This window comes from Bufo bufo, chromosome 6, assembly GCF_905171765.1.
Source record: "Bufo bufo chromosome 6, aBufBuf1.1, whole genome shotgun sequence".
In the NCBI taxonomy this organism is placed as follows: Eukaryota; Metazoa; Chordata; class Amphibia; order Anura; family Bufonidae; genus Bufo; species Bufo bufo.
The window spans coordinates 269,339,322-269,916,037 of NC_053394.1; the positions used below are offsets into that span (position 1 = coordinate 269,339,322).

A 576,716-nucleotide genomic window follows, 5' to 3' on the forward strand; every position below is an offset into this window, starting at 1 on the left:
TACCTTCACATCCGCGTATTTCATTCTCTGACGGAACAGCCTGTTGGAATGAAATGGATCCGGCATTGGTGGATGCGAACTGAATTTCTGCCGGCCCCATCAAAGTATAATGGGGTCCGGCAGACATTCAGTTTGCATCCAGCTGCTACATGCTGCGTTTTGTGTCCAGACAATCCTCTGATCGGAACAGGCTACCACAGATGTAAAGGTAGCCTAACCCAATGTAAATTTTAGTTTTCCATGGGCATAAGAAAGAATATTTTAAGAAAAACTATTAGTACAAAACAGAGAATAATTAAAAGACTTGCAAATTCCCTATTTAGTAACTAATGCTTCTAAATACAAATTTCCAAAGATCTTGGAACATTTTGGGATGATTAATGATGTAGGTTTGGTATTTCTATTTTGAAGTGTATTGAGGTATGCTGTAATAACCCCTGACAAAAATATGTGCAAGTGCTCAGGCTACAGAACTTCTTGTTAAATATGTGGCGTCTTATTTACTTGAAATTCTTTTAATATCTCTAGTCTTCATCGACAGCATGTATGTCAAGTGAACATATCTCGAGACAAGTATCACTCCTGAGTTGTCTGGATCTATTATCAGTACATATCTTTAGCTTGTAGATTAAATCCTTCTAACCAATGAAATGTAACTAGCAAACAACTATTAATTTGAAGCCCCAAAAATACCAAACTAATTACTTGCTTATATTTTTTTAGTCTGTAGTTTAGCTGCATAGTTTATAGATTTAAAAGAGTTGCCCCCCAATGGACATGTATCACCTATCCAGAGGATAGGCAACAAATGTCTGATCATAGGGGCCTTACCGTTGATCTTGTATGTAGAGAAATAATTGCTTTTCCAGCTCACCATACCAGCTAAGGTGCACGGAACTCGACCGGACCAGTCCAGATAGATGCAATACAAAAAAGGAGATGTTCCAGCACACAGTAAATCTACATGGTTGTTCGTATTTATTGGTCTTCAAAATAAAATCAAGTACAGCATGTATCTACACCCACCACCGGACGGTTAACATGTTTCAGACCTTACATGGTCCTTAGTCATAACCTGTTCAGAGTGAGTATCCACAGGAGTATATATTCTCCCCCCCTTCCCCCACAATAGGTGGACAGGGTATAGAGGTTCCACCCCTCCTGGAGGCACACCCTTAAAACACCTTCACCTGTCATAGAATAATAAGTTTAAACACATAAAAACCACACCCCACACACAGACCATATGTATCTGTACAACACAAATGGAGTGTTTGTAGAGGAACATATAATTAAAAACACTCATAAAAGGAAAAACTGCAGCATAATACCCCGCCTGGAACAACCACAATAAATCATATGGACTCAAAAAAAGCACCATGTGAACAGACTTCAAAATGGTAGTTTGTAAGAATCTCCATACCAGGTCTATGGGAATGCACAGATACTTTCTAAGAGCATATGACATATACAAATGGCCCGCACCGCAGTTGCAATATCCGTATAGTTACATGACCACTATGCATTACATTAAGTTGAATAAAATTCCTGAAGAATTCTTCAAAAATACACAGGATTTACAGGTAAAACACTACTGGTAATAATGCATTAATTCTCTCCTTAGTTTCAATCGCATTGGATAACATGTTTTCAACCTAAACATCAAAAATGCCTCCTGTAATAGGATCTTATTTTTTGTAACCCCTGCTCTGGGAGAGGGTGTTACTTTTTCGATAGCATAAGCCATGAAATTGTCTACTCTTCTGTTATGTACCTTAATAAAGTGACTTTCTGCTCTGGAGATCCCGGCATCCAGGGATGTCCACGTTGTGTGGACATCTGGCTGTAGAGCTAAGTATCATATTTTTATCACTTTTGTATATCTACCCTGATGTATTTACCCCCTGATGAGCCTGACAAATGTTAGGCGAAACGCGTCGGGGCTTTCGCGTTGACGGTGGTGATGTCCATCCCATAGGACAACCAACCACCCTCTACCTTACTGTTATTATCTTTCTCCCTGATTAGGGTGTATTAGGGACCGGATAGCACTAGGTTCGGGGACAGGGAACCTCCACCATCAGGGGGTCGCCCTGGGCTCAGCAGTCTTCAGGACCTGTAGGGTAAGTTTTTTTTATGCCCCGCCCTTGTGTACTATACCTATATCCATTTACCTAAACCTATTCCGTCACTATGAATGTTTTTCTTGTTGGGGGCCACTACTCCCCTATGTAAAAATCGTGGTAACTGTACTACACTACTGTTGGTATTTACATACCTATACCCGCTTGATTATTAATAAAGGTATTTTTAAAAGTCACATTTTCTGTATACTTGTAATTTACCTCTAAAAACTGTTGTGACAAGACATCCTGGTAGAAAACTTTAATACTAGTAGTAACCTATAGTTAAGATGTCATCTGACCTTGAGTTGCCTCCCAGTTTTGCCGACATACATAAGATCGCAGCTGGTACATTTAATTATATAGATAACTCCCTTACTGTTTATATAGCATTTGATAGAAAACGGTTCAGTATGCATGGAGTTATCAAAAGTGGTAGTTGGATGTGCACAATTGCAAACTTTGCAAGGATGCCCTCCACACCTACTGAAGCCCTGATACTTCATCCATGTTGTCCTAGTCTGAACACCGGACGGGGTAAACAAGGATGGAGACAATACATTTGATAGATTACTAGGACATCTGGAGACAATCCTACATCCATTTTTTAACAGGTTGTAGCAAAACTGATCTTCATGTAAGATCGGGAGGCATCTTTTGACAGCCTGTTCAATCTGAGAGAATTGTCTGCTGAAGATAAGAACCATTGTCGGTTTGTCTGGGGCAATCGACTTCTTTTTATGATCGTGTCCCCATCATCCTTTTTAAATAACAATTCTACTCTAGTTTTGTTTTTGACTATATTTAAAGCTCTGGCAAGCATCCAGTTGGCATAGCCTTACCGTTGATCCCCATGATCTATAGAGTGGGGGTCCCTAGCTCTCTATTCCTCTTTGGTACCCTCCTCTAAATGATTGGTAGATAAGATAATAAATGTTATAGGACATATTAAAGTATATGTAGCACAAAGCTTGTATAACAGACATATTCATATACTGTAGTATATGCATGCTCAACTTAGGCTCAGTTTACACTTTTTAAACAGTGTATTTCTTGCTCTGCAATTGATTTTAACTATTCATATATACATTTCACTCCATTGCCCATTGACTTTAATTTCAGGCTCTGTTCTCATGATTCTGTTGAAAATTTTTACAGGTTTGATGGGAAGAATATCACTGCATGCAGAAACGCATCTGCCTTTTAACATTACAGATCCAAGCTGCTAACTGTGAAACAATTTACTGTTGTACCATTTATTGCAGTCTTAATGAAAATAGGACCAGTGTAGGAAGACTCCCTTTCTAAGACAGAAACAAGAAAAGCTCCAACTAAATTGCGTCTAAATGTATGCTTAAAGGGACAGATTGAACAGATTAAAGTAGAACTTTTTGGTAAATTATACCTACAGTATACAATACAAAAACTGACCCTAATGTGACACAAATCAAGGGTGCTCCAGCAGGAAAACTACCTCATACATTCATCAACCGCATTCAAGAATGGATAAGAAAATAAATCCTAATGAGTTAGGCTATGGTCATTACAGTATACCTGTGGAAAATTATGAAACTGACATTTGAAGGAAGGCACTCATCAAAAGGGAAAGAACTGGAGGAGGCTGCTTATGAAAAGCAGACCAAAGTATCTGTGGAGAAGTTCAGAAATCTCCTTAAGATCTTCACAATTATTATTATTGTCTAAAAAGGCTGTTCTACAAAGTGGTAGGCAGTAGAAAAAGTATATATTCAGTTCATAACCCTTCCCAGAACCTCATTTTACATTTTCCATTTGAGACAAAAAAAAAATATTATATTGGGACGATACTTTTAACATTTCCAGCATTTTTAACATATTTATCTGTTTAACGTAAACGAGTTCTTGGGGAAAGATGAAAATTAAAATACTGAAAAAAACATATTGTTATGAATAACCTCTTAAATGCCTTTGTTTATAATGACTCGTTTTGTCTAGGGGACAACCAGTGAAGGAGTTAAAATGTCCGCCTTAAGATTCATGAGCATTGAGTTCGTCCTCCTAATGACACTGCAGAGCACAGAGCAGGAGCCCTTTGCAGGCTCGGGTCTCTGCCTGTGTAAGCACTGTGAAGCAGGAAAGTATGTGCAGATGACAGCTGAGATAAGGGCTTAGCTGTGTCTGTGTGCTTCCGAGTTCATCTCACCTCATATTCACAAGCTGAAGGGTAGGAAGGAGACCCAGACACACGCTACTGTGGGGGAGGAGTGTCAGTTTATGAGTAGGAGGTGAGGTCAGGGCCGGATTAACGTAGGGGCTGATGGAGCTGCAGCTCCAGGCCCCTACCATAAAATAGGCCCATCTGCCAGCCAAAAGGCCGTCGGGAGGGTTAAAAGTCCTCTGTTGTACACAGCGCAGCGTCACATAGCACACAGTCAATGCAGAGACGCTCACCTCACGCTGGCAGCAGGAGCCTGAGGGAGGGACTCGGGAGGAGCGTAATATGATCCTAGAGTGGAAGCTGCTTCTGCCAGCCCCTCCCCTCCCCGCCCACCAACCAATCAGAGCTGAGGCAAGGCAAGCACTTCACAGGTCCTGTAAGGGAACTGCACAGTGTTACGTGTAGTTCCCAGGTTAGGACAGTGCATCTGCCAGGACCTGTGATGACATCATCTTCAGCATCACAGGTCCTGCAGAATCTAGCAAAGGAACTGCACCAAAAATGGTGTAGTTCCTAGGTTTCAAAGGTACATCTGCCAGGACCTGTGATGACATCATCACAGGTCCTTCAACCCCTAACAGCAAGTATTTGAAGTTCACAATCAGCTCTGCATTGATCCATACAGACTGGAATGGAGTGGTAAGAGGAGGTCCTCCACTTTTCATCATTTACCCCCCCTCCATGCCCTGTTTTTACTCATTGCTCACTCATGTATAATACTTCAGCCAGATAGAAGGCTGGCTAAGCATGCTGAGAGCTGTGTCCATAAATCATAACAGCACTATGGAAATTACTGACTGGCTAAGCATGCTGAGAGCTCAGTCTAAATAACATAACACATTAAAGAAATTACTGTTTCTAGCTGCTAGTCCACAGTCCACAGCAGCTAGAAACAGTAATTTCTTTAAAGGGATTCTGTCACCAGGTTTGACCCCTGTCAGCTAAAAATATGCTGATGTTCAGGGCGTCTTCACGATTCCTAATGTGGGCTTATAAATGTCATCTGTGGGCTTATTTAGCTAAAAAACAGCTTTTACTAACCTGTCAGTCAAACAAATAAGGTGCCCAAAGGAATGTTAATGGGTGCAAGATGCCCGCCGCACCCACCGCCGTTCGTGCCCAGCGCCGCCTTTCCGGACTTCTGCACCGCCTCCTAATCCTCTGTGCCGCCTCTCGCTCTCCCTCCCTCCCCCCTCCTCCTGCTGTAAGATCTCGCGCTTGCGCACAGGGCTCTGCCTGATGCGCCCGTGCAGACTTCTCCATTTGGCTTCTTACAGCGAAGTGCGCATGCGCCGGCACTTCGCTCAACCCCTGTATGCGCAAGATCTTACAGCAGGAGGAGGGGGGAGGGAGGGAGAGCGAGAGGCGGCACAGAGGATTAGGAGGCGGCGCAGAAGTCCGGAAAGGCGGCGCTGGGCACGAACGGCGGCGGGTGCGGCCGACACCTTGCATTCATTAACATCCCCTTGGGCACCTTATTTGTTTGACTGACAGGTTAGTAAAAGCTGTTTTTTAGCTAAATAAGCCCACAGATGACATTTATAAGCCCACATTAGGAATCGTGAAGACGCCCTGAACATCAGCATATTTTTAGCTGACAGGGGTGAAACCTGGTGACAGAATCCATTTAATGTGTTATGTTATTTAGACACAGCTCTCAGCATGCTTAGCCAGCCTTCTATCTGACTGGCTAAGCATGCTGAGTGCTGTGTCCATAAATCATAACACAGCTCTATGAAAATTACTGTTTCTAGCTGCTGTTGTCCACAGTCCACAGCAGCTAGAAAACAGTAATCTTCATAGTCATGTTAAATGATCACTATAGTGTCAGGAAAACAAAGCGGTTTTCCTGACACTATAGTGCCCTGAGGGTGCCCCACCCTCAGGGTCCCCCTCCCGTGGTCCCCCTCCATGTTGCCAAGATAGAAGCCAAATGAAGGGGTAGTTGCAGGAACAAAATACTTTAATGGTATCGATAAAATATATATGTAATTAAGACACTGAGTGCAGTTCCATAAAAAGGCCCAGCAAAATCCTCAGCACCAGGCCCATGATGCTCTTAATCCGGCCCTGGGTGAGGTGAACTCCTTTCCGATGCACATATATTAAAATTTAATTTTTCTCAGCAATGCGGGCACATATGAAAATTAGACCGACATAGATGCCTTCAGCTGCCAAGCGCACATGCAATAGCCAGTGTCATAGGTACAAATCTGCTTTTGAATTTGGATCTTGCAATTTTTTTTACCTGGAAAAAATACCAGAATAAGCATGTGTTTTTTTTTTGTGGTATTTTTTGTACACTGTGTGGCTCACCGCTATCATTTTCTTCCAGGTTTTTTTCCCCCATAGAGTAGGTACATGCAAAAAAACATCAAAACTACAGCATGCTAAGCATTTGAAGTAAAGCAAGAAAGACAAAATGAGCCACCTAATGAAAAAATAATTGCCAGAAGCAAATTAAAAAAAAAAACTGGGGGGACAGCATTTCATATTTCTCATAGACTTTCAACTAACATAAAACACCAGTGCAAAAAAAGCCACAAAAAACTCCTTGCAGATCATCTGTTTGAAGAGGTTGCGACATTTAGTGAGCACTGCAGCCTCCTCAAAGTATAGCAAGCACAGCACTGTATATTTTATAGTGGCTGTGCTTGGTATTGTAGCCCAGGCCCATTCGCTTGAATGAGAGTGAACTGCAAATGGCCATGTGACCAATGAACATGATGTCTCAGGCCTGGGAAGTGGCCGTGGCTCTCACCCGAGTGCTGTAGCCTCATCAAAGAGCTGGGGAAGTCGGAACCCCAACCATCAAATATTGATGGCCTATCCTGATGATAGGTCATCAATCATGAACTCCCAGAAAAACCTTGTTTGTTGCCAGAAACATCACAGTACAATGTGTAGAAAGTCAAATTGAGAGAATGGTTTTGCTCTGGATCCACAAAGAATAAGAAATGGTTTTGTTTCATTACAAATAAAATAAAGAACGGCAGATACCAAAGATTTTGGATTAAATAAGTTAATGGTTACCACCAGTTATTTTGATCATGTCTCTGTAAGATTTTAAGAATGTTTAATCAATGTTTTTTAGACTGGAGTTATGGGGCAACATACAAGATTTTAAAATGCAGCTGCTCCCTCATGACTGATCCTCCTTAAGTGTAGTTTTGCACTGACGTCACACATTTTCAAGTAAGGACATTGCCACAGAAATGTACTTACCTCTGTATTTTTCCTTCGGGCAAGCCTGTTTTCCTAAACTTTTGTCACCAAACTACATGTGTGTACTTTTTTAGGCCGTGTCATTTCATAGAAGCTAGCCAAGTACATTTGTCAATGCTTCTGAGAGCATGACCTCATGCCTCGGGCCAGCTGGCTCTTGTTGGATATAGTTCAATAACATGCACCTTCGCATCATGACTTCATCTTGGCTGCCAGGTTAATCAAACATCAGTCACAAACATGTCATGTGTCATATTTAACTGGATGCTTATGTAATGCTCCTTATTCATCTGCATTCTTAGGGTACGACCACATGGTCAGGTTTGCTGATGCCGTTTTGGAAGCCAAAATCAGGAGTGGATCATAACAGGAGAGAAAGTATAAAGGACAGATGCTACTTCTCTCTTTTTAATTCACTCCTGTTTTGGGCTTCCAAAACTGCATGGAGGAACTTGACAGTGTAGCTGCACCCTTATAGATTTTTTTGTTACATAGTTGCACAGTATTATTCAAGATTAAAAAAAAACACATGGCTGTGAAGTTCATAGACATCTTTAAGGGGTTCTCTCAGTTCACCAAATGGCATTTATCATGTACATAAAGTTAATACAAGGCACTTACTAATGTATAGTCCATATTGCTTGATTCATCTCCATTTTCCTTTAATTCTTGTGGAACACCTAAAGGGTTAACAAAGTTTGTAAAATCAGTTTTGAGTAACTTGAGGGGTGTAGTTTCTGAAATGGGGTAATTTATGGGGGGTTTACACTATGTAAGCCCCACAAACTGACTTCAGACCTGAACAGGTCCTTAAAAAGTGGGTTTTGGAAATTTTCTTAAAAATTTTAGAAAATTGCTTCTAGCATTCTAAGCCTTCTAACAAAAGAAAATAAAATGACATTTCCAAAATGATGCCAACAAAGTAGACATATGGGGAATGTTAGGTAAATTGCTAATTTTTCATCATTTTTTGTAAATTTGGATTATTTTATAAATAAAGGTGAAATACACTGCCTGTCCAAAAAAAAAGTCGCCACCTGGATTTAACTAAGTAAATAGTTATAAGCCTCCTATTGGATAATTAATGCATGGGCGATTATCTTTCAGCTGGCAATAAGGTATTTAACCCCAACTGGTGCAATGAATTGCTTCTCATTTCTTGAACAACCATGTCGAAAGACACATCTTGTGGTCGTGGAAAAGATGTTAGTCTGTTTGAGAAGGGTCAAATCATTGGCATGCATCAAGCATAGAAAACATCTAAGGAGATTTCAGAAACTACTAAAATTGGGTTAAGGACTGTCCAACGCATTATTAAAAACTGGAAGGATAGTTGGGACCCATCGTATTTGAGGGAGCATAAAGATTGGGCTCTGGAGCAATGGAAGAAGGTCATGTGGTCTGATGAGTCAAGATTTACCCTGTTCCAGAGTGATGGGCGCATCAGGGTAAGAATAGAGGCAGATGAAGTGATGCACCCATCATGCCTAGTGCCTACTGTACAAGCAGTGCTATGATCTGGGGTTACTGCAGTTGGTCAGGTCTAGGTTCAGCAACATTATGTTCTCCAAGAATGAGGCCAGCTGACTACCTGAACATACCAGGTTTTTCCATCAATGGATTTTTTTTTTCCCCTGATGGCATGGGCATATTCCAAGATGACAATGCCAGGATTCATCGGGCTCAAATTGTGAAAGAGTGGTTCAGAGAGCATGAGACATCATTTTTACACATGGATTGGCCACCACAGAGTCCAGACCTTAACCCCATTGAGAATCTTTGGGATGTGCTGGAGAAGGCTTTGCGCAGCAGTCAGACTCCATCATCAATGCAAGATCTTGGTGAAAAATGAATGCAACACTGGATGGAAATAAATCTTGTGACAGTGCAGAAGCTTATCGAAACAATGCCACAGCGAATGCGTGCCGTAATCAAAGCTAAAGGCGGTCCAACGAAATATTAGAGTGTGTGACCTTTTTTTTTTTTAGTGGCGACTTTTTTTTTGGACAGGCAGTGTATATCGACTTAAATTTACCACTGTCATGAAGTATAGTGTGTCACAAGAAAACAATCTCAAAATGGCTTAAATAAGTAAAAGCATTCCAAAGTTATTACCACATAAAGTGACACATGTCCGATTTGCTAAATTAGGCTCTGTCAGGAAGAGGGAAATGGCCCAGATGTGAAGTGGTTAAATGTCATTTGCTGAACTGAGACAACCCCTTTAAGAATATTGTTATATACACATTTGCACAAAACACTTGCTGTAAAGAAGGAACAGAAGCCCTCAGTTAAATGCAGTAACCACCTCAACTCTCTTCAAAGACACAAGCAAAATGGTATACCGTTTTGTAGACGTTCTATGGGCCAGATTTATCATTACTCTGACAGCTCACTCCACTTTCACATATGGCTAAAGTCAGTTTTAGCCAAGTCAGATTTATGATCGGCCCTTTAAGACTGTAATAAATGTGGTTTGACGGTTGCAGTTTATCTGTCAGTAAGCAGCTTTACAAAAGTCGCACATATTTCCGAAAAAGTCGCACGTTTTTATGAAAAAGTCGCATGTTCTATTAAAAAGTCTCATAAGATAAGCATGGTCCTCACTGGAGTGAAATTGCGACTTTTTTGCGACTTTTTTGCGACTTTTTAAATAGTCCCAATAGTAAATCTGTCTAGAGATTCATTTACATAAGAAAACACGCTCACTTTCAGAAAACTGGCGAGCATAGTGCAGAGCAGAAAAAAGTCGCAAATTTGTGCGCAGTTTTAGTGATTGGGACTTTTTTGGGGGACTTTTTCACTCCATTATTCTGACCTGAGCTAATGATAAATCTGGCCCTATGAGTTTACACTCCATCAGCATGCAGAGTCCAGAAAAGCTGATCACAGCCGAGTGGTTTGTCCTTTTATTTCAATGATCAGTAAGGGTTTCAGCCCCCACCCATCAAAACTTGTCACTAGGAAATATCCAAAGTTTTCAACAAAAAAAGCACCCAACAGTTTCTTTGACCCTTTCGCTACCAGGACCATACGGTGCACATGCAGCGGGCGTCATGGCCTGCGGGTCTCCTCTGTTTTAAAACAGCAGAGACCCGTGGCTAATCACCGCAATCAGCAATAATGCCCATTGCGGTAATTAAAGCCTTCAGATGTCTGTGAGACACAGAATAATTCTTGCTGGTTGTAGGTGATCAAATACTTATTTAATGCAATAAAAATGCTAATTAATTATTTAAAAATCATACAATGTGATTTTTTTGGATTCTTTTTTTATTCTGTCTCTCACAGTTGAAGTGTACCTACAATAAAAATTACAGACCTCTACATTCTTTGTAGGTGGGAAAACATGCAAAATCCCCAATGTATCAAATACTTATTTTCCTCACTGTATAAAACTTATCAGATCAGGTACCGGTAATTCCTGATTTCCTCCTTCAGTTTGCTTTGGGGTACAGTAGTTTACACATACTTTCTGCTCCAGTTTCATCTACTGTAGGAGATATTAGGAGACAAAGTTGTCACAAGTTACCTTTGGCTAAATGTCTAGATATAGCGTCATACAATGTACTTGAAAGGTTTCTCCAGCAGTCCCGTACAGGACATTTGCTTATGTATTTTAAACTGTCAAAGTGGACCTGTGACTAGTTTCTCAAGAGGAGTTGTTGCTACTCCTCAACATAAACAGATAATTACCATTAACTGCTATCAATGTGTTGCAGACCAGTTGTACCAGAATTTTTTATTTAATATTCCATTTTTCCAGGCGACAGTTTTGTCACTTTTTGGGAATGGAATTTTCTCTTCTAATTGCTTGTTTGAGTTTCCAATGTTCTACAGCATGTCATTTGGAATATTTTCTAAGTTCCTGCGCATATTGTCCCATGGGTAATGAAAGAAATTCCAAAAAGCCAAAAACAATCCCATTTTTCATGGCACAAGACTAAGTTCTCACAAATAAGGGTAGTGGTGGCGCAATGGTTTGCGTCCAAGAGACAAATTTGAAAGTTATGTGATAATTGTTTGATTCTTTCCTCGGGGGAACAATCTGTGCCAGGGCTTCTACACAACTGTGCCTGGCAGCCTTGGTTTTAGCCAAACCCTTCATAAAAGTGATCTAACCCTATCATTTATGTTTTCTTTGTATTATTCTTTTATAAATTAAAAAAGCTAATCTTATTAGAATATTTATATGGTAGAACTTATTCCCATGAAAAATTTTCTCTAACTCCAACCCGAAAAATCTAAACAATTCTGGATCCTATCTTGATCCTATCAAAGGCACCCCTTCAAATATACAGTTAATAGCACAATATCCTAAAGCAAGGGTTAGAAATCCATGTGTAATATTTTCGTTGATTAGGTCAACTTTTCTAAGCTATTTAGCTTGACCATAAATGGTACAGATGAACTGTATTCATAGTTTCAGGCATAAGAACTTTATAGAGGGCATTGCAAAGGAAACTAACCAAGCCGAATGCACACTTTAACCAAAGTGGCTTGCAATAGAAATGTCATCTAATGTTTTTTTATATCTTACTGTCTCACCATGTAGTTTAGTCTTCAAGGGAAGTGCCACCTTCTAGCCTACCGCTTGAAAAAGAAGATTCATACTTACCTGCTCCATGAAGCTGTCCACCACTGTCTCCATCTTCTGTTCCATGTCATAAGCAGCATGTCACCGCTGAAGCCAGTTATTGGCTTGATCTTTGCATGTGACCACACCCATGGTCAGCTAGATGTAAACAGTGCTGGAACTGGAAGATGGAGACAGCGAAGGACCGGAGCAGGTAAGTATGAATCTCATATTTTAGGAGACAGAAGGCCATTACATAAGATATAATTATGACTGGAAAAAAACCTTTTCGTTATAGAAGCTTTGCACATTGTTAAACCAGAACAGCACAATAAGATTCCATGTTAACGCATCAGGAATTATTTTAACGTCTGTTAGATCTGTAGGCCATCAATATAAAAATCTTGAAATATTATCCATGCATGATACTCTCCAAGCATCTGTTACTTCTCTCCACTTCTATTGTCAGATTGGATGGGGAGTATACCTGGAGGTAACCTTTAATATAGAAGCAGTAGAAACATTCATGTCAACAGAGTATAGGCTATCCTAAAGTATGTCAAATTTTTATATATTATATTCTACAGGATTGTATGCATCTGATATTTTTAGTACAGGTTCGCGCTTACCCAGAGGCATGATGCAGGCTGTAATTCATCTTTTAGATATCTGCTTATGGGTACTGGCTACCATCATGTTATTTTTACACTACTGTAAATAAGATTTCTATCAGGGCATCTAACCAGTCTGACAAGAGGTCCAAGTGATACTACAGAAAATCCTTTTACTGTGATTATGTTGGAGAGATTAATCACTTATTGCTCAATGTTTAGCATCAATCTTCCAAGAAATGTAATGAATCTAATGGAGCAGAGGTTGAGGGATTATGTGTAAGGAGTTTTATATAGTCATGGAAAAACCACAAAAAAACATTTTGTTTATAGAAATATGTTTGTAGCAAGTGAAGGTGTAGGTGTACTGTAGGCCAAAACTGAAAATAAAGCTGAAGGTAACCTCCTACCGAATTTTTTTTTTTTTATCTTGGGTCTTACAAAATTGTAATCCTAGGGGTTCTACTGACGTAATGCTACTGGATCAAAAGGCCATCATGCCATTGACATGACCCACCCATACACCGTATTTTTCAAGTGGCCCTAAAGATGAGGATTTGCTTTAGGTCTTATGTAGATAACTATATTGCAACTCTATGTTGTACAGATCCATAATAGGTAGCTCATTGAAATTGTGTGCCCAATTTCATATAAAAGTTTCCATGAAAGAAAAGTTGCGGCCTGCTCCACCACATGCCATGTTACAGAAACTATTCTCCTTTATTAGAAGAAGTATTTCTTCTAAGAGAAAACAAGGCAATATGCTAATACACAGAGTTTCCATGTGTTCGTTAAATGGACTGTGTAGTTTGCTTTGTGCACGAGTCCTTGCCATAAGTTTTGTATTTTAATTGAGGTGACAAACTAGTGTTTCACTGAAAGGTGAATTTCCCATTATGGAGCATAAAAGCTAAAAGCAGTTCAGCTCTGAACCCAGACATATCCCCTTCTTCACCTGGCAGTCACTCTGAGTGGAGAATTGGAGCATTTAATGCTGTTTTATTTCCATTTGTACACTGCCAGATGGAGGCTTCTGCCTACCAGTGTTCCCGATGACGTCACCGGCACTAATGGGCAGGCTTTAACGCTGCCCTATCCTGTTTTACAGGCTAGGGTAGCGTTAAAGCCCTCCCATTAGTGCTGTGATGTCACCGGGCTCACTGCTAGGTGTAAGCCTCAACCTAGCATTCCCATGGTGAGACCAGGTACGTTACCTGATCTGCTAAAAAAAGCCTTTGCCCTGTGAGATTCATGAAATGCTCCGATGCTCAACTCAGAGGGGCTGCCTGGGTGAAGAAGGAGTTATGTCCGGGTTCAGCTGTGAACCTGGACAACCGTTTTAACTATTTCAATATAGGAAATTTGCCCACTGGCATATTCATTTATTCTTGTTTTTCCTGGACAATGTTTTTCTGAATACACACTTTTGACTGTATTATTATTATTTTTTTTTGCATAGGAAATATTTTTTAACAAGAACAATTTACAAACATCAATGGAACCAAAAAGCCTAATAGTGAGTAGAGTCCATATTGTCTTGGGATGCCTTAATGTACAGACCTTAAATAACCTGCCACCATTACACATTGTATTATTATATAAGGATCCATAAAGTTCATTTAACTCTGAATATACAGTATGTGTCAGCATTGATTAGTTGACTATACACAGATGGGATCATATCTCTATTATGGAATGCCTTCCTTTCATCTATTTGTGGGTTATGGTGAACAGATGGATATATGGGTTAGAACAACGTGGCTGAATCCATATTTGATTGTTTTATAAAATCAGGGTCTGCTTCTAGGTTTAAAATATTCTGAGGAAATTGCTGATTGTAATGCATAGATTATATATTCACCGATCAGCCATAACATTAAAGAGGTTTTCGGGTACTTAGATATTGATTGACTATCCTCAGGACAGATCATGAAAATCAGACTAGAGGGGATATGACACCCAGTACCCTCACTGATTAGCTGTTTCAGGCAGCCCCAGCATTGGAAACTATACAGAGGACAGAACCAGCACTAGGTTCCATCCACCATGTACTGTGACGGGGTACTGCAGTTCAGTTCTTTTTCATGTGCAGTACGCTGGCTCTACAAACTGCACGGTGGATGGAGCCTTCTTTCCACTGTTGTGTTTTCTGTACTAGTGACTGCCTAAACAGTAGTAGGGGTGAGATTTGTTGGACCCCCACTGATCTGATATTTATGACCTATCCTGAGGACAGGATATCAATGTCTTTATGCCCGAAAACCCCTTATATGACTGTATGGAGGTCCTGCTTTTGCCAACAGCTCTGAACTGTGAAGGCAGTGGCGTACTGCCAATATAGGCAGACCACGCAGCTGCTATAGGGCCCGTGGCACAGGGGGGCCCGAAGCGCAAGGAATGCCCCACGCACTTTTCTTCTTTTCCGGGCCCTGCTTGCTTTCCCTATGCTCAGTCAGGGCCCCTGAAAGGGAAATTTCCCTGCTATGACTCCATATATGGATGTGTCTATATATGGAGTCAGTGTTATGAACGTGAAAGGGGTATTCCCAAGCATGGTCACTATGCTTGGGGGACACCCTGTGTACAAAAGTCTAATTTAGACTCTATTTTTGAAATGTTTCTGTGAGGATTCAAACTCACAACCATCTACATTAAAGACAAGAATCTTAACCACTGTGCTAAGTCATTACTGAAAAACCTCATAGAAGTTTCTCTTGTGTCATACAAGAGAAACTTCTATGAGGTTTTTAATACAAGAGAAACTTCTATGAGGTTTTTCAGCAATGACTTAGCATTAAGCTTTATAGACCAGTGGTTAAGGTTCTTGCCTTTAATGTAGATGGTTGTGAGTTCAAATCCCCAGAGAAACATTTTAAAAATAGAGTCTAAATAAAACTTAAATACACATCTTTTCCTTGCGATATTCTGACCCTCTTTTATAGTTATTTCTACAGAGATGTATTGGGGCTCATTTATTATGGGACGATCTGTCATTTTTGACAATACCATTTTAAAGGTGTGTTTGACAATCACTTTTTATTAAATTTTCTTGGGAGATAAATCGATGAAAAAAACACGAATCAGCCTTTTTTAAAAATAATTCTGTTATGCCATTCACCATATAGGCTAACTTTTTAAAATATTTTAATAGTATGGGCATTTTCGCATGCGGCGATGCCCATAATGCAATTTTTTTTATATTTTTTATTTTTTGGGGGAATGGGGGTGATTTAATTATTTTTTTATATTTTCAAAACTTTTTTTACTTTTTGTTAGGTCCCCCAAGTGGACCACAACTTACAATCATGTAAATCAGATGTAAATTGCTCCGTTACCCTGTATAGAAATCACTACATCACAGTTCAGTGCTGCCACCTAGTGGCCTAAACTTGGATATACTAACAATGAGCCTGGAAGCCTAGTATAGGCTGTGGCTTATTTTTAGAACAGGGTGCTTTCCCCGATCTCCGCTGGAGAAAGCGCGCCTGAAGAGGAATCCCACACTTCTGTTTTTTAACACTCTCAGATGCCGTGAGTAAGGGGAACTCATTGCTGTGAGGGGAAGGGGCATGTGGCATATTCTGGGGCCATAAGGGTGAAGAACTGTTGCATTTTTGGGGGCATAATAGGGGTATAACCCTTTTAACCATTAAGATACCGGAGGTTTTTTCATTTTTGCAATTAAATTTTTCTTCCCCATCTTCCTTAAAACATAACTTTTTTATTTTTTCCGTTTACATATCCATATGAGGGCTTATGTTTTGTGGTACAAGTTATACTTTAATATGGCATAAAATGTAGTGGGAAGCAGGCAAAAAATTCCGAATGGGTTGGAATTTAAAAAAAAAAAAAATTCCTCTACCATTTTACAGGTTTTGTTCCTACAGTGTTCCCTTTGTGGCAAAACTGACCTGTGCCCTTCATTCTCTGGGTCAGTAGGAATAGAAAGGGGGTGTGGCAGGGGAGGAGCCAGGACAGGTGGTCGGATGGGCCAGGGTGAGTAGTGGGTGGAGTTAGGGGGCCCAATTCAGATTCTTGTTATGGGGCCCAATGATTTCTATGTACGCCCCTGTGTGAAGGCATGGACTCCACAAGACCTCTGTGTGTTTCCTATGGTATGTGGAACAAAGATGTTAGCAGCAGTCATTTTCTCCAGGTAAATGGTGTCCATGCACCCGGCCTTCCACATGACTTCCACTGCTCAAATAATATGCACGTTGTAATGCACTGTGGGGGACATTTATCTTTTTTGGAACTTTTAAGTCATGTTTTGCATTGTGTGGTTCCTCCAAATTTATGAAATGTTGCACAGTTTTCAGGTTGTTCAGGTATTTGGCACAGTTGCATTGTGTTGTACAACGTAGTCTTAAGAAATACTAAAGAGGGATTGCATGGCGTAGGTTGCAACAAATAAAAGTGTCATAATTCAGGTCTAGTCTCACTTTTCGGTCTTAAACATAGGCCACTTTGAAAAGTGGCATGGCTCCCTAAATATCACGGGGGGAAAACACGCAAACGCCATTACGTGCAACATTTTGATGCATGCTCCCAATGTGTTTTGACACCTTTCTATCATAGCCAGCATTAACCTTTTACAACCTCTGTTTGTCAAGTGTATCAATAAGCTTTGGGTGCCCATGACTGATCTGACGCAGTTGTCTACTTATTTCAATTTGACCCTTGTCAAAGTCACTTAGATGGTTGCCCAATGCCTATTTTTCCCTCTTCCAAGAAATCAAAATCAAGTTCTGTCTGTTTACTTCGGACACACAAAATGATTGTAATGCAGTTACGAGGTTATCTAATTGGACAAACCTTGTCTATTGCTTTATTTGAGGATATAGACATAATAGAGTGCTCTTCTTGGAACCCCGTATATTAGCTTGAAATACTCAGACAACCATTAGTAAATTACATCATATCACATCAGTCACATGAATTCCTTAAAAATCGGTAAACGTTAAATGTATGGCAGCTCTCTTACTCATAAAGTGCCTGTCCATCTAAAACAACTTACTGAGATCAAACCCCCTTCTGATTTCTTAATGTTTGTCTATTTATAGGATTTTTGCATTTTCCCTTTATGATGATCATCATTGCAACTCAATTGGAAGGAAATTAGGCTCATGGAAATCAGTCATTCATTCATGCTAAAAAGCTGGAGATTTGAGAGAAACAGAAATGTGCAGATGCAGATCGTCATTATCTTAGATCTAAGAATGTAAGCAGGTTTGAATATCATGGTGGTGATTCTCTAAAATAGGAATTTTGATGTTGCAGGGAATAAAAAGTCTATAGATGCTGCAGAGCACTAACAAATTATACCTTACAAGGCTATGGAAGGGCTTAAAGCCAGAGGCGTAACTAGAGTTCTATGGGCCCCGGGGCAAACTTTGAATTGGGCCCCCCCCACCGGGCCCGACCCCCAACCAGTCATACACAGGGGACTGGCATGGCATCAAATCCTTCATAGAGGCCCGGCCTCGGGGGCAGAATCATGAAATATATACAGAGCGGGCAAAAAATGTAATATATACACAGGAGACAAATGCAATATATACAGAGGGGGCAAAATGTATATATATACCCTGTGCGCCTGCGATCGTTACGCCCCTGCCTTTATATAAATCCATTTTGCCCCCTCTGTATATATTACATTTGTCCCCTGTGTATATATAAAAAAATTTGCCCGCTCTGTATATATTTCATTTTTTTTCACTTTTCCCCTATATATGTCATTATTTTGTCCCCCAGGCTGGGCCCCTATGAAGGATTTGCTGCCATGCCAGTCCCCTGTGTATTACCACTGTGCCACGCTGCCAGGTGCCCCAATGTGAGTTATGAAGCCAGCGGTGTGTGCACATTTACACACCTTCTCTGAGGAGACTGCTCCACTCCCGTCATCCGGCGTGCGCCGCGGGCCCGAGTGATCCGGCGAGATCACAGCAAGAAAGCAGTGCCAGATTGGTGGAGGCGGGGCCGGGGGTGGGGCGGGATGTAATTCACTGTGAGAGCGCAGTGCTGTGCCGCCGGTCAGGCATGACCTGACTGGCCATTATTAAAGTAAGATTACAAAATTTGAAATCACTTGCGTGCGGGGCTGTGGAGACCGCGATCATTAGGACTTGCAAGGGGGGCCCTCTGGGCTTAGGGGCCCGGTCGCAACTGTGACCCCTATAGTTACGCCACTGCTTAAAGCATAAGGGTACTGAGTTCCGTCACAGGGGCTCAATAGCGGAAAAAAACAGAGTTTTATCCTAATGCATTCTGAATGGAGAGCAATCCGTTCAGTTTGCATCAGAATGTCTTCAGTTCAGTCACTCTTATGGTATTTGGCTGGAGAAAATACTGCATGCTGCAGCATAATTAACATAGCTCCTCAGCTCAATTTATCGTATCCTACCCCTATGTTGCATGCTGTACATGAGGCATTAGTATACAATTTGATCAAAAAGCATAGGCCAATAGGCAAAGCAACAATGGTTGCCAGGCAGCACTGCACCATGTGAACAGGTGTGAAACTCACCTTATCACATACTCTCAGAAACTCCAACTGAGAGCAGGTAGGAATTTATACACCCTTAGGCCTCATGCACACGACCGTGTGCGCTCTGCAATTTGCAGAACATCCAGCTCCTCCTCTCTTCCTGAGTTTTCTAGGACATGGAGACTTTGAAGGATGATTTGGAAGAAGTAAAGCAAGCAAAAGATGTGGATGGTCACCCTTAGGCCCGTATCACACGGGCGAGTATTCCGCGTGGGTGCAATGCGTGAGGTGAACGCCTTGCACCCGCACTGACTCCTGACCCATTCATTTCAAAGAGTCTGTGTACAAGAGCAATGTTTTTCACGCATCACTTGTCCGTTGCCTGAAAATCGCAACATGTTCTATATTCTGCATTTTTCACCAACGCAGGCCCCATAGAAATTAATGGGGCTGCGTGAATATCGCATCACATCCGAAAGCACCTGATTCGTATGATAAATGCATTGAAATGCTGGATCCGTCTCTCCGGTGTTTCCTGGAAAAACTGATCCGGCATTTTATTTTCTTTCACATTTTTGCGGTCTGAGCATGCGCAGACCGCAATGCCGGATTCGTTTTGCTGGAACACTCGGGGCCGAATACGGTATTAATGCTTTCAATGGGAAAAAATGCCGGATCGGCATTCCGGCAAGTGTTCCGGAATTTTGGACGGAGATAAAACCACAGCATGTTGCGGTATTATCTCCGTCCTGAAAAGTCAAAAAGACCATCGTGTCCCCACCTATCCCTTGGTTGAACTTGATGGACGTTTATCTTTTTTCAACCGTATTAACTATGTAACTATGTAACTGAACTGATGCATCCTGAACGGAATGCTCTCTATTCAGAATGCATTAGGATAAAACTGATCAGTTCTTTTCCGGTATTGAGCCCCTGTGACGGAACTCAACACCGGAAAAGAATAACGCTAGTGTGAAACAGTCTCACAACATAGTTCCAACAATATACAATTCAAATCTCACCAGATGATTTTGTATGGGTTTAGGCCAGGTTTAGGTTCAATATACTCCTGCTCTCTTTTTCTGCAGAATCTGAGGCTGGAAGTAATGCTTTGGGGAATGTCTAATTTGCAACTGAGGCCTACAGGATACGACTGGCCAGGTTTTATACCAGTATGGATGGTGCCTTAGCAGTATTCCACACACAGCAGTAATGCTTATAAGCTTTTGGGTAGCAATGTACCTCACTGACTCCATTTGCTCAGCCATTACATATCCTCCTGGAACTTACCCTGGAAATGACCCTTTCTCTCTTTTCCTGGAGTACTGTAAAAATGGTGGTCTTTCTCTTGATAGATCATCCACAGATGGTTAGTCCCTGCAACTTTGGTCCTGTGAGGAGGGGGGGGGGGAGCATGAGGCACAGCTCTAGCTTCCTCTTATTTTCAACTAACTAGACTAAGTTAGGGCCAGATCCAGGATTCACACCCAAACTTCCTGCCGGGGCAATGTCAGAGTTGGTTAACTCTGTCACTTCCATGCAAGAATTATACTGGATATACATTAAATCACAATAAATGGCATTAAATAACATGACAAACATTAAATAAAACTATTTGCCCAGCTCTGGGGTACTGCAAACGTGAAAAAAGAACTGACAAAATATAGTATACGACAGCTTCTTTCTATTAAAGCTAGAACCAGCCCTGTTACCTTACTGTACATGGATCCAGTGATCTCCATATTCATTGCTCCAATTGCTCTGCTATATTTATTATAAACTGGCAGCTCAGGGGGCTGTGTTCTTTCTTAGGGGGCATGCTTTGCTAAGCTTCTAACAGTAGATATAGCTGGTGGCCGTTGAAGATTTTAAAATGAGCATGCTCAGTCATCCACCTTACTGAGGTGGACACAGAAATAATGAAAAGAGCAAAACAGTAGGTGGCACTAAATGTACAGATTTTATTGAATACAAATATTCATATCTAGGTGCAGGTTTGAAAAATTTATATTTTTCGTGGGACCCTTTTAAGATGGCTTGACCATTGGACAAAACAAGCACTTGTTACCTTTTGGGTTACGCAATCCCCTCATAGATTGTAAGCTCTTGCGAGCAAGGCCCTCATTCCTTTTGTTTTAATTGTTGACTTGTTGGTTGCTATGTTTTTGTACAGTTGAAACTCGAAAAATTAGAATATCGTGAAAAGTTTATTTATTTCAGTAATGTTACTTAAAAGGTGAAACTAATATATGAGATAGACTCATTACATGCAAAGCGAGATATTTCAAGCCTTTATTTGGTATAATTTGGATGATTATGGCTTACCGCTTATGAAACCCCAAAGTCACAATCTCAGGTCCCCTTTGCTCAGGGGGTACATATTAATTAGCTGACTAGAGGGTGACACTTTGAGCCTAGAATATTGAACCTTTTCACAAAATTCTAATTTTAAGCTGCATTAATGCAATTCCTTATAATTTGCATTACTGAAATAAATGAACTTTTGCACGATATTCTAATTTTTCGAGTCTTACCTGTACATGAACCCTTCTTGTGTCACTGGAATTCGTCAACTTTCTCAGAAGACATCTTGAAAGCGACACAGAATTAGTTTCCCTTACTCTTTCCCTGCCCAGTGCTGCTTTTATATTGAGATATGCCAGAATGGTGATGCAGGTCTATGATAACAGCCGCCTGGGTAGGGTTGGACTGGGCCACCAGAGGACCTTCTGGTCGGCCCAGAACCTGATGAAATAATATGGACCCAACAGAAAGTGATTTTCTACTATGGACTGCTATGAAAAGTGGCTGTGCATATGTTCTTTACAGATGGAGGGTGGGATCTCGGAAATAGTGCCTGTGAGACAAAGGATCACCAGTGCTTAGCCATAGTATCTAGATATAATGAGTCTAGTGTAAAGGCGGCACAAAAAACTAGGGAAATATTTGCAGAGACAGTTAGCAATACACGCTGGAGAGATTTCAGCCTTGAAGCCAATTATGAATGCAGTTCCCTGTTGTAACATCTGAAGTACCTATCAGTGCAATGTATTCAGATGACGCAGCTTTTTATAGATTTACTCTGTAAACCAGTGCCTACAGGTACAAATAACCTGTAAACTATGAATAAAGCTGCTCATACTCTTTCAAAAGATGTCAGCCAAACAATCCGCAGACAGCTATTCCTCCATTCATCTCATGTACATGCATGCTTGGTTTGACTGACCATACATGCATTCTTAGTGGGGAGATGGTAAAGTTGCTGCCATGTAGCTCTAACAACAGTTTATCTCCTGTAAACCGAAGGATCACATGATGAAATCCAACAAACCCAATCCTTCTTTCTACAGCAGCTGCTTTCAGGGGAAAGTGGACAAAATTGGTGGGTTCGGACAACTTTCATCTAATGTGTATAGCTTAAATGCACATTTTTAATTGTTTTTTTATGCACATTTAAAGATTATGAATAGAGAATAGTGAACCTATGAAAAATTCGAATCGGCTGCTTCGTCGAATCTCACAAAGAAAATCACAAATAAGCTCCATTAGACCTCAGATGAGTCCTCTATCAGACCTCAGATCAGACCCCATGCTCCATTAGACAATAAATACATTAACTTACCTCTCCTGCTCTGGTCCACAGGCTCTTCATGCACTCACTGCTCCCTGGTCTTCTCCGGGCCCGCACTGCACTGTGACGATGCACAGCATCAGGTCATAGTGTGCGCCTACGTGCACTACATCCTGATACTGTATGTAGTCAGGATATAGTGCAAAAGAGGGGCCTGGAAGAAGACCAGAGAGTGGCGAGTACAGCCAGTGCAGCACTTCATTCTCTGCGCTTCCTGCATACCAATGACTGCTTTCATAATGGAAGCAGTCATTAGCATTCACGCTAAAAGACGCACAACTTTTTACCCCCTTGCTTTTAGGGGGAAAAAAATTGTAATATAGTCCCAAAAATACAGTAATAAAGGATGTAGAAATGTTATGAAGCTGCTCAACCCTGATTTATTTGTTTCTGGATGACCGATTGTCATTGGTTTTTCAAGTGCTAAAAGCTGCTGCAATAATACAGTGGAACAAAAGTGGTGAGCATCCATTCTTGTTCTTTTTATTGCACTGTCTATCATGGGTTCTGTTAAGTTTCCATTTAGGAGTAGGGGTTGGCCCATCTCATACATTGCTGGCATATCGCTAGATTATGTCACCAAAGTCTGAAAGGTGCGGGTCCCAGAGGTGAACACAGCCCGCAAAGTGAAGGAGAGCAGACCGTGTACGCACGGCTGCCCTCCATTCATTTCTATGGTGGTGCCGAAAATAGCTGACTACTCTCCTTCACTTTACAGGCTCTGTTCTAGAGATAGGTGCAGGTCCCAGAGGCAGCTATATGCCACAATGTATGAGATGGGCCAACCCCTTTAAGTGGAGAAAAAAATCCTGCACGCAGGAGTTTTTACTCTGGTAGTTTAGACGAACTCCGCAATGGAAGCCCAAACGAAGGCTCTGAAGCAGATGTGAACTCAGCCTGATATGCTAATGTAAGTTATTTAACTAGACGTTCTTATAAAGTCATTAGAGAACACAGTTTAAAAAGAGCTACTTATACCAAGCGGCGAGGAAAGCTGCCTGGCAGTAGCCTAGAAAGTTATAGGTGTACATCGACTGTATCTCATATGTAGGTAGCTTTAACATCACATACATGATATTTTCCAACATTAAATATTAGTTCATTTTAACATGACCTTTCCACGAGAAAATGTAACATCATGGTTTTTTCCACAAGTTACACATTGGTTTCCCACACTCCTCACCACCAAACAGCTGGATCATGAAGTAGTACACGAAAAAATGCTGTGGGAATATTAGCGTTGCATCCAGCATACTCTACAGTTGACCTCGGGTAGAATGTTGTGAAATTAGTAGAATTACCTTATCACAACAAAGAAGTAAACGTTCTGTTTGAGGTTGTAATCTCAAAGTTAAAGGGGTTGTCTGGTTTCAGGAGGAAACTGGACAACATACTGTATGTATGTGATTCACCTGCAACATAAATAGATTGTTACTTACTGGACAGATCCCGGACCACCATTCCGGCTCTCCTGGCTGAGCTCTGGTTACCCCACTGCATTGGTGACATCACGTCAACAACACATGACTGCTGCAGCCAATCACTGGTTTCAGCAGTGCACCAAAGAGAAGGTCACAGAAGTAAATTACCCTTAAAATATAACTTTTATTAAATACGATAATAAAATGGATATTCCCTCAAAACAAATTATGCATATATATGTGCAGATATAAAGAAAAATCCGCCTAGATAGGCGTGATTTAGTAATCAATCCAAAGGTATCTCTAACAATAATAGCTGGATACATAGAGACACATTTGGATAAATAGGGGGAGACAGGGCACCAATAACGAAGTGACCAGATACCTAATGTTAGGAATTAATAACCTATAGTAACAGACAGCTAAAAATACATAACAGAATAGATATAACTGTTGGCAGCCATGTGCTAGTTACTCACGGTACCCAGGTATGAATTAGTGGTGATCACAGGTGGAAGGATGTCAGTAGTCGATGAAGAAAGGAAGAAAACGTGGAGAAAGGAAGTCTGGGAAGGCGGGTTCACTCATACTGACATGCATGCAGCCAATCAGCAGCCAGCCCTGTGATGTCACAGCTGTATAAATACGGCAGCCATCTTAAATTCTTCCATTCACCAGCGTACTTAGTGCAGGGAGAGACGTGTCTGCAGGAACAGTGTTAGAAAAATCGTCATTGTACTAAAAAAAAATGATTTACAAGTGCAGGGAAAGATTATTCAAGGTTTAGAGAAAGGATAGGGAAGAATCATTCCACAGCATTTATGTTGAACAGGGTTCATTCAGGGAGCTGACAGCCTGGGTAATAGGATCAATCCTATTAGACCTTGCAGCACTGACTGGGCACCCAAATTGCCATTATACTGCTCTGTAATTCCAGCAAACAGTTCTTATTAGGGTGCAAGTGCTGTTTAATACAGGCATTTACAGGCGTTATTACAAGGAAATATTTCTATGTCTTATTTGCCCTTGTGCCGTGCACTTATATGTAGTAAAGGCTTTTGTGGGGTGTTTTAGCGGGAAAATAAAAAATATATTTTCCGCTCAGCGGTGTAGTTATTTCTTGTGTTTATGGCACAGGCAGAGGTCACAGCAGAGTAAGGGGCTCTGGCAGCAGGGCCTCACATCGAGAGGCCTGAGCTCCCAGTGTCAGCTAGCGCTCGTGTCGTGACCAGCAAACCAATGGTTTTTGAATGGTTGACTTGATCTTCGACTTCGTCGCAACTTACATAAGAAACACCCAGCCAAGAATCAGTATATTTGTCAGACACAACCCTTAGTTGGCATGGCCCGGGAGCAGGGCCTGTGCCCTCACCTGTCATCAACCTGCCTCTGTCCTTTCCTCCACTAGGCGGGCAAGTAGTGATGAGGAGAGTGACGTGGGAGCTAGTGTTGTGAGTGGTCAGCGCTCCTGACCCAGAGACGGTTGAGGAGGACATCAGTGACGTGCAGACAGTAGTCGATGATGATGATGTAGCTGATCGCACTTGGGAGCCAGGTGACGAAGGGGCTTCATTTTTTCTTTATAAAATAATGTAATATTATAAAATCCTGCGTCTCCATGATAAATCTGTATTGTTGGGGGCCCCGTGTGGTTCTACACACTTTCAAAATAATCCTTCAGTGGGGCGAATAGATGGCGGGTGACCGGGACGCTCCATTACCTTCCCAGGAGCTTCTGTCGGGAGCAGCGGTTCATTTCTGAGACGTCCGTATAGTGTGGGGGGAATCCGAAGACCCTCTTCATCTCCGTGCACCACAGGATGTCCTCCTTACCATCCATAATGACTGGGAACTCGTGATGTTTTCCCTGACGAAGAGACCAGGGGCTGGTAGTTATGGTTTGAATCTTGATGAACTTTGCGATTCTTCCAGGCTCCAAGCAATCTAGAAGCTTTGTCTTCTTATTGTCTGTAGCCACTAGAGGCCTGTTTATGTCAGGCAGATTCCCCCAGAAGTATCTGGCTCGATGAGCAGCGGATACCGCACTTGCATCCATCTTGACAGGATTAGTCTCCAGGTGGAGAGAAATAGTTTTTTGGAATGCTTTCTCCATCGCAACCACGTCGTCGAATAACTAGAAGACTGGCCGATTCTCTCCTGTCTTAGGCAACACTTAATTTTTTTAATTAAATGTATAAAACATTTAATATTAAATGGAACCAAAATGTGATTAAAATATAAGAAACTAAACTTAAAGTCGCCAATATATTATCCCAATCTTCGATGGAAATTCCCGGACAATCAAATTGCCAAGCCTTTTGTGCCGGAGAACGTGTATTATTAAATCATGCCGAGTCAAGGTGGTCTCCTCATGTTGCTGCCACCTCCACAATCTCTCATCATTGTGCTACTCTGGCCTCCTCATGCAGTTGCTACCTCCACAATCTCTCGTTGTTGTGTCACTCTGTGGCCTCCTCATGCTGCTGACACCTCCACAATCTCTCGTCGTTGCGCCACTCTGTAGCCTGCGCATGCTGCTGCCACCTCCACACTCTATCATTGTGCCTCTCTGTGGTCTCATCCTGATGCTGCTGCCACCTCCAGACTCTGTCATTGGGCCACTGTGTGGTCTCCTCATGCTGCTTCCACCTCACCGTTATGTCATACGACCACTCTGTGGACTTTTCATGCTGTTCCCACCCTCCCCACTTCATGACTGGGCCGCTATTTTGCCTTTTTGGCTTGGCTGATATAATCATTTATTTGACCCTTCTTCTGATCTGTCAGAAGGAAGGAAAAATTAGACGCACAACGTATCCAGTCTGTGTAGCAGCTGTAAGGCCTGTATGGTCCCATCAGAATTGGCTTGTGATTTGGTAGCCAAAAGCAGGAGTGGGTACAAAACACAGAAGACATGCAAATATTCCATTCACGTGTCATCTCTGTTTTGGATCCACTCCTGTTTTTTTGGCATTAGCAATACTGATGGATTACTGACCAAATGCTGACCGAGTGAAGGCGGATGCTCCACATACAAGATCCGTTTTTTGGGGGTTATTGTTCTGACAAATCAGAGGAAGGGCAAAATAATCAGTGACGTCAACAAAAACTTACTGCTGACACCCTCTCCACTCTGTCGGGGGGGGGGGGGGGGCTCTACTTGTATAGGCGTTTAATAGAACAGGTTCTGTATACATCTATGTGGAATCAGCTGACGACGGTGTAAAAGGAGTCGCTTCTTCTTGGCGCTAACATCGACCTGTAAGGCTGAGTTGATACTTGAGTTATTTGGTCAGTTTTGGCCCCGTGACTGCCTAAATAAGTGAAGTGGGCAGTGATTCTAAGAGCGACACCTGTCATTTGCATGTCATACGGACTCACAGTATTATTTCACTACCAAAACAGACTCCCTATGCGTGTTACTGCAAGGCACAGTGTTCTACACCACTATAAAGGCTCTCCCCAGCCAAAACATTCTGCGAACTGGTGAATCGAATTCTAGAAAAATTCGCTCATCTCTAGATATAATAATAAATAATAATAATATTTATTTATATAGTGCCACCATATTCCGCAGCGCCTTACAAATTCCTAGGATTAATGTACAAAACAAAAGTAACTGGCTAATATACAACTGAAACACTAGGAGTCAGGGCCCTGCTCCCAAGAGCTTACAATCTACAAGGATATGTCCGGGTTGATCCCCTTTAAGGTGCATTCACAGAACCATAAGTGGACCCGTGGATCCGAAAAACATGAATACTGGCCACATGCATGTTGCATAACAGAGCGGACCCATTGACTTCAATGGGTCTGTGGTCCACATGTTACGGTGAAGTACAGGCCCAGCAGCATGGATGCAGATGCGCACGGAAGGGCTTCCGTGTGCTTCCACATCCATGCAGTTTCTCTACAAAAGATAGAACATGCACTTTACAGACCAAGTCAATGGGCGTGCACATGGTGGATATCAGTCTCTTGCAGATCCGCAGTTTATGGACCGCAAAGCACTTGTGGTTGTGTGAATGCCCCCTTAACTGATGAGTATTTGTTTAGCATAGTGCTTGCACATAACTCATAGGTAGTAATATATAGGAATATATGTATAGAACTTCATTTTAGAAACAAGCTATTTACCTTTACATACAGAAAATTACAGTTATTTTTACAATCTAGGAATATATTGTAAATACAGCACGGTATCTAAGATTTGGAGACAATGTAATTATTTCTATTCTAGGGTCTGCGAAATGCAGAATTTTTTGCGAAGACCAAATGCCATCATATCAGTGAAAGGCTATCATTTGTTCTCACCATGTGCACATTGGCTCTGAAACATTCACTTGCTTTTCTGTGGCAGAGGTCCAAAAGGGACAGTGAATTGTGATTCCACTGTCCACAGGCATGCCAGGAATGCTCACACTGCCTGCTGACTCAGAAAAGATTAGAGAGCATGGTGCTGCCAGGTCATGTGCAAACCTACTATTTTAAGGGAATCGGATCCTCACAGTGAGAAAATAAATCTTTACTTGCCATCAAGCAGTTAGTGTAGCCTATAGCACTGTATTTAAAAAAAAATACATGCATCATTGCTTTATGATTAATTGACAGCATTGTAGGGATGAGGATACTACTGCAAATATGAGTCATCTGCAGAAAGTTACAATTGCTTTCATAATGTCTCATAAAGTATATCAAGTGTTCCTTTAAAAGGGTTGTCTGGCCTTGGAGCTGGCAAGCTGTGACCTATCATTGAAGCCAATGTGGCAACTGAAGCCTGTGATTGGCTGCAGCAGTCACGGGACCAAGCTACTTCCTGGTCCTAGGTGGTGGGAACGTAGCAGTAACAGGACCACTGAGAGTTTTTTTTGGGGGGGGGGGGGATTTATGTTGAGGAGCATGGCTTAGGACCCTAGGAGTGTCCTCCAATGCCAGACAGCCCCCTTTAAGCCATGTTTATTTAGTTGACAGTGAAAGTGCTATATCTCACTTGCTGAGGTAGATCCACTACACCATCGGTACTGTATGGATATTGAGCTGCATGGACAGATGGTGCTTGTACAGCAGAGTGGAATTACAGATACTGTAGAGACAGAGTGGTGGAATTGATGCTGAGTTGTGGACAGCAATGAAGCAGGGATGAAGCAAAGTAGAGTTGTATGTAGTTGTGCTGATGTATCTGCAGAGCCAATGTAGCAAAGTTGATGTTGAGGCAGGACCAATGTAGCAGGGTTGTATGCAACAGAGTTGAGTGGTTGTTAGTGGCAGAACCAGACAGGGGAACAGGATAGCAGCAGGATGCCAAACTTCCTGCATACTTATGTAGTTTCCTGCTGCCAAAGCTGTTTTTAAAACCCTGGCAGCATGACATCATCAGAGTGCACTAGGTTGCCAATTCAAACGATGTGCAGAAGATAAGACGGAGCTGGAAAGAGGGTCAGAATAGTGCCGTGCTAAGAATTGGATGCAGGATAGTTGAGTAACAGAAAGCCTCCATCTTCTGCACCACTGAAAATAAATGGGTAATAAATTATCCCTGGCCAAATGTGCTATAGAGACATATCAATGTGAAAGATGGGGATGCCTTGCTCAGAGACCCTCCCTACTATGAGCCTCAATGGAGACCCAGTCTTACAGAGTGAACTTGAGTAATCCATGTGATATAGTTGGTCAACCAAAAACTTTGCAGAATATATAGCATTCAGTTGGATTGTAAAATATTACAGAAAGATAAGCTTTCAGCATAGGTAAGAACACAGCAGATTAATTTTGACCGCACATGGCTGGCACTATAATAGAAATGCCTTTTCTTGTCCGTGGCTGCGGGGACGTGGAACGGAAGTGCGGATGTGAACAGCACACTGTGTGCTGTCCGCATCTTTTGCGGCCCCATTGAAAATGAATGGGTCTGCACCCGTTCCGCAAAGAAACTGTAATCCCTGTAATCCCAATGTAATATCATCCTTCCATAAATCACATGTAAGGCCACATCTGAAATATGGGATTCAGTTTTGGGTTCCACATTCTAAAAAGGATATAGAAGGGATATAGAGTGTGTTCAAAAGTGTGCAACTAGAGTATTGAATGGGATGGAAGGTCTCTCTTGTAACAAGAGGCTACAAAAACAGTCTTGTTTAGTTTAGGAAATAATATACCTTAAAGGTGTACGTGTGGTCAATACAAAGAACTAGCACATGATTTATTCCTTCTGAGGATTTTAGAAAGACCCAGGGGACATTCAGTACATGCAGGTGAAAGGTAATGTAGACTTCAATAGAGGAAAAATTCCACTACACCAACTATGGAATGCCCTACCCCAAGCAGTACTAATGACAGATATTAGGACATCATTTAAAAAAGGGCTCAATGCTTATCTAATAGCACTAACAGTTTTAATTAATCTAACAATTACTGTGAGAAAGTTGAAACTTGTTGGATCAACCTACAGTATGCAAGTCTGTAATACTACAATGTAAATTCTACAGGAAAAATATAAGGCTGGTTGTGGTTTCCCTCGGCAAAATCAACTCCTTATTAGGAGTGTCAGGAGCTAGACCTATGGCGATTTGCCAATCACCACTCCAGCGTCCATATGAAGACGAGATACGGAAGCGGTGCTCTTTAACCCCTTAAGGACACGGCCATATTTCACCTTAAGGACCTGACCAGTGTCACTTTATGTGTGAATAACTTTAAAACACTTTTACTTATCCAGGCCATTCTGAGAGTTTTTTCGTCACATATTGTACTTCATGACAGTGGTAAAATGGAGTAAAAAAAAAATCTTTTTTATTTATAAAAAAAATACCAAATTTACCAAAAACATTGAAAAATTTCCAAATTTCCAAATTTAAATTTAAATTTCTCTACTTTTATAATAGATAGTAATACCTCCAAAAATAGTTATTATTTTACATTCCCGTATGTCTATTTCATGTTTGTATCATTTTGGGAATGACATTTTATTTTTTGGGGACGTTACAAGGCGTAGAAGTTTAGAAGCAAATCTTGAAATTTTTCAGAAAATTTCTAAAACCCACTTTTTCAGGACCAGTTCCGGTCTGAAGTCACTTTGTGAGGCTTACATAATAGAAACCACCACAAAATGACCCCATTTTACAAACTATACCCCTCAAGGTATTCAAAACTGATTTTACAAACTTTGTTAACCCTTTAGGTGTTCCACAAGAATTAATGGAAAATAGAGATACAATTTCCAAATTTCACTTTTTTGGCCAATTTTTCATTTGAATCAATTTTTTCCAGTTACAAAGCAAGGGTTAACAGCCAAACAAAACTCAATATTTATGGCCCTGATTCTGTAGTTTACAGAAACACCCCATATGTGGTCATAAACTGCTGTACGGGCACATGGCAGAGTGCAGAAGGAAAGGAATGGCATACGGTTTTTGGAAGAAAGATTTTGTTGGACTGGTTTTTTGACACCATGTCCCATTTGAAGCCCCCCTGATGCACCCCTAGGGTAGAAACTCCAAAAAAGTGGCCCCATTTTGGAAACTACAGGATGGGTGGCAGTATTGTTGGTACTTTTTTAGGGTACATATGATTTTTGGTTGCTCTATATTACACTTTTTGTGAGGCAAGGTAACAAGAAACAGCTGTTTTGGCACAGTTTTTATTTTTTGTTATTTACAACATTCATCTGACAGGTTAGATCATGTGGTATTTTTATAGAGCAGTTTGTCACGGACGCGACAATACCAAATATGACAACTTTTTTTGGTTATTTGTTTCAGTTTTACATAACAAAGCATAAGAAATAAAAAAAAAATTATTCTTTAGTGTCTCCACATTCTGAAAGCCATAGTTTTATTTATTTTTTGGGCGACTGTCTTGTGTAGGGGCTCATTTTTTTCGGGATGAGATGACAATTTAATTGGCACTATTTTGGGGTGCGTATGACTTTTTGATCGCCTGCTATTACACTTTTTGTGATGTAAGGTGACAAAAATAGCTTTTTTTCCTTTTTTTTTTTTTTGCGGTGTTCACCTGAGGGGTTAGGCCATGTGATATTTTTAAATAGCAGGTTCTTACGGACGCTGCGATACCTAATATGCACACTTTTTTTATTTACTTACGTTTTACACAATACCAGCATTTTTTAAACCAAAAAAATTATGTTTTAGTGTCTCCATATTCTGAGCCATAGTTTTTTTTATTTTTTGGGCGATTAGCTTATGTAGGGGCTTTTTGCGGGATGAGGTGACGGTTAGATTGGTACTATTTTTGGGGGCATACGCCTTTTTGATCACTTGGTGTTGCACTTTTTGTGATGTAAGGTGACAAAAATGGCTTTTTTTTACACCGTTTTTATAAATTTTTTATGGTATTTATCGGACAGGGTGGATCATGTGATATATTTATAGAGTTGGTCATTCCGGATGCGGCGATACCTAATATGCGTGTTTTTTTTCTTCTGTTTTTTATTATGAAGGGGCGTTTTTTTTTACTTTAGTAATTTTATTACGTTATAAATTTTATTAAAAACATTTTTTTTATTTTATTTTTTATTTTTATAAACTTTTATTTTTGATGTTCACTTTTGGGGGTCTGATCCCCTCTGCAATGCATTACAATGCATTAGTATTGTAATGCATTGCCTGTTCGTGTACTACAGTGAGTAGTACACAAACAGGTTGCCTGGGAGACCCAGCCTGAGGCTGGATCTCCTCGGCTCCTGTAGAAGGCAGGTCCCGATTCCATGCAAGGCATTGGGCAGCCTTTACATGGCATCGGGCTGCCTTCTGAGACATCAAGTCCCCGCTACAGCAGCGCGGGGACTCGATGCGCTCCCTCAAACACAAACCCCTTCTATGCTGCGGTATCAGCATAGAAGGGGTTAATCCGCCGCGATCACCGATATGGGGGAGTCACAGGACCCCCCTCAGCATTGACCCAAGGTGCCTGCTCAATGATTTGAGCAGGCACCTTGTTCCGATCAACGCCCACCACGCGGCGGTGATCGGAAATACACAGGGCATACAGGTACGCCCTGTGTCCTTAAGTACCAGGACATCAGGGCGTACCTGTACGTCCTGTGTCTGTAAGAGGTTAAAATGCAGGTTCACTATAATATACATCCAACTAAGTAATGAGCAGAAGGCCACTGTCACACGGCCATATTTTGGATCAGTATTTGTAACCAGGAGTGGGTCCAAAAGACAGAAGAGGCACAAATCTTTCTATTACTCTTCTTCTCTATTGACAGTCCATTTCTAATTTTGGGTTAAAAATGATGAAAATGAAAAATAATAACTAAAGTGTATAAGTGGCTGTAGATCTAGATTTCTGGGGAGGGGGGTTATTCTTTGAACCCCTTTTTCCATCTTTGTGTAGCCAAACTAACCATGTCATCTTTTGTCACAATGCAGTATCTCACAAAAGTGAGTACACCCCTCACATTTTTGTAAATATTTTATTATATCTCTTCACGGAAGAACACTGAAGCTATGATACTTTGATACAATGTAAAGTAGTCAGTGTACAGTCGTGGCCAAAAGTTTTGAGAATGACACAAATATTAGTTTTCACAAAGTTTGCTGCTAAACTGCTTTTAGATCTTTGTTTCAGTTGTTTCTGTGATGTAGTGAAATATAATTACACGCACTTCATACGTTTCAAAGGCTTTTATCGACAATTACATGACATTTATGCAAAGAGTCAGTATTTGCAGTGTTGGCCCTTCTTTTTCAGGACCTCTGCAATTCGACTGAGCATGCTCTCAATCAACTTCTGGGCCAATTCCTGACTGTAAGCAACCCATTCTTTCATAATCACTTCTTGGAGTTTGTCAGAATTAGTGGGTTTTTGTTTGTCCACCTGCCTCTTGAGGATTGACCACAAGTTCTCAATGGGATTAAGATCTGGGGAGTTTCCAGGCCATGGACCCAAAATGTCAAAGTTTTGGTCCCCGAGCCACTTAGTTATCACTTTTGCCTTATGGCACGGTGCTCCATCGTGCTGGAAAATGCATTGTTCTTCACCAAACTGTTGTTGGATTGTTGGAAGAAGTTGCTGTTGGAGGGTGTTTTGGTATCATTCCTTATTCATGGCTGTGTTTTTGGGCAAAATTGTGAGTGAGCCCACACATGAGAAGCAACCCCACACATGAATGGTCTCAGGATGCTTTACTGTTGGCATGACACAGGACTGATGGTAGCGCTCACCTTTTCTTCTCCGGACAAGCCTTTTTCCAGATGCCCCAAACAATCGGAAAGAGGCTTCATAGGAGAATATGACTTTGCCCCAGTCCTCAGCAGTCCATTCACCATACTTTCTGCAGAAGATCAATCTGTCCCTGATGTTTTTTTTGGAGAGAAGTGGCTTCTTTGCTGCCCTTCTTGACACCAGGCCATCTTCCAAAAGTCTTCGCCTCACTGTGCGTGCAGATGCGCTCACACCTGCCTGCTGCCATTCCTGAGCAAGCTCTGCACTGGTGGCACTCTGATCCCGCAGCTGAATCCTCTTTAGGAGACGATCCTGGCGCTTGCTGGACTTTCTTGGACGCCCTGAAGCCTTCTCAACAAGAATTGAACCTCTTTCCTTGAAGTTCTTGATGATCCTATAAATTGTTTGATTGAGGTGCAATCTTAGTAGCCACAATATCCTTGCCTGTGAAGCCATTTTTATGCAACGCAATGATGGCTGCACTCGTTTCTTTGCAGGTCACCATGGTTAACAATGGAAGAACAATGATTTAAAGCATCACCCTCCTTTTAACATGTCAAGTCTGCCATTTTAACCCAATCAGCCTGACATAATGATCTCCAGCCTTGTGCTCGTCAACATTCTCACCTGAGTTAACAAGACGATTACTGAAATGATCTCAGCAGGTCCTTTAATGACAGCAATGAAATGCAGTGGAAAGTTTTTTTTGGGATTAAGTTAATTTTCATGGCAAAGAAGGACTATGCAATTCATCTGATCACTCTTCATAACATTCTGGAGTATATGCAAATTTATATTATAAAAACTTAAGCAGCAACTTTTCCAATTTCCAATATTTATGTAATTCTCAAAACTTTTGGCCACGACTGTACAGCTTGTATAACAGTGTAAATATGGTGTGCCCTCAAAATAACTCAACACGCAGCCATTAATGTCTAAACTGCTGGCAACAAAAGTGAGCACACCCCTACACACTCGCTCATACTGGTCACTGGAAGTTCAACATGGCACCTCATGGTAAAGAACTCCCTGAGGATCTGGAAAAAAGATTATTACTCTACATAAAGATGGCCTAAGGCCTCTTTCACACTTGCGTTGTCCGGATCCGGCGTGTACTCCACTTGCCGGAATTACACGCCGGATCCGGAAAAACGCAAGTGTACTGAAAGCATTTGAAGACGGAACCGTCTTCCAAATGCGTTCAGTGTTACTATGGCACCCAGGACGCTATTAAAGTCCTGGTTGCCATAGTAGGAGCGGGGAGCGGGGGAGCGGTATACTTACAGTCCGTGCGGCTCCCGGGGCGCTCCAGAATGACGTCAGAGCGCCCCATGCGCATGGATGACGTGATCCATGTGATCACATGATCCATGCGCTTGGGGCGCCCTGACGTCACTCTGGAGCGCCCGGGGAGCCGCACGGACGGTAAGTACACTGCTCCCCCGCTCCCCGCTACACTTTACCATGGCTGCCAGGACTTTAGCGTCCCGGCAGCCATGGTAACCACTCTGAAAAAGCTAAATGTCGGCTCCGGCAATGCGCCGAAACGACGTTTAGCTTAAGGCCGGATCCGGATCAATGCCTTTCAATGGGCATTAATTCCGGATCCGGCCTTGCGGCAAGTGTTCCGGATTTTTGGCCGGAGCAAAAAGCGCAGCATGCTGCGGTATTTTCTCCGGCCAAAAAACGTTCCGTTCCGGAACTGAAGACATCCTGATGCATCCTGAATGGATTTCTCTCCATTCAGAATGCATTAGGATAATCCTGATCAGGATTCTTCCGGCATAGAGCCCCGACGACGGAACTCTATGCCGGAAGACAAGAACGCAAGTGTGAAAGAGCCCTAAGCCAGGGAGGGGAAAACAGCGGCTCTCCAGCTGTTGTAAAACTACAAATCCCATCATGCCCTGCTGAAGGCTGATAGCTGTAGGCAGACAGTACATACTGAGAGTTGTAGTTTTACAACAGCTGGAGAGCTGCAGTTTGCCCTTTCCTGGCCTAGGTTATAAGAAGATTGCCATCACCCGTAAACTGAGCTGTAGCACGGTGGCCATGACCATACAGCAGTTTAACAAGACAGATTTCACTCAGAACAGGCCTCGCCATGGTCGACAAAAGAAGTTGAGTACACATGCTCAGCGTCATATCTAGAGGTTGTCTTTTCAAAAGAACTTATTTGGTTCAGATGGTGTCAAGCATGTGTGGCGGCAACCAGATGAGGAGTACAAAGACTCCGAAAGTCTAGAATGCTTCACTGAGGAACAAGTGGGAGGCACATATGCAAACTGTTGTAATTCCTACACCGTTCACCTGATTTGGATGTAAATACCCTCAAATTAAATCTGACAGTCTGCAGTTAAAGCACATCTTGTTAGTTTCATTTCAAATCCATCGTGGTGGTGTATAGAGCCAAAAATGTTAGAATTGTGTCGATGTCCCAATATTTATGGACCTGACTGTATATACACGGGGAATGCATTATTAACATATATATATATATATAAATAACACAAAAATAACACATCCTAGATCTGAATTAATTAAATATTCTTCTGAAATACTTTGTTCTTTACATAGTTGAATGTGCTGACAACAAAATCACCCAAAAATTAAAAAATGGAAATCAAATTTTTCAACCCATGGAGGTCTGGATTTGGAGTCACACTCAAAATTTAAGTGGAAAAACACACTACAGGCTGATCCAACTTTGATGTACTGTCCTTAAAACAAGTCAAAATGATGCTCAGTAGTGTGTGTGGCCTCCACGTGCCTGTATGACCTCCCTACAACACCTGTGCATGCTCCTGATGAGGTGGCGGACGGTCTCCTGAGGGATCTCCTCCCAGACCTGGACTAAAGCATCTGCCAACTCCTGGACAGTCTGTGGTGCAACCTGACGTTGGTGGATAGAGCGAGACATGATGTCCCAGATGTGCTCAATTGGATTCAGGTCTGGGGAACGGGCGGGCCAGTCCATAGCATCAATGCCTTCGTCTTGCAGGAACTGCTGACACACTCCAGCCACATGAAATCTAGCATTGTCTTGCATTAGGAGGAACCCAGGGCCAATCGCACCAGCATATGGTCTCACAAGGGGTCTGAGGATCTCATCTCGGTACCTAATGGCAGTCAGGCTACCTCTGGCGAGCACATGGAGGGCTGTGCGGCCCTCCAAAGAAATGCCACCCCACACCATTACTGACCCAATGCCAAACCGGTCATGCTGGAGGATGTTGCAGGCAGCGGAACGTTCTCCACGGCGTCTCCAGACTCTGTCACGTCTGTCACATGTGCTCAGTGTGAACCTGCTTTCATCTGTGAAGAGCACAGGGCGCCAGTGGCGAATTTGCCAATCTTGGTGTTCTTTGGCAAATGCCAAACGTCCTGCACGGTGTTGGGCTGTATGCACAACCCCCACCTGTGGACGTCGGGCCCTCATATCACCCTCATGGAGTCTGTTTCTGACCGTTTGAGCAGACACATGCTCATTTGTGGCCTGCTGGAGGTAATTTTGCAGGGCTCTGGCAGTGCTCCTCCTGTTCCTCCTTGCACAAAGGCGGAGGTAGCGGTCCTGCTGCGGGGTTGTTGCCCTCCTACGGCCTCCTCCACGTCTCCTGATGTACTGGCCTGTCTCCTGGTAGCGCCTCCATGCTCTGGACACTACGCTGACAGACACAGCAAACCTTCTTGCCACAGCTCGCATTGATGTGCCATCCTGGATAAGCTGCACTACCTGAGCCACTTGTGTGGGTTGTAGACTCCGTCTCATGCTACCACTACAGTGAAAGCACCGCCAGCATTCAAAAGTGACCAAAACATCAGCCAGGAAGCATAGGAACTGAGAAGTGGTCTGTGGTCGCCACCTGCAGAACCACTCCTGTATTGGGGGTGTCTTGCTAATTGCCTATAATTTCCACCTGGACAGTTTGATTTCACAGAAGTGTGATTGACTTGGAGTTACATTGTGTGGTTTAAGTGTTCCCTTTATCTTTTTGAGCAGTGTATATATATGTGATGGTGAATTATCACCTATTACAATTGGTGATAATAGAAGGATACATGAAAGTATATTAATAAATAAAATTGAAACATGATAACAATAATATGGTACAAACACTACATGTGATCATTACTCGCCCTGTTATTTTTATATTAGATGCCAAAAACCCCGCGTGTTGAACATTGGTTCTCACTTATCGCGTGTATATACACATTCAGATATGTAAATTTAAGATTAATAAAATAGAATAAAATATTATATTAAAATAAATTATAGGTATTTATGAGATCACTGTACATATGTGGGCACTTTAGGGTAGGGGGCCCTATTCATATACCGAGGAGGCCTGAAAAAAGTGAGTACAGATATAAATAATGGATGTTTTGATAAGGAAAAAATGATTGGTGTTAAATTTGGGAAAGTCTATGAATGTCAATGTTTGTAATGGTAAAAAATACAAATAAATACATAAGTGGTTTCATCAGTAATTAACATATTCAAGTGACTCATTTAATCCAAAGGGCGTAAGTGTATTAAGGTGGTAGATCCAAAACATCTCTTTCAAGCTAAGTTGCTGGAAAGAGGGAGACATGTGCTCGAGGGGGATCACTTTCAAACCAGCCGGATTACCATCATGAACCAAAGCGAAATGGCGCAATACACTGTGGGTGGCGATTTTTCTGTTAATATTTGACCGGTGTTCATTCATACGTTCCCCTAGGGCAGTGATGGCTAACCTTGGCACTCCAGCTGTGGTGAAACTACAACTCCCAGCATGCTCCATTTATTTCTATAGAGTTCTAAGAGCAGCCAAGCAAGGGGGGTATCTTTGGAGTTGTAGTTTTACCACAGCTGGAGTGCCAAGGTTAGCCATCACTGCCCTAGGGTTTGTGTAGTACCGCCCACATAATTAAAACCACAAGCGCACTGAAGTAAGTATATTAAATTCATTGTGCCACAATTCATATGGTGTTTGAAGGTGATTTTGTTACTTAATGCTGATAATTGGATCTCCCCAGTTGCACATTTTATCATCGAGCAACATTTGCATCTTCATACTCTAAAAAGCACCTTTGTTATCAGTCTTTTTATTACAGGGCCATATCTGGGTGGCCTCCTCGCGTGCTCTCCCCAGACAGGAAGGGACTATTATGTTTTTTAGTGTTTTGGCTCTGCGGAAAATAAGGTTAGGTTGTTTTGGGATACCTTTCCCTAAGACAGGGTCCTTCTGTAGGATCGGCCAGTATTTAATGAGGATCTGTCTGAATGTTTTGTGTTTAGAGCTGTATCTTGTAATCAGACTCAGTTTTGTACATATATAGATTGTTTTTAGTGTTTGTTTTTGGTTTTAGGCTGTCGCTTTGTGTCACCCTATTTTTTGATTCTTTAATCAGCTGTGATGGATAGCCTTTCTCAGTAAATCTGGCACTCATGTAGCTAAACAATATATTCGTTTTCCATTTATGATGGTGACAATTTTTAAAATCTAGGTAGCTATTTGAGTCAACATTTTTAAAATGTGCTTTTGTCGTGATTCTATTGTTAATACTATTGAGGTGTAAATCTAGGTTTTTCCACCACATTTAAATTGAGTCATAATATACAGTTGCAAGAAAAAGTATGTGAACCCTTTGGAATGATATGAATTTCTGCACAAATTGGTCATAAAATGTGATCTGATATTCATCTAAGTCACAACAATAGACAATCACAGTCTGCTTAAACTAATAACACACAAAGAATTAAATGTTACCAGTTTTTATTGAACACACCATGTAAACATTTACAGTGCAGGTGGAAAAAGTATGTGAACCCTTGGATTTAATAACTGGTTGAACCTCCTTTGGCATCAATAACTTCAACCAAATGTTTCCTGTAGTTGCAGATCGGACGTGCACAACAGTCAGGAGTAATTCTTGACCATTCCTCTTTACAGAACAGTTTCAGTTCAGCAATATTCTTGGGATGTCTGGTGTGAATCGCTTTCTTGAGGTCATGCCACAGCATCTCAATCGGGTTGAGGTCAGGGCTCTGACTGGGCCACTCCAGAAGGCGTATTTTCTTCTGTTTAAGCCATTCTGTTGTTGATTTACATCTATGCTTTGGGTCGTTGTCCTGTTGCAACACCCATCTTCTGTTGAGTTTCAGCTGGTGGACAGATGGCCTTAAGTTCTCCTGCAAAATGTCTTGATAAACTTGGGAATTCATTTTTCCTTCGATGATAGCAATTCGTCCAGGCCCTGACGCAGCAAAGCAGCCCCAAACCATGATGCCCTCACAACAATACTTCACAGTTGGGATGATGTTTTGATGTTGGTGTTCTGTGCCTCTTTTTCTCCACACATAGTGTTGTGTGTTTCTTCCAAACAACTCAACTTTGGTTTCATCTGTCCACAGAATATTTTGCCAGTACTGCTGTGGAACATCCAGGTGCTCTTGTGCAAACTGTAAACGTGCAGCAATGTTTTTTTTTTAGAGCAGTGGCTTCCTCTGTGGTATCCTCCCATGAAATCCATTCTTGTTTAGTGTTTTACGTATCGTAGATTCGCAAACAGGGATGTTAGCATATGCCAGAGACTTTTGTAAGTCTTTAGCTGACACTCTAGGATTCTTCTTCACCTCATTGAGCAGAAATCCATATCATTCCAAAGGGTTCACATACTTTTTCTTGCAACTGTATTTTTTTTCATAGATTTTATGTAATTGCTCCTGATGAAAGGGGTTTGCACACCCCGAAACGCGTTGAGCTCATTGTCTGCATTAAAGAAGTCAAAGTCTTCATTAATAATACCGAAGTGAAGCCTTTTCTTACATACTGGGCAGCCATCAGCATTTAAGATTCTACAGGCGATTCTGGCTAGGGGCGTATCGGATCCTGCTGGTGTCTTGAGTTTATCCAGCAGGCCACCCCCCTGTGAAGTGAGTAAATAATTCTATATACGCTGAGCAATATAAGCTTCTAATCTATTATATATAATTTTTTTTTTACTATTGATACTGCTGTATATCGGTCATTTCTATTATTGCTTATTAACCCCTTAAGGACTCAGCCCTATTTCACCTTAAGGACTTGGCCATTTTTTGCAAACCAGTGTCACTTTAAGTGCTGATAACTTTAAAACGCTTTTACTTACCCAGGCCGTTCTGAGATTGTTTTTTTCGTCACATATTGTACTTCATGGCACTGCTAAAATTGGGTCAAAAAAGTAAAATTTTTTGCATAAAAAAATACCAAATTTACCAAAAATTTCGAAAACATTGTAAATTTGCAAATTTCAATTTCTCTACTTCTATAATACATAGTAATACCTCCAAAAATAGTTATTACTTTACATTCCGCATATGTCTACTTCATGTTTAGATCATTTTGGGAATAATATTTTATTTTTTGGGGATGTTACAAGGCTTAGAATTTTGGAAGCAAATCTTGAAATTTTTCAGAAATTTTCAAAAACCCAATTTTTAGGGACCAGTTCAGGTCTGAAGTCACTTTGCAAGGCTTACATAATAGAAACCACCCAAAAATTCTATAAACTACACCACTTAAGGTATTCAAAACTGATTTTAAAAACTTTGTTAACCCTTTAGGTGTTCCACAAGAATTAATGGAAAATAGAGATGCAATTTCAAAATTTCACTTTTTTGGCAGATTTTCCATTTTAATAATTTTTTTCCAGTTACAAAGCAAGGGTTAACAGCAAAACCAAACTCAATATTTATGGCCCTGATTCTGTAGTTTACAGAAACACCCCATATATGGTTGTAAACTACTGTACGGGCACACGGCAGGGCGCAGAAGGAAAGGAATGCCATACGGTTTTTGGAAGGCAGATTTTGCTGGACTGTTTTTTTTGACACCATGTCCCATTTGAAGCCCCCCTGATGCACCCCTAGAGTAGAAACTCCAAAAAAATTGCCCCATTTTAGAAACTACGGGATAGGGTGGCAGTATTGTTGGTACTAGTTTAGGGTACATATGATTTTTGGTTGCTCTATATTACACTTTTTGTGAGGCAAGATAACAAGAAATAGCTGTTTTGGCACCGTTCTCATTTTTTGTTATTTACAACATTCATCTGACCGGTTAGACCATGTGATATTTTTATAGACCAGGTTGTCACGGATGCGGCGATACCTAATATGTATACTTTTTTTTATTTATGTAAGTTTTACAGAATGATTTCTTTTTTGAAGCAAAAAAAAAAATCATGTTTTAGTGTTTCCATAGTCTGAGAGCCATAGTTTTTTCAGTTTTTGGGCGATTATCTTAGGTAGGGTCTCATTTTTTGCGGGAGGAGATGACGGTTTGATTGGCACTATTCTGGGGTGCATATGACTTTTTGATCGCTTGCTATTACACTTTTTGTGATGTAAGGTGACAAAAAATTGTTTATTTAGCACAGTTTTTAATTTTTATTTTTTACGGTGTTCATCTGAGGGGTTAGGTCATGTGATATTTTTATAGAGTCGGTCGATACGAATGCGGCAATACCAAATATGTATACTTTTTATTTATTTATGTAAGTTTTACACAATAACAGCTTTTTTAAAACAAAAAAAATTATGTTTTAGTGTCCCCATATTCTGAGCCATAGTTTTTTTTATTTTTTGGGCGATTGTCTCAGGTAGGGGCTCATTTTTTTCGGGATGAGGTGACAGTTAGATTGGTACTATTTTGGTGGGCAAACGCCTTTTTGATCGCTTGCTGTTGTACTTTTGTGATGTATGGTGACAAAAAATGGTTTATTTAGCACAGTTTTTATTTTTTACGGTGTTCATCTGAGTGGTTAGGTCATGTGATATGTTTATAGAGCCGTTTGATACGGACTCGGCGATACCTAATATGTATAGATTAAAAAAAAAATTACATTTTTTTCATCTTTATTTGGGGAAAATGACGTTTTGGTTTATTTTTACTTGAAACTTTTAATTTTTTGGGGGGGGAAACTTTATTTTTTAAACTTTTTTTTCACTTCACTTTTTGTCCCACTTTGGGACTTGAACTTTTGGGGGTCTAATCCTTTACAATGCATTCCAATACTTCTGTATTGGAATGCATTGGCTGTATGAGTAATACTGTGTGTATTACTCATACAGCTTCCGGCCTGTGAGATCCAGGGGGCTGGATCTCACAGGCTCTTCACCGGAAGGCAGCGCGATGCCTTCATTAGGCATCACGCTGCCTTCATTAGGCATCACGCTGCCTTCCATGCCATCGGGTCCCCCCCACAGCCCCATGGGGACCCGATGGCACCGCCGACTACCGCCGCCCGCACAATAAAAAGCCGCAAACCGCAGGTCTGAATTGACCTGCGGTTTGCGGCGATCGCCGACACGGGGAAGTCACGGGACCCCCCCGCGCATTTAGCCGTGGATGCCTGCTCAATGATTTGAGCAGGCACTGTGTTCCGATCACCGCCCGCCGGGCGGCGGTGATCAGAACTATAGATGACCTTAAGGACTTGGGAAACATGCCGTACCGGTACGTCATGCGTCCCTAAGGGGTTAAATAGTGCCAATCTTCTATCTTGACGCTATTTGTATACCTTTTGGTAACCTCCTTCACTATAGATCTATTTCCTGTATGTCACACCACCAAGCTGTTCGTAGTAGATTTATGACCAAGCTTTTTTGACACCCTGCTGGCCAATTTAATTTTCTCCTTCCATAACTCCTTGGGATTTGGCGCTTCTAATAAGGGTTACACATTGACCAGTCTTATTTGGTCCACTGTTCCTCAGTGAGACGTCACTACCCACTATTTACCTAACACACTGATCGTTCTTCTGCGCTGCTACCCCTCCAGCTGCCTTCCATTTTGCACCCCTTAATTTCCTTCCATCTCCTAATATTTCCTTCTTCATTTCCTTACACTTCATCCACTGGCACCTCAAGTTTTATCCCATCTCTTGGAGATATACTTCCACTAGATTGGATTAACCCTCGCTCTTTATTTCCTTTCTCTTTGCCTACAGTCAAACATGGTGGTGGGAGTGTTATGAGTTGGGGCTGCATGAATGCTGCCAGCTGTGGGGAGCTACATTCATTGAGGGAACTATGAATGCCAACATGTATTGTGACATACTGAAGCAGAACATGAACCCTACCTTTCGAAAACTGGTTCACAGGGCAGTATTCTTATAAGAGGTTGGGTGACACTCCAGTATGGGTATTCTGTGGGTAGCAGGAGACTGTTCCCCAGGCTGAGTAACAATAGTGAAAAATAAACTCCTGTACAACACCAGATTGCTTCAAGTATTGCAATTATTAATCAATAAGGTATCCAGCAGAAAATTACTGAATGTTTTTGGCAGGTTGCCTTCTTCAGAATACTGGATGAGCCCCACCGATGGAGGAAAGAAGATAGCTTTAGGCAGGGCATAAAGTCCAGTAAGTGGGGCAATTGCCCTTTGTGGCACTCTGTGTGATGGAACTGTGGCCCTAATCTGTTAAGCGTTGTAGGGATGGGGGCAATTGCTCTATAGAATTGGCGTTATTTCAACATGGCAGTATTCCAACATGATAACGACCCCAAACACACCTCCAAGACAACCCCTGCCTTGCTAAAGAAACTTAGGGTAAAGGTGTTGGACTGGTCAAGCATGTCTCCAGACATAGACCCTATTGAGTATCTGTGGGGCATCCTCAAACGGAAGATGGAGGAGCGCAAGGTCTCTAACATCCACCAGCTTTGTGATTTCGTTATGGAGGAGTGGAAGATGATTGCAGTGGCAACCTTTGAAGCTCTAGTGAACTCCATGCCCAAGAAAGTTAAGGCAGTGCACAAAATATTGACACTTTGGACACAATTTGGCCATTTTCACCTAGAAGTGTATTTACTTTTGTTGCCAGCGGCTTAAACATTAATGGCTGTGTGTTGAGTTATTTTAAGGGCACACCAAATTTACACGGTGATACAAGCTGTACACCGACTACTTTTTGTATCAAAGTGTCATATCTTCAGTGTTGTCCCATGAAAATATATAATAAAATAGTTACAAAAATGTGCAGGGTGTGCTCACTTTTGTGAGATACTGTATGTTGTTCTTCTTTAAGGGGGTTGTGCCAAGTTTTGAAGCCATCTCCGGGACCACTGTTCTTGCGATCTGTGGGGGTCCCAGCGGTCAGACTCCCACCAATCAGTTAGTTATCCCCTATCATGTGGATAGGGGATAACTTCAAAACTTGACACAACCCCTACTAACCCCTATTAAGTACAATACTCACAAAAAAGTTTGGGATATTCGACTTGTGAGTGAAATTTCAGGATAAACCTAAAATGCACTCTAACCTTTACAGGTGAACTTAATGTGACCTTCTCTAAACTTTTGAATGCACATTACCAACTGTTAAATGTTTCTTTTTTACTTTTACTTTTCTTGTTAATTTTTGCACAACTTGCTGTTCTCTAACAAGGAGCTTAATGGCAAAATTCACAAAAAGTTTTTGATCCATGAATCGACAAATACATTTTCTGGTTCAATTAGAATTGCTATTTAAAACAGTCGTCCTCCTCATCATGCTGTTCACATTTTGACATCATAAGACCAAGAAGACACCTAACAATTGATCAACAGTACCTCGCATTGCGAGGCTTCAAGCAGCATGTTCTCAGATGGAAGTGGCCACTGAGCTTAGAGTGTCATCCTCAAGTTGCAACAGAGATACAGAGAGATAGGAGTCGCAGAAAGTCATAGAAGTGGACGCCCTTTGGCCATATCCCACACTGATGACCGCTTCATTGTGAACAATGGCCTGCAGAACCGGATGATGAATGCCACACCACTCCAGGCACATTTACAGGAGCTGAGAGGTACCCAAGTGTCACGTCAGACTATTGGAAATCATTTACATCAGCGTGGTCTGCATGCCAGATGACTTGCAAGGGTACCTGACCACAGGCGTCATCATCTTGCATGGGTCAGGGAGCATCTACGGTGGACGAGGGACTAGTGGGCCTCAGTATTGTTCACTGATGAATGTCTATTCATGCTGAGCAGAAATGATGGCTGCAGACGATGTTTGAGACGTCAAGGAGAACTATGCATCAGCCACTGTTGTCACCAGATGAGCTTTTGGTGGTGGTGTTACAGTGTGGGCAGGTGTGTCTAGTCAATACAGAGCCGCTATACACTTTGTGAATGGTACAGGGACAAGTAATATCACAGCCTGATGAACGTTAAAATTAAAGAAACAAAACCTTTATTAAAAGTCTGTTTAAAAGGGGCAAAAAAGCCTATATGTCACTGTCTGTGACCATCAGGCAACCAATCTCCAAGCTGCACAGGGAGGGGTAACAAATAACTCCTCTGTGCAGTTGAGAGACTGGGCTAGAACCTCAACTTGCTAGCTGGTAGTTGCTATGAAAAAGCAAGTCAGAGTAAAGGGCACGGAAACCGATGTGAATGGACACACATGTGTGTATTGCAGTGACCCTAATAATTGTATGCAGATATGGTTATGCCACCTAGTGTTTGGGTCGCGAATAGCTGGATACTAGAGATCTCCCTGGTATACCAAATTGAAATCTCAATGGACTAATAAATATCCTTATGCTGTATAGGAGTCCAGGCTAGTCTATATGTACAGCCTGCGGCCAGTATATAAGTGAACCATATATCCGCAGCCAGTGATTATGGCTTATTGCAATCACTCATAGCCAGTATATTTTGGCTCCATCCACACACCTGTAGCCAGTATATTTTGGCTACCATCCATACATCACATACACACTCCAAGGCTATAGGATAGAATACTGCAGCAAGTGCAACCCTGCCTAAAGAGCCGTGTCCAAGTGATAAGCAACAGCTCTACGCGTTTCACCGTGACTTGTAATTGTCACGTATCTTCAGGAGCTATTTAATGACTGTGTCAAGACAATAAGCCGCACTGTGGTGTGCTATGGCTTTGGCGCTGTGATGGCCGCGCGCGGCCGATACAACGCCGAGTTCATATGGCCAAAGCCCCGCCTATCAGGAGGGGTGTGCCAAGAGCATCTCCAATCAGAGGTGAGGGGCGGGCTCGATAGCTCCGCCCTCTGACCGGCCGATGCCGTCGTGATTCTTAACCTTCCTGGAACATATGACGCTTAGCGCAGTAGAAGGGGGAATGAAAATCGCGGCCCTCATATTGTCACCTGATCCCAAGCGTGTCCACTGGCAGCGATCCGTCGGAATATGTGCTAGCCAGAAAAAGTAGGTACCGATCCCCATCTGATCACATGTGACCGGCGGGGAGGGGCAACCCGATACAACAATAAACTCTGATAGTGTCACTGTAGTATGCAGCTGACCAGTGTACACAAAACAAATGCCCAGATACATACATGGCTGAATCACAGCTGAGCATATAGGATACATGGCCAGCGTACCTATCAATATATACACACATCTGAACATATGAGGTATATGACCAGTGTACATGAATGCCTATCAATGTATGCACAGCTACATCAAAAGAAAAAGTAGAGAGAAAAAATGGAAAAAAACATAATATCATGAAGCAGTATATAGGAGATTCTAATAAAAGATGAAACACATCCTCATGTAGATGGTGTGGCTACTACATTAGATGAAACTGGCAAATGATATGGCCTCATTTAACCCTTGTGGTTGAACTGTCTGCAACTTATAGGTCCACATTGCTTCTTTTCGTAATAGGGGTATGTCGATATCACCTCCACGGATTGATGTCTGTACCTGTTCAATCCCCTGTACTTTCAACACACCAGGGTCACCGTCATGCATCTCACATACATGGCGTGCAACTGATGTGTCCCGTTTATTCCGGATAGCAGACATATGTTCGCCAAACCTACGTCTCAATTCACGCCTTGTTTTACCGACGTATTGTGACCCACATTGGCAACTGATCAAATACACAATACCCATAGAAGTACATCTGATGAACGAACGTATATTGTACCTTTTTCCTGTTGTATGGCTGGTAAAGAATCCGCCTCTCAGGACGTTCCTGCACATAATACATGAACCACAGGGAAAAGTGCCCTTTAGGGTATTTTTCAACCAGGTTTGAGACTTCGGTTGTGTGTATAAACTGTGTACCAAGTGGTCACGTAGATTAGAACTACGTCGGTACGTAATTGAAGGATAATCCGGAATTGATCCCCCAATATCTGGGTCAGATTGCAGTATGGACCAATGATTTTGTAAAATGTCACGAACATTTTTGTGAGCCTTATCAAACGTTGCGACAATTCTAGGCGTAAGGTCTTCGATGTTTCTTGGTTTTGGAACCAAGAGTTGGGTACGAGCTGTACTCATAGAGTGATGGAACGCTTGTTTCAGAGTATATTGTGGATACCCCCGATTGGTGAATCGACCTCTAAGGTCAGATGCAGCGGCTCTAAAATCACCTAGCTCCGAACAATTCCTCCTGGCCCTAAGGTACTGTCCCTTCGGGATACCTCTTTTTAGGGCCAGGGGGTGACCACTTTCCCAATGTAGGAGATTATTGGTCGAGGTTTTCTTCCTAAATAGGTTAGTGGTCATTTTTCTGTCGGTGCCAATGGAGATCATCAAATCCAAAAACGCAATCTGTTGTTCTTGTACTTCGGATGTAAAAAATAACCCCATCTGATTCACATTCAGTGCCGCCACAAATGCCTTAAAGTGTTCTCGTGTCCCTTTCCACAGTATCAGCACATCATCAATGTACCTAATCCACATTTGCACACAAGATGTATACTGCTCCATATCATCACCAAACACAACTTCCCTCTCCCACCAGCCCAGGTACAGATTGGCAAACGTCGGGGCACAGGGACTGCCCATTGCGACTCCCCTGAGCTGGTGGTAGATGTGTTGATCAAAGAGAAAGACGTTGTGTTTGAGGACAAAATCCAACAATTGTAAAAGGAAGATGTTATGCCGGCGACAATGTTCACCTCTCTGTTGGATGAAGGCCTCGACAGCCCTACACCCAAAGTCATGGGGTATAGAGCTGTACAAGGCCTCAACATCCAAACTAGTGAGGAGAACACCTTCCTCACACTGAATCCCATCCAACCGTTGTAGCACATCCATCGTGTCTCGGGCATAGGACGGTAATGCAGTCACAAATGGACGCAAAATGATGTCCAAATACGTGCTCACATTCGCAGTGAGACCGCCTATGCCCGAGACGATGGATCTGCCCGTCAGCACTGGTCCTGATTTGTGCAGTTTGGGCAGACTATAAAATGTGGCTACAACTGGGGCTGTAGGAAGCAAGTAAGCCAGTTCATTTTTGCTGATTAGCCTGTCATCAAAAGCCTGATTCAACAAAGTCGCAAGCTCATGCCTGAATATAGAGGTAGGGTTGGTTGAGAGACGTCTATAGGTTTTAGGGTCCTCAAGTAAGCGGAGACACATTAGACGATAGTCCTCCTGCTCCATCACGACAATGTTGCCTCCTTTGTCGGAGGGCTTGATAAAAATAGACGTATCCCTCTCAAGTACCTCCAAGGATTGTCTCTCAGCTGATGTCAGGTTATCCTTTCCCAGGGGTATATCCTCTAGTTTTTGGAGGTCCTGTGTGACTACATGTAGGAAGGTATCAATTGGGGTACTATCACTGACAGGGGGGAATATTTTGGATGGATTCCTCAGATCCGTAAATGGACCATCCCCTATCATTCTATCACCCTCTTCAGATAATCCTGCCAACAGCTGGACATCCTGCAAATTCTCTACCTCGATACCCAGCTCATGACAGTGGCATAACCATATCTGCATACAATTATTAGGGTCACTGCAATACACACATGTGTGTCCATTCACATCGGTTTCCGTGCCCTTTACTCTGACTTGCTTTTTCATAGCAACTACCAGCTAGCAAGTTGAGGTTCTAGCCCAGTCTCTCAACTGCACAGAGGAGTTATTTGTTACCCCTCCCTGTGCAGCTTGGAGATTGGTTGCCTGATGGTCACAGACAGTGACATATAGGCTTTTTTGCCCCTTTTAAACAGACTTTTAATAAAGGTTTTGTTTCTTTAATTTTAACGTTCATCAGGCTGTGATATTATTAGTATTTTGGAACGTCTACTTATTCAAATTTATTTAGTGTGAATTTGGTACAGGGACAAGCCCATACTACTTGAATAACATCATTAAACCAGTCATTCCTCTGCATGAACACCACAGGCCTAATTTCATTTTCATGGATGACAGTGCACCAGCTGATCGAGGTCACATCATTAGGGAATGGCTGCTGGAGACTGGGGTACCTCAAATGGAGTGGCCTGTACTTTCTTCAGACCTGAATCCCATTGAAAACCTATGGGATTAGCTGAGTCACTGTGTAGAGGCTTGTAACTCTGTATACCAGAACCTCAATGACCAGAGGGCCGCCCTTCAAGAAGAGTGGGATGTCATGCCTTAGCAGACAATTAGTCGACTTGTGAACAGCATGAGACATCGTTGTCAAGCTGTAATTTGTAATTGATGCTGAAGGCCACATGACAAGATATTGAGACACTGACATTTTTGTGTGGGGGTATACCCACCACTGTTGTTGGATTTAGTTTGGAAATTGTTTAAGATGAGGAAATCACCATTGCATGCTTCTGCTTAAATGCCCTACTTTCATGATATAATATCACTGTAAGGTGAACTTTTTTACGTTTTCCATAAATTTCATCCCTAACTTTTTTTGAGTAGTGTATAATCCCTATAGTATCTCAAAACATCTTTAAGTGATACATCTTGATAACTTCTCATGGCTCATTCTCCAGACTCTCTGGCAAATCTCCTAGACTCTAAAAAGTGGTTTTATATCTGGCTATTTGAGATACCCTGTATACACAGTTAAGGATACTCACCACAATCTAAAGTAACCACTCATTTTCCAAGTCAGCCTCAAAGTGTGAATCATGCAACTATGCAGCTGAGAGACTGAGGGAACCATATTAACATTTTTTGAGATTGTTTCAGGATGAAAAAATATTTAAACTAGGCTGTAAATCTCTAACTATATTGAAAAAAATTCCTAAAATACTGTAGTTTTCACACTGGCCGCTAACAGTATGCAAACACTTCCTGCGCCGTACAGATAATTTTTTAGCAGTCACGTCATAGATTTTAAAGGCAGCATTACAACGCAAGAGAACACAAGATTCACCATCACAATACGTGATGGTCACATATATACTTTCTCTCTGTATAATAAACTCTATGGTCCATGTGACTGCTGAAAAGCATCTCCAAAAGTGCCATAATTGACACCCAGGACCTCCGCTGATTAGCTGTTTGAGAAGGCACTAGCGCTCCTGTGAGCGCCATGACCTTTTCTCAGCTTACCAAGCACAGTACCATACATTGTATAGAAGTTGTGCTTGGTATCACACTCAGCTCCATTCACTTTTATGGGGCTGAGCTGCACGTAGGCCACGTGACCGATGATTCTGACGTCCCATGGCCTACGGAAAGCTGAGAGAAGGCCGTGGCGCTGCTGCGAACGCCACTGCCTTCTAGAACAGCTAATCGTCTGGGGTCCTGGGTGCCGGACCCCCCACTAATCAGATACTGATTACCTACCCAGAGGATAGCTCATCAGTATTAAAATCTCAGAAAACCCCTTTAAAGCGAGCCATTTTGCTAGTTTCCATGTGACTGGTTCAATTTTTAGTGAGGAATCTGTAACTTTCATCAGGACAGACTCTTGGTTTTGCAAGAAATGTAGCAATGACTTACAGTTGGTTGAATTTATAGTTTCAATAATTGAAGAGACAGATTTTATTTCATCTTTTTTATTTATAAATTACTAAGAAATTCCACAGTACTGTACAGGGATACTTTTCTGGGTCATATAAAGAACTTAACAAAGCCTAAGTTGGTTACAACAGTTTCTACAGCAGATAGGATAGGTTTGAAAATACAGTAAAAAATACAGGATTCTGTACAAATATTCATAAGCAGACTTTTTTTTTTAAGATTCCAGCTGTCTTGTTAGCAAGATACAATTCAGGTTAAGCGTGTATGAAAATATTTGCAAGAAATATACTTTTATTTTCTTATGTTTTTAACAACAAGCTAGAAAAATAAAGTTCTACATGGAGTTAGGTGAAGTAAGTTTTAGAATAATCCTACATCTGATGAAGTGAGCTCTCCATTTCCATAATATCACTTAGGCAATAATGCAAAAGTTCAAACTACTATTACAAATATAAATATGCTGACACATTGTAACAGTATAAGTAAAAATGATATAACAAACACCACATCTGTCTTGAGCGACAACCGGTTTAGAACATTAACAGCTATACATAAAAGGTAATAGCCTTTAAACTAAATTATCATAAAACAAATATAATTTGCATAATAAATAGATTTAAATGACTACCCCTTGATTTTCCTTAAATTATAAAAATGAATAGATCATTTTGAAGGATTTCTGTATAGTAAAAAGGAGCGAGTTCAATTCTATATCTAACCACAGTCTTCCTTCTTCAAAGTCATGCAAAAAGTTTGTCTAAAAATATTACATTTCTTTCCCTACAATATTTCTGTAAATTGATTTTTATTTTTAAAATGTGTAGCAATTTTAATAAAATCCTAAAAGTTTTAAAGAGGTCGACCACCTTGGGGGGAGGGAGCGGGTAGTTTGGCAACCATCCTGGCTCGGCAGACCTGCAAACAAACATTTTTTATCTGCTCCTCAGAGCTGTCCCCCAGCTCCTTCGCTTGCCAGTCTCGGCTGCCTCATTTTGGTCCCCTGCTGTCAACATCCACTTTGACCTGTGCCCCTTGTGTCATGTCTGGTTGCTGAGGTCAGTGATTGACTGCAATGGTGTTACAGCGAATGTTGACAGTGGGGGACCTGAGCAAGGCAGATGAGGTCGGGGAGTGAGCGAGTAAGTATACTTCCCTTTGCTGACCAGGAGAAAAAGAGGGTTGCAAATAGTATGCTTTCCTTTGCAAGTCTGTCTGGGGGCAGGAAGGGAGTAGCCAACCCCCTCCCCTTCCCCAAAGGTGGCCAACCCTTTTAACAAACTGATAATTTTCGAATTAAGCTGCATTTAGATTTGCATTCCTCTATTAAAAAATAAAATCTGAGAATGTCAGAGGGTAGCTTTATTGCACACACTATTTTTGGTCTAGTCAAATATGTAAAAAGAAACAAAGACGGACAAAATTTTCTTCTCAGCAAAATAGAATCAAAAAGAAAAAAGTGAGTTTCTGATATAAACTTTACAATAATTTGCACATTCCTAGGACACAATACTTCTGGCCCTTAGTGGATGGCAAATTAGGCTATCTGGCACATACTATATTGGGTTCTTTGACTAACATTATACTGTATATGTTGGCCAAAGAACCGAATATGGTACTAGATACATGGCTATAGGGGCAGTAATATACTTGCTTTACATTTCATAAAGGCATATAGAGGGGCTTCTTTTATAATAACGCATAAAAAAAATTCAGATGGTGCTTTAATACAATTTAATGGCAGTATTCTTATGATAGAAAGCTGTACTTAGGCACACAGAGTAATAGGGCTTTATAGGAATGGGCCACTTAGTCAAATAAAATAAAAATGTGAATATCAAACTAAAACCTTGAGGATCAATCCAGCCTCATATATGAAGTGGTTACCTCCAATAATGTATATTTCATCGTTAGCCAATACGGTATATATGCTACATAGCACATAGACTCCAGTGCTCCGATTTTCCTTCGAGCCCCGCTTAGCAGAATGGGATATCAGGTATGTTGCCTCAAGGTAGTCTACTGCAGTTTAAAAGGGTTTTCCAAGATATTTTTACTGATAACCTATCGTCTGAATAGGTCATCAGTGTCTGATCGGTGGGGGTCGCTGGGACACCCAACGGTCAGCTGTTTGAGAAGGAAGCGGCGCTCACAATAGCACTATAGCCTTCTCACAGCTTTCCCTCGGCCATATGATGTCACATTCATCGGTCACTTGGCCTAGACGCAGCTCAGCCCCATAGAAGTAAATGTAGCTAAACTGCATTACCAAGCACAGCTGCTATTAAATGTACAGCACTGTTTGGTTAGCAGAGAGAAGGCCGTGGCGCTCACAGGTCACATGAACACTGGGTGCCTTCTCAAACAGCTGATTGGCAGGGGTCCTAGGTGCTGGACCCTGAATGATCAGATACTGATGAGCTATCCAGAAAATGATGGGTCATCAGTAAAAATATCTCGGAAAAACCTTTTAACTGTGCATCCTCAAAGCAAATGGTTTGGGCTTGTTTTGCAAATTGGACTGAACTACAGAGCTTGTGACATCTCCAAAAGTGATCTGAACAGGCATCTGAACTTCAGGTGCTTATGATGCTTTAGAGCAGTGTTTCCCAACCAGCGTACCTCCAGCTGTTGCAAAACTACAACTCCCAGCATGCCCGGACAGCCTTTGGCTGTGCGGGCATGCTGGGAGTTGTAGTTTTGCAACAGCTGGAGGCACACTGGTTAGGAAACACTGCTTTAGAATACGTACTCCTATACAGCTCTGTGCATGGAGGACGGATTCCCCTGTGGCCGCACTTAGCATTCTACAAGCTAGAGCGTCGCTGCTCCTTCCTGTTCCAGAGCTGCTTCTCTAAAGCCTAGCATACGGGTGGCTGAATAGTCTGCACCAATGTGGTATGCAGGTTATTAGCAGAGCAAGCGCAGGACAGGAGCTCACATAAGACATTGCTCTCCTGCTTGTGACCGCTCTGCTAAAACCTGACATCCCTCATGTATGCCATGCTTTTAAAGTGTATTACAAAAATGATTTTTAATACATTTAGAATAGGATTTAAGTTTAGTTAAGTTTAGGTACACTTTAGCAAATATCATACATTAGACAGATTTTGTATGATCAAAATCAAACAAACCATAGAAGAATGGTAGTAGTCAAAAATATAAGGCTCCATCAACCACTTTGGTAAGCCTTAGATTTCATGCATGGGGGCTGCATGGTGGCACACAAAGTTCCTACAGCCACATACTAGGTTTGGCACCATATAGTTCTTCTGTACGACTTCATATTAGGCCTCATGCAGATGACCATATCAGTTTTGTGGTCCGCAAATTGCAGATCTGCAAAATACAGATGTGGTCCGTGTGGCATCTGCATTTTTTTTTAAAACCCATCGACTTCATTGGGTTCGTGGTCCACACTTTGTGGAGATACTCTATTTTTTTGCAGAAAGCATGCAGAAGCCACACAGATGATCTGTGTAGTTTCTGCAAATGTATGTCCACTCCGCAAAAAGAAAAGGTCTTCTACTTGGCTGCAAAATTCAGAAGCAACACAGACGGACTGCAAAATACATACAGATGTACCTTCCACCGATGCAATAGTTTTCTGTAATATGACAAATGAAGGAACATACCACAAAAGCCTCTGGAAAAAAGAAAATAAAAATAAAAATGTACCTCATAGTGCAACAAAATGTACAAATGCAAATTACGAATGCATTAATTTCTAGACTCTATAATCCTTGGAAAGCGTTGGTGATAATCCTCCATCTTTACCTCCACTGACAAATCAAAGTTTCTGAATCAGGCAGAAATAGGGGAAATAAAATAACACTATGTTCCTATTTCAGATCAGAGGCAAATGCGGGTATAGTTGGAGTTACATAGAAGTTTATGGATGCCGCATTATGGCTCCCTACAACCCAAGTCATGTATGGAGTATATATAATAAGGCAGTGTGCATGAATCCAATCCTCACTATATCTAGGGATTTTGATGTGTTAGAAATTGTATGCAAAAAGTAGACTTTCCAGAGATATTTTTGTTTTATTATTTCAGTAGTGCAGATAAAGGGGGAATTTATCACAAAAATATGCCAGTTTTCTTGCATGAAAAAGGAGCAAGAGTGCGGCGAGGCGAGTTCGGCAGCGGGACCCTATTTTTCTTCTTCTACGCCAGTTTTCTGTCGTAGAAAAACACTGAAATCGACGTCATCAAGGGGTTGGTGTAACTTTCAGTGCAGGCACATGGACTGCTGGATGCTGAGTCTAATTTATGAGAAGCGTACACCTAGTGATAAATCAAGCGCAGCATCCGGCAGTGCATCTGGTTATCATAGCATGGCGGGCTATGATAAATCTGGCCCAAAGACTATCATTGCGAAAACTTTATACATATGGGACACACACAGCACATCATTAACCAAGAAATAATTTGTGTCTTTAATACACATTGAAGTACTAAAAAAAAACTATTATCAAACATATTGGTATCATTTAACAAGTAAATTAATGTTACATAAAATGAGTGACTCTTGTTTAACTGTAAAGAAAATATAAAAATTTAAGAAATACAGTGGCAAGCGTGAATATAAACGGTCTGCCCAATACCTCTTTGAGGTAAAATATAATTCAGAAGGGAAGAAAGCATATCTTACAATGTGACTAGTCAATTAACATTTAATTACTCACATATTCATTCAGACCCTGGCATACCTGTGAACATTATTGTACCCTCATTAAAGGGGAACTAAGCCTGTACTGAAAGCACAGAATGTTCCGCAGCAGGATGTACGGACCCATAGAAAGTATATAGAATCCATATTCCACACACTGGAAAAGCAAGCTGAAGGTGAAGAGTGCTCTGAGAAGCACCACTGTGCCTTCCATGCTTTGAGTAAAGTTTTAGGTCCTCTTTAAGAACCTTACAATGACTCTCACCAGTCATTAAGTCAGAGGTTATGAAGCGAGAGGAGCATTTCTGACTACAGGGTCCAGCATTTTAGCATATCTGTTCATTCCAGCCCAAGAACTTCCTGACTATATATAGTTTTTCCAAGTATTATTGGGGCAAGCAATGGTCATTTCACGTTCCTCATCAGGCAGCAGGAAGGTTAGAATGATTTCTGTATGTATATATATATATATATATATATATATATATATATATATATTTTTTTTTTATCACATTTTCTTTAAAGTCTTTTCAAAAAGTATATTTCCCTTTGCTAGGCAAAAGACAGGGATTCCATTTGATGTCCAAGCCCTGTATTTAAATACCCTAGTCAATGCTGAGTGGCATTGTTACCCATCTCCCTGGCTCCCAGCACCCAGGTTACAGATTGCCCCGGCCTTTGCTCTCTAGCTACACCTTTGCTCTGCTCAATATGGAGAGCAAATTAAAACAAATTTTATCTAAGTTTATTACTGTTTTTATTTAAACCATCTCAGTTAAACTGCTCACCCATTAACCAGAATAACCTTCTACTAGCAAGCTTTCTGTACAATAAAGAAATAATAACTTTAAAAATATTACTAGCTTGCAAAATACACAATTTCAAACAGAAGTTTGAAAAAGATACTTGTAAGGTTCCTCAAATAAGGTGTATGCACCCTAATGTATACTCGGTTTTAAGCTTTTTTTTTATTAGTATATTTTTCTAAAAGAATCATTCATTACATATTTATTAAACAATCAAAACCCAACATTTTATACATATCTTCTCTGTCCATTTCTGCTACAGTTTGGCAGCATGTGTGTCATCTAGTACATGTTTTTTTCCCCAATGTAATCTTACTTCTTATGAAATATTAACACAATAGTAGTAATAATAGAAAGATCCTGAGCATTAAGTATATAACCACATAGCCAACTATAGCCCTTCCATGCAGGTCAAACTATTGGATATACTGGTCGTAGGAGAAAACATAACTTACGCATAGTCAATGACAAATGAAAACCAAATGATAGTTGGACCATGTGGTTAATCAGTCTCTGTTGGATCATACAGATCAATGACTGTACTTCCTCCAATTACATATTTTTTTTTACATTTTTGGGATTTCTGTGACCCCTAAAACAAATACACATTTTTGCATGCTTTTAAGGTCTTTTTCAAAGGATCCAAATAAAAGGAGATCTACCAAGATAAAGCTGAAAAGGTCTTATAGTCCTAAATAAATTCTCCTCGGAAGGGAAGCGAGTTTAAATTTTGCTGTTGCCAACGATAGCGCAGGCGAGACAAAGGCTGATCTTCCAAATTCTCAAATTCACTGAAGCCCAGTTGATTGAGCACTTCATAAACTCCAGCTTTGGATGCCACCTACAACAAAAACATACATTCCATGATTAACTATGACCTTTTTTGTGCATCCCAACATTTTCAGTCTATAAACTTAATTTTTACTTTATATAGATTTGTATTTTATTTATAACCCAAAGAAACATAGGACATAGAGTTTTTCCCATCTCAAAAATGTATGGCATAACCACAGGATATGACATTTAATTTCTGATCGATATGGGTCCCAGTATCTAGGAGGTGGGACTCAAATCTCTCAGACATTACACAGTATACAAAAAATTTACTTAGGCCGAGTTCACACGAACGTGTGTGACCCGTGCCTGTGCTGCGGCCCGCATATAGCGGGCCGCAATGCACGATCACCGGCCGTAGGTCAGCCGCATTGGATCGCGGACCCATTCACTTTAATGGGTCCGCGATCCGGCCGTTCCGCTAAAAGATAGGACTTGTTCTATCTTTTAGCGGAACGGAAGTACGGGACGTAACCCCACGGAGGCACTCCGTAGTGCTTCCGAGGGGTCCCGTCCCGTGCGGCCGTTCCGCGATTCCGGATTTGCGGACCCATTGAAGTGAATGGGTCCGCATCCGTGATGCGGAATTCACACGGAACTTTGGCCGTGTATTGCGGCCCGCGATTTGCGGGCCGCAATACGGCAACGGATCACACACGTTCGTGTGAACTTAGCCTTAGTGCTGAGCAGGACATTGTCATTCATTTTGTTGAGAGATTGCCTGTGGACATTTACCACTCCAGATCACAATACCTAGTATATAATACTATATCCCCCCCCCCACCCCCACCCCCCACACACACGATCAATATTTCATTGCGTTCTAATTCATGGCTGGACTTGAATTTAAATGTGATATAAATTCAACTAATTAACGTGGAAACTATATTTGTGTTTGCAAAGATTTTAGACACTTTTATTGCTCCTATCAATAAATTAATATCCAGTATATTTATAGGGTGCGGTATCTATATCCACTATACTTGCATGGTTTAGAACTATATGTTTGGAGAAATCCATATTGAGTGTAGTTGCATAGTTTTACTGTATTATATGGAATGTATTAAAATTTCTAGTTCCTACAAGAATGAACATAAGATTGCCTGGATATAATATATATATATATATATATATATATATATATATATATTTGTATATATATATATTTTGCTTGACGTGGATAGGTAAAGTAGAATCCAATAACATTTTACACTTGGCCAGCCTGTAATATGAGGAGAAGGCAGCAAAATATAAGATGTGTTAAGCTGAATCATCAACAGAGCTCTTGTTTCCAGTCACTTCAGCTACCTTGAACTGCAGAAAAAGTGATTGTGAACTGTACGACTAGTCACTTTTGTACGGCAAGGGACAGGAGTCTGCATATTTGCCAGCAGCACATTTACCCTCTGTTTCATGAATAAGATACACTGTTCCTGATCCTGGGAGAGTAACAATTGGCATCTATAATCTGCGCTGCTCTACTAATAAGTTTCACTGTAGATTTGGGGAGGCACTGGGAAAAGAGGGTGTAGAGGTCTGGATAGTTTACTCAAAGGTTTTGGCAGCTATCCAAAAAAGAGTACTTGATTTCCCCTCCTTACGTGAAGCTTTCTCCACACTCAGTCTGCTTTTCAGTTTTTATTTCAGCTCTTAAAGAGTGATCAAGATATATCAGTATATATGGGGCTCTTTAAGATATTTTAATTGGTAATACTTACAACCCACATTAGTAGTAACTGTACAGAACTAGTTAGTAATGCATGTACATAAACATAGATATATCCTGTGTATATACGCATACACACTATTTTGCATGGCATTTGTCTATTGTTAAAGGGGTCATCTGGGATTACTCATATTGGTAATTTATCATGAGGATAGGTCATCAACATTGATCGTGGGGGGTCCAACTCCTGGCACCCCCACCCATCAATAGTTTGAGAAGGCCGCAGGGCTCCAGTGAGTGCTGTGGCCTCCTAACATCATACAAAGCACAGCACACTACATTGTACAGTATCTGTGCTTGGTTTTACTGCCCATATCCATTCACTTAAATGGGACTGAGCTGCAAATAGGCCATTTAACCGATGAACGTGACATCACGAGCCTAGGACGAGGCTATGGTCCTCTGCCTTTTCAAATAGCTTGTCAACTTGTCAATTAAGCAATAAAGGGTATCTCTCCCGATATATCTGTTTTAGTCAATACATGTACTACATCTTTTCTTAGCGTTCTGCCTTTCTCTGTTATTCCTCGTGGTAATGACTAAATGTCAATTTAGCGTTATCATTCCCTTTGTCATTTGGTCATGTCCCTATTCTATTCAGAAGATCTTAGACTTCCACTTTTTTCACAGTTTGTTATGTTGGGGCCTTGTGCAAAATTTTTTTAAAAATTTATAATTTTCCCCAGCATTCTGCACTCAATACTCCATAATGAGAAAGGGAAAACAGAATGTTCAAATTCTTTGCTAATTTATTAGAAATAAACACTAAAATCTTGCATTTACACAAGTAGTCAGACCCTGTGCTCAGTACTTAGTTGAAGCACCTTTGGCAGAAATTACAGCCTGTACAGTCTTCTTGGGTATGATGCCACCAGGTTTGCACAACTGGATTTTTGGGATTTTCTACCATTGTTCTGTGCAGATCCTCTCAAGCTATGTCAGGTTGGAGGGGGGCAGTCTCTGGGCAGTCATTTACAGGTCTCTCCAGAGATGTTTGATTAGGTTCAAGTCAGAACTCTTGCTGGGACACTCAGAGACATATGCAGAGTTATCCCTGTGTTATCCTGGTTGTGTTGCTTAGTGTCATTGTCTTGTTGGAAGCTGAACCTTCAGCCCAATCTAAATATCTTACCAGCCGTGTCCTAGCTATTGAAATACACCCCCACAGCACCCTCATGTTTCACTGTAGAGATGGTATTGGGCAGGCATTGAGCAGTGCCTGGTTTCCTCCAGATATGATGCTTAGGCTACAAAGTTCAAACGTGGTTTCATCAGACCAGAGAATCTTGTTTCTCAAAGTCCTTCAGGTATTTGATGGGGAGGCCAGTTCTTGGAAGGGTTCTGGTCATTCCAAATGTCTTCCATTTAAGAATTATGAAGGCTACTGTGCTCATGGGAACTTTCAGTACAGCAAACTTTTTTTGTACCCTTCTCTAGATCTGTGCTTCCAAACAATCGTGTCTCTGAGCGCTACAGGCAGTTCTTTCATCCTTGTGGCTTGCTTTTTGCTCTGATATGCATGGTCAACTATGAGACCTTATGTAGACAGGGCTGTCTCTTTCCAAATCTTGTCCAGTCAATCGAATTTACCACAGGCGGACAACAATCAAGGTGTAGAAACATCTTAAAGATGAGAGCTAAATGCCAAGTGTCATAGCAAAGGGTTTGAATACTTAGGTTCAAGAATTTTTTTTGTTTCTTTTTGTTGTATGCATTGTATATACTGCTTGTCATACTTGAGTGAAAGTCGATCCCCGTTTGATGAATAGGTACCACAATAATACACATATGACCTGGTATCCATCAAGTGATTCAGTATTCCTCTATAGCACAAGCTGGAAGTGACGCTGTCTAGTAGGTGGTACATCTATAACAGTATACTAATTTCTGTCTTTTGAACCATGAGGTAATTTTACAACCCTTAGGCCCCTTTCACACGGGCGAGTATTCTGCGCGGATGCGATGCGTGAGGTGAACGCATTGCACCCGCACTGAATACCGACCCATTTATTTCTATGGGGCTGTTCAGATGAGCGGTGATTTTCACGCATCACTTATGCGTTGCGTGAAAATCGCAGCATGCTCTATATTCTGCATTTTTCACGCAACACAGGCCCCATAGAAGTGAATGGGGTTGCGTGAAAATCGCAAGCATCCGCAAGCAAGTGCGGATGCGGTGCGATTTTCACGCATGGTTGCTAGGTGACAGTCTATTCACTGTATTATTTTCCCTTATAACATGGTTATAAGGGAAAATAATAGCATTCGGAATACAGAATGCATAGTAGGTGATCAATTGAGAGTTAAAAAAAAATAAAAAAAATTAACTCACCTTCTCCTCTTGTTCGCGTAGTTCCCGGTCTCTTCTTTACTTCTTAAAAGATGAACTACCGGCTAAGGACCTGTGGTGACGTCAGATCACATGCTCCAATCACATGGTCCATCACCACGGTGATGTACCATGTGATTGGAGCATGTGATCTGACGTCACCAAAGGTCCTTTAGCCCACAGCTCATCATTAAAGAAGTAAAGAAGAGACCGGGAACTACGCGAACAAGAGGAGAAGGGGAGTTAATTTTTTTTTTTTTTTTTAACCCTCAATTGATCACCTACTAAGCATTCTGTATTCAGAATGCTATTATTTTCCATTATAACCATGTTTTAAGGGAAAATAATACAATCTACAGAACACCGAACCCAAACCTGAACTTCTGTGAAGAAGTTCGGGTTTGGGTACCAAACATGCGTGATTTTTCTCACGCGAGTGCAAAACGCATTACAATGTTTTGCACTCGCGCGGAAAAATCGCGGGTGTTCCCGCAACGCACCCACACATTTTCCCGCAACGCCCGTGTGAAAGAGGCCTTAAAGTCCGCTTGACCAGATTTAAACTACACAATCATCCAATAAGCAGAATGTGTAGAATGTATAATTTTTTTGAAGTGAGTGCCGGCTGCTGGAAGTGCAGCCAGCATATCTCGAGAGCAATCCACCAAGTATACATGCTGTAAGCCCCTTTTCATATTTGTTTATTGAGCATGCATATCTAAATGACATGCTAGACGAACTTCTGTTATGTCTCAGTGTGCCTTTTCATTTTTATCTTTTATTATCAGTAGGGGAAAAACTTTAGGACCATTTTTTTGCACTTTATATTAAGGCAAGTCATCAGTTTTGGAGGGTCAGTTGGCCGTGAATTGGAGAGCCCTTTTCTGAGTGATATTTCTGCAACTCAGTAGGGTGCAACTACTATAGTGTTCACCTTAGGGATTCAGTTATCTAGTCTGACTTGACCTAACTCTTCTGGACACATAACTGCACAATGAAGAGTGCTAAGAAAGGATGCTCCAAATTGTAGTAAAGGAGAACTGTATTTACTAAATCATACAGGGCAGGAGAGATGGCAGGCTCACTTTTACTGTTCGTAATATGAAATAACAATTCTGGAGAATCTTCTGTTAGAACACTTCATTGTGATATTCCTCTGTTATCCCTCCTGGAGATGTCTGAATAAATTGACCCGTGTGTTACCAATCTACTTGTCACAAGGTTGTGTCCTTATACAGTCTGACACAGTATCTAGGAACATGTTCTATAGACAAAAGGGAATGGTAATGCCTAGTAGTTAGTTTACAAATGCATTATAATATATAATAATATATAAACAAAAAGAAAAGTCTGAGCTCTATCCTATGCTGACCTAACAAATCTGACAGATCCACTATAAACGTTTGTGTGTGCTTTCTAGCAATAGCATGTGACTCTATTTAAGGTATAAATGACAAGTATATAGGTTTGCTCTTACTTTCCACTCTGAGGTAGTTCAGATTTTTTTTTACTTTTGAAGGGTTTGTTATATTTTGCATGGTGTGTTATCTTTGGCACGCTTCTGCACATGTTACAATGTTTCCTTGTTGTCAGTGAAAATGCAGGAGTTTATTAAGAGGGCGAGACTGATAGTTTAGTGAAAAGGCCTCTTTTCATGAAAAAACACAGATGTGATAGGCATGCTTCCTAAAAGTTCAGCTTCTAATAACAAGGATGGGTGCAAATAAACAACATTTTCAGGGGTAGGATATCCACAAAGTAGTTGGTATGGAAACTCTTTGGCTCAAAAAGGTGCCGCACACACCTATATATTATGTGATTCATTCCATTCGTGTTATGGTTGAAAAAAGCTCAGGACGGGCTGAAACACGTCCCTGTTAGAACAATAAAAAGAGAAACATAATTTGAAGATAGCGAAGTGCCGGGATTCTTCTTAAATCAATGTGTGACTTGGAAGCAGGGCCAACCTCAGTCCTTCAAAGATGCCTAGATGAATACCTATTGTATTCTCAACCTGGTGTATTACACCATTTTGCATTACTGTAAAAACCCTTTAAAACATTTAAATAGTGCTTTCCACCCAAACTAAAGCATATGCTTATCTTTTAAACACCAGTCTATATGTCATCATCAACAGAGTTTAAGGGGTTGTTCCACCATAGCAACTTATCTCATAACCCGGGGAAAGGTATAAAGTGCATGATCGCTGGGGGTTCCTCCACTGTGACACCAACTTTGTGTAGGACAGGGGGGCTCAAATTCCTCATTTGAATAGGGCGATGATTACACATGCATACTGTTGCTCCATTCAACCCAGGGACTCAGGACCACTGGTCTTATGATCAGTGGTGGTCCCAGTGGTGGGACTCCTAGCAATCAGACACTTATACCTCTATATATATTGTTATGGTGGGTCAACTCCTTTAATGAGATTTTCTGGTACTTAAATGTCATGGAGGTGTCTCGGTTGTTGTAGTTCGCCGTGACACGTCTGCAGTGCATGCAGTTGTCTGGGGCAACGTGTTGTTCTGCATGTTTGTGCACTGCTCCCTTTATCTTTGTTCCAGTCTGGTGTGTGTGTGTAAGGTGTGGATCTAGGTGTGTTCTGGGTGTGGCCTCATGGCTCTACTTATTCTGGTGCTGTGAGCCTGAGGTCAGTGGTATTCCTGCCTTGGTTAGTGATGGAGCTTTGCTCCTGTCTGGATATTCCACCTGTCCAGTGTGAGGGCCACCTAGTTAGACATCAATGTCTCTCCTATTTCTTCCCCTTGTTTCTATGTCCTTTACCCATCCATTCTTCCCCTATGTTTTCTGCTAGGCCTGTAGAGACTCCTGTTCTTCTGTGTTTTGGAGGAACAGGTCATCTCTAGTTCCTGACCTTTATTTCAGGGATCATCAGGGCGACTCAGGGTCCAAGGTTCCTGTGTATGAGCCCTCCTACCATCTGGGTCCGCTCATACAGATAGGAGTCAGGGCTAGGATCAGGGTTGCATTAGGAGGTGACCTGCTCCCTTATCCCGGTATCCAGGCCTAGTTTCAACTCCCGCATCCCAACGGTGTTTGGTGTGGAGTTCCCCCACACCGCACAGTGATATTAAATATTGAAGACCCATTGATCCTATACTCAGCATCCCCACTGATCTGCTGTTTGAGGCAGCCACCGGCTCCACCCAGTGCAGTACCCCAGCACAGCCAGTGGGTGGAACCTTGTGCTTCCAGCTCTGTCTACTGTATAGTTTCCACAGCTGGTGGGGTGCCAGGTCTTGGACCGCCACCAATCTGACATTGATGACCTATCTTGAGGCCCATCTATATCTAAGCAACCGGAAAATCCCCTTAAGTAACATTGTAAGTGGATTACTTAACTTGCATGTATGTGAGATAAACCCTGAATCACAATGGGACACAGTTGAGAAAAAACATCCCTACAGATTATCTCAGCCCTATAATTCAATGGGTGAGTCTCTTGTATGTAAGAGTACTATATAGGGAGGGCATGATAAAGACTATACATTGCACAACATAAAACAAACAGTGCAGACACCGACAAGGAATGCTGGGAGATTTCAGCTCTATTCTCTCCAGAATTGTGACTGCAGCTAAATCTGAACTATAATATGGGCTAAAGCTTTAGATTAGTACAAAGTAAATAATGAAATGTATTGCCAAATGTACTCAACTTTCTTTGCATGTGTGTTTTATAAATATAATCACTTTAACTTGAAATGCTCGTAAGGCCAACAGCTGTTCCTACTCCCCCATAAAAATGGCTTATATCCTGCAGACTCAAAGGATCGAGCTTGTTTAACTCTAATATGCCCATTCCTTCTTTCCCCCAACATCTGCTGTCAGGTGGAGATGAGTGGTCGATCTTGCTGAAATCATTGAATTTGACATTTACATAAAGCATTTGGAAATCTTTACTGACTAGACAGATAACTGTTCATATTCTAAGTCATTCTGAATGGTCAATAAATGATAAACTGTATGTACCCCATCTAAAATAAAAATATGTAGCAAAAATGTAATCCATTATTTCCCATATTTGACTGCCATGTATCCACATAACAAAAAATGCTGTGTCTGAAAATAGGTCATGTCAATCACTCAGGCAGCAAGGAACCACCTTCTAAAGAGACCCTTAAAGGAGCAGTAAACCTAGAATTGAATGATAAAACTAAATAGATGATCTTGCCCAACTACTTGTTTTGTGGATCATGCAGAAGATCCTGAAGGCTAATAAATGGTCATGTAGAAATCCTGCAGAAAACAAATGGGTTGATCTAAAGCTGACCCATTCCTTGGCTTAGCCAAAGCAGACAAAGCAGAGGAGGGAGACTCTGGCTGCAGCCAGTTGCCTTACAGTCAGTATTGGACATTGAGAATGATAAGCAGGGGATATTACAATTTATTTCTAATTTTTTTAATTCTTGTATGAGACAAAATAGGTTCAAAATAAAATAGGATATTAAGGAAGGAAATGCTGAATTTGTTTTATGATTTTGTGCATTACAGTGTCTTTAAAGGGTCACTAACTTTTCAAAAAACTTTTGATACGTTATAGGGTCTGAGTGCTGAGAGGAGAAAAGTGCACACATATGGAGCCTGTCTTGTGCAAAATTTAGTGATCCTGAATACTAAAAAGCTCAACTCAAATGATAAAATATAAAATTAAAAGAGTAGTAAAGCATCAATATTAAAGCTAGGGGCAGACAATATTTTCATTCCTTATATCATAGTTGTACAGTATCACCCAAAATGAAAGTCTGATGAGCAACGTGAACTACAAAAAGGAATACGTGAACATTGCTTCAAGCTTAAAGGAAGCATTGTGTACCTACTGAGAAAGTACCAACGCACATTTAAGATAAGTGGTTCCACTTCTACCATGGCTAGTCTGCCCTGATTAACTGGAGTTGGCAGATGTGCCTTTCATCTCTCGCTCCAGAGATCAGCCTCGTCACTATAAATTAGCAGAACTAGCTGAGATGGAGGGCCAGGGGCTTTCCCACACCCAAAAATCATCAAGTCTCCAATACAGCTCTAGCAAAGTATGAAACAAAAACCATAACTGCTGGCTGCCTGCTTCCTGATGCATCGTTTTATTTGGCAATTGGTGTATCTTTATTTAAAAAAGCATGAAGTGCTTATTTCATGAATAATGCAGGTGTTGCTCGGCAAATCTAATTTGATACACTGGAAAAGTTGAGCAAAGACAAAAGTTACTGAATGCAGGATTCCATCATGCCACGCTGGTAGTAGACTTGGGGCCAATATTATATTTAAAAAAGTGCACTAAAAGTTTTGAAAGACTGTCCTATAGCCTATTTCATGAAAACTGAAGACTATCTGGATTTCTGTAATTAAAGTGTGAGTACATTTAACTTATATAGTTAGTGGAATGGTGCTCTAAGATGATGACAGCATTTGTAGGAAATGAGGAGAGCCCCCATTTAGGACCTTCAAACCATACTAAATGAAGCCCAAAAAGGACTATACCTTATGGGTACTCACTTGCTGTGGGTGCTGTGCCACAACAGTTTCCCTGCGGTAATGCATCTAATGGCATAGGAGTCCACTCAAAATAGATCGCTTGAAGCTGCCAATTGAACTTCTAGAGTTTCTAAATGTATCCTAAGAACCTTGCGTTCATAAACCGTGCCTAGCAGCAATAGATCAATCTGTAACATGAATTTGTTTCTACAGAGTATAGTATAGACATTAAAATTGTTCCTATATACCCCTAAAGACCATCTATGCATCCATAACCATCCACTCTTCCTAATGGAGTATAAACCCTTTTGCTTTTTGAATACCTTACACATTGTCAAAATGCCACTTACCACTTCATGAAAAATTACATCTTGAACTAAAATTGCATGTAGAGGCCTGTGTTTATAAAGACACCACACACACATGTAAGTGCACCCCAAAACCTATAAATCTCCTAAAACCAGAAAACCTGATGATGGCAGCTACCCTGATGGACTGTTGACATCATGTCCACCTTTCATGTAACGTTGTGACAAAAAAAGATTTATAAAAAAAAAATATCAAAACAAACATTGTGCCTAAAAATCACATCCAAGCAGAGGTTTACACACAAAAACAATGTAAAAATAACATATGCGGAAGTCATATATATCGCACCAGTAAACATCAAATAACTTGTTCTCTCAAAAGCACTGAAACAGAGGCCATGTGATGTCATCTACAAACGTGTTAAAATTAAATAATATACGCTGCAAACAACTGCTATTATAAAAATCTGAATTTTCTTAGCGCGCACAGTGTACCATGTACTGTATAAAAATACAAGTAAATAATTGGCACACAACCACCTTCATGCAACTTTACAGTATTAGCAAATATTGCATGAAAATTCAAATTTTCATCTAAAATATGTACCCTAGCATAGTAATTATGCAAAAAAAAAAAACAACTCGAAATACTGCTGCATGTGGTAAAGAAATGTAAAGACTGTAGGGGTGCACTGAACCAACTTTTGCACGCAAATATTAGGAATTATAAAAGGTATATAGAAAATATAATTTTCCATTCCCTATACAAACTATAATCCAAAAATAATAATAATTATATATATATATATATATATATATATAAATAAATAAATAATCACCCCTTTCTCCAGTGCTGTTTTGTGCATTTTTGGTCTGGTTGTCCTACAGCTGTTTGTCTACTGCTCTGGACAGTGATTGGTCAAATATTTAAGTCATTTTAGGGCTCTTCAGAAATTTTTATTTATCTCAGAGAACTCCTTTGAAGTAAAAAAGAACTGTATGAGAAACCACCCTACAGGCTCCTTCACACAGTATTTGTCTTGACCATTAAAACTTTTTTTTGCCATTTTTGACACAGATTTTTTATGTAATTTCCTCTGTAGAAGATGCTATAAAAAAAAAAATCATTGCACATGTGCTTGTTTTAAAGAAACAAACAAAATACAAATAGAGGTCTATGGAAGAAAAATACAAGAAATGAAAAAAATACCAGACCCAGAGCATGTTTAGATTTGAAGAAAAATGGCATTGACACAAAAATACACACCTCAAGGGTCAAAAAATACCACTACAAAACTGGCCGTTTCTTCCCCATTTAATACTGCTGAACGGTTCTATGCAACATCTGGAGCTGGAATTGTTTTGCCTAAAATACGTGGGAAAAAACAGGCATCAAGAAATACAAAAGTTCTCAAATGCCAGAAAAAAAAAACTTGTGTGTGACGACAGCTTTAAACATACCGTACTTATTGAATATTGTTTTCTGGGTCATTCATACCGTCTTGAGTCTCAGATGTCCTGTTTCATTTTTGTGTAATTATTGTTCACAGTTATGGTTTTTTGACAGTTACACATCTTTGTAGACTCAGCATGTTGTTTTCTTGTAATCGAGGAATGGGCAGAAATACATGATCTGAAGCCAAAAGTGAGGTTGGAATTTCTCAAAATGTAAAGCTTATTTAATGGTAAAAGCTTCAGAGCTCACCAGGTCCTTCACTGATACTGAGATATGCTCTATATTTTTATGTGCAGCACAGCTAAAGTGCATTTGGATAGTTGCTGACAACGTCAGGGTCTATATAAATGGTGACTGTCGTTTTACACAACTTTTCATACCCTATAAGACAGTATGGGCCCTATAAGACGCACCTAGATTTTAGAAAATAAAAAAAAAAAATTATTTTTATCAGACCTTAGATCATAACCCCAATCAGACCCCAAATGTTAATCAGATCTCAGGTCAGACACCCAATCAGACCTCAGATCAGACCCCCGATGTTAATAGGATCTTAGATCAGACCCCCAATCGGAGCTCAGATCAGACCCCCGATGTTAATAGGATCTCAGATCAGACCACCAATCAGACCCCCAATGTTAATCAGACCTCAGATCAGAACCCCAATGTTAATTAGACCTCAGTACAGACCCTCAATGTTAATCAGACCTCAGCACAGACCCCGGTGTTGATCAAACCACAGCTCAGAACCCCAATCAATCCATAAATGTTAACCATACCTCAAATCAGACCCCAATGTTAAATAGATCTCAGCTTAGACCCCCAATAAGACCCCAGTGTCATGATATTGATTATCTATGTACAGTATAGGTCATCAATATCAGATCTGCAGGGGTCTAACACCCAGCACCCCTGACGATCAGCTGTTTGAAGAGGTGGCGGCAGTCATGGGAGTGCTGCATCCTCTTCAATGTTTACCTGCATGCCATCTAGATTGTAGAAGTGGTGCAGTGTAATTATAGCTTCCTCTCCCATTCTTATTCAAACAGCTAAATCACTGGGGGTGCTGGGTGTCAGACCCTTGCTGATCTGATATTGATGACCTATCATGAGGACAGGTATCATGACACCTTTAAATCTAAAACATTGGTCTATAAATGCGATCAATCTGGAGTGAAACTAATTAAAATAGCTCACACCAACTTTCTAAAACCATATACCAAAATACAAATGTGGCACTATTAAAGATGTTTGCCTAGTCCTGTAATATACTGTACTTTTCATGTTTAATGTGTTTATAGTCCATCAGCTAAATAATCTGCATCACGTTACCATTTCTCAGCCATTTTTCTTTTTACAGTCCCATTAAATGGCCCTTTACACGGGCCGAGAATTTAACAGATTATTGCTAATGAGCATTCATAGTAATGTTAGTTAGTGATGATCTAGCAGTGTAAATGCACTGCCGAGCAAAACGCTTGCTCATCAGGTAATTGGATTGTTTGTGCAGCACAAAAAATCCTTGTTTCCCCAAGTCTGAATGGGGAAGAGCAATGGCATTAGTGATCGCACCTCCCCATACTCTGTAGATGCTGGAAGAGATAGCTGCATGTAAATGTACCAGTCACCTCCGCTAGCAATCAGCAGATTGACGGGGGGGAGGAACGCTTCCTTCCCAACAATCTGCTTGTACATTGTCCTGTGTAATGGGACCTTAAGTTAGCTTGAAAAAGTAGAACTAGCTGGAAACACAAGAGTACATTTGTTCCTAACAAAAGCTGTTATTTCTCATAAATGTACATACTGTAAATTCCACCTTCATCTGTTTAAAACCAGCTGACCAAACGGTACGGCTCGAAAAAATTCAGAGACCACACATTGCAGAGTTCGGTATGTAGACAAAGCTGAAACAATAGGAGGTCTAAAAAGCTCACAGTTTTCCCTTGGCGAGTAGCAGTAAGAGTACTAAAAGTTAGTGTTCTCAGATCACACAGCTGTACTAGGAATACTAAAAGAGTCAAAAGCAAGTAATGGAGGCATTCTCATCTCACAGATTGCATGGTATGTGTGCTCACTGCAACTGTTTACATCTGACAGCAGCTGCCTGCAACTGCCAGCATACCAGTGGTAAAGTCAGTGACAAAGTTATGTAGACCCCCTGGAATCCAACACTCATTTGCTTATCCAAACTAAGAGAGGCCTCCTCACATTGTTTCATTTTGTGCCTCAGAATACCAAAGTGACGGGACATAAATTTGCCCTATCCCACATATTAACAACATAGGTATAGAAGACATACCAAAATATAAATGCAAACTGCAGATCAGGAGGATTTAAGATACAGTACCATTCACAGGCTTTACATTATTAGGTTAGATTTCCATTTACATATAGTTGTACAAAATACGTCAAATTCATCTCTTCTTCTGTATTCACTTTAAATGACATCTCATTTACAAGTAACCCAAATACAGAATGATCTTCATAATTTCATTTTATAATGTATACTCTGAACCATGCAATGTCTCTTCAAATGTAGACTGAGATATAATCTACCTCTGTTTCGACTAAGTACCTAATTCGAGACTACTGACATAGTCAGGTCCATAAATATTGGGACATCGACACAGTTGTAACATTTTGGGCTCTATACACCACCACAATGGATTTGAAATGAAATTAACAAGATGTGCTTCAACTGCAGACTGTCAGCTTTAATTTGAGGGTATTTACATCCAAATCAGGTGAACGGTGTAGGAATTACAACAGTTTGCATATGTGTCTCCCACTTGTTAAGGAACCAAAAGTAATGGGACAATTGGCTTCTCAGCTGTTCCATGGCCAGGTGTGTGTTATACCCTCATTATCCCAATTACAATGAGCAGATTAAAGGTCCAGAGTTCATTTCAATTGTGCTACTTGCATTTGGAATCGGTTGCTGTCAACTCTCAAGATGAGATCCAAAGAGCTGTCACTATCAGTGAAGCAAGCCATCATTAGGCTGAAAAAACAAAACAAACCCATCAGAGAGATGGCAAAAACATTAGGCGTGGCCAAAACAACTGTTTGGAACATTCTGAAAGAGAAGGAACACACCGGTGAGCCCAGCAACACCAAAAGACCCGGAAGACCACTGAAAATAACTGTGGTGGATGACCGAAGAATTCTTTCCCTGGTGAAGAAAACACCCTTCACAGCAGTTGGCCAGATCAAGAACACTCTCCAGGAGGTAGGTGTATGTGTGTCAAAGTCAACAATCAAGAGAAGACTTCACCAGAGTGAATACAGAGGGTTCACCACAAGATGTAAACCATTGGTGAGCCTCAAAAACAGGAAGGTCAGATTAGAGTTTGCCAAACGACATCTAAAACAACCTTCACAGTTCTGGAACAACATCCTATGGACAGATGAGACCAAGATCAACTTGTACCAGAGTGATGGGAAGAGAGGAGTATGGAGAAGGAAAGGTACTGCTCATGATCCTAAGCATACCACCTCATCAGTGAAGCATGGTGGTGGTAGTGTCATGGCGTGGGCATGTATGACTGCCAATGGAACTGGTTCTCTTGTATTTATTGATGATGTGACTGCTGACAAAAACAGCAGGATGAATTCTGAAGTGTTTCGGGCAATATTATCTGCTCATATTCAGCCAAATGCTTCAGAACTCATTGGACGGCGCTTCACAGTGCAGATGAACAATGACCCAAAGCATACTGAAAAGCAACCAAAGAGTTTTTTAAAAGGAAATAAGTGGAATGTTATGCAATGGCCAAGTCAATCACCTGACCTGAATCCGATTGAGCATGCATTTCACTTGCTGAAGACAAAACTGAAGGGAAAATGCCCCAAGAACAAGCAGGAACTGAAGACAGTTACAGTAGAGGCCTGGCAGAGTATCACCAGGGATGAAACCCAGCGTCTGGTGATGTCTATGAGTTCCAGACTTCAGGCTGTAATTGACTGCAAAGGATTTGCAACCAAGTATTAAAAAGTGAAAGTTTGGATTTATGATTATTATTCTGTCCTATTACTTTTGGTCCCTTAACAAGTTGGAGGCACATATGCAAACTGTTGTAATTCCTACACTGTTCACCCGATTTAGATGTAAATACCCTCAAATTAAAGCTGACAGTCTGCAGTTAAAGCACATCTTGTTCGTTTCATTTCAAATTCATTGTGGTGGTGTATAGAGCCCAAAATGTTAGAATTGTGTTGATGTCCCAATATTTATGGACCCGACTGTAGTTAGAAAGTTCTATCATTATGCATGGATCCCTGATCAATGAAAAATGAACCCTTCATTTGAAACAAATGACTAGTCTGAACCTTTAAATGAAATTAGCCTGTTCTATTTTTGGAAAATATATAGATTACTGGAAAGAAAAAAATATAGGGGTTTCCAGAAAAACAACATTTATTGCCCATCCACAGAATAGTTGATAGATGTATGATCATTACGGGTTCCACTGCGGGGACCCCCACAAATGATGAGAACATAAGTCCCCAAGTCCCCTGTGTGAACATAGAGCAGTAGTGCACGTGACCACCAGTTCTCATGCTTTCTGTTCTTTAGTTGCCAGGTATGGCGTTACCTTTGTGCATTTGAATCCAGAATCCTATTATTCCTAGTAAGTTGTTCCAATCATTTGTGTTCTGCCAGTGTATCTTGGGACCTGTAGTAGGTCTACTCCTTATTGCTGCTAGCATCAAAGTTGTTTGTAGTTTTCCTGTGGATTCTGTTTAGTGATTGCTGAATTTGGTTTTTGATTTCTCTGTGGGTCCTAGATCCTTCTTATTGTCTTGCTGGTTATTATTTTGGTCAGTGTCATTTATTCCTATTCACGATCTTCTTGCTGCTTTGCTGCCAGACTGACATCTCCTCCATCTGTTTGCAATCATCATTTGGTCCCTGTCATGCATCAGTGAACTTCGGTATATTTGTTGCCCACCAGTGTTAATATGTGCTTCATAATATCTTTCTTATGACAGTCTAGTTGTTACACAGTACAGCCCTTCTCTAAGTCCCGGGGGGTAACAGAGTACTGGCAGATACAGCACCCAGGAAAGGAGACTGCTATAGTTGAAGTCCGGTTCTGCAGTCTTGTCAACAACCATCGTCATTGTTCAAAAATTAGATTTGGCCGGTTCGCCAAATGTTTTTAAAAAATTTGGTTCGTTCCGAATTTATTCACGGCAACTCGCGTTAAAAACGACTATTTCCTTGCTGCAGAGAGCCTTTATAGTGGTGTAGAACACTGTGCCTTGCAGTAACTCGCATAGGGAGTCTGCAGTGGTAGTGAAATAATACTGTGAGTCAGTATGACATGCAAATGACAGGTGTCGCTCTTAGCATCACCGCACACTTCACTAATTTGGGCAGTCACGGGGCCAAAACTGACCAAATAACTCAAGTATGAACTCAGCCTTGCAGGTCGATGTTAGTGCCAAAAAGAAGCACACTCCTTTTACACCGTCATCAGCTGATTCCGCATAGATGTCTACAGAACCTGTTCTATTAAACACTTATACAAGTAGAGCCCCCCGACAGAGTGGAGAGGGTGCCAGCAGTAAGTTTGTGCTGACAACACAGATTATTTTGCCCTTCCTCTGATTCGTCATAACAATAACCCCAAAAAACGGATCATGTCTGTTGAGCATCTGCCTTCACTCGGTCAGCATTTGGTCAGTAATCCATCAGTAATCAATTGTCCCTGCAGTGGAGGTTGAGGGTCACGGTAAAGGATGAGGAGGTAGAAGCGGACATTGTCGTAGGACCAACGGTATGAGAACATAGAGGCAGAAGCGGCGTCAACTGGCCAAATTGCTGGTGTGGCTGGGCAGGAAACACATTTACCTAGTGGGCCGTAAAGGACATATTGTCCTTGACCGTAGTTACAGCTACCCATAAATTTTCCCAAAAAAGGCAGTTTCACAAAAAAATTCCCCAACGAATGGCTAATGGACGTAATTCAATCCATACAGCAAAAGGAAGTCTACAATCACCCATCAATTTTCCCCAAAAAAGCTGTTTCACAAACAAATTTCACCACTGAATGACAATGTAAATTCACAGCAGAACGGCTAATAACTAGTGTTGGACGAGCATGCAGTTTGGCTCGAGCATCGCTATGCTTGGCCAAATGTCGAGTGTGCTCGAGCACGATGCTCAAGTCAGTGTTTTTAAATCTAATTTAGCCTCTATTTATGAAAATTTTCTGGTGGGATTCGAACTCACAACCTTCTGCATTGCAGCCAAGAATCTTATCCACTACACTATAGAGCTGCATGGCCAGTTACTAATAATAAATAAAATATGAGACTTCTTCTGTATAGGAATACTTACTAGTAGTAAGTATTCCTATACAATAGAAGTCTCATATTCTATTTTTTTTAGTAACTTGCCATGCAGCTCTATAGTGTAGTGGATAAGATTCTTGGCTGTAATGTAGAAGGTTGTGAGTTCGAATACCACCAGAAACTTTTCAGAAATAGAGGCCAAATTAGATTTAAATACACTGGTGTCCCCAAGCACCGACTCCATATATGGACATAGCTATATATGGAATCAGAGCAGGGACTCCTAAGCCGAACTATTCGGATTCTCCAATTGACTTCCATCGGGAAGTGTTCTACTCGAGCACACGAGCACTTTGGTGCTCGACCAACACTACTAATAACACATACTTATTTTTGCTATTAATACAGCACAACAATGTCTGTATGACAATGTAAATTCAACGTAGAACGACTAATAACACGTACTTGTTTTTCCCATTAATACACCCCAACAATGGCAGTATAACAATGTCGTTTCATTGCAGACTAGCTAATAAGACATATTCTTTTTCCTATTAATACTACCCAAAAAAAGAAATATAACAATCACAATTCACTGCAGAACGGCTAATAGGACATGCATATCTATCCTATTAATACACCCTGTAAATGGCTGTAGTACAATGGAACTTCACCGCTGAACGCCAACAATTTTTTTTTGCCACTAATACACACCAAAAAGGGCTTTAGAACATATAACTGCACCTCTGAACGGCAAATATATTTTTATTTTGTCACAAATACACGCCACAAAAGGCTTTAGAACATAACTGCACTGCTGAACGGCAAATATATTTTAATTTTGCCACTATTACAAGACAAAAAGAGCTTTAGAACATATACAGTTGCAAGAAAAAGTATGTGAACCCTTTGGAATAATATGGATTTCTGCACAAATTGGTCATAAAATGTGATCTGATCTTCATCTAAGTCACAACAATAGACAATCACAGTCTGCTTAAACTAATAACAAACAAAGAATTAAATGTTACCATGTTTTTATTGAACACACCATGTAAACATTCACAGTGCAGGTGGAAAAAGTATGTGAACCCCTAGACTAATGACATCTCCAAGAGCTAATTGGAGTGAGGTGTCGGCCAACTGGTGTCCAATCAATGAGATGAGATTGGAGGTGTTGGTTACAGCTGCCCTGCCCTATAAAAAACACACACCAGTTCTGGGTTTGCTTTTAACAAGAAGCATTGCCTGATGTGAATAATTCCTCGCACAAAAGAGCTCTCAGAAGACCTACGATTAAGAATTGTTGACTTGCATAAAGCTGGAAAGGGTTATAAAAGTATCTCCAAAAGCCTTGCTGTTCATCAGTCCACGGTAAGACAAAATGTCTATAAATGGAGAAAGTTCAGCACTGCAGCTACTCTCCCTAGGAGGGTCCATCCTGCCAAGATGACTGCAAGAGCACAACACAGACTGTTCAATGAGGTGAAGAAGAATCCTAGAAAAGTCTCTGGCATATGCTAACATCCCTGTTAGTGAATCTACGATACGTAAAACATTAAACAAGAATGGGTTTCATGGGAGGATACCACAGAGAAAGCCACTGCTGTTCATAAGAAACATTGCTGCACATTTACAGTTTGCACAAGAGCACCTGGATGTTCCCCAGCAGTACTGGCAAAATATTCTGTGGACAGATGAAACCAAAGTTGAGTTATTTGGAAGAAACACACAACACTATGTGTGGAGAAAAAGAGGCACAGCACACCAACATCAAAACCTCATCCCAATTGTGAAGTATGGTGGTGGGGGCATCATGGTTTGGGGCTGCTTTGCTGCGTCAGGGCCTGGACGGATTGCTATCATCGAAGGAAAAATGAATTCCCAAGTTTATCAAGACATTTTGCAGGAGAACTTAAGGCCATCTGTCCACCAGCTGAAGCTCAACAGAAGATGGGTGTTGCAACAGGACAACGACGCAAAGCATAGAGGTAAATCAACCACAGAATGGCTTAAACAGAAGAAAATACGCCTTCTGGAGTAGCCCAGTCAGAGTCCTGACCTCAACCAGATTGAGATGCTGTGGCATGACCTCAAGAAAGCGATTCACACCAGACATCCCAAGAATATTGAGGAACTGAAACAGTTCTGTAAAGAGGAATGGTCAAGATTTGCTCCTGACCGTTGTGCACGTCTGATCTGCAACTACAGGAAATGTTTGGTGGAAGTTATTGCTGCCAAAGGAGGTTCAACCAGTTATTAAATCTAAGGGTTCACATACTTTTTCCACCTGCACTGTGAATGTTTATATGGTGTGTTCAATAAAAACATGGTAACATTTAATTCTTTGTGTGCTATTAGTTTAAGCATACTGTGATTGTCTATTGTTGTGACTTAGATGAAGATGAGATCACATTTTATGACCAATTTGTGCAGAAATCCATATCATTCCAAAGGGTTCACATACTTTTTCTTGCAACTGTAACTGCACCGCTGAACGGCAAATATATTTTACTTTTTCCACTAATACACAACAAAAAGGGCTGTAATTTTATTTTTTTCCCCACTAATACAAGCCAAAAAATGCTTTAGAACATGTAACTGCACTGCACAAGGGCAAATAAGACGTAGAAATATTTCCTTGTAATAAACCCTGTTAATGCCTGTATCAAACAGCACTTGCACCCTAATAAGAACGGTGTGCTGGGATTACAGAGCTGTATAATGGCAATTTGGGTGCCCAGTCAGTGCACCAAGATGTAATAGAATTGTTCCCATTGCCAAGGCTGTAACTTCTCCTACTGAACCCTGTTCAACATAAATGCTGTGGAATGATTCCTCCCTATCCTTTCCTTACACCTTGAATAATCTTTCCCTGCACTTGTAAAAAGTTTTTTCTAGCACTGTCCCTAGCGCCTGCTGACGTTTCTACCTGCACTAAGTACACTGGAAAATGGCAGAATCCAAGATGGCTGAGGCTATTTATTGGGCTGTGACATCACAGGACTGGCTGCTGATTGGCTGCATGCATGGCATTATAGGTGATCCCGCCTTCCCAAAGTTCCTTGCTCCATGTCCTCACACCTGCAGCAGCCGTCTTAGGAAAACATGTGATTCGTTGCCACGAATTGTGAGGAAGTTCGGCTTTGGTGAGAATTAAATTTTTCCTGAAAATCTCTAATAATTACATTTCGTTGGGAATGCTGAGCACTGTACTCAGCAGTCCCAAAGAAGTTAAATGAGCAGTGGTCACACATTTGCCTCACTGCCCCTTTCACACTGGACTTGGGAGTTGGAACACAAGCAATTATACGTTATTCACCTATCCTATGGATAGATGATGTGTTGTTTATGGGAAATAGACCCTTTAATACATTTAAAGAGAAAATAAAATGTATAGAATTTTTTGGATACTATCATCAAAATTGAAACATGTCTTAAAGGGCATCTGTCAGCAGATTTGTACCTTTTGGAACTGGCTGGCCTGTTACATGTGCACTTGTCAGTTGAAGGCATCTGTGTTGGTCTCCTGTTCAAATGTGCCTGCATTGCTGATAAAAGGGATGTTTTAATATATGCGAATGAACCTCTAGGAGCAATGGGCTCAGCTGTCTCTGCAATGACAATGCCCCCCATTGCTCCTAGAGGCTCATTTGCATATATTAAAACTTCACCATGCTCAGCAATGCAAGCAAGTATGAACATGGGAACCAACACAGTTGTCATCAGCTGCCCAGGACACATGCAACAGGTGACATTCATAAAAGCAGCCTTGGTATAAACCCATTTATGTTGACGTCAGGACACATAAATCCAGAGAGATCTTGAGAAATAGCAGAGTGGGGCCCCCAAAGACATCAGTCAAGAAGGCCAGAGAGATTATGAGCTTGAAGGAAAAGAAAATGATGTTTGGGTGACAGAGTTGCAATCCTAGGGGCCAAGAATTATATCTGTCTACATCAGCGAAAGTATGTAGTGAGGACTGGTTGCTCAATGTATGGTGAAAGACTATGGCAGTGCACAACAAGAGTAAATGTGGGGAATAAGGAGAAGAGTCTGCACCAATAGAACCAGTAGAGACTCAACCATAAACCAGAGTCTGAAGTGTACCTTCCTCCAGCAAAGTATAAAAAGTACAAATGTTACCAAGTGGATCAAAGAGACAAACTGTTTTTGGCAGAGAAAGACCACGCCTCTTTCAGATTCAAGTTAGAAAACCATTCCCTTAATTCGCGTTGAAGAGATGTTACCATAATTACTGGACTTGAGTCAAACTGTTCATTGGCTGCTCTTGAGTTTTGAAACACAGGTGTTCATAGCTTTCATATCTGTATGTCCACAGCTGAAGGAATTCAGGAGGAACACCTTGAGAAAGGACATTTAGAGGTGCTAGATCTATCGTAAACAGGAGGCTGGTGCAACCTTGCAAAGTATGTTTAGGTGGGGCGGGCTGTCAAAACAGGTAGCTTCCCAAAGACCCACAGCGGCACTGGAGGCTTAGGCAAAAGACACAGACTATTTGCGCAGCATACTGTTCTCTGGGCTTCCAACAGGTAGAATGCTATATCCAGGACTGAGTTATGCTGGTTTTCTGCAACTGATACCTGTGTACAAATGCAAGTTTCCCAGCCAGTATGTAGCCCTATATATATATTTGTGGTCCTGGCTACGGCGCGAAGCCTGGTGGATGGGACTGAACCTAATCTAGCTGGTGGTGTGCCTGTAGCCACGTGACGAGGGTAGGCCAAATAAAGGGTGCATACCCTATGGGAGATGTGTGAAGAAGGGCCGGGAGGGAGGGGCGAGAGAGGACGTGCACCAGGAGAGCTGGGCGGCGGAGCTTAAGAAGCCCCCTACGCCCCTCCCACAAAAGCAGGCTGGATTCAGCCTGCTGAATTTGTGGTCCTGGCTACGGCGCGAAGCCTGGTGGATGGGACTGAACCTAATCTAGCTAAGGTGGCTGGTGGTGTGCCTGTAGCCACGTGACGAGGGTAGGCCAAATAAAGGGGGCAAAAATACAAGTAGGACCGGTTGGGATACAATTCTTTATTCTGGATAGTGGTATTACAGGACTAAGTCAGAGAAAGCTCTGGTGATTTCGGCTTTTGGATGCGGGATGTATTGCGAGAAACAGGAGGACTTCCAGCGACCCATTTTGCGTATGATGTGGGCCGGGACCCCGTGTTTGGAGGCGGCTCCGATCCTGAATGAATGGCCCGTGATGGCCTGGGGGTTGAAACCTAACCCTGACGCGAGGCTGCGTATGTGTTTGATGAACTGCGAGGACGTGAGTGGCCGTGACGAGAAAGGGAGGAGAGGGCTGGCGGGAGCCCGGTTGCCCAGGGTGGTTAGTAACCTGTTGAGGACGGCCACGGGACACCAGGAGTTGGTGGTAGGGAAGTATTCTATGCACACCGGGGGCCCGGTTTGTGAGGTTTTGGAGACTGGCAAGGTGAAAGTGAAACGCTCGTGACTGCGGGTGAGTTGGTTTAGTGCAGGGCCTGTGTTGTGAGGAGAGGTGCCGGTGAATTCCCCGGGCCGGAGAAAGCCGTAGAAACTTAGGTAGAGGGCGGCTTTGAGGATGCAGCTTCTGAAAGGGCCAAAAGGACTGCCGTCTAGGGAAGATGAGCGTTTCCTGAACAGGTCCCCTGAGATGGGTTGCCTGGAGGGTTAGGATTTGTGTGAGCTCTTTTGAATACCCCGCAGTGTGACTTTAATGGCGTGGGAAGAAAAGATTGAGTTGCTGTCTGGGTGACGGATCATGAGGTGATGCATCCGAGATGTACGCTTTTGAAAGCCAAGCGCCCGCCCCTACCTGTAAGATCAGTTGAATCGCTTCATCCAGGGAAGAGTAGTGCATGGAGTATTCTTCCGACGGGATCAAGGAGTTGAGACTCGGGACGCTGGATGCATGAGGCGCTGACAAATCGTAGATTAAACGTTTTTTATTGGTGTTTTTTTTGCTTACCAGACCGATGGGGCTCACTCTGTAGACCTGGAAGGGGGGGGTGGCAAAAGGGCCTATGATAAATCCCCTCTGCAGCTCGACCTGCAGAAGAGAATCCACCGAGGCCGAGTCCTCCATGGCCGACATGAGATTGGGGGCCTCCCAGGAATCCCGAGGCAAGGTGACTAGACTGGTGTGGAAGCCTGTGGAAAAACCGGAATGCAGGAAATCGACGAAGGGGGGATTGTGGTGGGTTTTGAGGAGGGAGACAAGAAGGGGGACATTAATCTCAGCTAGTCAGCTGTTGGCCGAGCGCTGGGAGCAGGAGGACTAGGGGTGGGCCCGGAAGCAGGTGGAACATATGTGGAGCGCCTTGCATTTGCTGTAGTTGCAGAAACTGGAATTTAAATTATTGCACAACTGATTTTTACCCAAGTACACAATGGGGCGACCTAATTTATCCAGGAGCGGACCCGGCTTCTGGGGGGCTGAAGTGCTGGGCTGCTGTTTGGGCTGGGAGGGGACATGAGAGTTTGGGCACCAGTCAGATGCGTGCAGAACTGACTGGCAGTTGGAGCAATATGGGGACCTGAGACCGGCAAAATGTCTGCAGAATAGCTCCATGTCTAGAGAAGCCTAGTTGGTGATATGCTGGAACTGTGGCTGCTTTCGCGGAAAATGACCGATGATAGTCGTAGAAAGCGAATCCTCCGTATTTGTGCCCGAGCTCCGTGACCCTGTACAAGTATGCGTCCAGCTCCTCTCTTCTAGCTGGATGTGCCGAGCAGATGATGTCCCGATAGAGGCTGAACGCGAGCACGAACTCTGGGATGCAGAGTTTCTTGTTCAGGTGGGTGTCTTTGGCCTTCAGAACTACGGACACATCACCGCATGCGATGGTCCTGTTTTCCACGTGTCGTGCGTGGAGATGAGGACCGCTGCCAGATTCACGTCCTTGCCTACGAGTATGTCCCTGCGCAAGTTTTCGGGGACAAAAAAGGAAGGTGCTATTTCGGACAACCTACCTGCGGAAGACGGACGGGAAGTGGAAGGACCAGGGGCAGGATTGGTGGGAGCGGCAGGCGAAGCATCCCTGCTTTCGACTGCCTGGAGCCTGGTGTTTATGTCGCAGATGGAACTGGACAGGTTATTGATAGTGGCGTGCAGTTGTGTTAGTGACAACTGTATGGTTGACATGGAGACTTGCTCCGTGGACCCTGTGGATGGCTCTGGAAACAGGAGGCGATATAATTCGGCCTTTCGGGCTGTAGCCGAATGGCGGATTCCTCGCTTGTTCAGCTCGGCGATCATCTTGGGGATGGTCCATGTCCGGTAAGATGACCGACTTGCTCGTTCCGATACCGCGGACTCTACGGTCGATAGAGCGTCCTCGAGATCGGAAACGTGGGACATGTTTTGAGCTGAAAAACGAAGAGGGACATGACGAAAGCTGGAGGGGGAAGTGAGATGGGTGCGGGCGGTGTTACTGAAGAATGGATTATGGCCTGGCGGGGGTGATGGAACGTGGACCATGAACTATGGACTGATGGAGAGTTTAGCAACAAGGGGTCGCTGAGTGAAATGTGTGCCAGGGCGATCCTGGGAGCCGGAACGTGTGGGCAAGGTCAAGGAGCGGTCCAGGGCGTACCTGTTAAGACGACTGTTGGGACAACGTGGGGCCTGGGCGTACCAGGCCGGGGGTAGGTGTGGGAATGCGTGGTGCGCATCAGCGTGAAGAGACATGGGTTGCACATTTTTTATTTTATTTTTTTTGTTGTTCCCGGCCGCCAGCTCCCTGCCCTCCGCCGCGGTCGGGAGCGGTGTTCCGGCCTGGGCAGGGCGGCAGGAGGAAGCAGTGGGCGGCCGGGGACTGAGGCAGTGGTGAGCAGTGGTGGAGCCAGACGCAGGTGGTAGGCCCACCCCGCCGACCTCTGACCTGCCGTGGCAACGCGATGCGCTCCACGCTGGAGCGCACGGCGGTGGGCAGAAGGCGTGGGAGTGGGCGGACCGGGCGGAGGGAACAGATGGTGATGGAGCCGGCCGGGTCAAGCGTGGTCCTGTGGCAGGTGAGATGGCACGGCAGGAGGGGGATCTGTGGGGACCCGGGGGACCGGTCTGCGCCGGCTCAGAGTACAGGGAGCATGAGAGATCATGCCGGCGGCCCCCGCCGACTTCCGCCTCGCCGTGCGGTGGTCACGTGCGGCGGTCACGTGATGTGCTCCACGCTGGAGCGCATGACGGCGAGGCGGAAGCGGCGGGAGAGGGAGAGGACAGGTAACAGAGGAGATGGCTTCGGGGTGGACGGTGTGGGAGCTGGCGGGGGATGAAGGAACCGGAGGGGGCAACTTACCTGGGAAGCGGCGGGTTCTGGCGCACAGAATCGCCGCACGTGCGGGCAGCTTGGCTGGAAGCGAAAAAATGACAGGTGCAACTCCTCCTACCAACGAAAGGCGAGAGAGGACGTGCACCAGGAGAGCTGGGCGGCGGATCTTAAGAAGCCCCCTACGCCCCTCCCACAAAAGCAGGCTGTATATATGAGTATTACACTCAACGGTAATCCGGTTTCCTGGAAGTCTCCATGACAGCACAAACTGAGATTGCCTTCCTCTGATAGGACAGGAAAAAGCACACAGAGAGGTTAAAACCCCACCCCCACCCCTCATCGCCAGTGTATTATAACAGGACTAGGACAAGGGGTAGAACATAAAGCTAGCCAAATAGTCTATTGACAGAGAAAAAAACAAGGGCGGGACAAAGTTGTGCTGTCATGGAGACTTCCAGGAAACCGGATTACCGGTGAGTGTAATACTCATTTCCCCAGTCGTCTCCATGACAGCACAAACTGAGAACTAACAAAGTAACTTAGGGGGGGACTACAGCACCTAGGACTTTACGTCCAAAGGCCAAGTCCTCGTCAGCAAACACATCCACCCTATAATGCTTGGTGAAGGTGTGGGCCCTCTTCCAGGTAGCTGCCCTGCAGATCTGTTCTAACGAAGCAGAGGCTCTCTCAGCCCAAGAAGTGGAGACCGATCTAACCGAGTGGGCTCTAAGGGATGTAGGAGCCTCCTTGCCAGAAGCTCTATAGGCCTCAGAAATGGTGCATCTAATCCAGCGGGATATAGAGCTCTTAGCTGCCTTCTTACCCTTATTTGGACCTGCAAATTGGATAAATAAATTTTTATCGATACGCCATTCCTCCGTGGCGTGCAAATAATGAAGAACTGAACGCCTAACGTCTAAATTGTGGAATCTAGATTCCTGCTCGTCTTTAGGGTTAGGAAAAAAAGACGGGATAACTATATCTTGCGACCTATGAAAGGAGGAGACCACCTTAGGGAGAAAACAGGGGTCTAATTTGAAAATGAGCTTGTCGTCTAGCACCTTGAGGAAGGGTTCCTGTATGGACAGGGCCTGGAGCTCGCAAACCCTCCTTGCGGAGGATATGGCCACTAGGAAGATGGTTTTCAGAGTGAGCCACTTAATAGATAGGGAGAGCAGAGGCTCAAACGGAACATCTGACAGCCCTAAAAGGACAGTGTTGAGGTTCCATGGTGCGACCATATTCCTGACTCTGGGTTTTAGTCGATCTGCCGCTTTCAGGAATCTTGCTACCCAGGGGACCTCATAGAGGCTGGTATTATAGAGGGCCCCCAAGGCAGACACCTGAACTCGCAATGTGTTAGGAGCAAGACCCAAATCCAGCCCATCCTGGATGAATTCCAGGATAAGCGGGATATTAGGGGTGGACTGGTTGAACCTGACTCCTCCCCAGGAGGCGAACTTCCTCCAAACCTTGAGGTACGCTTTGGAGGTGTTAGACTTCCTACTGAGTAAGAGGGTCTTAACTACTCTCTCAGAGAGCCCTAGCCCTAGCAAGAGGGATTGCTCAGAATCCAAGCGGACAGCTTGAGGAGGTTGGTATTGGGGTGCGGTATGGGACCCTGGGTTAGAAGACCCTCCTCCGGCCGGAAACGAATGGGATCTTCCGGGCTGAGGGACCTGAGGAGCCCGAACCAGCTTCTCCTGGGCCAGAATGGGACCACCAGAATCAGTCTGCACCTTTCGGACTGAAACTTTTGGAGCACTCTTGGGATTACTGGTATCGGGGGAAAAGCGTAGACAAGGCCAGTCGTCCAGCTCTGGGTAAAAGCGTCTATTGCCACACATGGGTCTCTCAGATTGAGGGAGAAGAAATTCTGAACCTTGCGATTCTTTGCTGATGCGAACAGGTCTAGGATGGGATTCCCCCAACGGTCCCGAATTTGTTGGAAAGCGATCTGGGACAAAGACCACTCGCCTGGATCCAGACTTTGCCGACTGAGGTAATCCGCCTGGAGATTCAGGGATCCCTTTAGATGTACTGCCGCAAGGGATTGTAGATTCTTTTCTGCCCAAAGGAAGATTCGGTCTGAGAGCCTCTGGAGATGACCGTGTCTTGTTCCTCCTTGGTGCTGGATAAAAGCCACCGCTGTAGAATTGTCCGAATGGACCAGAACGTGGCGATTTTTGGCCTGTATTTGGATGGACCTGAGGCCTTCCCACACCGCACGGAGCTCTCTGTAGTTGGAGGACATCTCTCTCTGGTCCTCGGACCAAATCCCCTGGAAAGTCTCCGAAGCCGTGAGGGTCCCCCAGCCCCAAGAGCTGGCGTCCGTCGTGAGGGAAAACACACTTTCCTGCCTCCATGGAACTCCCGATTCCAGGTTCTTTGCCTTGAGCCACCAGCCCAGTGAAGCCTTTACCTCCCGGGACACTGACAGCCCCTGGTCCAGGGATGATCGATACCCGTTCCATTGCTTTAGAACCAGCTTCTGTAAAGGCCTTGTATGGAATTGGGCCCAGGCTACCGCGGGGATGCAGGAGGTGAGATGGCCCAGCATTTCCATGCCCTGCCTTATTGAGCAACGGGACTGTTTGGTGAAGTGGAGGACCCTTGACCTCAGCTTCTGTACCTTTAGCGGAGGGAGAAAAGATTTTTGAAGAACTGAATCCAAGAGAATACCCAGGAATACCTTCCGATGGTCTGGGAACATGTCGGACTTCTCCCGGTTGATCAACCAGCCCAAGTTCTGGAGGCGCGAGAGCACCACCTGGATGTGTCTGTGAAGGAGATCTGAGGATTCTGCTACTATTAGCAGGTCATCTAGGTAAGGGACGATTATTATCCCCTCCTTGCTTAGGGAGGCTACGACCTCCGCCATCACTTTGGTGAATATGCTGGGTGTTGATGATATGCCGAACGGGAGGCACTTGAACTGAAAGTGGCAAAGTGTCCCGCCTTGCTCCACCGCGAACCTCAGATATCTTCTGGAACGGACCTGTATTGGGATGTGGAAGTATGCGTCGGAGAGGTCTATTGTAGCCATCATAGACCCTCTCTTGCTGAGCTTCACCGCTGACTTGACTGTCTCCATCCTGAACTTGTGGTAGGTGATGTGTTTGTTCAGGGGTTTTAAATTTATGATGGTCCGAAAATTGCCATTCGATTTCCGGACCAGGAATAAGGGGGAATAGTGACCCTTCCCCAAATCTCTGGCGGGTACCTTTTCTACTGCCCCCAGGCGTAATAAGTTTCTTACGCCCTCGGATAAGGGAGACTCGAGGCCCCTGGTGAGCTTGGTCAGGACGAACCTCTGCGGAGGAAGGGAATCCAGTTCTATAGTGTAGCCATGTTCTACGATGCCTAATATATATGGATCCGTGATGGTTTGCTCCCAAACCCCTAGAAAGGAGCTGAGCCTTCCTCCGACCGGGATGATGTCATTGTTTTGATGAAGAGGGAGAGGGATCTCCCCTGTTGGGATTAAGGAAAAAACCTTTTCCTCTCCCGCCTCTCGTAAATCCGCGACCCTCGCGGCTCCTCCTATCGGCCCTGGGATCCTGCTGGGGCCTCCGAAAAAACTGTCTCCTGGACTTGGATTTGTCCTCTGGAAAGCCCTTCTTACGGTCCGTGGCATTCTCAAGGATTTTGTCCAGGTCGGACCCGAACACGTACTGACCGTGAAAGGGTAGGGATATCAGCCTGTTTTTCGATACGGAGTCGCCCGACCAGGCTTTAAGCCATAGTACCCGTCTGGTGGTATTGGACAGAACCGCCGTGCGGGCAGAAAGCCTAACCGATTCTGCAGCGGCATCGGCAAGGAAGAAAGTAGCCTTCTTCAGAAGAGGAATACTATCCAGGATCTCCTCCCGAGGGGCCTTATTCGCTAAATGGTGCTCTAGTTGTTCAAGCCACACCGCGAGTGTACGAGCCACACATGTCGCTGCTACCCCCGGTTTTAGGAGAGCTGCTGTAGCTTCCCAGGTTCTCTTGAGCAGACTCTCGGCTTTCCTATCTAGGGGGTCCTTGAGCTGCGCTGCGTCCTCAAACGGAAGGACCGTTCGTTTCGCTACCTTAGCGACGGGAGCATCCACCCTGGGAATGGTCTCCCAGTCGGCACAGTCCGCTTCGTCGAAGGGGTATCGCCTTTTGAGGCCCCGTGGGATAAAGGAACCCTTCTCTGGCTTCTCCCATTCTGCCCGTATCATCTTCTGGATATTGTCCGGGACCGGGAATACTGATTTGTGCCTCTCCCCTAAACCCCCGAAAATCTCCTCCTGGACTGACTTGGACCTCTTAGGGACCTCCATCTTAATAGTAGCCCTGATGGTTCGGATCAATTCTTCTATATCCTCTGGGTTAAAGAGGAATCTCCTGTACTCACTACTTTCCTCCAATTCCTGAGATCTAGCCGAAGTCCCCGCATCTGACAAAACAGAGTCGGCCGAGTCCAGATCACTCCCGGAGTAGTCCAGGCCTCTGGAGGAGGGTGGTCTGTGGCCCTGACAGGGCTGGGGTATAGGGGAGGCAGGGGGGTCCCTAGCGGCCAACGCTGATTGGACCTCCGTTCTGACCAGAGTCTTGATCTCCTCCATAAAACTAGAGGACTCTGCCTTCACCACGGTAGAGGTGCAGTCCTTACACAGTAACTTGGACCCTGAGGAAGGAAGGCGCTTAGAACAGACGCCGCACTTCCTGGGTTTGGATTTAACAGAGGAGGTAGACTCCTTTTCTCCCTGCAACACACAAGGGAGGAAAGGGTCAGCCACTGCAGGGAAAATATGCAATAAGAAAAGGTGCCAGCAGGCTACTCACACCGCCCAGAGTGGTAGGGGGCTCAGGACCCGAGCCAGTGGTGGTAGGGGCGCTCATCCTCTCAGCTCCCGTCCACTTACGATGCTGTCAGCAGGTAGGGTGAATCATAGAGGCCTCAGAGCGGTCCGAATCGGTGTCCCTTTTTGAATTTGGCGCCGGCCGCGGCCTCCGTGACGTCACGACGCTGGCCACGCCTCCCGGCGTCCGACGTCATCACCTGGCGACTGGAGGGAAGCGCGTCGTAGCGTCGCTCCAGCCGCCCTACCGCACTGCTTCAAGCCCGCCTGGGCCGCCGCAGAGGGAATTTCGCCGGGGTCACCATGAATGAGGGTGACCCGGGCATAGACCGCACCTGGAGGAGGGAAGAGCCGGACCCCGGAACCGACCTCCGGTCTAACGGATGACCCCCTGCCGTAGCAGGGCGAGAAGAAAAAAGGTAAAAACCGAAGAAAAAAAGGACTAGGGAACCCAAAAGAGCTCCCAGCACCTCTCTGGCATTCCTTCCTTGTCAGGACAGGAAAAAACACTGGCGATGAGGGGTGGGGGTGGGGTTTTAACCTCTCTGTGTGCTTTTTCCTGTCCTATCAGAGGAAGGCAATCTCAGTTTGTGCTGTCATGGAGACGACTGGGGAAATACATACATACATACATACATATACACACACACACACACACACACACACACACACACACACACACTAGCTGATGGACCCGGGCTTTGCAAGGGTATATTTAATCTATTTAGTTAAATGTTTGTGTGTGTTGTTAAAGATAGACAGTATCCGCTATAACAGTGACATCTACAGTACACCGCCCCCTTAACAGTGACCTCCACAGCCCCCCTCACAGTGCCGCGTCTCCCTAAAATGGGACGTCCACAGCACCCCACCCCTTTGACAGTTACCTCCATAGGTGCTCTCCCCCTTCTACAGCACCCACCCCTTAACACTGACCATAGGTTACAGTCCCCTTAACTGTGACCTCCTCCATTCCCGGCCCCCTTAACAGATCTCCACAGCGACTGCCCCTTTAACAGTGACTACCACAGTACCCCGCTCCCTTAACAGTGACCTCACAGCACCCCACTGCCTTAACAGGGACTTCACAATACCCCGCCCAATTAACATTGACCTCCACAGCAGCCTGCCCCCTTAACAGTAACATCCTCAGCGACCTCCCCTTTAACAGTTATCTCCACAGCAGCCACCCCTTTATTAGTGACCTCCATAGTACCCTATTTCCTTAACAGTGATTTCCACAATACCCGCCCCCTTAACAGTGACCTCCACAGAGCTCCGTTCCCTTAAAATGTGACCTCCACAAGACCCCACCCCCTTAACAGTGACCTCTAGAGCACCTTGCCCCTTAACACTGACCTCTATAGCAGACTGTCCCCTTCACTGTGACCTCCACCATTCCCAGCCCCTTAACAGTGACCTCCACAGTAGGCCGCCCCTTTAATAGTGACCTCCACAATGTCCCTCCCCTTTAACAGTGACCTCCACAGTACCCCATCTCCTTAACAGTGATTTCCACAACACTCCGCCCCCTTAACAGTGGCCTCTACAGCAATCTGCCCGTTAACACTGGCCTCAATAACGGACCGTCACCTTAACTGTGACCTCCACAGCAGTGTGCCCCTAGGGTGGCCAGAAGTACTGTTTTAGGCTGGACAGTCCGGCTTTCAGACTCCCTGTCCTCCGTCTGGCACAGGGCCTGGACGGACACAGGGATGTCCTTTTGAACAACTCACTCTCAGACAGCAGCACTGGTGTGGCTTAACCCGGTCAGGGCGTGGCTTAACTGGACCTGGGGGTGGGGTTTTCAAGTCCGTATTTAAGTTTGGAGTGATGTGACCTCCACAACACTCCGCTCCCTTAACAGTGTCATCCACAGTGCCCTGCCCCTTTAAAGCTGACCTACAGCAGTGAAGAAAAATGGCTGGGTTGTTATGGAAACCTGGTGTAAAACTGTGTGTATGTGAAGACTAAGGACCTGTGAGCTTCTATTAGCTGATAAGGGACATGTGACCGTGTGTATGGCAGTTGAGATCTGAAGAGAAAGACCTGCAGGCTTCTATTGGCTAATGTAGGTCATGTGATGTGTCATATTTGCATTTTTGGGTAATATCTCAGGAATGGTACGTCCTAGAGAGCTGAGACTTTCTCGGACACCTCATGTACCTGTGTGCCAAATTTCGTGATTGTAAAAGTGACGGTGCGAATTCCTTTAGTGGACATACACACACGCATACACTCAGCTTTATAGATTAGATATAATGGGTTACATGTAATCTCATGTGGAATCACAGAAGTTTGGGCATCCACCCAAACTGCAGTAAGTGTTACCATTCATGATATAACCACATTCTCACAATTCACATACATTCTTAGAAGTAGTTACGCGTTTCTCTAGAAATGAAAACATATGTGCCATGCCATTCTGCTTCGGCACTGCAGGAGACCTAACAAATCTAGTTCTACTCTGATACTAAGTAGATTAGTGCGTTGTGTCTGCTGCCTATTTAATCTACTTTGAAACTGATGAATGGAGAGTATGTCCACAGCTCAAGTAGGGAATGGAAATGGATATCAGAAATAAATTACCAGAAATTATCCAACATCTACAGGAAGCTCCCTTTAATCTGGTGTTACCATGACCTTACATGTACCAAATTATAAATAATTGGAAATGGAGATTGTAAACTTTTAAAGAGGTTGAGATTAGAAAAACATACTGTAAATCATTTAGATGGGTCTGAGCTACAATGCCAGACCCATGGCCAAGAATGACAGTGTTTCTGGGAAAAAAGCAGACCTTTTTATTATCCCAGATAACCCTTTAGATCAAGGACGTTCAACCTGCGGCCGTCCAGTTGTTGCAAAACAAAAAATGTATATGCCTGTTGTGGTAAAGTGTTTGGTAAAGTCCTGGAAAAGGTGTATATCCCACATAGTTGCTGGAGCTATTTTTTTTTAAAGTTCAAGGGCTGGATTTTATTTGGACTGGGAAGGTAGGTTTGATAGTGGGACCTCTCCAGTCCACCCCCATTCCAGGGCATGTTTTTCCCTAGCCTGAGGGATCCCCAGGTGTAGTCCAGCTGGGATCGTTAGGGGGAAATAAAAGCACATCCCAGGCTGTCTGGGAAGGAGTTATGCCTGGAAAAAGCCTAGGAAGCTGGCAGCCTTGCTGGCTAGTGTAGCCTGATTTCCCATTTGTGACCTGCACTCAATAGGTGAGCTAGAAATGAATTTGTATTAGCTAGAGCCCAGACGGCCAGGAGTTTATTTTGTTTGATTTATGTTAGGGTAATGCTGGAACCTCACCTTACCCAGTGAGTTATAACTGGGTTCACCTGTAATTGCCGAAGTGCCATAAAATAAATCATCGTTTGGACTTTAATCCTGTTGTCTGCGAAGGAATCGGCCATCGCCGCCCTGCATGAGAGAGCAATCCCTTACACTGTATATGTATACACAGACATATTAAATTGTGTATACAGATACAGCAGTGATAATTCGTTCAAGCCTATGTAACCACTGAGGCCTGTGATTGGCTGCAGTGATCACAGGACCAAGCAACTCCCTGGTCCTCTTGGGACTAGAAGAGGCCAGGAATGGAGCAGTGACGGGACCCCCGATAGGCAAGTTTTTTTTTCTTACGGGGCACAGGTTCGGAGCTTAGAGGTTTTCAGCTCCTAGGCCAGACAATCCTTTTAATGTTTTAATTGTCCTTTTAATCAGGAGTCTTTTAATTCATCAGGTTTGTCAGGAAGTTGAGTACTTCAAACAAGATTATTGGTATTGCCATAAAATTAAATATTAAAAATGTTTTGCCATATATCTTAAAGGAAAACTACAGACCTATTCATTTCTCGGTCATGTAAAAGTTGATGAGCAAATCTCTATATTTAACTATTATAAATACCATTGCATTCTAGAAAATTATTTTTCCATTTCTGAGCCCAGCAGCCAAGTTTTTTCCACTTACTTCTTTGTTAGTAAATCCCTACTTTTCTGGGTGGCTGGGAACACTGTTGTGGATGATAAAACAGTCAATGAGAAACCAGTCCTGCAGGACCTTAAAGGGGTTGTCTCACCTTATTAATCAGCATTTAATCACTTCCTTGTAGTCCTAGGATGGTTTCTGTAATATAGATCCATTTTCCAATTTGCCTCAGTCACCTCTTATTCCTCTTTGAAGTGCCCCAAATTCCATGCTCGTTTCTAGGGGTTACGGCCACCGCTGTAATGTTTTCAGCGGTGGCCGGACAGGTGCAAAGAAACACTATCGGCCGGCTGATCTGGTGGCCGGGTTTCACGGGAGCGAGCGCACACATATTATTGTGCATGTGCAGTCACTCCTGGCCCGGCCACCTCGTCTGAGCTTTTTTACAAGCTCATAGGATTTACAAAGTACGCGCACGCACAAGCAGGGGGCAGGGTTGCATCCTCCCTGCCCACTGTGCCTTTAGCTCCGCCCCAGCAAGCAGGGAACCGAGGCACAGAGAGCCGTAAGGGAGCCTGCAAATAAGGAGGTCAACAATCCCTTTAACAGGACGGTCCCATCTGACAGTTTCCATGGTGAGATGGTGAAAAAGGCTTGCGGAAAAAGCCAAGTGGGCCAGTGCACCGCTGCTTCCTTAACCACCTCAGCCCCCAGTGCTTAAACACCCTGAAAGACCAGGCCACTTTTTACACTTCTGACCTACACTACTTTCACCGTTTATTGCTCGGTCATGCAACTTACCACCCAAATGAATTTTACCTCCTTTTCTTCTCACTAATAGAGCTTTCATTTGGTGGTATTTCTTTGCTGCTGACATTTTTACTTTTTTTGTTATTAATCGAAATGTAACGATTTTTTTGCAAAAAAATGACATTTTTCACTTTCAGTTGTAAAATTTTGCAAAAAAAACGACATCCATATATAAATTTTGCTCTACATTTATTGTTCTACATGTCTTTGATAAAAAAAAAATGTTTGGGTAAAAAAAAAAAAATGGTTTGGGTAAAAGTTATAGCGTTTACAAACTATGGTACAAAAATGTGAATTTCCGCTTTTTGAAGCAGCCCTGACTTTCTGAGCACCTGTCATGTTTCCTGAGGTTCTACAATGACCAGACAGTACAAACACCCCACAAATGACCCCATTTCGGAAAGTACACACCCTAAGGTATTCGCTGATGGGCATAGTGAGTTCATAGAACTTTTTATTTTTTGTCACAAGTTAGCGGAAAATGATGATTTTTTTTTTTTTCTTACAAAGTCTCATATTCCACTAACTTGTAACAAAAAATAAAAAGTTCTATGAACTCACTATGCCCATCACGAAATACCTTGGGGTCTCTTCTTTCCAAAATGGGGTCACTTGTGGGGTAGTTATACTGCCCTGGCATTCTAGGGGCCCAAATGTGTGGTAAGGAGTTTGAAATCAAATTCTGTAAAAACTGACCAGTGAAATCCGAAAGGTGCTCTTTGTAATATGGGCCCCTTTGCCCACCTAGGCTGCAAAAAAGTGTCACACATCTGGTATCTCCGTACTCAGGAGAAGTTGGGGAATGTGTTTTGGGGCGTCATTTTACATATACCCATGCTGGGTGAGATAAATATCTTGGTCAAATGCCAACTTTGTATAAAAAAATGGGAAAAGTTGTCTTTTGCCAAGATATTTCTCTCACCCAGCATGGGTATATGTAAAATGACGCCCCAAAACACATTCCCCAACTTCTCCTGAGTACGGAGATACCAGATGTGTGACACTTTTTTGCAGCCTAGGTGGGCAAAGGGGCCCATATTCCAAAGAGCACCTTTCGGATTTCACTGGTCAGTTTTTACAGAATTTGATTTCAAACTCCTTACCACACATTTGGGCCCCTAGAATGCCAGGGCAGTATAACTACCCCACAAGTGACCCCATTTTGGAAAGAAGAGACCCCAAGGTATTCGCTGATGGGCATAGTGAGTTCATGGAAATTTTTATTTTTTGTCACAAGTTAGTGGAATATGAGACTTTGTATGAAAAAAAAAAATCATCATTTTCCACTAACTTGTGACAAAAAATAAAAAATTCTAGGAACTTGCCATGCCCCTCACGGAATACCTTGGGGTGTCTTCTTTCCAAAATGGGGTCACTTGTGGGGTAGTTATACTGCCCTGGCATTTTCCAGGGGCCCTAATGTCTGGTAAGTAGGTAAATGACCTGTGAAATCCGAAAGGTGCTCTTTGGAATGTGGGCCCCTTTGCCCACCTAGGCTGCAAAAAAGTGTCACACATGTGGTATCGCCGTATTCAGGAGAAGTTGGGGAATGTGTTTTGTGGTGTCATTTTACATATACCCATGCTAAGTGAGAGAAATATCTTGGCAAAAGACAACTTTTCCCATTTTTTTATACAAAGTTGGCATTTGACCAAGATATTTATCTCACCCAGCATGGGTATATGTAAAATGACACCCCAAAACATATTCCCCAACTTCTGCTGAATACGGAGATACCACATGTGTGACACTTTTTTGCAGCCTAGGTGGGCAAAGGTGCCCAAATTCCTTTTAGGAGGGCATTTTTAGACATTTGGATACCAGACTTCTTCTCACGATTTGGGGCCCCTAAAATGCCAGGGCAGTATAAATACCCCACATGTGACCCCATTTTGGAAAGAAGACACCCCAAGGTATTCAATGAGGGGCATGGCGAGTTCATTGAAAAAAAAAATTTTGGGCACAAGTTAGCGGAAATTGATTTTTTTGATTTTTTTCTCACAAAGTCTCCCTTTCCGCTAACTTGGGACAAAAATTTCAATCTTTCGTGGACTCAATGTGCCCCTCAGCGAATACCTTGGGGTGTCTTCTTTCCAAAATGGTGTTATTTGCGGGGTGTTTGTACTGCCCTGGCATTTGAGGGTCTCCGCAATCATTACATGTATGCCCAGCATTAGGAGTTTCTGCTATTCTCCTTATATTGAGCATACGGGTAATGAGATTTTTTTTTTCCGTTCAGCCTCTGGGCTGAAAGAAAAAAATGAACGGCACAGATTTCTTCATTCGCATCGATCAATGTGGATGAAAAAATCTCTGCCAAAAAAAGAAAAAAGGGGGGAAAGGCGTCTGCCAGGACATAGGAGCTCCGCCCAACATCCATACCCACTTCAGCTCGTATGCCCTGGCAAACCAGATTTCTCCATTCACATCAATCGATGTGGATGAATAAATCATTGCCGGGATTTTTTTTTTTATATATATACAAAGTGTTTGCCAAAGTATATGAACACCGCCACCTCCTCAGCTCATATGCCTCGGCAAACGTATCTTTTACTGCAGAGGAGAAATCTCGTCTTGCAGCGCCGCATACACCGACTTGCGTGTAATCTGACAGCAGTGCAATGCTTCTGTCAGAATGCACATCAGTGCTGCAGCTAGTTGATCGGTTGGTCCACCTGGAAGGTAAAAAAAACAAAACAAAAAAGAAAAAACCAGGCCGCAAAGCAATAACTTTATTAACTTTAGAACAGAACATATTAACTTTTTTTTTACTTTTTAAACTTTTTTACTTACCGGTAATTTTTTTTTTGTTTAGTTTTTTTTACCTTTATAGAACAAACCTCTCCTTCCCCATGGGACAATGTGCAAAGCGCAAATCGCCCAAAGATGTGGCGAAGTACGTTATGCACTTTATCCCAGGTGAAAGGAGAGGTTTGCAGCAGCTGAGAGTAAAAGGGCCCTAATAGCCCTGTGTGCCTGTCCTGTGAGATGCAATCCCTATGCTAGGTGTACCTGTGTGTGGTACTTCCGGAAACACTCACCAAAGCATAGGGCAGGGTGGTCAGGACAGAAATAGCGGGTGTCACGCCTTATTCCACTCCTGCTACAGACACGACATCTTTTTCGGGGTGACGGTTGGGTTGAGGTACCAGGAACGACACTGGGGAAATGTCGCTCGTGTAGACGGCTAACTACACTGGTGGATGGGGCCACGGAACCTCCTGGATATAGGAGGTTCTCGATGATCTCTTCCTGGAATTTGAGGAAGGATCCTGTTCTCCCAGCCTTACTGTAGAGAACAAAACTATTGTAGAGCGCCAATTGAATTAAATATACAGACACCTTCTTATACCAGCGTCTGGTTCTGCGGGAAACTAAATACGGAGACAACATCTGGTCATTGAAGTCCACCCCTCCCATGAGCGCATTATAGTCGTGGACACAGAGGGGCTTTTCAATGACACGGGTTGCTCGCTCAATTTGGATTGTCGTGTCTGCGTGAATGGAGGAGAGCATGTAAACGTCACGCTTGTCTCTCCATTTCACCGCGAGCAGTTCTTCGTTACACAAGGCAGCCCTCTCCCCCCTTGCAAGACGGGTGGTTACAAGCCGTTGGGGGAAGCCCACGCGACTAGTTCATGCGGTGCCACAGGCGCAAATCCGTTCTAGAAACAAATGCCTAAAGAGGGCCACACTTGTGTAAAAATTGTCCACATAAAGATGGTACCCCTTGCCGAATAAGGGTGACACCAAGTCCCAGACTGTCTTCCCACTGCTCCCCAGGTAGTCAGGGCAACCAACCGGCTCCAGGGTCTGATCTTTTCCCTCATAGATCCGAAATTTGTGGGTATAGCTTGTGGCCCTTTCACAGAGCTTATACAATTTGACCCCATACCGGGCACGCTTGCTTGGGATGTATTGTTTGAAGCCAAGGCGCCCGGTAAAATGTATTAGGGACTCGTCTACGCAGATGTTTTGCTCGGGGGTATACAAATCTGCAAATTTCTGGTTGAAATGGTCTATGAGGGGCCGAATTTTGTGGAGGCGGTCAAAAGCTGGGTGGCCTCTGGGACGGGAGGTGGTGTTGTCGCTAAAATGCAGGAAACGGAGGATGGCCTCAAATCGTGCCCTGGACATAGCAGCAGAGAACATGGGCATGTGATGAATCGGGTTCGTGGACCAATATGACCGCAATTCATGCTTTTTTGTCAGGCCCATGTTGAGGAGAAGGCCCAAAAAAAATTTAAGTTCGGAAACTTGGACTGGTTTCCACCGGAAAGGCTGGGCATAAAAGCTTCCCGGGTTGGCGGATATAAATTGTGTGGCATACTGGTTGGTCTCTTGAGCCGTCTCAACCCGAACTCCAGACTGGGCGGTGAAAGGGGGAACTAATGGTGCGGCTGAAGTTGGTGACTGCCAATCAGGGTTTGCCAGCACCTCAGGGATTCTAGGGGCTCTACGGGCCTGTCTGTGCGGTGGCTGCGACGGGGTAACTAGTGCACGTGCCACCGTACCAGCTTCAACTGCCCTTCTGGTGCTCGCCACGTCACCATGTTGTACGGCAGTGCTGGTACTAGGTCCAGGGAGGGCTGCGCTGCTGGTGTATGCCTCACCACGTGATCCGGCAGCGACAGCCCCACTCTGCTGCTCTTGAAGCGGATCCTGCATAACCTGTGGTCTAGCGACACGGGGCCGGGTACGCCTGGTGCTGCCAGGGACCTCAACCTCCTCGTCCGAACTTTGGGTCAGAGAGCCACTGCTTTCCACAGGTTCATATTCTGACCCGCTAGATTCGTCAGATAAGGGTTCCCACTCCTCATCCGACTGGGTCAGAATCCTGTAGGCCTCTTCAGAAGAATACCCCCTGTTTGACATTTTGGACTACTAAATTTAGGGGTATTCCCTGAGACTACCCAAGAAAAAAAGCAAGCCTGTCTTACAAAGGGGAGGCTAGCGAAGTACCGGAGGCCGCTGCGGTTGATAAAAAATATCAAAACTGATTTTTTTATCGCCGCAGTGCGTGTAAAATGAATGTGCAGTGATCAAAAAAAAATATATTTTTTGTCACTGCGGTGGGGCGGGCGTGGGTGAACGCACGTGTGGGCGACCGATCAGGCCTGATCGGGTAAACACTGCGTTTTGGGTGGAGGGCAAGCTAAGGTGACACTAATACAATTATAGATCTGACCGTGATCAGTTTTGATCACTTACAGATACTATAAAAGTACAAATGCTGATTAGCGATACGCTAAACAGCGAATAAGTGACTGCGGTGCGGTGGGCTGGGCGCTAACTCACGCTAAACTACCTAACCAAGGGGCCTAAACTATCCCTAAAACCTAACAGCCAATACTAGTGAAAAAAAGGGGTGATCAAAGGGTTAATTGGGGTGCAGGTGGGTGATCTGGGGCTAAGGTGTAGTGTTTGGTGTACTTACAGTTCAGTCTGCTTCTCTGCTGGATCCAACCGACAAAAAGGACCAGCAGAGAAGCAGAGAAGCCATATAACAGATCATATTTACTAATATGATCTGTTATATGACTTGTGATTGGATTTTTTGAAAATCGCCAGCCTGCCAGCCAATGATTGTTGCTGGCAGGCTGGTGACGAAATTGTTCTTTAACTTTTGCCGGCCCGCGATGCGCATGCGCGGGCCGGCTTGGAGCGAAATCTCGCGTCTCGCGAGATGACGCGTATATGCGTGATTGTGCGCAGCGCTGCCACCTCCGGAACGCGAATCTGCGTTAGGCGGTCCGGAGGTGGTTAAAGGGGCTGTCTGAATTATTTTGTTCTTTGTAGGTTTCTAACTAGGCAAATGTAAGGACTTTTCAATTCACTTTATCTCCAAGTGCTCCTTTCTCAGATTTCACTGAGGGTCACATGACCTGTGATGCCAGCTTCTCTCCCTGCTCTGATAAGGTTTCGTGCACAAGCCTGAGAGAGCAGATAAGTGTCTGCACACGAGACTTTACTGTGCTGGCCATGCCCTCCTGCACTGCCGGTTGCTGCTTATTGCTCTATCCCTGGAATCTTGAAGAAAAACATTAACCCCTTCAGCTGCACAGACTCAGGGCTGAAGGCTTTACTGAGTAGCTGCAGGCTGTGAGGAGACAAATTCTGGGCACAGGAGCTGACAGAGGAGTTCTGCAGAGCCCTGCACAAGAACAGGTATGGGGAAGATCCTGTGTGTATCAGCAGTGTAATTGTACAGCTGGGACTTATAGTCCTACAAATACAACATGCTGCTGAGTCTCCCAGCAGGCAGACATGTCAGTCAGGGCAGCACTTGTATTCACTCCCTTTGCAGATCAGGGGGAGGGGCAGACATTGTTGTTATTGTAGGTAAACAAAGGGTCAGAAGAGAACCAGGCAAATGAGAAAAAAAAAAATATTTTTTGGCCTAAAACTTGCTTAGCTTAGTTTTATATTGCTGCCCATCAGATTTACAGTGCTATATTTTTTTTTTTCATAACTCGAACAAACCCTTTAAATCCCATTGTATTGAATAGGGGGTATGCAAACAGCACAGTAGAACAAGTTATGGAAGCAGCATAGTTTTTTCTGCTATGCCATTTGCTGCTCGGCTGTTTCCGTAAGCCAGTTAACTTGGGGCTGGCACTTAGTCCCATCTAGTCGTGGAAATGGCAAGATGGGACAACCTCTTCAACGCTCAGGATTGTGGGGGTCCCAGCAGTCGAAACCCCACTGATCAGGAAGTGCAAAATGTAATCCCATTCTGTGACAGGAAACCCTTTCTTTTTGCATATTTAAACAAAGGCGATAACATCTGCTGAGGAGCAGATTTTACATGATAAGGAACAAAGAACCCTCATTCACAATCACTGCCATGTATAAACATACCACCGATCACTCCACAAATGACCAAACAGTTTTGTCAGGTGACTGCATCTCTCATGCTGCACATCGCCCCATCTAAACAGGGAATGTGCTGCTGATAATATGCACAATAAAGGGGGAGGTGAATAATTGTGCTAACTATCATTTGTCCCCATTCAGTTTGCATTGGGCCACGTGGAAGGCCCTTTAAACGAGTGCGGATTGACTTTTACATCATTGATTGCTGCTCTGGATAGAAGCTGCTCAGTATAAATAGTCTTCAGGTGTAGCCTGAAACTACTTAGTAACAATAATCCACTAGTTAAAAACATGTAATTAAGATATATGACAAATACTTAGGTTTTAAAACTGTTGGCACTAACTTGCTTAAATGTGAACTTTCATTTTAAAGGCATATATTCACACTTGTCATTGGGAACTTGATCTTTGAAGGTTCACAATGTTTTGGTCTGATTAGTATACTTTTATTTCTAAGATATGCCTTCTCTGACATGCTGATTTGTGAAGCTGCAAGCTTCCCTCCCTGCCTTAACCTTGTGCCTGTGTCTTCTCCCCTCGCTCTCTGGATTGCTGTGAAATGAATATGGATGAATACTGTGAAAACATGACTCTCAATGGACTTTTATAAGCATCATGTAATCTGATCCTTTAATGAGCTGACAGTCCATCTCCCCATCTTGGAACATGTTGGTTTAGGAGGGGAGAGTAGAAGAGCTGATAAGTGGAAAACCATTTTTTTTTAATAAGATATACAACCCCAATTTAAAAAAAGTTGGGATGCTCTGTACCTGTGATGGCTAACCTCCGGCACTCCAGCTGTGGTAAAACTACAACTCCCAAGATGCACATTTGCTTGGCTGTTCTCAAGACTCAATAGAAATAAATGGAGCATGCTGGGAGTCGCAGTTTCACTACAGCTGGAGTGCCGGAGGTTAGCCATCACTGCTCTTCACCCAGGATAGCCCGGGACCTGCAGGTGTTCCTCTCCTTGAACAGGAAGTCAATAAGGATAGTGGGAAGTTCCACCTTTTTATATCTGTAGGTTTCCTGTCCTGGGGGGCAGACCTCTCTCCTGGTGCTGCTGTGGGTGAAGAGAAATTTTTTGCTGATAAGATAGCAACTTTTTTGGAACTGGAGTTGTAAGGTTACTTTCACACTTGCGTTGTTCTTTTCCGGCATAGAGTTCCGTCACAGGGGCTCTATACCGGAAAAGAACTGATCAGGTATGTCCCCATGCATTCTGAATAGGGAGTAATCCGTTCAGTTTGCATCAGGATGTCTTCAGTTCAGTCGTTTTGACTGATCAGGCAAAAGAGAAAACCGCAGCATGCTACGGTTTTATCTCCGGCTAAAAAAACTGAAGACTTGCCTGAATGCCGGATCCGGCATTTTTTCCCATAGGAATGTATTAGTGCCGGATTCGGCATTCAGAATACCGGAATGCCGGATCCGTCCTTCCGGTATGCGCATGCGCAGACTGAAAAAAAGGTGAAAAAATAAATGCCGGATCCGTTTTTGCCGGATGACACCGGAAAGACGGATCCGGCATTTCAATGCATTTTTTCGACTGATCAGGCATTTTTAAGACTGATCAGGATCCTGATCAGTCTTACTAATGCCATCAGTTAGCATACATTTTGCCTGATCCGGCAGGCAGTTCCGGCGACGGAACTGCTTGCCGGATCTCTCTGCCGCAAGTGTGAAAGTAGCCTGAGTTGTGTAAAATGTAAATAAATGTATATAAAAGCAGAATGTAACAATTTGAAAATCTCAGACCCATATTTTAGTCACAAAAGAACACATTTTAGATGTTGAAAGTGAGACATTTTACCATTTTATTAAAACAATAATTCATTTAGATCTTGATGGCAGCAAAAGTTGGAACAAGGGCAATAAACGGCTGGAAAATTAAGTAGTACTAAGAAAAACCACCTGGATGAGCAATTTGCAACTAAAGTCACATGATTGGGTATAAAAAGATGATACTATAGTAGAGAGGCAGAGTCTGTCAGAAACCAAACTGGGCAGAAGTTCAACAATCTGAAAAAAACTAACTAAAAATTGTGGAACAATTTCAGAAAAATGTTCCTCAATGTCACATTGTGACGACTTTGAACATCTCACCATGTACAGAACACAATATCAAAAGTTTCAGAGAATCTGGAAAAATGTATGTGTGCATGGGACAACAATGACCATCAATATTGGATGCTCGTGATCTACGGGCCCTCAGTCAGCACTGCATTAAAAACTGGCATGGTTCTATACTGAAAATCACTGCATGGGCCCAGGAACACTTCCAGAAATCATTTACTGTGTACGCAGTTTGACGTGCAATCCATAAATGCGAAGAAAAAAAAAAGCCATATGTATAATGCAAATAAAAAGCCAGAAAAAAACACAATCTTTTCTGGCCCAAAACTCATTTAAAATGGACTGAGACAAAATGGTAAACTGTTCTGTGGTACAATGAATCAAAATTTGAAATTCTTTTTGGAAACCATGGACGCCATGTCGTGCAGACTCAAAAGGAAAGGACCATCCAGTATGTTATCAGCGCACAGTTCAAAAGCATGCATCTCTGATGGTATGAGGTTGCATTAGTGCCTATAACTTAGGAAGCTTACACATTTGGAAAGGCACTATCAATGCTGAACAATATATAGAGGCTTTAGAACAACATATGCTCCCATCCAGACAACGTCTGTTTCAGGGAAGGCCTTGCATATTTCAGCAGGACAATGCCAAACCACATACTGCATCCATAACAGCATCACTTTGCAGAAGAGGAGTTCGGGTGCTGAACTAGCTTGCCTGCAGTCCAGACCTTTCACCAATAGAAAACATTTGGGGCATCATGGAAAGAAAAATCTGGCAATGACCCAGGATGGTTGAGGAGCTAGAATTCTATATCAGACAAGAAAGGGACAACATTCATCTCTGAGCAATTTTTCGTCTCAATTCCCAGACATTTTCGCAGACTGTTGTTAACCCATTCCCAACATATGACGTAATAGTACGTCATGGCGGCAGGTGCGCTCCCGCATTTTTACATACTATTATGTCATGGTGATCGGGCGGGCACCGGAGCAGTGCGCGCCCGATCACTGCAGGGGCACGGCAGTTCCTGGTATAGCAATGCCGGGGGAATAACCCCTTCTTTGCCGCAATCAACGCTGTCTGCAGCATAGAAGGGATTTGCGGCAGGCGAGGGAGCCCATCGGGTCCCCGCGCTGCTGTGGCAGGGACCCAATGGGTGAGAAGGCAGCCCAATGCCGTGCAGTGGCTGCCAAATGCCTTGCACGGCATCAGAACCTGCATTCTACAGGTGCCAAGAAGATCCTGGCTCAGGCTGGGTCTCCTGAGCAACCTGTTAGTGTATTACTCAGTGTAGATGTATTACAGATGTATTGTAATAAATTGCAAAGGGGATCAGACCCCCAAAAGTAAAGTACCAGAGTGGCAAAGAAATGAAGTTTAAAAAAAAAAAAAAAAGTAAAAAAAAAAGAGTTTTTAATAAAAAAAAACCATTTCAAGTAAAAAAAAGAAAGAAAACGCCCCTTTCACCTGATTTTATATTAAAAAAAATAAAAAGCACACACACACACACATATTAGGTATCGCGGCGTCCGTAACGACCGACTCTATAAATATATCACATGATCCAACCACCAAATTTTTGTCACTTTATATCACAAAAAGTGCAACACCAAGCGATCAAAAAGGCTTATGCCCCCCAAACTGGTACCAATAAAACTGTCCTTCATCCCGCAAAAAAAAGAGCCCCTACATAAGACAATTGCCCAAAAAATAAAAAAATAACTATAGCTGTTAAAGTGAAATAAATTTAAAAATAATACATATTAGGTATCGCCGCGTCCATAACAACCATCTCTATAAAAATATCACATGACTTACCGGTAACCCCTAAGGTGAAGCTTTTTGTCACGTTACATCACAAAAATTGCAACACCAAGCGATCAAAAAGGTGTATGCCCCCCAAAAGAGTATGAATCAAACCGTCACCTCATCCCACAAAAAATGAAACCCTACCTAAGACAAATGTCCCAAAAAATAAAATAAAACTATGACACTAAAATATGATATTTTTTTTGCTTAAAAAAGTATACATATTAGATGTGCCGTGCCGTAACAACCTGCTCTATGAAAAAATATCACATGACCTAACTCCTCAGGTGAACACCGTAAAAAAATAATAAAAACAGCGCCAAAAAAGCAATTTTTTGTCACCTATCATTTAAAGTGCAACACCAAGCGATCAAAAAAGTGTATGCCCCCCAAAATAGAACCAATCAAACCATCAACTCATCCCGCAAAAAATTTGCCCCTACCTAAGACAATCGGTCAAAAAAACACGAAAAAAAAACTATGGCTCTCAAACTATGGAGACACAAACATTTTTTTTTTGTTTCAAAAACGCTATTATTGTGTAAAACTTAAATAAAATAATTAAAAGTATACATATTAGGTATTGCCACATCTGCAATGACCTGCTCTATAAAAAAATATCACGTGACCTAACCCCTCAGGTGAACACTGTAAAAATAAATAAATAAAAACTGTGCCAAAACAACCAATTTTTTGGGTCACCTTGCCTCAAAGTGTAATAATGAATGATCAAAAAAATCATATGTACCAAAAAATGGTACCAATAAAAACCAACTCTTTCTGCAAAAATCAAGCCACTGCACAAGACGATCGGCAGAAAAAATACGGTAAATAAATGACAATTTAAAAAAAAAATGCTTTATTATGTAAAACTGAAACAAACAAAGTAGACATATTTGATATCATTGTGTCCGTAACAACCTGCTCTATAAAAATAGCGCATGATCTACCCTGTCAGATGAACAGTGCCATTTTTTGGTTACCTTGCCTCACAAAAAACTTAATATAGAGCGATTACAAATCATATGTACCCCAAAATAGTACCAATAAAACAGTCACCTTATCCCCTAGTTTCCAAAATGGGGTCACTTTTGGGAGTTTCTACTGTAGGGATGCATGAGGGGGGCTTCAAATGGGACAATGTGTCTAAAAACCAGTCTAGCAAAATCTGCCTTCCAAAAACCATACGGCGTTCCTTTCCTTCTGCGCCCTGCCGTGCGACCTTACATCAGTTTACGACCATATGTGGGGTGTTTCTGTAAAGCGCAGTATCAGGGTAATAAATGTGGAGTGAAATTGTTTGGCTGTTAAAAATGGAAAATCTGCCAAAAAAGTAACATTTTGAAATTTAATCTCCATTTTCCTTTAATTCTTGTGGAACACCTAAGGGGTTAACAAAGTTCGTAAAATCAGTTTTGAGTAACTTGAGGAGTGTAGTTTCTACAATTGGGTCATTTATTGGGGGTTTCTATTATGTAAGCCCCACAAAGTGACTTCAGACCTGAACTGGTCCTTAAAAAGTGGGTTTTGGAAATTCTTTTTAGAATTGCTTCTAAAATTCTAAGCCTTCTAACGTCCCCAAAAAATAAAATGACATTAAAAAAAATGATGCAAACACAAAGTAGACATATGGGGAATGTTAGGTCATAAATATTTTATGAGGTATCACTGTTTTAAAAGCAGAGAAATTGACATTTTGAAAATTGAGAATTTTTTTAAACTTTTGGTGAATTTGGGATTTTTTCATAAATAAAAGGTGAAGTATATTGACTGCTATATGAGATTATATACTGGTTGGGCTGCTGTATGTGATTATATACTGGGGGGCTGCTGTATGAGATTATATACTGGGGGCTGCTGTATGAGATTAAATACTGGGGGGGCTGCTGTATGAGATTAAATACTGGGGGGCCTGCTGTATGAGATTATATACTGGGAGGGCTGCTGTATGAGATTATATACTAGGGGGGCTGCTGTGTGAGATTATATACTGGGGTGCTGTATACTGTGGGGTGCTGTATACTGTGGGGAGCTATACTGCTCTACTGTATACTGCTGTATATTGAGGGGTGCTGCATACTGGGTGCTTTACTGCTCTACTGTATACTGTGGGGTGCTGTATACTGGGTGCTTTACTGCTCTACTGTATACTGTGGGGTACTGTGTACTGGGTGCTATACTGCTCTACTGTATACTGTGGGGTGCTGTATACTGGGTGCTATACTGCTCTACTGTATACTGTAGGGTACTGTATATTGTGGGGTGCTGTATACTGGGTGCTATACTGCTCTACTGTATACTGTGGGTGCTGTATACTGGGTGCTATATTGCTCTACTGTATATTGTGGGGTGCTGTATATTGTGGAGTGCTATACTGTTCTACTGTATACTGTGGGGTGCTATACTGTATGCTATAGGATGCTATACTGCATACTGTGGGGTGTTATACTATGTATTGTATACTGTGGGGTGCTGTATACTATAGTGTGCTATACTGCATACTGTGGGGTGCTATACACTATAGGGTGCTATACTGCATACTGTGTGGTGCTATATACTATAGGGTGCTATACTGCATACTGTTGGGTGCTGTATACTATAGGGTGCTATATTGCATACTATGGGGTGCTATATACTATAGGGTGCTATACTGCATACTGTGGGGTGCTGGGGTGCACTGTAAGCTATATTATATATAGTGGTGGAGGGCGTGATTGCCTGCTAGGGTGTGGGAAGGCGGGATCCAGGGGGCCAAGTAAATTCTTGCCCAGGGTCCAATCAATATTAAAGATGGCCCTGCCCAAGCCGACCCACTACAAGTGCGCCACGAGTCCGCACACCCGCATCCCGCCGGCAGCAGCGCAATTTATTCACCAATACAATTTATTCACCAGTCCGCTCGCTCACCAGTGCAGGGTCAGGGTGACAGGGTCCTTTAAGGCTAGCGCAGAGGCTGTCTGGGTAGCGGACATGCGTGACACACGTCTGCTACGTCACGTGACCCCCCCCAGCGGGATTAATGCAGGGGAGCAAGCGCCGGCCTGTGTGACTTCGTCTGCTGCCTAAGTTCCTTTAGTGCCTGTCTGCCCTCAGTGCCCGCCCTGATAATATATTGTATATAATTTAAAGTCCAGGAACAAAACAAGTATACAAAGGAACAATAGTTGTAGTGCTATGTCCCTTTGTATACTTGTGGTTGTAGTGCATTGTCCCTTTGCATACTGGGGGTTGTAGTGCTTTGTCTCTTTGCATATTAGAGTCTTGTAATGACATCACTCATTTTACCATAATATAAACGGTGAAACCAAAAAAGTAATATTTGTGGATTCTGTCGTGTTTACAATTACAGTATCAAAAAATTAATGGAGAACAAGGAAGGACTTCTAGAAAAGTAAGCTTCGTGGTACAAACATTTTTTGAAATTATGACAAGTGGCCTTTTTTTTTTTTACTTAAGCCCCTGCCCTTCAAAATGTCTGTGCACATCCCTGCCTGCAGGGTTAAACTACATACAGGGTTTGTTTGTAGTCTGTCACTAAGTACCAGTATTGACACGGTGCACCCAAGTATAAATAGGAGCTGTATACAAAAACAGTAAGGCCTCTTTCACATAAGCAATATGAAACTCATCCATGTTCAGTCAGTGAAAATCTTATATTTTCCCTCCAATATGCTACAATTTGTTTCAGTATTTTCTGCAAATATGTTAAGTTCTTGCATGAAAGTAATCAGTTTTCATGCACGTATAAAAAAATAACAAGCCAAGACGGATCCGTCATGAACTCCATTGAAAGTCAATGGGAGACGAATCCATTTTCTATTGTGCCAGATTGTCAGAGAAAACTGATCCGTCCCCATTGACTTAGATTGTGTGCCAGGACGGATCAGTTTGGCTCAGTTTCGTCAAGCGGACAGCAAAACGCTGCAGGCAGCGTTTTGGTGTCCGCATCCCGATCGGAATGGAGACTGATCGGAGGCAAACTGATGCATTCTGAGCAGATCCATTTCCATCCAGAATTCATTAGAATGCAAACTGATCCGTTTTGGACCGCTTGTGAGAGCCCATGACGGATCTCACAAACGGAAAGCCAAAACGAGAGTGTGAAAGTAGCCTCAGGTGTTGCAGCCCCTGGGGCCTTTCAAAAAAGGTGTGTATATGTAATGACAGATCATGTGACACTTAGATTGCACACAGGTGAACATCATTTCACGAATTATGTGACTTCTGAAGGTCATTGGTTGCACCAGAGCTTTTTATGGGCTTATTAACAAAGGGGGTGAATACATACTTTGACACAGTGAGAGGTTTGGTCTAGGAAAACAGGTATTTTCCTCCAGCATGTGCTGCTGGGCTGATTTACAGCCAGGTGAGGTTAAATACTGGAGCGGATTTTAAATGCCAGTCCGGGTTTTGGCAGCACCTGGCTGTCCTTAAAGGGGTTCTACAGTTTGTAGGTAATGATCTATCCTCTGGCCTTCTCAAACAGCTGATCGGCGGGGGTCCTGGGTGTCGGACCCCCGCCGGTCAGATGCTGATGATCTATCCAGAGGATAGATCATCAGTTAAAACAAACTGCAGAACCCCTTTAAATAGGCAGCTGGGCTCAGAAGCGGGGTCTCTGTGTTGGGATCTGGGAGCCTTGTGTCTGGATGAAGGCTTGCTATCTGTTTGGCGTAAAAACAGGTTGGTACTGCTATCAGCAAGGACTCTTTGAGGCAGAATTGTCGCATGGTGTGAATTAGCACCAATAATGCAAGGTGACTTTTTGTTTGAATATGACTTCTTGTTTTGTCACTTGCCTAAAGTGTGAATAAAACACTGAACTGTTTGATCCAAAGAACTTGTTGCCTCTATACTGCGTCCGCTAATCCTGTCTACCACAGCGAGTCCCCACAATACACACATGCCATTTTTCTGTTTTCTATTTCTAAACAATAGTTTTATTTATATATTTTTCTCATTTCACTTCACCAACTTAGACTATTGTGTTCTGATCCATCACATAAAATTCAGATTAACAAAGCATTAAAATTAAGGCTGTAATGTAACAAAACACGAAAAAAGTCGGTTTATAATCATAGTAAATACAGCAATAACGCAATTCAACAATTATACAAATATTTAACTTGCACACACTTAGGCAACTGAATGTTTTATTTATATTCTGTAGGTGCCAATTTGCTTAAAAGTGGTAGCTTTGTTTTTGCACTGCACATGTGGGGGTTGTGACTGCCTTCATCTTGGTCATGTGCTCTTCCTACCTGCCCAAAGCGGTTATTAATTAGTTTACAATAAAGCTGGTTCCTGCTTATCCTGAGCTTACTTTGTAGGCTTTACCTTATGTAGAGAGTTAAGTGTCCTATTGTAGCGGTTTTTATAGTGTAAGGACTCATCTGAATGAGGTTACCTTGTTGTGGCAGGTGGGCTCACGCAATTTCATCAAAAGGTGTGCTAAGAAACTCAATTTATAAGCACAGTAAATATAGAGGTAATGCAATTTAAAATAATGAAAACATTACATGCTTTCATAAATCTCATCACCTGCAGGGTGCTGCTGAATTTTTCATTTTATTTGCCTTTCCTCAATGCACTCATAGGATCTCGTAAACTTATATGCTTTTCTATCCCAATGTTTAGACAATTCTTTTAAGCACAACTTAAAAAAAAAAAGAAAAGACTCCAAAAGCAAAAAACAATAATAATAGATGTTTGGCTTGCATATATCTGGATAGATTTATAGATAGGATTTTTACAAAGTTTGTAAAATCAGTTTTGAGTAACTTGAGGTGTGTAGTTTCTACAATGGGGTCATTTATGGGGGGTTTATATTATGTAAGCCCCACAAAGTGACTTCAGACCTGAACTGGTCCTTAAAAAGTGGGTTTTGGACATTTTCTTAATTTTTTTTAGAATTGCTTCTAAAATTCTAAGCCTTCTAACATCCCCAAAAAATAAAATGACATTTACAAAATGATGCAAACATAAAGTAGACATATGGGAAATGTTAAGTAATAAATATTTTAGGTGGTCTTACTTTCTGTTTTACAAGCAGAGAAATAAAAATTTAGAAAATTGTGAATTTTTCAAACTTTTTGATAAAATTTGGGATTTTTTCATAAATAACGGCGACATATATTGACTCAAATTTTTGACCGTCACAAAGAACAATGTGTCGCGAGAAAACAATCTTTTACTAAGGTCTCAGGATAGGCCATCACCTAGCTGAGAGCCTGCTGACAGGTTTGACAACCTGCACCCTCACTGATCATCTGTTCGGGTGTAGCTATGGCACCGGAAGTCAGTGCTGGAATCACTAAGCACTGTAAACCTTGTAGTGGAGGGAACAGTGCTATAGGCTGTAGCGATGAGCTCCTTCTACTACAATGTGTCAGGATCTTGCCAATCAGGTACTGAAGGCCTATCTCAAGGATAGGCATTGCTAACATATGGATGGATGTGCAGAATGAGAAACTGCAGAATGCACATGGCAGATATCAGTGTTTTGCAGATGTGCAATTTGCTGACTGCAAGACTGATACAGTCGTGTGCATAAGGCCTTAAGCTGTAGGCAGGAATGAACTGATGAATATATATGGAAGCTATATGGAAGAGATGTAATTATTTCTGGATCTAGGACCAGTTTGATTTTACACGCACCTCATACATCCACTTGCTAAAGGGTCTCTGCCATCTGTCCTTCTTCTCCAAGTGAAGGTAAGCATTAAAGAGGATCAGGTAAATATATCTCTCCAAAGACTGCAGACTCCGCAGCTGAAGTAACTGCATTTCCTTCACATTTTTTGCTGTTTTAATCTGTGAAAAGAAAGAAACCATATTGGTACAACACAGAAAAAAGAAGCTAAACCAATAGTAGTAATAAATGTTATTTATGCCAAGCTTTGCAAGTAACAGGTCATTGCACACTGTTCTAGATTAGTGGTCTGCAACTTGTGGCGCTTCAGAAGTTGGTAAACTACAGCTCCCGGCATACACTGACTGCAGGCCACCAGGAATTTTAAATGCATAATTTCTGTATTGTTTTAGTCTTTTTCTGTTGGTTGACTGTGTTGCCATTTTCAATTTTAGCTACCAGATGTGTGTATCAAACAGTTCCGAACCCTACTGCGTATGGTGCTCTGAAGCCAACAAATGGTCACTGCACCCCTGCTAACTGAATTGCATACCCAGAAAAGGCTTACATTTTCACTGCAGTATAAGGCCTAGTTCACACTTCAGTGTTTGGTCAGTGATTTCCATCAGTGATTTTTAGCCAAAACAAGGTGCAGGTCAGAAACACAGAACGAGTGCAGATCTTTCCATTCTACCTTATCAATGAAGGCTCTATTCCTGGTTTTGGTTCAAAAATCACTGATGGAAATCACTGACCAAACACAGAAGTGTGAACTAGGCCTAAGAATTGGACCTCTGCTGATTGGTAAAGGGTTGCCTTCTCTGATGAGTCACGTTTTTTGCTTCATTGAACAGATGGATATTAGCATGTCAGACAAGAAACATCAAAGAACAAAAACCCTGCAGCCATTGCTGGAAGAACACAAGCTCGTGGTGGCATTGTTATGGTCTGTGGAATGTTTTCATGGCATTCTCTGGGTCCACTCATCCATTTTAGGTATAAAATTTTAATCCATCCTCACGTACTGTACACCCATACAGGCCGATTGTCCTCCCCGGGGCGAAGGGGATCTTCTAGGAAGACAATGCAACATGTCACATGGCTAGAAATGTCCAATATTGGTTGGAAGAGCATGACCAAGACTTCCAAGTACTACCCTGGCCCCCTAATTCCCCAGGCATACAACCCAATTGAGCATCTGTGAGAACACCTCAATCATTGTATTCGCTCTATGGATCCTCCTCCGCACACCTTCAACCAGCTGTGGGATGCACTGCAGTCAGCATGGCTCCAGATACCTGTGACAACCTATCAGGATGCTAGTGAGTCACTTCCAGTATATCTAGCTGCTGTCTGTGCTGCACATGACGGTTACTCTGGATATTAGCTGGTGGTCATAATAATGTGACGTGACTGTGTAGAAGCAGTATACTGTTTGCAATATTGAGTGCTTTTCATCAATGGAAGCTAGTCTTCCTCTCCTACCTGGCCAGAAAACAGGCTGCATCTGGCCAGATTTACTAACATTAATAAGTAATAATGAAATCATGTCTGAGGTTAACTGTACCTAAAATATATAAAATTTAACTACAATGTCACCCTATACATTGATAATTTTTTAAGCAACCCCCTCCCCATTCCCATGGACAAAGGATAAATCAGAGAAGTGGCATAGAGTAGGGTATTTTATCAAAATCATCCATATGAACTTAAAAACATGCCTTTGCTAGTAGCAGTAGTTTCTTTTTTCAAGGTTAGAGGGGTTGTCCAGGATTAGAAAAACTGCTTTCTTCTAAAACAGAGTCACACTCATCCATAGCTTGAGCTGAAATATGACACATTTTTGTGCAAATCAGTAGTACATGTAAATATATAAAACTAAGTAATTTGCAAATATACTAGACTATACTCCTGCTCTCCCTACTTGCAGGCTAACTGATACAAAGAGAAGGAGAGGGAGGACGAAACAGCAATCTCTCCGTATGCTGTGAGAGGGGAAAGAGAGCAGCAATGCGCCAGGCAGCTGATTGCTCAGAGAACAGAACACAGGTCTCCAAATCCATTCCAAAAAGAGCAAAACCACTAAGCAAAGTTATAAAGAAACAAAATATGCAGATTAGATATAATATTTTTTGCCACTCTACATCTAATTCAGATCTCCAGGAAGTGAAGGAGAATTTTATTTCAAAATGACAGGAGCTCTTTAGGATATACTGCATGTAAAAGGAGAGTAACAGACAATATACATTCATTGACAAAAAAATAATAATAATGCACCAAGAAGGAGTTGGAATCGAATAAAACTTTATATGTATGACTGTAATGATGATATATGTAAGTGATTACAATACTAGAGTTAAAGGATACGTTTATTGGAGAAAACGGTACAATTGAAAGGAGGCTCTAGGACCCTGTTGGGCCTCCTCTAGCCTGGATACAAGATAAGATATGGTTTGGCATGGAGTCATACAGGTTCCTATAGTATCCTTTGGCACATTTGCCCACAGATGTAACTGGACCTTTAGATCCAGCTGTTCTGAAACTACAACTCCCAGAATGCTCCATTCACTTCTATGGGAGTTAGATGAACAGCCAAGCATGTTTGCATGCTGGGAATTGTAGTTTCACAGCAGCTGGAGTCCCAAAGGTTGCTGAGCCCTGCTTTAGATCCTGCACACTCGTAGGTTTCCAAAGTTGGCATTTCAGCTCGTGCCCTGAATTTCCAATTGGCAATTAGTCTGGCGACTAGAAAGGCCAAGGGAGTGTTGTAATCTGGCAGACATTCCTGGGAAACCCTTACTGTGTATGGGCAAGCATTATCCTGCTGAAAAATGTCAGTGAAAGCCCTGCCATGAGAGGCAACACATGTGGCCACAGGATGTCCTGCATATATTGCTGAGCTGTTCATGTCCTTGTTCCACTACTTGGGGTGACCAACTGTCACATGTGATAGCTCCCCATATCATGACACCAGCAAATGGGGCAGTGTGACTCTCAACAGCAAAGGCAGGATGAAGCACTCACCACCAGGTCTCCATACCTAAACCTGACCGTTGTCAGATACCAAACAGAACCTGGATTGATTGCTAAAGATGATACAGTTCCAGTCTGTAGAAGTTCAGGTTCCTTATTCATGACTCCACTGCAAACAAAGGTTATGGTGGCTGGCTGTCAATGGCAGGAACACCAATGGGTGCCATGCTAAGGCCTGGATATGGTCCGGACAGAGACAGGGGTGTGTAATGAAGGTGCCGACTGTGTGGATGGTGGACAACCCAACTATGGGTTTGGATAAGACGATCCTCTCTACTGGTGGTCTGTCTGGGCCGTCTGGATCCTATTGGCAGTATGTGCATTCCAAAACGTAACCACTGCTCACATAACTTCCTAACAGCCAGGTAAGAACGGCTTGGAAGGCAGTCTGTCAAAACGACCATCCTGCTTCTCTCAGTCCAAAGATGTGCCCCTCTCAATTTCTGTAATGTAGGAAAAATGCCTTCAAGTGTGAAGGCATGCCTAGAAATCAACAATCTCTTACCAAGATATACAATGCACAAAAGTAGTCTGAGAGCCTTTTTATAGGGCAGCACGGTAAGCACTTTTATGCCTTCTTGTGGCAAGACCTGGTGTCTGATCAGACCACATCTGTAATTATTTACAGTACATATCTGCCTGAGACATAACTGCATGCTGAGTTTTGCAGAAATGTATCTCGGTGTATTTTTATTTTTATTTTTTTTGTCAGTGGGTCTATTTTGCCATCATAGTATCATGTAGTCAACTGCTATTTCAGAAATACTATGTAGCTCAGCCATAAAATATACTTAAAATGTAGCAGCAAAATAATTATAGCATTGCAGATTAATATAAACTTTTTTTAGTCTTTACACTGTGCAAATGGTACAAAATTATAACAAAAAATAAGAATTTGGTTAAGACACAAATTGCTACATGTGTTAAAGAAATTAACGCTTATACGCAGGACTCTGATGAGGATGTTAGAGGCCTTTTTTCTAATGAAATATATATTATGGTAGGCTGTGAAATGCATTCAGATCTGTTGGACGGCTGCCATTGCAGCAACCAGGGTCTCATTAAACCTCACGACTGCACTGCACAGTGTTTATTTTTTTTTAAATATCTTATTAACAGACTGCCATAGATTCTTGAAGGTAATTACGGTAGTTTCCATCCTAACTAATTTTGTCCTTATGGCACAAACTATACTATATGCTGCTTAGAGGGACTGCTGACTAAATGCTGACAAAGCTAAGTGCCATGCAAGAAAATCTAAAAATCAAAGCTACTGCTATACTTCCCCAGCCATTTCCTCTTTATATTAATGTCATACTGCATTTATTAACAATTTTTTGTAGTTTTTGTTTAACCCCTTAATGACCTGGCCATTTTGCACCTTCATGGCCAGGCTTATTTTTGAAAATCTGTGGTAATAACTTTGGAACACTTTTACTTATCCAAGCCATTCTGAGATAGTTTTCTCGTGACACATTGTACTTTATAATAAGTCATAAGTCCAAAATTTGAGTCAATATACCTTTATTTATGAAAAAAAATGTGTCCACTTTATGTTGGCATCATTTTGTAAATGTCATTTTATTTTTTTGGGACTTTAGAAGGCTTAGAATTTTAAAAGCAATTCTTAAAAGTTTTAAGAAAATTTCCAAAACCCACTTTTTAAGGGCCAGTTCAGGTCTGAAGTCACTTTGTGGGGCTAACATAGTAGAACCCCCCATAAATGACCCCAAGTTACTCAAAACTGATTTTACAAACTTTGTTAACCCTTTAGGTATTCCACAAGAATTAAAGGAAAATGGAGATAAAATTTATAAATTTCACTTTTTTGGCAGATTTTCCATTTTAATCCATTTTTCTCTCTAACACATCAAGGGTTAACAGCCAAACAAAACTCAATATTTATTACCAAGATACTTCGGTTTCCATAAACATCCCACGTGTGGTGGTAAACTGCTATATGGGCGCATAACAGGGTGCAGAAGAAAAGGAGCACCGTATGGTTTTTGAAAGGCAGATTTTGCTGAACTGGTTTTTAGACACCATGTCCCATTTGAAGCCCCCCAGAGGCACCCTTAGAGTAGAAATAATCAAAAAGTGACCCCATTTTGGAAACTACGGGATAAGGTGACGTTTTTATTGGTACTATTTTGGGGTACATATGATTTTTAATGTTATGTTTTTTGTGAGGCAAGGTAACCAAAGAATGGCACAGTTTTTATTTTTTGTTTTTTACAACGTTCATCTGACAGGTTAGATCATGCGCTATTTTTAAAGAGCAGGTTGTTACAGATGCGATGATATCATATATGTCTACTTTATTTGTTTCAATTTTACATAATAAAGCATTTTTTTTTTAAATAAAGTTTTTGTGTCTCCATTTCCTGAACGCCATATTTTATTTATTTTTTTGCCGATCATCTTGTGCAGGGGCTCGTTTTTTGCAGGAAGAGCTGAGGTTTTTATTGGTACATATGATTTTTTTATCATTCATTATTACACTTTTTGGGGCAAGATGACCACAGTTTTTAGTTATTTATTTTTATGGCGTTCATCTGTGGGGTTAGGTCATGTGATATGTTTATAGAGCAGTCTAGTTACAGACGTGGCAATACCTAATACCTCTAACTTTTTCTTATTTATTAAAATTTTACATAATAACAGCATTTTTGAAAAAAATATATAATGTTTTAGTGTCTCAATAGTCTGAGAGCCATAGCTTTTTTTATTTTTTGGCCGACTGTGTTGTTAGCTAGGATCTCATTTTTTGCGGGATGAGGTGACGGTTTGATTTGTACTATTTTGAGGGGAATATGCCCTTTTGATCGCTTGGTGTTGCACTTTTTGTGATGGTAGGGAACAAAAAAGTCTTTTTTGGCACTGTTTTTATTTTAATTTTTTTACGGTGTTTATCTGAGGGGTTAGGTCATGTGACATTTTTATAGAGCTGGTTGAGGCGATACCAAACATGTTTAGGTTATTATTATTTTTTCATTTTTAACCAATTATAAATGTGTGTATATGGGAAAATGTTAGATTTATAAAAATTTTTACACTTTTAACACTTTTTGTACCCAGACCCACTTAGTTTGTGAAGTTCCAGTGGGTCTGATGGCTCTACAATACACTGTATAGTGTACTGCAGTGTATTGTGACAACACTTAGCCTTAGAAGGAGCCTGACCAGGCTAGATATACCATGGCAAGCCGGATGCCTGCGCAAGGTGTCTGGTTGCCATGGTAACCATTGGGACCCTGCCACAACAGACCAGGGGCCCGATGGGAGGGGGGAGGGAGCTCCCTTACTCTGCTATGATCAAACCATCGGGACGCTGCCACAGCAGCACAGCGCCTGATGGAGGAGGGAGTTTCCTCCCTGTTAACCCCTTCCATACAGCAGTCCCTACAGACTGTGGCATGGAAGGGGTTAAACGGCCGGCATCAGTGCCAGCACCGATGTCGGCTGTTATAGTAGAGTGTCAGCTGTATGTTACAGCTGACACTCTACTACCCCTCGGCCATCCTGAATGATTGTGGGAGCGAGGAGGGGTGGGGGGGTCAGCACCCTGATAATTATAGGGGTCCCGCTTGGCCATCCTGAATGGGGGGGTGATCGGGGTAGAATAAACTTAACAGTGCAGCCCTAATCTCCTCAACACTCACTAAGGAGATCGGAGCTGCACTGCTGAACACTGCGATTGGTCAGTCAAATCTGGCTGACCCATCACAACGATTCAAAGGCAGGGACCGCTCTTATTGGTCCCCTGCAGGGTGTCCAGACAGCTCTGCTGTCCGTAACACCCGTTTAGATGCCGGTGTCACTTTGATCTCATGACGTACTGTGTACGTCAAGATGCGGTAACTAACACCACATCATGATGTACACAGTACATCATTGGTCATTAAGGGGTTAAAAAGAATAAACTTTGGAAAAAATAAAATTTTTCTTTGCATTGACATATTCGGACAAAAATCGCATATTAATGTCTGTGATTGGTATTATTTCCAACTGCACACATTAGCCCTTGGTGTCTATTGTGTAAAACCCAGCGACTATTCTGTTCACAAGCAGGCCCCATCTTTAAAGAGCAGACCAGCCCTGTACATGTACAGGGCTGGTCTATAAGGGGTTAATGACAGGGCTCATTTTCACCTTAAGGACCAGGCCATTTTTTGCAAATCTGACCAGTGTCACTTTGTGTGTGAATAACTTTAAAACGCTTTTACTTATCCAGGCCATTCTGATTTTTTCGTCACATGTTGTACTTAATGACACTGGTAAAATGGAATCAGAGAAATGTCATTATTATTTATAAAACAAATACCAAATTTACCCAAAAAATTGAAAAATTAGCAAATTTCCAAGTTTCTCTACTTCTATAATACATAGTAATACCTCCAAAAATAGTTATTAATTTACATTCCCCATATGTCTACTTCATGTTTGGATCATTTTGGGAATGCCATTTTATTTTTTGGGGACTTTACAAGGCTTAGAAGTTTAGAAGCAAATCTTGAAATTTTTCAGAAATTTCCCAAATCTACTTTTTAAGGACCAGTTCAGGTCTGAAGTCACTTTGTAAGGCTTACATAATAGAAACCACCCAAAAATGACCCAATTTTGGAAACTACACCTCTCAAGGTATTCAAAACTGATTTTACAAACTTTGTTAACCCTTTAGGTGTTCCACAAGAGTTATTGGCAAATGGAGATGAATTTTCAGAATTAAAATTTTTGGGCAAATTTTCCATTTTAATAAAAAAAAATTCCAGTAACAAAGCAAGGGTTAACAGCCAAACAAAACTCAGTATTTATGGCCCTGATTCTGTAGTTTATAGAAACACCCGATATGTGGTCATAAACTACTGTACGGGCCCACAGCAGGGCGCGGAAGGAAAGGAACACCATAAGGTTTCTGGAAGGCAGATTTTGCTGGACTGGTTTATTTACACCATGTCCCATTTGAAGCCCCCCTGATGCACCCCTAGAGTAGAAACGCCCAAAAAGTGACCCCATTTTGGAAACTACGGGATAAGATGGCAGCTTAGTTGGGGCTATTTTTAGGGTACATATGATTTTTGGTTGCTCTATACTAAATTTTTGTGAGACAAGGTTACAAAAAAAATTAATTCTGAAATTTCATCTTCATTTGTCAATAACTCTTGTGGAACACCTAAAGAGTTGAAAAAGTTTGTAAAATCTGTTTTGAATACCTTGGGGGGTGTAGTTTCTTAGATGGGGTCACGTTTATGGAGTTTCTACTCTAGGGGTGCATCAGGGGGGGCTTCAAATGGGACATGGTGTAAAAAAAAAAAACAGTCCAGCAAAATCTGCGTTCCAAAAAACATATGGCGCTCTTTTCCTTCTGCGCCCTGCCGTTTGGCCATACAGCATTTTACGACCACATATCAGGTGTTTCGGAAAACTGCAGAATCAGGGCAATAAATATAGAGTTTTGTTTCACTGTTAACCCTTGCTTTGTTAATGGAAAAAAATTGATTAAAATGGAAAATTTGGCAAAAAATAGCTGTTTTGGCACAGATTTTGTGACTGTGTTCATTTGAGGGGTTAGGTCATGTGTTATTTTTATAGCGCAGATTCGTATGGATGCGGCAATACCTAATATGTCTACTTTTTTAAATGTATTTAGGTTTTACACTATAATATCCTTTTTTAAACAAAAAAACATTTTAGTATCTCCATAGTCAGAGTCAGTTTATTTTTTTATTTTTAGCCTATTGTCTTAAGTAGGGGCTCATTTTTTGCAGGATGAGAGGATGGTTTTATTGGCACTATTTTGGGGTGCATATGACTTTTTGATTGCTTGCTATTACAATTTTTTTGATGTAAGGTGACAAATAAAAACGGTGTAAAAAAAGCCATTTTTTACACCGTTTTTATTTTATTTTTTTGACTGTGTTCATCTGAGGTATTAGGTCATGAGAGCAATATTTTTTTTTTTGTTTTTTTTCTGGGCGATTGTCTGTGGCCAAATAGAATAAAAATTGGGGAAGGGGATTATAAATTTAGTACTCCATGGAAGTGTGGTACTCCCTGAAGCAACCGTCAATGCAGAGGCCCGGATGATCGGGTCTTGTGTCACACTGAGTAGTGGTATCCTTCCGTATCCCCCTCCTGTGATACACTCTGCACTTTTTTTGGCACCGTCTCTTCTTTCCACTATGGGGGACCACACCTGGAAAGTGTTGGCCATTGACGATCCGGGCGCCTCCAGTTACCGAGGTACTCCGGCCTGCTCTTTCCCGGTCAGAAAAGATCAGGGCCTTGAGGACTGCCTCATAGAACTGCAGGAATTTCCCTGTGTTGCCAGCGCTCCGGGACAGCACAAAAGAGTTGTACAAGGCAACCTGTACCAAGTAGACCGCAACTTTTTTGTCCCATGCCCGGGTTTTGCACATGGCGTTATATGGCTTGAGGACTTGATCAGAGAGATCAACTCCTCCCATATACTGATTGTAGTCGACGATACAATCGGGCTTGAGGACCATTGCCGCGGTACCTCGCACAGGGACAGGGGTGATGCAGTTACCGTGAATTGTGGACAGTACAAGGACACCCCTCTTGTCCTTATATCTGACCAGCAACAGGTTTTCACTGGTAAGGGCACGGGTCTCACCCCTGGGGATAGGTACCTGGAGGGGGTGGGTAGGGGGGCCGCGTTGATTTTTCCGCACGGTCCCACAAGCGGACGTGGATCTGGCAGAGAGGGACTGGAACAAGGGGATACTAGTATAAAAGTTATCCACGTACAGGTGGTAACCCTTATCTAGCAGTGGGTGCATAAGGTCCCACACAAGTTTCCCGCTAACACCCAGAGTGGGGGGACATTCTGGGGGTTCAATACAGGAATCTCACCCCTCGTACACACGAAACTTGTAAGTGTACCCTGAGGTACTCTCACAAAGTTTGTACAGCTTCACGCCATACTTCTCCCGCTTAGAGGGAACATACTGGCGGAAAATGAGTCTCCCCTTGAAAGCAATGAGAGACTCATCAACAGCGACCTCCCTTCCAGGTACATAGGCCTCCAAAAATTTGGTCCCGAAATGATCGATGACCGGCCTGATTTTGTACAGGCGGTCGGTCATAAGCAGGATCACCTCGGGGGGGGACATAATGCAGGCATTTCCGGATGGCCTCAAAATGGGAACGTGTCATGGCCATACAGTACAGTGGGGTCTGGTAGAGGACGTCCCCACTCCAGTACTGCCTGACACTGGGTTTTTTGACTAGGCCCATGTGCAGCACGAGACCCCAAAACATCCTCATCTCGGCTGCACTGACCGGAGTTCAGCCACCGGACCTAGCCAAAAAGGAGCCCGGGTGTTGAGCAATGAACTGTTGGGCGAACAAGTTCGTTTGCTCCACCATCAGATTCACAAAGAGGTCACTGAAAAAAAAACTTAAATAGTCATATTCAGTGAAGCCCACTGTGGGAATCTGGATTCCTGATTGGCCAACAAAATCAGACGGGCTCAAAATCCTCTGGGGTACACCATGCAAGTTCACCGGTAGGGGGCTTAGGTGGACTTATCTGGTGGGCTGGAAAACTAGTACGAGCCCCAGAGCAGCTCGTACTAGTGTGGGCAACAGGGTCCCTGGTATGCGGGTCCTCTTGCTCCGCCTGGCTGCGTCTTCACCACCTTGGGGGCTCATCATCATCGCTAGATGATGAGGACGCGGATGACAAGAGGAAAGTGGGGTCATCCTCATCCTCACTGGGGCTCTTGGAGTTGGGGGCAAGCAGGGCGTATGCCTCCTCGGCCGGGAACATCTGGCGGGCCATAGGGGAGTGTGTGTGTGTGCATGTGTGTGTGTGTGGAAACTTTATTTAGTGTGCGTGTATATACAGTACAGGGGTGTAACTACTATTGCGGCAGACTATGCGACTGCTATGGGGCCCAGGGTAAGAGGGGGCCAAGTCTTAGTTGGGATTATCTCCTCTTCTACTGGAGGTAAAAACTTGGTCAGGACTCTACCCTCTAAAAGAACAACTCCTAGCAAATGAGGCAGTGGAAAAATGGCCCAAGTGGTTTGGGTTTTAGGCAGAAACCTTTCATCCTGTGTAGGGGGCCTGGTTTGACCCTTGCTATGGGGTCCTTACTTCTCTATGTATGCCACTGATACAGTATATACTGGTGCTACTTAGAATCTCTAACCAATGGTATATTCACATGCAGTAAATATGCTCCAGAAATTTCTGCAACTGCACTGTCCTAATCATCTGAATACATCCATGCACGTGATTCAGCTGTATGGAATGGATGCTGTGTCATGCCCTAACTATCTTGGCTAAACAACTAAACGGGATGCCCAAGGATGTCTAGAATTGCATCTGTGAAACTTACAAATAGAAACCTAATTTGGAAGAAACAGATTTTTTTTATTTTTTTTTAGAGATTACGATAATTTAACAACTATGTATTAACAAACTCTATCAAAGAAATGGAGAATTAGTCATCTAGATATAAGAATTGCTCACCTAACCTAATCTGAGGCCAATTTTACATGCTCAGTATCTTTTAGCAGTAGTTGTAAGCCAAAATCCAAAGTGAAACCTATAGAGAAAAAGTATAGTGAAAAAAATTGTGTCTCTTGAATATTTTTGGGCCAGATCCAGTTATTTTTTTCTTACAAATACTGATAAAAAAAAATACTGACTGACTATGGGAAAGTGGCCTACATCCAATCAGCAATATGGTAGAGAAAAAGAGACCTGCTGCTTACAATATAGCAGAACGGTGGTCAAAGGTGAAACTACAAGTATTCCAGGTAACTGCTATAGTATATGGTCCAGGTATCACTGGTGACTCATGAAGAAGATGGGACTGGCGCTAAAGGTAAACTTCTTTAAATTAAGATGACCACCAAAAACTGTATTGAAAAGTGGTCTTCTAGGGGTGGTCGTCAGATGGCCAGTATACTTAACATATAGTGGAACTTAAAATCTGTCACAGGAATAGTCTAGATAATAGGGTGGTCTTTTGGAGAGGTTTCACTGTACTTTGTGAACCTCTTTCTCTTCAACCCACGCAGTCACATCACACTGCAACATATTCTTTTATTCGTTTATCTAGCACCATAATCTAAATTACAAATCAACCCATCCAAATTTTTTTTTTTTTGGGGAGACAAACTTCATGCAGATGCCCTTATTTGGATTCTAAGCAGGGCTGTAGCTCTGGAAAGCAACAGTGCTAACACCTGAGCCATATGGGGCCCAGGGGGCTACACTTCTATATTTATTGAGTAGTTCATTGGGAATCACTTGACCTTTTCCTTCAACATCATTTCATATTCTAGTCTATCACAACCTTTTTTATGCTGTTTCTGATCCTGTTTGCTCACATTACCTGCATATATTTTAGAGGATGACCAATCATAATGAACTCTTAAGCTCAAAACATTAAAAGAGCCACCTGGTCCAAATCTTACTCTGCACATATCAACATAGGGAAATGTATGGACAAACTTTACCCTGAAGCACTGTGATCCATCAGCCCCCTGACGGTGGTACATTCCCATAAGGGGAAGTTCATTTCGGACATGCAAAACAAACTCGTTAAAGTGGACTTAAAAACAAGGAAAATGTTACCAATGCAATGCGTTTTTGTTTGCTCTTTCCAAAGAGCACAAACCAATATTTCTGCCAGGCATAGAAATAAAAACAACATACCAAGGATATCATAGAAGTGGAAAAAGCAGATTTTACACTACCCCCTTGTCATTCTGACCTCATTGTGCCTGAATCCTTAAAATAATCAGATGTGTTCATGCACACAGACTCGTAATGGAATGTGCCTTTTACGCTACTAGCTCCACTAACACGAATACTAGCCTTATATCAAGCATATAGCAATGTAAGGTAATTGGCTTTGTTTGGGGCCATAAGGAAAATTGTGCTGACCTTGCTGTTTTTACTAGTGGTCATGGGACTATGTTTGCAGTCTGTGCACTATGCTGTTTGTGAAAGCAATTTTAAGCTCAAATGCAACAGATCATTTACCATTTTGCGATAGTCTGCTCTTTCACCTTTTTTACTTTTTTTTTTATATTCCTCGATCTGCCCGTTTAGTCTAGCATGTTGATGGTCAAATCATTCAATGGAGAACTGACTGGCTGCATACATATTTTTTTTCCGCTTTAGATGGTTTTAGCTCTCCACTTCAATAAAGGAGGTTTCCAGGATGATAACGCATTTATTTATATTTTTTTTAAAGGACTGAAAGTGTTAAAAATAAGAAATAAGCATTACTCACCTCATCAAATCCCTGTTGTTTCCATTTAAACTCTGCTTAGTCCCTAATACTCTAAAATACTCTAAAATTCCTGCTTCAAGTACCGGAAAGGGCTAGAAAAGCCTGATCAGCCAATCATTGGAACAAGGAGCAAGAAGTGGAGAGCTTCATGAACCAGCAGCAGCGAGTGGGGCTTGGTGAACTGTAAAATGTTTGTTTTTAACCCTTTCTATTCCTTTTAAAAAATTCTCTCCCTGAAAACAAATCTTGTAACTCCCTCCGGTAATTTCAAGTTATCCCCTTACCACAGGATAGAAGATAACTGTTAGATCAGTGGGGATTCCAACTGATCATAAGAATGGGCCCTCCGCACAACCCCCCTGAAATGAACAGAGCAGCAGATCATTGAGCATGTGCACCCTGCCATCCAATTCATCTTGATGGGACCTACCAGAAATACTCAAATCTGCTATCTCCGGCAGACTCGTAGAGATTAATAGTGTGGCAGTGCACATGCTCAATCTCATTTGGGCTGAGGAGGGGCTTAGGTGTCTATTTTTTTGCAGTAGGATCCCCAATGACACTTTTAAGTCCAATTAGCATGGCCAACATGTTTCTCCTTACAGTGGGGATATTGCATATATAGTGTAACTATTGTTTCAGGATTTTGTTTTTTTAAATAGTGCAGGGACAGGGATGTTAAACATTTTTGTAATATACTTTATTATGGAAATATTTTTCTTTGTACTAGAAAACAGGATGTAAAGAGTCTGTCTTAAGTCTTGCAAAAGTGAGTCCGTCTTAAGTCTTCAGCATTATACTGAGCACTGAAGACACCTTTGTGTATGAAGTCATATAGGCAGAGTGAGGGGTAGTGATAGTTAGGGCACATGGACAAAGTCAAAGACTGGGGTAGTGACCAGTGTTAAGCACAAATATTCAAATAACTAATTTTATTCGCGAATATCGGCACTTCGAGAATTTGTGAATATTTAGATGAATATTCGTTATATCGAATATTCATCATTTTTTTCAATCTGAACACATAATTCCTCCCTGCTTCTTGCTTGTGGGCCAATGACATAATTGGCCCACAAGCAAGAAGCAGGTAAGAAGCATGTGCTCACTTCAGATGGAAAAAAATGACGAATCTTCTAAAAAAACTAATATATACCACTATATTGAATATAATGCTATATATTTATTTTTTAGAATATGACTCATGACGAATATTCGTAAAAACGAATATATAGCACCATATTCTATAGTGCTATATATTTGTTTTTGACCCACGCCTGAATTGAGCGCGTAATATTCGCATATTACGCGATCATTCATTACCTTGCCGATTTTCGCGTCAAAAAAAAAAAGTATGTAGAATATAACGATTATATACGAATTCGCAAATATATGATGAATATTCTACTAAATATTCGCGAAATATCACGAATTCGAATATGACCCCAGCCGCTCATCACTAGTAGTGACAGGAGGCAGACTGGAAGTCTCTGTATGTTACACATTGGTGTCTTCAGTGCTCAATAAAATGGTGAAGACTGAACACAGACTTTCCTTAGCAAAGATCTGAGCATTACTAAGAAAACGGTTTACATCCTTTGTTCTGGTACGAAGAAACATCTTTCACTAATAAAGTATGTTCCAAAAATGTTTAACATCCCTGTTCCTACACTATAATAAAAATAAACTGAAAGAGCAGATACACTTTTAAATATCTGTATTGTTGTCAGCTAGGTCTGAAACCATTTTTATATATTTTTTGTTAACCATACCCTTAGCTCAGCCCCCAAAGATTATGTTTCAAACATCTCAGAACGGAGAAGCCCAAAAATCAGCTTAAACTGCTTGGACTGGCAGGACTAGTACTGTATAGTGTTGGGTGCGAATATTCGAATAGCGAATATTAAATCGCGAATATCGGCACTGAGAATTCGCAAATATTTAGAATATAGTGATATATATTCTTATTTTTTAATATTCTAGATTTTTTTTCATCAGAACCCATGATCCCTCTCTACTTCTTGCTTGTGGCTGCAATGTCTTTGTCTGAGCTTAGCAACATCCCTAGCAACTAATAGGAAAGTTGCCTGCACCTTACTATATAAGAACCTCCCCAGCTGCCATTTTCTGCAGTTTTTTGCAGTACTGAGAGAGACAGCAGTGTCATTGCTGTGCTCTGTGCTTTCCACTCATTACATTAGATAAATCGTTAGCTTTTTTATATATATATATATATATATATATATATATATATATATATATATATGTATATATTACAGATAGTTAGTGGGAGATAGTCAGTGTAGGTTAGATAGTGATATAGTGTAGCTGTACAGTGTGTTAGGTAGTGTGATAGGTTCTGCTGTCCATACATACATGATACAGACATAGTGCTGTGATGTCACAACAATACTTCTAGCAGCTTGGAAAATGTAGCAAAAGTGACCCACTCGCGCTTTACACAAATATTACATTGCCAATTTTCGCAATCAAGAAAATAATAGCGAATTCTCAAATTCACAAATATATGACAAATATTCTACAAAATATCGCGAATTAGAATATTGCCCCTGCCGCTCATCACTACTGTAAAAATTACATAACTCTCCAAAATGTATCTGCAAAATCGCTAGGATTTAAAGGGGTTATCCTATCTTAGACAATGGGGGCATATCGCTAGGATATGCCCCCATTGTCTGATAGGTGCGGGTCCCACCTCTAGGACCCGCACCTACAAGGAGAATGGAGTGGAGAAAGTTGAGGAGGGCGCACTGCGCAAGCGCAGCCGCCCTCCATTCATTTCTATGGAGCTGCCGAAAATAGCAGAGCGCTGGCTCTTCTATTTTCATCGGCCTCATAAAAATAAATGGGAGCGGCGGCCGCACATGCGCAGGGCGCTCCCATTCACTTCAATTGCTACATTTTCCAAGCTGCTAGGCCTCTCCCAGCCACAACTCTCCCCGACTCCGTTCTCCTTGTAGGTGTGGGTCCCAGAGGTGGGACCCACACCTATCAGACAATGGGGGCATATCCTAGAGATATGCCCCCATTGTCTAAGATGAGATAACCCCTTTAAGTAGGGACAATTTCACGCATATCTTTAAAGTAGGCATCTTCCCGAAGATCCAGGCAGCAGTGTTTGACAGATTTTTTTTTAAAAATAGATTATTAGCCATCCACAACAAGTCAACTCAACTTTATCATTTAATCCTTCTAGTTTAAAATCCAGCCAGAGCTTTGCAACTTTGTTGGGTCACTGCCAGCACTGACATTATAAGACTGGCTCTTACCTCTACTGATGACCTACACATACTTGGCAGGTGTTGTAGTCCCACCTGAGCTTCACTGTCACGCATTGTTGAATGTACTACTGCCAATGTTTTTTGTTACTATGGAAATCATGACATCATTACATAGACTTCAAGCCACTGGGACTGAAGGCAATGAACTTGCCATTAAAAACACTGAACTCAAGGAGGACAAGGATGGATTAGGCTATAAGACTGCCAGAAACTGTATCCATTGACTTAAGGAGGATTCCAACAACTGCAAAAATATTCTTGGCCATTTTAATATCTTTATTTGTACCACCCATGTATTGGACTACTTGTATGTAAGTGCCAGTTGATGATGCCAGTATAACTATGAGAATTGCTCCAAGGAGATGTTATAGTGTTTGCAGCTGGCGCTGTTGGATCTCTGTCAGGTGCAATGTGGTCATGAAGAACTTGTGTATATTCAAATCACCACACACATCAATATTCACACATACATATCTACCATTGTAAATGACCTCCATTGTTCTATTTAGTGATTTACATCCACATATGGTCGCTATGGACCTCATTGCACCCCAGAACAATACATGTCATCAGAAGCTCTCAGTAGAGCAGCCTCAGGCCTTAGCTTGTTAAGTCAAGTGAATGTATCTCAGATAAGAAGCCAATTTAGTGTACATTAAAATGTACACTTTTCACAATTTTGTGGGTCTCCTTTATGCCCCTTTACAGCAGTATCCTCATAACTGACAAGATAAATGTATCTCTCTCAAGAACATACACTTCCTTTCCAGCTCTTTCTTAATTTCTTAAAAGCAGTTATCCAATGAATAATGTAAAAAATGAAAATCATACATAGACTAGCTACATGACAACCTCTTTCTAATAAAGCTAGAACTAGCCCTTTACCTCAAATAAATCCAGAGATCTGCCCATTCATTGCTCCACTTATTCTGCTAGATTTATTTGAAGCTGGTAGTTTAAGGGACATGTCCTTTTTCAGAGGTGTATGCTTCAGCTGTTGGAAGTTGAAGGACAGAACTGAGCTTGTGCTTCCATCACAGTGAGCAGGACAGAGACATTAGAAAAAGAGCAAACAGCAGGTGGCACTATACAGATAGATTTCATTGAATAACTCAGTGGCTACAATAAGTTTTTAATTACATGTAATTACAAAAGTATTCGGATCCAGGTGCTGGTTTGAAAATTGTTGAATATTTTTTTGTGGGATAACCCTTTTAACCACTTAAGAAACACAGGTTTATACCCCCCTAAAGACCAGGCCCTTTTTTACAAATCGGCACTCCACAACTTTAGCGGTTTATTGCTCGGTCATGCAACTTACCACCCAAATGAATTTTACCTCCTTTTCTTCTCACTAATAGAGCTTTCATTTGGTGGTATTTCATTGCTGCTGACATTTTTACTTTTTTTGTTATTAATCGAAATTTAACGATTTTTTTGAAAAAAAATGACATTTTTTCACTTTCAGTTGTAAAATTTTGCAAAGAAAACGAGATCCATATATAAATTTTGCTCTAAATTTATTGTTCTACATGTCTTTGATAAAAAAAAATGTTTGGGTAAAAAAAAAATGGTTTGGGTAAAAGTTATAGCGTTTACAAACTATGGTACAAAAATGTGAATTTCCGCTTTTTGAAGCAGCTCTGACTTTCTGAGCACCGGTCATGTTTCCTGAGGTTCTACAATGGCCAGACAGTACAAACACCCCACAAATGACCCCATTTCGGAAAGTAGACACCCTAAGGTATTCGCTGATGGGCATAGTGAGTTCATAGAACTTTTTATTTTTTGTCACAAGTTAGCGGAAAATGATGATTTATTTTTTTTTTTCTTACAAAGTCTCATATTCCACTAACTTGTGACAAAAAATATAAAGTTCTATAAACTCACTATGCCCATCACGAAATACCTTGGGGTCTCTTCTTTCCAAAATGGGGTCACTTGTGGGGTAGTTCTACTGCCCTGGCATTCTAGGGGCCAAAATGTGTGGTAAGGAGTTTGAAATCAAATTCTGTAAAAAATGACCAGTGAAATCCGAAAGGTGCTCTTTGGAATATGGGCCCCTTTGCCCACCTAGGCTGCAAAAAAGTGTCACACATCTGGTATCTCTGTATTCAGGAGAAGTTGAGGAATGTGTTTTGGGGTGTCTTTTTACATATACCCATGCTGGGTGAGATAAATATCTTGGTCAAATGCCAACTTTGTATAAAAAAATGGGAAAAGTTGTCATTTGCCAAGATATTTCTCTCACCCAGCATGGGTATATGTAAAATGACACCCCAAAACACATTCCCCAACTTCTCCTGAGTACGGAGATACCAGATGTGTGACACTTTTTTGCAGCCTAGGTGGGCAAAGGGGCCCACATTCCAAAGAGCACCTTTCGGATTTCACTGGTTATTTTTTACAGAATTTGATTTCAAACTCCTTACCACACATTTGGGCCCCTAGAATGCCAGGGCAGTATAACTACCCCACAAGTGACCCCATTTTGGAAAGAAGAGACCCCAAGGTATTCGCTGATGGGCATAGTGAGTTCATGGAAGTTTTTATTTTTTGTCACAAGTTAGTGGAATATGAGACTTTGTATGAAAAAAAATAAAAAATAAAAAATCATCATTTTCCACTAACTTGTGACAAAAAATAAAAAATTCTAGGAACTCGCCATGCCCCTCACGGAATACCTTGGGGTGTCTTCTTTCCAAAATGGGGTCACTTGTGGGGTAGTTATACTGCCCTGGCATTTTCCAGGGGCCCTAATGTGTGGTAAGTAGGTAAATGACCTGTGAAATCCGAAAGGTGCTCTTTGGAATATGGGCCCCTTTGCCCACCTAGGCTGCAAAAAAGTGTCACACATGTGGTATCTCCGTACTCGGGAGACGTTGGGGAATGTGTTTTGCGGTGTCATTTTACATATACCCATGCTGGGTGAGAGAAATATCTTGGCAAAAGACAACTTTTCCCATTTTTTTATACAAAGTTGGCATTTGACCAAGATATTTCTCTCACCCAGCATGGGTATATGTAAAATGACACCCCAAAACACATTCCCCAACTTCTCCTGAGTACGGAGATACCAGATGTGTGACACTTTTTTGCAGCCTAGATGCGCAAAGGTGCCCAAATTCCTTTTAGGAGGGCATTTTTAGACATTTGGATACCAGACTTCTTCTCATGCTTTGGGGCCCCTAGAATGCCAGGGCAGTATAAATACCCCACATGTGACCCCATTTTGGAAAGAAGACACCCCAAGGTATTCAATGAGGGGCATGGCGAGTTCATAGAAATTTTGTTTTTTGGCACAAGTTAGCGGAAATTGATATTTTTTATTTTTTTCTCACAAAGTCTCCCTTTCCGCTAACTTGGGACAAAAATTTCAATCTTTCATGGACTCAATATGCCCCTCACGGAATACCTGGGGGTGTCTTCTTTCCGAAATGGGGTCACATGTGGGGTATTTATACTGCCCTGGCATTCTAGGGGCCCTAAAGCGTGAGAAGAAGTCTGGAATATAAATGTCTAAAAAATTTTACGCATTTGGATTCCGTGAGGGGTATGGTGAGTTCATGTGAGATTTTATTTTTTAACACAAGTTAGTGGAATATGAGACTTTGTAAGAAAAAATAAATAAAAAATTCCGCTAACTTGGGCCAAAAAAATGTCTGAATGGAGCCTTACAGAGGGGTGATCAATGACAGGGGGGTGATCAATGACAGGGGGGTGATCAGGGAGTCTATATGGGGTGATCACCCCCCTGTCATTGATCACCCCCCTATAAGGCTCCATTCAGATGTCCGTATGTGTTTTGCGGATCCGATCCATGTATCCGTGGATCCGTAAAAATCATACAGACATCTGAATGCAGCCTGACAGGGGGGTGATCAGGGAGTCTGTATGGGGTGATCACCCCCCCTGGAAGGCTCCAGGGAGACGCCTGTATGTGTTTTGCGGATCCGATCCATCTATCAGTGGATCCGTAAAAATCATGCGGACGTCTGAATGGAGCTTTACAGGGGGGTGATCAATGACAGGGGGGTAATCAATGACAGGGGGGTGATCAGGGAGTCTATACGGGGTGATCACCACAGTCATTGATCATGCCCCTGTAAGGCTCCATTCAGATGTCCGTATGTGTTTTGCGGATCTGATCCATGTATCCGTGGATCCGTAAAAATCATGCGGACATCTGAATGCAGCCTGACAGGGGGGTGATCAGGGAGTCTATATGGGGTGATCACCCCCCCTGGAAGGCTCCAGGGAGACGCCTGTATGTGTTTTGCGGATCCGATCCATCTATCAGTGGATCCGTAAAAATCATGCGGACATCTGAATGGAGCTTTACAGGGGTGTGATCAATGACAGGGGGGAATCAATGACAGGGGAGTGATCAGGGAGTCTATATGGGGTGATCAGGGGTGATCAGGGGCTAATAAGGGGTTAATAAGTGACCGGGGGGGTGTAGTGTAGTGTAGTGGTGCTTGGTGCTACTTTACTGAGCTACCTGTGTCCTCTGGTGGTCGATCCAAACAAAGGGGACCACCAGAGGACCAGGTAGCAGGTATATTAGACGCTGTTATCAAAACAGCGTCTAATATACCTGTTAGGGGTTAAAAAAAACACATCTCCAGCCTGCCAGCGAACGATCGCCGCTGGCAGGCTGGAGATTAACTCTCTTACCTTCCGTTCCTGTGAGCGCGCGCGCCTGTGTGTGCGCGTTCACAGGAAATCCTTTCGGCGTTAGCGTGACGGTAAGTGGTTAACAGCAGTCAGAATTGTGTCTCATAACATATATCCCAAACCTTTTCTAGTTTGTGATCTACCTTCAGATATGACAGTTGGTGCTGGATATTACAAATGAAATTTGAAGTGTGCCAAAGATATGATCAAATGATGTGGCTTTTAACTTAAAGGAATTGCCCGATTTCAAATTTGATTATGCTAATCTGCTGTGGGGGCTGGTAGAATAATAAAATAACTTACCTTACCTTCACCTGCCCCTTTGATCCAGCACTGCTCCTTCTTCTAAGGCCTCATTCACATCTCCATTGCCAGATTCTCTATTTCTGGTATACAGTACAAACCAAAAGTTTGGACACACCTTCTCATTCAAAGAGTTTTCTTTATTTTCATGACTATGAAAATTGTAGATTCACACTGAAGGCATCAAAACTATGAATTAACACATGTGGAATTATATACATAACAAACAAGTGTGAAACAACTGAAAATATGTCATATTCTAGGTACTTCAAAGTAGCCACCTTTTGCTTTGATTACTGCTTTGCACACTCTTGGCATTCTCTTGATGAGCTTCAAGAGGTGGTCCCCTGAAATGGTTTTCACTTCACAGGTGTGCCCTTTCAGGTTTAATAAGTGGGATTTCTTGCCTTATAAATGGGGTTGGGACCATCAGTTGCGTTGAGGAGAAGTCAGGTGGATACACAGCTGATAGTCCTACTGAATAGACTGTTAGAATTTGTATTATGTCAAGAAAAAAGCAGCTAAGTAAAGAAAAACGAGTGGCCATCATTACTTTAAGAAATGAAGGTCAGTCAGTCAGCCGAAAAATTGGGAAAACTTTGAAAGTAAGGGCTATTTGACCATGAAGGAGAGTGATGGGGTTCTGGGCCAGATGACCTGGCCTCCACAGTCACCGGACCTGAACCCAATCGAGATGGTTTGGGGTGAGCTGGACCGCAGATTGAAGGCAAAAGGGCCAACAAGTGCTAAGCATCTCTGGGAACTCCTTCAAGACTGTTGGAAGACCATTTCAGGGGACTACCTCTTGAAGCTCATCAAGAGAATGCCAAGAGTGTGCAAAGCAGTAATCAAAGCAAAATGTGGCTACTTTGAAGAACCTAGAATATGACATATTTTCAGTTGTTTCACACTTGTTTGTTATGTATATAATTCCACATGTGTTAATTCATAGTTTTGATGCCTTCATAGTCATGAAAATAAAGAAAACTCTTTGAATGAGAAGGTGTGTCCAAACTTTTGGTCTGTACTGTATTCGGTCAATGTCCAGCATAAATGCCGGAATTCAGCTGGACAGAAACCATTGCATGCTACTTTTTTTGTCCGGCCGGTAGCCGGCATTTGCCCCGGATCTCCTGAATGGAGATGTGAACCCAGCCTAAGTCAGCTCCTAACCCAAGCTAAAATCAGTGATCTTTTGTTGTGGCTTCATCTGTGATGTCCAATCACTGGCATCAGCAGTTTTAGGCCGTACACCACTGAGGCCAGTAATTGGCTGCAGTCTACATGGGATGTCTCCACTGCAGCTGCAACAAAATGTCACTGGAAAAAGAGCACCAGTGCTCGATCAGAGTTGGTCCTGAAGGTTAGGTAAGGTATTATTTAACCAGCCCCACAGCAGAGCAGTATGATGCAATTTTAACAGACAACACCTTTAATGTTAACTGCAAATAATATGCTTTTTGACCCTAATCACAATATTCAGTAGTGCCATCTCTGGTGCCATTAATATACACTCACCTAAAGAATTATTAGGAACACCTTTCTATTTCTCATTAATGCAACTATCTAGTCAACCAATCACATGGCAGTTGCTTCAATGCATTTAGGGGTGTGGTCCTGGTCAAGACAATCTCCTGAACTCCAAACAATGTCAGAATGGGAAAGAAAGGTGATTTAAGCAATTTTGAGTGTGGCATGGTTGTTGGTGCCAGACGGGCCGGTCTGAGTATTTCACAATCTGCTCAGTTACTGGGATTTTCACGCACAACCATTTCTAGGGTTTACAAAGAATGGTGTGAAAAGGGAAAAACATCCAGTATGCGGCAGTCCTGTGGGCGAAAATGCCTTGTGGAGGCTAGAGGTCAGAGGAGAATGGGCCGACTGATTCAAGCTGATAGAAGAGCAACGTTGACTGAAATAACCACTCGTTACAACCGAGGTATGCAGCAAAGCATTTGTGAAGCCACAATACGCACAACCTTGAGGCGTATGGGCTACAACAGCAGAAGACCCCACCGGGTACCACTCATCTCCACTACAAATAAGAAAAAGAGGCTACAATTTGCACGAGCTCACCAAAATTGGACTGTTGAAGACTGGTCTGATGAGTCTCGATTTCTGTTGAGACATTCAAATGGTAGAGTCCGAATTTGGCGTAAACAGAATGAGAACATGTATCCATCCTCTGATGGCTACTTCCAGCAGGATAATGCACCATGTCACAAAGCTGGAATCATTTCAAATTGGTTTCTTGAACATGACAATGAGTTCACTGTACTAAAATGGCCCCCACAGTCACCAGATCTCAACCCAATAGAGCATCTTTGGGATGTGGTGGAACGGGAGCTTCGTGCCCTGGATGTGCATCCCTCAAATCTCCATCAACTGCAAGATGCTATCCTATCAATATGGGCCAACATTTGTAAAGAATGCTATCAGCACCTTGTTGAATCAATGCCACGTAGAATTAAGGCAGTTCTGAAGGCAAAAGGGGGTCCAACACCGTATTAGTATGGTGTTCCTAATAATTCTTTAGGTGAGTGTATAATTGTTTCTGCAGCTGCCAACAGCTGAGGAACCATATGCAGGAATCCCACATGTGAATCTGAAGTAACTGATTGTCCTAGAATGTTAGACACGTTTAATATGTAATATCTACAGTAACGTACTAGGTCCTTCATACCAGTTTTACAAAGCCTTAAAAAAGAGAAACATTAGAATTATTACTTTATTCCCCATTTCATATGTAGTCCCACCATATTCCAAATCTCTGTTCAAAAAATGTCACCCTTCACATCGGTTCCTGTTCCCAATGGTGGAAAAAACATCAAATTTTCCCATCTTGGACACAAAGTAGGGCCAATTGGCCATTTAACTTTTAGTATGTTGAGGAGAGTGGAAGGAAACCTACAGAAACATGGGGACAACTTACAAACTCCAAGCAGATATTGTCCTTTGTTAGATTTGAACCCAAGACCTCAGTGCTGCAAAGCAACCTCTGACTTTATAAGTAGTTGTGTCTTCTCAAAAAATAGTATGACTGGAACTTACCTCAGATACACAAAAAAAGTTTGTATTTCAAACTCACTTGCTTAGTCAGCTCCTTTGAGCTGTTAACTAAAATCGTGAGTCAGTGACCACAATGGGCCTTTAAACCTCCTCTGAGATACTTTTACATCATTTTGGAAATAGACAATCTATGGGCAATAAAAATTCAATTTCTTGTGGGTAAAAGTAAAATAAACTAATATGTTGGACTGGCAGGTAAACGCACTTGTGCTCTTTCTCAGATTGTCCATGAATATGAGGAGAAAAGACACAGATGATGTGAACCTAAATCAGAGCCAGTAAGAGTCATAGCACATAGGCAGGAAAATGCACCAGCTGGTACTGCTTCACATCTGTATAATATAACTGAGGCTTTACGCAAAACACTGAGCCGCTCTTTTGGCAGTTAAAGATGTGTAAGTGGATACAAACATTCAGAGCTTAGAGAATAGGTTTGCATGTTTTCCTAGAGCTTGCATAAGCCCCTGCATACGCAGAAACTCAGGAATTTGCAAACAAGGGCAAAATTTAAGAGAGATTTTTGGATCTTACCCCATGTGATCTTTTTTTTTTTGGTGGTATATTTGTGTGATATCTCACTAGACCATTCAGGATTCTTTTGGATAGCAATATGTGCAGTTTACTACCAAACTTCCACTCTAGAAAATAGAAGTAAAAGGGAAACACCAGGCAAAACCAATAGATTACATAGGTTTGTATGCGTTTTCCAACTGCACATTGTTCGGGTACGTCCACATTTTCTAGTACCAGCAAAGTAGATGAGATTTTAAGAAAACTTATCTACACACTGCAAAAAAGTGTAATTTGACCTTGGGTGTGGATTTTAACAGAAGGAGCATTTCTGCTGTGAAAATGCAGCAAAATCTGCAGCAGAATTTCCCAGTGTGGTCAAACTCAAAGTTTCTCACTTTATGTATTCATTATTACAACTAATGTGCTGTCTGCGTGTTCAGTGGGCTGCAAACTGAAAACACACAGACCCCAAAAGGCAGAATGGCAATAGACCCTACAGGGAAATTTCCTGCGGGCCAATGCCCAGGGGGCCACGTAAACCCTCTTCATGGCCGCCATTTGCGTACATCACGATCTGCTTCCCTAAGCATTAATTAATGCAAGGAGCATCAGGTACTTATACACCAGGCCAAAGGCTGCAGGAGCCATCCTGAATTCAACTCAGGATGGTGATACAGTTGAATACTGTGGGGAAGGCAGCAGTATTTTGTGCTACACTGTGGTACTTGCTTCTGGTGAGGCAGTATATTGTGCTGCACTATGCTATTTGGCTCTGCTGGGGCGGTATTTTGTGATGCACTACACTATTGCAGGCTCCACCTACTTCTGTTGGCCCTTCCTACTTGTGTTGCTCCACCTTTTGTCAATTTCAACCTGCTTACAACATGGGGCCAAGTTTAGTTTTTTTTCCAAGGCCACTTTAAGTTCCCAGTCTGCCCATGCCAAGAGGTAAATGGTGCTATAAACACCTCTGTCTTTCTGCTCGGACTCAGGGCATGCACTGCTTTAATCCATGTGATACAGAACACAGACCTGGAGACAATGATCTGCGGCAGTCAGCAGGTCCATATTCTACATGGAAAAACAGACCTACTGCCATATTTAAAATTGTCTGCGTGTTGTGGCAGCAAAAAGGATGACTTTTACTATGAATGAATCAGGTGTGGACTCCACACAGTATAATTCCATTGACCAAAAATAAACCTATGCCTGACTCCTTACGGCACAAACTAAACAAAAGAAAGGATTAAGCATGTTGACATCCAACATAACCCCTTTATTCCCCAAGCATCTGAGATTTGAGAGGTCCCCCACATACACGTTGGTCAATAAAAAAACTGTATGGAAAAAAGCTATGTATATTTAAAGGGGTTATCCCATCATAATGATCACTGTTAAATCTGTTAATGATTTGACAGTGATCATTTTTGTAAATATATTTGGTTAACCAATTCCGACCTTTTATGAGAAAATTCATCCCGACTTACCTCATTGTTGTCTTTTGGTCTCCCCTGGTTATGGCCACCGCTCTTCTCCAGAATCCCGGTGGCCGCGCTTGCGCAGAAGACTCCTTCTTTTCTCCCGGCCGGGCTGCTTGCTGTCCTGAGCGCGCACGCCGCCGCACATGCGCGATGGTGACTTCTTCCTGGCCAGAATAGTACAGAGCCGCGAACGCGCACGCCGACTCTGTACTATACTGGCCTGGAATAAGTCACCATGGCGAGTGCGCATTCAGTCCAGCGCGCGGCCCGGCCGGGAGAAGACTTCAATCAAGATGGGGCCCGCCCCCAGCCAGAATCCAGGAAGTGAACGGCGCGCTGGCAGAAGGTAAGTATGAAAATGCTAAGTGGGATAACCCCTTTAAGACTTAGGACTCATTGCATGAGGATTTTTTATTTTTTTAAAGTATACCTTTTATACACAATGGATAATTTTTTTTCTTAAACAAAATGTTTCTAGGCATAGAAGAATAGAATTGTGCCAAGTTAGAAAACCACATATGCATTATTAATCACGGGACCAGGCCTCCTGCTTCTTGGAAGTTGTCCCCGCTTCCGGCCACCTGCAGAGCCTGCCTTTCCTCTTCCTGCTGCAGCTCATTCTGCATTGTGGATTTCCTGCACATCACTAGCAGTCTATTTAAAGCTTGATCCTGCTCTGGACTCCACCTCCCAGTTTTTTACAGGTGTATAGCATGCTTCTTGCAGTTTTGACATAGGCTTGTTCTAGACTATGCTCACTTTTTGTCCCCGCTACTTCTGCTGACTACTTGTTGCCAACTCCTGCCTGGTTACTGAATACTTTTCTGATACTGCTCCACTACCAATTGGAGACTGTTCCGGGAGTTTTAACTTGGGAATTCCCTGCAGAGAGGACCAGATTCCTGCATAGAGGTTAAATGGCGACAACCAGGGAATCACTTAGACTCTACACTGTGACTTAGCCTGCGCAAATCACATTGTGGCTTAGAGGATCTACCAATGATAGCATTGGTGGCTCTACACTACTGAGCTGTAGATACTCTACTATCCATTCTGCAACATAATAAAGAAATATTCAGTCCTTAAAGCAATAGATCTAAGGGGAAAGTAGCTCTGTAATATGGCATCAGATGTTGATTTAATAAAAAAAATGGGATAAGGGTAAGTAAATGAGCTCTTAACAAGCTCCACCGCTGATGCCACCAGATGTAAGGTAGCTATCCTATAAGTCAACGTTAGACCTTTTAATCAGGCCTTGAAATATGACTTGGATAATAATTAAGCCAGCATCTCATCTGCAGACACCTGTTTCGGCGTGATTGCCCCTTATCAGTGTAGAGCAGAGGGTACTGGCTTAACTGGGTGAGAGGCCAAGGTCAGGATTCGGGTTTGATAAAGAATCTGACAGGAAAAATATATTTGTTTTGCAATGATAGCAAATGCCCTTTTAGCTCATAGAAAATAAAGCAGCAGAATTGTACAGTACTTCAAGTTCATTCACCTTATCACATTTATCCTCAGCCCAGTTTACAAGCCCTGGAGGCAGTACAATTCAGAAAGAGCTAAAATGAAGAATACACTATTACATTCTCTCAAAAGGCATCCTCTGACGCAAATGGATTAGCCAAAAACTGCAAGAAATACGGTTTACATTTTGTTTCTCATTTTTTTCTAGCCGTCTAGAATTCTTTGAATACTTCTAAATAAGAAAGTATTTTGTTTAACGGCAATGCTGATGAAGCAGTTTGAGAGCTCCAGTCTGTATTTAGGTTTCAGCATCTACCCATTATACTTCCTGACAATTAAGTAATTAGGGGCCCTGACAGAGGGAAATTATGTTTCTTAGTACAAAAATGTTTTTCGTGGCAAAGGATTATAAAAATATTGCTACCCAAAACAACAGTGTGTGTGAGCCACAGTGGTTAGCCACAGTCCTGAGGTTTCTTGGACTTAAGAGGTCATTTGCTACAAAGCACCTAAAACATTCTTGTAGACATTTTCTATTTAGTTTGTGCTTTTATTATAATAATGTAAAAAATAAAATATAATAGAGTTCAAATCAGTAGATCGGCATACTGACCAAAATTTGGCTCTATAATTTTTGTGTTAAATTTGGCAAGGACAGTGGGGGAGATTTATCAAACTGGTGTAAAGTAGAACTGGCTTAATTGCCCACCCAACCAATCAGATTCCACCTTTCATTTTCCACAGCTCCTCTGGATAGGTCATTAGTATCTGATCGGTGGGGGTCCGACACCCAGGACCCCCGCCAATCAGCTGTTTAAGAAGGAGGCGGTGCTTACAGTAGTGTTGTGGCCTTCTCTCAGCGCACCAAGCATAGTGCTGTACGTTGTATAGGAGCTGTGCTTGGTATCACAGCAGCTCAGCCCCATTCTCTTCAATGGGGCTGAGCTGCGTCTAGGCCACGTGATTAATGGACGTGACATTACATAGCCTACATAAAGCTGGAGAAGACCACAGCGCTACTGAGAATGCCACTGCCTTCTCAAACAGGTGAGGATCCCAGGTGTTGGACCCCTCCGATCAGATACTGATGACCTATCCTATAAGATCCAGTGGTTTAGGATACTGTACAGGACAGCAGTTCCTTAAAGGATATGTACAGTTTTGCAACCAATCAGTTTTTTTTTCCCCCACACTGAATCTAAATTAAAACTAAATCTAGCAACTTTGCAAATAGTCTACATAAAAAAAGCTCCAACAGATTTCTGAATACAGCTTCTATGTAGAACTGTGTGTCTCTCTGGTTACAGACTATAAATAAATCCTGTGTGTAGTCAGATCCCACATGTTGTATTCCAGTATGCCCCCCTTTTTGCTTGTATACCGACAATAGAAGGAGTAGATATGAAGGAGTAGATATGAGTAATACATAACTGCTTATTACATACCGGATTTGACTGTAGTCTGTAACTATGGAGGCTCCTAGTTCTGCATAGAAGCTGTTTACACAAAACAGTAAGATTTTTTTGTCAATTTAAAGGGTTTCCCAACATTTAAAAAAATTGGTCAGGAGAGAAGGCCATATAAAATAAAGGGAAAAAATACTTACCTTTCATATATCCCGCCAGTCCAGCATCACAATCTGATCCCAATTGCTCTGGTCCATTCTGGTCCAGCAGCGATGACATCATGGCCATCTTTCACATGATGGCTGCTGCCAATCACTAGCTTCAGCGATCAGGTGTACATGAATGGCATGTGACCACTGAGGCCAGTGATTCGCAGCAGCGGTCACATGAGCAATGATTGAGGGACTAGAGGAGCAGGACATATAAAAAGTAACATGTTACTGTGGCAACCATGGCCACTGCCCCCTGCACACATGCCCCTGTGTTCTCATTCCCGGTAGTATGGACCCACCTTCTGCTCTCTTCTTCTTCCGGGTGGGCCCAGCCTCTGGGGTAGCTCTGTCCCCCCATGCAGGCTGTAGCCTGAATGCCGGAAAAGCCTCTCCTCCTCTGCCCAGAGGGCATGCTCCTGTGTCCCCTTTGCACCCAAGTTTACACCAACCAATGGAGGGTGCCTAAGCAACAGGTTGTCCAGCTTGCTTGTTCCCTGCAAAGGTGTGCCATAGTTCTGTCGGTTGCCTATGTACCAACTTCTGTTTGATTTCCAGATTTGACCCTTCGCTGACTAACCTGACCTCTGCCTGATCCCCCTACTGATCCTGAGCTGCCCACTCCGATTGTGGACTGTTTATCGGATTGCAAATACTGTGCCTAACCTGACCTAGACCTCTTCACTGTAGTGTGTCTTCTACTGCCTACCTCATGGTCTGAATTACATACAATACAAAAGTTGAGTGGGGAAAGCACATTTTAAAAAGTATCAGTTTTATAGTTTTTTTTTAGTTCATAGAAACTATAACTTAAGGCTCATGAATAAAATAAAGAAGTTGCATTTATCATTTTCTTCAGTGAAGAGTGGTCTTTTATTGTTCCTTTGGTCCCAAGTGGTTCTGTACGTACCGCGGTGTCCTGCTTGTAGTTTAGTGGAGGATGGCATGCTGGAGAAACTAACTTGTAGCTCAATGTTTGTACTTTCTGCTCCTTGGTGAACGCGCATCAGGTCCGTCCATAAGCTCATATTGCTATATTTTGGCAGCGCTAGACCTCTATGCTAATGGCCATCATTACAAATGATCTGTTCTTTGGTGTATTCGGCCATTATGACCTTATGGGTTGATTTTGGTTTCCTCCTAACAATTTTATAGTTGCTTTATATTTTATATCTGTCAATTCCATTGTTCTGTGACTATTGATGTCCTCATAGTGTACCAAATGTTGCTTTTGGTGTACTAGTTGTCCTGGACTGGTGGTGAACATGAGGGGCAGACTGGGAACTTAAAGTATCCCTAGAAAAAAAAAGTAAAAGTGGCCCCGTTTTGTAGTCGGGTTCAAAATGATGGAAGGCAGAGCCAACACAAGTAGGCAGGGCCAGCAATATCATATAGTGGCACATTATACCAACCCAACAGAGCCAAATACCAAAGTTCATCACGAAATACTGCCGCCAACAGAACAAAATACATCCCCATAAATGTCCACTGGCCGGCTGTGAGGAGGGCTCAGGCAGCCCCCTGGTCATCGGCCCACCAAGAAATCTCCCTGTAAGGTCTATGGCCAATCCACCCCTGTGATAATTACTTGTCACTACTACCAATGTATTTAAGATCACATGTAAACGTGTGCAAACATTGACTACTGTTGCACCCTATATTTGATTTTGTGTTGTTCACTTGCTTGTATATAACGGTCTTCCAGTATACTTTAGTTTCTCCATCTTATACTTTATTGTATATGTATCTCCATTTTTGTACAGGCCATGAACAAGGTCCAGGTTGGACCGAAACATTGGCCACGTCTGCTATTTATATGGATGGATTAAATAAAATAAAGGTCTAACTGCAAAACAATTTGAGAGTGCCATGGTATCCATATAATTTAGAGCTGGTGGTAAACCACATTTCAGGGAATATAAAAATGAATAAAGGAATTAATATTGTAGACTTCTAATGCAACACAGGGTATCTAATAGCATATGTAAAAATGTAATATTTCCATGTTAAAAGTAAAATGGAGCAAGAGATGGGAATGATTTTAGAGCTAATGGAACCACTGGGACAGATAGGAGTGAATGGTGCTTCTGGGGAACAACAGCAGTCCAGTTGAAGCTCCGTTTTGAGTTCTGCCTATAATGTTTCTGTAGAACATTAGAAGTACTGTATATTAGAGTGTATTTTCTCAAACCCAAAGAAACCCTTTAATAATAACAACAACTTCCAGGAAAGTGAGTGACATTGGCAGTGCATTAATAAAATGTTTGTCATCTCCCCTCAAGCAAACACAATTACAGCTTGTAGTCTCCCACAGTTGTTCTTAATTTAACGACATATGATACTGGAGACAAGAGATACCCTTCACAAATCCAAACCAATACCACATACTGTTGAAATAATACAGTGTATACTGCCAGTATAACCCAGAACTCAACTGGTAGGGTCAGCTCTGGAGTAACTTCAAGTCAGGGTTGTAGATTTTACAATAGGGTACACTATGTTCTAAACATAGGTCTCATTGGAAATGCTAAAATGGTCAATCCATAGATATTACAATTGTATAGTCAAAGTGGTCAGCTTTAGGTTACAATCTATTTAAGCCACTGTGACAGAAAGAGCAATATTCATTTCATATCATCTTTTTTTTTTTTTTCAAATAATAAATTTTTTTATTTAGCAACCAAAATAGTGATAATCATTAAAGTTTGAATGTTGGTCTCTTGAGATATTACACATGCTTCACTTTTTGTCAGTCTCCATCAGAACCTAAAACAATGAACATATTGGGGGACATTTATAAATAATGGCACCAGAAAAATCCTTATATTAGGAATCAGAAGAGATGATTTGTTTCACCTCATTTATCAAAAGGAGTATGATATTTTTAAAATGTGTCTTTTGTAATTGTAGGCCAATTATCCATTATTTTATTTAAAAAATGCGACATTTAATTGTTTTTGTGACAATGCATCAGTGCTCAACTGATTTTGAACGTGCAACATATTTATGGCCAATATGCAACATTTAATCACTAAAATTGTGACTTTTTGAATAAAAGTGCGTCTATCTGATCTGCCGTGTGCCTTTTTAACTATTTAAACTACCAAAGAAGCAAGCTTAATGTACCGTTACATTTTGCACCATTTAAGCTGAACCTAAGTTGATAAATGAGGCATAATATACGCCAATTTGGTAGCCCCGCCGACTGATATTCAAAACACTCTTCTGCAGCATTTCATTCTTTGTGGTGAAAAATAAGGAGGAAACTGTTTATATATTTGGCGCAAATCAAAATGCCATGATTTTTGGCACATTTTACACCATAATTCTGGCTCCACATGATTACTAAATGTCCCCCACTATGTTTCTATAGTCACTGAGAAACCAATTTGCTAATAAAAAACAATATTTTAAAGAAAAATAAAGTGACAACCTCAATGCTTCCCTATTAGAGAAAAGACATGGGTGATTTGCAAAAATTCCGACCATCCAGGAATTCTTGCAAATGTCACACAACTTTATTACCCATAAGGAAACATTGCAGTTTCTCATTAGTCGCAGTGATTTTACTACAACTGCATGACCAAGAAATGTTGTGAAACCCTACCTGTATATAATCTGTATTTAGAACTACGATCTGCTTAGAATGATGGCGAGGCAGTTATTTCAAGTTTAAAGTGCTGTAAAATGGCAAAATAAAGGCAATGCATTCAAAAGAAATAAAAATAATTAAAAATGCTTCAAATTTTGGCAGATCTTTCTAGCAGTGCACAGAAAGCATAATTATTATATATGGGGTGGTTCTCAAGGGATACATGCCACAGGTTGAAGGGAAATGAGGGACTGCCCTAGTATCTCATATGGTCGCTAGGGTCTCTCAACTAAATCTCCGTTCTCAGTACAGCGATCCAGTTGAATGCTGCGGCGAGCGATGGGAGCCGATGTCTCTCTGCCCTGCCGCTCACTCTTAGTCTACAGACAGCGCATCAACGTCATCATCATCATCGCACCACCTTTGCTGGGTTGCAAACAGCTCAGGCCAGAAGAGGTCTCTGTTTCCTGCTCCGCATTGCTCACAGCGGCATGGAGGAGAGTATTTGCGTTTAGTTTAACTGGGGCACATCTTTTTCTATTGGCGGCACCATAAGAGGGCAATTAGTACTACTGGGGGACGTTTGTACTAATGGGAGCACTATAGGAGGGCATATTTACTACTGGGGCACATTGTGGAGGCTTTAATACTACCGGAGGCTTCATAACTACTAAAGGGTACCGATTACTAGCACAGGCACTATGGGGACATCATTTTTGGGGCAAAATGGGGACATTATTACTATTGGGAACACTGTTAGGGCACAATTACTACTAAGGGCTCTCTGAAAGGGAATTATTACTATTGTTGAGACTTCTGGGAGCACCATTACTGTGGGGGCGCCCTGTCACAGTATCAGCTTAGCACTATTACTTCTTGTTTACAGCACTATTGAGGTCAGTGGCACTATCTGCTGGGTGTGATTATTTTTGTGTAGAAATAATTATGGAAGCTGTCACTATCTGACTGGTACTAATATTTTCAGGGAGACCGTTTCCACAATTTAGTATTGGGGAGCACAGTGGGCACTGAATTGGGGGTGGCAGGATGATGGAAAAATAGGAACCTAAGATGTCAGTGTGACAAACTCTGCAGAGACAAGACATGGCTGAAAAATGTAATTGTGATAGTCTGGCCCGAATGGAGAAGAGGAAGAAAGCTATATCAGAGAAGATGTCACTGGATGTAAGAGGTGTGTGGTGCCGTCTTCTCCTGCATGTTTGGTAGCACAGAATGTAATTTAAAAAGTAATAGTCATCCATCATGGGTCCTAATGTGATATCATTGCATGCTGCTCCATTCTTTCTGTCAAATCTAAAGGACTGCTGTCAGAGGCTTAGGCCCCTTGCAGACGAGCGTGAGCGGAATAGGTCTGGATGCATTGCGGATGCGTTCAGTGAAAAATGTGCGATTTCGCAAGCAAGTTCATTCAGTTTTTATTGCGTGGCGCAATGCGATTTAATGTGTTTTGCACGCGCGTGATAAAAAACAGAATATTTACAAACAACATCTCTTAGCAACTAACCACTGATGAAGGGGTCAATTTCCTAAACCCCGAAACGCGTTTGGTACGAACCCCCACGATTGGATTACAGACACATACTTTCGATCAATTCAGGAGGAGCAGGATTTATTATTCTACAGATCTGATAACGCCAGCCGCATGAGGTCTTTGCTGTACAAGGGAAACCTGCACTTCCAGTGAACCTACGTGGACTTCCGGTGTTGGCGTGGGACCTTCTGAAGACTAACAGCCCTCGAGACCGGAGCACCGATTTACACAGGAGGCGCACCGAGTCGGGGGTAGGCGATTCCATTGAAGCCCTCCGGGTAAGATCGATGTGTCTGCAACAGTAAGCGATTGCTCTTCGAAATATACAGCGGGACGCCGCTGTTTCAGGTTAGGAGCGGGACGCCGCTCTGAATATAACCAGCGCTGACTTGCACCATAGATTGGAGCTCAGTTGATACAATTAATAACAGGAAATTAACTGTGTATACCTAGTGCATTTTATATTTTTGGTGCTAGACACCAGCCCAACTTTGATTCCATCGATGGACTAATACTTTTTATTTTATTTTTTTTATTCTTATTTTTATCTGTATTGTTGTTTTAGTATGCCTTAATACCATCACTAATGCTGCTACTATTTAATCAGCTGTGAATAATTATATTTTAGTTATATTATCAATAAATGTTATACTTACCATTATCCACTGTTCTCATTGCTATTGAGAGTGCCCCACTGTTATCCACTATTATTATCTCTTAGCAACTGTCAGTGAAAAACGCATTGCATCCGCACTTGCTTGCGGATGCGATTTTCACGCAGCCCCATTCACTTCTATGGGGCCAGCGTTGTGTGAAAATCACAGAATATAGAACATGCTGCGATTTTCACGCAACCCACAAGTGATGATTGAAAACCAACGCTCATGTACATAGACCCATTGAAATGAATGGGTCCGGATGCGTTTGCATCACGCATTGCACTCGCGCGGAATACTCGCTCGTGTGAAAGGGGCCTTAGAACAAAGCCAATAAAAGCGGCGAGAGAATAGCCTTATTTTGTTAATATTAATCCCTATTCGCTTTCGGGTACTTGGTTTGAATTTGTTGTCACTAGGAGGTACTTGGTGTAAAAAGGTTGAGAATCACTAAAACAAGGTATAGTATACTGGCAGTTTGGAAGATTTTGATCTTAAGGTGTAATTGTCATTTTGGTTTATTTTTAATATAGTGTAGGGATAGGGGTGTTAAACATTTTTGTAATATATCTTATTAGGGAAAGAAAAACAGGATGTAAAGAGTCTTCTTAGCAAAGCTCTAACTGAGTGATGCTAAGGAGAGTCTGCCTTCAGTGCTCTTCTCATCACTGAAGATACCTGAATGTAACATAAAGATGCTTTCAAACTACCTCGTCACTACCCCAGTCCCTGACCAAGTACAAGTAACTGTCACTAAGCATTACTCTGCCTATCAGACATGCTACACACAGGTGTCTTCAGCGCTCAGTAGAACAGAAGACTAAAGACAGACGCTCCTCAGCAACACTCAGTTAGAGCTTTGCTAAGAAGACTCTTTCCATCCTGTTTTCTTGTAGATAGAAACATCTTTCCTTAATAAAGTAAATTTGAAAAACATCCCTGTCCCTACACAATAATAAAAATAAAATGAAATGACAGTTACACTTTTAAACATTACAATAATTTTTGAGAAAGTGAAAAAAATAAGTCAGGGAGAGCAAAAAATAAATAAATTTTATATGAATAAGGCTACTTTCACACTAACTCTTTCAATTCCGCTACTGAGATCAGTCACAGGATCTCAATAGCGGAAGAAAACGCTTCAGTTTTATCCCCATTCATTGTCAATGGTGACAAAACTGAACGAAACGGAATGCACCAAAATGCATTCCGTTCCGTTTGGTTGCGTCCCCATCGCGGACATGTAGTGCGGATCCGTCCCCCATTGACTTTCAATGGTGCTCATGTGATGGATCCGTCATGGCTATCTAAGACATAAAACAACCAGATCAGTTCATGACGGATGCATGTGGTTGTATTATTGTAACGGAAGCTTTTTTGCAGATCCATGATGGATCCACAAAAAACGCTAGTGTGAAAGTAGCCTAACATCAATTCTCATTCTACGTAAGACAGCTGTAGGGGGGTTCAAGCATGCAGAAGCTCAACAATATATAAATGGAGGATTTTCATTCTGTAGACTACCTAAGTTGCCAGTATATGAATAACAAATGTATGCAAGTCAGAAGGTATTATCCAATGTGTCTATTCTTGTAGAGTAGTGCAACTTTATGTAGATGTGAGAAGTAACTACAGCATTGCTATTAATTTACACACAAAGCTGATCAGAGAGGTCTAGGAAGAAAGGTGCATAAGATTCTAGTATACAGACTTGTTTCTGTTGAATCTGATAGGAAAAACAATTGTAGAATGTTCTAGAAGACTCCACATGTAAGGAAGTATTATCCATTAGAAGCAATGCAATGAAGAAAATCTCATATACATACATAGTTCAATGGAGTCTACATCTTTGTACTCAAGAGCTCAGTGCACAGGACTTGCCTATGTGAATGAGACCTGGGGTCTCATGACCACTGCAGAGTCATGTGCACGAGGATGTAAAGCAGCAAAAAAAAAAAAAAAACTCCTGAGGCTCTATAATACAGTGCTACAGGGGCTTCATGAGTCGTAATATGGTTCTCAGTTAGGTGCCATATTTTAGACATTCTCCCCTAGGCTCTGGAATGAAAGCAGAGGAACATAGAATTACAGTAAGGCCCCATAGAAAGCTATGGATGATCAATAAACATCTCTATATAATTCTCAGAAAGTCATAATGCAGTCATGTACTAAAATAGTGAGATTTATAGAGATCAAAACCTCACTAATCATTATGGAGTTGCTACATGGGGTGTTATATATTTATTGTACCCACTTTTATAGCACTGACATATTCCACAGTGCTTTAAAGACATTATGATTGCTTGCTGTCTCCAAAGGAGCTCATAATCTAAGTTCCCTATCAGTATGTCTCTGGAGTCTGGGATAGAACATACAAACTCCATGCAGATGTTATCCTTGGTCAAATTGAAACCCAGGACCCCAGCGCTGCATTGCACCAGGGCTAACCACTGAGCCACTGTGCTGCTACTATACATATGTACTGTATAGTTATAAAGTATGCACAATTCTAAGGCAAACCTAGAGATTAAGAACAACTTATTGATTTCAAAATTAGAAAGTATGTACTTGAAGTGATCAGACTATATATTCTAGTCTCAGAATGTACAAAATTTTGGTTTCATCGTCATCCAAATAAAAAAAATAGCTACAAATCATGTTCTAGTATTCTACCATAAATGTGTAGAGGTAAAAAACACTGTCCTGCTCAACAGGTAGCTTTAATAGACTACATATTGGCTTTTATATGTTGCTGACTGGAGTAGAAGGCAATAACTAAGAGCAGGGGGAGCAGACTTAAAACAGGCACATCGGGAAGCACTTTTCTTCTCGTGGAATTACAAAGGTTTGGGAATGCCTACTGGGCATAATGAATGAGGCCAAAAACTGAAGGTAATTCAGGAATTAATTAGATGCTTTCCTAGAGGGGGAAGCATTAAAATTCAAGGGTAAGTTTAATCACTTGGCTTGACCCTGTGATCTCTCACAAATAATGAGATTGTCTCAAAGTTCAGAAGCTTCACGTATGGCCTCCAATAGTCAACGTATCATCAATGCAAACTAAGATATGCTGAAAATTGCATTTCCCAACCACAGCATTACGGTATGTATCAATTTGTATCTTTAAAGATAGCCCTTCTAAATATACCTCACTCACACTACTTCACACCTAGCAGTCCAGGGTAGCAATCTGAGGCTTTTGTATTCTGAATTGTATTTTTAATAGCAATCTCTAGTATATACCAGACATATTTTTCTAAGGCTACTTTCACACTACCGTTCAGAGCGGGTCCGTCTGCTGTCTGCACAGACGGATCCGCTCCTATAATGCAGACATTTGGATCCGTTCAGAACGGATCCGTCTGCATTATAGCTTAGAAAAAATTCTAAGTGTGAAAGTAGTTCAGACGGATCCGTCCAGACTTTACATTGAAAGTCAATGGGGGACGGATCCGTTTGAAGATTGAGCCATATAGTGTCATCTTCAAATGGATCCATCCCCATTGACTTACATTGTAAGTCTGGACGGATCCGCTTGCCTCCGCACGGCCAGGCGGACACCTGAACGCTGCAAGCAGCGTTCAGGTGTCCGCTTGCTGAGCGGAGCGGAGGCTGAACGCTGCCAGACTGATGCATTCTGAGCGGATCCGCGTCCACTCAGAATGCATTAGGGCAGTACGGATGCGTTCTGGGACGCTTGTGAGCCTCTTCAAACGGAGCTCACAAGCGGAGCCCCGAACGCTAGTGTGAAAGTAGCCTAATCCTCATAGTTCTGTGCTCCAGATTACTGGTTGCAATAAATAGCAATTGTAATGATGTTCTTCCTGTACAGAAAAGAAAAATAAACAAAAAATCTGCCTCAATCGGCCAATTTTTTTTCTATTTTTTCATTTAAATTATTTTGTTTCCCAACCAGGAACTGGTTATGGGTTGCCTGAAAAACAGCGACAGTAAGAATTGTCCTTTAAGAAGTTTTTATTAGTTTACATTTTTGGGTTAAAAAATGAGGCAGCCAGATGTAACTCTCTCCACAATAGCATTCAAGAACACTGAAAAAGTTGAGCGTGTACTGTGTATATATACACATATAATTGAGTCACAGTATTATGACCACCAGCTAATATCCAGAGTAACCGCCATGTGCAGCATCGACAGCATCTAAACGGGCAAGGAGTGATTCAAAGTCCTAGTAGGTTGCTACAGGTATTTGGAGCCATGCTAACTGCAGTGCATCCTACATCTGCTGGTGGGTGTGAGGGGGAGGATCCATAGAGCAAACATGACGATAGAGAGGTTTCCACAAATGTTCAGTTGGGTTCAAGTCTTGGGAATTAGTGGTCAGGGAACTATTTGGAAGTCTTGGTCATGCTCTTCCAATCAATGTTGAACATTTCTAGCCATGTGGAGTGTCACATTGTCTTGCTGGAAGATCCGATCTGCTCCAGGTAAGACAGTCAGCATATATGGGTGTATGTGATCTATAAGAATAGATTCATATCTAAATCAGCTGAGAGTGCCTTCCACATGGGCCCAGAGAATGCAATGAAAACATTTCCAAACCATAATGATGCCAGCTTGTCTTATTCCACCAATTGATACAGGGCATTTGTTCTCTGATGTTTCTCGCCCGACTCGCCAACGTCCATTCATTCGATGAAGCAGAAAGCGTGACTCATTGGAGAAGGCAACCCTTTGCTAATCAGAGGAGGTCCAATTTTGCCATGAAAATTGCAGCCTTTTCTGTCATTAGCAGAGGTGCAGTGACCATCTGTTTGCTTTGGAGGCCTATACACAGTAGGATTTGCTGAACTGTTAATTTTGGCGATGAGCTGTTCCACTGTAGCTTGTCTGCACGCCCTTTCGTAGACTACTTTCACCTCTCACCTAATGGTACGTAGTGCTACGCAGTTTCCATGTCACTTATTTGCAATGGTACCATTTGCCCAATCATGATACACTTTCACCATGGCACAAACTGCACAGATTCAGAAATACTGCCACCCTTTGTCTGAAAGCCAAAACTAATCACTTTTCGCAACTCTGATAAATCGCCCCATTTACCCATGACAGCAACGAGGGATAAGTGTACAGACAGCCTATTGCACACCTTATATACCCACCAAGCCAGCAAACGACATGACTTTCTTCATGAGCTACACGCTGCAGATGTCGAAAGTAAGAAGTCTGTAACGTTGTATGACTAAAAATGACGTGTTCCAATGCATGCTGTATTCCAAAGCTATTCGTTCACAGAAGCATTGCTTCTAGGATAAAATGCTTTGCCTCAGAGGTACTAAATGGCCGCTAAGCCTGCATTCTGACATGATCTGCACCAAAATATGGTCATTTTAGATATATTTATGAAACAAATAAGCCAAAAGGAAGCTTCTGTGCCTAGCCTGCTAAGAAAGCTTGGCTTACAAGAAAGGCTGGTGATAGTGGGAAAGAGGCATAGCTTAAGATACTACATTTTGGCACAAAATTCTGTTCAAAAGTTGTTGTATGTTAATCAAACGTGATTAGCCATGCACCAAATTTATCATCCAGCCTGAGCCACTGGGATAAATTTGTTGCATGTTTAGGCTAGGCAAAATTTACCATGTCTACCGCAGTTGTCAGTAGTGTTGAGCGCGAATATTCGAATAGCGAATTTTAATCTCGAATATCGGCACTTCGAGAATTCACGAATATTTAGAATTTAGTGCTATATATTCGGAATGACGAAAATTCGTAATTTTTTTCCATCTGAACACATGATTCCTCCCTGCTTAAGTCGCTTGTGGGCCAATGAGTCATTGGCCCACAAGCAACTTAAGCAGGGAGGAATTATGACTTCTTATGGAAAAAAAATGACGAATATTCGTCATTACGAATATATAGCACTAAAGAATATAGTGCTATATATTAGTTTTTTAGAATATTCGTCATTTTTTTCCATCTGAAATCATGATTCCTCCCTGCTTAAGTTGCTCGTGGGCCACAAGCAAGAAGCAGGGAGGAATCATGTGTTCAGATGGAAAAAATTACGAATATTCTAATAACGAATATATAGCACTATATTCTTTAGTGCTATATATTTGTTTTTGACCCACGCCTGTATTGAGCGTGCAATATTCGAGTATTACGCGATCATTACCTTGCCGATTTTTGCGTAAAAAAAAAAAAAGAATGTAGAATATAACGAATATATGAATTCGCGAATATATGACGAATATTCTACAAAATATTCGCAAGATATCACAAATTCAAATATGACCCCTGCCGCTCATCACTTGTTGTCAGCTGTCCGGACTCATGCATGTCCCGCCTTCAACTATATCTGTGTCCCTCTTCTTTTTGCAAAGGTGGAATAGAAGATGGAACTACGGTATATTAGTTGTTGCCTTTGAATTAGCTTCTTGGAAACTGATAGTAAATTGTAATTTTGTAGGTTTAGTCAATGAGTGACAGTTGTTTGATATTATACATTGAGAAATCTTGTTTTAACCCCTTTAGGACACAGCCATATTTCACCTTAAGGACCAGGCCATTTTTTGCAAATCTGACCAGTGTCACTGAGTGGTGATAACTTTAAAACACTTTGACTTATCCAGGCCATTCTGAGATTGTTTTTTCGTCACATATTGTACTTCATGACACTGGTAAAATGAAGTAAAAAAAAAATAATTTTTATTTATAAAATAAATACTAAATTTACCAAAATTTTTTTTAAAAATTGCAGATTCCAAGTTTCAATTTCTCTACTTCTATAATACATAGTAATACCTACAAAAATAGTTATTACTTTACATTCCCCATATGTCTACTTCATGTTTGGATCAATTTGGGAATGATATTTTATTTTTGGGGGATGTTACAAGGCTTAGAAGTTTAGAAGCAAATCTTGAAATTTTTCAGAAATTTTTAAAAACCCGCTTTTCAGGGACCAGTTGAGGTCTGAAGTCACTTTGTGTGATGTTTGTGATAGATCACTGTGACCTTTACCCTCTTTCTCCTGATGCATGATGGGGGAGGAGGAGCTGTACCAGGAAGTCAGACAGTGTGTGAGGGGAACTGGAAGCAGACACATGAGGCTGAGAAGGGATTACATCTGATAAGGACAGAAGCTGTTTGGAATAAGACTCCTCCATGTAAGAATGCCATAATGTTCTGAGTAATAAACCTTGCTCTGGTTAAGTAGTACATCGGCCTGTGTGTGTAACTTGCTGAGCAGATACTGGCAGCATTACCAGCAGCACCTGAGAGACACAGAGTGTCCAGGGGACATAACAGTGGCGACGAGGATTGTGGATTTTAGCACACATGGCCTTCATAGGGTTTATTCAACCATTTGATCCTGCAGCTGAGTCATGGATCTCCTGGGTGGAGAGGCTGGAACAGTATATGGAAGCAAATAATGTGACTGTTGAAAAGAGAAGTGCAGTTTTTCTCACTGCATTGGGTCAAGCTGCATATGGAACCCTCAGAGACCTTGTTTCTCCAGACAAGCCAGCCTCTAAGTCCCTGCCTGAGTTAATTCAGACGCTACATACACACTACAACCCGAAGCCGTTAGAAATCGCAGAGCGGTTTAAATTCTACAGTAGAAGGCAGCAGGCCGGGGAGGATATAAAGACATATATCATTGCTTTACGTAAACTAGCTGCCACTTGTCAGTTTGGAGACTACCTACAGACGGCTCTCCGTGACATGTTCGTCATGGGACTCTGCGACCCAGCCATACAGAAACGTTTACTCACAGAACCCGACTTGACTCTGACGAAAGCCACTGACCTTGCTACGGTCATGGAGTTGGCAACACGGGACGCCACCCTACTGAAGGCACCACCTACAACTCCTGCAAGCCAGGGTGAGGAAATATTCCACACTGCTATCACTCAACGCTCGAGACGCCCGTCCCCTGCCACTCAGCTTAAACCTCGCCACCCTAATTCTTCTGTCTCTGGGACCCCGACTTGCTACCATTGTGGTAACACTGCTCACAGTGCGCCTGCTTGCAAGTTCAAGGATGTCGTTTGTTTTCGCTGTGGAAAGACTGGTCATATTGGGCGCGTTTGCCGCAGCTCTCGCTCCCCGAACACTACCACAAAAGATAGACGTAAACAGACATTCCGTGTGGATATGGACAATAACTGTTTTAGCTCTGATGAGGAGACATGTGTCCAGCATGTTGGACTGTTTCGAGTAGCTGGGAGTACTCCGGCGATTAAAGTGGATGTCACACTCAATGGCTGTCCTGTCTCCATGGATGTTGATACAGGGGCAGCTGTGTCTGTCATTTCATGGACTGATTTAAAGGCATCGGGTCTGTCCCTGCCGCTAAAACCTACAACACTTTGTGAGGCTTACATAATAGAAACCACCCCTCAAACTACACCCCTCAAGGTATTCAAAACTGATTTTACAAACGTTGTTAACACTTTAGGTGTTCCACAAGAGTTAATGGCAAATGGTGATAAAATTTGGCAAATTTTCAATTTTAATCCATTTTTTCCAGTAACAAAGCAAGGGTTAACAGCCAAACAAAATGCTATATTTATTGCCCCGATTCTGTAGTTTGCAGAAACACCCCATATGTGGGTGTAAACTACTGTACGGGCACACTGTAAGGGCATAGAGGGAAAGGTGCGCCGTTTGGTTTTTGGAAGGCAGATTTTGCTGGACTGTTTTTTTTGACACCATGTCCCATTTGAAGCCCCCCTGATGCACCCCTAGAGTAGAAACTCCATAAAAGTGACCCCATCTAAGAAACTGCGCCTCTCAAGGTATTCAAAACTTATTTTACAAACTTTGTTAACCCTTTAGGTGTTCCACAAGATTTAATACAAAATAGAGATACAATTTCAAAATTTCACTTTTTTGGCAGATTTTCCATTTTAATATTTTTTTTCCAGTTACAAAGCAAGGGTTAACAGCCAAACAAAACTCAATATTTATGGCTCCGATTCTGTGGTTTACAGAAACACCCCATATGTGGTCGTAAACCGCTGTACGGGCACACGGCAGGGTGCAGAAGGAAAGGAATGCCATACGGTTTTGGAAGGCAGATTTTGCTGGACTGGTTTTTTTGACACCATGTCCCATTTGAAGCCCCCCTGATACACCCCTAGAGTAGAAACTCCAAAAAAGTGACCCCATTTTAGAAACTACGGGATAGGGTGGCAGTATTGTTGGTACTAGTTTAGGGTACATATGATTTTTGGTTGCTCTATATTACACTTTTTGTGAGGCAAGGTAACAAGAAATAGCTGTTTTGGCACCGTTTTTATTTTTGTTATTTTCAACATTCATCTGACAGGTTAGATCATGTAATATTTTTATAGAGCAGGTTGTCACGGATGCGGCGATACCTAATATGTATTCTATTTTTTTATTTATGTGAGTTTTACACAATGATTTCATTTTTGAAACAAAAAAAAATAATGATGTTTCAGTGTCTCCATAGTCTGAGAGCCATAGTTTTTTCAGTTTTTGGGCGATTATCTTAGGTAGGGTCTCATTTTTTGCGGGATGAGGTGACGGTTTAATTGGTACTATTTTGGCGTACATACGACTTTTTTGATAACTTTTATTACCTTTTTTGTGAAGTAAGGTGGGCAAAATTTCAATTTCATCAGTTTTTTATTTTTTATTTTTATGGCGTTTACCGTTTGGGTAAAGTAACATAACCATTTTATAGATCCGGTCGTTATGGATGCGGTGATATTAAACATGTGTAGGGAATTTTATTTTTTCATTTTAATCAGTGATAAATGTGTTTTTTGATTTTTACTTTTTTTCACTTTTTTTTACTTTTTTTTTTACCCAGACCCACTTGGTTCTTGAAGATCCAGTGGGTCTGATGTCTGTATAATACAGTACAGTACACTATATACACTTTACAAAGTCTGATTAGACTTCTACAGGACCCACAGGACCCCCCGATGCATTTAGCCAAGGTGCCTGCTCAATGATTTGAGCAGGCACCGGGTTCCGATCACCGCCCGCTGGGCGGCGGTGATCGGAACTATACATGACGTACCGGTACGTCATGTGTCCTCAAGTACCAGGACAACATGCCATACCGATTCGTCATGTGTCCTTAAGAGGTTAAGGGCCCAGATCCACTTTTACTGCAGAGTGGGACATTTGTCAATGTGTTGATGGTTATTCAGAGCCAGTGCAGTACATTATGTGACCTAGAGTTGCCTAAAACCTGAAGCATACTAATGCATTGTATTGCCTTACTTAAAGAGACGTCCCATGGCATAGTAACAGGATCTACCATAAATGTGCAGTATGTGTTTGTCCAACCTCTGAGTTACAGTGCTTGGCTAATTTCAGAAGTGCTACTGAAGTAAATGTAGAGAGCCATACATATGTGGCCACCTCTCCATTCCTGGCCGGGTGCATCAGAACCCCTTTCTGGAGATGGGAGCAGGTCTCAGAATTGTGGATATGTCATAAAAATTCCAACTGTGGCCATTAATCACAGTCACCACCATTTTTACTACATTAAAATTCAGCAAAGCCCCCTTAAAAGGGCATCTGTCAACATTTTTGTACCTATGAAACTGGCTGACGTGTTTATTGTGGACTTGGCAGCTGAAGGCATCTGTGTTGGTCCCATGTTCATACGTGCCCACATCGCTGACAAAAATCATGCTCTAATATATGTAAATGAGTCTCTAGGAGTCTCTAGGAGCAATGGGGGCATGTCACTCAAAGTGGAGAGGGAGCGGCAGTTGCATAAAGAGCAGAGCCAGGTTGAACAGCAACGCCTCCTTTGCTCCTCTCAGCAATGCGGGCACATATGAACATGGGACCAACACAGATGTCTTCAGCTGCCAAGTACACATGCGGCATATCAGACAGTTTCATAAGTACAAATCTGCTGATAGATGCCCTTTAATTACACAGAACACACTTGAAGGAGAAAGTCTGTAATATACTTACTGTTCTGAATACTCATTCTCTTACTCTTTTCCTGTTCATCTTGTTTCACCTGTGGCGTCAAGTGACCTCCACTCTGACTAACCAGCAGCTCCATCAGTCACAGTTTTCAGCATAGGTCAGTCTTCTCCAGCATCCCTGACTTCTGGTGAACTACATTCTGACTCTGCCCTTCACAGCAGAAAGGAACTTGAGAGTTTTCGCCAATTATAGGATTCGCCAGAATACGTGAATAAGTGCATGCACAGGGAGCCACTTCCATAGTAAAGATTAAAGGGGTTGGGCACTTTCTGGTTATTGTTGACCAATGTGTTTGTGAGATGATTATATGATACTAATATAGTCCTTGTTGAAATTCTGCACCACTTTCTTCATGTTTACAAAGTATCTTGTGCTGTCCACACAGAGGTTATGTCCATAAGATGGCTGCTGATGGAAGGTCATGTGACCAGGCAAAATACCGCCAAGTGATGTCTCCTCCATTCAAACACAGTGCACTTGTTCTTTTGAGAGTTTATTGCAGGTGCAGTGAGTTTGAATGGAGGAGACATCACATGGAGGTAATTGCCTGGTCACATGACCCTCCATCTGTGGCCATTTTATGGACAGGACCTCTATGTGGACAACAGAAAAGATTTTGTAAACAAGTGGGCATGCCTTATGAAATATAGAAAATGGTGCAGAATTTCATCAAAGGCTATATTAATTAATAAGTGTCATATAATTATCTTACATACACATTGGTCCACAATAACCAGAAAGTGGCCAACCCCTTTAAAGTAAGAGAACCAGCCGAGATGGTACGCAAATCGAAGAAGCCGTAGTCTTGAAAAAAGGTAATAGAACTATTGAAGGGATGTAATTGTTATTTTACACTCTCTTTAGTGGTGGCAAAAAGTTTAGAGGCCGAGTGCCAAAACTGCAACCCAAAACCCACTTATTTATCGCAATGTGGCAACACTGCAATTTAACCTGAATACTACAGTCCAAAATAGTATATCTTCCATGTACTTTATCACTTAGCTATAATAGGCTTCCTACATTCAGTGCACTGCCTGTGCTGTTCATAGTGCGCCCTGCGCTGATGTATGGAAGGAAAAGTCTAAGGCATATTGGTACACCATAGACTTTTTCCAGGGCATGGGTGCCCACAGAGAGGGCTCTGAGTGCCTGCTCTGGCACCCATGCCATAGGTTTGCCACCACTGCTCTAGGCCTAAGCTTATTTCAGTAATGCAAAAAAATAAAACAAAAACAGAGTCCTTCTTTAAATGTAAACCATCTTAGTTACTCAACCCACAACAGCCCTATAGCATTATTTCAGAATAATATATTTGTCAAAATGATCACGTAACACCACTGTCTACTGAGAAAATTGTTAATGGAAAGGTTTGTACCTATATTTCCTGCACACAAGGTTTGCAGAATACTGTTTAGAGGCAGGGCTGGTTAAACACAGGAAGAGAACAGGATGCCCATAAATACGCCCATCTGTTGTCAATTACTGCCAACCAACAGACAAAAGAGTAAAGAGGTTATATATCCATCAAGCTTCCAATGTTCCCAACTCTTGCACCTATTGAGAACTGAAGTATACATAGTCATACCCCTCTCCCTGCTACATAATCATACTGAATCTCAGGTATGTTTCTGGAATAGTAAACTACAAATATGCCTTAAAATTGTAGCAAATCACTGCAATATTGCATATGATCACTAAACTTCACCACATTTATCTAATGCAATAAGTAAACTTTGTATGGCAATAACATCTACATTTTAAAGCAAACATTCATTTGACTTCTAGATACTGTCTGTACCAATTATATGGCTTATTTCTTGATTTTACGGGGAGACTAGAATTGTTAATGCATACAAACAGCTGACATTACGTACATACAACAGCTGATTTACATTAAATTTCTTAAGTAAACCTACCACAAAACTTCAGAAACACTGCAGTGCAGCATCACCCAGTGGAGAAGTGAAGATTTACCAATTTCTACTAATAGTGATAAGATACGTGAAGGTTACAAAGAATCAAGATGGCCTCCAGTGTATTCTCTACAGATTTTCGAGAATGATGCTATCTAGTGGTGTTACTTCTGAAGTAAGGCCTAGTCATACATACAACATACATGTCAGCCGAACGTTCATTCTGCCGACATCTATCACTCTTAATCCGATCAGACGCATGAACGCTTGGCTCTGCTGAGCAAGCATGTGTTCTCATTAGGGAGAGGAAGTAGCTACCAGGCTACTCCGGAGGTGGCTTATTTATCTGAGGACAAAAGGGTCAGGCCGTTGAAATCAAACATGCTTGATTCTTCTCTCTTCCATCATCATAATCTTCCATTAGATGTTTGTCCAGTCCAGCTGAAATCAATACGTTCCACTGACATACATCTAATGTGTATGGCCAGCTTAATGAAACATTCAAAATCTAGATAATGAGCAATAGACTTATTTGAGACAACCCCATGGTGGCATTCAGTAGATGACCTGGTCCAGCTCCCATGGGATACAGCTGATTTTTGTGTAGAACCCTTGTCTGCCCAGAAATGTATAATTACATAGCAGCCATTCAGATGAATAATTCGACCATGTAATGCATTTAGACATGACTTCGACAAAGTATGAGTGTAGAAACCCCTTGATGTCCATACACTAATAGAGTTTTGGGGACCTTTTACCTAAAATTTAGTCTCACGTGATCCACTCTCTTGTCCATCTGATGCAGTAATTCAAACACTGTGAAGCTGATAGATAACTTGTGCACTGTGAGAATGGTTTGGCTATTGTTTCTTACACATTAGTCATCCATTCATGCTTGGTGATGGATAGGATATGCTGACATCTCTATGGATATATTCCACCCATTAGTAATCCCATCTTAGGACCAGCTTGCATGGACAAGACATTAGTAAGCCAAACAATTTTCCTTATGTAGCTGCAGTCACCGCAAAAAGCAAATTTTTACACTATTGGGGTCATTTATAAAACTGGTGTAAAGTAGCAACCAATCAGATACCTTTCATTTTCCAAAGGAGCTGTGAAAAATGAAAGGTAGAATCTTATTGGTTGCTATGGGCATCTAAGCCAGTTCTGCTTTAAACCAGTTTGATAAATGACTCTATATGTTTATAGGGTAGTAAGAGCTGTAGATCAACCACTACTTTTCTTACATTTAAAAAATAATACAGTGTTACTTCATGATTTGTGAAGAACTATCATGAGTAGTGATGGACGAACATCGGCCAGGACGGTTCGCAAACGCGCGAACACGATCAAATGTTTGCAAACCGCAAGTTTCAGCTCATATTTGCAGCCACCAGATACTTAGTAGAAGTGTACAAATAGTCCTACAACATGGACAGTGACATACTAGAGGGGGATCAATGACAAAAATTCCAACAAAAAATATGTATCTAAATCAAGGGACATTTTTATGTGTCTTAAAGGGAAATTCTCTGAAATATGTCCTGTTGGAGCCTAGAAAAATTTTATTTTAGGCCATGGGAGTACGTTGTTCCAATGTCGTTTGTCACTATCTGTAGCTGCGGTAACGCAGCAAAACCGCAAACAAATGTTACACTACCCAAATGCATTATATAGAAAGTATATTATTGGTATATAACACCCCTGCTTCAATCACTTTTTTTGGGGGGCAACTGGTATATCACATCAGTAGAAATTATTTGTTTTCACTTTTTTTGGGGGGCAACTGGTATATCACATCAGTAGAAATTATTTGTTCTAATAGCGTTTGGTACTGTGTGGCTGCGGTATCGCAGCAGAACCGCACACAACTGCTGCACAATACAAATGCACTATAATATACTTTCTATGTTAGTATTAAGTATTAGTTAGTATATTACACCCCTCAGTAAGTCACACCTATCGATAGCACACCTATACCAGTCCTTAAGAGGACTTTTGTAGACCTATTAGCTAGCGTTTGGTGTCCCTAACAGCATGTCCCTGCTCCACACAGCAACCTCTCCCTACACTGGCAAAACACTGAATGTAAAATGGCCGCCAGATCAGGATTATTTATGAGGTAGGGGGTATGTCCATGTGCTGAAATGTCTCAATTGGCTGTCCTGTACCACCTGATGGATGTGTCAAAGTTCTTTACAATGTTAAAGAATATGGCGCCGGTGGACATCTCCATATGTTCGCATGTTTGGCAAATCGCGAACGAGCAAAGTTTGCCTTGAAACAACCGCCGGGTGAACCGCAAGGCCATCTCTAATCATGAGAATACAGCATGGTAAATAGGAGAAGATGGCCTTGAATCTTTACAAATGGAAGTATTTTCTATGGTTCTACCAAACATACAATTATACAATTAACATAGCAGAAAAAGAGAAAGGCAGATACTGTCCATGGAAGAATTTCTCAAGCTATTTTTCCTGGTTTGTAGTAACGCAGATGATTTAATCTATTTCTACTTCATCATTTCTAGTTCCCAGAGCTTGGAGATACTACATTTGCTGACCCAATTATTGGTGGAGAAGATAGTGTGACATCTCCGTCCATTAAACCACACAGCTGACACTTTTAGCTTATGAAGCTATTTTACAGCTCTACATAGAAAGAATATTAGTTCTACGTGTACTAGAAATCCAGATGTTTTAAGGTCTGATAGGAACTGCTCCTGTTATCAGGCATCTTGTCTGCATATGATTACTATTCCGTGAGAATATACCAGCCAGTTAGCAGCTGCCAGAGTTTTCTAAGCTTACTCCTCTGAAATGCGGGCTCACGAAAGATAGTAAAATAAAAATTACTTAAAGGGGTATTCCAGCTATGTTCAGTTATCTTCTATCCACAGGATGGTGATAACTATAGGATCAGTGGGGGTCCTAGATACCAGTCCCTTACTAATCATGAGAATGGGGCCCTTATACCCTGCGGACCCCCCAAGATGAGCAGAGTGGTCAGTGGGGTATGCGAGCGCCCACTCCATTAATTTCTATGAGATTTTCAAAGTTACCTTTAATTGAGATGCCTTTAATTGATGTGGGCATGTACTGATATTTATTATGATGGAAGAATAGTGATACTCTGTTTATACCCCACTTGCTGCTTAGGCCTGCAGGAATGGAATGGGTATCACCCGCTGCCCCAGTAGTTTTATAAGTTTCAGTTTTGTCTTTGTAATACATTGGATAATTTGATAAAGTTAAAGGGGTTGGCCCATCGCAGACATTGGTGGCATATCGCCAGAGGTGGGACCGGCACCTATCTGTAGGATGAGGATCCCAAAGTGAAGAAGAGCGCAGGCGCATGCAGGACGTGCTCTCCATTCGCTTCTATGGGAGTTCTGAAAGCTAATCAAGCACGCTTGACTATTTCCAGAATTCCCGTAGAAGTGAATGGAGAGTGCGTTCTGCATGCGCGGCCACCTCTCCATTCACCTCTACAGGAGTTCTTGAAATAGCCGAGTCGGCGCTCAGCTATTTTTTGCGCTCCTATAGAAGTGAATGGAGAGTGGTCGCACTTACTTGATGCGCCATCGTACACTTTGAGGACCCTGTTCTAGAGATAACTGCAGGTACCAGATGTGGGACCCGCACCCATCTGACATTGGTTGCAATATGCCAAAAATGTGTGACATAGGCTAACCTCTTTAAGTAATGAATTAAAAAATCTGTAAAACTTTTTACCAATGAAAATATAAAGCTAATAAAACTAAAGTGACAACAATATTACTGAGTAAACACGGCACCGTATTATGCAGGATTAATCTAAACCGGTCATCATTACCTCACCAATAATCTGATTATTTGTTTTAGTTTCTAAAAAGAAAGACACGCCAGTATCTTGAATGCTTGTTCTTAAAAAATACACTCAAGAACTGAGACACTGTACCAAGCCTGTAAATACCGAAGTCCAAAAATACACTTTCCCTAGTAAGTAAGTATAGCTGAGCCTTCCAGTGATCCGACTAACTTAAGATAAATTTAGTGGAGATCTTTTGTAAGCAGAACATTTCACTAAACTGCAAAACTGCAATATGGTTGCTGAAAAGTAGACTAAATTTCCGTTTTATTAAATATAATTTTAAGATGACCAAACATTTTCAATTTCTAAATTCAGGAGTAGTTAACTTGCTCGGAAGAATGCAGAACAGTTTTTTGTTGTTATATTCTATTTTATTATATTTATATAGAGCTAGGATTGCTTCTTTAAAATGCTGCTCCTGTGCTCCCATATCCATCTAATACTACCATATAGTCCCTAAATATTACTGTGAAATACAGGCCACAAAATGCAACTATTTAATGCAGAGCATTAGCCACATGCATATAGTGCGGATTACAGGCAGTTTTTCTGCTCTGATATTTGTGCGGACCAGTGATTGGCTGGAGTAGTCACGTGTTGTCGACATGATGTCACGACTGCAGCCGGGTAAACAGAGCCCAGCCAGGAGAACTGAAGCAGCGGCACAGGATCTGTTAAGTAAGTAATGCTCAGTTCTTTTTTGCAAAAAGAACCCATGTGTTGTAGGGTGTCTTCGTGAAACTGTACAACCCCTTTAAATCTCTATTGTCAGTGTGAAATTCGCAGTGGAGTGATATATTTATCTGGTCTGCTGTCAATTTGTTCCCAGGAGCTCATTATGGCAGCCCCTAAAACAGCCCAGTTTACTAATGAAGACACTTTGAACCTATATGTGTCATGATCCCTTCTGTGAAAGATGTCAGGAGATCAAGGAGACTGGCGGAGAGTGGAGGAATCTAACAGCCTCTTTGATTACTCTTTATTCAGTGTTTGTTTGTGACCTCATCCCCTGTTTCAGGTGTAGCTTAGTACTCATTACTCTACCCTATTTAGTGTTTCCCCACCCTTCTGACTGTGCGGTAGATAGCTTCATTTGGGTTTGGCAGAGCTGGTGTGAGGTCATGTCTGGTGTTCCTGCTCTTCCATCATTACAGAAGTTAAGTGTCGTGTTTGTTTGTGTTTTGTTTTCCCTTCCTTGCTTTTTGTTGCTAGGCCTCAGGGAGATGCAGATTCCTTCATCGGGGAAGGAACGGGTTGTCTCAGCCCTGAAAATATTCTTAAGGCCTTCTAGGGTCCCAGGGTATGGGCATTTCTACCTTCAAGGGGTGCCCATACGGTTAGGAGTCAGGGCCAGGAGTAGGATTACTAGGAGGTGACCTTTTCCTTTGCCTAGCGTAGAAGCCTAGTGGCTTTAACTTTCCCTCCTGGATGTTAGTTTGGTGTTTCCTCCTATACCTCATCCGTGACAATATATAAATGATAAGTTATGTGCACCCTTGATCCTCCTACTTCCTTTGGCAACCAGTCCCTCTCCTTCTTGATTGACAGGGCAAAGCAAGATGACTATGTAGGAACCTGACCTTGCCAATCAAGGAGAGGCCAAGAAGGAGGGGCTGGCAGAGGAAGCAGGGGAAGCAAGGGTGCGAGAGATGCTTTGACCCTCTCTTAGTGCATTTAACTGCTCATTTATAGGTTAAAGGTGATTTTTTTTCCCTCCTGAATTAAGAAAGGCATCATTACATTCAACTGAGCTAGCCCTACAGGGCGTTGTGCGTAGTTTATCAGTGTATTTTCTGGTAACAGAGTTCCTTTAAGAACCTGAAAGACTAAAAGGCCCCTTCATTGGCCAATTTTTAAGACGATTCTGGGGAAGGAAGTGTTCCTTCTTGGCAAGCTCCTGCTCGTCAGTGGAGGAGACCACTGCATTTACATGAAGCGATCTCCTCCATAGTATGGGGAGAAGCGATTGCTACTTCCAACGACAAATTTTGTGACCTCATGAATGATGTGATTACCCAATGAACAAGCAACACTTGATGAATGCTCAAAACCGTCAGATAATCACTAACGAGCTTTCCTATCAATTCTTGTTAGTGATGACATTGACCGATTCTCAGCCAGATAAAGGAGAAAGCAGTGTTTGCACTGTAGTAGCCCACTGAAATAATACAGAATTTTGTAGATGAGCCGATGTGATTTGTGCTTAAAAAATACATTCAGTGCCACCTTAACTACATGCAGACATTACTTGCTCAGAAGGTGCAAATGATAAAAGACCGAACCTGATACCATCCCAGACATCCTCTCATTTGCATGAAACAGCTGTCAATAACTCAGAGGCAGCCATTCATGAATTATATGCTGGCAGCTTACACTGGATATCTTTCCTCTGATTCATTCCAGACCACCTGCTAATTTTTCATATGGCACGACTCAGGCACGATATTGGACAGTTTTTAGAGCCAGTTATGAGACATGACTCATACCAAATATTTTCAACAGGTGTCTTAGTATTGTATGTATTGGCCTGGATTACAGTGGTGCCAACAAGCAGAAGCTAATGAGATCAGGATCATGTTACTGCTGCCTTCCATCTCTCTCTCCCTTTCTATGACCCGTCTATAGGCGTATCACCTATAGACGGGGCCAGTATTTCTGAGAAACCAGTAATGATGCTGTTGCATATGTGTGAGATAAAGGATGATAACTTAACATAAAAAATAACAGGCATATACAATGGGTATTTTTAGATCTATAAAAAAACTAAAACATGTCCATGTTTTGGGGCCACTAAATCACCAACATGTTGTTATGTAGGTAGGCCCCAAAGCTAATGTCAGGATCCCTTAAAGGCAACCTGTCATGTTGAACATGGTGCCTGAGCTGCAGATAGCATATTGATGCGGAGTAAATTGACATATAGTTTTGTGGAGAAAAGATTCAGCAAAGCTTGTAATTTAGGCTACTTTCACACTAGCGTTCGGGTGTCCGCTCGTGCGCTCCGTTTGAAGGGGCTCACGAGCGGCCCCGAACGCATCCGTCTGGCCCCAATGCATTCTCAGTGGAGACGGATCCACTGAGAATGCATCCGCCTGCCAGCGTTCAGCCTCCGCTCCGCTCAGTGAGCGGACACCTGAACGCTGCTTGCAGCGTTCGGGTGTCCGCCTGGCCGTGCGGAGGCGAGCGGATCCGTCCAGACTTACAATGTAAGTCAATGGGGGCGGATCTGCTTGAAGATGACACCATATGGCTCAATCTTCAAGCGGATCCGTTCCCCATTGACTTACAATGTAAAGTCTGAACGGGTCCGCTCAGACAACTTTCACACTTAGAAAATTTTCTAAGTTTTAATGCAGACGCATCCGTTCTGAACGGATGCGAACGTCTGCATTATCGGAGCGGATCCGTCTGATGAAACATCAGACGGATCCGCTCCGAACGCTAGTGTGAAAGTAGCCTTACTGATCTAAATTCCTGCTCATTCTGTGCTTTGACGTCAAGGAGTCGGCTCTATCAGTGATTGACAGCCTTCCCAGCGATAGTTGTCTATTACTGATAGGACCACCTGAGAGAGTACACCATGACACATCATCATCATGGCGACTACCACTTCCATGCTCTGCTCCAGCTCCTCAGGGGCTCTTCTGCATACGATAATACAGGATGGCGGAGATCTGCTGTTGTCACCTGATGTATGAATAAACTGTGCACCATTATGTTGGTAGACTCTTGATTCCTTCTCTTATGTCTTCCTGCTCTCTGTCCTTCAATTGGTGTATCGTCCTGTTGTCGTCATCTTATGTATCCCCTCTAATCTATGGCACATGAGCTGCCAAGTGAAGTTTCTCTAATAGGGCATATAGACCCTCCCGCCCCACAAATCTGGTTAACACAACGTTTTCTTCTCAGAGATTTTTTGTTTTTTTCAGAACCTTTCCATGTGGAAGCGTAATGAATATGAGACAACTCATTCAGTCGGAGTTTCCGTAACCAATGGAAAGTCATTAGTTGACCGACTTCATAGGAGGTCTAATTTTTACGTAAGACCTACCCACTGTCTTTCCTCCTCATGTCAACCACACAGAGACCTTACTGAAGACATGCCTAGATGACAGCCTGACCTATTTAAGAACACCAAAAGCATTACTCAAATTTTAATTCATTAGGTCCCTTTGATACAGGCATACACCACGACAGTGTGAAGAAAGATGAGTGAGCCAAGAGGTAATGCATACATCATTTACATCACCTGTATGCTGAGAATGGAGAGAGCAGCACATTGCGATTGCCCCCCTGCCCTCTCCATTTATAGAATACTGTATTCTGCTGATAGAGTGGGAGGACAGCTGCCCTGCACTATTGTATGAGTACATCCTATGCAGAATAGGTATTGGTGCTATATTTGGGAGTAGCTGAAGATGCTGATCCATATCATATCAGTGAGCAGGGAAAATCCACAACTATTACAGAAGTTGTCCACACCAATCTATGTTCCTATATAGAATATAGCACAGCATTTTATTGTAAGACTAGATACTTTCCTGGTTTAAATTCCTCCCCATTATCCAGCACTCTACTTGCTGGAGGCCAATACATACTTAGGATTACTAACAGCGGAAATTTGGTACAATATTACTGTCTATAAAATCCTTTAATATTCTGGTGGCATTGAACACCACCATTTACCTGATAGACATAAAAAAATAACATTTTGGTAATAAAGTTAATATGGCATATAATGTGTAGTCACTAGCTGAAAAAGGAATCTTGTCCTTTCAATTATGTTTTAAGAAAATATTAGAGAATAACATAAAAAAAGAAGCAGATTACTTTGGATTCACTCGTGTTAATTTCTGGAGTGATCTGGACAGATTGGAGGACTGTTAAGACTAAAGCTGGCCATACACATTATACTTTTGTCAACCGATCCTACCAAGAAAGCCTGGTTTGGACATCACACTTATGTGTGTGGAGAGCTTTTTATTCTCCCCTGACAGATGATGTCAGGGGAGATGAGGATCAGGCTGAACTGTCTGGCAGTGACTCTCCCCATAGCATACATAGACACATTTGACCTAGCTCAACGTGTATGTGTATGGTGAAGGCATTAGGGAGATTGGAGAGAAAGCTGTCGCTGAACAATCGTTAGGTCAACAGCTATTGAACGTGTATAGCAGTCTTAAGTTAAATTCTCTGCCGATTCCTCAAAAATTAGTCAGCTATTCCAGACAATAGGAGAATTTTACTATTCCTGAAGATGGTATGAACTATCTTGGACATTTATGGCATATCGATAGGATTTGCCATCAATGTTAGACAGGTGCAGGTCTCACCTCTGGAACCTGCTCTTCTCTCTAGAACGGAGCCCCAAAGTGAAGGGGAAGCAGTCATGCAAGTGCGTCCATTTTTCATTCCACGCTATGAGAGCCAGTGCTCGGCAGTGCCATAACGGTCAATGGAGATGTGGTGGCGCTTACGTGGCTTGCTCTCCATTCACCACTATGGAAGTTCTGAAAATAGCCAAGCACGCTCACTAGGCTATTTTCATAAGTTTCATAGCAGGGAAAGCAAGTGAAAGCCGAGCATGCACGGTGTGTTCTCCTTCACTTTGGAGGCCCTGTTCTGGAGATGGGGCAGGTGCCAGACATGGGACTCACATCTATCTGACACGATCCTAGCAATATGCCATTAATGTCCCAGATGGGTATACCTCTTTAAGACCAGATTTATCACAGTGGCTCATGAAAAATTTGGTGCATAGATAGAATTAAATAAGGGGTTGGGTCAGCACAACCTGCTGCAGGTGCACATCACTATGGCGAAATACATATACAAACGGAAAATGCAAATGTGATCGCACACTACATCCAGCACTCTGCCCTCCATGCTGGATGAGACATTGGTTTATATTTTGGCCAAAGCATAGTAAGCCACTCACCGCGTCAAGGCTGTCTCATGAGTGGTCCCTAACTCTTGTTCCTACCTGTTCATGGGCCATGACAGCCACATAAAATCCAGGGAATGCAGGTCAGCATGCAAGCCAAGTACACTTTGCTTGTAACCCCGTCCGGTGCCATTACAGCTTTCATCGGATCCAGGGATGCAAGTACCAACATGCATGCTGAACCTACCATATACTTCTCCTGGAGCCAGATGGCTAATGGTAGGTTCTATACAAGCAGACTCAGTTTTATACTGACTTTAAAACCAGCCTCAAGGACAGATTAACTGGTCAGGTGTGCAATGACTCCAAGGAGATCGCCACGCCTCCAATATATACTACAAAGAAAAAAATAAGGGGTTGGGTCAGCACAACCTGCTGCAGGTGCACATCACTATGGCGAAATACATATACAAACGGAAAATGCAAATGTGATCGCACACTACATCCAGCACTCTGCCCTCCATGCTGGATGAGACATTGGTTTATATTTTGGCCAAAGCATAGTAAGCCACTCACCGCGTCAAGGCTGTTTATGTGGCTGTCATGGCCCATGAACAGGTAGGAACAAGAGTTAGGGACCACTCATGAGACAGCCTTGACGCGGTGAGTGGCTTACTATGCTTTGGCCAAAATATAAACCAATGTCTCATCCAGCATGGAGGGCAGAGTGCTGGATGTAGTGTGCGATCACATTTGCATTTTCCGTTTGCATAGATAGAATTGTCTGCTTTCACACTAAACCACCCCCCTTTTCCACAAAGGCATGTCCCCTTGATGAACAAGGCACAGTTGATTTTTTTTTTTAACTAGATGCGCTACACTGCACCAAATTTAGGCGCAGTTTATGACAAGGGCTAGGTGCACTCACATTCATAAATGTGGGTCAGTGTATTCAATGAATGGCTTCCAGATTGCCCTAAATAATTTGGAAAGGAAAAAGTCACCATGGTGAATGATATTTCTGCCCTAGAGCTTTGATGTACATCTCGAACACTATGCAGCCAAGGAAAGCAATTCCAATAACTTAAGACAATAACCAGACCATATACATATCTTAAGAATATGTGCTAAGTATTAAGAAGGAAACATGATCACTCACCTGACGGTAAGTGGAAATGATGATCTCTCGTAAGTGATAATGCATAGGAGTCATGGTTTCACTAACAGTGTCAAGTGCCATATCAACTTCTTTCTTAATTTTGTGTCCATCTGGCAGCAACTGAACAATCTTCATCACTACCTGAAACATGAGTTACACATATAAATCACTCAATACTGCAGGACAATTTCTTTATTTATAATGGGCGAAGCAAGTGAATCACCCATCTGTCTTCCTCTAAATGCCCCACCAGAGTATTAATTTCTGAATGCTCATTCTAAAAAGTGGCTGGAGCACACCCTTATTATGCCATTTTCTTTTTGTAAGCAGGCTCATTTACATTGCTTATAGTACAATTTACTTACACTTAAATAGACTTTCATTATTTGTATGATTAATTTATGCTCATAGATGGAATCAGCGTCAAGTCCAATAAAAAATAAAAACTCTGCAAGTAAAAACTGCACATGGTTGCCCTCTAGTGGTGATAAATGTGCAATGATGACCATACACAACAACATTCTACAGAACACCATGGGGTTGAATTTTTCAACCAAACTGGACCTGATAAAGTCAGGAAGGCTATGATGTTGAACATTGGGTCTTTTCAGGCTCATTTAAATGGTCACGTGACCATGGATGGTTTCATGACAGCCCTTTCCTGTCAAAATATACCAATTTGTCTGACAATACCAGTTTCATTTCAAGAAGATGGGGATAAGATATTGAACACGCATGCACTGAGATATCCATGGAGTTCCAGGCCATCCTATATATAGCAGCATATGTGACCATTGTCAACAGACTAAAAAACACAAATGCTTCGTGACCGTATCGAAATTCACAGAAGCTCAAGACAACTAGGTTACATTAGCGCCTATGGGAGACAATGATATGCTTAAAGGGGTTTTCGGGGTCACTAAATTGATGACTTATTCTTAGGATAGGCCATCAATATCAAATTGTGGTGGTCCAACTCAGCACGCGTGCTAATGAGAGGTTTGAAGTGACCTCGGCACTTGGGCAAGCACTGCAGTCTCTTCATTATTAACACTGCATGCCATCCACTTAGTAGTACCTCTGCAAGGTACTGCAGCATCGTCCCATTCTCATGAGTGGAACAAAGCTGCAATCCCTCACACAGTCGCTATTAAGTAGACAACTTGCAGCGTACAATGGAAAGGCTTCAATACTTGCCCATGTTTAGTCCATCAACCTGAAAATGAAGATAATTTTTTTAAATGGTTGAATATGGAGAGGGGGGTAGGGGAGTGGAGTAAAGCTATGGGAATTGTATTATTATAATTTATGTTTTGTACTAGTAGACAATATTTTTATGTGACATTGTATGATAATGTATAGCAAAATTAAAAAAATGCAAATGACATGATAATTATTGTAAAGCTTTGACCATGTGGGCAGCACTATGGGTCAGCGGTTGGCACTGCTACTTTCCACGGCTAGGGTTCTGGACTGGATCCAATAAAGGACAATATCTGTACGGAGCTTGTATTTTCTGTTTTCGTGGGTCTCCTCTGATAAAATTTTAGAATGTGAGCCCCAGTGAGACACGTACTAATAGGTGACAATCTGTATATGAATAAAAGTATAGTAATAATTACAATTGACTCTCTTCCTGACTCAAGTGCTTGACTTAGCCTCAACTATTTTTTGGAGGTGTATAGGCCATTAAGAACCCAGAAAAGATTTTCTTTAAAAAAACAACAACAAAAAAAAAAACACACCAGATGCAGCTATCTTTTTTCAATAAATCTAATAGGCACATTAGACACAGATTCAAATTTTCTTTTGAACTTGTAGCATATATATGGTAAGCCAGACAATCATGTTTTATGCAAGCAATTTACCTAACCATTCATGTGGAAAAGAATAAAAATGTAAGCATATACCTTCACAATAAATTAAAAATAACTGGAAATAACTGGAAATAATTGGAATTAAATGGAGCAAAAACAAAAAGTTGAGTATCCACCTTCAACTTTAGGCCAAATGGAAACCTTATGCAAGAGTGTGTTCAATTTTATCATATTATCTTTTCAAAAAATACCGTACCTGTAGCTATGCAAGGGCACATATATGTCATGGAACCAAGTGGTTGGGAGGCTGGTAACAGCTACTTCAGGCTTGTAATGAAAACATTGGGGGAAGCCCAGAGGATATTGGTGGACACCATTTCCCTTACATAAGCTAGAAAAGTGAAGCACATCTTGTGTGTTTAACTGCTACTTCCTGTAAAGAGTCTGTGGGAGGTCCTGCTGCGGCATGCCACACATCTCCACGTGGGAGTATTCTACAGCAACAAATAGTACCTGGCATTGGATCAAGCTAAATAACATAAGATTGTAAGCTGTGGATTAGACCCTGCGGCAAGATGACATGGAAGCCTCAAGCACACATTCTTCACCTTGTGGGTGGCATGAAGAGGTTTGGCAGGAATGAGAATAACCCATAAAAAAAATATAAGGTAATGCCTTGCTTAACAATTATGAATGAGTTCATGACCGCCATTTGTCACTTGACGTGACATACTAACCAAGTCTGCTTAAATTATATTAGTATTGTAACTTTTTTTCTTAAAAGAACAGTAAAAAGGCATACGTTTAGAACTAAAAATCCTCCTCCTTCATGTAGTATACAATTCAGCCATCTTATCATACAATGCCTAACTGCATTGAGATTGTATTGGTCAAAGGCCAGCTAGATCCAACAGTACTTTCTTAGAGTTCTGCTTATGGAGATGGGTATACTTTTATACATCTTCTGATAGGTTAAGGAGATGAGATGTCATTTGTAGGTCTATGAGAAAGGACGGCATTTCATGGCTAAGATATATCACCTCCTGATTGGGGTGGGGTTACAACCCCGGAGAACCTCAATGATCCTGAGAATTAATGGTTCGCAGTGCTGGATTAGCACAGCCTCCCCTTCTAAGTTTTTCCTGCACAGTACCGCTCCCAACCACCCGATGTGCTGGGGAAACTGCAGTGCATTCCAATTGAAGTAGAAAACAATGAAATGGTACACAATGCCATACCAGCCCAACTGCCCCTACATTCTCTGTGGGGATACCGGAGATTGTAGAAATCCTACCCTACCGATATACCAGTACATTATAAGATGTGAATTCTCCTGTAAGGGGAATGTATCCACCACGTTTTTAACTAATATTAGATACTGACACACATTCTTTTTTACTATTCTGTTTTTATTTTCTGACTTCCATTTGTTAATTTACTTTACTGGAAGCACCATGACAGCAACCAGCTATGCACATACACAGTATACGGAATTGTGTAGTTTCAATGTCTGTTTCAGGCGCCGGAGCTACTGCAAACAGCTAATCAGCAGCGGTACCAGGAGACGGACTCGTACCAATCTGATATTGATGGCTTATCCTAAGAATAGGCAATCAATAATTAAAAACTGGACAACCCTTTTAAGGTACCCATACACATTAGACTGCCATTGGCTGACCTCACCATTTTTGCCAGGATCCAGCCGACAATCTGATGTCCATAGGGAGCTCACGAGTCTCCCCCGACAGATGATGCTGGGGTAGAGAAAGACTGGGAACTTTAATATTTAACTCTAACTTTTTGTTCTTCCGGGAGATAAGCCGGTATTAGAGGAATTTAGCAGTGGCTCTCTCCTCCTTATCCTCCTCCCTCAGCCAAGAAGCATGTGTATGGTGGAGCTGGGAGAGATTGTTGACTGACAGATATTGAAGGAGTCAGTGAAAACTGTAAAATTTCAAGATTTTATAATACAGGTAATAACACGGGTGATTAAAAAAAAAAATCTATAAAAATGTTTTTAACATAAAACTTGATTTAAACAACATTACTGGATTACCAGTGTGTACCATTCAGCCCAGTGGGGCTTTTATACTGATTATTTCATTAGATTCCAATGGTCCAAAGAGGTCTATGCTAAAAGCTGCAGCGCCATTGCACTCAGAAGACCCTTTTATCAGTATTGCAGACCCTTTTATTCTGGAAATCAGAAGGGGTCCCAGACCATGGATACTGCCATCACACATATTTTTCTAACTGGCACATTCAATATTGACTGTTCAACAGTGATGTATCACCCACATTCTACTTAATGTAAACTCAAGGGCTCGCATCCCTCTTCCGACTTTCTACAAAGTTTGGCATTTGTGTATACATAGGCATGGTGTTGCAGGACATGAAGGTGCTATAAAAATGTAAAAAAAAAATTGGGTTTTCATTTACATTTCATGTACATGTAGGATGAAGAGTTGTTTAGCTGACAGCTGTTCTACTAAACTCACATGCCTGTTCACTTTGGCCATGCATTACAGTTTTTTTAATAGAAAAAAATGAGATAAAAGGCTGCTAGACTTCTGCTTAGGTCTTGTGAGAAAAGACCCTTGTTCTTCCATCAAGACACATTACATTGTAGGTGGATACTGTTAAAATTGTCAGGATCCTCTAACAAATATGGCCAAATTTAGAAACAGAATCTGCTCTTGCTATCTGGAAACGGTCAACAAGTTTTATAAATGGTAATCCGATATATGGATGTTCATGTGTTATTGTTATTGTATTGTGAAAATGCTAAATCATAATAAAAATATTTATTAAAAAAGTGTCCTAACAGAATCTATAATTGTTGGCCAAACCCAATGACCATATGCATGAGGATGTCAAATTCGTCCCCTAACTGCAGTAGAAAGTAGGCTTTGTAATAATAAAACCTAAACTTTTAAATACTTATAAGTTACGCAACTTTCTAATATACACTGTGGTTTCGATTCCTCACCATTTTAAAGCGATTGGTTTGCAATCAGCAAATGGGAATATTCTTTATTTACATTCAGATGCTGAGAATCTATGTAGACTTTTACTGCTAAAGGTGCCATACACCACAGTCTAAGGATGAGCAAATCAATTCTACTGGTTTGGAATTTGTCCCGAATTTCCTAAAAAGCTCGGATTCAATCAAACCCGAATTGTTTGCGATTTGTTTTGGAAAAATCTGAGAGAGAAAGGAGAAAGCCTAGTAATGCTACTCCGGGTTTCTGGAAAAGATATTAAAATTAGATTTCCTAAGCTTATCTCATGTCAGCAGATGTAAGATATACTAATGTTGACTGGCTTACGATACTCCTCATGCATACTTAGTGCCCTACATTTCAATTTTTGCCTCAGGCAGCAGGAAGGCTATGTGCTTCCCTGCTCCCGGCCACAAAGCACCGAGGGAAGGGGGCCCAGGATGAACTCTTGCACCAGGGCCCATGACCTTTTAGCTACGCCCCTGCCCAACCCTACTTTCTACTGCAGTTAGGGGACAAATTTGACATCCTCATGCATATGGTCATTAGGTTTGGCCAACAATTCTAGATTCTGTATGGAAACTTTTTTTAATAAATATTTTTATGATAATTTTGCATCTTCACAATACAATAACAATATAAGCATGGTGGCATAAAACCATCAGTTAGAGCAAAAGATCAATATATAGTAGCAGAAATCTCAGGTTTTATACAGAAAAAAAATTGGTTTATTGAGCTAAGGCATAGAGGATCCCTAGGTGGTCAAGCATGAGTGGGTGGCCTAGGGGAGTCGAAGTTCAAATTTGGATTTATCTTGGGTGTCTGCCAAAATAAATGTTAATTATTAATTGATCACATACCAACTGATATGCCTCTAGACTTCACAAAGGTTGAGAGTATTTATCTTCTATGCACAATCATTTATTTAGCAGCAAGGGGAAAAAGTAATTTTCCTAGAGTCTGAGGGAGATTTTTTCAACCATTTTATTTAAAGGGCTTCCTGTGGCCTTTTCCATATGTGGCAGCCTGTGACTGAATACATGAAACTATTTGAATGATATCCAGAAACTACATAAGCTATTCTAGTAGGGACAAGACGCCACATATATTAAACCTTAAAAGATGTCTCCAACAACAGTATGTTTTGTGTACTCCTGCTTGTCAAGTAATGTGGAGCCAAGATATGATTTCCATTTTGAGACACAGAAAAGCTGGGTAGAAGAAATGAGTTAGGCAAGACTACTCTAGCATGTGTGTATCCCAAGCAGTAACTTTCAAATGGGGTTCCCGTGAAGAACAAGAAGTATTTTTGAGGAACGTGGAAATAAAATGCTTGAGTTGGAGGTAGCAGAAGAGCTCAGAGGAAGGTAATTCATGCCTGAAGTGAGAGGAAGTAAAAGATACCCGCAAATGACAAAAGGTGGTAGATTCTAATAAGACCCTTTATTTGACTATTCTCTGAATGCCTCAGATGGTGACCTCTACTTATATAATATTAGACAACCTCTTTAAAGTGGTGGTCCTGCTATTTCAACCGATAAGGACATCAAAAAGAGAAGGCTCCCCTATAACCTGTACAATAATTAGGAATAATAAAGAATATAACTACTAGGTAGGTATGAGTAATGAACTTGGATGACACACAGGAAAAATGCAATATGTTCACATACCACATGAACACTAATGTGACAATGATAACCACTATTCTAGGAAGCCATCTCCCACTCATGCCAGCCCCAACTGCTTATACACACATAATAGCATTCGAAAAGCAAATACTGAGAGGTGTCTTACCTCAAATTCTCCTTTGGTATATTTGGCATCTGGAACACTTACAATTTCATCCTCACTAATTTCAGGAATGCTCTGCAATAAAGATAGAGAGGAATTTTGTGAAAGGCAGCACACACTCTGGATCACTATTACACAATTATGTACACTAAGTCAGCTCTGTTCTCTGAACTACCATTACATTTTATTAACTAATCTAGTAAATGAAGTGGACATATCCTCATTTAACTGGAGATATAGATGGATGATGAATCTTAGTTTAACTCCTTAAAGGGATTCGGTCATGAGATTTTACCCCTATAACCTAAACATATGCTCATGTCCGGAGTAATAATAAGAATCCTAAGCTGGCATTATTAAACTTCACTGTGGCTCTATTTGCACAAAAAAATGGTTTTTATAACCTGTCAATCACTCACTTAAGGTGCCCAAGGGGAGGTCCATTAATATAGGGTGCCCGGCCGCAGCCCTCGCCGTCCGGCGACCAGCGCCGCATTCCTAGCTCAGCGTCGCCTCCGCAATCCTACCTGTCCCTTGGGCCTCCCCTTGGGCACCTTAAGTGAGTGATTGACAGGTTATGAAAACTTGTTTTTTGTGCAAATAGAGCCACAGTGAAGTTTAATAATGCCAGCTTAGGATTCTTATTATTACTCCGGACATAAGCATATGTTTAGGTTATAGGGGTAAAATCTCATGACAGAATCCCTTTAAAGGGGTTGTGCACTTTTGGGTGGGTTTTGGTAGATCTGCGAAAGGAAACCAATTTACCTGCTTTCCAGCACTGGCTCAATGCGCCTTCATTCCCCGACCTTGGCTGCTCCGCTTCATTCCCAGGATGTTAACCTCTGTTTTGATGACGCTGCAGTTAATTGTTAACCGCAGCAGTGACCTTCTCCCCTTGTGTCATGTGAAATGGTCACATGACACAAGAGGAGCAGGTCCCCACTTTGGCCAGCAATTGACTGCAGTGGCATCAAAACAGAAGATAATGTCCTTAGAGTGAAGCAGAGCAGCCGAGGCCGGGGAGAGAGGAAGCAGGTAAGTAGGCCTCTCTATGACTTTCTGATAACTTTTGATTTAATTTTTTGGAGACAAAGTGACCAAAAGAGTGATTTTTTTAAATATTTATAAACCTTACAATGTGGGTGGTAAATAATACACCATTTTTTATTTTACAGTACAAGTCGTTATGGATATGACAATAACAAATATGTATAGCTTTTTATCACTTTTTTTTTTAAATTACATAATGAATAGCATCTGAATGGGAAAAGGGCAGTTGATGCTTTAATTTTTCTTTTTTCTATATTTTTGTTATTTTACATTGTTTTCACTATTTTACACTATGGACTTAAAAATTAAAAGGGCTCAATCACTAGTATAATCAACTGTAATACTTTTGTATTTCAGTATATTATGCTAGACAGCAATAGTGTACCTTCCATGAATTCATACCATGCGATTGTTATGGGGCCTGTGGGAAGGGGGCCCAGATCTGACCTCTTTCTGCTCTCAAAATGAGAACACTGCATTTTTATACAGCCCCCATTAGTAGGAGCTCAATGAGACTTTTACAGCTTGCATTGCAGTCAATGGTAACTGTATGAATTCCTATGCACTGAGCTACCCCTAGTGGTGACTGCAGGCAGGCAGTTGTGTAATACACTGAGGGAAGCCACAGTCATAGAGCTATATTGGGAGATTTTTCAATATGTGAATTCATCATAAATATGGGGTTTGTGCTTTGAGTTCTACATTATCTAGGAGTGTATGCAGACTGAGAAACAGTAGGGGAAAGGGGGGCCAAATACTAGGTTTTGCTATGGGGCCCTATTCGATCTGTCTGTGCCCCTGTTAGTCAGTCTAATGATGGTAGGAATCTTAATAGACCCTGCCTATAGCAGGGTGTAAAACATGGAAGACATGGGGGTCTGGATTAATTTAGGCATCCTCTGCCACGAAAATGCACCAGCGACTGCCAATGACTATGTGTGGACTGTGGCTCTGACAAATCCTTTAACCCCTTGAGATGTTGCAGTCGCTATTGATTGTGGTATCTAAGGGATCAAATGGCTGGGATTGGAGCTAGCTCTGATACTAGGGAGACAAAGCTACTGGCACCAATTGTTCGAGAGTGAGGAGATCTTCCAAAAAAAACAGAGCTGAAATCTGTGCGGTGGTGGCTACAGCCAAGATTAGGTGGCTGCCACTGTAGAAGGACAATGTAGATGCTCTTTAACTATGTCATTAAATGTGTTCAATATATTTTTCGATATTTTTCATGGTCATACTTAGAACTTCCCAAAAAAATAAAAATAAAAATATAGAAGTGGATGAGCGTGAAACCAATTACCAATCAGACTTTGTTTGCAAAAGCCTACAAGAACATTTGAGCTTATTAATGATTCAATACGTACATTGAAGTGCCAGAGTATCAGTAAAGCAATGACCATTGCAGTCGTAGTCCTCCCTCTGCCGCCATGACAGTTGAATACAAAAGCTGAATTAGAGTCCTCAGCAAGGATGTTCTTCATAGCCTTAAGAATCATGTCAAAATCCTGCATGACAGAAAAGATATAAAGTCATTACAAGGTACTGTCCAACATACAGATGAATGGTTTTACAAAAAAATGCCCAAATGTTCTAAACAATGGGGGAGATTTACTGATCAAAATCAACCAGAATTCTGGTGTAATTTGCACCAAAAAACTGGCGTACAAACTATGCACTACATTAATGAAGCGTTTTAGACATTGGTATTCACTCATCTGACAAGGGGTGTGGCTTATAAAAGGGGTGAACTATGAGAAAGGTGCACGAGAAGCAACATTGTGCACAAAAAACTGCACCAAAATTTTGGCACAAGATTCTGGCGTAAAGTAAGCCAGCTAATATTATAGGTAGTGTAAACCTAGACTAGACAGTCTAAAGGTGTGCCAGATTTATAATGCGTCGTCAGCCAGAGTGTCTATTCTACATTTACACTATCTAAAAATTAGACAGCATTAGTAAATCTGCCCCATAGAATGAAAGTTTTCAGAGGATTCACGGTCATCACACATTGACTGCAGGAAACAAAATACTGCATTCCATCATTAAATTATTGCTCTAACTTACATTTTCAGTAATTAGCAAATGTATTCAATTTCATACCTTTAGGATAACTTCCCTCAGACTAATACAATGCAATAAGATATTTTATTTTACATCATTAACCCCTTCAAGACCAGGCGATTTTCAGTTTTTTTGTTTTTTTGCTCCTAGCCTTCCCAAAGCCATAACTTTTTATATTTTTCCATTCATATAACTGTATGAGGGCTTGCTTTCTGCGGGACAAGTTGCACTTTCTAATGGCACCATTTATGGTTGCATACAATGTAGTGGGAAGCAGAAAAGAAATTCCACATGGGGTGGAATTATAAAAAAAAAACATAACCGCTACAGTTTTATGAGTTTTGCTTTTACAGTGTTTCCTATGCAGTAAAATTGACCTGGTACTTTCATTCTCCGGATCAGTAGGATTACAACAATACCACATATGTATAAGTTTTCTTGTGTTTTAATACTGAAAAACAAAATAAAAACTTTGGAAAAAAACTAATTATTTATTTGCATCACCATATTCTGACCCCCATAAATTTTTTATTTTTATGTATACAGAGCTGAGTACCGTACTTTTCATTGATACCATTTTGGGGCGTGCATGACTTTTTGATCACTTTTCATAAAAAAAATTGTGGGAGGTGAAGCAACCATAAAATGGTGAATCAGCCAATTGTTACTTTTTTCCGTTTTGCTAGGAGATAAATATTTGCATATTTGAATACTACTTGTGATACCCTTGATGTTTATTTTTTTAAGTGTTAATTTATTTTTATGTTCATTTTGGGGAAATGGGGGTGATGTGAGTTTTCATATATATAATATTTTTAAACCTTTTTTTCTTTTTACACTTTTTAACAGTTCCCATAGGGAACTATAACAAGCAATCATTAGCATTAGCAATCATTAGCATTGGAGTCTATGAGAAATACCCTATGTTCCTATGGAGCCCTGTCTCAGGCAGGTTCTCCATAGAAACTAGTGTGTGGCAGCCTCGTATCACTCGGGAATGCAGAGGGTGCTGCACACACACTCTGGCTACCCCGATCCTTGCTAGGGAGAGCTAATGCACGGCTGGGAGCACACGCTCCTGGTTTTTGACCTCTCAAATGCCGTTACATTTGGCCATGGCATCTGAGGGGTTAAATGTAGGTAATTGACGGTATTGTCAATCTCATACATTAGTCCAGGGTGCCTGCTGTTTAAAAAAGTAGGCACCCAGTAGTTATGGTACACATTGCGCTCACGAGCAGGCACAATTTTTAAACACCCGACCACCGATGTTAATTTACGCAAGTCTGTCAGGAAAGGGTTAAAAATTGTTCAGCTTCTGAAAGTAGATACTTATATGGTCAATGCTAGGACATATGCATGAAAGGATACCGGAAAGGTGTAGTATTGGTTTTCACTACATTTTTCAAACCAGCACATCTGAATATTTCTATAATTGTATGTAATTAAAATGTAGTAATTCCAATGAGTTATTAAATGTATCTGCATGAGACCACCTGCTGTTGGCATCTTTGCTTATTTTTCTGTCCACCTTGCTGAGGCGGTCGCACATGCTCAGTTTCATCCTCAACTGCCCCCAGACCTAACTAATGCTACAAAGAGAACTGTAGCAGAAACGCTACAACCCCTTAAAAAGGACACAACGCATGACAAAGGGCACGCCTAATGAGCTGCCAGCTTGAAATAAATCTTCAGATCCATGTGAGGTACTAGGATGGTTCTAGTCTTGTTAAGAAGAGAATGTCATTTACTATATGAGGTCTGAACCCTTTTAAAGGGTGTATGCCATGATTGATGTAAAAAATGAAATTCAGACACAAAATACTATATGAAAATCTCTTTCTAACAAAATGAGACACTGTACCACAAATGGATAAAGAGATCTCCGCACGTATTGCTCCTGCTGGTCTGCTAGATTCTATTTAGGCTAGAAGCTCAGAGGCATGTTCGTTCTGCTGTAGCCCTTTCCTTGCAACTCCCACAGATTCTCACAGTAGATATGGCTGATGGCAGTTGAAGGATGGAACTGAGCATGTGCGACCACCTCACTAGGTAGATGTGGACATACATAAAAACTCCAAGGGGCTCTATTATAGTGACTTAAAGAGAATAGCTCATATCTGGGGCATTTTTGTAACAGAATGTAACTTACCAAAGTAACTAGTTTTTCATATTGAATTATATTAAAATAACATTTAAGGGTAGCAAAACCCCTTTAATGTAGAATTTGTAATAAATCCCCAGAGACTTTTTTAATATAAGTGCCTGGTCGACTGTTATTTAATAAATCCCTCCGTGTTACCTGTTCCCTGGGAGCGCAGAAGTCAGGAATGGGGATTCTTTTATACACCAGTCCGGGATATGTGCTTCTTTGGTGGTTGAAAATTTCCTGCATTGTTTTACATGTTTTGAACATCTTCATTTGCTTCTCCTGTTCAAGGTAAACTTCCAACCATTTTTGGGAAGTCAGAATATGATTTGTTATCGTGGCTTCTAATTTCTAACAAAAGAAGTAAAAGGAAATGAACACATTTATAGCGTAGAATTGATTTCACTGGTACAATATCGATACATGGTTCTAGACATATGTAGAATCAAGTACAATCATATCAAAGTAATAAATACCTAGACTGATTTAAAATGCAGAAATATAATTTTGAAAAATGGTTCATTATTTTCTTTATCATATCTGTGTTTGATAGGATTTGGAACTGCAGCTTCCTCAGAGGTAGTCTCCCTGTTTTCTTTGTTATCTCAAGATTTTAACTTATCGGCATCCCTGAAGATAGGGATAGGTGTCTCATTGAAGGGGGACTCCCACTAATCACAAGAACAGGGACTCTCTGTCCACCCCGTGTTCTGGCGCTCCAATCTTCTCTAGAAGACTGCTGGAAATAGCCTAGTACTGTAATCACCACAGCAAATTCAATCAATAGGGGACACAAAATTGTAAATATCTGAAATGATTAATCAACATTAGCACATTATATTCACGTGTCTATAGAATATCTTCAGCAGTGTCACCTACCTGATGAAAGTTAGCAGGCACTACAGATGCAGATCATTGCTTATAGCTTGTAGAAAGAACTAAACTACTGTATAATACATACTTAGACAAATCTCCAACTAAAAATAAAAAAAAGACTGAACAGCTGGATATTTAGCAGAATACAGCATCTGCACCTCTCTATTTATTGTACACCCAGATGCAGATGTCCGCTTCCACCTCACCAGTAAGGAGGCAGAACCCACATCCACCAGACATTTATGGCATATCCACTACTAAAGTGGAAATATCAATTTAACTGCATTTCAATAGTAGTTTCCTCCAGATGTTCCTTCTATAGTAACAGTCACCTGAACCAATCCTCTTCAGTCTATCACTTTGAGTATAATGTGTTGGACAATCCAGTATTATTCACTTAGTTCATACTGCCCCCTGGTGTCTTAAGTTAGGACAAGACAAGAGCCATTAACAGCAAAACTAATAAATGAATTTATCTTTAACGATCATATTAGCTAGATGTGGTAGAGTAATTTCCTTTGATATATAGCAACCATGTAATTTAATTAATATAATTTTATTTAATGTAAAACCACAAGCATTTTGTAATCAACACCACTGTAAGTTATCTCCTTCACTCATCCCCTCCTAATTAGGAAGTGAAAATTAGCTTTTATGTTTACTTCTACAAAAACTTACCAAAACACAGTATTTAACATAATTACAGCATACAATTAGGCTTTTTATTTGCAATAAGAAATGGTGTATCACCTCCAACTGTTCTGATGTATTGACAGGTACAGCAATAGGTTGTTCCAAGTTGTCCTGCTCCCTTGGAGTGTATATTTGTTCATTGCCTTCCAGCACCACATCTTCTCGTAGGTTCACCCACAGAATATTGGAGTATTTCCTCTTTGCATCAGTCAAGTAGTTCAGAACACAACCCATGGCCTGCATACAATGGCAAGTTGTAGTTTAAAAATTCATAAGAGAAATTTGAACAAAAAAGTCTAAAAAGGGCACTGCCATATTTGAATATCCTACCTAATGAAGGTCCCAAGAAGTGATACACGGAGTGCCTATATTCCTGTATTGAAGATTCATGGTACAGTCTGTATACCACATATGGATTTCTGACGTTTCAGTTTATTTGTAATATAATTTAGGGACCGTGGTGATAAATTATTTTATAATATACTTAATTAGGAAGCTTCTTTTTTCTAGAAAACAGGGTGCAAAGAGACTTCTTAGCAAAGCTCTGACAGAGGTGCTAAGGAGAGTCAGTCTTCAGTGTTCTTCTCATCACTGAAGATACCTGCAACATACAGAGGCTTTCACCCTGCCTCTTGTCACTACCCCAGTCCCTATGTATATGTGTCCTAACTATCAATGCCCATCACCTTGCCTATCTGATTTAATAGACTGAAGAAAGACTCTCCTTAGCAATGCTCAGTTAGAGCTTTGCTAAGAAGGTCGTTAAACTGAAGTGACAGTTACACTTTAAAGGGATCGTGCCGCTAATAGGACATCCCCTACCCACAGGAGATGGAATAAATGTTTGATCCTTGGGGGTCCATTAGAAAGAAGTGGTGGTGCATATGTGCATCCTCCACTCCATTCACTTCTATGGGACTGCTAAGCTCAGTGCTCACAGCAGTCCCACAAAAACACATACACACCACCACTCCATTCTCATGGGGCAATTCGGCAGGCACTAGTGGACCCCCGTTCTTTTAAATGCTGGGAGAAGGGGGGTCCTAGAAGTTGGAATTCCAACAATCAAATACTTATCCCATATCCTGTGGAGTGTTATTAGTGGCACAACCTCTATAATCTAGACTGTAAGGTTAACTAGGACCAAAGACCAGCAATTCTGGGGGCAACCTGTCAAAATGTATCAAATATACAGTACAGACCAAAAGTTTGGACACACCTTCTCATTCATAGAGTTTTCTTTATTTTCATGACTATGAAGGCATCAAAACTATGAATTATCACATGTGGAATTATATACATAACAAACAAATGTGAAACAACTGAAAATATGTAATATTCTAGGTTCTTCACAGTAGCCACCTTTTGCTTTGATTACTGCTTTGCACACTCTTGGCATTCTCTTGATGAGCTTCAAGAGGTAGTCCCCTGAAATGGTCTTCCAACAGTCTTGAAGGAGTTCCCAGAGATGCTTAGCACTTGTTGGCCCTTTTGCCTTCACTCTGCGGTCCAGCTCACCCCAAACCATCTCGATTGGGTTCAGGTTCTGTGACTGTGGAGGCCAGGTCATCTGGCGCAGCACCCCATCACTCTTCTTCATGGTCAAATAGCCCTTACTTTCAAAGTTTTCCCAATTTTTCGGCTGACTGACTGACCTTCATTTCTTAAAGTAATGATGGTCACTCGTTTTTCTTTACTTAGCTGCTTTTTCTTGCCATAATACAAATTCTAACAGTCTATTCAGTAGGACTATCAGCTGTGTATCCACCGGTGCCTACTTTGAAGAACCTAGAATATGACATATTTTCAGTTGTTTCACACTTGTTTGTTATGTATATAATTCCACATGTGTTAATTCATAGTTTTGATGCCTTCATAGTCATGAAAATAAAGAAAACTCTTTGAATGAGAAGGTGTGTCCAAACTTTTGGTCTGTACTGTATATAAAAAGCATAGATGAACATTTATTATTTATATGTAAAAAAAGTACAAGTAGGAACACATAAATAGAAATTTAAATCAGATATAGGCCTCATGCACACGGCCGTTGTTTTGGTCCGCATCCGAGCCAAAGTTTTGGCGGTTTGGATGCGGACCCATTCACTTCAATGGTGCCACAAAAGATGCGGACAGTACTTCGTGTGCTGTCCGCATGCGTTGCTCCGTTCCGTGGCCCCGCAAAAATATAACACGTCCTATTCTTGTTTGCGCTTTGCGGACAAGAATAGGCAGTTATATTAAAGGCTGTCTGTGCCGTTCCGCAAATTGCGGAACGCGATCCGTGTTTTGTGGATCCGCAATTTGCGGACCGCAAAACACACCACGGTCATGTGCATGTAGCCATACTCATGGTAGATTTAAGGGGGAAAAAGTCTAAAATTTTGGCGCATGCAATTTTTGTGCAAAAATGTGTTATATTCTGATCTAACACTACGCTCACCTCTTTTGAAGTGGGTAGGAAAATGGCCATGCTTAGCTAGGTGAGCAGCTGTGCACCAGATTTATCAAATGCAACTTTCTGCAGGGGTTCTAGTCCCTGGTGAGTGCACAGCAGGATATTGGTTGGCTAGGTGAGAGGTCACTGATATCTGTCTAGGAGGAGACACTTCTTCCTAGATGACCGCCAAATTACATACTCTTTCCCAGAGAGCATTGTGTGGCCTACAAGACTCTCTACGCTAACTGGCAGACTCCACAAGGAGATAGGGTACCCCCTTTGACTTACTTCAAAAAAGTCAAAAGGACTATGTGATAAAATAAATATGTACACACAAGTACATGAATAATTATACATTCTAGTGAACAGAACTGCACATAAAATCTAATGCACCTTTGAGTTTGGTTGAGCGGTACCATAAATAGCCATCTTGGGTACCCTTCGAAAGTTAGCTACACTCATTTCCTTTACAGTGCTCAAAACATCAGGTGAAAACCGTTCATCCAATATCTGCAAAAGAAAACGGATAAGAGTGTAAGTATAAGAGGATGGATAACATGTCTCTATCACAGATAGAACCTATTATTCAGGCACCTTCCTGTGCACTCGCTGGCCCTAGGAGCCGGAGGGAGCATGCACAACCTACAGGCAGTGAGATGCATAGTTGGCAAGAAGCAGGCCGTAGACTGTAGATGGAAGGTACAACGCTACTCCGGCGACCGGGACTTCCAGGTAGGGAGAGGGAGCGCTAGCGAGACTGGAGTGCAGAGGTCCTAAATCAAAAAAGCTATCAGCCATGTCCACCAGCACAAGAGGAGTGGCGATGGGCACAGACCACCCCTATATCACTCCTGTGCCCTAGCCATAGAACGGGGTTCATTTTAATTCAAGTGAATAGGTTAAATTTACAAGAGCTGCCCATATATATAACTGACGATTGCAAATCTAATGTGTATTGGGAATTCATCACTGTCCGCCAAAGGGGATGTTGGGGAAATGAGGAATAGGTATATTAAAAGCCATGCTTTGTTGTACCATAACATAAGCTACTGTCAACTGTGTCTGACAGCACTCTTACTGTTGAAATATACATGCATGTTTCGCTAATCTACGGTAAGCCTTAATGTTTATGGTATGGTCAAGGGGAATATCAGTCAGCCAAATAACCATTGGACCTACTGCTATTTAATGTGTAGACCTTTCAGCTTACAATTTACAAGCATGTGCTAATGTGTTTTGTAATGCAGGGTCAAATACACGATTCCCCATTTTAGAGAGTGCTTGTCAGTTTTCATCTAAATTCTCTACTGGTATCAGTCCCGGTTAGTTCTGTGCATATCAGGAAGAACTCAGGAAGAAACTAATTATCAAACCCATGTAGACCAGTGCTCCTCAACAGGCTGTTGCAAAACTACAAATCTGCAGGTTGTCAGGACATGCTGGGAGATGTAGTTTTGCAACAGCTGGAGAGCCATAGGTTGGGAAAGACTAATGTGGACATTTGTACTGCATATCCACTCCCATCCCCCCACCCACACACAGACACACCCAAGTACTTACCAATACCCGTGTTCCTTTGGTTATTAGCTCCCCAGATAAAGTGAGTTCAGACAAATTCATGGCAGCTTGAAGCCTGTAAATCCAAGGATGTACACACATCCATCGACTAAAACTCAGTGCAAAAGCCAAGGGATACTGAAAAGAGGACGACAGACCGTTAAATACATTGGTGGTTAGTCCAGTGAAATTTGGATGATACTTATTTCTTACAAAAAGTTTAACAGTAGTCAATCCATTATAGTACAACTGGTCAAAGTCACTATGAAAAAAGGCTATTAGAAAAAAATATTTTGGTTAAAATGCTATGACAAACTGCTCTTTAGGAGCCCATTTCATTCATAAATATGAATAGAAATTTCAGATTTTGTTTTCATCTTTGTTTTGATTTCATCTCCTTCCAAAGGTGAACTGGACAAACAGGAGTCTTCAAAAGGGTTTTCTGAGATAGCTCATCAGTATCTTATCGGTGGTGGTCTGACGCCTGGTACCCCCACCGATCAGCTGTTTGAGCTCATGTGAGCGTTGCCTTTTCCGTACTCCCCAAGCACAGCGCCGTACATTGTATAGTGGCTGTGCTTGGTATTGCAGCTCAACCCCATTCACTCCTAGGCCACGTTACCGATAAAAGTGACGTCACTGGCCAAAGTTGTGAGAAGCCCGCGGTCCTACTGCAAGTGCCACTCCCACTGATCAGATACTGATGACCAATCCAGAGGATAGGTCATTAGTATTAACATCTCAGAAAACCCCTTTAAAAGTGCCACCTATCATGAGATAACGCACTATAAATAAGTAATAACTCGAAGGAGGCAGACAGGAAGAACTGACAAAATCTCTGCGTTGCGGGATCTCAAGTAAAGTTTAAAGGGACACTTCTATCAATTTTTTTTTTAACATATTACTAACCTACACTCACCTAAAAAATTATTAGGAACACCATACTAATACGGTGTTGGACCCCCTTTTGCCTTCAGAACTGCCTTAATTCTACGTGGCATTGATTCAACAAGGTGCTGATAGCATTCTTTAGAAATGTTGGCCCATATTGATAGGATAGCATCTTGCAGTTGATGGAGATTTGAGGGATGCACATCCAGGGGGGGCACGAAGCTCCCGTTCCACCACATCCCAAAGATGCTCTATTGGGTTGAGATCTGGTGACTATGGGGGCCATTTTAGTACAGTGAACTCATTGTCATGTTCAAGAAACCAATTTGAAATGATTCGAGCTTTGTGACATGGTGCATTATCCTGCTGGAAGTAGCCATCAGAGGATGGGTACATGGTGGTCATGAAGGGATGGACATGGTCAGAAACAATGCTCAGGTAGCCCGTGGCATTTAAAAGATGCCCAATTGGCACTAAGGGGCCTAAAGTGTGCCCAGAAAACATCCCCCACACCATTACACCACCACCACCACCACCAACAGCCTGCACAGTGGTAACAAGGCATGATGGATACATGTTCTCATTTTGTTTACGCCAAATTCGGACTCTACCATTTGAATGTCTCAACAGAAATCGAGACTCAGCAGACCAGGCAACATTTTTCCAGTCTTCAACAGTCCAATTTTGGTGAGCTCGTGCAAATTGTAGCCTCTTTTTCCTATTTGTAGTGGAGATGAGTGGTACCTGGTGGGGTCTTCTGCTGTTGTAGCCCATCCGCCTCAAGGTTGTGCGTGTTGTGGCTTCACAAATGCTTTGCTGCATACCTCGGTTGTAACGAGTGGTTATTTCAGTCAACGTTGCTCTTCTATCAGCTTGAATCAGTCGGCCCATTCTCCTCTGACCTCTAGCATCCACAAGGCATTTTTGCCCACAGGACTGCCGCATACTGGATGTTTTTCCCTTTTCACACCATTCTTTGTAAACCCTAGAAATGGTTGTGCGTGAAAATCCCAGTAACTGAGCAGATTGTGAAATACTCAGACCGGCCCGTCTGGCACCAACAACCATGCCACGCTCAAAATTGCTTAAATCACCTTTCTTTCCCATTCTGACCTTCAGTTTGGAGTTCAGGAGATTGTCTTGACCAGTACCACACCCCTAAATGCATTGAAGCAACTGCCATGTGATTGGTTGACTAGATAATTGCATTAATGAGAAATAGAACAGGTGTTCCTAATAATTCTTTAGGTGAGTGTATATGTGAATATGTTATGTAATTTTTTTAAATACAAAAAAGGTTGGATGGTATTCTAGATATTTTTGAAGTCATTCCATGTGTTCTACTTCCTTTCCTGGCTCTAAGTTCTTCTTTGTTTGAGCTTTTAGCACAGAAGACAGTCTTACTTAACTCTCTCAGTCAGGAAGGAAAGGGGGATGAGATACTCAATTAGAGCATCACACAGTACACTAATAAATGCAATGTTCTTCTGTGGAAATATTTATCTAGGCCAGTTGGCCAGTATTAAGAGAACACTAGAGCCCTGATACGGTCATTCCAATTCTACACCTATTATGATGATATCTCGGCAGATAACATCTCCCCCTCACAGCAACCGTAAACTGACAATGGATGACCTGTCTATATAGGACAGGGTAGCCCAACCTACGGCCCTCCAACTGTTGCAAAACTACAACTCCCAGCATGCCTGGACAGCTTACAGCTATCAGCCTACAGCAGGGCATTGTGGGAGTTGTAGTTTTACAACAACTGGAGGGCCACAGGTTGAGCAGCCCTGGTATAGAAGGTGTTCTAATTTGTGCTGACTGCTACAGAAGAACTGTATTTTGTATTTAATCTTCAATGGCATATTATGTAAAATAGCAACAAATTCTAAAAAACATTATTTTTTTTATGAATATTGAGTGTAAAGGGCATCTGTCAGCAGATTTGTACCTATGAAACTGGCTGACCTGTCGCATATGTGCTTGGCAGCTGAAGGCATCTGTGTTGGTCCAATGTTCATATGTGCCCACATGGCTCTGAAAAATGAAGTTTGAATACATGCAAATGAGCCCTTAAGAGCAACGGGGGCCTTGCCGTTACTCCTAGAGGCTCAGCTCTCTCTGCAACTGCCATACCCTCTGCACTTTAATACACAAGGCCAGACAGTGCAAATGTGATCATGCCTGCCTGGCCCTGTTAATCAAATTGCAGAAGGAGCAGCAGTTGGAGAGAGCTGAACCTCTAGGTGTAATGGCAATGCCCCCAGCAATTTTTCTCAGCAATGTGGGCACATATGATCATGGGACCAACACAGATGTCTTCAGCTGCCAAGTGCACATGTAACAGGTCAGCCAGTTTCATAAGTACAAATCTACTGACAGATGCCCTTTCTGATGGAAGTGTCCATTTAAAGGGTGAGAGATTGACCCTTATTCATGCAATTACCCTAAATATGACGTACCTGCTCGTGAAGGTAGAAGTTGAAAGCTATAAGGTAAAAGTAGCGCTCAAGGCTATTGAGGGTTCCTCGGAGGAAATATTCTTTGGTACTACTTCCCTGAAAGAAGAAGTAAATGTCATATTAACACCAGAAATCCAACATGGAGTACATACAGTGTATCATTACACCTCTCCACTGCCCACACATAACACCGGTGTAGTCCTATGTTAATGCTATGACTAAGACTGTTGTGGTCAGTCGAAACACCTACGTTAAACACCCCTTTCCTGTCTGGATTTTAATATGTTCCAATAAAGTCTACATTTGATTTTAAGACGTTGAGGCTGGACATTCACACTTCTTTCTACGCCTATATTGAAGGTCTATGTGGATACTCAAGTAAATGGGTCAAGTCGTGGCACCCTCTATACCACTCTACAAATCATCTCCTTTGTAGCACAGAGGACATGGACTTGGATCATATTCAGGTGGATTTCCTCCTGTTCTCAGAAACATACTTGACTGAATTGGTTTCCCAGAAATTACCCTTAAAGCCTCTGTGCATGAGTACTGCGCTGCAGAATAATAGGGTGCTATATAAACTACATAGAGTAAATAATAGTATGGATACACAGTAGTAGAGATTATATATTATGCAGATGAAATTTGAAATAAAATAAATATATACTTCATGCATCAGCTTCATGGAATTACTCCATCCAGACACCCGGCCAGTGGTAAAATAGTTAAAGTGTTGAGAATGACGCCTGCTAGATTGCTGCTGCTTATAAAGTCTCATTCCTTCCTGACGTAAATCTTATGTGTTTAAAACTGTTATTACTACCGTGAGCTGTGAATAAACAGCTATGCAGATTCAATTTATGGTCAAGTCAAAGTAATTTTCCACCGTCACCGACATCATGCAATGTTCTCCCAGTGGACCTCCTCCCCACAGCTGAACTACACTGCGCTTCCACTGGTTATTAAGTGGTTAAGAAGAAAACGTATCCATAGATGGAGGCGTTCTTAGAGAACAAGAAGTGCTTAGTTGCTAACAGTTCAAGGAAACCTTCTTGATCCTCATACTAACAATTAGCTTGGAAGTGGGGAGGGGGGGGGGTTCTAAATTCAAATCTGGCCAGTATGCCAAAAGCATACTGTATGGATAAAGAAAAAAAAAAAAAACTGTCACCTTTAAGGTCCATTCAGACGTCCACAAATGGGTCCGCATCTGTTCCGCAATATCGGGAACGGGTGCAGACCCATTTATTCTCAACGGGGCAGAACGGGATGCGGAGAGCACACTATGTGCTCTCCGCATCCACATTTCCGGAGCGCGGCCCCGAACTATCAGGACGCGGCTCCGCAAAAAAATAGAACATGTCCTATTCTTGTCCGCAATTGCGGACAAGAAAAGGCTGTTCTATGGGGAGTGCCAGCCGGGTGTATTGCGGATCCGCAATACACCACGGACATGTGAATGGACCATTACAGTAGTTGCCTGGTTATTGAAAAACAGAGAAAATAATAAACAATAAAGTTGCAAGAAACTTAGTTTCTAAAATCTTCCTCTGATGCCCGTTTACATTGCTCCTGGATGTAAATACCAGGGAGGCATACATACTATCTGCAATGGGGCCCATTTCCACCTAAACATAAGATGTAGTTATAAGTGATGAGAGGCAGGGGTCATATTTGAATTCATGATATTTTGCGAATATTTTGTAAAATATTAGTTGAATATTCACAAATTCAAATATTCGTCATATTCCACATTCTTTTTTCCCCCGAAAATCGGCAAGGTAATGGATTGCGTAATATGCGAATATTACGCGATCAATACAGGTGTGGGTCAAAAACGAATATATAGCACTATAGAATATAGCAATAGTGCTAAATATTCGTTTTTTAGAATATTCGTCATTTTTTCCATCTGAAGTCATGATTCTTCCCTGCTTAAGTTGCTTGTGGGCCAATGACTCATTGGCTCACAAACAAGAAGCAGGGAGAAATCCTGACTTTAGATGGAAAAAAAATGACGAATATTCGAACAACAAATATACAGCACTATATTCGAAATATTTGCGAATTCTCAAAGTTGCAATATTCGAGATAGAAATTTGCTTTTCGAATATACGCGCTCAACAGTAGTAGTTATTAATAACTATGGACAATGAAAATTGAACGTAACCCAATTGGTCTGTGAATTGTGACATCACTGTGTTTATTGTCCGTGAACTGTGACATCACTGTGTTTATTATCCCTGTATTGTGACATCACTTTATCAGGGGCGTAGCTATGGGGGAGCAGAGGTAGCAGTTGCTACCGGGACCAGGAGCCTGTGGGGGCCCTAAGACCCTTGTGCAATATAAGAAGACCTGTCTTATAGAAATTGCATGCTGGGAGGGCTCTGTCTTAGATTTTGAACTGGGACCCAGAATCTTCAAGTTACACTTCTGGCAGGAGGGAAAGGGTTAGGTCAAGAATTTTGAATGGGGTGGGAAATGCGGTTTCAATTTTTGCCTTACGTAGCAGGAAAGCTATATGCTCCCCTGCCCCTTGCTACAAAGCACTGAGAAAAGGGGTTCCAAGCTGAAATTTTGCACCAGGGCCCATGGGCCTTTAGCTACAGCCCTGCTGTTTATTATCCCTGTACTGTGACATCACTGTGTATATTATCCCTGTACTGTGACATCACTGTTTATTATCCATGTGCTGTTATAACACCCCAGAGTTGTGTTACGATACTCTTCTACCCCGCTACTATCTGTTAAGAGCCTTTACCTTGTCATCTGATATGATTTTACATTCTGTCATTCAAAAATGTGTATAAACCATGTTAAATGTAAATTATTGTTGTAATTTTCCATGTTCACCAGCAGGTGGCAGCAATGCGTTGGTAAGGAGTTAGCTACAGTTTAGTATATCTAAGCTGGAATGGTTCATTCCAGCTTAGCTCCCCCTCTGTGGAGATGTGGACTATTCCCACAACCTACACCCTGGGTGGAAAAGGAAGTTAGTGAGGAGTGTAGCCCACCCCCTGCTTGGGGTAGGGTGTGTGTTAGGAGCTCCCAGATATAGGGAAAAAAGCCAGGATCTTGTCTCGGCTGAGACATTGATCAAATCCCCAGCCTGAGCCCTGCAGCCTCAGCTGGATGACAGAAACCGCAGACAACCTCCAGTTCCAGGAAGAAAGCATTCCCTGAGAATATAACTGAGTAAAATCCAGAGACCCAGGAGAAGCCATATTCCTCCTCAGCTAGTCTGTCCCCATAAAGCAGAAAATAGAAAGAAGTGCAGAAGCCAAATTCCTGCCACAGTTTTAGAGCTACTAAGCAGACGTTCTTTCCTGCAAGCTCCAGGTTTATAGAGCAGAAGATTAATTCCTGCCAACCATTGCCAAAGCCTGCTGGGACCTAAGACCAAAGCTGTACATTGCTTGGATGAATGTTATCTTCAGTAAAGACGAGTTTGAACTTCACCAAAGGTCTGGACATCAATTTCTGTTGCAAAATCCCTCTATTACTCCTACTATCACTACACTCAATTTATTGTAAGTGAGCCAGGAGTCCAGCCATACCCAGGTAGGAGACACCGTTGACACCATTATCATCACCATACAGAGACATTATAGGCAATCACACCACTCTGGCATTCCTAAACTGGGACGTGCGTTATAACACCTTATAAGGTGCCTGGGGTAGTACCCTGCGCACACTGCAATTGGCGTCACGACAAATACAGAACATTAAACAACCCATACCTGGCCATTGCATAAAAGTGGCGTCACGAACAGGATCGGATCGAATTGTGCGCCACAACAGGATTGACATTATTACGGTGCCGGAAAGCGCTACACAGTGCGCACCAGCACTTCAAGGATTAATTGGCCATATTCATGTAATGGCGCCGCTTCTTCATGCCCTTCAGAAGCGGGAAAACTCAAGAACGCCCTCTCAAGAGCGTGAAAATGAGGTCTACGCCCCCTAGAATCGGGAACACTCAAGCCTGCCCACCAAGAACTCTGCAGTGTGAGCCAAGGGAGTGAAAACTCCTCCCTCTGGGCTCCACCCCCATTCCCTGTACTAAGTGGGAGAGGAGACGCAAGGAAGATGGCGCTCCCACCACCCAAGTGGGACCAAATGTCGATACAGGGAGAACCAGTTTATGCGACTCACCCACCGGAGATCCGGGTCTCCCAACTCGTGAGAGCTGGCCCCAGCACTTTTGGAGTGTCCCCGGAAGCTATGCATACCTCAACTGGTGGCAAGACGGCAGCCGCTGTTCAAGTAAAGATAGCCGCCGTTCCTGAACCCGCTCCCGCTGAAGATGACATTGCGTCTACAGTCCGGACCCCGGAGGCTGTGGATCCCTCTGTGACGGCTGAACACACAGACCAGACGTCCCCAAGATGGACGCCGACGACAAGCCTGCTCCAGCAAAGCTGTCCAGGCCCCGGAGGTCCCTGCGTCACTGACTGCATCTACGTCTCCAGAGACTGACGTCCCAGCTCCAGAGGCAACCGCGACCACCGCCAAGCGCCAGCAGGAGGCACCAGAACCGGCCACAACTACAGGTAGAAGCAGCCCCGCTCCCTGAGGCCCCAGTCCAGCCAGTAACTGCCCCTGCACCGCGCCCGGTGGGTCCCGCCACTTCTAGTAGGCACGAACAGACCCTGCTCTGCACGCTTGCTGGTGCAGCGGAGGCGGCCGGAGTTTCTACTCCGCCGCCCAGAGGAGACAACCCCAGGTCAGGACGGCTTAACCCAGAAGTCCCATTGGAGATAACTGCTCAATCCCAGACCTCATGGGAATATAAAACGGCAATAGAGGAGTGGGTCAAGCAAGTTCTAGACAACCCTCGGTCCGGTGACCCAAAGCTCATCAGACGCACCGGGACAGTCCTATGGTTTGCTGTGGAGAGAGGAGTGGGCTTCCTCCAAGACCATCATTCTGGAGCCAAAATATTTGTGGGCCGCCACTCCGTTAAGCGCCCCTACTTGCCACAGGCCCGTCACAACCTGTATGTGGGTGATCAAGTCGGTACACCCCAATGCGCTCCATTCAAGGCCTTTTTGCCGCAGGAGTGACCCTTTTGGCCAAACCATTGTCCCCTGCACTTACCCCAGAGACCTGGCAGGAAGACCCAGGCTCTGCAGGGAGAGTCCGCTGCCTACAAGAAACCCCAGACGGCAAGATGAGGTTCAGGGAACAACCCCAGCCAGAACCAGAGCCCCTCATCCCTGACCTGGCCGAGCCACCAACACTACAGGTGGGCCAGATTAACAATTCTGTTCTAACCTTTAACCTGAGGGTGAAACCTTATGTCCTGCCATGAAAGTTCCCACAGGCACCCCGAGTTTGCCTTGCAGAGCCTCTCCAGCCAAAGGTTTTGTCCACCTCTGCACCGGTAAGGGATTCCGGCTTGCAGCAGGTTACTGCAGCAGTCACCAGGCTGACTGCTCGGCCAATTACAAAAGACACCACAAGAGGCCAGTGGCGCACCACTACAGCCCTCTATTACTCCTACTATCACTACACTCAATTTATTGCAAGTGAGCCAGGAGTCCAGCAGTACCCAGGTAGGAGACACCGTTGACACCATTATCATCACCATACAGAGACATTATAGGCAATCACACCACTCTGGCATTCCTAAACTGGGACGTGCATTATAACACCTTAGAAGGGCCCTGGGGTAGTACCCTGCGCACACTGCAATTGGCGTCACGACCAATACAGAACATTAAACAACCTGTACCTGGCCACTGCACTGTTTATTATCCATGTGCTGTGACATCACTGTGTTTATTATCCCAGTGTGTTTGTTTGCATACACCTGTATATTATTTTATACTGTTTGGAGGTGCTGTTGTAACTTTGTCTTTTACATCCACTAAAGATCTGTGCTTAGTTCTGCAAGATGTTTGGAACAACCTCCCCGCCGAATTCCTTCAAAAACTGTGTGACAAGTCTACCTAGAAGAACTGATGCTGTTTTTAAGGCAAAGGATGGTCACAGCAAATATTGATTTGATTTAGATTTCTCTTTTGTTCAATCACTTTGCAATTTGTAAATTGATTTAAAAAAAAAATATATATATATATATATATTAACACTTCTATTTTTGAAAGCATTCTTACTTTGTCTAAAACCTTTGCACAGTACTGTATATATACACACTTATACAGGGAAGGTTGTCAATCACTGACAAAACCACCCACATGTCTACTGTGCTCAGAATGAGCAGAGATTTTAATAAATACAGACTGCACTGTCACTGTGACAGGTTTTCTTTAATCTCTTCATAACCCCTGACGTAACAGGATGTCAGTGGGGCACAAGAGGTGTATAGAGCAGAATATGGTGACGCAAAGAATTTTTCTATTTTTTCCAAAGCTTATTTTTCTTAAAGTAGTAAAACTTTGGTATCACTAATTGTACAGATGTCATGACATTAACATATAGTGAATGCCATAGAAAAAAATCCCAAAAACCATGGCATAAAATTTTTTTTTTTTTTTATCTTTTATTCACCTGACAAATAATTTTTTTCCTGTTTTTCAATACAAGATAATAAGCCTTCATAAAGCTGTATGAATGAAAAAGTAAAAAAAAGTTATGGGTCTTGAAAAATAAATAAAATTGGGCTGTGGGTTAATCAGAGCTGATATATAACAATTGATGAAGGACCGCTGATTGAGGGTCACGTGACCAGGCAAATCACCTCCATGTGATGCCTCCTCCATTCTAATACCCTGCACCTGCCATCTATACTTGTTCTGTTGGGAGTTTAGTGCAATTGCGGTGAGTTTGAATGGAGGAGACATCACATGAAGGTATTTGCCTGGTCACATGCTCCTCCATCAGCAGCCATATTATGGAAAGGACAGGACAAAAGGCTTGGCCAACAACAAGTATAGAAAATGGTGCAGAATATCAATAAAGTATATATAAGGAACTGCCATATAGTCAGCTGTCAGTACAAACTATTACAGTGGAGGTCGAGCAGGGACACACAGCATAATACAGTAAATGATTATACATGCCGTGAGGCCCTGTTACAAGAGCAGACTTTAGGATGGAAAGTCACTAGTGTTGGTCGAGCAAAGCGCTCGAGCAGAACACTTCCCGATGCACCCGAGCACAATGGAAGTCAATAGGAGAACCCGAGCATTAAACCAGGCACCCCCTGCTCTGAAGAGGGAAGGATGTCGGGACTCTAGTTCGGCTTAGGAGTCCCTTGTCTGACTCCATATATAGCTATGTCCATATATGGAGTCGGTGCTTAGGGACACCCCAGCGTATTTAACTCTAATTAAGCCTCTATTTCTGAAAAGTTTCTGGCGGGATTCGAACTTACAACCTTCTAAATTACAGCCAAGAATCTTAACCAATACACTATAGAGCTGCATGGCCAGTTACTGATTACTAAATATAATTTTTATATATATATATATATATATATATATATATATAATACTTTTGCTGTATAGGAATACTTACTAGTAGTAGCCTCTATTTCTGTAAAGTTTCGGACGGGATTCGAACTCACAACCTTCTACATTACAGCCCAGAATGTTAACCACTACACTATAGAGCTGCATGGCCAGTTACAAAAAAAAAAAAAAAAAAAAAAAAAAAAAAAAAAAGATTTTTTGCTATATAGGAATACATACTACTAGCAAGTATTCGTATGCATTAGTATCTTTTTTTTTTTTTTTGTAATTGGCCATGCAGCTCTATAGTGTAGTGGTTAACATTCTTACACTACACTCAAGTATCGCGCTCGAGCACACACGATATTTGGCCAAACACCGCGATGTGCCGAACTGGTGTTTAGCCGAGCATGCTTGCTCAACACTAGAAGTCACACTCCCACACAGCATGTTTCTCACAGTGAACTTGCTCATCTGAAGTTGGCCTTTAGCAGATTGTTTTGGAGAGCACCTGACCGGGTAGGGAGGGTGATATGGGTCTGCGGGTGGCTCTTCCAGTCTGGGTTGCCCCTGCTGGGAATTTAGGTACCTCTCCCCTCCCCTCCTCCTGCATCTATAGTTTAGGGGCTATACCCACCTTTTTCCTCCCATCCCTCTTCATTTTGGCCTCTTCCCTCCCATTTTACGACAAGCGGAAAAGGGGGCTTTTCAGGTGACGCACTTTTGATCATCCCTTTTCTTGTTTCTCTCTGATAAACCATTAGGCTAGGAGATGGGCGGGCAGCGGTTAAGGAAGCCTGCTGGTACCTCCTGTTTCCTGGGCTATTTTAATCCCCCTCCCTCCTTCCGGCCAGTCTATTGGCTGGAGATACGTTGTCCCGCCCTCCCTCCCTTAATTTAGGTATATGGATGCTCATCGTTAGAGTCGGGTTAATTTCAGATGTTTTTTGTTTGGTTGTTCAAATATCTTTCTAATTCCAGTTCGGAGTTCGTTTCCTGGTTCTATAAAGTCACAGCTGGCGGTTTGGGGACAGTCAAAAGACATGGTGAAGTGTAAAAAGCGGACATGCCCGCTGGGAGTCCAGCGGCCAGCATACCGGGCCATGTGTCGGTGGTTTGGAGCACTTTTAAGGCTCTTGGTTTTGTGATGTTATGATTTAACAAATAAAGAAAGCTGTGGCCGATCACCACCCAACATGAAGGTGTCATGCGTGGTTCTTTGGAGTAGGTTGAATTTAGATAAGAGGGGAAGGGGAGAGTTTTTTTTTATGGTTGGCTGCTCGCCCTACCAGCAGTCTCCAAAGGAATAACTTACAGATCAGTAATGGGTGTCTGTCAGCAGATTTGTACCTATGAAACTAGCTAACTGGCTAACCTGTTGCATGTGCGCTTGACAGCTGAACACATCTATGTTGGTCCCATGTAGAGATGGCCCGAACTATCCGACGGCGAACAGTTCCCGGCGAACATAGCTTGTTCGCGTTCGCCTCTGCCGGGCGAACACATGCGATGTTCGGTCCGCCCCCTATACATCATCATTGAGCAAACTTTGACCCTGTACCTCACAGTCAGCAGACACATTCCAGCCAATCAGCAGCATACCCTCCCTCCCAGACCCTCCCACCTCCTGCACAGCATCCATTTTAGATTCATTCTGAAGCTGCAGTCTTAGTGAGAGGAGGGAGACTGTAACTGCTGCTGATTTAATTGGGAAATCGATAGCTAGGCTAGTGAATTCAGTGTCCACTCCAGTCCTGAAAGACTCATCTGATCTCTGCTGTAAGGACAGCGTCCTGACAGCACCCCAAAAAGCCCTTTTTAGGGCTGCAACATTAGTCTGCTTTTTTTTTTTCCTTTATATACATATTGCAGTTGCCTGGCCTGCCTGTGTGTGAGGAGCTGCAGGCCCACAGACTGTAGTGTGCCCACTGCCAGTGCTCACCCCTGTCATTCCGTGTGGCACAGGACTTTGCTTAAAAAAAGGCACTTAATTTTTACACTTTAATCTAAGGTTAGTTGCCTGCCAGTGTGTGTCAGGCTGACTTCCACTGACTGTAGTGTGCCCACTGCCAGTGCCCACCACTCATACCGGCTGGCACAGGACTTTGCATAAAAAAGGCATTTAATTTTTACACTTTAGTGTAATTTCAGCTGCTTGCCTGCTGCTAGTGTGTGTCAGGCCGACTTCAACTGACTGTAGTGTGCCCACTGCCAGTGCCCACCCCTGTCATCCCGTGTGGCACAGGACTTTGCTTAAAAAAAAGGCACTTCATTTTTACACTTTAATCTAAGGTTAGTTGCCTGCCAGTGTGTGTCAGGCCGACTTCAACTGACTGTAGTGTGCCCACTGCCAGTGCCCACCCCTGTCATCCCGAGTGGCACAGGACTTTGCTTAAAAAATAGGCACTTAATTTTTACACTTTAATCTAAGGTTAGTTGCCTGCCAGTGTGTGTCAGGCTGACTTCCACTGACTGTAGTGTGCCCACTGCCAGTGCCCACCACTCATACCGGCTGGCACAGGACTTTGCTTAAAAAAGGCATTTAATTTTTACACTTTAATGTAATTTCAGCTGCTTGCCTGCTGCTAGTGTGTGTCAGGCCGACTTCAACTGACTGTAGTGTGCCCACTGCCAGTGCCCACCCCTGTCATACCGAGTGGCACAGGACTTTGCTTAAAAAATAGGCACTTAATTTTTACACTTTAATCTAAGGTTAGTTGCCTGCCAGTGTGTGTCAGGCTGACTTCCACTGACTGTAGTGTGCCCACTGCCAGTGCCCACCACTCATACCGGCTGGCACAGGACTTTGCTTAAAAAAGGCATTTAATTTTTACACTTTAATGTAATTTCAGCTGCTTGCCTGCTGCTAGTGTGTGTCAGGCCGACTTCAACTGACTGTAGTGTGCCCACTGCCAGTGCCCACCCCTGTCATACCGAGTGGCACAGGACTTTGCTTAAAAAATAGGCACTTAATTTTTACACTTTAATCTAAGGTTAGTTGCCTGCCAGTGTGTGTCAGGCTGACTTCCACTGACTGTAGTGTGCCCACTGCCAGTGCCCACCACTCATACCGGCTGGCACAGGACTTTGCATAAAAAAGGCATTTAATTTTTACACTTTAGTGTAATTTCAGCTGCTTGCCTGCTGCTAGTGTGTGTCAGGCCGACTTCAACTGACTGTAGTGTGCCCACTGCCAGTGCCCACCCCTGTCATACCGAGTGGCACAGGACTTTGCTTAAAAAATAGGCACTTAATTTTTACACTTTAATCTAAGGTTAGTTGCCTGCCAGTGTGTGTCAGGCTGACTTCCACTGACTGTAGTGTGCCCACTGCCAGTGCCCACCACTCATACCGGCTGGCACAGGACTTTGCATAAAAAAGGCATTTAATTTTTACACTTTAGTGTAATTTCAGCTGCTTGCCTGCTGCTAGTGTGTGTCAGGCCGACTTCAACTGACTGTAGTGTGCCCACTGCCAGTGCCAACCACTGATACCGGGTGGCACAGTAGCTTGCCGATAAATAAGGCATTTAATTTTTAGACAGTAGTCTAAATTCAGTTGCTTGCCTGCTGCCAGTGTGTGTCAGGCCCGCTTCCACTGACTGTAGTGTGCCCACTGCCAGTGCCAACCACTGATACCGGGTGGCACAGTAGCTTGCCGATAAATAAGGCATTTAATTTTTAGACAGTAGTCTAAATTCAGTTGCTTGCCTGCTGCCAGTCAGTGTGTCAGGCCCTCTTCCACTGACTGTAGTGTGCCCACTGCCAGTGCCAACCACTCATACCGGGTGGCACAGTAGCTTGCCGATAAATAAGGCATTTAATTTTTACACTTTAGTGTAATTTCAGTTGCTTGCCTGCTGCCAGTGTGTGTCAGGCCCGCTTCTACTGACTGTAGTGTGCCCACTGCCAGTGCCAACCACTGATACCGGGTGGCACAGTAGCTTGCCGATAAATAAGGCATTTAATTTTTAGACAGTAGTCTAAATTCAGTTGCTTGCCTGCTGCCAGTGTGTGTCAGGCCCGCTTCCACTGACTGTAGTGTGCCCACTGCCAGTGCCAACCACTGATATCGGGTGGCACAGTAGCTTGTCGATAAATAAGGCATTTAATTTTTACACTTTAGTGTAATTTCAGTTGCTTGCCTGCTGCCAGTGTGTGTCAGGCCCGCTTCCACTGACTGTAGTGTGCCCACTGCCAGTGCCAACCACTGATACCGGGTGGCACAGTAGCTTGCCGATAAATAAGGCATTTAATTTTTAGACAGTAGTCTAAATTCAGTTGCTTGCCTGCTGCCAGTCAGTGTGTCAGGCCCTCTTCCACTGACTGTAGTGTGCCCACTGCCAGTGCCAACCACTCATACCGGGTGGCACAGTAGCTTGCCGATAAATAAGGCATTTAATTTTTACACTTTAGTGTAATTTCAGTTGCTTGCCTGCTGCCAGTGTGTGTCAGGCCCTCTTCCACTGACTGTAGTGTGCCCACTGCCAGTGCCAACCACTGATACGCGCAGTGCCCCAATTTGGGAGTAAGAGGACCGACCAAGCTGCTTTTTCCATCTCCCGGTTCCTGAAATCAATTCAGTTTAGTGTATGAGAGTTTGGTCTGTCACTGTGAAGGCAGTCGAAGGTACCCGGCCTAAATTTTTTTTCATAAAAGGCAATTCCTGATATGGGACGTAACAGGGATTAAACTGATGAGAATAATACTACAGAAAATACCACTCATATCGGTGGAGGGAGCCAGCGTTTTTTTAACCATCTCCCCGTTCAAAAAATCTATTTAATAAATGGCCCCCAGATTGGGGATGTTAGAGGGATTAAACTGATGAGAATAGTACTACAGAAAATACCACTCATATCGGGTGTGACAGTAAATTGCACGGCGCAGATGCAGTCACCGTGGTTTAAAACAGAGTGGAGGGAGCCAGCGTTTTTTTAACCATCTCCCCGTTCGAAAAATCTATTAAATAAATGGCACCCAGATTGGGGACGTTAGAGGGATTAAACTGATGAGAATAGTACTACAGAAAATACCACTCATATCGGGTGTGACAGTAAATTGCACGGCGCAGACGCAGTCACCGTGGATTAAAACAGAGTGGAGGGAGCCAGCGTTTTTTTAACCATCTCCCCGTCCGAAAAATCTGTTTAATAAATGGCCCCCAGATTGGGGAGTCGGGGACGTTAGAGGGATTAAACTGATGAGAATAGTACTACAGAAAATACCACTCATATCGGGTGTGACAGTAAATTGCACGGCGCAGACGCAGTCACCCAGGGCCGTCTTTTCGAATGGGCACGCTGGGCAGTTGCCCGGGGGCCCCACTTGCCTGGGGGCCCGCCTGCCCAGTGAACCCACCAGCCAACTTCCCAACCGTCATTTAGCAGCGTTGCCGCCAGGGCCGTCTTTACCAAGGGGCAAAAGGGGCAGCTGCCCTGGGCCCAGTTGCTCCTGGGGGGGCCCAAGGCAGCTGCCTCTTGAGCCCTGCTAGCTACTGCCCCGGGTGTCAGGCTGTCGGCTACACAGGCATCATGATCGTACTGTGTTAATGATCTTAATTCTAGGACCTTAATGAGTTTTGATCTAGGACCTTAATGACATCATTACCATGTGACCAGTAACCTAGCAATTACTGGTCACATGGCTATGAAGTCATCACAGGTCCTATCAGGAGTGTTGCAGAAGTTAACTGTGGAGCTTTTCTGTGTAAAGATTACATCAGAAAAAGGTGACATGGGGTTGTTATTTTAATATACTGTAAACTACTGTATAGTGGGGTGCTGTGTACTGTGTGGGGGGCTGTATACTGTGTGGGGGCCTGTATACTGTGTGGTGGGCTGTATATTGTGTGGTGGGCTATATATTGTGTAATGGGCTGTATATTGTGTGGTGGGCTGTATACTGTGTGTGTGGGGGGGGGGGGTGGCCTGTATACTGTGTGGTGGGCTGTATAGTGTGGGGGGCCTGTATAGTGTGGGGGGCCTGTATAGTGTGGGGGGGGGGGGCTGTATAGTGGGGGGAGTGCTATACTGCTGTACTGTATAGTGTGGGGGGCTGTATACTGTGGGTGCGGTATAGTGTAGAGTGCTGTACTGTATAGTGTGGGGGGCTGTATCGTGTATAGTTTGGGGTGCTGTATACAGTGAGGTGCTGTATAGTGTGGTAAGTTTATTACGTGTTGGTGAAAATAACCTTTAGTGCAGAAATGAAACGTAATGTTTTGAGTGGAGCACAGAAGAGGAAAAAGGCTGCAGAGGAGAAAGAGAAAATGTGCAAACTTCCAAAACTAACATCTTGGCTCAATCCAGGTGCAACGTCAGCCAGTAGTTCTGCTCCTCCAGATGTAGCATCCACATCTACATGCACTCCAATTCCAGCAGAAATACCAATGGTATCATTACCTGATCCTACTGCTGGGGAAAATCCACAAGAGGAAATGCCCAATAAATATCGCCTTATTGATAATTTGCATTTTTATTCTAGTGCGTGATTGTGTAGACAGGGCCCCAGTGCACTGTATTGCCCGGGGGCCTATAATGCTCTTAAGATGGCACTGCAGTCACCGTGGATAAAAACAAAGGGGAGGGAGCCAGCGTTTTTTTAACCATCTCCCCGTTCGAAAAATCAATTCAATTGACCTTTCGGGGACCCTTGGTGTTGTACGTGGCTGGGTGGAGGAAGAAACCTTCAATGACATCACCGGGACGTGGCTAGCTTGGTATCCAACCTTGTGCAAATGGGGAGTTTGCGGTTGTGCAAATGAACTGTTTGCGGTGCATTAAAAGGGGAGTTTGGTCTGTCAATGTCTGTGATGCGGGCGTAACCCTTACACTACCTGATCGATACAACATCATACCTGATCGTATACACACACTGGATGTTTTAAAGCACGTTATTCCAAACAATTTAGGAATGTTAGTTGATTTATGCCCTTTATGGATTAAAACCCGACTCTGCGTCCACTACGTAATTTTCCATGGGAGTTTTGCCATAGATCCCCCTCCGGCATGCCACAGTCCAGGTGTTAGACCCCTTGAAACAACTTTCTCATCACTATTGTGGCCAGAAAGAGTCCCTGTGGGTTTTAAAATTCGCCTGTCTATTGAAGTCTATGGCGGTTCGCCCGGTTCGCCAGTTCGCGAACATTTGCGGAAGTTCGCGTTCGCTGTTCGCGAACTGAAAATTTTATGTTCGCGACATCACTAGTCCCATGTTCATATGCATATCCCCGCATGGCTGAGAAAAATTGAGTTTTAACCCTTTCACCCTGATTTTTTTTTTTTTTTTTGCGTTTTTGTTTTGCACTCCCTGCCTTCCCAGAGCAATAACTTTTATTTGTCTGTTCACATAGCCATATGAGAACTTGTTTTTTGCGGGACAAGTTGTACTTTCCAACGCCACCATTTAATATTGCATATGATGTAGTGTGAAGCGTGGAAAAAAATCCAAATTGGGTGAAATTTTATTTACAATGTTTGATGTGCGATAAAACTGACCAGTTACTTTTATTCTAAAGGGCAGTATGAATCCAGAGATACCTTATATGTATAGTTTTTCTTGCGTTTTAAAAAGTGGAAAAATAAAATCTGTTTTATTTTTTTTGGTCGCCATATTTTGTCCCCTATAACTTTTTTTGTAATTATGTGTACGGAGCTGTATGGGGGCTAATTTTTTGCGGGGCGATTTGAACTTTACATTGATACCATTCTGGGGTGTGTATGACGTTTTGATCACTTTTTATAAAAAAAATTGTAGAAAATAAAAGGACCAACGAAAGTTATTTATTTATTTATTTTTACACTTTTTTATAGTTCCCATAGGGAACTATAACAATCAATCATCTGATTGCTATTATCATAGACTCCAATCAGAGGCGTATCTAGTGAAAATGGCGCCTATGGCAAGCACTGAAACTGCGCCCCTGTCAAAATATTTTAAACCCATCTTTCAGATAACCTTAACAAAAAAAAAAACACGATAGCTCTTTTGTAGAACCCCCATAAAAACTTAGTTACTTGACTTGGCCCTTGGGGATCTCGGACGCCACTTCAACACTTTGGCCGGGGGCTCGGCGGAGCTGATGTTGTGCTTTAACCTAATGAGAAAGATTTCATAATAAGGATTTGGAGAAAGGGCAGAGGGATAGCAGAGCAGGGAGAGGCTGGTGCTGCTACTAGGGGGTCATACCATGGGGGAGTAATAAAGCCCACCATAATGCCCCCCCAGTAGTAATAATTCTCCTTATAATATGCAAAACATTTGTAATGCCCCCAGTTGAGCTAATGTTCCCATAATGTGCCAATATAAAATACCCCTTCTCAGTGCCCCCGTAGATGACCCCCATAGTGCCCCCCCCTTCCCCATAGTACCCACCATAATGTGTCCCAGTATAAAATGCCCCTATACAGAGCCCCCATATAAAATATCTTCTTTTTTAGCCTCAGTAGATGCCCCTATAGTGCCCCCCAATAATCTGCAGTAAGATGTGCCCCCATAGATGCCCCCAATCATGTGCCAGTAATAAGAGCCCCCCCACCATCATGTGCCAGTAGCCAGAGCCCCCCCCATATCATGTCAGTAGCCAGAGCCCCCCCATATCATGTGTCAGTAGCCAGAGCCCCCCATATCATGTGCCAGTAGCCAGAGTGCCCCCAATCATGTGCCAGTAGCCAGAGCCCCCCATATCATATGCCAGTAGCCAGAGCCCCCCCATATCATGTGCCAGTAGCCCCCCTTATGTGCCAGTAGCCCCCCTATGTGCCAGTAGCCCTCCTTATCATGTGCCAGTAGCCCCCCTTATCATGTGCCAGTAGCCCCCCTTATCATGTGCCAGTAGCCCCCCTTATCATGTGCCAGTAGCCCCCCTTATCATGTGCCAGTAGCCCCCCTTATCATGTGCCAGTAGCCCCCCTTATGTGCCAGTAGCCAGAGCCCCCCCATATCATGTGCCAGTAGCCAGAGCCCCCCCCCCACTATCATGTGCAAGAAGCCAGAGCCCCCCCATATCATGTCAGTAGCCAGAGCCCCCCCATATCATGTGTCAGTAGCCAGAGCCCCCCATATCATGTGCCAGTAGCCAGAGTGCCCCCAATCATGTGCCAGTAGCCAGAGCCCCCCATATCATATGCCAGTAGCCAGAGCCCCCCCATATCATGTGCCAGTAGCCCCCCTTATGTGCCAGTAGCCCCCCTATGTGCCAGTAGCCCCCCTTATCATGTGCCAGTAGCCCCCCTTATCATGTGCCAGTAGCCCCCCTTATCATGTGCCAGTAGCCCCCCTTATCATGTGCCAGTAGCCCCCCTTATCATGTGCCAGTAGCCCCCCTTATCATGTGCCAGTAGCCCCCCTTATCATGTGCCAGTAGCCCCCCTTATCATGTGCCAGTAGCCAGAGCCCCCCCCATATCATGTGCCAGTAGCCAGAGCCCCCCCCCACCATGTGCCAGTAGCCAGAGCCCCCCCATATCATGTGTCAGTAGCCAGAGCCCCCCCATATCATGTGTCAGTAGCCAGAGTGCCCCCATATCATGTGCCAGTAGCCAGAGTGCCCCCATATCATGTGCCAGTAGCCCCCCATATCATGTGCCAGTAGCCCCCCTTATGTGCCAGCCCAGTAGTCCCCCCTTATCATGTGCCAGCCCAGTAGTCCCCCCTTATCATGTGCCAGCCCAGTAGTCCCCCCTTATCATGTGCCAGCCCAGTAGCCCCCCTTATCATGTGCCAGCCCAGCCCAGTAGTCCCCCCTTATGTGCCAGCCCAGTAGCCCCCCTTATGTGCCAGCCCAGTAGCCCCCCTTATCATGTGCCAGCCCAGTATTGTACCTATATAAAAAAATAAAAAATAATAATACACTTATACTTACCTCCAGCAATGCGATGCGATGCAGGCCACCTCTTCCGTCTGTGTGTCCCTCGCTATACGGCTCAGGCGACGCGATGACGTCATCGCGCCATCACCGGCCTCTGATAGGCTGCCAGCACTAAGCCGGCAGCCTATCAGAGGAACAGGAGGGGACACACCTCTCCCTCCTCTGCCGCAGCACAGACAGGCATCTGTATTGCCGTCCTGAGGACGGCAATACAGATGACTATGGAGATGAGCGCTTCCGCAATGGAGGCGCTCATCTCCTGCTCTGCCCTGCCGCCGTCCGCGGCCGCCCCCACTTGTCACCAGGGCCGCAGCGCTGGGGTGCGGGGCCCGGGCACCCACTGCACCCCGTGTAGGATCGGCCCTGGTCGCCCCCCCCGCTTGGCGCCTATGGCACTAGCCATGGCTGCCATAGCTTGGATACGCCACTGACTCCAATGCACTTTCATTGGAATCTATGATGATTTTACTACTTCCCCATGGAGCCCTATTACAGTCAAGGGATCCATAGGAAATACTATGCAGCAGCCTCCTGTCATTCACAAAGACAGGGGCTGCTGCACACAAGCTCCGGCTCCTCCTATCGACACACGGGGGAGCCAGAGCACCACCGAAAGCGTGCGCTGTTTTCAGGATTGACCACGGCATCTGAGGGGTTAAATGCCCGCGATCAGCATTACTGTCGGTTGCGGACATGAGCCGCGGGTGTCTGCTATAAGAAGCCATCTTTAAAGACTGGCCCAGCACTGTACTATTACGGCGCTGGGGATGAAGGGGTTAAAGGGGTATTCTCATTTGATTAATCATAGTTTATTCTATAAAATGTCCCCCAACAAACTTTTTACTAAATATATATATTTAAAAAAAAACTACTATTCTTCTTATAATTGAAAAATCCAAATTTGTTGTTGATCAGCGCTGCCCATGGATACGGCCACTGCTCGCGCACGTCGCCGGCCGGCCGTGCATGCGCAGATCTATTATTTTCGTAAGAAGTGTCAAGAGGGTGTCAAGAACCACGCCTGACTCCGTTATACCCGGGGTCAGGAAGTCGCAGCGGTTGGCTGCGCGCTCTATGTAAGATAGGGCTGTTTCCTTATGGTAGCTTTCTGGGTTTGCTTTGCAAACCCTTTTGGCTCACTCAGGGATCCGTAGCTCCTTCTCCTCAGCTGTTCCTTGTCCAGCACTCCCAACCTCCTTATATTCCCCTCTCACTTCTCTGGTTGCCAGATATAGAGCTTCCTGCCTGGACATCTATTCTGACCCTCTGGAGCTGTGTTGCTGCGTTCTCTGGTTGTTGGTCCAGAACGCTACCCTCCGGATCCCTGTTGGACCTTTGTGGTCTGCTATGGTCGCCCACCTGGGTGTATGTGTTTGTCTGTATTGTCTGTCCTCTCCCTGGTGTTTCCCTCTTAGTGTCAGCGGTGCGGACTAGCGATCCCACCGGCCCGTTCACGATCTAGGGCTCATTTTAGGGAAAGCCAGGGTTTAGGCATGTGATCGCCGCACGGGTGAGGAACCCGTCTAGGGACGTCAGGGCAGTCAGGTGCCAGCCGCAAGGTGAGTCAGGGGTCACCACCTTTCCCTCTCCCTTGGGCAGGGCTTTCCCTTTTCCCTCCCTGTGTGTGATGCCGGTCATTACAAGAAGTAAATGGAGTGGTGGCCACATTTGCGCGGTGTGCTGCCCATTAATTTCAATGGGACTTCCGAAAATAGCCAAGGGCGCCTGTCGCCTATTTTTAATGCTCCCATAGAAATGAATGAAGGGTGGCCATGCATATTTGGTGTGCCCTCTGGCACTTTGCAGACTTTGTTCTAAGTATAGGTGGGACACCTATCATACATTGGGGACATGGCAGTGAAAACATCATCATGTCTGCCCTGTCAATCAAATTGGAAAGGATGCAGCCGTTGCAAAGAGAGAAGAGCCTCTAGGAGTAACAGCAATGCCCCCATCAAGTGCCTCCATCAAGTGCCCCTATCAAGTGCCCCCAATCGCATATATAACAAATACTCACCCCGCTGTCTCTCCCACGCCGTCCGCACTCGTCTCTTCCGAACTGATCGGGCGGCCGCGCATGCGCAGATCTATATTCCTTTGTGCTGCGTTGGAACCGGCACTTCGTGGGCTCCCCTCTAAGTATCGGTGCAGGTTCAAGAGGTGGGACCCACATCTATCAGACATTGGGGGCATATCCTAGCGATATCTCCCCAATATTCAAGATGGGAATAACTTTTTAACAGAGAAAAGACGAAAGACGCTGCCACATACTTCTGGAGGCAGCTTATCTCCCGGAGGAACAAAACGATCAGGTAAAAATATTAATTTCGCCAAATCCTTCTCTCCTCCAACAATATCTGTCGAGGGAGAGTCACGAGCTCCTCATACACATTATCATACACATACTGGCCCCGTTTGGCTAACAATACATTATGTTGTCCTTAAGGAGTCTGGGGAAGTTAAGCAACAATCAAGGTCAGCCTTAGGCTTCTTCAAGACTTGCCAGAGAGCAGGCCATCCCATCACAGAACAGCCTGCTGGAGCTCTCTGGATCTGGCATGGCTGGATGTTACAGCAATGCCCGCCGGCCCCATTGACTGCTGTGAGCATTGTTTTTTTGTCTGTCCGAATCCTGGCATATTTGCCAGGTAGCAGCCGGATCTCCGCTGGATCCGATTATAGTCAATGGGGCCAGCCTTAGGCTGTATGTTGCCCTGTGTGGTACCTTCTGTACATTGCTCAAGAAGCAATTCCACAATATCAGGAAGTGTTCAGATAATACCACCACCATACCTCCCAACTTTTCAGAAGATCAAGGAGGAACACTTTGACTAGGACTATATGACAACACTGGTGGCTAGTGATGAGCGAGCACGAAAGTATTCGGGTGTTCGGTCCGAACATATTGCTATATTCGTGGGCTCGGCCAATCACCCGAGTATAATAGAAGTCAATGGGAGACAACCAGGCACCCCCTGCTCAGTAGAGAAGAGGGTATCTGGTTTATTAAAAAAAAGTTAGAAATTGATGGATACCCCATCAAAATGGTTTGGAAACAGCATTACGAGGATAGCTGGATGCATCTTAGACTCCTATTATGTATGACATACAATAGACAACCACACAAAGGCTATATGCCAAAAGGCAGGTATGTACAAGCCATCCATCTATCCATGAGACAGATAACAGCCAGAATACCTTACAATGACAGCCTTGTGCACTGAGATATTCCAAACCAGGTCTCATCTGACTGAGAACCAGTAAACCTTAAATTTATTTTGCATCTGTTGGATGGCTTGGGTGGACCTACACACCTAGATCAATATCATTAGGGCGACAAAAAGTTTTCCGATTTCCTAACATAATATTCAATAAAGGAAAAAAGGGGAGTGAGCACTCACAACACCTGGACCATAGGATATAGGATATATTTATTGAAAAAGGACCTGCTCAGTCCAATAAATGAATAACAATCATACAAGACATACACAAATACAATCGGGTAAAAAATACAATAGAAAATTGGTACCAATGTAAAAGTATACTGATGATGGGGTGGAAACCTTATTGGCACATCCTTGGACAGTGATATCACTAAAAGGCACCTGATTCCTAAAGTGAAAGTCGCATTTGATAAAGTCACTATTGGTATTTATTGTGCCGCAATCCGCAATTCAAATGGGAGTGTCCCAAAAATACATGTAATGAATCACTCCAAGTGCTGGTTTAAATCTTAGTGTATACGGATGGTATATAGTTCCAGCACTGTAGTTCAATAAGTCCCTCCAAACAGTTATCCTCTTCCAGTTATTAACCGCCCGGAACGGTGAGTTTTAAATCACTCCTGCTCAAATTAGCAATTCAGGTTCCTACCTGATTCCTGGTACTGCGTCCCGCTATTGTGTCTCACGGTCTTTCCACGAGGTGCGAGCGGTGCCGGCCGATTCGGTGTCTCGCATCGCACGTCCCAACCAGATGACGTCACACTATCGCGGGACTGGATAGGCAGGATTATTGCCTTAGCAGTAGCGTCCGTTGTTGTATACTGGAGCGGTAGTTATAGCTGAAGATTTACCTATCGCATGGCCATGCAATTCTTTAATAAAGGTCCAGTAGGTTAGGTGGGTGCTTCTTCCTATCACCAGACGCGTTTCGGGGTGTCTACACCCCTTCCTCAGTGGTTCCAGCTATAACTACCACTCCAGCTATAACTACCGCTCCAGTATACAACAACGGACGCTACTGCTAAGGCAATAATCCTGCCTATCCAGTCTCGCGATAGTGTGACGTCATCTGGTTGAGACGTGCACCGCTCGCACCTCGTGGAAAGACCGTGAGACCCAATAGCGGGACGCAGTACCAGGAATCAGGTAGGAACCTGAATTGCTAATTTGAGCAGGAGTGATTTAAAACTCACCGTTCCGGGCGGTTAATAACTGGAAGAGGATAACTGTTTGGAGGGACTTATTGAACTACAGTGCTGGAACTATATACCATCCGTATACACTAAGATTTAAACCAGCACTTGGAGTGATTCATTACATGTATTTTTGGGACACTCCCATTTGAATTGCGGCACAATAAATACCAATAGTGACTTTATCAAATGCGACTTTCACTTTAGGAATCAGGTGCCTTTTAGTGATATCACTGTCCAAGGATGTGCCAATAAGGTTTCCACCCCATCATCAGTATACTTTTACATTGGTACCAATTTTCTATTGTATTTTTTACCGATTGTATTTTAGTGTATGTCTTGTGTGATTGTTATTCATTTATTGGACTGAGCAGGTCCTTTTTCAATAAATATATCCTATATCCTATGGTCCAGGTGTTGTGAGTGCTCACTCCCCTTTTTTCCTTTATCATTTATACCACTTTGGGTCGGGCACCCGATTTGTGAGCTAGCAGCACCCGTCATAGCCACTAGGTGAGAGCCAACCACCCATTTATTTTCAATAATATTCAATAACCTTTCTATACAGTTTTGTCGTATAAAAACTAATTTGCATAAACATGGGCTTATGGGAAAGACATGCAAATAAGCATTATCTGCCTTGTTTTTCAGCTGTCATAAGGATATGAAAACCAGTAGATGGCGCTATGGAGTTATGAACAGCACCCTCTATTGATTTTAGTCTTATGACAAGTCTAATATTCTTGTCAGAAGACTATTAAACTAATAGAGGGTGCTGTTCATAACTCAATAGCGCCCTCCATTGGTTTCATAGTCTTCTGACAAGCTTATTAGTGTAGCCTTTTGCATGAAAAATGAGCGATAAAAATTAGTAATTAGAATATTCGCAATCTACACTAGGATGATATCTGACACTGGGAAAGCTGGGTAATAACTCAGTGATAAAATATGACACTGGGAAAGCTGGGTAATAACTCGCGATCTACACCAAGTTATTACCCAGCTTCTCCAGTGCCAGATATTATCACTGACTTACTACATAATTATTATTACATAATATTCGCTATATTGCTATATTTTTGTTTTTTTGAATATTATGAATACTCTAAAAAACAAATATAGCGGTGATCCCATAGAAATTAATGGGTTCTTTGCGGCAGTCGCAAGAAACCCAGGTTGCCAAGGAGCCCTAGCCTTATGGTTCATTGTGTGAAAGTCCATGTCACAGTGCGCTTCTCTATACCAGAGTTGCCGTGTAGGCTGGCCGCATGCGCCCTTGCATACTGGCTGCAGGCCGATATCCTGTGCAGGCTTGTTGCTAGGGGCTGAGTGCTGGCTGCGGTATCCATGTTGAACCTCCTGTGTATGTTTTCCCTCCCCGATTGTGTCTGCGGGTTCATGGGTTGGTTGTGCTCTGGCGTACTGGCTGCGGGTGTCTCCGTGTATGCCAGGGGCAACGGCCTGTGCTGCAGTCTCTGTTATGGTCTGTTCTGGACTCTGGTTCTGTTGGGGTTAACTTCCCTGTTCTGTGGCTGGATGGGGCTTCTCAGGTGCCTCTTATGCAGCTTTAAGTTCCTGTGAGCTGTGGGGCTTGGGGTCAGTTCTGTTTAGTCTTCGTCAGTTTGTCCTGTTCCGTTCTAGGTGTAGCTACTTGCTGCTGACCCAAGGGGTCTTACCATCTGCCCGTTTGTTTGGTTCCGCCTAGTTTTACATTGTTGTATTCTGCATCTTGTTTATGCCATGTCCTGTTCTGTCTGCACCTGCCTGTATTCTGTTATGTTATGTCCCTGGTCTGTTCCCTGTTCGCCTAGCAGTGCTTAACTGCTTCCGATGTATCCTGTCCCATGTCTGTGCTCTTGTGTCTCTGGCTTCTGTCCCTGTTTCTGTCCATGTCTGTATCTGCTTGTTTTAAGTCCGCCTTCGGAAGAGGGTCCCTGGCTTCCCCGGAGGGGGAATCGCTATCCGTATGCAGCTCTGCCTGGGGCCGCCTAGCTGTTATTGCTTGCGATGCAGGTAACTGCTTCTGCCTTTGCCATGCCTTGTCTGCCTGTGGTATCTGTATCTGGATCTGAATCTGTATCTGTATCGGTATCGCTGTCTTACTCTGCTGGTACCATTGTTGGTATCTTCTGGTCTGCTGGACCAGCTGCCACTGACTCTGTTTACGCTCTGGAGTCGCCCCTGGCAACTACCGTGGCTCAAGTCTATCCTCACCACTAGAGGCGCTAGTGAAGACCTAGTGTTGCTTAGTTACGCCCCTCCAGAGTATTGCCAGTCAGTGGCACAGTGGGTACACACCCGCTGGTTAGTTACAGTCCATTTTTCCTGTATATTTATAAACTTTAATAGTTTTCTTAGCACACAATAGCGCAAAAATTATCTGAATATGGAAGTTTCTAAAATCCAAATTGCATCAGATAATAAAATAATATACAAGGCAGGGTCTAATATACAGAGAGGAACCAAACATTTTCTTGATCAATATTGCAAAAGTAACAATGCAAATCTATCCCTCAGATCAAAAAGAGGGACATTTAAGGAGAAAAGAGGGAAAGAGACTTGGGTCCAAAATAGGGATGCGTATTATCTTACAGACCCCTAAAGTAGACCCTGGTGAAAGCCCTTACAGAAGCCATAATTGTGGTTGTTATCTAGCTTTCTAAAAACTAGCTTGCTAAATAGTATTCTTAACAAAAAGATAATGAGTAAAAAAAATAATAAGGTGATAATTTACAATTTTCTTCCCAAATTTTTTTATTTTTCCTGTGAAATGTACAGTGGACGAAGATTTGATTACTGTGGTTATTTTCTGTCAAAGGCTAGACCAAAATGCATTTAAACATATTTTCGATTTCAAGATTTGTGAAAGTATACCAAACAAAATTGTTATAGAAATCTTGCCCCCTCAGTTCTGCTCAAGAAGGAAAAATCTGTCAGAAGACACTGAAAGTAGTTGTAAAGAAGATAGTATAAACAGCCTTAATGGGGGAGATTTATCAAAACTGGTGTAAAGGAAAACTGGCTGAGTTGTCCATAGCAGCCAATCAGATTTAACCTTTAATTTTTCATTAAAAATGTTCCTTTAGAAAATGAAAGGTGGAATCTGATTGGTTGCTATGGGCAACTCAGCCAGTTTTCCTTTACATCAGATTAATATGAAAATAAGAAATGTGAAGTATTTTGCATAAAACTATTTAAGGACACTAGGTGGCGCTATACTCAATTCAATAATATAATATATAGAATTAAGCCTATATATGTTTATGCGCTTTAACATTTAGTTTTGCCACTAATAGCTCAGTTGCTATGAAATGCTGATCATTATAAAACTAAATGTATATGTAAGAAAACAAAAATACTAAAAAAAATTACATAAATCCAGAGGCAGACAGAATTCTACTTCCGTTGTTTTATTAAAAGATGAAAGTTAAAAGTGATCATGTCTGCTAAAGCGGTATAGTATGTGACATTATTACAGAATCAGCTTTGCCAAATGTAAAGGAACTGGTGGCTTTATTTTAGTATCTTTTGTTCACTAGGACCCAGCAGTTTGTGCAGACACCTGGCGCCAGCAATCACATCATTTCTAGGACCAGAGCAGAAAATGGTGGCATTGCTGCTCCCGTTTCTGTACGGAACACTCAAAGGATGCTCATTCAGCGCTGTGTATAAAGCAATGAAGAACGAGGAGATGGGCAGCCATCTCTGCAAAGACATTTCAAAACGTCCTTGGAGAGATAAGCATGGACCCCCTGGGCTGTTCAGAGGAGGTTCACTATTTTACAAATATACGTTTTAATTAACCTTTGTTTAAACCATATGACACTTTTATTGGAGTTGTCTGGTTTAGAATAGCCAATATATACTCAATCAGGGAAGACCGAGTCAACAGAGGAGAGCTCCCATGATCAGAATCATCATTTCTAGTCCGAAAAAGAGCGGTTACAAAGACCGACTCTTGATGCGGGGGACCAGTCCTATCCAGCATTACACAGAGACCTACTGATTTGCCATGTGATGGAGCTGCAGGGAGATTGAACACTTACTGTCTTCCCACAGAGTACATCTTATTGTTGGGGGTCCCATAAAGGGGGGATGCTTTGTGATCAGCTTATTGTTTAGGGAACCTTATAACAAGTAGGGATTGTTCAAAACAGAGAGTCCCTCTAAATCATAATTAAATTAGAGTTAATAGACTACAACTTTCAAAAGCCTCTGTTGCAGGAGCGGTAGAAGATAGCTGGGAACAGTTCCAAACATAAAATCATTTGACAGTGGTTTACTGTTGTCTGCCAAAGCAGGTTTTTATAACCAAGTGTCAAAGGTGCCATAGACCTTGTTCAAATAAAAGTCATTAGAATGATTGTTTATTTCCCAGGGGACTTGATAAATTACTTTGTGTCCCTAGTTGGCAGTTCTTTAGTTTTAGAACTTGATACACATATATAGTGTTTGATATTATACCAAGAACTTGACTGAAAATTGAAATGAAAGTCCCACAGTCCATTTGGTGCACTCTTCAAATGCCACTGTGGCCCTCGTAAGGGGAAGAATTGCTTTATGTGGCAAAAGTTGGCACATTGGCATTGACTGGAGCAATTTTCAAGCGACTTAATGAATTTCTAAGGACACTGATTTATAAACAATTTTTTACAGCCCTAGCTCCATACGATGGTTAAACTTTATGGGCTTTTGCCAACTTAAAGGATAACTGTCATATTTTTTTTATTTGCTAGTTTATTAGAGCTAGGCATGTATACCTGAGTTAGTCTGTCAATGATTGCCAAAAGTATCTGTAATTACCTTATAATAACAGCTTTCATTAATGTCTCCCGTCCCTTTCCACTGCTCCCTTAAAAGACCGTTGCTATGGCTCATCTGTCTCCGGCTAGGAAGACAGAGGGGCGGTCCTTCACACTGCAGGGTGAGGAGGCGTGTCTCTCAGTAATCCAATCTGATTGGCTGGCAGGAATCTGCTGGCTACAGCAAGTTTGTATGTGACCTGAGGGAATGCAGTTTTGGCCTCAGAGAACTGGCAGAAGAGCCATCTTGAGAAGATCCTCATAATGTAGGATTCAAAACAGCCGTAACTAAGGGGAAAACTCAAGGAAAACAGTGGTAAGTGAAGAAACTAAAGATTGCTTTATGCATAATGCTGCTGCAGCAGTAACATATGCTAAATATTTTTTTTTTTTAATGAAAATATGACTGTTATCCTTTAAGACAATACTTTGCCAAAGTACTGGTCAACCTGGTACTTTATGTGGACTTCATATGTGACCCTTATCTCAATCAAGTCACAAATAACATCAGTCAGGGCCAGAACAATGGACAGGCCTTAAACACACATACATATAGCAGTAATGTACACAACTGTATATGTAGTCAGAATAAGACTGAACCCAAGCACAGGAAAAAAATTATTAGATCGGTTTTTGCTTCTCCCAAGATTGTGTTTTGTTTTTGACAACTTTATCAAATGCCCTTATAACAGTGGCCGCCACAGTGCCCCCAATACAGTGGCCGCCACACTGCCCGTCACAGTGCCCCCATGCGCTTAGCATTAATTATTGTAGGAGCATCAGGTACTTATGCACCTGGCCAGCGCTAACACAGGTTTTCTCCTGAATACAACCGTATTGTCATCCTCAGGACAATGATAGTTTCGTACTTCGGAAGGGTGGCAGTATTTTGCCCTGCACTGTGGCAATTGGTTCTGCTGGGGGGGTATTCTGTTCTCCCTGCCCAAATGTGTTACCCCACCTCCTGTCAGTCTGGACCCACCTACAACATGGGACGACTTTTAGGATTTTTTTTCCAGGGCCACTTTAAGTTCCAAGTCTGCCCCTGGCTCCTATAATGGTGGCAGCCACAGCACCATCATAGTGGTGACAACTACTTGTTCCTTTCTAGCTGTACAAGGGCGTACAATGCTTGTTCTATGTTCGAGTAAGGGGCCCTTTGTGTGCAGGACAGCAGAAGGCAGCTGTAACGTATAAGGTTACTTTTCCACAAGCACATACTAGACACATGCAACACAGGAGGCCGCCCAGCTGAATATCACTGAAATTTCATTATGAAAGACTACACAAAAACTGATGATCTGAACAAGTACAACCTGTCCAGATGTTTAATCTGCTATGACACTATCAGACACAGCATCTTACATATAGTGCTCGTCACAAGTGTATCTCTTGACATCTCTGCTATCTAATCAGATGATGGTGTAACTGAATATCTTATCACACTTCTCCAGGATGCGTGATGTGGTCAGTTAGAGAATTTTGACATCTCGGTTGCTCTGAGACAAATTCTAGTTGCAAATTCTAGTCTAGACATGTGGATCAAGAAGACAGTAGTATGTTAGAACCACACTGCTATGACAGATACAGTCAGGTCCATAAATATTGGGACATCGACACAATTCTAACATGTTTGGCTCTATACACCACCACAATGGATTTGAAATGTAACAAACAAGGTGTACTTTAACTGCAGACTGTCCGCTTTAATTTGAGGGTATTTACATACATCCAAATCAGGTGAACGGTGTAGGAATTACAACGGTTTGCATATGTGCCTCTCACTTGTTAAGGGACCAAAAGTAATGGGACAATTGCCTTCTCAGCTGTTCCATGGCCAGGTGTTTGTTATTCCCTCATTATCCCAATTACAATGAGCAGATAAAAGGTCCAGAGTTCATTTCAAGTGTGCTATTTGCATTTTGAATCTGTTGCTGTCAACTCTCAAGATGACATCCAAAGAGCTGTCACTATCAGTGAAGCAAACCATCATTAGGCTGAAAAAACAAAATAAACCCATCAGAGAGATAGCAAAAACATTAGGCGTGGCCAAAACAACTGTTTGGAACATTCTTAAAAAGAAGTAACGCAACGGTCAGCTCAGCAACACCAAAAGACCCAGAAGACCACGGAAAACAACTGTGGTGGATGAGCGAAGAATTCTTTCCCTGGTGAAGAAAACACCCTTCACAACAGTTGGCCAGATCAAGAACACTCTCCAGGAGGTAGGTCTATGTGTGTCAAAGTCTACAATCAAGAGAAGACTTCACCAGAGAAAATACAGAGGGTTCACCACAAGATGTAAACCATTGGTGAGCCTCAAAAACAGGAAGGCCAGATTAGAGTTTGCCAAACGACATCTAAAAAAGCCTTCATAGTTCTGGAACAACATCCTATGGACAGATGAGACCAAGATCAACTTGTACCACAGTGATGGGATGAGAAGAGTATGGAGAAGGAAAGGAACTGCTCATGATCCTAAGCATACCACCTCATCAGTGAAGCATGGTGGTGGTGGTAGTGTCATGGTGTGGGCATGTATGACTGCCAATGGAACTGGTTCTCTTGTATTTATTGATGATGTGACTGCTGACAAAAGCAGCAGGATGAATTCTGAAGTGTTCGGGCAATATTATCTGCTGATATTCAGCCAAATGCTTCAGAACTCATTGGACGGCGCTTCACAGTGCAGATGGACAATGACCCAAAGTATACTGTAAAAGCAACCAAAGAGTTTTTTAAGGGAAAGAAGTGGAATGTTATGCAATAGCCAAGTCAATCACCTGACCTGAATCTGATTGAGCATGCATTTCACTTGCTGAAGACAAAACTGAAGGGAAAATGCTCCAAGAACAAGCAGGAATTGAAGACAGTTGCAGTAGAGGCCTGGCAGAGCATCACCAGAGATGAAACCCAGCGTCTGGTGATGTCTGTGCGTTCCAGACTTCAGGCTGCAATTGACTACAAAGGATTTGCAACCAAGTTTTAAAAAGTGAAAGTTTGATGTATGACTATTATTCTGTCCCATTACTTTTGGTCCCTTAACAAGTGGGAGGCACATATGCAAACTGTTTTAATTCCTACACCGTTCACCTTGGATGTAAATACTCTCAAATTAAAGCCGACAGTCTGCAGTTACAGCACATCTTGTTCATTTCATTTCAAAGCCAAAAATTTTAGAATTGTGTCGATGTCCCAATATTTATGGACCTGACTGTACATCTGCTGAGGTGCAGATGAAGATATACTTCCTTGTGAGTGCACTCTTGGAACAGATTGTGAATTCCTGGAGCTTCCTGGATGACAAACATTGTATGAGAGATGCGCAGCCATTCTCAGCATCTTGTCACCCAGACACTTGCTTTTACCAAATGCACCTTCCTGACACGGTTTACATCACGTCCGTCCTGTTTATACTGCTAGTTTGGATTGTTATGAATCAGAAAAGACACAATTTCCTTCCTTTCTTAAACGAACGGCCCTAGATCTGCCAGCAGAGCCCTCAATGTGTACATTGTGGTTAGATAATGAGGAGGTGGACTTTCAGTTAGCTGCAGGGAAGAAGACACCTGTCTGAATGAGTGTAGACAGCAAAGCTGTCACAGAGGCATATTCGCATAAACATTATACTGAGGAAAGGAATAAACATATCACTAATGAAAAATACTCATCACTACAACATAATACATATCAATTATCAATTCTCAAATACACATAACTGTTGTATATACATGGCATATGGGAGACTCAATTTACCTGAATTTGGTAGTCCTCACCAATGCCCTCCAACTTCTTCTTGCATTCATATATAGCTGACTTGATATCATGCATTTCTGAACACAAGGAAATAGCATGGTCCACCTATATGTAAAAATTAAAATTGTCACCATGTCCTGGTTACCTGCATGTCCAAAATTAAGCGGAATATAGACAGTGTGATGGATCTGGGAATTCTATTAACTACAAGAAGGTATGGCCAAACCAGTTCTTGCCTGCACGTGTTTTCATACATAGGTTGGCATTGTTTCCTTGCATCGTTGGGGTTCTTCTCAGATTTCCTGTCCAGAACAACTGCCGGTACAGCAAGTTGATTGGTGTTCACTTAGCTCAATTTACATGAATCAATCATTGGCAACTTATGACAATGACAAACATTTGTGGTGCGCTTTTCTCACAAAGGGACTCAAAGAGCATGGATAGTTGTATGGTTGGGTTGACTCCATGGAAAGTCAATGGCTGGCATATAGGCGCTTGACCCCAACACACAATATACACTAGGGTCAATTTTGTAGGAAGCCAATTTGCCTACATGCATATTTTTTTGAAGTGTGGGAGGAAACTGGAGTACCCGGAGGAAACCCACACAAACATTGGGGAAGGACATACAAAATGCATGCAGATGTTGTTCTAAGTTAGAATTGAACCTAGAACCCCAGCACTGCAATGCACCAGTGTGTTGTGCTGCCAACAAATGACAATTTTTATACCAAAAAGATGCAATTAGACAACAAATATTTGTCCCTAATCACCGGGCATGTTTACCCATGGCAATGATCAGGAATGACCCATGTAAGGGGGCTTAAGAGTAAGTCTCCTGTGAGTTCAGGTTTCCTCGTACATCCCAAAAACATACTGTTGGGTATGTCCAAAGGAAAAAAACAAAAATGCATAAGAAATAAAATAAAAAATATAATATATAAGCTAATCAATTCTGAATGAACCTGAAGTTTTGGAAAATTCAAGATGAATCTCGTATTGATAGAATTGACTTGCTCATCTCTAGTATGTAGTATATTTATATAAAGCACACACACACATACATAAAGAAAGTCACACAGGTAACACCATGCTCATGACATGCACAACTAAAGCATACAATGCATGGGTTACCCTCTTCCACAGAAAGTACCATTATCTGATTAAATACCTAACACAGATTATTTCTTTTACAAGTGATCCAGCAGGAAATTATTTTCCCTAAAGAAACCAGAGATTAATCTGTAGGGATTAAATTGCAGAAAATTGTGCAAAGCAGGACAGTTTTTAAAGGAGGATTAATCTCAAGAGAATCCACTGCAGAGATTAATCTGCTTGTCGTGTTCAGCCCTTAATTACATACATACAGTTGGCCACACATTATCTAGGAGAACAATACTTTATATGGGAAAGGAAGAATGTGACGAAATTCATTATAAATATCAGATTATTGCCTTCTTTCTTTCATTAGAAATCTGCTAACTAACCCCAATCGTGAAGAAGGCAAAATACCAAATTAAGCCAATTTAATGGCTTCTGAAAGTGTCAGGCGTGTGCCAGAGACACATGCCGAGCTGTATGTTTCTCATGTTAAGAGTCGGTTGAATGCAAATTACCATTTTGTTGGGTGTGATCATCATTCAGATTTTTTGCAACTGCTGTATCACACGTACCATACATGCACTGCATTCACACGCACCATACGCGCGCACTGCATTCACACGCGCCATACGCGCGCACTGCATTCACACGCGCCATACGCGCGCTCTGCATTCACACGCGCGCTCTGCATTCACACGCGCACTCTGCATTCACACGCACCATACACGCACTCTGCATTCACACGCACCATACACGCACTCTGCATTCACACGCACCATACACGCACTCTGCATTCACACGCACCATGCACGCACTCTGCATTCACACGCACCATGCACGCACTCTGCATTCACACGTATCATGCACGCACTCTGCATTCACACGTATCATGCACGCACTCTGCATTCACACGTATCATGCACGCACTCTGCATTCACATGTATCACACACAATGCAGTCATTTTATCACACACTCAATACATCCACTTGTATAACACACACCAACATCATGTAATTGCAAGTATCACACATAATGCAGCTCAGTACAATCACACACACAACATACGATAAATCAATCATCAACACTATCCGATCAAAGTATCACACACAATACATCTCAGTGCAATCACATGTATCATACAGACACACAGTAATATAATGTAATCGCAAGTATCATACACACACAATACTTACAGAAAATCATCAATGCAACCCAATGCAATTACAACTACCACACACAAAAAAATATATAATCTCAGTGCAATCACATGTATCATACACACACACAATATATTCATATGTAAAACACATATTATGCAACCCAATCATCACACATATCATATACAATGCATTCATAAATGTACAAAACACAGTGGGTGACATTTATAAAAACTGGCGCTAAGGAAAACTGGCTTAGGCGCCCACAGTAACCAATTAGATTGATAATTTCCTTATCCAAAAGAACTCTGAAAAATGAAAGGTGAAATCTGATTGGTTGCTCTGAGCAACTAAGCCAGTTTTCCTTAGCACAAGTTTTGATTCCCCCCTAATCTAGAAGTTCAATTGGTTGTTTTTGACTTTTGGAGAAATGCATCATGAAGACACCCATCCACCATGAATCTCATTGTGTAGTAGGATGCCACCTCTTCTGAGCCATATCAATAGTTACCTCTTCAACTATTTGTTCTCCATTTGGTACCATATTGATGAAGTTTTGTATCACCTGAAAACGTTCTTTTGGCAAGTCATTGGTGCTCTGGTTGATCCTGGAATGCAAATAGTTATATTTGTATAAAATTAGGTTAGAAATCAAGTGGATTTAAAGTGCCATGTACAATTATTACACGCCCATTGCAGGTCAAGGTGCAGCTCTTAATATAAAGACTTTGGAGGGAATTTATCATTGTAGGCGTCTTTGTGGTTAGTCTTTAGATTGGAGTTGCTATACATACCTGCACCAAATGTATGACAATGGCACAGTAATAAATTTGGCACAAGTGCAATGTAGTTGCGTCTAAGGGTTCATGCACAAGACCGTATGTATTTTACTGTCCGCAAAAAAACGGATCCGCAAAAAATACGGATGATGTCCGTGTTCATTTTTTTTTACGAAACAGCTGGCCCCTAATAGAAAAGTACTATCCTTGTCCATAATGCTGACAATAATAGGACATGTTCTATTTTTTTGGGTGGAATGGAAATATGGACATACGGAAACGTAATGCACACGGAGTAACTTCCGTTTTTTTTGCGGACCCATTGAAATGAATGGTTCCGCATACGGTCCTCAAAAAAAACAAAAAAAAAACGGAACGGACACGGAAAGAAAAAACGTTAGTTTGCATGAGCCCTAATTCAGTAAAAGTACGTCTGGGAAATGTCTGGTGCGGTGTTGCGGATTTTTCCCAACTTCTTAAAAAGTTTAAAATACAAAAAAGTGATCTACGCCACATCTCACTCCACATCTGAAAGTGGCGCAGGCAGCCAAATGTCTCGAAATTTTGCTCAACAGAGGCTGTGTGTCATAAATTGTGATATTTTTACGCCAAAAACTGCTGTAAATATTTGAGAAATGTCCCCCTATACCTTCAACACATTGATCCAAAAATGTTAAGAAAAACTCCAAGACCACCCCTTCACTTGTTCCCAGTACCTCATCTTCCTGTCCACCTCCTCCTCTTCAACATCACATACTTCTTCTGAACTCTGCCTGTGTCATTAGCCTCGGTGAAATCTTGCACAAGCAAACTGCCTGCGTAGCGACTTCTCTGCAGTGGGCATGGATTCACTGTAGGTAGTGAGTATGTGCCGAGCCCTGTGACGCGAGTCCGATGCCCACACTAGGGAAGTTTCTGTGCTTGCGAGAGATTACACTGAGGCAAGCGCTAACAAAAGCGCACAGACTTCCCTGCTATGGGCATCAGAGTCACACACAGGGCTCAGTGCGTGCACACTACCTATAGTGAGTCCATGCCCACTGCAGGGAAGTCACTGCGCAGGCAGTGCATATGCACAAAATTTCACCGTGGCTAACGACGTGGGCAGAGTTTAAAAGAAGTACATGATGGCGCAGAGGTTGGGGCAGACTGAAAGGCGAGGTACTGGGAATAAGTGAAGGGGTGGTTTTGGGCTCTGGGGGAGAGGTGGGCTTGGGCTCCTCGGACCATTGTGATGCCCTGGGCACTTCGGACCTAATACCCAACAAAGCTCATTTTCTGAAGTTCTGAAAGATCACTAACCCACACAAATATATAGGGGCACATTTATTAAGACTGGTGTTTTAGATGCCGGTCTTAATAACCCCTATATCTGGCGGTGAATCCGCCGAAGTTATGAAAAGGTGCCGACTTTGCCGGATCCTTCGCAACTTCTAAATGCAAGACAGATTTTTAGCTGTCTTACATTTAGACCATGTTCTACATCTAAAACAGGCACCCACAGCACCCCCTTTTTTTAAGATGGGGCATGAGCAGGGAGAAGTCGCAGATTGCAATGCAAAGGACCTTTGCTCCGCAATCTGCGCCAAAAATACACCTAATTTAGGCGCATTTCTGTTTGATAAATGACCTCCATAGTTTTAATCATGTTACACAGCACTAAATAGCATTGCCATCGGCTACATTCAGTAAAAGTATGGCTTTAAGACATATGGCTTGGAGAGAAATAATTAGAACAAAGCCAAGTCTTTTTCGCCTGCCAAAGTAGACTGGTACCAAATATTCACATTGTCATAGAAACCAGTTCCTGTCTATTAGTCTTACTATCTGATTTAGGTTATCGTCGGGCTCCATAAGAATGTAGAATATTCAGAGTGAATGTAATGGCTTAGGGTACTTTCACACTTGCGTTAAAGTTTTCCGGTTTTGAATTCCGTCCTCGGGGCTCAATACCGGAAAAAACTGATCTGTTTTATCCTAATGCATTCTGAATGGAGAGCATTACGTTCAGTATGCATCAGGATGCATCAGTTCAGTCCTTCTTACGTTTTTTGGACAGAGAGAACACCGCAGCATGCTGCAGTTTTCTCTCCGGCCAAAAATACTGATCACTTGCCGGAATGCCGGATCCGGCATTAATTTACATTGAAGTGTATTAGTACCGGATCCGGCATTAAGTGCTCCGGCAAAACGGATCCCGCTTTCCGGTCTGATCATGCGCAGACCCTTAAAAATGAAAAAAAAAAATAATACAGTTTTTCCGGATGACACCGGAGAGACGGATCCGGTATTGCAATGCATTTGTGAATTTGTCAATAGCGCCAGAAACAGTGCCCTCATCAATAGTGCAAGACAGTGCCCTCATCAATAGTGCCAGTGGCAGAGACTATGACACAAGGGGGACGGATGATGGCACAAGTGGGGTAGAGACAATGGCACAAGGGGGAGTGGAGCTGAAGGCACCGGGGTGGGGGAGAGCTGAAGGCACCGGGGTGGGGGAGAGCTGAAGGCACCGGGGTGGGGGAGAGCTGAAGGCACCGGGGTGGGGGGGAGCTGAAGGCACCGGGGTGGGGGAGAGCTGAAGGCACCGGGGTGGGGGAGAGCTGAAGGCACCGGGGTGGGGGAGAGCTGAAGGCACCGGGGTGGGGGAGAGCTGAAGGCACCGGGGTGGGGGAGAGCTGAAGGCACCGGGGTGGGGGAGAGCTGAAGGCACGGGGGTGGGGGAGCTGAAGGCACTGGGGGAGTGGAGCGGATGGCACTGGGGTGTGGGAGTGGAGCGGATGGCACTTAGTGGGGAGAGCTGAAGGCACTGGGGGAACGGAGCTGATGGCACGGGGGGATAGTTTAGCCAAGGCATGTAGAGGTTGGGATAATTCCTATGACTGATAGGCCACATTCTGGCAGATACTAATCTTATTTGTGTGGTTGGCTTTACTCAAATAAACCCCAACTGGCTTTAGTTATATACAGCTGGGTTCACATGCTACAGAGTGTTCCCACAGGATAAATATGCCAACAGATTAACCAGAGATTTTGATACAAATTTTACCCACTCACAACATAATGGGGGCAGATTTACTAATCCTATGGATGGTGTAAACTTAACCAGGCTGTCTAGACCTGTACCAGATTTATCACAGTGACTCAGGCTGGATGAAAAATCTGGTGCAGGGATATACACTTTTGTCTAATTCTTTACAAATTATTGGTTGGCTTACTTCGAGACAAAAGTTTATTCCAGAATATTGGCACAATCTTAGGCCATACCCCCTTTCCTGCAAAGCCCCACTCCCTTCTTGAGTTGGGCCAAACTGTGCTAATTCATGCAACTTTTTAGAAAGACTCTAGGTGCCGACACATTAGTAAATTTGGTTCATTGAGTTAAGTTCAGAAGGCATGGCATAAATATGAAAACTTGGAACATGATCTGAAATCTATACAGATATAAAATTCCATTCACATGCATTATACAGCACTCAGACATGGAATTTTGCAAGATCTGGAACAAATAGAAAACATAAAAAAGCCAATGAAAGAATCCGTTCAATAACATTTAAAAAGGACTCACATCTGTTTTTCAGTTGAACCCTTTCGGTGATACAGAACTAATGTTCCCAGAATCATGGCTAAATTCGTCCTCCCAACTCCTGTCTGGCAACTGAAAAGCAAAGCAGGTGGTGCACAGCTGGTATCATGAAGTAGCAGGAGGCAAGGGTTTTCCTAAAAAGCAGAAAGTATATGTTTAATTAGAGGACTCCATAAAAGAGGTCCACATTGCCATCATAATTCTATATTTTTACATGAATAAATGCAGTGTCATACAGACAACACATCAAACAACCCTGTGTCCATATCAAAAAGAAGGCATAGAAAGAATCCATTACATCAACATTTTTGAAGCTGTATTTTAAGTTTTTATATTTTAATGTGAAGTTCCAGCTTTCAGGGTATGTTCAGCATATGGAGAGTTCAAGTATAACTGTTTTGGTTTAAAGAGTCTTCTTGGCAAAGTTCTACCTGAACATTCCTAAAAAAATAAAAAAGAGAGGGAGTTTTATCTAACTGGTGTAAAGTAGACCCGACTTAGTTGCCCATAGCAACCAGATTCCACCTTTCATTTTTCATAGCTCCTTTGGAAAATGAAAGATGAAATCTGATTGGTTGCTATGGGCAACTAAGTCAGTTCTACTTTACACCAGTTTACACCAGTCTTTAGCGTTTTACTGAGCACTGAAGACACCTGGGTGTAACAGGTCAGAAAGGGAGGGTGATGGGCAGTGAGAGTTAGGGGCAAGTACATAGTCAGGGACTGGAGCAAGGACAAGAGGCAGGCTGGAAGACTCTGTATGTTACTCACAAGTGTCTTTAGCGCTCAGTAGAATTGAAGACTGAAAGACAGGCTCCCCTTAGCAACACTGTTAGAACTTTGCCGAGACAACTCTTTACACCCTGTTTTCTTGAGCGAAAAAAGATCTTTCCCTTATGACGTACATTACAAAAATATTTAACATCCCTCTGCCTACTCTAAAAATAAACTGAAACGATTGTTACACTTTAGTGAAACCAACGCAGACACCAGCAGTTCTCTACAGTGAGCCCCTGGACCAATTTACGGTGACCTTTTTTCCAGCTAGGACTATAATATACTATATACATATTCAAAGAGGTTGCACTACCAGATTAAGGGTCCATTCACACATCCGTATGTGTTTTGCGGATCCGTAAAACACAGACACTGGCAATGTGCGTTCCGCATTTTGCGGACTGCACATCGCCGACACTATAATAGAAAATGCCTAATCTGTTCTAATCATGTTCTATTTTTTTCAGGAGCGACGGACCGGAAGATTGGCGGCGCGCTCCGGAAATGCGGATGCGGAGAGCACATAGTGTGCTCTCCGCATGCATTCCGTCCCCATAGAGAATTAACGGGTCCACACCAGTTCCGCAAATTGCGGAACGGATGCGGACTCATTAATACGGATGTGTGAATGGAGGCTAAAAGACAACAAAATGGGTGCCAGCGTACAATCCCAAATACAAATAGTAAACTCCATGGCACTCCAGGTACCTAGGTGGCATTTTCTTTACCCATGTCTGTACAAAATTGCAATCCTCTTCAGGATCTTTCTCAAGTGTGATATATATATATATATATATATATATACACACACACACATATACACACACACACACACACACACATACATATACACACATCCTAGATATACTAACACAGTAATATTAGAAGGGATTAGTAGAAATTCAATTGAATTGTCAACTGAAGAAAAGTGTGTCATATTAAGACAATATAACTGATAAACAGAGGGGCATGTCTGCATTGCTGACTTCAGCGGCACAGACTGGGATATTCCTATCCCTGTACTGTGTCTATGCCCCCTGTAGGCAAAGCATACAAAAGGGATCTGTGCTGCTTTACGAACAAAAAAATAATAATAATAAAGACATTACTAGTGACATAACGAGGCACAAAATATGAGCGCTTTTTAATAGTGTAGAGGGCTCAGCAATCTATAGCACATCAGCTGTTAGGAAACTACAACTTTCACCATTCTAACTTCTATGGGAGGTTGCTGACCCCTGGTGTAGCCCAAAGGTGTTTTACTCAAAAAACACTTTGTAAAGTGCAGCAACACTGTTGGTACCCTTATTGGAATTCTTGTCTCCTGCCAGAAGTTAAAAGTGTATCTAGACTTTTAGATGACTTTTCGGAATACACTGTCATGGGGTGTGTACATACGTAATATTTAGTTTTTCACTCTGAAGGCTCCATATATCTTATTCTATTACTGTGAACAAGAGATTCTGCTCTTACTCAGAAGCACCATTTAGGACAATATAGAGAAGTACTGCACAGAATAGATGTGAATAAAGTACTTGGAATGAGATATAACCTTTGCCATTGGCTGCTACAGCCTCTGTGTGTGTCTTTCTCTCTCTCTCCAGCTCACTCCTCCTCCCCTCCTCAATGACTTCTATTGGCAGCTGTTATCTGATCGTTCACTAAGGGTACTTTCACACTTGCGACAGAGGATTCCGGCAGGCAGTTCAGTCGCCGGAAAATTTATGCCGAATCAGTCATTCCAACAACTGTTCATGCTGCAGTATTTTCTCCGGCCAAAAAACTTAAGAGGGACTGAACTGATGCATCCTGATGCATACTGAATGGAATGCTCTCTATTCAGAATGCATTAGGATAAAACTGATCAATTTTTTTCCGGTATTGAGCCCCGAGGACAGAACTCAATACCGGAAAACTTTAACGCAAGTGTGAAAGTACCCTAAGCTGACAGCCTGTCTTGGTCTCACAAGCCAGAGTCAACAGAAAATTCTGAGTGAGTGTTAGTTTAGGAAAGTGTAAATCTAATGATAGGAGATGCACCTGTTCAACACCTAAAGCAGCTCTTACATAAGAGCATTGCAGAGGACACTCTGTACATCATAAGGCCTAGTTCACACTTCTGTGACGTGATCAGTGATTTCCACGAGTGATTGTGAGCCAAAACCAAGTGTGAGTCAAAACATTTTACCTTATCTCTGTGTAGCCTCCACACCTGGTTTCGCTCACAGTTACTGATGGAAATCACTGACCAAATCAGTGAAGTGTGAACTAAGGGTGCCTTAGCAACTGTATCATTTAATCTGCAGTCTGTGTGTCCCGCTGTTCGATTTAAAGGTAACCTGTCATTAACTTTACCCTGCCCACACTGAGGACAGCATAAAGTATTGTCAGACACTGATTTCAGCAGTGGGTCAGAAGCTAATATTAGGTGGTTGCTGAGAACTTGTATTATATTCATTGCAGCCCAGGCCTGGAAAAGAGTCATGGCTGCCTTAGAAGAACCACAGTTATTCATGAGTTCCTGCTCCGTCCACCCAGCCATCAATAATTGAATGCCAATTATTACCAGGTGGGCAGGGAGAGCAGAAGCTCATGAATAACTGTGACCCTTCTGAGGCAGCTATGACTTTTCCAGGCCCAGGCAGCAATGAATATAATGCAGAAACCATCATAGCAGCTAATGAATGACAGACTACTGGAATCGGCATGTCTGTCACTACTTTATACTGCCCAAGGGCAACATAAAGTTGATCACAGGTGCCCGCCAAACTTCTGACAGGAGAAGAAAATGCTAGCATCACTGGAGGTTGTAGATAGCCAGCCAAGAACTGTCCTAGGTTGCTAATATAGCTTATATGTTTATACAACTAAACCTGCCAATAACCTTAATACAGTTCCTATGTTTGTGTGTTAAATACAAAAGCAGAGTTATTTACAGTGACTTCATGTTTGGATGTCATAAAACTGTTATATATTGTGTTCACAGAAGCAGAAAAGATAATATGCCTTTAAGATTCATTAAATAATGTAAGGTAAGCTCAATGACAGAGCAGAAACAGAAAGCATAGAGTTAAACTATTGTTGCTGGGCAAGAATTTTGACCAATCACAGCCAGCCTCACACACAGCCTGTGTGGGAAATTCCCCTAGCAGGAGCTGCTAGAATCATTACACCAGAGGAGAGAAGCTGAACAGACATTCACTTTACTAAGAGCTGTGTTTTATGGAAGCAGAGGGGCCAAAATAGGTATTTAGAACAGTTATATAATGTTCCTACTGTTAATATAGTGATCTGGAACAGTACAGATACAGTTCCACCAATTGCAAACTACAAAGTTCACAATTGCAACCATTCAAATTCCATATTGCAATCCAAATTGTATACAACCATACCAGATCATACTCAACCAATCTGTAAATAGTTACTGCTAACTGCATACTGCAAATTGCATCCAAATTCAGCAAGTAGAACTATTAGTTAGACCTCAGATATACCTCTCAGGGAGATCATAAAGTGCTTAAATAACTTAAAGTGAGAGTACAGATACTCAAGAGAGAAATATATCCACCATTTTATGTTGAATAACAAGATTGAACAGTTGAACCACCATCTTATGCATACCGCCATTTTGTGATACTTTATGTACATGGAGCATCTGCTGCGGAGGCGGCAGTGTTATATATGAAGAAAAGTTTAAGTTAATAAAGAAGCTTTTTCAAGCATTTGGTGTGCTCTTTAAACCTACTGTTTCCATAGAACGGCGCTAGAGGAATTACAGAATAACAGACAGACAGTCTGGTTAGACTAAAAAGTCAGAGATATCAAAATTCTTCTAATGCCACAGCGCAAAAGGCACTTTATAGTGCTGCGCCTGCCACAGAGGTAGCCTCTGAATATAAAAGTTGTTCTTAAATTGGTAAGATTAACAAGCATATCAGCTAATTACAGTACTTAAAAACGAACGAAACACAAAAATTTTTTAAAAATCACAACAAATTTCATAAAAACAAGGAGAATATTAAAGAGAACAAGTTTGAGCTTTGGAAGCAGATACACAGTGGATTTGGCAGGTTCACATAAGAACGCGGCAGTAACTCAAAGTTATATTTGCCTACTTCAAACAACTTCTGGAAGTGCAGTGATTCACCTCCTGGCACGTATATTCTTATGGTGATGTGCCAGTTCTGAAAGTATACTGTAAGTTCAATCTAATACAATTGTATGTAAAGGACTTCTCAAACTAGTTCTTGCTAAACTGTGTATGACTAAATTTGAATAATCTGTGCTAATAACTGCAAACTTTGCAGTACTACCTCATGGGCAAACTCTACAACCAAGTCAACCTTGACTGAGGGAGCCATATGTATGGAAAGTGGTGTGCTCTACAGTGTTCTATACACGTGCATCTTGTGTCCAATCCAGCGCATGAAATACAAGCACTAGTTTCAAACTTCCTTTAGTAAAGTGATGGGTAACCCTCATATCCACTGTATCCAGTGTAATTTAAATCAGTGCTGACATTCCACAAAAGGCATTGGATTTTAAACCAAATGTTTTACATACCCTGAGAAAGTTTACAAAAGCATCAAACTGTGATTCCAGAGGAGCACCATCTACTGGTAGGGGCAAACGATGATATCTGTGAATGAGAATGTGAACAGTCATTAAGTTATGTTAACTTGTAACTAGTCTTTACTAAGAACTTTGGAGTCTATACCTGAAAACATCCTGGACAGAAAAACAGTTATTTTTCTTAAGAGTAAAATAAAGATAAAATTTAATCAAACATAGAGCAGGTAGAGCAACACAAAGCAATCTGGAGGCCCATTTTATGTGTGATCATATTATCCCATCCTATCTAATTTATTAGCAGCAACTCCACCTGTAGTCCTCCTCACTCCAGAACATAGCATGTTATTATGTAGTAGTTGTCAGTGTCACCCGCAACACCACGTCTGTCTCTAACTTCTACATAACCTCCAGGTATGAAGTTTGCCCTTCTGGAATGGACTGTGATAGTTGGTTCTACAAATAATATGATGATACAGATTGACTTTATACTCCACCAAAAGGTCTTAAAGATCCAACAGGTCCAGGGTCACCAACTGTCTAGAAATTTCTGGGCAGTCCATAAAAATAAATGACTTTTTCCTGTGTCAGTGAAAAAAAAAATAGATGCGTCCATTAATTCTTTTAGGCTGGTGGTACATGACTAGATTAATTTGGTGGTAATTCTCATTTTACAGCTCAGAGTAAATGCTGGTATTGAGTTCATATCAATACATTGAGCTATAGACCTATATCAATTATTATCTTTCTAACTTATTATGGTTTTCCAATTTGTCCGTAAAATTTTTTTACTGTCCGTGATTTTGGAATAAGTTGTCAAGAAAAAAGGAAAAATTCTGGTTGGCAACTCTGTACAGGCCCTAAAGTCGATCCATCTCCGCTCCTGATGTCTGTTTTAGTAAATAATAATATTCTCCATTACATAACAATTCTAGGGTGTCTTTTTTAGAATTCTGCATTGTTTTGTTCCTGTTATTTCTACTATAAATTCATGAATAGATTAACATCTGATTTTTACAATTCCCCTTGTCAAATGTGTGTGCTCCTACACAATCTGATACTATCCAATGAGTGCCACCTGTATTAGGCCTCATGCACACGACCATTTTTTCTTGCGGTCCGCAAAAACGGGTTCCGTAGTACCGTGATCCGTGTTCATTTTTTCTTCCGTGGGTCTTCCTTGATTTTTGGAGGATCCACGGACATGAAGAAAAAAGTCATTTTGGTGTCCGCCTGGCGCCAAACAGATCCGTCCTGACTTACAATGCAAGTCAATAGGGACGGATCGGTTTGACGTTGACACAGTATGGTGCAATTGCAAACGGATCCGTTCCCTTCAAGTTAGAATATACTACGAACTGTCTACATGACTGCCCCCTGCTGCCTGGCAGCACGCGATCTCTTACAGGGGGCTGTGATCCGCACAATTAACCCCTCAGGTGCCGCACCTGAGGGGTTAATTGTGCGTATCATAGCCCCCTGTAAGAGATCAGGTGCTGCCAGGCAGGAGGGGGCAGACCCCCCTCCCTCCCCTGTATTACATTCACTGGTGGCTAGTGCGCCCCCCCCCTCACCCCCCTCCTAATTAAAATCCCCCCCCCCCATGGTTAGTTTAATAGCGGTCTGCAACCAGCGCAGGATAAATGTCTGCATTTATCCTGCATATAAATGTATATATATTGTTTGATACCTCCATTTGCAATATAACACGAAAAAACCTAACATGAGCAAAAGCTGTTCCCTTAGACAAAATACAGTCAAAAACAAATATTGACTCAACATCATATCAATATCTCCGTGTCTCACTATCTACACACCGCGCACGTCTGACCTGGACATTTAAAATCTTCACAAAAAAAAATATATGTATATTTTACCTGTTTATGCTGTTGCTATTTCTCATTGTATATGTACATATATCTCAGCAAGCATGCGCTGACTTCTGTATGGCCTTTAAGTCTGGGCCAGCACCAGGTGTAGATGCCCATCATTGGTGGCAGCGGAGAGTTCCGATCGGAGTCCCAGTTTAATCGCTGGGACTCCGATCGGTAACCATGATGCTACTGCAGTCCTGGCTGCCATCGTTACTTAGCAATTTTAGAAGCATTATACTTACCTGCGCTGTCTGTGGCCGGCCGGGCGCTCCTCCTACTGGTAAGTGAAAGGTCTGTGCGGCGCATTGCTTATAGCACAGACCTTTCACTTACCAGTAGGAGAAGCGCCCGGTCAGTCAAAGACATCGTAGGTAAATATAATGCTTCTAAAATTGCTAAGTAACCATGGCAGCCAAGACTGCAGTAGCGTCCTGGTTGCCATGGTTACCGATCTGAGTCCCAGCGATTAAACTGGGACTCCGATCGGAACTCTCCGCTGCCACCAATGATGGGCATCTACAGTCGTGGCCAAAAGTTTTGAGAATTACATAAATATTGGAAATTGGAAAAGTTGCTGCTTAAGTTTTTATAATAGCAATTTGCATATACTCCAGAATGTTATGAAGAGTGATCAGATGAATTGCATAGTCCTTCTTTGCCATGAAAATTAACTTAATCCCAAAAATAACTTTCCACTGCATTTCATTGCTGTCATTAAATGATCTGCTGAGATCATTTCAGTAATCGTCTTGTTAACTCAGGTGAGAATGTTGACGAGCACAAGGCTGGAGATCATTATGTCAGGCTGATTGGGTTAAAATGGCAGACTTGACATGTTAAAAGGAGGGTGATGCTTGAAATCATTGTTCTTCCATTGTTAACCATGGTGACCTGCAAAGAAACGCGTGCAGCCATCATTGCGTTGCATAAAAATGGCTTCACAGGCAAGGATATTGTGGCTACTAAGATTGCACCTCAATCAACAATTTATAGGATCATCAAGAACTTCAAGGAAAGAGGTTCAATTCTTGTTAAGAAGGCTTCAGGGCGTCCAAGAAAGTCCAGCAAGCGCCAGGATAGTCTCCTAAAGAGGATTCAGCTGCGGGATCGGAGTGCCACCAGTGCAGAGCTTGCTCAGGAATTGCAGCAGGCAGGTGTGAGCGCATCTGCACGCACAGTGAGGCGAAGACTTTTGGAAGATGGCCTGATGTCAAGAAGGGCAGCAAAGAAGCCACTTCTCTCCAAAAAAAACATCAGGGACAGATTGATCTTCTGCAGAAAGTATGGTGAATGGACTGCTGAGGATTGGGGCAAAGTTATATTCTCCAATGAAGTCTCTTTCCGATTGTTTGGGGCATCTGGAAAAAGGCTTGTCCGGAGAAGAAAAGGTGAGAGCTACCATCAGTCCTGTGTCATGGCAACAGTAAAGCATCCTGAGACCATTCATGTTTGGGTTTGCTTCTCATCCAAGGGAGTGGGCTCACTCACAATTTTGCCCAAAAACACAGCCATGAATAAAGAATGGTACCAAAACACCCTCCAACAGCAACTTCTTCCAACAATCCAACAACAGTTTGGTGAAGAACAATGCATTTTCCAGCACGATGGAGCACCGTGCCATAAGTCAAAAGTGATAACTAAGTGGCTCGGGGACCAAAACGTTTACATTTTGGGTCCATGGCCTGGAAACTCCCCAGATCTTAATCCCATTGAGAATTTGTGGTCAATCCTCAAGAGGCGGGTGGACAAACATAAACCCACTAATTCTGACAAACTCCAAGAAGTGATTATGAAAAAATGGGTTGCTATCAGTCAGGAATTGGCCCAGAAGTTGATTGAGAGCATGCCCAGTCGAATTGCAGAGGTCCTGAAAAAGAAGGGCCAACACTGCAAATACTGACTCTTTGCATAAATGTCATGTAATTGTCGATAAAAGCCTTTGAAACATATGAAGTGCGTGTAATTATATTTCACTACATCACAGAAACAACTGAAACAAAGATCTAAAAGCAGTTTAGCAGCAAACTTTGTGAAAACTAATATTTTTGTCATTGTCAAAACTTTTGGCCACGACTGTACACCTGGTGCCGGCCCAGACTTAAAGGCCATACAGAAGTCAGCGCATGCTTGCTGAGATATATGTACATATACAATGAGAAATAGCAACAGCATAAGCTTATAAACAGGTGAAGATTTTAAATGTCCAGGTCAGATGTACGCGGTGTGTAGATAGTGAGACACGGAGATATTTAAGAAGATATGATGTTGAGTCAATATTTGTTTTTGACTGTATTTTGTCTAAGGGAACAGCGTTTGCTCATGTTAGTTTTTTTCGTGTTATATTGCAAATGGAGGTATCAAACAATATATATACATTTATATGCAGGATAAATGCTGACATTTATCCTGCGCTGGTTGCAGACCGCTATTAAACTAACCAAGGGGGGGGATTTTAATTAGGAGGGGGGGGGGGAGAGGGGAGGCCGCACTGGCCACCAATGAATGTAATACAGGGGAGGGAGGGTGGTCTGCCCCCTCCTGCCTGGCAGCACCTGATCTCTTTCAGGGGGCTATGATACGCACAATTAACCCCTCAGGTGCGGCACCTGAGGGGTTAATTGTGCGGATCACAGCCCCCTGTAAGAGATCGGGTGCTGCCAGGCAGCAGGGGGCAGTCATGTAGACAGTTCGTAGTATATTCTAACTTGAAGCGTCCCCATCACTATGGGAACGCCTCTGTGTTAGAATATACTGTTGGATCTGAGTTTTCACAAAGTGAAAACTCAGCTCTGAAAAAGCTTTTATGCAGACGGATCTGTGACCCGTCTGTGTGAAAGTAGCCTACGGCCACGGACGCGGATGTCAATCTTGTGTGCATCCGTGTTTTTTCACGGACCCATTGACTTGAATGGGTCCGTGAACCGTTGTCCATCAAAAAAATAGGACAAGTCATATTTTTTTGACGGACAGGAAACACGGATCACGGCCGCGGATGAACGACGGTGCATTTTCCGAGTTTTCAACTGACCCATTGAAAGTCAATGGGTCCGCAGGAAATCACGGAAAATGGAACAACGGCCACGGATGCACACAACGGTCGTGTGCATGAGGCCTTAGACTGTGTAGAAACTCACCTCAAAACTACAGTAGTAACACCCTGTGGCAAATGAGCAGTTAGGGCTCATGCACACAACCATTTTGCTGTCCGCATAACACGGATCCGCAAAAAATACGGATGACGTCCGTGTGCATTCCATATTTTGCGGAATGGAACAGCTGGCCCCTAATAGAACAGTCCTATCCTCTTCCGTAATGCGTACAATAATAGGACATGTTCTATTTTTGTGCGGAACAGACATACGGACATATGGAAAGGAATGCACATGGAGTAACTTCCATTTTCTTCGCAAAAAAAACTTAACGGACACGGAAAGAAAATACGTTTGTGTGCATGAGCCCTTAGACAGAGGAAAATCAGGGAACTCCAATTGGTTGCTATGACAGCCTGATGCCTTGTGAAGGCTACCAGGTCAGTCATATGAATTTGCCTGCAAAGTCGTGCCTATGTTATGGCTTGACAGGCAGCCTGTAAAAGAAAATCGCAGACGCCAATAGTATTTTATTGCAGTCTATAATACAGGCGATCAGAGGATCACATGTTCAAGTCCCCTCAGGGGACTAAAAATGACAGTAAAATTCTTATTTTTTTAAAATAACAAACACCAATACATAAAATAATAAAATTCACTACCCTTTCCCAATATTACATATAAAAATAAACAATAAAAAACAAACATAATTGGTGCAGTCACATCCCAAAATGTCCAAACTATTAAAATAAATAAAAAATTCCTAGACGGTGAATGCTGTAAAGGAAATTAAATTAAAAATGAAAATAAGTCATTTGTCTTCTCTCCCCAAAAAAATTAAGCAAAAAAGGGATCAAAAAGTCATATGTAACCCAAAATGGTACCCAGGGGTGGACGGGCCATAGACCCTACAGGAAATTTACCTGTGATCCGATGCCCAAGAGGCCCGATCCCTCCTCATGGCCACCAGCCAGGTACATAACGATCTGATGCTCCCAGCATTAATTAAAGTAAGGAATCAGATACTTATGCATCTGGCCGGTGGCCACAGGTGCCCTCCTACAGTCAACTGCATTGCTGCCTCTGGAGAGTGATACCGTTGATTACTGTGTACAAGGATGTAGTATTTTATACAGCAGTGTGGTACTTGGTCCTGCACTATGGTATTGCTGGCACTGCCTTGCCTACTCTGACAATTTGGACCTGCCACTTTTAGTTTTTTTTTTCCAGGGCCACCTTAAGTTCCCAGTCTGCCCCCGATGATTCCAATAAAAACTAAAGCTTACTCTAAAAAAATAAATCAAGCAGTCTCACCGCTCTGTAGCTGTGTGAATTCATGATTTCCTGTTCTGTACAGGTACATTTTCAGTAGCTACCTTTTTATCATCACAGGCAGAATTACAATGACAAGTAACACCTCTATATAGATATGACTGTATTCACCATAGGTGATATCACAGCTTATTAGCTCCTTCTTGACCTCTGCACAGGTCACAGAGCATGCCTAGAAAATTTCCCCATGTAAGTCAGAGGGTCAGCTTCTGTCCATTGATATAAATTTCTCTCGGGGTCAATAAAGTATATTGTATCGTATTGTGTCTAAGGCCCATGTAGCTGCTCTCAAAAGAAAGGAAGTCTTAAAATATTTTAGGCCTAAGAGCTTCCATTGATTCCAACAGTAGGTATAGTACCACTTGAATTTAGAATGATCCCCATTTCTCAGCTTTACTGCTTATATGTGTGTGCAGCCATTATTATTTTTTTATTTGGCCCTAAAATATAGATAGTGACATGGAAAAGTAAAAAAAAAAAAATTCCCAAAAATTCTAACAAAAAATAAAAATAAAAAAAGGAATAAAATGTAATATAAATAATAGATCATTTTCTGATTACACATTCCTTTTAAAAGGGGTAGTGTATGACTAATGTGAAAAATAGCACATGACAATCTCTTTCTAACAAAAACAGAGTTAGCCCTGTACCTCATATGGGTCCAGAGCTCTTCCATTCACTGCTCCAATTGCAGCTCAGATCTCCTCTGTAACTATCACAGCTTCTAACAATAGATATGGCTGATGGCAGTTGAAGGATTGAACTGAGCATGTGCAACCACCTGAGCAATGCTACTGAGGTGGACAGAAAAGTAAGGCAAAGAACAAACAGCAAGTGGCACTATACAGATACATTTTATTGAACAGTGGATATACTATATTTTTAATTACAGGCAAGAACCAAAGTATTCAGATAGGGATGCTGGTATGAAAAACGTATAATATTTATCATGGGAAAAACCCCTTAACATCATCCAATAAAAGAAAAATGTAAGATCCTGACAGAATGGCGGAAACAAGATTTAAAAAGCTTATGAGTGGATTTCTCAGAACAAAATCATTTATCTATGCACAGTATAGGTGATAACGCTATGAACACTGGTGGTCAGACATTTGGTAACTCCATCAATCAGGAGATCAAGGCTCTCTGAGAACTCTCCATGAATGGAGCAGTGGTGTGCGTGTATGACCACTCCTTCATTCACTTCTACTGGACTGACGGAAGATGACCCAAGCAGAGACAAATTTGTTGGACAAATTCTTTTTAAAAAAATGTTGAAATCTGACAAGCTAAACTATATAGTCATCACTTTGCTTTAACACAATGAAGACAAATTATGAGAGTGCCAATCTCCTATTTTAATGGGTGATGAAAACTTGTGCAGGAATCCCTTCTGTATAGGTCATACAATGTTGGCAAATTAAGATTTTGGGTATTGACCCAAGAATCATGGAAATATGATGGGGGAGTTCTGCAATGAAAGACAAAGGCTATGCTCAATATTTTTTTCTGTGAAAAATTAGACCCTTCCTTCTAATCTTAGTTAACCCCTTTAAACAGCAGCAGAAAGGGGTCCCATTTGATATTTTCTATTGGCCCTTGTCACCTCTGTGTACGCCCCTGACATTTTCATTAGTATATTTACACAGTTATATGTATAAATATATGCATTCACACTCACAAATTATACTGACATTACTCACCTGTAAGAGGGCAGTAAGAAAACAGGCCTGCTATACACTTCCTCTGTCACGTGTACATCTTCTTCACACTCAACCTTGACAGAGTGAGGCTCATCCTTAAAATGTTCAATGTCATTATATACAAAATAGCTGTTCCCACTCAATTGAGCAAAGTCATAAAGCTAAAAAAAAAAAAAAAAAAAAAAAAAAAGGATTACAAATAATATTTCCTCCTGATAAATCATGATTTAAATTACAGACAAGTTGGAATTCCTGTGCACTAACACAATATTTCATTGTATACTTATTTTATATACAGAGTTGAGTCACAGTATTATGACCACCAGCTAATGTCCAGAGTAACTGCCATGTGCAGCACGGACAGCAGCTAGACGGGCTGGGAGTCGCTCAGTAAGGCCCTGGTAGGTGGTTAGAGGTATCTGGAGCGATGTTGACTGTAGTGCATCCCACAGCTACTGGAGCTAATGAAGGCCCCCAGCGGCTGTTTTCGGAACTGCCTGCTCCCGGTGACTGCATTTTATTTCACACCGGTTCCCGGCACAGGCACAGGCACAGGCACAGGTAAGGGCTTACCTGTGCATCGCCGGACGGGTGAGTCTACCTTACTAAAGATGGCAGACCACATGTGTTCGCTGGCGAACACTGCGAACTGACCATCACTGATGACCACCAAGGTGGTTCCATAAATCTTCAATTGGGTTCAAGTCTGGGGAATTAGAAGGACAGGGTAGTAAGTGGAAGTCTTGTTCAATATTCTCCAACCACAGTGAGACATTTATAGCAGTATGATATGTAACATTGTCTTGTTGGAACATCACATCCTCTCCAGGGATGACAATAAGCAAGAAAAGTACAGTTGCAAGAAAAAGTACGTGAACCCTTTGGAATGATATGGATTTCTGCACAAATTGGTCATAAAATGTGATCTGATCTTCATCTAAGTCACAACAATAGACAGACAATCACATTCTGCTTAAACTAATAACACACAAAGAATTAAATGTTACCATGTTTTTATTGAACACACCATGTAAACATTCACAGTACAGGGGGGAAAAGTATGTGAACCCCTAGACTAATGACATCTCCAAGAGCTAATTGGAGTGAGGTGTCAGCCAACTGGAGTACAATCAATGAGATGAGATTGGAGGTGTTGGTTACAGCTGCCCTGCCCTATAAAAAACACACACCAGTTCTGGGTTTGCCTTTCACAAGAACCATTGCTTGATATGAATGATGCCTTGCACAAAAGAGCTCTCAGAAGACCTACTATTAAGAATTGTTGACTTGAATAAAGCTGGAAAGGGTTATAAAAAGTATCTCCAAAAGAATTGCTGTTCATCAGTCCACGGTAAGACAAATTGTCTATAAATGGAGAAACTTCAGCACTGCTGCTACTCTCCCTAGTAGTGGCCATCCTGTAAAGATGACTGCAAGAGCACAGCGCAGACTGCTCTATGAGGTGAAGAAGAATCCTAGAGTGTCAGCTAAAGACTTACAAAAGTCTCTGGCATATGCTAACATCCCTGCTAGCGAATCTATGATACGTAAAACACTAAACAAGAGTGGATTTCATGGGCGGATATCACAGAGGAGGCCACTGCTGTCCAAAAAAACATTGCTGCATGTTTACAGTTTGCATAAGAGCACCTGGATGTTCCACAGCAGTACTGGCAAAATATTCTGTGGACAGATGAAACCAAAGTTGAGTTGTTTGGAAGAAACACACAACACTATGTGTGTAGAAAAAGAGGCACAGCACACCAACATCAAAACCTCATCCAAACTGTGAAGTATGGTGGTGGGGGCATCATGGTTTGGGGCTGCTTTGCTGCGTCAGGGCCTGGACGGATTGCTATCATCAAAGGAAAAATGAATTCCCAAGTTTATCAATACATTTTCCAGGAGAACTTAAGGCCATCTGTCCACCAGCTGAAGCTCAACAGAAGATGGGTGTTGCAACAGGACAACTACCCAAAGCATAGAAGTAAATAAACAACAGAATGGCTTAAACAGAAGAAAATATGCCTTCTGGAGTGGCCTAGTCAGAGTCCTGACCTCAACCGATTGAGATGCTGTGGCATGACCTCAAGAAAGCGATTCACACCAGACATCCCAAGAATATTGCTGAACTGAAACAGTTCTGTAAAGAGGAATGGTCAAGAATTACTCCTTAACCGTTGTGCACGTCTGATCTGCAACTACAGGAAACGTTTGGTTGAAGTTATTACTGCCAAAGAAGGTTCAACCAGTTATTAAATCCAAGGGTTCACATACTTTTTCCACCTGCACTGTGAATGTTTACATGGTGTGCTCAATAAAAACATGGTAACATTTAATTCTTTGTGTGTTATTAGTTTAAGCAGACTGTGATTGTCTATTGTTGTGACTTAGATGAAGATCAGATCACATTTTATGACCAATTTGTGCATAAATCCATATCATTCCAAACGGTTCACATACTTTTTCTTGCAACTGTATGTGTGTACGTGATCTGCAAGGATAAATTCATACCTAAATTGGTTGAGACCGTCTTCCACATGGATGAGCAGGCTCAGAGAATATCACAAAAACATTCCCCAGACCATAATGCGGCCACCACCAACTTATGTTCTTTCAGCAATAGATGCAGGGTGTTTGTTCTCTGATATTTCTTATCTGACATGCCAAAGTCCATCCATTCGATAAAGCAAAAAATCTGACTCACTGAAGAAGGTAATCCTTTTCCAATAAGTGGAAGCCCAAATTCGATACTGCTGAGAAAATTGAAGCCTTTTCTGCTGATGCAACTTGATTAACAGAGGTGCAATGACAATCCATCATCTTCGGATGCCCATATGCAGTAGAGTTCACTGAACTGTGTATTTTTTTTCCCTCCCATTTTGAAACTCTAATAAAACGTCCCTTTTTCCCATGACCGCAATGAGGTATGTGTGTGCAGACAGCCTATCACACACTTTATACGGCCACCGAACCAGCTCATGATACATGACTTTCTTAGTGGACTACACACTGCCAATGTAATGTCAAAAGTATGAAGTGGCTATAATAAGGCGACTCGACTGTGTGTATGAATGATCACCTAATGAACCCAATTCCTATGTGCTCATTTCCCAATAACCATTAGGATCTTTTTATAGCAAGTCAACTAACCTATTGTGGGAGGAAAAGCATGCAAACACAAGGAGAACAGGGAGAACATAGAAACTTCATGCTGATGTTGTCCTTTCAGATTTGAATCCAAAATATTTGATTTATCAAACTAGAATACCTCTTTACGAATAGCAAGTTCCAAATTCTCTACACGGAGTCTTTTTTCCAGGTTGTGTAAATTTTCATGCAAATTCTCCTTCCTTCTGGGAGTATAAGGCACAAAGTCACTTTCCAATCTCAGAAACACCACGGGCTCTTCACGGACACAGACAAACATGCATTCCTACACCAAGACAAAATAAGGATTCTGTATTAAAAAGTACTGAATATCCATCAAGCCTTACTTTCCCTAAGCAAAATTTGATTTTACATTATACAAAATGTAAGTGAAGAACCTCTTTAATAATAACTTTTCTTTACTCAAAATCATGTTCTCTAGTGATGAAAGAGCATCAGCTCCCCACAATGTTCCCTTGCATTGACTGGTTTTGGTGACATATATGCATAAGTCAATCCTTACAACTCCAAGTCGTGAAGAAAACCTCTTATAAGCATGAAATGACACCAAAAAGCACGAACATTTTTTCTATAAAAGGTACCACTTCAAATTTCGCTATCTGAGACAGAATCAATTTTCCAAATATGACAGTGTAGCTGCTTCGTTCCATCCCACTATTATAGAAGCCATGTGGGCTTTGGTACCTGCGGTAAAAAAAAATTAAGTAATATGGTATAGTTACTGTGTATTTTTTTGTACTTAAAGGGGCTGTGCCAAGTTTAGAAGTTATCCCCTTTCCACATGATAGGGATGACTAACTAATTGCTGGAGGTCCAATCACTGAGACCCCCCATCGATCCAGAGAACCATGGTCCCAGTCCTCTGATCTGATGGAGCAGCAGGTCTTGCATGCTCCCTGCTTCTCCATTCATTCTCTAGGAGACTGCTGGAAACAGCAGAGTGCTGTACTCTGCTATCTCCAGCAGTCCCAAAAAGAATATATAGAGTGGCGGGGGCCCATGCCCGACCTGCCTGTCTGTCAGATCGGGGGAATGAATCACTATTCTCAAGATTGGTGGGGGTCCCAGTGGTCAGACTTCCAGAAATCAGCTAGTCCCCTAACTTCTATACTTGGCACAACCCCTTTAACTTTTGTGTCTAAGGTGAATAGTGATCAGTCAATGAATGTCCTTTTTTACTAAAAAAATTTATCAGTGGACACAACTTCTATTTGGTACCTTATGCCCATCATTCTGGAGCTTCTGTAGTACTTGTTTGAAGCCATTTAGGCTGGGTTGACCCATTCCATACACTTCATATCCTCCTGTTGCTTGGCGGAAATTTGGTGCACCAAAACTACTTGTAGTCTTTAGAACATCTAACTTGCTGTACACATCCCGTACCATAAAATATTTACCCTAAAAGAAAGAACAGTATGAACACTCTTCATCAGACATTATTTCAAGAATACTCCATTAAATATTCCTTGTTTCTGCAGAGGAAAAAGGAGTGCCTGAGGAAGGAGCAAGATCCCTCCAAAACGCCTTGTGTGCTTGTTTTTCATTATTTTAATGCATTTATTTTTAACATACTGCCAGCACCCCATCCATCTGTTTTTTACTATTTTTATCTTCATTATAAATTGCTACTTATAGATGTCGACTATAATCACAATGATTTCTCATGGCAAATGTTCTGAAAAATATCAGAATATTTTAGGATCCGGACTAAAAGTGCCCATACACATTTGTATGGTGGACTTTAAGCAAACCTATTAGGTAATTTATTTTGCTTAATCTAAGAGCAATATATGATAACGACAGAGGGAGATGAGTTGGCCTTTTTGATTTATAGGTTTATATGATTTTGTTCAGGATTTCTGTGTGAAAAGCAGAGTAAATCCTGACAGGACTCCACAATCTGAAACTTTTTCCAGCTCACACAAGGTCTAAAAAGGTAGGCATGGCATGGGCAGGGAAGGGGACATGCCGGCAGGCCATCTCATTCATCGTTTTCTATGCCTGGTTTAGGTGTAGAAAATTGTCTAAATGTAAGCCAGCTAGGAAGCTGGCTTACATTTAGAAGCAGTGCTGGATGCGCCAAAGTTATGTAGAGGGCTATGCCTCTACATGACTTCGGTGATCCACCGCCAGCAGAGGGGCTTTTTTGAGACAGGCGTCTAAAAATGCCCGATTATTGTCTTCCCCAACGGATACAGCTCTGGCAGCTGCTCATCTCTCATTAACAAAAAGGGTATGATAGCTGAAATTCAACTGCCAATCTTTTTCTGCCCCAACTTCTGACATCGGGAGGCCCCCATGAACATGGTCAGCCAGTCCGGCCAAAATCAGTGGATTAAGCAGCAATTATCCAACCTGTATGTCCACCTTTTCTAATTATAAGAAAGCTATTACTTTGGTCAGCTTGTCCCTAAATGTATGAGTTCTTGCTGATTAAACATAATCTAAGGATCTCACCTGTACAAGATAATGTTCTGGCATGGTCTCAGAAATCCTCCCAACAGAATAATTGGCTTTAAGCAAATCATCATGAATTTGGAATTCTTCTTTACAATTGTATCTGGGGGAAAAACAAATTCATCCTTTAAATTTTAAGCTTGTATGGGCAGATCTTCTGTATCCTGTCACCCATTTTTAGAGGGAATGTGCCATCAGAAAATGACCTATTGTTTAAATCATGCTAGACCTTTTTTGAAAAAATGTTTGGTGATGTTATTTTTTGATTTTCCATACCAATATCTATAGTAAAAAAAGCAATTAAATCCTGCAGATTTAGCACTGGCCACGAAGGCCTGTACAGAGATCACTGGACTACAGTTATCTGCTTATGATTACAGGTAGAACTACATTAGAACTAGAACTAGATTAGAATTACACATATTGCCTATATATAGACAACACATAATCCAGAATTCACAATAGGTGATTGACAAAGTTTATCTACTCCTCTGGACCTCTGCAAAGGTCAGTGTGTCTAGAATATTCTCCCATGGTAGTCAATGACTCTATGGTCCATGGTGGCTGCTGTAAAGCACATCTCTAAATGCTGTTAAGAACAGCTGAGATAAATGGGAGCCCCCATAATCAGGTTCAGGAAGTAGAATAAACAATCTTCAATCAGAAAATAAAAACAGATTAGAAAAAATTACCAGTATATGTGTCACTATCTGGATTTAACTGGCAGAAAATACATTTCGGTGATTTATTCCCTCACGAATAATGCCACCTTACATACCTATCACAATAATAACACATTATATTGTTACTGGAAAGTGAACTTGATCTTTCTCCAAGATTGGTTTGATTAGTGGAGATCCAAGACCTAGGACCCCAGCCAACCACAAGAACAATTCTATTTAGACACAGCCTAAGGTTAAGCCATCAATAAAGGATAAGCCTAAGGATAAGCCATCAATAGAAAACACTTTTAAATAGTTGCATCCGAAGATTTTTAGATTAGGCATCAGAATACATATAAGGTGGATTTTCCCCCCCCATTTTTTTATTCACTCACTGTGAATTGATTTTTGCTACAACTAATGTAATGCCCTGTACATCAACTTATCAAAAGAACGGAACTAAACAATACTCACGAAATTACAACTGGAGCCACCTTATTGGTGATTATGGATTTGGCCTTGTTGTGAATGCTCACTGTCTGAAAAGAGTGAATGCTAAGAGAATTCCTGTCTTCTGTACTTGAACTTGCACTGCCATTTCCTTGGAGGCTATCACTAGGGGGCACTGTGGGGGCCGGCTGTTGAGCTGCGCTGGCAGTTGTACCCATACTCCACAAACGCCTTGAGAGCGGAAAAAAATAAAATAATCATTAAATTATTTGGAATAAACATGAATTAATGATTCTACAGTGTAAGTGAACATCTTTCATTACAACACAGCAAATTCCAACACTGCAACCACATTACTGCCTCGAAGTTTTGAACAGATAGAAAATCTGAGAATACGTCCAAAACTCAGAACATTGCTTACATATTACTATTGTTTCGTCAGGACATGGTACATAGACCCGTGATCAGATTACATTCCTAGCAAAGCACGGAAATTACAGCATCACATAGAACTAAAGTCAACACTTTTTTTTAACAATTTTTTTGCCATTCATCTAAAATTGTGGTCTGGAACGTACAATATATGAGTAGAAGGAAGACATGGAGATCATTTTCTTTAGTCTAGCAAATGATTATTGCTGAAATATCTTATTTCAGAATCTGATACATGTACAGATTAAGAGGATGAAGGTATTGTTGCATTTCTTGTAGGTTAGGCTATCAAAAGGTTAAAATCAGGCACCAAAATTTTCCTGTTCAGCGATAAACATCCGGCTGCCGGCTCTACCACTGATTGTTCGAAAAAGACAGGTGAAGACTGGAGTACTTTTGGTCACTTCTTAAAAGGAATGAGTGAACTCATTTTTTATTCATTGAAGACAGATAGCGACAAATGTTCTTTTTTCTAAAATGTTTATTTCTGAATGCAGATAGTCTTTTATTCTATTTTCTATGCAAGATTATGGAGGCAGCCATCTTGATGTTTGAAAGCAATTAAAAATATAAATTGTAGGAAGGTAATACGGTAGTCATATGGATGAAGTCATAGGTTTGTTTATTTGGTCATGCAATATATTAGGTACAGAGGTACCTCTGTACCTAATATACATGACCAAATAAAGGAACCTATGACTTCGTCAATTTGAGTCCCGGATTACCTTCCTACAATTTACTACAACAAGGCTTCATCCTTTTTTTCCCCGTGCACCTTGTAAAGAAAGGAGGGTGAGCTGGAATCCAATTACCTAAAGACTATACATTTAAAAATATACTTTACAGCAGCCACATGAACCATAGGGCACAATAGACAGGAGATGATCATTGACATCTATAGGAGAGTTTCCCAGACATGCTCTGTGACCTCTGCAGAGGTCAATGTGCAGGGAGGAGGTAGAAAAGCCATGACCATCACCTATCCTGTGTTATCTACTATATATGTAGTGCCCTGGAACAAGCAAACGTTGGACTATAGATGCTTGTGAACATTTGCAAACAATTACTATGCAAAGCCATCAACTCACCTCTTTTATTGCACTTAGGTTAACCTGCACTATTATTTATGCTGTTGTTTACAGTTATACCGTTTTCTATTGTATTGAACTGCATTTATATGCCTATTGCAATATATCCTATCTGCACTGTACTGTGGAAAGGGTTAATGCACTGTCAGCTAATACTGAGAGACTTTGGGACTTTCTATCTATGCACTGAGAATTTAGAAATCTTCCATAGTTACTATAAAGGGACAATGCCAAGGGAAGGAAAAAACAGGCACATTGACCTTTTGACTGTCTGATTTATCTCTGTTGTTTACGTCTAAAGACTTGTTTGTCTCCACCCCTCCACTGCACCCCTTCCACTAAAAGGTTCTAGTTCAGCTAGAAACTGTATACAAGGAGAGCAGTTAGAGCCCTAGCTGTCTGCAGTTAAGGATCAGTGTTTAGTCGGAGAGACCCTGCAGATAGGGAGCAGTGCTTAATAGAAGAGACTCTGCCAGACTGCAAGAGGGACCATAAGAAGATGTTGAGATGGGGATAGTCTTCCACAGACCCTGGGTCACCAGCCCTTTGACCAGAGGGCCAGCCAGATGAATGAGCCACAGACAGTGGCCCACTAGCCTTTTGGCCAGGGTACCTTCTGAGAGAGAGGGAAAGCTAGCTCAGGCATTTCCTCAGCACAGAACTTTATTCTGCAGGGAGGAGACTGGAGAAGCCAGCTCAGTGCTTTGCCTGTATTGTTTTGCACTTGAGTTCCTCCATTAAAGAAGCACACTGGTTTAAATTACTGCAAACTATGACTCTCTGGACTTATTTCCCATTTGGGTGCACCGCGCCTTACAACCCCCTCTAGAATGCAGAAACACGTGGTGACACCTCCACCATGTCCAAGGGACCCAGAGTACAGTTGGGACCACCCCAAACACGGCTACTGCATATACATAACACCAATGGAAGAAGCAGCACACCAAGGTTTCAAGCAAAAATAGCAAACGATTATATATATATATATATATATCTATATCTATATCTATATCAACAGCCTTATGGGTAAATAAAGTTATTTTTCATTTTTATCTACTGGAGTGCTGCCCCTTTTTCACTAATATATATATATATATATATATATATATATATATATATATATTAGTGAAAAAGGGGCAGCACTCCAGTAGATAAAAATGAAAAATAACTTTATTTACCCATAAGGCTGTTGATATAGATATAGATATATATATATATATATATCAACAGCCTTATGGGTAAATAAAGTTATTTTTCATTTTTATCTACTGGAGTGCTGCCCCTTTTTCACTAATATATATATATATATATATATATATATATATATATATATATATATTAGTGAAAAAGGGGCAGCACTCCAGTAGATAAAAATGAAAAATAACTTTATTTACCCATAAGGCTGTTGATATATATATATATATATATATATATATATTCAAGCTCTTTATTAACAGATTTGTAGAACATACCAATATTGGCATGAATGTGATGACTGTGTAAAACCTCCACAGCGGTCTTAACACTGGTTCTTCAGCAGGTGGCAGCAAAAATGTCAGAGCTATTCTTAGAAAGAATGGAACTGACATTTTTGCTGCCACCTGCTGAAGAACCAGTGTTAAGACCGCTGTGGGGGTTTTACACAGTCATCACATTCATGCCAATATTGGTATGTTCTACAAATCTGTTAATAAAGAGCTTGAATATATATATATATCTATATCTATATCTATATCAACAGCCTTATGGGTAAATAAAGTTATTTTTCATTTTTATCTACTGGAGTGCTGCCCCTTTTTCACTAATATATATATATATATATATATATATATATATATTAGTGAAAAAGGGGCAGCACTCCAGTAGATAAAAATGAAAAATAACTTTATTTACCCATAAGGCTGTTGATATAGATATATATATATATATATATATATATATATCAACAGCCTTATGGGTAAATAAAGTTATTTTTCATTTTTATCTACTGGAGTGCTGCCCCTTTTTCACTAATATATATATATATATATATATATATATATTAGTGAAAAAGGGGCAGCACTCCAGTAGATAAAAATGAAAAATAACTTTATTTACCCATAAGGCTGTTGATATATATAAGAGTATTACACTCACCGGTAATCCGGTTTCCTGGAAGTCTCCATGACACCAAGTCCTGAGAGATTGACTTCCTTCTGATTGGACAGGAAAAACACAGAGAGGTTAAAACCCCCACCCCCTCCTCACATCACCAGTGTATTTTAACGAAGAACCCCAGGATGAAAGGATAATAGCTAATAGCAGAAAAAAAGGGTGGGATATATGTGGTGTCATGGAGACTTCCAGGAAACCGGATTACCGGTGAGTGTAATACTCTTTTCCCCAGTCGTCTCCATGACACCAAGTCCTGAGACAATATCAAAGATACAATTAGGGGGGGACAACTGCCGACAGGACCTTACGTCCAAATCTTAGGTCGTCATTAGCAGCTACATCTAGTCTGTAGTGCTTAGTGAAAGTATGAACTCTTTTCCATGTTGCTGCCCTGCAAATCTGTTGTAAGGAGGCTGAGGCTTTTTCCGCCCAGGAGGCAGCCATGCCTCTCGTAGAATGTGCTTTTAGGGAAGCAGGGACGTCTTTTCCCTGAGCTTTATATGCTTCGGAGATTGCCATCTTAATCCATCTGGAGATGGAACTTTTTGCCGCTTTCTTCCCTTTGTTAGGACCTGAAAATTGGACAAACAGATTTTTGTCTTTTCTCCAAAGGCTGGTAGCTTCCAGGTACTTTAAGACCGCTCTCCGGACATCTAATGTGTGGTAAGTGATTTCTTGATCGTTTTTCGGATCGTCACAGAACGAGGGGAGAACAATGTCCTGAGACCTATGGAAGGTCGAGACTACCTTGGGGAGGAAAGTCGGATCTAATTTGAAAATTAATTTGTCCTCAAATATTGCAAGGAATGGTTCTTGGATGGACAAGGCCTGCAGCTCACAGACCCTTCTGGCTGAGGTTATTGCCACCAGAAAAATCGTTTTAATGGTAAGCCATCTGATGTGGATAGAGTCCAGAGGTTCGAATGGATCGGAGGTTAGACCCCCTAGTACTGTATTAAGGTTCCATGGTGGCACCATGTTTCTAATTGTAGGTCTGATCCTATCTGCCGCCTTAAGGAATCTGGATATCCAGGGATGTTCCGTTAGCTTGGTATTATATAGTGCTCCTAAAGCCGATACCTGGACCCTAAGGGTATTGGGGGATAGACCTAAATCTAGCCCTTCTTGAAGAAAATCCAGGATTAGTGAGATGTTGGCTCTAAACTGGTTGAAGGAGGTCCCAGACCAATCAGCAAATTTCTTCCATATTTTTTGGTACTTGTCGTTGGTACTCTGTTTCCTGCTAAGGAGTAAGGTGTTCACTACTTTTTTTGATAGACCAAAGTTTAATAAGTTGGATTCTTCAGAATCCAGGCTGTTAACTTTAGTATTTTCAGGTCTGGGTGAGAAATAGGTCCCTGACTTAGAAGGTCCGGCCTTTGAGGTAGAAGGAGAGGAGCTTCCACGCTGAGGGCTTTCAAGAGGGAGAACCAACTTCTCTTGGGCCAGAAGGGGGTTATCAGGATTAGTGTACACTTTTCTTTTAGGAACTTCTGTAACACTCTGGGGATAAGCGGAAATGGGGGGAAGGCGTAGACTAAGTTTGTTGTCCAACTCTGGTTGAGGGCGTCTACTGCCCGAGGATGATCCCTGGGGTTGAGGGAGAAGAACTGGTTTAGCTGATGATTTCTCCTGGATGCAAACAGGTCTATCGTCGGCCTGCCCCATTTCTTCGTGATTAAATGGAAGGCTTCTGGGGCTAACATCCATTCCCCTGGGTCTAGTCTGTGCCGGCTTAGGTAATCGGCCTGAATGTTTAAAACTCCCTTCAAATGAACCGCTGAAAGAGATTGAATGTTGCCTTCTGCCCAGGAAAAGATTTTGTTTGCCAGGTTCTGTAGCGGGCGATGCCTTGTGCCTCCCTGGTGTTGGATAAAGGCCACGGCTGTAGCGTTGTCCGAGTAGACTAGGACGTGACGACCCTTTGCCAGCTGACTTGTGTGTTTCAGTGCTTCCCACACTGCCCTCAGCTCCTTGAAATTTGAGGATTGCTGGCTCACGTAATTCCCCCATGTTCCCTGGTAGGAGTTCCCCTGGACGACCGCTCCCCACCCGTGGAGGCTGGCATCTGTTGTGATGACTAGAGGGAGATCTTGTGCCCAGAAAATCCCGTTTTCTAGGTTCGAATTGCTGAGCCACCAAGTTAGTGATTTTTTGGTCTCTGCATCTAAGAATATTTTCCTCTCTAGGGTTAATTGCGATCTGTTCCATTTGTCTAAGATGAATTTCTGGAGTGGTCTTAGATGGAACTGTGCCCAGGCAACTGCTGGAATGCAAGCGGACAGACTCCCTAGTACCTTCATGGCCTGTCTTATTGAACAGAATTTCTCCTTCTTGAACTTCCTCAAAGCTGTCTGAAGTTTTACTATCTTTTGAGGTGGTAGAAAGGATCTTTGGGAGACTGTGTCTAGAGTAATGCCCAGAAAAACTTTCCGTTTGGATGGGATTAAATCCGATTTTTTCCAATTGATGAGCCAACCTAGGCTCTGTAGATGATCCAGGACTAACCCGAGATGGATTCCCATGGTCTCTATGTTGTCCGCCACTACCAGTAGGTCGTCCAGATAGGGGATCACACAAATTGCCTTTTCTCTCAAGGTTGTCAAGGCTTCCGCCATTATTTTGGTAAAAACCCTTGGGGCAGAAGAGATCCCGAAGGGGAGACACCTGAACTGGAAATGCTGAATGTTTCCCTCCAATTCTATTGCGAACCTTAGGAATTCCCTTGATGACCTGTGAATTGGGACGTGATAATAGGCGTCGCTTAAATCTATTGTGGCCATCACTGCATCCTTTTTTAAGAGTTTCACTGCTGACTTCAGGGTCTCCATTTTGAATTTTTGATATCTTACGTATTTGTTTAGATGTTTCAGATTTATAATTACCCTGGATTTCCCGTTTGGTTTCTTTATAATGAAGAGGCGGGAATAGAATCCCAGTCCTGTCTGATTTTTCGGGACGGGCTCTATGGCGTCCAAGGTTAATAGGTTTTTTATGTCGTTTTTTAAGGTCGCAGTTTGAGATGGGGGAAGGGTAGTGATCACATATTTCTGTGGAGGGGAAGAGAGAAGATCTATCAGATAACCCTCTTGTATAATACTTAAGATCCACCGGCTGTTTGTTACATGCTCCCAAGATCTTAGAAAGGAGCCGAGTCTTCCCCCCACTGGTATGGCGTCATTGTTTGTTGTTGGATGAGGAGGCTTCGGCCCGATTTGGGTTGAAGAGGAAGCTTCTCCCCCTGCCTCCCTTCGCATAGCTCCACCTCCCAGTCTTCCCTTTATCTTTTTTATTTTCGGGTTGAAAAAATCGGTCACGAAAGGGCTGCCTTTTTTGTTTATATCTTTCCTCTGGAAACCCTCTTTTTTTATTTGTCGCGTTGTCTAGGATTTTATCTAGATCTTCTCCGAAAACGTACTGACCGTGGAAGGGGAGTGCGATTAATTTATTTTTAGATGTGATATCTCCTGACCACGCTTTAAGCCATAGTGCCCTTCTCGCTGTATTTGAGAGAACAGCTGTACGGGCGGACAGTTTAACTGATTCAGCAGCTGCGTCTGCTAGAAAGGAGGTTGCCATCTTTAATAGAGGCAAGCTCTCTAGAATTTGATCCCGTGGTGTCTTATTGACCAGATGTATCTCTAGCTGGTCTAGCCAAAGGTTCAGTGTTCTGGCCACACATGTGGAGGCAACGCCCGGTTTGAGAAGGGCCGCCGTAGTCTCCCAGGTCTTTCGCAAGAGACTTTCCGCTTTCCTGTCTAGAGGATCTTTCAATTGTGCTGAGTCTTCAAACGGTAGGGCCGTATGTTTTGCTACCTTGGCCACTGGCGCGTCTACTTTGGGAATGGTCTCCCAATCCGTACAGTCCTCTTGGCTAAAGGGGTAGCGCCTCTTAATTCCTCTTGGGATAAAGGATCCTTTATCCGGTTTTTCCCATTCAGACCTAATTAATTTTTGGACACTATCAGGGACTGGAAAAACGGCCTTCTTCCTTTCACCTAGACCCCCAAAAATTTCTTGCTGGGTAGACCTAGGGGTTTTAGGCATCTCCATCTGAATGGTGGCCCTGATGGCCCTGATAAGTTCATCAATATCTTCAGGATTGAACAGGAAGCGCTTATATTCGCCCTCTTCATCTGAAGATGCCGGGTGTTTTTGGACAGATTCGGAGTCTGAGACCGCCAGCCCCTCAGAGTCGGAATCCAGGATAAGTGATTTAACACTACGGGCGTCCTGAGTGGGGGGAACTTTGGGAGGAGTAGGTTCTCTGGTAGTTAAGGCTAGCTGAACCTCTTCTTTTACCACTTTTCTAATGTCTTCAATTAGACTAGAAGACTCAGACTTGATGACACTGGCAGTACATTCTTTACACAGGGGCTTGGATCCAGTGTTAGACAATCTTTTGCAGCAAATACCACATTTTCTAGTTTTTTTGGCTGCAGAAGCCGAATCCTTTTCTCCCTGAAATGGTAAGGGAGGAAAGGATGAGCAGACTGAACCCACCATACAAGGCATGTACCTGAGAACAGGTTACTCACTGTCCCAGGGTTTGATGCAGGCTCGGTTCCAGAGCCCGGCGTGAGGGGGGTGCTCATCTTGACTCCCGACCGCTTCAGAGATGCTTCACCAAAATATGTGAGCCGCGCTATGCAGGGCGCCGTTACACAGGTCCTGAGCGTTTTTATAGTGTCTCCATGTGCTTCTCATGCTGCAGGACCTGTGGCGCATGTTGATGACGTCAGCGCGCTTAGCTCCGCCCAGGTGAGCCCAAACGAGCTCCGTGCACCTCTCCTGCTTCCTATCCTGATGGGACAGGAAAAACACTGGTGATGTGAGGAGGGGGTGGGGGTTTTAACCTCTCTGTGTTTTTCCTGTCCAATCAGAAGGAAGTCAATCTCTCAGGACTTGGTGTCATGGAGACGACTGGGGAAATATATATATATATATATATATTCAAGCTCTTTATTAACAGATTTGTAGAACATACCAATATTGGCATGAATGTGATGACTGTGTAAAACCCCCACAGCGGTCTTAACACTGGTTCTTCAGCAGGTGGCAGCAAAAATGTCAGAGCTATTCTTAGAAAGAATGGAACTTACCATTCCATTCTCCCCCCTTTGGGCATAAGTGGGCCAGTCCTGCTTGCTACTAGAATGAGGTGGGGCAGTTCTAGTTTGTTCTGGTTGAGACCCCATGTTGGAGCTGACAGGAGACTGACCTATTCCTTGGCGGAAACTAAGTCAGACTAAAGAGTAAGTTGCAGCATAAAGAAGAAATCCAAGTCACTAAGCTAGCTTGTCAGCACAGCAGAGAGAAAGAGATAAAGCTGAGTTAAGTTTGCCTGCCAGTTCATGCTAAAGCCTGCTGGAACCAGGACAAAGCCTGAAAACTGTCTGGAAAAACGTTTGTTCAAGTAAAGCTGCCATTGAACTTCATCTCAAGGTCTGGACTCAAGTTATTCTTTCAAATCCCTCAATTATTCCCCCTATTTATTGCTTCGGAGCCAAAGCCTGGGATCCAGCAGAGTCCAGGTAGGAGCACGTGACACGCATAAAGAGACATTTAGGCTGCACTACACCACTTGGCATTCCTACTAAATCTGGGATGCGATATAGAGGGCCCTGGGGGGAGGCCGCCAGTTGCAACTGGTGTCCTACAAAGTTCTCCATTAGTAAGATGGCGCCGATGGTGAGAGACCTTGGGATTGCTGCTGCGCATGCACAGTGCACCTTCTGCAATGTATTACTATATGAGTGCTAACTTCCCTTTTACAAAGATGGCAGTGTCATCCTCATGATGTTAGCGAGTATGAGCAAGATCCAGCTTTACCAGTTTAGTTCTAGGACTCTACCTGTTTTGTTTGTCATGTGGAATTTCACCCTTAGGACACCAGCCATTGAGTGCATGCCAATATGTTCTACAAACCTGTTAATATACAGTTTGATGACAAATATTAACTATGATAAACCCCTTTTTTAATTATCTAATAAAATATATTTCCATGACCTTTATGACATTTTGAGATGAATAAAGGATCTACACATGTGATTGATACACATGCACAAGTCACTCTACATATAGATTATGTTTTTACTATTATACACATTTCTATTCCTGCATAATTGCATACTAGTGAATTAGCAATGGATTGATTATGTGATTTGAACTGAACTCTTAGTGTATATAGATCAGAGATCAGTAACATCCAGCACTTCAGAAACTACAACTCCCAGAATCCTCCTTTCACTTCTATAGGAATTACAAGAACAGCCCAGTAAAAGTGCATGCTGGGAGTTGCTGATCCCTGATATAGATAATACACTGAACAAAAATATAAAACGCAACACTTTCGGTTTTGCTCCCATTTTGCATGAGCTGAACTCAAAGATCTGAAACATTTTCTACATATACAAAAAATCCATTACTCTCAAATATTGTTCACAAATCTGTCAAAATCTGTGTTAGGCCTCATGCACACGACCGTATTTTTTTGCGGTCCGCAAAACGGGGTTCCGTTTTCCCGTGATCCGTGACCGTTTTTTTCGTCCGTGGGTCTTCCTTGATTTTTGGAGGATCCACGGACATGAAAAAAAAGTCGTTTTGGTGTCCGCCTGGCCGTGCGGAGCCAAACGGATCCGTCCTGAATTACAATGCAAGTCAATGGGGACGGATCCATTTGACGTTGACACAATATGGTGCCATTTCAAACGGATCCGTCCCCATTGACTTTCAATGTAAAGTCTAGAGTCCCTTTTATACCATCAGATCGGAGTTTTCTCCAATCCGATGGTATATTTTAACTTGAAGCGTCCCCATCACCATGGGAACGCCTCTATGTTAGAATATACTGTCGGATATGAGTTAGATCGTGAAACCTCATTTCCGACAGTATATTCTAACACAGAGGCGTTCCCATGGTGATGGGGACGCTTCTACTTAGAATATACTACAAACTCTGTACATGACTGCCCCCTGCTGCCTAGCAGCATCCGATCTCTTACAGGGGGCCGTGATCAGCACAATTAACCCCTCCGGTGCCGCACCTGAAGGGGTTAATTGTACTATCATATCCCCCTGTAAGAGATCAGGGCTGCCAGGCAGCAGGGGGCAGACCCCCCCCCCCTCCCCAGTTTGAATATCATTGGTGGCCAGTGCGCCCCCCCCCCCTCCCCCCCTCTATTGTAATAAATCGTTGGTGGCACAGTGTGCGCCCCCCCCCCCCTCCCTCTATTGTAATAAATCGTTGGTGGCACAGTGTGCGCCCCCCATTGGCCCCCCCTCCCTCTATAGCATTAACAACATTGGTGGCCAGTGTGCGGCCTCCCATCTCCCCCCCCCCCGATCATTGGTGGCAGCGGGTTACTAGCAATAGTACAATAGTAAAAGATTCATACTTACCTGGGAGCTGCGATGTTCGTGTCCGGCCGGGAGCTCCTCCTACTAGTAAGTGACAGTTCATTTAGCAATGCGCCGCACAGACCTGAGGCTGTCACTTACCAGTAGGTGGAGCTCCCGGCCGGACACGAACATCGCAGCAGCAGCCAGCAGCAGGTAAGTATGAATCTTCTACTATTGTACTATTGCTAAGTAACCATGGCAACCAGGACTGTAGTAGCGTCCCGGTTGCCATGGTTAAGCGATTAAACTGGGACTCCGATCGGAACTCCGCTGCCACCAATGATGGGGGGGGGGGGAGATGGGAGGCCGCACACTGGCCACCAATGTTGTTAATGCTATAGAGGGAGGGGGGGCCGATGGGGGGCGCACACTGTGCCACCAACGAATTATTACAATAGAGGGAGGGAGAGGGGGTCGCACACTGTGCCACCAACGAATTATTACAATAGAGGGAGGGAGGGGGGGGGCGCACACTGTGCCACCAACGAATTATTACAATAGAGGGAGGGGGGGGGCCGCACTGGCCACCAATGATATTCAAACTGGGGAGGGGGGGGGAGGGTCTGCCCCCTGCTGCCTGGCAGCCCTGATCTCTTACAGGGGGCCGTGATCAGCACAATTAACCCCTTCAGGTGCCGCACCTGAAGGGGTTAATTGTGCTGATCACAGCCCCCTGTAAGAGATCGGATGCTGCCAGGCAGCAGGGGGCAGTCTTGTACACAGTTTGTAGTGTATTCTAACTAGAAGCGTCCCCATCACCATGGGAACGCTTCTGTGTTAGAATATACTGTCGGTTCTGAGTTTTCACGAAGTGAAAACTCAGCTTTGAGAAAGCTTTTATGCAGACGGATCTTCGGATCCGTCTGTATAAAAACTAACCTACGGCCACGGATCACGGATGCCAATCTTGTGTGCATCCGTGTTCTTTCACGGACCCATTGACTTGAATGGGTCCGTGAACCGTTGGCCGTGAAAAAAATAGGACAGGTCATATTTTTTTCACGGCCAGGAAACACGGCTCACGGATGCGGCTGCCAAACGGTGCATTTTCCGTTTTTTCCACGGACCCATTGAAAGTCAATGGGTCCGCGAAAAAAAACGGAAAACGGCACAACGGCCACGGATGCACACAACGGTTGTGTGCATGAGGCCTTAGTGAGCACTTCTCCTTTGCCAAGATAATCCATCGAACCTCACAGGTGTGGCATATCAAGGTGCCGATAAGACAGCATTAATATTACACAGGTGTGCCTTAGACTTCCCACAATAAAAGACCACTCTGAAATGTGCAGTTTGATCACACACCACAATGCCACCGATATCGCAATGTTTGAGGGAGCGTGCAGTTGGCATGCTGACTGCAGGAATGTCTACCAGAGCTGTTGCCCTTGCAATGAATGTTCATTTCTCTACCATAAGCCATCTCCAAAGGCGTTTCAGAGAATTTGGCAGTACATCCAACAGGCCTCACAACCGCAGACCACGTGTAACCACACCAGCCTAGGATCTCCACATCCAGCATGTTCACCTCCATGATTGTCTGAGACCAGCCACCCGGACAGCAGCGGCAACAATCGGTTTGCATAGCCAAAGAATTTCTGCACAAAAACTGTCAGAAACCGTCTCAGGGAGCTCATCCAAGCAAAGGGGGAACTAACTCTCCTTAGGGAGAGAGCACTTTAATCAGTGTGAGGAGACTTATAGGCCATACATGCTCCTCTCGAATTCTGGGAGGGAACGGATGCAAATGAGCTCTTAACAAGCTCTGCCTCTAATGCCACCAGATGTAAGGCAGCTATCCTATAAGTCAATGTTCAGCTCTTAAAATAAGCCTTGAGACATGACTTGGATATTAAATAAGCCAGCACCACATCTGCAGACAGCTGTTTCAGAGTGATTGCCCCTCATCAGTGCAGAGCAGAGAGTACTGGCTTAACTGGGTAGGAGGCCTGTGGCCCAGTTAAGCCAGTACTCTCTGCTCTGTTACAAACTTTCTCCTACAGTTGTGTCCTTTATAATTGAGGATAGTTCCACACCTGCAGTCAAGCTATCACACCATACCTGGCTTAGGCTACTTTCACACTTGCGGCAGAGTGATCCGGCAAGCAGTTCAGTCGCCGGAACTGCCTGTCGGATCCATCTTAGATCTGTTCTTGCAATGCATTTACGTCTCTCCGGATGTCATCTGGAGAAACGGATCAGTTATATATTTTTTTTCACATTTTTACCATTGCAGCATTTTTAATGCCGAATCCGGCACTAGTACATCTCAATGTAAATTAATGCCGGATCCGGCAACTTATCCGGAATTTTGGACGGAGACAATACCGCAGCATGCTGCGGTATTTCCTCCGTCCAAAACGGCGTTCAGTGACTGACCTGAAGACATCCTGATGCATCCTGAACGGATTTCTCTCTATTCAGAATGCATGGGGATGAAACTGATCAGTTCTTTTCCGGTATAGAGCCCCTAGGACGGAACTCAGTGCCGGAAAAGAAAAACGCTAGTGTGAAAGTAACCTTAGCCGGATAGGGTCATATACTGCCGGAGCCAATTGACTAAAATGAGATCCCGTGGGAATTCGCTGTTTCTGGCATGAGCGCCGGGTTTTGGCTAGTACATGCAAGTGTGGAAAAAGGCTGCTTTCCCAAAATGGAACCTTTACTTATAACGGGGAATTAGATTTAGGCCACTTTCACAGTCAGTATTTGTCATCAGCATTTGTAAGCCAAAATCAGAAGTGGGTCTAAAACACAGAACAAATAATTCCAATCCAAAACTGGCTACCTCCATGCCATAAGCAGGTACACATAAAGCAGATCTACAATGTCAGGTGCCTAGGGAAGTGATAATAAGGGCTGTGGGCTATCAAGGTTCACCACAGTCACATGTGCATTTGCAAAATTATGCTTTAAAGAGGTTGTCCAGGATTAGAAAATCATGGCTGATTTATTCCAAAAACAGCCCCACATCTGTCCATCAGTTATGCCTGCTCTTAGCTGAGCTCCATTGAAGTGAATGAGGCGGCGTTGTAATACCACACACAACCTGTGGACATGTGTGGTGCTGTTTTTGGAAGAAAGCAGCCATCTTTTTCTAGTCCTGGACCACTCCTTTAAAACACAAATAGATTAAATCATTGGTAAGAATGCTTTTCACAACTATATGAGCACAATGCTGTCAAACTCTCAGAAGAAATAGGCCAGTCAGCAAAAAGTAAAAATACATAGAATTTGATTGTGAACGGAACTATTATTGCACTACAACAAAGAAAAACATATATAATGTATATTTCTATGCTGGTTTTGTCACCAAACCTAGAGGCTGAATACATCCAACAACAGTGTCAGAACTATTTTAAGTACATGTTCCGTTTTGTAAGAAGCCACTCATAGGACACTCAGAGGTATGTGGGATCTTACTGTACCCTTTATGTTCTTTTATCTAGAATTACCAAATAAATTCAACTAAAAACAAATTGTGGCATGTTCCCTTGGATGCTAGGGGTATTGCATCTATGGAATAATAACCCTAATATACAGAACCTGGTGGAGCATCCCATGGTGGCACGCAAAGTCTCAGCAGAGTTAGGCCTCTTTCACACGGGCATTACGAATTGGGGTCAGATAGGATGCGGTTGCGTGGTGGGGAGATTGTGCGAGTGAGCACACAATTTCAGTCAGTTTTGACTGAGATTGCGTTGCGTGGTTCAGTTTTTTCCGCGCGAATGCAATGCGTTTTGCACGCGCGTGAGAAAAAACGTGGTACCCAGGCTAGTTGTAGTGTAGATTTTAATATTTTCCCTTATAACATGGTTATAAGGGAAAATAATAGCATTCTTTAATACAGAATGCTTAGTAGAAGGTCAACTGAGGGTTATAAAAAAATAAAATAAAAAAATTAACTCACCTCCTCCATAGCTGCCGGTCTCTGCTCTTTCTTCAGGACCTGTGGTGACGTCACTGAGCTTATCACATGGTCCAATCACATGGTCCATCACCGTGGTGATGGACCATGTGATGTGATGTCACCACAGGTCCTTTAGCCAGCAGCTCATGATTAAAGTAGTAAGAAGAGATCAGCAACTACGCAATCAAGAGGAGGAGGTGAGTTAATATTTTTTTATTTTTAATCCCTCAATACACATTTTAGTAAGCATTCTGTATTAAGAATGCTATTATTTTCCCTTATAACAATGTTATAAAGGGAAAAATAATAAAGATCGGGTCCCCATCCCCATCGTCACCTAGCAACCATGCGTGAAAATTGCACCGCATCTATAGAAATGAATGGGTCCGGATTCAGTGCGGGTGCAATGCGTTCACCTCACGCATTGCACCCGCGCAAAAATATCGCCCTTGTGAAAGGGGCCTTAGAGTGCTCAGTCCAGCCTCTGCATGCAGCGCTGCCTTGCTCATGAGGCCTGACTGAAAGGGGCCTTCTGCTATCCACATGAAATGATCTACCTTTGGAAGGAAAAGAGTCTTACAAAAGTAATTTAACATTTGGGTGGAAATATCATGCATATCATGTCATTAAAAGCACAACTGAATAGAAAGAAATCTAAAATCTGATACTCAATACTCAATACAGTAAAAAATAAGTGTTTGTCAGGCTTGGAAAGTTCATCCTCATGTACTACATTAAGAAATTCAGGACTTTCAGGTAATAGAATGGCAACAAAGATGGTCTCTCACTCTGGAGGACCCAACATGTCCATCTATTACATGGACAACCTGTTGGCTTCTATTGAAGATGTGCAATGCTTTATTTCTCCTGTGGTGGTGCTGTAGGGAAGCTGAACACTTGCTAGATCCTCACACAGATAACATTTTATTGCCCGGTGTCCTAGCAACAGGAAAAGCTCATTGTTAAGGGACTTTTTAATTTCCATAATGTATCAAAGATATCATACAAAAAAAGAATAAAAAGAACAGGACATTCATCAACATTGTGCCTAATGACTTTATTTTTGTTGTGTCCATATGAGGATGTGATATGTCAGGTATTTCCTGCCCATGCTATCAATGTGCAGCACACTTGTAGACTGGTAACGAGAGTAATTGTCTTACACTGTCCTGTACTGCCAGTTTGTATCATTCAAGGAAGTCCCCTTTCCATAAATATGTTATCTTCGGGATTTCCTCTAACCATCACAGAAAGTACTTCACAAATGATTGTGGACCAATTGCATAACTGGTTGTACTAATGTGCACATAAAGGAGGTGGCATGTCCATTACAAAGTTATCACCATTTTTAGAAAATAAACTGTAATATTTCACTGAAAAACACAGAAATATTTAGAATGTCTATGTATTTAACTTTGTAATTGAACAGTTGTATTTTTTATGTCTTTCTATATGTAAAACTCTCTAAAATTCCCATAATTGTCAACTCTTCTGCAACCGATCCACGGCAGCCTATATAGATTCATTTTCCAATGGATCCTGGGAGATTACATTGACTTATAATGGTTTCTGACCAGTTTCCGTTGGACTTCTGGTATTTTTTACTTTAAGAACCACCTGAATCTTAGTTTATTTTTATCATCTTTAAAAATAAAAAAATATTTCAAACCTATATTTACATGAAAGAGAAAAATCCACATTTTTGTAAAAATGTTATACAGTACATAAAAAAATGTGTCTGTACATTACAATGTCAACCTTGTGAGCAATAGACACCACCAGAACACAAGCCATGGCCTTTCCTCGGCTTCCACATTATAAGACGAGACATTTTTATCTGTGCTCTGTTGGCTAGAGCCATGCTCAGTAGTTCACACAGAAGATCAGATCTTTGTAATGCCAAAGCCTGGATCATAGCAACTCTCCACGGACAAAAAATGAGTTCTCATCAGAGGCCGCACCATAATAGGCAGCGTTTATGTTATCTGAAGGAAGCATTAATGAGGTCTGAATCCCGAGAGACAGAGCGCTGCATTAAAAGTCAAGTATGGACTATCATTTTTTTAATTCAGAATAAGCAATGCCGCTTTTAAAAGTGGCCAATAAACTATAAAATGTGTACTCTTTCCATGATAAGAAGGACTTATAAGCATAGAAAATGCAGGGAGTTAAATGACTAAATAAGTTACACTGATCTGCCCAGCTACTCCTGTTGAAGTCTGGTTTCCAATATTGATCGGTGGGGGTCCAACTCCCGGCACCCTCACCAATCAGCTGTTTGAAGAGACTGCAGCTTGTATGAGCGCTGCATTCTCTTTACAGTTTATCTGCTCACCATCAACATTGCAGTGACGAGCAGATGTAATTAGAACTCCTCATCCCTATTCACTTGAATGGGACAGAGTGTAACTACTACTTTCTTATTCAAGTGAAAGGGATGGAGGAGCTGTAATGACACTGCTCTCCGCTGCAATGCCGATGGCGAGCAGGTAAGCAGTGAAGAGAAAGCAGTGCTCGCAAGACTGCTGCATCCTCTTCAAACTGCTGATTGGTGTGGGTGTTGGGAGTCGGACCCTCTATTGATCTGATATTGGTGACCTATCCTGAGAATAGGTCATCAATATCAGAAACCGGACAACCCCTTTAATACCACGTTGCCCACATAGAGGACTCTTTTCTTTAAAGGGTTTGTTCCATTATAATACCCTATCCACAGATGGGGAAAAAAGGTCGGATTGGCAGGAGATCGAACGGCTGGGTAACCCACCACCAATCACCAGAACAGTGGCCCGTGCTCCTTTGCTTTGAATGGGCCAAAGGTCATGTATGCACGTTGCCACTCCATTCAACTCTATGGGGCTAACACAGAACCATTTGGGTTCAGCAAATCCTTTCAACCTATGCAAATTCTGACGCGGCAACTTAACCTAAAATATTACCATTTATTGAATATGTGACCTTAATCACATGAACTCCAGATATCTCTATAATTTTTTCTCACTAGACACTGAAGACTGTCAATCTATGCCTATGTGGTAAGCCTATTGGAAATGGACCGACTGAAATTTTTTTGTGGCATGTTCTATCGAACTCTATGAGGGACATTTATTAACGCTGGCATTCCCATACGCCAGTCTTGATCCCTCTGCGCCAGAGTGAGATGCACCTAATTTATTAAGAGGCAGATCTTTGTCGCTCTGTGTGCCAGAATCTGAAGTCTAGCCAGGGGGTAGTGTATACTTCACCTAAAACTCACACTAGTTTCTGGCGTAAACTATAGTAAATCCGGTGGGCTGTGCTAAGCCTTGCTATTTTGCATTCACATTAGAAAAGTGTCGAAAAGCTTAAAAAGTCAGAAATTATTGCACACATTTGGTGTGCTCCATAATTTGCAACTTTTGGGGCGCAAAGACATTAGTAAATGCCCCTCCATAAGTATGAGGAATTTACCCAAAGAATGAATGCTTCTAGGGGAAAATATCTCTGCATACACAGGGGGGACATTTATCAAAACTGGTGCAAAGGTCCATAGCAACCAATCAATCCGATTTCACTTTTCATTTTTCAGAGCTTTTTAAGAAAATAAAATGATCAATCCGATTTCTGTGGGCAACTAAGCCAACTTTCCTTTACACCAGTTTTGATAAATCTCCCCCACAGAGTCCAAACGTGCCCGTGTGAATTTGCCCCCATATCAACAAATTCAGCTTGCATGCATTTATGTGGGTGGTCGAGATATGTTATCATGGAGAAGATTAAAATTTATTTTTCCATTAACTTCCATCTTATTATTTTCTTGATTTCACAAGATGTTCGTAAAAAGTATGTTTAAAAAGTATGTTTAATGAAATAAATAAATTGTTTACCGATACCACGGATGCAGAATGTGCGCACTGCTGCAGCCCAATGGAAAATAAACAGGTTGCTTTGGTTAAGCAAACAATTGTTCAGTTGATTGAGCATTATTCCATTAATTAGGATTTATCGGCTCAGAGCTGTTTAGAATAATGTGAGAACAGCTGCACTTATTCATTAGACACAAGTTGATAATGAGCAACTAACAAAAGGATGGTATAATTAAAAGCAGTACTGCAAGACAAAAGCTCGAGGGATCTCATGATTGAAATGCGTTGGTACCAATATTAATATATTCATTTTTAAGAGGACACAGAAGACTGGTTTTCCTGGTTTATGACTACAGGCACTAATAAAATATATCAATTCTGCAACCTCGGGTCACCAGTTACTCTCCAAATAACCCAGTGGATCTACAATTCTCTAGTCACTATGGTGGATCATTATTATCCCTTCACTAACCAATGGAGCAAAAAAGCATGTATGGTGTAAACAGTATACATGCCAGTTACAAAAATATCACCTATGGTCATTTATTAAAGAGGTTCTCCAGGAACGATTTAAAAAGTCTGCCAGCAACCTGCCCTAGAATGTGAGCAGGACTGGTTGCCTTCACTTGCAAAGCTGCCTAAGGGGATGAGGGGCAGGGCATCACTACACACTACACTGCTCTACAATACATGGTGATGATGTGATCCTACCTATGATCAGGGGTGCACTTAACCTCCGTCACTCCAGCTGTGGCAAAACTACAATTCCCAGCATGCTCCATTCCTTCTGTGGAGTTCTGAGAACAGCCAAGCAAGTGTGCATCTTGGGAGTTGTAGTTTTGCCACAGCTGGAGTGCTGGAGATTAGCTATCATAGACCTAGCCTTTCTGCTGCCTGAAAGGAAAACTGAAATGATGCCCCCCCATGAAAAATTCGCAACCTACCCCTTCCCTCCAGCCCTACTGTTAAAGGTATGCTTGGAAAACATTACATACAGCGCTACAAAACATGCAAGAGAATACAGCGCCAAATACCTCTTAGGCTACTTTCACACTGGCGTTTTGGCTTTCCGTTTGTGAGATCCGTCGTGGGCTCTCACAAGCGGTCCAAAATGGGTCAGTTTTGCCCTAATGCATTCTGACTGTAAAAGGATCCGCTTAGAATGCATCAGTTTGTCTCCATTTAGTCACCATTCCTCTCTGGAGGTGGACACCAAAATGCTGCCTGCAGCGTTTTTCTGTCCGCCATGTGGTGCGGATCAAGATGAATCCGTCCTAACACACAATGCAAGTCAATGGGAACAAATCAGTTTACTCTGACACAATTGAAAACGGATCGGTCCCCCATTGTCTTTCAATGGTGTTCATTACAGATCTGTCATGGCTATATAAGACATAATACAACCGGATCCATTCATTACGGATGCATGTGGTTGTATTGTTGTAATGGAAGCGTTTTTGCAGATCCATGACGGATCCGCAAAAATTGCTAATGTAAAAGTAGCCTTACATCCATTGTTGTCTTCTCTGATGTAGATGTTCTCTTTCCTCATCTTCTCCATTCAGACCAGACCACCATGATGATTTCTTTCAGCCATCTCTTGTCTCTGCAGAGTTTGGCACACAGACACCCTAGTTTACTACTTTTCCATCATCCTCTCACCTTCTGAAAACCCCATCCTGCCACCCCCCCCCCCCCCAATACTGTGCCTGCTGTGCATACCAATACTATACTGCAGAAACAGTCCCCCTGAAAATACTAGTACCACACAGATAGTACCACACAGATAATTATTGGCACACAGAGCACTAAAAAAAATAACAGTGTCCAGCAAATTGTGCCCCTGACACTTACAGTGCTATAAACAGTGTCCTCCAAAAATAATTGTGATAAGCTGAAACTGTTACAGGGTGCCCCTCACTGTAGAGTACACTATGTGGTAACAGTAATAAGGTCCCTTATTTTGCCCCAGAAGTAATAATGCCCCATACTAGTAATCATGTTCCTTGTAGTCCCCCCCAGTAGTAATCAAGCCAACAATAATGCCCAGTAGTAATAATTCCCCCTATAATGTGTGCTTGTACAAAAAAAACCACTTTCAATGTGTCTGTACAAAAAAATACCCCCTCATATGTGCCAGTACAAAACATGCTCCTTAATAACAGGTGCCAGTACAAATGACCCCCTTTTAGTGCCCCCAGTAGAACAAATGTACCCATAGTGGCCCCCTAATAATGTGTTCCATTACAAAAATGCCCCTTTTTAGAGCCCCCAATGTCCCTCCCCAGTTGGAAAAAAAAAGACACCCCCCCACACACACACACACACACACATAGTGGCCCAACAGCACTAGGACAAAATCCTATTAAAGTGAACGGAAGGGCAGGGAGACATCGCTCCCATGCCCCGTCGCAGCATTCAATGAACGCTTCAACAATGAAAGGACTTTGCCTCCCACTTGTCCTACCTGGTGCTGCCTGAGGCAATCGCCTCACCTCGCCTCATTGGCGGTGCACACGTGCCTATAATATGCCATTATGGCTGAGCAGCCTGACAGCTCACGGTTTTGTACTGTATGCAAGTGCCAAAGTAACACCCCTATCCCCAGGCAGCTCGGCAACTGGAGGCAACCAGTCCTACACACATTCTAGGATGGCTTGGTGGCGGCCATTTTAAATTATTTCTGGACAAGCCCTTTAAGGGTCAATTCATCAGGGAAATACACAGTAGTATATAGTCAAAAAATATGGTGTATCAAGAGCTATGGTAGCACCTCACAGTATATAGCGCTGACATCTGTATGTCTTTAGAGTGTGGGAGGAAACTGCAGGGTCAACGGGGCTTAAAGGGGTTTTCCAAGACAGATTTAAAATGGCCCTCAGCAATCTGTCCTACAATGTGTATAGACTGGTTCCATCCACTTGCAGAGCTGCCTAGCATTGAGGGGGCAGGGCTTCACTACACATTATGCTCTGGCACTTGCATATACTACATAATGATGAGTTTTCTGTCAGGCTTCTCAGCTCTGATGACGTATCATAGGCAGGATTACTTCATTACCATCTATTGTTCAGCAGTGTAGAGTGTAGGGAGGTCCTGCCGTCTCACGCCCCCAGGCAGCTCTGCAAGCGGTGGCAACCAGTCCTCCTCACATTCTAGGACAGGTTGCTGGCGGCCATTTTGAATCATGCCCAGAGAAACCCTTTAAAAAAAGACATACTCCTCTTCACAGGGGTGGACTGGGAACTTAAAGTGGCCCTGTAAAAAATACCCAATGACTAGCTAAAGTCGGTCATTTGTATTTAACTTGTATTTTATTTTTTTAAATCCCCATTCTTTCTATGCTTGGCGATCAAGTGAGCGGCCCTACTTAATATTTGACAACTATATATGTATGCACACTCATGCAGGGAAGGGACTGAGTAGCATCACCCACTGGACTCAGAAGCATAGAAAGAACAGGGATTTAAATGAATGGAATAAGTTATACTAATACAGCAGGAGAAGCTAAATAGATTGATCTAGTAACTAGATCAATCTATTTAGCTTCGCCAGCTGTATAAAATGCTGATTTATTGCACAGCATTTTCCCTTTAAAGTGACTTTTATGAGATTAGAAAATGTATCCGTTTTTTCCCCTACTGTTGGCAATGGGATGGTATTGCAGTACAGAAGAAAAAGAACCCTAAAATCACAAATTTATTAATATTAATTTTAAAATAAACCCACAGATATAGGTAACCAAGCTGTATGGAGGAGGGGTATATCAGGGGAGATTTTTCCCTGTGGAAACCCTAGTTTACCCTCTGCCCGGAGACTACCTCTAGTGGTGGGGTCTCCCCATCCTCGTACCCATCCTCATACACCTTGGAAAACCCTAAACAAAAAGACTTTTTCTAGGCATCATCCCGAGGCTATTTCCCAGGGTGGGTTGTTCAGGGGGTTGGTATAGGTTAGATAAGGCACTAAAAGAAAAGATGATCAACAGATATAAGCTGAAACCTGCACTATCGAGCACACACTAGGCAACAGGCGTCATAGGGGCATCCCACATGTAGCATATCCCGCTTCCAATCCATCAGGAACTACATAGGTAGGAGGACAGGGAGAACCCGCCACTAGGGGTCGTCTCCGGGCAGAAGGTAGACTAGGGTTTCCACAGGGAAAGATCTCCCCTGATATACCCCTCCTCCCTACGTTATCTACATCCCTTTACGTTATCTACATCTCTTTATATCTATTGTGACTACCAATTGTGATCATGTACCTACTCTACCATTAGGGTTCCCCACTTGTTGGTCCCTCTTGGTTACCTATATCTGCTGGTTTATTTTAAAATTAATAGAAATAAATGTGATTTTAAAGGGTCCTTTTTCTTCTTTTTCTTCTGTAATTATGATATTTTGTTAGGACACCTCTACTATCCTTGATATCTTACTGTATGTTTATGTGGTATTGCAGTACAGCCTCATTCAAGAGTAGCTTCAATACCAAACACAGTCCATGGACAGGAATGGCACAGTTTCTGGAGGCATAAAGAAAGACTCGAGTTTCTTCTAATCTCAAACAATGTGGCAGAAAAAAAAAACAACTACAAATCCAGCCTGACTGCAGTTCTAATGACCTGAATTAACAGCATCATAGGACCGTCATGATGTCCATAGAATTTCTCATAGCTGACGCGAGACAGACCTAATGGAAGTCAAAAGGATTCATTTAGAACATTATGAAGGACATCTAGTCCATTTATACTAGAAAACAGGATTATGCTCAACTGACCCCTAGTTACACTGTAATTACTATACATAAATTTAACAAAATCTTTGCAATGTTTCCACTATAACCAAACTAAATACGGTCACATTCAGGTGGATTTAGATGGGATGATTCTGCAGCCGAATGCCAGGAAGGAGGCGTTCCTTCCTGACAGTTGGCTGCTTGTTCAGTGAAGGAGACCGCTGCATTTACATGCAGCGATCTCCTTCAATGTAGGAGGACGAGGGATCGCTATTGCTCATACAGAATCATGGTTTCTGAGCAGCAGATCACTGTTTAGACCACACGATCTGCTGCCCAGAAACTATGATCAGTGGTGCCTGCATGAACGACAGCATCACCCGATTAACTCCCCAGGACAGTTATCCAGTTAAATACCATGGTGAGGGCAGCAGTATTTTGTGCAGCACTGCGCTATTTGCTTCAGTTGAGACAGTACTAGAGTATTGCAGGCCCCTACTTCTGTTGTCCCTGCCTACTTGTGCTGCTCCACCTTCTGTCAATTTGGACCGGCCTACAACATGGATCCACTTTTCCGTTTTTTTCCAGGGCCACTTTAAATTCCTAGCCCGCCCATGATTGTTTGTGTTGCTGTGACATGATTTAATACAGAAGGAAATATGGTTTGTAAGTTTTTAAAGGCAATCTTTCTCCTACTTTCACTGTATTTAACCAGTGCTAATGCAATGTAGCTCACTCTACCATCATTAAAACTAGGGGGGTTATTTATCATACTGGTGTAAAGTAGAACTGGCTTAGTTGCCCCTAGCAACCAATTAGATTCCTCCTTTCATTTTCCAAAGGAGCTGTTTAAAATGAAAGGTGGAATCTGACAGGTTTCTATGGGCAACTAAGCCAGTTCTACTTTACACCAGTTTGATAAATGACCCCCTATATCTTTATCAGATATCCTCCTCTGTGACATCACTATTTTCTTTCAACTCTGCTGCAATGTCAATGTCTGCCTCAGTGAAATCTTATGTCATCAACAGCTCAGTGCATGCACTGTATCTACACTGAGTCCGATGCACACTGTAGGCAAGACACTGCGCAAGCAGTTCCCTGTTCTGTACTTGTGCAAGAGTTTGCCAAGGCAGACGCTGATGTAGTGGGCGAGTTGAAAGAAGATAGTGATGTCATAAAGGAGAGGGTGAACTGGAAACAGGCAGATTTGGGCACTTGGAAGAGGCAGGCCTAGGCTCTTGAAGGAGTAGGGTTTGGGCTCCTTGAACCATTGTTGATGCCCTACTGGGCACTTTGTTCAGAATTAGAGAGGAGCCGAAGTTATTGCTTCACGAAGTCTCGCAAGATTTCGCGCAATAACTTCACAAATTAATTTGTACTGTAAAAAGTGGGAAAGTTTTTTTACAGTACAAAATAATTTATGAAGTTATTGCACGAAATCTTGCAAGACTTCGTGAAGCAATAACTTCGGCTCATCGGAGCCGATACATTCTAATACTGTATGGAGCTCCTGTTCCGTACAGTATTAGAACAAAGTTTTATGCAAATCGACTTTGGATGTTTCATCAGAAGTCAATTCGCTCATCCCTATTCAGAATGCTAATGCGCTTCGAAGTTCATTTTCTGGCGTCCTGAAAGATGGATAAACCTGACAAAGATGGTCTAAGCATGCCACTGGTCTCAATATTACTAAAGTTGCCCACTTATGAAATGGTTTCACGCAGCCGTATTTTATTTAGCAGAGGTCTCAATATTCTGCTTAATGCCTTACATATGTCCTAAAAAAATGCCTCGCAGTACAACTATCCATTAAACAAGAGGATTGAGGTTAGATTGAATGCCTGCGCCACTATCATGTCATGTGGAATTACTATTGGACCATAAAAAGGGGTAAATGTAACAAAATGCTAATGTGTGCAAACAATAAAAGAACCCAACATTGTGCACTCCGATGCATAACAAACTACAGTATATAAAGATGGATCCTGTGGAGTAGTAAAAGAAATAATGCAGCCTTTAAATGGTACTTGCATCTGCGAGCAAGAATACACTCAAAAGATAAACCTGGTTACGTAATAAAAAGCTCTGTTCATATCATTTAGGACATAGAAATCCTTCTAAAACGCCTGGATAAAGCCACAACTTAGTTACTTTAGTTCATACTCTAAAGTGCATCCATAATATTTTTTTCATTTTTATAATGGACTCAGGGAATACAATGGACCGCATACAATGAACTTCAGCAGTCTGTTCCGGCAGAGATTTTAACGCTAGTGTGAAACAATTTCGAAGCATATTGTGATATATATATATACGGTATCTTTTTTTTTTCTTCTCATTTTTGCAGAAATGCTCTTTACTGTGGTGCAGAGATGGGCTGGGGACCAGTGTTTCTGCTTGGATTACCTTCAATTACAAATCCCACAATATGATATAAAATCCTTAAACCCTTTTCTACCAAACATAGTTTTTATCAGATTTCATTTTTATAATGGACTCAGAGAATGCAATGTACTCTTCCCTTCTACCAGACAGTTTTTTTTTTTTTTATCAGATTTCATTTTTATAATGGATTCAGAGAGTACAATGTATTCTCAGAGTCCATTATAAAAATGAAATCTGATAAAAACTATGTCTGGTAGAAGGGAAGGGTTTAAGGATTTTATATCATATAGTGCGATTTGTAATTGAAGGTAATCCAAGCAGAAATACTGGTCCCCAGCCCGTCTCTCCACCACAGTAAAGTAAAGAGCATTTCTGCTAAAATGAGAAAGTAAGAAAAAAAAAAAAGATACTGTATATATCACAATATGCCTTTAAATTGTTTCACACTAGTGTTAAAATCATTGTATGCGGTACAGCCAAAAAGGGCTGGAGCACCGCCAGGGCCCATTGACTATAACGGGACCCGATGGGGAGTGACGGGATTCGACCTGACAAAAGACACCGAAAGCAAGAGTTTCTGTCCGGCCGAATGACAAATACGCTAATCCTTCAAAAACCTATTTAACCCTACATTCATATTAAGGCTGCAGGCGATTGTTGGGAGGGAAGCGTTCCTTCCTGGCAATTGCCTGCTCGCTAGTGGAGGACACCGTTGCTATTACATGCAGTGATGTCCTCCACAGCATTGGGAGGAGCAATCATTATGCCATCGCTCATCTCCATACTGTCTTGTTATTTGCTGTATATACAAATATAATGCTAGAATATAATATATATGTGAAAGCCTGATAGACAACTCCAAATCAAAAATACCACACATATTTTCAAGATATAATACAAATCTTTATTATTGAATCCAAAACAAGGATATATACAACCCAAAAGTGATATAATGACTATAATACAATATCAATGTGAGAAGTGCTGGGATGCAGAACAAACCCCCCCAGGGTGGTAGATCAGATCAGTAACAATAAGATATCAGTCCTGATATAGATTAATATTATTAAAGCGCCATTCATTCCATAGCGCTGTACATATGATAAGCGGTGCACATACATAATACAGACAATTGCACTAATCATAAACAAAACAAGTACAAACTGGTACAGAAGGACAGAGGGCCCTGCCCGTGAGGGCTTACAATCTACATGGTATGGGAGAAGGACACAGTAGGTGCGGGTGAAGTTGGTCATGGCGGTATAGAGGCAGCAGGGTCACTGGTTGTAGGCTTGTCTGAAGAGGTGGGTTTTCAGGTTTCTTTTGAAGGATTCCACTGTAGGTGAGAGTCTGATATGTTGGGGTAGTGAGTTCCAGAGTATGAGGGATGCGCGGGAGAAATCTTGGAGGCGATTGTGGGAAGAGGTGATAAGAGGAGAGAAGAAGGAGGTCTTGTGAGGATCGGAGAGTGCGTGTTGGGATGTATCGGGAAAGTAGCTCAGAGATGTAGGGAGGGGACAGGTTATGGACGGCCTTGTATGTATTTGTTAGTACTTTGAAGTGAATTCTCTGGGCAATGGGGAGCCAGTGAAGGGATTGGCAGAGGGGAGAGGCAGAGGAGTAATAGGGTGAGAGGTGAATTAGTCAGGCAGCAGAGTTGAGGATAAGAGAGGGGTACGAGAGTGCTAGATGGAAGGCCACAGAGGAGAGTGTTGCAGTAGTCTAGGCGGGAGATGATGAGGGCATGTACAAGCATTTTCGCAGATTCAAAGTTAAGGAAAGCGCGGATGCGCAAGATGTTTTTGAGTTGGAGGCGGCAGGTGGTAGAAAGGGCTTGGATGTGCGGTCGGAAGGAAAGGTCACTCCAAGGCAGCAGACTTGATTGACCAGGGATAGTGTGCAGCCATTGATCGTGATAGATAGGTCTGTTGGGGGGGGGGGGTTGAGCAAGATGGGGGAAAAATTATAAATTCTGTTTTATCCATGTTAAGTTTTAGAAAGCGAAAGGCAAAAAAGGATGATATAGAACAGGCATCCTCAAACTGCGGCCCTCCAGCTGTTGCAAAACTACAACTCCCAGCATGCCCGAACAGCCTACAGGTTTCAGCCTACAGCAGGGAATTGTGGGAGTTGTAGTTTTACAACAGCTGGAGGGCCGCAGTTTGAGAATGCCTGATATAGAAGATAGACATTGTGGGATTCTTGATAGTAAGGTTGTGATGTCTGGACCAGATTTGTGTCGTCAGAATAAGAGTGATACTGAAAGCCATGGGACTCAATGAGCTGTCCCAGGCCAAAAGTGTGGATAGAGAAGAGCAGGGCTCCTAGGACAGAGCCTTGCGGGACACCAACAGAGAGGGAATGAGACGAGGAGGTGGCGCGGGAGTGGGAGATACAAAATGTCCGTTCTGTGAGATCTGATGTGATCCAGAAGAGGGCCAGGTCAGTGATGCCATCTTACTACTCAGCATTACTATTTATTATTATTTAATTCCATTTTGTCTTTTCCTGGACTACCAATGCATGTATTTTAGTGGTGTTTGGCCATGTGTCCACAATAATTGGGTGGTTGGCTGTTATTTCAGCTAATCCTTGGTACTTCACATATATTTATTTTACTGTGGATTGGCCTCCCTCTGTCACCGCTACCTACATGATATTGGCTTGTGGGTAGAACTAGTTATGCCAGTTATGGGATTTTGTTTACATTGAGTTCACTGCCCGGTTTGGGCTCTTTTAGCTCTACAACTTTGGGATCAATAGATTACTTATTCTTTTTGGGGATTTGTTACATATCCTTCTTATTATTTACAGTCTATTTGTCCAGTCATATTAATCTATATCAGGACTGATATCTTATTGTTACTGATCTGATCTATTATCCTGGGGACGGGGGGGGGGGGGGGTTTGTTCTGCATCCCAGCACTTCTGACATTGATATTCTATTATGGTCATTTTAGCACTTTTGTGTTGTGTATATCCTTGTTTTGGATTCAATAATAAAGATCACGATTAGACACCACAATCTGCCACCAACAAATGCAAACGCTTGTTCATAGGGTAATTGGCGGCAGTATTACACTGCCAGATGATCGCTCGTTCATTGAGTAATCGGTAGCACCTTTAAACCGGCAGATTAATTGCTAACTAGCTTTTGTACGAATGATCGTTATCAATAATCTGCCCGGACATTAGGCAGTGTAAAGGGGCCTTTAGTCCTACAGTTTAATTTCAGTCACCAGCAGTGGAGACCCCCAAGGTTGCAGCTTAAAAAGTAAAAAAAAAAAAAAAAGTGAGCTTGCACAAAGTGGGCAAAAGATTGGCCGCATTCAACCGATCATGTCATACCCTTGCATTTTCAGCTGACAACAACAAAAATCCAACTTGACCAATCGGATTTTGGCATCCAGTGCTATCATCCATCACGATTGACCATCCACGTATAATTTCTAAATAATCATCAACCATTTTGACTGCCATTTATTTCTGTGTATGGGTAGCGTTAGATAAAAAACAACTTAAAGTGGTTATCCAACCCCTATAATGACCCCCCTAATGCCAGGGCACCTCATATAGGTTATACTTACCCCGCACCCCGGCTCCCCCGTCGCTTCAGATCCCCGCACAGCCGCCATGCAGCGATCAGAAGCCACACTGATGCCGGGGAACAGAACAAGTTTAACCTATATGAGGGGCCTGGGCATTAGGGGGAGTCATTAGAACTTCTATAAACAGAAAAAGAACTTGAGTTTACCGGCTCCTACCTACCACCGAATCAACATAATACACTGCTGCCTGTGTACACAAGTATATAAATATATCATCCTTATATAATTTATGATGCGAGAAAGTACTACTTCCCAAAATGTATGCAGATCAATAGACGGTGTTTGTTTAGTGAAACAAAGAACAGGAGTCAAATCTCCACCATGAATCAGATAATACTAAATAATCGAGCGCAGCCTCCAATACAAAAACAAAAAGGAGCGGACTCTGGATTGTGGGGCTTGTATTGTGAACACATAGGTGTCATTTTCAGCACACTATAGATGGTAATGATCCACTCTGTTTAATAGGATCCTCTTGCAGCAATCCTCTTGTGGTCCAAATTAACAAGGATATTCCAAAAGACTTTCACACCTCAGAGCTGTCAGATTAAAACATAACTGCATACAAAGCCATGCCGACTAGACAAAAGGGCACAAAAGCTCTCTGCAGGTAAAAGGTGCCAAGCATTGTTTCCTTAACACAATACAAACCACACGCTCATGCTAAAAGAGCACTAAAAAGTCCACGTGATAAAAGGACGCCTTATAAAAAGAGCTGCTAACGTCAATCACAAATATCTATGTCTGGACATGTAACATAAAGTAGTCAATATGGTGGAATTTTTTGGCGGTTCCTACCTGTGACTATACTGCAGTCACTTTGGAAATTAAACGGCTGATAAAGATAAATGGATAACTAGTGATGAGCGAAGCGCGCTTCGGATCTCCGTACAGCATTAAAAGTGACTTCAGATCTCTGATCCGAAGCGTGCCTCGCTCAACACTAATTATAACCGTGATAACCATGGATGAGATAAGATGGTCATACGAGTCCCTTTGCACGAGTCAAAGCTGAAGCAAAAATGAACAGAGTGATGATATAGAAGTTGAACGGGGCTTGTTTCGAAGGCTCTTCACACAGCATTATGCAAGGTGAATTGGCCAAGCATGCATGTGTTTTTATTTCCTTGAGAACAAAAAGGACTAGGCAGTTGAAATCCAACATGCTTAGTCCTCATCTCCACTGACGTGCCCTACGCACATTAGATGGTCGGGCAGTCCAGAATTGTCAGGTTAGGCCAACAAACATCTAATGTGTATGACCAGCTTAACCCCTTAATGCAAAATTTCGTACATCATTAGTGTGTAGGGAATGGGCTAGGTCCTGCTCCATACAAAGCGGATCTAGTGTTTTATCTATACACAGAGGTGATATCATCATGAGCATGATTAAAATGACAGATAAGCAGATAACTGCAGTAAACTGATCTGTACAGACCAAGAAGTGGCTCCTATTATTAGGCTTAGTGGCCAGTGCGAAAACTGCAGGAATTTATGGTTTTTGTTTAACTATAGATGTTGACATGGGAAAATGAAACATAACAGAAACCATTCTTTAAACATATGTTAGTCATAAAAATGGGATTTAAACACTCCTAAGTGGTGAGGAGAACACCAATGTGAAAATATAAAAAAAAAGTCACAAAGAGGGGTCTTGTAACTTATTTTTTTTACACCAATAACTGGCGAAGCGACGCTAGTAAATGATGCCCAATAACTGCAGAGTTTAAAACCTCAGCCATTAACTTCAGCTCAGAAACTGGACGTCAGGAGCTTCATAGCATGGGCTTCCACAGCTGAGCAGCAGCAAACACAATGCCAGGTGTCAGATGGAGGGGTGTAAAGCATGCCTCAGCTGGTTTCTGGAGCAGTGGGAATGTGTTCTGTGGAGTGACAAATCTTCCTTCTCTATATGACTGACGGACAAGTCTGGGTTTGGAGAATGCCTGGAGAACATTACCTCCTGACTACATTGTGCTGACTGTAAAGTTTGGTGGAGGAGGGATAATGCTGTGGGTTTGTTTTTCAGGGGTTTCCCTGGGCCCCTTAGTTCCTGTGAAGAGAAAACTTAATGCTTCGGCATACCAAGACACTTTGAACAATTGTTTGTTTCCAACTTTATGGGAACAGTTTGGGGAAAGCCCTTTTCTGTCCCAGCATGACTGTGATTTAGTATACAAATTGAACAGTGATTGAGAGCCAGGCCACCTTGACCAGCCTGATCTCACAAATGTTCTTCTAGACAAACGGGCAAAAACTCCTACAGACACACTCCAAAATCTTGTAGAAAACCTTTCCAGAAGAGTGAAAGCTGTTTTAGCTGCAAAGAGGGGCTCCAACTTCGGATTAATGCGAATGGATTTAAAGAGGTCCTTTCACCGATCCTGACATTGTGAACCAAGTATACAGACATGGAGAGCGGCGCCCGGGGATCTCCCTGCACTTACTATTGTCCCTGGGCGCCGCTCCGTTCTCCTGCTATGCCCTCCGGTATCTCCGCTCACTAAGTTATGGTAGGCAGAGATTTCGGTCACTAAGTTATGGTAGGCGGAGTCAGCCCTTGTTCTGCTCTAGCGCTGGCCAATCGCAGCGCAGAGCTCACAGCCTGGGAGGTTATTTTCTCCCAGGCTGTGAGCTCTGCAATGCAATTGGCCAGCGCTACAGAAGAACAAGGGCAGACTCTGCCTACCATAACTTAGTGACCAAAATCTCCGCTTACCATAACTTAGTGACCGAAGATACCAGAGGGCGTAGCGGGAGAACGGAGCAGCGCCCAGGGACAATAGTAAGTGCAGGGAGATCCCCGGGCGCCGCTCTCCATGTCTGTATACTTAGTTCACAATGTCAGGATCGGTGAAAGGTCCTCTTTAAAAGGTGAGGTCATAAAAAGCTCCTTTAGGTCAGTACTGTGTAGGTGTCCTAATACTTTTGTCCATACAGTGTATGCTCTTCATCAGTGCATGGTGTTTGGTTACTGGGTAGCGAACACATATTTCATTGACTGATGTACAATAGTCTAAGTATCATTTTACAGCTTCAGAAGCTTATTGCATGAGCACATGGTGTGTAAAGAAAGCCATACACATATTTCTGCTTGATGAATGGACTGGAAGAAATGAACATTGTCGCTCTGTGTTTGCTGCTAAAACAATCAGTTTTTTTACTGATGAAAATCCGCTTTGTTGGTTGCACATTAACTCCTTCCAAACCAGACACCCATCTATAGACAGCTGCTTCGGGGTTCTTGCTGCTAATCAGTAAATAGATGGCTGGTTGAGATGCCTTAGACGCAGGAGACCCAATTGTAGTATTTAATTTACTAAGCTCCGGTTTCTTCTTATTTTTATTAAAAAAATTACATAAGAAATAATTAGTAAGAAAAACTATCCCTCTCTGCCCCTCGCCCTTCCTCTGTCTACTTTTTGCTCATCGGTCTCCTTTGCTTGTCAGCTGCCTGCTCCTTCCCTCTCCGCTGCCGGCCACCCGCGCCCGTCCTCCTCTGCCCGCTGGCCACCCACACCTGTTCCCCTCTAGCCAGCCACTCTCTGGCAAGCTGATACTTGTAGTTGCGCTCAGCAAGGAGAGTCAGTTTAGGAACTGACTTCTAGAGACAATCATCATGTAACCGCCACATTTTCCTAATCAATTTGACAGATATGTCTAGAACACAGGCATGTCACTTTATAGAAAAAGCTATAGAAATGACTCTGCATCACCAAATACACATACAGTACAAATAATATCTAATGTGGCATCACAAATAGTTTTTGGGCATTTTGTGGTGTGTTGCCATTTTTTGAGACAAAAAAAAAAACACCAGCTCCAGATGTTGCATGGAAGTCTATGGAAAATAAAAAAAAGCAGGACAGACATTTTTTGTGGTCGCTTTTTTTCACCCCGAGGTACATTTTTTGTGTCAGTGGTGTTTTTTCCCTCACTGCTTGCCGTTTTTCTCCCATAGACCTCAATTGCTTTTTTTTCCTTAAATAAAACTCCCATGCAATATGTGTTGGTGGTTTTTCATGTATATTGCCCCCCCAGCCCCCACCCCTCAAACAACTCTACAGAGGAGGAGGGGCATGCAAAAAATGCCATTGAAAAACTGCTAAAAGTGCAAAAACACACTACAATGGCAAAAACTCCTCAAAAACCTCTGATCCAGTTAGGTGTCTACTGAGGCTTGTTTTGCCAAATAAACCCTAAAACCAAAACAGTGTATGAAGGAGCTGGTGTCACAGGTATTTTTTGGGAGCGTTTTTGACATATTTTTTCTGCTGTTATTTTTTATAGCATTTACTCAAACTCCATATCCATATCCAGATGTTCCATGGAAGTCCATGGGAAATAGTTAACATGGTCCAAACAGGCATGAGTTTTGGTAGTGGCATTTGAGGTGAGTTTTTTGGGTCAGGGGCAATTTTTTTATGCTTTGAGTCAGGAGTTTGTTTTTTTTCTCCCTCATTGTATGATGTTTTTTATCCCATAGATCTCTACTTGCTTTTTGTCACTTAAAAAAACAAAAAAAACAACGCAATGCGTTTTTGCAAGGTGTGTTTTGTATCAATGTATTTTTCCTATACAGCTCTACAGAGGATGCGACATTACAGGATGGTACATACGTTTCTATAAAGGAATGTGGGGCAGACAAAAAAATGTCTGGTGGTAAAACACACTTTAAAAGCAAAAACACCCCCCTCAAAAAAATTTTTTTAAAGCACTCAGCAATTCAAGAATTTTTTGAGGAATTTTCTTTCAGTCCAAAGAAACATACAACACAAAAAGGTGTGTGGCAGCACCTTTAGGGCTCATTCACACGACCATATGAATGGGTCCGAATCGGGTCCAGACCCATTCATTTCAATGGGGCCGCAAAAGATGCGGATAGTACACCATGTTCCACGGCCCCGCAAAAAAAGATAGACCCTGTCCTATTCTTGTCCCAAATCACGGACAAGAATAGGCAGTTCTATCATAGGGATGGCCATGTGCGCTCCGCAAAACAGTTACAGCCGTCTGAATAAGCCCTTATTGGGGTAAACAGGTATCCAGTTTCTGCAAATGGTTCCATAGCAGCTGCAGATCCACAAGTGGCCGAGCATCATTCAGACAAACGTCTCTACAGTAATAACATGCTGCATTAACAAGCTCGCTCATGGATATCAGCGTGTAACCAACGCGAGGAGGGGAGGGTAACCATTACAACCATATCCAGCACAATGCTACTAAATATAGGCATGTGCCTAATGCAATACACAATCCGCACAGCTGCAGGATACATCTGTCTTTACTTCAGAGATTGAAAAGGAAGCAAATTGGAGATCTGGCCTAGCTATATTGTCATGTGTACACAGTGCTCCAGTATCCCCTGAGGCATTTCCTTTGTCTGTTCATATGGAAGCCAACGCTGTGAAAAGCTGGGTAGGTAGAAAGGCCACCGCCTATACAGGTTTGCTTTTTCAGATTACCACGCTCTACAGAAAGCACATTAATAGGTGTGACTAAACGTAGGCGTTGTCATCACTTCCCAGTGTGATTCCCATTACACACATCCATCCCATACCCAAGATGCCAATTGAATCCTCTTTATAATTTCACATCTTAAATAGTAATTCCCTAATAAAAATCTGTTAGTCTTCGGCTACATTCACACGGCCATATCAGTTCTGCGTCTTCAAACCACAGATCCATAAAATGTGGATGCCGGACGTGTACATCCCGACCTTTCTGCAGGCCCCATTGTCAAAATGCCTATTGTTGTCCGCAAAACGGACAAGAACAGGGACATTTTCTATCATCTGTGGCATGGCCAAGACATCCATGTTCTGTCAGCAGTTTTTCATGGACCATTTATGGAAGATGCTCTGGAAATTTATTTTTAGCTGAGTGGATGACACACAGAGGGGAAAAAAATGGACACATGGACTAAACACGGATTCTTCATGGACGAAATTGAATGATTGATTTTCCACGGATGTCAAAAACATACACGGAAATGTGAACGAGACGTTATTTTTGCTTCCTTCAACGGGAACCTGTCCTGAGGAAGGCAACTTGCTATGCAGAACACTTCATGACGTGCGCATGCACAGTACAGTGAGGAGCACTGGACGTGGCTTGTGGTAATGTACCTATCCTGTTGTATGTCAATCAAGCCAAAAGGGAGAATCGCCCATTACGACTCTTCTGAGGGAAGGTTTGACCCACATGACTAGGTCACCTGAATACAGTGTTCAGAGCTCATTTTCTGCATTTTGCATAATCCCCCAAAATAGTGAAGGACATAATTTAATGATGAGGCACACGCCTTGTCATAAAGTAGACAAATCTAAAGGCAGTGCAAGAGGGAAACTAAGAGCAGTGTAAAAAGCTGCTCTTCGTAAATGTGCCCCAATAAGGAGTAATAATGTTCTAAAGGGGACTGTCCATGGATGGTCGTTGCAGCTACTGTAAAACTGACTATGCATGGCAATCATGTCATGTGCCTTTTATTTGAAATTTAACACCTTGCAAAAGTAAGATCCGCAGGTTTTAAACTTTCTAATATTAAAATAAAGTAAAAACATCTTCTACATGATGGGCCATGAAGTGAAGCTAAATGCAAGTGTGCAGCAATTCGATGTCAACTCTCCATTGTATGAGCAACATGCTACAGAAGCATCAGGAAGTGACCTCATTACACTTTGCCATTTCCCTTTGCACATCCTGAAAAACCACATCTCAGTTAACAAAACAGCAAGGTCGGACAGAAGTGATAAAGCGGGAACTTCCATGTATACAACTTAGAAATGAGCCAATGTCTATCTGTACTGTGTGAATCAATACGTTGGAAGAAAAAAGTCTGGTACTGTGTTAGCCAGTAGATAGCAGGTTTATTGCTCTCATTAAGAGAAACAAAGTAACGGGTGTATTAGACACCCCAAAGCTGCAAGCGATTGTCGGGAGGGAAGAGGTCAGTCACCAGATAGCTAGCAGAGGACACCGCAGCTATTACACTCAGAGATGTCCTCCACAGCATGGGAAGGAGTGATCGCTATGCCATCGCTCGTCCCCATGCAGGACAGCGGTGTGCCATGACAGATCATAATTACCCAGCATAATCTGCCGCCGACAAATCCAGATCTTTCAGCATGCTGAAAGATCTGAATTACCCGATGAATGAGTGTTAGAGTATTAGTCCTCTGGCACACGACCGTATGCTCTCCGTGACATACGGTCCGTGAGTGGGCCATATGTCCCGCAGCGGCATTGATCGTGCGCACGGAAGCACACAGCATCATAGATTACAATGATGCTGTGCACATCTGGCTGCCCGCGGTGCTATTGTCCTGCACTCATAAAATCATTTGAGTGCAGGACAATAGCCCCGCGGGCGGCCAGACGTGCACAGCACCATTGTAATATATGATGCGGTGTGCTCCCGTGCGCACGATCAATGCCGCTCCGGGACATATGGCCTGCTCACGGACCATATGTCACGGAGGGCATACAGTCGTGTGCAAGAGGCCTTAGGCTGCCAGATGATCACAAACTGGCATTTATAGGAACGTTCGTTAGCGATTATCGGGCATAAAATCTGCCCGTCTAATATCCCCCTAAGAGTCCTGCAGGTCTGATACCTTTTACTGGCTAAAGGTGGCCATACACATAAGATTAAAGTCGGAGGAAATGGCAGATTTCGGCCATTCCGGACGAGTGTTGTTTGAAAAACTGGCTGGAACGAGCATTCATGATCACAGACAGAAATGAAATCCGGCCGATCATCATCTCAAATGTATGGCCAGCTTAAGGCCTGTTTCACATCTGCGTTTAAGCGGAATCTGTTAGTGCTGGGCACTGCTGGAATTCCGTATGGCCCCATTCACTATAATGAAATATGTCGAGGAGTGGCCGGACAAATACCGTTACACACACACACACACACAAAAGAGCAGAAACGTGGTTTAATATATGGACATTTGAATTTGAAAAACAATTGAATAACAAAAATTGCTTGAAGAATAAGGACAGTATTACACCTGGTGCCTTAACAGATGATTGTCGGGAAGGAAGCGTTTGCCTGCTTGTCAGTGGAGTAGACCGTTGCTATTACATGTAGTGTTCTCCTCCACAGTATGGGGAGGAGTGATTGCTAACGCCATCGCTCATCTCCTTACTGACTCAGTGTCGGCAACAGACCATGATTAGTTAGCACGATCTGTTGCCGGCAAGCGACAATTTTTAAACTTGATGAAAGATCGTGAATGCCCAATGAATGAGCATTTGCTCATTCATTGGATAATTGGCGACAGTATAACACTGCCAGATCATCGCTAACGAGTGTTCATACGAACGAAGCGATGATCTGCCCTACAATTGGCCGGTGTAATACAGCCTTAATTAGTTTACAGATAAGCAGTGTGAAAGTTATGTCTCTAATTTATCTCTGAGCCCTGCTGCCCACCCCCTTCCCCCACACTATGATTGGAGCAGATTATTTAGATCTTGTAACACTTATGGAGGTTGCTTATTACCAACTTCCCTGACAGAATATATACAGTAATACATGACAGTGATGTGTGATAGATATCAATGTTATGCATAGATTCACTACACATGACCCATTATCATAGAATCAAGTGTAGGATGAATCCAAAGAAGTGTGTGCACTCCTGTCAAAGTGTTATTCCCAACACAAGAAGTGATGGTATAACGGTACAATACGCCAACACTTCATGATCTGTGATGGTCTGTCTTCTTCCCTGCACATCAGTGCTCCCCCTCACCCACTGTGCAGTGACCTGCATTCAAGTGAATGGAGCTATGCTGTAGGTCCCTGAACAGTGGGGGACCATTGCTGCAGGGAAGATCTGTGAAAGAGCCTTTATCTTTTTGAGGATTGGTGGAGTTCTTGGCAGCCGGACCACCGGTCAGGAAATGCTAGCTATATGGTGATAGTTATACCAAGGACGTAGCAAAAGGCTCATGGGCCCTGGTGCAATAGTTCAGCTTGGGCCACCTTCCTTCAGTGCTTTGTGGCCAGGGGCAGGGAAGCACATTGCCTTCATACTGCCTGAGGCAAAAACTGAAGCAGCACCCCCCTCCATGCCAAATTCTTGACCTAACCCCTTCCCTCCAGCCAGTGGTGTAACTTGACCAGCATCCACTTTCTATAATACCAATGTTTTCTTATGTGGCACAAGTGTCTTTGGGCCCCCTCAGGCTCCTGAGCCCGGTAGCGACCCTTACCTCTGCACCCCCTATAGCTACGCCCCTGGGGAGTACTATTGCTGAGCCCTGAAGTGATCCCGGTGGCTTGTACAATCATGAATCTATCTGCTGGAACACCAACAGAATGGAAAGCACACCATTGCATTTGCTGTGTATATCAGCTTGTCCAGATATATAGTAATTATTCTGTTAACCCATATATTTGATGTACATAAATTTCTACCGAGTCATCCAAAAACACATCTGTCACATTGACCATATGACACACTTGGGCAGAGTCAGCAAGTTTTTACAAAGCAGTACATGGCAAAGTAACCCTACATTATGTGCGACTGGAAATAATAGACTATACATTTCAGCAATAAAACAGAGAAAAATAGCATTGATGACAATAAGAAGCAGATTCTGTAAAGCAATTACAAGCACAGTTTAGACAAATTAAAATGAATAAGTAATACTCTGCTTAGTGAATTAATACCATTGCTTTTTTTTTGAAGCCACAATATGTTCCACAACTTCCTCCTCTTGCGGTCATGTGTCAGACCCTGCCATTTTACCCTCTTCTTGTGTCTAAAGATTGAGTAAGATAATGGGGCTGATGAAATGGGGTAAAGGCCCTTTTACATGGGCCGATGATCAGAAATTAACTTTTTTTTTGCCTGATCATTGCCCCATGTAGGCAGGTCACTGGTCACCTGACAAATGAGAAAACGCTTGTTTGAGGGGCGATAGCATCTTTTATGTGGTAATAATGCTCGTTTTTTTGGCAGCGCATTGCCTTGTGTAAGTAGATGATGTGTTGACAGTAAATGAAAATTGTGTGGGATGGACAATCAGATTACCGCTCATTTGCTCCCATACTAATGTTAATTGGCGCATATAGATAAAGATTATGAGCAGCGGTCTACCTGCTGTTATTAGTAATCAGCACTCGTTACCAGGTAGCATATCCAGTATGCTTGTATAATAGGATTTTGGAGCATTTGCACCTCAAAATCAGCTTAAAAAAACACCTCAAAAGCATCCTCCTATATATTTCAAAGCGAAAAAGCACCCTCCCCCTGCCCATATAGAAAAAAGAAGCAGAATGCCCTATCTTGGGGCAGAATCTGCTCTGAATCTTGCATTGAAATAAATGGGAAGCAATAAAAAAAAAAACACGGATTTTGCACGGATCAATGCCAAAAACCTGATGCAGTTTTGTATTAAAGTAAACACTCACCGCTTAAAAAAAAAAAAAGGAGCAAAAAACATCAAAAATGCATCAAAAACTGAAAAACACATGTATGGATTCCAAACTGTATTTTTTAGGCCTGTGCAAAAGGTGTCGGCAGTTGCCCCATGAATGAGCCAATACTAATTCATTGGGCGGTCCTGTCTTTCATATTGCTTCTGTGCAGTAGATTGTCCTGTGTAAACAATGATCTTATGCCTAGCAACAATCATTTTCTATAGGAACAAACAATCACTGTAGCTATTGTTTGTCCCCTTTCAGCGGAGGTGATTGCTGCATGTAAATCTCAACTCTGCTGGCGATCTGGCAATTATTGGGAACATCTGGTTCATTCCCAATAATTGCCTGAAACATCAGTCTGTGTAAAAGAACCTTAGAACATGACTGCAAGATCAGACTACACAAATGGTATATTTGTAGTGTTAAGTAAGGAAACATATTGGGGGAGATTTATCAAACTGGTGTAAAGTAGAACTGGCTTAGTTGCCCATTGCACAATTCATTTTTCAGAGCTCCTTTGGAACATGAAAGGTGGAACCTGATTGGTTGCTATAGGCAACTACGCCAGTTCTACTTTACACCAGTTTGATAAATTTCCCCCATAGTTCTGCACATTAGCTGCATACATAAGACAAGTAGAAGACTTGTTGCAAAGTTGCTTTCTTATATCTTCCTTTGGAGCAATAAAGATTGAACCAAGGTACGGGGTCCAGAGAGAAGGTGTTATGCTTCGGTGTGGGAGGGAAACACCACACTGAGCATAAGAGGGAAGGAGGGGAAGGGGGGACAGGGACAGGACCCTGGTACTAATGGCAGGGACAAGACTATCTGTTCCTCCAAAAGGAAGGATGAACAGGAGTATCCGTCAGGCCTAATACAAACAATAGGAAAATGCAACACACAGAACCCAAACAAAATACAAAAAGGGAAAGGAAACACTTAACTTTAGTGTTGATCGAGCACCGTAGTTCTCGGGGGCTCAGGCCGAATACATCGGTACCGAGCACCCGAGTATAATGGAAGTCAATGGGAGAACCCGAGCATTAAACCAGGTACCCCCTGCTCTGAAGAGGGGAGGGTGCCTGGTTCATAGGAAAATGTCAGAAATTGATGGAAACCCCACCAAAATGGTTCTGGAACAGCATGGGGAGGATGTCTGGATGCATCTTGAACTTGCAGGTCAATGCTGGGAACGATGTTGTCCAAATAGTACGCCACTTTTATAGACTGACAATAATACGCACAAAAAAAAGAAGAAAAAAAAATAGATTTTAGAGGAAAAATTGATAGGAAACATTCTTTCCTGTATATTTACGTGTATATAAAGTGCAAGTGCTGCCAAAAGTTACAAGGAACCGGCACTCCAATACACCCTTTGTTACACATAAAGGAGGGCATCATACACAGCCTCTAAAAATTATGATTGATGGCCTGCTGGTGACCCTCAAAAGCATTTGGAGCGGGGGCCTGCTGATCTGACCATCTAAAACATTATGGGCGAGGGCCTGCTGCCGCTTTGGTGACTCTAGATAACCTGGGGACGATCGCACATCCCCGTGACGGCGACGATCCATTCGGATGTCTGCCCTATCAACTTTCGATGTTATTTTCAGCCCAAACCATGTAGACCATGGGTAACGGGGGAATCATGGTTCAATTCCGGAGAGGGAGCCTGAGAAACAGCTACGGCTACCACATCCAAGTAAGGCAGCATGCGCACAAATTACCCATTAGGTATAATTAGGTGAGGACCTGCAGATGAGCTGACCCTGTAAAAAATTTTAGGTGTGGGCCTGCAGGTGAGCGGACCCTCTAAAAAAATTATATGTAAGGGCCTTCAGGTCAGATGACCCTGTAAAACATCATATGCGAGGGGCTGAAGGTGAGCTGACTCTGTAAAAGATTGTAGGTGAGGGCCTGCTGGTGAGCTGACCCTGTAAAACATTATATGCGAAGGGCATATATACGAGGGTATTATAGGTGACGAATAAGCATGTTGATATGATAGAAGAGGAGGAGGATGAGAAAAGGAAGATTCAACCATATACCCTTGTTTGTGGTGGAAGGGGTGCATGGGAATACAGTGTATTCAGTACATTATAAACATATTTAAAGTGTCTTTATGTTCATCAGCTTTCCTCTGGTGGAGTCGAGAAGTCATGGTCAATCCAGGCCTTATTCTTTTTTATAAGATTCAATCTGTCAGCATTTTCAGTTGACAGGCGGATACGCTTATCTGTTATAATGCCACCAGCAGCACTAAATACCCGCTCAGACAAAACGCTGGCGGCAGGGCAAGCCAGCACCTCCAAGGTGTAGAGCGCCATTTCGTGCCACGTATCCAGATTGGACACCCAGTAGTTGTAAGGCACTGAGGGATCATTGAGGACGCTGACACGGCCTGCTATGTACTCCTTCACCATTTTCCAAACTTTTTCCCTCCTTGTGACACTAGGCCGCGCATCAGGGTGAGGGTGCTGGCCGGGTGCCATGAAACTGTCCCAGGCTTTGGAGAGTGTTGCCCTGCCTTTGTTGGAACTGCTGTGTGTTCCCCTTGTCTCCCCTCCACGGTTGGCCAAGGAACTACGGACTCTGCCTCCAGCGTTGACAGATGGAAATTTTTGGAGCAATTTTTCAACAAGGATCTTCTGGTATTGCACAGTTTTGCTCTTCCTCTCCACCAGAGGAATGAGAGATGAGAAGTTCTCTTTGTAGCGGGGGGTCGAGAAGGGTGAACAATCAGTAATCCATGTTGTCTAAAATGCGTATAATGCGCGGGTCGCAGGAAAGGCAGCCTAGCATGAAGTCAGCCATGCATGCCAGAGTACCAACAGGCAAGACTTTGCTGTCGTCATCAGGAGGATCACTCTCAATCTCCTCATCCTCTTCTGCCCACCCACACTGAACAGATGGAATTAAACTTCCATGGGTACTACCCTCTGTAGCGGAGGAAACCGTCTCCTGCTCCTCCTCCTCATCGTCCAAATCGCGCTGAGAAAACGAACTGAAAGTGGTCTGGCTATCACCCTGTGTAATGTTGAGAAACCGCTAAACCACAAGGTTGAACACGTGGGCTAGGCATGGGATGTGTCTGAGCTTGCCAAGCTCCAAAGCCGCCACCAAGTTACGGCCATTATCAGACACAACCATGCCTGGTTCTAGGTTGAGTGGCGAGAGCCACAGCTCAGTCTGGTCTTTTATCCCCTGCCACAGGGCAGTAGTGTGCCGTTTGTCCCCTAAGCATATCAGCTTCAGCACGTCCTGTTGCCGCTTCCCCACTGCAGTGCTACACTGCTTCCAGCTACTGACTGATGACTGACTGGTGCTGCACACGTATAATTTGGAGGTGGAAGTGGAGGAGGAGGCAGAGGAGGAGAAGTGTGGGCTGGAGGCACTAACGTAGGTGCAGCCGGAAACCGTGATCGACATAGGGCCCGCAATCCTTGGCATCTGTATCACCTGTGCCATCCCAAGGTACGACTCACTCCCGGCCTCCACAATGTTCACCCAGTGTGCAGTCAGGGAAATGTAGCATCCCTGGCCGAATGTACTTGTCCATGTGTCCGTGGTTAAGTGGACCTTTCCAGTAACTGCGATGGTCAGGGCACGTGTGAGGTTACGGGACATATGTTGGTGTAAGGCAGGCACAGCACAAATAGTGGCGGCTTGGAACTGTGTAACGAGGAACGGCCGCCGACATCAGGCTGCGGAAGGCCTCAGTGTCCACAAGCCTAAATGGCAATATTTCCAGGGCCAGTAATTTGGAAAGTTGCGCATTTAGTGCTATGGCCTGTGGGTGGGTGGCTGGGTATTTGCGCTTGCGTTCATATGCCTGGGGTAAGAACATTTGTACGCTTCTCTGGGACACGGAAGTGGATGTGGTTGCTGATGGAGCTTGCGAAGGTCCAGGTGCAGGGCGGGATGCATCCGGGCCTGCGCCTTTGACAGGGAATTGGCCAGCATGTAACACAGGGTTAGAGGAGGCCGTGGTGTGACCCGCAGACACAGATTGTGGACCCAGGCTTTCGTCCCACTTATTACGGTGCTTGGATGCCATGTGGTGGATCATGCTGGTGGTGAGGAGGTTGCTAGTGTTCACACCCCGGCTCATTTTCGTATGGCACAGGTTGCAAACTACTATTCTTTTGTCGTCCGCACTTTCATCAAAAAAGCGCCATACTGCAGAACATCTACCCCTTGGCAAGGGAGATTTCTGCAAGGGGTTGCTCCGTGGAACAGTTGCGGGCCTGTGTGGCATGGCCTGTCTTCTCCCTTTTTCCACCCCACGGCCTCTTCGAGCCTGTTGCGGTGCTGCAGATCCATCCCCCTCTGTACTGCTGTCCTCGCTCGGCTTTCCACCTTCCCAAGTTGGGTCAGTGACCTCATCGTCCACCACCTCCTCACTCTGATCATCCTCCTGATTTGTTGACCTAACCACAACCTCAGTGATTGCCAACTGTGTCTTATCCTCTTAATCAACCTCTTGAGACAGTAATTGCGGTTGACTCACTGGCAACTAAGTCTCATCATCATCCACCTCATTAAACACTAATTGCCGTTCCCCACCATCATGTTCTTGTGACTGTGGATGTTCAAGAGGTTGGGAATCAGGGCACAAGATCTCATGTCCCTCTTTAAGCGTGCTTGATGAGAGGGTCAAATCAAGTAATGGAGATGAAAAGGGGTCCTCGGAATATCCAAGTGTGGGATCACTTGTTTGGCCAGACTGTAAATGGTGGGAGGAAGGAGGATCAGCGTCAGGATTGTGTTAACCAGACTCCTGGCTACTGAGACTGGACTTGGTGGAAGACAGGGTAGTGCTTAACCGACTGGAAGCATTACCTGCTGCAATCTAATCGACCACCTGGTCGCACTGGTCTGATTTCAAGAGTGGTGTCCTGCGCTGCCCTGCAAACTGGGACATTAAGCTAGGTATCTTGGATGATTGTTTTTCTTGTGCTCTGGCAGCAGGCACTGTTTCTCCACGGCCTTTGCGTGCACCATCAGCATCACGGCCACTTCCCCGTCCCTTACTGCTCGCCTTTATTTTAAATGTGATATATGCTTGAAAGTATGTCACACGTACCGTAGCATGGGATTTGGAAATGTATGTGCAAATTTTTTTTACAAAAGGTATTTGTGATGAGGAAAGGTTATACAGGACAGGTACCACAGGCAATGTCACAGTTCGCAGTGTCTACGGCAAAAGTGCACTGGATGTCACTGATATTTTAGGGATGCGCACACTTTAAACAGGAGATGTGGCGCAAATAATTTAACTGTCCGCAGCTGCCTATTACACGGTATTTTGTGCAGAATGCGCTAAAAATATATATTGCTGCTGTCACACACAATAGTCCTTAAAAGGACTTTTGGGTCTCTGAAAAGTTTTTTTGTATAAAAATCTTCCTATTACACTCTCTACACTGTCTGTCCCTTCCTATTCACAGCTATCTCTAAAGCCTCATTCACACCTCAGTTTTTTGGTCAGTGATTTCCATCAGTGATTGTGAGCCAAAACCAGGATTGGAGCCTCCACAGACATAAGGTATAAGGGAAAGATCTGCTCATGTTCTGTGTTTAGAGCCACACCTGGTTTGGGCTCACAATCACTGATGGAAATCACTGACGTGTGAATGAGGCATAACACTGAGCAATTTAGCGCAAGTTGCGCTACAAACATATATTGCTGCTGTCACACAATAGTCCTTACAAGGACTTTTGGGTCTATGTAGAAAAATTTAATTCAGTTACACTCCCTACACTCTGTCCCTTCCTATGCTCTGCTCTTCCTGACTTAGAATGAGCCGAACATGCGTCATCTATATAGCACCCGATGACGCGTACCGGCCAGCCAATCACTGTAATGCGAGTAGCCAACATGGCTACTGGCATTACAGTGAGGGCAGTACTTACCTGCACGTTTATTGGCTGCTTAGCAGCTGTGAAACGTGCGGGTAGGAGACTCTAGCATTACGCTCGAGCACATGCGGTACTCGGCCGAGTACCGCCATGTGCCGAGCATAGCGATGCTCAAGCCAAACTGGTATTCAGCCGAGCATGCTCACTCAACACTACTTAACTTCAAAAGGGGCTATGGAAGAACCAGGAACTCCACTGAGATCCACACACCAGCTATCCACAACTGAAACTGAAGCTATAAACCGCACAGCATTGTGGGAGAAGCAACAATAAATAAGAAAGTTTAAATGACCACATTAGCAACACCTGAGGCAAGGGGTGTGGCCATTACCAGAAACAACAAAGACGCCTATTGATCCACAGGGAAAACCTGTCAGATCAAACCACGTGTTGCCAGTCTCACCGATCTCCTACCACCTGACGCGGGAACGTCCGTAACAGAAGGCCTTTGAACAGCATGGTGTCCCTTTTTTAGAAGTAGGTTTGAGTAGTAATTTAGAAGACTGATGAATGCTGTGGGGGTGAATTACAGACCTGTTGGGGTCAGATGGAAATTTAGTATATGCTTTAATCATAGTGTGTAACAGGTAAAGGGCGTTTGTATTCTGCTCTATCCCATACACGGAGACTATTGGTATAGCTCTGTGATGGCTAACCTCTGGCACTCTAGCTGTGGTAAAACTACGGCTCCCAAGATGTACACTTGCTTGGCTGTTCTCAGAACTCCATAGAAATGAATGAAGCATGCTGGGTGTCGTAGTTTCACCACAGCAGGAGTGCCGGAGGTTAGCCATCACTGGTATAGCTGATGTGAAAATGGACTGCTTTAACACCCAGGTTCGACCACATTGGTCGGAAGGAGCAGTGGAAAGGGGCTAAGCAAGAATAATTTTGTGAGCCATCATGGTGAAGATGATCTCCAGTCTGCATGTTATAAAGCAGGAGGAGCTGTGCCGGTTGCTATACTCAGTACATTTTGAAAAAAATTAATTTATACTGATTGACAGATTTCTCTGCATTAGTACACATATAGACATAGCCGTCAATCACTGAAAAATATCAGTTATATCTTTCCCCACATAACTATACATCACTCTGCTCTGTAAAACGCTCCTGTCAACGTGACAGGTTCCCTTTAATAGGGATCTGCCGTCAGTGAAGATTTGACTCTAACTACAGTATAGATTGCTGCCGCTGATCTCCACATAGCCATCACTTAGATGAGTACAATGTGAAGCCTATCACACGGACCAGTGCTATCTGTTCTTACCATCTTCCTGTTTATCCACCGGGTGTAGAAATGTCTGCCCAGTTAGTGAAGCTACAAGTCTAGCCAAGAGATACATCCTTTGCTGCCGGAAATTTATGCAATCTGTCACACTTTCCAACAAGATTTTTTCCTGTGTTATTATACCTATTAGAATTAAAGGGAACCCGCTGGTTGTGAGGACTTTAGTAAAGGTAAAAGTAGTCTATACAGTTCGCTGACTACATTTGTGGCTTTTGCAAACAGAATTTTTGAAAAATCTATATCTGAGCTTAAAATTTACATATATGTTGGAGATTTTCAAGACCAACGTTACTTTGCTTTACGATTATGATTGGGTAATAAATACATGCATCGCAGCATAAATTTGTTGCTAAAGTTGGAGTGATTTCGCAAACTAAGGCCTTATTCACACATCCATGTCTGTGGTGACAGTAGGTTGTCAGTAGTGATAGACGAACATCTGCCGGGAAGCTACGCGAACAAATGTTCGCGAACCGCAAGTTCGCGGCGGGTCCCATTCATTTTAATGGCAGGCGAACCTGAAAAACCTTCAGCTCATATTTGCAGCGAAGAAATAATTACTAGAAGTGCACAAATAGTCCCACAACATGGACAGTGACATACCAGATGTATCATTCGAATTTGCGATCTCCATTATAATTTTTTTCAATGCGAAATATTGGCAATATAATTTTCGCGTACACGCATGCGCAAATGCACTATACAGTACCCAAATGCACTATAAAGAAAGTATATTGGTATATAACATCCCGCTTCAATCAGTTTTTTGGGGGGCGACTGGTATATCACACCAGTAGAAATTATTTGTTCCAATAACGCTTATATACCTGCAGTATCGCAGCAGAACCGCACAATAATATACTTTCTAACATAGAAAGTATATTATAGCGGTCTGAGGAAGCGCGAGTCACGCGCGAAACGGCCGTCACCGGCGTTGCAAGGGGGGTGTGGATCGCACCGGGTGACACCAGCAGGGCCGGCATTTACGAGTCATTTGTATTGCCGTCCTCAGGAGAGGGAAAGATGTGTCTGGGATTCGAACCCACTACCTTCTGTCAGCGATGCGATGCAGCCTCTTCCTGTGTCCTGCCCTGTATGTCCATATATGGAGTCAGTGCTTGTGTATTCTAATTTAGCCTGTATTTCAGAAAAGTTTCTGCGGGGATTCAAACCCACGACCTTCAGTATCAGCGGCAAAGGACTTAACCACATAGCCATAAGATCTGCCTTGCTACTGACTGAAAAAATATGAGAATTCTACTGTTATAGCTGGCTAAGTGTACATCTATACACATGACAGCTGCCCCAACACACCCAGCACTGCTATATCTCTATATGACAGCTGTCCCAGCACACTCAGCCCTGCTATATCTCTATATATAATAGCTGCCCCAGCACACCCAGCTCTGCTACATCTAATACACATGACAGCTGCACCAGCACACTCAGCTCTACTATATATCTCTATATGACAGCTGCTCCAGCAAACCCAGCTCTGCTACATCTATACACATGACAGCTGCCTCAGCAAACCCAGCTCTGCTACATCTATACACATGACAGCTGCCCCAGCACACTCAGCTCTCCTATATCTCTATATATCTATCTACTGTATAGCAATACTTAGAGATATATAGATGTAGCAGAGCTGGGTGTGCTGGGGCAGCTGTCATATATAGAGATATATTAGAGCTGAGTGTGCTGGTGCAGCTGTCATGTGTATTAGATGTAGCAGAGCTGGGTGTGTTAGGGCAGCTGTCATGTGTATAGATGTACCAGCTATAACAGTAGAAGTCTCATATTTTTTCAGTCAGTAGCAAGGTAGATCTTATGGCTGTGTGGGTAAGTGCTTTGCTTCTGATACAGAAGGTCGTGGGTTTGAATCCCAGCAGAAACTTTTCTGAAATACAGGCTAAATTAGAATACACAAGCACTGACTTCATATATGGACATACAGGGCGGGACACAGGAAGAGGCTGCATCGCATCGCTAACATGGAGGTAAGTAGAAGTGTTTTGTTTTCTTTATACCAGACTGCCATGGGGGGAGCGGGAGGCACTTGATACTGGCACATGGGGGTAGGCACCTGATACTGGCACATGGGGGGGGGAGGGGGGTTGGCACCTGATACTGGCACATGGGGGGGGCGGGAGATGGCACTATGATACTGGGACATGGGGGGGGGGGGAGAGAGAGGCACTTGATACTGGCACTTTGGGGGAGGGGGTAGGGTTGACACCTGTACGGGAATAACCCGGACAGTCCGGGTTTGTAATCCTGTGCCCGGGTACAAGCCTTTCTCAGACCCGGGCACAGGATTCAAACTGCAGACTTGCACACCTGACAGCTGGCGGTGAGCAGCGGCGTCGGGTGTCAGCAGCGGGGACGATCAGCTGTCACTGCGGGCGATGCGATCAGCTGTGATGCTAGCGCAGGGCGGCGCTGTCTTCAGACACTCCCTCTTGTTCCTCCTTGCGTTTCCTTTTACCCTACTGTCCTCTCTGATATCCTGTCTGCTTGGCCCGTTCCTCAGTTACAGCTTGCGCTCCACAGCTGGACCCACTTCCGGCCTGTGGAACGCAACTTCCGGTCCCGATGCGTTCCACCTGTGTTCGGGTTTGGCTTGAAAAAAAGGTGGCAACCCTGGGGGGGGGGGGGGGGGGGGGAGATGGCATGGCACTATGATACTGGCACATGGGGGGGCGGAGGAGAGAGGCACTTGATACTGGCACTTTTTGGGGGGGAGGAGAGAGCCACTTGATACTGGCACTTTGGGGGGGGGGAGATGGCACTATGATACTGGCACATTGGGGGGGTAGATGGCACTATGATACTGGGACATGTGGGGGGGGGGGGAGGAGAGAGGCACTTGATACTGGCACATGATGGGGGGGGGGGAGAGAGGCACTTGATACTGGCACATGATGGGGGGGGCATCTATGGGGACACTTACTGGCACATTATTGGGGGGCATTATGGGGGACACTAGGCCGGCAGCCTATCAGAGGCCGGACACTGAGGGCATCTACTGGGGCACTATATATGGGGCATTTTATACTGGTACATTATGGGGGGCACTAGCAGGAAGGGGGGAGAGGAGCACTATGGGGGAATTTATTGGGGGCACTATATAGGGGTATTTTATACTGACACATTATGGGTGCACTATGGGGACATTAGCTCAACTAGCGGCATTACAAGGGGGTATTTTTGCACTGTCACATTATAAGGAGAATTATTTCTACTGGGGGGGGGGGCATTATGGTGGGCTTTATTACTCCCCCATGGTATGACCCCCTAGTAGCAGCACCAGCCTCTCCCTGTTCTGCTATTCCTCTGCCCCTTTTCCAAATCCTTATTATGAAATCTTTCTCATTAGGAAAAAACACATCAGCTCCACCGAGCCCCCCGGCCAAGTGTTGAAGTGGCGTCCGAGATCCCCAAGGGCCAAGTCAAGTAATTGTAAGTTTTCATGTGAAATATGTTTGTTATACACATATAGCACACACTGTGCCACACAATATACAGTATACCGCTACACTGTGCCACACAATATACAGTATACAGCTACACTGTGCCCCACAATATACAGTATACCGCTACACTGTGTAGTCTGTGCTATAAGCACCATTGTTTTGTGGCAGCGGACAGAAAATAAACTGGAAGTGCCCTTCCCGAGACCAGGCTCTGACTGCTAGGGGGGGTCTGCTGAGCTAACGGATGCCCCCTATGGCAGTAGCACCACCATAGCCCCCATATATGGCTAGAAAATTATTGCTTCGGGGAGGGGGGGGGGGGTTACACCATTTTCTACCGCACCGGGTGACACCAGCCCTAGCAACCCCACTGACCGCTGGTTCACACCACAGGGCCATTCCGCTCCCCAGCCTGCGCATTGATGCCATTTTGAAGCAATAAAGCCCTTTGATATTCCATCTGATCCTGGTGAGTGCCGCGTTTCTTCTGCCTACCTGCCATATATTGAATGTCTACTTGCACCTACACTGAGCACCGCATTATCTGGGTCTGTTTGTGGAGCCGCGGGTCCTTGACTCCCGACGCTATTAAGGGGCTACAGGTGATTCATCGAATAACAGCAGTGCCGCTGTATTTTCTTATTTTCTTCTCATCACCACTTATATTATAACATTATACAAGGAAAGCAATCTATTAGAATATACATAGAGATAAAACGTAACCTTTAATAATGTTACTATGAGAATGTTACTATTCACACGTCCGTAAGTGTTTTGCGGATCTACAAAACACGGACACCGGCAATGTGCATTCCGCAATTTGTGGACTGCACATCGCCGGCACTATAATAGAAAATGCCTAATCTTGTCTGCAATTGCAGACAAGAATAGGACATGTTCTATTTTTTTGCGGAAACGGAAGCACAGATGCAGAAGTGTGGATCCGCAAATGCGGATCCGAAAATGCGGATGCGGACAGCACATTTCGGCCCCACTGAACATTAATGGGTTTGCACCCATTCCGCAAAATTGCGGAACGGATGCAGACCCATTTTGCGGACGTGTGAATGGAAAAGATATCCCTCAAAATGAAAAAAATATTAAATTATTAAAGTTAAAGGGGTTCTGCACTTTGTTTTAACTGATGAAGCGCCGCTGCCTTCTCAAATAGCTGATCGGCGGGGGTCCCGGGTGTCGGACCCCCGCCGATCACATGCTGATATCAGTTAAAACAAAGTGCAGAACCCCTTTAAGCAAAAAGCATAGATGTGATAGGCAATAACAAGTGCTCGGCGGCTCTAAATCAGGTGCTCGGCGGCACCAAATCAGAAACCATATATGTCCTACCACAATCCGGGGGGTTCCAGTGCACATCCATGAATCCCGGAGCGAAAGCAAAAACCATCTATCCCTGGGCTAGATGATGATGTGGTATTGAAGGACAGGGTGGGCAAAGAACTGTCCCCGATAGCCTAACCACAGACGGAACCTTACCCTATATAAAAATGGTCCTAGTAAGCCCCTAGCCCCTAGGCCCCTGACTTCCAGGTGATCACTATATAGATCTATGTGTTTTTGACTCATTATTAAAGTATATTATAAGTATATCGCACCCCTCTGTGCATCACACATATAGATAGCACACCTATACCAGTCCTTAAAATAACTTTTGTGGCCCTATTAGCTAGCGTTTGGTGTCCCTAACAGCCTGTCCCTGCTCCACACAGCAACCTCTCCCTACACTGGCAAAACACTGAATGTAAAATGGCAGCCAGATCATGTTTATTTATAAGGTAGTGTGTGTGTCCATGTGCGGAAATGTCTCAATTGGCTGTCCTGTACCACCTGATGGATGTGTCATGGGTCAAAGTTCTTCATAATGTAAAAGAATATGGCGGGTGCGAATTTCTCCATATGTTCGCATGTTCGGCGAATCGCGAACACGCAAAGTTCGCCACGAAATGACCGGCGGGCGAACCACAAGGCCATCTCTAGTTGTCAGTGGTTCACCCATGAAGAATACGTGCTTGGTCCGTGTGCTTATTTTGTACCCCTCCGTTTGTCATCCGTTTTCCATGGACAGTGCTGCGTTGCAAATTAATTTCCAGAGCATTTCTTAGCAACAATCCAAAAACATGGACGAAACACAGATGCCATCTGTGTTGTGTTCGTAGGCATTACTACTGTGTGCTGGCATAAAGAGGGAATAATTACTATGAGGGGGCATTAAAGGGACTAGATGTGTATAGTTATGCTTTGGGCAAAGTTATAGGTGTGCCCTAGCAGGGGTGGATTGACCATAGACAGGGAAATTTCCCTGTGAGCTGATGTCCAGGGGGCCACCTGAGCCCTCCTCGTGGCCTGCCAGTGGAAGTTTTTGGGGATGTATTTTGTGATGGACTGTGGTATTTGGCTCTGTTGGATGGTATAATGTACCACAATATGGTATTGCTGGCCCCACCTACTTGTGTTGGTCCTGCCTTTCATTAATTTGGACCTGACTACAAAACGGGCCCACTTTTAATTTTTTTTTTTCCAGGGGCACTTTAAGTTCCCAGTCCGTCCCTGTGGCCTAGTATAAAAAAAAATTGCACATATTGTCCCTCTACAATTTTCTAAAGTTGGGAGGTATGGATAAACCTCCATTTACAACCCCTGGGGTGTCAAACACAGCTTTTTGTGGCAGTTTGCGCTGCAGTTTTTTGAGCAAAGGCCAGAAAGGGTCCGAAGGGAATGAGAAATATTTAAGGAAGGACTTTGTGCTGGATATACTACTGGCTTAGGCCGAATGCACACGGCCGTGTTCCGCGGCCGAGAGCAGTCCGTGGTATGCCAAGCTGGATTCCTGTTCAGAGCAGGAGCGCACGGCGTCATTGGTTGCTATGACGCCGTGCGCTTTATGCCGCCGCTGCACTACAGTTATACACTCATATAGTGTATGACTGTAGTGCAGCGGCGGCATGAAGCACACGGCGTCATAGCAACCAATGTCGCCGTGCGCTCCTGCTCTGAACAGGAATCCAGCTTGGCATACCATGGACCGCTCTCGGCCGCGGAACACGGCTGTGTGCATTCGGCCTTAGGCTCAAGAAACAGCATCAAAAACTGCCACAAAACTGTTGGGCGACACCATCCCTAAATTGCACAGAGATTTACAACAGTAAACAAAGGCTGAGGCTACTCCTAGACTTTTTGCAGCACTTTTAATACATTTTTTATTATTGAGCTATAGCTGTAGTCCAAAGGAGAAAATTGATTTGCATGCAACCTTGTGCACTGCAGCTGTCACCCAACAGTTAAATTTAATTAAAAGTGCTACAAAAAGTTATAAATCTCCTATGAATTATGACAAAAGATTTTGCTGTACAGGAGAGCTCATTACCAGTCCCCCTAGGCATCTCATTTGTCAGTCTGATTGTGAGATGCAAATAGCCAAGCGTGGCCAACTACATCAACCTTCTAATATATTCGGATCGGTCCTGGTGATTTTCGGAGGTATTGAAAATATTGGATAGACCATCAGTATCAGATCAGTTCGTGCCTGAATCTGGGCATCTCTGCCAATCACTCGTATTAAAGAGGCTGTCTGCTTTTTTTTATATTGATGACCTATCCTCAGGATAGGTCATCAATATGAGATTAGTGGGGGGCCAACTCCAAGCACCCCAAACTCCCTCACCCCCATCAGCTGTTGGAAGAGAGAGCAGTGCTCATATGAGCAGTGCCTTCACATTACATGTTCGCCGTCACAGCTGCAGGGTTGAGCAGGTGTAATTACAACCACACAGTCCCATTCACGTCAATGGGATGGCTCTGTAGTATTCACTTGAACAGGAGCTGTCCTATTGAAGCGAATGGGACAGCACAGTTGTAATTTCACCTGTTTACCGCTGCAGTTGCAAGGGTGAGCAGGTAAACAGAGAAGGCAGCGCTCGTACGAGCACTGCAGTATCTTTCCAACAGTGGATTCGGGGGGGGGGGGGGTTTGGTCGAGCTGGGAGTTCGCCCCCGACAGATCTGACATTGATGACCTATCCTGAGGATAGATGACCTATCCTGAAGATAGGTCATCAATGGAGTGGACAACCTCCTTAAGGCTCCATATACCTGAACATCCACTTAGCAGCAGTGCAGGATATAAATATTGTGAACCTGGAAAGTCTATTTAAATGTGACATTTTTAGCATATACAATAGGGCACTATTCTGGTGTATCTTGAAATATATGGACTTTTGGCTGAATTCCATATTTAAGAAGCCCCTGCTCTACTTCTTTTGCGATTTATTCCTCAAGATTTTCCACCACCACCACTTTTATGATTAAGAGTAGTGTTGAGAGAGCATGCTCGGCCAAACACCAGTTCGGCTCGAGCATCGCTATGCTCGGCACATCGCAGAGTTCAGCCGAACACCGCGTGTGCTCAAGCCAGTGTATTTAAATCTAATTTAGCCTCTATTTCTATGCAGAAGATCGCTGTACAGTGAGGGAGTCCCTCAGTGTGAGTCTGAGGCTTAGGAGTCCCCGCTCTGACTCCATATATAGCTATGTCCATATATGGAGTCAGTGCTTGGGGACACCCAGTGTATTTAAATCTAATTTACCCTGTATTTCAGAAAAGTTTCTGCCAGGATTCGAACTCACGACCTTCTGTATTAGAGGCTAGGCACTTAACCACTCAGCTATAATAGCTGCATAGCCAGTTACTTTAAAAAAATAATTTTTTTAATAATATGAGACTTCTACTATACTTCTACTGAGATCTATACAGTAGAAGTCTCATAAAAAAAAAATTGTGATTGGCTATGCAGCTATATTGTGTAGTGATTAAAGTTCTGGGCTATTATGCAGAAGCTGCGAGTTCAAATCCCATCACAAACATTTTCAGAAAGAGAGGCCAAACTTAATTTAAACATATAAAATATATATATATATATATATATATATATATATATATATATATATATATATATATATATATATATTTCTTATATAAAATTTTAGCCATAAAATATTTACACATATTATATATTTAGAATATATAATATATTATAATATATGTAAATATATTATGGCTAAAACATCAGTAGTAGTTTCCCACATAATATATATATATATATATATATATATATATATATATATATATATATATATAAAATCATACTTCTGAATATATATATATATATATATATATATATATATATATTATCAGAAGTATCATTATATATATATATATATATATTAGTAATTCACATTTATTTTGGGCCATAAATATTTTACAATTACAAAAAAAAAAATTATAAAATTAATAAATCTAATTTAACCTCCGTTTCTGAAAAAGTTTGTGATGGGATTTGAACTCACAGCTTCTGCATCATAGCCCAGAACTTTAAACCACTACACTATATAGCTTCTACTGTATGGGTCTCAGTAGAAGTACAGTACAGTAGAAGACTCATATAATTTATATATATATTTATTTATATTTTTTATTTTTTTAAGAAACTGGCTATGCAGCTATTATAGCTGAGTGGTTAAGTGCCTTGCCTCTAATACAGAAGGTTGTGAGTTCGAATCCCGGCAGACTCCATATATGACATAGCTATATATGGAGTCAGAGCAGGGACTCCTAAGTCGAACTAGAGTCCAAACAACCTTCCCTCTTCAGAACAGGGAGTGCCTGGGGTTCTAGACTTTGGTGCTCGATCAACACTAATTAAGAGTCCTTCATAGGGGACTTTTTCTTCCTTCGAAAATAACAGATCTCAGACGGAAATGGATAAAATGGATGCAAAAATAAACATAACGGATGTTCAAAATAAAGGATACTTTTCTGTTTGTTTTCTGTTCTTCTGACTGATCAGAAGAATGGAAAACGAAACGGTGATGTGAATCTACCCTAAGAAGGACAGTGGAAAACAGTGGTAGGCCGGCTTAGCATTGTATACACCTCCACAAGATATCCACATATCATGTAGATAAATCTGCATGCTGTGCTGGAAAAGAGACTAGTGCACAGTATTAATACATTAATACATGTGTCATCTTTTATTGAGTCAGGGAAAATAGAGGACTTTTGGGAACAACTGAAAAGCCTGGTAACCAATAGTTAAAAGAGCACCACGTTCCGTCACTTACAAGGTTTGTCTGCAAAATAGCTTTCATGAAGATCATTCAATAATCCGCCACCAAACAAGTTTAAGCCACACAATGATCATGTTTGTAATATTTAATAAGCAGACTTTCTTTGTAGATTCAAACTTTGTCAGGAGACTTCTGAAACAGAAAACCGCCCCAGGCAGCACCACGCACTCGAGAGAACAATGCAGGTCAGACTCAAACTTGCTCAAAAGTAACAAAGTGATCCAAGAAACTGACAGCGTAAAACATGGTATAGCTGTAGAAAACATCATCCCATAAACAGACATGAGAAACGATAGACTTCACAAACCACAAGGAGGTCACAACAAGCCATGAAGGAAATGTCTGACAAAATCTAATGCATAATAATAACAACAATAAAGGATGCAATAAGCGATGAGTAAACCATCAGGTTGCTAGTAACATGCAGTTTTTACAATCTGATTCCTAACAGTTAGGGTACATTTACATGGCACGGTCATATTGTGGTTTTTGTTGCAATTTTCTAAATTGGTGTGAATAAGCCCTTGCCAGTCCCGATCTTCTAAATAGCATTTCACTGAAATAGACTTTAAGCCTGAGCTGCATGAAAATGTTTTACAGCATAACTGATTTCAAGTGACAGCTGCAGGCCACAAGATTGCATGTCAATCAAGGTATTATTTTAGAATAAAGAAATAGCTCAATAGTTAAAATTAGGGTAGGTTCACAATTGCGGCAGGATACACCGGTAGTCTGTTCCAGCAGAGGAGCAGAATAACAGCGCTACTGTACCAGGCATAGCCCGACACCGTTGGCTCCCAATTCACTATAAATGTTCCTCTACTGGAGTTACCTGCCAAAGATGGGAACCTAGCCTAAGGCTTCCTGCGCACAACCGTGGTGCCGCTGTGCCAGAGTTGCAAACTGCAAAAAACCCTCACCAGCCATGTGCACTCTGACTTCAAGGGGTCCATGATCCGCAAGATGTGGCGAAAGATAGGACATGACCTATATTTTGCGTTGTGGAGGCATGGATATGGAAGCCCACGGAAACACATGCAAGCCTTCCCTTGGTCTATATAGGTCATGTCCTACCTTTCACCGTATCTTGCGGACCCCACAGAAGTCAATAGATCCAAACCGCGATGCAGAATGCACATGGCCGATGCCAGTGTATTGGGGACCTGCAGATTGAAACATGGGCACTGTGGCCCCACGGTTGTTTGCAGGAGGCCTTACTTTCACACTTGCGTTGTTTGATTCCGGCAGGCAGTTCCATTGCCTTAACTGCCTGCCTGATCAGGCAAACTGTATGCAAACGCATGTAATTTTTTCTGACTGATCAGGCATTTTTCAGACTGATCAGGATCCTGATCAGTCAGAAAAATGCATTGCAATACCGGATCAGTTTTTCCAGTGTCATCAGGCAAAACGGATCCAGTATTTATTTTTTCACATTTTTAAAGGTCTGCGCATGCGCACACCGGAATACCGGATCCGTCGATGCGGCAATTTGAATGACGACTCTAATACATACCTACGGGAAAAAAATGCTGGATCCGGCATTCAGGCAAGTGTTCTGTTTTTTGGGCCGGAGATAAAACCGCAGCATGCTGCGGTATTATCTCCATCCAGAAAAGTCAAAAAGACTGAACTGAAGACATCCTGATGCATCCTGAACGGATTACTCTCCATTCAGAATGCATGGGGATAAAACTGATCAGTTCTTTTCCGGTATAGAGCCTCTAGGACGGAACTCTATGCCGGAAAAGAAAAACGCTAGTGTGAGAGTACCCTTAAACAATTGCATTACAAAAAGTTTCATGCCCAAATTTACAATTATGGCTGCACCCAAATTTTGGCATGATTTGTTACAAAATGTGGCACAATTTTTAAGCAATTTTTGAAGCTTAAGATGTGCTATTTTGCACCAAAATCTTGACACAAAAAACTCTATTGCAAATCCAGTCAACCAACACAGGATATAACATTAAAAAGTGTCTAGCTGTGCACCAAATTTACTGTCCAGCTTGACTCACTGTGATAAAGTCAGCAGATCTTTAGACTGCCCATCTAATTTTAAACTACATTTTAGACAGGATTAGTAAATCAAACTCTGAGAAGCACAAGCCTAAAACATCTGCACCAAAGACCATTATCTGCCAGTAAAGCTTCCCATACAGCTGAAGATAGCAGTTGGCTAAATGATTGCATATATTGGCCAACAGCTATCCGTCTTAACTCCTCTATACAAATACAGTACATGCTTGGCTTGAGTTTGCAGGTGTTTTCAATGGGTTGGAGGGAATAATGGAAATCCAACATATCCAGTCTTTCCCTCAACACCTGCTCTCAGAAATGAATCTGGTGACTCAGATTAGATTAGATGGTTGACCAATACTGCTACATTGGTGGATTTTGTCAACATTTTCCTAAATGTGTATCAGCACCTTAAAGTTTTGTTTTTTTTTTGTTAAAAATATTGATGAATGTGAATGAAATACAGTGACCCAGCACAGCCACTAATGTGCTTCCTGCTCCATTCTCTGTATTAGTTCTGGTGCCTGTTGCGAACAGCTGACCAGAAGAGGTGTTAGATGTTGGACCACCCTAAGGATAATTCATCAATATCTAATCACATATGATGTCGGGGGAGCAGGTCACTGTTGCAGCCTGTGATGTTGTCCTCGGCACATGTGGGAGAAGAACTGCCGGCTCGGGAGCCCAAGAGGCCGTATCCAGTGGTGGGGATAGGTAAGCATGACCCCCTCCCTGGCTCAGGCAGGTCTGGGTCACTATTTTAGTATTGTATAACCCCTTTAAGTCTACATACAAAGCGTTCTGCTTCTTCTTGTTTTTTTGGAGTCTATTGCATTTTTTCCCAAAATTCTGTATACTCTAGGGATGTTTTATAAGGCTTCCTTATAGGACTTCGAAAAACACCAGAAAAAAAGCATGTACAAACTGTCACAATTTTTTTCAAAAAATCTCACCAAAATGTTGTTAAAATCATTTGAAATGCATGGTCTTTTTTATTTTTTAATGTGTTTCAAAACACTGAAGAGAAGTGTGTGTGTGTAAAGGTGTCCTAGGGGGTATATCCACACATTGCAGAGTTTGTAGCAGTCATTTGTCACTGGGATTCATCTGAATGGGTCACGCAGAAATCTATGTACATGCAACAGAAATGGCCACACTTATGGAATGGATATTTTCAGTCGCAGAAATTTCTGACGCAAATCTGCCCTGTGTTGGTTTGTATGATTTTTAGTCCAGTGTGACTAGATTTCCTCCTTGTAATCACTGCCATCATAAAGATCAGACAGGCGCATTTTCTGTGGATGAATAAAGTCATTTTAGGTAATCACTGGAATGAATGACCTCATTGTCCTGTCCTAATCAATGTCATAAATGAATTGTTTGCATGCTAAAGAAAAAACAGAATTGCATCACATGTCGGATTGCAGAATGCAATCACATGGGGTGGAATTTAATCTGCAGATTTGCCACAGATTTCACTGTATGCATTGCAAAGGGTGAAATCCACAGGTTGCAGATGCTTTATTAAAAGGGTATTCTGGTTGTTAAAAGTATTAGATCGGTGGGGGTCCTACTGCTGGGACCCCCACGATCATCAGAACAGGGGCCCCATATACCCTGCAGCCCCCCTGGAATGAATAAAGTGGCTAGTCAGACATGCATGCAGCCACTCTATTCATTTCTATGACATTTACAGAGATAGTTGAGTACAGCTCTCGGCTATCTCCGGAATTCCCATAGAAATGAATGGAGCAGCCGCACGCATGCCCGACCGGAAGGCTGCAGGGGGCACTGGCCTGAGAACATCTCATCCACTCCTTAACTAACTAACTCCATATATATGGGGGTATCCCCAAACACTGTTAGCATTCTGTATATAGTGAAGGACCGGCACTCTACATCTATCAGTAACGCTAAGTAAGCAGTATACACAGATGGTATTAAAAAAATGTATTTATTTTTTATAAAAATACGTTTAGGAGCATAAAAAGTATATAGAAGTTCTAAGGATGTAGAAGTTCTAGAGGATGAGATTCGAAATTATATATAAGAATCTTCTGAGGGATAAAGTTCAAAAAATTAATAGAATAAAAAATATATAAGATCATAGGCAGCGGTGGAGGTGCACAGTAGAAATTGCGCAGGCGGCAGTGTGACAATGCGGTGATTGTCAGATGGTGACAATACAGTGGTTGTCTGGTGGTAGTTTTCACCTACTGTAGGTACAATATATGGCTCTGTCCATTTGTGTACAGTTCATCAAAATGAAAAAATGTGGGAGTAAATATGTATAGGCAGACCGGAAAAAGATAAGTAAAAAGGTATGTAAAAAGGTCTATATAAACGAAAAAAACATATATGAATAAAAATGAAAAAGTTTGTAGCAGTCAGGTGCTGGGCTTAGTGTGGCGTCCCACACATTAGAAAGAGCTGCACCCTGACTGTGTACCTTCTTTGTGAGGTTTTGGATGTCCCGGCTGTTGGAGCGATCTCAATGCGCTCTGTTGTGTCTGTTTCCCGGTCTTCTCGGCGTGCCGCGTGGGTATGACGTCACTTCTTTGGCGTCTCGCTTGTCCTAGTCGGACTTGGTTGAAGACTTTCGCTGGGGGTCTTTGTCGGTTGTTGGGAAGCGCTTCCAGGGTAGAATTCTTTTGGCAGTTAATAGAGGGAGGTCACCAGTGACCTCCCTCTATTAACTGCCAAAAGAATTCTACCCTGGAAGCGCTTCCCAACAACCGACAAAGACCCCCAGCGAAAGTCTTCAACCAAGTCCGACTAGGACAAGCGAGACGCCAAAGAAGTGACGTCATACCCACGCGGCACGCCGAGAAGACCGGGAAACAGACACAACAGAGCGCATTGAGATCGCTCCAACAGCCGGGACATCCAAAACCTCACAAAGAAGGTACACAGTCAGGGTGCAGCTCTTTCTAATGTGTGGGATGCCACACTAAGCCCAGCACCTGACTGCTACAAACTTTTTCATTTTTATTCATATATTCATATATGTTTTTTTCGTTTATATAGACCTTTTTACATACCTTTTTACTTATCTTTTTCCGGTCTGCCTATACATATTTACTCCCACATTTTTTCATTTTGATGAACTGTACACAAATGGACAGAGCCATATATTGTACCTACAGTAGGTGAAAACTACCACCAGACAACCACTGTATTGTCACCATCTGACAATCACCGCATTGTCACACTGCCGCCTGCGCAATTTCTACTGTGCACCTCCACCGCTGCCTATGATCTTATATATTTTTTATTCTATTAATTTTTTGAACTTTATCCCTCAGAAGATTCTTATATATAATTTCGAATCTCATCCTCTAGAACTTCTACATCCTTAGAACTTCTATATACTTTTTATGCTCCTAAACGTATTTTTATAAAAAATAAATACATTTTTTTAATACCATCTGTGTATACTGCTTACTTAGCGTTACTGATAGATGTAGAGTGCCGGTCCTTCACTATATACATTACTGTTATAAACCGCCTTTTCTGACCGGGTGAGTCAGTTCAGAACCAGAGCACCTACCCATTGTATAGACCAGGTGAGCCACCAATAACCCACCTTTCTTCTTCTCACTGTTAGCATTCTACCCCTGTATATGAGGATACCCCTGTATATTTTAAATGTTTACGGTCTCTAACTTTTAAACTATTACCAGAGGGGTTCAAACTCACAACCTCCTGTTTGAGAGACAGAAGCCTTACCAGTTGTGCTACAAAGTACACAGTTATCTACTGGAAGAATTTCTCGTTACAAACCTTCATTAGTATGAATGTACAATGTATTGGTATCTACAGATGCATCTCTGTATACCAGGACATTGGTATAAACAATATAAGTCAAATTTATTTCATAATCACAAAAATGTAATGGAGCAAAATAAAATCACAATAACTATCTATACACACAATAGTATGTATATTGTAATTTATTTAGCTCCATTATATTTTGGTGATTACTAAATATACTGAACTTCTGCGGATTCAAACCCACAAATCTTGCGTATGGAAAACCTACACCTTACCAATGTACTACAGGGTACACCGCTGATGGAGGAAAGATTTTCTCTAAATAAAACATTCAACAGTATTCTTGTACAATGCTCTATATACCATGTGGGGTTTCGCTCTGGTAGATAGGTTAAGCGGGCTCAGTACAGAGGCAAAATACAAGTTCTTAACTCAAAACGTCAGTGTTTATTCACATTTGAGGCAATTGCACAAAAGAGCACGTAACTTTGCAGTCTTGGTGTTAATTCACACACAATGGAAAGTTCATCTAACACAAGTCACCTTGCTGGCAGTTCTGCCTCCAGTAGTCCACAGCAGGCTTTAGGGGGCCTGTTTCCCCAGCATGCGGCTCTCAGCCCTCCAGCACGGCACAAAGCCTCAGATCCCAAAAAGCCGACATCTCTGCTGAGCCCAGCTGCCTATTTAAGGACAGCCAGGTGCTGCCAAAACCCGGACCGGCAATTAAATTCCGGTCCGGTATTTGACCTCACCTGGCTGGAAACCAGCCCAGCTGCACATGCTGGGAGGAAAATACCTGCCTTGCCAGACACAACCCCTCACTGTGTCACAACCAGTACATTTTAATTAGAAAAATTAGATCAGCAAGTCACAGTGTAGCACAGCTGGTAAGGCAGTAGTCTTCTACACAAGTCCTGGGGTAGCAGAAAAAGATTGGTTTATTTAGTAATCACAAAAATGTAATGGAGCAAAATTAAAAAATTAAAAAATTTTGCTCTCTATTAGGACTTATGCACACGAACGTATGTATTTTGCAGTCCAAAAAAAAAAACTGATCCGCAAAAAATACAGATGAAATCCGTGTGCATTCCATATTTTGCAGAACGGAACAGTTGGCCCTTCATAGAACAGTACTATCCTTGTCCATAAACGGAAAAACGGAATGCACAAGGAGTAACTTCTGTTTTTTCTGCGGACCCATTTAGGGGGAATGGTTCCGCATACAGTCCGCAAAAAAACTGAATGGACATGGAAAGAAAATACGTTTGTGTGCATGACCCCTTACATATATAAATGTTTATAAACTGCGATTTGACAGCTCACAGCCAGGGAGGAGGAGACTCCCATTGAGAAACAGGGCAGTCTCCTCCTCCCTGTACCAATGCGAAAATTAGCATACAGGGCGGGAGAATTTAACGGGAGCCACAGCAGGCGAATGGAGCGGCTCCCAGAAAAAATAGTAAGCGCTATTAGATCCCCGCTGTATGCCCTACATACCCTGAAACTTAGTTTATAAAGTCTAGATCCATGAAAGCTCCTCTTTAATAACAAAAAAACAAAAAATTAAGATCATTGTCCGTACTATTTTATTCCGTATGGTGAATTTCATAATGAAAAAATAAATAAAAATAATCAAAACTGCAGCGTTTTTTGTTGCTTCATCTCCCAATAAAACTGAATTAAAAAATGATCAAAAAGGCATATTCCAAAATGGTATCAATAAAAACTACAGATAAAAACCCACCTACTTGGCTCGGACACAACTTCTGTCAGTTTGGCCCCGCCTACAACATGGGGCCACTTCTACGTGTTTTTTCCAGGGCCACTTTGAGTTCCCAATCCGCCCCTGTATGGGGGTGTCCGACATGCTGGCTTTCAACATGCTTTATCCTTTTGATGTTAAAGGAGACACACCACTATTAGAATGCCTGTCAGCAATTTATTCACCTCTCCCTGTTGAGAACACATTGATGGTCAACCAACCCAATGGTTCATGAGTACGGTAGGCGGTCAGACAGAATAGTTGTCAATTGAATGAACAGATGCACAACAGCTATCTAAAGATCGTTTGTGGCATATCACTAGGATATGCCAGAAATGTCAGATAGTTGCAGGTCACAAACCTATCTTTAAATGGGGTCTCTGAAATGAAAGAAGAGCAGGCTGCACATGTGCGCTCACCCTCCGTTCACCGCTATAGGTGTGCCAAAAGTAGCCAAGCACTGGCTCAAATTTTTCCCGGCTGCTACATAGTGGTGAATGGCGAGAGGTGTAAGGCTTGCCATCCATTCAGTGCTATGACACTTCCAAAAAATAGCCAGGCAAGGAGAATACTTTGGGTGTGGTCTCCTTCACTTTGGGGGCCCTGTTCTCTGGGTCCCAGAGAACAGCTATAATCACTGAGGTCAGTGAAAGATCTGCGATCAGATATGTACTAGGACCAAAAATATAATGTTGTCCTCCTAGGGCAAATACCTGAAAGAAATTCTGAACAAATAGCTGGAAATGCTCGTCTTATTCAGCTTATCCTGAATATTTTGCAGCTGTGAATTCTAAAATGTCAATTAGATGGCAATATGTTGTATTCTTTTCTGGTGGCCTATTTCATATCATCCTGGCCTTAGATTACTCGCTGTTGATCCATCTTCAGAGACTGAAGGGAAGTACAGCACGAGGCTGCAGAGCATGACACCGTCAGACACGGTCGGACAAAGGAACTGCCTATTTTGAAAGTGAACGCTGCAATTTATTTCTATTCATAGTACGCCACCACTGTCTGATTAGAAAGTTGGGAAACAACACAGGGCTTCTTTTTCCAGTACTATGTTTACCCAAGACCTTGTAGGTCCCGTGTTACAAATGGTCCATGAAACTGGTCTCTTTTCCAGTAAAAGTAGTGCTTCTGAGCTCATACAGCTACATCTGTCAAGCGTACAGAATTTAAACAATTGGTTCAAGTCAAGTAAACTTCTAGTTTATATGTTCTTACATTCTTATGATCTAGGCAAGCCAGAGAGGTGTGGTACACCAACCACACCTGCTCAAGGGGGTACCACTGTTATTAAAGGTGTTTTCCAAAATTAAAAAAGGCACAGAGCAGGACAGGGATAACCCCCTTTAAATATCTTTCCCAGATATATGTAGCTAAATCCAAACTGCTACATAATACTTTGGGGGAGATTTATAGAGAATGGTATTTTCTACGTCAGTCTTGATACAGTATCTCCTGTGCTGCTGGAGAAAGCATCTAATTTATGTCTCGGCTCAAACCTCTTAATAAACTAGGTGCATCCTCTGGCATCCCGTATGCCTAAGCTCAGATTTCCTGTAGATTTCTTCATTCATCCTCAGGATAGGTCACAAATATCAGATCGGTGGGGGGGGGGGGGGGGGGGGAATTCAACTCCCGACACCCCTACCAACCAGATGTTTTAAGAGGCCTCCTACTAGGCGAGTGATGTTCATCACATGGTGTAGGCGAGGCTCAGGCCCCTTTAAGTGGTAAGCTGATTGTTGCGGGTGCCGTATGTCGGACATCCACTAATCAGATATTTATGATCTATCCCGATGATAGGTTATCAATATTAAACACCAGGACAACCCCTTTAATCTTATACTGTACCAATTAGAAGAGATTTATTTTGAAAGGAAAAAAGGAGAAAAAAAAGGAATCAAAGGTTGTGACAGACATATAGGGGTTATTAAGACCGGCGTCTAAAACTCTGGTCTTAATAAATGACCCCCTAATTCTATTGCTTGAGGATCACTACTACCCGAGGTAGTACCATAAACACTGCACTGATGAGGGCTAACGAGCCTGGAATAGTACTTTAAGACCTCATGCACACAACTGTAGCAGGTCTGTGCCTGTATTGCGGCCCACAATAAAATGGGTCCGGAATCTGGAAGATACGGTGCGGAATGGAGGCACTACGGAGTACTTCTGTGGGTTCTCTGTCCGTGCCTCCGCAACACAAAAAAGTAGTGCATGCACTCCTTTTTTGGGGCACAAACCGCCCGATGCGGATAGCGGACCCCATTCAAGTGAATGGGACCGTATTCGCAGACGGCAGGCACATGGTCGTTGCCCATGCATTGCAGACCACAACGGTTGTGTTCATGAGACCTTACATTGTATTCTGGGCACACAGGATTGATGAACACGGACCACTATACTAACATGAGGAATGAACCGTTGTTTGCGGATCTGCTATAGAAGTAATGACATGTAAATCCCCTTCCCTATCATGCCCACATCTTTCATGACTCCTACACTGGTTTTCCTTTTCTTGGAGCCTCTCTGGTGTTAGTTTTGCTGCTCAATAGTTACTGAACAGGACAGGCAGCCGCACATTTAAGAAGCGTGTGGAGTCCTGAGAGGGCATGGCAGGTCCTCTTTAAGAAACCAGTGACGTCTTTCAGTTTAGGGCATAATGGTTTCTTTCATCCCACCATACCCCGACCTAAACCAAAATACTCCCCATAAACAGTAAATGCATTTAATGATCTGGAAGTCACACAGATACTTTTAGCCTCTAATTCTGCTAAATATCAGGGATATCACTAAGGATCAGAAGATTTAAAGGATGCTTAGCTGTAAAGCCCCTTTAAGATATATGGACACACCTGTGGCTCAGTATGACACATGACTGATTACTAATGCTGCTGCTACCAGAAATTCACAGCATAGAAAACTAATGGGATGCTGACGGAGTATATAGCTTTTATATATTTATATATGTTCAGTGAAAGTGAAACCTGGGGTCCTCCAGCCACCACTTTCCCCACTCCGTTCTCGATATAGGTGCTGGTCCCAGCAGCATCTGTCTGAGGCATCCGTTAACATATACATTTAAAAAAAAAAGTTAAATGTATGACAAAAACATGATTTGAACCGAGCCTTCGTCGGTCTGCATTGTTAATGGCCGTGCGGTATTGCAGGTGCCCCGCGGCCATTAACAGTGCAGTCCTAGTTTAATTAGGGCCCGCTGTGGCCTTTACTGCCATAGCTGTGTTGCAACCTACCACGATGTGTGGTGGTACTCTAGGGGTGTGCGTTCACAGTGCGGATGTTTGCAGTAATCTTCCACCACGTTTTCCACAGTCACTTTTATATGATCAGCCAAGATGCAGGTACTACAATCTTCACAGCCTATAAATGGAGTTTTGAAAGTTGCATTCACTTGCATTGTGGTGTGTTCAGTGATGACTTGTTGGTCAAGTGTAAAACTCCTGTGCAGTATTTCAGTCTTTAGAAAAGGAGAAGAATGCATTTTAGCCATTATATTCCTTGCTCATCGGTGCACTCTAGTAGATAACAGCGTCTGGTTTCCAACTTCCTTGCAGCAAATACTCTCAAAGTTCTGCAAAACAGAAAGCTGCTTACATCATCCACCGATTTCCTGAAAATGTCCCTTTTTTGAGGCAGCTGATCAAAAGTCTACAGCAACTTCCCGGCCTCATTGGTTTTGAAATAAACTATTCCAATAGACACTATGTGGCAGGATTACTAACCCTATAGATGGCGGAAACAGGTAAGCTGTCTAGACCTGCACCAGGGACTCAGGCTGGATGATAAACGTGGTGCATGGTTAGATAATTGTCTAATTCTATAACAATTATAATTTTTCACCAGAATTGTGGTTCAATTTTGGCGTAAAATGGTGCATAGCATATTAGGCCATGCCCCATGTCCCAGCAAAGCCAAGCCTCCTTGTCAGGCTAGACACACATGATTTCTCTAAACCTAGATGTGCCAAATTTACACCAAAATCTAGGTGCCAAGTTTGCCACTAGAAGTGTCTGGCAGGGACTAAACCCCCTCTTCTCATTAAAGGGGTATACTGGTTGTGAGACATTACCCTCTATCCATAGGATATGTGATAACTATTAGATTGGTGGGGGTCTTACCCCAACCATTCATGAGCACAGGGCTCGGCTATTTTCATAGACATAAATGGAGTATGAATACGACATGAATGGAGTATGAATGGAGTATCAGTTTGCATGCCCGACCTGCTGCTCCATTCATTGCAGAGGGGTTCCTCCATTCATTGCAGAAGGGTACAGGGTCACGGTTCTACTGAACCAAACTTAGATCACCATAGAACCTTCAGTGGAACCATGGAGCGCGGCTGTTAAGATACGATCACTTGGAGCGATCATGATCCAGCCGGGTTGCAGCCAGCTGTGGTCAAGTACCTCGCAGCCAATTAGGCTGCAGCTGTCTGATATTTAGGTAATGAAGACTGCATTGTATAGGCAGTCTGAATTCTTGATGGCCGCACGGTACTTTCAACACCATGCGGCCATTAAGAATTCAGACTGCCTATACAATGCGGTCTTCATTAATTAAATATCAGGCAGCTGTGGCCTAATTGGCCGCACGGTTCTTGACTGCAACTGGCTGCCACCCGACCGGGTTCACATCTGTGCTGTGTGGTCGTATAATATAAACGCTAAAATGCAGCCAGGGTACAAGCATTTGATGGATAAAATATAACCATGATATGCTATGTGTGTCTTGGCAGGAGTTCAAGGTGTTTAGCTATTCTCTCACATTCCCCTCTTTTGAGGTTCACACCATTAGACTCTTCCATCTATTCCCCTTCAGAGTTGCAGTTGTCTATCATCCCCCAGGCTCCCCCCACCAATTTCTGGATAATTTTGCAGCTTGGCTTCCTCACTTCCTATCTTCTGTATCACCAACTCTTATTATGGGTGATTTTAATATCCCCATTGATGATCCTATCTCCCCATAAGCCGCTCACTTTCTTTCCTTAACTTCCTCTCTTGGCCTATCACAACTTACTTCCTCTGCCATGCATGAACAGGGCAATATACTTGATCTAGTCTTCTTCTGTTATTGCTCAGTCTCAAACTTTAGTAACTTATCCTTCCTACTTTCTGACCACAATCTTCTTTCATTTACCATAAAGACCTCTAACTTTTCTCATGGCAATCCTACTTTTAACATCTACAGAGACCTACACACCATTAACTGCCAGCAATTTATTAACACCCTACAACTAGCTCTTACCCCAATCACTTCCCTCCCCTGTCCAGACTCGGCTGCCAATCATTACAACCAGACCCTCAAAACCACCCTAGATGAAGTTGCTCCATTATCAATCCAATCCTCTCGACACAGAACACGGCAACCCTGGCACACACCTGAAACACATTTTCTACAGCGCTGCTCCAGAACGCTTATGGAGAAAATCACGAATACCAGCAGACTTGCTCCATTATAAATTTATGCTCAAAACATACAATTTGGCTCTCAACATTGCCAAACAAAAGTACTTCACCTCTCATCTCCTCACTCTCAAATAACCCAAAATGACTCTTACACTTTCCATTCCCTTCTAAGCCCTAAAGTTCCAGAACCTGTCACTGCGCTGATGGCATGGCCACTTACTTCAGAGACAAGATTGGCAGTATCCGGCAGGAAATAATCTCCCAGTCCCCAAATAATTTCAATCCTCCTCCCTCCAATTCTTCCACATGCTCTCTCTCCTCTTTTGACCCTATAACAGAGGAAGAAGTCTCCAGGCTTCTCTCTTCATCTCGACCCACAACCTGTAGCAGTGATCCTATTCCATCACACCTACTCCAGTCCCTCTCCCCGGCTGTCATCACTCACCTAACTACAATTTTTAACCTCTCTCTCTCTCTCTCTCTCTCTTCTGGTATCTTTCCCTCCTCTTTCAAACACTCTATTATAACCCCACTACTAAAGAAACCATTTCTTGACCCGACCTGTGCTGCTAACTACCAACCTGTTTCTTACCTCCCCTTTATCTCTAAACTCCTTGAATGTCTACTCTCGCTTAGTAAGCTATCTCTCGGCAAACTCTCTTATTGACCCCTTACAATCTGTCTTTTGCCCTCTTCACTCTACAGAAACTGCCCTTACTAAAGTGTCTAACAATCTCCTAACAGCAAAAAGAAATGGTAACTATTCTCTACTGATTCTGCTGGATCTCTCTGCAGCGTTTGATACCGTAGACCATAAACTCCTCCTCACCATGCTCCACTCAATTGGCCTCAAGGACAGGGCATTTTTATTTTTACTGTAACACGTTATAAAGAGTATTATTACTACCGGGAGCATTATGGTGGGCTTTAATACAGTTGAGGGACTACGAGGAACATGAATACTAGTATGAGGACTATGGGAGCATTATTACTTCTGGGACATAGTTTATTACTGTAGGGGCACTATTACTACTACGTGTTGTCTGGTAGATAATTATTTGTATTGGTGGGACTTTGGGGAGCAGTATTACTGTGGGGGGCACCCTGGCACGGTATCAGCTTAGCACAATTAGTTTTGGGGAACATTATGTTTACACTATTAGTGTCAGGGACACTGTTTCCTAGGCACAGTTATTTTTTAGGACACTTTGTGCCAATAATTATTGAAGGGGAACTATCTGTGATGTATAGGGTGCACAGCGGGCACAGTATTGGGGGTGGCAGGATGGGGTGTTCAGAAGGTGGGAGGATGATGGAAAAGTAGGAGACTAAGATGTCTGTCTGTCAAACTCTGCAGAGAGAAGAGATGGCTGAAAAATAATCCTGGCGGTCTGGTCTGAAAGGAGAAGATGAGGACAGAGAACATCTACATCAAAGAAGACGTCACTGGATAGAAGAGGTATGGGGCGCTGTATTAGGCTACTTTAACATCTGCTTTAGCGATTCTGGCATGCTGTGGTTTGTGTCCAGCCGATCAGGGCCGGCGCTTCCATATAGGCAAGGGAGGCAATTGCCCCCGGGCCCCCGAGTCCTTAGGGGCCCCCAAGCCCACCACCCGACAACGGCCGTTCCCGTTTTTTTTTTTTTTTTGTGAGGCCTCGTGCTGGTGGCTCCTGAAAGGGGGCCCGCGGCAGCAGGTCACAGGGAGATGAACGCTTCCATTGTGGAAGCGTTCATCTCCACAGTCATCTGTATCGCCGTCCTCAGGACAGCAATACAGATGACTGTGCTGTAGGGCAGGGGAGGGAGAGGCGTCTCCCTTCCCTGTTTCTCTGATAGGCTGCCGGCACAAGGCCCGCAGCCTATCAGAGGTCCGTGCAGGCGGCGCGTCATAGCGCCGCCTGAGCCGTACAGCGTGGGACACAGGCCAGAAGAGGCCTGCATCGCATCGTGATGGAGGTAAGTATAAGTGTTTATTTTTATACCGGACTATCTGTTACCGGCACATGGGGGGGGCATGGAGAGGCACTTGTTACCGGCACATGGGGGGGGCATGGAGAGGCACTTGTTACCGGCACATGGGGGGGGCATGGAGAGGCACTTGTTACCGGCACATGGGGGGGGCATGGAGAGGCACTTGTTAACAGCACATTATTATGGGGCACTATGGGGGCTTTTACTGAGGCCACAAAGAAGGGGTATTTTATATGGGGGGGGGGCCTCTGTGTGGTACTAGTATTATCAGGGGTATTATCTGTTTCTGCAGTATAGTATTGGGGAGCACAGTGGCACAGTATTGGGGGTAGTAGGATGATGAAAGGTCTGAAAGAAGAAGACGAGGACAGAAAACATCTACATCAAAGGAGACTTCACTGGATGTAAGAGGTATGGGGCGCTGTATTTCTGTAGTGATGGGGGGGGGGAGCGTTATTGTTTTTCGCCCCAGGGCCCCATTTCACCTAGAACCGGCACTGCAGCCGATTCCTTGCATTTTCTGCCGGATCAGGTGGCCGGAGCGTAGTGCTGCAGGTGTGAAAGTAGCCTTACCCTGTATGTTTTGTATTGCTATAAGTAATGTTAGGACGGAATAGGTTAGGTTGTGAATTTGGCTTGGGGGGGGGGGGGGGGGGTTGGGGGCCAGACACATTCTTTGCACAGGGGCCCTCTGCTGTCTGTGTCCGCCCCTGGTCTCCAGGATAAAAGGATGAGCAGTGAATAAAGGGTAGGGTGTAGAGTTTCAGCACAAGAAAGGGTGACAGGAGGAAAGCCACAACCACAATAGCTGATGCAGGGGGTTGGGAGGGTTACAAAGAGGTTTGTGAGTGGTGGGCAGTATTCAGTGTGGGAAAACTTTCAGGCTGACTTGTGAATGTCTTCTGAGCCATGCGTTACTGATCTGGCCGTGTACCCAGCTAATGCTAACTTCACATTGCAAAACCCACTTCATTAACATTGCATATCATTTAACCCCCTTCCTGCTGGAAGCAAACATTGCACTACAAAGTAGCCGTCAACAGTAAGTAGAGCCTTAAAAAAAATTAGGACAAAAACTTGGAATAATGTTTAAATAGATGAGCTGCGCTCCTGGGAGGGGAGAAGCGAATTAACCAGCTTTTTTACCAAATCATGACCCAAGTTCAAGAGAACAAATAATGACTGGAGTTTGGGCTTTGGTATTCCAAAGAAGCTCCATAAGCGCAGGTTCACACAGAGTCATAGGAGGCCATCACAGGCTTATCTTTTAGGGTAGGTTCACATAGAGGGGTAGATTAATCCAAACTGATGTAAAGGAACACTCCCATTTGGTGTGGATCCATCATGGATCTGCACAGACGGATCCGTTCAGATAATACAAACGTTTGCATCCGATCAGAACGGATCCGTTTGTACTATCTTTAACATAGCAAAAAGACGGATCCGTCTTGAACACTATTGAAAGTCAATGGAGGACGGATCAGTTTTCTATTGTGCCAGATTGTGTCATAGAAAACCAAAACGCTGCCTGCTGATGAAACTGAGCCAAGCGGATCCGTCCTGACACACAATGTAAGTCAATGGGGACGGATCCGTTTGGCTCAGTTTCATCAGCAGGCAGCGTTTTGGTGTCCGCCTCCAGAGCAGAATGGAGAAGGAGCGGAGGCAAACTGATGCATTCTGAGCGGATCCTTTTCCATTCAGAATGCATTAGGGCAAAACTGATCAGTTTTGGACCGCTTGTGAGAGCCCTGAACGGATCTCACAAATGGAAAGCCAAAACACGAGTGTGAAAGTAGCCTTAGTTGCACAAAGCAACCAATCAGATTCCACATTTGAGTTCCTCTGGAAAACGAAAGGTGGTATCTGATTGGTTGCTATTAGGGATGAGCGAATTGACTTCAGATGAAACATCCAAAGTCGATTTGCATAAAACTTCGTTCCAATACTGTACGGAGCAGGAGCTCTGTACAGTATTAGAATGTATTGGCTTCGATGAGCCGAAGTTATTCCAAGGTACCACTTGGAACCGAATCAGAGTTCAGGAAATGGTTTTTTACAGTACAAATTAATTTATGAAGTTATTATGCAAAGTCTCGTGACACTTCAGGAAGCAATAACTTCGGCTCATCGGAGCCAATACATTCTAATACTGTACGGAGCTCCTGCTCCGTACAGTATTGGAACGAAATTTCATGCGAATCGACTTCGCTCACTCGTAGTTGCTATGGGCAACTACGACACTTTTGATTTTCATCATTTTGAGAAATCTCCCCCAGAGTTTTTTTTGGAGGTGGTTGACTTTTCTGAAGTGGTTTCGACAGAAATCGGAAATATAAAAGGAAGGACTTATACTTCTCCTTCCTTCTGGATCCACTACTGGCTTTGGATGAAAAACCTGCCTCAAAACCTCCTCCAAAAAACTGGTGTGTGAACCTACCCTAACAGATAGGAGGCCAACGATCCATCACGGGCCTATGATGACCAGGGCAGAAATAGAAATTGCATGTCCCGCGAGTAGCGTTGAGCAAACTTGTGTTTTAAGTGAGGCATTGGGTTATCGAAGAATTCCATTATGGATTCCAAATTCCATTATGGTCCGTGGATTCTTCAATAACCCGAACCCGAACTTTGGACGCCGAACTTAAAACAGAAGTTCGCTCAACACTATCCGTGAGCGACCTGCCATTCACTTGCAGATATTTAGTCGCAATGCACAGGATCTAAGGCTCTTTTATCGAGGCATAGTCCTGTAGTCTATGTAATTAGGTTAATAATCCTCAAAAAATAAATTATACATTTTTGTTTGAAAATAGGAAACAACGAGAAACAAGAGTAAAAGAAAACCACTTTTCTAATAGACAGTGCCTGGAAATATGAGACGGCACAGAGCGACGATATGATTCCTTTCTACATGTACAGATGGCGTGCATAACAGTAAACACATGTGCTCGGGACCGGATAAAAGCTGGTCCTGTAGGTCACACTGCACACGGGGTATCAGACTGGGAGGACCTTGCCCACACTTCATGGACTACAGCTGTGAGCCAACGGTTGGAGAATTAAGATATTCATATAGAAGCACGTGGATAACTGCTGTGAAAAGCTTGACAAGACGCAATGGAGAAGATTCATCAAAACTGGTGCAAAAGGCAACTGGCTTAGTTGCCCATAGCAACCATTCAGATTCCACCCTTCTTTTTTCAGAGCAAATGAAAAGGTGGAATCTGATTGGTTGCTATGGGCAACTAAACCAGTTTTCCTATGCACCAGTTTTGATAAATTCCCCTGACAAGTTGAAAGTGTCAGAACATAGGCATCAAACTAGTTTTGTGCCAATGCCATAAGTACATATCTCCATATATCTGACATTCTGGAGTTACATAGCGACATGTGTCGCACCATGCGGTCTATGATAACAGGGTCTTGTGCGTCTTGCTCCCAAAAATATCAGTATCCAACGATGTTGGGTTCCCTGTGATTGTCACAGTCGCGGCACGTTGCAGTGCGACACCGTTGATGGTCATTCGATGCCGCGCCGCCCCAGTCCAATACACAAGCCAGCGCCCCGAATCACCCGCCGAGCCGGTTTAATACCTAAAGACATTACACGTCTCACATATAAAATTTTTAATCCACTTGAGAGAGGACACCAACTCTAGGGATCTACCGAGTTAAAAGATGACGCAGACGGCTAATCTTATATTTCGTGTCCACGTTACTCTAGAAATCAAACAAATAAGTGAAGAGATTTCAGCAATACCTGATATCCAGCTGCCCAGCTGTTCATTCAACTTCCTCCCCGCTCTGCAAACAAGGCTTAAATGAGAGGTAAAAACCAGGAAATGGAAATAAAATCTTCCTTTATCTCAAAGGATTTCAAAGCCCCTCATGCCTGATCCAAGCAGCACCTCCTCACCAGTCCCTAGTATCTCCCAAGTTTCCTTCAAAGGAGTAACTGGGGGCTGGGCAGGGAGGCAGAAGTGTTTCCCCTGCTCAGGGCTGAGCACACTGAATTGGAGAGAGGCTCTGCTGAAGCAGTGTATTTCCCTTCATAATAGCCTTGACTGTCTGTGTGCTGGAGGATGTGGGTGGGGGAGGGCTTCCAGAGAAGAAGGCCTGTTCCATCCGAGAGCGCTCGCCAATCATAAGGCATGGCACTCCTGGCAGTGAAAGCTGCACACACAAGCAGGGAAGACATGAGATGCTACCTACACAGCAGCACTCGCAGACTGTTACCGTCCTCTATAGCTGCACCTGATACACAAACGTATTTTCATTCCTTTTCCGTTCCGTTTAAAAAATTAAATAACGGAAGGTACTCTGTGTGCATTCCGTTTCCGTATTTCCGTATTTCTGTTCTGCAAAAAAATAGAACATGTCCTATTAGGATAGTACTGTTCTATTAGGGACCAGCTGTTACATTCCGCAAAATACGGAATGCACAAGGACGTCATCCGTATTTTTTGCAGATCCGTTTTTTTTTTTTTGCGGACTGCAAAATACATACGGTTGTGTGCAAGAGGCCTCATTCTGAGCCTAGTCATTTCTGCTAAGGTGTGGGTAAGGGTACTTTCACACTTGCGGCAGAGGATTCCGGCAGGCAATCCTGACGCAAACGGATGGCATTTGTCAGACGGATCCGCATCCAAATGCATTGCAAAACGGGATTCGTCTCTCCGGTGTTATCTGCAAAAACGGATCCGGTATTTATTCCTTTTTGCATCTTTAAAGGTCTGCGCATGCGCAGACCGGAAATCCGGATCCGTTTTGCCGGAACACTTAATGCTGGATCCAGCACTAATACATTTCAATGGAAATGAATGCCGGCATTCCGGCAAGTGTTCAGGATTTTTGGCAGGAGAGAAAACTGCAGCATGCTGCGGTATTTTCTCCGGCCAAAAAACGTAAGAGGGACTGAACTGATGCATCCTGAACGGATTGCTCTCCATTCAGAATGCATTAGGACAGAACTCATTTGCATACAGTTTTTAGACCCACATAGGGCACATTTTGTGTTTGCATCTGTTTTAAGTCGCTGTTTTCAGACTGTCTACTTTTATTAGTCGCATTTACTACTGAAATTGTGCCTGTTTTGGAGGCTTTTGCACCTCGTTAGACTATTTTGAAGTTTTAGACTAATTCAGGAGTTGTCTAATTTTTGTAACTTTTTTTCCGATCCATTTATGTAGGTGCGCCTTTTTTACGCATGAATTAGGCACAAAAATAGTCAAACGGTACTTTCACACTTGCGTTGTTGGATTCTGGCAGGCAGTTCCATCGCCAGATCCGGATCCGTGTCACAATTACATTGCAATACCAGATCCGTCTCTCCGGTTGTCATCCGGAAAAACGGATCCAGTATTAATCTTTTTCACATTTTTAAAAGGCCTGACCGCAAAACCAGATCCGTTTTTCCAGAACACTTGGGGCTGGATCCGGCATTAATGCATTTCAATGGAAAATAATGCCGGATCCGGCATTCCGGCAAGTGTTCCGGAATTTTGGACTGAGAAAATACCGCAACATGCTGCTGTATTTTCTCCGTCCAAAAACCGTCCAGTGACTGAACTGAAGACATCCCGATGCATACTGAACAAATTGCTCTCCATTCAGAATGCATTAGGATAAAACTGAATTATTTTTCCGGTATTGAGCTCCTGTGACGGAACTAAATACCGGAAAAGTTTAACGTAAGTGTGAAAGTACCCTAAGTTTTACTCCACTCCAGGGCTAGCTTATTTATATTCAACAGTGGTAATGTGCTAATTTTTAGATTAAAAGTCACACTTTCAGGTCAACATGCGATATTTTTTCCTCCGCACAGCTGCGACTATTCTTCAGGCGTAAATAAATTAGACCAGTCTAAGTCTAATATGAACCTGTCTAACTAAGGGCTCATTCAGATGGCCGTATGCTGTCTTCAAAAATGCAGATCCGTTTTTTTGTGGATTAGATGCAGACCCATTAACTACAGGGCCCTTTTCTTCAATTCTATGGCTCCGTAAAACAAATAAAACATGTCCTATACTTGTCAGTGAAAATCAGGACATGGTCCCACTAGGGTTGCCACCCGGTTGGTATCTTACCAGCAAGGCTGGTATTTTAGTGGCCCTGCCGTTGCCGGTAATGTTTTTCCTAACAGGACTGCTACTAAGGCCTCCTGAACACGACCGTAGGTGTCCCGTTTGCGAATCCCCAACAATACACGGGCACCGTTCCGTGTGCTTTCGTGGGGTTTCATCCCGTACTTCCTTTCTGCAAAAAGATAGAACATGTCCTATCTTTTTGCGGAACGGCCTGATCGGGGACCCATTAAAGTGAATGGTTCCGCGATCTGCTTCCCTATGGTCGCACGCATTTTGAGGGCCGCAGCACAGCAACGGGGCGCACACGTTCGTGTGCAGGAGGCCTAATGAGCACTTCCATTGCGGAGTGCTCATTAGTGCAGCCTTTACCTCCTTCCCCCCCCTTCCTTGTGTTAATAAAAAAAATCACTTACCTCCTCCATTTGCTCGCGCTGCTGACTGGAGGACAGGATCTGCGAGACGGCATCACGCTAGAGCAAATTGAGGAGGTGAGTGCTTTCTTTTTGCAGAAACAGAGAAGGGGGCACTAATAGGGGGCATTATTCTAACTGGGGGAACTAATGGGGCATTTGTGTAACTGGGGGCACTAATGGGGGGCATTATTATAACTGGGGGCATTATTCTTGCAGGGGGCACTAAGGGGGGACATTATTCTTCCTGGGGGGCACTAATGGGATCATTATTCTTCCTGGGGTCACTAATGGGGGCACTAATAGGGGGCATTAATATTATTGGGAGCCACAGTATGATAGCGACTTAACACCCCATGTTAAGCCACGCCCCACAACCACACACCCTTTGGGGTGTGGCTTAATCTGGTCGGTATTTTTTGTTGGGAAAGTTGGCAACCCTAGGCCCCACTGAAGTGTATGGGTCCGCAAAAAATGCGGAATGCAATCAGTTTTTTTTTGTGGACACGCTGAACTGTCCGCAAAAAAACTGATCCGCATTTTTGCGAACAGCATACGGCCATATGAATGAACCCTAAAAAAGAACCACCAGAGGTCAAACTAAGGCCTCAAGCACATGACTGTAGCCTACACGGATACCGGCCGAGTGCGTTACTCATTTTGCGGAATGGAACGTCCTAGCCTCTATAGAACAGTCCTATGGTCGTGTGTATGAGCCCTAATAACAATACGCCTAGTCGAATTCATTAACTGCTGTGAAACTTTTAATGAATACTAGGCAAAAGATTGACAGTGGAATCAAATACGCCAGTCTACTTTTACGTCTAAAAACAGGAGAGCTTGTAAATGTGCCCCTTCGGCTACATGCCCACGACCATGCAATGTTTTGCGGTCCACAAATTGTGCATTCTGCAATATGTGGAACAGAACGGGCAGCCCTTAATAGAAATGTCTATTCTTGTCTGCAAAACGGACAACAATAGGACATGTTCTATTTTTTCTTGTGGGGCCATGGAACGGAGCACAGGATGTGGACAGAACACGGAGTGCTGTCCGCATCTTTTGTGGCCCCATTAAAGTAAATGGGTTCGTGTCCGAGCTGCAAAAAATGTGGCTCAGATGCGGAAGCAAACAACGGTGCTTCTGACAAATGCATTGAAATACCGAATCTGTCTCTCTGGTGTCATCCGGCAAAGCGGATCCGGTATTTTTTCCCCCCACAGATTTAAAGGTCTGCGCATGCACGGACCAGAAGAACGGATCCGTCAATGCAGCAATTTTAATGTCCTAATACATTTCAATGGAAATTAATGCAGGATCCGGCATTCCGGCAAGTGTTCAGGATTTTTGGCCGGAGAGAAAAGTGCAGCATGCTGCGGTATTTTCTCCGGCCAAAAAACGTAAGAGGGACTGAACTGATGCATCCTGAACGGATTGCTCTCCATTCAGAATGCATTAGGATAAAACTAATCAGGTATTGAGCCCTTAGGATGGAATTCAATACCGGAAAAGAACCCTAAAGGGGTTGTCTCACTTCAGCATATGGCACTTTTTCCTATAGTGTGTACGTATGGCCACTGATGCTGAATAGCAGAGTGGTCATAACCATGGAAACAAGCAGTGTATAATGTGCTGGAAAAATGAATCCAGACAGCAAAGGAAGCAATATGGAGAATCACAATACATTAGTAAGTGCCTTGTATTAACTTTCTCTATATGATAAATGTCATTGGCTGAAGTCAGACAATCCCTTTAAGGCTACATGCACACGACCGTGCATGAGGCCTAAGTCAAATTGACTTTGTATGAAAACTAATTCCTAACATATAACACATGTATAGGTTTTTCTTTTTGTTTCAACCTATTTTTTGGGGTATTAAAAAGTTTTAAACACGCTGTACATTCAAAAATAGAAAACAACACATCCAAGGATTGACTGTATCTGTTTTGAGGTCCGCAAACCATGGATCCACAAAATATGGATACCATCCATGTGCATGCCGCAATGTTCAAGCTCCATTCACTAAAACTTCCTTAGATCATGTGAAAAGTTTCATGTAATTGAATTTGTGATAACTGAAAATTGCATGTTTTTTTTGCCAGCAGTGTAAGGGTATGTTCAGACATGCAGAAAACGGCGCCGAATCTGTGCTAACGCTACCTCTCATCGTTTTCAATGGGAGGCCACACAAGAGTTCATGTGGCCAAGGAATTTTGTCGCTCAGTTACCGCACACACCATTCAATGATACTAAACCCAGAGCGGGTCTGCATGAAAACCCACTGCAGAAAGCGCAGCACAGCTGTTTTTTGTCAAAAGAAATGTGATTGATTGATTTTGTCGTGGACAAAATCCTGAAGATTATCTACTGAAAGACCTCACTATTTCTACGGTACTCAAGAAGGAAGGAAAATATAAGAAGGTCATAGAAGCTGTTTAGACTTTACTGCAGTGAGGGTAATACTGTTAAGACACCCTTCATACTTGGCCTTTCATATTTTAAAAAAACCTGTACGTCTCAGTGGAAAACTACAGGCACAATTGCAAAAGTGAGATTGCCAGCCATCGACTGTGCAGGAAGAGACTTGAGGAAGATAGAGAGTAAAGAGCACAATAATGTCCATATTTTCTCAAATCCATACAAAACCATCTGTGGAGATTCACACTCTATATTGTGGGAACTGTGTTTTTGCTATCGTTGGATGTACTACAACTCCTATTTTGCACTTCATAGACACTTGTTCTGCCACATCTGGCCTAGTTACTGACTAATGTATGTACGCCAGCCATTGCACTCTACACGTCCTGCCTTGGCTTGCAACCATACAAACACATAACATCATGAGCATCCCCAACTACCATCAGGCAGCAGCCCTAGAACTCGGGTTGGCTTAGAGGGAAGAAAGGTTAAGCCCTTCTTTCACTGCACGGCCCTAGGAGGAATGGTGTTAGGAAAGCCACTGTGATTAACTGTAAACGCCTGAGCCATTACCATTCCCATCCTTCACTCCGGATCCGCCTGGGCTCGCTGCAGACATAAAGATGTTTTTTTTTTGTACATTTGCATACATTTAGGCTAGGGGCCCAAGATGGTAATGACATTATTTTTATTTTTTTTGCTTAGCACAAATCATATGAAATCACCCTCTATAGGATTATATTGTATGCAACAGTTATGGGCAAACTTCGAATAGGATTCCTGTGACCTGAAAGCCTTACTCTGACCAGTTCAGGAGAAAGGTTAGAGTCAAATGGAAAAATTCCTTCTTTGCCCCTAGGGAGATGTCACATAATGATGATTTATATGAAATGCACAGAGAGCTCCCACTAGTAGTGTTGGGTGCGAATATTCGAATCGCGAATTTTAATCGTGAATATCGCCACTTCGAGAATTCTCGAAGATTTAGAATATAGTGCTATTTATTCGTATTCTCGAATATTTTAGATTTTCTTTTCATCAGTAGCCTCCCTTCTTGCTTGTGGGCCAATGAGAAGACTGCAATATCTTTGTCTGAGCTTAGCAACATTCCTAGCAACCAATAGGAAAGTTGCCTACCCACAGGACTGGTGCAAGGATTTTTGCCACCCTAGGCAAAAGCTAATTTTGCTGCCCCCCTTGACTCCACCTATTGACCATGCCCTTTGACCCGCCCCTTTTTTGTCGCCCACCTATTTATACAGACTGTACCCTTCATTGTGGTAAGGCCACGTTTTCTCCCTCCAGCTACATACCATGTCATCCACAGTTCCCCATAAGTGTCATCTACGCAGTGTTTCCCAACCAGTGTGCCTCCAGCTGTTGCAAAACTACCAAAGGCTGCTGGGAGTTTGCAACAGCTGGAGGCACACTGGTTGGGAAACACTGATCTACAGATCCCCAGAAGTGTCATCCACAGATCCCCCAGAAGTGTCATCCACAGATCCCCCAGAAGTGTCATCCACAGATCCCCCAGAAGTGTCATCCACAGATCCCCCAGAAGTGTCATCCACAGATCCCCACAAGTGTCATCCACAGATCCCCACAAGTGTCATCCAAAGATCCCCACAAGTGTCATCCACAGATCCCCACAAGTGTCATCCACAGATCCCCACAAGTGTCATCCACAGATCCCCACAAGTGTCATCCACAGATCCCCACAAGTGTCATCCACAGATCCCCACAAGTGTCATCCACAGATCCCCACAAGTGTCATCCACAGATCCCCTCCTCGCCCAGCGCCGCCTCCTAGCTAATTTATTTACTTCACTTGCCTCTGTGTAATCTCGCACAGGCGCACTGGCAGAGGCATCATCGAACGAGGTGCGCTGGAAGACGGCGCATGCGCACTTTGCTCGACGATGCCTCTGCCAGTGCGCCTGTGCGAGATTACACAGAGGCAAGTGAAGTGAATAAATTAGCTAGAAGCCGGTGCCGCGGGTAGGGGGCCGGCGTCTCCAGCAAGAGTGCGCTCTATGCGGTGGCGTACCTTGCTTATGGGTAGTGACGGCCCTGCCTACCCAGCAGCCATTTTCTGGAATTTTATGGAGTTCTGAGAGAGACAGCAATGTCATTGCTGTGCTCTGTGCTTTACTGTTTAATTACATTAGTTAGTTAGTTAGTTAGTTAGTTAGCTCATATATTTAATACAGATAGTTAGTGGGAGATAGTCAGTGTAGGTTAGATAGTAATATCGTGTAGCTGATCCATACATACATGCTATATACATAGTGCTGTGATGTCACAAGATCACCACAATCCTTAGCACACCAATCAGTAATATGTAGTCAGACCTGCTAAAATGTGTAGCAACAGTAACCCACGCCTGTATTGCGAGCGCAATACGTGCATATTACATGGTCGATTTTCGCAATCAAGAAAATAATCGTGAATTCTCGAATTTGCGAATATATGACGAATATTCGCCCAAATATTCACGAAATATCGCGAATTTGAATATTGCGTCTGCCGCTCATCACTACCCACTAGTGCTGGTTGCAGACAAAGAGAATTTTATCTTTTAAATGAGTATTCCAGCTTTTAGACGGTGATGACCTATCCTCCAGATAGGTCATCAATATCAGATTGGTGGAAGTCCTCTGTTTTTGGCTAATCTGGAAGATAGATCAATGTCTAATAGATGGAATACGCCTTTAACAGACTGGTTGTATGAAGGGAAGTAGGGGATTTGCATTTGTTTCAGAATAGCAGAGCTACAACCCCTGCAAATAATTTTTTACTTAAACCCAAAATATAGGTACTTTCTTGTAATACAGCATCACATTTAACCCCTTCACCATCTTATTCCAGATAATAACATCAATATTATATAGCATGTATTAACCACTAAACAGTGCTACACCATCAATGTCTAATTGCTGGGTGTTCAAACAAAAAAATTCCCTCTCACTTTCCAGAATGGGCTGTGATGCCAGGTGAGGTATAGAGAGCTTTTTGGTTTTCTCTTGACCAGATGATGTGCAGAGAACTTAAATACCATGATGCATGAAGTTGGGCGGGTATTCTTTAAGGGAACATGCTCACGACCTAGTACTGCATCATTACAGAAAGCTCAGGTGATTGATTTAAAGCTGCTTGTAGGATACATTTGCAAGCATAATGTGCAATTAAAGGGGTTTTCCAGGAGTACAATACTGATGGGCTATCCTCAAATTGGTGAGGGTCAGACTCTCTTAGCTTACCAAGCACAGTGCCATACATTGTATAGTGGCTGTGCTTGGTATTGCAGTCCAGGCCCATTCACTTGAATGTGACAGAGCCATACATAGGCAATGTGACATCACTGGCCTAGGATGAGGCCGCAGTGCTTAACTGAGTGCCGCAGCCTCTTCAAACAGATGATTGGACGAGGTGCCAGGAATTGGACACCCACTGATCAGATATTGATGATCCCTTTAAGCGACCATTCACACGTCCATAGTGTATTGCAGATTCGGCCGACACCCCCATAGAACTGCCTATCCTTGTCCGCAATTGCGGACAAGAATAGAACATGTTCTATTTTTTTCGGGGCCCGCGCTCCGGAAATGCAGATGCGGACAGCACACTGTGTGCTGTCTGCATCTCTTCCGTCCCCATAGAGAATGAACGGGTCCGTATTCGTTCCGCAACGTTGCGGAATGGATCCGGACCAATTCTACGGACGTGTGAATGGACCCTAAAGCGGGAATCAACCTGCAACGATATGAAGTTGCAACACAGATTCTGCATGGCTTCTCTCTTACTTAGGCCTCATGCACCGTAGTTTCAGTCTGCATCCGATGTGCATTTAAATGCGGATTAGATGCGGACCCATTCACTTCCATGGGGCCAAAAAAGATGTGGACAGTACCCCGTATGTCCATTCCCTTGCTCCGTGAAAAAAAAACAAAAAAAAAAACCAAAAAAAAAAACCATATCCTCTTCTTGTCCATTTTGCGGCATTTGGAACATGCTTCAGGACCTGCTGTTTTGCAGATGCTGTTTTGCAGATGCGCAATTTCCTGATCGCAAAAACGGATACGGTCATGCGCTGAGGTCTAACAGACAGATTGCTTGCAGTTTATAAAGACTTTAATATTAGTTTATTATTATGATTATTATAATTATTATGTACCGGTATATGAAATGTAATTCCTACTTGTTTCTTACATATATGTTATGTGTTTTCTGGGGCTAAAATAACAATCCCAAGATGGGAGTCTAACCTATCAGTTATGGCTGGATTGGCTGACTATCTTATGTGTATGGGTGTCCTGACTCTTCCCTAATGGCCAATATCAAGAGTAAAGAGGGTTAGGTCCAATATATTATCTGCCAGTGTCTGGCAGTGGCTTATTCCTCTCTCCCAGCTGAAAACGTATGCAATGCCAAGTGTACATGTATATAAAAGAATCGAGAAGAATAGATGTCAGCCGAACAAGCATTAAAGCTGTTTGTGCACCTTTATAATAGGCCATCAATTTAATCTGCAAAATTTAGAATAGTGGTAACTATAATTGACTACTAGTAACGTAATGTAAAGTAATTAAAGTGGTTCAACATTCATGACCTCTCTTAATGAGCCAGAGTGGGGGAAGTGCTTACAAAGAGCAGCTCTCTCTCTTCTGTGTCCAGCTTGTCCATGTGTTACATGACTGACCATTTATATAAACGGCCATTATGTAATACTGCATTCCACCTGCAAGGAAATGTTTAGCCAGATGCAATTTCTGCATCTTCTAAAGCTGGCCATACATATTAGATATTTGTTGGACAAACTCACTATTTTCAGTAGGACTGGCCGACCAGCTGTGTATGGGCTAGTAGATGTTGAGGTTAGTAAGGATCAGGAAGTTGGATGTCAACTACCCAATAATTGTTCTTGGGGAGACCAGATGCCAACAAAGGTGTCTAGCTAGAAGTGGCCTTCTCCTCTTTCCCTGTTCAGCATGGATGAGTGTAGGGGTGTCAGTGGAGATAGCTGTTGGATGAACAAGCATTGGCCGACAGCTATCTAATGTGTATAGCCAGCTTGACAGCTAATTGCCAGAGGTTAAGGAAGCCAGACCTATGTCAATAAGATGATCACCGGGCCAGTTTTTATGTAAAAAAAAGCAGATGAGTCAAGCCCTCTAATTCATTTCAAAGTACTGTAACGGGAAGCCGGCGACGTGCTTCCTCCTTGCGGCACTGCCGGCATCCCGCATTTGTGCAGGAGCGAGGAAGCGGCCTGCGTCCTTGTCTCCATGGGGACCAGGGGGCGGGGAGGACCCTCAGAACGGCCGGCATCCTCCTAGCTGAAAGAGGAGATGAGGACGCAGGCCGCTTCCTCGCTCCTGTACAAATGCGGGATGCGGGCAGATGGTTTGGGCTGGACTTGGGTCACATGACGCTGGCCACGTCATGTGACCCACTTGTTCTGCTATTTAAACAGGCAGCCTGCTGGCCACAGGTTGCCTGTGAATGGTCTGGCTACCCTCACCAGCATTTTCGTATTGTGCCTTTTGTGTGTTTTGGACCTTGGTTGTTTTTGACCTCGACCTTGTGACCTCCCTGGAATTGACTTGAGCTCTTGGCTTCAGACTCCGGATTGTCTTTTGACTTCGTTATCGGATTGCTCCCTGTGTACCTGCGTGACCTCCTGGCTTTGACTTTGGCTTGTCTGACTCTGTTACGGTACTTCTGTTATCTTTTAAGGCCCCTGCACATATCTAAGCGAGGGACTTCCGCCAAGTTGTACGCTGACGGTTAGGACGGGCCGTGCAAGTAGGCAGGGACAGAGGTGGGGTGGAGTTTAGGGCTGCACTTAGCCCTACCCCCTAGCGTGACTAGTACCATCTTGTTTACAGTTGAAGAAGTAAATTTGACCAGTATTTAAGGCAGGCATCCTCAAACTGCGGCCCTCCAGCTGTTGTAAAACTACAACTCCCACAATGTCCTGCTGTAGGCTGATACCTATAGGCTGTTCGGGCATGCTGGGAGTTGTAGTTTTGCAACAGCTAGAGGGCCGCAGTTTGAGGATGCCTGATTTAAGGGCTAAAAAGACGAGATTCACCGTCAAAAGATGACGCCTGTAATGACAAAGTAATGACAAAGACATGGCAGGATATGAGCATCAGACAAACACTGCTGCTTCAATACCCCAGTGTACAATTACTATTGTGTCAAAAGAAGGTGAACACTACAAACTTCCTACCCTCTGCACTAAAAATATTTGTCTAGCCATGTAAGGTCACAAAAAGCCTAACGTTACGAAAGCCGCTTTCCTTTAAAATAGAAACACAAAGAAAAACACATAAACTAAGGCCTCATGCACATGCTGGTAATTTTGGTCCACGTCCAATTCCATGTTATCCGTGTGCAGTCTGCATCCGTATGCCCATTCTGAAAATTATAAAACATGTCCAATTTTTGTCAATTTTGAGGACAAGAATAGGCAGTTCTAGTGAGAAAATTGTGATATGTATGTACACAGTGATATCCGTATTTTGCGGATCTGAGGTCTGGGAACCGGATAAGATACAGTTGTGTGAATAAGCCCTAACACTGCAAATTGCCTCAATTGTGGTTATCATTCATTTTTATACCATGGCTGCAACCAATATTTCCTTTCTCTTGGTGTTGCTTTAAGTATGGATAAACTCAACAATAAACATCTGGAAAGAGAGTGGGGTACTCCGAGTCCACCTGAAGAAATTATTTTGGGGGAGGGATGGCAGCAGGGGGGGTAACTACCATAGCGGCAGACCATGCAACTGCTATGGGGCCCAGGGCAAGAGGGGGCCCATTGTTAGTTGGGATTATCTCCTCTTCTACTGGAGGTGAAAACCTGGTCAGGACTCTACCCTCTAAAGGCACAACTTTTAGCAAATGAGGCAGTGGAAAAATGACCCAAGGGTCATTAAAAAGGGTTTTGGCAGAAACCCTTCTGTCCTGTGTGGGGGGGCCTGGTTTGATCCTTGCTATGGCGCCCTTACTTCTCTGTGTACGCCACTGGATGGTAGTCCAATCAAATTTCAATGGTTCAACAACCATTTTCATATATCAATTCTACAGGTGAATATAACATAATTTGGAAATGTATCCTAGAGAATAATGCCTCTTTTACCCTCTAGCAGCTCGCTTCTTTCCCCGCCTTCCTTCGGCTTCCATAGATAACTGTAACTGATAAAGTTGAGTCATTTACAGTGATTCTACCATTAACTGCTAATCTGTGCTGCTAGGGGAAGATCTGAGATGAAACAGTCTCCTTCACCCACTGGCTGCTGACCGTGTACTTCCAGGCTGTATGCCAGGCTACTGCAGAGGATGGAATCTTTCTAGGATCACTATGCTGAGACCTGGCTGAGCATGCCCATCCAGCAGCACTCAGCTCATTAGATGGACATGCACATTGCTATACATTTTGGACATCAGGGAGTGCCATACTCAGTGAGCAAATGTCCTAACCCTGCACTGGCTTAATTGTCAATGGCAAACAGTGTTCATTTTATGATCCCTACAAAATAATGTGTTATCTAATGGTTGGACAACCCTTAAGGAATAAATAATTGAAATGCAACAATAGGAAAATACAAAGTAAGATTGTAAAGACCTTTACACTCCCATCATGACTTAATATATATAATAGGGGGGGGGGGGGATATTTATCATCGTAGGTGTATTTGAAGTTAGTTTTAAGATTGGAGCTGCTACGCTCATTTGCACCAAATTTATGAAAGTCGTCCAATTGCAATGCTGTTGTGCCTATTTCAGTAAAAGTACATCTGGGGGGGAAGGGGTTACCTGGCTGTGAATTTTTTTTAAAAGTCGCACTACTGGCAAAATCTGACCAACTTTCCCCTTACTTGGCATGATAAGGCGCCACAATACTGGCGTAGCAGATTTGACAAATGTCCCCCATGTACTGACATCGAGCACAGTAAGCAATACAATGGAGTTCTTCTGGGTTTAGCTTTACTCCCACCTAATGGCAAAGACTGAAATTGCAATAAATAACAACTGACTAACATCGTACCATGACACTTGTCACTTTATTGTCTCTATTGTAATGCAGTCCCTGAACACTGATGTAAGGAACAGAGGCTGCAGAACCAGATCTTTATAGGTTTACAAAATATCCATCTCATCCATGTAGAAGGGACATTTTCATAGATCACTACTGGAGTACATGGAAGTATCTGGAGCAAGGTGTTAACATATATGCCTGCTCACTGTACCAAAAGACCAGCAACGTAACGGGGAGGTGCATGAAATCAGTCTTCAGCATGTCAGAAGTAAAAAGGTTTGGACTAATTGTCTTCACTATTTTTCCATTGTGGATCTCCCATAGCAAGTTGATTGCAGCATCATCTGGGGGCCCATCAGTTTCATTCACATTTGATGGCAATGGTCCAGAAGAGGTGGGAGATGGGTATTTTACAAAGGAGTCCAGTGCAGTTAAAATGCACAGACCGCTATATGGAATAAACGCATCTAATTGCAAGCTACACTTTTCTTACACAGTAAAAAAAAGTCTTACCAGTGTCCACCTGCCCAGCGGATGTCATAAGGGCAATCTTTTGACTATCAGTTCTAAAGAGGTCTATGGGCCCATTCTCCATACACACCGGACATATCTCCAGACACATACCCTAATGTGCACACCAAACGCTGTATGAACATTAGTGTTGAGCGCAAATATTCAAATCGCGAATATCGCCACTTCGAGAATTTGCGAATATTTAAAATATAGGGCTATATATTCATATTCGCGAATAGTGTTGAATATTCTAATTGCGAATTTATCGTGAATATATTACATTGCCGATTTTGGCAATCAAGTAAACAATGACTGGAGATCACGAATTCTCGAATTTGCTAATTTATGGCGAAAATTCGGCGAATTCAAATATTGCCTATGCCGCTCATCACTAATGAACATAGCCTGAGCTCTGTACTATAATACAAGCTGCGACATCGGATCAGTACAATACAAGTAAAAAATAAGGTAGTTCATATGTATATTAAAATCTCCAAAGCTACTAAAACATAAAAGCCAATTTTTGTATACATCAAGAGGGACTTCGGACAGCAAAATCCTTAGGAAATCTCTCTCTCCATAAACCTAATTTCTCCTTTCCGCAACTTCCTCCCATCCATCCATTTCCTGTCCATTTCACAATTTTCTAACAACATCCTCCTAGTGAAACCTGTTGTCATCCGAAAGCATGAAGAATGTGAGAAGACAGAGAGACAAATGGAGCACCCATGACCTAGACACCAAGCAATACATACAACACTCAGGCTTCTTGTAAATATAGAGGTAAGGTATCTGGCAGAAGAACTGCCTGCCAGAGGTCACCGTATCCAGCTTAGCTGGATAGGACCATGCATCGCCAGACCCCTTTGACTATTATAGGATCAAGTGGGGATTTGGACAGTTTCTGACACGAGCGCCGGGTTTCAGGCAAACAAAAGGTGGTACTCATGCAGGAAATGGATTCCGCGGTGAATGCAGCGGTATCCGGCTATCCTTATTGTAGATTGGAAACTAGCCTCACCAAGCAATACATACAACATCCATAGAGATTCGGCTACTTTGTCGCCTCTAATATTTTGATATTAGTTTGTAATTAGTCCTAACTGTAAAATAAAGCAAGACAAAAACAAACCTACAGTATAATGATATATACAAATATACCGTATACCGAAAGTCAGCCCTGCTTATTGTGAGTGCAGAGTCGGCGGCTGATGATGGGCAATGTTTGTCTTATTGACCATGTCCTTATAGTATCCTATCCTACAGTGCATTGTACCCAACCAACAGAAATTTGGTATTTGGAAAATTAGTTGGATACAAAAGAATGTATTTTCTCAAAATATGGGCAGTATTTGACCAAGGTGCTCTCCTTATGTAGGAACATGGAGATATGTAATCCATGATAGCCATATGACTGTGATAGCACACCATTGCCCACTGACCTGACTGCTGGCCACTATGACCCTTATAATCATAAAATGTGAGACTCCTGACAACAGCATCTGAAGAATGGTGAAGACCTGCCAAAGGATATAGCAAACTAATATTTGCTTTTTAGGATTAGTAAAATAATGTATCTGCAACTTACCTGACCAGACATGAATATTTGCTTCTCCCATTTCAAGGATGCCCAGTCCCCTATCATTCTCTACTTCCTGCAGCAGATTTTACATCCCAACATAAGGACGTGTGATTACTGCAGCCCATTACTGTCTGCTAACCCTGGCTGCAGTGGTTACATGTCCCTGTGTCTCGACAAGAACCGTGAGGGACCAGTTGTGACGGGAGCATCTTTAAGAAGCTAAACCCCAAATGCATAAGGACATGTTGGTGTTTAAGTGGCTGCAATCCTAGTGACAGATGATCTTTCATTATGACTGTAAGACCTTTATTCTCTTGCATAGCCAGTGCATTAAAGGGGTTATCCCATCTTTTAAAGTCTGCCTAATTGTGTAGTTTTTGACACCGGTATCAACTTACCCAATAGAAGTTATTAGAGATTCGTCCTCCCTTCTTATATATTTGACCTTCTTTTGTAGCCTTGTTTACTGCCGGGCATTATAGGTTACGGCCACTCCAGCGACATCGGAGCATTGGCCGCGCTTGCGCGCTATCCTCTTCTTTTTTTTTTACGCAGCCCGACCTGACTCTCGGGCTTGTTCGTCCTGTGTTTTTTTTTGCAGAGAACTCTCTGCGCCTGCGCGCTTGTTAGTTCTCCTGCGCTTGTAGCTGTGGCGGCTGAGCGAATGATTTCCTGCTCACACGGGAGCGCGCACGCCAAACAAGGAGGCGGGGTCAGTAGATCTGCAGACCGCTGATCCTGCTGTCAGTCAATAGAAATGTAAACGCCCCCTGACTGAGCAGTTTCTCGAACATGAGAGAGCAGCCACGGCATGGAAATGAGAAGGTGGGATAACTCCTTTAAGTGATCCCCTCCATTCTGTGGTACAGAAGATGTTTTGGCAAAAAAAAGTGATGCAGATATTGTTCCATTGCCATATGATTGAGAATGAATGCGCCCAAGTTTTATCAGTTATGACAAACCAAAATGACCATTTGTCTATGTTTTACATTGCAACATATCATTCATACATACACCATGACATAAAGCAGATAAAAATATGGTCTAGACTTCCTTCTGACTACTGCACTTTAAAGAGTATCTGTCAGTGTGATCAGCCCTAGTAAGCCAGACATACTCCCTGGTAGGATTGATCATGCTGAGTGTAACAGTATTTCTGTTCTGCCCCAGCACAGGGAGATTCATTTCAGATCACGTCTATTTCATTTCTAATGCATTCTGCTGCAATTCTCGTATTTCTGTAGTGATTAGTTAGGCAATAGCACCATCTAGCGGTCTTAAAAATGTACTACACTTTGTTATTCTGTTAATAAAGATTATTGTATTTGTGGGTGGTGCAAGGTATTGTGGGAGTGTAATGCATTCTGGGAAAGAGAAGCCCAGTCTCAGTCTACAGTCATCAAGGACACACCAGCAGATCTCAATAGCAATAAACAAAATGTAGAAGCAGCACCACTCGGTCCTTGTTGATATATCCAAATAGATGCAACAGCCGCACCGATGGCCTTGGATCCAACTGCCAGAATAGGTAGAAAAATGTAGACGGTATCAGCAGCATCTCACATCATTGACTTTATTTGGACTTCAAAGCAGTAATACAAATGGCAAAGTTTCGGCTGATGCACAGCCTTTGCATTTTTCTACACTAGCAGATCTGTCCTTCTGCATATCTTCTTCTTAAACTCCACCATCCTTTTGCAAGCATATCTGGTGTGGGGTTTTGCTCTGGTAGACAGGCTAACGGACGCAGTATAGAGGCAATCACAAAGTCTTTAACTTAAACAGTTCGGTGTTTTTTCATACATAAGGAAAAACAAAATGACCGTTCACTGTCTTGGTGTTTGCTCACACCATGCAATGTCCATAGAACAAAATCTTCACCTGGTTAGCAGTTTTCCACCCGCAGTCCACAGCAGGCTTTAGGGGCCTGTTTCCCGGCATGCGACTCTCTGCCCTTTAGCACGGCACAAATTCACAGATCCCAAAACACAGAGACTCCCCAGCTTCACTGTCAGATGGAGGATAAACCACACCCAGCTGAGACTGCTGACTGGGTTTTGTATAAGCCCAAAAAGACCTGGCCTGGAGTGTGGGGAGTAGCCACCTACCGACTCTTACCTCACCGAGGCCAGGAATCTCGGTGACACATACCTTCCATCAATGATGGCCCCTTGCGCCTTTCTACACTGGTAAGACTTCTACCTTTGTTTCAGGGACATTATGTATGCAGTGCTGTTTAGCTAGGTGTAAGTGTTACTTAGGGAAAGAGGTTGTGACTGTTAGATGCTAGACATGCATTCCTACGTATACGCAGCCATTTTAGACATGTGCCCAGTGTTAATGTAATGTCATAATACATGCTGTTCTATGCTTTCTGCTGATACATGTTATGCTTTATACTTATACAAGTTTTTGTATTCTTATAGTTTTACCACACAACTGATTAATGACATCAAATACTCCTGTTTTACCAATAAACAAGTTAGACTACAAAGAACAGTCCTCTTATTTGGAAGACAGGAATGGTTTATACTAAATGTCAGACTGCACACTATGTGAATGTGTATGAATACAAAGAAAATTCTGTTACAACAATCAGGGTTGTTGTTTAAGAGAATGGTGTACTTTTATTTTTATGTTAGTGAGGTTCTTGGGGCACCAAGGGGCTGGCCTACTGTCCCTGCTCTGAAATCTGAACTGTGCATGCACCAACTATACTCTCGCCTGTACATGTGTGAGATTTCAAGGTTAGGATGTCTGACCCTCTCAGTCATTGCAGGAGGGAGATGCTGAAAGGCGCTCTTTAATATTGAAGAATGCCCTATTTATAAATGATTAAAGCAAAGTTAGATGAACCTTACATATTGTCGATCAAAGGAAGATGGAAATGAGGATTGGGCATATTGAAGTTCAACATGTCCGATCCTTTGATTCTCTATAACATAAGCTGTTGCCTGCCAGGGGCATATTCCCTTCTGCACATTAAGATAAACAGGCATGCTGAGCTGATCCAAGCATTGTGTTTCTTTGCTCTCCTTATGTTTTACAGAGCATTTTGGTTTCCACCAAATACTCTAGATTGCTCCCAATCAATATTATACTGATTGCTAGGCATATATTGAAAGGTGGAACTTTGGCAGTGCAATCTGTCTGGTCCTAACTGAAGCCAGGTGCGGGGTCTAAGAATCTTCTGTTCTTAATCAAGAACTGACAAAGAATTCTGGATTTAACAGGACAGACACCCAGTTTGTGGTCCTCAGAGTAGTCACTCTTTGACAGCAAGACATGGAAACAGTAAAGGCACAAGACGATAGTTAGAGAACAGCTGTGGGTCAGAACCAGGTGGTCAGCAAGAGGTAACAAATCTGGGGGGTGAATTGAGGTCAAACTAGAGAGGCAAATAGGTGACAAATCCAAGAGGTGAGAGGCAGAGTCCAAACATGAGAAGCTGGATCAAGCACAGGCAGTCTATAGAAGAATATTGGAGGGCTAGAAGCAAGATCCAATAACAATAATTGATATTCAAGCAACAGTCAAGGGATCCTTGCTTACCGTTAATAGGGTACCGAGATTGATTTGTATCCTGCTAAGGTCAGGGATGTTATATCCAAAAGCTCATTGTGGCTGAGGGATCTGCCAATCTGATTCATATGTCCAGTGTTAAGACCTCTTTACATGGGTCAGCTGGCCAGGCAAGGACAATTGTGAACAGAGGTGACATTTACATGCAGAAATCACCTCCTCATTATGGGGACGAGCAGTTGCTACTGCGATCCTCATATCAATTCATTGTTTACGTAGGACGATTTGTGGCCCTGAAATGACGAATCTGTGTGCTGCATCAGCAAAATTTTTGTAACACCCCGCAGTGGTGTTATCACTCCTATGCCCTGCTACTATCTTTAATGGTCTAACCTAAATGCCATCTTATATATTTTTGTCCAGGTCCTCTACACTGTGCATTCCTAACATGTATGCAACTGTTATATTCATGTAATATGCCTGGTTCACCAGCAGGTGGCAGCAAACCCGGCAGAGCTAACTTAGATAGAATGGAGCTTTCCATTCCATTCTAACCCCCCTCCATAGGGAAGTGGGCTAGCCCTACTTTCTGCAGAAAGGGTGGGGACCAGTTAGTTCGAGTTCTAGTCTTCCCTAGCCAGGGGAAGGGTGTGCAGGGGCACATCTCTGCTGGACGTGCCCACTCCAGCCAGAGCACCTTAAGCTCTGCTGGCAATGGAGGCCAAAGCTTGAAGCCTCAGGAGCCAGGAGGAAAGTTCCCTGGCATAACCTAGAGTCAGACTACAAAGAAGAAGTGCAGCATACAGAAGAAGCTGAGTTATATAGCTAGCTTGTCAGTACAGCAGAGTGAGAGAAAGATATAGCAGAGTTGAGTTTGCCTGCCAGTTTAATGCTAAAGCCTGCTGGAACCAAGACAAAGTCTGAAAACTGTTTAGAGAAACATTTATTCAAGTAAAGCTGCCATTGAACTTCATCTCAAGGTCTGGACTCAAGTTGTTCTTTCAAATCCATCAATTATTCGCCCTATTTATTGCTTCAGAGCCAAAGCCTGGGGTAGAGTTGTATCAAGGTAGGAGCACTGTGACACACATAAAGAGACATTTAGGCCGCACTACACCACTCGGCATTCCTACACCTGGGATGCATTATAGGAGGGCCCTGGGGGAGGCACCCGTTGCAATTTCACCTAATGATTGAGCGTTTGGTTGTTCATCGGGTGGTCTGTGCCACCTTTACATGGGTTCATTATCGGGAATGGGTGTTCGTGTGAAAGAGCCAACATTGGGGCCTTTACTGTGCAACTTTAATTTAAACTCCCACAATGCACTGGAACCATCAGAATTAGCTTTAGATAAGAAAGGAGAAGAAAACAGGATGAAAGTCAAAATCAGTCAAAGGCAAATAAATCAATGTATTTACACAGTAGAAACATTTTAAATGTTGGTCACCGGAACAGAAAACCGTATACTGGGCAATATACTTTTTTGGGGGGTGGCCCACTGTATCAGATGTCTCAGCTTTCCTACACAGTAAAAAAAATACATATAGACATGAGCCGGACGTAGGCCAAAAGGATACATGTTTGGCCTCTCTCAGCTGAATGGGGTCATATGGATAAATTTGATGTATAGGTCAGGAGGATTTCCCATCCTATACACAAAACATAGAGCTCAGATGCAATGCAATGACCAAATGCACATGGGATCCTAGAAATTATCGTGTACCAATTCAAGCCTCTAAGGCCAGGCACACACGAGTGAGTTTAATGCAAGAAACTCGCTACATGTGGCAGTGTGAGTTCCCGTTCTGACCTCCCCTCCTCTGACAGGATCGCACAGCATTATAATTATTTATAATGCTGTGTAACCATTAGACTCCTGAAATCTACTGAATTACGCTGACATAATGTTTTCAGTGTAATTCAATAGATTTTAGGACTCTCTGGGTTAAACAGTCATTGAACCTGCTTGTGTTTTACATGAGTGTCTGTGGTCTGGGAAGTACAGTCCGTGTGAGGACTGCGTTTCCCAGCAATGGATACCCTATAGGAGTGATTGGTGTCTGGAACACATCCTCCACTAACACCTCTGTTACAAAACATGGAGTGCAGAATACAATCTCAAAGCATTTTTTGGACCAACCGCAGCTCGGCTGGTCAGAACTGTGACTGTGGATATAGTGCAGGGATCGGGCAATTGTGATTTTTAGGAAAGATTAAAAATCATTGTTTGCCGGCAGCAGATTGTGCTGTCTAACAGAGATCTGCCGCTAGATAGCATGGGAACGAGCGATGGCATAGCGGTCACTCCTCCCCATGCTGCGGATGAGATAGGTGCAGGTAATAGCAGCGGTCTCCTCCGCTAGCTAGCAGGTGTTTGCCGGGAGGTAACGCTTCCCTACTGACAATCACTTGCAATACAGGCTTAAATGGATCTGATATGGCTTACTCAAAAATGGACATGGGCATTGATAGGCACTGACTCATTTCTCTCTGAGATTTCACGTGCTCATTCTGAAACAAGTATTATAAATAGAGATGAGCGATTTTCAGGTTATGAAATTCGTTCACGCTTCGTTTACTGGCAAAAGGTGAATTGCGTTATGGAATCCGTTACCACGGACCATAACCCAATTCTATGACGGAATGCATAACGGAATGCCTTTAGAGGCATTCTGTTATTCATTCCGTCATAATAGAAGTCTATGACCTGCATAACGGAAACGGGACGCCCCTGCATAACGGAAACGGGACGGATCCGTTTTACAGCCCGTAGACCTCTATTATGACGGAATGAATAACAAAATGCCTCTAAAGCAGGCATCTCAAACTCGCGGCCCTCCAGCTGTTGTAAAACTACAACTCCCACAATGCCCTGCTGTAGGCTGATACCTGTAGGCTGTTCGGGCATGCTGGGAGTTGTAGTTTTGCAACAGCTGGAGGGCCGCGAGTTTGAGATGCCTGCTCTAAAGGCATTCCGTTATGCATTCTGTCATAGAATTGCGTTATGGTCTGTGGAAACGGAATCCATAACGCAATTCACCTTTTACCAGTAAGCGAAGTGTGAACGAATTTCAAAATATGAAATTCGCTCATCTCTAATTTAAACCATACCTGTAATTAATGGATTAGGAAATTCTGATTTAAAAGAAAATGATTTGTCTGGATTGGGATTAACTTCTTACTTCCGGTGCACTGTTTTCAACTTTTCACCACTGACATGAGCATTACAGCTGTACATATCTCACTTCTGACTAGCATAGGACAGATATAGATACATGTGCAGATATGGGGTGGTCACAAGGCCGGTCCTGCGTGCAGTCTTAATGGAGAGATTAATATCGTGCATGGAAAAGACTGCACAAAGAGTATATGGACTGATGATTACAACAGGCAGTTTGTAATAATCACAAATGCTCGAGAAGCTGACAATTACAGATGAGAATACAGTGATCCCTCCAGATACAATATTTTCCACATACAATCGTCTTTTCTGACCCATCGTAAGTTGAAACCAGACTCAACATACAGTGCCTCAGACTCAGATCCAACCAATCAAGGCCACTTCTCTGGTAAAATAGCTGGATTAGTTGCTAGTTAGCAGATATTCCTGACTGTTAGGCCTCCTGCACACGAACGTATTTTTTTGCAGTCCGCAAAAACGGGTCCCGTTTTTCCGTGATCCGTGACCGTTTTTTCGTCCGTGGGTCTTCCTTGATTTTTGGAGGATCCACGGACATGAAAAAAAAGTCGTTTTGGTGTCCGCCTGGCCGTGCGGAGCCAAACGGATCCGTCCTGAATTACAATACAAGTCGATGGGGACGGATCCGTTTGACGTTGACACAATATGGTGCCATTTCAAACGGATCCGTCCCTATTGACTTTCAATGTAAAGTCTGGAGTCCCTTTTATACCATCGGATCGGAGTTTTCTCCAATACGATGGTATATTTTAACTTGAAGCGTCCCCATCACCATGGGAACGCCCCTATGTTAGAATATACTGTCGGATATGAGTTAGATCGTGAAACCTCATTTCCGACAGTATATTCTAACACAGAGGCGTTCCCATGGTGATGGGGACGCTTCTAGTTAGAATATACTACAAACTGTGTACATGATTGCCCCCTGCTGCCTAGCAGCATCCGATCTCTTACAGGGGGCCGTGATCAGCACAATTAACCCCTCAAGTGCCGCACCTGAAGGGGTTAATTGTACTATCATATCCCCCTGTAAGAGATCAGGGCTGCCAGGCAGCAGGGGGCAGACCCCCCCCCCCTCCCCAGTTTGAATATCATTGGTGGCCAGTGCGCCCCCCCCCCCTTCCTCCCTCTATTGTAATAATTCGTTGGTGGCACAGTGTGCGCCCCCCCCCCCCCCCCTTCCTCCCTCTATTGTAATAAATCGTTGGTGGCACAGTGTGCGCCCCCCATCGCCCCCCCCCCTCCCTCTATAGCATTAACAACATTGGTGGCCAGTGTGCGGCCTCCCATCTCCCCCCCCCCCCCCCCCGATCATTGGTGGCAGCGGGTTACTAGCAATAGTACAATAGTAAAAGATTCATACTTACCTGGGAGCTGCGATGTTCGTGTCCGGCCGGGAGCTCCTCCTACTGGTAAGTGACAGTTCATTTAGCAATGCGCCGCACAGACCTGAGGCTGTCACTTACCAGTAGGTGGAGCTCCCGGCCGGACACGAACATCGCAGCAGCCGGTAAGTATGAATCTTCTACTATTGTACTATTGCTATGTAACCATGGCAACCAGGACTGTAGTAGCGTCCTGGTTGCCATGGTTACCGATCGGAGCCCCAGCGATTAAACTGGGACTCCGATCGGAACTCCGCTGCCACCAATGATGATGGGGGGGGGGGGGGGAGGTTGGGAGGCCGCACACTGGCCACCAATGTTGTTAATGCTATAGCGGGAGGGGGGGCCGAAGGGGGGCGCACACTGTGCCACCAACGAATTATTACAATAGAGGGAGGGAGGGGGGGCGCACACTGTGCCACCAACGAATAATTACAATAGAGGGGGGGGGGGGCGCACTGGCCATCAATGATATTCAAACTGGGGAGGGGGGGGGGTCAGTGATCCGTGGCCGTAGGTTAGTTTTTATACAGACGGATCCGAAGATCCGTCTGCATAAAAGCTTTTTCAAAGCAGAGTTTTCACTTCGTGAAAACTCAGAACCGACAGTATATTCTAACACAGAAGCGTTCCCATGGTGATGGGGACGCTTCTAGTTAGAATACACTACAAACTGTGTACAAGACTGCCCCCTGCTGCCTGGCAGCCCTGATCTCTTACAGGGGGATATGATAGTACAATTAACCCTTTCAGGTGCCGCACCTGAAGGGGTTAATTGTGCTGATCACGGCCCCCTGTAAGAGATCGGGTGCTGCCAGGCAGCAGGGGGCAGTCTTGTACACAGTTTGTAGTGTATTCTAACTAGAAGCGTCCCCATCACCATGGGAACGCTTCTGTGTTAGAATATACTGTCGGTTCTGAGTTTTCACGAAGTGAAAACTCAGCTTTGAAAAAGCTTTTATGCAGACGGATCTTCGGATCCGTCTGTATAAAAACTAACCTACGGCCACGGATCATGGACACGGATGCCAATCTTGTGTGCATCCGTGTTCTTTCACGGACCCATTGACTTGAATGGGTCCGTGAACCGTTGGCCGTGAAAAAAATAGGACAGGTCATATTTTTTTCACGGCCATGAAACACGGATCACGGATGCGGCTGCAAAACGGTGCATTTTCCGTTTTTTCCACGGACCCATTGAAAGTCAATGGGTCCGCGAAAAAAAACGGAAAGTGGCACAACGGCCACGGGTGCACACAACGGTCGTGTGCAGGGGGCCTTATGTGTAAGGACTTGTTTTATCTGTCTTAGTTATCTGCTTATTTTTCTTAAATCTTCATTTTCTGTTATCTTGGATGACATTTTGGGGCTTTGGAACCAATTACTCAACTTACAATGGCTTCAACATACAATGGTTCATCCTGGACAAAATTAATATTGTAACTTGAGGGACCACTGTAGTTGTAGTGGACATCACACTCAGGGTGCCTTTCATACACTGCAGATTTTGTTGCACAAATTTATGTCGCTGGAAATCAGTTGCATACATTCATCTGAATGGGTTTCTTTTGGCTGAAAGTACATGGATTTCTGCAAGACCCATTCTTATAAATAGAATCAATTTTCAAATTTCTGCAACTCAATGGGGCATATTTATCGAACTGGTGTAAAGTAGAACTGGCTTAGTTGCCCATAGCAACCAATCAGATTCCACCTTTCATTTTTCACAGCTCCTTTGGAAAATGAAAAATGAAATCTGATTGGTTGCTATGGGCAACTAACCCATTTTACTTTGATAAATCTCCCCCAATGTGCTGTGTTTGAAGGTTCACTCCTAGTCATTTTTATTTCTTTAAATCTGCTATTAGTCATTATGTGTTCTTGGCTATTTGTTTATTTTTATACCCACGCTATAATGGTAAGACGGGCACGTTTTATTCTATACTTATAAAAGGGGGATTAAAAATAATCTGTTCTATCAGATTGATAAAATTCAGCTATGTTGATTTCTATAAAGGATGACTGACAAGTGACAACCAATGGCTTACAATACAGATCCAGCTGTATATAACACATAAAGAACTATATTAGGGGGTGCAATGCAGCATAGTAAACTGCTAATAAATAGCAGGGCACGAGTTAAAAATCCTTTGTATAGACATATAGCTATAGAGGGTGCAGAAGTGGTGGTCAGCCGCATCGGATCGCGGAAGCATTCACTTTAATGGGTCCACGATCCGCCCGTTCCGCAAAAAGATAGGACCTGTTCTATCTTTTTGCGGAACGGAAATACGGGACACAACCCCATGGAAGCACTCCGTAGTGCTTCCGAGGGGTCCCGTTCCGTGCGGCCATTCCGCAATTCCGGATTTGCGGACCCATTGAAGTGAATAGGTCCGCGTCCGTGATGCGGAATGCACACGGAACTGTGGCCGCGTATTGCCACGGATCGCACACGTTCGTGTGAACTAGGCCTAATTCTGGCAATTTCCCTGGAGTGATAGTTTCTCAAGAGAACTGAATACAGTCCCTTGAAGTAGAAGCTCTGGCATGTGCTTCCTACCTTCTCAAAGTTTGGACTCGAATGCCTCCTCCTGGCAGGAAGTAGGACCAGCCCCCTCCAACCAAGAAGGGAGGAAGAAGGTGTTTATCACTGTTCTTGCCAACCATACCTCTTCTGCTGAAGCACATAGCCTAAAGCATAACAAAACAATAGATGTAAAACAATTGCAGATACCCCCAGTTGTCTGGGATAATGCAATAGGTCCCTGGTACTTGTAGGGGCCAAAAGACTCCTCTACCACAGAAGAAGACATCATTATTAAAAATGGTGCATGGTTGGTAGTTGCCCTATTACAAATTGCACTTTGGGGCACCAGGAGCTTCAAGTTATGCCTCTGCCTCATTGTAAATTATCACATTTATCAGCAGTGAATAGACTGCTTGCATACAGTCTTTGTAAAATTGGACCATATACAAATATATGATGGAAAATGCTCCACAGCATGCTGTATGTTCTCTGTCGTCCATATGAAACTACACTGTAAGACAATTTCATTACAGAATAGAATACCTAATCAAATCCAGACGGTTTACAATGATTATCAGTTTTGACTCATTTCCTCCCCCGGGGTTGTGTGCTTTTGAAATATGTGTCCACAATTCTTCCTTCTTATTAGGTAGAACATTTTGGAGGATGTATGACTAGCACCAAAGGTTCTGGGGAGGCTTGGGAACTGGAGGAAAGATGCAAGCATTTCTTTTAGTCATGGTAATTCGCCCCCACCCCTCCCCATTTCCATGAAGGAATATGTGGGTATGCATGTTTGGTTTATGTTTGTATGTGTGTGTGTGTATGTGTATAAATAAATATATATATATATACAGTCAGGTCCATAAATATTGGGACATTGACACAATTCTAACATTTTTGGCTCTATACACAACCACAATGGATTTGAAATGAAACAAACAAGATGTGCTTTAATTGCAGACTGTCAGCTTTAATTTGAGGGTATTTACATCCAAATCTGGTGAACGGTGTAGGAATTACAACAGTTTGCATATGTGCCTCCCACTTGTTAAGGGACCAAAAGTAATGGGACAGAATAATAATCATAAATCAAACTTTCACTTTTTAATACTTGGTTCCAAATCCTTTGCAGTCAATTACAGCCTGAAGTCTGGAACGCACAGACATCACCAGACGCTGGGTTTCATCCCTGGTGATGCTCTGCCAGGCCTCTACTGCAACTGTCTTCAGTTCCTGCTTGTTCTTGGGGCATTTTCTCTTCAGTTTTGTCTTCAGTAAGTGAAATGCATGCTCAATTGGATTCAGGTCAGGTGATTGACTTGGCCATTGCATAACATTCCACTTTTTTCCCTTTAAAAAACTCTTTGGTTGCTTTTGCAGTATGCTTTGGGTCATTGTCCATCTGCACTGTGAAGCGCCGTCCAATGAGTTCTGAAGCATTTGGCTGAATATGAGCAGATAATATTGCCCAAAATACTTCAGAATTCATCCTGCTGATTTTTTCGGAAGTCACATCATCAATAAATACAAGAGAACCAGTTCCATTGGCAGCCATACATGCCCACGCCATGACACTATCACCACCATGCTTCACTGCTGAGGTGGTATGCTTAGGATCATGAGCAGTTCCTTTTCTTCTCCATACTCTTCTCTTCCCATGACTCTGGTACAAGTTGATCTTGGTCTCATCTGTCCATAGGATGTTGTTCCAGAACTGTGAAGGCTTTTTTAGATGTCGTTTGGCAAACTCTAATCTGGCCTTCCTGTTTTTGAGGCTCACCAATGGTTTACATGTTGTGGTGAACCCTCTGTATTCACTCTGGTGAAGTCTTCTCTTGATTGTTGACTTTGACACACATACACCTACCTCCTGGAGAGTGTTCTTGATCTGGCCAACTGTTGTGAAGGGTGTTTTCTTCACCAGGGAAAGAATTCTTCAGTCATCCATCACAGTTGTTTTCAGTGGTCTTCCTTTTGGTGTTGCTGAGCTCACCGGTGCGTTCCTTCTTTTTAAGAATGTTCCAAAAAGTTGTTTTGGCCACGCCTAATGTTTTTGCTATTTCTGATGGGTTTGTTTTGTTTTTTCAGCCTAATGATGGCTTGCTTCACTGATAGTGACAGCTCTTTGGATCTCATCTTGAGAGTTGACAGCAACAGATTCCAAATGCAAATAGCACACTTGAAATGAACTCTGGGCCTTTTATCTGCTCATTATAATTGGGATAATAAGGGAATAACACACACCTGGCCATGGGACAGCTGAGAAGCCAATTGTCCCATTACTTTTGGTCCCTTAACAAGTGGGAGGCACATATGCAAACTGTTGTAATTCCTACACCGTTCACCTGATTTGGATGTAAATACTCTCAAATTAAAGCTGACAGTCTGCAGTTAAAGCCCATCTTGTTCGTTTCATTTCAAATCCATTGTGGTGGTGTATAGAGCCCAAAATGTTAGAATTGTGTCGATGTCCCAATATTTATGGACCTGACTGTATATATATATATATATATATATATCCGGGAATACATGTGGGATACAAGGAACTTCACTTGTTACGGCTAAAGAGGGTGATAGCTGAGGCACCTTAAGCAAGAGCCCCGATTCCTACACTTGCTGCCGGAAGCTATGGAAAGGCATTGAAACAGCTATGCCAGATACGGCGAACTCTGGAACAGCATGCCAGATTTCAGAATTCAGATGTGAAATACCCTATCCGGGCACTGTACCCTATCCTAAGCCCTTCAAAGCAAGCAAAAATACAACCATATTACAGCTGTCTGAATATGGCCAGAGTGATAGTTTATACTTAAAGGTAGTCTATCAGCAGCTTTGACACCTCAAAACTGCTGACAGCATTTATAGGTGAAGTGGAGAGCAAGGGAAACATACCTGGTGTGATGGTGATGTAGATTGTATGACAACGAAATCAAAGTTTTAATTCCCCAACACAGCGACCAAGGGGCAGTTCCTTTATGTTCAGTGCCATTGGGTCTTCTGGCTCATTCCCTCTGCTGTGGTGGTCTATTGATTGAACGCTAGAGCTGTCACACATAGCAGAGGAAGGATGCTGGAAGAGGACCCAGGGCATAGAATATGGATCGACTGCCTCCTGAGCATTTGTGATGGAGTTGCTAAGGGCATTAATACTGCTATTACTTTGTCATGCAACTTGCAAGACCATCACACTAGGTATATTTGCCATACCCTCCCCATCACCTACAAGGGCCATTCACACAAGTTTTTTGACAGCTGAATTTGGTGCAGATTCGGTCATGTGGTTCCAAATTCAGCTGTATATTGTATTGTATGGTGTAAACAGTTCCTTAAAGGGGTTTTCCATCTTCAGGGGCTTTTCAGGCAAACTCCTGAAGATAGAAAACCCCTTTAAACTAAAGACCAGGACCATTTTAAATTTTGCATTTTTGATTTTTTCGTCCCCCACATTCCAATAGCCATAACTTTTTTAATTTTCCGTCCACATAGCCATATGTATTTTTTTTAATGGTGCCTTTTAATTTACCATGTCTTGCATTGGAAAACAGGAAAAAATTCTTTGTGGGTAAAATGAAAAAAAAAAATATAATTTCACCAAAGTTTTTTTGGTTTTGATATTACAATGTTCAATGTGCGCTAGAAATGACATGATGTCCTAAGGCTACTTTCACATTAGCGTTTTTTGCGTATCTGTCCTGGATCTGCAAAAACGCTTCCATTACAATAATATATGCCGCATGCATCCGTCATGAACAAAACTGGTTGTATTATGTCTTCTATAGCCATGACGGATACGTCTTGAACACCATTGAAAGTCAATGGGGGAAGGATCTGTTTTCTATTGTGCCAGAGAAAACGGATCCATCCCCATTGACTTACATTGTGTGCCAGGACGGATCTGTTTGGCTCCGCTTTGTCAGACGGACACCAAAACGCTGCAGGCAGCGTTTTGGTGTCCGCCTCCAAAATGGAATGGAGACGGAACGGAGCCAAACTGATGCATTCTGAGCGGATCTTTTTCCATTCAGTATGCATTAGGGCAAAACTGATCAGTTTTGGACCGCTTGTGAGAGCCCACGACGAAGCTCACAAACGGAAAGCCAAAACTCTAGTGTGAAAGTATTCTTATTCTGTGGGTTAATACAATTACTGCAATACTAAATTTGTATAGTTTTTATTTTGTCTTATTACTTTAAAAAAAATCTAAATTTTCTGATAGCCATAACTTTTTAATATTTTTGTCTACAGAGCTTGTTTTTTTTGCGGGACAAACTGTAGTTTTTATTGGTACCATTTTTGGGGTACATATGACTTTTTGATCACAGTTCTAAATTTTTTGGGGGTACAAAGTGACAAAAAAATAGCAAATTGCGTGTTTTTATTTTTTTCAGTTGTAGTGTTCACTGCGCAGGAAAAATATTTTAATATTTTAATAGTTCAGACATTTTCAGATGTGACAATACCTGTTTTGTTTATTTTTTTATTGTTTATTTTTATATTTAAAATTGGGAAAGGGGGGGTGATTTGAATTTTAATACTTTTTAACTTTTTAACCAATAACTTTTGATCTTCTGATCGCTTGTCCCATACACCATAATAGAGAACTAAGAGAACTATTATGATCTATGAGATTTCCATTGCCTGCCTGTGAAACTGTGCCTCATGCAAAAATTTACAGGCAGTTTACCATGACAGGCCTGGGAATCATCATGGTAACCAATCAATGCCCCAAAACTTCACTGCGGGGTCTCCGATCAGAAGGCAGAATGAGACCCTCCTTCTGCCTAACCTCACAGATGCCGAGATTGCTATTGACTGTGGCATCTGAGGGGTCATCGCCGATCCCGTTCACTGCGGCTGGGTGCCTGCTGTATTAGGCCTCTTGCACACGAACATGTGCTGCCCATGCCCGTGCTGTGGACCGCAATTGCGGTCAGAAATGCACGGGCACTGACCGTGGGGCAGCCGCATGTGGATCGCCACCCCATTCACTTAAATGGGGTCCGCAATCCATCTGTTCCGCAAAAAGATAGGACAACTTTTATCTTTTTGTGGAACAGAAGCATGGAACGGAACCCCACGAAAGTACTCCGTAGTGCTTTCGTTCCATTCCTTTCCGCATCTCATCTCCGGATTTGCGGACCCATTCAAGGGTCCGCATCTGTGATGCGGAATGCACACGGCCGGTGTCCCGTGTATTGTGGACCCGCCATATGCGGGCCGCAATACAGCCACGGGGGACGCACAGTCGTGTGCAAGAGGCCTTATATGTATGGAACGGGCTCAGTGCAGCAGCCCACTCCATACACGCCCTTGTGCATAATGCCCTACTTGTATGACATTATGTGTTAGGGGTTAAAGTGCTGAGGTCAAAACTGCTGAAAGACTCCCATTAAATGGGCTTTCCATTTTTATATAAATAAACCGTATTCTATAACTTTTGATTGTATATTATAAATTCATGTTGAAGAAACATTCAGTCAAGAGCGATAAACTGCCGAAAAACAGATGAAAAAGAATATTGCTGGGAAATTGCTTTATTGCTATAAAATTTCACTTTAGGTCCCATTTTATCTCCTAACTTCAACATTTTTTCATATTTTATGACTGAATGTGTTTCTTTTGCACTCTTCTTAATCCCACCCTTGAGAATACTCTGAATGTCACCAGCTGCCATTTTGTACTTTTTTAGGAATTTATCTTAATCTTCTTAAAAAAAAACTGCAATTATTGTTCTATTGATGCCTCTTTCGTCCTCCCACACATTTCTCTGCCTCTTACTCATATTCCCCCACATTCTGTTGTTCTTTTAGTGTTGTTTTAAAATATGTCTTCCAGGCAAAATTCTGAAAGATCAGAAACTCTGAGAAGCCTCGACCATAGAACTCGCACTCTAGATCCAAGGAGCACAACCTTTTCTGGTCCTAGGGTCGCACTGTCTAAATGTGCCATTCTCAAGGGCCATAATAAAATTTAAAGGGGTATTCCTATCTGAGACAAGACAGCATAATCAAAAAAAATATCTGATAGGTGGGGGTTTACCTTCTGGAACTCCCATCTATCAGGAAAACAGAGGTGCCCTACCCCCTTTTTTTCAGGACTCCTTTGTAGTTTATGGGAATTACGGAAACTGTTGAGCATTTTGCATCTTCGATGATCGGCAATAGAGAGAGAGCCATATACTGTATGTGGTGCTGAACTACTCAACCATGTCATAAACATCTCCCATGGGAATATCCCTTTTAACCTCTTCTGGACCAGGTCATTTTGTGATTTCGTTTTGCCTTAAAAAAAAAAAACTGCAACTCTTATTTTTCAATTCACATTTGAACAATTGCCATGTTAGCACTTTTTTTTTTTTTGGAGAGACAAGTTGTATTTTTTAATGGCACCATATCTTATATTAAAAAACAGGGAAAAAAATCTTTGTGGTGTGAAATAGAAAAAAAATGCAATTCCGACACTATTTTTTTTGTTTTATAGCATTCAATGTGCAGTAAAAATGATATGATGACCTTATTCTGTGGGTCAGTACAATTATGGCGATGCGGCCGACAGCGGTCCGTGGTATGCCGGGCTGGATTCCTGTTCAGAGCAGGAGTGCTCGGCGTCATTGGTTGCTATTGATGTATATTTATGTGGATTACTCAGGAAGGGGTTAAAAGAGCACAGTTGGTAAAAAACGATGCACTGTGTTATGCCTAAAGTATTTTTAAAAAAATATAACAGTTTTGATGGGATTGTTCCTTTATATTGCTTAAAATAGAACTCATACAGCCCACTGTTCCCACCTACCAGTACCAGCCACTCAGTCCCCCCCACAGCATAACCTTTTCCTGCTCCCATGCTGTGTGACACTTCATGCTTCTTTTCTTATGGAAGGCACATGGGAATTTGCATTTGAACGCGCTCACACGTATCTTCCAAGACCTGTGCTGAAGACAGAATGCAGCTGCACATGAAAACAAAGTTTACCTATGGAAATATCCTGTATTGGCATTTCTCCGCATGTATATGTTCTCCCAGCACAGAGAAGTGTAATTAACCAGAGAAACCTATAAAAGAATCTCCAATAAATCTGCCATAATATTGTGCAAACTTTCATTGACAAGAACCAATATTTTTATTTTTTTTGCAATATATACTTAAAGGGGTTCTGCAGTTTGTTTAAACTGATGATCTATCCTCTGGAAAGATCATCAGCATCTGATCGGCGGGGATCCGACACCCGGGACCCCCGCCGATCAGCTGTTTGAGAAGGAGTGCCGCTGCCTTCTCATTGTTTACCGCAGGCCCAGTGACGTCACGACTAGTATCAATGACCTGGGCGCGGCTAAGCGCTGTTCACTTGAATGGAGCTTAGCCCCGCCCCAGGCCAGTTGATACTAGTTGTGACATCACTTGGCCAGCGGTAAACAGTGAGAAGGCAGCGGCACTCCTTCTCAAACAGCTGATCGGCGCGGGTCCCGGGAGTCGGACCCCCGCCGATCAGATGCTGATGATCTATCCAGAGGATAGATCATCAGTTTAAACAAACTGCAGAGCCCCTTTAAAGGTGATTTCTGAGATTTTTTTTTTACTGATGACCTATCTTCTAAATAGGACACCCAGAAGGCACTAATCACAGCACCGTACATTGTATAGTGGCTGTGCTTGGTATTGTGCTCAGCCTAGGCTATTTGACCGATGAACGTGACATCACATGGCCCAAGGAATAATCAAAGGAATAGCCGGCACCTGAAGCAAGGGTGCACCCGCACGGGGAAGATACGAGAGCACAACGTAAGTAAAACAAATCCCAGTGGGTGCTTGCATGGTCATGCTGATGAAAGCTGGATATGCTGAAACGCGTCCATGTATCAATTGGATATAATATGCAATAATAAAACCTTGAAGTTCGTTACAAGCACCCGCTGGGATTTGTTTTACTTACATGGCCCAGGCAAAGCGGAAGAAGGCTGTGGCTCTACTGAGAGCACCGGCGCCTTCTCAAACAGCTGATCGATGAGGGTCCTGGGTGTCGGACTCCCACCAATGAGATACTGATGACCAGTAGGACAGTTAATCAGTAAAAAAAATAATAATAAACTCTCTGAAAACCCCTTTAAAGGGGTTATCCAAGTTATATTTATTGATGACCTATCCTCAGGATAGGTCATCAATATCAGATCGGCGGGGGTCCGACACCCGGCACCCCCTCCGATCAGCTGTTTGAAGAGAAGGCATGTGGTGTCAGCGCTGCCTCCTCTTCACTGTTTACCTTCTAGCCGTTGCATCTGCAGTGGTGAGCAGGTGTAATTACACCCAAGCCTTCCTATTGAAATGAATGGGACGGCTTGGGTGTAATTACACCTGCTCACCACTGCAGATGCAACGGCTAGAAGGTAAACAGTGAAGAGGAGGCAGCGCTGACACCACATGCCTTCTCTTCAAACAGCTGATCGGAGGGGGTGCCGGGTGTCGGACCCCCACTGATCTGATATTGATGACCTATCCTGAGGATAGGTCATCAATAAATATAACTTGGATAACCCCTTTAATGATAGCACTTAACAATTAGGTTACATATGGTAGCAGTCACACCTGAGGCCCAATGAGTGAGAAGGCCCATATACTCACCAGTTTGATAAATGGGCATGAAAGGTGGCTAGGCCCTGTTAATGATTTTTAACTGAGGCCCAGGAGCTTTACCCCTGTCCAACATCTGCCTTGCATGTTTGGTGAATATTGGGACTTTAAAGATTGCGTCCCCTCAGAAGCTGAACAGGCGCCATAGCCAACGGGTGTCAGCTGTTTTACACAGCAGATACCTGCTTTTAGCAGTGTCTGTGATCCTCGACAACTCCAATCACAGACATTTAACCCCCTCAGATGTTGTGATCAATTATGACCATGGAATCTATGAGTTCATATACTGGCAGCGTGCTGTGCCCCCCTCCCTCTTCCCCCACAACAAGATCACTGGAGTTGCTTGGTTACTAGGCTCTCAGGCCTGCCAAAGTAAAGCTCCTATTAAGCCCTACCTATGGCAGGGCTCAATAGGAACACATAGGGGGTAATTTATTAAGACCGGCGATTTATACGCTGATCTTAATGTGGGCTGTGGCAGATGCGCCAAAGTTATGTTGAGGCGCAGTTCTCTACATAACTTTGGAACTTGGTTCCCCGGCTCCCTTACTGGCGTAATTTAAGACCATTTTCCACGCCATAAACTCCCCAATTTATCTGTACTTTATGACACCATTAAGGCTCATATTTATAGAAACACTAGATGGTATAAACTGGTTTATAGCCACCATTACAGTGTATGGACCCTTTCCAGGATAAATGAGGTGGAGATCAGGATGACGACAAGGCACAGCTGGACACTGAGTGACAAAGACACGTGAGACACAACATCCCCAAAAGACTGGTGCACCGCTAGTGTGAATTAATGAGCAGCAGCGATGTACGGCGCTGCACCTCTGATCACCCCAGCAACTGTTCCAAAGGCATCTGCTCCCTGTCAGTCAGTACCCTTCCCCCACCCTCCCCATGTAGTCATAAGGGTCACCTACAACTGTGTTTCCACGTTCAGGTTTTTTAAGCAGTTTTTCAATGCAAGGTCAGGAATGGATCATAAATAGAGAACACATATAAGTGCTCATGCACACGACTATATGTATTTTACGGTCCGCAAAATACAGGTCGGCAAAATAAAAAAACTGATGACATCGTGAGACATCCATTTGTTTGCGGATCCATTGCAACAATGCCAAGAATAGGACATGTTCTATTTTTTGCGGAACAGACTTGCAGGCATTGGGAATGCATACAGAGTAATTTCCATTTTTTGCGGCCCCATTGAAATGAATATTTCCGCATACAGGCCGCAAAAAAAACCGAAACGGACATGGACAAAAATTACGTTTGTTGGCATGAGCTCTAAAGGAAAGGATGTATTCTCTTTTTCAATCCACTGCTACCTTTGGTTTCAAAAACTACATGAAAAACCTCGAAATGTAAATGTAGCATAAGTTCTAGTGTTGAAGAGGACGTGTAAGCTCTCCTGACATGTCTGTTTTACCAACCACTTGCATCCCCCTATTAATAACAATTCCAGAGCATCTATTGTTATGCCTCTATGATGTGGCATTCTTTTATTATTGCTGCCGTCAAATTATGAATGAATTACTAAGGCCCCTTTCACACGAGCGAGTTTTCCACGCGGGTGCAATGCGTGACGTGAACGCATAGCACCCGCACTGAATCCTGACCCATTTATTTCTGTGGGTCTGTGTACATGAGCGTTTTTGTCACGCATCACTTCTGTGTTGCGTGAAAATCGCAGTATGTTCTATATTCTGTGTTTTTCACAAAGCCCTGACCCCATAGAAGTGAATGGGGCTTCAGTGAAAAACGCATTGAATCCGGAAGTAAGTGCGGATGCAATGCTTTTTTCACTGATGGTTGCTAAGAGATGTAGTTTGTAAGCCTTCAGTTTTTTATCACGCGCGTGAAAAACGCATTAAAACGCATTCCACACACGCAGAAAAAAACTGAACAACTGAACGCAATCGCGGACAAAACTGACTGAACTTGCTTGCAAAATGGTGCGAGTTTCACTGAACGCATCTGGACCTAATCCGTCACACTCGTGCGAAAGAGGCCTAACAATTTGCAGTGAAGATCCAGATGGGTGTTACCAGTTGGGGGCGTGTCCTTGCACAGTCTGACATTATCCAATCCGCTCACCAAGAGTTCCCTATCTCATGGTCCACCATTTACACAGTGCACATACTGAAGGAGGGGCGCCACTGGACTAGGCACCAAACATTTGCACCCCCTGATACCTTACTTGGAGATGAAACTTTTTGGAAAGCCAGCTTTACCCCCTAGTGACAGTATATTGATCGGATAGTTTTATTTAGGCACCTGACTGGCAGTGTCAGTGTATAATTGTATTATTGGGCACTATATGGTGCACAATAGTGGGTACATCAATAGAAGGTACAGAACGCCATCCAACCTAAGATGGCCCTCACTGAATATAATTTTTCCAAATCCAGTTTGATTGTGGACGTTTTGTACTACTCATGTGACAGATTTTCCATTCATAAAACTGATGACCAGGACTTTTCATGAGAAACGTCTACAAAGGAAAATAAATGACTAAACCGAAATGTCTATAAAGTTCTCATTCATCCAGGTCATGGTATATCAGTAGTATTAAAGCGGTTTTGCATTTATTATGTAGAGAAAGCTAATACAAGGCACTAACGTATTGTGATTGTCCATATTGCTTCCTTAACTGGCTGGATTCATTTTCCCATCACATTATGCACTGCTCATTTCTATGGTTACGACCACCCTGCAATCCTTCAGCGGTGGTCGTGCTTGCACACTATAGGAAAAAGCAGCAGCCTTTGTGCGCTCACACCATCCTGGCCACCAGAGAGGCAGACACTTTTTTCTATAATGTGCAAGCATGGCCACCGTTGATGGATTGCAGGGTGGTCTGTAACCATGGAAACGAGCAGCGTATAATGTGATGGAAAAATGAATCCAACCAGCAAAGGAGGCAATATGGAGAATCACAATACATTAGTAAGTGCCTGGTATTAACTTTCTATACATGATAAATGTCACTTCCTGAATGGAGACAACCCCTTTAAGGGTGCCTTCACACACAGCAGATTTTGTGGCACAGTGACCTTCTTAGGGAGCCTGCGCCGATGACCGAGATGTCTGTGCAGGCAGCGGTCAGACATTCACTGCGCCTGCGCCGAATACAGACGCGCCGCATAGCACCTAGAGGCTCATTAGCATATCAAACAAAGTTAGTTTTTTAGGCAAACGGCTGCACACAAAGGTATTATAATAGCATTGTTTGGTAGAGCAGAAACTAGCGGATCGCTAGTGTCTGACAGCTAAATATGACAAAACGAGGTGGTAGAAACTCTTTAAATTTGTTTATTATTTTTAACCCCTCAATGGACACTTTACTAAGCATTCTGTATTAAGAATGCTATTATTTTCCCTTATAACCATGAACCCAGCCTAAGTGTTTTTACTGATGACCTATCCTCTGGTTAGATCATCGGTATCTGATCGGTAGGGGTCGTATAGTCTTACATTACACAGGAAATGATAAAGAACAAAAATCTAACAAATGTCACTGTCCATGTGGTTAAATTCTAGCACCTTTCAGGTTTATCACTAATTTATTTTTACTACCATGCCTCAGCTCCCAGTTGCTGTGTACTGCCACCTACTGGAGGAAGTCTGATGTATACCATCACAATTCAGAAGAGTCATGAGTATTCTCTTTAAATAACACACATACAAGATATATTTGGGGTCATTTATCAAACTAGTGTAAAGTAGAACTGGCTTAGCTGCCCATAGCAACCAATAAGATTCCACCTTTCACTTTCCAAAGGAGCTGTGAAAAATGAAAGGTGGAATCTGATTGGTTGCTATGGGCAGCTAAGCTAGTTCTACTGTACATTTACACCGGTTTGATAAATGACCCCAATAGTTTTAAACTAAGGTTCACCAATTACATTTCAAGCACTATACGGCTTAGGGGTTCGCTGTGACATGGAGTTGCAGAACAATCGCAACATTACCACAGGTTGACTAGAAGTTCAGTATTTTCATGTGGGATAGAAAAATTGTGACAAACTTTTAGTGATTTTATTTTCAAATTTCATTTAATTTGCATATGAATCAAGGTAATGCCATGATTTTACAGCAAGTTGCAGGTAAGTGCATGTCAAAAACCGCGTGATCCATCCCTGCTATAATCCACACTACCAAAACAGACAAATTGACCACTGAAGAAGGACCAGGAGGACCGAAAACGTCCGGTCATCGTCACTACTAAAGAGTGATTCTCATTGTTGCCTATATTTAATTACGTAACTGGATCATGAACTTTGTATCAATAAATTACCTATAAGTGCTAATGAACAAGTGCCGCAATTCTATATTGGTTCAATTTCTCTATTGATTGTGACTGTTCAGTCCTTGCTGGTACCAGTGACCATAGTGTCCGGTCCTCCACTGGGATGAAAGGTCATACCCCACTTAATATATTCCTAATAATATCAATAAAAACACTGAAACCAGCCAATTTGATTGGAAAATAAAAAATTCCGTTAAACTCAATGCACGAGCTCAGCCATAAGCTCAAGCTCATTATAAATTAATAATTTAACATTAACAACTCAATTTAAACATTCATTTGAACTCATATACAACAAAACACGAGCTCAGCCATAAGCTCAAGCTCAAAAATTGCAGCTTATCAAACAACTCATACCCCAGTTTAAAATAAAAACGACAGCCTATCGGGAAGGGCGGCCGGGGCAGCGATGCTTCTTCTTTCACCGATGAGGTACGGACCCCAGCTTCACCTGCGCCCACATATTTATCGGCACCAGCTCAACCCTACTAGCCAATCCCAGCCTTGACAGCATAAACAAAAGGTATCCATTGGCTAAAATATCAGCCAATAAAATAAAGGTTGCCACACCGGGGCAGAATTGCCCAAACGGTGGCGACCCAATCAAAACCATGTTGCCATCCCAGGCAATCTGCCTGGACATGGCAACAATAAAAAAGGCAGGAAAAATTCCCGCAAAAACTAATAGCATAAACCACCTAGGGATGACCTTAATCCCACGTGGATCCTTCCCTAATGTCCAGGATCCCACCATTCCTACATGTCAAAAAGCCACATTAAAGGAAACCTGTCGTCGACTTTATGTTGACCTCACTGATGGCAGCATAAATTAGTGACAGAAATGCTGATGTCAGCGGTGTGTCACTCATGAGCTAAACGTAAGTGGTTGCTGAGAACCAGCATCATAATCATTGCAGTCCAGGCCTTGAAAAGAGTCACATCTACCTGAGAAGAGTCCTGGTTATTCATAATCTCCTGCTCTCCACCACCTGCTGATGGTCGGCAGTTCTCTCCTAGAGAGAAAGAGAGAAAACTAGGTAGAAGACTGTCAGTCATCGGCAGGTGGGCAGGGAGAGCAGGAATTCATGGATAACCAGGACTCTTCTCAGGTGGCCGTGACTCTTTTCCAGACCCGGTCTGCAAGGTTTGTAATGTTGGTTCTCGGCAACCACTTACTTTTAACTTATAAATGACAGACCGCTGAAATCCACTCGCCTGTCACTAGATTATTCTGCTGGGCAGCATAAAGTTGATGACAGGTTCCCTTTAAGACATGTAATTGAGTAATCTGTAAGTGTCACTATATGGTGACTTGTAACTATAGGAAAGAGTCCATGACATACAGTATATTCCTATATATTATAGATATATATATATATATAAAAAAAAATAGATGCAACAAAAACACACCTATAATACAATTATTAGCTGTGAATATGACAGTACGCTTAAAAAAATGTATGACAACTCTTTTTATTATTCATTAGCATAATTGCTGAAAATAAAACTTTACAAGTAATATTCTGAGTTACATCACATTCTGTAATATGTTGTGATTATAGTAAGTGCCACAAGGGGGCGTGCTGGACTTTTTCCATTCCTTTATGTTAATTGGCTGTATTGCAATCTGCATTTATACTGCACTCATATAATTCCATGCGCTTTATAATCTTTTTGCGTACAGTTTGTCTTCGTGATGTTATATCCCTATGTGACCGGCTTTAGGGGCCACACAAGGAGGCAGTAACATCCAAGGACAATGAAACTCAAGTCTGAAATCATGTCTATGCCACACAAGCAGAAAGATAACAACATAGCTGAGCTCTACATGTCCTTCGTTCACCTCTGTTATTGTACAGGCGTTTAGGCAATATGATCAGCGCAAATTTACTACTATGAGCAACAGTTACCCACGTAGAGCTAGACATGTCCAAGATTCAGAAATACCTACAAATGACACTTGTATAAGACGCAAACAAAGGAAAGCAGCCACTTGGAACATCATATTGTAGAGAGAAGTCTCTGAGATGACTCCAAGATTAAATATTTTACCTGCACTGACACATTGTAACAAACTATCAAGTATGATGTCTGTGCTGCTGATGTATTTTAAGGGGTAGACCAGGTATAGACCATGACTAGCTGATCTGAGGGAGTCCTACATCCTCACCCCGCTGACCAGCTGATTATATAGCTCTGGCAGCACTATCAACAGTGTAATGGAAGATGCTTGTTACTGCAGCGCTGCTCCCATTGACTTCCTCCTATACCTGTGATGGCTAACCTCCGGCACTCCAGCTGTGGTAAAACTACAACTCCCAAGATGCACACTTGCTTGGCTGTTCTCAAAACTCCATCGAAATGAATGGAGCATGCTGGGAGTCGTAGTTTCACCACAGCTGGAGTGCCGGAGGTTAACCATAACTGGACCTATACAATGTTGCGATGACGGAGCTACACCGAACAGCAGATCTGCAGGGATGAGGGTGTCAGACCCCCGCCTATCAGCTAGTGAGGACAGGCCATTTCTTACTAAAGGGTGAACCAACCCTTTTAGAGCTCATGCACATGACCGTATGTATTTTGCAGTTCGTGTGCATTCTGTATTTTTCGGAACGGAACAGCTGGCCCCTGATAGAACAGTACTATCCTTGTACATAATGCAGACAATAATTGGACATATTCTATTTTTTTGCGGTACGGAAATACGGACGTACGGAAACGGAATGCACATGGAGTAACTTCTGTTTTTTTTGCAGACCCTTTGAAATGAATGGTTCCGCATACGGTCCGGAAAAAAACGAAACGGACATGGAAAGAAAATACGTTTGTGTGCATGAGTCCTAACTCACACAGGACTGTCTAAACTTGTAGCAAACTCTCAGCTGTGGGAATTATTGTGTCTACTGATCTTCCGTTTCTGAATGTAAATCATGAGTGTTGCTATTCACTGACAGAATGCTGAGCTCTTGAAAAGAACAAAAAATTGAAAAACTAAGTATATTAAAAAGTTGCAGAACGTTTTGTTATACAGTGACTAGAAACCTCCTTTAACGTCATCTGCATGAAAAAAATGAAAAAAAATTTCTATGGATAAAGGCAGCCAATATAACGGGACGCAATGATATTCTTGTAAGGTTATCAGCCATCGTCTGACTTAAAGGGTTTCTATCACTTCGTTTCACCTATTTAGCTTTCAGACACTAGCGATCCGCTAGTGTCTGCTCTGCCCAACCATCCTAATATAAGAGCTTATTGTCCTGCCGTTTAGCTAAAAAAAGAACTTATATAGATATGCAAATGAGCCTCTAGGTGCTATGGGGGCGTGATTAGCACCTAGAGGCTCCGTCTACCTTAACAAACTGCCGCTGCCCAGCGCGTCCCTCCAGCCCGCCCATCTCCTCCGGAATGCGATGCGCCTCGTATTCGGCGCATGCGCAGTGAATGTCTGATCGCTTCCCTGCTCAGACATCTCCACTGCGCCTGCGCCGATGACGTCATAGTGCTCCGAGGAACAGGCGCAGTGGAGATGTCTGAGCAGGGAAGCATCAGACATTCACTGCGCATGCGCAGAACAGAGACGCGCACGGAGAGGATCGCTTCAGCTGGAGATGGGCGGGCTGGAGGGACGCGCTGGGCGGCGGCAGTTTGTTAAGGTAGACGGAGCCTCTAGGTGCTAATCACGCCCCCATAGCACCTAGAGGCTCATTTGCATATCTATATAAGTTCTTTTTTTAGCTAAACGGCAGGACAATAAGCTCTTATATTAGGATGGTTAGATAAAGCAGACACTAGCGGATCGCTAGTGTCTGAAAGCTAAATAGGTGAAACAAAGTGATAGAAACCCTTTAATATAACATATGGTGCTTAGAATTTGAGAATGAGCATTAATGGGTTAAGATAAACGGCAGTCTGTCAGCAAGATTTAACCATGTAAATTTTGGCAGTATACAAAACATAAAATATATCTAGAGCAGTATGCAGTGCCTTGAAATGTCTGACAAGACGAGGAAAAGAGGGAGGGAGAGAGACAGAGAGGGAAGGAGAGCGATCAGGAGAGAGGATAATGGATAAGGGAGAATGAGAAAGCTTGATTAGGCACAAGAGGCTCTTGCCTATGGGCAGCACTGCTGGACAGGATAGCTTCTCCACGGGGCAGAGCCATATTGTGGTTCATGCAGTGGTCGTTTCTGCTGTAGTCTCTATTCAATAGTTATAGAAGTAATTTATCTCTAATGGGATAAGGCTAACTTTTACTACACTTTGGTAAATGTCTGTGGAGGCCTGGTTTGGCAACTTCAGGTATTCCAGCTTCATGGAACAACAACTTTTCGAAACCCCTTCTTCAGGTGTATACTGTACAGTGCCTATACTCGTGCAGACACATGCTGAAAGTGTTCTGTGACAGCATCCATCTGGGTGTTTGAGAAAGGCCCCTGCATGGGTCAAAAAGTTGCATATTTTTCCTATGGCCATTGGAAATAAGTAAAGCTCATTGGAAATTTTAAAGGAGTTTTCTGAGCTATGTTAACTGATGACCTATCCCCTAGATAGGTCATCAGTATCTGTGTCACAGGGGCGCCCACCGACCAGCTGTTTGAGAAGGCACACAATAGGACCATGGCCCTCTTACAGCTTTTCCTAGGGCATGTGACATTACGTTCATAGGTCACGTGGCCTAGGAGCAGATCAGCCCCACTGATGTGAATGGGGATGTGCTGCGATACTAAGCACCCAGCTATACAATGTACGATGCTGTGCTTGGTGAGCTAAGAGAAGGCAGTGGCGCTACTGCGAGCACCAGTGCCTTCTCAAAGAGCTTTTTGATGGGGGTCCCGGGTGTCGGACCCTAACAATCAGATACTGATGACCTATCCAGAGGAGGCCCATCTGAGGCCAATGAATAGATCTGCAATTGCTAATGGAGGCTATTAATTGCCAGCCCAATCACGCCACTGAGGCTGTCTGCATGCCTACCATCATGTTCCGCACAATATGGGTGCTGCCGCCGCCGCCACCGTACCGCCACTGTGATCACTGCTAATTGCCCTACTGCAACTTCCTTTACCCCTACTTCCACTACCATTACCCATACACAGCCACCACTAGTACTACTCTACTACCTGAACACAGCTGCATACACATCTATTGCCTTGTCTGTTCTATTCTGTGCTGCTACTGCTGCCACATTCCACTGTTACCCCTACACACCTTAGACCTTACCCTTTCCACATCCACACTGTACTGTTGCTGCTTCTCCTGAATAAAAGGGAGAATTTGTCAGGCTGGTTCAGAACAAGCCACTGTTTCTTCTGACACACTAACACTTGTCTGTATAAACAGAGTTGGTTCTGGGGTAGCAGTCAGCCTTTAGATATGCTTATCCATGGAATGTGCAAAATGAAAGCATGAATATAAGAAACAAAACCACTGCAGGAGACAAGGTATTTTATTAAACATGGCAATGGTGAGAGGTTAATATGGTCAAACCAGGTGACAGATTCCCTTAAAAGGCCGATTACAAGTATATTCCAATGCTGGCCTGCAGGTGGCAGCGGAGCATTGAAATATACTTAATATTGTATTCTATAATGCAAGGATCAGCTACCTTCTGCACTCCAGCTGTTGTGAAACGACAATCCCAAAACATGCTTTGTGCATTTCTAGGGGAGTTCTGAGAAGAGAAGAGCAATTATGCATGCTGGGAGTTGTAGTCTGACAGCAGCTAGAGTACCAGAGGATGTCAAACCCTGATATAATGCATAAATATGCATTACAGAATAAAAGATGCAATCTAATGATTTCATGTTATAATCACCTAGGGTGACTAAAAATAATAAAATAAAATAAATCGAAAAATTGATATCACCACCCCTTCCCTAAAATAAAAAAAAATAATTAAAAAAATTAAACATCATGGGCATCACCGCCTCTGAAAACACCCGTACTATTAAAGTATAAAAATCTGTATCCAATATGGCGAACGGTGTAATGAAAAAAATCTAAATGTCCGATTCACTATATTTTTTTTGTCGCTTCGTCTCACCTCTCTAATAAAATTTAATAAGATGTGATTGAAAAGTCGTACACACTCCAAAATATTAATAGTATCAATAAAAACTACAGATCATCCCGCAAAAAGTCCCCCCCCCCAACGCCCCTCCTGCACATCTGTTTTCCTTAGCATAAAAACCACCCGTGAGACAAAATATTTTGGCATGGGCATTAAAATAGTCGTAAAAATGGCATTTGCAACTATTTTTACGCCTGGCGACCTTAATAAATGACCCCTGATGCCCAAAACGGCATCCAGATTTTAAAATACGCTGAAGATCTTCATCTTTGTTCCCTACAGGACAATATTTCTTACATGATAATAATCCCTCCTAAATCTGGTGCTAAAACTACCCCCGATTCCTTTCATTTTTAGTCTACCCTGTTATTTTACAGATGTTGTAGTGTCTTTCTGTCTATTTTTTCTTTTGTTTTTTTAAAATCCTTAAATGACCATGGCTAAGGATGATTGGGTTAATCCGAAATCGCACGCAAATGGTGAGCTACATATTTTACCCTTTACCTTTTTTTGCTTTGACACCTCTAGATATACCTATAACAGCCCCCATCCCCATCTAACATTTGCCATTTGCAATATTGGTGTCTTCTTATGTGTAGAGATGCGTTTGGACCCCCTTAGCCACCAGGGCACGGGAGCTGTGCTACCTCCGCACCGCCTATAGTTACGCTCTGTCCATAGTAAACAATGTATTATAAATGGTTCAGTGTGGGTCTACATTACTCTACATAGGCAGAGATAAAAAGCAGAAGGAGTAACTGAGAGCGGAGCTTTCATACTGCTCCAGGATTTCGCTATGAGTCATGTATACACATCCTAATCTTTGCACCTGGACGGATTCACTTCCACTGCTCAACATCCAGTCCTACAGCCAAGAAATATGCTGTAACACAAAGGCGCAGCTGGGAAGGCCACAGGCACTGTAAATAACCTAATCTCCCCAGTACACTTCTGTCTTATCAGTTTAGTTTGGAGTTTTTGTTATTTTATTTTTTACAAAATGAAAATTATTAAAATACACAAAACCACGGGCACAATGTGTTATTATAGTCATGTAACAAAATGGGTTGTCTCAACTGGACAGCCCCCCTTCTCAAAAGCAGGTTGTCTGAAGGGGAAGGTATTATTAGGCTTTGTTCACATCTCTGGTAGGGATGAGAGAGTCGAGTCAAAGAAAATGATTTGCCTGATCAGCAACAGTTCTTCACTAGTGTTGAGTGAACTTGTGGTTTCAAGTTCGCCGTTCAAGGTTCGGGTTCGGGTTATCTAAGTTATGGTCCGTGGTAGCGGAATCCATAACGGAATTCTTAGATAACCCGAACCTTGTACGCCGAACTTGAAAACGAGAAGTTCGCTTATGCCTATTCTTCACCTATGACCGGCTGTCCCCACCGGTGAAGAAGAGCCCACCTGCCACTTTATTGACAAGATGGACATCTCGCCCATCACTGACCATCTGAAGCCTCGAGTAGCAGCGCAAGCGCAGAGGCTATGCTTTGGGAGCAGCAGCTGTTCATGCACCGATACCAGGAAGTGCAGCAGCACATGCACAGATACTGCTCCAGTATAGCGGAAGTAGAGTCTCTGCGCTTGTGCAGATACCCGGAGCAGTGGCACAGAGATTGTCAGGGATGGGCGAGATGTCCGTCCCTGTCAATAAAGAGGCAGGTGGGTTCTTCTTCACCTGTGGGGACAGCCGCTCATAGGTGAAGAGTTCTTGCTGATCAGACAAATCAATTTGTTAGAATCAATTCAGTCATCCCTAGTGTTGGGCATTCCGTTTTTCTATGAAAATGGATGGCAAGCAGAGATGGATCTGTCATATGACAGACACCAACGCAGCCCGATGGATTCAGTTAACTATGATGAGGTCTGTCAGTTTCCGTCACGGTATCCATCATTTTACCAGACAAAATAAGGTTATCATACTGTATTTTTTTTATTTTTTTTACATTTTGGACAGAATCTGCGATGGAGGCTCCTAACAGAGCTTCTAACACAGACATGAACAAAGCCTTACACAGAACCTATTCAAAGTATGAGTGAGCGTGTAAAGCATGGTCGTTTCAAGCCTTGTAGAGCTAGAGGCAACGGCAATAAAGATTATATATGATAAGCATGAGAATCAACTATTGTCCAACAACTAACATTTCCCCAAATCTTTTGTTTCCATATTGAAATGAAGATGACTAGTGTTGAGCGCGAATATTCAAATTACGAATATTTATCTCGAATATCGCAACTTCAAGAATTTGCGAATATTTCGAATATAGTGCTATATATTCGCTATATCGAATATTCGTCATTTTTTAACATCAGAAAACATGATTCCTCCCTGCTTCTTGCTTGTGGGCCAATGAGTCATTGGCCTACAAGCAACTTAAGCAGGGAGGAATCATGACTTTAGATGGTAAAAATTACGAATATTCCAAAAAACTAATATATAGCACTATATCGAATATATTCATTTTTTAGAATATTTGCCTTTTTTTTTTCAATCTGTTCAGTTGTTCCACTTCGGCATACTCCTCCCCGACAAGCGTCCCCGTCACCATGGAAACTCCTAGGGGTTAGAATATACCATCGGATCTGAGTTTTCACGATCTCAGTGAGATTGTGAAAACTCGGATCTTATGGTATATTCTAACCCCCAAGCGTTCCCATGGTGACGGGGACGCTTGTCGGGGAGGAGTATGCCAAAGTGGAACAACTGTACAGATTGAAAAAAAAAAGACTAATATTCTAAAAAACAAATATATTCGATATAGTGCTATATATTCGTTTTTTAGAATATTCATAATTTTTCCCATCTAAAGTCATGATTCCTCCCTGCTTAAGTCACTTTTACTACTGAAAATGTGCATGCTTTGGAGGCATTTGCGCCTCTTTCGCCTATTTTAATTTTTTAGACTAATTCAGAAGTTTTCTAACTTTTTGTAGTTTTTTCCAATCTATTTATGTAGGTGCGCCATTTTTACAAGTGAGTTTGTCATAAAAACAGTCTAATTTCTACTCCACTCCAGGGCTGGCGTACTTTTCTTCATATGTGTTGAGTAGGAAAGGACAAATGTGATTTTTCTCTACACAGATGTGACTTTTCATGCGCAAACTAATTAGACCAGTCTTAGTGAATATGAACCTGTCTAACTAAAAAAACAACCACCAGAGGTCAGACTAAGGGCTCATGTGTCACTACCAGAGCTTTGAGACGTTCTCACAGCTCTGTTTCTCCACCCCTGTGATGATGTCACTACTAGAGCTTGGAGGAGTTCTCACTGCTCTGTTTCTCCGCCCCTGTGATGAGGTTTTTACTTTCTGTTTCCTGCCTCCCAGCTGTTCCTCCTGCGTTTGATTTCCCTGCCTTTAAATCACCCCTCCTCCTTTTGTAGGGTGTGGATTATATTTCTCATTTGAGTTGTAGCTCTTGCTTGAGTATCTTCACTTGTAAGCTATCATTTCACTGGACCTGTGTTCTGCTGCAGCAAGTACTCCGGATATTGCCAGCTGTCTTTGGATCCATCTTCTCTGCTGCTGCAGCTCCTTCAGCTAAGTGTGCAGACATTGTAGTGTATCTGTTTATTTTCTGACTGGATCTGAGGCGACCACGGTTCCCTCCATCCGTGGGATTTCGGTCTGTGCCTCTGCACCGCAAAAAAATAGGACTTGTACTATATTTTTTTTACAGTGCAGACCATCTATTGTGGATCGCGGACTGATTCAAGTGAATGGGCGAGCTTGATAAATGTGCCCCAATGTGCTTCAGGGAATGAAAGAATGGATTAGGGAATATCACAGTAATCAATGCACTGATAACAATAACAATCTTGGAACATCTTCCTCTGTCATTCCTCCTAGAAAGCTCTGATTAAATTGATAATTAGGCATTATCAGTTGTGTTTAGGTCCCTACACACTCTGGGGCACATTTACTAAGCTCAAGTAAAAAAAAAAAACGTGTAAAGGCAAAGTCTTCAATTTGCGCCTTTTATTATGTCTTAATAAATTTGTTTTGTCTTTTTTGGTTTAAGTCTGACATCTAGTGGTCGTTTTCTTGTAAGACAGATTCAAGTTCACTAAACTGGTCTAATTAGTATGCGCATGAAAATGTGGTGCAAGTGAGATGAATTTTGGCGCACATCTCCGTGAAAGTAGTAAAATTGTGGCGAAACTCAATGCTCAAAACAGAGACAGAAAAGTACGTCAGCCCTGGGGTGGCGTAGAAATTAGACTGTTTTTACGACAAAATCTGGTGCAAAATAAGGTGCACCTACATAAATAGGAAAATAGGCGCAAAAGTTAGGATTTGTCTGAAAACTGAAAATAGTCGCAAAGGCGCAAAAGCCTCCAAAACAGGCGCGAAAGCAGTTAGTAAATGAGACTTAAAAAATAAGACAGCCCTAAACAGGCTTTTTACTCATGATAACAGGCGGCGAGACTTTAGTAAATTTGCCCCTCTGATTCTGTCCAGTGTACAAATTGCAGTCCCCAATGCACAGAACGGCCATCTGCATGAGCCCTTAGAGGACCCTACCATCACTACTATAATTTTTCCACTACCTAAACTCCGACTGCTGAGATACTTTGTTCAAGTTTAGGTTTTCATATTTCAGTGCTCTGACCCTAATAATCAGTACCCAGAAGGCTGCAGACTAACATCAGTTAGGATCTGTCAGGAGCTGACGTCTTTTTTTTTTTTTTTTTAGATAATGTATTCTCCAAGAAATAACAGTTCTCAAGCAGCTTTTGTGTGACTTTCCTCTATTAAACCTCATGTAAATGGAACTGGGTGTTACCAACTGACTAAACTGACAACTGGGTGTTACCATTTCCCTTGTCCCTACACAGCCCTCTGTCAGCCCTCATTGGACAGTATCTAACTCCCCATCAATCATTCATACATTTCCAGGAGGTATAACAGAGTAATGACCCAATGCAGAATTCAGGATGCGGATTTCCAAGAGAGCTATTTCACATACATTCAAGTATTTGCCAAAACAAATCTGTCAGGAGTAGTGACAAGTCTTCATTAAGACCGCGCACAGAAACAAAGAAGGGGTGGTAGGGAAACACATGAAGCCAACAGGAAACTGTTCTGAACTGCCGAGGCACACAGCTTGCCACGGAGGGCTCATGTGCCTTCACATCAGCTCTTCACACGTTTATATCATCCACAGTTTACTGATCTGTAGAAAATGATTCATTTTCAGCAGAGATGTTTAACTAGAAATGTCACAAATGGCAAATTATCTGGTTTTCCTTTTGTGATATGGACATAGTATGGAGTATTTAGGGCCCATTTTCATATTTTTTTCCCTCCCCACATTCCAATAGCCATAACTTTTTACATTTTCCATTCATATAGCCATATGAGCACTTCTTTCTTGCGGGATAAGTAGTATTTTTTAATCGCACCATTTAATTTACCATGTCTTGTATTGGAAAATGGGAAAAAAATTATTTGTGGGGTGAAATTGAAAAAAAAAACACAATTCCGGCAAGTTTTTTGGGTTTCAATATTACGGCGTTCACTGTGCGCTAAAAATGACATTATGTCCTTATTCTGTGGCTCAAAACAATTATGGTAATACCAAATTTGCATTTTTTTTTTTTTTTTACTACTTTAAAAAAATAAAAACCTTTAGCCATAACTTTTTTAGATTTCTGTCTACAGAGCTGTATGATAAACGAATTGTAGTTGGTGCCATTTTTGGGGTATGCATGACTATGTTATTCAATTTTTGGGGGATAAGGTGACCAAAAAGATGGTGAATTGCGTGTTTTTTTCATTTTTTTCCATTACAGCGTTCACCGCACAGAAAAGTATTTTTTATATTTAGAGAGCTTAAGGAGTCACTGGGGCACATTGTTTGATGAGCAGAGTCATGGAGTCATCTCCTCTATCCCACCCAACTTGCTCTCACAGACCTCCACTTGCTTCCTGGCATCAGCGCCTGGCAGTGTGAAGTAATGAGCAGGCCAAGAAGACCTCGTTCCACTGCCGCTTATGAGATATTTCACATAGAAGGGTGGTTATAGTATAGAATGGCCAGTATAATAATTCATTCCTCTAGGTTTCCAAAGAAGAGTTTATGACTGGTCTTACTGGAACCACAGGACGTAACTGTCATGACTCACTGAGTGACTGGTGTCTAGTGTCCATTCTTAGCTGGTCACCTAAGTCTGACCCCAGCTGTCCAGAGGGAAAGCCAAGTGTATGAAACTTGGTGGTTTATAAAGGAAGTTGTGTTTTACCCTAGATGTGACCAACATGTTTATTCTTGATGGACCAGCAATAATACCAACGCATTGGTTCAAAGGGAAAGCAAAAGCTGATCCCTTGTATTTCAGCAGGAAAAGCAGCAGTATTTTGAGCTGCACTGTGGTGGTATTTGGTTCTGCTGGGGCAGTATTTTGTGTTGCACTATGGTATTGTACTGCCTACTTGTGTTGCCCCCAGCCTGTCAATATGAACCCGACTACAATATGGGCCACTTTTAGGTTTTTTTCCAGGGCCACTTTCAGTTCCCAGTCCGCCCCTGGCCTCATACATTTCTAAGCAATGCTTAGACTGTTTTATGCTGTGCAATGTCACAAATCTAATACTTCCCAATTCATCTAACGTACATATTAGTGAATCTATTTTATTTGCTTTGTGTAACATGACCAGGAGAATGAGATGATTTTATGCTTTATTTTTGAACCACCAAATAGAAACCATCAGAAGGAGACATAAACACACTTGATGAGTGGCTAAGAGCCCAAACTGCCTTGTAGAACATTCTAAGGTCGCCAGGGCTGTTTATGGGTACTTCATCTTTGCATTGGCACTAAAGTAGAATTTACATGATGTCACAATTCTTCAGGACCATCAAGTTGGCATCAAGAGAGATATACCCAAATATACAACCGTACAGCAAATGCACAGCGCCGGGCCATGTGACACAACCGGTTTATTAAATGTCTGAAGACAGGTCCCAATGGTCACACACAGGAAAAGTCACCTCTTTATTTTTAGTAGAGATGTAACTGCCTAAGAAGGAAAAACAACAGTGCACTGCAAAAATTTGTGTCCAATGACGGTTCTAATAAAATCATCTTCATCCATTTTTGGAGATGATTTCCCCAGCGGTCTACCAGTTTTGTTTCATATTTAAAGGGCATGATTATGTCACTGTGAATGAATTTTTGCCAAAATGAAAAACATCACATTGTTAAGACCAGGTTACACGTTTGTAAGCTCTATGCAATGCAAAACCTTCTATGCATACCATTCATATTGCATGTCCCTGAAAAATATAGGAAAGTACTGTAAGGTCAGGTTCACTAGGCACTTTTTCAATTCTCATACAGTAAGATCATCTTCCTTTGAAAACAAGTGCTAGGCAGGTAAGAGAGACAAACCTTTTGGTTCCTTATTTTTCCTAACAAAAATGAAAACATGAGACCTGTGTAACGCAAAGGGGAACCCTGAACTAGTGGTTAAAGGGGTTGACATTTATCCCCTACCCACAGGACCACTAATATAGTATGGTAACTTGGAACCGAACCCGAGTTTGGGAAATGTTTTTTTACAGTATAAATCAATTTCTGAAGTAATTATGCGAAGACTCGCGAGACTTCGCAAAGTAATAACTTCGTCTCATCGGAGCCAATGCATTCTAATACTGTACAGAGCGCTTGATCCGTACAGTATTTAAACAAAGCTTTATGCCAATCGACTTCGGATGTTTCATCCGAAGTCGATTCTCTCATCCCTGGAGCAGCACCGTGCATGCAAGTGTACCTAACCTTTCATCAAACTCTGCATTAATCAGTAGTACAGCGTGTGTACATGAGGAATAACATGTAGACATGTTATGAGGTATAAACTAACTAAAGTTGTTCAGTCTCTTTGTGTGTGTGTGTGTGTTTGTCTCCTCAGCTCCTGCTCACTCTTTCCCCTTCACTCTCCATAGACTTGCATTGACATGTGTAATATGATCCTTCTATGGAGTTGCTCCGTTCTGGATCACATTAAGACATTTGTCAAAGTGAAAATCAATTAGCAAGGAAGGGGGGAGAGATGAACAGCTGATAACATAATAACGAGAGAGTTCTCACTGATAAGACATATTACAAAGTTTCTAGTGGTTGCTTGTATTAGTGATTAATGCAAAGCTGTGTGAAAAATTTGTGACCATTTATGTGCCTCCCAATTCCATCGCCTCCTCACTGAGCTCATGCAGTGAATAGGAACTGGGTTCTTAGGGACACATTCTAGTGATAAGTGGGGGACGCAGCGATCAGACATTTATCACCTATCCTGTGGGCAGCCCCTTTAATTATTGAACAGTGGGAAATGAATGTGCACATCGGTCTTCTAACACTGAGAAGCATATGCCTTAGGCCTCATGCACACGACCGTTGTGTGCATTCGTGGCCGTTGTGCCGTTTTCCTTTTTTTTCGCGGACCCATTGACTTTCAATGGGTCCGTTGAAAAATCGGAAAATGCACCGTTTGGCAGCCGCATCCGTGAGCCGTGTTTCCTGGCCGTGAAAAAAATATGACCTGTCCTATTTTTTTTTACGGCCAACGGTTCACAGATCTATTCAAGTCAATGGGTCCGTGAAAGAACACGGATGCACACAAGATTGGCATCCGTGTCCGTGATCCGTGGCCGTAGGTTAGTTTTTATACAGACGGATCCGAAGATCCGTCTGCATAAAAGCTTTTTCAGAGATGAGTTTTCACTTCGTGAAAACTCAAATCCGACAGTATATTCTAACACAGAGGCGTTCCCATGGTGATGGGGACGCTTCAGGTTAGAATATACTAACAGAACTGTGTACATGACTGCCCCCTGCTGCCTGGCAGGTGCTGCCAGGCAGCAGGGGGCAGCCCCCCCCCCTGTAGTTAACACATTGGTGGCCAGTGCGGCCCCTCCCCTCCCCTGTAGTTAACTCATTGGTGGCCAGTGGGCCCCCCCCTGTAGTTAACTCATTGGTGGCCAGTGCGGCCGGCCCCCCTCCCTCCCCTGTAGTTAACTCGTTGGTGGGCAGTGGGCCCCCCCCTCCCTTCCCATGTAGTTAACTCGTTGGTGGCCAGTGGGCCTTCTCCCCTCCCTCCCCCTCCTAATTAAAATCTCCCCCCTATCATTGGTGGCAGCGGAGTGTACCGATCGGAGTCCCAGTTTAATCGCTGGGGCTCCGATCGGTAACCATGGCAACCAGGACGCTACTGCAGTCCCGGTTGCCATGGTTACTTAGCAATTTGTAGAACCATTATACTTACCTGCGAGCTGCGATCTCTGCGTCCGGCCGGGAGCTCCTCCTACTGGTAAGTGACAGGTCTGTGCGGGAGCTCCTCCTACTGGTAAGTGACAGGTCATGTCACTTACCAGTAGGAGGAGCTCACCATATTGTGTCAACGTCAAACGGATCCGTCGCCATTGACTTGCATTGTAATTCGTGGCTCCGCACGGCCAGGCGGACACCAAAATGACTTTTTTTTCATGTCCGTGGATCCTCCAAAAATCAAGGAAGACCCACGGACGAAAAAACGGTCACGGATCACGGAAAAACCGAAACCCCGTTTTGCAGACCGCAAAAAAATACGGTCGTGTGCATGAGGCCTTAAAGAATAGTAATGGCACATGTTTGATCAGCAATCCGCATACATCAGAAAACCAGTGTTTTAACTGCATTGAAAAGCACAGCCAGCTAGACTGCAATATACCTGTATGCAGAATAAATGCTATATTGTGTCATGTGGGCTTTTCTTATATGGAAGTCAATGGAAGATATATGAAACTGTATAGAGTAGCAAATGTCTTTAGCAAAGGTTCAGCAGAGCATGGATCTAAATGTCTGTCATTCTATCTGTCTATCTACAGGTGAAACTCGAAAAATGAAAATATCATGCAAAAGTCCATTTATTTCAGTAATGCAAATTAAAAGGAATTGCATTAATGCAGCTTAAAATTAGAATATTGTGAAAAGGTTCAATATTCTAGGCTCAAAGTGTCACACTCTAGTCAGCTAATCAATCCATCCCCCTGAGCAAAGGGGACCTGAGATTGTGGCTTTGGGGTTTCATTAGCTGTAAGCCATAATTATCCAAATCATAACAAATAAAGGCTTGAAATATCTTGCTTTCCATGTAATGAGTCTATCTCATATGTTAGTTTCACCTTTTAAGTTGCATTACTGAAATAAATAAACTTTGCACGATATTCTAATTTTTCGAGTTTCACCTGTATATATCTATCTCATATCTATCTATCTATCTATCTATCTATCTATCTATCTATCTATCTATCTATCTATCTATCTATCTATTTATTTATCTATCTATCTCATATCTATTTAATCTATCTATCTCATATCTATCTATCTATCCATCCATCTCATATCTATCTTATCTATTATCTATCTATATATCTATCTATCTATCTATCTATCTATCACTCTCATGTCTCTATCCCACAAACACACATCTTACAATCTCCCTACCAGAATCCTCCTTGTATTCCAAAGTAAATCTTTCCTTGAAGAATTTGCCATATTAATCTAACTGCTTCTAAAAATGAAATCTACAAGCTAACACAAAGCTCGGATGGTCTTGGACGGCATTTCAGGAAAGCATAAGCTCTTGCCCAAAAATATTTTCAGGAAATGTTACGTTCCCAAATATACTGAGATTTGCTGAGCATGTGCAGTTTTCTCAGAGGCCTCTCCAATTACCAACAGCCACAGGAAAAAAAAACCCAAAGGAGTGAGGTAATGGTACAACATCTCTGGGGAGAAAGGTTACGCTTCATACTCAACAGTATTATTTTAACCAGCAAGTAACAATGGCGTCAAGATACAAATAACATATCTATATGTATCCCACAATGGAGCGCATAATTTAGCATAGTTTACCCAACTCTTCTCTCTCCTTAGGTGTAAGGACCCTTATTTGATTCAGATTCCTTTCCATGCTTTGAATATCAATGAGCCAGCTAAGCAATGTGCTATTGTTCTGAACTTATTTCGGAGCTTCCAATCTGACAAACTATTTTCTCATGCTTCAGAATCCCTGACGCAGGAGCATAACCAGTATGCCTTCAATATTTGCTTCCAGAATTCCCACCCTAATTAATGTCTGGAGGAAATCCCCCTATTAACACTGTCAGCAAAGGCATTTAAGATAATGGATGAGGAACTTGGAGTTGGCAAAGCATTGAAAGGAGGTCATTATTTACAACGGTAATGGGATGGCGTAAAGGTTAGACGAGCTGGGAACACTAAGTTTCAATCTTGGACTAATATGGAAGATGATACACAAGTAGAGTATTATTATGTGTCGTACGACCGTAGTCCACCGTCCTAATCCAACCAACCAAGTACTGCGGCAATGACACATCAATATCTGTGTTCACCTGCCTTCAAAACATGTACAATCCAATAATATATTAATATATTAATTATACATTATAACTGCATTAATAACTGGCAGCTGTGACCCAAAGAGCTAACAATCATCTATAAAGCATATATCAGTATTTCTCAATAATATATATATATATATATAGAGAGAGAGATATATATATCATAAAATAATAATAGAGCAATGAGCTGTAGCATTCTCTTACCGTGGTTGTGATTGCTGCATGGTTGCTAGTAGCGTTCCTGGTTTTAGTATACGCAACTGATGATAATTGTAAAGATACCCTAGTATAGAAATGATTGACGTTAGGGGAAGGGCACAGCAACAGGTTGTGTGTTACTGCAGACACATACGAAGAAGGTAGCACATAGACATTCATAGGTAGCCAGCAGTGCAGGAGACCTTCTGAGTGGTGAAGAAAGAGGTCAGACAGGAACACTTGGATAACACAGACTGGGGGAGGCACAAAGACTACACCAAAATAATAGTAAGAGACAGTTACTTGTAAATGCAGGGGTCAGGCAGGGGATTTCAAGAGGGAATGAACCCACAGCTGCACAAAATGCAGATTCTAGAGGGATAAGGGTTTCCTCCCTCACGGATGTGGGGCTGCTTCTCTCCTCTTCAATAGTGGGGTACCCCTCTCTTCTGGTATTGTCTTCACTAGCTGAATACAGATGTGCAAAGAGAGGCGGGATCCCTCTTGCAGCTTTCTGCCTGTACACGCTCCTCCCAGGAACACCATCACGCTGGAATTAGGAGGTGGGGGGGTGAAGAGTAGAATCCAGGCATACACAGAGATCCAGCCTCACTCCACATAAGTACTGAGCTTGTTCTCCATATGAATGCCCAGACATCCTGATGGAATCCTCTCTGCATCACATAGTAGCAGCTCTGTGCCACACAGCAACATTGTCCTACCTAATTCTACAGTTAGTGGAGCTGAGAAAAGCTAAACGTCCGTCAAATGCAACCAAAGGATGGAAATTGTTCTCAGTACCTTAAATATTTGGGGGTGATCAAGGTAATATTTTGCAGTCTAGCTTACTTCCAACATGTCATGGTCATCTGTGAAATGTGTAGCTGAGTTCAAACATCATTTGTAAAAATATGCTTGATTTGCATTTTGTCTCTTTAGGGAAAGTGGGAATGAAATTCCGAGACGGGAATAGGATGAAGAAATGCAACCCGTTGTGTAGACCACTGTTAGATACAAGAGGCTTATGTCGACTTTTTTAGTAATTTTTATAAGCAGTGATCCTCATCCAGTTGTGGTCATGTTACAGGACCTGAACCTTCTTCAAGCTTGTTAGAGATCAGAGTAAGGCCTCCTGCACACGAACGTGTGCTGCCCGTTGCCGTATTGCGGACCGCATTTGCGGATCCGCAATATACGGGCGCCGTTCCGTTGGCATTCTGCATCACGGATGCGGACCTATTCACTTCAATGGGTCCGCAAATCCGGAGATGCGTAATGTTGCGGAACGGAAGCACGGAACGGAAACCCACGGAAGCACTACGGAGTGCTTCCATGGGGTTTCGTCCGGTACTTCCGTTCCACAAAAAGATAGAACAACTCCTATCTTTTTGCGGAACGGGCGGATCGCGAACCCATCAAAGTGAATGGGTCTGCGATCTGCTGCGGCTGCCCCATGGTCGGTGTTCGTGCATTGCGGGCCGCAGCACGGCCACGGGGCGCACACGTTCGTGTGCAGGAGGACTAACTTGGAATATCCTGCACAGGATTTATGTAAATGTGCCCCCAAATGTTACTGAAGTATTAGGGTAAGTTCATACACACAGGCCAACTGAGGTGCAGCACTTTGTTGTGTTAAGGACACGCTGGTCTTAATAAATGTGCCCCTAACTTTTTTGTGTGGTATGTCTTAAAAGTATAAATTTTAAAATCATGAAAATTGCTAATTTCAAAGTTATTACCAATTATAAAGACTAGTGATGAGCGGCATATTTTTCACATAATATTTGCAATAAATTTGCGAATTCTAGAAATCGTGATCTCCAGTCATTATTTTTGCGATTTCACAAATCGGCACTAATGATGCACATATTTTTTGCGCAATACATGCACCATCACATTTTATCAGGTCTGAGTAGATATTACTTATTGGTGCACTATGTATTGTTGTGACATCACAGCACTGTGTCTGTAGCATGTATGTATGTATGGGCAGCAGAACCTATCACACTACCTAACACCCTACACTGGTACCTATCAGCTATACTATATCAGGATATAACCTACACTGACTATCTCCCACTAACTATCTGTATTATATATATGAGCTAACTATCTAATGTAATTGGATAAGGAATAGGATCCAGATGAAAGCACAGAGCACAGCAATGTCACTGCTCTGTCTCTCTCAGAACTGCAAATAAACAGCAGAAAATGGCTGCTGGGGAGTTTCTTATATAGTAAGGGGTAGGCAGCTTTCCTATTGGTTGCTATGGATGTTGCTAAGCACTGACAAAAATAGAATAAATCTAGAATATTCGCAATAAAAATTGGCGATTAGAATATTCGCGATCAACACTAATAAAGACTCGTCAGATTTGAAAAATGGGGCTGCGTCTTTAAGGTTGAAATTGGTTTTGTCCTTAACTGGTTAAAGAGGTTTCTAGGACTTAGATGCTTATGCTCATAGGTCATCAATACCAGATTGGTGGGAGTCCTACAACCCACACCCACCACAATCAGCTGTTTTGGACAGTTGCTGCCGCTGGAAACTATACAGTGGACAGAAGCAGAAGGTCATTAGTATTTAAAAGGGTTGTCCCATGAAAAATATTCTACAGTTTACTAACCAGCACCTGGATCTGAATGCTTTTGTAATTGCATGTAATTAAAAAATGATTATAGATACTTATTTATTTAATGAAATTTATCTGCATAGCACCACGTGCTGTTTGCGTTTTTTAAAATTTCTCTGTCCTGATGAAGCTAGTTTCACACTAGTGGCACTGCCTTCCAGTGGGCTGTTGCAGTATAGATTGCCGAGATTCGGCCGGATAAAAAACGGCATTTGTCCGGCTGATTCTTGGCATATTTTTCGGGTTGCGGCCAGATCTCCGCTGGAACCTATTATAGTTAATGGGGCGGGGTGGCATTTTAGCAACATCTGGCAGTGTTGGATCCAGCAGCCTGTTCCTGGCAAGAACAGCCTGCCAGTAGGGATGAGTGAACCCGAACTTCTCCAGCGCTCCCCCCTCAGGCCGCACATCCCACTGCTGGATGTGGGAGGAGCGCTGAAAGCCCGGGAACCAGCCTCCTGCACAGCCAGCAGCACGATGTGAGTGTGGGAGCGCGTCATCAGGAAAGGAGGTAAGTATTTGTGTTTTTTTCTTACATAAAGCTGCAATCTGGAGAGGACACTGGAGGCAAAAGGGGGGCCACAACTAGAGTGAGGGGTCACAAAAGTGGGCATCTTTGCTGAAGGGGCACCTAATCTGGCATAACTACTGTGAGGGGGCACCGAATCTGGAATAACTACTGTGAGGGGCACCTAATCTGGCATAACTACAGTGAGGGGACACCTAATCTGGCATAACTAGTGTGAGGAGGCACCTAATCTGGCATAACTACTATGAGGGGGCGCCTAATCTGCCATAACTACTGTGAGGGGGCACCTAATCTGCCATAACTACTGTGAGGGGGCACCTAATCTGCCATAACTACTGTGAGGGGGACACATAATCTGCCATAACTACTGTGAGGGATTCATAGAAGGGGTCCACAGCACTCGTCAATTCCAAAAACTTGTGGTTTATTTAGAAGGCAACAAACAGCGACATTTCAACGTGAAGTCTTTATCAAGCAGTGAACAATATAACAAAGCAAACCTTAAATAACCCAATTAATAATAATAAACTCACCCTCAGGAGACTTTTTTTTTTTTAGATGCGATTCCATGCATAGTCAAGGTTCCTCCTTTTTGGCAACCCCCCGTTCTCTCTAGCATGTCCATCTTCGGTTTTTGGACTCTGACTCTGCAGGCAGTTTCAACCAATATATATTTGGGTCCTTCACCTTCTCTTTATTTCTATGAACATCTCCTGAGAGTGAGTTTATTACCATAGGTAAAATGAGCAAGATTGTTGACTGTATGCATGGACGGAAACTACATCTCTACCCTCCACCGGTTTGTGTCATCTAAATAATGACCCGCTGGGGACTCTCATGTGCGGCCCGAAACTATTGCATGACTGCGACCTCTAGGGTTTGTCTCACCAAAGTGGGCCTTCCCCTTTTGGCTTCATCTAATGTAGTATGGGTGCATCTTCTAAGTTCTAGCCTGATTGGCTGGCCTGGCTCCTCCTCTCTTGTTATCTTACTAGTTCTCCTGTGGGTTCACAGGAAGTCAGGCTGGCTCGGTTGCTCCTCGCTCCTCTCATTAGTAGTGGCGGCAGGTACAGGAAGTGAGGCTCAGGCAGCAATAGCCTGAGTGCAGATAGGATGGGAACCCCAAAAATGGCAGCAGTGGCAGTGCAGCAGTAATATAGTGGTGGTGGCATCAGTAACACAGCAGGCTGCTGGACAGGCAGTGTCACTAACTCCCAACAGCTTCCAGTCATGCAGAAGCAGTGTCCCAATGGAACCAACAGGCAGAAATAAGTTGCCTGGGCTCAGTTGGTAGGTTATTTTTTATTATGTTCTAGATCCTTTTTAGCTATCTAACTGTTCTGCCCCAGCTGGGATCCAGCAGAAAGTGGAGGGAGGAGGGCTGCTTTAGATGCTGTTATCTCCTGAATGGTAGCAGCTAGAAGCACGCAACTGGTCTTGTTTGAATGCTGACATTCCAGGCATTCCACTGATAGAAATCGAGTCGGGAATAATCACAGGTAAAATCTGCTTTTACTTTCACTTTCAGCTGCATTCACTGCATCCCAATTTCTATCAGTGATATCTTCTCTTGTACTGAACAGTTTGCTAAACCAGAGATATGAGTGGCTAAAGGAGCTAGAGGAGGGAGAGCAGATACAGAGCTGACAGGAGGAGATAAAAATGTAAAAAAATATATAGAAATGGTCCATTATCATCACTGTACAACCCAACATAATAAAATTATATTATTGTTGCCACACAGTAAACGGCGTAAAAAAAAATTCCACAAAATAATGTAAAAATTGCTGTTTTATTTATCTTTCCCCTAAAAATAAAATAATAAAAGTTAATCACTACACTATATATACCCCAAAATGGTTTCTAAAAAAACCTACAACTAAAATAAAAAAAATATAGAAGAAACATTTTTAAAGTTATGACTGCTAGAACACAAATGGGGAAAATATTATTGGTCCTTAAGGCTAAAATTAATGATGTCACTAAGGGGTTAAAAATGCAATAGTGAGCCCTGAGATGTGCACGAACAAGATTTATTGCAGGCATACATTAAAAATCTACAATAAAAAAGTTACATTTTTGGGAGGGTTTTTCCAATTAAATGGGACTGTTTGGAGGTTAAAGGGATATTCTGGTTAGAGAAAGTGGGATTAGTGGGGGATCAGGGCATTCCAGAAGGGCATTAATATTGGTGGGAGCACTATTAATATGGGGGCACTATTATTTCTTCAGCATAGTATTTGGGGGTATTGGGGAGCACAGCGAGCAGCAGGATAATACTGTGGGGACTCCAAGTTGAGGGATAATGATAAAAAAGTGAGGAAGCTAAGATGTCTGTGTGTCACACTCTGCAGGGACAAGGCACGGCTACAAGAAGTTGTATGGACCAAATGGAGAAGATGATGACAGAGAAAATCTACATCAGATGAGACGGAGGCACTGAATGTGAGAGGTATGTGCTGCTGTATAGCAAATACAGCAAAATGAGGTGTTTGGAGGGAGGGTCGACTTAGAAAATTGGGCCATATAAATCGGGGCTTGGGCCCGGATCTTTGAGACCCTAGCAACACCCCAGCCCATAACACTCTAGTTACGCCACTGGAGAGATCTCTGGATCCATGTGAGGTCCAGGGCTGGTTGTAGCGTGTTAGAAATAGGTTGTCAAGTACTAGATTATGTATGATTATGATTCATGGGATAACCCTTTTAAATCCAGGAAAACCCCTTTAACAAACAACCCAGCTTATTATTGTAGAAGCATTAGGTGGCTGAGGTGACTTCTAGGCACAGAGACACACCAGCCAAAAACATTTTACCCGGTGACCAACTTACTCAACGTGCTGCAGGAGCCCCCATCATCAGTCATCTTGCTGCTGCTGCATGAGAATGCTATCTATCATATAGCATAGTCAAAGGCAGCCATTCAGCGGGATACTGACAGTAGAGATGGCCTTGCGGTTTGCCCGGCGGTCGTATCGCGGTGAACTTTGCTTGTTCGCGGTTAGCTGAACGGGCAAACATATAGCGATGTCCGCCGGCGCCATATTCTTTTACATTGTGAAGAACTTTGACCCATGACACATCCATCAGGTGGTACAGGGCAGCCAATTGAGACGTTTCAGCACATGAACATACCCCCTACCTTATAAATAAACCTGATCTGGCCGCCATTTTACATTCAGTCTTTTGCCAGTGTAGGGAGAGGTTGCTGTGTGGAGCAGGGACAAACTGTTAGGGACACCAAACGCTAGCTAATAGGGTCACAAAAGTCCTTTTAAGGACTGGTATAGGTGTGCTATCGATAGGTGTGACTTACTGAGGGGTGTAATATACTTATAATATACATTCTAACATAGAAAGTATATTATAGTGCATTTGTATTGTGCAGCAGTTGTGTATGGTTCTGCTGCGATACTGCAGCTATACAGAGGGACAAACGCTATTGGAACAAATAATTTCTACTGGGGTGATATACCAGTTGCCCTCCAAAAAACTGATTGAAGCAGGGGTGTGATCTACCAATAATATACTTTCTATATAGTGCATTTGGGTAGTGCAGCATTTGCTTGCGGTTTTGCTGCGTTACCGCAGCTACAGATAGTGACAAAAGCTATTGGAACAAATAATTTCTACTGGTGTGATATACCAGTTGCCCCCCAAAAAACTGATTGAAGCAGGGGTGTTTACTTACCAATTATATACTTTCTATATAATGCAGTTGGGTAGTGCAGCATTTGTTTGCGGTTTTGCTGCGTTACCTCAGCTACAGATAGTGACAAACGACATTTGAACAAATTATTTCTACTGGTGTGATATACCAGTTGCCCCCCAAAAAGAACTGATTGAAGCAGGGGTGTTATATACCAATTATATACTTTCTATATAATGCAGTTGGGTAGTGCAGCATTTGTTTGCGGTTTTGCTGCGTTACCTCAGCTACAGATAGTGACAAACGACATTGGAACAAATAATTTCTACTGGTGTGATATACCAGTTGCCCCCCCAAAAAATTGATTTAAGCAGAGGTGTAATATACCAATTAAATACTTTCTATATAGTGCAGTTGGGTAGTGCAGCATTTGTTTGCGTTTTAGCTGCGTTAGCTCAGCTACAGCCTTCCGCTTCTGCACCCTCCTTATCTTCTCTATCTGCACCCTCTTCACTCTCTGCTGTGTGCACCCCCAAAGACACCATCATTACCACCATATCCCCTCTGCTCGAGTCAGAGGAATTATTTTCACATCCATTCACATGCAGAAATGGCAAATCCTTCCTTCCTTCCACAGAGCAAGATAGGAGCTAAAACCCGCACAGGACACTGGGAAGAGGCGTGATTTAAACTCATACAAACGACCCCACCCAAAGCATCTGAAGGGAGGCGGATACAGCTCAACTCCAAAACAAAAACAAAAAACTACACACGTGCTGCTAACCTGGCAGACCTCCGCACATAACCTGAGCAGGGCATGACAGTACCCCCCCTTCTACGGGTGACCTCCAGACACCCCGGCCCAACTTTATCCGGGTGGGATCTGTGAAAAGCCCTCACCAGTCGGCTGGCATTAACATCCACAGCCGGAACCCACATCCTCTCCTCAGGGCCGTATCCCCTCCAGTGTACCAGGTACTGAAGGGAACCCCGAAGAACATGTGAGTCGAGAACCCTAGAGATCTCGAACTCTAAATTTCCATCAATCAGAACAGGGGGAGGAGGCAATGGCGATGGTTCCACCGGTTTCACATATTTCTTAAGTAAAGACCTGTGGAACACATCATGGATCCTCCAGATCTGCGGAAGATCCAGACGAAACGCTACTTGATTGATCACCGCAGATATTTTGTAAGGTCCAATAAACCTTGGACCCAGTTTCCAAGATGGTACTTTCAGTTTAATATTTTTAGTAGATAACCACACCAGATCACCCACACACAGGTCCGGACCAGTCAAACGTCTCTTGTCAGCCATTCGCTTGTACCTCTCACCCATCCTCTCCAAATTCACTTGAATCTTCCGCCAGATAGAGGACAAGGCAGAAGAAAATCTCTCCTCCTCTGGCATCCCAGAGGAACTAGTCTCAGAAAAGGTACCAAACTGAGGATGAAAACCGTATGCGCCAAAAAATGGTGACTTACCCGTGGACTCCTGCCTACGGTTATTCAAAGCAAATTCAGCTAGTGATAAGAATGAGGACCAGTCCTCCTGGTTCTCAGCCACAAAGCACCTCAAGTAGGTCTCCAGGTTTTGATTAGTACGCTCTGTCTGTCCATTCGACTGCGGATGAAAAGCCGAAGAGAACGAAAGTTGGATACCAAGACGAGAGCAGAACGCCCTCCAAAATCTGGAAACAAACTGCGTGCCCCTATCAGAAACCACATCCGAGGGAATGCTATGTAATTTCACGATGTTATCCACAAAAACTTGAGCAAGAGTCTTAGCATTGGGCAGACTAGCTACTGATACAGTGAGCCATTTTACTGAAACGGTCAACAACCACCAAAATCACAGTTTTCCCAGAGGAACTCGGCAGATCAGTAATAAAGTCCATAGACAAGTGCGTCCAAGGACGAGATGGAATAGACAAAGGAAGAAGTGAACCAGGTCTCACAAGCTGCTACGTAATCCTCAACACTCTTACTTAAATTGGGCCACCAGAACCTCCGGGAAATCAGATCAAAGGTGGACTTGCCACCGGGATGTCCCGCAAGGACAGTATCGTGATGTTCCTTGAATACCTTGTATCGCAATTCAGCAGGAACAAACAACCTACCTGGGGGACAAGAATCCGGAGCCTCCTCCTGGGTTCCTAACACCATCTCCAACTCGGGGTACAGAGCGGAAACAACCACCCCATCAGCCAAAATCAGAGCAGGATCCTCTGAATCACCTCCCCCAGGAAAACTACGAGACAATGCATCCGCCTTGACGTTCTTAACCCCCGGGCGAAAAGTAACCACAAAGTTGAACCTAGTAAAGAACAGTGACCATCTAGCCTGTCTAGGATTCAGACGCTTGGCAGATTGCAGGTAAGCCAAGTTCTTATGATCAGTATATACCGTAAGGGGATGAGACGCCCCCTCTAACCAGTGATGCCATTCCTCAAAGGCCAATTTGATGGCCAGCAATTCCCTATCTCCTACATCATAATTCCTCTCGGCGACCGAAAGCTTCTTGGAAAAAAAAAGCACACAGACGCCACTTGCCAGGAGATGAACCCTGCGACAACACTGCTCCAACCCCCACCTCTGATGCATCCACCTCCACCACGAATGGCTGAGACACATCGGGCTGCATCAAAATGGGAGCAGACGCAAAACATTCCTTAATAGCCAAAAAGGCCTGCAATGCCTCATCCGACCAGACAGAGAACTCGACGCCTTTCTTAGTCATATTGGTCAGGGGTTTTACAATGGTAGAGTAGTTCAAGATACATTTTCTATAATAATTGGTAAACCCCAAAAACCGCATCAAAGCTTTCTGATTCTCCGGTCAGTCCCGGTCCAACACAAAAGAAGAGAGAAAATTACCAATTACTATTGTACTATTGTAATCCTTTTTTGCATTTTTTGTATCCGCAGTATCAGATTAGGCTTTTAGTGTTGGTCGAGCACTAAGGTGTACAACACACCCCATTGACAATATAACTAACCTTTTGTTATGCAGACGTGTGTCAGCTCCATTGTACAACACTCCAAGATTCTACTGTAGAGCATTGACTTATTACATGCGGTTCCCGACACGTGCCCAGCACCTAATCTTTTGTATTCTGGTATTGCTTTAGAAACAGGCTCATTGTAAACAGGGAAAATATGCAATTACTTTGTGATTACCCGGGTTATAATTGCAGATTTTTTTTCTTGGGTTCCAGCAGAGACCTACTAGTCTTTACAGCACCTGCAGGTTGTCCAAACTAGACAACTGCCTTAGGCCTCTTGCACACGACCGTATGTATTTTGCGGTCCGCAAAAAAAGTATCCGCAAAAATAACGGATGACATCCATGTGCATTCCGTATTTTGCGGAACTGAACAGCTGGTGTCACGACTATGACTGATCCAGACAGGTCTGGGAGGAGAAGGTCGCAGCGACTTGCTACTCGCGATAGCTTGTGAGTTTGCTCCGTGGTTCAGGGTATGTCATCAGGGTTTTGCCTTGTGAACCTTTTTGTCCTGACTGGGAGTTTGTGGGCATCCTTCTCAGGTGAGTCCTGTCTGCCACTCCCAGCTACTATATTAGTTTCAGTTTCACTTGCAGTCATTGCCAGATATAGTCCTTACTTCCAGTGCTATTCTGACCTTTGAAGGAGATCGTTGGACGGTATTGCTGTGGAGCTCTTGTCCGGCGTGGACTGTCGTGTTTGGGATCGCCTTCTCTGCTCGTGACTGGATAAGTCTATCTCTGCTGTAGATTGTTTGTTTGTTGCTGTCTTCCTGTCACGAGGGTGTCAAGACCCACGCCTGACTCCGTTATACCCGGGGTCAGGAAGTCACAGCGGTTGGCTGCGCGCTCTATGTAAGATAGGGCTGTTTCCTTATTGTAGCTTTCTGGGTTTGCTTTGCAACCCTTTTTGGCTCACTCAGGGATCCGTAGCTCCTTCTCCTCAGCTGTTCCTTGTCCAGCACTCCCAACCTCCTTATATTCCCCTCTCACACTTCTCTGGTTGCCAGATATAGAGCTTCCTGCCTGGACTTCTATACTGACCCTCTGGAGCTGTGTTGCAGCGTTCTCTGGTAGTTAGTCCAGAACGTTACCCTCCGGATCCCTGTTGGACCTTTGTGGTCTGCTGTGGTCACCCACCTGGGTGTATGTGTTTGTCTGTATTGTCTGTCCTCTCCCTGGTGTTTCCCTCTTAGTGTCAGTGGTGCGGACTAGCGATCCCACCGGCCCGTTCACTATCTAGGGCTCATTCTAGGGAAAGCCAGGGTTTAGGCACGTGATCGCCGCACGGGTGAGGAACCCATCTAGGGACTTCAGGGCAGTCAGGTGCCAGCCGCAAGGTGAGTCAGGGGTCACCACCTTTCCCTCTCCCATGGGCAGGGCTTTCCCTTTTCTCTCCCTGTGCGTGACGCCGGTCATTACACTTCCCCTGTTGTTCTCCTAGACACAAGTGATGGTGACTAGTGCTCCCATCTGCCTTTCCCCAGTCTAGTCTTGTTAGGGTGACTGAGGGTTTAGGCATACTGCTCGCCGCACGGGTTCACACCCCGTCTAGGGTATCAGGGCAGACAGGTGCCAGCTTAGGGTTAGTCAGGGGTGGCAGTTCTATTCCCCATCCGTAGATAGGGGTCCCCCTTCCTCTCTGTCTGGTGCGACACGACTGCTGTTGGGATAGCAGTCGTAAAAGCTGGCCCTTTATAGAACAGTACTATCCTTGTCCGTAATGCAGACAATAATAGGACATGTTCTATTTTTTTGCGGAACGGAAATACGGACATACGGAAACGGAATGCACAGGTAGTAACGTAGTAACATTTTTTTTTTGCGGACCTATTGAAGTTCTGCATACAGTCCGCAAAAAAAACGGAACGGACACGGAAATAAAATACATTCGTGTGCAAGAGGCCTTAAATGGATTGTCCATCCCACCCTGCAGGACCTGTGAAGAAATCTATACTTACCTGACCCTTGCTGCTCGGTGTCTCCGGGGCTGTCTTCACTGGACTTCCAGTCCACGTCTGTCCACTTCTGCATGGACAGGGTCAGTTGCGCCGCTGCAACCAATGACTGGCCTCAACAGTGACATATCCACAAGAGGCACGTCGCTGCTGCATCTACAGTCAGGTCCATAAATATTGGGACATTTACACAATTCTAAAATTTTTGGCTCTATACACCACCACAATGGATTTGAAATGAAACGAACAAGATGGGCTTTAACTGCAGACTGTCAGCTTTAATTTGAGGGTATTTACATCCAAATCAGGTGAACGGTGTAGGAATTTCAACAGTTTGCATATGTGCCTCCCACTTATTAAGGGACCAAAAGTAATGGGACAATTGTCTTCTCAGCCGTTCCATGGCCAGGTGTGTGTTATTCCCTCATTATCCCAATTACAATGAGCAGATAAGAGGTCCAGAGTTCATTTCACGTGTGCTATTTCCATTTGGAATCTGTTGCTGTCACCTCTCAAGATGAGATCCAAAGAGTTGTCACTATCAGTGAAGCAAGCCATCATTAGGCTGAAAAAACAAAACAAACCCATCAGAGAGCTAGCAAAAACATTAGGCGTTGCCAAAACAACAGTTTGGAACATTCTTAAAAAGAAGGAATGCACCGGTGAGCTCAGCAACACCAAAGGACCCGGAAGACCACGGAAAACAACTGTGGTGGATGACCAAAGAATTATTTTCCTGGTGAAGAAAACACCCTTCACAACAGTTGGCCAGATCAAGAACACTCTCCAGGAGGTAGGTGTATGTGTATCAAAGTCAACAATCAAGAGAAGACTTCACCAGAGTGAATACAGAGGGTTCACCACAACATGTAAACCATTGGTGAGCCTCAAAAACAGGAAGGCCAGATTAGAGTTTGCCAAACGACATCTAAAAAAGCTTTCATAGTTCTGGAACAACATCCTATGGACAGATGAGACCAAAATCAACTTGTACCCGATAGAAGGGAAGAGAAGAGTATGGAGAAGGAAAGGAACTGCTCATGATCCTAAGCATACCACCTCATCAGTGAAGCATGGTGGTAGTAGTGTCATGGCGTGGGCATGTATGGCTGCCAATGGAACTGGTTCTCTTGTATTTATTGATGATGTGACTGCTGACAAAAGCAGCAGGATGAATTCTGAAGTGTTTCGGGCAATATTATCTGCTCATATTCAACCAAATGCTTCAAAACTCATTGGATGACGCTTCACAGTGCAGATGGACAATGACCCAAAGCATACTGCAAAAGCAACCAAAGAGTTTTTTAAGGGAAAGAAGTGGAATGTTATGCAATGGCCAAGTCAATCACCTGACCTGAATCCGATTGAGCATGCAATTCACTTGCTGAAGACAAAACTGAAGGGAAAATGCCCCAAGAACAAGCAGGAACTGAAGACAGTTGCAGTAGAGACCTGGCAGAGCATCACCAGGGATAAAACCCAGCGTCTGGTGATGTCTATGCGTTCCAGACTTCAGGCTTTAATTGACTGCAGCCAAGGATTTGCAGCCAAGTATTAAAAAGTGAAAGTTTGATTTATGATTATTATTCTGTCCCATTACTTTTGGTCCCTTAACAAGTGGGAGGCACATATGCAAACTGTTGTAATTCCTACACCGTTCACCTGATTTGGATGTAAATACCCTCAAATTAAAGCTGATAGTCTGCAGTTAAAGCACATCTTGTTCGTTTCATTTGAAATCCATTGTGGCGGTGTATAGAGCCAAAAATGTTAGAATTGTGTTGGTGTCCCAATATTTATGGACCTGACTGTACATGCCCCATGCATACTCATTGTTTGCTGAGGCAATGTACTGCCAGCAAAACAATGATTTTATGTGCCACAGAAAAAATTTGATCGACAACGAATATGCTTTTTTTCTTATTTCTTGGGTGTCACATTTACACAATTATTGACAATGAACACTCGTTCCCAAAAATTGCTTCAATCCTCGGCCCATGTAAAAGAGTCTTTAAATAGGGTCAGACTAGCCAACTAGAGTACTGACTAGAGTTCCATTTTTGACCATAAAGGACCCAAAAGTGATAGGGCAAATTAACCCCTTGGATACCAGAGTTTTTTTTTGTTTTTCTTCCTTGTATTCCCAGAGCAATAACTTTTTTTATTTTTCCGTTCACATAGCAGTATGTTATTTTTTGCAGGACAAGTTGTACTTTCTAATGCCACCATTTAATACGGCATACAATGCAAAAAAAATTCAAATGGGGTAGAATTGGAAAAAAAAGCAATTTTGCCACAGTTTTATGGGTTTTGTCCCTACCTATGTTGCAAAACTGACCTGTGCCCTGCATTCTCTGGGTCAGTACAATTACAACAATACCACATATGTGTAGATATTTTTTTATTACTAAAAAAAAAGAAAAACTCCGCCATATTCTGACCCCCCTAACTTTTTTATAGTTATGTTTACTGAGCTGTGTGTGGGATTTTTTTGTGGGATGACCTATAGTTTTTATTAATATAATTTCGGAGTGTATGTAACTTTTTGATCACATTTTATTCAATTTTTTGGGGTAAGTGAAGCGATAAAAAATGGTAAATTGGGCATTTAGATTATTAATTTTTTTGCCACACAGTGGAGCCGGTCTTAACCCAGAAGCATGCGCTTCCCTTTTTTTTCCGATTTAGATACCGTTATCATGCTTGACCACGGCATCTAAAGGGTTAAATATCTGTGATTGGCATTATTGGCAGTTGCAGACATTTTTCATGGCCTTCTGCTGTTTGAAACAGCATAGACCCGCCGGCTATGGCACCTGCTTCACGCATGAGTGGGTGCCATGTTTAAAGAACCTCCCAGCACCATACATGTACGGCACTGGGAGCCTAAGGGTTAAAGCTAATTTGAATTCTATTATTTACTGCTAGTGACAATCAGTGTCCGACTGGGGTGCCTAGGGCCCACCAGTAAAATTAATTTTGGGGGCTCACTATAAAGCTAAATGCGAATACTGACCACCCATACAGTGGCAGCAGCAGTAAGACACTACAATATGCATATGGGGACCCATGCAGTAACTTTGAGAAGGTAGGTCCTGGGGAAAGAGGACATGGCTAGCCTGACTCTATACCTAAAACTCATCTCAGCCACCTAATGTGTCTATAATAATAAACTGGGTACTTTGTTAAATAATGTGCCCAAGTTTTAATATCAACATAGGCTGATTGAGACGCTCTATGCTACCTATATATCTCTAGTGCAGTAAGTCTACTATGCCATGGTCCACTTGTAAAACGGTTGAAGGACTAGATCCCACCTTGCTCAGGGCCCCTGGGGGATTTACGTGTTCCCCTGTGGGCCAGTCCAAACTTGGGGACAATTCCTATGAATTCACTATATTCTTTGTTAGCTGCAATTTGCCTGATAACAGTCTAAAGGCCCTATTAGCCAAAATGATTTTTGGGGTAATTATCAGAACAAGCTTTCATAGGAATGCTCGTTCCTGATAATTGGCCTGTATAATTGTGCCACCGATCAGCTGATAAACAAATGAATGCTCTTTGTCAGCAAATTTGCATCTTTCATTAGGATAAAAGATGTATGATTATTGGCAGGACATCTCCCTGTGTAATCAGGGAAATCCTACTAATAATCAACATATAGCGGTAGTAATCATTCCTCCCCCATTGACTTTGCATCGTTTAATAAGACAGTGCAAACAAGCGCTGGTCATCCTGTTTATCTGAGCTAGTCCTGCCCGAATAGTAGAGAGGATCTGCATAGTATGACAATAGAACTGCTTTAAAGGCTATGTACACCTTTGGGGCATAAACCTTATCCATAAATTACTAAACTGTCATAAACACTTATTTAGGCCACATTCGTATCAGTAACATAAAGGTCAGAGATCAGAGATAAGAAGTCCATCAGCTGAGCTGCCTGACAGAACAGAGTGAAAATTCAGATTGTGAATTAGATAAACTCAAGGCTGCACAAAGACAGTGGTTCAATAAAGACCAACTGAAAAAATGATTTTTAGCTCAAAATTAGTACAATGCAATAATAACAACAAAACAATTGCTCCCAAAGGTGTACATAGCCTTTAACCCCTTAACACATAATGCTGTACATGTAATGCATTATGCGCCCACAATTATTTAGAGTGTGCTGCTGTCATGAGCCCACTCCATATGTGGTGGTTGTAAGCTGTATAATACAGCAAGCACTCGGCATCAATGACGGGGAACGGTGATCGCGTCTAACCCCGTCATTTAATCCCTCAGATGTTGCGATCAACAGCGATCGCAGCATCTGTGAGGTAAAGCAGAGGGATGTGGCTCCCTCTGCCATCCTTGGAGCCGCCGCAGTAAAATTGCAGGGCTCCAATTGGTTACCATGACAGCCTAGGGCCTGCTGAGACTTCCCAAGGCTGTCATAGTAACCTCCCTGAGGCACAGCTCAGCAGCAACACTGATTGTGATGATTAGTGTTGAGCGAATTGAAGTATCCAAAGTGGACTTTGATCCGAATTTCATTAAAAAATTTATTTGCCACGAAGACAAATTTCAGGACACCTTGTGGTAACAAATAAATTTTTGCTAAAATGGTGGCTGAAAGTAAAAAAATTATACTCATCTTTTTGATCATGGAGAGGCTGTCCGCTCCATCTTGATTAAAGAAAACTCGCCAAAGGATCTGCGGCGAGCATGATGACATCATCACTGAGTGTGCCAGCGTGATCATGTGTTGACGTCATTACACTCGCCACAGGTCCATTGGCAGGTTTTCTTCAATCAAGACAGGAGCAAATGGCCTCTCTGCAATCAAGTGGATGAGGTGATTATTACCGTATTTTTCGCCCTAAAGGACGCACCGGCCCATAATAACTCACCTAGGTTTTAGAGGAGGACAATAAGTAAAAAATATTTTTCATTAGACCTCAGGTCAGACCACCAACTAGACCCCCAATGTTAATGAGACCTCAGCTGACAGCCCTAATCAGACCCCCAATGTTAATAAGACCCCAATAAGACCTCAGATCAGACCCCCAATCAGACCTCAGCTCAGACTCCAATGTGAATGACCCCCAATCAGACCTCAGATAAGACCCCTGTGCCTCTCAACAGCCCCATATGCCTCTCATCAGCCCCCATTGCCTCATATCAACCCCCATGCCTCTCATCAGCCCCCATATCAGCCCACATATGCCTCTCATCAGGGCCGATCCTAGGGTCACAGGCGCCTGGGTGCAGAAATATTTCTGGCGCCCCCACATGGGCGTGGTTATCTTACTAACTCCTCCCCTTTACAATGTTTCTATGGCAACAACTTCAGCCCCACGAATCGGCGGCTCGGCTGCTCGGCTTAAAAAAAAAAAAAAGTCAAAAAAAAAAAAGTCCCGGCGGCTCGCTCGGCCAGGGCCGGACTGGGGATAAAAACCAGCCCTGGAAAAAGTTGCACACCAGCCCCACAGCATTGCGTCATTATTTACTTGTTTATAATAGGAGAAAGCATTCATTTTAAAACACGTGTGTAAACACGAATATGAACTTTGCCCCACGATAGCTCTTTTGTAGAACCCCCATAAAAACTTACAGTTACTTGACTTGGCCCTTGGGGATCTCGGACGCCACTTCAACACTTTGGCCGGGGGCTCAGCGGAGCTGATGTTGTGCTTTAACCTAATGAGAAAGATTTCATAATAAGGATTTGGAGAAAGGGCAGAGGGATAGCAGAGCAGGGAGAGGCTGGTGCTGCTACTAGGGGGTCATACCATGGGGGAGTAATAAAGCCCACCATAATGCCCCCCCAGTAGTAATAATTCTCCTTATAATATGCAAAACATTTGTAATGCCCCCAGTTGAGCTAATGTTCCCATAATGTGCCAATATAAAATACCCCTTCTCAGTGCCCCCGTAGATGACCCCCATAGTGCCCCCCCCTTCCCCATAGTACCCACCATAATGTGTCCCAGTATAAAATGCCCCTATACAGAGCCCCCATATAAAATATCTTCTTTTTTAGCCTCAGTAGATGCCCCTATAGTGCCCCCCAATAATCTGCAGTAAGATGTGCCCCCATAGATGCCCCCAATCATGTGCCAGTAATAAGAGCCCCCCCACCATCATGTGCCAGTAGCCAGAGCCCCCCCATATCATGTCAGTAGCCAGAGCCCCCCCATATCATGTGTCAGTAGCCAGAGCCCCCCATATCATGTGCCAGTAGCCAGAGTGCCCCCAATCATGTGCCAGAAATAAGAGCCCCCCCACCATCATGTGCCAGTAGCCAGAGCCCCCCATATCATATGCCAGTAGCCAGAGCCCCCCCATATCATGTGCCAGTAGCCCCCCTTATGTGCCAGTAGCCCCCCTATGTGCCAGTAGCCCTCCTTATCATGTGCCAGTAGCCCCCCTTATCATGTGCCAGTAGCCCCCTTATCATGTGCCAGTAGCCCCCCTTATCATGTGCCAGTAGCCCCCCATATCATGTGCCAGTAGCCAGAGCCCCCCCCCCCCATATCATGTGCCAGTAGCCAGAGCCCCCCCCCCCCACCATCATGTGCCAGTAGCCAGAGCCCCCCCCATATCATGTGTCAGTAGCCAGAGCCCCCCCATATCATGTGTCAGTAGCCAGAGCCCCCCATATCATGTGCCAGTAGCCAGAGTGCCCCCAATCATGTGCCAGAAATAAGAGCCCCCCCACCATCATGTGCCAGTAGCCAGAGCCCCCCCATATCATGTGCCAGTAGCCAGAGCCCCCCATATCATGTGCCAGTAGCCCCCCTTATGTGCCAGTAGCCCCCCTATGTGCCAGTAGCCCCCCTTATCATGTGCCAGTAGACCCCCTTATCATGTGCCAGTAGCCCCCTTATCATGTGCCAGTAGCCCCCCTTATCATGTGCCAGTAGCCCCCCATATCATGTGCCAGTAGCCAGAGCCCCCCCCTTATCATGTGCCAGTAGCCAGAGCCCCCCCCATATCATGTGCCAGTAGCCAGATCCCCCCCATTATCATGTGCCAGTAGAGTGCCCCCATATCATGTGCCAGTAGCCAGAGTGCCCCCATATCATGTGCCAGTAGCCCCCCATATCATGTGCCAGTAGCCCCCCTTATCATGTGCCAGCCCAGTAGTCCCCCCTTATCATGTGCCAGCCCAGTAGTCCCCCCTTATCATGTGCCAGCCCAGTAGCCCCCCTTATCATGTGCCAGCCCAGCCCAGTAGTCCCCCCTTATGTGCCAGCCCAGTAGTCCCCCCTTATCATGTGCCAGCCCAGTAGTCCCCCCTTATCATGTGCCAGCCCAGTAGCCCCCCTTATCATGTGCCAGCCCAGCCAGCCCAGTAGTCCCCCCTTATGTGCCAGCCCAGTAGCCCCCCTTATGTGCCAGCCCAGTAGCCCCCCTTATCATGTGCCAGCCCAGTATTGTACCTATATAAAAAAATAAAAAAAAATAATACACTTATACTTACCTCCAGCCAGCAATGCGATGCGATGCAGGCCACCTCTTCCGTCTGTGTCCCTCGCTATACGGCTCAGGCGACGCGATGACGTCATCGCGCCATCACCGGCCTCTGATAGGCTGCCAGCACTAAGCCGGCAGCCTATCAGAGGAACAGGAGGGGACACACCTCTCCCTCCTCTGCCGCAGCACAGACAGGCATCTGTATTGCCGTCCTGAGGACGGCAATACAGATGACTATGGAGATGAGCGCTTCCGCAATGGAGGCGCTCATCTCCTGCTCTGCCCTGCCGCCGGCCGCGGCCGCCCCCACTTGTCACCAGGGCCGCAGCGCTGGGGTGCGGGGCACCCACTGCACCCCGTGTAGGATCGGCCCTGCCTCTCATAACCCCCATATTGGCCCCATGCCTCTCATCACCCCCATATCAGCCCCCATGCCTCTTATCAACCCCTATGCCTCTCATCACCCCCATATCAGCCCCATTGCCTCAGATAACCCCCCAGCAGCCCCCATTGCCTCAGATCAGCCCCCGTGCCTCTCGTCATAAGCCTCCATATTAGCCCATATGCCTCTCATCACCCCCATATCAGCCGCATTGCCTCAGATCAGCCCCCAGCAGCCTCATGCTTTATAAAATAAATAAGCCACTTACCTCTGCTGCTCCCGGACGTCCCCGCTCCTCACCGCCTGCGATCTTTTTCCTCCTGCTGTCGGCTGTGAACCGGGGGCGCACAGCGTGCCACTGCACAGCCGACAGTCGAGGACCAGGAAGCGGTGAGTACAGAGACTTCACCGCTTCCCAGTCTTCCAGTACTAATGAGCGCTTCCATTATTAGTATTCGCCCTATAAGACGCTGAGGCATTTTCCCCCCACTTTTGGTGGGAAAAAACTGCATCTTATGGGGCAAAAAAAAAGGTATTTTATTTTTTCTTAACCCTGGAATAACCCCTGAAAGGCTTAATGTGAGTCACAGATGCCGCGATCAGAGTTGAATGCGGGATCTGAGGGGTTTGATAATTCCACACATTTACCAGTGTATGTTAAATACAGAATATCCATGGTGTATAGAAGAGTCGCTAATATCACTGGCAGATATGAATGTATATATTTATGGAGGTTTTCAGAATGGAAGATAAGTGAGATAAAGTGGTATTTATGGGGCAGATGTTTTCTTGGACTTCCTTTCAGTAACATTATTAAAGAAAATTACAGTTGGCCTTTCCCCAGCAATGGCTGATAACCAGGAATAATAGATTGTAATTTGAACAGTACATGAAGAGAATATTTCTCTTAGTGTAGTTATAATTATTAGTTTGACTATTTCGAGAACCCTATTCCTGTGACAACACAACGGAGAGCGGAAAGTGTATTTTTCTTGTCCTCACAATCACATCATTAAAAGGCCATGTATAGTATAAGAAGATCACAATTTTATAAGCAGAATTTAACAAGATTGGTTCTCCAGTCAATGGAGATTGGCGGTATGTGGTTGTGTCTGGCTATGCCAGATGGACTACTGGTGTTTGTGCCACCTATGTGAACGTAACCTTACTTAGTTACCCCTGTCACATTTGGTAAAGCAAGTGCAAGGCAAGAACAAAAAAGGGATGTTTACTTAATTTTCATCCTTTTTTGGAGAGGACTATGACTGATCCTGTCTTAATGTTCACAAAGATAACAATCGGAACATGCCGCCAGTTATTGCACATTTTAAACCACTGTTACCCAAATACAGGGACATTAAGTAATTCATGTTTATAAGAACTGCTATACTGAATGCGTTTGGATGGAGGGCCTGGGGTGTTAGCCAGAACATGAGTAAATAATATGATAAAGTGACTGTGTGAAATAAATGTGTACTTTACAGCCCTGTATTTACAGCATTTCACATTCCTTCTCTAGCTTCAAACCACCTAAGTCTCCCTTCAGCTTGAAAATTGTCTACCTTATAGAAAAGAGGACCACTGCCCTTAACTAGGTAAATGCTCAAGTTTTCATGAACAGTAAGATGTAAAACATGGTCTGAAGTGTGTACACAGGGTGCAACTAGGTTGCATTAGAGTCATTCACTCGAGCCATTCCTCACTGCTACAATACCCCACTGACCCGACAATATGCATGTGGAGGACATATGCCAATAAATTACCTGAGTAAAACTAGTTGTGATGTCACAGAGCTTACCAGACGACTAAAACTAGTTATCATGTCATAGCACCTTATCTGACTGATATACATTTGTGATGTCACAGTGGTTTATCTGACAAAAAGACATTTTGATGTCACACCAGCTTATCTGACTAAAACTCTGACTGACAATACATTTGTGACTATACATTTGTGATGTCACAGTAATTACCTGAGTGATACACATTTATGATGTCATATTTTACCTGAGTGATATACATTTGTGATGTCACAGTAATTACCTGGGTGATATATATTTGTGAAGTCACAGTAGCTTACCTGAGTGATATACATTTGTGATGTCACAGTAATTACCTCGGTGGCATACATTTGTGATGTCAGTAATTACCTGAGTGATATACTTTTATGATACTTTTATGATGTCACTGCAGCTTACCTATGTGGAGGACATATGCCAATAACTTACCTGACTAAAACTAGTTGTGATGTCACAGAGCTTACCAGATGACTAAAACTAGTTATGATGTCATAGACATTTTGATGTCACACCAGCTTATCTGACTAAAACTCACTGACTGAAGCCTAATTGTGATGTGACAGTAGTTACCTGAGTGATATACATTTGTGATGTTTTTTTTTTGCCTTCCTCTGGATCAACTTGCAGGATAACAGGCCGAACTGGATGAACAAATGTCTTTTTCGGCCCTATATACTATGTTACTATGTTACCTGTGTGATATACTTTTGTGAAGTTACATTAGCTCACCTGAGTGATATAGATTTATGATGTCACAGTAATTACCTCAGTGACATGCATTTGTGATGTCACAGTAAAAACCTGAGTGATATACATTTGTAATATCACAGTCATTATCTGGGTGATATACATTTGTGATGTCATAATAATTACCTGGGTGATATACATTTGTGATGTCACAGTAATTACCTGGGTGATATACATTTGTGGTGTCACAGTAATTTACCTGAGTGACATACATTTGTAATGTCACAGTAATTACCTTAGTGATATACATTTGTGATGTCACAGTAATTACCTGAATGATATACATTTGGGATGTCACAGTAATTACCTGGGTGATATACATTTGTGATGTCACAGTAATTACCTGAGTGATATATATTTGTGATGTCATAGTAATTACCTGAGAGATATACATTTGTGATGTCACAGTAATTACCTGGGTGATATATATTTGTGATGTCACAGTAGCTTATCTGAGTGATATACATTTGTGATGTCACAGTAATTACCTGGGTGATATACATTTGTGATGTCACAGTAGCTTAGCTTAGTGATATACATTTGTGATGTCACAGTAATCACCTGGGTGATATACATTTGTGAATTAACAGTAATTACCTGAATGATATGCATTTGTGAAGTCACAGTAGGTTACCTGAATGATATACATTTGTCATGTTATAGTAGATTACCTTGATGATATACATTTGTGATATCACAGAAATTACCTGAGTTTGATTCTTACTCCCCTTCCCTTAATTCCCATCCCCACCCATCCCTTGGTTGAACTTGAAGGACTTATGTTTTTTTTTTCAGCTGTACTATGTAATCATGTACAGTGCCTATTTGTAAATCTGACCTAAATGGTCCCTACACTACTGAAGCTCTTCCTGGTAGTGTGCTTTATTTCTGCTTGTTTCCATATAGTTGTTCAGTACCGATACTTTTTGTGTTCCATATGATTACATCTGACGGAGCAAGCCAATATTTTTCTACATCAACTGCATATAAAAAAAAGCCTAAAGCATGTTGGAAAAAAATGCACCAAATTTATGGAGAGACACATGGACCGATTAATTTCTATGGGGTCCGCAAAAAACCCATGTGCTGTCCATATACGTGTGTCACATCTATCTAGATAATAACAAAGAAGACATTGGGATTAGAGATGGCCATGCGGTTCTCCCGGTGGTCGTTTTGCGGCGAACTATGTCGATGTTCGCATGCGCCATATTCTTATGCATTGCACCGAACTTTGACCCATGACACATCCATCAGGTGGGACAGGACAATCAATTGAGATGTTTCAGCAAATGGACACACCCCCACCCTATAAAAGAACCCGATCTGGCAGCGATTTTACATTCTGTGTTTTGCCAGTGTAGGGAGAGGTTGCTTTGTGAAGCAGGGACAGATTGTTAGGGAGACCTAACGCTAGCTAATAGGGCCACAAAAGTCCTTTTAAGGACTGGTATAGGTGTGCTATCGATAGGTGTGATATACTGATGGGTGTGATATACTTATAACTAGCTGAAGGACCCGGCTTCGCTCAGGTATATTTAATCTATTTCATTTAATGTTTGTGTGTGTCGTTAAAAGATATCAACACTATCCACTATAACAGTGACATCTACAGCACCCCGCCCCCAAAACAGTGACCTCCACAGCCCCCCAGCCCTTAACACTGCCCCCCCCCCACAGTGTCCGTCCATTAAAATTGGACCTCCACAGAAGCCCACCCCCTTAACGTTGACCATTACAGCAGCCTCCCCCTTTAACAGTGACTTTCACAGCATACCAACCCCTTGAGAGTGACCTCCACAGGGGCCCGCCCCCTTAACAGTGGCCTTTACTGGATCGGGGGCGTGTCCTTTTGAACAGCTCACTGTCACGGCGGACGTGCACAGTATAACAGATAACACACCAACCAGGCTCTGGACGAGAGACAGGGGAAGGGTCACCTCCTAGTTTATCCCTGACCTCTTTCCCTGCACTGCTCAGCCCACAGACAGACCTTAAAGGTAGGTTTGCTGTGTCCTCCAGCCTGTACTGACAGAACCCTGAACTCCCTGAGATGGTGAAGTGGGGAGAAAGGAGCAGCCTGCTCGCACAGAACCTGGATGGGATAGATGACATAAACAACCAAACAAGAAATGACACTTATCTGCTGAGAGCAGGAACTGACAGCCAACCTTCCCTCCAAACTTCCCAGACCAAAATGAACAGTATAATCCGCTGAGAGCACTTAGCTGGAGACCATTTAAACGAATGACTCCACCCAGTGCACCTGATGCGAGGCGGATCCAGCACGGCATCAAAACAAAAACTCAACTCGTGCTGCAATCCTGGCTGACCTCCGCACATCGTCAGAGTGGGGCATGACAGTACCCCCCCTTTTACGGGTGACCTACGGACACCCTGGACCAACCTTATCCGGATGGGACCTATGAAAGGCCCTCACCAGTCAGCTGGCGTTGACATCTGACGCCGGAACCCACATGCTCTCCTCAGGACCGTATCCCCTCCAGTGCACCAGGTACTGGAGGGAACCCCGCAGAACTCTCGAGTCGAGAATCCTGGAGATCTCGAACTCCAAGTTTCCCTCGACTAGAACAGGAGGAGGAGGCAATGGCGATGGTACCACCGGTTTAACATATTTTTTTAGTAAAGACTTGTGGAAGACATCATGGATCCTCCAAGTCTGCGGCAGATCCAGTCGAAACGCCACAGGGTTGATCACCGCAGAAATTTTATACGGACCAACAAATCTTGGACCCAGTTTCCAAGATGGCACTCTCAACTTGATATTCCTAGTGGACAACCACACCAGATCACCCACACACAGGTCCGGACCAGCCACACGTCTCCTGTCAGCCATTTGTTTATACCTCTCACCCATCCTCTCAAAATTCCCTTGAATCCTCCGCCAGATAGAGGACAAGGCAGAAGAGAATCTCTCCTCCTCTGGCATCCCGGAGGAACCAGACCCAGAAAAGGTACCAAACTGAGGATGGAAACCGTATGCGCCAAAAAATGGCGACTTACCCGTGGACTCCTGCCTACGGTTATTCAATGCAAATTCTGCTAAGGACAAGAATGAGGACCAGTCCTCCTGATTCTCAGCCACAAAGCACCTCAAGTAGGTCTCCAGGTTTTGATTGGTACTCTCCGTCTGACCATTCGACTGTGGATGAAAAGCCAATGAGAAAGAAAGTTGAATGCCAAGTCGAGAGCAGAACGCCCTCCAAAACCTGGAGACAAACTGCATGCCCCTATCAGAGACCACATCCGAAGGAATACCATGCAATTTCACAATATTATCCACAAAAATCTGCGCAAGAGTCTTAGCGTTAGGCAGACTTGTTAGTGGTATAAAGTGAGCCATTTTACTGAAACGATCGACTACCACCAAAATCACTGTTCTCCCGGAGGAACTCGGTAGGTCCGTAATAAAGTCCATGGACAAATGCGTCCAAGGACGAGATGGAATAGACAATGGAAGAAGTGAACCAGGCGGTCGAGTATGAGCAACCTTAGACCGAGCACAGGTTTCACAAGCTGTCACGTAATTCTCAATACTCTTACGCAACCCTGGCCACCAGAACCTCCGGGACACCAGATCACAGGTGGACTTACCTCCAGGATGTCCAGCGAGAACAGTATTGTGATGTTCCTTTAAAACCTTGTATCATAGGCCCTCAGGAACAAACAACCTCCCTGGGGGACACGAACCAGGAGCCCCCTCCTGAGCTCCCAACACCTCCATCTCCAATTCAGGGTACAGAGCGGAGACCACCACTCCATCCGCCAAAATCGGCGCTGGATCTTCTGAATCACCTCCCCCAGGAAAGCTGCGAGACAAGGCATCTGCCTTGACGTTCTTGACCCCTGGGCGAAAGGTAACCACGAAATTGAACCTGGTAAAAAACAATGACCATCTGGCCTGTCTAGGGTTCAGACGCAGATTGCAGGTAAGCCAAATTCTTATGGTCTGTATACACAGTAACGGGGTGAGAAGCCCCCTCTAACCAGTGACGCCATTCTTCAAAGGCCAACTTGATCGCCAACAACTCCCTATCTCCAACATCATAATTCCTCTCGGCGACCGAGAGCTTCCTGGAGAAGAAGGCACACGGGACCCACTTGCCAGGAGAAGGACCCTGCGAAAGCACCGCCCCAACCCCCACCTCTGATGCATCAACCTCGACCACAAATGGTTGAGATACATCCGGCTGCACCAGAATGGGAGCAGACGCAAAACGCTCCTTAATAGCCAAAAAGGCCTGCAATGCCTCATCCGACCAGACAGAGACATCAGCGCCCTTCTTGGTCATATCAGTAAGAGGTTTGACTAGCGTGGAATAATTCAAAATAAATTTTCTATAATAATTCGTAAACCCCAAAAATCGCATCAAAATCGCATCAAAGCTTTCTGATTCTCCGGTTGGTCCCACTACAGAACCGCCCGGACCTTTTCGGGGTCCATACGAAAACCAGAATCAGAAAGCATGTATCCCAAGAATGGAAGCTCTTGCACCGCAAACAAACATTTCTCCAATTTGGCGTATAACTTATTCTCCTGAAGGATCGTCAAAACCTGTCTCACATGATCCTGATGGGTCTTCAGATCAGGAGAATAAATTAAAATGTCATCTAGGTAGACTACTACGAACCTCCCCACCAAATGATGAAAAATATCATTGACGAATCGCTGAAATACCGCTGGCGCATTCGTCAACCCAAGAGGCATTACCAGGTTCTCAAAATGACCCTCGTGCGTATTGAAGGCTGTTTTCCACTCATCCCCCTCCTTGATCCTGATCAGATTGTATGCTCCCCTCAAATCCAACTTGGAGAACACCTTGGCTCCAACAATCTGATCAAAAAGATCAGAGATCAAAGGCAGGGGATATGGATCCCGGACTGTAATACGGTTCAGCTCCCGGAAATCCAAACACGATCTCAGTGATCCATCTTTGTTCTTCACGAAGAACAAACCTACAGCCACTGGAGACTTAGATGGTCTAATATGACCCTTTGCCAAACTCTCAGCGATATACTTTCGCATGACCTCTCTCTCAGGTTGAGAGAGGTTGTAGAGCCGAGACTTAGGCAACTTAGCCCCCGGAATGAGATTCACAGGACAATCATAGTCACGATGAGGGGGCAATTCCTGAGCCCCACCCTCCGAAAAAACATCCAATAAATCTGAGAGATACTGAGGCAAGGCCGTAACGGACACTTCAGAAATAGATGTGACAAGACAATTAGCCGAACAAAACTTGCTCCAACCAATGATTTGTCTCACTTGCCAGTCTATAATTGGGTTATGTTTAGACAACCATGGCAACCCCAAAACTATTGGAGCTGGCAAATCCTTCATGACGAAACAGGAAATAATCTCAGCATGTGAATCACCCACCCTTAAATGAATACCATGAACAACGTGAGTAAGGCTCCCTTGAGAAAGAGGGGAAGAATCAATAGCAAAAACACGAATCTCGTTCTCTAACGTGCAAATACTTAGTCCCAAACCCTCAAGAAACAGAAAGTCAATTAAATTTACCCCAGCACCACAATCAAGAAAAACATCAACAAACACATTTCTAGACTCTAGCGCCACTATAGCTGAAAGGAGAAAATGGGAACTGCAGGGAACTTGCATACCAGTCTGCTTCACCACACCATTCATACTACCAAGTGTGAGGGGAGTTTTTTTTTCTTTTTCTTTTTTCTTTATCACTTCCCCCTGTGGTTCAAAATACAGACAAGAAAAAACAAAATGACCCCTCTTCCCACAATAGAAACATAAATTGTGAAATTTTCGAAAGTCTCTACTATCCGAATGGAAATATATCTGACCTAACTGCATGGGTTCCTCCCCTACCCCAGAGTAACAAGCAATATCACCCTGGGAAGCTGTTGAAACAAAACCACACGCGGGAGGAATCCCCTGCACAGAGGGACCCTTACACCTCTCTCTGATACGTCTATCCAAACGTATCGCCAAAGACATTGCGTTTTCCAAAGTATCTGGGTATTCATGAAAAGCCAGAGCATCTTTCAACCTTTCAGATAACCCCTGACAAAACTGGCTACGTAACGCGGGGTCGTTCCACCCCGACTCAGTAGCCCAACTCCTAAACTCTGTGCAGTAAACCTCAGCAGTATGTTTACCCTGTAGTAAGTTACGTAATTTTGACTCTGCCATCGAAACTCGATCTGGGTCATCGTAAATCAATCCCAGGGCTTTAAAAAATTCCTCCACCGTCCGGAGTGCCAGAGAATTGGGCGGCAGGGAAAAAGCCCAGGATTGCGTGTCCCCTTTCAGCAAAGACATGATGATACCCACCCTCTGATCCTCATTACCTGATGAAAATGGGCACAATCGATAGTACAAATTACATGACTCTTTGAAATGGAAAAGATCATCAGTACCCCTTGCAAATTTCTCAGGAAGAGCGACTTTAGGCTCCCCAACAATTTGGCCTGTACCTGATGCCAACACCCTCTGACACTGTGTGACCGTACTACGCAGATCCGCAACCTCCAGGGACAAACCCTGCATGCGGTCAACCAGTGCATCAATTGACACCATCACATAAACGCTGAGCAATGGCAGTCATAGTATGACGGATTATAATGTCACGGCAGACGTGCACAGTATAACAGATAACACACCAACCAGGCTCTGGACGAGAGACAGGGGAAGGGTCACCTCCTAGTTTATCCCTGACCTCTTTCCCTGCACTGCTTAGCCCACAGACAGACCTTAAAGGTAGGTTTGCTGTGTCCTCCAGCCTGTACTGACAGAACCCTGAACTCCCTGAGATGGTGAAGTGGGGAGAAAGGAGCAGCCTGCTCGCACAGAACCTGGATGGGATAGATGACATAAACAACCAAACAAGAAATGACACTTATCTGCTGAGAGCAGGAACTGACAGCCAACCTTCCCTCCAAACTTCCCAGACCAAAATGAACAGTATAATCCACTCAGAGCACTTAGCTGGAGACCATTTAAACTAATGACTCCACCCAGTGCACCTGATGCGAGGAAGAGCCAGCACGGCATCAAAACAAAAACTCAACTCGTGCTGCAATCCTGGCTGACCTCCGCACATCGTCAGAGTGGGGCATGACACTCACTCTAAGACAGCAGCACTATACTGTCTGAGTGTGAGCTGCAGGGAGAAAGTCACCCTCCCTCCCACCTCTGCAGCAGACAGAAGTTAATTTTTACCTTCATTTTTTCAATCCCTGTCGGCTGAGGAGTGGGGCGGGCATGGCCTAACCAGATCGGGGCATGGCTTAGCGCGACCTAGAAGTTGATTTTTAACCGGATCAGGGGATTGTCCTTTTGAAGAGCTCACTCTAATACAGCAGCACTGTGCTGTCTGAGTGTAAGCTGCAGGAAGAAAGTCACCCTCCCTCCCCCCCCTGCAGCTGACAGAAGTTGAGTTTTACCTTCATTTTTTCAATCCCCGTCGGCTCAGGAGTTGGAGGGGAAGTGGTCTAACCAGATCTGGGAGTGGCTTAGTGGGACCTAGAAGTTGATTTTTAACTTCATTTTTTCAATCCCTTTTGGCTCAGGAGTGGGAGGGGGCATAGCCTAACCAGATCAGGGGCATGGCTTAGAGGGACCTAGAGGCGGGGTTTTAAGTCTTTTGAGGGTGGACACATTGTGGCAGGGGGCATGTCTAGACTCCTTCCTGCAAGAGTGACGCCACTCTGGGCACCTTATTGGCTAATTTGCATACCAAATAAACTGGATTTTCAGAGGATAAAAACATCTATTGCTGGTAAAAAAGGCACATTTTGAAATAAGGTACTAAGTGCTATTAGTCCATGGCTTTACTTCAATAGCAATTATACTTGTGACAGATTTCCTTTGAAGCTCTCCTACAGCAGTGAAGAAAAATGGCTGGCTTGTTATAAAAACCTGGAGTAAAACTGTGTATGTGGAGGCTGGAGGACCTGCAAGCTTCTATTGGTTGATAAGGGTCATGTGACCAAGCTTCTATTGGCTAATGCATTTTTTGGGAATATCTCAGGAATGTTACATCCTAGAGAGCTGAGACCTGGTCTAAAATCTTCCCGGACACCAGATGTACCTGTGTGCCAAATTTCGTGATTGTAAATGCGACGGTACGGATTCCTTTAGTGGACATACACACACACACACACATACACTCAGCTTTATATATTAGATATACTTTCTAACATAGAAAGTATATTATAGTGCATTTGTATTGTGCAGCAGTTGTGTGCGGTTCTGCTGCAATACCGCAGCTATATAGAGGGACAAACGCTATTGGAATAACTAATTGCAACTGGTGTGATATACCTGTTGCCCCCAAAAAAACTGATTGAGGGGTGTGATATACCTATAATATATTTTCTAACATAGAAAGTATATTATAGTGCATTTGTATTGTGCAGCAGTTGTGTGCAGTTCTGCTGCGATATCGCAGGTATACAGAGGGACAAGCATTATTGGAACAACTTTCAACGGGTGTGATATACCTGTTGCCCCCAAAAAACTGATTAAAGGGTAGGATATACCTGCTTCCACAAAATATTGATTAAGGGCTCTTTCACACTTGCGTTCTTGTCTTCCGGCATAGAGTTCCGTCGTCGGGGCTCTATGCCGGAAGAATCCTGATCAGGATTATCCTAATGCATTCTGAATGGAGAGAAATCCGTTCAGGATGCATCAGGATGTCTTCAGTTCCGGAACGGAACGTTTTTTGGCCGGAGAAAATACTGCAGCATGCTGCGCTTTTTGCTCCGGCCAAAAATCCGGAACACTTGCCGCAAGGCCGGATCCGGAATTAATGCCCATTGAAAGGCATTGATCCGGATCCGGCCTTAAGCTAAACGTCGTTTCGGCGCATTGCCGGAGCCGACATTTAGCTTTTTCAGAGTGGTTACCATGGCTGCCGGGACGCTAAAGTCCTGGCAGCCATGGTAAAGTGTAGTGGGGAGCGGGGGAGCAGTATACTTACCGTCCGTGCGGCTCCCCGGGCGCTCCAGAGTGACGTCAGGGCGCCCCAAGCGCATGGATCATGTGATCACATGGATCACGTCATCCATGCGCATGGGGCGCTCTGACGTCACTCTGGAGCGCCCCGGGAGCTGCACGGACTGTAAGTATACTGCTCCCCCGCTCCCCGCTCCTACTATGGCAACCAGGACTTTAATAGCGTCCTGGGTGCCATAGTAACACTGAACGCATTTGGAAGACGGTTCCGTCTTCAAATGCTTTCAGTACACTTGCGTTTTTCCGGATCCGGCGTGTAATTCCGGCAAGTGGAGTACACGCCGGATCCGGACAACGCAAGTGTGAAAGAGGCCTAAGGGGTGCGATATACCTGCTTCCACCAAATATTGATTATGGGGTTTTATATACCTGTCTCCACAAAATACTGATTGAGGGGTGCGATGTACCAGTTTCCACCAAATATTGATTGAGGCCTACGATACACCGGCTTCCACAAAATACTGATTGAGGGGTGCGATATACCTGCTTCTACAAAATATTGATTTAGGGGTTCTATATACCTGTTTCAACAAAATACTGATTAAGTGGTTCTATATACCTGCTTCCACAAAATACTGATTGAGGGGTTTGATATACCTGCTTCCACAAAATACTTTTTTTTAAATTACAGGCAGAGGAAGAGGCAGGCCGTTCCGCAGAGGTGGTAGGGGTCGGGCAGGTGCACCAGGCCGGAGCCTAAGTGGGAAGTTGGAGAAGGTGCGTACGATTACGTCAAAGGATGCACCAGAGTTGGTTGAGTGGCTCACTCAGCCTTCTGAACCCTCCTCATCCTCTGTATAGGCACCCTCCTCACTCTCTGCTGTGTACACCCCCAAAAACACCACCATCACCACCATAGCCCCTCCACTCGAGTCAGAGGAATTATTTTCCCATCCATTCCTAGACCTTACCGATGCGCAGACATTCTTGGCATCGGATGAGGAAAAGGAGGTAGCAATGGCCGCCACCCAGTGGTCTCATGACAATACCCAGATCAGCCCAAGGAGGGTGGTCCCCGCTGTTGCTGCCTACTCCGAGATCTCTAATGTCAGTGGTGGTGAAGGTGACGATGATGACGTGTCGATGGACGTCACGTGGGTGCCCACAAGAGAGGAATAGGAGGGGAGTTCAGAGGGAGAGACGGAGCAGCAGATAGGGAGGAGAAGCAGGCAGAACTCGCAGTGCACAGGAGGCAAAAAGCAGACTGCAAATGTATCTGTAGCGAGCCATCCACCATGCACAGTCACATCTTGTGCTCCTAGGACCCCGGCACATGGTTCCGCAGTGTGGGCTTTTCTTAACGTGTCCGCTGCTGACAATAGTGTTGCCATCTGCAGCCTGTGCTGTCAACGCATAAGTCGCGGTAAGCCCAACACTCACCTAAGGACGACCGCCTTAAGAGGGCACCTAGCCTCCCATCATCGAGTCCAGTGGGAGCAACGCCGTCAGAACCCACAAAGCCACACTCCCGGCGCTCCACGTCCTGCCTCTTCTCCTTCTCCTCTCTCCTCCCATTTGTCCTCCACTCCACCTTCCACCGTGCTGTCGTCGCGTTCATCTGGCAGAAGGCAGGCTTCCGTGGCTCAAATGTTTGAGCATAAACCTCGCCGGATAACCCTCTTGCCCAACGGCTGACCGCTGGCTTGTTGGAACTGCTAGCCCGCCAACTACTGCCATATAAACTGGTGGACTCGGAGGCCTTTTAGAAAATTTGTGGCCATTTGCACACCGCAATGGAAGGTACCCGGAAGGAAATATTTCTCCCAGAAGGGCATCCCAGAGCTATATGGCCACGTTCAGCGGCAATTGAATATATCTCTGGCACACAGTGTTGGTGCCAAGATACATCTGACCACAGACACGTGATCTAGCAAACATGGGCAGGGAAGGTACATAACTTTTACTGCCCACTGGTTGAACCTTCTGACGGCCGTCAAGCATGTAACCTGTGGCACCCGTGTGGATTTGGTGTTACAGCCACGGATTGCATGCAAGTCTGCCTCTTCTTCTCCTCCTCCTACTCCATCCTCCGTCTCCTCCTCGACTGACTCCTCCTTTTCCACTGCTATCGCCTCTTCGGATGCACCCCCCAGGCTCCCCAGAACCTATTCAACGCGCCAGGTGAGACATTGCCATGCTGTGCTGCGGCTGTTGTGGCTGGAAGCCAAGAGCCACACCGGTCCTGCACTGCTTTCAGCTCTGCGGTCACAGGTCCATCAGTGACTAACCCCATTCAATTTGACAGTTGGTAAAGTGGTGTGCGACAACAGTGCCAATCTGCTGAGCGCGCTAAAACAGGGCAAAATAACACACGTGCCGTGTATGGCACACGTCCTGAACTTGGTCGTGCAGTGATTCGTTGCCAAATACCCTGGCATCCAGGATGTTTTGTGGCAGGCCAGGAAAATCTCTGGACAATCTCTGGACATTGTAGAAGATCTCACACGGCCATGGCTCGCCTTGCTGACGTTCAGCGGCGACACCACCTGCCTTTAAACTTTTCGGGGATCCCTGGTGTTGTCCGTGGCTGGGGGGAGGAGACCAAGGACGACATTCTCCTAGGCAATGAGTAGGAGCCAGGGCACTATACCACTTCCAATTTAGTACAAATGTGGGCCTTAATGCTCCAGTGTTTGATTAGGGACCCCCGTATAAAAATCATAAAGGGCAAGGACCAGTACTGGGTGGCAATGTACTTAGACCCCCGGTACAAACACAAAATGGTGGACATGTTACAAGCATCACAGAAGGCTGTCAGAATGCAGCATTTCCAGGCCTTGCTGTGAGAGATGCTGCATTCTGCTGTTGCGGGCGCTGGCAGAGGAATTTCCACCCACAGAGAAACAGGTGCGGGTACCAATCCACTGCGCCTGCAAGAAGAGGGCGGTTTGAAGATGTGTTGGTCACTTCGGGTATGAGATCATTCTTGAAGCCAACCCATCGAGTGCCACCCTCTGGATCTAGCCTCAGGGAATGCCTAGACCGATAGGCTTCCGACTACATCAGGTTAACGGCCAATGTGGATGCTCTGAGAAGCGAGGAACCCCTGGATTACTGGGTGTGCAGGCTTGACCTGTGGCCAGAGCTGGTACAATTTGCCATGGAACTCTTGACTTGCCCCTTGTCGAGTGTCCTTTCCGAAAGGACGTTTAGCGCAGCAGGGGGGATAGTGACCGATAAGCGCATTCGCCTAGCTCACGACAGTGTGGGCTACCTCATATTTCTAAAAATAAATGAGGCAAGGATCTCGGAGGAATTCAACACCTGTGATGATCACTTGTAATTGAATTGGCTCATGCCAGCCCACACATATCCGCCACCACCCAGAACAAAGAATGGTCCTTGTCTTATGTATAATAAAGCGGCATAAAAGGCTTTTTCTTTCAGGTGAATGCCTATTTTTTGGGGCCTCTACTCCAGTGGCCTACAGTAAAAATTTTATCCAGTGACCGCCTAATGTACCTAATGTACCTCCAGACACATAATCACTAGTTCTTTTCTGTCAGGTGAATGCCTAATTTTTGGAGCCTGTACTCCACTGGCCTACAGTAAAAATTTTATCCAGTGACCGCCTAATGTACCTCCAGACACATAATCACTAGTTCTTTTCTGTCAGGTGAATGCCTAATTTTTGGGGCCTGTACTGGCCTACAGTAAAATTGTTATCCACTGGCTGCCAGCCTGTATCCTTCCCCGCGCACGCCACTCCACCTTTTTTTAGACCTGGTGTGGCCAGAATCTGCACCAAAAATACACCTAATATAGGCATATTTCTGGATAGTAAATGACCACCATTAAATGTTGATATACATAATCATAAAATAGATATGACCTAAGAAAAGGAATGTAGTTGATAGAAGGAGACAATGGTTTCATAGAATGCAGGAAAAGAAATTGGCTTCTTCTAGTTTGGAAAGAATACAGCATAAAGTCTCAAGTGCTAGGGCCTGCTTAAAGGGGTTGTGCACGTTTGAGGTAGGGGGGGGGTTGGCAGGACCTGCGAAAGGAAGCATACTTACCTACTTCCTAATGCATTCTCCAGTCTTCGCTGCTCCACACGGGTCCATGGATTTAAACTTCTGGTTAAACGCCGCTGCAGCTAATTGCTGGCTGCGGTGGTGACCTTCTGCCCCCTGCGTCACGTAACCATTTGCTTTTTACATCCAGGGACCCAAGCAGTGTAGAGTAGGCTGGACAGCGCAAGAGCCAGCATTGGGAAGCAGATAAGAATGCTTCCTTTTGCAGGTCTGCTCAGGAAGGGGAGGTTTTCCAACCCCTGCCCCCTTCCAAACATGCACAAACCTTTTAAAGGGAACCTGTCACCTGGATTTTGGGTATAGAGCTGAGGACATGGGCTGCTAGATGGCCGCTAGCACATCCGCAATATCCAGTCCCCATAGCTCTGTGTGCTTTTATTGTGTAAAAAAAACTATTTTATATATATATGTAAATGAACCTTAGATGAGTCCTGTCTCCTCCATGCTTCAGAGATGAGTCCAGCGTTCTCTGACTCTGAGCCCAGCCACGGCCACTGTGAAGGAGCCCAGCACCGCCCCGCGTCCTCCGAATCTCCTTCTTGCGCCCCGACGTCACAAAGCTAGAGCGCTGTAATCTCGCGATGCGTGAGCTAGCGCATGCGCAGTTCGTTCCCTGAGGCTGATGACAGCACAGGGAAGGAACACTATGCCGACACTGCGCATGCGCTAGCTCACGCATCGTGAGATTACGGCGCTCTAGCTTTGTGACGTCGGGTAGCACGGAGTATGCAGGGCGGTGCTGGGCTCCTTCACAGTGGGCGTGGCTGGGCTCCGGAAACGTTAGTAGCCTCATTTACATATATATAAAATAGTTTTTTTGACACAATAAAAGCACAGAGAGCTATGGGGACTGGGTATTGCGGATATGCTAGCGGCGATCCAGCAGCCCATGTCCTCAGCTAGGTACCCAAAATCCAGGTGACAGGTTCCCTTTAAGTTCTTCCCAGGAATGAGAACATTGCTTGTGAAACTTAAATGATCATTAACTTTTCAAACAACTTCTTCTCACAGGTCACTTTAGGTGATCCTGATCTAATCTGTATATCACATTCTTTAAAAAATTTCATGTTATCCATCCTAAAAAGACTTTTGAAATTTCTGCCACTATGGGTCTCCCTTATAGCAATTTTGCTTCACTCACTGATACTAGGTGAATCCGTCCTTAGCAGCATAGACTGACTGAAGGAAGTGGGTCTGTCTTTCTTCATTCGCTGTCTTTAGAGCTCAGTGTGCTTCTGAGCTTTGTGCAGAGGCCCATCTCCGATCATTAGGTTGTAGTTGTTGTAAGGCTCCATTCACAGCTCCTCAATTCTGTTCCGCATTTTGCGGAATGGAATTGCGGACCCATTCATTTCTATTGGGCCGCACTATGTGCTGCCCGTATCCGGAATTGCAGACCCGCACTTCCGGGTCCGCAATTCCTTTCCCGAAAAAATCAGAACATGTCCTATTCTTGTCCACAATTGCGGACAAGAATAGGCATTTTCTATTAAGTACCGGCGATGTGCAGTCCGCAAAATGCGGAACCACATTGGCGGTGTCCGTGTTTTGCGGATCCGTGGATTCGCAAAACACTTACGGACGTGTGAATGGACCCTAAAAAGAAAAAATAAATAGTTATCTTCTGCATCAATAAATTGTTCAGAGCACTGATGCAATTCAGGCTATGTAAACACTCCAAGGCGAGAACAGACAATGGGCCCCTATTGCAAGAGGGGGGAGTATCGTTATTTAAAATGTAACTTTTAATAAGGTCAAAAATGTCAGATTAATAAAACTCACTACATAAATAAGACATACATACACATAGGGACCAAAGGAATGGTACCCGGCTGGTAAAGACAAAATACTGTTCCGTCCGGGGAGACGTGAACAGTCTTACCAGACCCTTTGTAGGTAGTGGGAGAGGTCCTCGGATAAAGGAGACAGGAAACGTGATGACCAAGCCGTTCGGGAATGGGTGCTGTAACAATGGAACCGTGCAGTGGAGCACTAGGAGGATTCCTAAGCAAGCCCTGCCTAAGGTGAAGGGGGCTATTATACTGCTACCTATCTATACGGAGCACTCGCCTTGAAAAAGACGACCCCGTCCGGTAGCCTGTCCCTAAGGTGGACCTTACCCTACAAACTACAGAAGTTATGCCAGTGGATTGTTGATAAAGGTGCTTCCAAAGGTCTCCCGACGTGGCACGTTTCTGTCCGTGACTCTTCAGGGAAAGACTGCAGGAAGACAGGGGGGTAGCGAGCCACAGGTATCTGGCCTGGGGCTCAATAGCACACTGGAGAAAGAGAGACAAGCTGGGAAGCTTGTGTGCTGCTATCCTGGTGTAGGATGCAGTATTACACTGGAGGGGTAGTCCAGTGCTGGACGGTCCGGGAGACACAATGGTCCCAGGCAAATGAGACCCTTCTGGTTGGGGGTAGCAATGCAATGAACCAGCCGCAGTGATGTACCCTAGTAATGGGTTTTAAATAATCGCGCCCCAGGTCCTTCGCCCCTCCCTCTCAGTTGCGTCATCGCAGTGTCACGCCTACCTGAAGCGCCGCTCCTACCCGGTCACGTGACCCCAGCGTCAGAGAGCCTGCGCCGAGGCAACATCCACAGGGCAAGAGGCAGACGCCGTCAGTGACGTCACACGTCGGCAACATCACGTGAGATGGGCGGGAGCGCGATGGGAGATGGGCGGAGTCCGGGATCATACAGCCAATGGTCAAATGGTCTGATGATCATGTGGGACGCACAGGGTATGCGTCACCATTGATGGTAAACAAAGTAGTAAAGCCTAGAAACGGCTAATGGCATTTGGTGCAGGAGTCATAGGCAGACAGGTGATCAATGCAGCGAATTGCTGCCGGGGGGGGGGGGGGGGGGGGGGAGGGGGTGTGCAACCCCCGGCAGAGTGACATGAGATCAAAGCTTTTATATCTGTCCCGATAACACGGATAACCCTGCAATCGGGAACAGTTGCTGGTATTAAAAAGGCGCTCTACAGATTAGGAGCGCGCATGGAGAAGGCAGGTGCAATCAGGTTGTGCATCTGCTTTTGCCGCCACAGGGACCCCATGTTCGTAGCGGTGTAGGCCAGCATGGATCCATGTGCAGCAAGGTGTATACCAGCCTAACCGTATGCGCAGAAAAATATAAGGGCAATGTGCATGAAGGGTACGCAGGCGCAGGCTAAGGCAGAAGGCCCTAATTGTTGATTAACGTGCATGTTGCCCTTGATGTAACATCCGGGCCACAGCGGCAGCAGCATGACAGAGAATGAAGACAGCAGCTCATGAATAGATGAACAATTATACATATATACAGAGCCATAGATCATCAATCAAGCAGCGGCATTGTGGCGGCAATTACCCCCCGGTTTCCCTGCCACTTGATTTTTCAGAGGAAGCAGGAGTAGTTCAATCTCTCGTTCATGCCCAGGGGTGCCGCTGTTTTAAGATTGAAGATCCAACGCGCCTCACGTTGGAGGAGGCTCTTATCCCAGTCCCCCCCTCTTGGAGGGGGTTTCACGAGATCGATGCCCATGAATTTCAACCGGGCTTTGCCATTATGGTCGGTGTGCACATGTTTAGACACCGGGGTGTCCCTTTTGTGTGTCACGTCCCCCATGTGCTCACCGATCCTCCTCCGAAATTCCCGTATGGTCTTGCCAACGTACTCCAGCCCGCATTCACAGAGGATGCGGTACACCACTCCTCTGGATTTGCAATTAATAAAATGCGGGATGGAATACGCTTTGCCAGTGACCGTACTGGTGAAAGATTTGGTAGTCAAAATGTGTTTGCAGGCAACACACCTGCCACATCTATGGCTACCTACCAAATTGCACCGCAGCCATGATGAGTTTTTGCTAACAGATGAAAAATCACTGTGTACGAGTTTGTCACGCAAATTCGCACCACGTCTGTATGTTATCTGCGGGCTGTCCCCCACTAAATCCAGAAGGTCGGGGTCCATTTTCAGGATCCCCCAATGGCGTCGTAGGATGTCCCTGACCTGGCTTGACCCTCTGTCAAAGGTAGTGATAATGCGGGACAGTTTGATAGTGGGCGTGTCTGGCTGTTTCTTAATCAGTAGAGAAGATCTCTGCCGTGCAAGGGCCACCTTGTAGGCTGCTCTTAGGATATAGTCCGGGTACCCCCTTTCTGCAAATCTGACCCTTAGGTCAGCTGCTTGTGCTACAAAGTCCTTTTTGTCCGAACAATTTCTGCGCAGGCGAAGGTACTGCCCTCTAGGTATTCCCCTCCTGAGTGGGAGAGGGTGACTGCTCTCCCATCTCAGGAGAGAATTTGTCGCGTTAGGTTTTCTATGAATCGAGGTGTCCACTTCGCTCCTATCATTCCTGGAGATTGTGATATCCAGAAATGATAGGCTGGTTGGGTGGGTCTCGTATGTAAACCTCATGCCGATCTCGTTCTGGTTTAAACGGGATACAAACGACTCAAATTGGGAGGGGCTCCCGTTCCAGGTGATGAAGATATCATCTATATATCGCGCCCACAGTCCAATTCTGGATACATCGTCCGGACCCCCATCCCCAAATACCAGGGTCTCCTCCCACCAGCCCAGGAATAGATTAGCATACGACGGGGCACAAGGACTCCCCATCGCGGCGGTACCCCTGAGCTGGTGGTAGATCTTGTTGTCAAAAGTGAAGAAGTTCCTGTTCAGGGTAAACTCGAGGATCCGGACGATGAACTGGCTGTGGGCGCGATATTGACAGCCCCTGGATTTAAGAAAAAATTCAACTGCCGCCAAACCCAGCTGGTGAGGTATGGAGGAGTATAAAGCCTCTACGTCTATGCTTGACAATAGGCATCCGTTCTCAAGGGTAAGACCCTCCAATTGTTTGAGGAGGTCCGTAGTATCCTTGAGATGGGATGGGAGTGTGGTCACAAAAGGAGAAAGAACACGGTCAATGTAAATCCCCAAATTCTGATTGAGGTTGTTCACCCCTGATACTATCGGCCTCCCTTTCAGTGGCGAGGTCCCCTTGTGGACCTTAGGGAGACAGTAGAATGTGGACCTACGGGGGAAAGGAGGTAGCAGAAATGAATACTCTTCCGAAGAGATGATATTGGAACCCTTGGCCTCGTCGAGTATAAATTTGAGTTCGCGCCTATAGACGTCCGTGGGGTCTCTGTCTAGAATCTCATAGGTGGCCCTATCAGAGAGAAGACGCATACACATACCCTTGTACTGCACAGAGTCCATGACCACAATGTTGCCCCCTTTATCTGCTGCATCAAAAAATTTATCCATAACCGTCAATTTTAGTATGTGCTTATGACATTTAAAACAATACAGGATGCTAACATCCATGCATTATTCTACTGACGACATAAGATTCTGATAACTAAAGCTATGTGTTTACAAAAAAGAGAAACAGGACTATCAGTCAAGTTATAATGTTGTATATAGCCTTAAAGGGCATCCGTCAGCAGATTTGTACCTATGAAACTGATGGTACCCCAAGAAAAGAGTGAAAATAATTTGACCATAGGGACATGTTAAACCAAAGTGTGTCCTGTAATTAGAATCACAGGTGTCATCAAACTTGTAATCAGTCAGTCTGCCTATTTAGAGGGTTAAAGTAGTAACTGTGCTGTTAGGTATCATGGACATGTGCTGCTCAGTGTCAGAAAGCCTGGTCTCAGTCACAGGTCATGGGTCCTCCAACAGGATAATGACCCAAAACACACAGCTATAAACATCTAAGAATGGCTAAGAGCGTAGCATTGGACTATTCTGAAGTGGCCTTTTATGAGCCCTGATCTAAATCCAACTGAACATCTGCTGAAGTATGCAGTCTGGAGAAGACACACTTCAAACCTGGGACAGATGGAGAACTTACGAGGAGTGGGCCAAACTACCTGTGGACAGGTGCTAAAGTCTCATTGATAGTTACAGAAATCACTTGATTGCATCAAAAGGTTGTGCAACAAAATATTAAGTTAAGGGTGCCATTATTTTTGTCCAGGCCAGATCCATTGGTTTGTTTTATAAATTATTCATTTCAATCACAATTCTGATGCCTGATTTTCATTAGCTGATTTTCAGTAAATTTTTGTTAGGTTCAAGCTATTTCAGTGACCATTGTGGGTTTTTCTTTCTTTAATGGAAGGGTACCAACAATTTTGGCCACATGTGTGGATGCTCTTTAACAAGGTTGTCCATTTTCCAATACTGGAAGTCAGGTCATCAATATCAGATGTGTGAGGGTCCCATCACCCCGCCGTTCATCTGCGCTTGTATGAGCACTGCATTCTCTTCACTGTGTACCTGCAGGGTAATTGTAACTACAACTGTTTCTTCCCATTCAAGTGAATGGGGATGGAGGAGCTGTAATAAAACCTGCTAGCCGCTGTTATGCTGACGGCGAGCAGGTATAAAGTGAAGACATTGTAACACTAATATCAGCACTGTGGTCTCTTCAAACACCTGGGAGTCGACCCCCAACAATCTCATATTGATGGCCTATCCTTAGGATATGAAATTCCTGAATAACCCCTTTAATAAACTCCACTGTACAACACAAGTATTTTCAGCTTTTGTTCCATTGTTTCTTAGAAATTGAATTTTGCACATCTCATGTGTTTTTCAAGAATATACATATGTAAGAAATTGATGCACTGCTGGAATATGTCTGGAGCCAAGTGTAAGGAAAGATCTAAACAAAAGAGTGACGAGGGCTGTGTTCAGTCTTATAAATATATACATTACGGAAGTAAAAGAGCTCCAGTGTCATTAATTTCCTGGCAATGGAATCTATCCAGGATGCTAACATCCAGTTTTTCTTAGAGGAGACACATGGGAATTTACATTTTGTGACGACTTAATATTTAAAATAAAAGTGAATCAGAAAGTGCATTTATAACAAGTACTTCCAAAACACATCGTTCCAGCAAGGGACAAAACTAGATAATGGAATCTAACGACATGGGGCAATTTTAGTCCAGAATAGTAACAAGTAGTAAAATTAAGAATCCTCTTGTTAGTTTTGGCTTAAATATGTCAATCAAAAGAAGAAACATGCTTAAAAGGGTTTTCCAGTTTTTTGTTTTTTTTACTGATGACCTATCCTCTAGATAGGTCATCAGTAGGGATGAGCGAACCCGTGGAAGTTCTGGTTCGCTGGGTTCAAACTTGACACCGAACCCAGACCCCATTAAAGTCAATGGGGACCCGAACTCCACTTTATTATTTTACATGTTATAACGGAAAATAATAGCATCCTTAAGACAGAATGCTAAATAAAATGGCCATTGAGGGGTTAAAAATAATTTTAAAAAAACTCACCTCATCCACTTGATCGCTCATCCGGTATCCTCTTCTTTCTGCAGGACCTGCAAAAGGACCTGCGATGATGTCACCGCGCTCACCACGTGGTGAGCGCAGTGACGTCACCACAGGTCCTTCTATCTTCATTTAGCAGGACCTGCGATGACGTCACCACACTCACCACGTGATGAGAGCGGTGACGTCATCGCAGGTCCTTTTGCAGGTCCTTCAGAAAGAAGAAAGAAGAGGATACAGGCTGCGTGATCAAGTGGATGAGGTGAGTTCTTTTTAATTATTTTTAACCCCTCAATGGCCATTTTATTTAGCATTCTGTCTTAAGAATGCTATTATTTTCTGTTATAACCATGTTATTATGGAAAATAATAAAATCACCCGAACACCGAACCCGAACACAAATTTCTGTGAAAAAGTCCGGGTTCGGGTCCGGGTACCCGAGCTCGCAACGTTTGGTACGTACCCAAACTTTGCAGTTCGGGTTCGCTCAACCCTAGTCATCAGTGTCTGATCGGTGGGGGTCTGACACCCGGGACCCCACCAATTAGCTGTTTTGAGAGCTTCTTGCAACTTACCAAGCACGGCGGCATACATTGTACAGCGGCTTTGCTTGGTATTGCACTGAGCTCCATTTATCTGAATGGGGCTGAGCTGCTCCAAGGCCACGTGATATATGAATTCGTCACTGGCCTAGGAAAAGCAAAGAGAAGGCCACTGCCTTCTCAAACAGCTGATTGGCGAGAGTCCGGGGAGTGGAATCCCATCCATCAGGTACTGATGACCTATCCTGAGGATAGGTCATCAGTAAGAAAATCTGGCAAAACCCCTTTAATGAAGATATCCAGGTTTTGGGAATGGAGGTCAGTACTAGAGTCTATAATCACATTCATTTGCCTTTATAAATAATGGAAGGGTTGCAGCACTCCAGTGATCTCTGCAGATTTGGGGACTGATTACTTATATCTTTAGAAAGCTTGAAGAACTGTTTTGCTGATTTATAAATGATCTTCTGCTTTAACTATATGCCCAGTGCATGTGCAACCCTAGCAGCTGACCCCCTAGCAGCAGCATCTTTTTCAGCTATGCTTGTGTCCTCTGGATGCACATATAGTTGCCAAACTTGGAGCAAGGGAGCCGCCTGCTGTGGGTGGTGCATGGAAGGACCTAATCCGCTATTTCATTTATCATTGCCTTAGTTATGGATATCGCGTCTACTCCTCTCCTGGGGCTCATTTACTAAAGACTGGTGTTTCACATGCCAGTCTTAGCAGAAACCTGGTGGAGGAAAATGTCAACAATTTATTAGGAGGTGATTACTATCAGATCTAATTCTTAGAGCAGCCTTTTTGGTCTGACCTGGATCAGAGGAATCTATGATCCTGGCATTTAACACTGAGATTGCCGTGGTCCATGACCATAGCAAGATCAAAGGTGATTCCCATCTTCAGTTGGGTAAGGGCTCATTCAGACGGCCGTATGCTGTCCGCAAAAATACTGAATGCTATCCGTTTTTTTGCGGATCCGCAAAAAAAATGAAACATGTCCTATACTTGTCCGTGAAAATCAGGACATGGCCCCATTGAAGTCTATGGGTCCGCAAAAATACTGAATGCTATCCGTTTTTTTGCAGATCCGTTTTTTTGCGGATCCGCAAAAAAACGGATAGCATTCAGTATTTTTGCGGACAGCATACGGCCGTCTGAATGAGCCCTAACTGTGTTTTTATCACAAGATATTTCTACTCTTTGTTACGTCCAGAAGCCAAAAATTTTCCTTGACCATGTCCAACATAACATAGAAATATAAGTGTATACTGTACAAGAAGGTGTCATTCTTCACATATGAAATAAGAAACATAAGGAGAATTTCAATCATTCTACTTTGTCTCTAGTAACGCTGTATATTTATATATAGCCTCTTTTTGCCTTACTATGGCAGATTTTTTTTAAATGTCTACTTGGCTTTGTTGAAAAGGTTTATGATTGTTTCCAGATGGGAGAGAGTTGTTGTTACACAGTACAATATGTGTGCATTAAACTTGAATATCACAGTATATAACTGTTATGTATGTATAACATCTGGTGAAAGGTTTGGAGTAGAGATGAGCAAATCAATTTTAAACTAATCAAATACATTATAAATTTTCCTAAAACGACAGTTTTCAACGAATCCAAGACTTTTGGGATTCATATCAGACCAATGGCAAATTTTTGCACCGGGTCAACAATGAGTTAAAACAGCCCTGTCGTCAGGTTAGGTCTAGAACATAACGACTCTGAAAACCCCTTTCAGTGTTCCTTTACAGATTAAATCTGGCCATATACATCTCATGCTTACCCTGGTGGGAGGATTATCTCCCTGAGCACAAATGGATTGGCATGATCCTTCTTTCCTCCAACATCCACCTTCAGGCACGGGAGTCTTGAGAACCCATGCACATTAGATCCATGGCCAAAATACATAGAAAGTGTATTTCCAGCTTAAAGGTAGATCTTTAGATGAATGTCTGCTAATCGCCCCTTATTTCAGCTATCTAATCAGGGGCGTACATAAAAATCACCGGGCCCCATAGCAAGAATCTGAATTGAGCCTCCCTGTCCGGATGCATCAGATCCAGCACTACCTTAATTTTCGTTGTTGTGCTCCTATGACAGAGGAGAACAGCGAATGTCGCTAGTGCAGATGTGAACATAGCCTAATATACACCTCAGCTTCTGCAGTACATCATAATAGTGATAAGAGAACTACAAGTCTCATCATGACTAGTTTAGGCCTGTTTCACACTGTCGGCAGTAGATCCAGCAAACTGTTCCAGCAGAGCACAGATTGTCGGAGCTTTCTGGATGCAATAGGACCGGCGGGCACTCCGATAACCTCTGGCAATGCCGGATCCAGAGAGCTCTGGCAGGCTGTTCTCTGCCAGAACAGTGTAAAAGAGGTGAAAATTAGTAGGTTATACATGGAGGGTTAAAGAGGAGAGAAGTACAACTCCCAGCATGTCCGGGCTGTTATTATGGAACACAAGTTGACATTACAGTGAGATAGTACAAGAGGAGAGAACTACAACCCCCAGCATTACCAGACTGTTACTATACAGCATCAGTGGAAATTATAAGAGGAGAGAGCTACAACTCCCAGCATGCCCAGAGTGTTATTGTAGGGCATCAGTGAGCATTAAATGGAAAAGGATACAGTAGGACAAAACTACAACTCCTAATATTAGGATGTTATGGGCAATCCCAGGACTCCACTCACCTATTCTCCAGGCACACACAGAAGTGTTTCCCCATGTAGTTTTACCACATTTTCCTATCCACTGCTGATCTCCATCTCCCTGCCCTGGTCACATGACAATTACATTATTACAGGTCCTTCAGTTGTCCTACTTACTCTATATGGCTGAACTGATCACATGCTGATGACATCATTGCAGGTCCTTCTGCACAGCTAGCTAGGTTTTCACAGCTAGCTATGTACAGTCTTGGCCAAAACATTTGAGAATTACATAAATATTGGAAATTGGAAAAGTTGCTGCTTAAGTTTTTATAATAGCAATTTGCATATACTCCAGAATGTTATGAAGAGTGATCAGATGAATTGCATAGTCCTTCTTTGCCATGAAAATGAACTTAATCCCAAAAAAAACTTTCCACTGCATTTCATTGCTGTCATTAAAGGACCTGCTGAGATCATTTCAGTAATCGTCTTGTTAACTCAGGTGAGACTGTTGACGAGCACAAGGCTGGAGATCATTATGTCAGGCTGATTGGGTTAAAATGGCAGACTTGACATGTTAAAAGGAGGGTGATGCTTGAAATCATTGTTCTTCCATTGTTAACCATGGTGACCTGCAAAGAAACGCATGCAACCATCATTGCGTTGCATAAAAATGGCTTCACAGGCAAGGATATTGTGGCTACTAAGATTGCACCTCAATCAACAATTTATAGGATCATCAAGAACTTCAAGGAAAGAGGTTCAATTCTTGTTAAGAAGGCTTCAGGGCGTCCAAGAAAGTCCAGCAAGCGCCAGGATCGTCTCCTAAAGAGGATTCAGCTGTGGGATCGGAGTGCCACCAGTGCAGAGCTTGCTCAGGAATGGCAGCAGGCAGGTGTGAGCGCATCTGCACGCACAGTGAGGTGAAGACTTTTGGAAGATGGCCTGGTGTCAAGAAGGCCAGCAAATAAGCCACTTCTCTCCAAAAAAACCCATCAGGGACAGATTGATCTTCTGCAGAAAGTATGGTGAATGGACTGCTGAGGACTGGGGCAAAGTCATATTCTCCGATGAAGCCTCTTTCCGATTGTTTAGGGCATCTGGAAAAAGGCTTTTTCGGAGAAGAAAAGGTGAGCGCTACCATCAGTCCTGTGTCATGCCAACAGTAAAGCATCCTGAGACCATTCATGTGTGGGGTTGCTTCTCATCCAAGGGAGTGGGCTCACTCACAATTTTGCCCAAAAACACAGCCATGAATAAAGAATGGTACCAAAACACCCTCCAACAGCAACTTCTTCCAACAATCCAACAACAGTTTGGTGAAGAACAATGCATTTTCCAGCACGATGGAACACCGTGCCATAAGTCAAAAGTGATAACTAAGTGGCTCGGGGACCAAAACTTTGACATTTTGGGTCCATGGCCTGGAAACTCCCCAGATCTTAATCCCATTGAGAACTTGTGGTCAATCCTCAAGAGGCGGGTGGACAAACAAAAACCCACTAATTCTGACAAACTCCAAGAAGTGATTATGAAAGAATGGGTTGCTATCAGTCAGGAATTGGCCCAGAAGTTGATTGAGAGCATGCCCAGTCGAATTGCAGAGCTCCTGAAAAAGAAGGGCCAACACTGCAAATACTGACTCTTTGCATAAATGTCATGTAATTGTCGATAAAAGCCTTTGAAACGTATGAAGTGCGTGTCATTATATTTCACTACATCACAGAAACAACTGAAACAAAGATCTAAAGGCAGTTTAGCAGCAAACTTTGTGAAAACTAATATTTGTGTCATTCTCAAAACTTTTGGCCACGACTGTATGTGTAATTGGGGGTGGGGCTTTTACAATAATCTCTTCTTCAGATATAATATAGAAAAAGGCTAATGTGAATTTGTGATAATTATATTATTACTAGCAGAAGGACCCGGCTTCGCACTGTATATTTCATCTAATTAATTTAATGTTTCTGTGTGTCGTTAAAAGATATCGACAGTAATCGCCATAACAGTGACCTCTACAGAACCCCGCCCCAATCTCTGCTGAGCTGTGTATCTAATCCTATCCTGTGTGATACTGTCCAGTAAGCTATATATCTAATCATATCCTGTGTGATACTGTCTGCTGAGCTGTGTATCTAATCCTATCCTATGTGATACTGTCTGCTGAACTATGTATCTAATCCTATCCTAAGTGATACTGTCTGCTGAGCTGTGTATCTAATCCTTGCTGAGCTGTGAATCTAATCCTATCCTGTGTGATACTGTCTGCTGAGCTGTGTATCTAATCCTATCCTGTGTTATACTGTCTGCTGAGCTGTGTATCTAATCCTATCCTGTGTGATACTGCCTGCTGAGCTGTGTATCTAATCCTATCCTGTGTGATACTGTCTGCTGAGATGTGTATCTACTACTTTCCTGTGTGATACTGTTTGCTGAACTATGTATCTAATCCGATCCTGTGTGATACTGTCTGCTGAGATGTGTATCTAATCCTTGCTAAACTGTGAATCTAATCCTATCCTGTGTGATACTGTCTGCTGAGATGTGTATCTAATCCTATCCTGTGTGATACTGTCTGCTGAGCTGTGTATCTAATCCTATCCTGTGTGATACTTTCTGCTGAGCTGTGTATCTAATCCTATCCTGTGTGATATTGCTTGCTGAGCTGTGTATCTAATCCTATCCTGTGTGATACTGTCTGCTGAGCTATGTATCTAATCATATCCTATGTGATACTGTCTGCTGAACTGTGTATCTAATCATATTCTGTGTGATACTGTCTGCTGAGTTGTGTATCTAATCCTATCCTGTGTGATACTGTCTGCTGAGCTGTGTATCTAATCCTATCCTGTGTGATACTGTATGCTGAGCTGTGTATCTAATCCTATCCTGTGTGATACTGTCTGCTGAGCTGTGTATCTAATCATATTCTGTGTGATACTGTCTGCTGAGCTGTGTATCTAATCTGACCCAGTATGATACTGTCTGCTGAGCGGTGTATCTCATCCTATACTGTGTGATACTGTCTGCTAAACTGTGTATCTAATCCTTGCTGAGCTATGTATCTAACCCTATCCTGTGTGATACTGTCTGCTGAGCTGTGTATCTAATCCTATCCTGTGTGATACTGTCTGCTGAGCTGTGTATCTAATCCTATCCTGTGTGATACTGTCTGCTGAGCTGTGTATCTAATCTTATCCTGTCTGATACTGTCTGCTGAGCTGTGTATCTAATCCTTGCTGAGCTGTGTATCTAATCCGATCCTGTGTGATACTTTCTGCTGAACTGTGTATCTAATCCGATCCTGTGTGATACTTTCTGCTGAGCTGTGTATCTAATCCTATCCTAAGTGAGACTGTCTGCTGTGCTGTGTATCTAATCCTTGCTAAGATGTGTATCTAATCCCATCCTATGTGGTACTGTCTTATGATCTAAGTATCTAATCCTATCCTGTGTGATACTGTCTGCTGAGCTGTGTATCCAATCCTATCCTGTGTGAGACTTCCAACTGAACTGTGTATCTCATCCGATCCTGTGTGATACTGTCTGCTAAGCTGTGTATCTAATCCTATCCTGTGTGATACTGTCTGCTGAGATGTGAATCTAATCCTATTTTGTGTGATACTTTCTGCTGAACTGTGTATCTAATCCTATCCTGTGTGATACTGTCTGCTGATCTGTGTATCTCATCCTATCCCGTGTGATACTGTCTGCTGAGCTGTGTATCTAATCCTATCCTATGTGATACTGTCTTATGATCTAAGTATCTAATCCTATCCTGTGTGATACTGTCTGCTGATATGTGTATCTAATCCGACCCTGTGTGATACTGTCTGCTGAGCTATGTATCTAATCATATCCTGTGTGATACTGTCTGCTGAGCTGTGTATCTAATCCTATCCTGTGTTATACTGTCTGCTGAGCTGTGTATCTAATCCTATCCTATGTGATACTGTCTGCTGAACTATGTATCTAATCCTATCCTAAGTGATACTGTCTGCTGAGCTGTGTATCTAATCCTTGCTGAGCTGTGAATTTTATCCTATCCTGTGTGATACTGCCTGCTGAGCTGTGTATCTAATATTCTATCTTGTGTGATACTGTCTGCTGAGCTGTGTATCTAATCCTATCCTATGTTATACTGTCTGCTGAGCTGTGTATCTAATCCTATCCTGTGTGATACTGTCTGCTGAGCTGTGTATCTCCTTCTTTCCTGTGTGATACTGCCTGCTGAACTATGTATCTAATCCTATCCTAAGTGATACTGTCTGCTGAGCTGTGTATCTAATCCTATCCTGTGTGATACTGTCTGCTGAGCTGTGTATCTAATATCCTATCCTGTGAGATATTGCTTGCTGAGCTGTGTATCTAATCATGTCATGTGTGATACTTTCTGCTGAGCTGTGTATCTAATCCTTGCTGAGCAGTGTATCCAATCCTATCCTGTGTGATACTGCCTGCTGAGCTGTGTATCTAATCCTATCCTATGTGATACTTTCTGCTGAGCTATGTATCTAATCCTATCCTATGTGATACTGTCTGCAGAGATGTGTATCTAATCCTATCCTGTGTGATACTGTCTGCTGAGCTGTGTATCTAATCATATTCTGTGTAATACTGTCTGCTGAGCTGTGTATCTAATCCTATCCTATGTGATACTGTCTGCTGAGCTGTGTATCTAATCCTTGCTGAGCTGTGTATCTAACCCTATCCTGTGTGATACTGTCTGCTGAGCTGTGTATCTACTTCTTTCCTGTGTGATACTGCCTGCTGAACTATGTATCTAATCCTATCCTAAGTGATACTGTCTGCTGAGCTGTGTATCTAATCCTTGCTGAACTATGTATCTAATCCTATCCTGTGTGATACTGGTTGCTGAGCTGTGTATCTAATCCTATCCTGTATGGTACTGTCTGCTGTACTGTGTTTCTAATCCTATCCTGTGTGATACTGTCTGCTGAGCTGTGTATCTAATCCTATCCTGTGAGATATTGCTTGCCGAGCTGTGTATCTAATCATGTCATGTGTGATACTTTCTGCTGAGCTGTGTATCTAATCCTTGCTGAGCTATGTATCTAATCCTATCCTGTGTGATACCGTCTGCTGAGCAGTGTATCTAATCCTGTCCTGTGTGATACTGTCTGCTGAGCTGTGTATCTAATCCTATCCTGTGTAATACTGTCTGCTGAGCTGTGTATCTAATCCTATCCTGTGTGATACTGTATGCTGAGCTGTGTATCTAATCCTATCCTGTGTGATACTGTCTGCTAAACTGTGTATCTAATCATTGCTGAGCTATGTATCTAATCCTATCCTGTGTGATACTGTCTGCTGAGCTGTGTATCTAATCCTATTCTGTGCGATAATGTCTGCTGAGCTGTGTATCTAATCCTATACTGTGCGATACTGTCTGCTGAGATGTGTATCTAATCCTAGCCTGAGTGATACTGTCTTATGATCTAAGTATCTAATCCTATCCTGTGTGATACTGTCTGCTGATCTGTGTATCTAATCCTATCCTATGTGACAATGTCTGCTGAGCTGTGTATCTAATCCTTGCTGAGCTGTGTATCTAACCACATCCTGTGTGATACTGTCTGTTGAGCTGTGTATCTAAACCTATCCTGTGTGATACCGTCTGCTGATCTGTGTATCTAATCCGACCCTATGTGATACTGTCTGTTGAGCTGTGTATCTAAACCTATCCTGTGTGATACTGTCTGCTGATCTGTGTATCTAATCCGACCCTATGTGATACTATCTGTTGAGCTGTGTATCTAATCATATCCTATGTGATACTGTCTGCTGAGCTGTGTATCTAATCCTATCCTGTGTGATACTGTCTGCTAAGCTGTGTATCTCATCCTATACTGTGTGATACTGTTTGCTAAACTGTGTATCTAATCCTTGCTGAGCTATGTATCTAACCCTATCCTGTGTGATACTGTCTGCTGAGCTGTGAATCTAATCATGTCATGTGTGATACTTTCTGCTGAGCTGTGTATCTAATCCTTGCTGAGCTGTGTATCTAATCCTATCCTGTGTGATACCGTTTGCTGAGCAGTGCATCCAATCCTATCCTGTGTGATACTGCCTGCTGAGCTGTGTATCTAATCCTATCCTATGTGATACTTTCTGCTGAGCTATGTATCTAATCCTATCCTATGTGATACTGTCTGCTGAGCTGTGTATCTAATCCTATCCTGTGTGATACTGTATGCTGAGATGTGTATCTAATCCTATCCTGTGTGATACTGTCTGCTGAGCTGTGTATCTAATCATATTCTGTGTGATACTGTCTGCTGAGCTGTGTATCTAATCCTATCCTATGTGATACTGTCTGCTGAGCTGTGTATCTAATCCTTGCTGAGCTGTGTATCTAACCCTATCCTGTGTGATACTGTCTGCTGAGCTGTGTATCTACTTCTTTCCTGTGTGATACTGCCTGCTGAACTATGTATCTAATTCTATCCTAAGTGATACTGTCTGCTGAGCTGTGTATCTAATCCTTGCTGAGCTATGTATCTAATCCTGTCCTGTGTGATACTGTCTGCTGAGCTGTGTATCTAATCCTATCCTGTGTAATACTGTCTGCTGAGCTGTGTATCTAATCCTATCCTGTGTGATACCGTATGCTGAGCTGTGTATCTAATCCTATCCTGTGTGATACTGTCTGCTGAGCTGTGTATCTAATCATATTCTGTGTGATACTGTCTGCTGTGCTGTGTATCTAATCCTATCCTGTGTGATACTGTCTGCTAAACTGTGTATCTAATCCTTGCTGAGCTATGTATCTAACCCTATTCTGTGTGATACTGTCTGCTAAACTGTGTATCTAATCCTTGCTGAGCTATGTATCTAATCCTATCCTGTGTGATACTGTCTGCTAATCTGTGTATCTAATCCTAGCCTGAGTGATACTGTCTTATGATCTAAGTATCTAATCCTATCCTGTGTGATACTGTCTGCTGATCTGTGTATCTAATCCTATCCTATGTGATACTGTCTGCTGAGCTGTGTATCTAATCCTTGCTGAGCTGTGTATCTAACCACATCCTGTGTGATACTGTCTGTTGAGCTGTGTATCTAAACCTATCCTGTGTGATACTGTCTGCTGATCTGTGTATCTAATCCGACCCTATGTGATACTATCTGTTGAGCTGTGTATCTAATCATATCCTATGTGATACTGTCTGCTGAGCTGTGTATCTAATCCTTGCTGAGCTGTGTATCTATCCTATCCTGTGTGATACTGTCTGCTGAGCTGTGTATCTAATCCTATCCTGTGTGATACTGTCTACTGAGCTGTGTATCTAATTCTGTCATGCGAGATACTGTCTGCTGAGCTATGTATCTAATCCTATCCTATGTGATATTTTCTGCTGAGCTGTGTATCTAATCCTTTCCTGTGTGATACTGTCTGCTTATCTGTGTATCTAATCTTTTCCTGTGTGATAGTCTGCTGATCTGTGTATCTAATCCTATCCTGTGTAATATTGTCTTCTGAGCTGTGTATCTAATCCTATCCTGTGTGATACTGTCTGCTGATCTGTGTATCTAATCCTATCATATGCGAAACTGTTTGCTGAGCTGTCTATCTAATCCTTGCTGAGCTGTGTATCTAAGCCTATCCTGTGTGATACTGTCTGCTGAGATGTGAATCTAATCCTATTTTGTGTGATACTTTCTGCTGAACTGTGTATCTAATCCTATCCTGTGTGATACTTTCTGCTGATCTGTGTATCTCATCCTATCCCGTGTGATACTGTCTGCTGAGCTGTGTATCTAATCCTATCCTATGTGATACTGTCTTATGATTTAAGTATCTAATCCTATCCTGGGTGATACTGTCTACTGAGCTGTGTATCTAATCCTATCATATGCGATTCTGTTTGCTGAGCTGTGTATCTAATCCTATCCTGTGTGATACTGTCTGCTGATCTGTGTATCTAATCCTATCATATGCGAAACTGTTTGCTGAGCTGTGTATCTAAGCCTATCCTGTGTGATACTGTCTGCTGAGCTGTGTATCTAATCCTATCCTGTGTTGTACTGTCTGCTGAGCTGTGTATCCAATCCTATCCTGTGTGATACTGTCTGCTGATCTGTGTATCTAATCCTATCCTGTGTGATACTGTCTGCTGATCTGTGTATCTAATCCTATCCTGTGTGATACTGTCTGCTGAGCTGTGTATCTAATCCTATCCTTTGTGATACTGTCTGCTGAGCTGTGTATCTAATCCTATCCTAAGTGAGCCTGTCTGCGGAGCTGTGTATCTAATCCTTGCTGAGCTGTGTATCTAATCCTATCCTGTGTGATACTGTCTGCTGAGCTGTGAATCTAATCCTATCCTGTGTGATACTGCATGCTGAGCTGTGTATCTAGTCCTATCCTGTGTGATACTGTCTGCTGAGCTGTGTATCTAATATTCTATCTTGTGTGATACTGTCTGCTGAGCTGTGTATCTAATCCTATCCTGTGTGATACTGTCTGCTGAGCTGTGTATCTAATCCTATCCTGTGTTATACTGTCTGCTGAGCTGTGTATCTCCTTTTTTCCTGTGTGATACTGCCTGCTGAACTATGTATCTAATCCTATCGTAAGTGATACTGTCTGCTGAGCTGTGTATCTAATCCTATCCTGTGTGATACTGTCTGCTGAGCTGTGTATCTAATCCTATCCTGTGTGATACTGTCTGCTGATCTGTGTTTCTAATTCTATCCTGTGTTGTACTGTTTGCTGAGCTGTGTATCTAATCCTATCCTGTGAGATACTGTCTGCTGAGCTGTGTATCTAATCCTATCCTGTGAGATATTGCTTTCTGAGCAGTGTATCCAATCCTATCCTATGTGATACTGCCTGCTGAGCTGTGGATATAATCCTATCCTATGTGATACTTTCTGCTGAGCTATGTATCTAATCCTATCCTAAGTGATACTGTCTGCTGAGCTGTGTATCTAATCCTATCCTGTGTGATACTGTATGCTGAGCTGTGTATCTAATCCTATCCTGTGTGATACTGTCTGCTGAGCTGTGTATCTAATCATATTCTGTGTGATACTGTCTGCTGAGCTGTGTATCTAATCCTATCCTATGTGATACTGTCTGCTGAGCTGTGTATCTAATCCTTGCTGAGCTGTGTATCTAACCCTATCCTGTGTGATACTGTCTGCTGAGCTGTGTATCTACTTCTTTCCTGTGTGATACTGTCTGCTGAGCTGTGTATCTAATCCTATCCTAAGTGATTCTGTCTGCTGAGCTGTGTATCTAATCCTTGCTGAACTATGTATCTAATCCTATCCTGTGTGGTACTGTCTGCTGAACTGTGTTTCTAATCCTATCCTGTGTAATACTGTCTGCTGAGCTGTGTATCTAATCCTATCCTGTGTGATACTGAATGCTGAGCTGTGTATCTAATCCTATCCTATGTGATACTTTCTGCTGAGCTTTGTATCTAATCCTTGCTGAGCTATGTATCTAATCCTATCCTGTGTGATACCGTCTGCTGAGCTGTGTATCTAATCCTATCCTGTGTAATACTGTCTGCTGAGCTGTGTATCTAATCCTATCCTGTGTGATACTGAATGCTGAGCTGTGTATCTAATCCTATCCTGTGTGATACTGTCTGCTGAGCTGTGTATCTAATCATATTCTGTGTGATACTGTCTGCTGAGCTGTGTATCTAATCCTATCCTGTGTGATACTGTCTGCTAAACTGTGTATCTAATCCTTGCTGAGCTATCTATCTAACCCTATTCTGTGTGATACTGTCTGCTGTGCTGTGTATCTAATCCTATCCTTTGTGATACTGTCTGCAGAGCTATGTATCTAACCCTATTCTGTGTGATACTGTCTGCTGAGATGTGTATCTAATCCTATCCTGTGTGATACTGTCTGCTGAGATGTGTATCTAATCCTAGCCTGAGTGATACTGTCTTATGATCTAAGTATCTAATCCTATCCTGTGTGATACTGTCTGCTGATCTGTGTATCTAATCCGACCCTATGTGATACTATCTGTTGAGCTGTGTATCTAATCCTATCCTATGTGATACTGTCTGCTGAGCTGTGTATCTAATCCTTGCTGAGCTGTGTATCTAACCACATCCTGTGTGATACTGTCTGTTGAGCTGTGTATCTAAACCTATCCTGTGTGATACTGTCTGCTGATCTGTGTATCTAATCCGACCCTATGTGATACTGTCTGCTGAGCTGTGGATCTAATCCTATCCTTTGTGATACTGTTTGCTGAGCTGTGTATCTAATCCTTGCTGAGCTGTGTATCTATTCATATTCTATGTGATACTGTCTGCTAAGCTGTGTATCTAATCCTATCCTGTGTGATACTGTCTGCTGAGCTGTGTATCAAATCCTATTCTGTGTGATACTGTCTGCTGAGCTGTGTATCTAATCCTATCCTGTATGATACTGTCTGCTGAGCTGTGTATCTAATCCTATCCTGTATGATACTGTCTACTGAGCTGTGTATCTAATTCTGTCATGCGAGATACTGTCTGCTGAGCTGTGTATCTAATCCTATCCTATGTGATATTTTCTGCTGAGCAGTGTATCTAATCCTTTCCTGTGTGATACTGTCTGCTTATCAGTGAAACTAATCTTTTCCTGTGTGATAGTCTGCTGATCTGAGTATCTAATCCTATCCTGTGTGATACTGTCTGCTGAGCTGTATATCTAATCCTATCCTGTGTGATACTGTCTGTTGATCTTTGTATCTAATCCTATCATATGCGATTCTGTTTGCTGAGCTGTGTATCTAATCCTATCCTGTGTGATACTGTCTGCTGATCTGTGTATCTAATCCTATCATATGCGAAACTGTTTGCTGAGCTGTGTATCTAAGCCTATCCTGTGTGATACTGTCTGCTGAGCTGTGTATCTAATCCTATCCTGTGTTGTACTGTCTGCTGAGCTGTGCATCCAATCCTATCCTGTGTGATACTGTCTGCTGATCTGTGTATCTAATCCTATCCTGTGTGATACTGTCTGCTGATCTGTGTATCTAATCCTATCCTGTGTGATACTGTCTGCTGAGCTGTGTATCTAATCCTATCCTTTGTGATACTGTCTGCTGAGCTGTGTATCTAATCCTATCCTAAGTGAGCCTGTCTGCGGAGCTGTGTATCTAATCCTTGCTGAGCTGTGTATCTAATTTTATCCAGTGTGATACTGTCTGCTGACCTGTGTATCTGACCCTATACTGTGTGATACTGTCTGCTGAGCTGTGTATCTAATCCTTGCTGAGCTGTGTATCTAACCCTATCCTGTGTGATACTGTCTGCTAAGCTGTGTATCTAATCCTATCCTGTGATGTACTGTCTGATGAGCTGTGTGTACAATCCTATCCTATGTGATACTGTCTGCTGAGCTGTGTATCTAATCCTTGCTGAGCGGTGTATCTAACCCTATTCTGTGTGATACTGTCTGCTGAGCTGTGTATCTAATCCTATCCAATGTGATACTGTCTGCTGAGCTGTGTATCTAATCCTTGCTGAGCTATGTATCTAACCCTATCCTGTGTGATACTGTCTGCTGATCTGTGTATCTAATCCTATCCTGTGTTATACTGTCTGCTGAGCTGTGTATCTAATCCTATCCTATGATACTGTCTGATGAGCTGTGTGTACAATCCTATCCTATGTGATACTGTCTGCTGAGCTGTGTATCTAATCCTTGCTGAGCTGTGTATCTAACCCTATTCTGTGTGATACTTCCTGCTGAACTATGTATCTCATCCTATCCTAAGTGATACTGTCTGCTGAGCTGTGTATCTAATCCTTGCTGAACTATGTATCTAATCCTATCCTGTGTGATACTGTCTGCTGAGCTGTGTTTCTAATCCTATCCTGTGTGATACTGTCTGTTGAGCTATGTATCTAATCCTATCCTGTGTGATACTGTCTGCTGAGCTGTGTATCTAATCCTATCCTGTGTGATACTGTCTGCTGAGCTGTGTATCTAATCCTATCCTGTGTTGTACTGTCTGCTGAGCTGTGTTTTTAATCCCTTCTGAGCTGTGTATCTAATCCTATCCTGTGTGATACTGTCTGCTGAGCTGTGTTTCTAATCCTATCCTGTGTGATACTGTCTGCTGAGCTATGTATCTAATCCTATCCTGTGTGATACTGTCTGCTGAGCTGTGTATCTAATCCTATCCTGTGTGATACTGTCTGCTGAGCTGTGTATCCAATCCTATCCTGTGTGATACTGTCTGCTGAGCTGTGGATCTAATCCTATCCTTTGTTATACTGTCTGCTGAGCTGCGTATCTAATCCTATCCTGTGTGATACTGTCTGCTGAGCTGTGTATCTAATACTATCCTGTGTGATACTGTATGCTGAGCTGTGTATCTAATCCTATCCTAAGTGAAACTGTCTGCTGAGCTGTGTATCTAATCCTTGCTGAGCTGTGTATCTAATCTTATTCTGTGTGATACTGTCTGCTAAGATGTGTATCTAATCCTATCCTGTGTGATACTGTCTGCTGAGCTGTGTATCTAATCCTATCCTGTGTGATACTGTCTGCTGAGCTGTGTATCTAATCCTATCCTGTATGATACTGTCTACTGAGCTGTGTATCTAATCCTATCCTGTGTGATACTGTCTGCTGAGCTGTGTATCTAATCCTATCCTATGTGATACTTTCTGCTGAGCTGTGTATCTAATCCTTTCCTGTATGATACTGTCTGCTGAGCTGTGTATCTAATCCTATCCTGTGTAATACTGTCTGCTGAGCTGTGTATCTAATCCTATCCTGTGTGATACTGCCTGCTTATCTGTGTATCTAATCTTTTCCTGTGTGATACTGTCTGCTGATCTGTGTATCTAATCCTGTCATGTGTGATACTGTCTGCTGAGCTGTATATCTATTCCTTTTCTGCGTAATATTGTCTGCTGAGCTGTGTATCTAATCATATCCTGTGTGATACTGTCTGCTGAGCTGTGTATCTAATCCTATCCTGTGTTGTACTGTCTGCTGAGCTGTGTATCCAATCCTATCCTGTGTGATACTGTCTGCTGAGCTGTGTATCCAATCCTATCCTGTGTGATACTGTCTACTGAGCTGTGTATCTAATCCTTGCTGAGCTGTGTATCTAATCCTATCCTATGTGATACTGTCTGCTGAGCTGTGTATCTAATCCTATCCTTTGTGATACTGTCTGCTGAGCTGTGGATCTAATCCTATCCTTTGTGATACTGTCTGCTGAGCTGTGTATCTAATCCTATCCTGTGTGATACTGTCTGCTGAGCTGTGTATCTAATCCTATCCTAAGTGAAACTGTCTGCTGAGCTGTGTATCTAATCCTTGCTGAGCTGTGTATCTAATCATATTCTGTGTGATACTGTCTGCTGAGCTGTGTATCTAATCCTATCCTGTGTGATACTGTCTGCTGAGCTGTGTATCTAATCCTATCCTGTGTGATACTGTCTGCTGAGCTGTGTATCTAATCCTATCCTGTATGATACTGTCTACTGAGCTGTGTATCTAATCCTATCCTGTATGATACTGTCTGCTGAGCTGTGTATCTAATCCTATCCTATGTGATACTGTCTGCTGAGCTGTGTATCTAATCCTATCCTAAGTGAGCCTGTCTGCGGAGCTGTGTATCTAATCCTTGCTGAGCTGTGTATCTAATCCTATCCTGTGTGATACTGTCTGCTGAGATGTGTATCTAATCCTAGCCTGAGTGATATTTTCTTATGATCTAAGTATCTAATCATATTCTGTGTGATACTGTCTGCTAATCTGTGTATCTAATCCGTCCCTATGTGATACTATCTGTTGAGCTGTGTATCTAATCCTATCCTATGTGATACTGTCTGCTGAGCTGTGTATCTAATCCTTGCTGAGCTGTGTATCTAACCCTATCCTGTGTGATACTGTCTGCTAAACTGTGTATCTAATCCTATCCTGTGATGTACTGTCTGCTGAGCTGTGTATCCAATCCTATCCTATGTGATACTGTCTGCTGAGCTTTATATCTAATCCTTGCTGAGCTGTGTATCTAACCCTATCCTGTGTGACACTGTCTGCTGAGCTGTGTATCTAATCCTATCCTGTGTGATACTGTCTTATGATCTAAGTATCTAATCCTTGCTGAGCTATGTATCTAACCCTATCCTGTGTGATACTGTCTGCTGATCTGTGTATCTAATCCTATCCTGTGTGATACTGTCTGCTGAGCTGTGTATCTAATCCTATCCTTTGTGATACTGTCTGCTGAGCTGTGTATCTAATACTATCCTGTGTGACACTGTCTGCTGAGCTGTGTATCTAATCCTATCCTGTGTGATACTGTCTTATGATCTAAGTATCTAATCCTTGCTGAGCTATGTATCTAACCCTATCCTGTGTGATACTGTCTGCTGATCTGTGTATCTAATCCTATCCTGTGTGATACTGTCTGCTGATCTGTGTATCTAATCCTATCATATGCGATACTGTTTGCTGAGCTGTGTATCTAATCCTATCCTGTGTGATACTGTCTGCTGAGCTGTGTATCTAATCATATTCTGTGTGATACTGTCTGCTAAGCTGTATATCTAATCCTATCCTGTGTGATACTGTCTGCTGAGCTGTGTATCTAATCCTATCCTGTGTGATACTTTCTGCTGAGCTGTGTATCTAATCCTTTCCTGTATAATACTGTCTGCTGAGCTGTGTATCTAATCCTATCCTGTGTGATACTGTCTGCTTATTTGTGTATCTAATCTTTTCCTGTGTGATAGTCTGCTGATCTGTGTATCTAATCCTGTCATGTGTGATACTGTCTGCTGAGCTGTGTATCTAATCCTATCATATGCGATACTGTTTGCTGAGCTGTGTATCTAATCCTATCCTGTGTGATACTGTCTGCTGATCTGTGTATCTAATCCTATCCTGTGTGATACTGTCTGCTGAGCTGTGTATCTAATCCTGTCATGTGTGATACTGTCTGCTGAGCTGTGTATCTAATCCTATCATATGCGATACTGTTTGTTGAGCTGTGTATCTAATCCTATCCTGTGTTGTACTGTCTGCTGAGCTATGTATCTAATCCTATCCTGTGTGATACTGTCTGCTGAGCTGTGTATCTAATCCTATCCTTTGTGATACTGTCCGCTGAGCTGTGTATCTAATCCTATCCTGTGTGATACTGTCTGCTGATCTGTGTATCTAATCCTATCCTGTGTGCTACTGTCTGCTGAGCTGTGTATCTAATCCTATCCTAAGTGAAACTGTCTGCTGAGCTGTGTATCTAATCCTTGCTGAGCTGTGTATCTAATCCTATCCTGTGTGATACTGTCTTCTGAACTATGTATCTAATCCTATCCTGTATGATACTGTCTGCTGACCTGTGTATCTAACCCTATACTGTGTGATACTGTTTGCTGAACTATGTATCTAATCCTATCCTGTGTGATACCGTCTGCTGAGCAGTGTATCCAGTCCTGTCCTGTGTGATACTGTCTGCTGAGCTATGTATCTAATCCTATCCTGTGTGATACTGTCTGCTGACCTGTGTATCTAATCCTATCCTGTGCTATACTGTCTGCTGAGCTGTGTATCTAATCCTGTCATGTGTGATACTGTCTGCTGTGTATCTAAGTCTATTGTGCTATACTGTCTGCTGAGCTGTGTATCTAATCCTATCCTGTGTGATACTGTCTGCTGAACTATGTATCTAATCCTATCCTGTGTGATACTGTCTGCTGAGCAGTGAATCTAATCCTATCCTGTCTGATACTGTATGCTGAGCTGTGTATCTAATCCTAGCCTGTGTGATACTATCTGCCGACCTGTGTATCTAATCCTATCCTGTGTGATACTGTCTGCTGAGCAGTGAATCTAATCCTATCCTGTGTGATACTGTCTGCTGAGCTGTGTATCTAATCATATTCTGTGAGATACTGTCTGCTGAGCTGTGTATCTAATCCTATCCTATGAGATACTGTCTGCTGAGCTGTGTATCTAATCCTATCCTATGTGATACTGTCTGCTGAGCTGTGTATCTAATCCTATCCTAAGTGATACTGTCTGCTGAGCTGTGTATCTAATCCTTGCTGAACTATGTATCTAATCCTATCCTGTGTGATACTGTTTGCTGAGCTGTGTATCTAATCCTATCCTGTGTGGTACTGTCTGCTGAGCTGTGTATCTAATCCTATCCTGTGTGATACTGTCTGCTGAGCTGTGTATCTAATCCTATCCTGTGAGATATTGCTTGCCGAGCTGTGTATCTAATCATGTCATGTGTGATACTTTCTGCTGAGCTATGTATCTAATCCTATCCTGTGTGATACCGTCTGCTGAGCAGTGTATCCAATCCTGTCCTGTGTGATACTGCCTGCTGAGCTGTGTATCGAATCCTTTCCTGTATGATACTGTCTGCTGAGCTGTGTATCTAATCCTATCCTGTGTAATACTGTCTGCTAAGCTGTGTATCTAATCCTATCCTGTGTGATACTGTATGCTGAGCTGTGTATCTAATTCTATCCTGTGTGATACTGTCTGCTGAGCTGTGTATCTAATCATATTCTGTGTGATACTGTCTGCTGTGCTGTGTATCTAATCCTATCCTGTGTGATACTGTCTGCTAAACTGTGTATCTAATCCTTGCTGAGCTATGTATCTAACCCTATTCTGTGTGATACTGTCTGATGTGCTGTGTATCTAATTCTATCCTGTGTGATACTGTCTGCTAAACTGTGTATCTAATCCTTGCTGAGCTATGTATCTAATCCTATCCTGTGTGATACTGTCTGCTGATCTGTGTGTCTAATCCTATCCTGTGTGATACTGTCTGCTGAGATGTGTATCTAATCCTAGCCTGAGTGATACTGTCTTATGATCTAAGTATCTAATCCTATCCTGTGTGATACTGTCTGCTGATCTGTGTATCTAATCCGACCCTATGTGATACTATCTGTTGAGCTGTGTATCTAATCCTATCCTATGTGATACTGTCTGCTGAGCTGTGTATCTAATCCTTGCTGAGCTGTGTATCTAACCACATCCTGTGTGATACTGTCTGTTGAGCTGTGTATCTAAACCTATCCTGTGTGATACTGTCTGCTGATCTGTGTATCTAATCCGACCCTATGTGATACTATCTGTTGAGCTGTGTATCTAATCCTATCCTATGTGATACTGTCTACTGAGCTGTGTATCTAATCTTTGCTGAGCTGTGAATCCAATTCTATCCTGTGTGATACTGTCCAGTAAGCTATATATCTAATTATATCCTGTGTGATACAGTCTGCTGAGCTATGGATCTAATCCTATCCTTTGTGATACTGTTTGCTGAGCTGTGTATCTAATCCTATCCTGTGTGAGACTGTCTGCTGAGCTGTGTATCTAATCCTTGCTGAGCTGTGTATCTATTCATATTCTGTGTGATACTGTCTGCTAAGCTGTGTATCTAATCCTATCATGTGTGACACTGTCTGCTGAGCTGTGTATCTAATCCTATCCTGTGTGATACTGTCTGCTGAGCTGTGTATCTAATCCTATCCTGTATGATACTGTCTACTGAGCTGTGTATCTAATTCTGTCATGCGAGATACTGTCTGCTGAGCTGTGTATCTAATCCTATCCTATGTGATATTTTCTGCTGAGCAGTGTATCTAATCCTTTCCTGTGTGATACTGTCTGCTTATCTGTGTATCCAATCTTTTCCTGTGTGATAGTCTGCTGATCTGTGTATCTAATCCTATCCTGTGTGATACTGTCTGCTGAGCTGTATATCTAATCCTATTCTGTGTAATATTGTCTTCTGAGCTGTGTATCTAATCCTATCCTGTGTGATACTGTCTGCTGATCTTTGTATCTAATCCTATCATATGCGATTCTGTTTGCTGAGCTGTGTATCTAATCCTATCCTGTGTGATACTGTCTGCTGAGCTGTGTATCTAAGCCTATCCTGTGTGATACTGTCTGCTGAGCTGTGTATCTAATCCTATCCAATGTGATACTGTCTGCTGAGCTGTGTATCTAATCCTTGCTGAGCTATGTATCTAACCCTATCCTGTGTGATACTGTCTGCTGATCTGTGTATCTAATCCTATCCTGTGTGATACTGTCTGCTGAGCAGTGAATCTACTTCTTTCCTGTCTGATACTGTCTGCTGAGCTGTGTATCTAATCCTATCCTAAGTGATACTGTTTGCTGAGCTGTGTATCTAATCCTTGCTGAACTATGTATCTAATCCTATCCTGTGTGATACTGTCTGCTGAGCTGTGTATCTAATCCTATCCTGTGTGATACTGTCTGCTGAGCTGTGTTTCTAATCCTATCCTGTGTGATACTGTCTGCTGAGCTATGTATCTAATATCCTATCCTGTGTGATACTGTCTGCTGAGCTGTGTATCTAATCCTATCCTGTGTGATACTGTCTGCTGAGCTGTGTATCTAATCCTATCCTGTGTTGTACTGTCTGCTGAGCTGTGTATCCAATCCTATCCTGTGTGATACTGTCTGCTGAGCTGTGTATCCAATCCTATCCTGTGTGATACTGTCTACTGAGCTGTGTATCTAATCCTTGCTGAGCTGTGTATCTAATCCTATCCTGTGTGATACTGTCTGCTAAGCTGTAAATCCAATTCTATCCTGTGTGATACTGTCTGCTGAGCTGTGTATCTAATCCTATCCTTTGTGATACTGTCTGCTGAGCTGTGGATCTAATCCTATCCTGTGTAATACTGTCTGCTGAGCTGTGTATCTAATCCTATCCTATGTGATACTGTCCAGTAAGCTATATATCTAATCATATCCTGTGTAATACTGTCTGCTGAGCTGTGTATCTAATCCTATCCTGTGTGATACTGTGTGCTGAGCTGTGTATCTAATCCTATCCTGTGTGATACTGTCTGCTGAGCTGTGTATCTAATCATATTCTGTGTGATACTGTCTGCTGAGCTGTGTATCTAATCCTATCCTGTGTGATACTGTCTGCTGAGATGTGTATCTAATCCTAGCCTGAGTGATACTGTCTTATGATCTAAGTATCTAATCCTATCCTGTGTGATACTGTCTGCTAATCTGTGTATCTAATCCGACCCTATGTGATACTATCTGTTGAGCTGTGTATCTAATCCTATCGTATGTGATACTGTCTGCTGAGCTGTGTATCTAATCCTTTCTGAGCTGTGTATCTAACCCTATTCTGTGTGACACTGTCTGCTAAACTGTGTATCTAATCCTATCCTGTGATGTACTGTCTGCTGAGCTGTGTATCTAATCCTATCCTGTGTGATACTGTCTGCTGAGCAGTGAATCTACTTCTTTCCTGTCTGATACTGTCTGCTGAGCTGTGTATCTAATCCTATCCTAAGTGATACTGTTTGCTGAGCTGTGTATCTAATCCTTGCTGAACTATGTATCTAATCCTATCCTGTGTGATACTGTCTGCTGAGCTGTGTATCTAATCCTATCCTGTGTGATACTGTCTGCTGAGCTGTGTTTCTAATCCTATCCTGTGTGATACTGTCTGCTGAGCTATGTATCTAATATCCTATCCTGTGTGATACTGTCTGCTGAGCTGTGTATCTAATCCTATCCTGTGTGATACTGTCTGCTGAGCTGTGTATCTAATCCTATCCTGTGTTGTACTGTCTGCTGAGCTGTGTATCCAATCCTATCCTGTGTGATACTGTCTGCTGAGCTGTGTATCCAATCCTATCCTGTGTGATACTGTCTACTGAGCTGTGTATCTAATCCTTGCTGAGCTGTGTATCTAATCCTATCCTGTGTGATACTGTCTGCTAAGCTGTAAATCCAATTCTATCCTGTGTGATACTGTCTGCTGAGCTGTGTATCTAATCCTATCCTTTGTGATACTGTCTGCTGAGCTGTGGATCTAATCCTATCCTGTGTAATACTGTCTGCTGAGCTGTGTATCTAATCCTATCCTATGTGATACTGTCCAGTAAGCTATATATCTAATCATATCCTGTGTAATACTGTCTGCTGAGCTGTGTATCTAATCCTATCCTGTGTGATACTGTGTGCTGAGCTGTGTATCTAATCCTATCCTGTGTGATACTGTCTGCTGAGCTGTGTATCTAATCATATTCTGTGTGATACTGTCTGCTGAGCTGTGTATCTAATCCTATCCTGTGTGATACTGTCTGCTGAGATGTGTATCTAATCCTAGCCTGAGTGATACTGTCTTATGATCTAAGTATCTAATCCTATCCTGTGTGATACTGTCTGCTAATCTGTGTATCTAATCCGACCCTATGTGATACTATCTGTTGAGCTGTGTATCTAATCCTATCGTATGTGATACTGTCTGCTGAGCTGTGTATCTAATCCTTTCTGAGCTGTGTATCTAACCCTATTCTGTGTGACACTGTCTGCTGAGCTGTGTATCTAACCCTATCCTGTGTGATACTGTCTTCTGATCTTTGTATCTATTCCTATGCTGTGTGATACTGTCTGCAGAGTTATGTATCTAATCCTATCCTGTGTGACACTGTCTGCTGAGCTGTGTATCTAACCCTATCCTGTGTGATACTGTCTGCTGATCTGTGTATCTAATCCTATCATATGCGATACTGTTTGCTGAGCTGTGTATCTAATCCTATCCTGTGTGATACTGTCTGCTGAGCTGTGTATCTAATCCTATCCTGTGTGATACTGTCTGCTGATCTGTGTATCTAATCCTATCCTGTGTGATACTGTCTGCAGAGCTATGTATCTAATCATATTCTGTTTGATACTGTCTGCTGAGCTGTGTATTTAATCCTTGCTGAGCTGTGTATCTAATCCTATCCTGTGTGATACTGTCTGCTGAGCTGTGTATCTAATCCTATCCTGTGTGATACTGCCTGCTGAGCTGTGTATCTAATCCTGTCATGTGTGATACTGTCTGCCTTATATCTAAGTCTATTGTGCTATACTGTCTGCTGAGCTGTGCATGTCGTCCTGTAGCCCTAGTCTAAAGCTGACCTACAGCAGTGAAGAAAAATGGCCGGGATGTTATGGAAACCTGGCGAGCTTCTATTGGCTGATAATGGACATGTGACCGTGTGTATGGCAGTTGGGAAATGAAGAGAAAGACTTGCAGGCTTCTATTGGCTAATGCAGGTCATTTTTTGGGAATATTCCAGGAACGGTACGTCCTAGAGAGCCGAGACCCGGTCTAAAACCTTCCCGACACCTGAAGTACCTGTGTGCCAAATTTGGTGAAGATCGGTCCATTCGTTTGGTCGCACATAAAGAACGTCCAGACAGACAGAGACTCATTTTTATATATATAAGAGATAACAACAGACCAGCTCTCGATTATATTGAATTGCTTGGTGATTCTGAAATGACTTACGGTCAGTTCACGCGGTGGATTATGATGTTGTCAAAATCCACTGCGTATCAGTGGCGGATCCAGAGCCTGGTCTCGGGAGGGGCACTTTCAGATTATTTTCTGTCCGCCGCCACAAAACAATGGTGCTTATAGAACAGACTACACAGTGTAGCGGTATACTGTATATTATGTGGCACAGTGTAGCGGTATACGGAAATGGCCGGACTGGAAGGGGGGAGAAAGGGGGGCCCCTAAGGGTAGGCCCACATGACGGGGGGTTTGGTTAGTGAGCCCCAGGGAGATTAGGATTGGGGTAGCAGGGGATGGGGTGGATGCAGGGGGGTCGTATTGGTGGGTTTGAGCAGGAGGGTTGGAGCGTAGGGGTTAAATAGAGTAGGGGGACAGTGGACGGTAGCCATTTTGGTTACCTGAGAAAGCTCCCTCCCACCCTCCCTTTTAAGTTTGGATGGGGGGGGGGGGCGAGGCGATGTGTGCATGGGGAGATGGGATCGGTCTTGTCACAGTGGCGTTGGCGGTGGGGGGTCCTTGGAGTTGGTTACGGTGGAGCTGGAGGACATTGGGAGGGCCCCCACGGTTGGGGCTGGACTCCCATGGTGGCCCAGCTGTTGAGGGGGGGGCCATTCTGTGGTGCTTCCGAGCTGGGGGTCACGGCTGGAGGCAAAATGGCTCACCCCGGATCAGCAGCTGGGGGGTTTGTGGGGCTCTAAGGACCTCCCCCGTTAGGAGGAGTCATTGTTATGGTTTATGTTATGTTGTATTTATATTAATAAACGGCTGCTGTGGCCAATATATTCCAACAGGTGTCTGAGTCTTTTTGGGATGGTTGGGTATGTTGGTATATGGTGGGGGCGGAACAGGTAAGAACAGTTAGTTGTAGTAGGGGCGAGCAAAATATGACCAATACCCCCATCATGTATATTGTGTGGCACAGTGTATGCTATATGTGTATAACAAACATATTTCACATGAAAACTTACAATTACTTGGCTTGGCCCTTGGGGATCTCGGACACCACTTCAACACTTGGCCGGGGGCTCGGTGGAGCTGATGTGTTTCATTCTAATGAGAAAGATTTCATAATAAGGATTTGGAGAAGGGGCAGAGGGATAGCAGAGCAGGGAGAGGCTGGTGCTACTAGGGGGTTATACCATGGGGAGTAATAAAGCCCACCATAATGTCCCCCCAGTAGAAATAATTTTCATTATAATGTGACAGTGCAAAAAATACCCCCTTGTAATGCCCCCAGTTGAGCTAATGTCCCCATAGTGCCCCCATAATGTGCCAGTATAAAATACCCCTATATAGTGCCCCTAAAAAATGCCCCCATAGTCCTCCACACCCTCCTTCCTCCTAGTGCCCCCCATAATGTACCAGTATAAAATGCTCCAGTAAATGCCCTCCGTGTCCCCCATCATTTGAAAGTATAAAATACCCCTTCTTAGTGCCCCCCGTAGATGACCCCATAGTACTCCTCTCCCCCCTTCCCCTTAGTACCCACCATAATGTGTCCCAGTATAAAATTGTACTGTACAGAGCGCCCATATAAAATACCCCTTCTTTGTGGCCTCAGTAGATGCCCCTATAGTGCCCCCAATCATGTGCCAGTATTAACAGCTCCCCATGTTCCAGTATTAATAACAGCCCCCCATGTGCCAGTATTAATAACAGCCCCCCATGTGCCAGTATTAATAACAGCCCCCCCATGTGCCAGCAATAACAGCCCCCCCCCCCGTGCCAGCAATAACAGTCCCCCTCCCTGTGCCAGTAATAACAGCCCCTCGGTGCCAGTAATAACAGCCCCCCATGTGCCAGTATTAATAACAGCCCCCCATGTGCCAGTATTAATAACAGCCCCCCGATGTGCCAGTATTAATAACAGCCCCCCCATGTGCCAGTAATAACAGCCCCCCCATGTGCCAGTAATAACAGCCCCCCCCATGTGCCAGCAATAACAGCCCCCCCCCCCCCGTGCCAGCAATAACAGACCCCCTCCCTGTGCCAGTAATAACAGCCCCTCGGTGCCAGTAATAACAGCCCCCCTGTGCCAGTAATAGTATTGTATATATAAAAAAAACAAAAAAAACACATACTTATCTCCATGTCAGCGATGCGATGCAGGCCTCTTCCGGCCTGTGTCCCACGCTGTATGGCTCAGGCGGCGCGATGACGTCATCGCGCCGCCTGCGCCGGTCTCTGATAGGCTGCCTGCCTAGTGCCTGCAGCCTATCAGAGGAAGGGAAAAGGACACGCCTCTCCCTCCCCTGCCACAGCATAGACATCTGTATCGCTGTCCTGAGGACGGCGATACAGATGACTGGAGATAAGCGCTCATCTCCCTGTGCCCCGCCACCGCCGCCAGCTCGGGGGGGGGGGGGCAATTGCCCCGTTGCCCCCCCCCCCCCTCCCCGGATCTGCCACTGCTGCGTATACCACTGGCAGAAACCACTGCGGTTGATCAGCTTGGATGATGCAGACCTGCTCATGGCTTAGCTCCATTGAATGACCCTTTCTTGGCATGGTCATGGCTCTTAACTGCCAGTATGTGAACTGCAGCGCTGCCACCCATTTAAAACAATGGGACGCAGACACCGCGTGGCTGCCGCCGGAATTTTGCCTCGGCATCAAAACGCTTGCGGTTTTTGCAGCAACATATCTGTATTTATGCAATGTTTCATTCCAGCAACGGACATGTTTTTATGATCTGCTTTTTTTTTTTTTGCTGCATCTAAAATACAGCGCTGCCATGACATAGGGCAGCACCCTTATAATACCTTGTCTGGTGTCTCACATATAAGGCTACTTTCACACCTGCGTTCAGGTGTCCGCTCGTGAGCTCCGTTTGAAGGGGCTTACAAGCGGTCCTGAACGCAGCCGTCCGGCCCTAATGCATTCTCAGTGGAGGCGGATCCACTGAGAATGCATCCGTCTGGCAGCGTTCAGCCTCCGCTCCGCTCAGTGAGCGGACACCTGAACGCTGCTTGCAGCGTTCGGGTGTCCGCCTGGCCGTGCGGAGGCGAGCGGATCCGTCCAGACTTATAATGGAAGTCAATGGGGACGGATCCGCTTGAAGATGACACCATATGGCTCAATCTTCAAGCGGATCCGTCCCCCATTGACTTTCAATGTAAAGTCTGAACGGATCCGCTCAGGCTACTTTCAGACTTAGAAAATTTTCTAAGTAATAATGCAGACGGATCCGTTCTGAACGGATGCGAACATCTGCATTATAGGAGCGGATCCGTCTGATGAAACATCAGACGGATCCGCTCCGAACGCTAGTGTGAAAGTAGCCTAAATTGAACTGAACATTTACCCTGCAGGGAGTAATTACCTTAAGGAGACATGTGTCTGCCCAAACCCATAGCTGGCTCTACCCTTAAACGTCCCATATCATTAATTTACAGCTTTACAACTAGGATCAATGTATGCTCTGCAATTAAGACAAAATAACAATACAGGAAATGACAAATTGACCGATTAGGTGTGAGGAGCCCAGTGTATTTTGTCAATGGAGCCACTGTACAGTGCAATTAGTGAGCAAACAGAAATCAGTGGCTCATGAATTGAGGGCCTTTTTACACGGCCCGATTGTCAGGCAGATTATCGAAGACAAACGTTCATATGAACTCTCTTTCCCGATAATCTCCCCGTGTAAAGGTGCTGCCAATCACCCAATGAAAGAGTGAAATGCTTGTTCATAGGGTGAAACAATCGTCTGTGCAGACACCTAAATCATCGTTTGTGGGCAGTAGATCATGCTGTCTAAACAGAACTCTGCTGCCCCGAAACAATGACTCTGTATGAGGACACACAATGTCAGTAGCGATCTCTCGCCCCCATATAGTTGACGTGAGCACTGCATGTAAATGCAGCTCTTGTGAGCAAACTAGTGGCTCATGAGTTTTGTTCTATAGTAGTAGCTTAAAGTCCGCTCCTTCATTATTGATGGTCTATCCTCAGGATAGGCCATCAATATCTGATTGGTGGGTGTCCAACACCCAACAATCTTGCCAATCAGCTGTTTTAGGGCAGTGAAAGGGAAGCAGCACTGCAGTTACCAGCTCCATCCACGGCACAATGAATGGAGCTGTCTAATTTCGACACCAACTTCCGGTATTGGAGCTACTCTGAAACAGCTGATCAGCGAGTGCGCGTGGTGTTGGACACCCACTGATCAGATATTGATGAGGATTGGCCATCAATAGTAAAGGAGTGGACAACCCCTACAGGGGTTTCAAAGTATATATAGAAGGAAGCAGAGAACCTTTTCTTTTAATATTCCTAATACTTTAAATTTTTTTACAAAATACTACCTTGCCAACAAATAAGAAAAACCTGTAAATTCTTTATACAAACCACAGGAATAAAAATGTTCTTAATGGGGTTTTCTGGTAATTAAGAAAATGAAAATACTTAAATATTACTTTATTATAAATATATTACCAAATACTTTTCATTAGTAATAATGGCTCTTTTGGCCTATGGAGCAATCATTAGGAGAAATAAAATGACCGCCGTCCTATTAGTACACACAAAACCTGTCCTAATCATACAGCAGGACAAGTTACTTCACAACACTGATCTAAAGAGCTGCCTCAGCCTCCTCTTCTACTTATTAGGGATTATGAGCCTGAATACAGCTGATAAGAACTTTAGCTGAGTCTCTGTAGGAGACTCTGTGGTAATGTGGGGCCGTGGTAATGGAAACTGCATACAAGTGCTGCTGCTCATCAGCCACATCCTCAACCTCCTCTCTGTACTTCATGTCTCCTCATGAACACCATTCCTACAGAAATTCAGCTGAAGATCATATTCAGGATCATAATCCCTGACAAGCAGAGCAGAGAGGAGGATGAAGCTTCTTTTTAGCTCAATGTTCTGAAGTAACTTGTCCTGCTGTGTGATTAGGACAGGTTTTGTGTGTACTAATAGGACGGCGGCCATTTTATATCCCCTGATGACTGCTCCTCAGATAAATAGAGCCATTATAACTAATGAAAGGTATTTGGGAATGTATTTATAATAAAGTAATAGTTAAGTGTTTTCATGTTCTTAATTCCTGGAGAACCCCTTTAAAGAGACTCTGTCACCCGGATCAAGCCTACCGTACTAGGCATATAGTCTGGTAGGGCTGATGACGCTGACAAAAGCCATACCTTTCTTTCTCATGTCTGCGGTCCAATGTTGAAGAAAAATAAACTTTGAAAAAAATGCAACTAATGCATTTGAGCACTCGGAGGCGGGCTTATGTCGTCCGAGCACTGTTTCAACGACGCCCCTGTTCCTTCCTAATGCTGGCCTTCTTCACTTAATCACTCCCCCATACCTTTTGATTGACAGCGCTAGACCTTCCAGTCTAGCGCTGAGATCCAGCGCCTGCACACTCGCCTCCATAACAGTGCGTGCGCACAGGATCTTTTCCTTCCTTCCCGGCTTGTGAATATGTCTACTGCGCATGCGCTGTCACTAAACACCGGACCGCACACATGAGAAAGAAAGGTATGTTGTCAGTGTCATCAGCCTTACCAGGCTATATGCCTCGTACGGTAGGCTTGATCCGGGTGAAAGAGCCTCTTTAAGGGGTTGTCCATGTTTTTTATTTTAAATTGACCCTCTGGTTGCTGTGGACAAATCATGACTTTCCTGTTCCCTGCCACTCTGTTCCAGCTCTATGGCTCCTGGGCTCTCTTCACTGGGCTTCCGGTCCCGGTCAGTATCGAAGCTGACAGACGGGGATCAGAAGTCCAGTGAAGAGAGCCAATGACTGGTGGCGATGTGACCCAGCAGTGAGTACCTAATGAGAACCCAGCATAGCTCTGAGACCATACTTTTTACTTCAGTTTTGATTTCTGACATCTTTCCAATCCAGTTGCCAAAATAACTACCATAATAGCATGTAAACAATGAGTGGAAGGGAATTCCCATAATTTGTATTCCTCTCTGAGCAAATTCAGACCTTCATCCAAACAATGAATTACCAAGCTATCCCTTTGATTCTGGAAACTGGCTAAGAGTGCCCGTACATGGTGCCGTTTGACCTTAGGATCCACATGTAGATGACTGCTAATTGACAGATTGCACTTGTACTTGCCACTTGAAATAATGGCAAATGTCTGGCAGTTAAGGCAGATTTTCACGGATAATTGGCTCATGTGGAGGTGCTGAAGATCACCCGATGAAATAGCAAAATGCTTGTTCGTTGGGTGAAAGCAATGTTGATGCAGACACCTAAATCATCATTACTGGGATGCAGATTGTGGCGTGTAAACAGCAATCTGCTGTCCAGAATCAGTATGAGGAAAAACGATTGCAGTAGCCATCGCTCGCCCCCATACAGTGGAGGTGATTCCTGCATGTAAATGCCGCTTTTTACCCCCTTGATGAGCACGCAATTATCGTGAAGAACAGTTCCTGCCTGATATTTGCCTGCTCAGTCTGCATGTTTAAAGGCACCTAAATGATGGTTTATGGGCTGCCGATCGTGCTGTCTAAACAGCGATACGCTGCCCAGAAACAATGCAGCTGTATGAGGACTAGCGATCACAATAGCGACCCCTCATAATTATACTGTGGAGGAGATTGCAGCATGTAAATGCAGTGCTTCACCTACACTGAACGAGCAACTGACTGTCAGAAAGGAGTGCTTCCTTCCCGACAAGCTGCTGCTCATTGGTAGCTTTAAATCCACGTTCAACTGGTTTATATGTTGTCTTTAGAATTATAATGACCCAGACTATAGGTGAGCGAAGCGACCTTTGGATGCTACATCCAAAGTCGCTTCGTTCAAAACTTCGGATTAATACTGTACAGAGATCCGTCTCTGTACAGTATTAAAGAGTATGGGCTCTGATGAGCCAAACGTAGTTATTTGCAAAGTCACGTGTGACTTCTTTGAACAACTTAGTTAATTGATTTTTACTTTGGAACATCCCTTTAAAACTTGTAACCGAACTCTGCTTCAGTTCCAACTGGTACCTAGGAACCGAAGCCGAGTTTGGTTTCAAGTTTTAAAGTGGTTTTCCACTTTAAAATCAATTACTGAAGTTATTCAATAGTGTTGAGCTCGAATATTCGAATAGCGAATATTAATCGTGAATATCGCAACTTCGCTAATTCGTGAATATTTCGAATATAGTGCTATATATTCGCTATATCGAATATTCGTCATTTTTTTATATCTGAAAACATGATTCCTCCCTGCTTCTTTCTTGTGGGTCAATGAGTCATTGGCCCACAAGCAACTTAAGCAGGAAGGAATCATGTTTTCATATGGAAAAAAATTACGAATATTCATTATTTAGAATATTCACATATTTTTTTCCTATCTGTACAGTTGTTCGCATACTCCTCCCCGACAAGCGTCCCCGTCACTATCGGAACGCCTGTGGGTTAGAAAATACCATCGGATCTGAGTTTTCCCTGAGATTGTGAAAACTCAGATCCGATGGTATATTCTAACCCACAGGCGTTCCCATGGTGACGGGGACGCTCGTCGGGGAGCAGTATGCCAAAGTGGAATAACAGTACAGATTGATAAAAAAAAAAGACGAATATTCTAAATAACGAATATATTCGCTATATTGCTAAAACTTTGTTTTTTAGAATATTTGTCATATTCGTCATATTCTAAAACAAGAATATATAGCAATATAGCGAATATTCGTAAAATACACATATAGACTGCAATTTCGATTATATAGTGCAATAGTATTTTTTTTTGTAGTGTAAATTTTTCCCAAAACTGAAGTTCAGAAGACCCCAAAAAATTAGACTATAAAAAAAATAATTATAGCACTATATTAGCTAAATTACAGTCTATATGTGTATTTTACGAATATTCACTATATTGCTATAACTTTGTTTTTTAGAATATTCATAATATTCTAAAAAACGAAGTTATAGCAATAGAGCGAATATTCGTAAAATACACATATAGACTGTAATTTAGCTAATATAGTGCTATAGTATTTTTTTTTTATAATGTCAATTTTTTCCAAAACTGAAGTTCAGAAGAGACAAAAAAAATTAGACTATAAAAAAAAGATTATAGCACTATATTAGCTAAATTACAGTCTATATGTGTATTTTATGAATATTCGCTATATTGCTATAACTTAATTTTTTAGAATATTCCTCATATTCTAAAACAAGAATATATAGCAATATAGCGAATATTCATAAAATACACATATTAGCCATAGCCATAGCCAACCAATAGGGAAGTTGCCTTATACAGTTAAAAGAAAATCGCAATATGCAAATAATTTAATTGCATATTATTCGCGATAAATAGAATAATGATGAATATAAGACGAATATTTAATCGAATAATCGCGAAATATCGCGAAATCGAATATGGCACCTCCCGCTCATCACTATTATTAAACAAATTCACGCGTGACTTTGCAAACAACTAACTTCGGCTCATCAGAGCCCAGATATTTTAATACTGTACGGATAGACTTCAGACCTTAAATGGCTTGTCCAGGATTAGAAAAAAACGGTCTGCTTTCTTCTACAGAAAGTTCCACGTGTTGTATTGCAGCTCAGCCACCTACAAGTTCATGGAACTCAGCTGCAATACCAGACAGGCCAAGTGTAGTGCTGTCTCCAGAAGAAAGCAGACATGTTCTTCTCACCAGATATGACTCAGTTTGTCATGCAGGTTGCCAAAGCTCATTAGAAAATGTCCCAATTCATCATAATATGTTCCAAAGCAGCCACCATTTTGTTATTGTCCCATGAATAAGGGCATCTGTTCAAACGCAGCTTTGGACACTGTAAACACATAGGGGGAATTTATTATTTGTAGTGTTTTTTTGTGTCAGTTTTGTCTTAGGTTTCTGCCAATGCACCTATTTTATGAAATGGCGCACTGTAAAAATAAAATTTAAATAAAAATGTATTTGGCGCAAGTGCGATGTGACTTACACCTATACCTATCATTTAAAGTACACCTGGTGCTTGCCTGGCATGTAGTTGTGACATTTTTAAGATCTTTATGTATGTTGCAGAAGATAAATGAGACTTAAAAGTGAACTAATCTACAAATTTTAAAGTGCCTCAGGAAGCCAAAATTTTTAGCAAAAAGTCATGTGAACAAGCACTGGCATACCAGATTTCATAAATGTCCCCCATTTTATTTACGTGTTATATATATATATATATATATATATATATATATATATATATCACGTCTATTATCCTCTCTAATCCACATATACACACACACAAAAAGCCTAGACTAAGGTGTTAGTCTTTCCTTAGTTTCCAATAGGCTTAGACAGAATGGCTTGTGAATATGCATTAGCCATTCAAGTGAAGCCTAATAAAAAGCCAGGGCACATTGTATGCTGTCAGAGAACACTAGCACTCACACACACACACATAGAGGGTAACAATGGCTGTCCACCCCTATTGTATTCTCCTGTTACTGCTCATATCTGGAGCAATCTGTTATTCAAGGAAAAGTTACCTTAGGCCAGATTCTGGCACCCTACAAGAATATGTCAACAGGACTGAGAGAAAAGACAGTAAGGATGGTGGCTCACCACATCTGCCCATCTTCATGCTCAGCCTCTACCAAAGCTTTCATCGCCTGGAGTCCAGACATAACGTAGACCTGACATCATCGGTACTACATGGCTTTTCATCCAGTCTACAATCTGATATTATCAGGAGCCTTGCAGCTAAAAGTAAGCTTGACTTCTCAATTTACGTCTCCCTTTAAACTCTAGATCTAGATTTCTTACGTTTCATGTTACGCTACGTAAGTAACGGCACAGTTAGTAATTGTTTAGTTACATGATTTGAAGCCATGTCTGAATATTGTAATGTGGACATGTTAGATGCTATTACTGATGGTTTTATGTACCAATATTGCACATACAAAGTCTAAAAAAATGCTAATCATTTCATTGATACTTATGTTAACCCTGTCTTAGAAGCATATCAGTCAATGGAGATGTATCATGAGTTGGTGCCTTCTTTGAATATATTGCTTTTATAAGCCAATTTACGGTAGATGTGTGTTCATCTCTGTTCACAGCTCATGACAGCTGAGCTGGAAAGGTTCACAAGTAGATACCAACAAATTCTGACAGACTCCATTGATTTAGAACATTTTCATTCCAGGTTCTGGTATTTCTTACAACAAAGATAGCACTTCAGATCGCACTATATGTCAAAATTACCAGAACCACAGCCGACTGGAAAAACTACAGATGTGAACATATTGTGCATCTATAAAATGGCAAAGAACTTGCCATTTATGGAAAGAAGACAAAATATCTATTTTATCTTCTTTCCATAAATTGCAAGTTCTTTGCCATTTTATAGATGCACAATATGTTCACATCTGTCGTTTTTCAAGCATGTTGGTGAAAACGTCCCAAAATCCATCTGCCATAAAAAGTAGTACAGAAGGTCACTACAACATTCGAATTGGCAAGCTTGACTCATTCCAATTTTTTCAACTTTAAAACTCCTCTCCTCTGACATTCTAAGTGAATGACAATCCACAGCAATGATGATTGTCTTAGGGCCCATTCACACGACAGTATTTTTCTCTCCGCATCCGTTCTGCATTTTTGCGGATCAGATGCAGAACCATTCATTTATGTTGGACTGCAAAATCTAAGGATAGCACACAGTCATTTCTGTGTGTCCTTATGAGGGCTCATGCACACAAACGTATTTTTTTCCATGTCCGTTACATTTTTTTTGTGTGGGCCCTATACAGAACCATTCACTTTAATGGGTCCTCAAAAAAAGTTAATGATTCTGTGTGCATTCTATGTCCATATGGCCGTTCCACAAAAAAAGATAGAACATGGCCTATTCTTGTCCTTTTGCGGACAACGATAGGCATTGTTACAATGGATCTGCACAAAAAAAAACTGGATGCAATACAGATGTCACATGGACGTTATCCGTATTTTTTGAGGATCCGTGTTTTGCGGTAGGAATGATCCACAAGTATAGTAGTGCAGCCATTTGCAGTCATATCCAATTTTAGCTACCATTGGTCCCCAATAATAACAATATATTATACATACTACATATTTGATGTAGTATGTCACCCAATCAGATATATCCTGTAATTAATCAGCTATGAACTCCAAATAACACCATAACCATATGATATTGTAATATTGGGGAGTGATAGTCAATGGCATGTTATGGCCAAGTTACCAAATCCTACAGTTGCCTACCATCTGTAAATTCCTGGGAAAAAATTATTTTCAATGTCCATAAGAAAAATGTGATAAGTCCATTATTTTACTAAAGTTTGAGGAGTTTGTGCTGGTTATTATGATAGTCATTTTCAGTTTACATGTCAGTGTTTATTCATCTATATTTTTGACTAGTAATCTTTATATGATATATATGGTTTTCCAATTTGTCTGTGATTTTTAGATAGGTTGTGCAGAAAATTAGAAATAATCAAGTTAGCCACCCTGCCAAAACCATATCCTTTAGTTATGCTTCAAAGTACCTTAAATTGCTTTTCTCGACCAACAATTAGGATCTGGAAAAAATGTGTTCATTAGAGGTTTGAAGGTGTCTGATAAAGTCTCGGGTGATAGTGGCCACAATGGCAATGTGTGATAACAGAGATGTGTGGTACTGCTACTGGGATTGGATGTAATAATACATATGACCTTAGGCTCTTCAATGTTTGCTTAGGAATACAACTCATTACAATGCTCTGAGCATTATTCTGTAGACTATATATTTAGTTGTACCTCATCTACCTTTGGAATGCACAGAGTAGAGGTTGCTTACAAAAATATCCACAGGTTGTGGATATTCCTCTTTTTACTTTGATGTTTTTGGAGACTGATCTAGTATAAATCTCTAAACCAGACACACTCCAGTGAAGTCCTAACACACAACACTAATACACATCCTATTCTTGGACATGTCTGAATAATGTCTCATCAGAAGACTACTGCTAACCTTCAGCCCATCAGGAGTCCGCACCAGTATTGTTCTCCTACAGACTTAAGAGCAGTCAATTGAGGCGTGGTTCAGACAATCCTATAGAAAACCCACAAGACCTGCACTAGTGCAATCCACATCTGAGTGCATTAAGTTCAGCAGGGACATGATTGGATTACTTCAGTGCACTGCCCTTGTTCTAAGGCCACCCATAATTAATAGTTTTCCATGTTTCTTCATTTTTAAACTTCAAGTAGAAGATTTTAATTTCAAACAACCATTTTTCAAATCTGCTTACTGAACATGCAATGCTTGGAGTGGTAGTGGTGTACGGTATTCAGTCATAGATACAATTACAATTATAGATGGTACTTATGTACATATTTATCATCTATATGTACAGGGAGTGCATAATTATTAGGCAAGTTGTATTTTTGAGGATTAATTTTATTATTGAACAACAACCATGTTCTCAATGAACCCAAAAAACTCATTAATATCAAAGCTGAATATTTTTGGAAGTAGTTTTTAGTTTGTTTTTAGTTTTAGCTATTTTAGGGGGATATCTGTGTGTGCAGGTGACTATTACTGTGCATAATTATTAGGCAACTTAAAAAAAAACTAATATATACCCATTTCAATTATTTATTTTTACCAGTGAAACCAATATAACATCTCAACATTCACAAATATACATTTCTGACATTCAAAAACAAAACAAAAACAAATCAGTGACCAATATAGCCACCTTTCTTTGCAAGAACACTCAAAAGCCTGCCATCCATGGATTCTGTCAGTGTTTTGATCTGTTCACCATCAACATTGCGTGCAGCAGCAACCACAGCCTCCCAGACACTGTTCAGAGAGGTGTACTGTTTTCCCTCCTTGTAAATCTCACATTTGATGATGGACCACAGGTTCTCAATGGGATCAGATCAGGTGAACAAGGAGGCCATGTCATTAGATTTTCTTCTTTTATACCCTTTCTTGCCAGCCACGCTGTGGAGTACGTGGACGCGTGTGATGGAGCATTGTCCTGCATGAAAATCATGTTTTTCTTGAAGGATGCAGACTTCTTCCTGTACCACTGCTTGAAGAAGGTGTCTTCCAGAAACTGGCAGTAGGACTGGGAGTTGAGCTTGACTCCATCCTCAACCCGAAAAGGCCCCACAAGCTCATCTTTGATGATACCAGCCCAAACCAGTACTCCACCTCCACCTTGCTGGCGTCTGAGTCGGACTGGAGCTCTCTGCCCTTTACCAATCCAGCCACGGGCCCATCCATCTGGCCCATCAAGACTCACTCTCCTTTCATCAGTCCATAAAACCTTAGAAAAATCAGTCTTGAGATATTTCTTGGCCCAGTCTTGACGTTTCAGCTTGTGTGTCTTGTTCAGTGGTGGTCGTCTTTCAGCCTTTCTTACCTTGGCCATGTCTCTGAGTATTGCACACCTTGTGCTTTTGGGCACTCCAGTGATGTTGCAGCTCTGAAATATGGCCAAACTGGTGGCAAGTGGCATCTTGGCAGCTGCACGCTTGACTTTTCTCAGTTCATGGGCAGTTATTTTGCGCCTTGGTTTTTCCACACGCTTCTTGCGACCCTGTTGACTATTTTGAATGAACTGCTTGATTGTTCGATGATCACGCTTCAGAAGCTTTGCAATTTTAAGAGTGCTGCATCCCTCTGCAAGATGTCTCACTATTTTTGACTTTTCTGAGCCTGTCAAGTCCTTCTTTTGACCCCTTTTGCCAAAGGAAAGGAAGTTGCCTAATAATTATGCACACCTAATATAGGGTGTTGATGTCATTAGACCACACCCCTTCTCATTACAGAGATGCACATCACCTAATATGCTTAATTGGTAGTAGGCTTTCGAGCCTATACAGCTTGGAGTAAGATAACATGCATAAAGAGGATGATGTGGTCAAAATACTCATTTGCCTATTAATTCTGCACTCCCTGTACATAACTAATTTAGTATTTGGTGATTGGTAATGTGAATGTTTTATACAGCCTAATATTATTCTTAATTATCTCAAGTGCACAATATCCCTGCAGTCCTCACTTGTAGTCAAGGGCATATAAATCATTGAGTAAAGCTTATATTACGCCTGCAGATCTTCAAGGTGATTGTCGAGAAGGAACCGTTACTTCCCGGTAATTGCCTGCTGCAGCAATCTCCTCCTCAGTATGGGGAGGAGCAATCGCTTATGCCATCGCTCGTCCCCATACTGAATCACTGTTTACCGGTAGCAAATCATGATTACACAGCACAATCTGCCCCTGGCAAACAAGGATTTTTAAACCTTCTTAATTACCCGATGAACGAGCATTTGCTAGTTCATCGGGTAATCGGCAGTATTACACTGCCAGATCATCGCTAACAAGCGTTCATACGAACGCTTGTCAGCGATGACCTGCACAGTTATCTGAATGTGTGATATAAGCTTAAGATAATGCCATGGAAAGAGGCGCCCCAGCGCTGGTTGAATTTATCACGTTTGTTCCTGGAGGCCTAGATCTTGCGTAGAACTCCTGTAACAAGAAACCAAGAGTCATTGAGGGAGAAAACCAAAATCAAACCCTTCTGTCCTGAGTGACAAAACCATAGCAACATAATGGGAGTCCATTTTGATCTTGGGTGCTGCATAGACTATAGGCTAAGACAGTAAACTGATTATATGCCACCATGAAGGAAGGCCATAAAACAGTATATAAAAGAAGCATAAGTACACAAAAATGTGGAGCAATGTGGCACATCTAGGTTTAGATAAATCAACTTCACCTAGCCCAAAAGGGGCTGTGCCTTAAGTAAAAGGGCATGATTTGTGAGAAAGGGGCATGCCCTGACATTTGGGGCAGTCCCAAAATTTTCTCACAATTTTAGTGTAAAATTCTGACTCAAACTAAGTCAATCAATAGGTGGAATAAAGTTTCACAAAAGTCCCTAGCCATGTACCAAATATGTGTGGTAAATCTGGTGCATGTCTTAACAGTCTAAGTTTACGCCTAGTAAATCTGCCCTATTGTGTGTAATAATAAACAGTAACGGCAATAATATATATATATATATATATATATATATATATATGTGTGTGTGTGTGTGTTACAGTAGCTGAACTGCATAGAAAGCATTTACATTAAGCTTCTACATGTACTGTGTTTTCTGAAAGGATTAGTTAGGTGACAACCACTTTGTATGTTGTCTAAAACTTGTTTGCCACTCTTACAATTGTAACAAAAGGAAGCGTGAAAACAAACCCTACAAGCATAAATTTACACATGGTCTAAATCAAATTAACAAAATCTAATCCCTCAACCACTAATACAAATGCAGTACGCATAGGATGGCGAAATGCAACAGGAGGTTAGTGGTAATAAGTATAGGCCCAAAGCAAATTTATGTAAATGCCCTTCCACATAGATCATGTTAAACCATAATACATTAAAGGGGTTGGCCACTTTATATAAACTTTAAACAAGAGAATCTTACAGTGAATGATATGGTACGCACTCATTCATCTATATTCCAAAGTCAGGACTGTTTTTAGGCACAATATTGCTAACAGGCTATTGCTTACTTGCAATAGGGCTTGATAATGCTATGCTATGTATGGGAGACAATAGACTAACACATAGCCATTAGTTGTTACGCTGGTCACTGGACCATATTGGACATTATTATTATTTCTAGTAGTGGTAATAGTAGTAGTAATAATTTGTGGTACTTACATTAATTACATGCTATAACACATTTCTATTGCAAGGTATAATGTAAAGGGGGTCCCCCAAATTAATATTTATCATCTATTCTGTCGGGTATTTATGCACAACAATTCACAGGATATTTTATTAAATAGGACATTTATCACCGATCTACCACTGGGACCTTCACCATTCACAAAACAGAGGGTGTGAGCCCTCCATGCCTCCTCAAATATGTGTGCTGCCATTGCATTCAGAGCTTATGGGACTGAAGGGTATAACTTAGTGCTGTACTTATCTATGTATATCTATGTCTGTCAGTCTCATAGACTTTGAATAGATCTGCAACCTGTATGTGTGACTATTGCTCTATTCAAACTTGTCTTCCCTGCAGTCCTGTAGTGAGGAGGAATGGAGGTATGGGAAGAACATAAGGGAACCCAGCAGTGAATGGCTGATCAATGTCCTATTTAAAACATTTTTGTGGATAGGTGATAAATGTTCGTTGTAGGACAAACTCTTTAAGGATTATATTCAAATGGTACTTAAAGGGTAACTGTCATGTTTTCATCAAAAAATCTATTTTAGCATATGTTACTGCTGCAGCAGAATTATGCATAAAGCAATTTTTAGTTTCTTTACATACTACTGTTTTCCTTGAATTTTTTCCTTCGTTACGGCTGTTTAAACTTTTAGAATATGAGAACCTTCTCAAGATGACTCCTCTGCCAGTTCTCTGAGGCCAAAACTGCTTTCCCTCACTTCCCATACACACTTGCTGTAGCCAGCAGCTTCCTGCTAGCCAATCAGATTGGATTACTGAGAGACACGCCTCCTCACTCTGAAGCCTAATGCAGACATGCAGTGTGAAGGACCGCCGCTCTATCTTCTGTTTATACTAAAAGGAAGATAGATAAGCCCTAGCAACAGTCTTTTTAAAGGACAGAGGACAAATTAATGAAAGCTGCCATTATAAGGTAATTACAGATCTTTTGGCAATCATTGACAGACTAACTCAGGTATACATGCCTAGCTCTAATAAACTAGCAAATAAAATAAAAAATATGACAGTTACCCTTTAAAAGGGTTTCCTGAGATTTTCATACTGGTGACACCAGCCACCCCCACGATCAGCGCCACTGCCTTCTCGTAGCTTACCAAGCACAGCACCGTACATAGTATAGTATTAACTTCTATGGGGCTGAGCTGCGCCTAGGCCACCTGACTGATGACTGTGTCATCACTGGCCTAGGAAAAGCTGAAAGAAGGACGCAGTGTTCACCAGAGTGTCGATGCCTTCTCAAAAAGCTGATCGGCAGAAAACCCCTTTAAAGAATTAGAATGAACAGTTTTACATTTACATTTTAAACAATTTGGTACTATACTGATTTGTTATCCAAATACTTTTTTTTCCCTTTTTACATTAAATTTATAATTTCTATGTTCTTTCATTTAGGCATTAAGACAATGGGAGAAAGATGTGTTCTAGTGTTCGACTTTTCATCTCTCAGCCACGATGAGGAGCTTCAGTTTGCAGAAGTCCGAATTAGAAAATCTGCAGTAGAAAAGCCTTTTGGAGATGGGTCTCAAGTGATAATGAATGTTTTTCATCAAAATTCAGCATGTCAAAAGCCCACTAAGCTATGCAAAAACACTATATATTTGGGCAAGTTCAAAAGTGCACTTCGGTCCAAAGCTTCAGAAAGTTGGATAGTGGTAGATGCTACAGAAATTGTATCAAAATGGTTTGACATTTCTAATAAATCTGGCATTCAATCTGAAAAACTTAAAGAAAGGTTTCCATGGCCAGCCAGTGCCAAAAACAGATACAAAGAGCACACATCTGAAGATCAACTGGTGCTTATGTTTGTATATTCCAATACATCCAAGAAGGAGAGGTCTTTGGTGTCTGCTAGTCTTCTACTAGATGCCGCACAGTCAAAATACCTTACTACAATACCGGCCATAAAAAACATTACAGTATCCAGAAGAAGTAGAAGAAGCCATATTATTAGAGATCGGATGATAGGCATGAAACAAGTTCCAACTGCTGACAATCCAGGCAATCTTTGTAGAAGAGTAGATTTAATTGTAGATTTCAAGATGATTGGTTGGGATACATGGATCATTCATCCAAAAAAGTTCAATGCCTATCGATGTGAAGGCACCTGCCCAAGTCCAGTGAATGAGAGTGTCAAGCCAAATAATCATTCATACCTACAGGTAATGAGTCCTTTATCTATCTATCTATCTATCTATCTATCTATCTATAAAGCTATATAAAAATATCCATTTTCTATCCAAGCACTATTTGGCACTTGAGTCTTGCAGTTCCTTACCATTAGGATTTGCTTTGATTCTGTTTGCCAAGATGTGATTGTGCAAAGTTCATTCTCTTAATCAAGATGCATTCATCTATGAATCTCAGTAGTAAGAAGAAATAAATACGGTACTGCTGTTTGAGCTTTGTCAAATGTAAAGATTTTGGAATTTGTCTGACTTTAAGCATAAGAAAGCATTTCAGCAAAGTAACTTTCATTTTGAACTTATCTGTAGAGTTTGACCTTCTTCAAACTTGTCGCATCCTTGGCCACTTGCTGTGAGGAAAAGTGAGATAATCTCACATTACTTACTCCTCAAGACAATCAGCAGGAAGTCCTATGCAATTAGCATATGGCAAGCTACTTGTTTAAATTAAACAGATTAGTGGCTACTGCAAAGTTCACAGATGCTACCAGAATTGTAAATACTTATCTAAAGAGTTAAATAAAATTACTCAATTAAGTGTGGGTTCACATTGCGCTTTAGTCTACTTTCACACTCGCGTTTTGGCTTTCCGTTTGTGAGATCCGTTCAGGGCTCTAACAAGCAGTCGAAAACGGATCACTTTTCATTCTAATGCATTCTGAATGGAAAAGGATCTGCTCAGAATACACCAGTTTGCATCAGTTCAGTCTCCATTCCTCTTTGGAGACGGACACCAAAACGCTGCTTGCGTCTGATGAAACGGAGCCAAACGGATCCGTCCTGGCACACAATGTAAGTCAATGGGGACAGATCCGTTTTCATTGACACGATCTGGCACAATAGAAAACGGATCCGTCCATCATTGACTGTCAATGGTGTTCAAGACGGATCCTTCTTGGCTATGTTAAAGATAATACAAACTGATCCATTCTGAACGAATGCAGACGGTTGTATTATGTGAACGGATCCGTCATGGACAAAACACACAAAACGCGAGTGTGAAACTAGCCTTAGTTGACTTTCTGAATAGCGTGGAAGACTGCGCAATTCTTTCAGGCAAAAAAGCTGGATACAAATGGAAAGCAGGTCAAACGGGGTCCAAAGGGCAATGCATAGAAATCAGACCCATTAAAGTGTATTTACTAGTTGCGTTTGATGTTTAAATGTTGCTTTCAGGTATTCAAATATATACCCTTGATGCAAAGCCAGCCTTAGAATAATTGGCACAAAGAGTAACGCTACTTTTCAGCAAGCATATACAGTGCTGCCCATAATTATTCATACCTCTGGCAAATTTTGACTTAAAGTTACTTTTATTCAACCAGCAAGTAATTTTTTAACGGGAAATGACATAGGTGTCTCCCAAAAGATAAGACGATATACAAGAGGCATTATTGTGGGAAAAAAACATTTCTCAGCTTTTATTTACATTTGAGCAAAAAGTTTCCAATCCAAAATTATTCATACCCTTCTCAATAATCAATAGAAAAGCCTTTATTGGCTATTACAGCAATCAAACGCTTCCTATAATTGCAGACCAGCTTTTTGCATGCCTCCACAGGTATTTTTGCCCATTCATCTTTAGCAATGAGCTCCAAATCTTTCAGGTTGGAGGGTCTTCTTGCCATCACCCTGATATTTAGCTCCTTCCACAGATTCTCAATTGGATTCAAGTCTGTACTCTGGCTGGGTCACTCCAAAACGTTAATGTTGTCTGCTAACCATTTCTTCACCACTTTTGCTGTGTGTTTTGGGTCATTGTCATGCTGAAATGTCCACTGGTGCCCAAGGCCAAGTTTCTCTGCAGACTGCCTGATGTTGAGAATCCTCATGTATTGCTCTTTTTTCATGGTGCCGTTTACTGTGATTAGGTTCCCTGGTTTATTGGCTGAAAAACACCCCCAAAGCATTAGGTTCCCACCACCATGTTTGACAGTGGGGATGGTGTTCTTTGGGTTGAAGGCTTCTCCTTTTTGACGCCAAATGAAGGAAACATCATTGTGACCAATTACATTTTTGTTTCATCTGACCATAACACAGAAGACCAGAAGTCTTCTTCTTTGTCCAGATGAGCTTTTGCAAAGGCCAAGCAAACTTTTGTGTGCCTTATCTGGAGAAGTGGCATCCTCCTTGGTCTGCATTGTGCAGTGTCCGTTGTATTGTCTGCCTTGAGACATTGCCACCAGCAGAGCCCAGATTCACCAGGATGGCCTTGGTGGTGATCCTTGGATTCTTTTTCACCTCTCTAACTATCCTCCTGGCCAGCACAGGTGTCACTTTTGGCTTCCGACCACGTCCTCTGAGATTTTCCACAGTGCGGAACATCTTGTACTTTTTACTCAAATGTAAATAAAAGCTGAGAATTTTTTTTTTCCCCACAATAATGCCTCTTGTACATCGTCTTATTATCTTTTGGGAGACACCTATGTCATTTCCCGTCAAAAAATTACTTGCTGGTTGAATAAAAGTAACTAAGTCAAAATTTGCCAGGGGTATGGATAATTATGGGCAGCACTATATGTATTCCTAATGGAAAGAGCGGAATCAGCCACTCATGGACACTTCTGGGGGCAGTTTATCTCCATTAATTGGCCTGGGCAAGGACGGTGGGTGGCAGAGGATAGCCCAGATCACTAATGTGTTCTTAACACACTATGCTGTCCAAGAGAATTCACAGAAGGACACCTAAAAAGTACAAATGAAACATATCACTGTGTAAAGCTATTTCATCTTAAATATTTTTTATCAAAAAAATTATCAAAAATATGAATTTGATGAATTCATGCATATCTCTTTGCTTCTATTGCAGAGCTTGTTAAACTTCTATAACAATAGAAAAGCCCCAGAGGTGTGCTGCGTTCCCACCAAGATGAGCTCCCTCAGCATGGCGTACTATGATCATATGGATATTGCTTTCCAAGTCCATGAAGCCATGATAGTAGAAGAATGTGGATGCCAGTAAAGTTTAAAAAAAACAACACAAGTATTCACTAATTTCTTCATAGGCACAACTTACCTAACAGTTTCTCAATGTGAAAACTATGGATATATTGCCATCACAGGCTAAGATAGATCTTGTGGATATCCTGTAAGTAAGCATCCTAATAATGAGATCATTACGAGAAGATAACTGAATAGACTATGTGGACTGATCAGTTGTGGTTTCCAAATCGCTTTTTATCAATGTAATTATGTATAAATGTATATTGATATAGATATTTATATAAATATTTTGTAATTTATTTTTTCAAAGTAGCTTTTTATAAAGTGATATTTAAAATAAAAAGGTATGCCAGATATGTGACTCCTCCATGGTCCTGCTTGTTCTTTACTCCAAGAACTGGAAACTACATTTGAGCAGCAAATCAGCAGTTTTGTACCTATTTCTTCCAGTAACAATTTCTAAAATAAGCAACCAACATGAAAGAACTCTCTAGGGTAGAAGTAATCTAAGGTTGATCTCTTCTATGCCAAAATCGGGAGCTACCTTATTCAGTCTTGGACATTCAGTTGGGTTGAGCAACGAAGAGCCACATAAAAAAAGGGTTTGTGAGCAGTATAAGGCTACTTTCACACTAGCGTTCAGAGCGGGTCCGTCTGATGTTTCATCAGACGGAGCCGCTCCTATAATGCAGACGTTTGCATCCGTTCAGAACGGATCCGTCTGCATTATAACTTAGAAAAATTTCTAAGTGTGAAGGTAGCCTGAGCGGATCCGTCCAGACTTTACATTGAAAGTCAATGGGGGACGGATCCGTTTGAAGATTGAGCTATATAGTGTCATCTTCAAACGGATCCGTCCCCATTGACTTACATTGTAAGTCTGGACGGATCCGCTCGCCTCCGCACGGCCAGGCGGACACCCGAACGCTGCAAGCAGCGTTCAGGGGTCCGCTTGCTGAGCGGAGCGGAGGCTGAACGCCGCCAGACTGATGCATTCTGAGCGGAACCGCATCCACTCAGAATGCATTAGGGCTGGACGGATGCGTTCGGGGCCGCTTGTGAGCCCCTTCAAACGGAGCTCACAATCGGAGCCCCGAACGCTAGTGTGAAAGTAGCCTAAAAATTTACCATAAATTGGCCACTGAAAATTAAAAAAAATCTTGTTTATTCTAGGGTCCTTCCTTTGTGTATTAATATCTATATATAAATTCATTTGTATAAAACAACCTGAAAATCTTTTTTAGGTGGACCACGAGACGGCAGAAAGTATATCAATGACTACTATATTCTGCATTTCATCACATCGTAACTATAATTTAGCTGTGACATTTCACAGAGTCCTTAGTGCAGGCCCGGAACCAGAGTTTAAAAACATAACTCAGTATGCAATGATGAATGCTCTGGTTCCCCTTATCTAAACCCATTATGTAATACAGAATAGAAACAGAGTCATCTCATTAGAAGTCACAATGAAATGAGAAAATCATGCACAAGACAGAAGACAGATGCATGCAATTCTAGGACACAAACTAGACTAGGAACAGATTTAGTTATAGTGTTTAAGATTGAAGGTACTCAAACACATTTGTCTCAAGTTGATCAAATCTGATGATTTCAAATGATCGTTTATTGGGTGAAAATTAACAACGAATGATCATTTTAGCCAACTGATGACATCATCATCTTAAAAGAAGTCAGCCGTGTTTAAAATGTTTAGCTGTTAGACAAAAGATTCATTCAAACATTCAAAGATTTTTCATGGATGAAATGTTCCCAGAGAGATCGTTCGCCCTTTGCCCAATATCAATGAACATGTATCTCCAGTAGAGATGTCGCGAACATAAAATTTTCTGTTCGCGAACAGCAAATGCGAATTTCAGCAAATGTTCGCGAACGGGCGAACCGCCATAGACTTCAATAGGCAGGCGAATTTTAAAACCCACAGAGACTCTTTCTGGCCACAATAGTGATGGAAAAGTTGTTTCAAGCAGCGGCCGGAAAAATTGATGTTTTCCAGGCAGAAAGTGCACTGAAACATTGCGGCTTGAACCCTAGTTGGTGGCGGAGAAGTCACGCAAGTCCTCCGGCATGCAGAGATAAAATACAGCAGCGTGTGGACTATTTTTAGCCCAAGGCAGCTCATCTCATCAGGCCTTTTTTAGTCAAATGTATTACCCACTGTCAGTCCCTTCAGGATCCATGCCTCATTCATCTTAATAAAGGTGAGGTAATCTAGACCTAGGCGAATTCTCTTCTCAGTGACAATACCTCCTACTGCACTGAAGGTCCTTTCTGACAGGACACTTGAAGCGGGGCAGGCCAGAAGTTCTATTGGAAATTGGGATAGCTCAGGCCACAGGTCAAGCCTGCACACCCAGTAGTCAAGGGGTTCATCGCTCCTCAGAGTGTCTATATCTGCAGTTAAGGCGAGGTAGTCTGCTACCTGTCGGTCGAGTCGTTCTCTGAGGGTGGACCCCGAAGGGCTGTGGCGATGCGTAGGACTTAAAAAGCTCCGCATGTCCTCCATCAACAACACGTCTGTAAAGCGTCCTGTCCTTGCCGGCGTGGTCGTGGTAGGAGGAGGATTACTTTTACCTCTTCCCCTATTAGATTCCCGTTGTGCTGTGACATCACCCTTATACGCTGTGTAAAGCATACTTTTTAACTTGTTTTGGAACTGCTGCATCCTTTCCGACTTCCGGTAATTCGGTAACATTTCAGGCACTTTATGCTTATACCGGGGGTCTAGTAGCATGGCCACCCAGTACAGGTGCTTCTCCTTCAGCCTTTTTATACTAGGGTCCCTCAACAGGCACGACAGCATGAAAGACCCCATTTGCACAAGGTTGGATGCCGAGCTACTCATGTCCCGTTCCTCGTCCTCACTGATCTCACTGAAGGTCTGTTCTTCCCCCCAGCCTTGTACAACACCACGGGTACCAGATAGGTGACAACGAGCACCCTGGGATGCCTGCTGTGGTTGGTCTTCCTCCTCCTCAAAGCCACATTCCTCCTCTGACTCCTCTTCCTCAGACTCCTCTTCCAGCGTTGCCGCAGGTCCAGCAAGCGATGCTGATAAGGCTGTTTCTGGTGGTGATGGTGACCACAACTCTTCCTCTTCCTCTTCACGCTCATCTACGGCCTGATCCAGCACTCTTCGCAGGGCACGCTCCAGGAAGAAAACAAATGGGATGATGTCGCTGATGGTGCCTTTTGTGCGACTGACTAGGTTTGTCACCTCCTCAAAAGGACGCATGAGCCTACAGGCATTGCGCATGAGCGTCCAGTAACGTGGCAAAAAAATACCCAGCTCCGCAGAGGCTGTCCTAGCACCCCGGTCATACAAATACTCGTTGACGTCTTTTTCTTGTTGGAGCAGGCGGTCGAACATTAGGAGTGTTGAATTCCAATGTGTCGGGCTGTCGCAAATCAAGCGCCTCACTGGCATGTTGTTTCGAATATCTGAAAAGTGCGCCATGGCCGTGTAGGAACGCTGAAATGGCCACACACCTTCCTGGCCTGCTTGAGGACGTCCTGTAAGCCTGGGTACTTATGCACAAAGCATTGTACGATCAGATTCAACACATGTGCCATGCACGGCACATGTGTCAACTTGCCCAAATTCAATGCCGCCAACAAATTGCTTCCGTTGTCACACACCACTTCGCCGATCTCCAGTTGGTGCGGAGTCAGCCACTGATCCACCTGTGCATTCAGGGCGGACAGGAGTGCTGGTCCGGTGTGACTCTCTGCTTTCAGGCAAGTCAACCCCAAGACGGCGTGACACTTTCGTATCCAGGATGTGGAATAGCCCCTGGTGAGCTGGGGGGGTGCAGTTGATGTGGAGCAAGACTCAGCAGCAGAAGAGGACTCAGCCGAGGAGGTTAGTGAAGAGGATGGAGTAGGAGGAGTAGAGGAGGTGGCAGCAGGCCTGCCTGCAAGTCGTGGCGGTGTCACCAACTCCTCTGCAGAGCCATGCATTCCATGCTTGACAGCCGTCAGCAGGTTTACCCAATGCGCCCTGACCGCGCTTTGCAGACCAGGTATCAGTGGTCAGATGGACCCTTGCCCCAACACTGTGTGCCAGACATGCCATGACTACCTTTTCCACAATAGAGTACAGGTTGGGGATTGCCTTTTGTGAAAAGAAATTTCGGCCGGGTACCTTCCACTGCGGTGTCCCAATAGCTACAAATAGCTTGTATGGTAAAAGCTGGCGGGCTAAGAGTTCCAACAAGCCAGCTGTCAGACGCCGGGCAAGGGGGTGACTTTGTGACATTGGCTTCTTATGCTCAAACATTTCCTTGACAGACACCTGACTGGGCAGATAAGCAGGAACTGCTGAAGGTGAGTGGCGGATGGTTGAGAGGGGGCAAGGAGGACAGCAGTGGTTGACGTGGCTGAAGATACTGGACCAGGAGAAGGATGGCGGCTTTGAGTTTGTGTGTTGCTTGTACTCATGTGTTGATCCCATAGGCGTTTGTGATTTGAGATCATGTGCCTTCGCAAAGCAGTTGTACCTAGGTGGGTGTTGGACTTCCCACGACTCAGTTTCTTTTGGCACAGGTTGCAAATGGCATCGCTGTTATCAGAGGCAGACACACAAAAAAAATGCCACACTGCTGAGCTTTGCAATGACGGCATTCTGGTGGTGACCAGGGCCGGATTAAGAGCATCATGGGCCTGGTGCTGAGGATTTTGCTGGGCCTTTTTATGGAACTGCACTCAGTGTCTTAATTACATATATATTTTATCGATACCATTAAAGTATTTTGTTCCTGCAACTACCCCTTCATTTGGCGTCTATCTTGGCAACATGGAGGGGGACCCTGAGGGTGGGGGCACCCTCAGGGCACTATAGTGTCAGGAAAACCGCTTTGTTTTCCTGACACTATAGTGATCATTTAACATGACTATGAAGATTACTGTTTTCTAGCTGCTGTGGACTGTGGACAACAGCAGCTAGAAACAGTAATTTTCATAGAGCTGTGTTATGATTTATGGACACAGCACTCAGCATGCTTAGCCAGTCAGATAGAAGGCTGGCTAAGCATGCTGAGAGCTGTGTCTAAATAACATAACACATTAAAGGGATTCTGTCACCAGGTTTCACTCCTGTCAGCTAAAAATATGCTGATGTTCAGGGCGTCTTCACGATTCCTAATGTGGGCTTCTAAATGTCATCTGTGGGCTTATTTAGCTAAAAAACAGCTTTTACTAACCTGTCAGTCAAACAAATAAGGTGCCCAAGGGGATGTTAATGGATGCAAGGTGCCGGCCGCACCCGCCGCCGTTCGTGCCCAGCGCCGCCTTTCCATACTTCTGCGCCACCTCCTAATCGTCTGTGGCCTCTCGCTCTCCCTCCCCCCTCCTCCTGCTGTAAGATCTCGCGCATACAGGGGTTGAGCGAAGTGCCGGCGCATGCGCACTTCGCTGTGAGAAGCCAAATGGAGAAGTCTGCACAGGCGCATCAGGCAGAGCCCTGTGCGCAAGCGCAAGATCTTACAGCAGAAGGAGGGGGAGGAAGGGAGAGCAAGAGGCGGCACAGAGGATTAGGAGGCGGTGCAGAAGTCCAGGAAAGGCGGCGCTGGGCACAAACTGCGGTGGGTGCGGCCGGCACCTTGCATCCATTAACATCCCCTTGGGCACCTTATTTGTTTGACTGACAGGTTAGTAATAGCTGTTTTTTAGCTAAATAAGCCCACAGATGACATTTATAAGCCCACATTAGGAATCGTGAAGACGCCCTGAACATCAGCATATTTTTAGCTGACAGGGGTGAAACCTGGTGACAGAATCCCTTTAAAGAAAGTACTGTTTCTAGCTGCTGTGGACTAGCAGCTAGAAACAGTAATTTCTTTATGTGTTATGTTATTTAGACTGAGCTCTCAGCATGCTTAGCCAGTCAGTAATTTTCATAGTGCTGTTATGATTTATGGACACAGCTCTCAGCATGCTTAGCCAGCCTTCTATCTGGCTGTGCTTCTTGAGAGTCACAGTCCACAGGCTTAGAAACAGCCAGATAGAAGGCTGGCTAAGCATGCTGAGAGCTGTGTCCATAAATCATAACAGCACTATGATTGCCCTCCCTTCCAACTGGATGAGTTTATCTGATACCTGCCCTGCTCCAGAACCTCCTGCTGTCTCGCGGGCTGGTGTGGCTGAGCGATGTGGGCCGCGTGCTGGTCGAAACTGCTGAGCAGGTTGTACACAGCGCAGCGTGCAGGAGGGATAACCGCGGGCGGGCCGGCATTACAGAAACCGCACCAGCTGCTCTGACGTCCTGCCGCCGGATATCCTGTGACGTATATCCGGCGGCAGGACGTCAGAGCAGCTGGTGCTGTTCCTGTAATGCCGCGGCCCGCCAGATATGACCTCAGTAGTGATGGGAAGTTCGGATCTTTCAGATGAATCGGTTCATGAATCAGATCTTCGGTTCACCTGCTGAGTCACTGACTGCTGAGCTGACTCGCAAGTGAACCGAAGACTCTAGGTGCCGGTGCGCATGCGCAGATGCTATCCATTCGATTCACTTGCTGCTGCTGACTCAGTCGGCTCTTCAGCTCTCTAATGAGTGAGTCAGGATCAGGAAGGGTGATTGATTATAGTGATAGTGAAAGGAAGCTGAGGCTGACGCAGGACAGGAGTCAGGAGCTGTCACTGTGGTGTGCATTGTTGTCTGTTGTGCATTGTTACCCACAGTGACAACAGTCTGACACTGACAGTAGTACAACGAACCAAGTGAAGTGAAATGTGAATGCACGCACAGGGAAAACTATGTGCTGAATTGATAACAGTATTATAGTAACACAGTCACTGGCTGATAATAAAATAGTCCCCACTTAACGGAATCCATAAAGGAGATGTGAACCCACCCTTAGTTATATAGCTACTGAATGAGATGCCTTTAGCATATATATCTCCTGAGAAGCCAATTTGATCCTAAAGAGTTAATTCAACCTGTAATCTAAACTCTGTGTCATCTGTCACTTCTCTTATCTCTCTGCTCCTGTCCCTTAATCTTATCACTGCTGCAACAAAAGCAGCCTAGAGCCTCAGTGTAACCTGTTCTAGACTCTGACAGCCTCAGTGTAACCTGTTCTAGAGTCTGACAGCCTCAGTGTAACCTGTTCTAGACTCTGACAGCCTCAGTGTAACCTGTTCTAGAGTCTGACAGCCTCAGTGTAACCTGTTCTAGACTCTGACAGCCTCAGTGTAACCTGTTCTAGAGTCTGACAGCCTCAGTGTTACCTGTTCTAGACTCTGACAGCCTCAGTGTAACCTGTTCTAGACTCTGACAGCCTCAGTGTAACCTGTTCTAGACTCTGACTCACGGCTCTTTTAACTCAAAGAATTGAATGAGTCTCTAACTAATCGGATCTTTAGATGCTTTTAACCTGAGACTCATTCGATTCATTTCTATTCTTAGACTCCCTGTACTACTCAGACGACCCAGAGCTGCTAGTGCTTGCCTTGCCTCAGCTCCGATTGGTTGGTGGGCGGGGAGGGGAGGGGCTGGCAGAAGTAGCTTCCACTCTAGGATCATATTACGCTCCTCCCGAGTCCCTTCCTCAGGCTCCTCTCTGCTGCCAGCGGGAGGTGAGCGTCTCTGCAATGTCTGTGTGCTATGTGACTCTGCGCTGTGTACAACAGAGGACTTTTAGTGCGGGCCGCTCCCGACGGCCTTTTGGCTGGCGGATGGGCCTATTTTATGGTAGGGGCCTGGAGCTGCAGCTCCATCAGCCCCTACGTTAATCCGGCCCTGGTGGTGACAACAGCATGCGTTGATTGGCGTGCTGTCTGGCTGACCCTGGGTGCCGATACATGCTGTCTGACTGTGCCACTAGCTCCTTGCGACGACCTCCCCCTGCTTCCAACTCGTCTCCTCCTCCTCTCTGTCTCCCCATCTGAACTTTCCCCCTGTTCTTCTTCTCTTCGAGCGGGCACCCACGTGACATCCACGGACACATCGTCATCATCAACCGCTTCACTTGTATCTGACAACTCAGCAAAGGAAGCAGCAGCGGGTACAACATAATCATCATCACACCATAGGTCCATGTGTGTAATGCTGCCTGACTGAGACATATCCCTGTTATCTGCATCCTCTGGCAATAATGGTTGCGCATCACTCATTTCTTCCAACTGATGTGTAAATAACTCCTCTGACAGATCAAGTGAAGCAGCTGTGGTGCTAGTGTTGGTGGTGGCGGCAGGCGGGCGAGAGGTAACTTGAGAGGTGCCCAAAGCTGAGCTGGAGGAGGATGGTGCGTCAAGGTTCCGAGCGGAAGCTGTAGAAGATTGGGTGTCCTGTGTTAGCCAGTCAACTATGTCCTCAGAACTTTTCGAGTTCAGGGTACGTGGCCTCTGAACACTGGGCATTATTCTAGGGCCAAAGGAAGTCACAGCACCACGACCACGACGGCCCCTGCGGGGTAGCCTGCCTCTGCCTGTCTTTTTTTTGTCGATTAGTTGTACTATGCATGCAAACTACTGTGACACCAGATATGAGTGGTGGCACTGTGTACTGGCAGTAGTTGGCACAGTACACACTGTATGCCTGACACACACGCTTGCAGGCAACTAACTGCAATTATATTACAGTCAAACAATTATATATTTTTTTTTTATGTAATCTACTGTGACACCAGATATGAGTGGTGGCACTGTGCACTGGCAGTAGTTGGCACAGTACACGCTGTAGGCCTGACACACACACTTGCAGGCAACTAACTGCAATTATATTACAGTCAAAAAAGATTTATTTTTTATTTGTATGTAATCTACTGTGACACCAGATATGAGTGGTCGCACTGTGCACTGGCAGTAGTTGGCACAGTACACTCTGTATGCCTGACACACACGCTTGCAGGCAACTAACTACAATTATATTACAGTCAAAAAAGTTTTTTTTTTTTTATGTAATCTACTGTGACACCAGATATGAGTGGTGGCGCTGTGCACTGGCAGTAGTTGGCACAGTACACGCTGTCGGCCTGACACACACGCTTACAGGCAACTAACTGCAATTATATTACAGTCAAAAAATATTTTTATTTTTTTAAATGTAATCTACTGTGACACCAGATATGAGTGGTGGCACTGTGCACTGGCAGTAGTTGGCACAGTACACGCTGTAGGCCTGACACACACGCTTGCAGGCAACTACAATTATATTACAGTCAAAAAAGTTAATTTTTTTTTAAATGCAAGCTACTGTGACACCAGATATGAGTGGTGGCACTGGCAGTAGTGGGCACAGTACACGCTGTAGGCCTGACACACACGCTTGCAGGCAACTGCAATTATGTTACAGTGAAATTTTTTTATTTATTTTTTAAATGCAAGCTACTGTGACACCAGATATGAGTGGTGGCACTAGGCAAGTGGGCACAGTATACGCTGTGGGCCTGACACACATGCTTGCAGGCAACTGCAATTAGATTACAGAGGGGGAAAAAAAAGCAGACTGATGTACTAGCCCTAAAAATGGCTTTTTGGGGTGCTGTCAGGACGCTGTCCTTACAGCAGATCAGATGAGTCTTTCAGGACTGGAGTGGACACTGAATACACTGGCCTAGCTATCGATTTCCCTATTAAATCAGCAGCAGCTGCACTGTCCCTCCTCTCACTAAGACTGCAGCTTCCGAATGAATCTAAGATGGATGCTGTCCTTGCTTTTTGCTAGGAGGTGGGAGGGTCTGGGAGGGAGGGTATGCTGCTGATTGGCTGGAATGTGTCTGCTGACTGTGAGGTACAGGGTCAAAGTTTGCTCAATGATGACGTATAGGGGCGGACCGAACATCTCATATGTTCGCCCGCCGCGGCGAACGCGAACAAGCGATGTTCGCCGGGAACTGTTTGCCGGCGAATAGTTCGGGACATCTCTAATCGCCAGTTGAACGGCCATTAATGGCCAGTATGGACTCAAATGTGTATGACGGTCTGCTATCTCTCCTGACTCACCAATACTAGAGATGAGCGAACCTGTCAAGATTTGGCTCGGTTCCGGTTCGCCAAGTTTTTCAGCAGTAGCATTATGGCAGTAGCGGCCCAGTGGAAGCAGGATGGCAGGCAGGCAGACAGCAACAAAGGAAAGATGTGGCATCTTCAGCAAGGCCAGATGTATTTATTGGCCTCAGCCGGAGTGTAAAAATCCTCCTGAATCCAGGCTTGGTTCATTTTGGCAAAGTGATGTTTTGGACACTGGTGGAGGACAACTTGGTCTGTTTGGGTGTCACCAAGCCCCCTGTGCTGCTGAAAACTCTCTCTGAGATGACACTGGAGGCTGGGCAAGAAAGAAGTAAGAGAGAGAGCTGTGCCAGTTTGGGCCACTTTTCCAGTCTGCCTGCCCAGAAATCCATGGGGGTTAGGAACAGGGTATGCTCCAGAGACAGACCAGAGTATAGCTACTTGGGGAAGCCAGGTGTTACTGGTGAAACGACGTCGGGAGGAGGCGGCTGATGGTTCCACATGCATTCTTGGGTAGTTATTTGCTTATCCTTTTCACACATAGGTCTGTTTATGCCTTACTTTTGGATTTCTATGTCTGATGGCTTCTTTTGTCTTACTGGCTTGCTTGTGTGTGGCTTCTCTCTGCAATCTATATACCCTTGTGTGTTGACCCCTCAGCGTCCTCTAGGGTTGTTTTTTCCTCACTGAAGGTTTCCCCCTTCTTTGCTGCTGTTTTTACAAAGTATATTTTTATACATGTTAAAATTATGTATTTTAAATAAAGACTCTTTCATGTTTATATATACATGTGTTTGGTGCTTATTTTTGGTGTGTTTAGTACATTGAATTGTTTGGGCTGCTCTAAGCACTATATATATTCATTATAACCCGGAGATCAAATCTAGTGGGTATCAGAGTGTAGCTAGGCCTGAACCTGGATGTTGATGCAGAGGCTTTCGGCTTGCTGACTGGCGTCAGCCTGGCGCGGCATGTGGGAAAACTGCTCCATCATGTTGAGGAGACTAATATGATTGCTGCTACTGCTGTGGCTTCTGTTGCTTGTGGTGGAGGGAGGGCGGTGATTTTGCAGGGGAAGAGAGGGGCCTCCCTTTCTGACAGGTCGTCAGCAGACGCCTGCTCTCCGAAAGCTGCGGCAAACTGTGCACACAGTGTTTCCTTGTAATAACGTAATTTGTCCTCCCTTTCTGCAGGAGGAAAACATTCCACCATTTTGCTTTGATAACAAGGGTCTAAAAGCATGGCTATCCAGTAATCATGAGACTGATTGATGTCAATGACATAAGCAAGCGAGTCTACAGGTCGCCATTCCAGCCAGCGTGCCCGAGGAGCCAGTTCTGTCCAACTCCGCCCCCAACTGAGACGACTGGGTGTTGTGGCCGGTGTCACCGACATCATCCGCTTGCTGCTCCAACTCTGAAGTCTGTTCCCTCTTCCAGTAGCAGCACCTTATCCTTATCCTCCTTCTCTCCCATGGGAGTTTCTTATTATGGGTCCCCAACAGCTATAGGACGGACAGCAAGATGCGTTAGCTGTTTTTCTTCCTCCTCCATTACCACCTGTTGCATGAGCATCAGCATCTCATCAAAGATATATATGAGGGGGATTAAGGACAACTGTAGCAAGAACGACGTGAGCTGCCTGACCTGAAAACAACACATGCTCCATGCTGAGGCTGTCTGGTGTATGAAAAAATCGTTCATGCCTTCACAGCTTTCCACTGCTCTTACATATTTTCTAGCATAAAATACCAATAAACAAAGCAAAGACCCAACCTAAGGGTCCAAACTTATACAGCACAATTAAATCATAGGTGCCAAATATCAATACCTCCTTAATGGGAAAAACCCCAGGCACTCAACATATGAAAAATTACACAAAAGTATATTTAAAAATATATGTTTATTAAAGTTGATAAAAACAATTAAATAAACAGGTAAGTCAATTGGCAGAGACAAATACAAGCACAAGGAGAGTGCCAAAGCATGCTGGGAAATCCAATATTTCTAACAATACTGAATTGTAGTCAAGGTTGGGTAAGGTGGAAACAAAGTAAGATGTAGATACAAGGTCAAACCATATGGCTTACCCTCCCAAACAACAAGACATAATCCAAAACATATTAAAAATACAGACATGGCTGGTGGCACCTTCAGGAGACTCAGACATGTGTTTTGCATCAGCCCCCTGAGGAAGCTGACGCGAAACACATGTCGGGGTCTCCACCTTACCCAACCTTGACTACAATTCTGTATTGTTATAAATATTGGATTTTTCCCGCATGCTTTGGCACTCTCTTTGTGCTTGTGTTTGTCTCTGCCAATTGACTTACCTGGTTATTTAATTGTTTTTATCAACTTTAATAAACATATATTTTTGAGTATACTTTTGTGTAATTTTTCATATGTTAAGTGCCTGAGACGCTCTAGCATGTACAACTGAATTCCAGCGGTTAAGCAGTGTAGCTGCAGACAATTCTGATGCTGCAAGTTCAGGAGAGTGTTGAAATGGTTGAAAAGACGGACAATCTTCTGGGAATTGCCAGCACCTTGCACAAGCCAGTGCCGTTTTATTTAAAAGGCCATGCAGGGAGCATTTGTTATTTCCCCCAGGTTCAGGGGGGCCAGATTGTAGGGCCCATTGTCACTTACCACCTTGCCAAATTGGAGTTGGCGGGATGACAGCCAGCGGAATGTTTGCTGCTTGATGTAGTTTAGCAACTGCTCACCTGTGTGGCTACTCTTGCCCAGGCTGATCAGCTTTAACACCACATGCCATGCTTGACTTGAAACAGGTGATAGGAAGGAGGGGGAGTGGGAGCAACACTGTGCCCCGCTGCTATTGGGGATAGGAGCGTGTCCATGGAGGAGGAAGTGGACAAGGAGTTTAAATGCCTGCTGTGGGAGCCATCCCAATACAATCTTGGGGAAGGGGGGCTGAAAGGCTCCTGGCCATGTTGCTGGGGTGCTGCCTCTCCGCTAGTGCAAAAAATATATATTTACCATGAAAAAACATTGGGCCGTGAAAGACATGTACCGTCCCTGCCCGTAACAGCTGCTCCAGGTGTCCATCGTGGAATGCAGCTTGCCACACAGCGAGCGGCCTGCGTTCTCTGCCACATGAGAGTACAAAGCACTATTACAATAGCACGGCAGCGACTGCACCACTAGCAACGTGGCCAGGTGGAGGTTCAGCTTGTAGACAAACTTTAATTGCAGGTGGAGAAGGGTTTTTTCATGGCCAAAGATTCTGTTATAGATGTCTCATGATGTAGCGGAGGACAAGGAGGAGTCTTAGCAGAAGAACAAGAAGATCATGATGATGGCAGAGATACCGTATTGCTTAGGGATGTGGGTTGGTTGACACAAAGAGGACCAGAAAAAGAAGGACAGACTTGTTCTAATTTGGAATGCAGGGCAGTTGTATTTTACCAAAGGATTCGGTAATGCCGCCTCACATGTGCTGCAATAGACCTCTGGTACCTATGATTTTGTTTGAATGGCCACGGCTTATTTGAATCCTGCACATCTTGCACGCGGCTGTGGTTTTATGTGCTGTTGAGAAAGAACATCATACAGGAGTTGCTAGCACAGAGTCCTCACCCTTCCAGCCTCTTTAATCAGACTGTGAGATATCATGGTGGGCTCCTTGGACCCCTCCCCCTGCTCTGCATTTGCCCCGATTGCCACTGTCGCTGCCGTCCAACCCTAATGCGTGGCTATGGGTGCCACTATTACCACCACCATCAACAAAGCTATGAATGAGGTTCCCAGCCTCCTCCTGAACCTCCTCCTTAGGGTAGCCCAAATGGTGACTGCTAACACGTGTAGTTATCATTGAGACTCTTTTGACTGTCTGCCGTGGTGGGGTTTTCTTGCCACACTAGGAAGAAGCAGTGAAGATCGAGGTGACTCCACTGAAAGCCTTCTCTGGGCATGCAAGGAGGAGGAGCAGGAGGAACGCTGTGACCCCTTGCTCCACAACACTGTGTCAGACTCTGGTCACTTCCACATAATCGTGCTGCACCTTAGAGGAGGACTGAGTTATGCAGTCCACGATATCATCTTCTTCCTGCTCAAGGATAATGTTGTGCCTTTCTGAAGCAAGGGACAACTGCAGCCTACTACTGCTATTACTTCTGGCCGGATAGCTGGTGCTGCTACAACCCACATTCTGGCCCTGGGTCTTTAGTTTGGAACCATTCCATATCCCTGGCATTTTTGGGCCTAAATGTCACACAAAGTATGGAATGGTTTGCAAATCTGGTTTCTGGAAATTAAAGACAGGGAGGAGCAATACGATGTCCTACTGTTTCCACAAACACTGACGACTTTAGAAATACTGCAGTATCAGTCCCACTAACAGATTTGTGCCCAATGTTTTCTCGTTTAAAATATGCAGATTCAGAAAAAAAAAATCTTTAGTATGAAACACAAGTTGATAAACTACTATGCAATTATTTCCCTCCACCACACCAACACTTGAAGGGCCTAGATATGAAACAATACAGATTTTGGCGTAGTATGTCACATTATCATTCACAGATGTTATCCTTAGCTACCCTCCATATCATAAGGCTAATTTCACACTGGCGTTTTGGCTTTCCGTTTGTGAGATCCATTCAGGGCTCTCACAAGCGGTCCAAAACGGATCAGTTTTGCCCTATGCATTCCGGATCCATCTTGGCTATGTTAAAGTTAATACAAACAGATCCGTTCTGAATGGATGCAGACGGTTGCATTATCTGAACGGATCCGTCTGTGCAGATCCATGACGGATCCGCACCAAACGTGAGTGTGAAAGTAGCCTTAGACACGTATATGGTGGTTTTGAAAACTTGAATCAAAAAAATTTAGATTTCAAATTTTGTGGAGATGAAACAACACAAATTTTTGCCTATTATTCCACATTATTACTCACAGATAATTTTGTCTACTACCCTGCGTACTGTAAGACACGTAGATGCTGGTTTTAAAAAATTCAACCCAAAATAAATTAAAAGGGTTATCCAAGTCCTGAGGATAGGTCATCAATAAATATAACTTGGACAATCCCTTTAAATTTGAATTGTGTTGAGATAAAAAAAAAATTGATTTATGCTTAACATTATCACTGATATTTTTGTCTGCTAACCTGTATGTTTAACCCCTTCACGACTGCAATCCGTCTATATACGTAATAGCTGCACATACCCCGTGCAGCTACCACATGTATAGACGTATGACAGTTCTTTAATCCAAGCGCTCCAATCGATTAAAGCTTCTTCCCCTGTCCTGCTGCTGTCACGGACAGCATACAGTCTAGTAATGCCGGCAAGGGACCAATCAGAGTGGTGCCTTGCCAGCAATCGATCCGATTGGTTAGTCTGCACAGACTAACCAATCGGATCGCGGCAGTGTTAAAATGCCGGTTTCAGGCTCTGATCTGCGCTCAGAGCCTGAAATCAGGTAATGTGTAATGAAGCCCCCCCATCTGTGCCCCCGATCTTTGCCCCCTTCCTGTGCGCCTCCAACCCCCCCACCCCTCCTGTGAGCCCGGCATCCGATGCGATCCCCGCCCCCCCATCCATTTTTTGTACCCCTGATGCGGTCCGCCACGCTCCCCCCAAGCATGCATCAGACCCACAAATGTGCCCCCTCCTGCTGGCCATGCCCCCCATTTACAGCGCTGCCCCCTATCTGTGCCTCCTGCCCCCGATGCGGTCCCCCTGCTTTATTTGATGTCGGAGGCTCCATTCCTGAACTGCCGACATCAGCAGCGAGTGTCAGCTGGATGCTGACACTCTGCTGTAACCCCTTAGATGCCGCGGTAGCGGCATCCATGGGGTTAATAGAGGGAGGGGGATCCCTCTCTCAACCATTGGGGCTGCCGCGCTGTGATGGCAGCGCCCGATGGTTGCCATGGCAACCGGATGCTTTGCAAAAGCACCCGGTGTTGTCATCTACAGGACATTTGATAGCAGTGGCGTTGCAAGGGGGGTGCGGACCGCACCGGGTGACACCATTGATGGGGTGACACCAGCAGGGCCGGCATTTACGAGTCATTTGTATTGCCGTCCACAGGAGAGGGAAAGATGTGTCTGGGATTCGAACCCACGACCTTCTGTCAGCGATGCGATGCAGCCTCTTCCTGTGTTCCGCCCTATATATTAGAGATAGATTAGAGCTGAGTGTGCTGGTGCAGCTGTCATGTGTATTAGATGTAGCAGAGCTGGGTCTGCTGGGGCAGCTATCATATATAGAGATATAGCAGTGCTGGGTGTGTTAGGGCAGCTGTCATGTGTATAGATGTACACTTAGCCAGCTATAACAGTAGAAGTCTCATATTTTTTCAGTCAGTAGCAAGGCAGATCTTATGGCTGTGCGGTTAAGTGCTTTGCCTCTAATACAGAAGGTTGTGGGTTCGAACCCCAGCAGAAACTTTTCTGAAATACAGTCTAAATTAGAATACACAAGCACTGACTCCATATATGGACATACAGGAAGAGGCTGCATCGCATCACTGACATGGAGGTAAGTAGAAGTGTTTTTTTTTTTTTTTAATACCCGACTGTTACTGCCATGGGGGGAGCGGGAGGCACTTGATACTGGCACATGGGGGAGGGGGGTTGGCACCTGATACTGGCACATGGGGGGGCGGGAGATGGCACTATGATACTGGGACATGGGGGGGAAGAGAGAGGCACTTGATACTGGCACTTTTGGGGGGGAGGTGGCATGGCACTATGGTACTGGCACATGGGGGGGAGGAGAGAGGCACTTGATACTGGCACTTTTTTTGGGGGAAGGGAGAGGCACTTGATACTGGCACTTTTTGGGGGGGAGATGGCATGGCACTATGATACTGGCACATGGGGGGGAGGAGAGAGGCACTTGATACTGGCACTTTTTTTGGGGGGGAGGAGAGAGGCACTTGATACTGGCACTTTTTGTGGGGGGAGGAGAGAGGCACTTGATACTGGCACTTTTGGGGGGGAGATGGCATGGCACTATGATACTGGCACATGGGGGGAGGAGAGAGGCACTTGATACTGGCACTTTGTGGGGAGGAGAGAGGCACTTGATACTGGCACTTTTGGGGGGGAGGTGGCATGGCACTATGATACTGGCACATGGGGGGGAGGAGAGAGGCACTTGATACTGGCACTTTGGGGGGGAGGAGAGAGGCACTTGATACTGGCACTTTTGGAGGGGGGAGATGGCACTATGATACTGGGACATGGGGATGGAGAAGAGAGGCACTTGATACTGGCACATGGGGGGGGTTGGCACTTGATACTGGCACATGGGTGGGTTTGGCACTATGATACTGGCACATGGGGGGGAGAGAGGCACTATGATACTGGCACATGGGGGGAGAGAGGCACTATGATACTGGGACATGGGGGGGAGAGAGGCACTATGATATTGGGACATGGGGGGGAAGAGAGAGGCACTTGATACTGCTACACTGTGCCTCACAATATACAGTATACCGCTACACTGTGTAGTCTGTGCTATAAGCACCATTGTTTTGTGGCAGCGGACAGAAAATAATCTGGAAGTGTCCCTCCCGAGACCAGGCTCTGACTGCTAGGGGGGGTCTGCTGAGCTAACGGATGCCCCCTATGGCAGTAGCACCACCATAGCCCCCATATATGGCTAAAAAACACAATTTTCTACCGCCACTGGCCATAGTGGAGTTTGGAGTGTGACTGTTTGAGGTTGTGGACAGGTGTCTTTTATACTGATAACACGTTCAAACAGGTGCCATTAAAACAGGTAACGAGTGGAGGACAGAGGAGCCTCTTAAAGAAGAAGTTACAGGTCTGTGAGAGCCAGAAATCTTGCTTGTTTGTAGGTGACCAAATACTTATTTTACAGAGGAATTTACCAATTAATTTATTAGAAATCCTACAATGTGATTTCTTTCCCCCCATTCTGTCTCTCATAGTTAAAGTGTACCTATGATGAAAATTACAGGCCTCTCTCATCTTTTTAAGTGGGAAAACTTGCACAATTGGTGGCTGACTAAATACATTTTTGCCCCACTGTATATATATTTATTTTTTTATTATTATTTTTTTTACACATTTATTTTGTGCCATACATTTTTTACAATTAGTAAAAAAAAATATAAAATATATAAATATAATTTAACCTCTATTTCTGAAAAAGTTTGTGACAGGATTTGAACTCACAGCTTCTGCATAATAGCCCAGAACCTTAACCACTACACTATATAGCTGCATAGCCAGTCACTTAAAAAATATATATATGATACTTCTACTGTATAGGTCTCAGTAGAAGTACAGTACAGTAGAAGTCTCTTTTTTTGCAGCTATATAGTGTAGTGGTTAAAGTTCTGGGCTGTAATGCAGAAGCTTTGAGTTCAAATCCTGTCACAAACTTTTTCAGAAATAGAGGCTAAACTTAATTTAAACATATAAATTTGTACGTTTTTAGCCATAATATATTTACACATATTATTATATATTTAGAATATATAATATATTTTAATATATTTTTTCAGCCAGCCAGCCAGCCTAGTAATTATGAAAAATGTATGGTACAAAATAATTGTGTAATTACTAGAAAATAAATAATAATAATATATATATATATATATATATATACAGTTGCAAGAAAAAGTATGTGAACCCTTTGGAATGATATGGATTTCTGCACAAATTGTCATAAAATGTGATCTGATCTTCAGAACAATAGACAATCACAGTCTGCTTAAACTAATAACACACAAAGAATTAAATGTTACCATGTTTTTATTGAACACACCATGTAAACATTCACAGTGCAGGTGGAAAAAGTATGTGAACCCTTGGATTTAATACCTGGTTGAACCTCCTTTGGCAGCAATAACTTCAACCAAACGTTTCCTGTAGTTGCAGATCAAACGTGCACAACGGTCAGGAGTAATTCTTGACCATTCCTCTTTACAGAACTGTTTCAGTTCAGCAATATTCTTGGGATGTCTGGTGTGAATCGCTTTCTTGAGGTCATGCCACAGCATCTCAATCGGGTTGACTGGCCACTCCAGAAGGCATATTTTCTTCTGTTTAAGCCATTCTGTTGTTGATTTACTTCTATGCTTTGGGTCGTTGTCCTGTTGCAACACCCATCTTCTGTTACGTTCTCCTGCAAAATGTCTTGATAAACTTGGGAATTAATTTTTCCTTCGATGATAGCAATCCGTCCAGGCCCTGACGCAGCAAAGCAGCCCCAAACCATGATGCTCCCACCACCATACTTCACAGTTGGGGTGAGGTTTTGATGTTGGTGTGCTGTGCCTCTTTTTCTCCACACATAGTGTTGCGTGTTTCTTCCAAACAACTCAACTTTGGTTTCATCTGTCCACAGAATATTTTGCCAGTACTGCTGTGGAACATCCAGGTGCTCTTGTGCAAACTGTAAACGTGCAGCAATGTTTTTTTTGGACAGCAGTTGCTTCCCCTGTGGTATCCTCCCATGAAATCCATTCTTGTTTAGTGTTTTACGTATCGTAGATTTGCTAACAGAGATGTTAGCATATGCCAGAGACTTTTGTAAGTCTTTAGCTGACACTCTAGGATTATTCTTCACCTCATTGAGCAGTCTGCGCTGTGCTCTTGCAGTCATCTTTACAGGACGGCCACTCCTAGGGAGAGTAGCAGCAGTGCTGAACTTTCACCATTTATATAATTTGTCTGGACTGATAAACAGCAAGGCTTTTGGAGATACTTTTATAACCCTTTCCATCTTTATGCAAGTCAACAATTCTTAATCGTAAGTCTTCTGAGAGCTCTTTTGTGCGAGGCATCATTCACATCAGGCAATGCTTCTTGTGAAAAGCAAACCCAGAACTGGTGTTTTTTTTTATAGGGCAGGGCAGCTGTAACCAACACCTCCAATCTCATCTCATTGATTGGACTTTAGTTGTCTGACACCTCACTCCAATTAGCTCTTGGAGATGTCATTAGTCTAGGGGTTCACATACTTTTCCACCTGCACTGTGAATGTTTACATGGTGTGTTCAATAAAAACATGGTAACATTTAATTCTTTGTGTGTTATTAGTTTAAGCAGACTGTGATTGGCTATTGTTGTGACTTAGATGAAGATCAGATGACATTTTATGACCAATTTGTGCAGAAATCCATATAATTCCAAACTGTTCAAATACTTTTTCTTGCAACTGTATATATAGATAAAATCATGCTTTGATATATATGAATGCATAGGCTGGCTGGCTATGCAGCTATTGTAGCTGAGTAGGTAAGTGCCTTGCCTCTAATGCAGAAGCTCATGAGTTTCTGAATCCCGGCAGAAACTTTTCTGAAATACAGGCTAAATTAGATTTAAATACACTGGCTCGAGCACACGCGGTGTTCGGCAGAACTCTGCGATGTGCCGAGCATAGCGATGCTCGAGCCGAACTGGTGTTTGGCCAAGCATGCTCGCTCAACAGTACCACCCACCAATGCCTGATGCATCAGATTAGATCATCCATGCTGCCTCACACAAACCTTGACAAAAGAGACCAGTTTCTTCTGGCTACCTGCCTCAGCTACTATTCTGATGCTGCCATACATCTGATGCCAAGTGCTCCTTCTTACACCCAGCATTGTCAGCGGGTACATTTAGTGCCAGCCACCTACCCACTCTGTCACCGGGTCACTCTGTGGTCTCCTGATGCTGCTTCTACCTCAACACTATGTCACCTTGCCACTCTGTGGCCTACTTATGCTGCTGCTACCTCAACACTATGTCACCTTGCCACTCTGCGGTCTCCTGATGCTGCTGCCACCTCCACACTATGTAATTGGACCACTCTGTGGACGTCTCATGCTGTTCCCACTGTCCCCACTTCATGACTGGGCGACTATTTTGCCTTTTTGGCCTGGTTGACATCATTTATTTGACCCTTCTTCTGATATATCAGAAGGAAGGCAAATTAGACATACAACGGATCCTGTCTGTGTAGCAGCTGTAAGGCCTGTATGGTCCTATCAGAATTGGCTTATGATTTGGTAGCCGTTTTGGATCCACTTTTTTTTTTTGGGCATTAACAATACTGATGGATTACTGACCAAATGCTGACCAAGTGAAGGCGGATGCAGTGGCGTGGCCGGGGGGGAGAGGGAGGGAGAGGAGGGGGGGCCAGGGGGGCGGTGCGCCCTGGGTGCTGGCTCTCAGGGGGTGCCAGAGCCTAGAAGCAATGAGCGCTTCCATCAATATAGATGGAAGCATTCATTGCAGGAGCACAGGGAGCTGTGATTCTGTCACTCAGCTCCCTGCGCTCTGTCTCTCCCACACTGAATGGTGAAGCAGGAAGACTTCTCCCCGCTCCACCATTCAGCCTGCAGACACAGATCATTCTACTGGCATGTGTGGGTGGAGCCTGCAGCCCAGAAATCTGCATAAGCTTCGCCCACACAGTGCTGCATAGCGATCGGTGTCTGTAGGGGAGAGAGGACTGTGAGCTTCAGGAACTGGACAAAATGAGTAGGCACTGTGTTTTTTTTATTTAACAGAAGGCATTTCTACCATGGTGGGGACACAGAGGGTATTTCTACCATAGGTGGGGCACAGAGGGCATTTTTACTACTACAAAAGGGGCACAGAGGGCATTATTACTACTACAAAGAGGGCACAGAGGGTATTATTAGTACAAAGGGGGCACAGAGGACATTATTACTACAAAGGGGCACAGAGGGCATTATTACTACAAAGGGGGCACAGAGGGCAATACTATACTACAAAGGGGGCACAGAGGGCAATACTACTACAAAGGGCATTACTAGTTTTAGGGGGGCACAATGGGCATTACTACTATGGAGGGGGCACAAGGGGCATTACTACTAGAAATAGGATACAGTGGGCATTATAACTATGAAGTAGGCACAATGGGCATTACTTCTGTGAAGGAGGCACAGTGGGCATTATTACTATGAAGGGGGCACAATGAGCATTACTACTATTAAGGGGGCACAATGGGCATTACTACTATTAAGGGGGCACAATGGGCATTACTACTATGAAGGGAGCACAGATGGCATTACTACTGTGAAGGAGGCGCAGAGAGCCTTACTCTTGTAAAGTGGGTGGGCATAACTGTTATGGGGCACTGAGTGGGCATTATTACTATGAAGGGGCACAGAGGGCAATATTACTGTTATGGGGGCACAGTGAGGGCATAACTACTCTGAAGGGGCACAGAGAGGGCATTACTACTTTGAAATGGGCACAGAGGGCATTATTACTGTTATGGGGGCACAGTGAGGGCATAACTACTCTGAAGGGGCACAGAGAGGGCATTACTACTTTGAAATGGGCACAGAGAGGGCATTACTACTTTGAAATGGGCACAGAGAGGGCATAACTACTGTGAGGGAGGCACAAAGAGGGCATTACAACTGTGAAGGAGGCACAATGAAGGCAGGGGCGTAACTAGAAGTGACTGGGCCCCACAGCAAATATTTAAAAGGGCCCCTCCAGCGCGATTCGCACCTCCCTCCTCCTGTGTAAATCCCACTCCTTTGGCACAGTGTAGCAGTATACTGTACATTGTGTGGCACAGTGTAGGCTATATGTGTATAACATAAACATATTTCATATGAAAACTTACAATTACTTGGCTTGGCCCTTGGGGATCCCAGACGCCACTTCCACACTTTGGCCGGGGGCTCGGTGGAGCTGATGTTGTGCTTTATCCTAATGAGAAAGATTTCATAATAAGGATTTGAAGAAGGGGCAGAGGGATAGCAGAGCAGGGAGAGGCTGGTGCTGCTACTAGGGGGTCATCCCATGGGGGAGTAATAAAGCCCACCATAATGCCCCCCCCCAGTAGAAATAATTCTCCTTATAATGTGACAGTGCAAAAATACCCCCTTGTATTGCCCCCAGTTGAGCTAATGTCCCCATAGTGCCCCCATAATGTCCCAGTATAAAATACCCCTATATAGTGCCCCCAGTAAATTCCCCCATAGTGCTCCTCTCCCCCTTCCTGCTAGTGCCCCCCATAATGTACCAGTATAAAATGCCCCATATATAGTGCCCCAGTAGATGCCCCTCAGTGTCCGGCCTCTGATAGGCCGCTGGCCTAGTGCCCCCCTAATGCCCCCCAATAATGTGCCAGTAAGTGTCCCCATAGATGCCCCCATCATGTGCCAGTATCAAGTGCCTCTCTCCTCCCCCCCACATGTCCCAGTATCATAGTGCCATCTCCCCCCTGCCCCCCCCCCCAATGTGCCAGTATCAAGTGCCTCTCTCCTCCCCCCCACATGTCTCAGTATCATAGTGCCATCTCCCCCCCTCAATGTGCCAGTATCAAGTGCCTCTCTCCTTCCCACCCCCCATGTGCCAGTATCATAGTGCCAAACCCCCCCATGTGCCAGTATCAAGTGCCTCTCTCTTCCCCCCATGTCCCAGTATCATAGTGCCATCTCCCCCCCCAAAAAAAGTGGCAGTATTAAGTGCCTCTCCCCCCCCATGTGCCAGTATCATAGTGCCAAACCCACCCATGTGCCAGTATCAAGTGCCAAACCCCCCCTCCCACGTGCCAGTATCAAGTGCCTCTCTCCGCCCCATGACCCAGTATCATAGTGCCATCTCCCCCCCCCCCCAAAAAAAGTGGCAGTATCAAGTGCCTCTCCCCCCCATGTGCCAGTATCATAGTGCCAAACCCACCCATGTGCCAGTATCAAGTGCCAACCTCCCCCCCACGTGCCAGTATCAAGTGCCTCTCTCTTCCCCCCATGACCCAGTATCATAGTGCCATCTTCCCCCCAAAAAAAGTGTCAGTATCAAGTGCCTCTTCCCTCCCCCATGTGCCAGTATCAGGTGCCAGCCAACCCCTCTAAACCCCCCATGTGCCAGTATCAGGTGCCAACCCCCCTCCCCCCATGTGCCAGTATCAGGTGCCAACCCCCCTCCCCCCATGTGCCAGTATCAAGTGCCTCCCGCTCCCCCCATGGCAGTAACAGTCGGGTATTAAATAAAAATAATAAACACTTCTACTTACCTCCATGTCAGCGATGTGATGCAGCCTCTTCCTGTGTCCCGCCCTGTATGTCCATATATGGAGTCAGTGCTTGTATTTCAGAAAAGTTTCTGCTGGGATTCGAACCCACGACCTTCTGTATCAGAGGCAAAGCACCTAACCACACGGCCATAAGAGCTGCCTTGCTGCTGATTGAAAAAATATGAGACTTCTACTGTCATAGCAGGCTAAGTGTACATCTATAAACATGACAGCTGCCCCAACACACCCAGCACTGCTATATCTCTATATGACAGCTGCCCCAGCACACCCAGCTCTGCTACATCTATATATCTCTAAGTATTGCTATACAGTAGATAGATATATAGAGATATAGTGTGCTGGGGCAGCTGTCATGTGTATAGATGTAGCAGAGCTGGGTGTGTTTGGGCAGCTGTCATGTGTATAGATGTAGCAGAGCTGGGTTTGCTGGGGCAGCTGTCATATATAGAGATATAGTAGAGCTGAGTGTGCTGGTGCAGCTGTCATGTGTATTAGAAGAGCTGGGTGTGCTGGGGCAGCTATCATATATAGAGATATAGCAGAGCTGAGTGTGCTGGGACAGCTGTCATGTGTATAGATGTAGCAGAGCTGGGTGTGTTTGGGCAGCTGTCATGTGTATAGATGTAGCAGAGCTGGGTTTGCTGGGGGAGCTGTAATATATAGAGATATAGTAAGACTGAATGTGCTGGGACAGCTGTCATATAGAGATATAGCAGTGCTGGGTGTGTTGGGGCAGCTGTCATGTGTATAGATGTACACTTAGCCAGCTATAACAGTAGAAGTCTCATATTTTTTCAATCAGTACCAATGCAGCCCTTATGGCTGTGTGGGTAAATGCTTTGCCTCTGATACATGGTACATGGAGGTTGTGGGTTCGAATCCCAGACACTTCAGGAGACAGTAAGATTAGATCACATTACCGCTGCTGCTGTGAAGGGGCCCTGAACATTAAGACAAGAATCGATCATATTTAACTAACTTGAAAATAAACTGTCACACACGCTGCCGGGGCGCCGGGCCCCGAAGCAGCCGCTTCCCTGGTAGTTACGCCACTGAATGAAGGGAAAAGTACTTTAAAGGGGCACAATGTGGGCATAACTACTGTGAAAGTTGTACAGTGAAGGCATAACTACCTTAAAGGGGCACAATATGGGAATAACTACCATGAGAGGGCACATATCTGGACAAAACTACTGTGTACAATTTTTTTAAAGTATTGGTGGGGGGGGGCAGACACCCTAGGTACGCCACTGGGAGCATGCTCAACAGTCAGGATCCGTTATTTTGGGGGTTATTGTTCTGACGGATCAGAGGAAGGGCAAAGTAATCAGTGACGTCAACACAAACTTACTGCTGACACCCTCTTCACTCTGTCAGGGGGGCTCTACTTGTATAAGTGTTTGATAGAACAGGTTCTGTAGACATCTATGAGGAATCAGCTGACGACAAAAGAAGTGTGCTCTTTCACGCTATAGTAGGATCTTGGGCCTCTGCACGGTTCTTTATACCTGATGCTAACATTGACCTGAAAGGCAGAGTTCACACTTGAGTTATTTGGCCAGTTTGGGCCCCGCAACTGCCCAAAGAAGTGAAGTGTGCAATGATTCTAAGAGCGACGCCTCTCATCTGCATGTCATACTGACTCACAGTATTGTTTCACTACCACAGCAGACTTACTATGCGTGTTGCTGCAAGGCAGTGTTCTACATCACTATACAGGCTCTCTGCAGCCAGGAAATAGTTGTTTTTTTAACGCAATTCGCCACTAATTAATTCGGATCGAATTGAATCTTTTTGGAAAATTCGCTCATCACTAGTGACAATATCTGTGAAGGTCTATTTTTCGTCTCTATGTCTATTTTTTTTGCTGTCTGTCAATAAATTACCATGTGCACTGCTAAGCTGAAAAGGAGACTTCCGAGCATATCTTACTAATGGTCAGTGAAAGCCACTGACAGAAACAGTACTATCCTTGTTATGTCAATGGTTTTCACAGACCTTCAATGGGTGTGTTTGGTCTTCAGCACAGAACAAAGTAGTGCATGCTTCTGTTGTTCTTCGACTGATCGTAGGGTATGAGTAAACACACTAAAATGAATGAATATGTGTGCTGTCTGTGGAGAACACGGGACAGCACATGTTCGTGATTCACTGATGCGTGAATAAGCCATAAGTTTAGCACTTCTGCCTTGAGATGCTATTCGACTTTCTACACCATCCCATTTCAAAGTAAAATTGAGACAATTTTTGTGACTTTTTAAAAATTTCCAGTTAATAAATTTAGGGTTTAAATAATTAACATAGCTAACTTTGACAGCTCTCAACCACTTTTCAAAACTGCAGAATGTTGGTGCAAATAAACCATACAAGTTGCAAATCCCTATTTAGCAACTTTTTAAACCATAATTCTGGAATGCAGGGTTTGATAAATTCCCCTGATTCAGTTTTGTTTGTCTATTAACACCTACTCTACTATACTATATGGGTTCACATTGAAAATTGAAATTTTTACATTTTGTATTCATTTTGTCTTAATTAACAAACTTCCAAAATACTGTTTGAATACTTTGAAGGTGCAGTTTTTAATATAGGCTTGATTTGGGTTTGTAAAACGATATGTAGACCCTTCAAAGCCACTTTAGAACTGAATTGATCCCTAATTGAATAAAATTGAAAATTGCTGCTGAAATAATAAGCCTTTTAATGCCCCCCTCCCAAAATAAAAGAAGGCTTGAAAAACAATGCCAACATGGTAAATGTTAAACATTAAGACCCTGATTTATCCAGACATAGTACTCAGAGGAATGTGCCGCTGGAGGTGGCATTTCATTCTTAACCAGCCGTAGAATTCGTCATAAATGAAATGCATCCTATGGCAGTCCATGCACCAGGATGAAATCTACTCAAGCTCATAGCTGGCACCGATTTAAGTAATCATTTACTCCATTTTATGGTGTAAATGATGATAAAAGTTCTGAGTCCTGTGGCCCCTTCCACACGTCACCCTCACCACACCCCCTATTTGTAAACGGACGAGGGTAGCATAATATAACAATTGCTACTAGATTTAGTCTAATTGAAATTTAAAAAGTCACAAATCTGGTCTCAGATATGAAACTGGGGCTGCAGCATTTGGCTGGAAGGGGTTAAAGATTAGGGTTCATGCTGATATGTTAATATAAGTATTGTCTGCATGGTCTCCATTACATATATAAGGTGTGTGGTTAAGATTTCCTAGTTACTTCCACAAAACAAGGTTGGGCCGTTTCCTTTAGAAACAATGCTTCCAAGAACAGAAATTCATTTTCTTGACTGAACACTTATCGTAAAGCAAAGCATATAATCTTGGGAGGTATCCAGATTTCTGAGCTGTGCAGATATTTCCATGAATATTTTACAAATATCAAGGAAACGTTATATATATCGTATCTACACTGAACAAAAATATAAACGCAACACTTTCGGTTTTGCTCCCATTTTGCATGAGCTGAACTCAAAGATCTAAAACATTTTCTACATACACAAAAGACCCATTACTCTCAAATATTGTTCACAAATCTGTCTAAGGGTCTATTCAGACGTCCATAGTGCATTGCGGATCCACAAATTGCGGATCCGCAATACACCCGGCCGGCACCCCCTTAGAACTGCCTATTCTTGTCCGTGGACAAGAATAGGACATGTTCTATTTTTTCTCCGGAGCCGCGGACCAGAAGTTTTTTTTTATCCCAGGCTGTGAGCTCTGTGCTGCGCTTGGACAGCGCTACAGCCTGGGAGAAGGAACGCCCAGGGTGAAACAGTCGAACCAATTCAGTGAAGATACCGGAGGGCACAGCGGGAGAACGGAGCAGCGCCCAGGGATAATAGTAAGTGCAGTGAGATCCCTGGGCGCCGCTCTATGTAGCCTGATAATTATCTTGCAATATCTGGACCGTTGAAAGGTCCTCTTTAAATCTCAATACTCGTAGAATTAAATAATTTTTGGTTGTTTTTATTTTCCATGTTGGCAGTACTAGGGTTGCATTGGGTATCGAAGTCTTGATAATTTTTTGATACCTTCCAAGAGACATAACTTTTTTATTTTTACATTCACATAGTCATATGAGGGGTTGAATTTGAAAAATAAAATTACAATTCTGCCATTGTTTAATGGGTTTGGTTTTTACAGCATTCGCTGTGCAATAAAAGTGACAAGAATAGCTTTCCTATACATTTTCAGACATAGCGTTACTTGTTAGGTTTATTTTTATTGTTTACTAGCAGAAGGACCCGGCTTCGCATGGGTATATTTGATCTATTTCATTTAATGTTTGTCTGTGGCGTTAAAAGATATCGACAGTATCCACTATAACAGTGACATCTACAGTACCCTGTCCCTTTAACAGTGACCTCCACAGTGGTCTGCCCCCTTAACAGTAACATCCACAGCGCCCTCCCCTTTACCAGTGACCTCCAGAGCATCCATCCCTTTATTAGTGACCTCCACAGTACCCCATCTCGTTAACAGGGATTTCTACAATAACCCGCCCCCTTAAAGAGGACCTTTCACTACAATAAAAAATCTAAACTAAACGTACAGATATGGAGAGCGGCGCCCAGGGATCTCCCTGCACTTACTATTATCCCTGGGCGCCGCTCCGTTCTCCCGGTATAGGCTCCGGTATCTTCATATTTTCAGCTCAACTGGGTGGAGCCTGCCGGCATCTCCTTCTCCCAGACTGGAGTGCTGGCCAATCGCAGCGCTCAGCTCAGAGCCTGAGAGAAAAAAAAACCTCTCAGGCTATGAGCTGAGCGCTGCGATTGGCCAGCGCTACAGCGGCGCCCAGGGATAATAGTAAGTGCAGGGAGATCCCTGGGCGCTGCTCTCCATGTCTGTATGCTTAGTTTATGCTTAGTTTAGATTTTTTATTGGAGTGAAAGGTTCTCTTTAACAGTGACCTCCACAAAGCTCCGTTCCCTTAAAATATGACCTCCACAACACCACTCCCCTTAACAGTGACCTCTACAGCACCCTACCCCTTAACAGTGACCTCCATAGCGGACCGTCCCCTTAACTGTGACCTCCATTGTTCCCTGCCCCCTTAACAGAGACCTCCACAGTTCCCGCCCCTTTAACAGTGACCTCCACAGCATTTCACCCCCTTAACAGTGACCTCCACAGCAGCCTGCCGCTTTAACAGTGACCTCCACAGCGGCCACACCTCTATTAGTGACCTCCACAGTACCCCAGCTCCTTAACAGTGATTTCCACAACACCCCGTCCCCTTAACAGTGGCCTCTACAGCAATCTGCCCCTATGATGGCCAGAGGTCCGGTTTTAGGCTGGAGAGTCCGGCTTTCAGACTCCATGTCCTCTGTCCAGCGCAGGGCCTGGAGGGACACAGGGATGTCCTTTAGAACAGCTCACTCTCAGACAGCAGCAATGTGCTGTCTGAGCATGAGCTGCAGGGAGAAAGTCACCCTCCCACCCCTGCAGCTGCCAGAAGTTGATTTTTACCTTCATTTTTTCAGTAATATTGGCAGTAATAACTTCAACCAAACATTTCCTGTAGTTGCAGATCAGACGTGCACAACGGTCAGGAGAAATTCTTGACCATTCCTCTTTACAGAACTGTTTCATTTCAGCAATATTCTTGGGATGTCTGGTGTGAATCGCTTTCTTGAGGTCATGCCACAGCATCTCAATCGGGTTGACTGGCCACTCCAGAAGGCATATTTTCTTCTGTTTAAGCCATTCTGTTGTTGATTTACTTCTATGCTTTGGGTCATTGTCCTGTTGCAACACCCATCTTCTGTTGAGCTTCAGCTGGTGGACAGATGGCCTTAAGTTCTCCTGCAAAATGTCTTGATAAACTTGGGAATTCATTTTTCCTTCGATGATAGCAATCCGTCCAGGCCCTGACACAGCAAAGCAGCCCCAAACCATGATGCCCCCACCACCATACTTCACAGTTGGGATGAGGTTTTGATGTTAGTGTGCTGTGCCTCTTTTTCTCCACACATAGTGTTGTGTGTTTCTTCCAAACAACTCAACTTTGGTTTCATCTGTCCACAGAATATTTTGCCAGTACTGCTGTCCAGGTGCTCTTGTGCAAACTGTAAACATGCAGCAATGTTTTTTTTGGACAGCAGTGGCTTCCTCTGTGGTATCCTCCCATGAAATTCATTCTTGTTTAGTGTTTTACGTATCGTAGATTCGCTAACAGGGATGTTAGAATCTGCCAGAGACTTTTGTAAGTCTTTAGCTGACACTCTAGGATTCTTCTTCACCTCATTGAGCAGTCTGCACTGTGCTCTTGCAGTCATCTTTACAGGACGGTCACTCCTATCCTAGGGAGAGTAGCAGCAGTGCTGAACTTTCTCCATTTATAGACAATTTGTCTTACAGTGGACTGATGAACAGCAAGGCTTTTGAAGATACTTTTATAACCCTTTCCAGATTTATGCAAGTCAACAATTCTTAATCGTAGGTATTCTGAGAGCTCTTTTGTGCGAGGCATCAGGCAATGTTTCTTGTGAAAAGAAAACCCAGAACTGGTGTGTGTTTTTTATAGGGCAGCTGTAACCAACACCTCCAATCTGATCTCATTGATTAGACTCCAGTTGGCTGACACCTCAATCCAATTAGCTCTTGGAGATGTCATTAGTCTAGGGGTTCACATACTTTTCCCACCTGAACTGTGAATGTTTACATGGTGTGTTCAATAAAAACATGATAACATTGAATTCTTTGTGTGTTATTAGTTTAAGCAGACTTTCATTGTCTATTGTTGTGACTTAGATGAAGTCACATTTTATGACCAATTTGTGCAGAAATCCATATCATTCCAAAGGATTCACATACTTTTTCTTGCAACTGTATCTCCATACAGCATTAAAATGTATTGCCTCCGTTGAGGCAAAGTTTGTTTCACCTGAAGTCGTGTGAGACTTCAGTGAATGAATTCTGCATTTAGTTCGACATCATTAAATACATTTCCAATTAGCGATCTGAAGTTGGTACTTCGGTCCCAAACCCGACTTCGGATTGCTAATTCGATGAGAATATGTCATCAGGAACATCCAGCTCCTCCTCTCTCTGCATCTTGCTGACTTTTCTAGGAAGAAAAAGCCAACAAAAGATGAGGATGGTCATCATTTAGATCTGGCCCCCCTAAGTGGTGCGGACTGGATGGTATTGGTTGGCACTGAAATAATAAAGGCTTCCATCTTATTGGTATTAAATTCTTCTATTAATCACTTTCAGAACAATGTCCGTAGTGCATGAGCACTTCACACATCTCTCCCTATGCTGAGCTCACAGGACAAAGATGGAGACAGCACGAGATGATGGTTTTATAGTGCTGTGACATCACAGGGAAAGGCTATCTGTGTATCCTTTTCAGCTGCCATTTTAGGAAAACCTAAATCATTACCACGATGCACAAGGAAATTTGGATTTATTGCCAAAGTTTTCCTAAACTTCAGACTGAATTCCGCTTTGACTGCTTCACTCAACACTAGTGATAATAAAATCATTTTGTCCTTAGCTTCTGTCCTGTTTACGTTGTACAAAGACACGTTGTGTGGTGCAGGTGACTGTAAACACCAAACACAAATGTAATTTAAAAGCAATGTTTCCTGGCCCACCACCTTGTTAAAAGATCAGTGTCCGCTCCTATGCAACTACTTTGAGGAAATGAGGAAAAATGTATAACCTGCTCATACATGGATTCACAACACAAAGTAGGATTACAGGATTATGCCCCTTCCACTTTCTCAAAGGTTTCCTTATTTCTCCATGTTGCGATGCATTACTGTTTTCTGTTAGAAATGGATGGATGAAAAGGGGAACCTCAAAAACTCCAATGTGAATGCAGCTTTACTAAGGTGACCATATTTTGGTTTTCAAAAATGAGGACACTTGGGGCAGGATGGTTGGCAGCACTGCACTACATCCTGAAGCTGTATGCGGTGAGGACACAGGCAGTGCCGGCACCTGCAGAAGAGGACCAAGGAGAGGTGAGTAAAGAGCATATTCACTGCTCCCTGGGGCCTCCTGTCCTCTAAAAATACATTAAAAAAAATCTACAAAAACCAGAATTAGTACTCACCGTTAATTCTTTTTCCATGAGATCAACACAACGACAACACAAGGAGATTGACCCCTGACCTCTGTAGGGGCAGGAAGCAGAGAAAGGTTTAAATACCCCCCTCTCACCACCACCACCAGTGGTTCCAAAATACAACAGTAGAAAGGTGGTGTAAAACAAGTGATTTCATAATATCTGAATTTAAACCAAACAGAAGGGAAGATATTACTTCATAGCATCCCCAAAAAAGCAAGGAAAAGAAACATAATGGGAGGGAAATTTATATGCCGTCATGATCTCATGGAAAAAGAATTACCGGTGAGTACTAATTCCGGTTTTCCATAGCATCAACACGACGGCAACACATAGAGATATACAAAATATGATCAAGGGGGGGTTAATTGCCTGAAGGACTTTTGGTCCAAAAGACATGTCAGATTTTTTGAAAAGGTCTAGTCTATAGTGCTTAATGAAGGTATGGATACTGGACCAAGTAGCGGCTTTACAAATTTCTTCTAGGGAAACACCCGCTCTCTCCGCTTGGGAGGAAGACAGACTGAGCCTTCAGATTATCTGGACAAGAGAGATTCTGAATAGTATAACAGGTTAAAATAATATTTTTAATCCATCTAGCGATTGAGGGTCTGGAAATTTTCTGCCCTTTGTTTTTCTCCCCGAATTGAACAAAGAGACAGTCAGACCTCCTAATCTCTTTTGTAGAGTCTATGTAGTCAAGTACAGCTCGCCTGACATCTAGGGAATGTAAGGTTAGTTCTCTGTCGTCTGAAGAGTTATCATAGAAAGAGGGGAGCGTAATTTCCTGATTCTTGTGGAATTTAGACACTACTTTTGGCATGAACTCTGGGTCTAGCTTCAGGATTATTTTATCATTTTTGATTTGCAGATAAGGTTTCCTCATGGATAACGCCTGTAGTTCGCTAAATCTTCTGGCAGTAGTGATGGCCACTAGGAAAGCAGTTTTGATCGATTTTAGCTTTAGAGAGCAGTCACTCAATGGTTCGAAGGGGGGACGTGATAATCCTGTGAGAACTATATTTAAGTCCCAGGTAGGAATGCGAGATTTTAACGTTGGACGTATTCTGGTATCCGGTCTCATAAATCTCTTGATCCATTTATGATTTGCTAATTCAGTGTTGTAGAAACAACTTAAAGCGGATACTTGAACTCTGAGGGTAGAAGGTCTTAAACCTATATCAAAGCCATTTTGTAAGAAATCCAGAATCGATTGTATATTGGGAGCGGATTTATTAGGAGAGGATGATCCCAACCAAGAACAAAATTTCTTCCAGATCTTCATATAAATGGCGAAGGTAACCTTCTTCCTGGAGGCCTATAGAGTAGAAATCACCAAATCCGAAAGACTCTGGAATTTCAGGATTTGGGTTTCAGGATCTAAGCTGTCAAATTTAGAAAGTCTGGAAAGTCCGGATGAAAAATTGGACCCTGATGTACAAGGTCCTTCCTCCTTGGGAGGGGCCAAGGACCTTCGATGGCCATCTTCCGAATAACGGGAATACAGCTCTTTTTCGGCCAACAAGGTGTTATTAGTATGATGTTTGTTCCGTCCTAATGGATCTTCTGTATCACCTTTGGTATTATCGTAAGCGGCGGGAAGGCATAGTACAGCACTTGGTCCCATGTGATGGAGAAGGCGTCTAGAATCCACGGGTTGTCTCTGGGGTCTAGGGAGCAAAATGTTGGAACCTTTGAATTTTCCCGAGAGGCGAACAGGTCCACTTCCGGTATGCCCCATTTGTTTGTTATCATATGGAAGATCTCTTTGTTCAAGGACCATTCCGATTGGTCTATCTTTTCTCGGCTCAATTAGTCGGCCTCTATGTTCAGAGATCCTTTTAGGTGAACCGCTGAAATGGATTCTATGTTTATTTCTGCCCAACTGGATAGTTTTAGTAGACTCATAGATTTCGTACCTCCTTGATGGTTTAGGTATTTTATTGTCGTCGTGTTGTCTGACACTATTTTGCAGAATCACAACGGAGTTGTGATTCTGCAATCTTTAGAGTTTCCCATACCGCCCTCAGCTCCCATACCGCCCTCAGCTCCCATACCCCACACAACCCCTTTAAAAGGCACCATAGAGTAGACCAGTTACTTACCATAGGAGGATTGTTCACAGGCCCGGTCTTAAGTCACTGCTGAGGGTCTCTGCACTGGAAAATATAAAAACCATCAGGTCAGTTTAGAATGCAGTTTGCCACTTACAGGCTATACAGAGAGTTTCTTCTGGGAATCCTTTCTTTTTATCCGAAGCTTTCTCAAGTATTTTATCTAGTTCGAATCCGAATATATATTCACCTGAGAAAGGGATAGAACAGAGTCTCGATTTAGAGACCTTGTCTCCAGACCAACATTTTACCCAAAAGGCTCTCCGAGCCGCATTTGAGAGCCCTGCATCCTTAGCCGCAAACCGAACGGATTCTGCACAGGCATCAGCAAGGAATGCCGTGGCAGATTTTAAGAGTGGGAGCACATTTAGAATTTCTTCATTATCAGAGACACGATTTTCTAATTCTGAAAGCCATAAAAACATGGATCTGGCTTTTTATTGACTTTTGCTACCTGAGCATCTATCTTAGGAATCGTATTAAATACAGTCCTGATCAAAAGTTTAAGACCACTTGAAAGATGGCAAAAAATCATATTTTACATTGTTGGATCTTAACAAGGTTCCAAGTAGAGCTTCAACATGCAAAAAGAAGAAATGAGAGTGAGACAAAACATTTTTTGAGCATTCAATTAATTGAAAATAACGATTAAACTGAAACAGGCTGTTTTTCAGCTGATCCAAATTTTAGGACCACATGCCTTTAAAAGGCCAAATCTGTGCAAAGATGTGGATTCATTGTCATTTTCTTTCAGGTAGTCACACGTTGTGATGGCAAAGGCAAAAAAACTCTCCCTTTTTAAACGTGGTCGGGTTGTTGAACTGCATAAGCAGGGTCTCTCACATCGCTGCTGAGGTGGGACGCAGTAAGACAGTCATTTGGAATTTCTTAAATGATCCTGAGGGTTATGGAACAAAAAAAGTCAAGTGGAAGACCCAAAAAAATGTCATCAGCACTGAGCTGGAGGATCCAATTGGCTGTCCGTCAAGATACTGGACGATCCTCGACCCAAATTAAGGCCCTTACTGGTGCTGACTGCAGCCCCATAACCATCAGACGGCATCTGAGACTGAAGGGTTCAAAAACAAAAAACGTCTTCAAAGACCTCGTCTCCTTGAACGCCACAGAACTGCTCGTTTTGGACTTTGCAAGAGAGCACCAAACATGGGACATTCAAAGGTGGAAGAAAGTTTTATTCTCTGATGAGAAAAAATTTAACCTTGATGGTCCTGATGGTTTCCAACATTACTGGCATGACAAACAGATCCCACCTGAGATGTTTTCTACGCGCCACAGAGGAGGGGGCACCATAATGGTCTGGGGTGCTTTTTCATTCAGTGGAACAATGGAGCTTCAGGAAGTGCAGGGGGGTCAAACGGCCGCTGGCTATGTCCAGATGTTGCAGAGAGCCTTCCTCATGACTGAGGGCCCTCGTCTGTGTGGTAACGACTGGGTTTTTCAACAGGACAACGCTACAGTACACAATGCCCGCAGGACAAGGGACTTCTTCCAGGAGAATAACATCACTCTTTTGGCCCATCCTGCGTGTTCCCCTGATCTAAATCCAATTGAGAACCTTTGGGGATGGATGGCAAGGGAAGTTCACAAAAATGGACAACAGTTCCAGACAGTAGATGGAGAAATGTTCCCACTTGGAGAAATGTTCCCACTCACCTCATTGAAACGCTTGCATCAAGCATGCCGAAACGAATTTTTGAAGTGATAAACAATAACGGCGGAGCTACTCATTACTGAGTTTATGTTTGGAAGTTGGATTTATTTTTTTCTGGGGGGTTTAGTTTTTTTTTGGAGGTGTGGTCCTAAACTTTTGATCAGCTGAAAAATAGCCTGTTTCAGTGTATTTGTTGTTTTCATTAAATTGAGTGATCAAAAAATGTTTTGTCTCACTCCCATTTCTTCTTGTTGCATGTTGAAGCTCTACTTGGAACCTTGTTAAGATCCAGCCATGCTAAATATGATTTTTTTTGCCTTTTTATTCAGTGGTCTTAAACTTTTGATCAGGACTGTATTTTGGCTTCCTCCTGATCAAAAAGTAGACGACTCTGATAAGCTCTGGAGATTCCTAGACGCTTTTCCGGATCAGACCATTCATCTAATATCAAACCTTTAATGTTTTCGTTAATAGGGAAGACTCTAGTTTTTTTTTCACTCGCAGTCCACCAAACATTTCTTCCTGAACAGAAGGGGTTGGTTGAATTTTTTCTACCCCCATGGTTGCCCTGACTGCTTTAACCACTTCAGCCCCCCTAGCTTAACCACCTCCGGACCGCCTAACGCAGGATCGCGTTCCGGAGGTGGCAGCGCTGCGCACAGTCACGCATATATGCGTCATCTCGCGAGACGCGAGACTTCCTGTGAACGCGCGCACACAGGCACGCGCGCTCACAGGAACGGAAGGTAAGAGAGTTGATCTCCAGCCTGCCAGCGGCGATCGTTCGCTGGCAGGCTGGAGATGTGTTTTTTTTAACCCCTAACAGGTATATTAGACGCTGTTTTGATAACAGCGTCTAATATACCTGCTACCTGGTCCTCTGGTGGTCCCCTTTGTTTGGATCGACCACCAGAGGACACAGGTAGCTCAGTAAAGTAGCACCAAGCACCACTACACTACACCCCCCCCCCATCACTTATTAACCCCTTATTAGCCCCTGATCACCCCTGATCACCCCATATAGACTCCCTGATCACCCCCCTGTCATTGATTACCCCCCTGTCATTGATCACCCCCCTGTAAAGCTCCATTCAGATGTCCGCATGATTTTTACGGATGCACTGATAGATGGATCGGATCCGCAAAACGCATACGGATGTCTGAATGAAGCCTTACAGGGGCATGATCAATGACTGTGGTTATCACCCCATATAGACTCCCTGATCACCCCCCTGTCATTGATTACCCCCCTGTAAAGCTCCATTCAGATGTCCGCATGATTTTTACGGATGCACTGATAGATGGATCGGATCCGCAAAACGCATCCGGACGTCTGAATGAAGCCTTACAGGGGCATGATCAATGACTGTGGTTATCACCCCATATAGACTCCCTGATCACCCCCCTGTCATTGATTACACCCCTGTCATTGATCAACCCCCTGTAAAGCTCCATTCAGATGTCCGCATGATTTTTACGGATCCACTGATAGATGGATCGGATCCGCAAAACGCATCCGGACGTCTGAATGAAGCCTTACAGGGGCGTGATCAATGACTGTGGTGATCACCCCATATAGACTCCCTGATCACCCCCCTGTCATTGATTACCCCCCTGTCATTGATCACCCCCCTGTAAAGCTCCATTCAGATGTTTGCATGATTTTTATGGATCCACTGATAGATGGATCGGATCCGCAAAACGCATACGGACGTCTAAATGAAGCCTTACAGGGGCGTGATCAATGACTGTGGTTATCACCCCATATAGACTCCCTGATCACCCCCCTGTCATTGATTACCCCCCTGTAAAGCTCCATTCAGATGTCCGCATGATTTTTACGGATGCACTGATAGATGGATCGGATCCGCAAAACGCATCCGGACGTCTGAATGAAGCCTTACAGGGGCATGATCAATGACTGTGGTTATCACCCCATATAGACTCCCTGATCACCCCCCTGTCATTGATTACACCCCTGTCATTGATCAACCCCCTGTAAAGCTCCATTCAGATGTCCGCATGATTTTTACGGATCCACTGATAGATGGATCGGATCCGCAAAACGCATCCGGACGTCTGAATGAAGCCTTACAGGGGCGTGATCAATGACTGTGGTGATCACCCCATATAGACTCCCTGATCACCCCCCTGTCATTGATTACCCCCCTGTCATTGATCACCCCCCTGTAAAGCTCCATTCAGATGTTTGCATGATTTTTACGGATCCACTGATAGATGGATCGGATCCGCAAAACGCATACGGACGTCTGAATGAAGCCTTACAGGGGCGTGATCAATGACTGTGGTTATCACCCCATATAGACTCCCTGATCACCCCCCTGTCATTGATTACACCCCTGTCATTGATCAACCCCCTGTAAAGCTCCATTCAGATGTCCGCATGATTTTTACGGATCCACTGATAGATGGATCGGATCCGCAAAACGCATACGGACGTCTGAATGAAGCCTTCCAGGGGGGGTGATCAATGACTGTGGTGATCACCCCATAAAGACTCCCTGATCACCCCCCTGTCATTGATCACCCCCCTGTCATTGATCACTCCCCCTGTCATTGATCACCCCCCTGTCATTGATCACCCCTCTGTAAGGCTCCATTCAGACATTTTTTTGGCCCAAGTTAGCGGAATTATTTTTTTTTTTTCTTACAAAGTCTCATATTCCACTAACTTGTGTCAAAAAATTTAATCTCACATGAACTCACCATACCCCTCACGGAATCCAAATGCGTAAAATTTTTTAGACATTTATATTCCAGACTTCTTCTCACGCTTTAGGGCCCCTAGAATGCCAGGGCAGTATAAATACCCCACATGTGACCCCATTTCGGAAAGAAGACACCCCCAGGTATTCCGTGAGGGGCATATTGAGTCCATGAAAGATTGAAATTTTTGTCCCAAGTTAGCGGAACGGGAGACTTTGTGAGAAAAAAATTAAAAATATCAATTTCCGCTAACTTGTGCCAAAAAAAAAAAAATTCTATGAACTCGCCATGCCCCTCATTGAATACCTTGGGGTGTCTTCTTTCCAAAATGGGGTCACATGTGGGGTATTTATACTGCCCTGGCATTCTAGGGGCCCCAAAGCGTGAGAAGAAGTCTGGTATCCAAATGTCTAAAAATGCCCTCCTAAAAGGAATTTGGGCACCTTTGCGCATCTAGGCTGCAAAAAAGTGTCACACATCTGGTATCGCCGTACTCAGGAGAAGTTGGGGAATGTGTTTTGGGGTGTCATTTTACATATACCCATGCTGGGTGAGAGAAATATCTTGGTCAAATGCCAACTTTGTATAAAAAAATGGGAAAAGTTGTCTTTTGCCAAGATATTTCTCTCACCCAGCAAGGGTATATGTAAAATGACACCCCAAAACACATTCCCCAACTTCTCCTGAATACGGCGATACCACATGTGTGACACTTTTTTGCAGCCTAGGTGGGCAAAGGGGCCCATATTCCAAAGAGCACCTTTAGGATTTCACAGGTCATTTACCTACTTACCACACATTAGGGCCCCTGGAAAATGCCAGGACAGTATAACTACCCCACAAGTGACCCCATTTTGGAAAGAAGACACCCCAAGGTATTCCGTGAGGGGCATGGCGAGTTCCTAGAATTTTTTATTTTTTTAGAGTCAATAAATTTTTATTGAGTTTTTCAGAATATATAAATCACAAACAATTAGACAGTGGACGCAGCCACTATTAAACAATATGATATGTTAGATGAGTCATATATGGACAAGACTAAAATAATAGCAGATTAAAGTCTCAGTGTCGGGGTATCCGCTCGGATACTGCCAACCCAACACCGTTGCGTGTAACATATCAAGCTAATGGTGAGTTCCCCACTACTGATGGTTCGGGGGATACTACACCGTACCTCATAGTGCAGAATGTAGTGCAAAACAATCAAACAAATCAAACAAATAAGTGAACAAAACAAAATCCGATCTACTATGCTTTTAAGGTGGTTAGGGGAGATAAACCTACGAGCAGTGTGGATGGTTATGGAAGATAAGAAGAATGGCGAAGCCAAGGAGCCCAAAGAGCATCCCGTTTTTTAGGTGTGACCATGGAAAAAGGGAGGCGGTGCTCATATCTGCAGGTGGTATTAATAGAATGAACTACTTCTTGCATTAAAGGAGGTGTCGCAGATTTCCAGTGGTGTGTGATGACAATTTTGGCACTCAAAAGAATATGACCTACGAGGCCTCTGTATGACTGATCAATGCCATCCATTCCTAAGAACAAAAGAGCAAGCTCAGGGGCGGGAGGGATGCTATATTGAACAATTTGTGAAATCAAATCAAACACTCGGGACCAAAATGTAGTTAATTTCGTGCAACTCCACAATATATGGTATAGGGACCCGGTGCCGCCACATTCCCTTCAGCAACAGGCCGGGGCATTAGGGTACATGCGATTTATCCTTTCAGGAGTAAAATACCAGCATAAAAGTGTTTTTACTCCCGCCTCGTAATGCGTGACGCATCTGAATGTGGATGTCAAAAAGGTGAGTGCTTGTGACCACTTTCCCTCAGGGTAGGAGTGTTTCAGAGCTGTCTCCCAGTACGTGATCGGGGCTGATTTAATAAAACTGGCTTTATCACGAATGAAATCATATATCATTCTGGTGAGGCGTTTTTTATATCTCAATGGGTTATCAAGAATTGTGATAAGATTATTATGGATTAGAACTGGGGCACGCAATCTCATCTCATAGCAATGTCTCACCCTTAGGTATTTATAAAAATCACTATTAGATATGGGGTACCTTCCCCTCAGTTGTTCAAATGAAAGCAATGTACCCTCTGAGAAAAGTTGACTCAAATTTGAGATTCCAGCCTCCCGCCAGGAGGAAAGGCTGAGCCCTTCCATATATTTTTCCAGCAAATGGGTGGATACATGAGTGAGCGAGATTGGGTTTTCACTCCCATTTTCCGTATGAAACTTACGCCATAGGGTACATACAGATTTGATTGTGAGTAATGTGTCAGGTGAGGCACCAGGGCTCCAAAGCGATTTGAGAAGGAGCTCCTTCAATGAGTGTGTCCCAGCAAACACCGTTTCAATTTTAGACCAAGATTTTGAAGGTGTGTCTAACCACCATTCAGTCGTGAATGATAGACATATCGCTGTATGGTAATCTTTAATAGCGGGGAGTCCTAAGCCTCCTGCTTTCTTCCTACGTACCATTAGTGATTGGGCTATGCGGGGTTTGCCCGCCCCCCAAATGTATCTATTGAGAATGGATTGTGCTCTCAGGAAAAAATTATTAGGTACCGCAATGGGAATGGCTCTAAAAACATATATTAATTTTGGGAGGGTCATCATCTGGAAAGATGCAATTCTGCCTACCCACGAGGGCGCACGGGAGGCAAAGCTGGTTAAGTCAGTCTGTAGTGTGGAAAGAAGGGGTTCATAATTGTATTTGTATAGAAGGGAGCAAGGAGTAGTCAGCTTAATACCTAAATAGGTTAGGCCCGATTCCTGCCAGTCTAGCGGAAAAAGGGATTTTAGGTGCCTTACTTCCTCCAATGGGATATTAACTGGTAAAACTTGCGTTTTAAGTACATTTATCTTATAGTATGATAATGATCCAAAATGAGAAATACATTGCAGGGCAGCCTCCAGGGATGAGGAGGGCTCAGTCAGGGTGAGAATAATATCATCTGCATATAATGATATTGTATGTGTAGAGGAACCCAATTGTATGCCCTTGATCTCTGTATGCTGTCTTATGTGTTGTGCAAGCGGTTCCAAGGCGATAATGAAAAGAAGGGGCGAAAGGGGACATCCCTGTCTGGATCCATTGCTGATAGGGAAGCTATCTGAAAGTAGGCCGTTGGCTAAAACCTTCGCTGTTGGATTTGAGTATAGACTTTCAATTGCGTGTAGTATGGGGCCCCTGAAACCCATAAACCTCAGGACTGAGAAGGCGTATGACCAATGTAGGCGGTCAAACGCCTTCTCGGCGTCCAGCGCTACCACCAGTAGGGGAGTTTTCTGTAACTCTGCGCCATTTATAATGTTCAACACTCTTCGTGTATTATCTGAGGCTAGTCTACCCTGGACGAATCCTGATTGGTCTTCATTAATTAAGGAAGGGAGGATAGGGGATAGTCTGTGGGCAATAATTTTCGCAAATAGCTTAATGTCCGAATTTAAAAGCGAAATCGGTCTAAAATTTTGTGGTACATCATTAGGCTTTCCTGGTTTGGGTAGGGTGACTATTAATGCCTGCAACATATCTTGTGGGAAGGGAGCCCCATTTAGGCAAGAATTAAAAATTTTCAGGAGATGGGGGGCCAGGATTTGATGAAATTTCCTGTAATATTCATTAGACAAGCCGTCCGGGCCTGGAGATTTTCCCTGCGGTGAAGCTAAGATCAACTTCTGAATCTCGGTTTCCGATAGATCTGCGTTTATGGCATCTAGTTGGGCTGGGGTGAGACGAGGTAGGTTAGCTGACTGGAGAAAAGCTGACACTAGGGAGTCATAATCAGGAGGTTGAGGTATGGTAAGTTTAAGATTATAGAGATCAGCATAGAATAGCCTAAATTGTTCCGCTATTTCTCTAGGGTCGATAAGTTTGGCCTTAGTAATAGGGTGGAGAATGTGGGGGATTTTTGATTTGGTTCGTTGAGCTTTGAGCTGGTTAGCTAATAGGCGACCAGCTTTATTGCCTTGAGCGTAAAATTTAGATCTACACCTAAGCAGCCCCCTCTCGTATTCATGGAGCAGAGTTAAACGAAGTTTATCTCGTTCGGATCTAATCTGTTGTGTTAATTCTGCAGAGGGGTGTTGTTTGCTTACCGATTCCAGTTTAGCTATTCTATCCATCAGCATTCGTACAGCGTGTTCCTTTTTCTTTCTTTCCTTGTAATTTAGTTTAATAAGCAGGCCACGTATAAAAGCTTTGTGCGCTTGCCACAATATAAAAGGATCCGACACTGAGTCTACATTAAAAGCGAAAAATTCTTGTAATGCTTGAGTAATTTCTGTGTTATATGTAGGAATATGATATAGAAACGGGTTGTTTCTCCAGATTGGGTTAATGTGAGACTGAAATTGATCATCCACCTCAATAGACACAGGCGCATGATCGGATATGCTAATCAGCCCTATGTCTGAGTTAGTGGTGCTAAGGAGAGTGTTACGGTCGACTAAAAATAAGTCAATTCTGGAATATGTGCCATGGACAGGCGAGAAGAAGGTGAAGTCCTTCTCCATACTATGTTGAGCCCTCCATACATCAATGAGGTCTGTTGACTGAATAAAAGGAGATAGGCCTCCAAGTGCACGTCTAGTTAGGTTTGTAGTGTCCATGGCAGGGTCAATGATTGAATTAAAGTCTCCACATACCAATAATTTACCCTGTTTCATAGCTTGTACCTGTCTTGTCACCTTATGCAAGAACGCCGACTGACGACGGTTGGGAGCGTAAACATTGACTATAGTGTATGTAACATGATTAATGGAACACACCAATATAATAAAGCGCCCGCCCGTATCAACCTTGTGCGCAATGTGTGAGTATGTTACAGAGTTTCTGATTGCTATGCACACTCCTCTAGCTTTCTTATGGTAATGTGAGTGGATAATGTTGGGAAAGAGTCGGTGTTTTAAACGATAAGCATCAGCGTTCAGAAGGTGTGATTCTTGTAAGCACAACAGATCAGCCTTTAGTGATAACGCTTCTTTCCATATAAAAAATCGCTTCTGTGGGCAATTAAGCCCCTTGGCATTGGGTGACACTATTTTGATACCCATTGGGAAGAACCCAGGTATGCGTTAATGGTAGGGTCTCCCCCAAAGGAACCAAAGTGGTGTGACAGCATGTAGATCAAAACATACAATAACCAGAAGATGTAAAGGTATAACATACCAGACATAAGAAAAAACAAAAACCATAACCTTTGTAACCAGATTATGCAATTCGGGGTGGAGGTGTCCATCTCTAAAGCCAGTAGTGTGGATACTGGAATGTTTAAGGAGATTCAAGCAGTCACGTGAGGGACTGCACCTTTTCTGTAAGAGAACATAAAATAAAACATATATAACCGCCGCATTTAGACAGTCAATAATATGGTGAACGCAGGATACAGGATGAGGCCCAGTAATAACAGACTAGAGCCCTCTAGGACCAGCAAACTCCAACGAGAATCCCCATAGGTGATGTCAAGAGTTTCTTTGTCTCCCGCCGGTTACCCTTTTCCACTCTTGTGATGGTGCGTGGGGTACTGAATGGGACCTTTTATCAGGGTTAGCTAGCGGGATGTTCCATTCCTGCAGTAGAGATTTTCCTTCTTCAATAGAGTAAATGACATACATGTGGCCTTCTTTGGGGATCAGCAGCTTTTGAGGGAACCCCCATCTATACTGTATGTTCGCTTGACGCAAGGCAATAGTGACAGGCAGGAGTTCTCTCCGTTGCTGTAAAGTCGCCGCCGAGAGGTCAGTGAACAATTTTATCTCTTGAAACGGGGAAGAAAGGGATCCAGCTTTTCTGACCACCGTCATGATAGCCTCCTTGACATGAAAGAAGTGGATTCTGGCAAGTGTGTCTCTAGGGACATCTGGGCCTAGGTGTTTGGGTTTCGGAACCCGATGAGCCCTATCAATAAGCAGGTCTTGTTCTGACAATTTGGGCAGGAGCTTGCTAAAAAGGCGTTTTAAGTAGGCTGGTAGCTCAGTGGAAGGGATATTTTCTGGGATTCCCCGTATTTTAATATTATTTCTGCGGGATCGGTCCTCAAAGTCTGCCATCTTTCTCTTCATAACCTCCAACTCCTCAGCTAGACCATTATGTGCATCTATTACAGTATTCTGAGAGGTAGCGAACTCTCCCATTTTCTTTTCTATATGTAGAACCCTGTCCTCCGTTTCTTTCACCCTGTTAGAGATGGGTTGAATTGCCTCCATCATGCCATGTTGTATGGACGCCTGCAGGGCTAACAACATTTGCTTTAGTGTAGCCTCTGTAGGGAGGTTATCAGACGAGGGCAGGTTAGAGAGTGAGGCAAGGGAGGCATTAACAAGCCGATCAGGCTCCAGAAGCAGACTGACCTGAGTGTCTGACGTGTCGCTCCTCTGTCTGTGCTTCTGAGGGCTGCAGGAGGGAGATGCGGTGCTCAATGGCGTCCGAGCCTCTGGAGGGGAGTTGTCTTCCCGCAATTTCACATCTTCAGGAGTCGGAGGCATGGAGGGCTCCCTTGACAGAGGTGGAAACTGATCGGGGTGTAGTAGGAGGGAGCAGGGACTCTGCGCTTGCGAGTCCATGTATTCTGTGTCGGGTGCCGGCGCGTCCTCGTGGCGGGAAGCGCCATCTTTGCTCCGACCTCTATTGAAGTAAATGTCCAAGTTTTTAGCTGGGAGTCTAGGAATTATGGATTTGCTCTTCCCCATGATGTCAGGTATGCTTGGGGGTATGATAGCCACCAGGTTTCGCAGCTGCAGCGGCAGTAGGCAGTGTAATCGTCGCTGAGGTGCAGGAGCTTCAGCTTCAGGCGTCCATCACCAGCGGCAGCCAAGCCACGCCAGAATTTTTTATTTTTTGTCACAAGTTAGTGGAAAATGCTGATTTTTTTATTTTATTTTTTTCATACAAAGTCTCATATTCCACTAACTTGTGACAAAAAATAAAAACTTCCATGAACTCACTATGCCCATCAGCGAATACCTTGGGGTCTCTTCTTTCCAAAATGGGGTCACTTGTGGGGTAGTTATACTGCCCTGGCATTTTCCAGGGGCCCTAATGTGTGGTAAGTAGGTAAATGACCTGTGAAATCCTAAAGGTGCTCTTTGGAATGTGGGCCCCTTTGCCCACCTAGGCTGCAAAAAAGTGTCACACATGTGGTATCGCCGTACTCAGGAGAAGTTGGGCAATGTGTTTTGGGGTGTCTTTTTACATATACTCATGCTGGGTGAGAGAAATATCTCGGCAAAAGACAACTTTTCCCATTTTTTATACAAAGTTGGCATTTGACCAAGATATTTATCTCACCCAGCATGGGTATATGTAAAATGACACCCCAAAACACATTGCCCAACTTCTCCTGAGTACGGCGATACCTGATGTGTGACACTTTTTTGCAGCCTAGATGCGCAAAGGGGCCCACATTCCTTTTATGAGGGCATTTTTAGACATTTGGATCCCAGACTTCTTCTCACGCTTTAGGGCCCCTTAAATGCCAGGGTAGTATAAATACCCCACATGTGACCCCATTTTGGAAAGAATACACCCCAAGGTATTCAATGAGGGGCATAGTGAGTTCATAGAATTATTTTTTTTTTCGCACAAGTTGGGGGAAATTATTATTTTTTTTTTTTTCTCACAAAGTCTCCCTTTCCGCTAACTTGGGACAAAAATTTCAATCTTTCATGGACTCAATATACCCCTCACGGAATACCTTGGGGTGTCTACTTTCCGAAATGGGGTCACATGTGGGGTAGTTATACTGCCCTGGCATTCTAGGGGCCCTAAAGCGTGAGAAGAAGTCTGGAATATAAATGTCTAAAAAATTTTACGCATTTGGATTCCGTGAGGGGTATGGTGAGTTCATGTGAGATTTTATTTTTTGACACAAGTTAGTGAAATATGAGACTTTGTAAGAAAAAATCTATATGGGGTGATTACCCCCCTGTCATTGATCACCCCCTATAAGGCTCCATTCAGATGTCCGTATGTGTTTTGCGGATCCGATCCATGTATCCGTGGATCCGTAAAAAACATACGGACATCTGAATGCAGCCTTACAGGGGGGTGATCAATGACAGGGGGGTGATCAGGGAGTCTATATGGGGTGATCACCCCCCTGTAAGGCTCCATTCAGACGTCTGTATGTGTTTTGCGGATCCGATCCATGTATCCGTGGATCCGTAAAAAACATACGAACATCTGAATGCAGCCTTACAGGGGGGTGATCAATGACAGGGGGGTGATCAATGACAGGGGGTGATCAGGGAGTCTATATGGGGTGATCACCCCCCTGTCATTGATCACCCCCCTATAAGGCTCCATTCAGATGTCCGTATGTGTTTTACGGATCCTATCCATGTATCCGTGGATCCGTAAAAAACATACGGACATCTGAATGGAGCCTTACAGGGGGGTGATCAATGACAGGGGGGTGATCAGGGAGTCTATATGGGGTGATCACCCCCCTGTCATTGATCACCCCCTATAAGGCTCCATTCAGATGTCCGTATGTGTTTTGCGGATCCGATCCATGTATCCGTGGATCCGTAAAAAACATACGGACATCTGAATGCAGCCTTACAGGGGGGTGATCAATGACAGGGGGGTGATCAATGACAGGGGGGTGATCAGGGAGTCTATATGGGGTGATCACCCCCCTGTAAGGCTCCATTCAGACGTCTGTATGTGTTTTGCGGATCCGATCCATGTATCCGTGGATCCGTAAAAAACATACGGACATCTGAATGCAGCCTTACAGGGGGGTGATCAATGACAGGGGGGTGATCAGGGAGTCTATATGGGGTGATCACCCCCCTGTCATTGATCACCCCCCTATAAGGCTCCTTTCAGATGTCCGTATGTGTTTTGCGGATCCGATCCATGTATCCGTGGATCCGTAAAAAACATACGGACATCTGAATGGAGCCTTACAGGGGGGTGATCAATGACAGGGGGGTGATCAGGGAGTCTATATGGGGTGATCACCCCCCTGTAAGGCTCCATTCAGACGTCTGTATGTGTTTTGCGGATCCGATCCATGTATCCGTGGATCCGTAAAAAACATACGGACGTCTGAATGGAGCCTTACAGGGGAGTGATCAATGACAGGGGGGTGATCAATGACAGGGGGGTGATCAGGGAGTCTATATGGGGTGATCACCCCCCTGTAAGGCTCCATTCAGATGTCCGTATGTGTTTTGCGGATCCGATCCATGTATCAGTGTATCCGTAAAAATCATACGGACGTCTGAATGGAGCCTTACAAGGGGGTGATCAATGACAGGGGGGTGATCAGGGAGTCTATATGGGGTGATCAGGGGTTAATAAGTGACAGGGGGGGGTTGTAGTGTAGTGGTGTTTTGTGCTACATATTGCTGAGCTACCTGTGTCCTCTGGTGGTCGATCCAAACAAAAGGGACCACCAGAGGACCAGGTAGCAGGTATATTAGACGCTGTTATCAAAACAGCGTCTAATATACCTGTTAGGGGTTAAAAAAAATCACATCTCCAGCCTGCCAGCGAACGATCGCCGCTGGCAGGCTGGAGATCCACTCGCTTACCTTCCGATCTTGTGAACGCGAAATCTCGCGTCTCGCGAGATGGCGCGTATATGCGTGACTCTGCGCAGGGCTGCCGCCTCCGGAACGCGATCCTGCGTTAGGCGGTTAAGTAACTCTGGCATATCATCTGAAGAGAAATAGAATTTCTTTCTACCTTCAGGGATATCTCACTAAGATTTTCTGTCATCTCCTCCCATGCTTTGGAAGAAGAGGCACCATCAAATTCATCTGACTAAGAGGAAAAGGAATCCCCTGTTTTCAGACGCTTGTGTGGGGGTTCAATTTCAAGAGGGCTATCTTTGTGTAATCCGGACATAGATGCCAAAGAATATTACATTTCCTCCTGCATCATGGTTCTGAACTCATCCATTAATGATGGTTGTTCGTCCCGTATAATCCTGGCAATACAATCACTGTATAGCTTTTTCAAATAGTCGTCTGGTAATCGTTTATAGCAAGAAACGCATTTTGTGGATTTCTTGGGCATCCTTTGCGTTTCTTTAGAAATCTAAGGTCAAAGCCCTATTAGTAATAGAGAAGCCCAATGAATCCATCACATCTGGCCAGAAAGAAAAAACGGCATTGAATTAGATTTCCCCCACAGGGGGACTTACGGAAGGCGGCGCAGCAGCTTCAGAGTGATCTGGTGCAGACATCCTGGAGGGATAGAGGAGCCAACTCACCACAACCAGGAACGCTGGGGAGGAGAGATTTCAAAACTTCCTCTCGATCCCGCCGTATATGCGCCGCCTTCGTCACCTCCGGTGATGTCATCTCGGCGCCGGAAGTGACGCAACTTATATAGCGCGCAACCCAGCTGGAACTACCGGAGCCCAGGCGGGAGCAGGCCCCAGATAACACCGGAGCGAGGCCTCCCGATCCACTCCCTGCCCAGCGTTAGTACGGAGACGGCGGGAGGGCAGGGAGTCACCATGTAGATATGGTGTTAAGGTGAGCATCTTCTTCATTTCCCCGGCGCGAGGCACACAAGGAGACCTTTCTCCGCCCCTGTCCGTTTGTAGGGTGGTGTTGGTGGTGGGAGGGGAGTATTTAAACCTTTCTCTGCTTCCTACCCCTACAGAGGTCAGGGGTCAATCTCCTTGTGTTGCCGTCGTGGTAACGCTATGGAAAAAAGATACAAAACATCCTGCATGATATGATAACTGAATATGCGAATGTATTATCATACCAGAGTGAGGGCTTAGTCCATATAGAATGTTTGCATCTATTGTGTTAGTGCACTATTTTGCGTGATTTTTCTTTTATAAATGTTGCCATGTACATCCGCATATTCAGTTATCATATCGTGCAGGATGTTTTGTATCTTTTTCTGTGATTTTTTATAAGTTTATGTTCTTGAAGGAGAGGCACCTTCAAGTGTGAATGCGCTTCTATTATCGGGGGAGCAGCATTCTTATGCACTTTTGCCGCACTTATCCCACAGGCGACCTTGATTAGGTGATACATATAGCTGTGCGGGCTCCTCCTCTCTTCGGTTGCTGGATGCACACAGAGATAACTGGGAGCAGCACACTATATGTGCAGAGTCTGCTCTCCTGAATATAGATGCCCAACAGCATAGGTAGGTTTAGAGTAGGACCTGGCTGACTGAGACCACCTTGGCACAGGTAGGCGGGCACAGATGTGTTTGGCTCAAAATATATTGGCTGAGATTCTCACATTTTATCATATCACAGGGAGGGTTTAGTCCATATAAAGTATAATGTTTGCATCCATTGTATTAGTGCATTATTTTCTGTGATTTTTTAAAACTTCATTCACTTGACAGTGGAAAAAAATGGCAATGGAAACTGACACTTTTTCAGCCATTTTCTGACCATAAAAAACGGATGAATGCAATTGCTTTTTTTTAAATTGCAACCACTGCAGTGCCTTCTGTATACAAATGTCCCCCATAGTGCCAGCAGTATGTTTAATACCACATTAGTGTCCCCTAGTATTGTTAATGCCCCCTTCAGTGGCCCCCAGCATTTTGAATGCTCCTATTAATGGCCCCTAGTATTACTGAGGCCGTCTTTAGTGGCACCTAGTATGATTAACTCCTTAGTGACCACGCACATAAAAAAAAAAAATTGTATTCTGAGAGCTATAACTTTTTTTCATCAATGTACTTGTATGAGGTCTTATTTTTTGCAGGAGAAGTTATAGTTTTTAATGCACCATTTTAGGTACATGTAATGATTGATTGAAGCAAGCTGTTTAGCTAAAATCCCCTTTGTTTAAGTCAGTAAAAAGGTGTATTAGTGGTCACTAGGGGGGGTTAACACCCCTTTGGTGCCCCACCACTACTATTAATGCCCCCTTCAGTTTCCCCATGTATTATGAAGGCCCCGTTAGTTGCCCCCAGTAATAAAAGTGTCCCCATTAGTGGCCCCAGTATTATGAATGACACCATTCTGCTTGGCTTGTGTAAAAATAAAAAATTAACAAAAAAAATAAAAACTCACCTAATCCACTTGTGCAGACATTTGTAACTATACAGAAATCCCGTCAAGACATTTTTTAGGTCCCAGAAAGAGGACATGTCCAGCCAAAAGGCGAGATCTGGTCACCCTAGCTTTCACACAGCAGTAGTTTGCACCGGTATTTGTAAGCCAACAGTACTTCTCTGTGAAAGCGACATCCTACATAAAGGACAACCATCATAAATAACAAAGCTCTAGTGAAGAAGATTACACTGCCTATTACACAGCAGCAATAAAACAGGAGGGGTGAGTTGTGTAGTGCTGACCTCCAGTGGACAATATAGAAACTACAAAATTATATATATGCCAAATGAAGGGAATTGATCAAACCCTATGCTCCATGGTTAGGTATTAGATTCACTTCAGATTTATCAACTGAGACTTTTCATCTCAGTCTTATTTTTCATCTCAATCTTACTCCAGTAAAAAGGTAACAGAGAAAGCAGAATAACATCCAAACTGATCAAACATGGTATGACATTTTATAAATTTGGCCCAAATTCCAACAAAGCAGGCTCCTGAAAACTGACGTTATATTCATTATTACTTGGACACATGGCTTCACTGTAGCTGCCTGTCCTGAACATGTTGTGTTCTGTAGCACAATATATTGGCATTGGTGTAGATTGATGATGACTACAACTAAATACCTGTAAGCTGAAAGAACTTGCCATGCAGTTTTATACAACTAGGACTTCAATATAATACATTTGCATTGATCTATTATTGCTTCTCAACGTAATTAAAGGCCTCTTTCACACGAGTGTGACAGACTGGCTCCGGATGCGTTCAGTGAGTTTTTTCCGCGTGGGTGCAATGCGTTTTAATGCATTTTTCACAAGCGTGATAAAAAAAAAAAATGAAGGTTTACAAACATCTCTTAGCAACCATCAGTGAAAAACGCATTGCATACGCACCTGCTTGCGGATGCAATGCTTTTTTCACTGAAGCCCAATTCACTTCTATGGGACCAGGCCTGCGTGAAAAACGCAGAATATAGAACATGCTGTGTTTTTCACGCAACGCAGAACTGATGTGTGAAAAAAAAACGCTCATGTACACAGACCCATTGAAATGAATGGGTCGGGATTCAGTGCGGGTGCTATGCGTTCACGTCACGCATTGCACCCGCGAGGAAAACTCGCTCATGTGAAAGGGGCCTAATGGTATACCAATCCCTAATATACATAGCGTACACAAGACATTAGTATACGTTTCTATCAAAATGCTTAGGCCCTCTCACCACACCAAGGGTTTTTCTACGAGTAGGTGTCTACTCTAAATTGGTGTAGCACCACCTGGCGACCACCACCGCACCAGCAGGTAGTTCGACCCAACAGTCCAACAGCTGTAGTGTTGTGCCTGTGGGTTGGTGCTGCTCAGTGCCAAGGGGGCTTGGTCTGACAGCAGAGGTGCTGTTGAACTGCTGGGTCCCGCCGCCTGCTAGAATGTTAACTAACGTCTATCCTAAGATAAGTAATAATATAAGTGCAGACTCGATGGGCCATGTGGTCTTTTTCTGCTGTCAATCTTATATGTTTCTCTCTCTTCAGAGCAGAGAAATGTAATTTAGAAAATTGTGAATTTTTTCAAAATTTTCTGGAATTTGGGATTTTTTATAAATAAAAAGGTACAGGTGCATCTCAATAAATTAGAATATATGGTAATTATAAAGTTTATTTCAGTAATTCAATTAAAAATTTGAAATCTAATATATAAAGCTGAGTGTATGTGAGTGTGAGGTCCCGAGCTAATTGAGAAACCTTGCCGCGGTGCTCCGGCTCAGACATGTCCTACACCGTAGTTTGAGGGTTTAGTAAGACCACAGAGTGCACCTGTCTTAGCTATTATTATGTGTATGTCCGCTAAAGGCATCCACACCGTCGCATTTACAATCACAAAATTTGGCACACAGGTACATCAGGTGTCCGGGAAGGTTTTAGACCAGGTCTCAGCTCTCTAGGATGTACCGTTCCTGAGATATTCCGAAAAAATGCATTAGCAAATAGAAGCCTGGTCACATGACCCTTATCAGCCAATAGAAGCTCACAGGTCTCCACAAACACAGTTTTTCTCCAGGTTTCCATAACAACCCAGCCATTTTTCTTCACTGCTGTAGGAGAGCTTTAAAGGAACTCTGTCACCAGGATAATCGCTATTGAAGTAAAGCCATGGCCTAATAGCACTTAGTACCTTATTTCAAGATGTGCCTTTGTTCCAGCAAAATGTTTTTATCTGAAAATACAGTTTAGGCTACTTTCACACCTGCGTTCGGTGCAGATCCATGCACCGATAATGCAAACGCTTGTATCCGTTCAGAACTGAACCGTTTGCATTACTCTTTAAAAAAAAAAAAAGTCTGTCAAAACGGACCCGTCCTAAGTCAAAACGGATCAGTTTTCAATTGCACCATATTGTGTCAGTAAAAACGGATCCGTCCCCATTGACTTACATTGTAAGTCAGGACGGATCAGTTTGGCTCCACATCAGCATTTTGGTGTCAGGCCTCCAGAGCGGAATGGAGCCAAACTGATGCATTCTGAGCAGATCCTTAGCCACTCAGAATGCATTGGGGCTGAACTGATCCGTTTTGGGCCGCTTGTGAGAGCCCTGAAATAGATCTCACAAGCGGACCCAGAAACGCCAGTGTGAAAGTAGCCTTATTTGGTATGCATATGAGCCAGTAAGGTGCCCAGAGGGGTGTCACTCTTGCAGGAAGGAGCCCAGGTGAGCTTTTTTTTTTTTTTTCTCCCTGGGTGTGACACTCTCTGCTGTGATTGGACCACGCTACAGCCAGGGAGAAGGAGACGGCCATTTACAAACAGGGCAGTCTCCTCCTCCCTGTACAGATGCTATTCATTAGCATACCAGACCAAAAAACTGCAGGGGGGCACAGCGGGTGACCGGAGCGGTGCCCAGAAAAAATAGTAAGCAATATTACATCAGTGCACTATGCCCTTCCTATACTAGTAGTTATTTCATAATGTCTGCACCCATGAAAGGTCCTCTTTAAGGCTACTTTCACACTAGCGTTCGGGTGTCCGCTCGTGCGCACCGTTTGAAGGGGCTCACGAGCGGCCCCGAACGCATCCGTCTGGCCCCAATGCATTCTCAGTGGAGGCGGATCCACTGAGAATGCATCCGCCTGCCAGCGTTCAGCCTCCACTCCGCTCAGTGAGCGGACACCTGAACGCTGCTTGCAGCGTTCAGGTGTCCGCCTGGCCGTGCGGAGGCGAGCGGATCCGTCCAGACTTATAATGGAAGTCAATGGGGACGGATCCGCTTGAAGATGACACCATATGGCTCAATCTTCAAGCGGATCCGTTCCCCATTGACTTTCAATGTAAAGTCTGAACGGATCCGCTCAGGCTACTTTCACACTTAGAAAATTTTCTAAGTTTTAATGCAGACGCATCCGTTCTGAACGGATGCGAACGTCTGCATTATCGGAGCGGATCCGTCTGATGAAACATCAGACGGATCCGCTCCGAACGCAAGTGTGAAAGTAGCCTAATACTGTTTTTTTTATTTTATTTTTTTAATGTAATAAATATAGATTAAAATAATAGTGGTCTTTTTATTAGAAGGTATTTGCCTCGCTACTCCAGACATAGAAAATGATTGAAGGGCTTGAACACTACAAGATCACAAATAAATATATGAGCTTGTTAACCAGTGGATTGATATTAATCATTCTGTACCCTCTGATTTTATTTTTTTCAGCAAAGATTCCATTTTGAATTCTGTAGCATGGTCAGTCGATTAAAGATTTGCTGTGGAATTTACCCATTGAACTCAATGGAGTTTGAAAAACCACAAGACTGAATAGTCGTGCAGATTACCTGTGGATCTGGGAGGAATAGGAAATTCCATTATTTTGTGCCTCACTCAGCTAGACTGGCAAGTTTCTATCACCAAATTACCTTACAAGAGTTAAGACATAAAATGGCACCTGGATATGATTAGCATATTTTTTTTTAACAGGAAATGAAATCTGCACCTCTGCGTCAAAATCTGCGTAACATTTCTATGTGGATCTTATCAGCACGAAAATGCAATGCATTCAGCCCATTTTGCGAAAAGAATCTCTTGCCAATAAGGTGATCTCAAAAGTGCCTCCCAGCGCCATGCTACAATCTATAGGGAAACCTCCCGGGCCGATGGCTTGTGTGCTGCAATTATATTGATGAACAACCCTCAGGATAGGTCAGCAATATCACATCAGCGGGGGTTCAACTCTCGGCACCCACGCCGATCAGATGATTGAAGAGGTCGCAGCACCCACGCACGCCCTCAAGCTTGCAGCTTTTGCACGAGTGCTGCACTTCAGACTGATTGGCAGAGGTTCTGACATCAGGACAGGTCATCAATATCACAAAGGCACCACAATAGTTGGCATAAAAATGTTGCACGCTGTATTTGCAGCAGGTCTTTCAGCAGTGGCGCGAAATAGGGGCCTCTTAGCAGGTCTGCCACATTTATCTTTATTCACGTACATTTTCTGCCTCTATATAAACTTAGAGCATCCTTGGGAATCGAGACCGGCGAAGAAAACAGCAGTCGTGCTGAATGTCCCCCAAGGTCCTTTTATACTGGACTGAATGCAGTCAGTGACGTAAATCTTGTCAAATGTATGCTACCGATATAAGCACATGGAAAGAAGGTGTGACATGGTCAGTAAAGTGATCTTTAAACAGTTAAACACAAATTAATAGGGGGAGATATGTGTCCATAGATGAAACCTTACAAAGTTTTTTTTCCTTCATCACAGGACTTGACGGAAGACATTGAGAAAAAAGGAAAAGTTCCAGTACCGCAAAAAAGACGTTAAATAACCAACAGGACAACATTCTTTCAGAATAATCCCAATTTTAATTTACAAAGTTTGGTGGTAAAAGGTCAATTTTGCAATGAAGTGCGCACTAGGTTCTCATACAAAAGAAAGCATTTATTCTGTTTGCGTGCTGACCCCTGCAGGCCAATTTATTAACTGCACAAATCCACACCTTGCAGTGTTCTCAGAGGTTTTCACTAATAATACAAGCTGTAATGTCAAGGGTTTCAAATGAAAGGGATGAACGTACTTAGATATTTCAATGTAAAAGTGCCCCTTCCAACGTGTGACCATGACAGGCAAAATATTAAAGATGTGCAAATTCAAAACCATAATCCTCAATTACACGCCATTTGTACCTACTTAACGCACAGTGGTACCGCCTAATAACAAATATGTCAACCAGTGCCTACAGCCATGTGGCTGGAGACTGACCCAGTTATCGATGACCGACTGGAGATTTTGCTTCTGCATTCAGTTTCCTTCTGTGTTAACGTTGAGGCTGGGTTCACACATGACTGAAAATACAGCAGAAAAATTTGCAGCGCCAAAACTAAAAACAAGAAAAACTCAATTTATTACACTCGATTTTGCCGCAGAAAAGCCAGCGGACTTTACCCTCCCTATTGCAAAGGATGAAATCCGCTAGGGGAATAGACAGCATAGATTGACATGCTGAAGACTTCAATCCCGCACTGCAGGTCAATTTATGCTGCGGTTGTTGTACGCAGCGTGGGTGAGAATTCATAAACTCTCATCCACTGTGCTGGTTCTGTACGACGCTATGGAGTTACCGCACACACCAAAATCTCCAGCTATTCGGTCACGTGTGAACCCAGCCCAATCGTGGAGCTGGTAGGGAATAACCAGTTCACAGCCAAAGCTACTGGGAGTCAATCACATTGTTAGGCCTCATGCACACAACAGTGTTTTTTCACTGTCAGGGATTTGGCTTCAGTGGTCAGTTTCCGATTTTGCTTCAGTTGTGTTTCCTTGTGTCTTCCTTTTTTTTGTCTTACAGGGGGGAAAAAAAAGGAAGGTTAATGAAAATTGTAATTTTATTGCACCAAGGTCTTGTAGAAAAAAAAGCGGACACGGATGACATACCAGTTGTGCATCCGTTTTTGACAGACCCATTGACTTGAATTGGTCCGTCCTCCGTTTTCCACTTACAAGAATAGGACATGTTATATTTTCTTGACGGACTGGAATCACGGACGCAGAGAAAGAAAACGGAGGACTATCAGTTTTTTTTCACAGCTCCATAGAAATTTATGGGACCCCCGCTAAACTGAAAAAAATGACTGAACGGACGCGGATGCACACAACGGTCGTGTGCATGAGGCCTTAAACAAATATGCTATAAAGATGGGGGGGGGAACAGTCTCAACATTTTAAAAAGGTGCAGATAGGGGTATCTAAAATTAGCCCATTGAGAAATAATTCAGCTGTATCACAGTGGATAACATGCTCAATGGGGTTACAGGGAAAAGAAAAGTGAGAAGAGCCTTTTACTCAGACATTTAGACAGCAATTATCGGGAACGAACCAAACATTCCCAATAATTGCCAGATCGTCAGCAGTTGTTTGTCCCTATACAGAATAACTGTTTCAGGGTAGCGGATCCCTAAGGCTACTTTCACACTAGCGACAGTCTGTTGGATCCGTCCTGCCGCTAGCGTGAAAGTACCCTAAAAAGAAAATCTGCTGCCCAGTAACAATGACATTGGGAGCCAGTCGAAAGACGATCACCTGACACTTTTACACAGGGCAGTTATCAGGAACGGGAATTTTTACAAACTCTGCTCCAAGGCAACTTTCACACTCGCGCTTTGTGCGGATCCGTCGTGGACAGATCCATTCAGATAATACAACCGTCTGCATCCGTTCAGAATAGATGCGTTTGTATTATCTTTAACATAGCCAAGACTGATCCGTTTTCTATTGTGCCAGATTGTATCATTGAAAACAGATCCGTCCCCATTGACTTACATTGTGTGCCAGGACGGATCCATTTGGCTCAGTTTCATCAAACGGACAGCAAAATGCTGCAAGCAGCGCTTTGGTGTCCGTCTCCAAAGCGGAATGGAGACGAACTGTTGCAAACTGATCCGTTTTGGACCGCTTGTGAGAGCCCTGAACAGATCTCACAAATGGAAAGCCAAAACACGTGTGAAAGTAGACCAAGAGGACCTAAATGCAGCTTGCACATGAAAACATATGCACACATTCCACTTGAATTACCTAAATGTATTTTAGATGCAGAATTACAGTCCCTTTCAAAAAATTTTAAATTCTGAAATTGGTTTAGAGCATCTACAAAATGTTACTGTATATAAAAAAAAAAAAAAAAAAAAAGAAAAAAAACACCAATTTTTTTTTTTTTTTTATATACCCTTGCCAGTTTCTACTTCCCTATCGACACTGAAATGTAACCTCTCAGCCAATGATGGACTTCAGCCAATCACCACTGGGGCCAGCGATTGGCTAAGCAGTCATCTCCTGTGTCAAGAGGAACCAGAAAGAGGATAACCAGCCAGGCAACCCCTCTAAGGACAACCATAAAACTAAATTGCGGTAAAAACTAAAGTTCTCCATTGTAATTAGTCACTAATGAGTTCTTGCCACAATGATAATGAACGGTAGCCTGTATATTATTGGATCACTGCTTAATAAACAGCAATTTGGGCATAGGGTGACAATGCAACCAAAACCATTGGACCTTGTGGATGGAAAGGTCAAAATTCCTGTTTAAGGCATTGGTCTAATGCTCCAGTACCACAGACCCATTAAAAAGTCCTGATGAGGAGTCACTCACAGTATACTGCCATCCAGAACCAAAGCTCCCATGTCACCATGTCATGGGTATGCATTATCACATGAAACAGCTCTCCCATGATATACCTTTTTTAGAATAGGGTACATATTAATACCTGAGTTTCACACAAAAAAAAATAAAAAATTCTGCATAGGGTCAAAATTAGCCTATGAGCCCTAGTAATACGCAGCGCTTACCTATCTTGCACTGAAAGGAGGCTCTACTGACTTAAACGTCTTGTCACCCAATGCAAAACAGCTTTTTTTGTCTTTAAGGCGTGGTCCCCTTTTTGTATTGTAGGTCATTATATATCAGAAGCCCTCATTAAATTTGGAAATTATAGATTTTATTAGTGAAAAAAAAGGGGCTGCCCAACACTTTTCAAACCAGCACTTGATCTGAAAACTTTTGTAATTGCATGTAATTAAAAATTTTGCATAGCCACTGAGTTATTCAATAAAATTTACCTATATAGCGCCCCCTGCTGTTTGTCTTTTTTTTTCTTTGTCCTGTTCACTGAGAAGGACGCACATGCTCAGTTTCATCCTTCAACTGCCTCCTGAGCTGTGATAGGGAGAGCATGGACACGCCTCCTTGAGCTGTCAGCTCAATATAAATGTAGCAGAGCAATGGATGGGGAGGTCTCTGGACCCATGAGACGTACTGGGCTGGTTCCAGCTTTGTTAGAAAGAGATTGTCATGTACTATATGATGTCCATTTTTTTACATTAGTCATGGGATAACCCCTTAAAGTATTCAGATCCTATAGGGCCCAGTATCACACACTGCATTTACCTTTAAAGGGGTTGTATCATCTCAGATATTGGTGGCAAATGGCTAGGATATGCCACCAATATCAAATAGGTGCCACCTCTAGGACCCACACCTCTCGCCAGAACATTGTTTTGCGGTCCGTTTTTCACGGATCCTTTGTTTCCGTTTAGTTTTTCCATAGGGCATATACAGTGTACAGTAATTACATAGGAAAAATTGGGCTGGACATAAAATTTTCAATAGATGGTTCCGCAAAAACGGAACGGATACGGATGCATTTCCGTATGTGTTCCTTTTTTTTTGCGGACCCATTGACTTGAATAGGGCCATGGAACATGATTTGGGGGCAATAATAGGACATGTTCTATCTATCAACGGAACGGAAAAACGGAAATGGAATGCATACGGAGTACATTCCGTTTTTTTTTTGCGGAACCATTGAAATAAGTGGGACCGTATACCGAACGCATAAAACGGCCCGTAAAAGCCGCAAATTATGGAGCACATGCGCCATAATGTGTTTTTTGACGCCATAATTGAGGCGTATAGGCCTTGGAAAAACACTTTTCGGCTTTTGATATAGGTTTTTGGAGTCAGAAGTGGATGCAGCAGGATGTCCTACCTCAGCATTTTCCATATTTTCTGGAAAAAAAAACTCCACAAAAACCAGTGTGAAACCACCCTTAAAAGCATAGGTCTAATATGCACTGACCTCCTCTGAAATCGCCCTGATCATTTTATTCAGGAGTCTAGTGGCATATGTGTACTCTTAAGCAAACACTAGGTAAATGCTTCTTTTATAATTGTGAGCAGTTCATTTAAGTATACATCTTAGGGTACTTTCACACTAGCGTTTTTCTTTTCCGGCATAGAGTTCCGTCACAGGGGCTCTATACCGGAAAAGAACTGATCAGTTTTATCCCCATGCATTCTGAATGGAGAGTAAGGCCTCTTTCACACTTGCGTTGTCCGGATCCGGCGTGCACTCCACTTGCCGGAATTACACTCCGGATACGGAAAAACGCAAGTGTACTGAAAGCATTTGAAGACTGAACCGTCTTCAAAATGCTTTCAGTGTTACTATGGCACCCAGGACGCTATTAAAGTCCTGGTTGCCATAGTAGGAGCGGGGAGCTGGGGAGCGGTATACTTACAGTCCGTGCGGCTCCCGGGGCGCTCCAGAATGACGTCAGAGCGCCCCATGCGCATGGATGACGTGTCCATGTGATCACGTCATCCATGAGCGAGGGGGCGCCCTGACGTCACTCTGGAGCGCCCGGGGAGCCGCACGGACGGTAAGTACACTGCTCCCCCGCTCCCCACTACACTTACCATGGCTGCCAGGACTTTAGCGTCCCGGCAGCCATTCAGAAAAAGCTAAATGTCGGCTCCGGCAATGCGCCGAAACGACGTTTAGCTTAAGGCCGGATCCGGATCAATGCCTTTCAATGGGCATTAATTCCGGATACGGCCTTGCGGCAAGTGTTCCGGATTTTTGGCCGGAGCAAAAAGCGCAGCATGCTGCGGTATTTTCTCCGGCCAAAAAACGTTCCGTTCCGGAACTGAAGACATCCTGATGCATCCTGAACGGATTTCACTCCATTCAGAATGCATTGGGATAATCCTGATCAGGATTCTTCCGGCATAGAGCCCCGACGACGGAACTCTATGCCGGAAGACAAGAACGCAGGTGTGAAAGAGCCCTAATCCGTTCAGGATGCATCAGGATGTCTTCAGTTCAGTTGTTTTGACTGATCAGGCAAAAGAGAAAACCGCAGCATGCTACGGTTTTATCTCCGGCGAAAAAAAACTGAAGACTTGCCTGAATGCCATTTTTTCCTATAGGAATGTTTTAGTGCCGGATCTGTCCTTCCGGTCTGTGCATGCGCAGACTGAAAAAAAAAGTGAAAAAAATAAATGCCGGATCCGTTTTCGCCGGATGACACCGGAAAGACTGATCCGGCATTTCAATGCATTTTTTCGACTGATCAGGCATTTTTAAGACTGATTAGTCTTACTAATGCCATCAGTTGGCATACGTTTTGCCTGATCCGGCAGGCAGTTCCGGCGACGGACCTGCTTGCCGGATCTCTCTGCTGCAAGTGTGAAAGTACCCTTAAAACCTACAAAATAAAAATGAAAAATTTTTTGCAATGCATGCGCATAAACCAAATAAGAGACACCAGGCCAAGCACGCCAAGCATTGTTTGGTTGTGTTTTAATAATTTTATAATTTTTTTTTTATAAATTCACCTTCTTTTAAAACATCCCATGAAAAAAATTAAATAAAATTCCAAAGAAGATAACATGGGGAAAAAACTTAACCAGGGGGCAACATGCTGAACGCTAAACTGCAGAGAATGGAACTGGCCCTCTAGCTAGCTTATCCTTTAGACATTTCACTACAAGTAGAACCCCCAAATTCAGAGGTGTATTGGCGAGATACATTAAAGGGGTACAGCAGTTTGTTTAAAATGATGATCTATAATCAGCATCTGATCGGCGGGGCTCCGACACCGGGGACCCCCGTCAATCAGCTGTTTGAGAAGGCAGCGGCGCGGCCTTCTCAATGTTTACCGCAGGCCCAGTGACGTCACGACTAGTATCAACTGGCCTGGGCGGGGCTAAGCTCTATTCAAGTAAACTGAGCTTAGCCGCGCCCAGGCCAGTTGATACAAGTCATGACGTCACTGGGCCTGCGGTAAACAGCGAGAAGGCCGTAGCGCTCCTGGAGCGCCGCTGCCTTCTCAAACAGCTGATCGGCGGGGTCCCGGGTGTCGGACCCCCACCGACCAGATGCTGATGATCTATCCAGAGGATAGATAATCAGTTTAAACAAACTGCAGAACCTCTTTAATTTAAAAAAAATTATGGATTGTCCACTATTTGGATTGTGTTATGCTAACTGGGTAAGGACAGGAGGCATTTTTTTGCAGCAGAAAAAGTATACCGGAGAAGCACAGAATGCAATGTTTATTAGCACCTAATGGTCATTTCAGTCCTGAACATCAACTAAATGGTGATCATGTTTGGCCAACATATTTTAATACCTCTGTATCAACAAAAAAAAATTAAAAAAAAAAATCTACCATTGTTGTGGACACTTTGGTGTTAAGTTTCGAAGTGGTTTAAGGTAATGCCAAACAGGTCATGAAAAAGAACTCCTATACAGACCGATATTAGACACTGTCAAAACGCACCTCTCCTCACACATCAGTTTCACCCTGAAATGCACCTTATGACCCTATGAGAAATATACTCTTCCCTTACTGAGGTAAACTTCAAGCTTGGGTTCAAAACTCATTTGATCTATGACATGTTATGCCAGAAACTATATAATCCAGAAGTACGATACATGAATTTGGGGGCACAACTGTGTTAGACAAGTCACTGTGGCAATCTGAAATTACTTGCAATGCCGAGAAAGCAAAGGCGTTCAACCCCTTCTCATCCAGCAGACGCCTCGATTGACAAAACAAGATATTAAGTAGAAATCACATTTGGGGGTAAATTCAACCCTAGCGATTCGTATAAGAGCAACGTCAAGCTCAACCAAACCAATAATTGACACAGATGGACAATATACAGAATTCTGCACTTCCATAACAGGCAGCAAGCACACATTGTATTTAATAGTGGGCCTAATGTAAGACTTTAGAAGGCAGAGATGTTTAGCGGCCCTACAAAAAGAAAGCCCAGGTCCAACATCATGGACAGGACATGATGGTTCCTTGCTCACCAGGAGACTCTTTATTGGTGAGATGACTGTATAGCGATTTAAGCCAAAACATTACAAATAAACTTATCCACTATGGTCTGGGCGCCTTTCCAAACCATGGGGCACATCTTAAGTGGAAACTGACCAAAAAAAAAAAAAAGTGGGTTGTATAAAAAAAAAGTTAACTTATGCCACCCATAGTTCACATGTATTTGCAAAGCTACAGTACAAGTTTGCAAACAGTTTTTATTCCCACTTGCCAACTTCAAGCCATTCAAATCAGAGTCACAAGTCCCTTCACCACCTCCACACTTTATTGTAGCTGGGGTGGGATTATTCTTGGGGGGGGGGGAGAGAAAAAAAAAAGTAAAAAAAAAACAAAAAACAAAAAAAAAACAGGGAACCTAGTTGCGTTGACCTTTGGCACCTGGAAGGACTGTTTACTAAACGCATAAGAGCGCCTTTGCCCGTTTTTCATTAAGTGATCCTATTGGCCATGTCAGGTACACGCAAATTTCGAGTGCTTGCCAAGCATCCAGAAGGTTAGATGTCCATTTCAAACTGAGCATCATCACCTAAAGACAACAGAAAAAGAATCAAGATGTAATCAAACAACATATACAGTTAGATATTCTAAGAAAATGTCCACATGCAAAATGCTGTCAAAAGTTTTACAAGAATGTGAATCTGACCATTATGTATATACTTAAAGGGTTTGTCCGCTTTTTTCTATTGATGACCTATCCTCAGGAGCAGGTAAACAAAGGAGAGAAGGCGCGCTACTGTCTCTTCAAACAGCTGATCGGCGGGGGTGCTGGGTGTCGGCCCCCCCTGATAATTGTATAGTAAGGACCAGCACTCGCTCTAATAGTAATTTCAAGAAGATTTAATGGTCACATACAGGTGATATCACCTGTATGTGACCATTAAATCTTCTTGAAATTACAATTAGAGCGAGTGCTGGTCCTTACTATACAATTATCTGTGGATCTTCTCCGGGACACGCGCATCGCTGAGAGCAGAAGTGCCGCTTGTATCTTCTTTTGGCCCCCCCTGATATGATATTGATGACCTACCCAGAGTCAAAAGAAAAAAGCAGACAAGCCCCATAACAAAATTAAAACTTCCTAACTTTGAAGTTTGGTCAGTGATTTCCATCAGCAAGTGTGAGCCAAAACCAGGTGCACGTCAAACACAGAGGTGGAAATCTTACCATGAGGCCTAATGCACACGACCGTTGTTTTATTCCATGTCCGTTGTGGCGTTTTTTTCTGCGGACCCATTGATTTTCAATGGGTCAATTGAAAACTCGGCTAATGCATAGTTTGCCATCCGCGTCCGTGGTTCCAGTACGTCAAAAAAATATAACCTGTCCTATTATTTTCGCGGAAAACGGTTTGCAGACCCATTCAAGTCAATGGGACCGCTAAAAAACGCGGAGGCATACAAGATTGTCATCCGCGCGTCCGTTTTTCTCCTATCATTTGCATGGCAAACCTGTCTTAGACTTTTTTTTTACTTTCCTTTATGTCTGGTGATCCTCCAAAAATAAAGTAAGACACACGGAAACAAAAACGGAAACGGATCACGGAACGGAACCCCATTTTGCAGAACGGAAAACAACGGTCGGGTGCATGAGGCCTTATACACAAAAAAAAAAGTTGCCACCTGGATTTAACTAAGCAAATAGGTATGAGCCTCCTATTGGATAATTACTGCATGGGCGATTATCTTTCAGGTGGCAATAAGTTATTTAACCCCAACTGGTGCAATGAGTTAAACAACCATGTCGAAACACACATCTCGTGGTCATGGAAAAGATGTTAAGCTACTTTCACACTAGCGTTCGGGGCTCCGCTTGTGAGCTCCGTTTGAAGGGGCTCACAAGCGGCCCCGAACACATCCGTACTGCCCTAATGCATTCTGAGCGGATCCGCATCCACTCAGAATGCATCAGTCTGGCAGCGTTCAGCCTCCGCTCAGCAAGCGGACACCTGAACGCTGCTTGCAGCGTTCGGGTGTCCGCCTGGCCGTGCGGAGGCAAACGGATCCGTCCAGACTTACAATGTAAGTCAATGGGGACGGATTCGTTTGAAGATGACACAATATGGCTCAATCTTCAAACGGATCCGTCCCCCATTGACTTTCAATGTAAAGTCTGGACGGATCAGTCTGAACTACTTTGACACTTAGAATTTTTTCTAAGCTATAATGCAGACTGATCCGTTCTGAACGGATCCAAACGTCTGCATTATAGGAGCGGATCCGTCTGTGCATACAGCAGACGGATCCGCTCTGAACGCTAGTGTGAAAGTAGCCTTAGTCTGTTTGAGAAGGATCAAATCATTGGCATGCATCAAGCAGAGAAAACATCTAAGGAGATTGCAGAAACTACTAAAATTGGGTTAAGAACTGTCCAACGCATTATTAAAAACTGGAAGGATAGTGGGGACCCATCATATTAGAAGAAGAAATGCCTAGTGCCTCCTGTACAAGCCTGTGGGGGCAGTGCTATGATCTGGGGTTGCTGCAGTTGGTCAGGTCTAGGTTCAGCAACAGTATGTGCTTCCAGAATGAGGTCAGCTGACTACCTGAACATACTGAATGACCAGGTTATTCCAACAATGGATTTTTTCTTCCCTGATGGCACGGGCATATTCCAAGATGACAATGCCAGGCTTAAATCGGGCTCAAATTGTGAAAGAGTGGTTCAGGGAGCACGAGACATCATTTTCACACATGGGTTGGCCACCACAGAGTCCAGACCTTAACCCCATTGAGAATCTTTGGGATGTGCTGGAGAAGGCTTTGCGCAGCAGTCAGACTCTACCATCATCAATGCAAGATCTTGGTGAAAAATTAATGCAACACTGGATGGAAATAAATCTTGTGACATTGCAGAAGCTTATCGAAACAATTTCACAACGAATGTGTGCCGTAATCAAAGCTAAAGGCTTTTTTGGTGGCGACTTTTTTTTTTTTGGATAGGCAGTGCATGTTATACCATGTTCCTCGTTTTGGCCAACAATCATTGATGCAAAACACTGACCAAACACTAACTGTATGAATAAGGATTAAGGCTTTTTTACTTCTTTGTAGCTTTTTCTCATCGTTCTGTACTAGACCAATTATGGCTGGACTGGCTGATGGTGTAAAATGCGAGGGCCTCCCAACTGTCCCTAATGTTGTGGGTAAAGACGACTGACAGCGGTGCAGGTTTGTAGTGGAGTCAAGAGAAATAGATGTAGAACAGATATTTTGAGTGTGGCTGGCTTAAAGGGCGGAGAGGATTTTCCCATTATTATTTATTATGACTTGTGACCCCTTAAGGATCTGTATAAATAGCATGTGCAAGCTTTGGTGGAGAATACTGGTGACCGAGCAGCCAGAAGAAATTCTAATGAAGTCAGAATGAGCAGGGTTGGCACCAGGAAGACGTGAATCTTCCTGATCTGGACACCGCCAAGATGACTTCAACAGTTATTAACCATATTTTTTGCACTACAAGATGTACTTTTTAGCAACAGAAAAAAAAAAAATCTTGATAAAAAAAAGTGCCTTCATCTTGTAGTCCACAGTCAAAGTGGTCCAGCAGTACCAGACCTCCGTGGCTGCTTCATTAATGATCTGGCAGAGTGTTCATACAGCACTTTGCTGCATCAATGAGGGAGGCATGCGACTGCCCTACTCTTTCTCTCCTGTCCGACCCCGATCTGTGATCAGTGCTGGCAGAAGAGCATCCACCTTGAAGGGCTCTACACTGCAGTAAAGCGGTGCGGACCATATCTTGCAGAAAGCTAAATGGTGAAGTGAACCCGACCTTAGCACACAGGAGCATGTTCAGACACATTATCACTGACCCGGACACAGGCCTCTCACCCAGTTAAGCCAGTACTCTCTACTCTGCACTGATAAGGGGCAAGCACCCCGAAACAGCTGTCTGCAGATGAGGTGCTGGCTTATTTAATATCCAAGTCATGTCTCAAGGCTTATTTTAAGAGCTGAACACTGACTTATAGGATAGCTGCCTTACATCTGGTGGCATTAGAGGCAGAGCTTGTTAAGAGCTCATTTGCATCCCTTCCCTCCCAGAATTCCAGAGGAGCATGTATGGCCTATAATGCCTAGTTTCCACTGAGAGGATCGGTTCGGTTCGGCACAGTTTGGAAGATTTTTAATGGTCCAGTCTATTTAGGTGAGCGTTTCCACTGCAACTCGGGCCACCGGGTCCATACGTGGTTTATAAAAAAATGCGGAGCGTGACGTCACACTAGTGTGACAACAAACGCGACGCTACAAACAAAGATGGAGGTCATCCAGCAGCTCGTGTTTTATGTTGCGCTTACGTTTGACGTTATTCAGGCCGCCAATCAGGAGAATGTATTGTGTGACGCAAGTAGCTCCGCCCTAACCGAACCGTTCCATTTTTCTATGGCCCTACATCTGAAGCAGGACCCTGAATGGTGCGGTATGGTTCGCTTGTATGGATAGCTTTCATAGTGGAAACACCCAAAATAGCGAACCGTACCGTACCGACATGAACCGATCCGCTCAGTGGAAACGAGGCATAAGTCGCCTCACACTGATTAAAGGCGCTCTCTCCCTAAAGAGAGTTAGTTCCCCCTGTTCATGGCGGCGGCATAGAGGCAAAAGAGCCGTTAGACATGCAAAAAAAGTACGCCTTACCAATAGTAGTCTTTCTGTCGTGATTGTTCAAGTTGTTCGTTTCTACTTTGGGCACTTCTACAACAATACTGGGGCTGGTCACTCCAGGGATATCTGGCAAGCGGCGGGGTGGGGTCTGAGCCAGGGGGGAATTGCGACGGTCCAAGAGAAACTTACGATCATAGATGATCCTTGTACCTAGAGAGGAAATACCAGGAGAGGTAAGGTACAAATAAAACACCATGGCACGAAAAAAAAAAAAAAAAAAGTTTAAATGCCGTCATGTTGCTCAGGATGAAGACAGAGCCTAAAAAACAGTGAATTTTTTGCTTCTACAATCTGATAAGTATTCTAGGCCCTGCAAATGGTCATTCTCTCTCAGTTCTGTCAGCCCAGCACCTTAGATGGTGGGTCACAATTAGAAGTATTTATCTGCTTGCAACACCCAGAGGGAAGCTCTAATAACATGAACGGATCAGGACATAACATGCATACCTGGAATTATTCAGAAATTCAACAATGGTCTGAGCTCGGAGTCACTGTACAACCTACATAGTACATCAGCACCACCCGAGCACATTGTATTGCACAGCGCACCATACTCCGAGGGCTTTGGAAATGCAAAGCTCTTATCTGGAGCAGGTCCAGCCGCGCTCTGCAGCAAGTGGAACAAAACTAATTCTGATCAGCAACTCTGCATGTCCTGATGTTACATCCAAAACCCTCTGTGCGCTGGACTGAACAGGGTAAAGATACCTTCATTGCCACCGGAAAAGGAGCTGGAACATTTCAGGGGGAGGTTTGGCAGACATTATAATGCTGGCCATACACTTCACATCAAACTTGGTACACGTTTTCCTACAATGGGAGTCAGTGTCGGAGACATATGGGGGCATGCTCCCTACGCATGCATCCAATGGAAGCATATAATCAAGAAAGCTAAATACACTGGGGGTCATTTACCAAGGCTTTTCACGGTTAAAATAAAAATTCTTAATTAGCAGGAGAATGGGCAGCAGAAGATGCGACAATTTATTTATTTAGAGGCTGTATATTTTTCTAGTGAAACACCAGTGTTTAGTAAATGACCCCAAAGGACTCTGTCCGTATGTAAAGCCAAGACAATAGCTACAACACCTGTAGTCAAACAACATTTCTGCCAGATAACTGGATGCATTACTTGGCTAAAACCACAAAAGGAAAAAAATAAAATATGTTATGCATAGAGGAAGTTTAAAGGGGTTGGCCCATGTCACATGTTGGTGGCATATTGCTAAAATAAGCCACCTCTGGGACCCGTACCCAACTCTAGAACAGGGCCCTCCATAGCGAAGGAGAGTGCACCACACAAGTATGGCATGGTCTCTAATTACTTCTATGGCACTTATAAAAAAATAAAAAAAAAAACAACAAACACATTTGACTAGTTCTGCAACTCCCATAGAAGTGGATGGAGCACGCACTACGCAAGCACAGCCGCCTCTCCGTTCACCTCTATAGGAGTTCTGGAAATTGCTGGCCATTTGTGACATGGCCATAGATGTGAAGGGAAGGTGGCCAGGCTTGCACTATGCATCCTCATTTGCTTTAGCGGCCCCATTCTAGAGACAGGTGCGACCCAGCCCTGACATTGGTGGCATATCTTAGTAATATGCCACTGTTGCGTGACATGCCCCAACCCTTTTAAAGAGGACCTTTCATGGGTCCACACTTTATGCCCTACTATAACGTGCTACTTATCTTATAAATGTGCTTACTATTATTCCTGGGCGCTGCTCCGTTCGCCCGCTGTGCCCTGCGGTATTTTCCCTGCTCAGTATGCTACTTACTAGCATTGGAACAGGGAGCAGGAGACACCGGGGTTTCTCAATGCGTCTCCTCCCTGGCTGTAGTGCTGTCCAATCGCAGCGCAGAGCGTCACAGGCAGGGAGAAAAAAAGCTCACTGGCTGTGACGCTCTGCGACTGGACAGCGCTACAGGCAGGGGAGAAGGAGACGCCCACAGAGAAAGACTCCATCTCCTCCCCATTGTTCCGATACCCCTCATAATACAAAAATCAATGGGATATAAAATAAAATAAGCCACGGCATCAGTGGGGGCCGCCCTATAAAGGCAACACCCTAATTAGATTTTTGCTAAACTGATGAAAGGTCCTCTTTAAGAAGCATGTGCCTCATACACACGACCTTATGTTCAGTCTGCATGCGATTTTTTTTTATTCTGTGGGCGCGCAAAAAAATATAGGGGAGGGGGGGTTAAAGGGAATGCTCACAGCCTGGATCAAAATGCATATGCGGATACATAAACATATTTCTATCTTCGCTGGACTCAACAGGATAGAAAAGCCTTGTGTACTACACTTTTACATCCTTTTCCCCCTAACATTTGTGTTAAACATGAGCAAAAAAGGTGCTGAGAATCGCCTCTTAATGACCAAAGTTCTTCTGTGCCTTTTGGCTAGTGAATATCCCCTCAGTCAATCAGACCTTGACTCTTCATGGCTCCAGACCAAATGAGTGCACCTACATGGCCATAAGCAGCCAAAATATATTTGTCTTATAACTCTGTATTTATGCCTTGCCGTCGATATCCTGACAAAAGGGTGTAGCTGGTGACACGTCCACTTGACAGGATGATATCCTAGAAGTACACCGTGTGCTAACCAAATAACAGGGCATCACATGAGCAGGAGTCCCAACAATACCTTGGCATTATGTAAAAGTTTTGTACCAAACCTTGTGACACTGAGAACATTGCTTGGAGAGCACCCAATGAAGTAGAAACCAGCAACACGGAGGGTAAACATTAGGAGAATACACAGCCAACCCAAAGCTGACTTCATCTCATATTAGGACATTCTGCAGTACTAAGAGGCTGGAAACCCCCGAGCTTCCTATATACACTGCCGAAACCAAAATTCTGAGTCACTACTTGCCTGGTGGTTAGTGTTGATCACGAATCGCGATTTTTTTTGTTGCAAATATCAGCACTTCGAGAATTCGCGAATATTTAGAATATAGTGATCTATATTCATAATTTCGAATATTTTAGATTTTTTTTAAATTAGTACACGATCCCTCCCTGCTTCTAGCTTGTGGGCCAATGAGAAGGCTGCAATATCTTTGACTTTAGGAGTAAGGTTGCGAATTTTCGTAATGCAAATATTTATTGCAGATTTTTCAATTGCCGATTTCTGCAAGCAAGAAAATAATGCCTGGAGATTACGAATTCTCGAATATTCGCGAAATATCACAAATTCAAATATTGCCCCCGCCGCTCATCACTACTGGTGGTTAGAGACCATCCAAGACTGCAGAGCCAAAGCTCAGAGAACTCAGGCCGGCCCCAATACAGAAGCCTTGAAAATAGAGGCAATTCCTGCTACATTGATAGAACTATGGCTATAAGAAGTACCGGCAACTGGCAATAGGCACCGTCTGAGAAACACAAACTGCACATAAGAACAAGTCAATGCTGGGTTTCTACATTCAGGTTTTTTTATGCAATTGTTGAAGCCTAAACCAGCTGTGGATCATGAAGAGTGTAAGAGTGTGTTAAAAGGTAAAAAAGGACCGGCACTAGCTATTAGTATATAATCTTGTGATTTATTGTCACATGCCAGTGACGCGTTTGGGCATACTCTCTGCCTTACAGTTTGATAAAGGCAGAGAGTATGCCGAAACAAGTCACTGGCATGTGACAATAAATCACAAGATTATATACTAATAGCGAGTGCCGGTCCTTTTTTCCTTTTATCTACATGGGACGCCTGCCCTGGGACACGCACCACCACTCTATTTCCCGCAGTGACAATCTATATATTGTATGTACAGAGTGTGCTGTCCGCATCCATAAGTCCACTCCGTGGCTCTGCAAAAAAAAAGGGAGCATGTCCAATTCTTGTCCATATTGTGGACAAGTACAGGACATTTCTACAATAGTGCAGAAAACGGGGTGGTGCACACGGCTGGGATCAGTGTTTTGCTGATACGCAATTTGCAGGACCTAAAATTGGAATACCATACTAATTTTGTAAAAGTTTTAATGATGCTACATGTGCACGCATAACAGAACCGCTCTGGAAATTTTCCATAGCAATTGTGCAAAAATTGTGCACATTTTGGTGTAAATTTCCCTTAGAAAAGCGGCTGAACTGAGAAAAACAAATAATCCAGAATACTATACAACCTGCCCTCCTGTGTGACCACTGCGGCCTGTGCAGTCTGCAACGGATTCGGGGCAAGGTCCCATGCTGCGGATTTTAAGATCGGCACCCCGGGCCAATGTAGGAGAAGAAAGATTCTGCAACGTGTACGTGAAATTTTGAAAATGTGATTTTTAATGCTACTGTACTAGCTGCACAACGTGTGCATTAGGGCTGCACGATATGGGAATTTTGTTCGATTGCGATTAGGGCCCTAAAAATTGCGATAACGATATGCGATGCGATATTTTAAGGGAATTGTGCTAGAGGTCTATTTGCTTGGATTTTCCCATATGAGCCGCTGACGTGGCTGGGTGTGACATAGTTGTGGGGGGTCTGTGGAGGACGCTGTGTTGTGGGGGGGGTCTGTGGAGGACGCTGTGTTGTGGGGGGGGGGGGGTCTGTGGAGGACGCTGTGTTGTGGGGGGGGTCTGTGGAGGACGCTGTGTTGTGGGGGGGGTCTGTGGAGGACGCTGTGTTGTGGGGGGGGGGGGGGGGTCTGTGGAGGACGCTGTGTTGTGGGGGGGGGGGGTCTGTGGAGGACGCTGTGTTGTGGGGGGGGGGTCTGTGGAGGACGCTGTGTTGTGGGGGGGGTCTGTGGAGGACGCTGTGTTGTGGGGGGGGGTCTGTGGAGGACGCTGTGTTGTGGGGGGGGAGGGGTCTGTGGAGGACGCTGTGTTGTGGGGGGGGGGGACTGTGGAGGACGCTGTGTTGTGGGGGGGGGGTCTGTGGAGGACGCTGTGTTGTGGGGGGGGGTCTGTGGAGGACGCTGTGTTGTGGGGGGGGGGGTCTGTGGAGGACACTGTGTTGTGGGGGGGGGTCTGTAGAGGACGCTGTGTTGTGGGGGGGGGGGTCTGTAGAGGACGCTGTGTTGTGGGGGGGGGGGGGTCTGTGGAGGACGCTGTGTTGTGGGGGGGGTCTGTGGAGGACGCTGTGTTTTGGGGGACCTGTGGATGGCACTGTTATGGGGTGGATTTGTGGAGGACGCTGTTATAGGGGATGTGTGCTATGACACATAGGGCCATGAGGGGGGCCAGCATAAGACATATAGCATCTTATGCTGGTCCCCCTCATGGCCCTATGTGTCCCCTCATGTGTCCTAAACTGTGCACATAACTGGCTTTGTGTGTAAAGTATTTTACTAGTGTGTAAAACAATCCCTCTCCTATTGATAACAGGTCCAGCCTCTGTACTCACTGTCACTATGAATGCACTGCAGCGAGCGGGCGGGCGGGCCGGCCGGCGCGTGACAGACGTCACTTAGTAACGCTCCTCCCACTTCAGGAAGCAGGAGCGTTACTAAGTGACATCAGTCACGCGCCGGCCGGCTCGCTGCAGTGCATTCATCGTGACAGTGAGTACAGAGGCTGGACCTGTTATCAATAGGAGAGAGATTGTTTCACACACTAGTAAAATACTTTACACGCAAAGCCAGTTATGTGCGCGGGGCCCCTTCATATATAATCGCTGCATTTTCGGGTCGGCCAAATCGCCATATCGCATTTGCCGATTATCGCGATTCGATTATTTTTTCGATTTATCGTGCAGCCCTAGTGTGCATGTAATCAAAGTTATTAACTTACAGGATTCAGACTGTACAGTGATTAAATGCAACAAGCATTTACCCCGTGAAGCACCAGATGGCCAGAATTACATTAGCCACTGATGTAACACTGCTGGTTCATTCTTCTCAGATTACAGGTGCTCCAAAATTCTCACAGAACAAGTGTCTGCCTCAGGAACATTGCATCAGGGTGTAGTCCAGGGATGCCCAACCTGCAGCCCTCCAGCTGTTGTAAAACTACAACTCCCAGCATGCCCGGACAGCCTACAGCTATCAGCCTACAGGAGGGCATGCAGTTGTAGTTTTACAACAGCTGGAGGGCCGCAGGTTAAGCATCCCTGGTGTAGTCTGACGGTGCATGTGGTTTTCGACATCTTGAATAAGAGTAAAGGGAAAAGAATGGGGCAGGCTGAAATGTAACCTGCAGCCAGCTATAGCAAGACTAGGTTAGCTACTAGGTTAAAGTAGTTTCTAAAGGAATGCAAATTCTTCTATACGGCAACAGATTACTTCAACATGGATGCCTACGAGTCTGGTGTGTGTTCTGAGCACCCGTAACCTCTGGTTAGGACTCCCATGTGATCCGTTTCATGTTGTTAATTCCCCAGGGACTGATGGAATATATAGACCCAACACTTACCTATAACCAGCTGGCAAATGATGGGAATTTTGGAGATTTGTGCAACACATGGGAGGAACATATTCTGCTTGCTGATTTGAGGTATAGATGCCTACGAGTCTGGTGATGGACCATGTGATGAACGTAGTGACGTCATCAAAAGGTCCTATTCCTCACAGATGAAGACAGAAGAGATGCCGGCTGCGCGAACAAGTGGATTAAGGAGAGTTAAATTATTTATTTATTTATTTTTTAACCTCTCCAGCTCTATTTTACTTAGCATTCTGTATTCAGAATGCTATTATTTTCCCTTATAACCATGTTATAAGAGAAAATAATACAATCTACACAACCTTGAACCCAAACCTGAACTTCTGTGAAGAAGTTCAGGTCTGGGTACCACAGTCAGTTTTTTATCACGCACGTGCAAAACGCATTGCACCCGCGCGATAAAAACGGAACACAATCGCAGTCAAAACTGACTGCAAATGGGTACCTACTCGCGCGGGTTTGCCGCAACGCATCCAGACCTTATCCGGACACCCTCGTGTGAATGAGGCCTTAGTGTCTCAAGTAGGGATCGACCGATATTGATTTTTTTAGGGCCGATACCGATAATTTGTGAACTTTCAGGCAGATAGCCGATAATTTATACCGATATTCTGGGAATTTTCATTTTTGAAAAAAAAATCAAATCCTACACAAATCTGCTGAAAATTTATATGTTTATTGTGTATTTTTATTTTTTTTTGTAAATCTCTCTCATTTATACTTAATATTTTTGTGTTTTTTTTTTTTTACTAACTTTTAGCCCCCCTTAGGGACTAGAACCCTTTGTCCTATTCACCCTGATAGATCTCTATCAGGGTGAATAGGACCTCACACTGTCCCTGCTGCTCTGTGCACACAGCAGCATGGAGCTGAACATGGCAGCCAGGGCTTCAGTAGCGTCCTGGCTGCCATGGTAACCGATCGGAGCCCCAGGATTACACAGCTGGGGCTCCGATCGGAGGAGCAGGGAAGAGGGGATCCTGTGGCCACTGCCACCAATGATTAATACTAGGGGGGCGCACTGCGCCACCAACATTTTTAATACTGGGGTGGGGGGCGCACTGCGCCACCAATGATTAATACTGGGGGGCGCACTGCGCCACCAATGAAGAGAAATCTCTCATTAATTCATATACAGGAGGCGGGAGCTGGCTGCAGAATCATATAGCCGGCTCCCGACCTCTATGAGCGGTAGCTGCGATCCGCGGCACCTAAGGGGTTAACTACCGCAGATCGCAGCTACCTCTCATAGAGGTCGGGAGCCGGCTATGTGATTCTACAGCCAGCTCCCACCTCCTGTATATGAATTAATGAAAGACTTATCTTCATTGGTGGAGCGGTGGCCATAGCCCCTCCCCTTCTTTTGTCCTCTCTCCTCTAATTGGCGGCGGCAGCAGCAGCAACAGCACAGGGGGAGGGAGACACTGCTTCCTTCTCCCCTGTGCTGCTGAGGGAACACGGAGAGCGCTGACAGCAGCGCGATCTGTGTTCCCAATATGTTATCGGTATATCGGCAAAATAAATGCCAATAACTGTCAAAATCCTGAATATCGGCCGATTAATATCGGTAAAACCGATAATCGGTCGATCCCTAGTCTCAAGTCTGAGAACCAGTTTTTCTTATCCGATTGTCAGTGGCTAAATTGGGATATAAATTTAGTCTTCCATGGAAGTGTGGTACTCCCTGAAGCAACAGTCAATGCAAAGGCCCGGATGATCGGGGCACGTGTCACACTGAGTAGTGGTGTCCTTCCATATCCCCCTCCTGCAACACACTGCGCTTTTTTGGGGGTCCGTCCCTTCTTCCAGTATGGGGGAATCACACCTGGAAAGTGTTTGCCAGGGACGATCCAGGCGACTACAGCTCTTTCCCGGTCAGAAAAGATCAGGGCCTTGAGGACTGACTCATAGAACTGAAGGAATGTCCCTGTGTTGCCAGCGCTCCGGGACAGCACATAAGAGTTGTACAAGGCAACCTGTACAAAGTAGACCACAACTTTTTGTACCATGACCGGGTTTTGCGTATGGAGTTATATGGCTTGAGGACTTGATCAGAGAGATCAACTCCTCCCATATACCGATTGTAGTAGACGATACAATCGGGCTTGAGGACCGTTGCCGCGGTACCTCGCACAGGGACAGGGGTGATGCAGTTACCGTGAATTATGGACAGTACAAGGACATCCCTCTTGGCCTTATATCTGACCAGCAGAAACCAACAGGTTTCCAGTGGTAAGGGCATGGGTCTCACCCCTAGGGATAGGTACCTGGAGGGGGTGGGCAGGGAGGCCGCGTTTATTTTTCCACACGGTCCCACAAGCGGACGTAGGGACTGGAACAAGGGGATACTAGTATAAAAGTTATCCACGTACACGTGGTAACCCTTATCTAGCAGTGGGTGCATAAGGTCCCACACAAGATTCCCGCTAACACCCAGAGTGGGGGGAAATTCTGGGAGTTCAATACGGGAATCTCACCCCTCGTACACACGAAACTTGTAAGTGTACCCTGAGGTACTCTCACAAAGTTTGTACAGCTTCTCGCCATACCTCGCCCGCTTTGAGGAAACATACTGGCGGAAAAGGAGTCTCCCCTTGAACGCAATGAGAGACTCCTCAACCGCGACCTCTCTTGCAGGTACATAGGCCTGTACAAATTTGGCCCCAAAGTGATCGATGACCGGCCTAATTTTGTACAGGCGGTCATAGGCAGGATCACCTTGGGGGGGGGACATGCTGCATTATCTGAATAATGCAGGCATTTCCGGATGGCCTCAAACCGGGTACGTATCATGGCCGTAATGTAAAGTGGGGTCTGGTAGAGGACGTCCCCACTCCAGTACTGCCTGACACTGGGTTTCTTGACTAGGCCCATATGCAGCACGAGGCCCCAAAATATCCTCATCTCGGCTGCACTGACCGGAGTCCAGCCACCGGGTCTAGCCAAAAAGGAGTCCGGGTGTTGAGCAATGAACTGTTGGGCGAACAAGTTTGTTTGCTCCACCATTAGATTCACAAAGTGGTCACTGAAAAAAAAAAAAGACAAAAAGTCATTCAGTGAAGCCCACTGTGGAAATCTGGATTCCTGGTTGGCCTACAAAATCAGAAATCACGGGCTCATAATGCTCTGTGGTACACTAGACAAGCTCACCGGCCGGGGGCTCCGGTGGATTTAACTGGTGGGCCGGAAAACTAGTACGAGCCCCAGAGCTGCTCGTACTAGGGTGGGCCACAGGGTCCCTAGCATGGCGGTCCCCTTGCTTCGCCTGGCGGCATCTCCGCCGCCTTGGGGGCTCATTATCATCGCTAGATGAGGAGGACGCGGATGACAACAGCAAAGTGTGGTCATCCTCGTCCTCACTAGGACTCGGAGGCAAGCTGGGCGTATGCCTCCTCGGCCGAGAACATCCGGCGGGCCACAGGGGAGTGTGTGTATGCGTGTGTGTAAATCTTTATTTAGTGTGCGTGTGTGTGGGGGCACAGGTGGTGTTCGCAAACTCACGCTAAACCTAACAGACAAAAAAAAAAAAAAAAAGAAGACCACCTAAAAAAAAAGGGCAAAAAATTAGAAAAATAAATAATTCAAAACAGTGGCTGGACGCTAAGAGTGCCGGCCACAGTCAGGGTACGCACAAAAATAAAAACTGTCTGCGCCCCAAAAAAGTTGTGTGTGTGGGGGGGGGCAAGCTGCAGCACCCCTGCGGGGTCTAGGGTCACACAGTGCTGTGGACCCCAGACACCCGATTTAGGGCGATTATTATATATTTTTTTTTTTTTACTTCCACTAACTTTCCCTTTTATATCCCTGTCTAACCCAACCTTTCCCTAAGTACCTGATTGAACAGATGGGGGGTCGGGGTGCTGGGGCACAGATCGGGTGCTGGGATCCGATGACGCGCTCCTCTCTCCTCTGCTCCCCGGACACAAAAGGAGGAGGAGAAGAGGAGCGCTGCTATGATTTGAACCTCCCGCCGCCCGCCCACCCACCAACCAACCAGAGCCGATCCTGAGAGGTGATGTCACATCACCTATCAGGAGCGCAGGATGGTGATTGGTGGTGTAATATCACACCACCGATCACCATCCTGTTCCGGGTTATCGGGTCCTCAGAGACCCGGAAACGCAGCAAACCGCAGGTCTGAATTGACCTGCGGTTTGCTGCGATCACCTATACGGGGGGGCAGGCACCGGGTTCTGATCACCGCCCACCGATGATCGGAAATACACAGGGCGTACAGGTACGCACTGTGTCCTTAAGTACCAGTACAGGTAGGCCCTGTGTCCGGAAGAGGTTAAACTTATTAGGCCCGCACTGTTAGTCAGTCTGCACTGTTATCGCAGTGCAGCACTAGCAATACCGCATGGCCGTTAACAATACAGACCAACTAAACAGTGCGGCCTAAATCACAGTCTGCTCTGGATTAGGCCGAATGCACACGGCCGTGTTCCTGTACAGTAATACACTTGTATAGATCATACGAGTGTATTACTGTAGTGCGGCATGAAGCGCACGGAGTCATAGCAACCAATGACACCGTTCGCTCTGAACAGGAATCCAGCCCGGCATACCACGGACCGCTCTCAGCCGCGGAACACGGCAGTGTGCATTCGGCCTTTAGTCGCAACGGCGACAACTATGCAGTGTGGTCACACCCCATTTGTCCTTTTGCATGGACCAATAAATCAGGTCAATTATCAGAAATACGCGTTTGTAGAAACATTCGATTCAGAATTTCTAATCGCTAAAATATTCAATTTAAAGATAAGGGTCAAATTGGCTCCCTAGATACTAGATTTTATATTACTTCAAAATGCTTGTCTCCAGAAGACAACCCCTGTCCACATGGCCTGTTAAGGCGTATGAACAGCCGAGAGGAAGCCTTCACTCAGGACTCTCCCTCTACGACTGTACAAGTGCTTCCTGGAAAGGTTCATGCACTATTTTCATAAAAATAAAAAAAAGTTAAAGAAAATAAAAATGTAAATGTAGTTACTAGTTTTAGCAATAGTATAGCAGACTACATACACACATATCCCCCCCCCCCCCTTCATTTCTAATTTTAAAAAAAAATGCAATAGTATAGCAGATTTTGCATGTGTAAAATTCACAAATGTACTTTTTTTTCCTTTTTTATAAAGTTTAAAAATGTTGACATGAAATCTTGAATTGATTAAAAAAAAAAAAATTAAATAAGATATCCATCATACAAGAAAGGTCTAAGATGTCCCGTGAAAAATAATGTCAAATACATGTAGGCTGGCCCAGAAATTAAAAATAGTTATTTGCAGTTAGATAGGCCCATTAGTAAAACTGAAAAATTGGCCTGGTAAGGAAGGGGGTAAACACTCCGGTAATGGAGCAGTTCAATATACTTGGTTCTTTAACATTAGTGTAATGTCACGTCCATAAGGTGAAGACATTACTTACGCCCAATAACTTTACAAACCAGCTTCCATAAGGGACTGCAACAGGCAAAACGACTGTATCAAACATGCTACATGACAGCATTATACGCTGGAGGCAGTGCCGGCTGTCTGCCAAGTAACAAACACATTACCAAGTTTCCCTTTGTGAACCATCATAATATTTGCTTTGCTCTTAAATACACTTCAGCATAAAATCGGAGGGCTGCAGAAAACAATTCTGACATTGGAGAGTGCTAACTGGAATCACCTTGTAAATGGCTCCAGATACAGCTATACACTCCACACACATATTCCGCTATATGATGTGCGCACACGGTAGAATAGCTGCAGAATCCTCAATGGAATCCACTATGAAAATCTGCAGGTACAATCTATGAGAATAGAGTCTTACAAAACGAACAAAGGTAAAACACGAGGACTGCGCGCGCATGCTGTGTCTTGCAGGTTTAAAGGGGTTGTCTCACTTCAGCAAAATGCCATTTATAATGTAGAGAAAGTAAATACAAGGCACTTACTAATGTATTGTGATTCTCCATATTGCTGCCTGGATTCATTTTTCCAGCACGCTTTACACTGCTTGTTTGCATTGTTACGACTAGAGAGGAGCGAATTTCAGATTTTGAAATTCGTTCACGCTTCGTTTGGTAGTAAAAGCAGAATTGCGATATGGATTCCGTTACCACGGACCATAACGCAATTTTATGACTGAATGCATATAGAGGCATTCAGTCATAATAGAAGTCTATGGGCCGCATAACAGATCCGTTCCCCTCCGTTATGCAGGAGAGAACTCCCCTGCATAACGGAAACGGGACGGATCCATTTTGCAGCCCATAGACTTCTATAATGACGGAATGCCTCTATAATGCATTCAGTCATAAAATTGCGCTATGGTCCGTGGTAACGGAATCCATATCGCAATTCTGCTTTTACTACCAAACGAAGCGTGAACGAATTTCAAAATATGAAATTCGCTCATCTCTAGTTACGACCACCCTGCAATCCAGAAATGGTGGTCGTGTTTGCACACTATAGGAAAAAGCATTGGCCGGGACCATGGGAGTACACACAGGCGGTTTCCTTATAGTGTACAAGCATGGCCACCACTGGATTGCAGGGTGGTCGTAACCATGGAAACGACCAGTATAATGTGCTGGCACCGCACAGATGTCCGTATGCTTGACATGAAAAATATCCAAAGGAAAAAGGAAATATCCGGCTTGCAAAACATCTACCTTTATTAAGTTATGGTTAAAACATTTTCCTGAGATGAACGCAGCATCAAGCCAACATGTTCCCACCAAACATAGTATTACTCAGCCATGACTAAGATCATGTTTGGTGGGAACATGTTGGCTTCATGCTGCGTTCATCTCAGGAAAATGTTTTAACCATGACTTAATAAAGTTAGAGTTTGTGCACACAGGATACTTCCATTTTCATCAAAACTCTCTGGATCAGTACGACTACAGCGATAACACATTTGTGCAGTTTCTCATGTTTTAATATAAAAACTGGAAAAAATAATAATTCTCTTTTTATTGGCATATTCCGATACCCATAAAACTTTCATAGCTCTACAGAGCTGTGTGAGGACTAATTCCTTGCAGGGTGACTTTTTATTGATACCATTTTGGGCTGTCCATGACTTTTTGATCACTTTTTATTCTTTTTTTTTTTTTTTGGGGGGGGGGGGGGGGGGGTTTTGCGGATCAATTTTTATTCTCCCCCCCCCCATTACGGCCTTCACCGTACAGGATAAATAAGTCTATATTTTAACAGTACAGACTGTCTTAGACATGGCAATGCCTAGGATCTCTATTTTTATTTATTTTTTATAGGGAATGGAGGAGGATTATTTTAATTTTTAACTTTTTTATATATTTAAAAATAAATTAGTTGTTTTTAACTTTCCCTTAGGGAACTTGAATATGTGATTTTCAGATCTCTTCTATACTGCAGTGGAAGATGCGCTATGTTCTTACAGAGCCCTGCCGCCTGAAGGCCTCCATAAGAACTAGACCTGTAATTGCCTGGGATCCTACCTAAGGTTCCAGGCTATTCCAGAAAATTAATGGCTTCCCCGATCTAGAGGCAGGAAAGCCGTTTGGCGCCCTGAGAGGGCAGCACTCCCGCAGAAAGCTGCCTCAGATGCCCTGGTCACAATTGACCATGGCATCTGAGGGGTCAGATGCCTGTGATTGGCATTATCACAAATATTACATACAGCGCTGGTTGTGAAAGGTTTAAAATCTAAATGTATTTATCCTATATGGTTAATGCCGTAGCATGAAAATAAAAAAGGCTATTTTTCATCACTTCACCTCCCCAAAAATTTAAATAAAGAGAACTAATAAGTGATCAAAAAAGTAACACATCCCAAAATGGTATCAATTAAAAACTTGGATATAAAAATAGTTATGAGGGTCAGAATGACAATGCACGGAAAAAGTTATTTACTGCAAAGTTTATAAAAGTACAAGAAACTGACTAAGCGTGGTATTGCTGTAATTGTGATGACGCTGAGAACAAAGGTAACTGGTCAGTTTTAATGTATAGGGAACACTGTAAAAACAAAACCTCCCTGGCTGTGACGCTCTCTGCTGTGAATGGATTGCAGCACAGCCAGGGAGAAGAAGCCCATCGAGAAATCCTGGCGTCCCCACCTCCCTGTACCTATGCTCAGTATTAACATACTGGGCAGGAAAACAGCAGTGGGGCACAAGCTATATTTGAAAAAATATATAAATAAAAGTCAATGAAATGTCCTCGTTAAGTGTTGTTTTTTGGAATGGTTACAGAATGCCTTGGGTAGTACCAGCTGCCTGCTGATCCATGTGAGCAGCTACATGAAGGGTCCATTCACACACTTTTTTGGCACAGTTTTTCACGCCAAAAAACACCACTAAAATGCCTCCCATTAATTCTAATGGGAATTTTATCACAAATTAATCTCATCTACACTGTGGAAACTGCGGGCAATGAAATCCACACACAACTTGACCTGCAGTGTGCACCCTAATGAACCTTCTTACATCCACACGCTCACACTTTCTAGCCTAGTTTTAAATGAGAAATTAAAGGGAATCTGCTTCATAGTAAGCTACGTAGGGTAGGTACCCCGAAACACAGCCGCACCTTTCTGGTGAAAGTCCGGTCCTTTAATGCAGAGAAATACTTCTTTACACTTTCAAGCAAATAAGGATTTCGGAGCACTGTGGGCGGGGCTGCTCAGTTAAGTGCACGATCACTTCGGCCTCCTCATCTTGGTTGTCATTTCTTGCTACTTCAGAGCAGTATACAAAAACAACCAAAAGGGATCCTCATGCCAAAGCTAGCATTAGCATATGCAATCCATATTGCGGCAATAGTACGAGGATCAACCTGAAAACAATCACGAGTACCAGCTCCCATGAAGATACAAAACCTATAAAAGAAACAAAGCTGACTCTGTACTATTGTAAATTATCAAATACTTTATTGATTACAAAAAATGAAATATATCACGGACATAATCATTAAAAACCAAATGAGCAGAAAAAACACCATCCTGAAGGGACACAGGCTATAGGCAACATTATCATAAATTAATCATAAGTATCACAAAAGGTAGGTCATGAATCATACCACACTATGTTGTGGGGAGCCGCAGGTGAAGAGAATAATAACTATCGGACCAGAAAGAGGATCCAAAAAATATTTAAAATCGCCCACCTCTACCCATACAACCTGAGCAGCATAGAAAAAAAGTAAAAGGAGAACCTACCAGGACAAGTGCCGTGTGTCAACCAACAAGGATGGCGTTACCCCAACGCGCGTTTCGGCGTGCCTTCGTCAGAGGGTAACGCCATAACTGTGGAAACCAGGTTATAAACCCCCCTCCACCAATAGAACACTTCCCTGCTGATTCGTTCCCTCAATCACCTGGGCGCCAATTGGCTGCGCCGTGAGCGGATCGCAGCGCACGGTCCCCCCTTCCGGCCGGCGTCACATCGCCACGTGACAGAGTCATATGACCAGGTGGGACGACGTAGAGACGTCGGACCGAAGCGCACACGTCCAGGGGAGGAGGGAAAACAAATCGTGACATCATTAAAAGAGGAGAAAGAAGAAGAAGAGGCGAGGAAAGCACCCCCTCTACTGGCGGTCAGTGTAGACATCGCCATCATCAGCTTCTTCATTGTCAGTAAATAGACAATACTCTGTATCTACCCTTAGTGTATATCTAAAATACAAGTATAAATTAAAATACTAAATATGCAATTAGAATAATAATACTGAATAATAATGGCTAGAAAAGCCATTAAAGAGCTGAATTGTAGATACATGAAATGAAACAAATAACTGCTTATTGTACATAATACATCGTAAATAACATATATAAAATATAAGTGCAATTCATATTAGTTTCTATTGTGTGTTGTACACATTAATACATCATAAATAGCTTCTAATTATATATATATATATATATATATATATATCTCTATACACACACACATATATATATATATATATATATATATATATATCTCTCTATACACACACACACATTATATATATATATATATATATATATATATATATATATAATGTGTGTGTGTGTATAGAGAGATATATATATATATATATATATATATATATATATATATAAATAATCACACACACACACACACAAACCGGATTCCCAAAAAGTTGGGACTTGATACAAATCGTGAATAAAAACTGAATGCAATGATGTGGAGGTGCCAACTTCTAATATTTTATTCAGAATAGAACATAAATCACGGAACAAAAGTTTAAACTGAGAAAATGTACCATTTTAAGGGAAAAATATGTTTAATCAGAATTTCATGGTGTCAACAAATCCCAAAAAAGTTGGGACAAGGCCATTTTCACCACTGTGTGGCATCTCCCCTTCTTCTTACAACACACAGACGTCTGCGGACCAAGGAGACCAGTTTCTCAAGTTTAGAAATAGGAATGCTCTCCCATTCTTGTCTAATACAGGCCTCTAACTGTTCAATCTTCTTGGGCCTTCTTTGTTGCACCTTCCTCTTTATGATGTGCCAAATGTTCTCTATGAATATATTTTTCTGCATTGATGGTGCCTTTCCAGACAAGCAAGCTGCCCATGCAACCCCATACCATCAGAGATGCAGGCTTCTGAACTGAGCGTTGATAACAACTTGGGTTGTCCTTGTCCTCTTTGGTCCGGATGACATGGCGTCCCAGATTTCCAAAAAGAACTTCGAATCGTGACTCGTCTGACCACAGAACAGTCTTCCATTTTGCCACACTCCATTTTAAATGATCCCTGGCCCAGTGAAAACGCCTGAGCTTGTGGATCTTGCTTAGAAATGGCTTCTTCTTTGCACTGTAGAGTTTCAGCTGGCAACGGCGGATGGCACGGTGGATTGTGTTCACTGACAATGGTTTCTGGAAGTATTCCTGAGCCCATTCTGTGATTTCCTTTACAGTAGCATTCCTGTTTGTGGTACAGTGTCGTTTAAGGGCCCGGAGATCACGGGCATCCAGTATGGTTTTACGGCCTTGACCCTTACGCACAGAGATTGTTCCAGATTCTCTGAATCTTCGGATGATGTTATGCACAGTTGATGATGATAGATGCAAAGTCTTTGCAATTTTTCGCTGGGTAACACCTTTCTGATATTGCTCCACTATCTTTCTGCGCAACATTGTGGGAATTGGTGATCCTCTACCCATCTTGGCTTCTGAGAGACACTGCCACTCTGAGAAGCTCTTTTTATACCCAATCATGTTGCCAATTGACCTAATTAGTGTTAATTGGTCTTCCAGCTCTTCGTTATGCTCAAATTTACTTTTTCCAGCCTCTTATTGCTACTTGTCCCAACTTTTTTGGGATTTGTTGACACCGTGAAAATTGGAATCAACTTATTTTTCCATTAAAATGATACATTTACTCGGATTAAACGTTTGATCTGTCATCTACGTTCTATTACAAATTAAATATTGACATTTGCCATCTCCACATCATTGCATTCAGTTTTTATTCACAATTTGTTTAGTGTCCCAACTTTTTTGGAATCGTGTGTGTATATATATATATATATATATATATATATATATATATATAACACATATACATACACACACACACACATACACACACACACACAATTCATATTGTGATAAACACAAAGTGAGGCTGTGAGAAAATAGTGAGGAAAAAGAAAGTGATGTGAAATATATGTGTGATAATAAATGGGTGTTAAATTAAAACTGCATACTGGAGTAGGAATATACACTGCTCAAAAAAATAAAGGAAACACAAAAATCACACATCCTAGATCTGAATTAATTAAATATTCTTCTGAAATACTTTGTTCTTTACATAGTTGAATGTGCTGACAACAAAATCACACAAAAATTAAAAAATGGAAATCACATTTTTTAACGGGAGGTCTGGATTTGGAGTCACACTCAAAATTGAAGTGGAAAAACACACTACAGGCTGATCCAACTTTGATGTAATGTCCTTAAAACAAGTCAAAATGAGGCTCAGTAGTGTGTGGCCTCCACGTGCCTGTATGACCTCCCTACAACGCCTGTGCATGCTCCTGATGAGGTGGCGGATGGTCTCCTGAGGGATCTCCTCCCAGACCTGGACTAAAGCATCTGCCAACTCCTGGACAGTCTGTGGTGCAACGTGACGTTGGTGGATAGAGCGAGACATGATGTCCCAGATGTGCTCAATTGGATTCAGGTCTGGGGAACGGCCGGGCCAGTCCATAGCATCAATGCCTTCGTCTTGCAGGAACTGCTGACACACTCCAGCCACATGAGGTCTAGCATTGTCTTGCATTAGGAGGAACCCAGGGCCAACCGCACCAGCATATGGTCTCACAAGGGGTCTGAGGATCTCATCTTGGTACCTAATGGCAGTCAGGCTACCTCTGGCGAGCACATGGAGGGCTGTTCGGCCCTCCAAAGAAATGCCACCCCACACCATTACTGACCCAATGCCAAACCGGTCATGCTGGAGGATGTTGCAGGCAGCAGAATGTTCTCCACGGCGTCTCCAGACTCTGTCACATGTGCTCAGTGTGAACCTGCTTTCATCTGTGAAGAGCACAGGGCGCCAGTGGCAAATTTGCCAATCTTGGTGTTCTCTGGCAAATGCCAAACGTCCTGCACGGTGTTGGGCTGTAAGCACAACCCCCACCTGTGGACGTCGGGCCCTCATATCACCCTCATGGAGTCTGTTTCTGACGGTTTGAGCAGACACATGCACATTTGTGGCCTGCTGGAGGTCATTTTGCAGGGCTCTGGCAGTGCTCCTCCTGTTCCTCCTTGCACAAAGGCGGAGGTAGCGGTCCTGCTGCTGGGTTGTTGCCCTTCTACGGCCTCCTCCACGTCTCCTGATGTACTGGCCTGTCTCCTGGTAGCACCTCCATGCTCTGGACACTACGCTGACAGACACAGCAAACCTTCTTGCCACAGCTCGCATTGATGTGCCATCCTGGATAAGCTGCACTACCTGAGCCACTTGTGTGGGTTGTAGACTCCGTCTCATGCTCCCACTAGAGTGAAAGCACCGGCAGCATTCAAAAGTGACCAAAACATCAGCCAGGAAGCATAGGAACTGAGAAGTGATCTGTGGTCACCACCTGCAGAACCACTCCTTTATTGGGGGTGTCTTGCTAATTGCCTATAATTTCCACCTGTTGTCTATACCATTTGCACAACAGCATGTGAAATTGATTGTCACTCAGTGTTGGTTCCTAAGTGGACAGTTTGATTTCACAGAAGTGTGATTGACTTGAGTTACATTGTGTTGTTTAAGTGTTCCCTTTATTTTTTTGAGCAGTGTATATACTCTCCATATCAGTGGACGTGTGGAGGAGTGCATATGAGGAACAATAAAAACAATAGTGCTAAATACATAAAAAGCAATATGTACAAAATACCTATGCATAATGCATCAATGAGTTGTGCATATGAATATGTTAAGGAGCGTTTTTATATAACACCAATGGATACAGAGGCCAACAACAAATGTCATGATATTAATGTAACAGAATCAGCAGGATCCTAAGAAGAGGCTGGAAACCTATTTCCTTCAGTAATGGGTGGAGAGATCTTCAATGAATGGAGGGATAATACAGCCTGAAAATGATTATGTCCATGATATATATATCATTTTTTGTAATCAATAAAGTATTTATGATAATTTACAATAGTACGGAGTCAGCTTCGTTTCTTCTATAGGTTTTGTTACTTCAGAGCAGATAGCGATGATGCAGGGGAAGCCAGGTGCACCAAATGAAGAAACCCCGCCCACAGTGCACTGAAAACCTTATTTGCATCAAAATAAAATGAAGCAGGACCAGATTTTCACATATGGTTATGTTTCTGGGAACCTACCATACATGGCGGTATACTTTGAAACGGATTTTGGAGGCGACAGACAATATATAAACCACTGGGGTACAAAATATAATGGGACAAACATCATATTTCCAGTAGATTTTTTTTTTATTCAATTTTGTCTTATTTTAATAGGAAGTATCATGGACCAGAAAAAATATAAACAGAAGCCACAACCTCCTGGGATTTCATTTTCAGATGTGTGCTTCGGTGGGTGACACATAGTACAACTGGTGACAACACATCATAGAGAGAAGTGAAAGTTACTAGTAGCCGCCCTACCCCGCTGAGGTGCTCACAAGAAAAGGGAAATATCACAGTGCATTCCAGATGCCACCATCACCCAACAACCTGAAGGCTTTTCCAGGCTCTTGCACTCATTTTGAGAAAAATACGGTACTTTCCAGAATCTACACCAAGTATACATACACAACAGAAAAGTATAAAAAATTCCCTGCTACATGCACTCACAAAGGTCTGTTACAGACACAGAGCTAGGGTACATCTTTAATAACTCATTTTTCATCACTTCCTGTCTGCCCTCGCCCACCGGTGACATCACTGAAGGTTCTTAAAAGGAAAGGTGTCACCAAATTGGTTATCTGACAGTTAAAACCAGATAGTGACACATAGAATAAAAAAAAAACAGATTAGAAAAAAAGATTATTTTCTGAACATGATTATGGGGGTGGCCATCTTGTCTGAGCTGCTCTTAACAGCATTTAGCAAATTTCCTTATGGCAGCTCCATGAACCATAGACACAATGGTCAGGAGGCGACCTCACTGACTTCTATGGGAGAGTTTTCTACTGTGCGCAGTGTCGGCATCATGTTCATTCCCTGTGCTGGCATCAGCACAGTGAACGAACCACGCATGCGCTAGCTCGCGCATCGCGAGATTTCGGCGCTCCAGCTCTGTGACGTCAGCCAGCAAGGAGGAGATTCGGAGGACGCGGGGCGGTGCTGGGCTCCTTTCCGCTTGACTCATCTCCGGATACAGGACTCATATCAGGTCATTTGCATATTGATCAAAAAGGGTTTTTAACACAATAAAAGAGCAGAGAGCTGTGGGGACTGGGTATTGCAGATGAGCTAGTGGCCATCTAGCAGCCCATGTCCCCAGCTCTATGCGCAAAATCCAGGTGACAGGTTCCCTTTAAAAGGGAGTCTGTCACCACATTTGAGCATATTAGACTGATCAAATAGCGTTATATGTGCCACCCAGCACTTAAAACTCCATTAGATACAACAAAGGTACCGTTTTTCTTTCAGCCAAAAATGAACTTTTAAGATTCTGTAAACGCACCCTCTCAAGTGCCCAGGGCGGCGTCTCAATCGTCCGAGCCCCAGGCAGCACCTCCTCAACGGCTCATAACCCCGCCCTCCGTGTGCCTCTGCCCGCCAGTTTACTCTCCTCCTCTCTCCTTTTCCACTGTGGCTGTGCGGTCAAATTCGTAGCGCAGTGGAAAAGGAGAGAGGAGGAGAGTAAACTGGCGGGCAGAGGCACACGGAGGGCGGGGTTATGAGCCGTTGAGGAGGTGCTGCCTGGGGCTCGGACGATTGAGACGCCGCCCTGGGCACTTGAGAGGGTGCGTTTACAGAATCTTAAAAGTTCATTTTTGGCTGAAAGAAAACTCCATTAGATACAACAAAGGTACCGTTTTTAAGTTCTGGGTGGCACATATAACGCTATTTGATCAGTCTAATATGCTCAAATGTGGTGACAGACTCCCTTTAAGGCTACTTTCACACTACCGTTCAGAGCGGGTCCGTCTGCTGTCTGCACAGACGGATCCGCTCCTATAATGCAGACGTTTGGATCCGTTCAGAACGGATCCGTCTGCATTATAGTTTAAAAAAAAAATTCTAAGTGTGAAAGTAGCCTGAACGGATCCGTCCAGACTTTACATTGAAAGTTAATGGGGGCCGGATCCGTTTGAAGATTGAGCCATATTGTGTCATCTTCAAACGGATCCGTCCCCATTGACTTACATTGTAAGTCTGGACGGATCCGCTTGCCTCCGCACGGCCAGGCGGACACCCGAACGCTGCAAGCAGCGTTCAGGTGTCCGCTTGCTGAGCGGAGCGGAGGCTGAACGCTGCCAGACTGATGCATTCTCAGCGGATCCACTCAGAATGCATTAGGGCTGGACGGATGCGTTCGGGGCCGCTTGTGAGCCCCTTCAAACGGAGCTCACAAGCGGACACCCGAACGCTAGTGTGAAAGTAGCCTTAGTCTGGCATTTTAGACGCTGGTCTTAATAGCCCCTGCCCTGGCGCATGATGCGCCTAAGTTATGTAGAGTCGCCAGCCCCTGCATAACTTAGGCGCGTCCACTGCCGGCAGGCACTGGCCGGGTACACCCCGTATCACGGGCCCATTCACTTGAATAGGTTTGCAATCCAGAAGGTCCAGTGCTTCTGTGGGGTATCTGTCCGTGCCTCCGCACTTCAAAATAGTAGTGCGGTGAAGACTGATCGCAGATCCGTCTACGGATTTCGCGTGGATGTTGAGTGTGCATTGGGGGACTGCAAATTGTCCCCAACAGACGGAACGGCCGATTAATGGCTGTGCGCATGAGGCCGTAAGCTGCAGTTCGGAGCTTTCATCGCAGTAACCTCCAGCCCAGGTTTTGTCTGCTGCACTGATCTCATAGATCGCTGTCACCCAGGAGAGAGAGAAGTGGGCAGACTTCTCCCTCACTGTATGAGCGCCCTGCCGAAGAGGGGAGGTCTGGCACTGCTGGACCACTGACTACAGACTGTAGGACACAGACACTTTTAGCAAGATTTTTTTCTTGCTAAAGTAAAAAGCACATCTTTTAGTCCAGAAAATACGGAACATACAGGACATATACCCCGAGAAACTGAACCGTTTACTGCAGAACTTCAGTGGATTAGATTCCCCCAAATCACATCAATCTTCAGAAAAATAAACGCGGAAATTGACCTGCGCTGTAGATTTTAAACCTGCTGCATGTTAACTTATGCTACGGAGTTAACCCCTTTGCAGCGCTTAGCGTGCCGGTCACGAAACTCACGCGTGTGTTGCCGCAGATTTATTGCAGTTTTTTAATAATCCCTATCATGCGATATTGCTATACCTTATGTTATTAATAATTTTCGTTCAGGAGATTTCGCAAAAAAACGTACTTTTATAATATGCTAATTACCTGTCTACCAGCAAGTAGGGCGTCTACTTGCTGGTAGCAGCCGCAGAAAACCGCCCCCTCCTCTTGTTGATTGACAGGACCAGCCGCGATCTCCTCCTCCGGCCAGCATTTCAAAAATCGTGCGCCTGTGTTGATTCGGCGCAGGTGCTCTGAGATAAGGAGGCTCGGCTCCTCAGCACTCCCTCAGTGCGCCTGCGCCGATGACGTCACCGAAAGAGAAGACGTCATCAGCGCAGGCGCACTGAGGGAGTGCTGAGGAGGCGAGCCTCCTTATCTCAGAGCACCTGCGCCGAATCAACACAGGCGCACGATTTTGGAAATGCTGGCCGGAGGAGGAGATCGCGGCTGGTCCTGTCAATCAACAAGAGGAGGGGGCGGTTTTCTGCGGCTGCTACCAGCAAGTAGACGCCCTACTTGCTGGTAGAAAGGTAATTAGCATATCATAAAAGTATGTTTTTTGCAAAATCTACTGAAGGAAAATTATTAACAACATAATGTATGGCAAGATAGGGATTAAGTACACAAACAAAAAAAATAAATAAATAAATCTGTTTAGTGGGGTGACAGAAGCCCTTTAAATGGATTGTGCCAAGTAGGAACGTTATCCCCTTTGCACAGGATAGGAGATAATGAACTGATAGACGGGTGTCTGACCACTGGGAACCCAACCAATCAAGAAAAGGGGTCCCATGTTCCAGTCCTGATAGAGTGGCGGAATAAGCATGGGTCTGGACCTCCATCTCATTAACCCCATGGGACTGCCAGAGATAGAGTACAGCTTGGGTAACAGTGGTCGGACACCCACCAATCTTGTGGAAAGTGGATAACTTTCATACTTGGCACAAGCCTTTTAAAAGGTTCATCCACACGGGACGTAAAGTAAGCTTGAAAATAACCGCAGTAAATCTGCGGCAAAGCACGTGCAAGTCTCATCGATTTTGCTGAGGATTGCAAAGGGTTAAATCCACCGCATAAATTAGACCGATTTCTGCCACAGTCAAGTCACAATGGTGTGTAATTTTTAATGAATAGGCCGTGAATACTTCCAAAGTACACGCAAAAGTCATCCATAACCTCAAGTGGGCCAAAAAGACTGCCTTTTTGGGGTCCATTTGGGTGCCGTGTCAGCATGTCTTACGGTGTGGGCACTTTTTAAAGGGGTTGTTTCATGAAGACAAGCTCTGCCCATATTGCCACATTCATGGGTGGTCCCCAGCCTCCACGAGCCACTCTACACAAGGCTGCCCACTCATCTAAATGGCCGCCATCCGGTCCAGGATGCTGATCACCCCAGGAGCTGTATTCTGAGCGGGGTTGTCTCAGACAGCCCACAGAATACCACGTGATATGGCTATTATAGACCGAGTCAAAGAACGACACAAGGAATGGTATGGGGGCCAGCTGCACGCCAGGGCAGAGCACAGCGTACATGGAATATGTGGGGAAGAAAACAAGGGAGACAGCTGATTGGTCAAAAGGACACACATGGCGGCAGTAAGAATAGTCCTCTATGTGCTCACATTGTCCCTCAGGGCGTATTAAGCCACGGCTGTATCACGTGCGCTGCGATGTCACCCCAAACGGTAGCTCATATTGTGGAGCAGCAGCGGCTGTGCCATCTGATGGGATCAGTCACTATGACGCACACCTGCACCGTCGCCATATCTAAGCGAAGCCACTGTTGACATTGTGTTGGTTGTGGTGCGACTGATTCACAACTACAGGCACGAGGGAATTAACCCTTGAAGAGGATTGGGAGCACCCAGCACTGACAGCTGGGCAGCCTAGAAACCCACACACAGCAAAATGGATCTCTTCTAAGAGCGAGCTGCAGCAGCGCAGGGTGTTATTGTCTCGCAGCATTCCTAGAGTGTAGAGGCGATGCCAGTAACCCCCGCTCAGGGGGGAGGAGGGAGGACGACTAATGGCCAAGAATGTCCTGACTATGTACTAGATTCTAGGAAAACAAGGCTGGGCCTCCACACAGGAACAAGCGTGCCTTATGTTTCCTATGGGCTGTGTATAACTCCTGCTGACATGCCACCTTTTTATCTCCTCCCCCTCCCTGCACTATTGTGCAATAGTCATGGGGCCTGCCTGGCTTCCCCAACCTTGTTTACAAGTTCAAGTGTTGGAGGGCATGGCAGGACTCCGACGATCACGCCACGTCTTCTGCCCTGCATCTGTCAGAGCCGACTGCACTGTAATCCTTGTAATCAGTCCCAATAAATGCTGAGAAACCACAAGTCTCAGCATGCAGACTTACTGGTCAGTTCTTGTAACTCCCACAGAAGTGAGGAGGATTCTGGGAGTTGTAGTGTCCGAACAGCTGGAGGTTGCTGATCCCTGACCTAGAGCATGGGCGCCTAGGCTCGCATTCAGAATCCCATGCGGGCATTAATAAGAGGTAATTCAGACTACAGACCACCATATATACGGCTGTAATCACAAGTAATACATGTCCACACTGGTTCTGGACACTCACAGCTGGCACTCATCCATTGATTTCTATGAACCGACACTGGAGAAAGTGGACCATTAATCTCGCTCTGTGGCACGTCTACAGATTAAAGTAAAAAAACACACCACTAAAAGGGGGTTTCAAGAATAATTAAAAGCAGGGGCAGGCAGAACCTAGACCAGAAGTGACAGGGACCCTTTCCTGGTCATGTGCTTTCTTGCACGTGTGACCACCGAGGCTATTGATTGGTCTGGTCCTCGTCACTTCCGGCCCAGCGAGGAACCCCAGGAGCTGGATTGACAGGCATAAAAAGGTAAGGGATTAAGATGTTGAGATTGATGGCCTATCCTCAGGATAGATCAAATGCTGATCAGGGGGATTCTGGATGTGCTGATCTGATATTGATTACCCATCCTGAGGACCCCTATAAGGTTTAGGGAATCAATGTTCCCGGGCAGCCGATCGTGCGCTGTAAATTGCGATCTGCTGCCGTATGATGAACGCAGCAGTCATCACAGCCCACACATAGGGAATGATTGCTCCACGTAAATGAAGCTCTCACCTCTGCTCGCAAGCAGGCAAGTATCAATTGGCTGCCCCATGGGAGCCTGAAAAAGGGGCTTTCAGGCCCTAATTACAAAGCAGCAGATATGCATGCACTTCAGGATGTATCCTACCCCAGAGTCATAAACATACGTCAGCTGGGACCCCCACAGATCAAGAGAAACCCCTGCACTTGTATGAGTCTGGAGTACACATCACTCAGGTGACCCCGTTCTCATGATCGGTGGGTGTCCCAGCTTTTCGGGCTCTCTGCAATCCTACATTTCCCACCAATCCTGTAGATGGGAAAAACCATACAACTTTAACAGCTGCCAGACAACAGCTCTGCTATTCCTCCCGACTCGCTGCTGGGCTGAGCATGCATGTGTACTCAGCAAGTGGAGGGGGTATGAACCACAGACATTCAACTCTGGAGGAAACGTAAGGATCGGGCATGCTAAGACCCAACCGCCTGACCGTTCACCCGCTTCCCCAACATTAGCATAAGGTGGTGGGTCGGTCTTGCCCACCCATTCTATCAGCCTCTGGAGGACCCAGCAAATATGTACCACACATGGTTTTCATTGGTGGCACTACACAGGGTTATAGTAGTGGACGCCCAGCTTGTCATGGGGGTCCGTCAAACAAGAAGAGATTGAAATCAAATTCCCCCCCCCCCCCCAAGATTTTCTGAATTAACTAGAGAGTCCCTTTAAAGGGGCGAGGCAGTACAACATGTAGCGGTTACAGAATGGCAGTGTTTTCAGGCACAATGAGGTGGTATAACATGGAGACAACCGCCATGAGCGTGCACCAGAGTGACAAACACCGCACAAGCTGGTGACAAGTGACAAACACTCATCTTGTACTCCACCATATTCCCTAGGACACCAGCTTCGCCTTTCATTACCATTAAACTAAGAATGACTAAGTCTTCCTTGATGACAATATCAGTGCAGGTGACAGCCTATGGCGTGGACTCCAGTCCTGGGGGCAGAGGTGACATATTGGGCCCCCGCAGCTGCACTAGGCCCCAGCATCATGCGAGCAGCGGAGCTCGGCGGGCGGGGTGCACGCCCCAATCCGCTCCCCTCACCATGTGCCCGGCCTGCAGAACGAGCGGCTCGGAGGCCTACAGGCCGCGGCTTACCTCCAGGGGTGGTGGAGAAGAGGGTGCCCCCGGGGGTGGTGCAGTAGTCATGAGGTAGCTGAGAGGAGTCGCTGATGGGGATGGTCCTGGTGGGGATGGCCCGGCTCTGGCTGTGCTGGTGTCCGGCTGACATGGTTCTGGCCTGGAGTTATGTGAGTGTGGTGGTGACGGGACAGCGAGAGCGGCGGGCTGGGAGGAGCCGGGGCTGAGGTAGAGGGCGCACGGGGCGGGAGGATTGGCTGCTGCGCCTCTATTACTTCCCTTCCTTCTCTCTCTCCTCCGCCCTTCAAGCTCCTGCGCCAGGAAGCAGGAACAGGGCCAGGAAATGAAGTCAGGGGTCTTAACCCTTCATAGGCCGCGCGGTGCTGCCTGCAGGCTGACGCAAGAGGCGGAGGGGCCGGGGCTCAGTGCAGGGTGATAACATGGGGGTGGGGCTCAGTGCAGGGTGATAACATGGGGGTGGGGCTCAGTGCAGGGTGATAACATGGGAGTGGGGCTCAGTACAGGGTGATAACATGGGGTGAGGGGCTCAGTACAGGGTAATACCATGGGGGGTGGGGCTCAGTACAGGGTAATAACATGGGGTGAGGGGCTCAGTGCAGGGTGATAACATGGGGGAGGGGCTCAGTACAGGGTAATAACATGGGGTGAGGGGCTCAGTGCAGGGTGATAACATGGGGTGAGGGGCTCAGTACAGGGTAATAACATGGGGTGAGGGGCTCAGTGCAGGGTGATAACATGGGGTGAGGGCTCAGTACAGGGTAATAACATGGGGTGAGGGGCTCAGTACAGGGTAATAACATGGGGTGAGGGGCTCAGTGCAGGGTGATAACATGGGGTGAGGGGCTCAGTGCAGGGTAATAACATGGGGTGAGGGGGTCAGTACAGGGTAATAACATGGGGTGAGGGGCTCAGTGCAGGGTGATAACATGGGGTGAGGGGCTCAGTGCAGGGTGATAACATGGGGTGAGGGGCTCAGTACAGGGTAATAACATGGGGTGAGGGGCTCAGTGCAGGGTGATAACATGGGGTGAGGGGCTCAGTGCAGGGTGATAACATGGGGTGAGGGGCTCAGTGCAGGGTGATAACATGGGGTGAGGGGCTCAGTGCAGGGTAATAACATGGGGTGAGGGGCTCAGTGCAGGGTAATAACATGGGGTGAGGGGCTCAGTGCAGGGTGATAACATGGGGTGAGGGGCTCAGTACAGGGTGATAACATGGGAGTGGGGCTCAGTACAGGGTGATAACATGGGGTGAGGGGCTCAGTACAGGGTGATAACATGGGGTGAGGGGCTCAGTACAGGGTGATAACATGGGGTGAGGGGCTCAGTACAGGGTGATAACATGGGGTGAGGGGCTCAGTACAGGGTGATAACATGGGGTGAGGGGCTCAGTGCAGGGTAATAACATGGGGTGAGGGGCTCAGTGCAGGGTAATAACATGGGGTGAGGGGGTCAGTACAGGGTAATAACATGGGGTGAGGGGCTCAGTGCAGGGTGATAACATGGGGTGAGGGGTCAGTACAGGGTAATAACATGGGGTAAGGGGTCAGTACAGGGTAATAACATGGGGTGAGGGGCTCAGTACAGGGTAATAACATGGGGTGAGGGGTCAGTACAGGGTAATAACATGGGGTGAGGGGCTCAGTGCAGGGTAATAACATAAGGGGAGGGGCTCAGTGCAGGGTGATAACATGGGGTGTGGGGCTCAGTACAGGGTAATAACATTGGGTGAGGGGCTCAGTGCAGGGTAATAACATGGGGTGAGGGGCTCAGTGCAGGGTGATAACATGGGGTGGGGGGCTCAGTACAGGGTAATAACATGGGGTAAGGGGTCAGTGCAGGGTGATAATATGGGGTGAGGGGTCAGTACAGGGTAATAACATGGGGTGTGGGGCTCAGTAAGGGGTAATAACTAGTGATGAGCGAGCACCAAAGTGTTCGGTCCGAATACTCTGTGATATTCGTGCGCTCGGCCGAGCACCCGAGTATAATGGAAGTCAATAGGAGGCGACCAGGCACCCACCCCCTGCTCGGATGAGGGGAGGGTGCCTGGTTCATAGGAAAAGGTCTGAAAGTGATGGAAACACCTCTGAAATCGATCAGGAACAGTAGGAGGACCTTGTCTGGATGCATCTTGATCACCAATGTCGCTGCTGGGAACCATGTTGTCCGAGTTGTACGCCACTTTTACAGACTGACAAAAAAACGCCTAAAACCCTAAAAAAAATCCTTTTAGAGGAAAAATTGTTAAGAAACATTCTTTCCTGTAGATTCAATTGTATATTGTAAGTGCTGCCAAAAATTACAAGGAAGAAGAGATACAACCTGTATATCACATAATGGATGGCCTCATTCACATGGTGCTACAATAGTTCAGGTAGTGGGACTCCTACACTCATAAAGCTTTTGCACTAAGTGAAAGGGCTGCCAAAAAGTTCAAGGAACTGGCACTACAATGCACCCTTTATTACACATAAAGGAGGGCAACTCGCACACCCTTTAAAAATTATCATTGATGGCCTGCTGGTGACCCTCAAAAACATTAGAAGCAAGGGCCTGCTGATCTAAACACCTAGGAAGTTAATTGACCCGGTCAGCACAGGCTACCAAGAAAGAATGACCAATTTCTAATCGTAATCTTCCTTTGGGTTCCAGAGAACGTCACATAGCAGAGTTAGCGCAGGGAATGGCGGTCAGCACAGGCTACCAAGAAAGAATGACCAATTTCTAATCGTAATGTTCCTTTGGGTTGCAGAGAATGTCACATAGCAGAGTTAGCGCAGGGAATGGCGGTCAGCATTTGTTGCCTCTTTACATTATGGAACTGTACCACAATTACAAGCTGCTATCTGACTATCTTGGAATTCTATTGGCTACCCCAAAAAAAGATCTAGGGAAAGTGGCACATACAATGAAAAAAAGGAATACAATTGTAATTCCTCCAGGCCCCAAATGTGAAAGGGTCTAATATCTCCTGAAAAGGCATCTGCAAAGGAGAGGAGAAAATGGAGTCAAGCCTGACATAAAAAAAAATTTTTTTTGACTTTTTTACCCCTGTGCCACTATATAAAAACCAGAATCCTGTAAATAACACATGTGTGAAAGATTCACCACTGAAGGAAACCAAATTATGTTTCCTTCCAAGTCTGAAACATAGAAAATAATATACCATGTCAGCTGACCCCCCAAAAAAATTGTAGGTGAGGGCCTGCAGGTGAGCAGACCGTATGAAACATTGGAGGTGAGGGCCTACAGCTGAGCAGACCGTATGAAACATTGGAGCTGAGGGCCTACAGGTGAGTGAATCCCATTAAACATTGTAGTGATGGCCTACAGCTGAGCAGACCGTATGAAAAGTTGTAGGTAAGGGCCTACAGGTGAGCGAACCCCATAAAACATTGGAGTGAGGGCCTACAGCTGAGCAGACCGTATGAAACATTGGAGGTGAGGGCCTTCAGGTGAGCGAACCCCATAAAACATTGGAGGTGAGGGCCTACAGCTGAGCAGACCGTATGAAACATTGTAGTGAGGGCCTACAGCTGAGCATACCGTATGGAACATTGGAGTGAGGGCCTACAGCTGAGCAGACCGTATGAAACAATTTAGTGAGGGCCTACAGGTGAGCATACCGTATAAAACATTGGAGGTGAGGGCCTACAGCTGAGCAGACCGTATGAAACATTGGAGTGAGGGCCTACAGCTGAGCAGACCGTATGAAACATTGGAGTGAGGGCCTACAGCTGAGCAGACCGTATGAAACATTGGAGTGAGGGCCTACAGCTGAGCAGACCGTATGAAACATTTGAGTGAGGGCCTACAGCTGAGCAGACGTATGAAACATTGGAGTGAGGGCCTACAGCTGAGCAGACCGTATGAAACATTGGAGTGAGGGCCTACAGCTGAGCAGACCGTATGAAACATTGGAGTGAGGGCCTACAGCTGAGCAGACCGTATGAAACATTGGAGGTGAGGGCCTTCAGGTGAGCGAACCCATAAAACATTGTAGTGAGGGCCTACAGCTGAGCAGACCGTATGAAACATTGGAGTGAGGGCCTACAGCTGAGCAGACCGTATGAAATATTGAAGTGAGGGCCTACAGCTGAGCAGACCGTATGAAACATTGGAGTGAGGGCCTACAGCTGAGCAGACCGTATGAAACATTGGAGGTGAGGACCTACAGCTGAGCAGACCGTATGAAACATTGTACTGAGGACATATATACTGTATGGAACAGGAGGAGGATGAGTAAACAAGATTCAAACATATACCCTTTTTTGGAGGTGAAAAGGGTGCATCTGAATTTTGTGGATTGAGTACATTGTAAAGCATACATTTAAATTGCGTGTTTGTTCCTAATTAGCTCAGCGTTCCTCTGGTGGAGTGGAGAAATCAGGGGCAATCCAGGCCTTGTTAATTTTTATCTGAGTCAACCTGTCAGCATTGCCAGTGGACAAGCGGATACGCTTATCAGTTATGATGCCACCAGCAGCACTAAATACACGCTCATACAAAACGCTGGTGGCAGGGCAGGCCAACACCTCCAAGGCGTAGAGCGCAAGTTCATGCAACGTGTCCAGCTTGGACACCCAGTAGTTGTAAGGCACTGAGGGATCATTTAGGACGCTGACACGGTCTGCTATGTATTCCTTCACCATTTTCCAAAACTTTTCCCTCCTTGAACCACTAGGCCGTGCTTCAGGGTGAGGTTGCTGGCGGGATGTCATGAAAGTGTCCCATGCCTTGGAGAGTGTTGCCCTGCCTTTGTTGGAACTGCTGTGTGTTCCCATTGTCTCCCTTCCCCGGTTGCCTAAGGAAGTACGGACTCTGCCTTCAGCATTGTCAGATGGAAAATTCCGGAGCAATCGCTGAACAAGTACCTTCTGGTATTGCACCATTTTACTCGTCCTCTCCACCACAGGAATGAGAGATGAGAAGTTTTCTTTGTAGCGGGGGTCGAGAAGGGTGAACACCCAGTAATCCGTGTTATCTAAAATGCGTATAGCGCGAGGGTCGCAGGTAAGGCAGCCTAACATGAATTCAGCCATGTGTGCCAGAGTACCAACAGGCAAGATGTCGACATCAGGATGACTCTCCATCTCCTCTTCCTCCTCCTCCTCTTTGGCCCATCCACGCTGAACAGATGGAATTAAAGTTCCATGGGTACTAGCCTTAGTAGCAGAGGCAACAGTCTCCATCTCCTCCTCTTCACGGTCCAATTCGTGCTGAGAAGACGAACTGTGGGTGGTCTGGGTATCATCCTGTGAGATGTCCTCCCCCAGTTCCTTGCCTGCCACATTCAGAGCGCCGTCTTAATTGTGAGCAGCGATCGTTTGAGTAGACACAACAGTGGGATGGTTACGCTGATAATAGCGTTATCGCCACTAACCATCTGTGTGGATTCATCAAAGTGTTTTAAAACCTCACACAGGTCTGACATTAATGCCCCACTCCTCGCTTGTGAATAGTGGCAGTTGACTTGAAAGGCGACGACCATGTTGCAGCTGGCATTCCACAACTGCCCTCTGATGCTCACAAAGCCTCGGCCAACATATAGAACCATATAGTTCCAGCGCGTGCTCACGTCGCACAACAGTTGGTGAGCTGGAAGCTGCAAGCGCTGCTGCAGCGTTGACAGGCCGGCTGAAGCTGTGGACGACTTGCGGAAAATGGGCACACGCGGCGTGCCTTCACTAGTAGCTCTGGCAAATTGGGGTATGTTTTGATAAACCGCTGACCACTAAGTTTAAGACGTGGGCTAGGCACGGGATGTGTGTCAGGTTGCCCGAGCACGAGTTACGGCCATTGTCAGACACAACCATGCCTGGTTGTAGGTTGAGTGGAGAGAGCCACAGCTCAGTCTGGTCCCTTATACCCTGCCAAAGCTCTGCGGCGTTGTGCTGTTTGTCCCCTAAGCAGATCAGCTTCAGCATGGCCTGTTGACGCTTACCGACAGCAGTGCTACACTGCTTCCAGCTAGCGACTGATGGCTGCTGGAGGTGGAGGAGGAGAAGTGGGGGTTGAAGCCAGTAACATAGCTGCTTGCGGAGACCCTTATGGACGTAGGACCCGCAATCCTGGGCGTGGGTAGCACCTGTGCCATCCCAGGGTACGACTCACTCCCGGGCTCCACCACATTCACCCAGTGTGTGGTCAGGGAAATGTAGCGTCCCTGGCCACCAGCACTTGTCTGTGGTTAAGTGGACCTTCCAAGTAACTGCGTTGGTCACCGTGAAAAATAGTGGCAGCTGGGGACTGCGTACCGAGGGACCGCGGCCAACATCAGGCTGCGGAAGGCCTCAGTGTCCACAAGCCTATATGGCAACATTTCAAGGGCCAGTAATTTCGAAAGTTGTCAATTAAGTGCTATGGCCTGTGGGTGGGTATTTGCGCTTGCGTTCAAATGACTGTGTTATGGACATTGCTGCACTGGGACAGGGAAGTGGATGTTGTTGCTGCTGGTTCATTCAAAGGTACAGGTGCAGGGCGAGAGGCATCCGGGCCTGCGTCTTGGACAGCACGTAACACAGGGAAAGAGGAGGCAATGGTGTGACCCGCAGACCCAGATTGTGGACCCAGGCATTCGGCCTACTTAGCAGGGTGCTTGGATGCCATGTGGCGGGATCATGCTGGTGGTGGTGAGGTTGCTAGTGTTCATGCCTCGGCTCATTTTAGTACCACACAGGTTGCAAACTACCACTCTTTTGTCTTCTGTACTTTCTTTAAAAAAGCGCCATACTGCGGAACACCTACCTCAGGGCTCCCAGACTAAAAAAAATATGAAGGAGCCATTGGCTCCTAACCTGAAAAATTTAGGAGCCAAATGAAATTTTTAGTCGCCAAATTTAAAATATATATATATAATATAGCTGGGATGCTTAGGAGCATATAAGACATCTAAGGCCTCATGCACACGAACGTGTATATTCTTTCCATGTCCATTCCATTCGTTGTTTTTTTTGCGGGCCGTATACAGAACCATTCATTTCAATGGGTCCGCAAAATAAACGGAAGTTACTCCGTGTGCTTTCTGTTTCTGTATGTCCGTACTTCTGTTCCGCAAAAAAAATAGACATGTCCTATTATTGTCCGCATTACGGACAAGGAGAGGATTGTTCTATTAGGGGCCCGGCTGATCCGTTCCGCAAAATACAGAATGCACACGGACGTCATCCGGATTTTATGCAGAACCATTTTTGCAGACTGCGAAATGCATACGGTCGTGTGCAAGAGGCCGAAGTCTGAGTGTCTGGAGCTGGATAACCTATCACCACGTGACCTACGACTATAAGGTCTCTCAGCCCGAGAGAGACCATTGAACTGTAGCCCTGTTCTTTGCCCTTAGAAAGATCCAATGATTCAGGATGATTTACTTTGCTGGATGGGTGAGGGGAGCCATCCAGGGGAATGTTTGGAGAAGCTCATTAGGGATCTCAGAGGGAATGTTAGGAGTCTGCACTTTTTCAGTGGAGACGCCTCTAGTTCTGTTTCTGAGGCAGAAGGGTCCATTGATGGGATAAGTGTCTGTTCTTGGGGGATCAGGTGGTGTGTCTGGAGGAAGAACACTATGGACTGGTCCCTGAAAGGCACTTGAGGTGTTGGAAACCAAGGAACCAGGCAGCGAGGGGGGTAAGCGGCAAAATTTGAAACTTGTTAGTCACATCAGTTCGTTGTGAGGGAAACTGGAGTCCAAGGTCTGCTAGGAGCTTGACAGGATTTGCGATGTAGGAGTGCCGAATTCACACGACGTCTGTGAGATCCCGGCCGGAGTCCTGCTGAGTGCAGGAGCGCACGGCGTCATTGGTTGCTATGACGCCGTGCGCTTCCTGCTGCCGCCGTAGTACAGTAATACACTGGTAACCAGTGTATCACTGTACTGCGGCGGCAGCAGGAAGCACACGGCGTCATAGCAACCAATGACGCCCGTGCGCTCCTGCACTCAGCAGGACTCCGGGCCGGGATCTCACAGACGTCTTGTGAATTCAGAAGCAGACTGCTGGAAGCGGAAAGCACAAGATGCGGGAACCCAAGCCACGCCCACCCTCTATGCCGAGTAGTGTGAGCGAGTGGATCTTCATCCAGCAGACGGCTGCAGCGTGTCTCTGCTGGATGAAGCCTTTTTTTCTTAGAGGCAGAGCAGCGGAGGGTTTAGGCGCAAATGGCGACAAGACTACAAAGTCTTGTCGCCATTTTGCAATTCCAAGTCGCATTGGCGACCATTTTGGTCGCCATCTGGAGCCCTGTACCTCTTGCTAAGGTTGATTTACGCATGGGGGTGATCGGTTGTAACGGTTGCGGGCCTGTTTGGTGTGGGCCGACTTCTCCCTTTTTGCAACCCCATTGCCTCTTCTCGCCTGTTGCGGTTGCTGCGGATCCCTCCCCCCTCTGTACTGCTGTCCTCGCTCGGCTTTTCACCTTCCCATGTTGGGTCAATGACCTCATCGTCCAACACCTCCTCTTCCACTTCCTTACTCTGATCATCCTCCTGTCTTGACCTTACCACAACGTCAGTGACAACAACTGTGTCTCATCGTCCTCCACCTCGTGACTGATGATTGACATTCACCACCGTCATCTTCTTGAGACTGTGAAGGCTCAAGAGGTTGGGAATCAGGGCACAATATCTCAGGTCCCTCTTCAAGCATGCTGGCCGCTACAGCCAAATCTAATAGTGGAGCTTAAACGAGCTCTGGGAATATCCGAGTGTGGGATCACTCATTGGCAGGCCTCTCCATGGTGGGAGGAAGGATGATCTGAGCAAGGAGTTGGCTGACCAGACTCTTGGCTACAGAGACTGGACTTGGTGGAAGAGAGGGTGGTGCTTAGCCGACTGGAAGCATTATTGTCAGCAAGCCAACCGACCAACTGTTTGCACTGGTCTGACTTGGACAGTTTTGTCGTGCGCCGCCTAGCTAAGTTGGACATGAAGCTGGGTACGGTTTTATAATTTTTTTTTTTTTTTTTGAGTGCACTGGCAGCAGGCACAGTTTCATTGCGCCCAGTGCCACAACTCACTTTTTCACAATATATGGGATTGAACACTCAGATGGTATGGAAATACAATGCGCTGCGAATAAACGGTTTCTACCGCAGAACACAAAACTGTGCAGATTCTGTGAAATTTGTATATATATTGATTTTACTTTTTTCCCAAATATATGGGATTGAAGCACTCAGATGGTATGAAATGCAATGCGCTGCGATAAACGGTTTCTACCTCAGACAACAAAACTGTGCAGATTCAGTGAAATTTGTATATACAGTCGTGGCCAAAGTTTTGAGAATGACACAAATATTAGTTTTCACAAAAGTTTGCTGCTAAAATGCTTTTAGTTCTTTGTTTCAGTTGTTTCTGTGATGTAGTGAAATATAATGACACGCACTTCATACGTTTCAAAGGCTTTTATCGACAATTACATGACATTTATGCAAAGAGTCAGTATTTGCAGTGTTGGCCCTTCTTTTTCAGGACCTCTGCAATTCGACTGGGCATGCTCTCAATCAACTTCTGGGCCAATTCCTGACTGATAGCAACCCATTCTTTCATAATCACTTCTTGGAGTTTGTCAAGAATTAGTGGGTTTTTGTTTTGTCCCACCGCCTCTTGATGATTGACCACAAGTTCTCAATGGGATTAAGATCTGGGGAGTTTCCAGGCCATGGACCCAAAATGTCACGTTTTGGTCCCCGAGCCACTTAGCTATCACTTTTGCCTCTATGGCACGGTGCCTCCATCGTGCTGAAAATGCATTGTTCTCACCAAACTGTTGTTGGATTGTTGGAAGAAGTTGCTGTTGGAGGGTGTTTTGGTACCATTCTTTATTCATGGCTGTGTTTTTGGGCAAAATTGTGAGTGAGCCCACTCCCTTGGATGAGAAGCAACCCCACACATAAATGGTCTCAGGATGCTTTACAGTTGGCATGACACAGGACTTATGGTAGCGCTCACCTTTTCTCACCTAGTCAGTCAGGGCTTTGATTAGGGGCTTCACTAGGTGGTGTCCATCTTCCTTGCCTAGTTTTAAGGCCTTATTTCCTTTACCCTTTCCCTCCTATGTTCGGTGTGGATGATTCCTCCCACACTAGAACGTGACACAATGACTGGCTTCAGCAGTGATGCAGCCATAAGCAGGATGTCACTTGTCCCACAAAAAAATAAACCTTCATACAGCTATGTAAATGTAAAATTAAAAAGTTATGGCTCCAGGAAGGCAGGAGTAAAAAATGAAAATGTTTGGGTCCAGTCCAAAACACCCCCTAAAACTGGAGTAAGCGATGGATAGTGTAAATGATGCTGAGTCTGATTATGCAATTTGATATCTTGATACTTGCTTTCATTCTGTCACTGTGCTCCTCAAAACAGCAGTATGATGCATTGAAAAGACTCCTCCATATTATGAATGCAATTGAGTATGAAGATACAAATGACATATTTGGACTCAGTGTAGTTTACACTATACACCGCTTAGGCTACTTTCACAATAGCGTTCGGAGCGGGTCCGTCTGATGTTTCATCAGACGGATCCGCTCCTATAATGCAGACGTTTGCATCCGTTCAGAACGGATCCGTCTGCATTATAACTTAGAAAAATTTCTAAGTGTGAAAGTAGCCTGAGCGGATCCGTCCAGACTTTACATTGAAAGTCAATGGGGACGGATCCGCTTGAAGATGACACCATATGGCTCAATCTTCAAACGGATCCGTCCCCATTGACTTCCATTGTAAGTCTGGACGGATCCGCTTGCCTCCGCACGGCCAGGCGGACACCCGAACGCTGCAAGCAGCGTTCAGGTGTCCGCTCGCTGAGCGGAGCGGAGGCTGAACGCTGGCCAGACTGATGCATTCTCAGCGGATCCGCGTCCACTGAGAATGCATTAGGGCTGGACGGCTGCGTTCGGGCCGCTTGTGAGCCCCTTCAAACGGAGCGCACGATGCGGACACCCGAACGCTAGTGTGAAAGTAGCCTTAGTGTAGTTTGAGGGGTGTTTTGAGCTGACAGATTCCCTTTAAGGGTTTAAAAAGGTGCAGAATAGACATTTTAAATTTTTTTTTAGGCTTATGTGCAAAAACGTCCACCATTTTTACAAAACTCTTTAAAATTTTGAAAAGTGTATGGGAAAGTCGCAGCAAAAAATATGGAGTGAAACTAACATAGTTACTAGAGATGAGCGAATTTCATGTAGAAGATATTTCATTATAGAAGTCTATGGCCTTTATAACGGATCAGTCCCGTTTCCGTTATGCAAGGGAGGACTCACCTGCATAACGGGACGGATCCATTTTGCAGCCCGTAGACTTCTATTATGATGGAATGAATAACGGAATGCCTCTAAAGGCATTCCATCATAGAATTGCGTTATGGTCCGTGGTAACAGAACGCAATTCACCTTTTACCAGTAAACGAAGCCTGAGTGAATTAAAAAATATGAATTCGCTCATCTCTATTAGCTATGTAGTTTCACTCCATATTTATTGCTGCGACTTAAAAAAAAAAAGCAAAGTTACTTCAGTGTGTGTATGTGCATAGGGGGGTAGCATAAGAGTAGAATTTCAAGAAAGTTAGGCCTGCACTCACAAATTGTGGAATTTTCAAAAGAAAATCAGCAGGTACAGATTTTTACAAAGGCTCATTTTTGGGTCTCAATAATGGTGCTTATTTCCTGTATGAGAAAACTTTTGTGTGCTTGCAGGTCCATGGCTCTGCGGCGCAAAAGATAGGACATGTCCTATCTTTGGACGCATCTTGAGGATCACGGACCCATTGAAGTCAATGGGTCCGCACTGCAATGCAAGGTGCAACGGCCAGTGTCCGTGGTTTGCGGATTTACTGTCCACCAAAACGGATACAAGTGTCACACGGTCATATGAATATGGCCTTAATAAAATTGTTCTGTTCATCTGCTATGTGTTTGGGTGTGTGTGACAATTGAATCGCCAATAAATTTCCTGGTTCAATTAGAATTCAGTCCCCCTTATCCTGCTGTTCACATTTTGACCTCATGAGACCAAGACGACACCTAACAATTGATCAACAGTACCTCGCCATTGCTAGGCTTCAAGCTGGATGTTCTCAGACGAAAGTGGCCACTGAGCTTAGAGTGTCACAGAGTGTCATCAGCAGGTTGCAACAGAGATACAGAGAGACTGGAAGAGTCACAGAAAGGCACAGAAGTAAGACGTCCTTTGGGCACATCCCACACTGATGACCACTTCATTGTGAATTATGCCCTGCCAGAACAGGATGATGAGGCACCGAAGTGTCATGTCAGACCATTTGAAACTGTTTACATCATTGTGGTCTGTGTGCTAAATGACCTGCATGGGTACCTGACCACAGGCGTCATCGTCTTGCATGGGCCAGGGAGCATCTACACTGGAAAGGACCAGTGGGCCCCAGTGCTGTTCACTGATGAAAGTCAATTCACACTAAGCAGAAATGATGGCCGCCAAACAATGTTGGAGACGTCAAGTAGAGTGCTATGCATCAGCCACTGTTTGCCTTTGGTGGTGGTGTTACAGTGTGTTCAGGTGTGTCTCCTCAATAAAGAACTGTAATACATAAACTACATCATTAATCCAGTCATTGTGCCTCTGCCTGAACAACATAGGCCTAATTTCATCTTCATGGACGGCAATGCGCCAGCTCATCGAGGTTGCATCATAAAGGAATGGCTGCTGGAGACTGCAGAATGGAGTGACCTGAATCCCACTGAAAACCTATGGGGATCGCCATGTAGAGGCTGTAACTCTGCACCCCAGAACCTCAATGACCTTAAGGCTGCCCTTTAAGGAGTGGGATGTCATGCCTCAGTAGACAATAAGTCGAAGTGTCAACAGCATGAGACGTCGTTGTCAAGCTATAATTGATGCTGAAGGGCCCACATGACAAGTTATTGAGACATTGCATTTTGTGGAGGTATACCGACCACTGTTGTTGGCTTTTGTTTCAATAAATTGTTTGAGATGAGGAAATCACCATTGCACACTTCTACTTAAATGTCCTACTTGCATGATATAATATCACTGTAGCGTGAACTTTTTACGTTTTCCATAAATTTCACCCAAAAGCCAAATATTTTGAACTTTTTGTGAGTAGTGTATATATATGGCTATGACCTTTTATATCTAATATACAACTTTTTAATCGATTATGTGACATTTAAACTAATATGCAACTTTTTAGCTGTACTTTTGCACCTAATTCGTGAGGCAACCAATAAGTAGTCTAAT

General features: G+C 43.4%; 4 protein-coding genes across 5 annotated transcripts; 1 reads left to right on the top strand and 3 right to left on the bottom strand.

The window, feature by feature from the left end:
- Positions 1-57,860: 57,860 nt before the first annotated feature.
- PALD1 (phosphatase domain containing paladin 1) lies at positions 57,861-381,011 on the bottom strand. Of its 2 annotated transcripts, XM_040439040.1 has the most exons (21): positions 380,880-381,011; positions 380,534-380,612; positions 248,424-248,630; positions 247,288-247,390; positions 246,049-246,228; positions 244,931-245,095; positions 241,660-241,820; positions 233,656-233,731; positions 228,298-228,449; positions 224,462-224,558; positions 221,692-221,796; positions 191,430-191,525; positions 188,077-188,211; positions 186,910-187,026; positions 184,137-184,316; positions 182,664-182,861; positions 179,665-179,805; positions 177,251-177,322; positions 170,638-170,778; positions 111,363-111,518; positions 57,861-58,490 (listed from the first exon to the last, which is right to left on the bottom strand). In XM_040439040.1, exons 2-21 carry the CDS (start codon positions 380,551-380,553, stop codon positions 58,341-58,343), a joined length of 2,652 nt encoding a protein of 883 aa, XP_040294974.1. In that variant the 5' UTR covers positions 380,554-380,612; positions 380,880-381,011; the 3' UTR covers positions 57,861-58,340. The 2 variants fall into 2 exon arrangements, with proteins under 2 accessions (XP_040294974.1, XP_040294975.1); XM_040439041.1 differs by lacking the exons at positions 380,534-380,612; positions 380,880-381,011 and adding an exon at positions 323,964-324,250.
- LOC121006115 (lamina-associated polypeptide 2, isoforms alpha/zeta-like) lies at positions 254,101-256,823 on the bottom strand. The gene is made up of 2 exons (XM_040439042.1): positions 256,612-256,823; positions 254,101-256,534 (listed from the first exon to the last, which is right to left on the bottom strand). The coding sequence occupies exons 1-2, from the start codon at positions 256,666-256,668 to the stop codon at positions 255,251-255,253; spliced, it is 1,341 nt and encodes a 446-aa protein (XP_040294976.1). The 5' UTR covers positions 256,669-256,823; the 3' UTR covers positions 254,101-255,250.
- Positions 381,012-456,988: 75,977 nt separating the features above from the next.
- NODAL (nodal growth differentiation factor) lies at positions 456,989-468,445 on the top strand. Its single transcript, XM_040438425.1, has 3 exons — positions 456,989-457,283; positions 464,693-465,459; positions 468,293-468,445. The coding sequence occupies exons 1-3, from the start codon at positions 456,989-456,991 to the stop codon at positions 468,443-468,445; spliced, it is 1,215 nt and encodes a 404-aa protein (XP_040294359.1).
- Positions 468,446-530,264: 61,819 nt separating this feature from the next.
- Positions 530,265-563,737, bottom strand: EIF4EBP2 (eukaryotic translation initiation factor 4E binding protein 2). Its single transcript, XM_040435481.1, has 3 exons — positions 563,487-563,737; positions 535,906-536,082; positions 530,265-531,794 (listed from the first exon to the last, which is right to left on the bottom strand). Exons 1-3 carry the CDS (start codon positions 563,617-563,619, stop codon positions 531,763-531,765), a joined length of 342 nt encoding a protein of 113 aa, XP_040291415.1. The 5' UTR covers positions 563,620-563,737; the 3' UTR covers positions 530,265-531,762.
- Positions 563,738-576,716: the final 12,979 nt, after the last annotated feature.

Excerpts from the sequence above, each read along its gene's own strand:
- PALD1 (XM_040439040.1), bottom strand. The coding sequence starts at position 380,553 with ATGCAGCAATCACAACCACG. Across the intron at positions 191,526-221,691 it reads GTGAGGACTACCAAATTCAG|GGAAGTAGTACCAAAGAATA; the intron begins GTAAATTGAGTC and ends TTCTTCTTTCAG. Across the intron at positions 184,317-186,909 it reads CCGCTCAACCAAACTCAAAG|GCCATGGGTTGTGTTCTGAA; the intron begins GTGCATTAGATT and ends CATTGTATGCAG.
- EIF4EBP2 (XM_040435481.1), bottom strand. The coding sequence starts at position 563,619 with ATGTCAGCCGGACACCAGCACAGCCAGAGCCGGGCCATCCCCACCAGG. Across the intron at positions 536,083-563,486 it reads CTTCTCCACCACCCCTGGAG|GTACAAGGATCATCTATGAT; the intron begins GTAAGCCGCGGC and ends TTTCCTCTCTAG. Across the intron at positions 531,795-535,905 it reads CGACAGAAAGACTACTATTG|GTGATGATGCTCAGTTTGAA; the intron begins GTAAGGCGTACT and ends TGTTGTCTTTAG.
- NODAL (XM_040438425.1), top strand. The coding sequence starts at position 456,989 with ATGGCTGTCCACCCCTATTGTATTCTCCTGTTACTGCTCATATCTGGA. Across the intron at positions 457,284-464,692 it reads CAGGAGCCTTGCAGCTAAAA|GCATTAAGACAATGGGAGAA; the intron begins GTAAGCTTGACT and ends TCTTTCATTTAG. Across the intron at positions 465,460-468,292 it reads ATAATCATTCATACCTACAG|AGCTTGTTAAACTTCTATAA; the intron begins GTAATGAGTCCT and ends CTTCTATTGCAG.
- LOC121006115 (XM_040439042.1), bottom strand. The coding sequence starts at position 256,668 with ATGAGCACCCCCCTCACGCCGGGCTCTGGAACCGAGCCTGCATCAAAC. Across the intron at positions 256,535-256,611 it reads CTGCATCAAACCCTGGGACA|GGAGAAAAGGATTCGGCTTC; the intron begins GTGAGTAACCTG and ends TTACCATTTCAG.